A 576,716-nucleotide genomic window follows, 5' to 3' on the forward strand; every position below is an offset into this window, starting at 1 on the left:
GCACCCCAAAGGACCTCAGTTTTCTGAGCAGGTGGAGTCTGCTCTGACCTTTCTTGAAGAGTGCGTTGGTGTTAGCAGTCCAGTCCAGTTTATTGTTTAAGTGAACACCCACATACCTGTAGGAGTCCACAATCTCAATGTCCGATCCATGAATGTTTACTGGTGTAGAATAAGTGTCTGTTCTGGCTAAAGTCCACCACCACTTCCTTGGTTTTCACTGTGTTGATCTGGAGGCACTTCAGCAGGCACCAGTCCCAAAGTCCTGCTTGAGTTCTCTGTACTCCTCCTCATGTACGGTTGCACCCCCGTCTGCCTTGATGACAGCTTTGGCCTGTTCATGAGCTTGGTCAATAGCCATTGCTGAGAAATGTCGACTCAATTTGTGTATCACAAAGTTTACACTCTGGAACTCCTGAGCCAGCTGAGGATGCCTCTGTTTAAGGGTCACTATGTCTCTGTAGTGGCTTGGAAGCCACAATGCATAGTTTACATTGTTGTTGGCAAAGAAGTACGGTATCAGCTTAGCCAGTGAGTGACAGTACAGAAAGAAGTTGGCTTCCGTGAATAATCAGATCAACAGGAGGATCATCAGTTCTATTGAGAGCACCTTATACCAGAAATGAAACAAAAGACTTTGTGGTTTGCGATGCTGACGCCAAGCTTTGAAGCTAGGCACCTCTTCGAGTTGTTCATCTGTCTCTTTCAAGTAGTTCATGTGGGCTGTCTTGAGAAGCTTGTAAAGATTTATGTCTGAATTCTTGCTTGTGTTGTACGTCGCTTTGGACAAAAGCGTCTGCCAAATGAAACTGTAGAATTGTAGAAAGATTGCATGCTGTTATCTGGTGCACCTGCCGTGTCCTGGTGATGTTCGAAACTGTCAGAAATTAATCTGCTGTCCCTGTTATGATTCTGCCTCAGTTCCTGTCTCTCTCCCAGTCACTCGCCCCCTGTCTGCCTGCACTCAGCCGCCTGATTGCTGCATGGACATCAGCTGCAGCTAATCAGCTCACCTCACTCACCTGTTCCCCTCTGCTGTTTAAGCCTTCTGCTTCCCTCAGTCTTTGCCGGATCATGCCTCAATTACTTGCTGCCACAGCCTCTGTTTCCCACCTCTGGACACCTCTGCGTATGTTTTGGACCTTTCTGCTTCTCTCCTCTCATGGATTACCCCCCCCCCCCCCCCCCCCCGACCCGGACCCTGTCATGTGGATTAACCTCAGACTGTTTGCCCCCTCGATTTTGAGTTCCTCCGTCGTGTGAGTACTTTCCCTTAGTTTTGTTATATTGAGCTTCTTGGTGTCACAGCCTTAGTTTATTTGCTTTTTGCCCTGCCTCCCCCATTCTGGTCACAGTTGTATAGTTTTTAGAGTTTACTGAATAAAACCCTTTTCATTATAACCATTTAGCCTGTCTGTTTATGTCTGCGCCTAGGTTCTCAACCACACAATCCTAACAGTCCCAGGAGATGCTATCCCTGCCTCCATGAGGGCTCCTGTCCAACCACTGTCCTGCTGATGTTGAACCCCATGCTGAGTTTCACAGTAGCTAGTGTGCCCTGGTTGTTCGTTGACATCCGCTCTGTTGAGCTACTACTCTACACCTTCTGCTGCAAGTCTCGAAATATCCCCCACTGCATCGTCATGTGCTGTTTGTAAGCCTTGTACAGGAAGATGCTAGACATACGAAACCTCTAACACTATGATATACACTACCATGCATTTTAGCATGAACCTCTAATTTAGCAGAATATTAGGATTCTGGCACTGATATTATGGTACCGGGAAGCCAGTGAGTAGGTGCATGGTCCCAAATTGAGATTCTACATAGTCAAAAATGTATGATTTGACACCAAGATCATTCAAATAGGACAAGTTTCTGCAATTTTATTGCGAAATGCAATATTTCTGTATATTCAATGGTGGCCATCTTGAATTTTTAGGTGGCTCATGGGTTTAATCAAAAGAACAATCCCAGAGGAGTATGTGTGCCAATTTGGTGCTTGTTTAAGGAAAGGAATGATTCTCCTTAAATTTGCATTTATCTGCTCTACTATCAGCATAATAGCCTATGCAAGTCTATTGGTGTCTGAAAAGATATTAAAGAAAAACATTAACACAGAAGTATATTATTGTTACATGTGCATATACCAGATTAAGTGTTGTTAGTACTTAACTAATGAACAATAAATTCAAATTTGGATTAAAAACAGAAATTAAAATGTAAACTTCCAGTGTATGTTTTCTTTTTCCCTACATTTTTTTCAAGTTTAAATAGATCCCCCCCTTTATCACAATGCAAGCTCAGAGGTCTTTTACACACACACACACACACACACACACACACACACACACACACACACACACACACACACACACATATATATTATACTCAGACTTATTTGGCTCAGTATTGAGTGCTACTACATGGTATTTTTATTTCTAAAGACCTAGAACAATAATATAGACGAGGATATTTATTCTACAAAACCTCAACGAGCCCACCCTTGAATTATATAGCTAGCTGCTGTTTCAAATAGATCACACAACTCAAGACATGAAACAATAAAATAAGAATGAATAAAAACAAACCAAATAAGATCATCTTGCTGAATTGTTCCATGCTAAGTTCCATCTGCAGATTCCCTCTCAGACTAAAAACTGCCTCTTCACTGAACACCTTTACACTTATATATGACTACCAATAGCTGTGAATAAATGTTGTCCCCCCCCCCCCCCCCCCCCTTTTTATTAGCTTTATTTGACAGGTAAGTAGAGAGATGGACAGAAAAGTAGGGAGAAAACGTATAGCAAAAAGCCGTGAGCTGGAGTTGAACCCGAGCCACTGCATCGGGTTTATAGATCTCCCGCTGAGTCACCTGAGCTAATGCCCCAGTATATGTGATCTACTGAAAGGAATTGGTGTGTTTTCTCAATGTCATGTCAGTTTAGAGTAGTATGACACAACAAAGTTCTGCTGCTGGTTTGAACATGAATGTCCTGTGAATTTTGCTAAACTGCTGCATTTCAAATCCAATACGTTAAATACTGCTGGGCTGTTTAAGTAAAATTTTGACATTTGTGTTATTTAAATAAGACAGTGTAGCTACAATGTGATCTTAACCTACCAATACTGTATCGATATATTAATGTTATACTGCAACACTTTGGCATTCTGTTATCACACAGCTTGGTGAGCTTCTTGTGAAATAACATGTACACCATGTGCTGGTCTCCTGTCTGCTGCTTTAACAGGTTTTAATAGGTCTTGTTGCCTGACAGCGCATGACTCTTACAATGAGAACGCAACTTATTTCCAGATATTTTTGTCAGGACCAAAATGAATAAAACAGCAGAAATCTAGTTTTTAGAAGCAAAGTTGTTCCATTGTTTATTTCCTGGTTAGTTGGTAAGGGGTCCTGAAAAGCCACGCCTACGAAACATCTGTCTCAGAAACGTTAGAATCACCAGTTGATCGGATCACCAGTTAATCTTGAACAGCGGCAGGTGTCTTTCTTTGTCAGGTCCACGAACCCGACACAACACCGCCGTTTTCCATCGGGGCTCAATCACCCCTCAAGGCAAAGAAAGCCAGTGTTTGGAAAGACGTTCTGTCTGAGACGTGTATTGTAGATGAGAGAGGGGCATTTCAGACAGGTGACTTGTGTATTCAGAACAGATAAGTCCCATGTTTTTCAGCGTATTCTCGTTATTAATATATAGCGGGAGAATACGTGACACTATTGACAGCATAGTTTGTTTTACGTATACAGGGCAGCACATCAGGCACATCCACTGAGGGGTCAACATCAAGAGATGCTGCATGCCAAACTGAGCCAGTGCTGACAAGGACTGCAGGCACACAGCTGTCCTTGAGGACTTTTCAGTCCCACTTGAGACGTGAAGGTATATACAAACAGGACCAAGTGTTTTGATGTCTGTAATCATTTGCCCATTTACATTTATTTTTGTTGTCTACATAGACTTTCTTTATTAAGAATATATTGTTCTTTGCAGGTGTCCAAGCTACTGTGTCCTGCAAGGATTTTGGTGTTGGGACATCCAGTGCAGACCCTTTGTCTTTTTCATCAACACCAATAAAGAGACCTTCAAAAAGATGTCGCCTGGACATTGAAGAGGAGCTGGAGGAAGACCCATTAGAGGGAACCTCTTCATTGACAGCGTCAAAGGGACAAGATTCCACATATGACCCTGCAGATTCTGTCACACTGACAGAGTCAACATTTTTGTCGTACGTTATCCACATCTGCCTGTCTGTTTGTGTGAATGAATGTGTATCTTAATAACACACTTAAGAGAGTTTGGGCTGTTTAATTACTCAATGTATTTTCCTTTATACATATATATATATATATATATATGTATACAGACAAGAGTCATCAACTCACCCACACAAGACAAAGAAATACATCATCTACGAGAGTTCCATTATGGAGTTATTTGCTGCCTGTCCTGTTTGCACACGGAAATGTGAAGTGAAAACAAGGAAGCTGGAGACATTCCTGTCTGTGGATCAGCAGTGCCCTCATTGCCAGTTCTACAGACACTGGAACAGCCAGCCTTTTCTCAGAAGCACGCCAGCAGGGAACATCCACCTATCTGCAGCTGTGTACCTGAGTGGTGCATCTTTCTTGAAAATTGCAAGGGTAACGAATGTGCAACTGCATTTCCTTCAGTTCTAATTATGTGTCTAGATATTATTCTGATCAATTTACATGCATTATGAAAATAAAAAAAATAAAAACAGTTTTTCCTTTGGAAACAGGTCTTCAAGGCAATGGAGCTACAATTGTTTCAGCATGACACATTTCGCCGCCATGCCAGATCCTTCATTGAACCTGCAGTCATTCACCACTGGAAAACATCACAGGATATGATGCTCCAGCGGCTCAGTGAGGAGAACAAATTGGTAGTTGGTGGTGACATGAGGGCTGACTCTCCAGGTATTTCTAATTCTCAGCAGAACTGTTTATATAATTGTTTGAGATTTTGTGCGGCCCCTTGTAGTCTTAAAGTATTGATGTATAATGACTAATATGATGTTTCAAACACATTTTTATCAGGGCACTCTGCAAAGTTTGGGAGTTACACCATGATGGACCTCAACACAAACACAGTTATTGACATCCAGTTGTTTCAGGTGGGTGCTTGGAATTAAATCTTTAACAAGGTTACTCAGTGAAATTACAAAATAGATATCCATTACAATCATTCTAACAATATGTCTTTTTTTTTCTTCTTCCGTGTGTGAGGGGTTACAGAGTAACGAAGTTGGGGGTAGTTACTACATGGAGAAAGAGGGCCTGATGAGGAGTCTGGAATTTCTGCAGGCACATGGAATTGCGATTGATTGCATTGTTGCTGACCGTCATCCGCAAATTCAGAGGTTCCTCAGGGAAAGAAACATCACCCACTACTATGATGTATGGCACATGGCAAAAGGTATGTTTCATTATTTTTATTATTATATAAATCCACATTGTTATCCATCCGCATAGTAGTAGCTACTAAAAGTGCGCTGTTCACAGCAAACTTCTACGGAAGCCCTGAAAGGCAAGGTGGAGGGGAAAAAAACTGGCAATGTTTGAGTTTCTTAGGAAAACTGCCCAGCATACAGTGCCTTGTGAAAGTATTCGGCCCCCTTGAACTTTTCAACCTTTCGCCACATTTCAGGCTTCAAACATAAAGATATAAAATTTTAATTTTTTGTCAAGAATCAACAACAAGTGGGACACAATCGTGAAGTCGAACGAAATTTATTGGATATTTTATACTTTTTAACAAATAAAAACCTGAAAAGTGGGGCGTGCGACGTTATTCGGCCCCCTTGCATTAATACTTTGTAGCGCCACCTTTTGCTGCAATTACATCTGTAAGTCGCTTGGGGTATGTCTATCAGTTTTGCACATTGAGAGACTGAAATTCTTGCCCATTCTTCCTTGCAAAACAGCTCAGTGAGGTTGGATGGAGGGCGTTTGTGAACAGCAGTCTTCAGCTCTGCCCACAGATTCTCGATTGGATTCAGATCTGGACTTTGACTTGGCCATTCCAGGGGACCTGGATACGTTTATTTGTGAACCATTCCATTGTAGATTTGGCTTTATGTTTTGGATCATTGTCCTGTTGGAAGGTAAATCTCCGTCCCAGTCTCAGGTCTTTTGCAGACTCCAACAGGTTTTCTTCCAGAATGGTCCTGTATTTGGCTCCATTCATCTTCCCATCGATTTTAACCATCTTCCCTGTCCCTGCTGTGTCACGGTTTTAGCAGGCTGGATCCAAGCAGAGAGCCACACTACCTAGGCTGGGTGGAAAGAGAATGCGCTTTATTGTTTGGGGAGGTGGGTTATGGCGGAGGGTGAGAGGCGTCAGGATGCAGGAGCGGGGAAAGTGACTGGTGGAGTGGTGTTTGGGGGCTGGAAACAGGCCGGGGGCTCCAGGAGAGGTCCGGGTGGAAAGGAGGGTCCGAGTGAAGGGGGGAAACCGGTGCCAAATGGTCTGGGGAGAGCCGGAGGGGAAGGAGGACGGCGGGGATCCCGGACAGCTGGGTCTAGATGAGGGGCAGGAGAAAACAACGTGAGTGAATGGCAAAAAACTCAACAGATTCTACAGGAGGCTAGAGAGCGAACTGAACTGTGCAGTCTTGTTCAACAATCTGGCAGGGAGTGGAAGGATGAGCCGGTTCTTATTGCAGGTTGTGTAATAAGTAGAATGCCCATCAGCTGTCCGGGAGCCGTAGAGGTGGTTGATTGCCTGAGTGGAGTCAGCTGGGAAGCTGAACTCCACTCAGGCGCCGAGCTGTAGAGGGAAAGACAGGGCAGAGGAGCGGATGGGAGACCGAAGAGACAGAGGGAGAGACGGGGCAGAGGAGCGGACGGGAGACCGAAGGGAGACACAGAGACAGAAACCGAGGGACAGAGAGAGAGAGAGGAGAGCATGAGTGGGAGAGGAGCAGGAGAGGGAGAGGAAGAGAGGAACCAGATGGGAAAGGGGGTATTGGGGATGTCAGGTGGGAAGGACGGGGGTGAGGAGGGAGCCCTGACAGTACCCCCCCCCCAAATGGGTGCCTCCTGGCGCCCTTCGAGGTCAGCCGGGGCGAAAACCCGCGGCGACCAAGGGCAGCCAGGGATACGCCGGGGAACTGGGGAAACTAGGAGGGCCCAAAGGGGAACTAGAAGGGCCCAAAGGGGAACTTGAAGGGTTGGAGGGAAAGGAAGGATGGGGGACAGGAAGGACCAGGGGGACTGGATGACGAGAAGACTGGAGGGGACCCTGGGCTGGAGCTGGACCTGGACTGGACTGAAACGGAGTTAAGGACTGGACGGGGACAGGACTGGACTTAACTGGGACTGAATGGCCGGCTGGACTGGACTGGGACAGGACCAGGACAGAACTGAGGGCAGGACTGGACTGAGGGCAGGACTGGACTGAGGGCAGGACTGAGGGCAGGACTGGACTGGCCGGGGATGGACGGGCCGGAGGATCCGCTCTGGGGGACGGACCGTAGGCTGGACTGGCCGGGGATGGACAGGGCGAAGGGTCCGCTCCAGAGGACGGACCGTAGGCTGGACTGGCCGGGGATGGACAGGGCGAAGGGTCCGCTCCGGAGGACGGACCGTAGGCTGGACTGGCCGGGGATGGACAGGGCGAAGGGTCCGCTCAGGGGACCGGACTGGTCGAGGCTGGGCAAGCCGGGGGGTCTGATCAGGGGGCGGCCTGGAGGCGGTACAGTCCGAGGCCGGACGGGCCAGAGGGTCTGCTTCGGGGGTCGACCAGAAAGCGGGACGGGTCGAGACTGGACAAGGTGGAGGGCCCGTTCCGGGGGACGGCCCGAAGGCCGGACAGGTCGGGGCCGGACTGGCCTGAGGGTCTGCTTCAGAGGGCGGCCTGGAGGCAGGGCTGGTCGAAGCTGGACTCGCCGGAGGGTCAACCCCCGAGGACGGCCTGGGGACCGGACAGGCTGAGGCGGGAAAGGCTGGGGCCGGACGGGCCGGGGCTTGCCAGACTGGGCTGGCCAGGCAGAAGGGGCCGTATTGGAGGGCAGCCCCGGGGCTGGACGGCCAGGAGGAACCGCTACGGCGGGCGGTCCGGGGGCCGGGCAGGGAACTAGCAGGCTGGACCCGAGCAGAGAGCCACACTACCAAGGCTGGGTGGAAAGAGAATGCGCTTTATTGTTTGCCATAACCCACCTCCCCGGTGGGTTATAGCGGAGGGTGAGAGGCGTCAGGATGCAGGAGCGGGGAAAGCGACTGGTGGAGTGGTGTTTGGGGGCTGGAAACAGGCCGGGGGCTCCAGGAGAGGTCCGGGTGGAAAGGAGGGTCCGAGTGAAGGGGGGAAACCGGTGCCAAATGGTCTGGGGAGAGCCGGAGGGGAAGGAGGACGGCGGGGATCCTGGACAGCTGGGTCTAGATGAGGGGCAGGAGAAAACGTGAGTGAATGGCAAAAAACTCAACAGATTCTACAGGAGGCTAGAGAGCGAACTGAACTGTGCAGTCTTGTTCAACAATCTTGCAGGGAGTGGAAGGATGAGCCAGTTCTTATTGCAGGTTGTGTAATAAGTAGAATGTCCATCAGCTGTCCGGGAGCCGTAGAGGTGGTTGATTGCCTGAGTGGAGTCAGCTGGGAAGCTGAACTCCACTCAGGCGCCGAGCTGTAGAGGGAAAGACAGGGCAGAGGAGCGGATGGGAGACCGAAGAGACAGAGGGAGAGACGGGGCAGAGGAGCGGACGGGAGACCGAAGGGAGACACAGAGACAGAAACCGAGGGACAGAGAGAGAGAGGAGAGCATGAGTGGGAGAGGAGCAGGAGAGGGAGAGGAAGAGAGGAACCAGATGGGAAAGGGGTATTGGGGATGTCAGGTGGGAAGGACGGGGGTGAGGAGGGAGCCCTGACATGCTGAAGAAAAAACAGGCCCAAACCATGAGGCTGCCACCACCATGTTTGACAGTGGGGATGGTGTGTTCAGGGTGATGAGCTGTGTTGCTTTTACGCCAAACATATCGTTTTGCATTGTGGCCAAAAAGTTCCATTTTGGTTTCATCTGACCAGAGCACCTTCTTCCACATGTTTGGTGTGTCTCCCAGGTGGCTTGTGGCAAACTTTAAACGAGACTTTTTATGGATATCTTTGAGAAATGGCTTTCTTCTTGCCACTCTTCCATAAAGGCCAGATTTGTGCAGTGTACAACTGATTGTTGTCCTATGGACAGACTCTCCCACCTCAGCTGTAGATCTCTGCAGTTCATCCAGAGTGATCATGGGCCTCTTGGCTGCATCTCTGATCGGTCTTCTCCTTGTTCGAGGTGAAAGTTTAGAGGGACGGTCGGGTCTTGGTAGATTTGCAGTGGTCTGATACTCCTTCCATTTCAATATGATTGCTTGCACAGTGCTCCTTGAGATGTTTAAAGCTTGGGAAATCTTTTTGTATCCAAATCCGGCTTTAAACTTCTCCACAACAGTGTCTCGGACCTGCCTGGTGTGTTCCTTGGTCTTCATGATGCTCTCTGCACATTAAACAGAACCCTGAGACTATCACAGAGCAGGTGCATTTATACGGAGACTTGATTACACACAGGTGGATTCTATTTATCATCATGTCATTTAGGACAACATTGGATCATTCAGAGATCCTCACTGAACTTCTGGAGTGAGTTTGCTGCACTGAAAGTAAAGGGGCCGAATAATATTGCCCACCCCACTTTTCAGTTTTTTATTTGTTAAGAAAGTATAAAATATCCAATAAATTTCATTCCACTTCACGATTGTGTCCCAATTGTTGTTGATTCTTGACAAAAAATTAAAATTTTATATCTTTGTTTGAAGCCTGAAATGTGGCGAAAGGTTGAAAAGTTCAAGGGGGCCGAATACTTTCGCAAGGCACTGTATGTCACTGTACCCCCATTCAGGGCTACAAAACTTACCATCCTGCAAATACAGGGTCTCAAAAGGATACCTGGCTGTGGCATGCGTACAAGATAAACTCGAACATTGCCTGTTTTTTTTGTTGTTGTTTTTTTCACCTTGCCTTTCAGGGCTTCTGTACACTTCTGTTGCACATTGAAGCAGAGCAATATGAAAGACAATTTTTGTCCGAACAGTAACCTGTGAAATCATTTGTCATATGTATGACATCTTTTGAAATTGTTTATCAGATACTGCACTTGCAATATCATTCTATTGAAGGCTATGTATACTGAAAGCGATGTATCTTGAATTCACTGTAGGTGTTTCAAAGAAAATGGACAAGATCAGCAAACAGAAAGACTGTGAAAACATCCAGAAGTGGATGAGGAGCATCAACAACCACATATACTGGACTGCATCTACCTCAACTACAGGACCAGAGAGAATAGCAAAATGGACCTCAATCCTGAACCACGTGCAAGACATCCACACACATGAGGACCCTCTTTACCCCAAGTGCCTGCATGACATCCACCAGACACGTGAGAAGAACAAATATGGTGCCATAATTGTGTCAAAAGTCACTCGCGCGTAACTCTCTCGCACGCGAAAGACGTACCCCGCGTGCGCGCAGCAATGTCTCCACACGCCAAAAACACTCCGCGCGCGCGAGGAGCCTCGTGGAGCTCTGATCTACTGGGCACGGGGAGAAGACTTTTGACCCTTTGTGGGCGGATACCAGTGCTCGCCACAACCTCCCTATGATTGGCTGTCTGCGACAGCAAGAACTCACCCCCCACGTGGGATGCCACTGTATTCACCTTATTCAGCTCCGCCCATTTTCCAACGGGCGGGACTTCCTGTTTTGAGTAGCACTTCCAGTAACTCGGTCATGGCGGTGTTTACAACTGAGAAAGTGATGCGGGAAGAAACGAAAACCTCTTTAAAAAAAACAGAAATGGATCAAGTCTGCCTCATCCGCGACTTATTACAGAGTGGGAGGATGACATGAAAAAGTGGCCACAAGTCATGTATGGCGATATTTTTAACTATTTCGTGTTGTCTCTTGGCGTTGATCGCTCGGCTATGAGGGATTATAAGAGCACTGAAGCCTATCAATATTTGCACAGTAGTAAAGTCGGCGCTGTTCTGTTACATCAAGAACGGGAATATACATTTCTTAAAGCTAATGTCAGCCCGAGTCAGACTAGTACCTCCTCACACATGGCGTGGGTGTTGGTGACAGCTGATGGAGTGGTGGAGACCACGGGATGCTCCTGTATCGCTGGGTTGGGACAGTCCTGCAGTCACGCTGCTGCGATATTATGGAAGGTATGTTGATTTGAATAAAACTTAATTTGATTCATGTATATACGATGTGGCTGTGCAAACGGAGGTTGGTATTGTCATTTCTGAAACAGCTCCTGCAGTTTACTGTGTAATTAGCCCTGTCACAAGCTAATGCTAATTCCCTGGAGCAACAAAAAACTGATTCTGACCAAACCGCAGTCATAACAACGTTTCAAAATAGCATGGAGTGTCTTTTTACCTCACTGATGGCATAGCTAGGTCTTTAGTGGAAACTGAACTTTGTTAGAATCGCTGGAGCTGCGCTGACAGTGACCGATGCGAGCTGTATGTTTACATAGCCATGAGCTGGTCCGCAGCATTCAGATCTAACCTTTCCGTGCTCTAAACAATTCTGAGAGAGAGAAAGCTTCATCTTTCCCCAGTTGTTGTGACACCCACGGACAGCGCAATTGATGCCAAACATGTTAAAATCGCTTAAAAGAACAGTTAAAAGTAGCTACAGTAGCGAGAGGACTCGATGTTGTTGTAGGGCAAAGACGGTCAATCGGAAGTCGCTCTCAAAAATGGCGCCGCCCTGCCTCACTTCCTGAATAAGGTGAATACAAGAAAGGAAATGACACAGTCCACTGGAGCCCCTTTGATGCTGCTGCCGCTGTTCTGCTGTGCCCGTGGACTGCAGCTCCGCCGAACACACACACAACCGAGCCCGGATCTCCAACTGCCGGTGGGTGAGTGTCTCCACGTATTTCTGGCTCTAAACGGGAGGTCTCAGTGCTCCATTGCGGGGCTGTCAACCTTTAGTACAGCGATTAGACGTTAGTTAGCTCCATTGCTAACGGCAGTTACCCAGGTGGACTGACCGGAATCGGCCCAGAAGCCCAGCGTGTCTACTCCAGTGATTCTGACAGGGAGTTTAAGAGTGATTCTATCCACCTTATTTTGCAGCTTCGCCAGGGCAGTGCCATATTACAGCATTTTGTCCAAGTGCAGTTGTCAACAAAAGGAACGAGCGAGGTAAGCTAACCAGATAGCGATTTTATTTCATCAAGATGTCGAGGCTGCCACAATAACTGGGCCAAGAGGAGAGAGTTTTTGAAACAAACCTGTTTTGAACATTATGTGGAGAGATCGGTGTTGTGGGGCACCATATAATCTACATCGTCCACCCAAAGAAAAGGAGCACATACGGCTGTGGCTGAAAGCACTAAACCTTAAGTGCCCACTGAAGCGCCCTTATGTATGTTCGCTTCATTTTGTGGACAGAGAGCCAACAGAGGAGCACCCTTACCCCGAGAAATGGCTCGGCTATGATGCGCCAGTAAAGAAGCAATGGGAGGCTTTGAAGAGGTTGTCAGATAGGGGTGAGTGAGATATTGTTTTGCCTAATGTAAAGTTCCCATGATCCATGCTGTGATTACATTTAATGATCAGTTATGAACAATTAACTGAAACAATTTCTAAAATTACATTTTGAATTTTATTAAGATGGTGGTTTTGAACACTGTGATCAGTCTTAATGTAGCTTACATTATTTCTGGATACTTGAAAGACTTAAAGTTTGCAATGTATGTCAGTCTCAGTATTTTTAATTCTTGCTAGCCTGTACTACTTGTCATTATGGTGGACCTTAGCCAGGGCCAGATTAACACTCCACAGTGCCCCTGGGCAACAACCTGTCAGTGCCCCCCCCCCCCCCCCCCAGCTTTTCAGCTTTTTCCCGTACATCACAATCACTGCAGTCTCTCTCAAATAAACAACCAAAAAGGTCACAAACATCTATGTAGGCATCAATCTTTCTGGAAAGGCAGGAACTGAGTCTGTCAATAATGACATAAAATGTCTCAACCTTAAATCTCTGGCTTCCATCAGGGAAAGCTACTTCGCTGTCATCATCAGATTCATCAGCAAACCTCTTCCTCTTTCTCAAACGTCTGATGTCAAACTGGTAGTCTTTTGTTGCACTGACAGAGCGTGCTGACTCTTCAAGCTCTGCAAACTGGTTTCTTAAGCTGCCAACATATGTGTACAATGACTGTAAAAGGTCAAGAGCCGTAGCTAAATCCATATCATTTTTTTGTAGCTGATCACTTGTTGCCTTAAATCTGCCAAGAATCTTTTCCCATAAAACAGTCATTATAACTGTCTCCAGTTTGTCCAGTTTTGAAACAAGTGCAGCAGCCTCACGTTTGGTTTGGGTGTTTTCATTACAGTCTGTGGCTATTTTGGCTAATGTATCTCTGATTGGCCTGTAATTGTCTTTCAGAGCTTTTGTGGAATCTGCCCTACAACTCCACCTGGTAGAGCATAGCGACTTTAGAGTGTGGCTTATGTTATGTTCACTGTTATGGAAAACTCTGTTCCAGCGATGGGTTGATGCAATGCTAAATGAATACAGAGACTGTAACAGTTCAAAAAAAGAGTCAACCTCCTCACAACAATTATCAATGCTGTTGACACCAACAAGGTTTAAAGAATGTGCAGCACATGGTGTGTAATGAATCTGTGGGTTCTCCTTTTTTAAGAGTGCCTGGAGCCCATTGTATTTGCCGGACATGTTGCTCGCATTATCATAACTTTGGCCATGACAGTTTGACATATCCAATCCCAAATCTCGTACCATTTTAATCACACACTCTGCTAGGCTTACACCTGTGTGGCTATGGATGGGTTCAAACCCCATAAACCTCTCCACTACCCTGCCATCTGCACTCACAAAGCGGAAAACAAACGTAAGTTGATCGACATGTGCTAAATCTGGTGTGGAGTCAATGATTACAGAGAAATATTTAGCCTGTTTGATTTCTTCTGCAATAGTAAGCTTAGTTTTCTCACCCATTAATGAAATTAACTCTTCACATACAGTTGAGGACAAATAGGAGGGCTTACCTCTACCCTTATTGCCACGTTTCTCAATGTGCTCCTTTAAAAAAGGATCAAACTCCGCTATCAGTTCAAGAAGTCCAAGATAGTTCCCATTGCGCGCAGAGCGCAGCAGTTCGTTATCGCCTTTGAATGGTAGTCCTCTGGCGCCCAAAAATTTAATGACCGCCACCACACGCCGAAGAACTTCTGTCCAATACTGATGTTCTGCCTCATACTGTCGAGCAAGAGAGGTGTCCACTCGTCCAATATGTCTACACCTGTGTAATAAAGCGAGCATGTTTTGTCTGTGCTCCGCACTCTTTTCGTGATCACAAATCCTCTCTGGATGTTTCCAATCACAGAATCCGCTGATAAAAGCATGTCTTCTTTGCGATGACAGGAGTTTGCAGGCATAACAGTATACAGAACCAGTTGATGGTGAATAAAGCAGCCATTCCCTTGACACAAACTGGTTGTTTTGGAGACGGCAATGAAACAAGTCGTTAGTGAGAGAGCGGGTTCGACATCCTATCCCAGACTCCCTCACCGATGCGGGATATTTGGCAGCCCTGTTCTGGAAGGCTGCAGGCCCACGGTGAATCACCTCTTCTCGTTGCTGCTCCGTTATGGATCCCCAGAGGGCAGGATCCCCGGAAAGCGTCGGCATGGTGGTGTGGAGGCCGCCGCTGACAGTCCCGGGCGAGAGTGACCGATCGCCCTCCACAACGGTCTCACTTGAACATGATACAGGAACCGGCTTGACGTTGCAAGATGCTGTTGGATGGTTTTCTCCGTCCAGGTTGCTAACGTTAGCAACGTTAGCTGTTGCATCGGCAGGTGGAGAAGATGCTGCTGGATGATTTTCTCCGTCCGGGTTGCTAACGTTAGCAGCGCTAACGTTAGCTGTTGCATCGGCAGGTGGGGAAATGCCATCACTAGATGAGCTGCCCTCATTGTTGTTAGCTTTCTCGGCAGAGCAGGTGCTAACCAAAGGGAAGAAACTACCTATTTTCGGTATATACTTTAAACGTTCTTCCTTTATAAAATCTCTGTTTTTTTTTAGTTTTCGCTTTGCGCTCCCACTTAGCTGACCTCCAGGTTTCTCCATTTTGGCATTTTGTAATCTAAATCTCGCAGACTACATCATGTTGATTGGCATCTACTTTGACCCGCCCCATGGCCGGCTGACCAATGAGGAGGCTTTGTACCTCAGCTCCCGCTTGCACTCATAAACAGCTGCAGCAACGGCTGACAGGCTGAAGGCATAGTGAGACTGGAATATTTATTTTGCTTTTGCCCAGATTGCCGTGGGCCCTCTATGGATCAAGTGCCCCTGGGCAACTGCCCAGTTGCCCTAATGGTTAATCCGGCCTTGACCTTAGCAACACTCACATGACCCGTGGATGTTCTGGTTGAAGTTTAATTCCTAATAAAAAAACATTTTTATTGTGTTTTTTTGTAACTTAGATATGACAGTCAGCGTCAAGGATGTAGAGGAGAAGGATGACCACATTCACATGCCTCCACGTTGTGATGTGGAACCTCAGTGGGAGTATCTCTCTGTCTCTGAACACAGCTATGCTGCAAGATCATCACTCCATCTGAAGCCCCTTTCATCTGACATCTTTACAATATAATTGTAATAAACCTAAAAATTTCTGACCTGTTTGTAAATTGTTTATTAACAAATGTTATCAATGTATTTATGTTACAAATACTTATTTTTAAAACAGTTACTGCTGTAATGACTGAGTGTGGCCTTAAGTGTAGACATCAACACAGAATTTGGTTTATTTTGGTTTATACAAAAAAGTAATGGAATTTTTTTATGAAGTGAAAGATTGAGAAAAAGGAAAAAGTGCATTTTTGTAGGAGGAAAAGAGAGTTTATGCAGGCTGGATTGAAGCAGAGGTGAGTTTGGCAAGCAGACAGGTATGCAGTTGTCCTGTCAATCGCTTTGAGCCAAGGTTCCTCTGAGTCCCCACATTCCAGAGCCGTTCATCCGTGCAGGATATGCCAGTTACCCCACTGGACACAGCATCTTCAACCTGTCATTAGAAATGATTATTTGATTTGTTTATGTTTGTGATATAAAAGAAGACAATTTGAACTTTAACAGCTGTCTTCGATGAAAACTATTGCATTCATTAATATTATATGGGGTGCCGTCTGTAAAGCAGCTCATTTTGTCACATTTAGCTTCAAACCATGTACAAACAAGTGGTGTGATTTTTTTTTTGGTGACCTTTTACAATATGTTAAATATTAGATTAACATTTATAATTATCATTTATGTCTGACTGTGTAACCGTGTTACCCAGTGATAAATCCCCTATATATCAGTAATGGTTTGCTCCAAAGTCACATCACTCACATTGCTGGAGAGCACATCCTTTTTGGTGGGAAATATGAACACAGTGTGCTAAGTATTCACTCCTCCTTTTTAATATTTCATCAAAATGATTGTTTACACATGAATTGGATTACTTGTTTGTCAACTGTGTTATCAACATTTTCATGTGTACTTATTTTGTATGTTTTAATGACAAAAATGTAAAGAAAGCACACAAAAATCTGAGTTTATCATGGTCGTGTGGCGACATCTTCAACATCTGTAGCGAGCACAAAATGGCCTCAAATGGAGGAAATGTCAACTGTGTTACATGTCAACTGTGTTACCATTCAACTGTAACACAGTCCACATGGTGTCATTCCCTGTCAGCTGTGTTACACTTGTTGGGTAACACAGTTGACATTTTTGGCATTTTTTTCCCTTGATGATAGTATCCCACAGAATATCAATTCTCAGCTCAAAATTCTTATTTTAAAAGCAGTTAGACAAAAAACAGCCAAACTCTGGATGAATAGACACAAGAATTTGCAAACAATTGTTTTATAAAATGCGTAGTACTTCATTCATTTCTTCTATGACACAACTTTTGTCTGTAACACAGTTGACAAAATAATGAACCAGGTGTAAATTTAAATTTAATTATTTAAAAAATCATTAGAGTTTAAGCTTGTCAATTAATGGATTTTGCACAATCCAGTGGTATACTATGGAAACAAATAGAATATTAAGCCAAAAAGCACACTGATTTTTTTTCACTTGCTGGATGATCTGAAATGTACCCCTAATTATAGAATCATTCTTAAACTCCCTGTCAGAATCACTGGAGTAGACACGCTGGGCTTCTGGGCCGATTCCGGTCAGTCCACCTGGGTAACTGCCATTAGCAATGAAGCTAACTAACATCTAATCGCTGTACTAAAGGCTGACAGCCCCGCAATGGAGCACTGAGACCTCCCGTTTAGAGCCAGAAATACGTGGAGACACTCACTCACTGGCAGTTGGAGACCAGGGCTCGGTTGTGTGTGTGTTCGGTGGAGCTGCAGTCCATGGGCACAGCAGAACAGCGGCAGCATCAAAGGGGCTCCAGAGGACTGTGTCATTTCCTCTCTTGTATACAGTGGCATCCCACGTGGGGGGTGAGTTCTTGTTGTCGCAGACAGCCAATCATAGGGAGGTTGTGGCGAGCACTGGTATCCGCCCACAAAGGGTCAAAAGTCTCCCCGCGCGCAGAGTTTTTTTAGCGCGTGGAGACATTGCTGTGCGCGCGGGGTACGTGTTTCGCGCGTGTGCGAGAGTGTTACGCGCACGCGGGAGAGAGAGTTATGCGCGTGTGACTTTTGACACAATTATGGCACCATAAACAAATGGCTACGTGCAGGTATTGTACTCATAGAAGGACTAAAAGTTATTGGATTTATTCTCAATATTATTCTAGTTTGATAAGCAGATATTTTGAAAGGCACCTATATTTAACACAGTAGTGTAATAACTTATAAGTTATAAGTTCATCTCCAAATATGTCTTGAAAATTTACTACACTATTTACAAATGAATGCTTTTCTCATTTTCTCTTGTTTTTCTGATTTTTGTCTGATAGCAACTCCTGGTTTCTGTAAGTTAGAGAAGGTGTTCACCAACAAAAGAACACTGAAGGATGTTGCAAAACTGAGCCCTCACCACCAGACTTCATCATTAGAGGCATTTCACAGTGTGATTCTTCGATTTGTCCCGAAGAATGTGGTTTTCCCATTTATTGGAATGCTGTGCAGGTAAATCAAACTTTTGTAATTTAGAAATTTTGGTACATTATACACATCATGTCTTTGTTATAAAAATCTCTAACTTTGTTTGTTTTTGTTGTATTTTCAGACTGTACCTAGCTGAAAATACAGCATTTTCATGTATTACAATGAAAATGCTGACCGGCCTCAAGCAAAAACACAGGAAGGTGTACCTCTCTTCAAGGTCCACTTTCCAAAGGCCATGAAGGGAGAATGCAGGGCCAAACCACACAAGATGGAGCCAACATTTCGTAAGTATTACATTCTTTTAATGTTCTAACACAATTGTTTTTTTAATTGTTGGAGATTTGGGAAAAAACTGTAAAAAAAACAACAACAACAAATAAATAAAAAAATTAGAAGCAAGTACAAGGGCAGACAGGTGTTATATCAGACCAGATAATAACAATAATAATTACACAAAAAACAGCAAAGATAATAAACAAATGGTCTTTTGTACATGTTTTCAATTAAACAGGGTACATTGCTGACATGATGGACCTCATCTTTGACCAAGTGTTTCTGGACCTTCAACATACATGAATGCACTGTTGGCCATCCCTGTTCCAGAGGACCTAACTGCGCAATATGAGCGGCCTGACAAGGAGGAGGTCATTGCCAGCTATGTGTCCAGGTTTAACCGAGGGCCAGTCTGAATCCCACAGTGTTCTTGCACATCAGGAAACTGTGGGCGAATACGAAGAACCACACAAGCGGGAATCACAACACGGATTCTGCGTCCCAAGAACCCCCAGCACCAGCTCACAAAACTTCGATAGGCCAGATACCTGTAACGACTACAAACAATGGACACATTTAGTCATATGCAGTTGTCATAGGTGTGCATCGCACCCTTATCTTTGCCCTTTGTCTGTTTTTTCATGATTGTTTTAAGCAAATAAATATTTTTTTCCACAGAAATTTGTCATCTGAATAACTAAGAAAACACTTATAAAAAAATATACTATAACGACATAGCTAATGCAATATATTAATTAATGCACATTGTCATATGTTACTATAGTAGCAACAATATACATTCTGAAGCAGGATTTGATTACATTTATTATTCTGCCCCTGGCATTTTAGAAATCAGAACTTACTGGTGTATTCCTCTCAGCTGTAAAGGGCCATGGTCAGCCCTGTATATTTGGCAGGCGTTTTGCAGAGAGTAAATATTTAGACACACTGGCTCCAACCCAGGATGGTCAACCATACAGGTGAGTTCTTCATCGACCTCCTGTAGACGTCTGGTAATCTACAGTGAGTAAGAAACAGTAAATGTTAGTCTAATCTGTCAGTGTAGCCAGTAACCTAAGTAAGTCAGGTAAATTTTATGTTTAGCTGTGCCATTACCTGTGGTATCTCGAAGCAACAGATGTTTTCAGCTTCTGTGGGCATAGTACCACAGTTTCCACAGGAGCACCTATCCAAAGAACAGAAAGTGAACATTTCCCAAAGTCTATATTCTCTAGCATGATTCATCATAATTCACTTTGGATACTTATTTATATTGGAAATACAGTGTGGCTCATGAAGGATATGCACAGTGCCACAGCCCACAGCCTTGAAAACATAAAAAGACGTCACGATAAGACAATTTTATGCTACTTTAAACAAGTTAATTCAGTATAATATGATGGTAAGTAAAACAGTAAGTTACCATTAGTGTCAAGCTAGTGTTAGCAACAACGTAGTAGCTGTAACAATAACACACAGAAACAAACTACAAATGCATCTAAGACACAGGATATTGTTGACTAACCATTCCGAAACGTCCTGCTGCAGCCGCAGAGTTAGGACTTCATCAGGAGCCTCTCCTTCTGGGTCAGACTCTGGGTTGAACTGGTATGGCTGAAATACTGCGTCCTGACGAGCCATGGCTTTACAGTCAACATTAGCGCGTAGTACCGCTAGCGTAAGCCGCGTCCTCTCCCAGAGAGGGGAGGGGGAGTGGGCGTGGACAGATGCGTTCATTTGCATACCCGGAAGCAGGCCCAGAAACAGCCTGTTCTGAGGAGCGCTGGTGAGAGTGACTTTTTCAACCGCTGAAACTCCGAACAAAGGATGGTTTTGGGGCGAACAAACTTAAATACTATGTTTTTGGGCTTCTGAGACCTATATGACATGACTGAAAAATAGCATAATATGGGACCTTTAAAGGGACATCCAAAACAGTGCAGAATGAACTCCTTGACTGCATGCTGGCAGTTTTGAGAGAGTCCATTATTGAGGAAGTTCAGTGTGCAGACTTCATATCCATACAGGCTGATGAAACGATGGACATCTCCACCCAGTGTCAGCTTGTTCTTGTGATCCGCTACATCGACAAAATGAATGAAGTGCAGGAGAGATTTTTTGAGTTTATACCTCTGCAATCTGCCACAGCTGAGTCCACTGCCACAGCACTTTTGGAGAGGCTGAGCCTCATTCTCCCTGATGACCAGAAGAGCAAGCTCATCTCCCAGGCCTATGATGGTGCGAGTGTCATGAGAGGAGCCACAGGTGGTGTGCAGAAGAAAGTGAGCGATGTGTATGCGAATGCACACTATGTCCACTGCTATGCTCACCAGCTCAACATTATCATGCAGCAGGTGACATCCCGTATCCCAAAAGTTGGTCAGTTCTTCTCTGACATAGCTGGATTCTCAGGATTTTTTTCAAGATCCCCCAAGAGAACCAGTGTGCTTGACAGAGTGGTGGCACACAGGCTTCCAAGAGCAAGCACAGTAAGGTGGAACTTCCACAGCCATGCTGTCAACACTGTGTTTGAGCACAAAGACTACCTCCTTCAGTGCTTCGAAACCATCAGGGACTCAGGTGACTTTGATCCTACCACTGTCCATGAAGCTGGAGGTTTTGTGAGATTCCTGGAGGATGCTACCTTCTGCTTCTTCCTGGAGCTTTTCCACCGCATCATGCCTCATGTGGACATGCTCTACAGTCAACTCCAGAAGAGGTCCATCGATTCGGTCTTTGTCCAGAGTGACGCAGCATTTCACCGACAATGTGCAGATGATCAGGTAAATACATTTGTATGTAACCATATTAAACCCTTATGCATCCTCTCACAAAAAGTGTCATACGCAGTACTATGGGACAAAAATGTCCAAGTCAAAAACTGTAATAAATTATTATATAATAATATCATTTTCCTCTTACATAGTTATATTTTTAAACCATCAGTCCAGATAATAAAAGTTTTGATTGAACTGATCATTTTCAGAGTATTAACATTTTCTTTATTACCTTTAATTCCCAGTTCATTTGCATTATATCACTATTGTTTGTTGTAAAAAAATAAAATAAACTGAGTTTTACCCAAACACTTAATGCTAAAGGCATAGGCGTCAGTTTAGGGGGGGACGGTGGGGACGTGTCCCCCCCACTTTTTGTCAGGGGTCATTTTGTCTCCAACACATTCAAATTCTTCACATGTAAGCCGTTGTAAACCCAGTTATTTTCAGTAGTATAGAAAATTCCGACGCTCCTGAACGCACCATCCGCACTCGGCCGAGAGTTGCACAGACACGCAGCACACCTTCGTGAGGTTAAAAAAAAAAACAAAAAAAAAAACGCGCGCAGATGCTAAATTTGCACCTGTGTCAAGTGGAAGCTCCGACCAGAGACGTGCAGGGGCAAAATTTCGGCCCGGGAGAATTAGTACTATAGCGGCCCACAGATAGCTCAACAGCTTGAACCTCTGCCTTTGGCTCAGTGGTTGTGAGTTTGAGCCCAGCTTGTGGCATTTTGCCACCGTTCTTTGACATTTTCTCAAAGTGCTGTGGTCTTCACCCCCCCCCCCCCCCCCCCCCCCCCCCACTTTTAAAAACAAACTGACGCCCTTGGCTAAAGGAAATATTTAAAACTAATGCAGTCTTGGATGTATTAGTGATGAGTAACAATGATTGATTTTGACAATGATTTTGTTTCCATCATTATTTATTTGTGGATAATTTGTGTGAAAAGAAAAACTCACACTCAGTCATGTGCGAATCACATAATAAAAAAATCACGTAATAAAAAAAACAAACTTCTGATTAATGTTAACCATAATAAGTCATTATTTATGATACTTAGTGTGCTTAATTTATTTCTGTTTCCTGGCAACTAAAGTTTAAATTTTTTCTCTTCTGGGGCTGGTCAGAGACTCTCTCCCTACTGTCAGTGAAGAACATCACAGCTGTGTGCCTCAGCAGCAGCTGGCCAAGAAGCGCCGCACACTGGGACCAGATGAACTACAGAGGATAGCTACAGAGGTGAGATCAAAGCTGAGGCTCTGGTAACTTAGTATCCTATGATATGTCTGTGACTTTTGTCCTTCCTGTTGTTATTCCTTTCTATATATGTGTGGACGTCGTCTCTTCCTGAAGTTGATGAGTGGTGACCTGAACAATCAAAACTTTTCTCACCACTCATCAGGATACACAGCTTCATAAATAAATCTAATATCAACTGGCAGCGGTTCCTCCTGGCCTTAGCAATCTGAACAACATGGCTCCATGTAGCGCTGATAAACCTGCTAGACAAACTGCCACATGTAGATAGCAGGGCGTTTATGAAACACAGAATTCAACTGCACAACAGCTGCTAGTGCATACACATATGTCAGCAACAATAATTGATTATCTGTGTTGAATTAACACTGGTATTCAAGGCTGAAGTCTGTTGTTTTCCTCTGTAAAGTAACATGTTTGGTAAATTAAAGAGGGACATGAGGGTGTCTACAACCATATTCCCAAACCTCCAATTTCTCCAATAAAGTATATGCTATTCTGTTGTAGATAAACATTTTCCAAATAAGATTCTATAATATGGACATGACCTGAGTGTGTTGTATGGTCTTTTACAGTGTTGTAATCATAGTAAGCTGTTATGTGAACAACTGGGCAAGACACTTTTATGTAGGTTCTGTGTAATATAATGTGTGTCTTTCTTTATAGATTTGTGACACAATCCTGGGCCATGCAAAAGAGAGGTTTGCCTTCACCAAACACCTAATCAGTGCTACACTGCTTGAAGGAGACAGATTTCAGGAGTACGACAGTCAGTTCCCTGAAGCAGCGCTCAACACCACCATAGAGGCCTATCCCATGCTGAACAAGGGCAAGCTGAAAACTGAACTGTCGCTCATCTTCAGCAACACAGAGTTCAGGAGTTGCAATGGTGCTGTGGCTCTGTACCAGCTCTTCATGAGCAACAATCTTCAGGACACCTTCTCAGAGACTGTGTCTCTCCTGAAGATCCTCATCACGACTCCAATGACGACAGCTGAATCTGAGAGCTGCTTCTCAACACTAAAAAGAATCCAGACCTTCCTCAGGAACACGATGTCGCAGGATCGTCTTAATGCACTGGGCATGCTCTCTATGGAAAAGAAACTTGTCAGGGAGACCCCAGATTTTAACCATAGAGTCATTGAGAAATTTGCATGTCTCAAAGACAGAAGAGCAAAACTTGCATACAAAAAATAACACAGATGTAGAGGTGCTGGCTTTAATCTCTAAAATGTGAGGATTTATTTTTTTGTCATTTAATAATGTAAATAGAAATGTTAGTTGACACAAGTGGCACTTTAGGCTGAAAGCCTGTTGATTTTCATATGTTCTGAAATCTGAGGAATTACTGTTTTTCTTTATTTTCATTGTAAATATTTAATGTTAGTTGACAGAAGCACTTTGGGCTCAAAGCCTAAGATAAGATAAGATAGGTTTTATTTGTCACATGCACAGTTATACATAGTATAATGCCTAATGGTTTCAGTATTTTTTTCTTCAGGCAAAGTGACAAATTTTTATTACTTTGATCTTAAATATGCAGATTTGCTGTTTTCTCATTGTCATGTAAGGTTGTTAATGTAAAAGTTAGCTCACAGAAGCCTTATAAGTTAAGTTTTTTAAACAAAATGTCCAATGTTTGTTGGTTTCACAGGTATGGATTTGTTTTTGTTTATTTGAGTATGTAAATATAAATATGTTGTTCCAAAGATTTTGCTGGACAGAAGAAGCACTTGGCACGCTTTGAAGCTGGAAAAATGAATTGTTTCTTTTTTTTACTTTTGAAGTAAAAAATAGATTTGCATATTTATACATTCTTAATTTGTTTAATTATAAGAAAAGGAGATTTTAAGGGTTTGTGTGTACCAATTACACCTTATCTGGAGCAAATCATGTCAAACACCGGGGGAGATCAATTCAAATTCACTAGCTGGTAACATTTACGTGCATTTAATTGTCTATTTGACTCAGCAGTAGTGCTTAGGTGTACCCTCGTAGTGGTGCACAGTAATAGCACATCAAATGGCTGTGAACATAATTTACACCAATTCTTGTATTCCGGTGTTGCCGACTCTGCTATTTGGTTTGGTAAATTAAGTGCGCCCCACCCCAAGAGAAAAATTCACCAGCCGCCACTGGTTACAACTCAAAGTCTCATTTAGGACATCACAAAGGTTAAAAAAAGAAAAAAGAAAACTAGGTGGCATTTTGTTGTGGGGGAGGGGTGCATGGTAGGCCATCTGGGCTCCCAGACTAAAACTACTTGGAGATAACAAGAAAACGCTATGTTATGGGGGGAGCCAGAGAACGCAGGCACAGGCACAGAAAATGGCAAGCAGGTGTTAAACAGAAAAAAGGGTTTATTACAAATCACAACTATGGCAGGAAAACTAAATAGGAGAGAAAACAATAACCTCAATCAATCAATCAATCAATCAATCAAAATTTATTTATAGAGCACCTTACAACAACTTAAAAGAAGAGTCTTGACTTAAAGAGTGATAGGTCATAGATAAGTCGAAGTTCAAGTGGGAGTGCGTTCCAGAGTATCGGAGCAGCAACAGCAACAGCAAAGGAACGATCACCCCACTGCTTGTACCGGGACCTAGGCACATCAAGTATCATCTGCGAGGATGACTGGAGGGCTCTGCTGGGGTGGTGGATAGTTAAAAGCTCTGATAAATAAAAAGGAGCGAGGCCATGGAGGGCCTTAAAAACAAATGTTAAAATTTTAAATTCAATTCGATGATGCACCGGAAGCCAATGAAGGGTCGAGAGGATGGGGGTGATGTGACTATGTCTGGATGAGCGGGTCAACAGATTGGCAGCTGCTGTCGTGTTTAGAAAGAAATGCCTTGACCTTAGTGAGGAGACGTGGCTGGAAAAAGTTAGCCTTAACACCAGAAGCAATTTGCCTGTCAAATCGCAACTCACTGTCAAAAATGACACCAACGTTTTTTATAGTTGGACCAGTAGGGAAACTCAGAGATGAACTGGACAATACCATGAGGTGCAAATCGAGGGGGCAAAGAGGATACATTCAGTTTTAATTTCATTCAAATGAAGAAAGTTCTGGGCCGGCCAACATTTAATATCCAATAAGTAGTTGTGTAAAAAGTCCAGAGCAGATGCAGCATCAGGGAGCACAGGCAGATAGATCTAGAGGTCATCAGCATACAGGTGGAAATACTAGTTATTTGATGGCTCTAAGTGGCAGCAGATATAATGAAAACAGGACTGGTTCAAGGATGGACCCTTGTGGTAATCCGGATGACAGCGAGGCAGGCCGAGATGAGTGACCATCAATCATCACAGCGAAAGTTCTGTCCGACAGCTAGGAGCTGAACCACTGGGGAACAATGCCCTGTAGACCAACATGCCGAGCCAGACAAGAAATTAGTATGGAGTGGTCAACAGTGTCAAAAGCTGCAGTAAGATCCAGCATCACCAGGAGTACTGGCTTTTTAGTGTCCACAGACTGCAAAATGTCATTGTGCACCTTAAAGCTGCTGTCCGGAGTTTCCGTTTGTTTTCAATTTATGTATCATTTTTTAACAAAGCTTAAATGTGTTAGTCTAGTTCGATACTATAATATAAAGTTAGTATAACGCGATATGAAAATTTATTCCTGAGCTCCGCCTTCCTCTCATAGACCCCCATGTTATTCCAAAAAGCGCCGGTCGCTGCCAACCAATCAAGTTCGAGCTTCAGCTTTGTCATGCTGTCAATCAACGGTTACGCGCACAGCAAGCAAGCCCATGCAGAGGTGGGCGAGCTACGCACTACGCAACCGCGCGCACATTTGTTTTGCTTGTGGAGGAGAGAGCATCAGAGCTCAGCAACTTCCAGAAAAGTTATCAATCCCACGGCTTGTCAGGCCAAGAGACTGCAGGACGTTTTTTGGCTCGGGGTGCTCACGTCGCTCCCCGACCACGGCCTCCATAGCCCGCCTGAAGGCTTCGTTTAGATGCCCGACCTCTGGAGGAAGATGTTGGGGCGTCTGGGACATACTCTTCGTCAGAGGAGTCATGCAATTCTGAACTCTAGATAGAAATAAATAAACAATGTAACACATATACACGCGTAAATGCACTAAGTTTGATAAACAACGTCATCGAGAGGGATACACTAGTGTAATCACATATTGAAACTTTACTCGTTCGTCCTAGCAGATTCATGTTATTTTGGTATTAGGACAAGTTAGACTCAATACAGCATTCTAACGTAATTTCTTTATTATTTACTAAATGTACTAAATGTAGAAGAGTGGAAAACAGCAAAACAGGCAAGATGCTGCAGCACTCCGGGCACCCCTCTCAGGTACTGCGCACGTGCACAAATAAAAGGGAGAAATCAGAGGGAGGGTGGGACCAACAGTGTTTTGGGAGACGCTGCGATTCAAACTCCGGACAGCAGCTTTAAGGAGAGCTGATTCTGTGATGTGACGCGTTCTAAAACCAGACTGAAATTTTTCTAAAATACTGTTGGATTCTAAAAAAGGCTGCAACTGAATAAAAAGAATCTTTTCTAAAACCTGAGATAAAAACAGCAATTGAGAGACCGGTCTAAAATTAGATAAAACAGCTGGGTCCAGGTTGGGATTTTTAGGAAGTGGTCTGACCATGGCATGTTTAAAGACAGCTGGGACAGATCCAGTACTAAGGCAGCTATTTATCAAAGCAAGCAAACAGGGCCACTGTATTAAAGACCCGCTTCAGCAGTTTAGCTGGCATAATGGACAGTTAGGGGGTCTCATCTCCTGAACCACTTCAGAAAGTGAGGACAGAGACACAGGTCTTCAAATCTCGAAGACAGTAAGGGGTGCAGGAGGAATATAAGTATCAGCAGCGTTAGCATGACTGTCAATGTCCACAAAATGAAGTAAAAACCTTTCACCTGTAGAGACTGACACATTTTTCAAAGTGCTGACAGGGGGGTTGATTACAGACTGAATTTTGTTGAAAAGTACTCTCGGGTTGTTAGAGCTGGTCGAGATTAAGTTAGACAGATATTCATTTGTGGCCTCTTTCACTGCCTTTTGATAGCTAGCCAGACTCTCCCTCAGTATCTGCTGAGACACATGAAGTCTGTCTTTCCTGTAACTGCGCTCAGCCTGCCTACAGGACTGTCTGAGGGCTCGAGTGGTTTCATTGAGCCAGGGATCCGATCTGACTTTAGCAGATTTAGTCCTAAAAGGTCCAATTGTGTCCAAAATGTCAGAGCAGGTGGAGTGAAAAAGAGAAATTAAATCATCTGAGTGAGGAGTGGAGGCCATACCAGTACATTTACTGATTGTACCAGGTCGAAGGAGTTAAGGAGACCAAGAAATTCAGAAGCAAATTGACTGGATGGACAACAAACATGAATACTGAAGTCTCCACAAATCAGTAGATAGTCATAAGCTGGTATGAACTCAGCTAGGAATTCAGAAAACTCTAGAATGAAATCCTTATTGGATTTTGGTGGTCGGTAGACAACAGCACATAGTACAGGGGAAGTCAGCTCAAACCTAAATAATCGTAGTTCAAAGCTGGTGTAATGCTTTGGAGACATTGGGTGACAGATATGTGTGTGCTTATACACAGTGGCTAGACCACCACCATGACCAGAGAGCCGCGGCGTGCTGAGATAGGAATAGCTGGGGGGAGGCGCTCACAGAAGGCGCTGTTATCACCTGGTTTCAGCCAAGTCTCTGTCAGGAAGCAAAAATCCAGATCGTATGTGGAGATGAAGTCATTCACAACAAAAGTCTTATTTGAAAGTGATCGTACATTGAGCAGTATGCAGGGATGTGGAGTTCTCAGGCAGCAGGACAGCACGCTGCAGTGGGCGGAGGTTCCCTCACTAGAATACCCAGCTCCGGACTCTGACGGGCTGGCAACACGGAAGCGGGTGACCGGCAACGGGGTTAGCAGGGCCTAGCCACCTCTGCAAGACTGCAGAGAGAGCTGGATGTCATAAACCACACGATGAGTTGACAAACTACTCCAGAAATGCCCAGGATAATCCACAGAACAGATAGCCAGGTAAGCCTTGAATTTGACAGAGATTCCTTCCCTCTTTCCACATCTCCTGTGTCTCTTTCTGTGAAGCAGTGCACATTCAGGATGCCACAGGTACGGTGGGACAGACGTCAGGACAGGTAGGGGTGTCTTTGAATGTCCACAGTTGACAATGACAGGTAGATTCTTCAGAGAGTCTCGGATCATCAGCAGTGACAGACAATCGTAAATCAACAGCGGTGTAGTATTTTGTGGAAGGAGCAGTATAACCAGGAGAAACATCAACAAGCTCAGCAGGGGTGGATGGTGAACCATACACAGCGGTGCCATCTTGTCTACAGTCTCACCACAAACCTCAACCAGGGTAGGAAAGCTAAACAGAAGTTAACACGAATATCACTACCAGAGCAGGAAAACTAAACATGAGGTAACACAATAATGACTGTCAGGGCAGGAAAGCTAAACACAAAAACACTGGGTTTGGGGACTGAGTAGAGAACTGAACTGTTTTGGGAATAGTGGCAGTAGGGAGAGGAGAGGAGGTGGGCAGAGGTGGTGGTGCAGCTGGCGTGATGGAGGAGACGAGGCAAGTGCTGTGGCTGGAGCAAGTGAGGCATATGTTTCCAGAAGGTCCAGACTAGAGATGGGGCAGATGAAGGATTACAGAGACAGGTTTGTGGACAGGCGGGGATCTGCGGAAAACTGAGTCCATGAGTGCTATTGCACTCTGGAGGTAATGCAGGGACCAGAGGGAATCCAAAGGGGAGAAGTGAGTCCATGACATGAACAGCAGTCTATGGTTTGGCAGGGAACGAATGCATGAACCGGGCTTGTATTGCATGAGGTGTGATTGTGAACGGGTGAGCTGAGTGAGCTAATTACTGCAGCTGACTCACATCACTGCAGTCGGACTGCAGGCAGGCAGAAGATGCAGGGAGCAGAGAGACACAGGCGAGAGAATGACACAGGGGCGAGAGAAACAGGAAGAGAGAGAAAAGGTAGAAACAGATGAGAGATACATACAGAGACGTGGACAAAGAGGGATTAAGAGAAAAAGGAGAAGGACAAGGGCTGGAGCAGGGATGATAACCCACTGTGGACAATGTAGCATTTTACTTTTATCAAAGCCTTTTAAACCTAGGTCATGCTACAAGATTTTCCATGTTTTTAAGCACACTTATGGAATATTGATGGATGGATGATGGATGGATGGATGGATGGATGGATGATGGATGGATGGATTGATTTTGGCAATGAGAGTATAAATTACAAAATTATGAATTGCACTCCTTTCTCTGACCACCATTTTTGCTTTTTATGAGACTTTTCTTTTGTATGCTTTCTCAGTTTCCCCTCCATTGGTTCCACCATATTCTTAACTGCTGTATCCTGCTCACTCTCTGTTGCTACAGTTGCCCTTTCCTCATGTGCGACACCATGGAAATGCTGCAAAAGGTAACAGATTAAAAAATTTTGTATACTGTAAAAGCCAAAGAGATTCATTTGAATTTGATTAGCTAAATCGGCATTGTGTACCATTTGACTTGAATGCGTGTTCATTTATATGTATCTTTATCACTGACCATGAAAGATGCTTTATAAAAGAGATCTGTGTTTAATCCAGCCACTTAACTGAGTGGTAGTTTATCTGTGCAGTTCCACTATCAATATACAAAAAATTCTCTATTAAATGCAAATAACAATAACATCATTGGAAGACTGGAAGATTTGCATTGTAATAATTTAATGATATTAATGATATTGTTAACCCACTTGTTATCCCCCGCCTCCACGAAGTGGAAAAGGGGGATATAGGTTTGGCCTCCGTCCGTCCGTCCGTCCGTCCGTCCGTGCGTCCGTCCGTCCTTCCATCCGTCCGTCCGTCCGTCCGTCCGAGATGAAGGGGACAGCTTTTCTCGGAAACTATTACAGCTAGGATTACGAAATTTAGTGTGTAGCTTCACACCATGGACACCTTGATCAAGTTCGAAAATGAGACCTGTGCGATATTATTTAACAGAGTTATGGCCCTTGATCACTATTTTGGATATAGACTCATAGACATCACATGTGGGGGGGATATTGATGACCATGTCGTCTTGTTTATCTAGTTATTCTGGTGTGTAATTGTTTGTTACACTGTGATCAGTGCAACCAGAATATAACCACAGATCTCTTTCACAGGCCTGACTCTCTTTCTACATTCACAGTTAAAATTCAAGATTAACTTGGAGGGCTTTTAAATGCTGTTGACTTCTATGTAATGCGGTAGCTTGCTTTTTGACTCTAGACATGAAACAATGTAAAATGACTGTATGCTGTCATTGTTAGTTGTCTATAAATTAGTCTCACCATTCAAAATAATTAAAACATTAATAATATTGCACAGCATTTACTGTGATGTAACTGTATGTAGTGAATGAGTTTCCTTCAGCACCTCCGGTTAAAAACCTTTTTAGCTTCTACTTCATCAGCCTGATTAAGTGATGTCATTTTGTCATTCAAACACAGATCCCTAAAATGATTCTCAGAGCTTTATGTGACAGAGGGAGGCACGATACACGCTTTATATTGCAAACACCCAAGACTCAACAGTACATCAAATGATGTACAATGCATGAGGGTGTGTCGGCCATTGTAAGTAGTAGCATGCTATGTCAGTGTGTAGCCGAATCTTTTGTGTACCTGTCACCTTCCTTTCAGGCCTGTGCCATATTAAAAGTGATGCAGAAATGTAACTAGGTTCAACCTAGTTACATTAATGCCATCCCGACTGTTATGGAAAACTAAGCAGGATGCTCATTAACACATGAAGTCAACATGTCCAAATGCAGTCAGATTAATGGATTGGAATGAATATCTTTAAGGGGCTTTACATTGCTTCCCAGTGTCCTTGACATTCACCGTCTTGCCATAGTGCTTTAAGTGAATTAATATGCCCACTAAACTATTTTATCCAGTTTTAGTAACACTTGTTCTAACTGCCCTGCCAAGACATTTCCAAAAAAATATCAACCTTTTCTATATTCTCAGACTGATGGTCAATCATAGCTAAGGTTAGGTCTAAGAACATAGTCACTGGAAGGTTTTGTCAAGGATAGTTTGTGTGTGTGTACATGTGTGTACATGTGTGCGTGCATGTTTGAGTAAGTAAGGGAGATGAGCTGGCGCAGTCTTGTCACAGTGCCTCAAAGCTGTCTTACCATCACCCCAGAGTCTTGGCTGCAACCATCCATTTTAGAACTCAAGATTCTTCTAGAAGTTGCGCCTGATCTCTGTGTTAAATAATGGATCAACAATTTTTTTGTAATGTAAAAAAGCTGGCTTTTACTAGCGCTAGTGGGACGGTAATGCCACCTGACAATCATTCCCCGCAGTCTTGACTGTGGCTTGCAGGAAAAGAGTCAGACTCCTTGTGATTGACAAGGACAGAAAGTGGAGTAGTCCCACTTCTGTTTTTGAATTGTCAACCACAGCCATGGGATTTGAGAGTGAAGGATGAAACCATGACTTTGACTACAAGAAGTAAAGGACTTAAGCATGACAAGTGTGATTACAATATCCAGGAAAGTCATTCAGGGCACCAAGGTAGCAGTCAGTCTCAACAGGACATTCAATTATTTATGATGCTAGAGAGAGCGGGAACTTTCAAGGCCAAATGGCTTACAGACATTTCAAGGAACGTGTGTTCTCAGATACTTCAGCAAGATTACCTCTTCTATTTACAATCACAGTGAAACAATTACAAATAAATGGTATGCTACACAACTACATATTATTGAAGGTCCAGTAATTTAAAATTGGCCTGTCATGGCACTATATGAAATAGTTTTTGTCACAGACGTAAGTAATCAATAAAAATGTAAAGGGGATTCTGGCTTAACTAGAAACCTGTGAACTTTGATCAATAAAAAGGCAATGCATTTTCATTGTCCAAATGTATTACATTTAAAGTCCATGTTGTTTTAACAAAGTGCAGTGGTTTAATACAGTAGCTGCTGGGGGTGTAAATATATACCCTGTTGCTTCTGTTCTTCCAGGTTTATTATGTCACAGTCAGCTAGTCCGGGAAAACTATTAACAGCAACTTGGATGAGACCTTTAGTATGAAAATGTCAGACCAGTAATGTGTTCTTAACAGGAGCACTAAATGTACACTCATAGATTGTGAAAACATACCAGACAATTTCATGTGTTTTCACACTTTTATTCATGTGCTAACATAATTGCACAAGGGTTTTCTAATCATCAATTATGCCTTTCAACACCATTAGCAAACACAATGTACCATTAGAACACAGGTTGATGGTTGCTGGAAATGGGCCTCTGCACCCCTATGTAGATATTCCATTAAAAGTCAGCTGTTTCCAGCTAGAATAGTCATTTACCACATTAACAATGTCTAGACTGTATTTGTGATTAATTTAATGTTATCTTCATTGAAAAAACATTTTTCTTTCAAAAATAAGGACATTTCCACGTGATCCCAAACTTTTGAACGGTAGTACATATGAGCGTGCATATCTGACACACACAGCAGATTCAAGTGTTAAAGGATCGTTCATCCTTTCAAACTGCCTGTCTCTGTGGATTTTGTCACCTTTTAATAAAACCACCAGAACGTTGTTCAGCCCGTGGAGGGCTTCCTCACTTGAACTTAAGCCATTTTATCCTATTTACGTTTGGCCGCCAAACTGTGGTTTGTTGCAGTGCAGTTCAGCAGTCTGTATTCCCTCTGAAAGTCATAACGTAGCGGAACATCCTCCAAACTGTGCTAGAAGTTACTCAATCCCTTTCCCAGTGAAAATAAAGCATTTTCTTTTCAGTCAGCAAACTTGATACTGATTTAATCTCTGTGTGTGTGTGTGTTGTGTGTGTGTGTGTGTGTGTGTGTGTGTGTACTTGTTTCTGCTATTCCGGTGGGGACTTTGACCTGACTATTTGCTATAAAGGTGGGGACTTGTCTTATGGTGGGGACCTAAAATGAGGTCCCCACGGGTGGCAACACCGTTTTCTTGGCCATATTGTTGTTAATAAAAAATGTAAAAGTGCAAAAACGTTTGTTTAGGGTTAGGCATTGATTTGGTGATGGTTAAGGTTAGGGTTAGGGTAAGGGTTAGGAGTTAGATATGAATGGGAGTCAATGGTAAGTCCCCACCGGTATAGAAAAACAAACATGTGTGTGTGTGTGGGGGGGCAGGTAATTATAGGGGTTTTGGGGACCTAATGTCCCCACAACCATAGGAAAACCAAAAGAAATGTCATTTGTGGGGACCTCATTTGGGTCCCCATGAGAGGAAACAGTGTTTTCTTGGCCATGTTGTTGTTACTGAAAAAAGTAAAAGTGCAAAAACATTTCTTTAGGGTTAGGCATTGTTTTGGTCTGGGTTAAGGTTAGGGTTAGGGTAAGGGTTAGGGGGTAATTGTAGTAATGTTACTTTTAAAGTAAATTGTCACGTCACACGATTGAGGATGAAAACTGAGAAACAGCTTAAATTGATCAGGGATTTTCTTTTTTGTTGTTTGTGTTTTTGTTTGTCTATTTTGAGGAACCATAAAGACCAGGGAGATACACTCAAATTTGAACTGTATCATCAAAAAATTAAATAACTTCTTTCACATCCAGTAGCAATTGCTGTGGAATACTATATTTTCACGGATGCCTTTAATATGTTATGTTATAATACTACCTACTGAGAAAAGTAGTTCCCTAGAGTACATATGTATTACCAATGAACATCCATTTGCAGTTCCTTGTGCATGTTGGTTACACTATCCAGGGGGCGGGTATTCCAGATTACCTTGAATATATTGTACAGCTTCATATGGTAAAACTACCCATAATTTCAATTCAAATAAATTCAAAATATTTTTGAAAAATCTAAATAAACAATATAGACATAACATACAACAGACTTCTGACCTAAAAAAAATCATACTTTCACTTAAAGTAATGTGATGAGCAAAGAAAAATGAGTGATGATAGTTGCACTTACTGTGAATCTTAAACACATTAGTTTAAGGGGCATCAGCATCACACAACACTCAGAGTGAAATGGTTTGCTTTCTTGGATATTGTATTTATGCTTTTTGGTATTTGCATGAGATGCATCGTGTGTCACTGCCACTTAAAATTACTACTAGGCTCATTACATTAGCCCATAACAATAGTCTAATTATAGGACAACAGAGATTTGATATAAGTTTTACCATTGTGAGATTTTGTGGACACATGACTCTTTTGTCCCTCACAAACACTCACTCACACACACGTACACACACACACACAGACACAAACACACACACACACACACACATGCGCTGAAGCCATGCTCAGTGGGCTGCAAATGCAATGTGAATGGATGTGAAAAGTATCACTGATGTAGTCACACTCTTTTACTGCGAGCAGCTTTGTGGACAGACACCCATACCAGATGCATTGTGTGCCCTGGGCTCAGATGCATCACTGCGAGGGGAAAAAGCCAGCACGGGGAAATAAGCACCTGTCATGTGCCAACTGAAGTGTTAAGTGCACAAATTGTGGAGGCGCGGGTGATGTTTCCGCAGGGGTGACAGCTCTGGGTCTGGGTGCCATGTCAGGGCCTGGCATATCATACAGAGCCTCCCGCTCCCCTGCAGCCCACCCCCAGTCCTGCTGCTTGCTGAGGGGCACAATGGCAACTATTATTTACTGGATGTCTGCCTCATTTCCTCATATTCATCCTGGCCGGTCTTCATCGGGCCACAGGGGCTGAGCCCCCACCCCATCCCTCCAATCCCCCCTATGTCATTGCTGAGGGCAGCAGTGGCAAAACAATCTCTGGCGAGCATTTAGATCATTTATTCAGAGCGCTGGGTGTCAGCCGCAAACCAAATTGTCCACAATTGTGCGCTGGGTCTCTTCTTGTGCCTTTCCCATTAGGTTGGGCATGAATGCAAGCCGTGGAAGGTGCATCAGGTTGGATGTCAGAGGGCCTCTTCATAAACTAACACTAATGCCACATGAAGGTTTTTCTGTGAACTGTGCGAGAGTGCAAAATGTATGATAAATTTAGCATGCCGGAGGTGTTTGACTGGTTATGGCTGTGAAGTGCTGTGGTTGGTCGCAGGCTTTGTTATGACTATGGCTATTTAGGATCATGGAAGTTGACAGTGCACTACTGGCAACCATAGAGGCTAGATTTATCTGAGTTTCGTGCACAAATGAACAACAGTCACAATGTGAGAGTAAAAGACAATTTCTTTTTTTTTAATTTCAGAATTCCCCAAAAGTTCAAGGACATGATAAGTACCAGTGACCCAGGCTAATAAATCCTCATCAATGAGATGACAGCTCTTTAGCTGTATCTGTTCTTCTCTTGTCCACCTGCTGTCAAGCTGTAAGCAGCTGAGACATATGAATAAAGGAATAAGTGTGAATGTATTCAGCGACAAATCGCTGAAAAGATAGATACCAGGCAGGTAATCATTTTGATCTAACGGGTTCCTGATGTTGAAATAGCAGTACATGACATTGGCTCATCAGTCCACAAACATCTGTAGGACATAGATTAGAACCATGTGAACCAATGTAGGACTCTTACACTTGTCTTTGCCTTTGCTGCCACCCACAGTGCATACTGAAAGGGACAGAGAAAGATTAAACAGACTGGTCAGGGGGGCCGGTTCTGTCCTGGATTGCTCCCTGGACTGCTCCCTGGGCTCCATAGAGGAGGTGGGTGAAAGGAGGATTTCGGAAAAGCTGACACCCATCATGGACAGTCCCTCTCACTCACTGCATGAGACTGTGAGGCCTTCAAGCAGCTTCTTCAGTAGCAGACTTAGACATCCACCCTGCAAGAAGAAGCGCTATCGCAGGTCATTCATTATATCTGCTGTAAGACTGTACAACATCAGCATCACTGTCAGATATTAACATAAAGTGGACTCATATCATATCATGTCATGTCATCCCAAACCATAAGAGTTGCACAGAAATTCTTGCACTGCTGCATCTTTGTGCTTTTTAAATTTATTTTTCAAGCCACTTTATATTGTGTTGTTTACTGTATTTCATCATTTTTATTTCTCGTCCTTGTACATATTGTCAATATTATTACTATTTTATTCTTATTTTATTATTGTTACTGTTTATTTGCTAAATATGTTTGCTGTAACAATGTGAATTTCCTTTGGCGTGGGGCGCAATAAAGGAGTATCTTATCTTATCCACCTGTTAGGGATCAATGCTACAACAACACAAAAGTAGAAGAACACATAGACATTTATCTTTATTTGACATTTGGTCATATTACATATTACACAGATTACACACTAAGAAAACATTTCATACAGATTATCTTGTATCATCCTTCTTATGTCAAATATAAAGTAGATGGTTATTTCTTTGCTGCCATCTGCTGGAGCGCTTTGTGAAACACAGTCCTCTCATGTCTCAAAAACAACTGGAGCCAGTATTTAGGGCTACAGTTTAGACTGCATGGACCCTATTGGAATGCAAGAGTCTCTTATTATTCTTTTCGTGATGGAACAATTGGACTTTTGAGGGCCTAAATTTGCTCAGAAACTTTTCAAAAATGTAATATTTTATGGGACATGTGTGATAAAATGGCTCCATAGCACCCCCTGCAAAATATCTCTACTACAGGCAGGACGTTTCACCTACATCTACCAGATTTGGCAGCCACATGTAGCAGAATGGTGCCAAAAATAAAAGCCCGTAACATTAAAAAAATAAACAATACGCCGTCAAACAAAGCATGGAGGGAACAATTATTTTAACACTAGCAAAACAAAGCCTTGCAAAAAGTGATGAACAGATCAACAGATCTTTACAAGAGTAATTTACACATATGTAGGTCACATGATTCGGTATCCGTACATAAGGTACACATTCATAACTGTGCTCAGCGCAAGCTCATTTTGTTTGTGAGTACATCTATATTAAATGGCCACATTCGATGATCCCATGATTTCTGATCATCAATAATAATAATAATAATAATGCAAAAAATGCTGCATTTCTACAAAAATATGCTGCATTACGGATGGCTCGATACCACTTTTTCACATCTGATACCGATATCGATACTGCAGCCTTGAGGATCGGCCGATACCGATCCGATACCGATATGATTCTTTTTGTCACTCTAAAAGTTGTTAATAATACATGGATGTAATTTGCTTGATACTGACATCTAAAAACACCATGTTCATTGTACAACATCTGTTCTGGTCCCCTAAAGAAAGAAGGAAAACATGTGACAAGTTATGTGTAACTGCTGTGGCTTTATTAAAACTTAAAGCTCACATCGCTTTTAACAGCGTTTGTAAACACAACAGACCCAGCTGTTTCAAATGTTTGAAATAAAACTGCAACTTGGTGCACATATTTAAATTAAACTAAATAATCCCAGTGTATAAACAGAAAAGTCACATTACATCTCAATGGCATTGCAAGGCTGCAATAAATAATTTTATGAATTAACATAAAATAATAGCATCTCCACTAGAACAATGTAGGTAGTACTCAGTAAGTTACACATGGCTTCTCAAGACACACAATCAAAACAATAAAAATCTAGGCTATACACCTGATTTGCTGCACCAAAACAAAAACAGAAAAACAAGTGTAAACAGTGATAGTGCAATCTAGTGTCTTTCTTCTTTTGCATGCAGCCGCTGATGTTGTACTGCATGTAAAACACTCATGAAACTAAATATGAGAATGAACATTATTCCAATACTCACATTATGTTCACTGAAAACAATAAAACATGCTAGCTGCCTGACGTTGAACTGAAAATACTTAAGCTGCCTTGTCTTGCAACAGAGGGACAGATTTTTCTTCAGAAAGATTAACATTTCAACTTTCTCAGCAGTCAGTCTGCTCCTTTTTTCATCAATAATGTTGGGGGCTGTGCTGAAGAGCCTCTCACTCTCCACACTTGTTGAAGGTGTGCAAAGTAATTTAGCAGCCATGACTGCCAAGGAAGGCAGTCTCCCAGGTGTGGGATAAATAATTTCTATTCTTTTCTATTGTTAACTGGTCCAATAAAATAACAATAATAAATGAGTTATGTACAAAGTGTTTAGTATAATTAAGTATAGCACTTCTGTATAAAGCACTAGACATATATTGATACCACGTCTTGCATTCTTGGGGGAGTCCAATTTTAAATAGGGAGATATAAAGTTTTCTCAATGAACAATTATTTTATTGACACGTGTACAACACTGATGGAATATAAACAATATCTGGCGATTAAACCTTGTCCTAACGTTCTCATATGAGTGAAGCTGAGAGCAGCGTAGGATCTCCCCTGATGCCATTTAGACACGGGTGGGGTGGACGTGCGGATGACAAGAGGAGGAGAGACCTGTTACTTAATCATATTGAACACGAAAACATGTCCACAGTTCGCTACTTAATCACATTTAACCCGAAAAACAGCAGAAAACAACAACAAAAAATCAGTAAACGTACAACAGAAAAGTCGTCAAGCAGCCACAGATTGAAATGTAAGGCGCACGCGTTCACGCGAAGGGGGAGTCTGATGTTTCCGGGGGGTCAAAAAATACTACAACAACCCACATTTTCCACCACACAAGGTGGTAGGTCATCCAGCAAAATGAACTCGACAATTTTCTCTGTTATATTTTGGTTTTGGAGCGAGTTTTGTACTCTTCTGTAGTGCTTCCTGCAACGATGGTTGCCGAGGTTCACTTTTTTTTTTTGCACTCGCCTGTAAAAAGTCTCTGTACTGCTTCCCATGATGTTTCTGCAGATGCTTTATTAAGTTCGTTGTGTTAAAATGTCCGGTTTTGCTGCCACCCCTTCAGACACTCATTTTGCAAACGTTGCACTCAGCTATTTTACTTTTCTCCTCCGTTCGCATATAGTAATTCCACACAGCAGACAGCTGTTAAGAACAGACGGCATGTCGTGAAAAGTGAAGATGAGGATAGATGAGATAGATTGGGCTTATGGATTGTATCGAACGAGTTCAAATAAAAAACTCTGATGCTCGATCCAGTCATTTTGGCCTGGATTGAACTCGATATCGATCCAGCGGATCGGATCGAACCATCCCTAATTTCCGATAATGCCATATGGGGAAATGAACAGCCTTGGTGGAGTGCTGTGCTCTGTTTTTTTTATATTTGTTTTTCTTTCATTCTCTTTATATTAGCTTCCAGTATCTTTCAGCCTCTGTAAATTCACTTCCAGTATGTTTTAGTGTCTTTACATTAGCTCCCAGTATGTTTCATCCTCTTTATATTGACTTCCAGTGTATTTTAGCCTCTTTATATTGGCTCTCAATATTTTTTAGACTCTTTACATTGGCTCCCAGGATTTTTCAGTCTCTTTATATTGGCTTACAGCATGGTTTAAACTCTTTTTATTGGCTCCCATTATGTTTTAGTCTCTTCATTGGCTTCAAAATATTTTATCCTCTTTTAAACACTAATTTGGTCTTTTTCTGTCTTTTTCAAAGACTTGTCCTTGTTGAAGCCTGAAGTAAATGTTTCTCTACCATCAGACCTATTTGATCAGATGCTATTGATGTTTGAAAAGGTTTCTGTTTTATTACCTGACAGGCAGAAGAAGAGCTCACCTGTAGGGGCTCACCTGTATTCAGGTTCTGAGTACAGCAGCTGACATGAAATATTCTCTCATTAATCAGTGATGATGTACTGTTTTAATATTAAAACATGAACATGCAGGGTTGTGTTATTACATCTTTTCCATTTCATTGTTTTTCACAGTAAAAATAACTCTCTCCCTCTTTCTCTCCTGCTCCTTTGGAACTTGTCTTGCAGGGTTGAGCCCTCAGCATGTTATTAAAAGTAATAATAGCAGTTATAGCATTGTTCTGTCTTTGTGCATAGTCTACCTGCATACATGTTGTTAGGTGGAAGGTGGAAATGATACACTTTTATGACCACATCTAACAGAATTTCTTTGCACCCTGCTCTAATTTCCACTTTAGTCCATCAAAGTAGCTTTACAAGAAAGTGAAGCTCAAATTCAGTTCCAAAACTAAAGAGGTAATAGCATCAAGAATAATCCAATAACTACTGGACTAACTACTGGCCTACAAAAAATAATAAACATCTTCAAAATCTGGATATCTCTATAGAAACAAATCTAATGTCAGTAAAATATAAATTGGGCTTATATCTGACATTAATACCCTGACAGACGTTTTTGAAAATCCTGTCATCTGTATTTCCTCCCCTCTTTTCCCTCATCTATTTTCCTCTCTGTCCTCCCCTGTCTCTCTGTGTCACCTCTGTCACTGCTGCTATTCTACATACTCGTTCGAGCCTGTTAACGATCATAAGCTAGGCTATTTTCTTACCGGCGTGCTGATTTTTAAAAAAAACCATTTGCACATTAGCATAATTTCTCATCCTTTGAAAGAACACACAAAGCTGCCGGTGTTGTGCAATTTTCACACTCCCCAGAAAAAAATCTGGGGAGTGTGAAAACGAGCCACTTGAGTCAGATTCACCAGCCAGGATGAATCTGACTCCCCCTACAACTTCTCTCCTGTAATGACTACATACTCGATTCTTCGCACAGCCGCAGCAGATGTGAGGATGTTGTAGCTGAGAAAGTTTGGAGGTTGCCACTTCTTGCATTCCAAAAATAGTAGGGGAGTCAGATTTTGTCAAGTGACCCAGAAAAATTTGACTCCCCCTACAACGTCTCTCCTGTAATGACTACATACTTGATACTTTGCACAGCAGCAGCAGAGGTGAGGATGTTGTAGCTGAGAAAGTTTCAAGGTTGCCACTTCTTGCATTCCCAAAATAGTAGGGGAGTCAGATTTTGTCAAGTGGCCCAGAAAAATCTGACTCCAGATTTTATTTCATATCATACAATCTGCACAGTTAACTCAACATGCATATTTCTGTTACAGTCCTAGTTTTGAAATAGTCTCTCTGTTCTTAATCTGCCATACTGTGATCATTTAGCCCCTTATTTTATTATTCTGTTCTTACAGGCTGCAATTTACTAGTTTTTTTTAAAACTTGTGATTTGGTGTTTTAGCTGTTGTAGCAAATAATTTCCCAGGTGTGGGATTAAATAATTTTAATTGTATTATATTGTTAACTGGCCCAATAAAAATAACAATAACAAATGACTTTATACTTAAGAACTATACTTATATTAAAGTCTTTATACATAAATACCAGACATATTTTGATGCCCTATCTTGCATTTTTAGGGGAGTCCGATTTTAAGTAAGGAGATATAAAGTTTTCTTAGTGAACAATTATTTTATTGACACGTGTAGAACACTGACGGAATATGAACAATATTTGGCAATTACACCCTGTCCTGTCCTGATGTCCTCATAGGAGTGAAGCTGAGAGTAGCGTAGGATCTCCCCCCGATGCCATTTAGGGTGCGCACATACAGATGAGAAGAGGAGGAGAAACATGTCACCTAATCATATTTAACAGGAAAACATGTCTGCAGTTCGGTACTTAATCCCATTTAACCCGAAAACAACAGCAAAAACAGTAAACGTACTACAGAAAACCTGTCAAGTGGCCACAGAGTGAAACGTAAGTCGCGCGGGTTCATGCGAAGGGGGAGTCAGATTTTTCCGGGGAGTGTGAAAATTTCACAACACCGGTAGCCCAGCACGCTGGAAACAGCGTGTGGATTAAACCGCTTGAGGAATGAGGGGGTCATATTCTTTCAACAATTAAAAAATATAAAGTTTTACATTTATAATTTGCAGCGCTTGTGTTGTGCTTTTATTAAACATTAGTATATTATTATTCAATTGTTTTTCTGTGCTTACAATGATTTTTTGGGGGAAAAACTTCATGGAAGTTGGGCACACGTTCCCTGTGTCCCCCCTGGGATCTCGGCTTATGGTGTCACTTGCTAACTACTGACTCACTCTGGACCCAACTACACTGCTCAAAAAAATTAAAGGAACATTTTTTAATCTAAGTATTGCATCAAATCAGTGAAACATGTGGGATACTGATCTGGTCAAGTAAGTAACTGAGGGGCTTTTTAGTCAGTTTCAGCTGCTTTGGTGTTCATAAAATTAACAACAGATGCACTAGCGGGGTAACAATGAGACAACTCGCAAAACAGGAATGAGTTTACAGGTGAAGGCCACTGACATTTTTTTTCCTTCCTAATGTTTTCAGACTATTTTTCACTAGTTTTGCATTTGGCTAGGGTAAGTGTCACTTCTGGTAGCATGAGGCGATACCTGGATCCTACAGAGGTTCCACAGACCGTCCAACTCCTCCAGGATGGAACATCAATGTGTGCCATTGCCAGAAGGTTTGCTGTGTCTCCCAGCACATTCTCAAGCGCATGGAGGAGATTCCAGGAGACAGGCAGTTAGTCTGAGAGAGCTTGACAGGACTGTCAGAGGTCCTCAACCCATCAGCAGGACAGGTATCTGCTCCTTTGTGCAAGGAGGAACAGGATGAGCACTGCAATAGCTCTACAAAATGACCTCCAGCAGACTACTGGTGTGAATGTCTCTGATCAAACAATCAGAAAGAGATGTAATGAGAGTGGTCTGAGGGCACAGCGTCCTCTAGTGCCCGCTGTGCTCTCTGACTGGCACCGTGGAGCTCGGTTGACATTTGCCATAGAACACAGGAATTTGCAAGTCCACCACTGGTGCCCTGTGCTTTTCACAGATGAGAGCAGGTTCACCCTGAGCGCATGTGACAGGCATGAAAGGGTCTGGAGAAGCCGTGGAGAACGTTATGCTGCCTGTAACATTGTTCAGCATGACCAGTTTGGTGGTGGGTCAGTGATGGTGTGGGAAGGCATATCGACGGAGGGACGCACAGACCTCTACAGGCTGGACAATGGCATTCTGACTGCCTTTAGGTATCAGGATGAAATCCTTTGACCCATTGTCAGACCCTACATTGGTGCAGTGGTCCTGGATTCCTTCTGGTGCACGACAATGCCCAGTCTTATGTGGTAAGAGAACTCATGCAGTTCCTGGAGGATGAAGGAACTGATACCATTAGCTGGCCCCCATGCTCACCTGACCTGAATCCAATAGAACACCTTTGGAACATTATGTTTTGTTCCATCCGACACCATCAGGTTGCTCCTCAGACTGTCCAGGAGCTCAGCGATGCCCTGGTCCAGTTCTGGGAGGAAATATCCCAGGAGACCATCTGTCGTCTCATTCAGAGCTTGTCCCGGCATCGTCAGTCATGCATACAAGCACATGGAGGCCATACAAACTACTGAATACCATTTTGAGTTGCTGCCAAGGAATTTCAGCAAGATGGACTAGCCTGCCACATCAGTTTTTCACTTTGATTTTGGGGTGTCTTGAATTTAGCCCTCCTGGGGGGTTGATAATTTTCATTCCCATCAAACAATGTGGCACTTTTCATTCCTAACACATTATCCAGTCCATATCAATGCTAATATCCAGTTTGTTTTTTTTCCCCGTATTGAAATATGATGTATTTTCAAAGTGTTCCTTTAATTTTTTTGATCAGTGTAGTTTGCTAGTAAGAAAACACTAGTGGAGTCAAAATGAGCCCAACTAGTGTAACAAATGGATATCTTGACATTTACTAGTTAACTACTAAACATTTTGAGCCTCATCAGTTAGCTATACCGCAGTATAAAATGGCTTGAAAATCAATTTAACGCTGGTATTATGTTGAAAAAATTACATTGATTATGTTGCGGGTCATTTTGACCCGTACTGTGTAAATCCATTCAAAACGGTCAGCAAACCAGGTTAAACCAATAAAAACTTTATTTTAGATTATATAAACACGTAGAAAAGAGACATACAATAGATTTTTAATTCCAACACTATATTTAAGAACTATTTAGTTCAAGTTTTTCCCTCTTCATCTTTGTTCTTTCTTTTTTTCATTTAACTTGTCCCATTTTCTCAGATTTTCAGTGTTCAGCATTTTCAGTGTTCTCCACATGATGGACTGAATGTAACTGTATGCTTTCTACAGATGTAATTCTTGCATTTCACACAAGAGATAGGCTACTTGTTTTACTGTCCTCTTGGGAGGGACAGACCTGGCATCTTTTCCGTTTCTTTACACCTGTGTCCACTGGAGCCATTGCAGATTGGTTGGATGATGCCGGGGATCGAGGTGGCCTGGCTCGCCTCTGGATCTTGGGAGTGAAGAGTGCTTTGCCCAGTTCTTCCAGGAAAAGCCGTCGGTACATTTTGCCGGCATTCCATGCTGGTTGATTTCAGTCCACAGGACATAGGCATTGTAAGCAGACACGTCCACAACGTTGCAGAAAATCACCAAGGGCCAACGGGCAGTCTTGCACTGGTAACTGTATGTTGCTGTGACTTTGTCCAGATTGTCAACTCCTCCTTTGGTGGAGTTGTAGTCCAGGATCATTTATGGCTTCTTGTCTTCTCTTGTGCTCAGAGATGCATCTGTGTGCATTGTGCTCAATACAAGAAAATTCTTGTTTCTCTTTGGGCAGTATGAAACAACTGTTGCTTTCTCAACAAAAACAAATGTTGAGGAATGCAGAGGTCTGCCCTGCATCTTCAAAATTTCACTGGGAAGTTCTTGCTTATTTCTTCCATTCCCAACATAGTCAGCTTTCTCTTCTGAAGTTCATCTCCAAGGCAGTAGGATGTAAAGAAGTTGTTACGTGATGTTATGACCTTGCAGCCCGTTATTCATCTCCAGCACCACATGCATCCCCTGATTCTTCTCAGATGCTCTTCCAGGTAGCTTTCCAGTGTACACTTGCAATATTCTTTGCATAACTAGATTTTGCATCACAGGCTGCCCATATTTTGATGCCATACTTGGCAGGTTTGTTGGGCAAATACTGCCGGAAAGGACAGCGCCCCCTGAATGGAACAAGGTGATCACCAACAGTAACATGGGGACCAGGATTGTACAACAAAGTTCGAATTTCAACCCATTTATAACATACATCTCTGGTTGCAGATAGTTTGTCTCTTTCAGGTCGACCAGGGGCCTATTTCACGAAGCAGGTTTAGGGAAAACTCTGAGTTTCTTAACCCTGAAATGAGGGAAACTCAGAGTTTTCCATTTCACGAAGCGAGGTAACTCTAACCAGGGAATGCGGGGTAACTCGAGCCTGTTTCACAAAGAGGGGTAACTTCAACTCTCGGTCAGTTACCGCAGTAACAGACTCTATGACTCTAACCTGCTCGCCAGCAGGTTTATCTGAGAAAACCTCGAGTTTCTCTCTGTCTCCGCCCTCTTTCAGCCACACACGCTGTTTGATTTCCTCATTCATTCAGTCAGTAAGCGAGCGAGTTTTGGCGTAGAACAGCTTTTATTAACGATCCAGTGGATAAAGGAGCAGCATTACTGCACAGATAATTAAATATTCGTCGGTAGATTGTTATCAGACCGAGCATAAATGTTCTCGCATTTCCGGACAATTATCAGTTTGAGCGGTACCGTTTCGTAATCGTTTCAAGTCCATAATCTACATAAACAACCTAATCCGTCCTTACATTTACATTACCAGCCGCAGTCATGCTCTCACATCCAGCAGATATTGTGTGCTGCGCTGTGGTTCTTTGCAAATGGAAGTTTTTATATGATGTCGGAGATGCAGAACACTACAGTGAGGCAACTGTATGCAGGACAGTCAGAAAAGTTTTCCTGGCTCTGAAACGACTTTTACTCATCATTGTGCATGGGATTGCAGGTGAATGATCTAGAGATCTGTTAAATTCATTTTAAATCATATTCTGTTAATGACATTGTGCGGCAGCCTCAGACTGGGATTAGTCATTTTCATTTCTTTCAGGATTTCCCAGTGTGATTGGCTGCATAGATGCACACACATCCCCATCACAGCTCCCTCACATCATGAATAGGAAGTCCATTCACAGCATAAATGTGCAGGTAGGCTACAGGTAGACTGACTACTGTTTCTAAATGTTAAAGACTGCATCATAGTTCAACATCTGTCATTCTCTGCACTGTCCAGATCATATGTGATGCTGCATACATCATTTCTAATGTGGAGGCCATGTAGTCTGGGTCTGTTCATGACTCCAGGATTTATGGAGAGTCTAACCTGATCAACAGACTGCAGCATGGTCAGCAGCCTAAAGATTTTCACAATAGAATTCTCTTGTCTCCCTCCTTTAATATACTCTGATGTATCTACTATACATTACAGGAGAGTTTGATGGCCTTCTGCTGGGTGACAGGGGTTACCATGCCAACCCAGGCTGATGACCTCATACCCTGACCCTGAACCTGACCCCCAACAAAACTTCAACCGGACTCACTGCAGGACCAGTGCCTGGGTGGAGATGACCATAGGCCTGCTGAAAGCCCGTTTCCAGAGCCTACATCTCCTCAGGGTGACCCCTGAGAGGGCCTGTGATATTACTGTGGCATGTGTTGTTCTTCATAATATTACTATTAGAGGAGAGCAACACCCTGCCCTACAAACTGAAGACCCAGATAATGACCCCATCCACCTGCAGCTATCCAGGACAGCAGAGCAGTCAGAGACACCATATGCAATAATCACTTTAGATTTTAAGTCACCATCATCACCACCACAGCAAATAAAGACATGATACACATTTCATTTGGTCTTCTTTATTTCCTACAAATAAAAGAGATAGTTCAGTTAATTTTCCAATAGTTAACATAATTCACCTGTGACCATCACCCACCTCTAACTTGTGCTCCAGTCTTTCAATTTCCAGATCTGCCCTCCTAATCTGTTTTTTTGATTTTTCTCAGCAAATGCAGTTTGTAAATCCGTTTTACTGATAACTGGGATTACATAGAGGACATTCAATTATTCAGTTGCACATGAATTCCATGGAATGAACCTCTGGTGTTTCCTGAACATCCATCTCACTGTGTCAGTCTGTCCAGTGGAAGTTGAGGAACCATCCTGCTGCTGTCCAGCCATGCTCTGTTAAAAAGGATGAGAATGTGCAATACTTCAGTGTAGGCTAAATGTCACACTCTCTATTCCACTCAAAATCTGAATGAGAAGAGAACTATCCGTAACATACCTCTGTAATGGCTTTCTGGATCCCCCTCTGTAAAGGCAACAGACACAGTTTCATCCTCTTCATCCTAGATCAGTGACATGTTTCAGTAAACTTAAACTACCATTTGGATCAATCTTTGGAGTGTTGACTACTTACAATTACAAGATATATATATATGTTACAGGGGTAGTGGGGACTGGGTTTATTGTCTGTTTTGATATTTTTCTTTTTTTGTATTCATTGCATGTTTTGGGATTTATGTTGTTGGTGTCTTGATTATATTGCATGTTTTCTTTATTATTATTATCAGAATTTTCTATTGAGTTTTGAGTTTCCCACTACCCGTAAATGCCTCTGATGAGGCAATAGGCTGCACCTGTTTGGGTTCTCCCTTCCTTCCACAGGAGCCAATGGTAGCGGGGCTGGAGGCACCGGCGGCTGATGGAGAGAACTATTTAGGAGTCAATGAAGGACAACAAGAGAGCGTTCCGGGATAAGCACTGCAGAGGGTGGCCCAGCGGAGAGGGACGACGCGGAGGACAGAGGCAGACGGTGACGCCGAGAGAGAAAGCCGGAGAGGAAACCATAGCGCTACGACGTGACATACTCGCAGCGGCAGGGCAATTAAGCTCTGCCTGGCGGGTGAGTATCCTTCGGGGACTCTGTAGTAGCGTTTTGGTGTGTGCACGTTATCGTGGTTGTGGCTTTGAGAGAAAGAGACTTCCGTACTGGCAGTGGATCTGTGTCTTCTAGGTTGTTTTCCCCCCGGACACGAGCCAGGCTTAGGAGGAAGTTGGACGGATCCCGTGACGGCCGAATTGAGTGCCCCGCGTCCCACGGCCCCCGAGACGATTCAGACGGTGGATTTTAATGAGGGATTTTACCTTTAAAGCGGATTTTAACGAAGGACGTTGGATTGTTTCCCCTGCTGGCTGCAGGCCCGAGGAGTGTAACGTAGGAGCTTAACCTGTACTGTATGTGAAGAAATTTATCTTGTAATTAAATGATTGTTTGCCACCGGCATCTGGTTTTCTCGCCCTCTGTATATTACGGTTGCTGACAAGGTGCTCCACCCGATCGTTAAGAACCTAGTGCAAACCTTAACAATATTAATAATCTGGTCATTTTCCCTTCCAAATCCAAAAAAGCAACCCACTCGGCGGGTGACATATATATATATATATATATATATATATATATCCATGACATTTTATACCACCGTTTTACAGGCATCTGCTTTCTTTCTGTTGGCTGAGCAGAAGTCTGTTAGTTTAAATAGGCTTAATTATTTAACAGGACATGATATGGATGCAGACATTTAGGCTATGTGTGGATAAAACAACTGCACAGTCAAACAGTCACTTAATATTTAGGCGACTTTACAATGTAAAACATGATCAACATGAAGTACCTCCATGAAATAATGCCGAGGTCTGACCTGTTTGAACAATGTTTTTATATTTCATCTTAAGCTGCTGCCCCGTCGGAATTTCACCTAAATGAAATAACTTACTAGGCTGCCATTCAGACAGTTATTCCCTGTACTATTATTACGATTACAAAGGACTACATTTAAACTTGCGCATTGATCCGGGCAGCAGTGTTCTCCACGCCGTCTCTCTCTCTTTTGCAGCTGCAGCGGTGTTGCACTTCTTTCTAAAAACGTCTTCAAACTCGCCATATGAGCGCGTTAAAAACTTCCCGTTCAAAAACGCAGCCTTTCGCTTCCCGGTTTCCATGGTGACTCGTCGAATCGGGGTTCCATTGATGCTGTCTTTTCAGAGTTGCGGTGCACGCGCGTAACTCCGGGTCAAACTACTCCGAGTTGATTAACCCAACTCATATCAGCCGTTGTGAAACCGAAAACTCAGAGTTTTCTATCTCAGAGTAGATCAACTCTGAGTTGTGGAAGAAACTCAGAGTTTGTAAAACCTGCTTCGTGAAATAGGCCCCAGCTCTGGTGTCGTGGTTGTTAAATCGGATCACACAAGATATCATGTGAAATGTCTCTAGAGGCATTGTTGCCAAAGAAGCATGTTTATTTTGGATCTGAACAGCTACTTACCCACATTAAAGTGTCCAGGTCAAAATGACCCGCAACATCATCTTTGTATACAAAGTCTGCACAGACATTCCACGACACATCATCGTGTCCAGATTTTACATATAGGTTCATGACCCTAGATGAGGAAAAGTCACAAAATTTCATGAAGAAAAAGGAAGGATAACCAGTACTTTGGTGAACACAAAAACTGAAATTGGTCAAATTGACCCTTAACATAATACGAAGGTTAAAAGTGCAAAGATGCAACAGTGCAAGAATTACTGTGCAAATTTTTATGTTTTGAAGTTATGATATGATATAATCCAGTTTATGTTAACATCAGCCAGTGATGCTGATGTTGTACAGTCTTACAGCAGATGGAATGAATGACCTGCAGTCGCATTTCTTCTTGCAGGGTGCATGTCTTAGTCTGCTGTTGAAGGAGCTGCTTAAAGCCCCCATGGTCACATGCAGTGGGTGAAAGGGATTGTCCATGATGGATGTGAGCTTGACCAGCATCCTCCTCTGACCCACTTCCTCTATGGAGTCTAGGGAGCAATCGAGGACAGAATCGGCCCTCCTCACCAGTCTGTTTATTCTCTTTCTGTCCCTGTCTGTGCTCCCCACTCCCAGCACACCTACTTGAATAAACAACTAAGAAAAGAGAGGAAAACTACAGAAAATACCTAAGAATAAATAAAAGTTGTTAGGACCTGCTGTAACTGGCTGTCACTCTCATGGCGGCATTTTGGAAAAAATGGTGTATGGTATGGTATGGAGGCCAAACCCCGGTTACAGTTCATTTGAAAATCTTACTCTTACACTCTCACATCCAAACTGTAAAACTCCGAAACCAGTTTTGTTGTTATATATCAAAGTTTGGAGGAAGTTTATATAGCTTGAAAAAATAGTGTAGTAATTATTTTAAAAAGCTCTTCGTAATGCCAGAACAATTTCTCTGAGGCTCAAGAGCAGAGAAAAAGAGACAAGAGAAAGAGACAAACGGATGCAGATATAAGGATTTTATTACAGTAGAAAATAAGTACAAAACTACAATTCCCAGCAGAAGTGTAACACCACGAAGGAAAGCAGAAACTATGAGTCCTACCTGTCGTTCATTTCACATTGTTTTAATAATATTTTATACAATTGCGCCACCAGAGGGCAGCAATGTACATACAATTCACATTGTAAAATTACTTTTACAACACTTCCACTTAATTTTACTTGCGATTTGTGGCTACTGTTCACCTTTTATACTTGTAACTTGTATTACATTACAGAACACAATTTTTTTTAACTTAACTATGTGTAACACAGTCTTTCTTAAAACAATAAACACTGTACAGGCTTTTAAAACACATTTTAAATTGGACACAGTCCAATCTCCTCTCTGAGGTGCTCAAACTTCTGTTTAGGCAGTGGCTTGGTTGAAATATCAGGCTTCATTTTGTCGGTTGAGCAATACTTAAGTTGTATTTGTCCATTTTGCACACATTCACAAATGTAGTGGTAGCGAATGTCGATGTGCTTTGTTCTTGCACAACCCGGTCTCACAAGGATTCGTGAAACTGTCACGTAAATTAATCTATGGTTTCCTGCACACCAACACGATTTTGTCATGTTTTTGTGCTGCATACAACGGAATTCAAACCAATGTATTTCAAGCGGAGGATATTTCGTGCCACTCCGAACGTATTTCAAATGGATGTGCTACAACCGGAAAAACTACTGCAACAACGGGTTTGATTTTATTTTCATATCTGAATCTTAATCACACCCAGTGGTGTAGTCTACATCATACTCAGGTATACGTCGTATACCCACTATAAATTTTCCAAATTTCCGTATACCCACTTAAAAATGCGCAAAGATACGTATACCCAGGGGTGTAAACACGCAGGTATACACCTTATACCCACTAGAAAAGGTCCTGAATTTCCATATAATCACTTAAAAATGCGCAAACATATGTATCGGTATGTTTTTTGACATAACGTTCACTTTCCCGTTCATAAATTCGTCTTCTCTGTGTTAGGAAGCGGTGAAGCTGGATGGGGCGGGAGAAGGTGTCTGGCTGAGAACAGGGCTCACTAAAGGCCGACCGTGGTCCGGATCCAGACCCAGAGGCCGTGTATACGGTTGTAAGTTTGACAGGTCGCTTCTATTTTACCGGTGCAGCTTTCCAGTGTTTATCATTGGTCTGTCAGCTCAGAAACGCACAGACCAATTATGTATGAGTTCAGGCATCCCACGTGACGCTACTCAGCCAATGACGTCGCTGAATTGCATCGCCGCTCTGCCTTCAAAAACCAGCTGAGAGATGAGTGACAAAGAGGACAGTAGTGATAGAAGTTCGACACTTTTCAGAGAGCTTTTGGCACGGCTTCCAAAGAAAACCCGGCTCTTTCGGCTCCCAATTTATTTTTGTTTGTAGCCTCATATTTAGCCTAACCAGGCAAATATGAATCATTTGTGTTTTGACAAACACTTTTTCATTCAGTGTTTTTATGAGAAGCCTTATCATTGACTCATTTTGTGCATTTGTTTTGTTACAAAAACAGGCATTCTTACTTTTGTTTAATATTTCAATCTAATTTTTTTGCACAAAAACAAATTAACAAAACTCTGCACATGAACCCACAGAACCAGAACAGAAACAGAACCAAACTCAGTATTCAAACAGTATAAATGTCCTCGTGCAGGCTGACATTCAGAAAAATCAGAAGCCCGAGCTTGGATGGGCTGATACCATTTCTTCTTTCAGTGAATATCTGCCGTGTTTTTGAGAAGATTCTCTCAGATGGAAGAAGTTGTCTCTCCTCCATCACCTTCACCAGGTGGGGCAGACTGAGGCCTTGTCCTGCCTCCAGCTCAGTGGGTCGTCTGCTGGTTGGATGAGGGGTTCCTCTAGATATGATCCTCCATTACCACATCAGCTATAGGATTTCTCCTTGCAGCATCTCCTGTAGCTCTTCTATCAAAGAGGCTCCACACAGCAGAAGTTTGAGGTTCCTCCTCCACTTGGTCCTCTAATGGTGGAGGTGTCAGGCTGCTGCTGCTCTTTTTCTCTGAAGTGTCTCATCAACAGCTCTGTTGTCACTGAAGGTCTAGGATCCAGTGACATGTTTTCTGCGAGGACAGTGTTAAACTCCATACTCCATTAAATATGTTTAGAGTCAGCTCTTCAGATTCACTACGTAAACGTCAAACGTAGGTATTTCACATTTGGCCATGAGACTGGGTTGTCAAAGAAAATGTATTAAAGCAAAGGTCCAGAACATCATAATGTCTAACTTGAATTAGTGTGATATATGTTGATGTAACCTAGTAGTTACATTAGGGTCTGCATGTAATCAGAAACTGACCGTCAAATAAATTCAGTACGGTTCAAAAACATTTGACATTTATTAATAAATAACTTTTTATGTAACTGGATATCTTAAAATAAAGTGTATAACTTTTTTTTTTAAAAAGTGACTGAACAACCTGAACCAACTTATATACAACTGTAACAATACCTAAATCTCATAAATGTAAACATTTGAACACTTTCACATTGTTTTCTTGTCTTCTATCACTCCCCTTATATCTCTGCTGCTTAATGGGAGAACTGAGCTGCTGCTTGTCCTGCCAGTGTTTTGAATCATGGCCTGAATGGTGTCAGAGCTGTTCTCAAACATATTTAGAGGAGCTCATTGGTGAGTCTGGAACAATATTTAGTTTTGATTATGTTCATAGTTGAGAAAGCTGCCTTACAGCTGTATGTTGAGCCAAACATGTTCAGCATGTGACCACAGTCTGTCCTCCACTGATGTATAATGTGCAAAAGATACAACTCTAAGAGTCGATGCTTTGTAGTGAATCTGAAGAGCTTATGTGGTATCTGATCTGTTACATGTATTACTTAATAAGTTAGTAGTATAGAATCTGTTTTGTTTGTTCTAGTATTTGATAGGAGTTGCTTGTTATGTGCAGTGTCTGCTCTGGTGTCTCTGACCACAGATGGAATCTGCATTATATTCTACCCATGCCATGGGAAAGTGTTCTTCTGTTTACAGAGCCCTGTTGGAGGTGTTTTTATGAGGGTTCTTCTGTCTAAAATACTGATTTAGGGATTCTTCAGCTGTTGTAGACAAGGGGGTTTGTTTGGGGATGCTCTCTCCTTTCCCCATATGGTAGGCAATAAAGAACCATTTGTTTTAACCCCTCCTATATGTTGAAAACCTATAAAACCTGATTACTGGTCATTGTCCAGCAAGGAGGATTCAATTGGCCGGCTCCTTCCAGGCAGGTTCTGTCTGTACTGATGCTGCTCTTTCTTTTAATAAAATACTTTTAAAGAAAGCCAGTGTCACGGACATTTTCTCCTTCACCTGCACATCATGGACACCAGAGAGAGAAACAACGACACTGACTCCAAACATATTTAATGGAGTATGGAGTTTAACACTGTCCTCGCAGAAAACATGTTACTGGATCCTAGACCTTCAGTGACAACAGAGCTGTTGATGAGACACTTCAGAGAATAAGAGCAGCAGCAGCCTGACACCTCCACCATTAGAGGACCAAGTGGAGGCAGAACCTCAAACTTCTGCTGTGTGGAGCCTCTTTGATGGAAGAGCTACAGGAGATGCTGCAAGGAGAAATCCTATAGCTGATGTGGTAATGGAGGATCATATCTAGAGGAACCCCTCATCCAACCAGCAGACGACCCACTGAGCTGGAGGCAGGACAAGGCCTCAGTCTGCCCCACCTGGTGAAGGTGATGGAGGAGAGACAACTTCTTCCATCTGAGAGAATCTTCTCAAAAACACGGCAGATATTCACTGAAAGAAGAAATGGTATAACTTCCATCACTACTGTCCTCTTTGTCGCTCATCTCTCAGCTGATTTTTGAAGGCAGAGCGGCGAGGTAAAAGAGAAAACAATTCAAAAAGGGCATGTCTCTCACAGTTTGATGCAAAGTGGGGGATGTTTTCTCACAAAAAGTGCCTCAGTTGCATATAAGGAAAAAAACGGAATGAGGTATATCATATTTGAACTTTAACTGCTGAAATGATGCAAAATTGTTGTCTACATATAAATCCCCTACACACCTCAACCCTTTGACACACCACAAAAAAGTATATTGTCTTGCAATGCTGGAACAAAAACATTATTGTGGCAGACAGGAGTATAAGCCAATATACCAGGAGTTTTAAAGACATTTCTTATTTGGTTGAGAATTTTAAGAGAATTTCTCACAATAAAACTATGACTAACTGATTTGATACCAGAAGAAAGGTTGGTAAAAAAAAAAAAAAAAAAAAAGTAAAGAGGAAAGGGAAGAGTATGGTTTTTCCAAACATGCAAGCTCCAATTTTAGCCAGAGGGGGGCAGAATTGAGTGATTAGTGATCTGGAGAACCCCAGTATGCCATTGCCCTCGCATTTGCTGCCCAATAATAATCCCTAAATACTGTAAGACCAAGGCCACCATCCTTAGTCGGCCTGTATAAATATTTTTTTTGGAAAGTCTATGTTTTTTGTAGCCCCAAACAAAATCCAAAACAACTGTCTCAAGCTTCTTAAAAAAATCAGATGTGATCCAAATTGGCAAGTTTTGAAAAATGTACAAAAATTTTGGTAGCGATACTATTTTAATAGCATTAACTCTGCTGATCATAGATAGCGGTAAAGTCCTCCAGTATTCTATGCTACGTTTTAATTTACCTACCCCCTCTAGGAAATTTAACTTTAACAACTGTTTTGGGCTTTTGGATATTTTAATGCCTAAATAGATTATATAGTCCTGGATTATCTTGAAGGGACTTTTTTTTTCAGTCCTATTTTCCTTAGTGAACATAAATTCACTTTTACCAGTTTATTGTGTAACCACAAATTTTACCAAATATCATTGCGAGGAATGCTTTCTTCAGGATTTGTTAAAGTGATAAGTAAATCATCTGCATAAAGCGTCACAAGACATTCTGATCCACCGGCTGCTATACCCTTTATGTGCAGGTGATTTCTTATCCTAATTGCCAGAGATTCCAACGCTATATTAAATGACAAGGGAGACAGGCAATCCCCCTGTCTCACACCCTGATATAAACTGAATGGCTCAGATAAGACATTATTAAACAGAGGATTCAGGAGAACAGTAAATCATTTTAATCCAATCCACAAAAGTGTTTCCAAAACCAAACCTCTTAAAGTTTCAAATAAGTATGGCCATTCAATGGAGTCAAATGCTTTCTGGGCATCCAATGTTATAACAGCTGCTTTAGTATTTTCACAGGTGTCAGAGTAAAGTATATTCATCAGTCGACAGACATTAAAAAAAGAAAGCCTACCTAGAATAAGGCCTACTTGATCCGGATGAATAATAGTTTAAATTAACTTATTTAATCTGTTAGCAAGAACTTTAGTTTGAATTTTGTGGTCTAAATTAGAAAGAGAGATAGGCCTGTAATTAGCAGGATCTGTGGGATCTTTTCCACTTTTTGATAATAGGCGTATGTTTGCTTTGTACAAAGACTGTTGAAGTCTATTATTAGCTACTGAGTCATTTATCATCCTGAGTAAGTAAGGAGTTAAAATGTTGGTAAAATTCAGCTCGTCTGGTCCGGGACAAGCCCGTCTGGTCCGGGACATTTACCAGTAGGGAATGCCTTGATTGCATCATTTAGCTCAGCAACTGAAAAAAAGTGAAAAATACACCCTCTCTTTTACAATTTTCTGCTACATATTCATCAGTAGTAGATAATAAACTCTCAAAGGGTTGATTGGCTTAGCATACACATCAATGGTAAAATGTTTGCTACATGCTTTATTTGTTGTTTGCTAACCCTACTGTAATCACAGGAACAGGGTTGGTAATCCATGCTAATGTTAGCTTTTTCTCAGGAGTAGAAGCTCGGTATTTACCTTACTACTGACCAAGAGGACAAACTTTCTGATGGAAAAAAAAAAGTCAAGAAAAAAGTCAAAAGAATTTGTCTTATCCTAATAATATGAAGTACAGTGAGACATTCAATCGAGGCTGACCATTTCTGGAATGACCCATATGTTGCATTTTTCACCATTTGAGGCATTTTGTAGGTCCTATTTTGTCCTCCCATTCCTTCACCAAGTGGCTGCCAGCTGTCATTCACTTTGTGGCATGACCGAGAATACATTACACCAACAAACTAGTGCCACTTTTTGAGAGGTGTTTTCAGCAGTCAGGAGAACACTAGGTTGTTATTTCATTCTTGAAATCAAGAACATGGTCCAGACAATGTGTCCGCAGAAAACACAACGGTTAGAGGAAGCAACAGCCACGTCCGTCAGCAGGGCTTTTATTTCGAAGAGCGGATAGCGGCAGGCGCCCTGGTACAGCGGAGGCCATTCTCCATCACAGTTACACCTGACTTTGTGCGTAAGAGGATAAACCTCTGTCAGGCCCCGTTTTCCGCGTTTTATAATTATTTATTTTCGTGTAAACTGCAGTCTTGATTTAAAAACATAGATGGTGGATAAATTAGTCCTGCGCTGAAGGCCCGGAAACAACTGCAAAGGATTATAAAATCACCATAAATCCCTGAGGCTATCCGCCGACATGGCTCGACCACGGCCGCGGGAATACAAGGCAGGAGATCTGGTTTTCGCTAAGATGAAGGGGTACCCGCACTGGCCTGCGAGGGTGAGTCTGGGATGCGGCCGGGCTGGGAGTACAGGGAGGCGGGGTTGATTTACACAATACAGCCGCTGCTTTGCTGTTGGACGAACTGGAGGGATGCTGACCCCACTCCACAGCCACATTTAACTGGTTTTCGTGGTGCCGGTATCAAGTTGAGTAAATATGAGTAAATATAAAAGCCGAACAGTTGTTGGGCTTCGTTTTCTCACTAGGTAGTGAGTCCTGCACCATTGCATTTTTGTCGTATAAATGCTTTAACGAAGTAGTTCAGCGCGTGCTTTCCATTTAGACTAATGTTTGCAATTCGCTGTCACCTATGGGATTTAACGCTAGTAGTATTACACGTCTCGTTCATAAAAATGTTGTATTGCATTGTAGCCCAAGGAATGGCGTTAAATATACGGAGCACTGTCCGCTCAGGATTTACTGTGCTTCACTGGTACCCTTTTCAGACAAGTTACTATGAGCATCTATACCCGTCGGACTGACTCGCTTAAAGTCAGTTTTAGAAGGTCGTATTGTCTCTGAGTGACAGGACAGAATCTCGTTGTAGCTGATAATAATTAGGGCAGACATTAGCAAGTGATTGGCAATGTAAACAAGTGAATGATCAGCATTTTGATGAACAAATATTCAGTGACATTTTCTCTCCTGTGCTCCAGATTGATGAGCTTCCTGAAGGAGCTGTCAAACCACCTGCCAACAAGTACCCCATCTTCTTCTTTGGGACTCATGAAACGTAGGCACCTTTTTTCCCTCACTTGTTTAAGAAGAAAACAGCTGTGATACTAATATCAGATACCTTATGGAGTTGTGATACACTTAGGAAAATAATAGTTTTTCCTGTACAAGTAGGGGTGGGTTATTGAAGTTGTTGATATTAATATGATTGTTGACTTTAAATTGTATGAAGTTTGATGAAATAATTTAAATTCAAGGTCCTCTGACATTTCTAAAGCTTTTAACCACAACTTGCAGTGTTCATTTTACTTATGAAGTTCACTCAGTTGTCAACACATGACCTATGTATGATACTTGGGCCATGTAATCACAGCTACACACGTGGACAAAATTGTTGGTACCCCTCAGTTAAAGAAGGAAAAACCCACAATTCTCACTGAAATCACTTGAAACTCACAAAAGTAACAATAAATAAAAATTTATTGAAAATTAAATGATCAAAATCAGCCATCACTTTTGAATTGTTGATTAACATAATTATTAAAAAAACAAACTAATGAAATAGGGCTGGACAAAAATGATGGTACCCATAACTTAATATTTTGTTGCACAACCTTTTGAGGCAATCACTGCAATTAAACGATTTCTGTATTTGTCAATGAGCATTCTGCAGCTGTCAACAGGTATTTTGGCCCACTCCTCATGAGCAAACAGCTCCAGTTGTCTCAGGTTTGATGGGTGTCTTCTCCAAATGGCATGTTTCAGCTCCTTCCACATATGTTCAATGGGATTCAGATCTGGGCTCATAGAAGGCCACTTTAGAATAGTCCAACGCTTTTCTCTCAGCCATTCTTGGGTGTTTTTGGCTGTGTGTTTTGGATCGTTGTCCTGTTGGAAGACCCATGACCTGCGACTGAGACCAAGCTTTCTGACACTAGGCAGCACATTTCTCTCCAGAATGCCTTGATAGTCTTCAGATTTCATCCTACCTTGCACACTTTCAAGACACCCTGAGCCAGATGCAGCAAAGCAGCCCCAAAACATTACTGAGCCTCCTCCATGTTTCACCGTAGGGACAGTGTTCTTTTCTTCGTATGCTTGGTTTTTGAGTCTATGAACATAGAGTTGATGTGCCTTACCCAAAAGCTCCAGTTTGGTCTCATCTGTCCAAAGGACATTCTCCCAGAAGCTTTGTGGCTTGTCAACATGCATTTTTGCAAATTCCAGTCTGGCTTTTTTATGAGTTTTTTTCAGCAGTGGTGTCCTCCTTGGTCGTCTCCCATGAAGTCCACTTTGGCTCAAACAACGACGAATGGTGCGATCTGACACTGATGTACCTTGGCCTTGGAGTTCACCTTTAATTTCTTTGGAGGTTGCTCTGGGCTCTTTGGATACAATTCGAATGATCCGTCTCTTCAATTTGTCATCAATTTTCCTCTTGCGGCCACGTCCAGGGAGGTTGGCTACTGTCCCGTGGGTCTTGAACTTCTGAATAATATGAGCCACTGTTGTCACAGGAACTTCAAGCTGTTTAGAGATGGTCTTATAGCCTTTACCTTTAAGATGTTTGTCTATAATTTTTTTCGGATGTCCTGGCACAATTCTCTCCTTCGCTTTCTGTTGTCCATGTTCAGTGTGGTACACACCTTTTCACCAAACAGCAGGGTGACTACTTGTCTCCCTTTAAATAGGCAGACTGACTGATTATGAGTTTGGAAACACCTGTGATGTCAATTAAATGACACACCTGAGTTAACCATGTCACTCTGGTCAAATAGTTTTCAATCTTTTATAGAGGTACCATCATTTTTGTCCAGGCCCGTTTCATTAGTTTGTTTTTTTAAATAATTATGTTAATCAACAATTCAAAAGTAATGGCTGTTTTTGATTATTTAATTTTCAATAAATTTTTATTTATTATTACTTTTGTGAGTTTCAAGTGATTTCAGTGAGAATTGTGGGTTTTTCCTTCTTTAACTGAGGGGTACCAACAATTTTGTCCACGTGTGTATATATCATTTTGTGTTTTCATACATGTTCCTAACATAGACTGTATAATCAAGATGGACGTAGTGCCTGACTATAAAAATGAAGCTGACTCGGAAGTGTCAAAAACTTGCAATATCACACCGTCTGACGGTGTGGTTCCAAAAAGCTCCGGCTCCATAGACTCCAATTCTACAACGGAAAAACAAAAATTTGATGGACTGTCTTCCTATGGCTCAGGATTTTTTTAATTAGTTTTCATGGTCAAAATGAGACATCAGATGGCCAATCTTAAAATATCTCAGTATTGCATTTTATATAGAGAGTTAAAGTTTTGCTATGTCAGGGAACGTGGTAATTTGATTGACAGTCTGGTCTGGAATGTTCAACAGGTCGTTTGGATGAAGCAGCCTAGACACTATTAACCTTAAACTCTCGTTTGGATTAATTTGGATATAATAGCTATTAGTTTATTTATCGGTAGAGCAGCAGAACATTTTCCATGGACATGTTTTCTGACTGTTGGCTTTTTTAACTTGTTTTCAACTTTCACTTGGCCTGATGAGACACTGAAAGGACTCTGATAGTTTGGTAAGTAAATGTTTATTTTCTTATTGGTGCTGGTTTTAATGCACTTTATATGCATCTTTTGTTTCAGATATAATGTGTGCCATGCACTCTAGATGTCGATGGAGTTTTTTCTCTGTGTGTTGACAGAAAAGAGAGTTAGCATTTAGTATATACTAGCTTTAATGTGAATTAGCGATGCTAATGGAGCTAGCTGCTCAGTCGTAGCCTGATTAAAGTTAATGTAGCTGCATTAAGCTAACAATGTTTGTGTTATGTTTCATGTAAACAACTGAAGTGTGTTGTGTTACGGTAATGTGGTACATTTAGTTACTAAATCTGTCAGTGGTGACAGTTGGTTCACATTAATGTAATGTTTAGAAAACCTAAATATGATTAAAACAGTAAGGTTAAGGTTCAGTGTTGTCAGTAGTCCTGAATATCTGCTGAGTCTCTGAAGTTAAACGGGAGAAAACAGTAAATCTTCTAATAGTTAACATTGTTTAATGACTGATTCACATGTAGTGCTTATTACTGCAGTGTAGATTGGAAAAATAAACTCTCAGAATGTGACCAAAGTAATGATGAACAATACAGCTATTACATTTAAATTGCAGCACAGATAAGCTGAAGAATAAAATCCTCTGCCCTAAGGCTAAAGTGACTACAGACCTTTCTGCCTTTCAGTGCTTGGAAAACAATATGACATAGGAAATCTTTCCAGGGATATTTTAAAATGAACCAGCTGCTGATGTTGATACTGTGACATCTCTCTTCATCTCAGGTGTCTCATATTCACTGTGAGGAACTTGTGATTGAAGCCAACAGAAGGAAGGCCTCATCTGGTTGTGAAGAAGGACACTGAATGGACGACATCTTCAGTGAACCACTTGTTTAGATTTCAGTTACAGAAAGACAGACCGACTCTTTCAGCAATTTATTATTCTCTGTTCTTAGTATTCACGGACTCCATTTATCACTTTTAACTTCATCTCGGCGGTTGTAGCATAAATACAATATAAAAAGTCCATGTTATTAAAAGCAGATATTTAGCATTAAAACACAAACAAATTCAGGGCAAGAGCTTCATTAATAACTTATCTTACTTATTACACATTTAAAAACTACATTATTTCATATTAACTACATTATATCACTCACACCAACCGCTCCTCTCACATTACTCCCATCCTTCGTCAACTTCACTGGCTCCCCGTTCAGTCCCGCATCATATTCAAAACTCTCCTCACTTTCAAAGCTCTTCATAATCTGGCCCCTCCGTACCTCAATGAACTTCTGACCCCCTACTCACCCTCTCGCTCTCTCCGGTCCTCCAGCTCCAACTTCCTATCCATCCCTCAAACCAAACTCTCCACCGTGGGGGGGTGGTCTTTCAGTGCTGTTGCCCCGAAGCTCTGGAACTCACTCCCCCAATCCCTCCATGATTGTCACTCCTTCTCTACTTTCAAATCTCTGCTCAAAACTCATCTTTTCAATAATCATTTTGCCTCCTCCTCCTTGTAGTTTTGTTTTTGTTTTGTTGTTGTTCTCTTTGTTTATGTAAAGCGACCTTGGGTTTGTGAAAGGCGCTATATAAATTGAACATAGTATTATTATTATTATTATTATTATTATTTAACAATTGTGAACTGTACACATGTGCAAACACGTAATAAATGAATGAAATATGTTGTTGACAGTGAAGTGTAAATACGTAACAATCACAAAACAAGTAGTATTATGAAGAGAGGAGGTGACCGATTTATCGGCCGGCCGATTAAATCGGTTGATTGTAGCTCCTTTCAAAATAATCGTCATCGGCCGCAGTCTTGCCGATTAAATGCCGATACATTAATTTCTCATAAAACAGTAAAGGCTGTCAAGTGTTGAAGTCACACAGAATGATGTCCTTGTGCCATTTGTCCAATACATGGAGCTCTGACTCCATGCAGTCCTCAGCCCTCACCACAGTTTTCTCAGTAATGTATGTAAACTACAGCCAGGCAACATTATAGGAGTGGGCTAAGCGGAGCTTGCCGAAAGGTAAGTTTATAATGACGTGAAATTAACAATGACTCAACATGTCTCCCGTTTCAGTGGTGCTTTCACACCTGTTAGTCCGTTAGAGTGGTTCGTTTGGACCCAAAAGTTGTTACAGTGTTGCTAATTTCAACTGGTTCGGTTCACATTCACACCAGTGTTTTCGCAGTTGAACCAACTACGATGAATGTTATATCTCCCCCCAGTCGTTTGGCGGCGCTGTTCAGAAAAATAAGGTGTTTTAGATGACGTAGGTGAACGCTGATTGGCGCAGCATGTGAAGAGGGAAAAATCCCGGAAGAAAACATTCCATGGATCGAGGTTTATTCGTAAACAATGAACTATGCTCTCCTGTTCGTTCTTGTTGCCATATAGAATAGAATGCCATTTATTGTCACTATACACAAGTACAATGAGATTTAGAGCATCTCCATCAGTGCAAGATACATGTAATAAAAATCACAAAAAAGGATAAGTTAAAACAGTTAAAAAGAATAAAAGTGCATGGTCAGTGTGATATTGCACATTAGAATAGTCCGTATTGCACAGTAGACGGTTTTGAGGTAGTCTGGGGGTGGGGTGTGGGGGGTGGGGTGGGTGGGGGGGTGGGGGGGTGGGGGTTTGGAATGTCAGTGCATGTTTGAATTCAGAGTGGTGATGGCTTTTGGAAAGAAACTGTTTTTGAGTCTGTTTGTTTTGGTTCTGATGCACCTGTAGCGCCTTCCTGAGGGCAACGGGACAAACAGGTCGGAACCAGGGTGGAAGTTGTCCTTGATGATGTTTCCTGCCCTTTTAAGGCAGCGGGAGGTGTAAATGTCCATCAGGGAGGGGAGGGGGCAGCCGATGATTTTCTGTGCTGTCTTAACAATCCTCTGAAGCCCCTTCCTATCTGCCATGGTGCAGCTGCCGTACCACACTGTGATGCAGTAAGTCAGCAGGCTCTCAATGGACGAGCGATAGAAGGTCGTCAGCAGGGTGGGGTCCAAGTTGTGTTTCTTGAGAACCCTCAGGAGGTGTAGCCGCTGCTGTGCCTTCTTAATGATCGCCGTGGTGTTGTCCGTCCAGGAGATGTCAGAGGAGATGAGGACGCCCAGGAACCGGAAGCTGTGGACCCTCTCCACACACTCACCGTTGATGTAGAGGGGGACTAGGTCGGTGCTGAGCTTCCTAAAGTTGACAATGATCTCCTTTGTTTTCTTGGTGTTCAGAGCCAGGTTGTTTTCTGAACACCAAGCTGCCAACTTCAGGACCTCCCCTCTGTAGGCTGTCTCATCTTCTCCTGTGATGAGTCCGACAACTGTTGTATCGTCAGCAAACTTCACGATGAGGTTGCTGTTGTGGGCCGGACGACAGTCATGGGTGTAGAGGCAGTACAGGAGGGGGCTCAGCACACAGCCTTGTGGGGAGCCGGTGCTCAGTGTCCGTGTGGAGGACAGGTGGGGGCCGAGTCTCACAGCCTGGGGCTGGTTGGTGAGGAAGTCCTTTATCCAGGCACATGTGAGAGGGGGGAGGCCGAGAGTGTCCAGTTTGGTGATGAGAATGTCCGGAATGATTGTATTGAAGGCAGAGCTGAAATCCACGAAGAGCATTCGGACATAGCTCTGCCGTTGCTCCAGATGTGACAGCGCGGAGTGTAGAGCTACAGCGATGGCATCCTCAGTGGATCTGTTTGCACGATATGCAACCTGGTAGGTGTCGAAGTCTGGGGGGAGATGGTCCTTGATGTGCTGGAGGACCAGTCTCTCGAAGCACTTCATGATTATCGGAGTGAGGGCCACAGGACGATAATCGTTTGGGCTCATGGTGGGAGACTTCTTAGGTACTGGGATGATTGTGGCGGTTTTCAAACAGGGCGGAATGATTGCCTGTGCCAGGGAGAGGTTGAAGATTCTCGTGAAGATGTGGGTGAGCTGGAGGGCACACGCCTTTAGCACTTTACCAGGAACACCATCAGGGCCAGCAGCCTTCTTGGGGTTCACTGCCAGGAGCACCCGTCTGACTTCATGCTCGCTGACAGTGAGTATAGTGGTGCAGGAACTGGGTGGGGGTGGGGGTAGTACAGGGGCTGCTGAGTGTTGCTGTTGTGATGGTTCAAAGCGAGCAAAAAAGCTGTTTAGCTCCTCAGCCAGTGATGCACTCAGGTCTTCTGTTGTTGTAGTGCCGCCCCTGGAGTTTATGATGTCGTAAATGCCCTGCCACACCGCACGTGTGTTGTTGCTGGACAGGTGAGACTCTATGCACTTCTTATGGTCCGCCTTTGCTTTTTTAATTCCTTTTTTCAGATCCGCTCGAGCAGTCCTATAAAGGACTCTGTCACCTGATCTGAAGGCAGCGTCACGGGCTCTGAGGAGTGTATGGACCTGGCTGGTTAACCAGGGTTTCCGATTTGGGAAGACCCGGATGGTTTTTTCCACACTCACATTCCCAATACAGAACTTGATGTAGTCTAGTACTGTTTCTGTGAAAGTTCCAAGCTCCTGCTGTTCAAATAGGTCCCAGTCTGTCTCAGTGAAGCAGTCCTGCAGTTGGGAAAGTGCGTCATCCGGCCAGGTTGTGACAGTCTTTATGGTGGGCCTGGCACTATGTCTAAGGGAGGTGTAGGCTGGGGAGAGCAAAAGGGAAAGATGGTCTGACTGGCCGAGGTGGGGGAGGGGTATGGCTCTGTATGCGTGCCTAATGTTGGAATAGACGTGATCCAAGGTGTTTTCCCCTCTAGTGGAACATTTGACATGTTGGTAAAACGTCGGGAGTACAGTCTTCAGGTTGGCCTTATTAAAGTCTCCTGCAATTATGTGGACACCATCCGGATGGTCCCGCTGGTGTACGTTGATGGTGTTCAGCAGGATGGAGAGCGCCGTGTTTACGTTGGCGTGTGGTGGGATATACACAGCTGTGACGATCACTACTGTTAGCTCTCTCGGTAGAAAAAAGGGCCGGCATCTTACAAACATGTACTCGAGGTCGGGGGAACAGTGCTTGTCTATCACAGTCCCGTTGTTGCACCAGTTATTATGCACATACATACAGAGCCCCCCTCCTCTGCTCTTACCAAAGTCCTTAGTCCTGTCCCCGCGTAGCAGAGTGCGGCCCGCGAGCTGCATGCTAGCATCGGGTATGTCCGGGTGGAGCCAGGTTTCGGTGATAATCAGAATACAGCAATCCCGAACATAGCGATTCCCGGCAAGCTGTAGTTCCAAGTCGTCCGTTTTATGCACCAGGGATCTAGCATTGGCGAGATACAGGCTCGGCAGAGGTAGCTTGTGTGGTCGTTTTCTTAGCCTTAGCATAACACCGGACCTACGGCCCCGCTTCTGTTTCCTCTCCCTTCTCCGTCTGTGCCGTCTTCGAGACCCAACGACAATCCACGGAGAGCCCGATGGTCTTGCTAGGTCGTCTGGTATGTTGTGTCTGTGGTGAAAGGCACTCGTGATGGGTGTCTGATGCTGGTTTCCAATGTCCAAAAGTTCCTGGCAGGTGTAGTGAATGTTCTCGCAGCCGATCGTGCACAAACAAACAAGAAATAATAACGAAAACAACGAGAAAGAGCACCGAAGAGGAGAGCCGTGAGCAGCTGCGACCGTGCGCGCCGCCATTGCTTACTCAATGATATATTCATATCATTGCTTTATGCAGCAAGCACAAATACTGCTGTTGTTCCAGCATGAAGCTCGCATTCGGTACGAGAACATTACACAGTCGTTTTTGGCTACGGAAGCTCCCGTAGACCAAAAAGTCTGCTGCGCCATTAAGTCGGTCCGAATGGAGACAGGTTTGTGTTCTCACCAGGAGCGAACCGAACTGGAGTTCACATAGAAGCGGACCGAGACCACCTCTCGAAGGTGGTCTCGGTCCGGTTCTTTAGTCCGCACCAAAAACATCTGGTCTGCTTTCACACCAGCCCAAACGAACCGTACTTGCTGGTGTTGCGGACTCCAGTCCGCTTTAAGCGGACCAAAAGGCGTATGTGTGAAAGCACCCTTAACTCTCTTTGCCATGTGTCATGACGAGTGATATGTGCTTCGTTGCGTTGGTCATGCTTTTCATTTACGTTGCATTGCTAAAGTTGTGCTAACCCAGTAGAACAGTGATCATCAACTGGCGGCCCACGGGCCGAATCCGGCCCGCCGAACCGTCCAATCCGGCCCGCTGAACCGTCCAATCCGGCCCGCGACTGGATTCCAAAATTGTGAGGATCAAAGAGAAAATATCATGTGGTCCACACTATTAAAGCAGTCAGTCCAGTCATTATTAAAGGATCTGTTTTCCACATCAACTTTTCGTTTCGTGGCCTTAGAGAGTGCCATTTTACCCGTGTTAAGAGGCCTTTTCCTGTCACTTCTGTGGTGTTTCTTTTTCAAGTGCTCTGTGAATAAAGTTGACTTGAGATGAGGCAAAATATCTCTATCACTCCTCGTGGTTGACTGTGGTACAGGTGATAGGAGCACTGACTCATAAAGGCTAAAAATGCCTTCAGTTTTGTAATGAAATGGAAAAAATATAAAAAATAAACATCAAATAATAATGTTATGCCAAAATTCGATTTTTATTTAATTTTTGTTTGAGGGTCCGGCCCCCAAAGTGACTGTCCGGTAAAATTCTGGCCCTCTGGCAAATATAGTTGGTGACCCCTGCAGTAGAAGGTACCCCCTGTCTGTTTATGTTAGCAATAACATCGCTGTAGTTATGCCAACCTAGCATAGTGTTAACTAACAGCTTAAAGGCCAGCAAGAAACTGCAGAAATAACGCAAGTGTCCAAAATACTTGAGAGCACAGAATGACTGTTCATCACTCCATCAGTTGCTTGTTGAGGCACATTTAAGGAGGAACGATGTGAAGCAGAGGGGAAGGGGTTTATTCAGTGTAAACCTGAAAAGTTAAAATGATTAACATTACTGTCTGTCTTCAGCAACCGTTGTGATGCCATGTCACTCTTAGTTTTACTTTGTCAGGAAATAACGTGACTGAAATCGCTGGACCTCAGGTGGTAGCTGTTATGGGAGGGGTGTAGGAGGTTGGAGACGTAATGAGGTGTCTTTCCTAATAGGGTTTTGTAAATGAGTAAAAGCCAGTGTTGGAGTCGCCTGGTGTAAAGGGATGGCCAACCCACCAGTTTGTGAAGGTTGCAATGGTGGGTGGAGAAGGGAGCACTGGTAGCAAGACAGATGGCTGAGTGACGGAGGACATCAGGAGTGTTAAGGGCACACTTAGGGGCCATTTTATAGATGACATCGCTGTAATCAAACATGGAAAGGATGGTCAGCTTCACAAGAGTGTTTTGGGCACAGTATGTAAAGGAGGCCTTATTATGGAAAAAAAAAAACGAAGTCTGGATTTGATTTAAGCCTGTAGAATGTTGATGTGAGGAATGAAAGAGAGTGAAGAGTCCATATATGATTTGACCATTATATATTTCAAATGCAACTCTGTCTAAGGTGAAGTATTTTGAAATGTGAGGCATCTTTGCTGTAAGTGTTAAGGGGCCAAAAAATAAGTTATTTTATTCATTATACATTATTAAAATTAATTAACTAAGTAATCAGTTTCTGTATTTTTTCTGCCAAATACCAGAATCGACATCGGCCTCAAAACATCCATATTGGTCGGGTCATATTTATTGTTAATCCGTTGCGGTTCAGCGGCCCGCGGTTGGCCGTTTTGATATCTGCATTAGCATTTTTCGAAATAGAACGACACTGCCAACTCGATGATAGAAACATTATACACCGATGGAAAGCCTAGATTCTCATGAATCCGCCGGTATAAACCACTTTCAGATGTGATTACCACAGCGGGTAATATAAACACATTTGTCCGACAAACAACAAATATCCATCCATCCGTTCTCTATACACGGCTTTAATGTACACAGCGCGACTCACATTTGTGGGTTCATTATTACACACAGATGAAAATATTCCACAAAAAACGGCCATAATCCAACCTTGGACATCCAGACGAAACAAGCCAGTAAAATATTTTGTCCAAAACATGTCTTGAAGTCGGTATATAATCCACGAATAGGTCGTTTTCGAGGAAATGCACCTCGCGATGCGTGTCCAATATTCCCTGTATTTCTCGTCATATTTTTATTTACAAATAAAATATTAGCGATTTTTTGTACTGAAAATGGCTGGAATTGACTGTACCTTATAGGGCTACTACTGGAAGGATGAGGAGGACATCTGTGCTGCTCTTCCTCACTGTGATGTAGAGAAGACATTTCAGACAACCACAGCTGGATGTTCATGTTCTCTGTAGCTCTCAGTCCACATCAAACTAGATCTTCCCAGTGGTCCAGACCAAGACTGGAAGGACAAGACACTAACAGTGAGGAAAAGATTTACAAAGTTCTTTCATTCCAGTTGCTGGAACATTAAATATCAGAGTGAACACACAAGGATATGAAAGGAACACAACAGAGTGTTATGTTTTTCGTCCAATTTTTTATCTTACGGAAATATTTGTTTTCCTGGTTGAGGCCAAAGAACATTTTACAGCCTCAGATGAACAAAAAAGTTATTTTTTTTATTCTAATGTATCATTAGCATTATCATGAGTTTGACACAGTTATCTGACCATACACTGTTGTAGAGAGAAAACTGCTGTTCTGTTTTACATTAAATAGTAGCAGAAAGTACCATTCTGTGGTCCAGTGTGATGGTGGGCAGACCTCAGTAATGTTACTGCTTCTGAAAGAATAATTTCAAAGGATGTTTTTCTCAGTGAAATGAACAGAAATTGTTAAAACAGTCTGAACCAAAGAACAGAGATATTAACTCTTCTTCATTCATTTAAGAACTGAACCGTTCTTCATTCATTGAACTGAGAGATGAACATTCATCAGTAACAGAATTCTGAGGAGGAACATTCACGTAGATGAATTGATACCTGCTGATCATTAACGAACAGCGTGTCAAAATAGCAGTTGTCAATCCATTATGACTGATCAGGTGTAACCTGCAGCTACGGTGCGGCTGTGGCTGTAGAGCGGGTCGTCCAATGATCGAAGGGTCAGCGGTTCGATTCCCGCTCTGTTCTAGTCATGTGCTGTTGTGTCCTTGGACAAGACACTTTACCCACCTTGTCTCCAGTGCTGCTACTCACGCTGGTGTGTGAATGCGTATGAATGTTGGTGGTGGTCGGAGAGGCCGTAGGCGCAAATTGGCAGCTTTCATCAGTCTGCCCCAGGGCAGCTGCGGCTACAAATGTAGTTTGCCACCACCAGAGTGAGAATGTGTGAGTGAATGAATAATGGATTTATTGTGAAGTGCTTTGAGTGCCTTGAAAAGCGCTATATAAATCTAATCCATTATTATTACTATTATTAGTATTAGTATTAGTATTACTTAGCTATAATTTACAGTTAACTAATTTATGACCTTGACAAACCTGATTTAGCATCAGTCTCAACATTAAGTCAGGAAACATAACCTGAGATTTACATAACTTTAAAACACGATGCTGGAACATGTTTACCATCAGAGGTTACAGTCTGAGGTTAACATACAGGAACTTCAGCTACAATAGCATAGGTTACTGCTTTTTATGTGATATTGTCCAGATATGGAGAAGAGTACAACAAGTTGCAAAGATGACTTTAGCACTTACCTAGACAATTTAGCCTCACTTTTGGAGGCTAACATTGTTAGCAGCAGCGTCGATAAACAGCAGAAGCCGGTAAATGTGGGTGGGACAGAGAGTCCTTGGCTCTCAGTCAGTGTGACCGATCGCTGCTCTCCGGCTCCGCACTCTGAGAATCTTTTTTTCGTCTCTGGTTCCAAAAATCCAAGATGACAACCAGGAAATAGCAAAATCCTGGTCTCATTTTCTGAGTGCAGAAACCAACAGGTGATGTCACAGTAGCTACGTCCATCATTATTATACAGTCTATGGTTCCTAACAGGTTTTGATATTTTCTTGATTTACTAACTTGTGATAAGCTCCTAAATGCTTACAGTTTATTATACTATCAAGTTAAAATTTCATGATGAAGAGAACCAAATATATGATCCTATATTAACCCTTAGATGCACGACTGATTGGACCCTACATTCTTACATAAGTGGGTCAAAAATGACCCTTATAAGAATCAATGTGTTTTTATGTAAACATGGTTGAAATATGTATATTTTTCACTTTATGACAGATTTTGAACATTTTGATGATTGAAAAAGAATTTTACACAGATCAGCAATAGAAGAAAGTCAACATCTATTTTGTTGACATTATTCCACTCTTTTCCTCCAGCTGCTGCTGCTCTCTGTCCCACCAAGTTTGTGTACTGCATCATCTCTTGTATGAATTATCAGGGAAAAGGAGTTTGAGGTAGTACCACAAATATTACAATTTCATTAAAAATATAAAAGGAAACTTAGAAAAGTTTAATGGAATGATGTCAAAAACATATTTTTTGAGGAAAAGCTGGAATATGAAATGACTAAAAACTTCCATTATAAATATATTGAAAGAAAATGAGCTCACTGGGTCATTTTAGACCCACTTATGCATCTAAGGGTTAAGTGAACAAGTCCATGAATTTGAGCCAGCATACATATCCATACTAATGCATTCTTTTAATTCTCAAAAATTGCTCTTTCTTTAATGATTGACTGTCCTGACTGTTTTAGTAACAGTAGAAGTAGTAAATTTTTCTTCTTTAGTGCATTCTTGGGTCCAAAGGATCTTCTACCCTACAAGGAGTATAAAGATAAATTTGGCAAGTCCAACAAGAGGAAAGGTTTCAATGAGGGCCTGTGGGAGATTGAGAACAACCCAGGAGTCAAGTTCACAGGCTATCAGGTCAGTTGGCAGTCTGTTATGTCTGTGGTACAGAGAGAAGGCAGGCAAAATTCTAAAACACAATTGAAATCGCTGTTCAAACCAGACATCCATTTCTTTCAGTTTTACAAAACAAATGATGGATGTTTTTTGCACACAGGCCATCCAGCAACAGAGCTCATCAGAAACAGAAGAGGGGGGAAACACTGCTGATGGGAGCAGCGAGGGTGAAGAGGGAGACTCTGTTGAAGAGGAAGATGACAAGGAAAAACTGAAGGGAGACAAGACTGGGTCTAAACGGAAAAAGACAGCTGCATCCAAGGTACTTTACTTCAGTGGTGAGCACTGAAAAATGTCATGTGACATACAGTGCTGTGACAAGTTTCTTCTATTTTTGCATAGTTGTCACACTTAAATGCTTCAGATCATCAAACTAATTTTAGTATAAGACAGAGAAAACATAAGAAAACAAAAATGCAGGTTTTAAATGATTGTTTAATTTATTGAAGAAAAAATGTCCAGCCCCATCTTGCCGTATGTGAAAAAGTAATTGCCTTCTTAGCTGCCAATCTACAAAATTATCAATTATCACTTGGCATTTCGGTTTATTCTCTCTAGCCACACCCACGAATGATTACTGCCAGGCTTGTTAATTCTAAACAGCTCTTAAATGGAACCTGTCTAGCACTGTGAATTTGGCTGAAGGGCTTCAAAAAGCAGCGCATGATACCACATTCTAAAGGGATTTAAGAACAAATGCTAAACAAAGTCACTGGCATTTATCAGTCTGGAGAGTTACAAAGCCATTGCTAAGGCTCTGGGACTCCAGAAAACCTCAGTGAGAGACAGAGAGATTGTTCACAAGTGGAGAAACATGGAACAGTGGTGAACTGTCCTAGTAGTGGCTGGCTTGTCAGAATTTCTCAAAGAGCACATCCACATCTCATCCAGGAGGTCATAAAAGAACCCAGACAAACGTCAAAAGATCTGCAGACCTCCCTGGCCTCAGTTAAGGTCCATCTACATGATTCCACAATCAGGAAGACACTGGGAGAACATGGCATCATGGGACAGTTGCAAGGCACAAACCACCCCTGACCAAAAAGAACATAAAACCATGTCTAATATTTGCAAAAAAAAAAAACATCCAGGTGAGCCCAAATACTTTTGGAATAACATCTTGTGGACTGATGAGTCAGAGGTGGAGCTTTTTGGAAGACATGGGTCTGTTACATCTGGTATAAAGCTATTACTTAATTCCACAAGAAGAACACGATACCAGCAGTGAAACATGGTGGTGGTAGTATGATGGGTTGGGACTGCTTTATTTCCAAAGGACTTGGACAACTTTCTTCTCCTGGAGATTATCCATCCATCAGGTCATAATCTAAGGCTCAAACACAAAAGGATTATATAGCATGACAAAGACGCAAAACACACAAGCAAGTTAACCTCTGAATGGCACAAAAAGAACAAAATTAAGGTTCTGGATTGGCCGAGACAAAGTTCGACCTTGAATCCAATTCAGATACCGTGGCAAAGTCTTAAAAGGGCAGTTCATGCAAAACTATCTCATGTGACTGAATTAAAGCTATTTTGTGGGGAAGAGCGGGTCAAAATTCCTCCATGACAATGTAAACGACTGATCACAAGGAATGGCAAACATTTAATTGCAGTTGTTGCTGCCAAGAGTGGCCCAAACAGTTACTAGGTTTAGGGGGCAATTTCTTTTTTGCACAGAAGTGGTATTTCTTTTCAATAAACCATATAAAAATTGCATTTTATGTTGTGTAGGTTATCTCTGTCTAATATTAAATAGAAAAACTAGTTTGATGATCTGGAACTTGCAAGTGTGAGCAATATGCAACGCTATAAGACAACATCAAATATTTTTTCACAGGACTGTAGAGAAACACCCTGAATATTATGGGATCAGATTGGAGAATATATTTTATACATCGACACATATTTTTTTCAATCATTCATTTAATTTAGTCTTCCTGTCATGTTGCTGTCTTGAGCATTTGGCATGAACAGCAGAGGTCATAAACTGTTTATCACTGGTGTCATTGATGGAAAATCTAGTCTCAAATTATTACAGGTTGAAGGCTTAGCGATAGTACATTTGGAGTAGATGAAGGGTGTAATGTGTATTGTACAACACACATGGACACTGGCACCTGTGTATGCCACAGTTTCTGCAGACAGAGAGACTTGACAGAGTGAAAATTTTGACAGTTTTTTTTACAGAAAGCACAAAGTACAAACATAGGATGAACTATGGTACCTTAAAGGAACACAAAGCTAGAATGCAAAACATTAAATCAAAGCGGGCTAAAATTAAGAAATATCAATAATCATGGACAGAGAGCTAATCAGAACCAAGTAATACTAGGCTCGGAAAGCAGGTAATGAGGGACAACATTGTTACAAGTGATCAAAATCAAAGTCAGGTTTCTCAAGCCAATCTGTCAGGCTGGAAAGGCACATGGACATGAATTCACCAGAATACGTAGACAAAATGGTCAAAAGACCGACGCTACGCTATAACTTTCTTAATAAAAATGCTAACACTACATGGAGTGACTCATATATAAAGAGACTATCAATATAACAAGTTTGGATTAAACAGTTCTTGTAATTTTAGCACCAAAGTTGAAAACTTAGCTGACAGCATTGTCAGAGAGGCAGATCAACAGAGTGCAGGCAGAGGTCTATGTGGCGTGACTCTTGGGAAAACCAGGTTTAGGCAGGATCACCAAATGGGAAGAGTGAGGTGAGCTGAACAGAGAAACAAAGTAGTAGTAATGAGCAGAACTGTGACTGCCCTGCGTGAACTAACACAAGGTAGTACAATGGTCCAGCGTTGAGTAACGGACTGAGCCCTACTTTTATGACAGGTGAAGAAATGATGAACAGGTGAGCCACTCCCCATCACAGGTGATTGTCCAATCCTAAGTGGAGAGAAAGCACACACACACATACACTACACTCACACCCACCAGGGAAAGGGAAAAGGAGGGAGAGCTGCCAGCTAAGCAGCGGAGGTGGAGGGGATGACAGTTTACTCATGTATGCTTTATGTCACAGCCTTTCTGATCCCACTCCAAAAATATTTTGTGTGCATTTGTATATGTTATATGTGTTTGTAGTCTTACACATGGTTAATTATTCAAATAAGAACAACAGTCTAATCTTCAGCCATAAGGCTGTCAATATTTTGTAGTTTTATTATTGCTAACAAATCCCAAACCCAGTAACAGAGCCTATTACATCTTGTATCTCTGTACCATAGAGATCCATTATTGATAATTGGAAAAATGCATCGGTAAGCTACTATGTTGCACTGGGTGACATGCTTCTTCTGTTGTTATGAACATTCACTAGTTTATTTGATTCCATACTTCTGGAGCAGCATATATGGATTAATCTACCACTGAAAATGGTCGACAAAATGTACTGTTTCCTCCTATTGTGATGAAGTGACCACCTGAAAATTTCAGGAGTTGAAGTGAATGTTTCATTTGTTGACAATAACATAAAGTAATGGTAGATTCATCTTCCAGCATCTATCTGATTCATATTTCCAGATGGACAGATTCAGAAATATTTACAGAGTGGCACAATATCGTCTCTGTACACCACTGTAACAAAACTGCAATGAAACAGGGAAGATGTGATTGAAGTGTACACTTCTTGTAATGCAGAGGATTTAACAAAAATAGAATTACGGCAATATTTTCACTGATTCAGTAGTAATTAGACGAGTGTCTAATACCCAATTTTAAGTCCAAGTGTGAATTGTTTCCTCATTTCTGGACGAGTCAAGGAGGTCAGGTGTCTGGAGTTGATCCCAAGTGTTGAAATGCATTCGGTAGATGTCCTTGGAAACTTTCCGTATGTGGTCCAAAATCACAGAAGACAACTGAAGTGGATGATCATAAAATTCTTCCTTTGGTGAAGAAAAATCATGAACAACATTTTGCCAAGTCAGGTACACTCTGAAGAGGCGGATCTATCACTGTCTGTCTACAATCTAGAAACTTCTTAATTCATGTAAATGTAGAGTTTATCTCAGGATCACTGGTAGCACTCATGAACAAAAAGGCCAGATTACACTTTGCTAATGAACATGTTCAAGAGCCTGCCCAGCTCTGGAGCAAGATACTCTGGACCGACCACATCAGTTATGGAACATGGTGAAGTTTTGAGGTATGGGTATGTATGGTTGGTGTTTATTGCTGAAGTGACTGCTGCTAGAAGTCACAGAATGTATTGTGAAGTGTGCAAAGCTTTCCCTTTTACACAGATTCAGTCACATTTTGCAAAACTGACACGATGCTTCGCAATACTCATGGATATTGAAGAAAACATACCAGGATGGTTACGGAGGAGCTTCTAAGGCAAAGAAATGGAATGTCTGTAAACAGCCAAGTCAGACACTTCACCACAGCCCAACTAAGATGCTTTTCCCGTACTGAAGACAAAACTGAGTGCAAAAGAACCCATAAACAAGTTGCGCCTGAAGGCCTAGGAGAGCATCCCTAAGATTCAAACTCAACATTTAGTGATGTTTGATGGTTGTAGACTTCAGGCAGTCTGTGACTGCAAATGATTTGCATCCTAGTATTTAAAAATCCTTATATTTAGAATTATGTCCATTTGTTTGATTGCCTTTTGGCCTTCAATGATGTTTTAAGAAGTACGGCATGACTAATTTATTATTTTTTCCACTGAGCTTCACTTATGGGATTTCACCACATTTACTTTCTCCAAAGTATTTTTTTGTAGCAGCTTGTTCCTGGTGATACTGTACTGATTATGTTATTCTTCTCTGTCTGACCTCTTCTTTATTTTGGAAAAAAAATATTTGAAGAGATGGCGAGCACTGGAGAGCTTAGTACTGCCAATGTGTGTTACTGTATTAGTGTATAATCCAAAGTTGCTGTAAATGGAAGCAGGTTGAAAAAGTCACATGCATCCTGCTCCTCACTTAGCAACCACAGTTGCCTAGCAACTGGTCTCCATTACACATGGCACATGTGGTGTATCTGAAAGAATGTGGTGTTGCTGGGGAACAGAATGTTGATGTGTGTGTCCTATCACATCACTGAAACAAAATGTGTGTGTGAGTGTACACACGCATGTCTGTGTATGTGTACAAGAGCTAGACAAGGTAACTGGAATCTTATTTGAGAAAAGATGAAATGTGATGTCAACCTTCCCTCACTCCCCTTTGGTCCACACTCTCTTACACACGCACACACGCACACACACACACACACACACACACACACACACACACACACACACACACACACACACACACACACACAAAATAAAGCTCTCTAAAAATTTGGATCTTTAGAAGCAGTTAGTGAATGACTTGTGCGATTGCTATTATTATTGCTATTAGTTTTACTAGTATTACTGATGTTGCTCATACTAATTCATACTGAATTACTGTGACACTTTGCTTTCAAATTAGTACACATGTGGACAAAATTGTTGGTACCCCTCAGTTAAAGAAGGAAAAACCCACAATTCTCACTGAAATCACTTGAAACTCACAAAAGTAACAATAAATAAAAATTTATTGAACATTAAATAATCAAAATCAGCCATCACTTTTGAATTCTTGATTAACATAATTATTTAAAAAAAAAACTAATGAAATAGGGCTGGACAAAAATGATGGTACCCATAACTTAATATTTTGTTGCACAACCTTTTGAGGCAATCACTGCAATTAAACGATTTCTGTATTTGTCAATGAGCGTTCTGCAGCTGTCAACAGGTATTTTGGCCCACTCCTCATGAGCAAACAGCTCCAGTTGTCTCAGGTTTGATGGGTGTCTTCTCCAAATGGCATGTTTCAGCTCCTTCCACATATGTTCAATGGGATTCAGATCTGGGCTCATAGAAGGCCACTTTAGAATAGTCCAACGCTTTTCTCTCAGCCATTCTTGGGTGTTTTTGGCTGTGCGTTTTGGATCGTTGTCCTGTTGGAAGACCCATGACCTGCGACTGAGACCAAGCTTTCTGACACTAGGCAGCACATTTCTCTCCAGAATGCCTTGATAGTCTTCAGATTTCATCTTACCTTGCACACTTTCAAGACACCCTGTGCCAGATGCAGCAAAGCAGCCCCAAAACATTACTGAGCCTCCTCCATGTTTCACCGTAGGGACAGTGTTCTTTTCTTCGTATGCTTGGTTTTTGAGTCTATGAACATAGAGTTGATGTGCCTTACCAAAAAGCTCCAGTTTGGTCTCATCTGTCCAAAGGACATTCTCCCAGAAGCTTTGTGGCTTGTCAACATGCATTTTGCAAATTCCAGTCTGGCTTTTTTATGAGTTTTTTTCAGCAGTGGTGTCCTCCTTGGTCGTCTCCCATGAAGTCCACTTTGGCTCAAACAACGACGAATGGTGCGATCTGACACTGATGTACCTTGGCCTTGGAGTTCACCTTTAATTTCTTTGGAGGTTGCTCTGGGCTCTTTGGATACAATTCGAACGATCCGTCTCTTCAATTTGTCATCAATTTTCCTCTTGCGGCCACGTCCAGGGAGGTTGGCTACTGTCCCGTGGGTCTTGAACTTCTGAATAATATGAGCCACTGTTGTCACAGGAACTTCAAGCTGTTTAGAGATGGTCTTATAGCCTTTACCTTTAAGATGTTTGTCTATCATTTTTTTTCGGATGTCCTGGGACAATTCTCTCCTTCGCTTTCTGTTGTCCATGTTCAGTGTGGTACACACCTTTTCACCAAACAGCAGGGTGACTACTTGTCTCCCTTTAAATAGGCAGACTGACTGATTATGAGTTTGGAAACACCTGTGATGTCAATTAAATGACACACCTGAGTTAATCATGTCACTCTGGTCAAATAGTTTTCAATCTTTTATAGAGGTACCATCAATTTTGTCCAGGCCTGTTTCATTAGTTGTTTTTTTAAATAATTATGTTAATCAACAATTCAAAAGTAATGGCTGTTTTTGATTATTTAATTTTCAATAAATTTTTATTTATTGTAACTTTTGTGAGTTTCAAGTGATTTCAGTGAGAATTGTGGGTTTTTCCTTCTTTAACTGAGGGGTACCAACAATTTTGTCCACGTGTGTATATAGTTAAAGGTCCAGTCAGTCATTAGAACAGAGATACTTAGTTAGCAAAATGCAACAAAATTTTAAGGAACAGACCAAACAGTAAATTTGTCTGCAGTAATTTAAACTGTTAATCTTACAATGTCTGGTCAACTACTTTCTTTGTGTCCACAGTGTCAACCTGCTGTTACTACTAATTACAGGTATGCTGACTTTTGAGCTTATGTGCTGTGTTTGGGTAAAGGTTTCTTTAAGACTGGAACATGAACTGTGTGGGAAGCCAAACTAGTTACATTAAATAGCATTGGCTTCATAAAGTCAGTTAAAAATACAAACATTAAAGCAAATACATCTTACTTTCTATGTCAAACTTTGTTTTTAAATATTGTGCAATAATACAAGGGCAAAGTAACTCAGTCCTGCAATACAAGAATAATTCAGTTTTTTCATTTTCTATGTGTTCTGCATGGATTATCAGTTGGTGAGGAAGATGACTTTTTGCCTGGTTAGTGTTGACATCTGGCGTGTTAGTGTGTATGCACTCATCAAATTCCTCCTACCCTGAAACCAACGAACCTTGGTCAAAACTGCTTTATCGTTAAGTACTGATGACTCGAGATTAATTTTCTTCCAATGAACTAAAAGAATGATTGTAATGTTAGTCTCAGTATTATAGGGAAAATTTCATTTATTTATTTAAATAACAGTAGAAAAAAGTGTCTCCAAAAGAAGGTGTGTAAAATGGTTGAAGACTACAAGGTTAAAAAGTTATAAGTGAAGCTTTCGAAATAAGCAAGCTTAACTCGGGTATTGTGGACGCTGGATTTTGACATGGTGGAATGTGTAAAATTAAGAAAATTTCTGTGGTTCTGTTGCATTCATTTTGATCTTTTATAAACATATCCACAACATGACTGTCAATGTAAGAAGAGTGCATCGCTAACCTTTAAGTAGTCATTCAATTAACTGCTAATCATATTAGTACTAAAAGTAGGTTCAGATCATGTGTTTGAAATTGTAGTGAAACAACTATTTCAATGACAATGGCATCATGAATTGTCAAATTATGTCACCTTATAACAGTACTTCACAAATAGTTGGAGGGGCGCGAGCGACTGGGAGGAAAAGGTTTATCTACGCGGTTATTATTATTATTATTATTAATAACAATAATAATAATGGATTAGATTTATATAGCGCTTTTCTATTAAGGCATACTCAAAGCGCGTACAATGGATCCATTATTCATTTGCTCACACATTCTCACTCTAGTGGTGGTAAACTACATTTGTAGCCACAGCTGCCCTGGGGCAGACTGATAGAGGTGTGGCTGCCAATCTGCGACTATGGCCCCTCTGACCACCACCAACATTCATACTCCACTGCGAGTAGCAGCACTGGAGGCAAGGTGGGTACAGTGTCTTGCCCACAGACACAACAGGCAGAAGAAATTTGAGAGCCACTGCCTTATACAGATACTAATTAATACCATCAGTTTAAGACTGCTTTACAGTGTGAATGGTTACTGGTTACAAACTCTATTGATTTGTCACCTACAAAGGATGAGCTCTGCTGCTGATATTAGTTGTTCAGCACATTGTGATTTGTGTGTCTGTGGCAGAAATCCTCAAAGCTGTTGAGGATCTCGTCTGGAGACGATAACCTGGAGAAGGATGGAAAAGATGACGACCAGAAGAGTGGCTCAGAAGGAGGAGATGCCGACAACGATATCATTGAAAGTACCACCGACAGTAAGGTGAGATTCATGTTTGATTCTTGCTCTTGTCCCTGCTGATTTGGCACAGGTACACAGAAACAGGGCATGCATTTCAGGATGATGTCCCACAATGATCCCGCACGGAGTGACTTGGTGTCAATAAAGAACACAACTTCTGCAGTTTGTGAGTATTTCGGGTTCCAGGCAAACGAGAAAGGAGAGCCGGTAAATACTGATGAAGCACCTCTAACCTAAGGACGCATCTCCGAATCAACCACCCACTCACTGCTGCGAGTATTCAATTTCCGAACGTGAAGGCACAAGCCAGTAACAGTAATAGTCACGGTAATACGGTATACCCCGGTAAAATGTGAAGGAAGTTTGACAGTATCAAAATTTGGATCCTGCCCAAGCCTAGTGACCCCAAACTTTTGAAAGGTAGTGTATATAGTGCCTTTCTACCTTCGTGGTACTCCATGTGCTTTACAATGTTTTTCATTCACCCATTCACACACCAGTGGCGATAAATCTGCCATGCAAGGTGCTTGCCTGACGTCAGGAACAACGTCAGTTTCAGTGTCTTGACCAAGGACTTTTCAACATGTGGAGGGGCCAGGGATCGAACTGCCAGCTTTGCAGTTAGTGGATTGCTTTATCATCTGAGCCACAGCTACCCATAATACCTTGCTTTAAATCTTAAGTTTTTTAATTTATTTTCAAATTTTCTGGTAAATGATATCATATGATATTCAGTACCTTCTTTAAATTAAACAATGTGGTTTTATGAGGACTCATTTGCTATAAAGCTGAAAGGACTGCTGAAAGGTGGCAGTCGAATAAGAGAGCTGAAATAACGTGTTTGAAACTAGTAATTTGGGCTTTCTTTGACAATCACCAATATGACTAATAGTAATACAAATGATGTTCATAATAACTGTTTGTTTATTGTTGTGCTCCACAGAACCAGCTGCTCATAGAGGAACATTAAATGAAAAGGGCATGAAAAGGAAATCATTCTTTGCAGCTGTGATGTTGGAAAGGTGAATCTACAACACGATATCTCATCAGCACCATCTACTGGCTCTCATCGTCACCTTCAATACTCTGTTAGATGTCCATTTTGTGTTTGTATGACTGATGCACCCTTACTTAAACTCTTATCATGTGAATATCAGGGTCAATTTGGGCATTGTCACACATTTTTTTCAGCACGTAAATGTAATGTGAAATCAAAGCCACTGTCAGGAACTTGAGCTCTCTAAAATAGAAAGCTAAAGATTTTTAATTTATTTCACCTTGTAAGTTCATATTGTTAAATAAATATATAGATATGGGACATTTAAATGGGCATTAGGTATTCAAAGACTTTAATCACGCTCTATTGGCAGACATTAGGAGCTTTGATAATATTAACTGGGTTTATATTCAGCCTTTCTTCTACTAGACTCAGACTAATAGCCCAAGCAGAATGAAAAAAGCTTTGACAACCTGTTATCAAGATGATGGTAAGAAGTTAGTGGCCAGTGTGGGTGGTTAATTCCCTTCATTTTATCTGTCAAAGTAGAGCCAAATCTGTTGCTTGACCAGACTAATAGTACAACTTTTTCAAAAGTTAGCCTGTTTTCCATTGTATATCTGATTATCCTAAAGCACAGAAAAATGACACTCTACCAAAGCTGTCATTTCTTACACTGACTAAACAATCTAGTTTGGTTTTTGCTGACCATCTTTTTCTACAACAATCTATAGCAACTTGCAGTCTTCACCAACAATTGAAGCTGTTAGTTCAGCTGTCACATAGGAATAGATAAGAGTATATCAATCTGAAGTATTTAATAGATAATATCACTCCCCAAAAAGTACAATTTGACAATAGAGAGATATGATAGTTAGCTAAAACGCCTTACCACAGCATCCCTATCTGCCAGGCATGATATCCAAATTTTCACACACACACACATACATTAGGGTGCCACAGGCTGTAATGGCCAAAAAATTTTTAAAATATTTTTCGGGTCCCACCCCCTAGTTTTTTTCCTTTTATGAAACACAGTAACTACGCAAAGTTTCATAGAAATATACGCATATTTTCTGGTAGCTCAATTGGCTGGAATATTTTCATAGAGTAAATATTCAGTGGTCGGTCATTGCCTATGTGTTTAACACTGTATTATATATTAAAATATAATTTTATGTAATTTAGCAGTTTCTTTGTATTACATAACTGATTGTATGCCAATGTAGAGGGCTGCACAGTGGAGTAGTGGTTAGCACTTTCACCTTGCAGCAAGAAGATCTCCAGTTTGCATACCGGGATCTTTCTGCATGGAGTTTGCATGTTCTCCCTGTGCATGCGTGGGTTTTCTCCGTGCACTCTGGCTTCCTCCCACAGTCCAAAAATATGCTGAGGTTAATTGGTTACTCTGAATTGCCCGTAGGTGTGAGTGTGGTTGTTTGTCTGTATATGTAGTCCTGTGACAGACTGGCGACCTGTCCAGGGTGTCCCCTGCCTTCGCCCGAGTCAGCTGGGATAGGCTCCAGCACCCCCCGCGACCCTAGTGAGGATAAAGTGGTGTATAGAGAATGGATGGATGGATGGATGCCAATGTATGGCTGAACTTCTTCAGGCACAGAGAGAAAAAGGAGACGTGGTAGCATGGGTCCAGTTGACATAGCACTAGCTCAGAAAGAAGAAAGTTGTAGAAAACGGCACTTGGTGGAAGAAACACGCAGGACAAAAGAGGGTGAACGAATGCTGGAAGCAGCAGCTTATACAGAGTTCAGCAGTTGCAGTGATGGTGAGACGGAAGGCAGTTGCAATAGTGATGATGACTTCGGCCTGCAAAAGTACCATAGTCAACCGAAGCGACACCAACCTACAGGTCTGCAAGAAAGTCATTCTCAATTGAATCAAAATCATCATATTGTTGTCACTCCAGAATTAGCAGCAGCATTAGACAGAACTAAAGTCAGTGCGGAGGTTTTCAGAATATTACACATAATTTTGTAACTTTGGTATGGTTGAGCTACCAGTAAAAATTATTTTAACACATCCAAACTTTGGCATTTTTTTTCGTTTCACATTATGAACACATTTAGGGAGTGGGACAATAAAAATTAGAAAATTTATTTTTTTGTGGCACCCTAATGTACATGAGGTAACAGTGGTTCTGAAATATGAGAATCCCTCTTTTTCTGTTTAATTCAGTTGGTTTGTTTGCAAAACAGGTTAGCCTAGCGTTACATTTTTGCTAGAATTCATTTACCGAAATCTTGTTGTGGTTGAAAAACAACAGCAAACTGAGCTTCTGGCTTTTATTTTTATACACACATATATATATATCATGGTAGAGACTGCGATTTGGTAGAATTGGAGTTTCTACCAGTAGAGATTGCGATTGGAGTCTCTACCAGTAGAGATTGCAATCGCAATCTCTACCAGTAGAAACTCCAATTCTACCAGTAGAGATTTGTCAGGGCTAAGGTTAGATTTTTAAGGTTAGGGTCAGGGGTCAGGGCAGGGGTTAGATTAAAAGGTCAGGGTCAGTTAAGGTTAGGGTCAGGGGTCAGGGCAGGGGTCAGATTTAAAGGACAGGGTTAGTTAAGGTTAGGGTCAGGAGTCAGGGCAGGGGTCAGATTTAAAGGACAGGGTTAGTTAAGGTTAGGGTCAGGAGTCAGGGCAGGGGTCAGATTTAAAGTTCCATCTCTACTGGTAGAGACTCCAATCGCAATCTCTACTGGTAGAAACTCCAATTCTACCAAATCGCAGTCTCTACCCTGACATATATATGTATGTGTATATATCTATATATATCTATATATATATGTATATACCACTGTTACCTCATGTTCAGCCTAATTAAGTCTTAGTTAACTTATTAGGCCCGAGCCCCTGGTAGCCCAGGGCGAAGGGCCTGTGTTTGCAACACAGACGACTAGTCGAGCGTACAGTGCTCGATCACGGATGAGGGCCAACATGTCCACACACACACACACACACACACACTGACATGCACTAACACACACGCACAAACACGAAAACACACACATTCTCACACACAAAAATGATTCGTCGAGCGCATAGCACTCGACCACGGACATTCACACTCTCAAACACCTCACAGACGCGTCGGGCTTGCCGAGACCTTTCCGAAAATATATAATATGTGGACGAAATACGGGCGAAAAAAAATCGCATATTGTTTTTGCAAAAAAAAAATTATTTTTTTTTATTTCCTCTTTTTTGTCTTCTGCTCTTTAAACTGGAATTTGACCCCCTAAACATGCTCGAAAACTCACTAAATTTTGCACAAACTTCAGTTCCGGCGAAAAAAATTTTTTAATATGTGTTTCAAAATTGGGACTTAAAAACTGGCTCTACAGTGCCACCTGCAAAAATCAAAATACATTGCGTCAATGGGCGGGGGTGCAACATCAACTTTGTCATGCAGCCACCAAATTCGGTACACACATGCGTCTTGTCGGGACAAACAAAAAATATTACTATGACCCCACCCTCAGACAAACAGGAAGGTAGCTATTTGGGATTGAAATTTCAAAAATGCTGAGTCAGCGTTTTCCAGGACGTCGTACAAAATGTTCGTTTTGATCGCGCGCTTCTCCAAACGAGCTGAAATTTGGTGTACACCATCTACACAAGTAGACAATTCAAAGTTATCCAAATCGTAAATTTTCATTTCACGGTTTCCGCATGGCAATGCCATTCGTACATAACGACTCCAATCCAAACCAAATTTTAAACACTTATTGACCCTTCCTACCTGGACACATTGACAGTGAAATTTTGACAATCGATGTTACAGCGCCCCCTACAGAATCAAAATAAAATCTGTATGGGGAGTAAAATTATTAATTTGTCAGAAATGAATGAAATTTGGGTGACTATTCCTTCATGTGGTCCCGATCAACAAAGCAAATTGTAACCATGTTGTAATTTTAACGGTGTTGCCGTGGCGATGGCTGAAGTTCCCCATGTTATTCTAATGGGCCCAAGTGAAAAATCTCCCATTATACTAAATTTACCTGTTACCATGGAAACGTCCCAAATTTGACACATAAATTCTGACACACATGCAGGTTAAAAAACGTCAATGGTATCCATGCAGTATTTTGGACGGTGTTGCTGTGGCGATGACCAACATGTCACATATTGTCATAATGCAGCAATGAATGAGCATGGCGTCTGTTTGCTGCTGTTTGCACATTTGTAAATATTTTGATGAAATTTTGATGTACGCTCGCCAGAAAAAAAAATGGGGCAGGTCATATCGGCGGCCGCCGAGGGCCTTTTGTGGCTTTAATTTTTGTTGTTTTCTTATTTTATTTCAAAAACAAATTACCTTAGTCCATGGGCCCTGACCCAAAATTTCAGGTATTGGTGCCACCCAAGGTGACCAATTGTTTTTGATATTTTTAACTTGCTATGTGTCTGTAGTTTGCATTTTGATATAAAAGCCCTTGCATACTCACAGTTTAATAAATGTTACCACTCATTTAATGGACATGCCCCACAATGCAAATGCACAGGGTCTGAGCCCCAAATCCTATCAACACAACAGGATGGAATTTGATGGGATTTTTCCTCATTACAAAAAATAAGAAACACCACATGCTACCCATCATCTGTATAATAACTTTACAGCACAGAACAATACTATAACAAACATGAGACTGAGAAATATTTCATTTCTATGGTAACAAGATTTTCTGTAAGCAGGACGGAAAAATAGAATAGTGAAAGTTTGACAAACAGATTCAAAGTTAAATTTAAAAAAAGTTAAAAACCAAAGACTAACCATATCTTGTGTTTTTAAGTCAGTGCGATACAGCAGACTATAATTTCCAGTTAAACATACAAAATACCTATTTAAATGGTGTCAAAGCAGTTAAAATTAAGCTGAAAAGTTCAAAATGTAACCTAGCTATAACAGACTGCTACCAGAACTGATCATATACCAAAAACACTATTGCAAAGACTATTTTTTTTCTTTATTTGGTAGGGACAGTGCACATTAATGAACGACCATCTGTTCAGAAATGGGCGTAAATATGCCAGATTATAGCGCAATGCTAATTTACACCTGCAGTCCCTGAGACAAAAAAAGACATAACAGTGATACATGAAACAATAAGTCACAATAAAAGCACATTGCAAAAAGTACCAAAGAAAACATAACAGTGAAACATACGATGAAAAATGAGACAATAGGTCCATTACTAAGTTGATATTTCAACTGCTTTTGCAGTTTTTATTTGAATTACATTTTTAAGCAATTCTGTCCCATTGCACTGTGCTGGCACTTATTCCCAATTCAAAGGTAATTGTCCGAGAACGATACATGGTCATAATGAGACAAAAACACAAAATACAGGGAAAGGTCATTTCTTCCATGTACCAGTATCATATAAAATAAAGGCAGTCATTCAAGTTCATTCAAAGTTAATCCTAGAAAAGGAAAAAATATTACCATATTTAACTGACTTAAATGAGTTTAATTAACCTTAAATGGAACTGCAAAAGATAATTTACATCATTAAGACATCTAAGCAGTTTTTTCAAAGGATCTGAAAACATATATACACCTACTGACCAATAACTCCTTTGATAGGACAAAAACAAGTGAAGGCGAATACACAATTCTCAGATAAGCATTGAAACATGCATTCATTTGGGTCTAATGCTTATTATATATAATTATATATAACATATAATTATTATAATATATATAAGATATTTCTCACAGTTTTATTTGATTATTGACTTAGATGTGATGTTTGCTTACTTAAAGCTGCTGTCCGGAGTTTCCGTTTGTTTTCAATTTATGTATCATTTTTTAACAAAGCTTAAATGTGTTAGTCTAGTTCGATACTATAATATAAAGTTAGTATAACGCGATATGAAAATTTATTCCTGAGCTCCGCCTTCCTCTCATAGACCCCCATGTTATTCCAAAAAGCGCCGGTCGCTGCCGACCAATCAAGTTCGAGCTTCAGCTTTGTCATGCTGTCAATCAACGGTTACGCGCACAGCAAGCAAGCCCATGCAGAGGTGGGCGAGCTATGCACTACGCAACCGCGAGCACATTTGTTTTGCTTGTGGAGGAGCTGAGAGAGCATCAGGGATCAGCAACTTCCAGAAAAGTTACCAATCCCACGGCTTGTCAGGCCAAGAGACTGCAGGACGTTTTTTGGCTCAGGGTGCTCGCGTCGCTCCCCGACCACGGCCTCCATAGCCCGCCTGACGGCTTCGTTTAGATGCCCGACCTCTGGAGGAAGATGTTGGGGCGTCTGAGACATACTCTTCGTCAGAGGAGTCATGCAATTCTGAACTCTAGATAGAAATAAATAAACAATGTAACACATATACACGCGTAAATGCACTAAGTTTGATAAACAACGTCATCGAGAGGGATACACTAGTGTAATCACATATTGAAACTTTACTCGTTCGTCCTAGCAGATTCATGTTATTTTGGTATTAGGACAAGTTAGACTCAATACAGCATTCTAACGTAATTCCTTTATTATTTACTAAATGTACTAAATGTAGAAGAGTGGAAAACAGCAAAACAGACAAGATGCTGCAGCACTCCGGGCAGTCCTGTCAGGTACTGCGCGCATGCACAAATAAAGGGGCGAAATCAGAGGGAGGGAGGGACCAACAGTGTTTTGGGAGACGCTGCGATTCAAACTCCGGACAGCAGCTTTAAGATTTAACCCTCTGAAACTCGAGCATTGATGATATTGTTGTCATTTTTTTTGTCCCTTTTAAACTGTTTTTAGGATGCCTCTAATCAAGAAAACAATGAGACTTTTTCATTTTTTGAATTTTTCAGGATTTTGTGAAGACGTTACAAAATTGCAACAGTCTTAGTGTATGCAAATGTTACAACTTGATTCAAAAGTATTAAAATATGTATACAAAAATGAACTGTATTGATATGAAATAGTTGAATATGGCAGAATAAAATGCAAATTAATTTAACAAGTCAAAACTCTAATTGTAATCCATGCTAGAAGGCACTTCCACACAACAACAAAAAAAACTAAGACAATTATGTTATTACAACTTTATTTTACTTTTTTGAACTTGCAAAAGTGTAATTGTATTACCTCAATCCTCTACAATTTGTTCATATTTACATTTTGGACTTTGCTCAAACACCATAATGATTTTTGGTGTTTGAGGTCTCTTAATTGGTGGATGGCTTTCTCCTTTGTGTGTCTTTATATGTGAAACTGAAGGAAGCAGTTTTTCTCATCTGTGAAGTACAAACGACACAGTTGTTGCATGCAGTTGATGTACTGTACCTGTTAGTATACTGTTAATCCTATACAAAATTAATTGGGTTAAACTTTAACCTTAACCCCATAAGACACAGACACACAGACACACACATATATAGATAGATATAGATATATAGATGGCACAATTAATGTATTTACTCATGACCCAGTGATCGTGCCTTCTGTGTAAATAAGTAGCACCAATTAAAGCTCATTGTTGCATTTTTGCAGTTCACAAGTACAGTTGAAGACAAAATTATTCGGCCTGCTATGAAATTTAGATTGTTTCCCATGGTCCCAAATCCCAAATGCTGTTTAACAGGTCAAGGAATTCTTAGCACAGCTTTTCCAAACATCCTAGTTTTATTTTGGATGCGTACATTATTTTACTTTGCACACAGAAACAAGATTATTTAACAAAAAAACAAAAACTACCCGGGTCTAAATTATTACCCCTCTTGATGCTAATACTCGGTTGCGTTACCTTTTTGCTCAACAAATGCAATAGTTTGTTGTAGTTTGTAACGAGTCTCTCATTACAAACTACAACAAACGTTCACTTTGGTCTTCTGAAGGTAGTTCTCCACCAGGAGTGACATAAGTTTTAGGTCGTCGTCATGTTTGAAGACAAAGCAACGACCCAGACCCAGTTTTGCAGCTGACTGCTTGAGGTTTTCTGTCAAAATCTTCATGAATCCTTCTTTCTTAAAGATTTCTTCAGCCTTGACAAGATTCTCAGCTCCAGAAGCACTGAAGCATCCCCACAGCATAATACTGCCACCACTGTGTTTAACTGTGGAGATGGAGTTCTTTGGGTTACATGGGTTACACCTCTTCCCTCTTTCTCCAAACATAAGCAGCCAAAGAGCACTAGTTTGGTCTCACCTGAAGGACATGCTTCCAGTATTCATAAACTTTCTCCAGGTTGTCCTTATCATACTTCAGTCTGACTTGATGGTGTCTCTTCTGTAGAAGTTAGGGTTCAGTCCACTTCTCTGCAGGGCTCGTGACTGTCTTCTTTGACACGACAACTCCTGACTTGGATAAGTCATTAACTAATGTTTGATGGTTGTTCCAGCATCTTTAGACAAATATCTCACAAGCTTTCTTTCCAGGGTCTTTGAAATCTTTGGCTTCTTCCCCCTGCCAGTGTCAGGATTTGTTTGGGTCGGCTCAGGTGCAGGGAATGAACAGACTGGCTTTGAATGCAGCACAAGTCTTTATTTACAACAAAGGTCGAACTACAAAACCAAACCTAGGACTACAAATGGAAACAGAAAGCGGGAGCATACGGCTCGAAAAACTACAGCGACTAACAGAGGCAAAAATAGTGGAATAACAACAAGAACATCCGTCTAACTCTAAATAAGGTTTGTAGGACAAGAACAACTCAGAATAAACAAGATACTTTGACGACAGAGTAACAAGGAGAAAAGCTGCGACTTGGACTGCTCCTACAGAAGCAAAACTACGACAAGACTCCTACTAATCTACTTAACGACCAGGGATGCTCGGGGTAGGTTCACAGCGGTGCAGGTGAGGATTGGCAGCGTGCTGGTGGCCAGATGGAGGACAGCGTGGGGAAGCGACAGGTGAGTGAGCTGGACGCCAGGTGGACGGCACAGCACAGATGAGTTTCCTTTTTCTTCCAGGGATGGAGACCGGGATCCAGGGATGACGGTGGGTTTGTGGTCCATGTACAGGGGCAGGTGGATCTCGGATTTGAATAGACAGAGGACAGCAGAGGTTAGGGCTGGGCAATAAATCAAATTAATTCAATTCGCCTTTTTAAAACCTGACGATTTGAAAATTTGTCAAATCGTAAAATCGCGGCGAGCTTAAATATATAACAATACAGATTCTTCTTCTGCCTTTCACGACTTGTGCACTGGCGTTTGCTTCCGCCTCTCATCTTCTTCGGCCAAAACACTCACACCCCCGTCATGGTGGACACAACAGCACACGAAGAGTTGGTCGCGAGAAAAGGGCCTCATGTTACATCGATTATATGGAAGTGGTTCAGCTTGAGACAAGACTGACACAGAGCAAGCTACAGTCATGTGCAAGGTTTGCAAAAGTACTGTGAAAATGAAGAGTAGCAACACAACTAACCTCTTTCAGCACCTCCAGCAGAGGCATCCTAAAGAATGGGAAATGTGCTCGCAGCTACGGGAGTGTGGCATGGCTACCACTAACCATAGCAAACAGACCGCTAAGAAACAACAAAAATCGATTAAAATCATTATCGTCCAAGATGACTAAAAAAAATCGAGATTTTATTTTTTGGCCATATCGCCCAGCCCTAGCAGAGGTTAACGGGTTGTGGTAAAACAACAGAATTACTGAGAAACGAGCTGTGAACCCTACAAGCTTGTGTCATGATCCAGCACTGAGAGGTGGATGGCGTCTGGTTTTATGGCAGAGTTGATGAGGCTTGGTTGAATGTGTTCCACCTGACTGATTGAGGCAGATGGGAGACACCTGTCGTTACGCTGTAGGAAATACCTAAAAAGGAAAGGGGAGGGCAGGGCACTATCTAGGCCTGGCAGCAGCCAGCCTGACAGTACCCCCCCCCACCACCATGGGCACTTCCTGGTGCCCTAACGGGATGGTCCGGATGCCGGCGGAAGAAGTTGGCAATCAGAGTCCTGTTGAGTACCCGCAAACGGAAAACCCAACTTCTTTCCTGCGGACCGTAACCCTTCCAGTCGACGAGGAACTGTACTACACAGCCGCGGCGACGGGCTTCCAATAATCACCTCACTGACTAGGCAGGCGCGCCATTGACGACCCTGGGAGACGGAGGGGGATGGAGAGGGCGGGGGGCAGTGTGCTTTCCGAAACAGGCTTTAATTGAGACACATGGAATCAATCATCCATCCATCCATTCTCTATACACCGCTTTATCCTCACTAGGGTTGCGGGGGGTGCTGGAGCCTATCTCAGCTGACTCGGGCGAAGGCAGGGGACACCCTGGACAGGTCGCCAGTCTGTTGCAGGGCTACATATACAGACAAACAATCACACTCACATTCACACCTACGGGCAATTTACAGTCATCAATTAACCTCAGCATATTTTTGGACTGTGGGAGGAAGCCGGAGTGCCCGGAGAAAACCCACGCATGCACAGGGAGAACATACAAACTCCATGCAGAAAGATCCCAGGCCCAGGCCAGGACGTGAACCGGGGATCTTCTTGCTGCAAGGCGAAAGTGCTAACCACTACGCCACTGAGCAGCCCTGGAATCAATCAATCAAACATAATGTATAGCACTTTTCATACAATGAAATTGCACCACAAAGTGCTTTACAACATTAAAAACATTGAATTAAAAACAAGAAAATCTTTCCCTCCCACCTTGGGTATGTACATATATATACACCTGCATACACACACACATGCACACACACGAATGTAGGATGTATCTTCATAGAAGAAGGTAAGCGAAGACGTACTGCACTTCGGTTGATCCTACGCTCCACCTCAAATGGCCCGATTTAGTGGGGAGCCAGCTTCTTGGACTCAATCCGCAGGGGAATGTCCTTTGCCCAGAGCCAGACCTTCTGTCCAGGCTGGTAATCCAGTGCCGGTCGTCGATGACGGTTGGCCTGGACCGCCATCTTCTGGACGGACTGAATGAGAGCCCGACGGGCCTGCCTCCGCATGCGGCAGATGAGGGACTGGACAGAGGGGATGTTGATCTCGCCCTCCTGAGAGGGGACCACTGGTGGCTGGTAAACTAAGGAACATTGGAAAGGGGAAAGTTCAGAGGACGAGTTGGAAAGAGAATTATAGGCGTACTCAATCCAGGGGAGCCTCTCACTCCACGAAGAGTGGTTCTCAGACACCATACAACGGAGGAATACCTCAACAGACTGATTGGTTCTCTCGGTTTGTCGGTTAGAGTGGGGATGGAACCCCAAGGTTAGACTGACCTTAGCTCCCAAGGTGTTACAGAAGGCTTTCCAAACCTCTGAAGTGAACTGTGGCCCACAGTCCGACACGATGTCCTTAAGAATCCTGTGGAGGCTGAAAACGTGTTGGAGCAATGTTTCAGCAGTCTCCTTGGCCAACGGAAGCTTGGGCAGGGGAACAAAGTGAGCAGCCTTTGAAAACTGGTCAACAATGGTAAGTATAACGGTGTTATACTTACCATTGTTGATCAGGGAGGCAGGGAGACCAGTGATAAAGTCCACAGCTTTATGCGACCAAGGACGCCAGGGAACTGGGAGCGACTGGAGGAGACCAGGGCTGGATTGGTTAGGAGACTTACTTCGTGCACAGGTGGTACATGCAGTGACAAACTCCTTAGTGTCCACCACCATGGTTCGCCACCAGAACTTTCGGCGGAGGACTTCTAAGGTTCGGTGGGTCCCGGGATGACAGGCAATCCGCGAGGCGTGTCCCCACTGGAGAACCTGAGGGCGGACAGACTCAGGAACAAACATCCTCCCGTTAGGGCAATTACCTGGGTCAGGGCTCTGTCTCTGGGCCCTGCGCACATGCTCTTCAATCTGCCAGGTCAGGGAAGCGACAAGGCAGGACTTAGGCAGAATGGGGTCTGCGTCCCCTGTCTCTTCCTTCGTCGTGAGCTGCTGGGAGAGGGCGTCAGAAGAAAGAGAAAAATTAAAGCGATCAAAAAGCAGTGCCCACCGTGCCTGGTGGGGATTCAGTCTCTTAGCTGACTTAACATATTCGAGGTTCTTGTGGTCTGTCCATACTATAAATGGTTGTTCTGTCCCCTCTAACCAGTGCCGCCACTCCTCCAAGGCTACTTTGACTGCTAAGAGTTCTCAGTTACCGACATTGTGGTTGCGCTCTGCCACAATGAACCATCAGGAGAAGAAGGCACAGGGGTGGAGTTTCTGGTCCACTGGAGAGCGTTGTGAGAGGACTGCCCCTGCTCCTGTATCAGAGGCGTCAGCCTCCACAATGAACTGGAGAGCGGGGTCAGGCTGCGACAGAATCAGTGCGGTGGTGAACTGGTGCTTTAGTTCCAGAAAAGCTTGCTCATCCTCCGGGGTCCACTGAAAAGATCTGAGAGTAGATGTTAATGTAGTGAGTGGGGCTGCTACCTTACTATAGTTCCTTATGAATCTCCTGTAGAAGTTGGCGAAACCCAAGAAACGTTGAAGCTGTTTTCGGGTTGATGAAACTGGCCATTCCTGTACTGCAGTCAGCTTACCAAGGTCCATATGGATCTTTCCAGGAGAGATAACATATCCCAAGAAAGAGACAGTGGTAGTGTGAAACTCACATTTCTCAGCTTTCACGTAGAGTCGATCCTTTAGAAGCCTCTCCAGGACACAGCGCACATGACCGACATGCTCCTCCTGGTTCTGTGAATAAATCAAAATGTCATCAAGATAAGCACACACCCAGCGATTAATCATGTCTCTGAGAACGTCATTGATGAGATTCTGGAACACAGCTGGGGCGTTGGTGAGCCCAAAGAGCATCACCAGGTACTCAAAATGTCCCAATGGTGTGTTAAATGCTGTTTTCCATTCATCCCCTTTCTTTATCCGAACCAGGTGGTATGCATTCCTGAGGTCCAACTTAGTGAAAATCCTGGCTCCTTGGAGAGGTGTAAAAGCCGAGTCCATGAGGGGTAACGGGTAAGAGTTCTTAACGGCGATCTTGTTTAACCCCCTGAAATCGATGCAGGGCCTTGGTGTACCATCCTTCTTATCAACAAAGAAGAATCCGGCACCGACAGGGGAGGAAGAAGGTCTATTATTCTGACTGCCAAAGAGTCTCAGATATAGCTTTCCATGGCTGCTTGTTCTGGCTTGGACAGGCTATATCAGCCCGATCTCACGAGGATTCGTGAAACTGTTACGTAAATTTTTGTTTCGGTTTCGTGCGCACCAACATGATTTCGTCATGTTTTTCGTGCCGCTCACCACAAAATGCGCACCAATGTATTTTAAACGGCGGACTTTTCGTGCCACCAGAACGTATTTCAAACGAATGTGTGTATTATATTTTTAATGTAAAACCATGGCGAATCCAACGCTATATTTTGCATGACATCGTCCCTAACCATAACCCTAACCATAACCCTAACCATAACCTAACCATAACCTAACCATAACCCGGTGGTACACTTACCAATTTGCATAGGAATTTAAAGAATGTCCGGCGGCCGGCGGCCGCAAACGCAATCACACAAGCAGTATACGCCGATGGACAGCTTAGATCGTCATGAATCCGCTGGTATAAACCACTTTCAGCTGTGATTACCACAGCGGGTTTCGTTGTGAGCAACACGAAAAACATTTCGTGGTGAGCGGCACGAAAAACATGACGAAATCGTGTTGGTGCGCACGAAAAAGAAACAAAAAATTTACGTAACAGTTTCACGAATCCCCGTGAGACCGTGTTGGCTATATAGATGACTGGTTGGTAATGTAGCTCCATCTACAAATTCAGTTGAACAGTCATGAGGGCGGTGAGGAGGGAGAGACATAGCTTTCGATTTACTAAAAACTGCTGCCAAGTCATGGTACTGAGGGTGAACAGTCTCTAAATTAACTGGTTCTGGCAACTTCTGAGTCTCGAAACCAGGTGGAGTAAGCGCAGAAACCAAGCAACTCTGATGGCAGGCACGGCTCCAAGATAAAACCTCCCCCTGTTGCCAATCTAACTGTGGATTATGCTGTACCAGCCATGGATAACCTAGCACCATGAGGGGGTTAGAATGTTCAGTTACACAGAATGCGATCCTTTCGCAATGATTCCCTGCCATTAACAAATCTACTGGAATGGTTCTCCGAGACACCGTAGCTAAGCATATTCCATTCAGGGAGCAAGCAGTAAGTGGTTGATCAAGGGGAACTGATGGAATATCTAGCTGTCTTACCAAGTTAGCATCCAGGAAGCTCCCCTCTGCGCCTGAGTCCACCAGAGCAGCAACCGGTAAGGAGACGGATCTCCAGCACAGCGTAGTTTTCACCTGAAGACGATGCGGAGGAGATGAGGAAACTCGATCCACCATAAACTCCCCTGCTACTGGTGAGTCCCCCCTTTTGTTGGATGCCGAGGGCAGGCGGCAACGAAGTGACCCGACTCTCCACAGAATAGACAGATGGGCCTCCCTGCAATGCTCCTTCTCCTTGTTTAGCACGGCCCAACTGCATCGGTTCTGGCTCCTCAGCGGCGGTCTCCGGAGACTTGAGCCCTCTGATAGTTCCGGGGGAATTCTGCCCCCCTGGAGGGCAGACTCTCCTCTCTCTTCGCCTCTCGCGAATCCGGGTGTCCAGTTTTATTGCGAGAGCGATCCACTGTTCCAAAGCGTCTGGTTTGTCCCTGAGGGTTAACTCATCCTTTAAACCATAGAACGCATTTCTGAGAGCAGAGTCGTTCCAATCCACCTCGGCGGCAAGGGTCCGGAACTCCCGGGCGTACTCAGCAATGCTCCCTGTTGAATGGCTCCTAATCGGGTGGTTGCATCAAGACTGCTCACAGGATGGCCAAAGTTCCTCCGCATCTCTTCCACAAACTCCGTGTAGGAATCACAGAGAGGCCCCTGGCATTTCCACACCGCCGTTCCCCAGTCCTGAGCATCTCCCATTAACTGACCTATTAAATAAGCGATATGAGACCTGTCAGTCGAATACGAAGACAGTTGTAACTCGAAAACCAGAGAAACTTGTGTTAGAAATGCCTGACAAGCTCCAAAATGCCCGTTATGTCGCTCGGGAGTAGGCACATGATGCTTCCTGTCTGAAGAGGCGTTCACGGCCGGCCCGGCCAAAGCTAAACAGTTAGTAAGTCGATTTACCTTCTCGGTAAACAAAGCTACCTGTTTGTACAAGGCGGAGTTGCTACTGGAAAGTGAGCGAAGTGTCTCATCATGTCGAGTAAGGTTGCATCAATGCTCGAAAAAACCTCCTGGAGCGACATACCGGAGGCCCCATCTGACGTTGATTCATTCCCCGCTGAGCTCATGCTTTGGCTGGATCGTAATGTCAGGGATTGTTTGGGTCAGCTCAGGTGAAGGGAATGAACAGACTGGCTTTGAATGCAACACAAGTCTCTATTTACAACAAAGGTCGAACTACAAAACCAAAACTAGGACTACAAATGGAAACGGAAAGCGGGAGCATACGGCTTGAAAAACTACAGCGACTACTAGAGGCAAAAATAGTGAATAACAACAAAAACATCAGTCTAACTCTAAATAAGGTTCGTAGGACAAGAACGACTCAGAATAAACAAGATACTTTGACGACAGAGTAACAAGGAGAAAAGCTGCGACTTGGACTGCTCCTACAGAAGCAAAACTACAACAAGACTACTATTAATCTACTTAACAACCAGGGATGCTCGGGGTAGGTTCACAGCGGTGCAGGTGAGGATTGGCAGCGTGCTGGTGGCCAGATGGAGGACAGTGTGGAGAAGCGACAGGTGAGTGAGCTGGACGCCAGGTGGACGGAACAGCACATGTGAGCTTCCTTTTTCTTCCAGGGACGGAGACCGGGATCCAGGGACGACGGTGGGTTTGTGGTCCTCGTACAGGGGCAGGTGGATCTGGGACTGGAATAGACAGAGGACAGCAGAGGTTAACAGGTTTGCAGTAAAACAACAGAATTACTGAGAAACGAGCTGTGAGCCCTAGGAGCTTGTATCATGATCCAGCACTGAGAGGTGGATGGCGTCTGGTTTTATGGCAGAGTTGATGAGGCTTGGTTAAATGTGTTCCACCTGTCCCTGAGCCGGCTGACTGAAGCAGATGGGAGACACCTGTCATTGCGCAGCAGGAAACCTATAAAGGAAAGGGGAGGGGAGGGCACTATCTAGGCCTGGCAGCAGCCACCCTGACAGCCAGACTTGTTCTGTACTGTGTGGTTCTCTTTGAATTTGTTGATGAGACTTCTCCCTCCACTTCTTGACACTTGGAAATGCTGTGATAACTTTGTAGACCCTTCTCATGCTTTGTAAGCATCAGCAATTCTTTTCCTCTGTTTGTTTTTGGCATGATGCTTTTCTCAAGTGACAGCTCAAATCCTTAAGTTTTTTTTTACTGTGTGTAAAGTGTAGGACAAACTCCAGTTTTAACTTGACTGACTGACTGACTGACTGACTGATTGATTGATTACAAGCTGTGAGCATTACAAAGTTAAAGCATTTAATTGCACAACAGTGGTTTGTGTTTTGGCTCAATAAAAGGTAAATTCTTAAAGGGGAACTTCGGTTTTTTTCAACCTGGGGTCTGTTTCCATATGTAATTTCATACATGTGAGTGATGGAGAAATGAATTTTCGACATAGCTCCAGTATTTAGCCAGGCAGGCAGCTTAGCAGCTCAGCTAGCAGCTCGGCTAGCGAAAAGTATGGGGCAGCTGGCCCCCCCGCGTCAAAGTCCGCCCTAACGTGCTTTTGCCCCACACTGACCGCTATCGCGCGATTTCGGAACGAGATTTGGTTTCTAGCGTCGTGAGATTTGGACACAGACCACAACAAAGAGCGATCGCCAGGTAATGTGGAGGTTTTCGTTCACTTCTCATCTCTAGTATGTTGTGGGACACTCATTGAGACTATCTGAGCCGGTCAGTGTGGGGCAAAAGCACGTTAGGGCGGACTTTGACGCGGGGGGGCCAGCTGCCCCATACTTTTCGCTCGCCGAGCTGCTAGCTGAGCTGCTAAGCTGCCTGCCTGGCTAAATACTGAAGCTATGTCGAAAATTAATTTCTCCATCACTCACATGTATGAAATTACATATGGAAACAGACCCCAGGTTGAAAAAAACCGAAGTTCCCCTTTAAGGGGGCTAATAATTTTGACCCTGGTAGTTTTTGGTTTTTGGTAAATAATTTTGTTTCTGTGTGCAAAGTAAAATAATGTAAGAATCTAAAATAAAACTAGGATTTTTGCAAAAGCTTTGATAGAAATTCCTTGATGTGTTTAACAGCACTTGGGAATTTTTTTTGAAAAATAGCGAAAACTTCATAGGGTGGTTAATAATTTTTTCTTAAGCTGTATTATACTTTTCCAAAAATAATTTGAGTTGTCTATCACTAAACATCTTTAAAGATGAAAGAAATACTAGAGGTCCAATGCTTATTTGGAAAATTATTGAAATTGTTCCTAAAGAGAGAGCTGGGGGCATGAAGACATGTTGTTTGAACTTGGAATGTGGTATGTCTCACAGTATTAATATTTTCCTAAAATACATTCCAAAAAATGTTGCAGTTTTGCAGTTCAGAGTGTGGGGTGCTGGGAAATGTAGTGTTTGTCTACATTCAGGCACAAATAGGTACAGCTAAACAGCCTTAAAAAACTGACGCAATTTTTGCAATTGTGGGCCTCAGAGTTAAATGGATTGTGCAATACAGCAGTTATATTGAATGTGACAGTTTCACAAATGAGTGATAAAGCTGCCAGTGTGGAAAGGCTATCACACCTTAATATACTTATATTAACCCAATGCACATTTTAGTACCACTTAGGTTTGGTCACCTAAGATGGTACCAATATCTGGTCTACCCATGGACTAATTTACAAAGGACAGGAAATGTTATATCCATAAATAACTGTAACACTAACAGAAAAAAACATCTTCATTGCTGGACTTCAGCTGAACAAACTAATACGAACACTTCATTTATACCATAATAACTAGCCAATTTTTTATTTTGTGTAATTATACAAGTTCCAGAATTCACAAACAGGATATAAAATACCTACTTCAAGCAAAAGGTAACTGGTATTCATCCACAACCCTGTCACTCCTCAGTTTACATATGTTTTATGCATTTATGTTATAGAAAAGTAAAAACAATTACTGACTGCCTCCTTAATTATTTTCAAAAGGGGACTTAATAGATGTACTATAAACCTTTTACAGTAGTTCATGAAATCTGTGTCACAATAAAAATACAGTATTGGTGCATTTGTACTTGATACGTGACATGATGTAAAAACATCCTGTCAATATATGTCACATCTAGGCCAGTTGAAATGAGGTTGGGGTAGCTTGTGTTCTTCCTAGTATTTCATAATCACACGCAGTGTACATAACATCAAACAGTATTTATACTGGCTGTGCATACCTAAGTGTATTGTATTACTCACAATCACCTATCACTCTGTACATTTGCATATGAGAAGACCTCCATATGCACTCACCGGCCACTTTATTAGGTGCACCTGCTCAATTGGTTGTTAACACAAATAGTTAATCATCCGGTCACATGGCCACAACTTAATGCATTTTGGCATGTAGACGGGGTCAAGACAACTTGCTGAAGTTCAAACTGAGCATCAGAATGGGGGAGAAAGAGGATTTAAGTGTCTTTGACCATAGCATGGCTGTTGGTGCCAGGTGGTTGTCTGAGTATTTAAAAATCTACTGATCTACTGTGATTTTTGCGCACAACCACCTCTAGGGTTTACAGAGAATGGTCTGAAAAAAAGGCAAATATCCAGTGAGTGGCAGTTGTGTGGACCAAAATGTCTTGTTGATGTGAGAGGTCAGAGGAGAATGGGAAGACTGGTTCAAGATGACAGAAAGGCAACAGCAACTCAAATAGCCACTTGTTACAACTAGGAAAATGGGCTACAGCAGCAGAAGACCATACCTGGTGCCACTCCTGTCAGCTAAGAACAGGAAACTGAGGCTAGAAATTCACAAAGGCTCACCACAATTGGACAACAGAATATTGGAAAACCGTTGCCTGGTCAATGAGTCTCCATTTCAGCTGTGACATTTAGTATCAGAATCAGCTTTAATGGCCAAGTACATACTCAGCATACAAGGAATTTGGTTTCGACTGTTGATGTCATCCTAGGAATATGTGAGAGAATAAAAAAAAATAAGCTGCAGAAAGAGGAACAGGGAAAGAGATTTGATGACTGCAGTGTAGAACTGGATCAATAGCTCCTGTGGCAGGCCGTGTCTCTTCAGCTGTCGCAGGAAATCCATCCTCTGCTGAGCCTTTTTTAGGATGGAGCAGATGCTCTTCTGCCACTTCAGGTCCTTAGAAATTGTAGTCCCCAGGAGCTTGAAGGACTCCAGAGCTGACACAGAACTGTTGCTGATGGTGAGGAGGAGCAATAATGGGGGCTGTCTTCTGAAGTCCATGATCATCTCTGCAGTCTTCAGTGCATTCAGCTCCACCTTGTTCTGGCTGCACCAAATCACCAGCCGCTCAACCTCCTGCCGATATGGAGAGCGTCACCACCCTGGATCAGGCCAATGAATGTTGTATTGTCTGCAAACTTCAGGAGTAATAGTTGAGTGCTTAGAGGTGCAGTCATTGGTGTAGAGGTAGAAGAGTAGTAGAGACAGGACACACTCCTGGTGGGTGCCAGTGCTGACAGTCTGGGTGGTTGAGGTGACATCTCCCAGCCTCACCTGCTGCCTCCTGTCTGTCAGGAAACTGGTGTTTCACTGACACATGGGTGGAGACACAGTAAGGTGGGAGAGTTTGTGGAGAGGATTACAGGGATGACATTGTTGAGTGCTGAGGAAAAATCCATAAATATGATTCTTGCATAACTCCCAGGGTCATCTAGATGTTGCAGGATGTAGTGCAGCCCCAGACTGACTGCATCATCAACTGACCTGTTTGGGTGATAAGCAATCTGCATGGGGTCCAGCAGAGGCCCTACTATGGATTTCAGGTGGCTCAACACCAGTCTCTCAAAGGACTTCATGACCACAGATGCCAGAGCTACTAGTCTGTAGTCATTCAGTCCTGTGATGGAGGGTTTTTTCGGAACTGGGATGATTGTGGAATGTTTGAATGTAGATGAGACTTCACATAGTTCGTGGGAACTGTTGAAGATCCTGGTGAAGATTGGAGCCAGCTGGTCAGCACAGGCTTTAAGACAGGAGGGTGACACATCATCTGGTCCTGATGCTTTCCTGGTCTTCTACCTCTGGAAAAGCTGGTTCTTCTTCATGCACTGTGAGTGTGATTGGGGGGGGGGGGGGGGGGGGAGTTTGGGGTGCAGCCTGAGGTGTGATGGGGGTTGTTGGTGTGGTGGTTGGGTTGGTGAGGGGTGTAAATGTGTCCCTTTCAAGACTACAGTAGAAGGTATTGAGCTTGTTGGCCAGGTCTGTGTTTGCTTCAGCAGAGGGGGAGGGTCTCCTGTAGTTAGTGATGTGTTAAAGGCCTCTTCACACTGAAGCAGGGTCGTTAGCTGAGAACCGGTTCTTCAGCTTCTCTTCAGAGTAGCTCTTCTATGCCACTCTGATCTCTTTGTTCAGTGTGTTACTGGCCTTCTTAAGCAAGTCTCTGCCCCTACTCCTGTAGACGTCCTCCTTGGCGTGGTGGAGCTGTCGCAGTTTGGTGGTGAACCATGGCTTGTTATTGTTCAAAGTCCTGAAAGTTTTGATTGGCATACACTTGTCGTCACAGAAACAAGGCTGTCATAGTGTCTGTCAGATTACCCAGGTTGTTGTTGGCAGCTTCAAAAACACTCCAGTCTGTCCAGTCAAATCAGGCTTGAAGTTCCTGCTTTTCCTCACTGGTCCATTTCCTCACAGTTTTAACCGCAGGCTTTGTAGATTTTAGTTTCTGCCTGTATGTGGGGATCAGATGGACCAGACAGTGATCACAATGACCCAAAGCTACCTGGGAAACAGGGTGGTATGCTCCTTTTATAATGGTGTAACAGTGGTCCAGTGCATTGCTGTCTCTTGTGGGGCAGCTAATATGCTATTTGTATATTCAGATGGTGGGGTCAGTATTTGGCGTAAACAACATGAAAACATGGATCCATTCTGCCTTGTATCAACGGTTCAGGCTACTGCTGGTGGTGTAATGGTGTGGGGGATACTTTCTTGGCTCACTTTAGGTCCCTTAATACCAGCTAAGCATGGTTTAAACGCCACAGCCTGAGTATTGTTGCTAACCAAGTCCATCCCTTCATGACCACAGTGTACAAACTGGTTTCTTGAACAGGACAATGAGTTCACTGTACTCCAATGGCCTCCACAGTCACCAAATCGCAATCTACTTCTGGGATGTGGTGGAGCGGGAAATTGGATTCATGGATGTGCAGCCGACAAATCTGCAGCAATTGTATGATGCTATCATGTCAATATGGATCAAAATCTCTGAGGAATGTTTCCAACACCTTGTTGAAAGTATGCCACAAAGAATTAAGGAAGATGAAGGCAAAAGGGGGTCCAACCTTTTACTAGCAAGGTGTACCTAATCAAGTGGCTAGTGAGTGTATATTCTCTACTACCGTCCATGGTATATGTTGGGTATTGCAGTGTACTGATCACTCTAGTTGTAGTTTGAAATAGGTTTTTTACAACAATAATTATGGGACTGACTTATGGAATATTTGCTGTCAAACATTATCCATCACATTAGATGTTACTCTTTTATGTAACCGCAAAAAGATGAATGGGAGTATGTAGATAAATGTATGAAGTGTTGTGCACAACTGAGTTACACATTGTAACTCCTTATTAACTATATCTGTATATTTTACTTTTTTTTAGAATATAGGACTACTATTCTACTTGGACTGCTCTCTATAACAACTCATCTTTTTTTTGAAAAGTGATACATCTGTTCTTCTGTGTATCTGCGAAATAGATCACTGTATATTTTAAAGCTTTTTATAGTGGCATGCTTTGCTGTTGTACTCGGATCGTTATTTTATGAAAGTGGTCATTGAATCTTAGTTTAAAATCGTATATATGCAGTGGATTTGGAGGAAAATTAATACATAATCCACTTCTTTCTGTTGCCTGGTCTACACTTCTTAACCTAAAAGTAAACTAAACAACATTCCTTTTGTAAGGAAAGAGAGCTGTGACAATGGCTTCATACTGTACAGTGTGATCATACATTTTGAAATTGCCAAATCTATCATTGTCTCCTGAGTTTGCTCCCGATTGCTTAGCCTTTAACTCTGTGCCAGTTGCCTTTATTTCCTTCCACCCTTTTTGTCATAAGATGTAGCCATTTTTTGTTGATAGTTGATTAAGACACCTTTTGTAAGTTCACTTGTTTTTGTTTTGTTTGTTTTTTAAATTTCCTTCAAGTCTTTGTTATGCGTGTATTTGGAAAATGCTTTGCATTTTTAAGGTTTGTAATTTACTGTAAACTGTTTTTGCTGTTTATGGATGAGACTTTTACAAAATATACTCATTGGAATGCACAACGAGACTGTAATGCTCATTACATATACATACCACAAAACTCTAGCATGGGTAAAAAATAGAAAAACTTTTCCACTGTGACATTCTTGTCACTACTTGGACAAAAAACATCAAGATCAGAATATAAGGCTAAATATTGTACAATGTAAGCCTTTAATGTTCTGCACAATGTATAATGTAGCATAATTAATACACTATGGTTACATATCATGTAAAACAGAACTGAGTACACCCTTGAACAATATCACTTAAATGTCAAATGCTTTAAAATTGTAATCCCCAAGTTGACAAGTACAGGAGTCCTTCTTATGAACAATCAAAAACATATGCTTTAAAAAGACAGTATTGAAAATACAGGCAGTTAAGAAGAAACTCAATGCCAAAAAAAATATTAGAATTGTGATCACAGACAAAAGTGTAAAAACTTTAGGTTTTTAATATAGTTAATCTAAACTGTTAGTTTTTAATTTTACATAGGAGGAAATACCAAATACTGTTCAACTTAGAAGCAATGCATTTACTCTAAAATTATACAGTTTAGTATAATTTGATAATGCAATGATATTGCACAGAGATATGCTTACTTCTGTTGTATCTATGTAATTGGCTACTTTTATTTTTCTCATTTCTGTTGTGTATTCTGGATGTGTAATTTCTTCCTGTTTTTTCCAATTGAAAAAGTTAATGTGCATGATCACACTTATATTTGATAAAATAGAAAAACTTAAATCTTTATAATGCTTTTTATCACAGACATATATACGTAGACGCCTCATTGACTGCGGCCGCCCACTCGAGCGGCGTGCCTGCAGGGCGGCCATCTTGGATCGGTGCCACTCGCTCCTACAATGCATTACTTCCATAGAGGAATGATGTGCTTATACAATTAAAGTTGTCATAAATCGCTCAATTCTCAAGCAATTTTGAGGGGGTTTGCTTGTAACAAACGCCATACATGCTAGATCAGGGGTCGGCAACCTTTAACACTCAAAGAGCCATTTCGATCCGTTTCCCACAGAAAAGAAAACACCGGGAGCCGCAAAATCCTTTTGGCATTTAAAATGAAGACAGCACTGCATATATCGCTTTTTTTTTTACTTCTATGCCCTTGTTAATCAGTCGTGATTAATTAATTACAAAGCCTCTAATTAGATAGATTCATTTTTTAAATTGTGTCCTTCCACTAATATTTATCTTACCTGGTTAATGTCATTTTTGCTCTTGGACCTCATATGTTACGTAATGTTAGCTGGAAATCAATATTTTGCGAATGTCTATTTAACTTGTAAAATCTATTTATCTATTTATCTTGAGCTACTAACTTTTCTCCGGTAAGTCGCTGCCCTATTTTCCAAGACGACACTCCTCTGACTCTCTGACCTGCTGCCGTGTTCTTGCGAGTAACGTGTATTACCCTATCACGAGTACTTTTGACTCAAAGACAAGACGTGTCTTTCTTGGAGTGGAGCTTTAATATACAGGCTTGCCATTCTTGAGTACAAAACGATGTGAAACTACAGGCGTTGCTTCTCCATCTCCTCTGCATCAACCTTGCGCTCTCATGTCCCAGCCAGGGGAAAACCCCAGCAGCACATCCGGTAGAGTGACACGTCAAAATAAGAGCGGTAATTTCACAATAAAACTCTATATTAAAATGCATTGAAACGCGCCTGAAAGGCAGAACAATTTATTTTCCAAAGTTACAGGGAGCCACAACAGAGGGCTGATAGAGCCGCATGCGGCTCCGGAGCCGCGGGTTGCCGACCCCTGTGCTAGATAGATAGATAGATAGACAGATAGATATAAACAGAAAAAATAAACAAAAAAGAGAAAACATTCAGATGTGCTCAGGTTTTATTGACTTTACATTAACAGCTTTACATTGCATTGGAGTACAATTATTATTTTTGTATTATTGTACTACTACTGTATTACTGTTATTGTTATTCATATAATTATCATTATATTCCTATAATATTGTATGATTATTGTTTATTATTTTTATATTACAGTTACTAGTATTATTATTATAATTATTACTATTACTTCTATTATTATTAGTATTATTATTATTATCACTACTACTACTACTACTATTACTATTATATTAATTATTATTATCATTACTATTATTACTGCGATTATTACTATCATTTTTATCATTATTATTATTATTACTACTACTATTACTATTATATCACTATCATCATCATTAGCATTGTTAGCCAAAGAACTGAAATATTCAAGGAACAAGAACATAAACAATCCTCCCAGAAAACTATGTACAAGAGTATTTACAAGCATTTCATTGACCTAATACCCCTGGAAGAGAACTGTTTTGCACAGTTTCTTCCTTGTGCTGCCACTCTGGTGTTTCAGTGTGATGATTTTTGCAACGTGGTACATCCTAATTCTGAGGAACACAGACACTACTAGTTTAACTAAGTTTGAATAGTGATTGTCGATGCCAAATTGTGTGTCTCCAATATGTTCCCCAAGCAAAAACACATCATCTGTGCCAATCTCCTCACGGACCACGTGCAGGACCACTGACACCTTAGGAGCTACGCCGGAGTGGCCCTGGCGAATCACTCGCTCTGCTGCTCTCACCACCTTGACTGTGCCTTCTGATGGAATCATCAGCCCACCATTATTTTTGAGCACAAGTAGGTGGTAGTTCTCATCATGTGATGAGGGTACGGCGTCACGCACCAGGCTGGCATGGCACATGTCGCAAGAGAGATTTCTCAGAAGCTGCCGAACAACAAAACCTGCAATGTAGACTAGTGCATTGTCCACAAGACCACCAAAACGCGTGGGAAGGTAGCTGTGGTCAGACACGATGGCTACAAAGTTAACAAATGGGGGAGAGAGTTCTTCGGCAGTTTCGGCAGAGGACATCTCCACAGCAGACAGTGACACGGTGTCATCCTGTGCTGCCACATTGCCGAGCCCACTTGGTGAGACACCACATCGGACCATCAGGCGCCGGAAGATGCCCTGGAACTGGCTGGCAGAGGGATTGTTGTTCCAGCCCCCTTAAGGAAAAACACACACACACACGCGCACACACACACACATGCGCGCGCGTGCGCGCACACACACACACACACACACACACACACACACACACACACACACACACACACACACACACACACACACACACACACACACCAACTACAGCAAAATATTTTCTGTTTTTTTTCTGATTGTAAAATATGAACCCTACCTGATGCTCTGATCGAGTTAAAGAGAAGCTCCAAGTGATCTTGGCTGAACCGGTAGGTACAGACATATCGCTGGACTTGAAAAACATTAAACAATTCAAATAGAAAAACATGCAGACAGCAAAAAAAAAAAAAAAAAATCGGGACAAGGCACACCGTATCACACACAGATGTTAGTAACAGTGGGTGCCATCTTACCTGCTGCATACCATATTGACACCTGTAAGACCTGAAGAAACACAGATCAAAAGTTACTTCCAACAACTAAAAAACACTGCATACAGGGAAAAAAAGAATAATTAAAACCTGAATCAGAACAAGAAAACATGGCATCATATGAACTTGATGCAGAACATTGGAACTGAGTATTGAATGAACTTATGTCATGCAAACAGTATAGTCACTATTTTAGAAGACCTCTTTGATCGGTGAAGGGGTGTGGCATCTTTCACTGACAATCTGAGCAAATACTCCCTGGCTCTCAACAAGAAACCCACTCTCTCCACCCAATTCAAAGCCCCAAGGGGAGCTTTGAATCCTTTGGCATGGGGATTGCGGCTGTTCAAGACGTCAAAGAGTCTGTCAATCATCTAAAAACAAATATCTGCATCATCTTTTAAGCAAGTAAAATCATCTCCATAACAGTGTTTCAACATGTATCATATTAAATTAATTAATCTATTCAAAATTCAAAAACTATTCACTTCAGTAAACGTGTTAAACGTGGCAGTTTTTGGAACTTCCCTCTACTCCTTCTATGGCCCTATGCACATCCATAAGCATATTACCTCAATGAACTCAGCTGTTGCTTCACAGTCTTGAAACTGTGAGTGGCCCAGGTCTCTTAGCATTCGGAGAGCCACTGCCACTGAGCGACTCAATGTCTGCGCAGCCAGGGACACCTTCATCTTCTGGTTGTCGAAATGGACATGCTTGTGCGTGATCTTGTTTGCAGGATGCAGTCCATCCTTCGTCTGAACATTGTTGAGATCAATGACGAACTTCCAGTTGATGGGGCCAGTGGTGCTCAGTATTGGGCTGTATTCCTTCAAAATCAGAATTAGAATCCCTATTACAAGCAGGGACGGCTGGTATAAATGGGCTAACAGGGCTAAGCCCTCCCAGGCCAACACAAAAAAGATGAGAACATTATTTTTTAAATAACTTACAACAGATTGTTTTAAGTTTAGGTGAAAACAAAGGTAGCAACAGCACCAATTGGTCAAAAGAAAAACATAGAATATCTCTAAATGGGCGTATTTTTTACAGCCCCAGCAGACACAGTCCGCTTTCATTCATTTCTTTCTTGTAAGTGATTGACAGGTGTCATGTCCCGCCCCTGCAATTTACTGATCATTTGGGCTAAATTCAGTCAGCCCACAGGCCACTGACTTTTGACCAATAACAGCGAGTTAACACAGTGGTGGCTTTCATTCATTTCGTTCTTGTCAGTGATTGACAGGTGTCATGTCCCGCCCCTGTGATTTACTGATAATTTGGGCTAACTTCAGTCAGCCCACAGGCCTCGACTTTGACCAATAGCAGTGAGTTGACGCAGCGGTGCTGCTATTTGTGCCAGAGTTGGGAAGGAGGGAGAAAAGGTTAAGCTATGGCGGGCGTTTGCATGAATGAGGTGGATTATTTGCTTTCATGTCCATTTTCCTCAATGTCTTTGGAGGAAAAGCTGGAAGTTAAGGGACTGGGATCACATCGGCCGTCGATGTGAGCTTCTTTTCAAATAAGGTAGGCCCATGATGACCCGTTAAAGGACTGTGACACCTTGTTTTTGCTGAGGTCATCTGTTGTACTGAAGGAGTGTTTTGCACTACATGTCGCCAAATGGCTGTAATAAGACAGTTGCAGCAGGCTATCTGTGGGCAGTCGTTGCAGTTGGAACATGTTTTGTAGTGGTGTGTGTGTGTGTGTGTGTGTGTGTGTGTGTGTGTGTGTGTGTGTGTGTGTGTGTGTGTGTGTGTGTGTGTGTGTGTGTGTGAGTGAGTGAGAGAGAGTGTTGATGTAGAGCACTAAAAAAGTATAGTGTACCTGTAATTGATGTAACTGTGTGTATCATAGGTGACGTTGCTTTTGCAGCTGTGTTAACCATTTAATTGGTATTATGCATTTGTTAGCCCACCCAACAAATTTCACCACCAGCCGCCACTGATTACAAGTATCCTCACACAAGTACAGACATGACTTGCATGACTGGAGTAAGCCTAGAACATCAGCTTTTACCTGTAACATGTTGCGTGCAAGCTTCAGCATGTGGCAGGCATCCATCATGACAAACACTCTTTCACCAGTCACTGGATGTGCAAAGGAGGTCTTCAGAGGTTCGCGTGGGTTTCCCTTTAGATTGCAGCCGAGTTAATGCTGTAATGCTGTTAATCTTAATGCTGATGTTAGATACATGTCCGTCCATTGTCATGCACATCACTCTCAGACCACGAGCATGAAGTTCCTTCAGTGCATGAACCACTAAGACCTTCAGTGTTTCTGGTGAAAGAGCACTGGTCAGATAGTAGGCAACTGGAGCTTTCCAGTGCCCTTGTAGGCCAACTACCATGAAAACCAGAGCCTCAGAGGCAACATCTGTCTCACTGCATCAGTCCCCCATGTCCACAAACCCTGACATTGCTTGGGTTTGGGGATTGTATTGTACATGTTCCTTTATGGCCATGGCGTCCAGAATCAAAGTCACCAATCCATATTTGGTCTGGTCTTTCTCACATCTTCTTCCCAGCATGTCCAGCATTGTCTTATAGAGGCCAGGCTTGTCATCAACTGAAGTCAGCCACCTTTGAGGAATAAAATGTAGTAATTTGACCACTATAACCCTTACCAAAAAACAAACAAACAAAATAAACAGAAAATAGCATATCTGAAAGTTCAAAATGTATCTGAACAGTGATGTGTTTTTGATGTGAGCTTGTAAATCGGTAGTTTCCACTGTTTGTCACAAAATATAGTCCATACAATTAAAGTGGTTCATGTATGTGATAGCCATACCTGCAGCCACACAACTACACACAACAGCTTAAATTTCAAAACTCTCTGCACCTATATGTTGAACATGAACATGAAGAATACCGTTGCAATGTATGGGGATGTGGGAGAGGAAGATGCTGAGACTCTCTCAGGTAACTACTGTATATGCCTTTGGGCCATAAAGGTGTAGCGTGAGGGCAAACTCCCTTTGCTCTCTGGTGTACTCATGGCCCTTCTTTGCCAAGAGGTCTACCCGAAGATCTGAAATTCAGTAAGTATAAATTAATTAGTAAGTCCCCTTTAAAAATTAAGGAAGACAGTTTAACATAGACTATAAACATAAATTACTAATACAAAATATTCAAATTAGTATTTACGTTTTACCTGAGTAGCATTCAAGCCTGTCTTTAAGCTCTTCATTTATGATGTTTTTTTCCTGAAGATCCTCGAGAAGAGCATGAACGTTTTTCTTCACCCTTCGCTCCCGGAGCATGCTGTTTCTCTTCTCACGCTCCAGACTTTCCACTCTAGCCAGAGCTTCATTAAGTCTGGCCTTGAGAAGAGTGGGAGAAGCAGGCAAGGCATAATTGTGGTCCTAGTGAAACAAGGGATGAAAACATATAGTGATGCTTAGAACTCATCACTCATTGATGTAGCAGGCCCACATTTTTACTTTCATCCCTCAGTCCCACTGTTCGCACCTTGGATATGAGTGTCTTAGTTACTGGGACATATATACAACTACAGTATATTTTAATGTATATTCATGTATTTCAGTGTGTCTAAAATGAGTGTCAGAGAGCACATTTTAATACGACCAGGGCCTTGATGCTCTCATGTGTTCGAAAAATATTACATGCAAATACTCACAACAGTAGAATGAGGTTCAGCTTTACAGAAATGCTGAGGCAAGTCCACTGGCAGGCTCTCTTCTGCTTTCTGTTGTTGTTTTCCTTGATCGTACTTGCTAAAATGTAAGAAACATAAACAACATTTTAAGGAAGTTTTTAACATCAGAAAGTGTACTGTACTTGATTCCTAAATGTGCAGACAGAAAAGAAAAGTTTAAAAAAGTGTGGCATTAAGTAGCTTTCAATTGCTTATGGACATGTGAATCATAGAAATGTATGAATTATTTATCCAAATCACACACATACCTTTTGTAAATAGGATGGGAAGTTAAAGACAGATGGTTTGACTCCCTCTCTCAGACGGACAATTTGCTCTGTCCTGTCAAAGTCATCTGTCTTGAAGTGCTCACTGCAGAGCACGGACGTCTTAGTTGGCACAAAACCTTCCCGTTTCACTGCCAGTTCCCATTGTCTCCTTAAACTGTCTTCTCACCTTAAACATGTGAAAAAAGTAGGCAGAGATAAAGAATTGTCTACAACAAAAATAATTCCATCATAAATCAGGGCTATTATTAGATCTATCAGATGCTGTATTCTAACCCACCAATTACTGCAGTAAGTCTGTTTTTTCTTTGTAACAGACTGTTACAAAGAATTTTAAACAAAAAATTGTCTCAGATTAGTTATTTCACTGGTAAGCAGCTGTGTAATACACAGGATGATGTAGAGAGCTGGTTAAATCATGGGTAGAAGCCAGACACGGAGCTGATGGGGTTCTACCCTGGTGAAAAAAAAAGTGCTTTATTGTATTTCAAGTATATTCACATTTTAAGTAGTATATGTAAAATGTACTTACACAAATTGTACTTTTTTTAATATATAAAAAGTATACTAATATCACACAATCATGCTTATACTTTTAACACACTATAAAAAAGTTATACTATATTACACTTGATATAAATATATTATATAACAGTACATTTTATGTATAAGTTATGTGTCTTTTCTAAAATGTACTTTTTGAAATTACTGTTTACATATATTTTTTGACATATTTTTTAAACGTATGCTCAAAATTGTTATTGTAATATTCACTGAGAGCATACTTTAAAAGTGCACACTTTAATATCAACACTGTAATATTAAGTTTGAGTGTCACAATGATAAAGTGAAGTTATTTACTTACTGTACTGTACTGTACTTCAGGACAATCTTTTGGAAAATGCAAGAATGTAAGAAGAATGTAAGAAATTTTGTGCTGTATGTAAAACGCACTCATAGCAATCCTTGTCATTGTTCTATGATTTTTAATGTGTTTTGCAAAAAAAAAAAAAAAAAACATGATATGATACATCATAGACACAACACAAAATTAAACACAAACATGCACACTTCAAAAGTGCTAGTGCACAAATATGTAACTGTTGTGCTATAAAGCAAGTGGCGGAGTTGGTAGAGTGCTACATTGTGATTTCACAGATGGCATCACCTACATTACAACAGTTAATACTGAATTATTTACAGACAAAATATAATGTTTGCTCACACTTTGTCTTCAAAAAAGAATATTTCATTAGTATTGTCTAGTGGAGAAAAAGCTGGGCAACAGAACAATTGGAGAATGTTTGTACAGATCAGAAAGTTACTGACAGCACTTGATGCATATAGGACTGATATGTGGAGGTTGGTTTGGCACTGGTGCCTGCAAAGTAGTAGTTCACCCAAAGTTTTAATCCCTTTCAACAGTGTTTGAAAGGGGAATGACATACATTTTTTCCTTGGACTTAACCAATACACATTTACGTTTGAGGGAATGGGGATGCACGGCAAAAACATTATTCATGTGAGACACCTCATTTAGAAATGTGGAAGATATATTTAACTGAATATCACTACAAACCCTTCCTCCATTCTTGGTAAGCTCTTTTACTAAAATACAGAACTTGGTGGATGTGGATGAGGCCCCATCAGATGTAAAGGCCACTAGGGTCATAAATTCACAGAATGTTCCATCATTTAACTGTACAACTGAATTGTTTCTCTTTTTAAGAGTGGTGTTGTTATATGAATGATAAACTATGCTGCGACAAATGAAACGGTCATAAAATAAACCTTAATGGACTGTCACTCCTATAAAACTTAATCAATAGCCATCCTCTGCAACACAGATGTGCTGCCTTTCTTTGGCCAGCCCAAACCTCAGACACGCTGAAACTCTTGATTTTTTTCTTAAACCAGAGGTACTTTGAATTTTGCCGAATAATGTATTTATGCTGTCATCAGCATTTGCCATTGTTTTCAAGAAGCATTAGCAGCTCCATAAAGTTTCTCAAAGTTAAGGACAAACTTTCGCAGAGCTTGTTCTGCCACATCCACATGTCTTACTTTGATGGCATCCTGAAGAAGAGTGTGCACTGCAAAAACCAATAAAAAAGGTGATTCCAGTACTTCTTTTTCAGATTGCCATTCAAAACAGGCAACGCATAAAACAACAAAAATGACCTCCACTCAGATGCTTTCCAGAATTTTCTATCCTTCACGGTCCTTGGTGCCCTTGTCACCTCCACAGGTGAGTTAATGACCAGCAATTCCTGATCTATATCACTAACCTTGCTGCCTAAGTACCAGTCTTCATTATGGTGCTTACTGTCGAGCCACAGAGATGTAATCTGCTTAGTGACACCCAGGCAGACACTATGTTGGTACTCAGGAATGAATCCGGTGATCCTCTTGAAGCTCTCAAGTTCCATCAAAGGGGATGGGCCTTTCACACCCATTACTGTATTCGCAGGTATTGCCAACATAGCATGCCGAAAATTATCTATCTCTGTTCTTAAAGGTGGTTCTGGGGTTTCCCAGACATAGGGACCACCACCAGTGTGAAGGCAGAAGTCACACCCATATTTGCCATTGAACTGTTTTGTGTTTCTCAGGAGGGGGCGGGCAACTGAATCTGAGGAGCACAGGAGTAAATGAACTTTACTTGTATGCTCTACATTTTCAGAGTCCATCCATTTAATTCCAGTCTGTTCCAGTTCCTTGAGCTCTGACACAAAAGGTGTTAAAAATGTGATCATATTGGGCTTGCTTTTTACCAAACCACAAGCATGGTATACATATGTTGGCTTGACGCTCTTTTGGTGACAGCTCTATGATTTGGTACTGAATTGGCCATATCTGAAAATTATTGCTGTTGAAAACTAGAATTCCATCACAATTCCACATAACTGATATGTCATCAGCCCCTATTTGTCCGCTCTGTTAGAGTGTTTCGTATTCAGCCCTACTCTGAATATCTGAAACAATGCCTGGAATAGATTCTCTTTCATTTAAATATATTCCAGATTTTTCCACAATGTCTACAATTTGGGTTGATAAACTCAGTACAAGAAAGTAAGACCCAATCCTTAAGTTTCTGTCAATGTCAAAATCAGCATTACAAGAAGAACATTTTTCTGGAGCTGTCTCACGGGGTCCCATGTAGGTTTCACAGTTGATACAATAAAAATGTGGCACATACTGGCCAAACTGTCCATACGCTTTATGAAAAAGATAAGAGGTTGCTGGCACCAAGCCAGGGAAATGTTCATTAAACATTGTAAGAAGATCCTGTAGAGCTACTCCCGTCAAATTGTGCCTCAGTACATATGACATGAGTAAGAGTAGACTCTGCCCTTTTGTGAGGGGAGCACCGGGGTATACAGGATCGTCATCATGCTGTTTCTGTAAAACAAGACAAAATTGTTCACATTCATACCTGAAGAGCATAGATCTTCCTCCATCTATCCGTCAGGTGCATGAAAAAAAAGGACAAGAAGTCCAGATGAACGAAGAAAGGGAAAGGCTCGCACACTGAAAAAACTTGCAGAAGGTTTATTGCAATGATTCAGCCTTTGACATGGACTTTTGTCCAACAAGCAAGTTTTTTCAGTGCGTGAACCTTTCTCTTTCTTCGTTCACATTCATACCTAAAACACAATAAGACACATAAGCCAAAATTTTGATAGTGTGGTCTGTGTGGTAATGTTAATCTGTAATTAAATGGTAGTACCATCAATGGGTCTGAGTCTGGATTTCCAGCTTTGTTCCTCTCTTCTGCTCTGTCCTCTTGTCCACTTGCATCCTCTTCCTCTCTGTCCTCCTGTCCACTTGCATCCTCTTCCTCTCTGTCCTCCTGTCCACTTGCATCCTCTTCCTCTCTGTCCTCTTGTCCACTTCCACCATTGTCCTCTCTGTCCTGCTGTTTCTCCCTATCCACTTGTTGGTAATCTGCATTACCATGATCTGTAAAACAAATCTGAGACAAATATAGAGCAATTCAGTGCAACTCTAGTGGTCTAAAATGCATGCTTGAACATTGTTTTGTACAATTAAGTTTCCTATTAAGGCTAACATTTTTTTCTCCTGACCTTACCTTTTCAGTAATTTTTCTTCTGTACAGGGATGTTCTTGGAACTGAAGATGTACAGAGAAATCTCTTGTACAACAATTTTCTCTGTTTCTGTGGATGAGGCTAAAAAAAGATAACAGGAAAACTAAATACTCATGCTTTATACAATAGTTGGCACGAGTGTTGATTTATGATTACCCTTGATGACTTACAGTGGACTTGAACATTTTAGGATGAAAATATAGTGCGGGAAGTATTTAAAAACTATGTTAAACATCAGATAGGCCATTGTACTAGCTGGGATATGATCATCAAAGATTTTGACAAGTTTGTTTTATTTTTTACACTTTCATTTCTCCACACAACAAAGTGTCTTGTACTGTTTTTATCTCGTAATGTTACACAGAATTCATATAGGACATTAAAATTTTCGTTGTAGCACAAGTGTGCACCAGTTGTTTTCAGTACCTGGTTCTGTTGCAGTCTTCTAAACTTTGAAGTTCTTGGCGTCTCTGATTGAGTCTCCTGAGAATTCAAATATCTCTTCCAACTGTCGTTTTGCTGGCATGGTGATTTCACACAATAAATGTATTGTAAAACAATGTATACACCATGTATAAAATTAGATTTTTTAAATAGACTGGCACCGAGTCTCCGATGCATTTGATTGGTCTGCAATCAAACGCTCCCACTGAACTATCAGCCAACCAGCGCCGCAGACGTTCATATCCGTTGCATCTGAGCTCGGTCTGAACAGGTTCTTTCACGTAGGGAGACAATGGCATTCAGTTTTGCGAAATATTATTTATTTGACAAAACTATTAGAGTTGAAAGTACGTCACTGATTGTGGTGACTACCAATTCACCCAAGTAGAATCCCAACCGGACCTTGAAGAGGACTCTAACTGGGTTGAAATAAAATGTCCCACAAGAAAATACCCACAGAAGATGGTGGCTGCAAAGGTCCTGTTATTTGGAGGCAAGTATGCAGAACTCTTTCATTTAGATAGCAGAAAACTGTTTAATTTTGTAGTTGTTAGAAAGACATTGTTTGCTAAACTTGTATTTTCTTACTCCTCTGTTTATAACAGATTCCTACAAAGATCTTGTCTTAAAGAAGAATCTGTTCATTCTCGGTAAGGACATTTGGGCCGAGGAGGAAAGCAGGGGTGTCCGCATGAAAAAGACAATTTGTGAGACTGACGTAGTGAAGCCCAAAACGGCCTTGCAGGTGAGTGCAAACAATAGTGCTAGCACGCAAGTTGACATGCTAGCTCCAATACTTCGGAGCTAGCATTTTACCTAAGTATATTTTAGCTAAGGTTGATGCTAGAGGTACGGACCCGTACCCGTAGCATCTGTACTAGAGGTACGGACCCGTTAAAGTCACTGAAGAGCTGGCGCCAGTTAACTAGTATTTGCTGCACATTACTGGCAGTTTATATGAATGACTTTGACGGCGAACATTGTATAATTCAACCAAAAATACACCGTCTCCTCTCACACTTTAGACAATGTAGTTTTTACGCTTTTAGACGCCGTGTCTAAATTGTTTGAAGTCCAGTTCCTATTAATTAGTTTACCGCGTTCAGTGGTGGAAGCGGCTGACGAACTCCATTGCAAATGTTCCCATTTAATTTCGGACGCTAATTTACAAGATAAAATTAAGGATGTCGAATATGAAACAAACACTCGTGAATGGTGAGGAGCAGCTCTTTAATTCGGCATGAATTTAAAAAACCCACAAACTCGATTTACTGTGATATTGTGAGATTTGTTTGTGGTTATGTAACTTAGCCATTCAACAGAGTCCGCTATCATTAAAGTGACTGTGACAGTGTCTGTGTTGACAGATGCAGAAAATACGTCAGGGTTTTGTTTAGGTTGTTAATATGTAATAGTCTGTAGCTACTTTTGAAGGTAAAAAAAAAATACTTGTAGTTTGCTGGCTGTTAGTTCCACCATTTGTTTTGTTTGCTGTTTGTGCTTTATTAGAACAGGGTCACGTGAATAAAAAGTTTTGCTATTTTTAATAGTAGTGCTGATTTCAACCCCCAAATCGCTGTCCGTGAAAAAGTCAGATAGTGATGTTGGACTTTTCCGCAGACAACCATGACCCCAGCACACTGATTGTAAAATATTTCTTGTAACTTTATTGGAACTTGGTATTGAATGAATGGACTTTAATACACTGTGAATACACAAATTACATTTATTTTAATACAGTGTTATAGAATGTGTTTACATCATTAAATACTGATGTTCAAATTCCACGAACCCACATATTTACATGACATTATGCATAATAGAAAAGAGAACAGCAGATGACTGACATGACAGACTCCGCACGCAGATTCACCTCGAATCACGGAAGCGCCTTCATCACTCGGATTACCAGCCAATCACGAAGCGCGTTCATCAGCCGGCTCATTAATATTTATGTACAGCTCATTAATATTTATAGGAAGGTAAAGTGCCGTATCCGTAGGCCACAGGCTACGGGTAGGGGTCCGTATCTGCAGACACTACGTTCTCCAACCGGAGCTTAGCTGAAAATAAAAAAGCATAGACATATAAACGTAGACATAGACATATATAAAGAGTAGACGCCGCATCGACCGCTACTGCCTATTGGAGCTGGCAAGCGGTGGGGCCGCCATCTTGGACCGGTCACCCGCTCCATAGACATATATAAAGAGTAGACGCCGTATTGACCGCTACTTTTTATTTTATTTTATTTTATTTATTTATTTTTAAAAATTAACAATACACAATAACATTGTACAATTTAACAAACATGGCTTTGGAAAGAAAAATATGAAAAGCTCTTAAAATGGGAACAAAGTCAAGAGGTAATAAAATAAAGGAGGTAAACAATAATTAGACAAAAAAAAACAAACAATAGTGCAACAAATTGTGCAAGGGTATAAGTCCAGAACAATAAATACAGTTTGTAGTTCCAAGGGAGTCATTTTGTTGTTGACTTGAGTCCAGTGGGATATCACCTAAGAAAATAGTTTCATGGCTTTAGGACCTTTCATACATTTCAACGATTTCAAATACAATTTAAGTTCATTTTTGAAAAAGGAAAAGCTGGGTGAGCATTTCTGACATTTACTTTTGTGAATACAGAATTTAGCTATACATAAAATCACATTAATACAGAGTTCTTCTTTTTTGTTATTTAACAGAATACCAAATGTTATATCATCTCTTGAAAAACAGGATGGTGATGAAAGAAATATTTCTTTTATCCATTTCTGTAAATCTTCCCAAAATTTTTGTACTGTCCCACAGTGAAAGAAAAGATGGTCTGTTGTTTCTATATCAACATTACAAAATGTACAACTGTTTTCTTGTATATTAAAACGAATTCTAAGTAACTCTTTAGAAGGATAGATGTTGTTCATAATTTTGAAGTGCGTTTCCTTGACCTTAGGAGCAACTGGAAAAGATAAATACATTTTTCTCAATATTGAAATGGTCTTTTTATCAAATTTGGAAAGAATATAATTTTTATTTTGTACCTCAGGAAATAATTAGCCTGCAAAACATTTTCGAATAAGATAGTTACTACATTTTTTATCTATAATAGATATTCCATGAATCATGGGAGAGGTGAGATTAACTTGTGTTTTTTGATGAGCAAGGTCATTTTTGGATAAAAAGATAGATTCTTTGGGAAGAGCATTGCGTAAACGCATAAAATCTAAGAAAGGGGGGGTGAAGTTGTATTTTGCACAGAAATGTTCATAATCTAGTAAATTTCCTTCATCATCCATAAGATGTAATATTGACCAGATATTCTTTTTATACCAGTCATCATAATATAAGGATTTGTTACGATGAAGAACATAGCAGTTGTTCCAAATTACTGTTAAATGTGGAGAGAAGTTGTGAACATATAACATTTTCCAGTACAGTAAGATTTGCTTGTGGAACTCTGATAAGGATATAGGAAGCTTATTAATTTCGAAGTCACAAACAAGCAAAAGATTTAGACCACCCAGTTTTTTAAAAATGTAGTTAGGGATACAGTACCATAGGGAGTTCTGATTTTTGAGCCAAGATTTAAGCCAATTTATCTTTAATGTACCATTAAGGCATTCTAAATCAATCATTTTCAGGCCACCTTCATTTGTATCTTTGACCATATCACTTCTTTTCAGATAATGTGGTTTATTATGCCAGATGAAATTAAAATTAATTCGGTTTATTGATTTAATTAAATTTGAAGAAACAGCATTTGAGTTAAGAGGATAAATGCACCTTGACAAGCTCTCCATCTTTGTTAGATATATACGACCTAATACTGATAAATCTCTTTGGAGCCACATGTTGAGTTTGGTATTACATTCCTTGAGTTTTGTCTCAATGTTGATAGTTTGACATATTTTTTTGTCTTTACTGAGGTGGATACCAAGATATTTGATCTCTGATTTCACAGGTATGGTGTCATGAAGAGAAAGAATTTCACACTTCTTAAGGTTTAAACGTAATCCTGAAGCTTTAGAGAATTTTCCAATTTTTTCAATTACTTTTGGGAACTGTTCCTTTTTTTTTTTTTTTTTAAATAATGTTGTGTCATCAGCTAATTGGCTGATCACAATTTCTGTACCCAGTACATTAAGTTTTTGAATATCATCGCTTTGTTTAATATAAATGGATAAGATCTCAGTAACCAGAAGAAATAAGTAGGGAGAAATTGGGCAACCTTGCGGGATACCAACATCAACCTTAAAGCTTGGAGTAAGAACCCTTTGGAAGAAGAACACAGCTATTTATGTTTTCATACAGGCCAAAAACCAAATTTCTAAATTTAAGACCAAAACCAAAACGTTCAAGTGCAGTAAGAATAAATGGGTGTTCCACCGAATCGAAGGCTTTGTAAAAGTCCAAAAAGAAAATAAAGCCATCGTCTTGGATTAGATTACAATATTCAATTAAGTCCATAACCAACCTTATACTATTATGTATTGATCTTCCTTTCATAAAACCAGATTGTGTTTCAGAAATTACACTTGAAAGTTCTGATTGTAGCCTTGATGCAAAAATATAAGAAGTTTGTAATCAGAGTTCCTGAGCATAATGGGTCTTCTATTATCTATAATTCTAGGATCTTTATTGGGTTTTGGAATAGAAACTATAACACCATGTCTCATTGTAGTTGGGAGAGAGCAAGTTTCAAAAATTTCTAGAAAAACATTGAACAGCAATTCTCTAATTTCCATCCAGAAGTATCTGTAAAAGTTTGCTGTGAGGCCGTCTGAACCAGGAGATTTGTTAAGTGCTAATCGGTTGATTACAGCTTCAAGTTCAGCAATTGTGATGGGTCCATCACAGGTGTCTCTGTATTTCTCATCAATTTTTGGAATATGCTGAGCAACATTCTGTAGAAACGTTTCACAATCAGATTTAGAGAATTTTGAATGATAGAGATTCCTGTAAAATTTGTAGGTTTCAATTGATATTAATTTATCATCAGTAATTTCTTTGTTGTTGATTAATAAAGATTTCACATTGTTTTTTTTCCTGCCTGTTTTTTTCTAATCCACAGAAATAAGCTGAATTCTTCTCACCTTCTTCTATCCACTTTGCACGAGATCTAATAAATGCTCCTTGAGCTTTGTGAGTGTAGATTTCATCTAAATTCGACTGTAATTTTAATATTGTTTGTTTATCATCTTCACTCAACATTTGTTTGCTGCAAAAACTGTTTTGTTGATTTATAATGTTTAAATCTTTTTGATCAAGTTCTTTTTTGTGTTTTTGCTAAAAGAAATGGAAGCTTCACGAATTTTGAATTTGAGGAATTCCCATTTTTTAACTGGAGTGGAAAGTTCTTCAGAAGATTCAGTTTCACTTATAAGTGATTTTATCATTTGACAATATTCATCATTTTTGAGCAAACTTGAATTAAATTTCCAAAATTTGTTTGAAAAGATTTTAGTTTTTGATTCAACATATAGAGAGATGACACTGTGATCAGTTAAAGGAGCTGCTGAAATAGTAGACTTGATGTTGTAACATAGTAAGTTATTTGAAATCAACCAGTTATCAATTCTCGATTTCGAATTGTAGTTTGAACCAAACCAGGAAAATTGAGTTACTCCAGGATTAAGATACCTCCATGCATCGGTGAGACTTAAACCACTACAAAAATTATTAAATATGATATTAGGATGGCTAGAAATATATCTAGATGGGAATCTATCTAAGAAATCATCATTAACTAAGTTAAGATCTCCTCCAATTATTACATTTTCAATAGCGTGTGATACTTTAAGATCTTCAAGGTGGAAAGTTAATTCATCAAGTAAACGCCTGTTGTCACTAATGTTATTATAACCATATATATTCAACACAATGATTTTCACATTGTCAATAATTGCAATAAGAATCAGCCAACGACCATTTTCATCTGCCACATTATATATTATCTGACCAGGGAAGTTTTTGAGGAGAATAGCTACACCTGCTGATTTAGAAGTGCCGTGACTGAAAAAAGTTTTGTCACCCCATTGTTGAGTCCAAAATTTACTTTCTTCTTCTTTTGAGTGTGTTTCCTGCAACAAAAAGATTTGTGCTTTTTCCCTTTGCAGAATAAAAACAGACTTTTACATTTTGTGAAGTCTCTCAGACCCCTTGCATTCACAGATAAAAAAGAAAGCAAGCTTTTAAGTTCAACCATAAAATAAACAACAGCTTTAAAACAAGCAACCAAAAAGGAGCTTAATTGTTCAGAAGTTCACAGATAAGTTACCAACAGTAACAAAAAGTGGCAAAACCCTGAGTGTAAACTTATTTTGTATGAACCTTCAGGACCAGGAAACATCATGGTGTGACTCTCTGACCATTGATGTATGCATATCGACCACGATACACAACCTTGTCTCCTCTTCTCTTGGCAGCATTAACTTTAGGCCACACCGCCGCTCTTGCTTCCAGCACATCTTTGGAAAAGTCTTGGGCAAATGAGAAGCTGCGCTCTTTGCAGATTTTGTTGTTGTACATCACCTTCCACAGCTCGTCTCTGTAGATCCTCATAGTGAATTGCATGATGATCTGCCTTGGGTGGGTGGTGTTGGGTCGTCCAAGACGATGTACAGTATCCAGGATTAATCCCATGTTTTCTTTCCAGTGGGGCACAAGCTGTAGAAGAAGGTCTACAGCAACTTGTCGTGTGTTTTCTCCTTTCTCTTCTTTGATGCCCTTGAGTCTCAAGTTCCATCTTCTTTTGTAATTTTCAGCATCAGACACTTTTTCTTCCAATACTGTTACCTTTTTTTCCAGCACATCATTTTTCTCTTTAAGGACATTCACTTCATTTTGCAGCTGTTTGTTTTTCTCTTTGCATTCTTGTATTTCAGCAGAGTTAAATTCAAGAGATTTGTTGATGTTTGCTATGGTAATGGTGTTTTGTTGGAGGTCTGACTTCATGCCAATGATGAGAGCATGTAGAGCTTGGATCTCACTGGACTGAGATTGGATAGCTTTTAAGATGTCTGCAATGGAGGCAGATCCCGGGTTGGCATCAGAGGCATCGTTGCTAGTTTTTACCTTCTTTGGGGGCTGTGGAGTCTTTCCAGGCGAAGCAAGGGTGTTTCTCAATCGTTTGACATCAGAATCCATCGCATCGAGAGCACAGTAGTCGTGGGAAATGAGCGCGTTAGCTACTTTAGCATTAGCATTAGCTACTTTAGCATTGGCATTCATGAGTCTTTAAAGTCTATAAATACTGCAGGATTCATCTGCTTTGAGGCATAACAAAGTTCGTCGCAGTCTTTTTAGTCGTCAAGGAGTCTGTTTTTGAATTGGCAGCTGGTCCTGTTTGATTTAATTCAGGGTTTCACCGGAGAAAAATTACCACACGACTGTCCCCCTCGCCATCTTGCTGCATCGACCGCGACTGCCGATTGGGGCTGACAAGCGGTTGTAACACTCAAACTTTTCCAAGCAGAGGTCACTTCACCAAGGGGTTCATCTCAGAAATAATAAAAGTTAATTGTCACTATCAGTAGTAATGCAGCTGATAAACACAATCGGAGTCTCTTTTAAAATTACTTAAGTTTCTTTACTTCCATCTTTTACTCCAAAAAAAAAACGCTGTTTCTCCATACAAAAAAATATATATATTACCACAAGATTACAAATAGAAACTAAACCTTTATGCTTTCTAAATTAACTAAAAGTCCTTCCCTAACGAAATACAAAGTTTTCAGTCAAATGGTCCACTTCAGATACTCTTTTAAGAAAGTTTCTATCCCGAAAGGTCCTCACGCCGGTGGCTTTTCCTCCGTCCATTCGATGCAAAAAAAACAAACAAAAAAAAAACACAGTAATCCGACCCAAAAAAGAAAGTTCCGCTAACAAAAAAAGAGAAGCGATCGATCGTTAAAGAAAATACTGGTATACCAGAAAAAAAAGAGTTTCAAAAAGGGTGGATCTCACCAATATCCTGGGTGCAGAGGAGATAATCCTTAAGTGAAGGATCCCTTTGTCTCTTGGGGCAGCGTCCGCGTCAAGATGTTGACGGCCGGGAGTGTACGTCTGGTCGGCTCCGGTAGGATCTGGGCTCTTTACAGGTTCAATAGTCTTTTTCCAACCTTATTAAAATGTCTTAGGCCTCCGATCATTCTTTTTTAAACTTTACACACTCCTTTCCTTTCAGCAGCCTCCTGTCACTCCCGCTCACGCCGTGTCTCCCCCCGTTCCTCTATCCTCCTTATATAACCTTTGTTTACCACATTTTCAATTACTATTTTGGAATTATTTATTATCCCACCTACCTAAACAAATTTTTAGCACAGGGAACCTCATGCACAAAGACCAGAAAACTTTCATTTTGTTTTCATCATGTTATTTATGGTTCTTTATTTCTTTTAATTTTATTTAATTTTTCACTTAGGTGACACTGTCACACGGTGGGGCCGCCATCTTGGACCGGTCACCCGCTCCACTCAGCACTGTTTAACAGCGCATTTAAACCATCTTAACTCTGAATATTAAACTGATTTTCACGCGTTTTTTATTTTTATTTTTTTGCTGCAAACGTCATACATGTAGCTATGATACTGGAAAAATGGTTTGGTGTATTTTAATATCCATAGCGGGAATAATAGATAATAATAATAATAGGTAATAGAATATTCTGATTTTAAGCTCGACTGTAGACAGGTATTTTGCAAACACTGTAAACACACACACTAATATATGTTAGAGAAGCAAATAATGGCAGTAAAGTCAATTATTTTAATAATTTGAAGAGACAATATATAGACGGTCGCCGTCTAAATCTAGCGCTGTATACATATATAAACAAAATATTGACTAATGAACACATATTTCTATATAAAACAATAGATAGAAGTTATATATCAGAGAAAATGAATGTTTATAAATCATAGATGGAGTATCCCCAGATAGCAAACTATGGGTGAATCAATGTTGAATCTATGTTGAGACCTAACGTAGAAATTATACAGAAAGCGCAAGGTTGATAAAATATTGAGTCAACGTTTGCTTACATAGATTACATGTTTGCAAACATAGATTCAACATTAATTAAACATTGACCTGTCAAACATTTTAATTAAACCAAAATACAATGTAGATTCAATGGCATCTTTTAAACACAAACTTCAATGTTGACAAAATGTTGTTGAATCAACGTTGATCCAACCATCAATCTTCAACTGGAACCAAAATTCAACCTTCTTAACCCTAATTCAACATTGATTTAACATCTTTTGCTATTTGGGTAAAGTGTGATTTATGGTTGAAAAGCAAATGTTGACTCAACATTTTATCAACCCTCTTGCAAATGCAGCTGTGCAAATGAAGACACAAGCCGAACCCCTCTGGGTCACCCAGTCAGCCCTAACTATAAGATTTGTCAAAAAGGAACGTTTTAAGCCTGGTCTTAAAAATAGAGAGGGTGTCTGCCTCCCGAACCCAAACTGGGAGCAGGTTCCACAAGAGAGGCGCCTGATAACTGAAGGCTCTGCCTCCCATTCTACTTTTAGAAATTCTAGGAACAACAAGTAAGCCTGCAGTTTGAGAGCGAAGAGTTCTACTAGGATAATATGGTACTAACAGATCTTTAAGATATGATGGAGATTGGTTATTAAGAGCTTTATATGTCAGAAGAAGGATTTTAAATTCTATTCTAGATTTAACAGGAAGCCAGTGAAGAGAAGCAAGTATAGGGGAAATATGATTTCTTTTGCTAACTCCTGTCAGTACTCTCGCAGCAGCATTTTGGATCAACTGTAGATGTTTGAGAGAGCTATTTGGACAACCTGATAATAAGGAATTGCAATAGTCAAGCCTGGAAGTAACAAAAGCATGAACTAGTTTTTCTGCATCACTCTGAGACAGGATGTTCCTGATTTTTACAATATTACGCAGGTGAAAAAAGGAAGTCCTACAAACTTGCTTTATGTGTGAGTTAAAGGACATGTCCTGGTCAAAAATAACTCCAAGATTCCTCACAGTAGTACTGGAGACCAACGTGATGCCATCCAGAGTAACTATTTGCTTTGAAAGCGAGTTTCTAAGATGTTTGGGGCCAAATACAATGACTTCAGTTTTGTCTGAATTTAGCAGTAGGAAGTTAAAAGTCATCCAGGTTTTAATGTCCTTAAGACAATCTTGCAGTCTAGCTAACTGATCAGTTTCATCTGGCTTCATAGATAAATACAATTGTGTGTCATCTGCATAACAATGGAAGTTAATACAATGCTTCCTAATAATATTACCTAAAGGAAGCATGTATAATGTGAAAAGTATCGGTCCTAAGACAGAATCCTGAGGAACTCCATGATTAACTTTAGTATGCTCAGAAGAGTTATTGTTGACATGCACAAACTGGAACCTATCTGATAAGTAGGATTTAAACCAGTCCAGTGCTGTCCCTTTAATGCCAATTGAATGTTCTAGACGCTGTAATAAAATTTTGTGGTCGATTGTGTCAAACGCTGCACTAAGATCTAACAAAATAAGTATAGAGACTAGTCCATGCTATCAGAAGGTCATCAGTAACTTTCACCAGAGCTGTTTTCTGTGCTATGATACACTCTGAAGCCTGACTGAAACACTTCAAACAAATTATTCCTTTGTAAGTGTTCACATAATTGATTTGCAACTATTCTTTCCAGAATTTTAGAGAGAAATGGTAGGTTGGATATTGGTCTATAGTTAGCTAACACATCTGGATCTAAAGTGGGCTTTTTAAGCAAAGGTTTGATGACAGCAACCTTAAAAGTCTGTGGTACATAGCCTGTTACTAGAGAGAGATTAATTAGATCTAACATTGAAGAATTAATTAAAGGTAAAATCTCCTTGAAGAGTCTAGTTGGGATAGGATCTAAAAGACATGTTGATGGTTTGGATGTAGAAACTGTTGAAATTAGTTCAGAGAGACATATAGGAGTGAAGAATTCTAAATATTCATCAGGTCTAACAGCCAATTCAAAAGCATCTGTGACATTTGTAGGAAGGACCAAATTAATTTTATTTCTAATCATAACTATTTTATGTGTAAAGAAGCTCATGAAGTTGTTACAGCTTAGAGCTAAAGGAATACAAGGTTCAACAGAGCTCTGACTCTTTGTCAGCCTGGCTACAGTGCTAAAGAGAAACCTAGGGTTGTTCTTGTTCTCCTCTATTAAAGATGAATAATAAGTTGTCCTGGCATTACGAAGAGCTTTTTTATAGATTACTAGACTATTTTTCCAAGCCACATACACTACCTCTGAATTAGTGGAATACCACTTTCTTTCCAGCTTTCGGGATGCCTGCTTTAAAATCCGCAGCTGGGAATTATACCAAGGAGTGAGTCTTCTCTGAGATATAACTTTCTTTTTTACAGGTGCAACACTATCAAGAGTTGTACGCAGTGAGGCTGAAGCATTATTAACATAATAATCCACTTCTGTGGGGGTAAAATTATAATATTTGCCTTCTGATTTATCAGTAAATGTTGCTGAAGTAAACAGTGATGGTATTATTTCCTTAAATTTAGTTACTGAATTGTCAGACAAACACCTACTGTAATGATATTTGTTCTCAGCTGCTAAACAATCCTTTACTTTAAATTGAAATGTTATCATAAAATGGTCAGAAAGAAGAGGGTTCTGGGGAAATACTGTTAACTCTTCAATTTCTATGCCATAAGTCAGGACAAGGTCAAGAGTGTGATTAAAACTATGAGTTGGTTTATTTACATGTTGAGAAACCCAACTGAGTCTAATAATGAATTAAAAGCTGTTGTAAGGCTGTTGCTATCTATGTCAACATGAATGTTAAAGTCACCCGCAATAATAACTTTGTCTGAACTGAGCACTAAATCAGATAAAAAGTCTGAGAATTGAGATAAAAACTCAGAAAAAGGAGCAGGACAACGATATATAACAACAACTAAAACTGGTTTCTGAGCTTTCAAATTTGGATGAGAGAGACTAAGAGTGAGATTTTCAAATGAGCTGTAATCAGGTTTAGGCCTCTGGTTCAATTTTAAACTAGAATGGTAAATTGCTACTCCTCCTCCTCGGCCTGTGATTCGAGGAATATGACAGTTAATATGACTAGGGGGAGTTGATTCGTTTAGGCTAACAAATTCTTCCTGCTGCAACCAGGTTTCAGTCAAACAGAACAAATCAATCTGGTGATCAGTTATCAACTCATTTACTAACAAAGATTTAGACGAGAGGGATCTAATATTTAGCAGACCACATGTAATTGTCCTGTTTCTTTGCTCTGTTGAAATAGAGGTATTCATTTTTATTAAATTTTTATGGTTACTATTTCTTTTGTATATTTTTGATTTGTTTAATTTAAAGTGTTCACTGTTGTAAACACTGCAACACGTGCTCAAGAAAAAAGTATGACTTATCCTATGAACATGCTGTGGAGAGTCATCCTCAGAACTGCTGTGGCAGTCTTGTGTGTCCATGGCTCTCTTCTGAGACAATGAAGTCTTAAGGTTTTGTAACACCTGGTCCCTTGCTGCCTCTTTAATCTTGGTTTGCTTTGCCTGTACAAAATGTTTTATAACATGGAAACAAAGATAAGAATGTCATCACCATGACAAATTCTCACTAACTAATTAAAACCATAATAAATTTATACTAGAGAAAACAAAAATATTTCATCAGCATCCTGACAAACATCAGAGGTAGAGGTGCAGCATTAGGAATGACAGAGACATAATCATTAGTCATGATATAGTATTTAATTGATCATTTCTGCTTAGTGATGCTTAAGTGCATCCTGCTGACAGGTGTAAAAAAGCTATCTCAAAGAATCTCAAAATATAGCACACAGTTAATGACGGAGTTAGTGGTTTCCAAGTTCTTTGGATTTATTGGATGCTGAAACCATAGTTGAATCTATCTGTAGGCCCACATCTGGCAGCTACAACATAATGCTGCCACATCATGATGTTTCAGTATGATTCCTTCATTAAATATTGTTTTATATAACAATATATGAGCCAGATGGAGCAAATCAGCACTGCACTCACCATTTAGCTAAACTACATTGTCTAAAGTGTGAGAGGAGACGGTGTATTTTTGATTGAATTATACAATGTTCGCCGTCAAAGTCATTCATATAAACTGCCAGTAATGTGCAGCAAATACTAGTTAACTGGCGCCAGCTCTTCAGTGACCTTAACGGGTCCGTACCTCTAGTACAGATGCTACGGGTACGGGTCCGTACCTCTAGCATCAACCTTTACGATCGGCCACCTGATCTCTCATTTTGACCATGAAAACTAACGGGAAAAAAATCCTGAGCTTTAGAAAATCAGTCTATCAAATTTTATTTTTTCCAAAAATGAAATAGGGTCTATGGAGAAAAAGCTTTATGGAGCCAACCCTAGTGGACGGCGAGATATTGCAAGTTTTTGACACTTCCGGGTTGGCTTCAATTCTGGAGCCAGATGCTACGTCCACTATATATACAGTCTATGGTGGAACTACTTGCAGCTGAGATTAAAGTTGCCGCTTATTCAAGCCACACTTACCGGCGTAAGCCCAGCCTGTTTTAGCCAGCTTCGTGGAATACCCCCCTGGACTTCAAACAATTTAGACATGGCGTCTAAAAGCGTAAAAACTACAATGTCTAAAGTGTGAGAGGAGACGGTGTATTTTTGGTTAAATTATACAATGTTCGCCGTCAAAGTCATTCATATAAACTGCCTGTAATGTGCAGCAAATAGTAGTTAACCGGCGCCAGCTCTTCAGTGACGGGTCCGTACCTCTAGTACAGATGCTACGGGTACGGGTCCGTACCTCAAGCATCAACCGTTGGAGAACGTCACCATCTGTCTGCGCAATCAGCGCGCAGTATTGTTCCTCTTTAGAATGCGAGCAGTAGCGCGTGCGCAGTTCGCACCGAGTAACTCGGCGCTGAAAAGGAAGAACCCCAGTTCAGCAGTGACACACGCCCGGGTAACGGTACTATTAACTGAAACAGCGTCCACGTAGTTGGTTTGCTACATGGCTGACAAAGAGGGTAGGTTAAATAACACTGCCTAGCGTGTAAAGTGGTCGCCTGTTTTCCTTGTGTGCCCAGTACGGCCGTTTAATTCTGTCATAGTTTAATGCTAGCAATACATGCTAAGTGAGTAAAGTCTGTCAGGATACTTGCTGGTTTTAGTCAGCAAGTGTACTGTTCTTTGTTGTACGTTTTCAAGAGAACGTCACGTTACGCATCAGCTATTTATGTTCAGTATACACTCAATGCACCAAACAGCATTTTTCAATCTAATAAACTGTTGATACGCTGCTACAACTACCTCCATCAATACAAGACGTAGTTGGTGCTCGCATGCAATAAAACCCGTCAGTACCAGTGGAGGTTCCTTTAAAATACATCCCACTTACTCTTAAACTTCTTTGTCACCGTTTTATCACCGATTGTCGATGATATTACGTTAATACAAACGAGTTTGTGTATGCCTAAGTAACTTTTATTGTATGAAAATGTAGACGGCGGAAAACATAAAGGTGCTACTATTATTTGCAGTGATACCTGTAACTTATTCCATGTTATCCTGCCTAAGTGTATGATGATGCAGTGGAAGAAAGGGTCATCAATGAAGAGTACAAGATTTGGAAGAAAAACACACCTTTTCTATATGACTTGGTGATGACTCATGCCCTGGAGTGGCCCAGCCTTACTGTCCAGTGGCTTCCAGATGTCAGCAGGTATATGTCTCAGTATTACTATTCATAAAGTCCGATCGCTGTCCACTGCATGTGGCTGTATGGTACTCTGTAACAACTAGCCTTCTGTCTTATTTGTTGTTTTTCTGAAGTCTTTCCTCACTTCTCTCGGTCCTCTCTTGACTCAGCCCATTATTTTGCCAGTCTGTTAAGTGTTTGTTTAATCCCTCTTGTTCTCTGTGACAACCAATACCATATTTTAATACAGCAGATTTCATGGTGATGTTATCAGTTCCTTATTACTGTTACTGAGAAATATCCATTTTCATAACAACCCCTTAAACTTATTCCGCAGTGTGACTAATTGCATTAAAGCTACAAAATGTAGAAGTCTGACAAATATCTGCAGTAAGGATGTCCTGATTAGTTATATGCCATGAGTAAAAGTCTACAAACACTAAAGGACAGATGCTGAAAAATGCCACTTTTCATAAACATATGTATAACCTAAATAGACACCAAGACTTTCATTTTTAAGATAAGATAGACTATTCATCTCACAAAGGAGAAATTTAGTGTTACAGGGCTCTTAGAAACAAAAAACAAAGGAGTGTAAAAGTCACGAAAGTACAAGAATGAGATAATAAATATTGCACATAATAACAACTACGCAGTAGTGTTATACAGTCTGATGGCAGTGGGGATGAAGGACCTGCGGTAGCGCTCCTTCTTGCACTGAGGGTGTCTGAGTCTCGTGCTAAAGGAGCTGCTCAGCTCCACTACAGTCCGGTGCAGTGGGTGGGAGCTGTTGTCCATGATGGATGAGAGCTTGGTCAACATCCTCCTCTCACCCACATCCATCACAGAGTCCAGTGGGCAGCCCAGGACAGAGCTGGCCCTCTTGGTCAGCTTGTTTTAGTGCAAATGTATATACTTCTGAGTGGCAGTCCTGTTTTTAATCAATTAGGCCAGCACATCCTGTTCTCTCTGTGTTTTTGTTGGTTATCTAATTGGTAGAAACACCAGTGATTGGTTGAAATTTCCTGTCACAGGTCAGATTTTATAAAATCTGACAATGGAGCCAGAAGGAGATGCAGAAGTCTGTTTTCCTTTAAGGCCACTTGAATACAATACACTGAAAGTGTAGTATGGAATTTTATGGATGCCAAAAAAAGACTTACCTTTACTTTTAACAGTCAAAATAAGAGATTAGACTGGGAATCCACAGTCTCTTACCCTCTAGGTCTTCGTTTTGTTTTGCAAAAAGCTTTATTTTTGCTGTGAAAAAAACAAGCAAAGTTAGGCAGAAAAACAGCGAGAGTGAGAAAGCAACTGAACCTAAGAAAATGTTACTTCCTAAATTAACTTATTTCCTAACTTTACTGGTTTATACATATTGGGCTGTCACCTGACAGTCTGGGACGGCATAACTAAATCAGTTCTCTTGGAAAATTAAAATCAAGCATTACAGTCAATTTGGATGATTTTTAGGTCAAGACCAACACAAATGTAGGACTACAGTGATTGATTATTTTAGTAATCGATTATTGTAGTGATTATTATGGCGATTAATCGAAAATTGCATTCCGTGCTGGGCATACACGTCACAACATCAAAAGCGGAAGTGAGTGCGCTGTGCATCAGAACTAAGTATCCTGGAGGAACATGGGTGGACATCTGCGGTGTCTTGTACATATATAGTATTGTACAGGTTTCTTTAACTAAAACTTTTTGCCGCGGACCAGTGAGGCGGCAATGTCGGCAGAATTTTAATGAGGCGGTGGCCTGTACTGGCGAGGCAGGCCGCCTCGCTGGTTATATGGGAGGGGAAATACTGTAGATAATATTCAATCAGTAACATTAGTTTCACTTTGATTTGGCCACAATTTAAAGTGATTTCCTTCGTTATGAGTCAGTGTCAGACCTACATGCACTTCAGTGCAATATCATGTTTGAATATATGAAGTTTGATAGTGTTATTCTGCAGCTGTCTGTTATAATCAGCTGCATTGATTGGTAAAATAAATACATTAACACACGTTTACAAAAAACATTAACAATTTTCTACCAGCATTCCTGTCGTACATAATTTCCAGTTGTAGTGCTTTTTGCTGACATGAATTTTTCTATTCATTGTTGTCCATTGAAACAACCCGTTGACTGAAGTAGCTGCACACACTCGGTTCATTTACTGCAGAAAATGAGTCAAATGACGCGTTAAATGCTCCTGTTTGTGTGGACAAATTTGAAGCAGAAAGTCTGAGTAACCAAAGAAAGTTGATAACCACCTTCATACGGAGTCATTTCATGTGAAAACACACAACTTCCAGAAAAGTGGTTGCTGCACCATTGACAATTTTCTCAGGGTTTTATGTGCTGAAAGATAGTTACAATAGAACTTTCCATGCAAAATGATAAGTCTCTATCTCTACTAGTTCCAAAGTTATGACCTTCAAATTTCTGGAATTGGAACCTAAACCCACCTAAATCCTCGCCTAGGATTTGCACTATTTAACTGCTTATTTCTCAGCCTCTAGACATTATTGATGGCTGAAATTTGGCAGACAAGCTCACAGTAACCATCTGACATCACAAGTGTAATTGTATAACTTAGGTACAGGTTCTTTTGCTTGTAACATGACATTGTACAATTAAATTTAACATGTTTAATCCCACTGCACTGACACTGTAAAATTCAACATTATTGTTGTATTTTTAAATTAATCAACCATAAACTACTACAGAGCTCCATGAATTCAAGTTAGTACATGTAATTTGTATGTGTATGTTATAATTACACGTATGCATTGCAAATGGGTGTCAACAGGTCATTACACTTTTTGAAGGTAGTCACCTTTAACAACTAACATTTCAAAAAGAACAAAACATACATAATACTACCATTGGAATGAATACTAATACTTGTATCCCAATTTAAAGTACTGAAAAGCAAAAAAGAGTAATGCCCTTTTTGTGTCACAAGGTCTAGTTTAGAGCCATACCTGTAGATATCATGACATGTTGACACCCATTTGCAATATGGAATATCTGGTCATTTCACCTGGAATGACCCAGTACGATAACTTGTGGCATTCATCTTGCTGTCCAAGTTTCACACCAATAGAACAGGGATCAAGTTCTGCCATGCTTTTTGGCAAGTGAGATAGTTAAAGTTAGTAGGTCTACTAATCTATGTTACACTACAGTTATACGACAACATGTCAGGCACCAACACCATCATATGGACAGGACTTTTACTCTATCTTCAGCTCAGTTTTCCGCAAAAGAAAAAAGATATATTAACAAAATTCAATTCATATAATGCAAAACATAGATTCGCAAGCTGTTTATATGGGTCCACTTAATTGTATGGTTAACCATAAAGCTTCTAGCAGCATGATAGAAGATAATTTATTCAGGGTTACAGATCTCTACCACCTGTGCCACACCATTCCACCATCATTCAGTTCATATAAGGAACTGAATGAAAATATAGGTTCGCAAGCAGGTTATAGGGGTTCACTTCCAGTGTATGGTTGACCATGAAGGAGGAAATGAGCCAAACCGGGATTTTGTAGGCTTGTAGTAGCATGATGGAAGATATTTTATACAAATTTATAGATCTCTACCACCTGTGCCACATTGCCTTTTGGCCTCACCAAAATTGGTCACTTTTTGTGGGGTCCATACTTTAGCTGCTCATATCTTTCTATATGATACCCCCAGAAGTCTCCAACTTTGCATGTTATCATGCAATTTTGTTTAGAATAGGACAGAGTGGTCCTTGGGTCAACATTTATAACATTTCTAGTAATTTTGGACCCCTAAAACCTACTCGTTAGTGTGTTTTCTTAATTTTTAGCATTTTTAGAAGGCTTCTGTAGTCTGTAGAGAGTAGCGAGGAGGCTGTGAGGCTACCTGTGATGTCAGATGGTTGCTGTGAGCTTGTCTGCCAAATTCCAGCCATCAATTATGTCTAGAAGCTGAGAAATAAGCAGTTAAATAGTGCAAAATCCTAGGCGAGGATTTAGGTGGTGGGTTTAAGCCCAAATTCTCAAAAATTCAAGATCCCATAAGTTTGGAACTAATAGAGCTAGAGCTCTATTTTTTTGCATGGAAAGTTGTTTTGTGTCTATCTTCCATCACAAGAAAATGTAGCCAATTTCTAGATGGTGCAACAACGCCCATTATTGAAACCACATGAAATGACCCTACCAGTTAACTCTGAGGTTTTAGTTTTTGTCGAGCCAGCTCACACAAAGAAAGTCTGACTATGTCAAACTGCCTTTGTAGTTCTGTAGTATGTAACTTCTGATCTGCTAAACTGACGTCATAAACACTAGAAAAGCTGCGCAGGTTAAATTAGAAGTGTCAAATTTGAAATCCACTTATAATTTATTGATTATAGGTCTGTATCAAATGAAGTCTGGGTTCGAACTCAGACCGCGGTCCCCCAGTTAGTGACCTGGGGTCAAGTATGTAGTGGACAGAGAATTTTGCCTCAAGGAATTGTAGTAAACGAGTTACTCGAATAACTCGTGGAATCGTTTCAGCCCTACTCAAATGTTAACCTGAAATTATTAAATTGTCTTTGCTATTGACTATGGATTAAACTCTTGTCCATGTTGTTTTTAGACCAGAGGGGAAGGACTATACTGTCCACAGGCTGGTTTTGGGTACTCATACATCAGATGAGCAGAACCATCTTGTGATTGCAAGTGTCCAGGTACCAAATGATGATGCCCAGTTTGATGCCTCCCACTACGACAGCGAGAAAGGAGGTAAGTACATCTTGTGGGTGTTGTGTAGTGGAATACATTTCTTAAAATATACTGAAACCTTGAAAGTGAAGGGAAGTTACTTGTCACTTATTTTTGCAGTCTGTGTTCGTCTCACAAACAAGTGTAGATATCTTATATGGCCAGGACTCTATTAATAGGGCTGGACATGAACACTGATCCGCCAGACTCCTAGTTTGATTTCAACACTTCAGTCACAATTGTCTTGGATGGCAATAAGCCCAAGATGCATTAACAGTTCCCCTACATACAGTGGGTGCGGAAAGTATTCAGACCCCTTGAAATTTTTCACTCTCTGTGTCATTGCAGCCATTTGCCAAAATCAAAAAAGTTCATTTTATTTCTCATTAATGTACACTCAGCACCCCATCTTGACAGAAAAAAACAGAAATGTAGAAATTTTTGCAAATTTATTAAAAAAGAAAAACCTGAAATATCGCATGGTCATAAGTATTCAGACCCTTTGCAGCGACATTCTTATTCAACTCACATGCTGTCCATTTCTTCTGATCCTCCTCGAGATGGTTCTGCTTCTTTATTGGAGTCCATCTGTGTTTAATTAAACTGATTGGACTTGATTAGGAAAGGCACACACCTGTCTGTATAAGACCTTACAGCTCACAGTGCATGTCAGAGCAAATGAGAATCATGAAGTGGAAGGAACTGCCCAAGGAGCTCAGAGACAGAATTGTGGCAAGGCACAGATCTGGCCAAGGTTACAAAAGAATTTCTGCAGCACTCAAGGTTCCTCAGAGCACAGTGGCCTCCATAATCCTCAAATGGAAGAAGTTTGGGATGACCACAACTCTTCCTAGACCTGGCCGTCCAGCCAAACTGAGCAATGGTGGGAGAAGAGCCTTGGTGAGAGAGGTAAAGAAGAACCCAAAGATCACTGTGGCTGAGCTCCAGAGATGCAGTCGGGAGATAGGAGAAAGTTCCACAAAGTCAACTATCACTGCAGCCCTCCACCAGTCGGGGCTTTATGGCAGAGTGGCCCGACGGAAGCCTCTCCTCAGTGCAAGACACATGAAAGCCCGCATAGAGTTTGCCAAAAAACACATGGATGGACTCCCAGACTATGAGAAATAAGATTCTCTGGTCTGATGAGACCAAGATTGAACTTTTTAGTGTTAATTCTAAGCGGTATGTGTGGAGAAAACTAGGCACTGCTCATCACCTGCCAGATACAATCCCTACAGTGAAACATGGTGGGAGCATCGTGTTGTGGGGGTGTTTTTCAGCTGCAGGGACAGGATGATTGGTTGCAATTGAAGGAAGGATGAATGCGGCCAAGTACAGAGATATCCTGGAGGAAAATCTCTTCCAGAGTGCTCAGAACCTCGGACTGGGCCCAAGGTTCACCTTTCAACAGGACAATGACCCTAAGCACACAGCTAAAATAACAAAGGAGTGGCGTCAGAACAACTCTGTGACCGTTCTTGACTGGCCCAGCCTGAGCCCTGACCTAAACCCAATTGAGCATCTCTGGAGAGACCTCAAAATGACTGTCCACCAATGTTCACCATCCAACCTGACAGAACTGGATAGGATCTGCAAGGAAGAATGGCAGAGGATCCCCAATCGAGGTGTGAAAAACTTGTTGCGTCATTCCCAAGAAGACTCATGGCTGTACTAGCTGAAAAGGGTGCTTCTACTCAATACTGAGCACAGGGTCTGAATACTTATGACCATGTGATATTTCAGTTTTTCTTTTTTAATAAATTTGCAAACATTTCTACCTTCCTGTTTTTTTCTGTCAAGATGGGGTGCTGAGTGTACATTAATGAGAAATAAAATGAACTTTTTTAATTTTGGCAAATGGCTGCAATGACACAGAGAGTGAAAAATTTCAAGGGGTCTGAATACTTTCCGTACCCGCTGTAACTGTGATTGGGTTAACTTGCATGGAAATGGTGGACAAGCATGCGAGAACATTTCTTTTTAGCAATGGTTATACCCTCTAACAGACAGCTGCGTACACCACAGATGTGTTGTTAATTTTATAATGCTACTTTGTGGTCCGCTTGGTGTCCAGATACCATGTTCAATAGATTTGCTTCTACATCCCAATAGACTTTTGAGAGTGATTGTGCAGGACGATAGGCATGATTGGTCCACATACAATAATGTCCATGACTCTGTGTGACCCCATTTGACAACAATCTATGCATTTTTATGGTATTTCTGAAATTTTAAAAAACAAAAATATCTTTTCTCGTGTCATGATCGATTCCTGGTTGTATTGGAAATATTCTGAATAATTCAACTAATATCCTCTTTGGAGGAAAATAACCAAAAATAACCATGGCCAAACCTTGATCTATGTCCTCCTTGCATGTATAATACGGATCACGTCAAAGTGGCCCATTTTGTTTTTCTGGCACATGCGCAGTTGATACCATTATAGCATAGTGGCAAAACAAAAAATGTAATTTATGTGAACATGAATGTAGAGCATAATGGCTCTCGTATACCCCAGCATGATGACGTTTCCATCATGCAGACCTTCATAAATATGAACAGCAGTAGTAAAGACTAGCTTTGAACAGATGGTTTACATCTATTCACTGTAATAACCAAGCAGCCTCCCTAACTGCATGAACCAAATCTTCGTTAAATCTTGCCATTGTCAGTAAGTTGCAGATGGTGTTACTTGCCGAAGCAAAGGTGATTGTCAAAATGGGAACACACAGATAGCTGAAGAGGATGCAGCCAATAGCAGGCTTGTGTCCACGGTCTACGTCCAGTGAGCCTCTTCTCTCCTCTGCTAGTGAACAAGTCCTGCTCTTAAATTGTCTTTAAACACAACTGCCATCACACCTTCACTCCAAGATCACACATTGGTTACTAGTTTTAGGATATACAGCTCCCTCCATAATTATTGGCACTCCTGGTTAAGATGTGTTCTGTAGCTTATCATAAATTAGTTTTTTTTTTCTAAAAAATATAGGACCACAATGAAAAAAAGAAGAAAGTCCAACCTTTAATTCAAGTGCATTTATTCAGTGGGGAAAAAATCACACATTAAGAAATAATTCTTTTACATCATATCAAGTCTGCCACAATTATTAGCACCCCTGATGTTAATACTTTGTACAACCCCCTTTTGCCAACAAAACAGCACTTAATCTTCCCCTATAATACATTTTTCTACAATTTTCAGTGTGAGAGTATGCTTCTGCAATAAAAATTGAATTTAAGGCTTTAACACATCTTAACCAGGGGTGCCAATAATTATGGAGGGCGCTCTATCTTATAATGGTTTTGACAATGGTTTACTGAGAAAAGGCCAAATGCAAAGATTAAGCTCGGGATTTTAAGAGTCAGTGACATTTTCAATCTTTTTGTTTGTTGCTTTTAATCCAGCCCTTTTAACGAGTCAATCGTCTGAGTCATGTTCGGAGTGTCTGTATGCTTAAACATTTTTCTGCTCTCTTCCAGCAGGTATGTTGTTAAGTGTCTGGCTGCATGCAGGTGTGCTGAAGGCTCACAGCTCCCTTGATGTGTTACCAGAGGTAGTATTACTATGTTAACATGGCCCCAGAACAGTTTTAAGGTACAGTGCAAATCTAAAAATCAATAGTGTAATACACATATCAGAGTAAAGTGGTAATGTCATGGTTTGCCACATACTGCTTTGTCTTTCTCACCTCTCCTCCTGTCCTGCTCTTACATTGTGTTTGAGCAACATTGCCTTCACACCTCACTCAGAGATCATCTGCCAAATTGGTTATTAGTTTTAGTATACAAACATAATGTTGTTGTTTTTAATCAGAAAATATAGAATTTAGCACCATGCAGCAGCATCTTCAGCAGTTTAATAGCAGTGATAGAAAAAGAATGCCTGAATAGTAACTTTGCCAGAGATATAAAATATACAGATGTACTGTCTGTCCCTCAGAGTCTACAAGAATTCAACAGATTTTCAGATACATGCTAATTAGACTTAACTATTATATACAATACCTGTGTAGCTTTTTCATAACATTTCATCTTTAGCATGTTGAGCTCTATTCAAGGTCCCAATGAGACTGCCCTCCATCTTGTGTCCACACATATAGATTGTTAGGGATACAAGTATTCTGCACTGACTGGAGGGATTGTTTGTCATGTCAAAGAAATGTGTCAGGGACAAACATATTTAATAAATGTTTGATAAATTGTTCACAAGATCTCCCTTAGCACTGTGTTTTGTTGCATTTGTGGATAACAACCATTTCTGTTGAGTAAACTAGAGCTCTGTTTTATTCTCCTAACTGTGGCCTCTGTTCCGAACTGCTGTGTTTGGGCAGCTTAGCATAGCCATTGTGCAAACAGGCTCTATCACAGATAGCAGAGATGCAAAAATCCATATTCATAACTGAGGTGGAGTTTCGATTCTGCAATAATAACAATTTTTATTTATCACCCTAGATTATTCTGCAGCCTTTATTGATCAGTCACTCGCAAAGTTTAAACTGTACTGAAGTGTGATTGTACTGTCTTGTCAGAGTTTGGTGGATTTGGTTCTGTTAGTGGGAAAATAGAGATTGAGATCAAGATCAACCACGAGGGAGAAGTGAACCGAGCACGCTACATGCCCCAGAACCCCTGCATCATTGCCACCAAGACTCCCACCTCTGATGTGCTGGTCTTCGACTATACTAAACACCCATCAAAGCCTGGTTAGATCACTGCTGTTTCTGATTCACTTATAGCTACAATTTTCCAGATATGCACATTCCATTCCAACACACATCATAAAATGAATGCAGCTTGTGTTTTTGTGTATTTCAGATCCAAGTGGGGAGTGCAGTCCTGACTTGAGACTGAAAGGCCACCAGAAAGAAGGATATGGCCTTTCCTGGAATCCAAACCTCAGCGGCAACCTACTTAGTGCCTCTGATGACCATGTAAGTGACTAGAACTAAAACCCAGCTGAACCATCATTTACTGGTTACCCAGCATGCATAGGAGAAGATGCCAGAAAGAAATCCTTAGAGGTGTTTTCAGACTGCAGGCAGAGCAAATTTCAAAGCTAATGTGATTACACACACAGTCAGTGACATTAGTGGATGATAGACATGTTTTTGCATATTTTCATGCACTTCCTGAAAGTCCAAATAAATTTGTGTGCATTGCTTTTCCTTATTTTTTCTTGCTCCTGTGATGGTGAATTAAGTTTTGAAATCCTTTAGCAAGTTTTTAATACTAGTGTGTACAAGTCCTGCAGATATGTAGTAAAATAGAATTGTAAAGATTTTTTACAGCTAAATACCGGGCTTTGCAAAAGTTCTGTTACACTCTGTTTCATGATCTTTGGAGACGTTTACATGTCGGAGTGAAAAATTCCATCGAATAAACTGAAAGTTCTACCTTATAGGCAAGTGTCCTTAATACAATTTTTTTTCTCCGGTGAAGTTGTATCAAGATTGTAGTCAAAAGAGTTGAGATATCTTTCAGGTCTTCGCCATTCTTGAAAGATCACTGAAAGATCTTCACCATTCTTCAGGCTCTCCGTGACTCTCTGGACGGTCATCCGGCTGATGTTCAGCTGCTTGGCTATGTCAGACTTGTTGTGGCCAGCATGAAGGAGAGCAGATATCTCAACTCTTTTGACTTTCATCTTGATACAACTTCACCGGAGAAAAAAATTGTATTAAGGACACCTGCCTATAAGGTAGAACTTTCAGTTTATTTAATGGAATTTTTCACTCTGACATGTAAACGTCTTTAAAGATCATGAAACCGTGTAACAGAACTTTTGCAAAGCCCGGTATAAATGCTTGTTTTGGTATCACAGGAGTATTCATTGAGCTGAATAGCCTCTACATTTTTAGTTTATCTGTATAAGTAGCATTAGAATGTTTTACCAGGTTTCAATGTTAGTTTATTTTAATTTCACTATAGGTAGTGCAATATGTCATAATGTTTTATTGGCTGTTGATGTTCTATGTTTAGGAGCATGAGCTTAAATGTGACAAAAAGTTAATTTCTCCTTCTCAAATGTACTCAGTTATAGAATAGTATAAATTGAAAGTATTCAAGTAAATTAAGTGTGACTTTAAGTGTAGTACTTGAATAAATTTACTGTGATGTTTTCCCCCATTGTGAATTAGTATAATAGTCTTTTCTACTTTTCATTTAGCTGCCAATTCCATTACTTTCACTACATTTTTTTTTTCAGTAACTTGAAAAGTTTGCAGAGGCTGATCTGAAGCTTAAATCACATGTCAAACTCAAGGCCCGCGAGAGATGTGTATTTCTTAATCTGATAAATGAATGGGACTTATGTTGTTCTAGCAGGGCTCCAAACTGCGACCAATAAGAGGTCAGAGGTCAAAGGTTCTTTATTGTCATATCATTCCACATTTGCACATGAAACAATACGAAATTGGACCCTGGTCCCGGTTTCAGCCATAAAACAATATAAAAACACTTTCATAAAAGACAATATAAGTATAAAGAGAGACACTAATATATACAAACCTACAACATAAATATATGTGCAGTGAACCATCAGTTAGTGCAATATTTAGTAGATAAATAAATAAAGAGCCTAGTGCAGTGTGTGTATGAATGTGTGTGCCTGTTTGCGTGTGTGTTTGCATGTGTGTGTGCGTGTGTATGCATGTGTGTATTCTTGTGTGTGTCTGTGGGGATGTGTGCATGCATGTGTATTTGCAGGGAGAGTTGGTGATGATACGAAAACAGAGTCTACAGACACCTGTTCAACAGCCTGACAGCTTCGGGGAAGAAGCTGTTCCTTAGTCTTGCAGTTCTAGTCCGGATGCTGTGCAACCTTCTCCCTGAAGGGAGAAGGTTGAAGTGTTTGTGTGCAGGGTGGGTGAAGTCCTTCAGGATGGAGGTGGCCTTCCTCCTGCATCTGTTGTTGTAAATGTCAGTGGTGGTGGGTAGACTGCCTCCTACAGTCCTCTGAGCTGCTTTCACCACCCTCTGCAGAGCCTTCCTTTCTGCAGCCGTGCAGCTGCCATGCCACACAGTGATGCCAGTGCTGAGGATGCTCTCCACCGCCAATCGGTACAAGCTCTTCAGGACTGGGCCTCCCAGACCGGCACGCCGCAGCTTCCTGAGGAAGTAGAGGCGCTGGTGGGCCTTCTTAATCAGCTGGGAGGTGTTGTGGCTCCAGGTGAGGTCCTCAGACAGATGTACTCCCAGGTATCTGTAGGTGGAGACCACCTCTACGTCAGCGCCGTCGATGTGCAGGGAACGGAGGGGACGTCTGGCTCTGCGGAAATGCACCACCATCTTCTTGGTCTTCTTAACGTTGATGCAGAGGTTGTTGTCTCTGCACCAGCCAACCAGCAATTCTACCTCCTCTCTGTAGTGGGACTCATCGTTGTTAGTGGTGCATCCCACCACTGCTGTGTTGTCCGCGAACTTCACTATATGGCAGCTTGGATGTTTTGCAGAGCAGTCATACGTGAGCAGGGTGAACAGGAGGAGGCTCAACACACAGCCCTGGGGTGAGCCAGTGTTGATGTTGATTGGGGAGGAGGTGGTGTTGTGAATCCGGACAGTTTGGCACCTGCCTGTCAGGAAGTCCAGGAACCAGTTCCCCAGTAAAAGACTGAGCCCCAGGGTGGATAGTTTTCCCACCAGCGTCTGTAGAATGATGGTGTTGAAGGCGGAGGAGAAGTCTAGGAAGAGCACACGGACGCATGCGTTCCTGCTCTCCAGATGGGTGAGGGCTGTGTGCACCACTGAATATGGTTGTACATGCCATTTTTTTAAGAATATGTGAGTTAAAATTTAACGTGGTTGGATTGCACGAGTGTATAATGATCGTTGTCTGATTTGTGTGACCATCTGTCACCACAGGTAGCTACTGCGCAAGTTATTGGTGCTGGAAATAGTACTATTTCTGCCACATTGACGCAATCTCTCCTGCCTGACGTGTGAAACGGTCAGTTTCACTGAAACTGTTTTCTAATGACGAAACGGTCTAAATCTGATTATGTTAAATTACCTGGTGAGGAGGAGGCTGGAGGAGAGGGAGAGGTACAACACACCTGCTGATAAAAGTGTTCACTTACAGACAGAGAAATCTCAACTGAGACGGTTAAGAAGAAAACGCAGTCCCCACATTCAGTGTTGGAAGCTCAAATGTTTACAGTGGTCACAGTTTTGACTATATAAATATGATTCTGGTATTGACATTTAAATGTAATCTGTTTGTAGAAAACTCTGCTAATTGAAAACAGTGCATGTTGATAAAAATCACTCACATTCAACTTGGGTAAATTTGTGTAGCACTGCAGTCGCCTGCCAATGTCTACCGTACCCAGCATGTCAGGTGTTTAGGGACTGTCTGTACATTGTAGTATTGACTGATAAGCAGATGTTCATCAAGTGTTTAGCCTGTGCTATGTTTATGACTGATACAGGAAGAGGACTGGTGACAGAAATGTATTTTCAGATTAAAACATTTTACAGATATCAAGTCTTGTCACTGAGAGTCAATGCAATATACCTAGGTCATGCAAAAACAGCTATTCATCAGCATGCATGGTGTATGAATAGCTGTGGAAATTCTGAACCCAGATAAGGGGGTGGGGCATCCAAGTCATTGGCTGGTGTGACCAACAAAGAAAGTTGGTAGAACCAGTGCTATCAGTGGAGAAGTTAGCCTGGAGCCCTGTTATAATGTAATATATATTATGTTATAATAACACATCATGTATTATACAAATTATTTATGTAATTTGTTATATATACAAAATGGTTTGAAATTATTGTCACTTGAGATTTCCTACTTTTGGGAAACTTTTTGCTGTTGGGAGTTTAAGGACAGTAACAGACAATGTATTTAATAATTTATATGACTGAAACGCTGATCTCAGCATACTGGCTGCTATTTTGTCTGTTTAACAGTGAGTTTGATCTTGAATAATTAATCTTTTTATTCTACGCTAAGTCAACAGGACATGTCGCCAAGTAGAATGAGCTGCAACATCTTAATATTTTGTTAGTCAAAATTGTTTACTCAATTTGAAGTGGGAAATAGTTGAAATGTGCAATTTTTGCCAGTTCTTGTAATGCAACTTGAGTCAGCATTGAAATTATTAGACCACCTGAAAACATTTTTAAGCCACTAATATTTAATATATAAACTGTACATGAAATGTGAACAGATATCCAAACTAATTTATCAGTTTCTAAAAGAAGAGAATTGCAAGATGACGGTAGACAGCAATTTTGGCACTAAATAAAGAGGTATATAGAGAGAGTCATCACAAACCAGCTTAGAATAAGAAAAACATCTGTCCATTACAACTTTAAAAATACAATACGCTGTGGCTTCACCATAGACTGTATATATAGATGGACATAGCACCCGTGACATCACCCGTTGGTTTCTGCACTGAGAAAATGAAGCCCAGATTTTGCTACTTCCTGGTTGGCATCTTGGATTTTTAGAGCCAGAGACGAAGAAAAGATTCTCGGAGGGCAGAACCGGAGAGCCGAGGAGACTCTGTCCCACCCACATTTACGGGCTTCTGCTGTTGACACGTGTCCTGCTAACAACGGTAGCGTCCAAAAGTCGAGCTAAACCTACGACTGAGCAGCAAGCTCGGTTAGATCGCTAACATTAAAGCTAGTATTTACTGGATGCTAACTTTCTTCTCTGGTCAGTACACACAGGAATAAACTCCACCAACATCTGGAGTGCATGGAACATATTATATCTGACACTAAAGTTGCATATAAAGTGCAGTAAAACCAACACCTTTAAGAAAATAAACACTTACCAAACTATCAGAGTCCTTTCAGTGTCTGCTGGTAGAATCAGCCAAAGGTAGAAAACTGGTTAAAACAAGCCAACAGGCGGAAAAACTGTCTGTGGAAAATGTTCTGCTGCTTCACCGATATATAAACAGTGATCATATCAGAGTTAATCCAAAGGAGAACAGAGTTTACAATGAATGAGCTTCTGGGCTGCCTCCTCCATAGGACCTGTCAATCATTCCAGACCAGACTGTCAGTCAAGTAGCCCCGCCCCCTGGCTCCGAAAAACTTGTAACGCTCTATATAAAATTCAGTATTGATTTATTTTAAGATCAGCGACCTGATCTCTCGTTTTGACCATAACAGCTAATGAAAACAAAAATCCTGAGCTGTGGAAAAGCAGTCTTATCAAATTTTAGTTTTTCCTGTGATGAATCGGGGTCTATGGAGCCAGAGCTTTTGGAGCCACCCCTGGCAGACGGTGTGATATTGCAAGTTTTTGACACTTCCGGGTAGGCTTCACTTTTGGAGCCAGGCGCTACGTCCATCTTTATATACAGTCTATGGGCTTCACCCAGAGCAAGGGTATCAAGCTCATTTTAGTTCAGGGGCCACATACAGCCCAATTTGAGATCAAGTGGGCCAAACCTACAAAATCAGAACATAATAACCTATAAATACCCAACACGGTCTCACGGGGATTCGTGAAACTGTCACGTCAGTTTTTGTTTTGGTTTCGTGCGCACCAACACGATGTCGTCATGTTTTTCGTGCCGCTCACCACGAGCGAAACCCGCTGTGGTAATCACATCTGAAAGTGGTTTATACCGGCGGATTCATGACGATCTAAGCTGTCCATCGGCGTTTGCGGCCGCCGCCGCGGCCGCCATTGCAGCCGCCGGATCTGAAAGTGGTTTATACCGGCGGATTCATGACGATTTAAGCTGTCCATCGGCGGTTGCGGCCGTGGCCCGCAAACGCCGATGGACAGCTTAGATCGTCATGAATCCGCCTAATTTGCATAGGAATTTAAAGAATGTCCGGCGGCCGCAAACGCCGATGGACAGCTTAGATCGTCATGAACCCGCCGGTATAAACCACTTTCAGATGTGATTACCACAGCAGGTTTCGCTCGTGGTGAGCGGCACGAAAAACATGACGACATCGTGTTGGTGCGCACGAAACCGAAACAAAAACTGACGTGACAGTTTCACGAATCCCCGTGAGACCGGGCTGAAATACCCACAACTCCAAATGTTTCCCTTTGTTTTAGTGCCAAAAAATATATATATTTTTACAAAACATCATAAATAACTTGAATATCTAAAAGAAAAGTAAGTGCAATTTGAACAATATTATGCCTCAGTTTATATTTACGCATGTGCATTACAACTTACAGATTACAGTATCTACAAAAGCACAAAACATGCCATTTCATCTCTGGTATCAGGATTTAAGCAATCTAGTATTTTACTTTGTGATCAAAAAGCTTGTCAAGATCTAGACATTTTAAATTTATATTGATTTTCACATCTGTGTAGTAGTACTGACGACCTGAATTGTCACACAATGCCATACAAACTAAAGTAGGAACTATTAAGGAAGATGGTTAAGTTATCCCCCTGTCTTGGAAAGGTATCAAATTCATGCATAAAAAATACATAAAAGTTGTGGCAGTGCAGTGAACAAATTTAAAATGGCAGTGACTGTTATTCATTGAAAAATTGCAGTTAATGTCTTCTATGTCATTTTTGCACTTTGCAAAGTCATCCCGCGGGCCAAATTTGTCCTCTAGCGCAGTGGTTCTCAACCCTGCTCCTCAGGACCCCATGTCCTGCATGTTTTAGATGCTTCCCTGCTCCAACACACCTGATTCAAATGATCAGCTCGTCATCAGGCTTCTGCAGAGGCTTGATGACGAGCTGATCATTTGAATCAGGTGTGTTGGAGCAGGGAAGCGTCTAAAACATGCAGGACATGGGGTCCTGAGGAGCAGGGTTGAGAACCACTGCTCTAGCGGGCCACTTTTGGCCCATGGGCTGTAGGTTTGACACCCTTGACTGAGAGCCACAAAAGTACAGGCAGAAAACACACAGTGGTCTAATTGTTATTTCCAAAGCTGCATAGATTATAAAAGGATGGATGTTTTCTTTTTTGGTGGAAAAAAATTCTGAAATTTGGAAATGGTTGAATGAGGCTCAACTTTAAACTGTTAGCACAACTTTTTAATGCAAGTGATGCTGATGACAACAGTTTTTGAATTTTTTACATTTTAAACATTTCTATTATAAAGCAGAAAGAGCTCAGACCAGTGTTGCACAAAGATTGATAATGGACTGTGTTCCCTCTTCTAATCCACTCTAGACCATCTGTTTATGGGACATAGGGGCCGGCTCAAAAGAAGGGAAGATTGTGGATGCCAAGACCATCTTCACTGGCCACACAGCAGTGGTGGAAGATGTTTCCTGGCATTTGCTCCATGAATCTCTGTTTGGCTCAGTTGCTGATGATCAGAAACTAATGATGTAAGTGACTGATGTACAGGTAATCTGTTCTTTTGTGAATGGGAGTGATGGAGTGAGTGAAAATGCTCAGTTTCAGTTTTATTTGTAGCCAAATAAATGCTGGCTCTGACCCTCTTTCATGCTCCACCAGATGGGACACTCGGTCTAACAACACGTCTAAAGCCAGCCACTCAGTGGATGCTCACACTGCTGAGGTTAACTGTCTGAGCTTCAACCCCTACAGCGAGTTCATTCTTGCCACTGGTTCTGCTGACAAGGTAGAAAAAAGCCAAAAATATTAATTTTAATCTGATAATAATGATGACAGCAAAGTACTGAAGAAAATGTTTTGTTTGTCAGACTGTTGCATTGTGGGATTTAAGGAACCTTAAACTGAAGCTCCACTCCTTTGAGTCCCACAAAGATGAAATTTTCCAGGTAAGAATTTAAATTGCGTGTAAGAATGTGATGTGCTGTGAAAACACAACATTCTCGACATAGCATTATGATTTTGTCATTGTTTTAGTCCAGAAAAAATAGTCAACTCAACTGTTGTAGGAACATTAAATAAATTAAAACTGCAAGCAGCATTGAACGGGCCCTCGCACGTCTGGACGTGGCGCTCATCGACTTGTGGTGTATGTTACGGTATGACAGAAATGTCAAGTTGCTGAGACATAGCAGACCAGTTCATGGATTATATCCTAAAGTTTCTAGCAACAGTACATGCAAATATAGAGAATTTTTCAGTTTCAATGTGCTTTATAAGGAAGCAAACTGAAAAGAGCAAGTCTTAGAAAAGACAGAAAAGAGCTAAAATTGGTGTTTAAAAAGAAAAAACAATTTGAAGCCAATATAAAGAGGATGAAACATACTGGGAGCCAATATAAATAGGCTAAAACATACTGGGAGCTAAGGAATGAGGATGAAACATACTGGGAGCCATTATAAAGAGACTGAAAATACTGGGAGCCAGTGTAAAGAGACTAAAACGTACTGGGAGACAGTGTAAAGAGGCTGAAGCATACTGGGAGTCAATATAAAGACCCTAAATATACTGGGAACTAATGTAAATAGACTGAAACATACTATAAACCAGTGGGACAAGGCTAAAACATACTGGGAGCCAATACGAAGAAGAAGAAAGAATAAAAAATATGAATATGGACACCTGGCTAACAATAGTGCATCAAGTGTAAAACATGTCCTTTCCTGTTCCCACCCGGTGGCACTATGGCTGTAACTGGATATTGGCACATGGATGTCATCAGGACTCTGGTCAAACGTGAAGTTTGAGGCAGATTGGAGCATGTATAGGAGAGAGCACTTCAACTTTCATGTGGAAGCTCAAAGTTCAGGTGTGCCAATATTGCCAACCCTTTGACTTTTGTAGAGGATTTTGATAACTTCATCATTAAGGCCTTTTGTATATACTGGCCAAATTTGAGTTCTTTTGGAGTTACCCGCTGTCACCAAAAACCTTGCAATTAGTCTAAGATGGCGGACGTCCTGTTGGAATTAGGGTATGGCTCAAAGAGGCTTTTTTTGCACCCTGACATGTTGTTTGTGGCTACCAAATTTCATAAATGTAGGTGAAATATTCTGCGCTGACTAATTGTTACAAATACTGCAGGGGGCCGCTATGGGACATGCTGTCCAGAATCACATACATTTTCTTTCGTTTAGCAGATTGTGATGTGTGTGTGTGCCAATTTTGGTGAGTTTTTGAGCATTCCTAATCTGTCAAAAAGTACTTCCTGTTTCACTGCGAAGATGCATTGCTTTGACAATGGCGTCGTATGAAAACTCAGTCTTCACACTGAAGAACTGTCAAGGTGTTAAGACTTAGCTGACCAATGTCAAGGACTATATCACAAAGTTTCTAGCGATGGTACGTGCAAATGTAATACAGCTTCCTGTTGCTTCATGGTGGTGATATGACTGAATGTTTATTTGCGTTTGAATGTCATCAGAGCAGAACTCTGATCAGTCATGAAAAGTTTGAGGCAGATTGGCACATGTACATTACAGTTAGACAGTGCTCTTTCATGATGAAGCATCAAAGTTCTTGAGTCAAACCCATATGAGGATTTCGCTTTTAAAATTAACAAAAGTCATCCAAAATCTACCAGTTAATTCAAAATGATGGGCTTAATGTTCAGTCTAGAGAAGGGGTCGGCAACCTTTAACACTCAAAGAACCATTTCAACCCGTTTCCCACAGAAAAGAAAACACCGGGAGCCGCAAAATCCTTTTGGCATTTAAAGTGCATATATCACTTTTTTGCCTCTATGCCCTTGTTAATCAGTCGTGATTAATTAATTACAAAGCCTCTAATTAGACATATTCTTTTTTTTTTAATTGTGTCCTACCACTAATATTTATCTTACTTGGTTAATGTCATTTTTGCTCCTGAACCTCATATGTTATGTAATGTTAGCTGGAAATCAGTATTTTGCGAATGTCTATTTAACTTGTAAAATCTATTTATCTTAAGCTAAGAACTTTTCTCCGGTAAGTCGCTGCCCTATTGTCCAAGACGACACTCCTCTGACTCTCTGACCTGCTGCCTGGATGCTGGACGTGTTCTTGCGAGTGACGTGTATTACCCTATCAAAGAGTAGATACTGAGCAAGACAATTATCCGTAGTTTACCTTAGTACTCATGAGTACTTTTGACTCAAAGACAAGATGTGTCTTTCTTGGAGTGGAGCTTTAATATACAGGCTTACCATTCTTGAGTACAAAACGATGTGAAACTACAGGTGTTGCTTCTCCATCAACTTTGCGCTCTCATGTCCCAGGGTAAAACCGCAGCACTTTCGGTGGAGTGACACGTCAAAATAAGAGCGGTAATTTCACAATAAAACTCTCTATATTAAAATGCATTGAAACGCGCCTGAAAGGCAGAACAATTTATTTTCCAAAGTTACAGGGAGCCACAACAGAGATCTGAAAGAGCCGCATGCGGCTCCGGAGCCATGGTTTGCCGACCCCTGATCTAGAGTATGGCTCCAAAAGGCTTATTTGTGCACCTTGACGTGCTACATATGGCTACCAAATTTGGTAGATGTAGGTGAAATGTCCTGTGGGGACTAGTTGTTACAAATACTACAAGGGGCACTATGGCACATGGACTTCTGAGCTGCATAATTTCCTTTGTTTAGCCGAATGTCATATCTGTGGCAATTTTGGTGAGTTTTTGAGCATTTATAATCTGTCATAAAGTATTTCCTGTTTCACGGTGAAGATGCGTTGGCATAGCATAGAAAACTCTTCTCACTGTGGAATTGTCAAGGTGTTAAGACTTAGCTGACCAATTTCAAGGATTATATCACGAAAATTGGAGTAATGGTACGCGCAAATGTAATGCCTCTAACTGTCTGTTACCAATAGGTGATGCTATGACTGTGAATGTATTTTTTCATTTGGATGTCTTTAGACTGGGATTCTTGTCCAGCATATGAACTTTGGGACAGATTCAATCATGTGCAGCTGAGATACACTGCCTGGCTACAAAAACGTCGCCACCTGGATTTAACTAAGCAAATATGTAAGGGTTGATCAATGATGCAAACAACGCACACAACAAACTGCTTAAATTACTACCTTTGGAAGAAAAAGGAAAACACAAGGTCGGGTTCAAAGAAAAGCTTTTGAGTGTGAATGAATTTACTCGAGGTGTTGCAAAAATATCGAACGTGTAAATAAAAAAGTGAACAGGTGAACAGTCTTGGTGATGTAGACATAAGACCTATGGATAGTGTGTCAAATCTGGGATCATGTGCCTCATGTAAAAGTCGCTGTAGTTCCAGCAAATCGAGTACCTCATCTTTTATGACTGAAAGCGAAAGCTGAAGCCAAGAGAGCTGCCCTACTGGCGCGCGTAAGGACACTGAAAGGGAACATGCAGTGGAAATGAAAGCAGTGTTGTTACACAAAAGGCTGGAGGAAATGCAAATTGAAATGGGCATTGAAGCTGGCAGTTTTACAAGCATTTGCACAACAAGATGGAATAGAATCCTACTTTGAAAAAAAAACAAGGAAAAGACTGTTCCTGTTAAGCCTGCATCCTCAATAACACCAGACATTAAGCACGTACCTGCTGTAAAGAGGGATGTTTCAAATACACAACATAAGGATATCAGTATATCTGCTCAAAATGTAACCTTACCTCTCACAAGGAGAGAAATAAATGGAACTGTTGTACATGCAATTAACATTAATTCTACTCTTCAGACTCTGCAAAAACAAAATGAAATATCTGAACTGCTCATACAACAGCAAAGAGCAAGTCAACTTCCCCCATGAGAATTAAGTGTTTGAAGGTGAGCCTTTAAAATTCAATCTTTTCAGACGTACCAAACATTATGTGGAGGATAAGAGTGCGTCAAAGAGAGATTGCATGTATTATCTAGAAAGGTATACTAGAGGGTGTCCAAGAGACCTTGTTCAAAGTTGTTGGCATATGAGTTCAGAGAGAGGCTTTGAGACAGCTAAAGGTCTTTTACAAAAACATTTTGGCAATGAAGCAAAGGTCACAGGAGCCTATATGGAAAAGGTACACAGCTGGCTTGTTGTTAAACCTGAAAATGTTTCATTGCTGATAATGATTCAAACTGATAATTTCAAAGCTTCCGTATGAACTAAGAGAATGATTCAGAGATGTTTCTTGTATGTAATATTTGTGAGAATGAAAACCTCAAACCAATATTCAGTGATACAGTACATTTTGTGGAACATCAAATCAAACTCTTATCTGATCCTGTGTTTGGAGATATTCAAACATCAGATAGAGGGATGCACATCAGAAGAGATGTTTGCTGGCAATCCCAAATTGGGGAAGGGGAACTTTGCAACCAATCTCTGTATTGTTAACAAACAACATCATCACAAAGCAACACAAGCAACCAAACATAGCAACATCAAGTGTATATATTGTTCACAATGCCACTCTCTCGATGATTGTCTCAGGTTTATGGAAATCTAACATCATGAAAAGATCAGCTTTTTATTGTAACAAATGCAAAACCTGTAAAAAATGCAGGAAGAGCTATCCAACAGCATTCATGTGAAAATAGTGGACAAGGCAGGGGGAACGAATGACGCATGTTAGGGAATTTCTGCGATCTCAGGTGAGGAAACCAGGAGGCGAACTCAGAAACACTCAGGAGACACACATGACTGATGTAGAGAAAAATGCTTTACTGAATTCAGGAGAAATGATACAGCAAGGACCACATATGCCGAAAGAGCCAGTATCAAATCTGAGGAGTCTCTCTGTCCTTGGAGGGTTTATACTGTCTGAAAGGGAAAAGAGGCAGGATCTAACCTTGTTATTGTTGCTATATCAGCAAATAGTTGTCTGTCTGAGCAGTTGGTGTGCTTCTGTGTCTTCAATTGGGGTCAAAGGGTGACCTTCTGTATGTTGGTACAATTTTTCCTTAACAACGCACATGACAGTGAACCAGAGCCAACTGTAAACACACTGGTATCAGTGGAGACCTTCGGGAGTCAAAGTGGGGTCGGTATCAATGGGACGCTGTCAATAATACCAGTGCAGCTAAAGGCAGGAAAAGGAAATAAGGCCATTCATACATACACATTTCTGGATAATAGGTCTACATCAACCTTTTGCACAGAGATTTTAATGCGAAAACAACCTGAGAGGAAGAAAATCCTAAATATGTTTGTTAACAATGTGTCCCAAAACATCTGTCTCGACATACATTGTGAGTGGCCTGGAAGTTTCTAACCTTAATGAAGAAAGGTTTTACGGTCTGCCAGATGTTTACACACAGAAGGCCTTGCCAGGGAGTGCAACAAACATCATCAGATAGGAATCTCTCAGAAAATGGTCTTACCTTGACCACATCATTGTCCCAGAAATTCATGCAGAAGTGGACTTGTTAATTGGCAGCAATGCGTCAAAGGTGCTGGAGCCATGGGAAATTATTAATAGTCAAGGAGAAGAACCCTTTGCCATTAAAACCCTATTGGGGTGGGTTGTTCATGGCTCATGTAAAGATTGGAAAAGTAATGATGAAGATGCCAGTCGTTCTGTGTCTGTGAACAATGTCTTTTCAGACATTGGAGATGTTATTGGAAAGACAGTATGAGCATGATTAAATGGAAAAGGTTGCCAATGACAAAGAGGAAATGTCACAGGAAGAGGCAAGATTCACTGATATCATGGAAAATCTGTCAAATTGAAAGATGAACATTACAATTTAAAGCTACCATTTAAAACCAATGAGGTGTGCATGCCTAACAACCGTTGTGTTGCTCTACAACGCCTCAATATGTTACAGAGGAAACTGGAAAGAAATGCGAGGTTCTATCAGGAGTACGCAAAGTTTCTTGATGATGTCATCAACAACAGGTTTGCTGAAAGGGTGAAGACCATCTGTTCTACATACCTCATCATGACATTTACCATCCACGCAAAAGAAAGCTGCGAATTGTTTTCGACTGCAGGGCCAGATTTAAAGGTACATCTCTGAATGATCACCTATTGCAGGGCCCAAACTTGACAACTTCCTTGATAGGGGTGCTTTTAAGCTTCAGAGAAGAGCCCATTGCCATCATGTCTGATGTGAAATCCATGTTTTATCAAGTCAGAGAAAGCAGAGGCAGACAAGGACTTTCTTCGGTTCTTATGGTGACCCAATGGAGATATGACTGCAGAGTACAGAATGACTGTATTCATTTGGAGCTGTGTCATCTCCTAGCTGTGCATGCTATGCTTTGAAGAGGACTGCAGATGACCACCAAAAGAAACTTCTCTTTTTTGTCTTTCTTTTTCCTTTCTCTTCCTTTCTCTCTCTTGTTTTTCTCCTTTCTGTTTTTCTTCTTCTTCTTTCTTCTTTTTTTCTTCTTTCACTCTTCACTCGAGTCATTTTCTAGCAGGCTAACATGACAGAAACTTCTAGGGTGACTCCAGATTTGTCCAAAATGATTTAGTTCTTGTCCAAAAGAAACTTTTTTGATGAGGTGATTGAGACAGTACACAGGAATTTCTATGTAGATGACTGAAGAGCACAGAGTCTGTACAGAAAGCAAAGCAACTTGTTAGTGACCTCAACGACCATTGTCAGAAAGGAGGGTTCCCCGTGGGACTCACATTATGAATTAGTGGTTCAGGGAGCATGAGATATCATATTCATGCATGGATTGGCCTCCACAGAGTCCAGATCTCTGCCCCATTGAGAGTCTTTGGAATGTGCTGGAGAAGACTTTGTACAGCGGCTCGACTCTCCCATCATCAATATAAGATTTGGGAGAAAAATTAATGCATCTCTGAACTGAAATAAATGCTGTGACATTGCAGAAGCTTATTGAAATGATGCCACAGCAAATGAGTTCCATACCCAAAGCTAAAGGGGCTTATGTCATGACATTTGAGGCAAATATGGACAACCAGCTTATTATAATACATCAAAATGTAATACATGTCATTTCATTGGTCACAAGGTGGTGCTAGAGTAGTTGGACAGCACTTCCTCTTTTATTAAATCAAGTATCAATATTCAGAGGGGCCATGCCCTTTGATTCGTGTGGAAGATTTTGGTAACTTTTCATCATTAAGGCCAATTCTATAAATTGGCCAAATTTAATGTCTCTTGGAGTTACCCCCGAGTAGGAGTTCACTCATAAAAATGAGCAAAAATCAGCAAAAATCGCACAGTTAAATGGCAGACTTCCTGTTGGGTTTAGAATATGGGTGCCACTTGCACTGTTTCTTTCATGCGCCTTGACATGCTGCATATGGCTTACCTAATTTGATAGATGCAGGCGAAACGTTCTCCCCTAGTAGATGTTACAAATTTTGCTGGAGGCGCTATGGAGCCATTTTGCCACACATGTGCAAGTCCCATAAAGTATACATTTTTGTACCAGTTATGATGTGTCTGCACATTTTCAGTAGCCTAGCCGCGCTAGACTCAGCTCTTAAGACACAAGGGTCTAGGAACGCTCGACAGGGAGGGAGGCGGGCTAAAAGGTTGTCTTTCAAATCACTCTGCAGCAATTGGGTAGGTATACAACCAATCAGCGCAACGAATAGGCTGACGTAGTTCCTAGAGCGCCGGATTATGGCTAAGTCCCATTAGCTTCCCAACCAGCGGAGCCAACTGGTATATTAAGGATTGGCCATATCCCTTTTTTTTTTTTTGTCTGCAAGTCCGCTCAAAAATGACACCAACCAACCATGGTGTCATTGCTTAAGCTTCATGCAATTTTTTTCTTCTTTGTGACTGTGACCATCACCTGTCCTCATGGCAAATTAACCTATCATGTTTATTTCAAGCTGTTTCCTACATTATGCCATTGAGGGCTGGATTTGCCATATCCCGTCGGCATAAGTCCAAATACGTCTTTCTTCTCAATGAAACACTTCACTGCCGTCCTTTGTTTATCTTTCAAGTTGAATTTTACCTTCAAATCTTTAAGGGCTGTGGCCAAAACCGAGTCGAAAGATAACTGTTTACTGTGCGCCGGTTGTTTCTGTCAGAATCGTCACGCCTCTGTCGTCACTGAGTTACGCCCGCCTTCTGACTCTACACTTCATGGTGATTCATCCGGCCAGTTTTAGGAGCATCCAACCTCGAGCTTTATGAAGGGTAACTAGACCCACCCTGGCAGAGAATTAAATTCGTTGCTGTGGGTTGTCTAGCGTGGCTAGGCTACATTTTCAGAACTTTTTGAGCATGTTTATGCCCTCAAAATACAATTGTTCCGGAGAATAATAATAAGAAATCCTTGCATTCCAATGGGGTCCTATCCACTCTATGTGCTCTGACCCTAATAATACTGTGAATGCAGTGACTTGGCAGTTACAGTTAGTAGTCAAAGTCAGACTGTAACTAAATAGAACTTACAGTAAACACTTTAGATGGCAGTAGGGTACTAAGAAATGGGCTGTGTTGCAACTTGGAACCAAATGGCCAAATCTGTCTCAAGCACAGGATATTAGGGACCTTACAAAAGCTGACGTCTGTTTTTCATATTGTACCACCAGCATATTGGTAAGGTTATATTTTAGATATTAGTGCAAATAGGTCATGGAAATAACAAATGACTTCAGTACTTCTAATACTGCTCCCATATGAAAAGAGACAAAATAACAGATACGTAATTACAGGTATCCTCTAAGCCTAAAATGTGTGATTATTTTTTGTGACAGACATATTTCAGATTCAGAAAGGTTTTATTGCCAATAGGCCATGGGGCATGCTGGAAAAATGTCCAGTTTTAGTTGACCCGTCAGGGAAATATACACAATTTTCATTTAGGTGTTTGTCTGTTTGAACATTAATATGCAATGTTTGCCAAAATTTACTTGCACACTAATTAGTAATGGTCACCTAATTATCACATCCAAAATCAAGTCAATTGTGATTTGGATATTTCCCACTTAGTGGCTCTGCACAGCCTCTTAGCCAATAGGATGGCTCAGATACCTGACTTATCTAATGTGTAAAACAAATATGATGGCAGCCTCCTTTGTGTGTTGTATTCATGTTGTTCCTGAAGAAAATGGACCTATTATACCAATTTCTCAAACAAGTTTTGGCAAAAATGGTGGAGTGCACTGACCAATGGATGGCCAATGGAGATGGCATACAACACAGCATAGTCATGAATTTAGTAGGTACACACGTGGACAAAATTGTTGGTACCCCTCAGTTAAAGAAGGAAAAACCCACAATTCTCACTGAAATCACTTGAAACTCACAAAGTAACAATAAATAAAAATTTATTGAAAATTAAATAATCAAAATCAGCCATCACTTTTGAATTGTTGATTAACATAATTATTTAAAAAACAAACTAATGAAATAGGGCTGGACAAAAATGATGGTACCCATAACTTAATATTTTGTTGCACAACCTTTTGAGGCAATCACTGCAATTAAACGATTTCTGTATTTGTCAATGAGCGTTCTGCAGCTGTCAACAGGTATTTTGGCCCACTCCTCATGAGCAAACAGCTCCAGTTGTCTCAGGTTTGATGGGTGTCTTCTCCAAATGGCATGTTTCAGCTCCTTCCACATATGTTCAATGGGATTCAGATCTGGGCTCATAGAAGGCCACTTTAGAATAGTCCAACGCTTTTCTCTCAGCCATTCTTGGGTGTTTTTGGCTGTGTGTTTTGGATCGTTGTCCTGTTGGAAGACCCATGACCTGCGACTGAGACCAAGCTTTCTGACACTCGGCAGCACATTTCTCTCCAGAATGCCTTGATAGTCTTCAGATTTCATCGTACCTTGCACACTTTCAAGACACCCTGTGCCAGATGCAGCAAAGCAGCCCCAAAACATTACTGAGCCTCCTCCATGTTTCACCGTAGGGACAGTGTTCTTTTCTTCGTATGCTTGGTTTTTGAGTCTATGAACATAGAGTTGATGTGCCTTACCAAAAAGCTCCAGTTTGGTCTCATCTGTCCAAAGGACATTCTCCCAGAAGCTTTGTAGCTTGTCAACATGCATTTTTGCAAATTCCAGTCTGGCTTTTTTATGAGTTTTTTTCAGCAGTGATGTCCTCCTTGGTCGTCTCCCATGAAGTCCACTTTGGCTCAAACAATGACGAATGGTGCGATCTGACACTGATGTACCTTGGCCTTGGAGTTCACCTTTAATTTCTTTGGAGGTTGCTCTGGGCTCTTTGGATACAATTCGAACGATCCGTCTCTTCAATTTGTCATCAATTTTCCTCTTGCGGCCACGTCCAGGGAGGTTGGCTACTGTCCCGTGGGTCTTGAACTTCTGAATAATATGAGCCACTGTTGTCACAGGAACTTCAAGCTGTTTAGAGATGGTCTTATAGCCTTTACCTTTAAGATGTTTGTCTATAATTTTTTTTCGGATGTCCTGGGACAATTCTCTCCTTCGCTTTCTGTTGTCCATGTTCAGTGTGGTACACACCTTTTCACCAAACAGCAGGGTGACTACTTGTCTCCCTTTAAATAGGCAGACTGACTGATTATGAGTTTGGAAACACCTGTGATGTCAATTAAATGACACACCTGAGTTAATCATGTCACTCTGGTCAAATAGTTTTCAATCTTTTATAGAGGTACCATCATTTTTGTCCAGGCCTGTTTCATTAGTTTGTTTTTTTAAATAATTATGTTAATCAACAATTCAAAAGTGATGGCTGTTTTTGATTATTTAATTTTCAATAAATTTTTATTTATTGTTACTTTTGTGAGTTTCAAGTGATTTCAGTGAGAATTGTGGGTTTTTCCTTCTTTAACTGAGGGGTACCAACAATTTTGTCCACGTGTGTAAATGCCAGAAACATGTGGCACAGGGCACTGATTGTGATGGCAATAATATTGAGCAGGTACATACATGCAGCAAAACGAAGGAATGTAGGCCGACTGTCAGTGGTGCCGGTTTGACTTCAACTCGAAGATAGCATTGCTTCATCAACCTGTGAACCAAGGCCAAAATGCATGTGCTCAAAGGATACTGCCAGATCTAGGCAGGGTTACCGCAAAGACCATTCGAGAAAACAAAAAAGGAAAGTTGGTTCAGTGTGAAACCTTTTAATGCTGCAGATCTGCTAAAAACAGCAGCCACAAAAAAGGGTCATCTTCAGTTGTTGGGAGTTTATGGTGTAGATCTGATAGCAAAAGAAGCAGAATTCTACAGTAGTTGCTATTGGACATATACCAAAGACATTAGGGGACAGTTGGAGACAGGTAACTTGGAAGAATGTGAGAGAAACTAACAGATGTAATGAGTTTTGTGATACAGAAATCATTCCCAAACTTATATATGCAAATGAGGTCTTAGGAATGGATACACTGACCAAAATGTTTGTATCACTGAATAAGGACTCTTTCTGACTTTAGCTATACTAATGGTCAGCTGAACAGGTGTCTAGTATGCAGGTTTCCACAACTAGTCTTTGTGAAGCCATGAAAGAGAACTTGTGAGCTAGTGTTGTGTGAAACAGAATCGACTATTTAGTACATATATCATTGTGCATGCCCTGGTGCTTCTGAAAATTCTGAAACTACTGAAATGGACACTGGCAGAAACAATCATTCCAGAAAATTTGCATCAAAAAATTTCACAGTCTATGATCAGGATGCAATCCCCACTTATATTTAACAGCTATTTTCTTGAATGGGGCTCTGTCAGATAGTCCTTCTCCAGTTCAGAACTGGCGTCCATCAGAAAAGAATTTTGATGATAAATCAATGTCGAAGGCTGTTCCCTGGGTTCTGTTAATTTTTTTGGCCTGTTGTACAAGTGAAACAGATGAGGTGGCGAGCACTGAACGTATTAAAACAACTGCAGAGAGCAGGAAAAAAATGGACCCTATTGTGCAGGATAAAATTTATCTGACATCCAAGGGAAGGAAGCAGACCCCAAAGCATCTTGCGTCAAAGTGTCAAACGAAGCCGGAAAAGGATAATCGAGGCCATTTTGAAAAACATTGATGTTTATCGGTGGGAAGAAGATTGAATGTTACGACCTGGCGGTCTAGGTTAACCGGTTCGTAACATAGGACCTCAGCAGAAGTTTGAAGTACTGGCTCCATCAAATAATGGCAGACCACTCAAAAAGTAAAGTTTTTTGGTATAATGTTTGCAATGTGGGTTTCCTAATTCATCATCTCTCCATTTCAGGATTGAATCTGTTGATTAAAGTTGTGTCAAATTGCACTGGTGCTCATGTTTTTGCCTGAAATGGGATAATATTCAGTTTAAGGAGGCCAGAAGCACTTTCTCTGGAAGCTCCCACCCACTGTTCCCGTGCGCGTGAGCAATTGCGCACTGCTGACATGGTCTCTGCGCACAGAAAATCTGCGCTGCACACAAAAAAAATCCAACCTAAATTGAAACTAAAATAAATACATAATTCATTATGTGCTATTTTTCAATGCGAGCCACTGAGTGACCGGTGACTGGCTGCTCCAGCCAATGATGCGATTCACATACATACGCAGCTAATCAACGTCATTGACAGGCGTCCTTATGTGCAGCTACATCTGCTTATGGGCTGCTACAGCGTGCTAGCGTATCTAGTCTTCTATATACACTGCTCAAAAAAATTAAAGGAACACTTTTTAATCTAAGTATTGCATCAAATCAGTGAAACATGTGGGATACTGATCTGGTCAAGTAAGTAAATGAGGGGCTTTTTAGTCAGTTTCAGCTGCTTTGGTGTTCATAAAATTAACAACATATGTACTAGAGGGGTAACAATGAGACAATCCGCAAAACAGGAATGAGTTTACAGGTGAAGGCCACTGACATTTTTTTCCTTCCTAATGTTTTCTGTTTTTCACTAGTTTTGCATTTGGCTAGGGGAAGTGTCACTTCTGGTGGCATGAGGCGATACCTGGACCCTACAGAGGTTCCACAGACAGTCCAACTCCTCCAGGATGGCACATCAATGCGTGCCATTGCCAGAAGGTTTGCTGTGTCTCCCAGCACATTCTCAAGTGCATGGAGGAGATTCCAGGAGACAGGCAGTTAGTCTGGGAGAGCTTGACAGGGCTGTCAAAGGTCCTCAACCCATCAGCAGGACAGGTATCTGCTCCTTTGTGCAAGGAGGAACAGGATGAGCACTGCAATAGCTCTACAAAATGACCTCCAGCAGACCACTGGTATGAATGTCTCTGATCAAACAATCAGAAAGAGATGTAATGAGAGTGGTCTGAGGGCCCTGCGTCTTCTAGTGCCCGCTGTGCTCGGTGACTGGCACCGTGGAGCTCGGCTGGCATTTGCCATAGAACACAGGAATTTGCAAGTCCACCACTGGTGCCCTGTGCTTTTTACAGATGAGAGCAGGTTCACCCTGAGCGCATGTGACAGGCATGAAAGGGTCTGGAGAAGCCGTGGAGAACGTTATGCTGCCTGTAACATTGTTCAGCATGACCAGTTTGGTGGTGGGTCAGTGATGGTGTGGGGAGGCATATCCATGGAGGGACGCACAGACCTCTACAGGCTGGACAATGGCATTCTGACTGCTTTTAGGTATCAGGATGAAATCCTTTGATCCATTGTCAGACCCTACATTGGTGCAATGGTCCTGGATTCCTTCTGGTGCACGACAATGCCCAGTCTTATGTGGTAAGAGAACTCATGCAGTTCCTGGAGGATGAAGGAACTGATACCATTAGCTGGCCCCCATGCTCACCTGACCTGAATCCAATAGAACACCTTTGGAACATAATGTTTTGTTCCATCCGACACCATCAGGTTGCTCCTCAGACTGTCCAGGAGCTCAGCGATGCCCTGGTCCTGTTCTGGGAGGAGATACCCCAGGACACCATCTGTCGTCTCATTCAGAGCTTGTCCCGGCATCGTCAGTCATGCATAAAAGCACATGGAGGCCATACAAACTACTGAATACCATTTTGAGTTGCTGCCACGGAATTTCAACAAGATGGACGAGCCTGCCACATCAGTTTTTCACTTTGATTTTGGGGTGTCTTGAATTTAGCCCTCCTGGGGGGTTGATAATTTTCATTCCCATCAAACAATGTAGCACTTTTCATTCCTAACACATTATCCAGTCCATATCAATGCTAATATCCAGTTTGTTTTCCCCCCGTATTGAAATATGATGTATTTTCAAAGTGTTCCTTTAATTTTTTTGAGCAGTGTATATATTTCTTTGCTTCTCTGTGTGTCTGGCCCTATAGTCATGTCGCGGGTTGCCTGGTTACAGACAGTGCTGCACACTGCTCCCGAGCGTTTAAAGATTTCTACACCGGAAACTCCACCACATCCACAGAAGCAAAAACGTTTGCAAATGTACCAACGTGAGCGGGAAGACTCGAACCCCTGGCAATGGGTACAAGAAAAACTGTGTTTTCTGTTGCTCATGGACTGGCTGAAGTAAGGCAGCATCAGGAGACAAATATGTAAGAGACATGAGAATAGAGAGGACTCAACCAGCAGGTCACAGTTTTTCATCCCCAATCATCTCCAGAAGTCCATATGATAAGGGACATCATGATGAGATCAGCTAAGTTTCCGACAGTATATGGTTGTGAATTTGCTAGAGGATACTTAGTCGTGCTGATATGACCATAGACTCTACAGTATTTTAGTCACTCAATAAATTCCTACGTTTTTTAAAATGCTTTTTCGTTTTTAATAAACTTTTATTTGTAATCAATAAATGGTCTTCCCCTATCTAAAGAAAAACTCACTCAGAACTCTGATGTTAACAGCACTAAATAAATCTATAAATACATGCATACACACATAAATGAGTTAATACATTAGCTATGTTAAGATGAGATTTAGATGAAAAAAATATCTAGAGAATTTCTTTGTACACTATTCTGCATTCAGTTTATGTTTTTTGCAGAATATAGTATTGCACACTGGTTGATCATTACATTTTATTAGTATGGTTTCACTGTTTAAAATGATACCACTTCTTTTCAGACAGAACCTGTGATCATAAAACAATACAATTTTTTTTTATTCCATGCTAATAAAGCACCCTTTGCGCTTCAGTGCGCTTCAGTGTCCCGCTGGCGGTACACTTACTAATTTGCATAGGAATTTCAAGAATGTCCGAAGGCTGCAAACGCGATTATATACGCCGATGGAAAGCTTAGATTCTCATGAATCTGCCGGTATAAACCACTTTCAGATGTGATTACCACAGCGGGTGAGAAAAACACACATCCGACAAAAAACTAATATCCATCCATCCGTTCTCTATACACGGCTTCAACGCACACAGCGCGACTCACATTTCTGGGTTCATTATTACACACAGATGAAAATATTCCACAAAAAACAGCCATAATCCAACCTTTTACATCCAGACGACACAAGCCAGTAAACTATTTTGTCCAAAACATGTCCTGAAGTCGGTATAAAATCCACGAATCGGTCGTTTTCAAGGAAATGCACCTCGTGATGCGCGTCCAATATTCCCTGTACTTCTCGTCATATTTTTTATTTACAAATAGAATATTAGCGATTTTTTGTACTGAAAATGGCTGAAATTGACTGCAGCTTAAAGGGTTAAACCTTTAAGTATGGCTAAATGCTTTTTTCAAAATTAAATATACCAAGTTCAGATATTCACGGATTCAGACTTCCACCATCAATAACTCATTAGATATAGGTTGTCAAAACAAACAATGCCTCTTTCCCATCGTTGTAAGGTAGACAATGTGCTACAAGCCCAGTTTTATCAAAAGTAGCTATCTGTCAAGCTGCAGAAATAGTACTGTGTCTATGGAGTGCACAGGGATGGTCTGCAAATTACAAAACCGCTGCAACAGCAAAGAGAGACACAAATATTCAATAACTTCACTCTTATACATTGTAGTGTCACCAAAATCACTGCAGCCTTCATCTGGCTCCTGTTGACAAAGTGTTTTAACAGAAATGTAATTGCTGTAATTTGATTCTTTTAATAAACTGTGTAACTTGGATGGATGCAATGCTGGCGTGACCACAGTGCACACGTCTGATGTTGCTCACAGTGAACATTGTTCCCGTCCCAAAATTTCCAATAGCTATTGTGTTTTGAGCAACCTGCCATTATCCGATGATATAAAATCAGAAACAATATTATTTTCTGTTTTTGGCCTGTAGAGGGTTAATGTGCAAATATTGCATTTTTGGAAAGAGTACCTCCAAATTAGCCTAGAGCAAATCTGTTTTCTTAGTTCCTTTGATGGTGAAATAAACTCTTTTTCTTTGCGTATTTTCAAGGCATGCCCCATGGTCTACAAGTAGGTTTTCACGTACAAGGAATTTACTTGGTGTTTTCGTGCATAACAATAAACACTAACATATAGATCAGGATGTCAAACTAATTTTCATCCTAGTCACATAAGCTTATAGTTGCCCTTAAAGGGCAGGTTGTAGTTGTAAGACTGTATAAATGTAGCTACTCCTTAACATATTGTTAAATGATCGTCTGCATTCAGTGTGCAAATATTGTGAACTTGTTTACGTAAAAGTAACATATATGTAGGCACATTGCTGTATTATATTATATTATATTATATGATATTATAACAGGGCCCCAGACTAACTTTTCCACTGGTAGCACTGGTGTTACCAACTTTCTTTATTGGTCGCACCAGCTCATGATTTGGTCACAGCACACTTTTATTTGGGTTCAGCATTGCCACAGCTCACATCAGCATACAACATGCATGCTGATGGTCTATTTTTGCAAGAACCTAGTTATATTGCATTGACCCACAGTGACAAGACGGGATATCTGTAAAATGTTTTAATCTGAAAATATATTTTTGTCACCAGTCCTCTTCCTGCATCAGTCATGAACGGGGCACAGGCTAAACACTTGTTGAACATCTGCTTATTGGTAAATACTACATTGTTCAGATGGTCCTTGAACAACTCACATGCTGGGTACAGTAGACACTGACAGGCGACTGCAATGTCGCACCAGTTCTACACAGATTTACCCATATTGAATGTGAGTGATGTTTATCGACATGCACTGTTTTCTATAAGCAGAGTTTTCTACAAACAGATCGCATTTTAAATGTCAATACCAAAATCAATCACATTTATATTGTCAACACTGGGAAAACTGTAAACATTTGAGCTTTCAACACTGAATGTGGGGACTACGTTTTCTTCTTAACTGACTCAGATGAGATCTCTCTCTGTCTGTACATGAACGCTTATCAGTAGGTGTGTTATACCTCTCCCTCTCCTCCAGCCTCTCTCCTCCTCTCTCCTCATTGGGTTATTTAACATAATCAGATGTAAATCGTTTTGTCATTAGAAAACGGTCCCAGTGAAACTGACTGTTTTACATGTCAGGCAGGAGAGACTGAGTCAATGTGGCAGAAATAGTACTATTTCAAGCGCCAGTAACTTGCTCAGTAGCTACCTGTGGTGACAGATGGTCAACACATTCTTTAAAAAGGTTGCATTTGCAACCATATTAGTCGCAATTTGGAGCCCTATTATAATTACATAGGTTCCATTAATTTATTAGATAAGAAATACACATCTCTCGCAGGCCACACACAATGATGTGGCTGTCACGGGTTAGCGGGTCGGACCCGAGCAGAGAGCCACACTACCAAGGCTGGTTGGAATGAGAACGTGCTTTATTGTGAAGGAGTGAATAGTGGCTCGGTGGGGGGAAACCAGGGTGCAGGAGCGGGGAGCGGCTGATGTAGTGGGGGGCTTGCCAGGTGGGTCTGGAGGCTCCGGGAGGTGACGAGCAGCAGGCTTGCTGCTGTGGGTCTCCAGGTGGTTGGGAGGGAAGCAGGTCGGGGGGTCCAGGCAGGAACGGGGGATCCAGGCAGGAACGGGGGGTCCAGGCAGGAACGGGGGGTCCAGTGAGGGGGAAACCAGTGACGGACGAACGGGTTGGGGAGAGCCGGAGGGGAAGGAGGACGGTGGGGATCCCGGACAGCTGGATCTAGGCGAGGGGCAGGAGAAAACAACGTAAGAGAATTGGCAAACTCAACAGATCTTACAGGAGGCTAGAGAGCGAACTGACTGTGGGGTCTTTGTTCAACAATCTGGCAGGGAGTGGAAGGATGAGCCGGTTCTTATTTCTGAGGTGAGTAATTAGAGAGATGTCCCTCAGCTGTCCGGGAGCCGTAGAGGTGGTTGATTGCCTGAGTGGAGTCAGCTGAGAAGCTGAACTGCACTCAGGCGCCGAGCTGTAGAGGGAAAGACAGGGCAGAGGAGCGGATGGGAGACAGCGAGACAGACAGGGGTAGAGGAGCGGATGGGAGACCGAAGAGACAGAGGGACTGAAACCAAGGGACAGAGAGAGAGGGGAGCATGAGTGGGAGAGGAGCAGGAGAAGGAGAAAGGAGCAGATGGGAAAGGGGGTATTTGGGGATGTCAGGTGGGAAGGACGGGGGTGAGGAGGGAGCCCTGACAGTGGCGGGCCGTATTCGGCCCGTGGGCGTTGAATTTGACGTGATATAAATCAATCGTGTTGACAGTCAGTAGACAGTGTTACAAAACAATTAGAAGCAAGTGTTAGAAAAATTAGCAGCAAGACTAATCAAGGGACTATGAGTCACAGAAAGTAATAGAAATACTTCAAATGTGTAGGAATGGGCACATTTATTGCCTGAGAATGTGCAAGGTCTTGTTAAATCACTGATGTTGGAAAAAGCTGGTCCTGTGTCGTGAGATTCTGGGGCCTCATTTATAAAACATTGCGTAGGATATTAATAATATTCTGATTTATAAAACTGTGCGTACACACAGCTGCACGCAATTTCCCCTTTATAACTCACACACCAGCTGGAAGATTGCACAAGTGGATCAACCTCACATCCCACCCACAACACACCCACATTTACCATGAATGGTCAATGCAAAGTAACTCGTGAATGTATCTGCATGTAAATAAACTGCTGATCCACGGCGTTTTATGCAGCGCCGGCCTGCAGTCTTTTCCCTACACTGCTGTCCGTCAGGATGAATGAGTCATGTGTTGACCCAGGCCACCCTGCCACTAAAATTTGTTATGATCATGTCTGATCTACAAATAATTTGAACATTGATTGAATGTACATTTTTTCAGTTCACATAGACAAATTCATCTTCACTCGGAGACCTTACAGCAACATGAGTGCAGTCAGTTAAGCAGATTACATTTGGGAAACCGGGCATTGCTGCAAATTGCCGTTTAATGTTGGGCTGTTCACCCACAGTGTAAGGAAGCCTGATGTATTGACTGGTCATGTTTATAATGCCATCCAAAACAGCTGGCATTATTGTGCTAAGGGGTGGTTGTGATATCCCAGACCTAAAGGACATCATGTAACTGTATATCAGACCCAGATAGGATTTAGACAACAAATGTAACCTCATATATTCTTCATATAAAACACATACCTGTCGGCCACTTCCCGCTGGAAGGAGCCGGTTGCCAGAAACCCCTGAGTCGTCAGCACCTGTGTCTGTACCGGGATGGCGTGGTTTCGGCGGGTGGGTCGGTCTAAGACAGGGCCCAATTCAGCACATAGATCCAAGAGCACTGCTCTAGGGAATCTAAATCGGCTTGTTAGCCAGTCATCATTATGGTCCAGGAAATCCCCGTGATCCCTAAAATCTCTCTCCATTCTTAACCTACCATTTATGTAACTTCCAGCAATGCCAGCGCATCCATTGTCCCACATTACGCACGGCTGTCACCCGCTATTTATCCGCTTGATCAGCGATTGGACTGATTGTCACATGCCTTGTCCCAAATAGTAATCAATCAGTGCCATCCACAACTGTATATCATTTGAAGATTGAAGTTTGATATATGAACATAGTTCTGCAAATACAGTCATAGGCCGAATGGCGCACTATAGGAACATCTACAACAATGAGGGTTTATGATTATCCGGCTCTACAAGTCTAATATGTGATGACAATAAAGGTTTGAGATCACTCCAGCTTCAATTCACCACTTCACCCTCCGGCACTGCCATTCACTCCGTCTCCAAAATGTGCGTAAGCAGGCATCAAGGTTGGCGCACCGGTGCGCATATTCTCACGCCAAGTTTGTTTTTATAAATCACAAATTTTGCGTAGAAAGTGGCATACGTAACTTTCTAGCCCTGTTTTGTGCGTACGCAAGCTATATAAATGAGGCCCCTGGTCCTGACGGACCGCACCCTCCTGCTACTAGGGAAGGGCTCTAACAGTTTGTGTCCACAGTGGGAGGGATCAACAATAATCTTCCCTGCACAGTTTAGGGTCCTGGAAGACACAGGTCCAGGAGGGTCAGGAGATTACAACCGATCACCTTTTCTCCTGAGCAGATAGCCTGTTCTCTGATCCTGTTCTAGGTGGTGGCAGCAGCATACCAGATGATGATGGAATAGGCGAGGATAGACTCAGTAATGGAGTTGTACACCGTCACTGTCTTTTGCAGGTTATACACACGTGGACAAAATTGTTGGTACCCCTCAGTTAAAGAAGGAAAAACCCACAATTCTCACTGAAATCACTTGAAACTCACAAAAGTAACAATAAATAAAAATTTATTGAAAATTAAATAATCAAAATCAGCCATCACTTTTGAATTGTTGATTAACATAATTATTTAAAAAAACAAACTAATGAAATAGGGCTGGACAAAAATGATGGTACCCATAACTTAATATTTTGTTGCACAACCTTTTGAGGCAATCGCTGCAATTAAACGATTTCTGTATTTGTCAATGAGCGTTCTGCAGCTGTCAACAGGTATTTTGGCCCACTCCTCATGAGCAAACAGCTCCAGTTGTCTCAGGTTTGATGGGTGTCTTCTCCAAATGGCATGTTTCAGCTCCTTCCACATATGTTCAATGGGATTCAGATCTGGGCTCATAGAAGGCCACTTTAGAATCGTCCAACGCTTTTCTCTCAGCCATTCTTGGGTGTTTTTGACTGTGTGTTTTGGATCGTTGTCCTGTTGGAAGACCCATGACCTGCGACTGAGACCAAGCTTTCTGACACTAGGCAGCACATTTCTCTCCAGAATGCCTTGATAGTCTTCAGATTTCATCGTACCTTGCACACTTTCAAGACACCCTGTGCCAGATGCAGCAAAGCAGCCCCAAAACATTACTGAGCCTCCTCCATGTTTCACCGTAAGGACAGTGTTCTTTTCTTCGTATGCTTGGTTTTTGAGTCTATGAACATAGAGTTGATGTGCCTTACCAAAAAGCTCCAGTTTGGTCTCATCTGTCCAAAGGACATTCTCCCAGAAGCTTTGTGGCTTGTCAACATGCATTTTTGCAAATTCCAGTCTGGCTTTTTTATGAGTTTTTTTCAGCAGTGGTGTCCTCCTTGGTCGTCTCCCATGAAGTCCACTTTGGCTCAAACAACGACGAATGGTGCGATCTGACACTGATGTACCTTGGCCTTGGAGTTCACCTTTAATTTCTTTGGAGGTTGCTCTGGGCTCTTTGGATACAATTCGAACGATCCGTCTCTTCAATTTGTCATCAATTTTCCTCTTGCGGCCACGTCCAGGGAGGTTGGCTACTGTCCCGTGGGTCTTGAACTTCTGAATAATATGAGCCACTGTTGTCACAGGAACTTCAAGCTGTTTAGAGATGGTCTTATAGCCTTTACCTTTAAGATGTTTGTCTATAATTTTTTTCGGATGTCCTGGGACAATTCTCTCCTTCGCTTTCTGTTGTCCATGTTCAGTGTGGTACACACCTTTTCACCAAACAGCAGGGTGACTACTTGTCTCCCTTTAAATAGGCAGACTGACTGATTATGAGTTTGGAAACACCTGTGATGTCAATTAAATGACACACCTGAGTTAATCATGTCACTCTGGTCAAATAGTTTTCAATCTTTTATAGAGGTACCATCATTTTTGTCCAGGCCTGTTTCATTAGTTTGTTTTTTTAAATAATTATGTTAATCAACAATTCAAAAGTGATGGCTGTTTTGATTATTTAATTTTCAATAAATTTTTATTTATTGTTACTTTTGTGAGTTTCAAGTGATTTCAGTGAGAATTGTGGGTTTTTCCTTCTTTAACTGAGGGGTACCAACAATTTTGTCCACGTGTGTACATCTTCAGCTGCAGCAGGAACTACATCCTCAGCTGAGCCTTCTTGATCCTTCTTGAGGGAGCTGCTCCCTCTTGAAGACCTGGATGATGATGCTGACCAGGAAACAAAAGTGTTCCACAGAGTCGAGCAGAGTTACGAGGGCATGTGGGCTGGGTCTTTTCTGAAGTCTACAATTATCTCCATTGTCTTTAGAGATTTGAGTTTCAAGTTGTTTTGATTGTACTAGGTCATCAAATGGCCAATCTCTTATGTGTAGACAGACTAATTTACACCAGAGATGAGTCCAATGATGGTGGTGTCATCTGCAATTTTAGGATTTTGAGAGACTTGTGACTGGAGGTACAATTCTTGTTGTTGTACAGGGAGTAGAGTAGAGGTGAATGGATGCAGCCTTGTGGTGATCGTGTGCTCAAGGTGTGGGAGTCAAAAACGTGATTCCCCAGGTTCACCTGCTGCCTCCTATCAGACAGGAAGTCAGGAAGCCAGATGTAAATTGAGTCAGGCATGTGCAGCTGGAAGACCTGGTCCTGCAGCAGCGGGAGACAGCTGATCAGTGCAGACATAGCTTGGCTGGTAGTGTTACCAGTGATTCTAAATGTTTTCTCTGGTGGGGCATTTAATAAGCTACTACTATTTAGGGAGTTTGTGGGAAAGATTACTTTTGTTGAAGTCACTAAAGACAATAAGGAGTCAGAGTGTGTCGGCTCCACATACAATATCTAATGGGTGAGCATGCATGTGCCTGCTGCATATTAACCTGCAGTGGAATGTAAACACTGACCCGTATGAGTGAAGCAAACTCACACAGGGAGTAGAAAAGTTTGCAGATGATTAAAAAGAAAAAAAATCCACATTTGGAGTGCAGTATTCCTGAATCACTGTCCCATCATGACAGCTGCTGTTGGTCTAAAAACAGATTTCTCCGCTTTTGCTGTTACTGGAGAGTTCTGAGTGACTATCTGCTCTGAAGAATTGGAAGCCTGCCAAGTGTAGCGTGGTCCAGCATCAATCTATACAGCCTGCAAAGCTTAAGACTCTTGTCTTAAGCTTTGCTCTGCACTATCAATCTGACTCTGACTTTATATTCCATGCGGCGTCTGCTCCCAAACTGCAGGGGCAGTGTATCACAAATACATGTCTACCTAGTCTACTCTAGTACTAAGCTAGAGTAGAAGAAGTTTGCCATTGTTTGCACCATAGATATGTATAGAAGAGTAGACACGCCAGCACGCTGTAGCAGCCAGCTAAGCAACATGCCTATGTGGCGGCTATCTTGGAGGGGGCAAAGTTCCTATTCAAAGCAATGCATTTACATTGAAAATAAATCAGAATTTGCTCATTTCTCAACCGGTTTTCGTGTGGTTTACTTTATTGTCACCGTCAAAATGTACCATTAATAGAGAATATTTGATCTAAAAAAAAAAACACCGAAAAAGGCTTCCTACAAATGTGGCCTGCAATTTTAGCTATCTTATTTTTCAGGTCCAGAGGCCAGGGAATCTTTTAAGTTCAGCCATTATATACAGTTGCGCTCAAAATTATTCAACCTCCAGTGCCAATTTGGGTTTTAAGTACTATCTACAACTTTTAAGTTGTTTGAAATAAATTTAACATACAAGTGGATTAAAAACAGCTGAATGTAACCAATAATACAAGGGTTTTCTCAAAATTCCACACAAAATGTTAATTTTAATAACTAGTGCAGTTTCAAAATTATTCAACCCCTTAAGGAGTATTCCTTGTAAAGACACACAATTGCAAATCAAGTGTGGTTAATAATGCCCCAAGCTTTTATAACGTGCGTGAAAGCTAACATTAGCACTACAGTTGTAAATTCTCTTTTCTGCATGCTTGGATTTGCATCTTATAGTTTAATATTGTATAATTGAACATATCAAAGTCAAGAACACTACCCTAAAAAATTAAGAAAAATGTCAATGTCTGTGCATAAGCAATGAAATGGATCCAAAAAGGTAGCATGTGCACTAAATTGTTCTAAGGATATTTTTGAAGGCGCATTTCGCTAGTTAATAGGTTTACATAAAGTGGCCACACTCCCTGACCAGGGAGAAAGAATAAAACTTAACCACCACTACCACCAGATATCTATGGAGACACGTGGCAAAATAGCTTGAATGACTATAAAAGAGCTACATTAACATATTCTGACATCAGGAACTAATCAGTAACTGATATTTAGTTGGTACAGTAAGATACAACTTCACACCAAAGGGCTTCTTCAGGTACTCAAAGATGGGAACCTCTATTGACCCACAGCAAACACTTAAAAATCAGCTCAAAATTTCTTAAAACCATTTACATAATCCATAGCTGTTTTGTAATCATATTTTCCAAAGTGTTGAAAGAAAATAAGAACTTCTGTAGGCATGTGATTTATCAGTATATATGGCTGGAGATGGAAGATGACAATACACCCTATCTACAGTAAGGCATGTCGGTGGCTGAATGCTGTTCTTGGCCTGATTGGCTTCATCAGGTACTGCAAAACTATAATAAATAGAAAACGAGATGAATTTGATCAAATGTCAAGAAATCTCAGAAGCTAATTTCATGCTGACATTGAATAAGATCATGCTTGGGGATGACATTTGGGTTTCCAGCAACAAGACCATGCTTATCACATTGTCTACTAAGGCTGGGTTTCCCAAGACATCCTAGAATATTCTAGAGTGGTATTGGTAGTTGAAGGATTTAAATCCCACAGGAAATCTTTATTGGGATTTGGTGAAGACAGTTGCAGCAGACATACTCAAGAATTATGCTGAACTGGGACACTTTCCCATGAGGAAAGAACTCAGATTCTTCGTTTGGATTACCAGAAGGTATTGTTTGGTTAAATATCTTATTTGCAAAAGGTTATAACAGTCATAAAATGCTCCAGCAAGTTTTAAAGACACTTGCCATTAGGGGGTTGAATAATTTTGCAACAGTAGAATTTACTAAAAGCAATATTTTGTGGTAAATTTGGAGAAAACTCTTGTAATATTAATTGCATTCAGCTGTTTACAATCCTCTCGTATGATAAATTTATTTCAAACAACTTTAAAATTGAAGAGAGTCCTAATAACCCAAATTGACACTGACATTGAATAATTCTGAGCGCAATTGTATACAAATGTAAATACCTAGATACATAGAAAATGTTTTCAGATCAAAAGATTTAATTTGTAAATGTAATATATTTATTTATTTATTATTAATATGAATTTCTTATTATTTCTTATTTGTTTATATATATCTCTAGGCCAGGGGTCTCAAACTCAACTTACCTGGGGGCCACTGAAGGTAGATTCTGAGTGAGGCTGGGCCGCATCAAGTATTCCACAAAAACGAGTTTCAAGTATTTCAAAGAAAAGTACAACTGATCCAATCTTCTTCTTTGTCAATAACAGTTCTTCAACATGACTGTTTCTTCAGAATGTGAATGGTTCTGCTGAACACGAACATTTTTTTCAGAACATGAATTGTTCTTCAGAACATAGGCTTCTCTTGCCTACTCCTTGCTGCCAGAGATCTGGCAGCGCTTCCTCTCACACAGCTGAGCCACATTTGGCTTGAGGGAGGAAGCAGTTGAGACCCTAAGTATGGCTTGAAGATGATAGTGCTTGTCACCAACCTTTCTCTTCATGGCAGGTTTTGAGAAGGACATGACTGAGGCTGGATATATGTTCCTTGCTTGTATTACTTTCACTTGATGTCGCTCCGCAATCACGTTTCAAGTGACTGACGTTGCTAATTCCCGTTGGCGAACTTGACCGCAAACGCCACCGGAACTTGTCATGAGCCTGAGCTATTTTGTGGTATATGTATTTTTATTTGTTTATTATTTAAATATTTTTCCGAAAAAATAAGCATTTTCTAGCCTAACAAATTGAAAATAATATAAAAAATAATAATTCAAATATATTAAAATAATATTAAATCGAAATAAATACAGCGCTGTGCTCTGATTGGCTCAAGGACCATAGCAGGAGTCTCTTCCCTCTCGTGTTTAGCAGCTCAGCATCTCGCTTTGTCCATTTCACATAGAGGTCTGATCGCTGCGCATCAAAATAAATTTAAAGTTGCGGGGGATTCAGGAACCTAATACCCGCCACAGAGGAGTGACCACTGTATATTATGTGAAAGTCCACGGCAAGTGTGACACGGAAGAAGTAGGCAGAAAGATGTGCCGATTGCTCAACAGGTTGAGCCTCCGCCTTCAATGCGGTGGTCGTGAGTTCGAGCCCAGCTTGTGGCATTTTGCCGCCATTCTTCGACATTTTCTCAAAGCGCTGTCTTATCAACGACGTGGAAGCATATGAGAAAAGCAGGCGGACCGCACCAATGCTAAACTTTGATCTCAAGTAGAGGGCCACAAAATGTCGTCCCACGGGCTGCAGTTGGCCCGCGGGCCGCGAGTTTGAGACCCATGCTGTCGGCTGTTATATACATATAGCAAGGAGCTAGACTTGTGCGATGATCTGGATTAACTTCATGATCGCTTGCTCGGAGCTCGGTGCCGAACATCTGCTTGTACTGACAGGATAGAGTTTCTTGACATTTACAATAAACAACACAATTACATTTACAATAAACAACACAATTATTATTAATATTAATTATTTATTTTTATATCTCTCTTTAGGATAATATATACATATAACATGGAGATAGACTAGAACAGTGTAGAGTTTATTTACTTTTGCTATAAACAACTGAAGTATTAATATTAATTAATTTGATAAGTATAACCTTGTTTAGTAACATTTCTATTATCTGAGAGCAGTCCTAGAGAACTGCCTGTAATCTCAATCATAAAATTGGTTTGGAGGAAGAACATAGATGGTATTCTGGATATATATGAGTTAGGCTTTATAACTACTCTTGGTAGTATTGGTGGTATTAATAGTAATGCAACTACTAGTAGTAGCAGTGGTAGTACACTGACTACTGCTGCTGATACTGGCACTGCTACTACAACTTGTAATATTATTCTAAATGCCAATACTACTTCTACGACTCTAACGGCTATTTATACTACTACTGCTGCTTGAACTTTTGGTATTACTGTCACTGCTACTTGTACTTTTAGTATTACTACTACTGCTTGTACAACTATACTACAGCTATTAATAATCGTCTGGTATTTGGTTGTCCAGCTGTTAACTCGCGTTAGTGTTTTGCTAGTGGCTAACTAGCTAGCTCCCATAGACTAGAAGCTCTCAACAAGATTTAATTATGAAAACAGAGCCAAAAACTATTCTTACCTATGAAAAGTTATTCCAAGTTTCCTTGTCTCGATCGTCTGACATAGTGTGCAATTGTATGCAGTATAATGAACCGGCATTCTTCTTGTTTTAGTTTTCGCACCTTTCAGATCAATGCAAAATACTGAAACTTTGCCCCCACTAGCTTAGTGTCGCCGTAGGCACCCACTCAGAGAGGCGTGTCGTATCTTACTGATTCATATCTATGGTTTGCACCACTTACAATATGGCACTTCACCAGTTACTTTTAATTTCACACTGGGCTTGTCACGATACCAGAAATTTAGTAGTTGATACCAATACCACTTAAATTCTACGATACTCGATACCACTCGATACCACGGTCGCGGAGGTAGCAGGCACGTTGTGCCACAGAAATGACCGTCCGTGTCAAACACCGTGAGCTGTAGAGTAGTCCAGATATATATTTTAGATATATTTATATATTAAACGAGGCTTCGAGGCACACAATTTGCCCCGAGGATATTTTGTAATCGAATTATTCGAATTATCCGAGGAATCTTTTCAGCCCTAAACATCACAAAACTATTATGCGGGACAAACAAGGCTGGACACGCTTGTTATTTTGCCATGCAGCTCATTTACTATAGGCTGGGCTCATCTAATCATTGTAACGTAATTAGATATGAGCAACAATGATAACACGTGAATTCAAATGCACTCACCTTGAATTCTGTGTACAACTATGTACAACTCTGGTACAACGCGGGCCGCTGAACCCGTTACGTTATTTTTTTCGAAGTAGAACGACACTGCCAACTCAATGATAGAAACATTATACACCGATGGAAAGCTTAGATTCTCATGAATCCGCCGGTATAAACCACTTTCAGATGTGATTACCACAGCGGGTAATATAAACACATTTGTCCGACAAACAACGAATATCCATCCATCCGTTCTCTATACACGGCTTTAACGTACACAGCGCGACTCACATTTGCGGGTTCATTATTACACACAGATGAAAATATTCCACAAAAAACGGCCATAATCAAACCTTGGACATCCAGACGAAACAAGCCAGTAAAATATTTTGTCCAAAACCTGTCTTGAAGTCGGTAGGCACCCATCCATGAATAGGTCGTTTTCGAGGAAATGCACCTCGCGATGCGCGTCCAATATTCCCTGTATTTCTCGTCATATTTTTATTTACAAATAAAATATTAGCGATTTTTTGTACTGAAAATGGCTGGAATTGACTGTACCTTATAGGGCTACATGTTTCGCCAAGTTGGACGTGTTGCTCCCCTTCCCTGTGCTACGGTGACGGCATTTTTTGCAGACGGGTTTTTCAGGATCAGTAACCAATCCGTCCTCGTCAGCCTCGAATCCAAAATACTTCCAGATGCGACTTCTGGCGTTTTTTTTTTTTTTTTCAACTGAGGGGCAGCTGCTGTTGTCGAGCCAGGTGCGTGTGCCTCCGCCATGCTGCATGTAGTTGATCTCTTTGCAGCGTAGTCAGTCATGTGATCAGCACTGTGTGAGGGTTGCCAGATAATCGCTCATTTACAGCCAAAAAAACAACGCTAAAGAAGCGGCCAGATCTGGCTCCTCGGTACCTACGGTACTTTGGGTAGTCTAGAAAAGTCAGTACCGTCACATTTTCTGAATCTTAGTACCGACTTGGTACCGAAGTATCGGTTCTCGTGACAAGCCTATTTCACACCATGAATTGTTCGTAACCTGGTTGTCACGGTGATCTCTGTGTGCTGAATCATTTAAGTGCCCATATTTCTAGACTTCAGCTACGAGTAGGTCCTGGTCCTCTGATATGTTTTTCCGTGCGTCTCCATCCGTGTAGTTAGAAAAATGTGGAGGTGCACAACGCGGAAATTTTCCATGTGAGAACAGCCACTTGAGTTGGCATGGCTGCTAAAATCATGTAATTTGTCCGCAAGCAGCCACACGGACCTGTTGAATGCGACAAGCATAAAACAAGCTTTACTCTAGCAACATGCTACACCCAAAGGTGTAGCAACATGCAACGGGTCAGCAGCATTTAAAGCTACAGAGAGCCTAAGAGTATGTTCACAACAAGGCCAGGGGTTACATAGTTACGGTGAAATGAACCGTCTTTGCTTTGTTTTTTAGCTAAAACTTGAAATACACATTCTGGAGACATGCAAAACTGTACATAATTTGAAAAAAGGGCATGATGTAGGACCTTTCAATCTTTCAGGATGTTTCTGAAGTGCTCCCAAGCCCAAGATTATTTTTATTGTGAGTCCATGTCGCCATATAAGCACTACATTGAATCCCATTGACTATCTACTCTATTAATAGGTTCAATGGTCTCCTCACAATGAGACAATCCTGGCTTCCAGTGGCACTGACCGACGTCTCAACGTCTGGGATCTCAGGTAAAAACTGTCCACCATACCCCTCAATACACGTATTTCTAAATATAACAGCTATTAGCTTCTTTTATGTGGCTATCCATGTCCTGCATTGGTAAGGAACAGAGCAAACAAGTATTGACATTTTGATGTGCTCTGGAAAGATGAAAAGGCTTTTATTGTTGTGCTGTAGATTGTATGCATGACCTAATAAGTCTGCACCATTTCTGGAAACAGCTGTCTGCTGGTGGTGAGAATGACACTACATGAGAACTAGGAGTGAATTACAACAGTAAAGTAGATTCAGTCAGCCAAAAGTCACCATAAAGCCCTGTTAAGCAAAGGGGAACGGTAGATTTAGATTTGTTTGTGTAAAAAGTAACTGAAGAGTAACTGTGTCAAATTGCTTCAGGTTTTTGTTGGTCTTGTTTTCTAGTAAAATTGGGGAGGAGCAGTCTGCAGAAGATGCTGAGGATGGCCCACCAGAGCTTCTGGTCAGTGCTGTTACTGTGTGTTGTTATTGAAATTCAGCTCTAGACCTTTCAGTCACCATCAGGCTCTTGGTATGTCAGAAGCCATAAAACAATTCTATACTTAAGCAGCAAAAGCTCTACATGTGATGGAAGAGCCTATGAGTGTCAATAGGTTTTGGCTGGGTGTATTTAATTATACATCACATCAATTGGTTGGTGTTTTTGATTTTAACTACATAAGAATAGAACACAGTGATACAGTTCCTCAAATGTTATTGGTACCTTTAAAAGCACTGAACTTTTAATTTGATAGCTTAGATGGTTATGGCATTCTGCTGTTCTGTTCTTCACATCAGTTCATCCACGGTGGTCACACAGCCAAGATCTCCGATTTCTCCTGGAACCCCAATGAACCCTGGGTCATCTGCTCAGTATCTGAGGACAATATCATGCAAGTCTGGCAGATGGTGAATACAACTGCCGTCCATCACACACTTTTTCTTTTTGGGATATCACAATGTGAATATATATAGGATAGAATAGGATGTATTCAGTGTGATTTTAAATTCAATACAACATACAAGGTCATTGCTGTACAGCTAAGGTGTAAATAAAATGGTGAGGGGAGAGTGGGTAATCAAGAGATCTATTTGAGAAATTACAATGTTTGGTAGAAGTATTGGCAGTATCCTTGTTGAATGAGATGGAAATCTGATTTCAGATAGATTTTTTAAAGTTGTCATCATGCCATTGATTCAGAATACTTGGAGTAGATCAAATAGGGTTGTACAGTGGTTACAGCGGTTAGCACTGTCGCCTTTCAGTTAGAAAATCCCTGGATCTTTCTGTATGGAGTTTGCATATTCTCCCTGTGCATGGATGGATGTTCTCTGGGTACTCTGGCTTCCTCCCACAGTCCAAAAATATGCTTAGGTTAATTGGTAACTCTAAATTGTATGTAGGTGTGAATGTGAGCGTGATCGTTTGTCTCTCTATATAGTCCTATGATAGACTGGTGACCTGTCCAGGGTGTCCCCTGCCTTCAACCTATGTCAGCTGGGATAGACTCCAGTCCAAGTTTATTCTCAATGGAGCACAAAGCAAGAGAATCTATTTTGACTGGCCATATTGATCAGTTTTTACAATAGATAGATAGATAGAAAGACACATTTACATGTTAATATCACATAATTATTAAAAAAATGGAAAATGTTTGTTTTGTTTAGCTTTCATAACTGATGAAGTAGGTATCATAAGCTGGACCACACAAACTAAAATATTGTTAGAAATTCTGGAGTTTCAAAATGGTTCTCCAAATTAAACCAATAAAATATGTCTTTTTAATTATAGACATATTTTTTATTTTTGGACCCCACTCTTTGCAGGCATAGTCCTTAGTTTGGAAGAGACCTGTCATGTAGTTATGTGTCATTTCTTTGTGAATTTTCACTGCAGTAATTCATTATGATGACATCCATTCGTTGTGACAGTGGAATTTTTCAAGTGAGCTATTTCCATTTCCTGACATTTAATTTCTGGTAATCTGATGTACATGATATGTAAACATACTTTAGTAGTATTTTTTTTCTCAAGATCATTATGTGGAAACCGATGGGATCAAACTGGATTATTTTGCTTTGTGTACCAGTGGGAATAGACTTGGCCTTTAAGACCAATGTCACAAGCTGGACTATGCAGAAAGTCAGAGTCTGAGTACATTTAGTACAAAGTAAGTGCTTAAGACTTTACCTTTAAGCACTGATCTCAATGATAAAATTAATTCAATAAGTAGAATTGGCCAAACAACGCTTCACTCCTTTTCGCCAGCCTTCAAAGTGGGGATAGAAATTGAAAAATATACTGATTAAAAAAAATCTACACACTTTTTTAGTTGTATTTGCATAACCCCTTTGAAACATCAGACGTCTGCGCTACTTGGATGAGTTCTAAAAATGCACTTGAAGTACCTGTTTTCCATGTTGGTGATCAAGTATTTTCATAATAGAAGTTTTTTCTATATTTTGTTTTCTATTATTGTGACATGGAACTACACATGGTTTAGAAAATTTCATTGGTTGACTTTTGCATCAGTTGTTTTGTTAATGTGTACTAAAGATAGGACTTTAAATGACTTCATATTGTTTTCAGATTTCAATTGGGTTTCATAATCAGGGACTATTTGGTCTGCTTGTGAAGTATTGCAGATTCTGAATCAATGGCTTGAGAATAACTAATATATTTACGTAATATAACAATGTGGATGGGTGGGTAGGTTTTCAAAAAAAAAGATGCATCTTAGAAAGTCTTTAATACATCAAGCTAAAGTTTTACAGATACCATTTAAATTTGTATAGTTTATGATGGAAAAATACGTTCAGAGCAAATCGGAGATAATCACACAGAAAGCCCCTGATGATTAGAAATGGAATTTAGCTAGAAATATCGACATGTGTCAGTATTGTCACAGAGGTGCCAACTGCTTTTCTTGCCAGGCTTTCACATATAATACTATGACTTGAGGCTACTGTGAGCTCGGAGAACAAGTGAATATGTTACCATTAATCCTTGGCTGTTTTGTTTTCCCTGCCTGTTCATCCAGGCAGAGAACATCTACAATGATGAGGAGCCAGACAATACCCCTGCATCAGACCTGGAGGCTCAGGGATCATAACACAGCTCTATGACTCTCAACCCCTCCTCCATTCCCTTATCTCCAGACCTAGCCTGTCCTTTCCTCTCTGGCTTATCTTAAGTGCAAAGTCAAATGTGGGTCTTGCTAACAGACAGTTGGATTCTGTACCATTGTGCTATGTATCACTGTGCCCCACGTATCCAATATCCTTGACGCACTTACAATAGTTTAAGATGTTTAAAATGCTCCCATGGTCAGGTGGTCCAATCTTCAGTGTTGGTGAAATCGCATTTTATCGTAAAGGGCTTTTGAAGAGTCTAAGAGGAGAAAACCTTTATGTGTATACAATCACTGTAAATTCTAATGACCAGTTAATTTCAGAAGGCTAAGGAAAACATGAAAGACATTATGCAGTCTGTGACTGAGTACACAGAAGACCTCAGGTAGTAGGATTTCCTGAAACCTGAGCAAAAGAAGATTACAAGAGCACTGAAATTATTTTGGGAAACCTGAGTCACTTTAAGGCAAGCCATGCTGGTCATACCTTATTTTTCTGCCTATGAAGCATTGTGGTTGTTTTGTTTGATACATATTATTGTATCTAGCTGGCATGTTTTTGCCATTCTTTGTCACCCATTCACAAAGTACATCAACACTTTAGAATCTGGCTTTTATGAACAGTTTGTGACTAAATTAGCACACTTGACAGTTATCTTTTTCTCTTTCTTTTGTTACATTTTATGAAATTACAGTTCTGTTTCCTGCACCAAATTGCAGTAAAGCTTTTGTAACTTTTAAAAAATAAGTTTGTCATTTGGTCTATTCAAATAAAATAGTCTATTTCTTCAAATAACTTAAACATCTGCGGCAACTGAACTTTTTTCTGTTTAAAGGGAGTTTTTTTTTCTTGCCACTGTTGCCTTGGGGCTCGTTCTGGGGGTTCAGGCATATGGGTTCTATATTGAATTAAATCAGGGCTGAACAGTGGCTTGGTGTTTAGCACTTTAAATGGTGTATAGATAATGGATGGTTGGATGAACTGAACTGGCTAAACAATCTTAGTAGCAACACTAGAAAAAAGCTGAGACCCCAGAGCAAATCACATAACACACAGGCATCCCTGGAAAAAAAAACAAACCCATAGCTCTTGCAGATTCTTCAAAATTTTTATTGAAAAGCAAGACTGGACTTTGTAAGCATTGTACAATCAAATTTTTTTTTGGGGGGGGGGGGGAATCATCTTTTTTGTAGTAAAAAAAAAAATGAGGCCTTCTCTTTATTACAGAGGTAGATTCTTACATTACCTGAGAATCCATCTAGGCCAATGCCAAAGGAAGTAGATGTTGCAAAGTCCTCTCTCAGCTACAACCATCCACCACCTGTTCCTGTACATTTTCACATTTGTGTAGTTTTAAATACACAATTGTACGAAGGGGAACAATTAAGAAAGGCCAGGAAAGATTACAGAGAAAAAAAAACATCACAATGTCTGACCTATCTAATCACATATTTGCTGTTTTCCAACAGGTGTCTGTTCACATACATATTAGTACCCTCAGTTGGGATTCTCACTGACTTTACAATATACTGATGTTTTTTTTTTTTTTTACCACTACACCTAAAGGTATCTCAATGGTGAGAAAATGCTTGAATTAGGTGTTGAGTTTCTAAAAGACACTGATCTTGGATCACTCTTGTAGTTACACCCACAGATTAAAAAAAAAAAAACACAAAACAAAAGTGGGATTTCTAGTAAGGATGCAGCAGTCACAGGGGATTCCAGAGCATCCTTTATGAATGAAGTGCTAAATCCAACATGTTGTGCATGTTGCATATCGTTAGCTGGGTTATGAGATATTGGGGCCAGCGTGGTAAAAAACTTGACAATAAAATGTGCAAAGATGCAAGGGGATCCTATTTTTTACAAACTAAAACAGAAATTATTACAACTAAAACATTCCCATAATATGAAACAAGATCCAGAATTGAATTTGACCCTCTGTTTTGTTTCCATTCATCATATAAAATTTATACATACTGATGAGTTTTCTCATGTAATCCTGTAAAGTTCTTGTTAATATACAGCACTGACAGAACTCAACACCTTTTTATTCACAGTTATTTAAAAAAGCAAATTACATTCAACTATAAATTTGAAAGACAACAAAGCTCATTATTGTGTTATTTTTCAAATCTAATCCACATCATGGGGATCATCGGTCAGTGGACAAAGGTGCTTGAAAACACCTGATCTGGTGGTTCTCTCTACGACCTGTGGGGCCGATCAATGTTTCATGGTTCATCTGCTCCTGCTATTATCTCTTCACATCATTTTTGCTGTGTCAACAAAGGTGGACCACAAAAAAAAAACAGATGTCTTGACCTGCATTATTAATTTTATGTCACAATCTTGCATATTTTTATAATGCTGTATTTGATTCACAACCATATTTAAGGACGCAGTACAGGTGGAAAAGAAGGTTAAATGATCAAACAGAAATTTAAGCACCAATCCTCAAGATTTCAGACCTAACCAATTTGGTCTTACCTGTAGCAACAGATTAAGTTTTGACATTAAACAGCCCAGAGTTCCATTCAAAATGACACAGGCATCAACCGCTGCAGGAGGCAAACACCCTCTAAATCAAGTCATGGCTTAACAACAGAAGAAGACAGCTGATGATCAGTCACCTGACTGAATGCTGATTTAATGAAACACACGCAGTGGTATATCTGCCACATGGCACATAATACACTTAATCTTTTCCTCAGTTATGAGCAGGTCAAAAGATTCTGAAGTTTTAGAGTCACTGTAAGAAAAGTAAAAGCCAAACATGTTCAGAACAAAGCTGCACATCAATTCAAAAGTTTGTCAAGTTTACCCAATCCATGATTTTGTTCTCAAAATGTCACTATGCGGCTGCTCATTGGTGGCAGCGACCCACTGTAGGTTTCAGTTTCACTCTTTCTAGATATGTTCAAAAGGAGCACCTAGACTGATGATAGATGAGCAGACCATTGAACAACTATTTCTACTAACAGGTTGTGACGCCTGTGTAATTCTAAAGCTGACTTTGGTCAGACACACTGGCTGCCATATTACCGCTATCAATGAACTGATCGTAGTGATCACTGACACGCAAACAGCATTTCACAGTCAGGCTCAATTTTACCCCCAAGTTTGGTGTTCAATCCAAAATGCTTTCACACAGTAATTCTCAGATGGTTTGGCGTCATTATGATCTTTCCAGCGATACCTTGCACAAGTGTACAACAGTATATTGACAGCTGTTTTAGTCCTCGGAGTACAAGGCTTGTCCTGATTTTTGCATTTGGCATGTCCAATTTTAAGTTAACCCTTTAAGCTTCAGTCAATTCCAGCCGTTTTCAGTACAAAAAAATCGCTAATATTCTATTTTTAAAGAAAAAAAATTACGAAAAATACGGGGAATATTGGACGCGCATCGGGAGGTGCATTTCCTTGAAAACGACCGATTCGGGGATTTTATACCGACTTCAGGACATGTTTTGGACAAAATAGTTTACTGGCTTGTGTCATCTGATGTAAAAGGTTGGATTATGGCCGTTTTTTGTGGAATCTTTTTTTGTGTGTGTAATAATAAACCCGGAAATGTGAGTCGCGCTGTGTGCTTTGAAGCCGTGTATAGAGAACGGATGGATGAATATTTGTTTTTGTCGGACAAATGTGTTTTTCTCACCCGCTGTGGTAATCGCATCTGAAAGTGGTTTATACCGGCGGATTCATGAGAATCTAAGCTTTCCATCGGTGTATAGTGTTTGTATAATCGCGTTTGCACCAGTCGGACATTCTTGAAATTCCTATGCAAATTAGTAGGTGTACCGCCGGCGGTACACTGAAGCTTAAAGGGTTTTAAACACATTTTTTAAGATAAAGTGACATTCCCAGTAGGTGTATCTTGCAGTTAGCAAGCTGGTTACTTTCTTGGGCCATTGTGATCAACTGACCACAGCAAAGTACTGCATGTTCCCCACTAGTTACCATGTGGTAGGTCAGTCACAACATTCCTAAGTTTCAAATCAGAACCACCTTTGTCAATGACATGTGCATTAAGTTTGCAGTGGAAAAAAAAAAAAAAAAAAAATCAACCATGTAAAATGATCAACAAAGTATTTGACACTCCTTTGCTGTTCCTGAGGCCCAACCCTGACTGCTCAGTTAACATGACATCTTGTTTTCTCTTCCAGTTTTGTAGGTCACATTGTGAGTGCCTCATGTTGCCTCTTTTGTTAAACAGTTAAACTGCTGGGCAATGTAGATCCTTGCTTATATCAACACTAACTGCTTTTAGGTTGCTTCCCTTTTGCCTGGCTGAGCTGGGTCATAATAAATATATAACCACCTACGACAGAATGCAAATGAAGTACCCATTTTTGAATTTAATCAAACTACAATTTCCAAACAAGACGCGACACTGCAGGAAAATACCATGTGAAGAGAGAAATAAAAGGCCAGTTATACTTTGTGCAGCTTCAAACTGACTGCATGGAAGTCTCCTATGAAAATACAGTTATGATAGAAAACAGGGAGTACGAAGTGCTCGCCACAAAACCAATTATTACAACCAATATAAACATGGGCAAAGTTTTATAATGCAATCCTTGATACTATCATTTTATTGTTCTGAATCTATCGCACAAAAGATATGGGTTCATTTTCCGTGTAGAAATCTGGAGAGGCAAGTCGACAATTAAAATAAATGAAACGTCCATCAAAGATGGTTTTTCTGGCTAGTTGTGGAACTAGGCTGCAGCCATGTGGAGCTTTTCTATTCTTCCCTTCTCACCTCCACACAGGCTACGTAGACTCATTCAGGCCTGCTGTATGGTTGGCCTGTCTGCAGGCTGGCTGCTTGTCGTCATAACAGTAGTAGTTTTGTCAGTGAGGTCCATTTCAGATGGTCTGGAAGCTTGGTGGACCCCCTGTGTCTCCAGCCCATCACCCTGTGCTGAATCCTCAGAATCTGCCTCCTCCACCTCCTCTTCCTCCTCCCCAGCTGAAGTGTCCCGTGGCTGAGCCTCAGGAATTGCTGCACTCCCTTTGTCTCCCTGCTCCTGGAAGAGGCTGAGCCGGTTGTTCAGGTCGTTCCTCTCCTTCTGCAGAGCTCTGCACAGCCTCTCCAGCAGCTCCAGTTTCCCCTGCAGTGCCTTGAAGTGGCCATCACGCAGAGTTTTCTACAACACAACACAGCATTTCATGAGTATTCAAATGAATATTTTTGGGGAATCAGCAGTTTGAAGGAAGGACCAGATGAAACTAGAGAATGTCTAATCTGCGCAGTCAAGCAAAGAGACTTACCAAATCTTAAGTGACGATTAAATGTAAATTCGAAACCAAAATGTCAACATCATGATTCACAGATATTCACAAAAGCCACGCTGTTAGTATGCATCAGAATCTAAAATGGTAAATGGTCTTTACTGTGATGTACTTGTATACCTTTCTACCTTAGTGCTACTCAAAGCGCTTTACAATGTGTTTCATTCACACACCAATAGCTACATGCAGGGTGCTGCCTGCCATTGGGAACAACTTTAGGTTCAGTGTCTTGACCAAGGACACTTCGGCATGCGGGAGGGGGGGGACCAAATGACCAACCTTGAAGTGGACAACCCGCTCTACCACCTGAGCCACAGCCTCTGTGTCTTGGAGTAAGTGCTGAGATCCTTTATTTCAGTGGCAAATATTGGCAACACTATAACGTAAAAATACTCCATAGTTACAAGTCAACATCATGGATTTACACACAGCTGCACTATCACGACAATAAGTTGGTCCAAGTGTCAAAAATAAAAGCACAGACAGACAAACGTACGCTGATCACCACATAACGCTGCCGTTCCTTAGCGGAGTAAAAATGGACTAACAGATTTGGACGAAATTTTCAGGAAAGGTCAAAAATGACAGAAGGACCAAGTGATCAATTCCTGCCGCCCGCTACATATTTAAATCACACGATTCGGTATCCGTATATGACGTACACATTTATAACATACACCTGGTTGCAAGAACAAAGCCATTTTGTTTGTGGCTATATCTATATTAAATGGCCACATTCTATGTTGCTGAGATTTTTGATCATCAATAACTCATGAACAAATGCTGTATTTATATTTAAAAAATGCTGCATTTCTGACAATGGCACATGGGAGAATGAACAGCCTTGGCAGAGTACTGTGCTCTGAGTGCTTTTCTAGCTTTGTGTTGTTTTTGTTTTTTTTTTTTGTTCCTGTCAGATTTAAACTCACTGTGGGCTTATTTTTCACTGCAATATAAAGTCCTACACATCCCTTGAAACAACACAACCGTAACCAGAAGGAATTATATTCTGTACAGTACAATAAAGTCATAATGCCATAAAGCCTAAAAAACACACACAAAAAAAAACAAAGCAAGCACACAAAATTTGAATTTCTTTGACAAATGACTCTACAAAAGTATAACAAACCTGGAATCAGCATGTACAACATTACCCCAAGTGCCCACAGGTGCAACCAGTACTGGAAAACAAGCTCTACATACAATAGATATTTTACTAATATTTGAAATCTGTTTCCATCCTCTCTGTTCCATGTAAGCGCAGCCTGAAATTAAGCTAAAAAGGCCTTGAATCTTTGTCTCAATGACACTTGTTGCATTCAGGAATGTATTAATCTGATTACTGAAAGCAGTTTCTTTTGAGACATACAAATTAAAGGGATTTTGATGAAACATTGCAATTTTTTGTTTCAATTTGGTAATTTTTCTTGACCAAACCAAAATTGACACATTGTTAGTTCTAGGACTGCACTGCTGGAAAATTTGACATTTGTTATTCAATGCGTGTGCAGCTTCTTGCTACCACAAATGGTGTAATTTAGTTTTTTGTAGATTTTAAATGGCATGCTGTTTGGGGTGTTTAAAGGGTTAATTTAACAAAGCAATGTAGAGCAGAGGCATAAATTAGCATGAAATGAAGATAGGAAAAAAACTCCAATACCACCTGTTAAGTACGATACATAGTTTGCGTTATATGTTTACAAAGATCTCATAACCATGAAAGGTTTCTTCAGAAAATAGAATGTCTCTTTCAGCACATAGATCCCCTTTAACGGTTATCTTTACAGTGAAATAATTTACATACAGTGTGTTGGTGAGAAGCACTACGAGTGTTGATAGGCTTATTTTGGAACAAGCTATGCACGCACACACAATTCAGAAAAAGAAATAAGAAAGAGAACTAACGTTTGTATGTTTTTATTTTTCCTCATAAAACTCACCTCCTCTGCCATCTGCAGCAGGACCTGGTTATTGCTCTCCCATTTGGTCCTCCACTGTGTTGTTTCCTTTTCCAGCTTCTTGATCTTCTTGGTCATCTAGATACAAATCCAGAGAGTTAACAGTGGGAAGGGAAACCACTGAAAGGTGCTAACAGATGAAAGACTGTTTCTTTCCCTCACCTTCTCCATCTCTTGTCTAAAAGTGGTGAAGACTTCATTGCTTTTAGCCAGAGTGCTCTGAAACTCCTCAAACTTGTCCATATACAGGGAGAGCTTAGAGATGAGATGAGAGCAGAGAGAAACTCAGTTTCAAACCCTTCAGCTGAACTGAAGAGATCAAAAGGTTTTTATATATCAGGTTAGGAACTAGGGTATTAACAGATGTAATGATAAGTATGTGTGTTTACCTGCTGTTTAAGCTGTGTTTCTTGCTCCCTCATCAGCTCACACTTGCGTCTGGACTCTGTGGCATCTTTCAGCAGCTAAAGTATCACAGCAGTCAGAACAGGGTCAGGCAAGTTCGGTACCAACAATTATCCTAAGTATTGTTCAAAGATTTTATTTCTGCTCACTCACAATTTACCACTGCTATTTGATGGTAGAATAAAAAAGGAAAACATAAATGCATATAAAGAAGCACAGATGATGTACTCACAAAGTCTCTCTCTCGCTGCTGCTTCTCCTCCACTTCCTTCATCATCTCAGTGATTCTCTGCAGCTTGGCATCCATCAGCTGCTGCTGCAGCTCCTTGTGCTTGAACACCTTGTCTATGTGCTGCAATTGAGACACACACCTCATTTCCATTAGGCTAAGCATGTTTAATTTGTTTCCATACTTGTCTGCTCTGTGTAAACACAATCAGCAGTTTAGTCAAAAAGTCACAGAAGTTTTATCACGTGACTGCTGGCCACAGTGTCTTCACAGTGGTTCTGAGGAGGGCTTTTTTTTTTTTTTTTTTTTTTTTTATAGAATTAGGTAGAAACAGTTGAATTTTGGTTCATTTTTAATGGAACACAGAATAAAGTGGTTTTAAAGAAATGTCCCAGTTTTGTGCTCCTATTTGGTTATATTTTCCAACAGAATGACAAATCACAGATGAGGAGTTCAATTATGGTCAGAAAGTTGAAAATTTGAGGGTTCTTTTAATTTTACAGTTTCTGGCTAGTAAATGGTGTTATTTACTTGGGTGATTTTCCTGAAAGATAGCATGACTTTTAAACCAGCTGCTGGATTTTGGGGTTCAGAGGGTTAAAATTAGTTTTCTGTAATATTGCATTTGATCCTTGTGTACATGTTAAAGTATTCATTACCTTTGCCCTTTACAAACTGTTCAGCGTTTGAATTTGTGGGTGGTGTATATTGTTTTTCTGTAGCAGCAATAGCACAGTTATGGTATCTATACCAATATTACACTCAACAAAGATATAAACGCAACACTTTTGTTTGTTTTATTTTTTTTTGGGGGGGGGGGCGCTGCACAGTGGAGTAGTGGGTAGCACTTTTGCCTTGCAGCAAGAAGATCCCTGGTTCAAATCCCGGCCTGGGCCTGGGATCTTTCTGCATGGAGTTTGCATGTTCTCCCTGTGCATGCATGGGTTTCTCCGGGTACTCCGGCTTCCTCCCACAGTCCAAAAATATGCTGAGGTGAATTGATTACTCTAAATTGCCCGTAGGTGTGAATGTGAGTGTGATTGTGTGTCTGTATATGTAGACCTGCGACAGACTGGCGACCTGTCCAGGGTGTCCCCTGCCTTCGCCCGAGTCAGCTGGGATAGGCTCCAGCACCCCCCGCGACCCTAGTGAGGATAAAGCGGTGTATAGAGAATGGATGGATGGATAATTAATAAAATAACTCCTTTTTTGGTCCCACACACAACTTCGCACAGCCTCTTCAATGGCTGTGCGAAGTTGCTGGATATTGGTGGGAACTGGTACACGCTGTCGTATATGCTGATCCAGAGCATCCCAAACATGCTCAATGGGTGACATGTCCGGTGAGTATGCTGGCTATGCAAGAACTGGGACGTTTTCAGCTTCCAAGAATTGTGTATGGATCCTTGCAACATGGGGCCGTGCATTATCCAGCTGCAACATGAGGTGATGTTCTTGGATTTATGGCACAACAATGGGCCTCAGGATCTCGTCACGGTATCTCTGTGCATTCAAAATGCCATCAATAAAATGCACCTGTGTTCTTCATCCATAACAGACGCCTGCCCATACCATAACCCCACCGCCACCATGGTCCACTCCATCAACAACACTGACATCAGAAAACCGCTCACCCACACAACACCACACACGCTGTCTGCCATCTGCCCTGTGAGGCTGGTTGGATGTACTGCCAAATTCTCTGAAACGCCTTTGGAGAGGGCTTATGGTAGAGAAATGAACATTTAATACATGAGCAACAGCTCTGGTTGACATTCCTGCTGTCAGCACCAATTGCACGCTCCATCAAATCTTGCCACATCTGTGGCATTGTGCTGTGTGCACCTTTCAGAGTGGCCTTTTATTGTGGGCAGTCTAAGGCACACCTGTGCACTAATCATGGTGTCTAATCAGCATCTTGATATGGCACACCTGTGAGGTGGGATGGATTATCAGCAAAGGAGAAGTGCTCACAATCACAGATTTAGACAGATTTGTGAACAATATTTGAGAGAAATGGTGATATTGTGTGTGTGGAAAAAGTTTTAGATCTTTGAGTTCATCTCATAAAAAATAGGAGCAAAAAACAAAAGTGTTGCGTTTATATCTTTGTTGAGTGTACATGCTTGGTAGCTTACTTCATCGAGTATAAGACTTTGAATTCAACTTTTATTTATTTAGCTAGCACTAACTCGTATATCCTCTCATAGCACTCAACATAGTAACCTTATAAATTTTAAACAGAGAACCCAACAATCCAACATTTCCTTTGGATGCCCTATGAGCAAGCAGTCAGTGACAGTGGAAAGAAACCAAAAACAGCCACATTTGACAATGAGGAATTTCAAATTAGTCAGACAGAACTAGGCTCAGGGAGAACGTCCAACTGCCTTGACCAATTGGGTGAGAATGGGGGTGAGGGAGGTCAGAGATAGCAGATAGAGAACAAACAATTCATAAGAGAACTAGAAAAGCACTCGGAGAGCGCATACCTCCGCCAGGCCATCTGTCTGTCTGTTAACAGCATAACTCAAAAAGTCATGGATGGATTTTCACCAAATTTTTACAGAATGTCCGGAAGAGCAAAAGTAACAATCGATTAGATTTTGGAGGTGATCCGGATCCAGGATTTTTTTGAAGGACTCTGTACAATTGAGAGATGGCCCATCTCTCATAGGTGCGCTGAGAGAGCAGCTCATCCACTCTTTGTTGAACGCGTGAATTAAAATCATCCATGGAGTAGCCGGGGGCTTGGATGAAGGTGTGCTCGCCTTTGCCACTCTCCAAATCCACAACTCAGTGCTTGATATCAGCCGCGTTAATGCTCAGGAGAATGCAGAACACTACGGACGCCACAGAACATAAAGACGAGATTATGTTCAGCGCTGTCGTGCGGCAATATTGCCGCTTGTGAGACGCCACTTCTTTCGCCATTTTCGCCTCCACGCACTTAGATGCTCCTCTTGCCTCTCTGATCTCCATTTAACTACACTCGCCGTTGAGAGCAAACCGCATCTGGCGCAGAGTGACGAATTTAGTGGCACACTATCTCTCCGTGCGTGCGTGTGTTTGTATGTCTGCGACGCAGCGCACAGTGGCTGTATGGTGGTAGTGGTGGACAGACAAGCACTGTGCGTCTCCTGGCGGCCATCTCTCAATTGTACAGAGTCCTTCAAAAAAATCCTGGATCCAGACGGTGATCGGATCACCTCCAAAATCTAATCGATTGTTACTTTTGCTCTTCCGGACATCCTGTACAAATTTGGTGAAAATCCGTCCATGACTTTTTGAGTTATGCTGTTAACAGACAAACAGATAGACAGACAAACAAACTCCGGTGAATACATAACCTCCTGGCGGAGGTAACAATGAACATTTAGAACTTCAGGAAAGACACAAAGTTAATGAATGTAATGGTGGTGTGTAACTGTATGGAAGAAAGAGAGGAGACCAGTGCATCATGGGAGTCCCCTGGCAATCTAAACCTATAGCAGCATAAATAATAAAAAGTTCACTCAGGTGATCCTGAACAGTCCTAACTACTGCATAAGGTTTATCAAAAAAGAACGTTTTCAGCTTAAACTTAGAGTAGAGAGGGTATCTGCCACCTGAACCCAAACTGGGAGCGGATTCTACAGCAGAGGAGCTGATAAGTGAAGGCTTTGCCTATCATTCTACTTCTGGAAACTCTGGGAACCACAAGTAAACCTGCAGTCTGAGAGAAAAGAGCTGTGTTAGGATGATGTTGTACAATAAGGTCTCTGAGATGCGATGGAGCTTGGTCATTAAGAGTTTTATATGTGAGAAGCAAGATTTTAAATTTTATCCTGGATTTAACAGGCAGCCAGTGAAGAGATGTTAACGTTGGAGAAATATGATCTCAGCTAGTGGTTGCTGTCAGACCTCTGGCTGAAGCATTTTGTATCAGCTGGAGGTTTTTAAGAGACTTATTGGGACATCGTATTAATAAGGAACTACAAAAGTTCAGCCTAGAAGATACAAATGCATGGACTCGTTTTTCAGCATCACTCTGAGATATGTTGATATGATTTTAATAATTTTACTCAGGTGAAAGAAGGCCGTCCTACAAACTTGCTTTATGTTTCAGTTGAAGGACATATCCTGGTCAACAATAACTCCAAGGATCCTCACAGTAGAACTGGAGGCTAAGGCGATGCCATCTAGAGTAACTATCTGGTTAGACAGTGTGTTTTTGAAGTGCTTGGGCACATAAAGCATCAGTTTTATCTAAATTTAAATGAAGAAAATTACAGGTCATCCAGGCCTTTATATCCTTCAGACATGCCTGGAGTTTGACAAACTGATTGGCTTCAGAGAAAAAATTAGCTGAGTGTCATCTGCATAACAATGGAAATGTATGCAGTGCTTCCTAATAATATTGCCTAAGGGGAGCATGTACAACGTAAATAATATTCGTAATACAGAACCCTGTGAAACTCCATCACCAACTCTGGTGTGGGTAGAAGAATAATCATTAACATAAACAAACTGGAAACTTTCTGCTAAATATGATTTAAACCAGTTTAGTGCTGTTCCTTTAATCTCAATGATGTATTCCAGTCTATGTAACAAAATGCTGTGATCAGCTGTATCAAATGCAGCACTGAAATCCAGCAGAACAAGTCTGAGGTGTCCACTGTCAAGGATTTGCATTATTTGTTTTTTCTTTTTTAAAAACAGCCTCATTAGCCTGGACATGCAGCCACCACTTGTCTGGACAGGTTACTTTTACCTCAGTGAGTTTATGATGTAGTTTTGGGTAGTCTCACCTCCTCTCGGAGCTCATACTGCTCAATGAGCTTTTTGAGCTTCTCGGCCAGCTCCATGTTCTCCTGCCTCAGCTTGGTGTTGTGGGAGCTGTGCTGTTCCATCTGAACCTCAATATCACCCAAGGTCATCTGGAAGTGCAGCATGGCCTCCTTTCGCTGCTCTTCATACTCCCTGGAACGCTGGGCATTCTCCTCCTGTCGGGTGACAGATGAGGTTATGAGAGGAGGACAGTGAAATCTATTCTCCACACTGGCGACAAATGATATTATATAAAGGACAGAAGTACTGTAGATGACCTTAGTTACTCAAAAAAATCTTGACTATCAGAAGCTGGAGGAAAATGTTACCATATATGAGCAAATTAAAGCTGACATTGACAGGAATTAACAATTTTCAGTCAAAGTGCTGTACACAGAGACAAAAACAAAAATAAAACCAATAAAATAGACATCAGAAAAACAAAGAATTTAAGATTCATATGTAAAAGCACCATACAAGTGGGTCTTCAGCTTTGTTTTAAATACATCAATGGAAGACACCTGCCTGATTTCAGCAGGCAGACTGTTCCACAATGTTGATGCACAGAAAGAAAAAGCCCATTCCCCAACCGTCTTTTTACAGACCTTTGGGACGCTCAGAACCCCAGTCCCCTGGGAATGTAGAACACGAGTGGGGACATACGGGTTCACCTGATTGGACAGGTAAGACGGGGCAATTTCATTTACAATTTTGTAGGTTAGTAGCAGCACCTTAAAGCTCGTGTCCGGAGTTTCCGTTTGTTTTCAATTTATGTATCATTGTTTAACAAAGCTTAAATGTGTTAGTCTAGTTCGATACTATAATATAATGTTAGTATGACGCGATATGAAAATTTATTCATGAGCTCCGCCTTCCTCTCATAGACCCCCATGTTATTCCAAAAAGCGCCGGTCAGCAGCTAGCCAATCAAGTTCGAGCTTCCGCTTTGTCATGCTGTCAATCAACGGTTACGCACACAGCAAGCAAGCCCATGCAGAGGTGGGCGAGCTACGCACTAGGCAACCGTGCGTACATTTGTTTTGCTTGAGGCGGAGAGAGCATCAGGGATCAGCAACTTCCAGAAAAGTTACCAATCCCACGGCTTGTCAGGCCAAGAGACTGCAGGATGTTTTTTGGCTCGGGGTGCTCGCCTCGCTCCCCGACCACGGCCTCCATAGCCCGCCTGACGGCTTCGTTTAGATGCCCGACCTCTGGAGGAAGATGTTGGGGCGTCTGGGACATACTCTTCGTCAGTGGAGTCATGCAATTCTGAACTCTAGATAGAAATAAATAAACAATGTAACACATATACACGTGTAAATGCACTAAGTTTGATAAACAACGTCATCGAGAGGGATACACGAGTGTAATCACATATTGAAACTTTACTCGTTCGTCCTAGCAGATTCATGTTATTTTGGTATTAGGACAAGTTAGACTCAATACAGAATTCTAACGTAATTCCTTTATTATTTACTAAATGTACTAAATGTAGAAGAGTGGAAAACAGCAAAACAGGCAAGATACTGCAGCACTCCGGGCACTCCTGTCAGGTACTGCGCGCATGCACAAATAAAGGGGCGAAATCAGAGGGAGGTTGGGACCAACAGTGTTTTGGGAGACGCTGCGATTCAAACTCCGGACACGAGCTTTAAACTCTGCTCTAACCTGAACAGGTAGCCAGTGCAGAGATGCCAGCACTGGAGTGATACGTTCATATCTACTTGCTTTGGTCAGAACATGAGCTGTTGCGTTCTGGACCATCTGCAGACCACGAAGGCTCTTCTTTGGCAGACCTGATAAAAGGACATTACAGTAATCTAAAGGTGACGAAACAAAAGCATGAATTAGGACCTCAGCATCCTGAAATGACAGAATCAGTCAAATCTTGGATATGTTTCTGAGGTGAAAAAGGCCCCTCTGGTCACCTCTTTAATATAGAACTTGAACGAAAGAGTTTTACCAAAGAGCACACCAAGATTCTTGACTGTCTTTACCATTAAGAACTCGGGCTGGACCCGAATATCCCGAATATCTGAATATTCGTCGATCACATAAACATATACACATATGTTTATAACATATACACATGTTTATAACATATACACATATGTCTATGTGATCACCCCCTCCTCCCCCCAGACGAAAATATTCGGAGCTCGTCTCTTCCCTGTGCCTTCGGCCCACTTCGGCTCATCCCGTCGTGTTCTTCGGCTCATCTCGGCTCCTCCATTCGTGTTTGTAAACACCACCTGAATGGCTGCCGACTCTGACATCACGCTTCACTTCATTGCAACTGAAGACAAACGAAGGCAAAATTTGGACCCGGGAGACCAGACAAACGGATCCGAATATTTGGGCCGCCACAAGCCGCCCGCCCACCCCTTGGTGGTGGTGGGTGAATTAAAGAAGTGTCCATGTTATTGAAACACCATGTCACTTGTATGGATCATCAAGGATTAGTCATGAATTTGTGTTCTGAATACACTTTGCTTTATTCAAGGTTACCTGACTTGAACTAGTACAAAAACCTAAGTAGCAGTGGGCTGTTGTACCTTTAGTGTTTTGTTGTGTCTCTGTAGCTCCCTACAGAGACTCTCCAGCTTGCTGCGAGCCAGGATGGCCTTGCTGTGCTCCCCCTGCAAGTGGATCTTCTCCTTTACTATTTGAGACTGCTTCTTTTGCAGCGCTTTCAGTTGCTTCTGCATGCAGCGGCTCTCCTCCAGCTGAAAACACCACACAGTCACTAAAACAAAGACCACTTTACAGTCCAATGTTAATCTACTTTGCATAAATAAAAAGGCATATCATAGTAATTTGGAAATTAACCCTTTAAGCTTCAGTCAATTCCAGCCGTTTTCAGTACAAAAAAAAAAATCGCTAATATTCTATTTTTAAATAAAAAAAATTACGAAAAATACAGGGAATATTGGACGGGCATCGCGAGGTGCATTTCCTTGAAAATGACCGATTCGGGGACTTTATACCGACTTCAGGACATGTTTTGGACAAAATAGTTTACTGGCTTGTGTCATCTGGATGTAAAAGGTTGGATTATGGCCGTTTTTTATGAAATCTTTTTTTTTTTTGTGTGTAATAATAAACCCGGAAATGTGAGTCGCGCTGTGTGCGTTGAAGCCGTGTATAGAGAACGGATGGATGAATATTTGTTTTTGTCGGACAAATGTGTTTTTCTCACCCGCTGTGGTAATCGCATCTGAAAGTGGTTTATGCCGGCGGATTCATGAGAATCTAAGCTTTCCATCGGCGTATAGTGTTTGTATAATCGTGTTTGCAGCCGTCGAACATTCCTGAAATTCCTATGCAAATTAGTAGGTGTACCGCCGGCGGTACACTGAAGCTTAAGGGGTTAAAAGAATATACTATCAGTATCAAATACAGGTATTTAGACATTCTACTTACCAGGTCTGCATATTTCTTGCACAGAGCTGCTAGTTTCTCCTCGGGAGTGGCTAGAGTGTTGAGGGCTTGCATTAAAAGAACAACTTCCTTCCCTGGAACATAAACCAAACAAAGGACAAAAATTTAATAAACTGGAACGGACATATTGGTTCAGCTGCACCACACTATAATGCTACTGAAGGGGGAAAAAACACGGTGGATTTTTTATTTCTTTAAAGCAATCACAGTGGTCATGGGTACAATTAAGTGTGGGGCTTTGGTGTTCCCCTTAAAACAGTGATGGTAGAATTGTTGTGGTTGAACAATTGCATATAGGGAGACGAACATTGTGATGAAAATGGATAATTCACTACAAAAAAAACTACCAGGGCTACCTTACTGAATGCTCCAACTCCTAGGCAAAACTTTGAGACAGTTTTATTTTCCCTGCAATTAGGCTGATGCTCAGATGTTGCTGTTGTTGTTTCTCGGGGCGAAGAAAATGGTAATGTACAGACAGGGGGGGTAGACCAAAATGACCATCCAAAGTGCAGGCTTATACCCAAAACTTACATCCAGTGAGTCAGACTAGACAGAATATAACCATTGGCGATTTTGATGCCACTCAAAAAAGTATAATAGGAAGTATATTCTCAACAGCATTGCCCAAAGAACTGAAAATCGGATTATTATCTGGTTTTCAGTTTCTGTGTATTCTAATTACAAAAGAGCACTGATAATTTCAGACAACTACATTATTACCTATAAGATAACAGCTTTCAAGCAAAATTTTATATACAATATTTACCAAAAGACCTATTTTAGAAAGGTCAAAGTTAATCCTAAAAACTAATTATATTGTTGTGATCGAAATAAATTACTTTTTCTTTGGATATACTATATACAACCAGTGAAATGTTTTAGAATGCCCCAATTTTTCCAGTTTTGTATTTAAATTCAAATAGTTCAAGTCCAATGAATAGCTTGAAATGGTACAAAGATAAGCGGTGAACTGCCAAAGGTTTTAGAAAAAAGTAAGGCTACCTAAAACTGAAAAATAATGTACATTTCAGAATTATACAAAAAGGCATTTTTAAGGGAACAAGAAATGGGTTAACAACTTAAAGCTGTTCTGCAGCAGTGGAGGTTGATCAAGCCTTGAAAGTTGGAGTGACCAAATCCTACAGGTGTCCCAACTTTTCTTGATTACTTCCAACACCCTCTGCCTGCATAAAAGTAGTGGAACACACCGTGGCACCAAACCCTCGAGAGCATTATTTGAACAGCACTGTACTGCAAAAAGTAGTGTGCTGCTATAAAAATGGTGAGGGAAAGACAATTAACAATAGAAGAGAGACAGACCATCACAACACTTAATATATAGGTCTTTCCTAGAGAGAAATTGCAAAGAAAGTCAAGGTTTCAGTGAGTACAGTTGTCTTTGTTATTAAACTTTAGACCGGTATAGTACAGACTTATACTTCAGCTGTTTATTGTGTTTTATATTTCACAATACCTTAAAGGAAAGAAAGAGGGGGAAAAAACAAGACAAAAATGAACTTGCCATCACACTGAAGAACTAGGAACATGTCTAGAGTGCCTGTAAGATTGAACCGTGGTGCCCTTACCAAAGGTTGTGTCCCCTGTGGTCTTCATGTCACCTCCAGGATCAAGCTCTGCCTCGCCTAGGTCACTGGGACTGTCCTCTCTGCCTGGAGTTTCTCCTCTCTCCTCCTCCTCAGTGCAGCACAACTCCAAACCAAACTCTGTAACCTCCTCCTGATAACATACACACGCATCCACATGAATATGAAGCATTTATATAGTTTCACTTAATAGTTTCATAAATAATAATAATTCCAGGAAGTTCCATGAATCAACAAGAGTATTTCTACTAAAGCTTCGCCCACATTAAGACTTCAACCTCGCTCTGGACGAGTATTTTAGCACTGTTTGAAAGACAATGTCTTTCCATACTAATAGGTCTAAAAACAGCGTCCGTTTTAGGGGTCCTGTACTGCAGGAGCAGTAGGGATGTTTGGTGAGTTACGCAATTTAAAACATTAATGTGCTAGTGTAATAGCTGAAACCAATCTGCAGGTTTAGTTCTCTGCTTAGCCGTCTGAACCCCAAGCAGTTTTTGGCTGTTTCTTTGCTCCTGTCATAGTTTTGATAACTGTGGGCTTATTGTTCTGCACTTCTATGGAAACAGTACAATCATGAATGGGGGGGAAATGTTACTCACCTAATACTTTTACCACTTCAAATGTTTCAACTGGCCTGATGTGTCAAGCACATGAACACTTGCTAAATATCAATATAAAAGTCACAATTATGTATTGGTCATACGGACAGCACGGCGGTAGCACTGTTGCCTCACAGCTCTAAGGTGCTGGGTTGGAATCCGAACCTGGGATCTTTCTGTGTGGAGTTTGCATGTCTTGCATGGGTTTTCCCTTCCTACCACAATCCAAATACATACTGAGGTGTATTGATGATTCTAAATTGTCCATATGTGCAAATCTGAGTGTGCTTGGTTTTTTCTGTGTAGCTCTGTGATGAACTGGCGACATGTCCAAGGTGAACCCTACTATCCTAAGTTTAAGTGTACGCTTTATTCAAATGTTTTCAGGGCTTTACCTCAGAGAGTTAGAACTTGTATACTGCTCTTCTCAAAGCCAACAGGTTTGCTAAAAACAGCAATTTTGCATTGCAGAATTCAGGAGTTGTTGTGTGTCACTCTGGTGTTTTACCACATTTGTTAGGATATCAATTAAGAATTTAAAACACTAAAATCATACAATAACCTAAACCAACATACCAATGGGGGCAGCAGTAAACTGACATTACAGCAGTATGTTGTTTAATTTCTGTAGCTTCTGAGCTGGCACTCCTGTCTGTTTCTCCAAACTGAGGGCTAAGGGTGTGCTGACAGTCATCTACTGTGGCAAATGTGGTGATAAGAAAAAAAAAAGTATGTAAAAGAGACTGTGTACAATTCAAACATAAACGTCAACATTTTTACGCACAATACCAAATCATAGCTTTATGCTTATTTTCATCTGCAGGCCCTTGTAGTCTCATTTGTAGTACTCCATTTTAAAGAAAGTGCACTATAACTATGATGGCAAGACAAACTCAGAAACACTGACATAAAATAACATGTTAACAGTGGTTACCTGAGATGGGCTGTCCAGGTCAGGTGGGGAATCACTGCCTCCCACAATTCTTCTGCTTGCCACATCAATCTCACAGACTCCTGTTTTCTCCATCAGTGTTGATCACAAGCTAGAAATACATAGTAAACCAGGACTCTTAGAAAATGTATATAAAACACTGCATGACCAAATTCTCGTATCTAGTAATAAGCAGTAGAAACAGAATTTGAAATAATGGTACCGTGAGCCTACCATTGGCTACAGACATTAAACCCAATACATAAAATCTCACCTCTGACTCTTCTTCAATAATTAACAATTTTAACATCTTCAAAATCATTTTTACATCGAGAATCATTAAGTCTTCTGCTTTTGTTTTTCTCACTGCAAAGTACTAATACATGATAGCAGGCTGTTGCTGTACTAGCTTCATGATATTTACATCTACTTCCTCATAAAGTCACATGAAATGGTGCTCTGCTATGATTGCTCCCTCTGGCACAATATCCTGTAGTGTGTGTATATCAAAGTTTACACAGAAGAATATTTGTGCAGTTTCTTCTTATAGGTGTGAGGCAGCCTGATTAAACAATTAGTTACATTGTTAAAATCACTGCAGTGTGAGTTAGGGTTTACTCAAAACAGTGCCAACAAGATATGATTTAGAAATAGTCAAATTGATGCTGAGCACACAGGCCCAACATGTAACCTTACATGTGCAAAATATTTTAAAACAATTCAAGGGTCAAAACCACAAAATCCACAGCTGACTTCAATCATATCAGCTTTCCTTATTGTTTCCTTCAGAGTTGACCAAAAAATTCGATTTGTGGAAACAACCACTTGATAACAGCACCTCCGTGTTGATGTACTACAAGCTAACAGCACCAGGGCTACGTTCACAGCAGATTCCCCATTCAGGACAGCCATGTCTAAAGTGTCAAAAGCACTTTTCTGAAATTTGCTTAACTTGTACACTAAGCGTGGCTATTGCCACATGACAAAAACCGGACAGAGAGAAACAAGCCTTTCACGTTAGTACCGTCTCATCAATGCAATTCCACTTACTGAGCATCAGGCTGCAAAAGTCAACCACGTGTGGACAACGGCAGCCTGAATACGCCGACCGACACGGTTAAATATGACAGCACTGCACACAGCGTACCGCGAAGTGGAGTCCGCATCAATATGATTTACATTTTGATAGTAGTAAGTTCTGTATGAATTATGGACCGTGTGGTGAATCCACACTTCAATCAACTCGTGTAAATGTCAGAGATACTTGCACACACAAAGAACATGTAGTTAGCTCATTATGAGAAACTTAAGGACTATCTCGTTTATGATAATCCGAACTCAAACCGAATAAAAGGATACACAATTCCGCGTTTACAAACCGTCTTTAAAATGTAGCATCTGCCGTGTGCTCCTAGGGATCCACAAGGTAGCCATAAATCTTCGAAATGGTAAGCGGAGTCTGGTGTGACGTCCCATCGACTTAAGACAGAACGGCGCGTACGGGTTCCTGGTCATGTTAGCTATTTAGTCAAACGCGCAATTTCAGTATATATCCCTACAAATTAGCTTCCCTTAACATAGTTGTATCACTTTAAACGAATGTTACCCTGGATAGCAAAGAGTTTAGCTAAAAGAAAAACACCAGTAAACCACGATTCTAATGTACGCGAACATTAGTTTGCTATTGTTAGCAGGGCTAATCCTGTGCTAACAGCTAGTAGGTGGCTAGCTCTGCTGGCTAACACTAGTGAACTTTACTTCGGCAAATATCAAATGTGTCATAGTGAAGGCAAAAGCTACACGGTCCAGTTAAAAGAGACGGGTCGCATACTACACTGACGATATGTAAAATCAACATGATAGAATACTTTAAAAGCAAATATGTTGTTGAAACACATTGAACCTTTACCTGTGTGTTTTCACTGTAGATGAAAGCAGGACACAGTTGTCAACACACCAGAACTGTCACACAATAGGGAAAATGTCTGATCGAATCCTTTCAAAATAAAATCTAGTTCAAAGTTCAATTTGAACGCACGCACACACAGACACAGCTGACATTAAATTTTCGTTATAACATTTTTGAACATTGCAACAAATGCACACAATCTCACAAATACGCAGACCCACCCTTTGGAACGCGCTATTAACATTTTAGTTTGATAGTGACAAAAGCGCCATTGTGTTTCTGGTAGTAATCTGTTACAACTTGATGCAGATGAAGTCAAAACCAAAACCAGAAACCTGTAAGCTCGTGTCTTTCCGGGATGTCAAGGAGGAGGGAAAACAATAACTACTTGACACCCAATCCCTACAAGTACAAAAGCTGGATACCAAACCAAATTACCAAGAATTACGTTCTTCTTATATCTATCTATCTATCTATCTATCTATCTATCTATCTATCTATCTATCTATCTATCTATCTATATCTATATCTATCTATATATATATATATATATATATATATATATATATATATATGTATAGGAAGGAGGACAAGAAGACTTTGACAGTAGACAGATGAACTTTCTTGATCAAACACAGAGAAATTCAACTCGGAGAAAGAAAGAAGATATGTCACCATTATTACAGAGCACAAACAAATCCAATAAAAATTGACAGCGGCTGTGCCAAAGCACTTTGTCGTTGAAAAGTGAAAAAATGATAGATGTTACAAATTAACATACCAAATCTGAATATTCACCCCAACAATGTTTTAATGGTGTGATTTTACAAGCGTAAATGTAATATTAGGTAATAAACTCCTCTAGAAATTAAAGTAACTAGAAAAACACTCAGAGAGTACAGCACTCCGCCAAGGCTGCTCAGTTGTATCATTTCCGATGGCTGAAATATTTAACAAATCTGTGGATCCAGACATTAAGCCGGATCAGTGCCAAAATCTTGGTCCTTGTGTCATTTCTGATCTTTCCTGAAAATTTCATCCAAATCCGTTTTTGAGTAATGTAGACAGACAGACAGATAGACGCCGATTGTCACATAACTTCTTGGCAGAGTAAATATGGAGCATTACCAACTTAATTTCCAAAAAGGCTCAGAACCAACAGTGTTATTAATTATGGAGAATAAACTGACTCATTTACAGCTAAAGTTGTGATCTTGCAAAAATATGCATGCAAACATAAAACCAAGGATTTCTTGAATTCCTTGTAAACAAGCTATCTCTTTATTTTAGTTTTTCTGCTTTGTGTTTTTGTTTAAAATTTATCCTATTTTGTTTTATTTTCAGAGCCAGAAGAAATGTAGATGACATTCACATCAGCTATATATGAGGAAACCTCAAATCATTGCAGAGACATAAAAAGGTCCATGCAGGTGGTGAACCTCTGGGACACAAGCATGCCTTACATACATAGCGTATCAAAGTTTGATCTCAAAACTTTATTGAAATAAATGTTAACCAGCATGGTAAACAGACCCTTAAAATCCATAAATTTCATAAAATGCCCTTTATTTGGTAATTTAATAATCAAGATTTACATGAAAATTTTTCACAAATCCATATAAAAATATAAATAATATCAGTCACTCACAGCAGCATATGCCCTCACCTCCAAAAATATTGGAACAGTGAGGCCAGTTCCATTATATTTGCTGTAGACTGAAAACATTTGGGTTTGACATCAAATGATGAATATGAGATAAGAGATCAACATTTCAGCTTTTGTTTACAGGTATACATCTGGATCTGATACACAACTTAGAAGATAGCATTATTTGTAACAGAGCACCAAATTTTTAGGTGAGCAAAAGTATTGGAACAGATAAACATACAATACATTAACATGAATAAGACTTAATATTTAGTTGCATTATTTATATAAAGATTGTGACCCACTGACATCACCAAACTTATTCTTTCTTCTTTTGTGATTCTTTTCCAGGCTTTCACTGCGACCTCTTTCAGTTGTTGTTTGTTTTGAGGGGTTACTCAATTCTGTCAGGGTCCTCTCCTCACCCTATTCCTGCCTAGCATCCCAAATACCCCATCCTATCCATCTCCCTCCTTTTTCTCTCCCTCTCTTGCTCGCCTCTCCCTCTGCTCTCTCCTCAGTGCTGCACCTGAGTGGAGTGTGGCTTCACAGCTGCCTTCACTCAGGTGATTACCCACCTCTCCCAGGATCCAGGCAGCTGTGGCTCGTCAGCTGATTACACACAACCTGCAATAAAAGAACAGCTCATCCTCCCACAGTCTGTCAGATTGTTAAACTAGATGCTACTGTCAGTTGCTCGCTAGCCACACTGGTTCTCTCTGCGGTTTCAGAGATAAGCCATACTTGCATGCTTTTCTGTTCTCTTCTCCACGAGAAGACCCAGCTGCCTGGAACCCCGCCTGATCTGCCTGTCTCCCCGAAATCCCTCCGAACCCCTCCTGGACTCCGTCGGCACCAAGCTTTTCCCCTTGTGCTTTGTGTCATCTAGCCGCACGATGAAGGATCTACCTGTCACTTTGGTTCTATCTTTCTTTAAACTGGCAGACAAAATGTTTCGGTAGACTTCTGAGTTTATTTTGCTGCTGTCATCATGTGTTCCATTTATCAATGAAGATTAATGAGCCTGTCTCATTCTAGCCTGGCCTTCCTATTCTTCTTGCTAATGAGTGGCTTGCATCTTCTGGTGTAGCCTCTATACATTTGTTCATGAAGTCTGCTGTGAACAGTAGATTGTGATACCTTTACACCTGCTCTCTGGAGATTGTTGCTGATGTCACTAACAGTTTTTTTAGGGTATTTCTTTACAGCTCCCACAATTGGTCTACCCATTCCATGTTTGTTACTTATTACACCAGTGTTTTTTTTCTTCTTCAGGACATTCCAAATGGTTGTACTGGCTATGGCCAATTTTTGTGCAATGGTTTGATGGTTTTGATTGATTTTTCATCTTCTCTCAGCTTCACAATTGCTTGCTTTTCACCCATAGACAGCTCTCTAGTTTTCATGTTGGTTACACTTCATACAATAGATGCAGTCTGCACAGGCAAAATCCAAATACATGCAGACTGAAACATGCCACTGCTTCTCAATAGCCCAACACACACTTGAGTTGAAATCTTAACATTTCAGAGAAGCTCTACTTAAAGTGGACCACCACACCTTACTGGATGCAGTATATTTCTTTTTTTTCTTCTTCTTCTTCTTCTTTTTTTTTAAACATGGTGACTATAAACTAAAGCTGAGTTTAAAAACCTGGCAAGACCCTAAGGATCTGTATCCGTCTGGGAATGTTCCATGTGTAATGTTTTAACTGGTTTATGGTTATTTGTTTATGAATATGCAGCATTAATAAACAGTATCAGTGGACACGAGATCTTGTGTTAAAGTGTGTATGCTGCCAAAGTCTAGTTTTATACACATTTGAGATCAATGTGAACGTATCAGAAATAAGCACATTGTACTCCAGCATGGGAAAACTACACATTTGAAAAAGTTAGAGTGGGGAGTTACCATTGAGCATGTTTACCCTTGATTATCTAACCATGGCATTACCTCTGGTGCAAAACTAAAATTAAACTGTGCTTCCATGTGGACAATTTTACAGTAATTGTTTTTCGTTTGGGGGTGCACAGTAGCTTAGTGGTTAGCACTGTCGCATCACAGCTCGAAGAACCGGCCTTCCCAGGTTCTTTTTGCATGGAGTTTGCATGTTCTCCCTGTGCATGCGTGGGTTTTCTCCAGGTTGTCCAGCTTCCACCCATAGTCCAAAACATGCTGAGGTTAATTGGTGATTCTAAATTGTCTGTAGGTATGAATAGGAGTATGATTGTTTGTCTCTATGTGTAACCCTGTGATGGACTGGTGACATGTCCAGGGCCTGCCTTCAGCCCAAGCCAGCTGGGATAGACTCCAGCCCTCCCATGACCCTAATGAGGATTAAGCCGTGTATAGATAATGGATGGATGGATGTTTGTAGTGTAGACCAGGGCCACTGGTTTGCTATCTGGGGGTGTCAGTGTTGCAATATTTTGTTTTGTTTTTTTTGTTGTCAATTACAGTAACAAAATGACTGGGACATCTATAATCTATGTCAATAAAAATATAATAATGTTGAAGCATGTTGAAGAATGTTTTTTTTAACAAGACAGGCTGCAGAAAATCACAAATAATCATTCTGTCAGTGTGAATTATTTGGCAGTTGTTCATAATAATTAATTAATCAATGATTAATAATCAAAGTCATGATAAAACTCAGTTTCTGCAATGTGAGAATTTGCTATTCTAATCCTCTGTAGCTTAGTGGTTTTAAGAGCTTTGAGTTTAGGACTGACTAAACAAAACATCTGACGATACCCCTTTGGGCTAAACTATGATCATAACATTTTATGCACTAAAAATTTAATCTGTTCATTGAGATGAGTTTTGAAAGCAGTAATACGTTTTAAAATCTAATCTTTGTCAAAGTTTTGAGACCTGGTATACAGTTCGAAAGAATACATTCATTCTAATGCATGAATGCAAACATAGTTATTGTTGTTCTATTGCAAGTTGTTTAAAGTGACAGAAATGTATGAAATGTGTCATTAACTGCGGTACAAGGCAACTCTGAGCTGATCTGAGAGCAACCACATTCCCACAGCTCCTCACCCGGCTCTGTAGTAGTTTCAACTGGGAGGTATTTGCTCAGGAAACCAATAAGCGCACGGCTGTGTGTTGGAAACAGGATCCGATTGGATCAAAGCTAAATAGTCCTGTCATATTGTTAGCCGATTGGCCGGATGGGCTACTCTGACGCTTCACGCCCGCCCCTTCTCTCTCTTCATCGAAGACGTCGTTTTCCATCCAGACCGAAGGAAAAAACGGTGTTAAAAGGAGAGTCGGACGTAGGTTTGACAGGTAAAAAGGAGAACCTAAGCTGTTTCACCGGGAGGAAAATAGGTGTTTTAGGAGGAGGTAACGGCAGTCCTCACCGACGCTCCTTTTCCGGTACGTTCTCCTCTGCTTTTGTTGTACCACTGACTGATAGTTTGACTGAGCCCATTGCTTTCTAACACAGAGGTGTCAAATGACACCAAATCATGCTCTTCTTCTTATTTTCCTTCCATGCATACCGTTTGTCGGGATTTTATTTTCAAATATGCACATGTAGTGTGTTGTGAGGGGGTATGTTGTTTGATCCGTGGCATCTCCGGGTTAGTCAATTACATTGTTACCATCAGAAAAAAGCACTTGTTAAAGCCGCTGCTAAGTTTCCATGGCAGCTCTTTTCTTTGCTGTTAACTTCTAACTACCTGCACTGACAGCAGGATCAGTAGCAGACAGCAGCAAAAAGAGGGGGACCAGAAATATGACAAACACAGGAACAGCTGCTTTAAGCAACACAGGAGACAGTCTGAGCACATCCTATCTGGAAGTACAGTGTAGCCTGACCCTGACCTCATTGTTGCAGAAATTACCTCTAATAATAAATATATATTAAATATGTAAACAAATAATATGTCTGTAACAACTGTAATTATAAGCCTTCCCCACAGCTGCATTGAAAAAGCCAGAGGACATTATATAGTTTCTAAACAGTAGTTTAAGTTGTAGCCTGGGAATAAATTTACATTTTGTTATCCACTGAGTAAACTATCTTTAATGTTCAACATTAATATTCAGACATCTAATGATTTTTGGTGGTCTGGGGTCAGTTTTATATAAAGTGTCGTGGAGCCACACTGGAGATTTGCACAGTGAATTTGCACTTTCTTAAAGTTTAGTCACAAGAGATATTTGAAAAGCAAAGAAAATAATGTAAGAACATTCACTGCAATTTTTAACCCATTACCAAATATTTTAAAAATTAAACAAAATGAAATATATTTTTGCATGCAAATGTTTTCTTTTGCTTTTGTTCATAGTGGTCCTTTTTTATAATTACACAGATGGTTTCTGGGTAAGACATATTTTGTTGAATTGTTGTAGTTGTATTTCTGAAAAAAAATATTGATTGTTGGTAATTTATATTACCGTATTGGCCCGACTATAAGACGACTCTGATTATAAAACGACCCCTATTTTTCAAATATTGTTTTGGGAAAATAAAAATATGTTGAAGACAATAAGGTTACTCATAAAACAACTTTTTATTGTACATTTATTGTAGAAAACTCACACAGAGATAACATTCCATGTTACCGGTATTTAAGATCAAGTAATACGGCAGTACTACGGTATTTAATAAGAACTGTACTTCTTTTTGTGCTCGCCATTGTCGAACGTGGCACTCTGTCACACCATATGTCTTGGCCGCTTGGTAGTTGTTTGCTGACTCTGCCGCATCGATTACCATCAATTTAAAGTTGGAATCATAACTTCGCCTCTGTTGTTTGCTTACTTGTCCAGCTTTCGAGCCCCTTTGTTCAAGACAGTCGCGTTGTTCCTCCATTTTACACCAGATCCTGCTCGCATGCGTTCATTGTGATGCTGCTTAAAAGTAATGTGTGTGTTAGGATTAGGGTAAATTATCGGTGGGTGCATTCTACGGCAGGGGTTTATTCTTCGGCAGGGGTGCTTTTTTTCGGCAGAACACCAGCTCTATCTAGCGGGGCGGATGTGTAACGACAATCTAGGCCTCGATTATAATTCGACCCCATTTTTGAGAATACGATTTCTAGAATAAAATATTGTCTTATAGTCGGGCCAATACGGTAACTGCACTAATTAATATTACACACAGTACTTGCGTTCATATATAATAATTTGTATTGTACAAATTGAACAGGAATGTATCTTTCAAACTGAGACCAGACCGGAAAGCTTATCATCACGTAATGACTCCAATATTAAAGCATTTATAAAGTCAGTACATTCTGAGGCTCTTCAGTATTTGGTGCAGGTTTCTTGTGTAGAAAAAGGTGTAAATTAAGTAGACCATAGCTGTTCTTTCACTGCCGCATACATTTAATTTAACATTTATTGCTACCAGTCAACACTATTGCGTTCGTGGCTTTTCAGGGGCCAAAAGTGGATTACAGGTCTTTGTGGTTAAAACATAAGTTAGTTGAAAAGCTAAACATTTGATTTGATTAGGGATGAGAAAGGATTATCATAAAGACTGTTGTTGATGTATTAAAATACTATACCAGGGGTCGGCAACCTGCGGCTCCGGAGCTGCATGCGGCTCTTTCAGCCCTCTGTTGCGGCTCCCTGTAACTTTGGAAAATAAATAATCAGCAGGCTATTTAATTAAAATTTCTTTTATTTTAGATTGTTAATTTTTAAAATGTAATTCTAAATTTGAAGATTATGGTGATCTTGTAACATCAAAATAAAACGTCTTAATTTTTTTGTCTGTCAAAATATGCGTCCCACCCATCAATCTCCGACACTCACCGGCCTGCGGGTATTCATTTGGAGTCCTGCTGATCTTCGGATCCCAGTGTTTGCTCTACATTCATTCAGCAGCGGCGGGCCACCATTCCTACATCCTAGCTGTCGCTCCTTCAAATTTCTTTTTTTTTTATTGTCGCAAATACACTACCGCCGCACGTCTCTGCCTTCACAGCACTGTGTCGGGTACTCGTGAGTACTTAGGTAAACTACGGATAATTGTCTTGCTCAGTATCTACTCTTTGATATGTCAGGGTAATACGACGTTACTCGGGAGAGCACGGCTCGATGTCACGTCCAGCATCCAGGCAGCAGGTCAGAGAGTCAGAGGAGTGTCGTCTTGGAAAATAGGGCAGCGACTTACCGGAGAAAAGTTATTAGCTTAAGATAAATAGATAAATAGATTTTACAAGTTAAATAGACATTCGCAAATTATTGATTTCCCGGTGTTTTCTGTGAGAAACGGGTCAAAATGGCTCTTTGACTGTTAAAGGTTGCCGACCCCTGTACTACACCATTCTCCAAAGTATGAAGACAATATTTTTTTTAAAAACACAGCTTAAGTAGTGTTCAGAAAGCTCATGACAGTGTGCTCAAATAATTAGCAGATACATCGAATGATCAATAAGCAGAAAATTATTCTGGATTTTTTTGGTGAGCTTTTGCCGCTTTGTGTGTGTGTAATTTTTTGAATATCTTTGGATTTTGAACTGTTAGCCAGAAAATGTCTGGAAAAATGCTAAACTGCTACAGGACATCCTGTGCTTTTCTTGTTAAACATCTAAATAAATACAATAATTAGCATCTCGCTTCACAGAAATTCCATCCAAAGAATTCTGTCTGAATAGATTTGTGATGTTTGTGTGCTGCAATCCAGCACCAGGAGGACTTGTTTCTAATTTATATGGTGAAATATTCTGGGTGGTCTCCAGCCTGGTTAGATAGCATAGATTACGATGGTTGCTGTGTTTTTGTTGTCAGCTGAACTGTTGCTACTTTCAATTGCTGGTTGCTTTGCTCCACAGGCTAACAGTGTCTGACCCCATAAAGGATTAAAAAATAAAAATAAGTTCAGTATCCAGAGGATTGAAACAAATGGAAATTTTACTGGCAACAGGTGGCTCAAAAATTGACTTTAAGGCTGTCTAAAATGGAATATTCGATTTTAATGTGTTGCACATCATGGGATATCCCTTCCTTCCTTTCACTGCATGACATCAAAGTGTACTGAGGTTTAACAACAGACAGAACCATTTGACTTGCAGCCATGCTGGTGCGATAGCACTACTTGTCTGGACTCTGCTCTCTCTTCAGTTCTGCCACACTCTCTTCCCTCCTTTCAAGTTAGTTCCGTATGCTTTCTTTGCCATGAGTATTGAGAACAGTATCCATTCTTCTCACTTGTAAATACATGCACACCTACTGACAAGTACCAGGCTGCAAACTGAAGGATGACTTCTGTGTGTGGTTGTCATGGAAAAGTTTCTGAAGAGAAGAGGGAGGACAAGGGCCATGTGCTCCTAGTACAGACACAAGATCTCTCAGTGACTGCGTTTGTATGAGATGGTCAACTGGACAGACTTTTTATGTTAACTTTTTTCCTGCACATGTTGCAAGAAATATTGTAATGGGTGCCAAATTGGTGAGACATGCAGTGCTCAAAAAATTAAAAGGAACACTTTGAAAACACATCATATTTCAACGCGGGGAAAAAACAAGCTGATATTTACATTGATAGGGACTGGATAATGTGTGAGGAATGAAAAGATGCCACATTGTTTGATGGAAAAGAAAATGATCAACCCACAGAGGGCTAAATTCAAGACACCCCAAAACTGAAACTGAAAAACTGATGTGACAGGCTGGTCCATCTTGCTGAAATTCCTTGGCAGCAACTCAAAATGGTACTCAATAGTTTGTATGGCCTACATGCAGCGCTCGATTTAGACGGTCGCTAGGTTGCCGCGAGCGCCGGGAATCATGGCAGGTTGATGACATCATACAAAGTGGTTGCCTCCATGAAGAAAACATGATAGGCAGTTCAGCGTGATCGAGCGCTCGATTTCGACAGTCGCCAGGTCACCATTTGCTACTAAAAACGTCGCCCACGAAGAGAGAGAGAGAGAGAGAGAGAGAGAGAGAGAGAGAGAGAGACTTGATTGTCAGCGAGAGTAGTTCATCAACAGTTACATACACAGAGATACTTTAGTAGAGCTGCTGTGCGTTTCAACATACACATTTGACAGTTCAGTTATGTTGAAATCACAGGCACTGGTTTATAGAGATGTAGAAAATAGTGAGATGGTCATATTAATCTTCTCTTCTCATATTCAAATGGGTGAGTGCATGTGTGGCTACACTAGAAGTACTGTACAGGTGTGACTACAGTGACGGGATCTTGTAGCTCTGTTTGCTGTGGCATTTTGCTGCCATTGTTTGGGTTCTCTTGTCACCTTACAGTGTAGGCTTATTGAAAATGAATGCAAAATTGTTTGTAGTGACAATAATAATAGCCTTTATTCTACGTCAAACATTTCTATCCTTGTAGCAGTGCTCTTCTAGGAGGATAGTGCCCCTGTCCGTAGTGCACAAGAACTTACTGAATGGTTTCATGAGAATGAAAATGATGTGAATCATACTCTATGGCCTTCATAGTCACCAGATCTCAACCCAAATGAACACCGATGTTGGGCAGCATCCCCAACACCAGCAACAAAAACAAGAAAAGCACTCAGAGAGCACAGTACTACACGGCAAGGCTGCTCAATTGTATGGTTTCCGATGGAGGAAATCTTCAAACAGTTCATGGTCCACAGTTGTGGATTTGTAGTAGGATCACAATCATGTGATTGTTAGAAGGCAGCTGACGTAGTGTTCACTTGTTGTCATAGTTACAGTTACGCCTATCTCACTATGGTACAGAAATATTTAACAAATGACTTGGTCCCTGTATCATGTCTGCTGTTCCCTGAAAATTTCATCCAAATCCGTTTGTCCGTTTTTGAGTAATGTTGCTAGCGGACAGACGGACAGACAGACAAACCAATGCTGACCATCACATAACTCTGCTGCTTTCTTTGACGAAGTAATGACCAAATATCTTCTGGAGGAGTGGTGTTTCTTCAGTTCTGGAGACTTGGAGCATCACCTCCAAGGAGCATCGAAGCTCTTCTGATGGCATGCAGTGACCAATATGCTTTATGTAGGTCTATATCTCAGAGAACTGTCTTGAAATATATTTGATACCACAAAATCACCAATACAAAATATGTGTTGTTATTCATCGATTGCAGAATTTTCTAATTTCCATAACTGGCAGAAGAAACAGCATAGGCAGTGTCAGCATCAAAAATCAATATCAATATCAACCTGGTTCTAGTGTTAATATCAAGGTTACTGTTACTTGCTCATGGCTATGACAAGTCTCACTGTCTACTGTAAAAAGACACAAGTGGCACAAAGTTTGATTCAGGCAGTCATTCTTTGATTACCAAATAATCACACTTTTCTGTTAATATTTTGTATGTTGACAAATCACTAACCATTTTAGCATTTACTTTCATAGATTACCTGTATAATGCTGCACTGTAATCTTATCAATTTCTTCTTACATTTGTGACTTTTTTTACTGTTTTCTTAAGATGTGTCATATATTTAAAGTGTGTTATAGAAAATCTAGTAATAAAATCTCATGATTTTATCAGTACTGAAGGATTGGAGTCAGAGTAGCCCCAACTGTGTGACAGAATTTCCTTGCTGAATGAGAGGCTTTTGTACCATGTATAAAAGTATCAGTTTTGCTGTATAACTACTGCTGTGCCCCCATGTGAAATTAGTTTTGTTTTTTTTTGTTTTACAATATGTGGGCTGTGTCTGTCCAGCATACCTTTTGTTTGTCCGTCTTCCTGTGTGGAATATCAACATCCTCTCATTTGTTGCTCCACCCACTGGACAACAGGTCAAATCAGAGCAGCGAAGTCTTTCTGCTGCCTCAGTCTTTATCTGCTGTAGTACATCTTTCTGTCAGCTCAAACTATTTCTTCTAAAACCCCTTTCAGACATGGAACATCGCTAGCTTCATCCATCTGTTGAAGTCACGGCATTCTTTCATTGAAGCCCCTTTCAAATATAGGTCACTTTTCTGCTAATGTTCCTCACGGCTGCATTCAGATGTTAGTTTTGAGTTCTTTTGTTCGGACATAAGGTGAAGAGATAAACCTTCTGTCTGAACAAAAGAACTTTTAACTAATGTATTAACAAGAAGACATGATGAACATTTTTGAGCTATGCATTCAGATGTACCCACCCCAGTGCCAGAGAGGTCTGTGGTATGCTTGTGATATTTGAAATCACCCTAAACTGCTGGAAACTAAACTGCCATTCTGTGTGTGACAATTTGCATGTCTGATGTGAAGACATGTAGTTCTACACAGTGAGACCTGTCATCAGATCCTGAGCCATGCTTTCTCTGCTGTCATTTCTAATTCTAAGAATTTAATTAGTTATCACCACTATTGTTTAGTGCGTAAATGTGTGACACTCTCTTTCTTTTGGAGATGCTCATATGGATTCTGCTGCTGTCTGATGCTGCAGGTATTAAACAAAGGTAATGGTTCCAAACAGCTGGAAGAAACAAACTTCAGCTCCTTTTAACATCTTGTGGGGGAAAACAACTTGCATTGTATCCATTTTTCGTGAGTGTAAATAACCTTTAAACTGTTAGTCTGTGTTCATCACAATAGGTTTTATTATTATGAACATTTAATTTTGCTACCTAATAGATTAAAAACACAGAGAAGTAGAACGCAGAGAAAAAGGTGCGTTGTGATTGTGTCACACAAACCATTACATCGAGTTAAAAGTCTCTGCACTGGGTACTTGTCTCTTTTAGAATCAACTTTAAAATCCTTTTATGAATTTATCTTCAGTTTTCTTGCAGGTCTTGGTCCTTCATATTTATCGAAATTGCTTTTATTTTATGAACCCTCTAGAACCCTCAGGTCTTCTGGTACTGGCTTTTCAATTAAATCTAAGGTTAAGACAGAAACAGAACAGCCTTTCAGAGACCTTAGGGCAGCAGAGTGTTGATATTTTCAAAATAAATTCAAGACCTGCCTTTTTAGTCTGGCTTTTCATTGATTTGATAGATTTGATCTGTTTGTTACTTTTCTTAGAATTCATTTTATTAATTGACTTCTCTATTTATTCACCTATTTACATATTTTTATCTATGCAATGTACAGTTTATTACTTTGTTTTTATCACTTCTTATTCAGTTTATAGATTTTTTAAAAAAATGTAGTTAATTCCTTTTTTTATTTTACTTCTATTTCTGTCTCTATTTTGATAATAGCTATTTAATTAATTTTATTTTAGTTATTTATCTATCTGTTTTATCTTATTCGATTTAAGTTAACTCATCTGGTGTTTCCTCATTGCATGTGTTATATAGGATAGCAATTCCACAGTTGCTCAATCCCTGTGCTTTGGAGTCCTTTATTGATACATTGACTGTGGAGATAGGGTGGAAATGGAATAGGGGTGGGAGTTGTTTGTACTGTTTTGGCATTTTCATTTCTGTTTTCTGTACAACACTTTGTGTTGCATTTTTGTTTGTATGAAAAGTGCTATGTAAACAAAGTCTGATTGCTTGATTGATTGATTGATTGATTAGCTGGCGTGAGATTTTCCAACAAGAATTATTGCTGAAATATGAAAAAAAATCCTTCCCCACTGTAGTACTGCTACATGTCTATCCATTAATGTGATGGTTCAGTTCACACACTTTTGTGCTGTGTTGAAAGTGATACAGAAATGTTACTAGGTCCAACTTAGTAAGACTGCAGGCACAAGTAAGGGTGCACATTTAAACATGCAGCCGATGCATTTATTTGTTTTCAGATGAACATAGCTGAGTGCATGTCTTAAAGTCTGCCGACTAAGGAAATGTCTTTCCCTTGCACATCTACACATCTTGCTCCTCTGGACTGTAGCACTGTGGAATCCTGTCGCATGTTTTCTGTTGCCATTAGAAGCTGTTGGTATGTACCTGACAGCTTACATAGCAGACTGACAGTGTACCTTCATTCTTTCTGGCTGCTTGAACAGATTCCAATCCCCTCACACTGTTTACTTTCCTCACAGCATTTCCTTTAGACCCCAGTTTTGTTTAGTTTTTTTTTTTTTTTATAACTCTCAGGTCATTTGCTTTGGCCTTTATGTAATTTTTTCACTTGGTCCTAGCCAGGACCTCGGATCTTTCTGTGAAGAGTTTACATGTTCTCCCTTTGCCTACGTGGATTCTCAACGAGTTCTCTGGCTTCCTCCCACAGTCCAAAAACATGCTAAGATTAATAGGTGATTCTAAATAATGTGAGAGTGATTGTTTGTCTCTGTATATGTAGCCCTGTGATAGACTGGTGACCTGTCCAGGGTGAACCCTGCCTTCACCCTGATTAATAATGTAAAGTTTGAGGCAGATTAAAGATTGCAGAGAGAATTTACACAACACTTCCTCTTTCATGGTGAAGCATCAAAGTTCAGTCGGAGACTATGGTCACGCCCTTATACTTATGTGTGCTATTTTCACAAATTTGCAACCTTAAATGTATATACTGTCAAATGTATATACTGTACAGTTGTATATACTGTCCAGATTTTAGGTATGTTGGAGTTTCTGCGTGTGAGGAATTAACCATGGAAAATGTCCAAAAACACCAAAAATCTTAACATTTAATTCAAAATGGCGGACTTCCTGTTGGGTTTAGAGTATAGGTCCAAGAGACTTTTTTGTTTGCCCTGATGTGCTACAGATGCATACCAAATTTCGTACATGTAGATTAAACTTACTGTGGGGATTATTTATTAAAATGCTGTAAGGGCGCTATGGCACATGCTGTGAATGTATTTTGGTATATGGATGTGATCAGTGCAGGGTTGTGATCAAACATGCAAACTCAGAAGCAGATTGGAGCATGCAGAGGATAGTTACACAGCGGTTGATGCTTCACGGTGAAGCACCAAAATTCTAGAGGCCACCATGGCCATGCCATCAGACTTTTGTAGAATATTTTGATAACTTTTGATCAGTAATACCTGGTGTATATACTGGCCAAAGCAAACAGTTACACAATATAAAGGCAAAGTGCAAGTAGAAAACAAAGCATTGCAGTCTTGTGTATTTTCATGTAAGAAATGAATAAAAAAAATCAAGTAAATGATAGTTCAACTGGAGCAAATGACAAGAGTGATGTAAAGAAGATGGTACTGTGAGTAACTGGGAGAAGGCAGGACTGTGGAAACTGCAGTGTGTGTCAAATTTTGGAGAAGATAGAGCAAGAAAGCACAGATTAATCCTGGAACTTGCTTGGTGAGAGGTTAAGTTTGGACAAAGAAAGAACACACTCAATTTTGGTGCACGTTCAGATAACTTTCTTTAAAAGTGCAATATAGGGCAGTGGCATTCTCAAAAGTCTGCTCTCTGAGTGCCCTTGTAGTTTGTAGAATAGCTTAGTTCATGAATCTATTTCTTCCACCGACATCCGTTAACATTACTCACTGACACATAATGTTACTTAATGTAAGGAACTTCTCATAAACAGTAGTACAATAGGTTAAACAGATAAATCTACTTCTTAGCAACAGATGTTTTAGGTTGTAAATGAAACTGTTCCTTTCTAATCAGGAGCTGCATTGCTTTTTCCACAAATACTGCATGTCACTGAAGACTTTGCATTAAATTTCGTAATTAGTTAAATAATCTGTTATGATATTATCCTTTAGTTTTTATTTGTCCATGCCAATTTTCAAGCATTTCATCATAGCTCTGATCTTCAAATATAACTTTTAATTTAGTTTTACAATTATGCAATTTCATTTAGCAGACACTTTTATCCACAGTAACGTACATGTAAGAGTAGATACAACACAAGCAAGGATTTAGTCAGGAGAAAACAATCTCATGTTTCCTCTGAAAAGCAGAGCAGCCTGGATAAGTGTCATTTTCTTCATAGTTTTTGCTGATGAAGTCAGCACTGGAAGAAGGTTAGTTTGTCTGTTGCATGATGATATTTTGCTGTATTGCTTTGTATTTGTGCACCAAAATGTGAGAGGTCAGTTGGCAGCCACTGACATAAAGACTGTTGCTGTAAAATGCTAATTGTGGGTGGAGAAAACATCCAAAGGTCATACAGCTAGAGCAGAGCTTTTCTTAAACACCCAGAATTCTCTCAGTGGCACAACAGTGATAACTAATGAGTTACTCTAGCACCCAGTCAACAGCATAATGTCAGTTATTCAGTGTAAATGCATATGAGGTCTGATAAGCTGCACAAAGGGTTAAAACTCCAAATAGAAGCTAGCCTAGCCACGCTAGACAACCCACAGCAACGAATTTAATTCTCTGCCAGGGTGGGTCTAGTTACCCTCCATAAGGCTCGAGGTTGGATGCTCCTAAAACTGGCTGGACAAATCACCATGAAGTGTAGAGTCAGAAGGCGGGCGTAACTAAGTGACGACAGAGGCGCGACGATTCTGACAGAAACAACCAGCACACAATAAACAGTTATCTTTCGACTCGGCTTTGGCCACAGCCCTTAAAGATTTGAAGCTAAAATTCAACTTGAAAGTTAAACAAAGGATGGCACTGAAGTGTTTCATTGAGAAGAAAAACGTATTTGGACTTATGCCGACGGGATATGGCAAATCCTTAATATACCAGTTGGCTCCGCTGGTTGGGAAGCTAATGGGACTTAGCCACAATCCGGCACTCTAGGAACTACGTCAGCCTATTCGTTGCGCTGATTGGTTGTATACCTACCCAATTGCTGCAGAGTGATTCGAAAGACAACCTTTTAGCCCGCCTTCCTCCCTGTCGAGCATTCCTAGACCCTTGTGTCTTAAGAGCTGGGTCTAGCGCGGCTAGGCTAAATAGAAGCAGCATTGAGAGCAGATTTGTGATTGTAGTCAGTGCTTTATCCTTGGCGGAAGTGTGTGTGTGTTTAGCTGAGAGATTAGTAATTATGGCTTTGCAGCGGAGTTTAAGTTATACATATATAGGAATGCTTTTGGTTTGTTTCTGTCATTGAAATTTAACTATAGACTTTTCAAATGTCTCCGGGCACTCCGGCTTCCTCCCACAGTCCAAAAATATGCTGAGGTTAATTGATGACTCTAAATTGCCCGTAGGTGTGAATGTGAATGTGTTTGTCTATATATGTAGCTGTCACGCCACCTCCTGCTCCTGTGCTCTGGCTCATCAATCTAATGAAGCACAGCCCCTGATAAAAGCCCAGCTCTGCCAACAGCACACCACTGGATAATTGTTTCACGCCCTGCCTCATGCCTCATGCTTCTCACCACATGCTCGCCCCTACCTGGACTCCGCTTCACTCAGTTGGATTATCCTGCCGGCTCTGTTTCCCCACCTCCGTCTGCTCTCAGACTGTCTGCTCCTCGGCCATCGCTACATCCCCCATCTCCGGCTCCCTCTGCTCTGCCCCCCTCCGACCTCGTCTCCCGTTCTCCGGACTTTTTGTGAGTTTCCTCCCTGGTTAGTTTAGTTTCATGTTTAGCTTTACCTCGGCCTTTGGGTCCGCCCTTTGTTCAGTTCAGTTTAGTTTCTTCACTCTGTTAGTTCCCCCCTGCTTCCTTGATTAAGAGTTTTCTGTTTTATTTATATATATATATATATATATATATATATATATATATATATATATACCGGGCTTTGCAAAAGTTCTGCTACACTCGGTTTCATGATCTTTAGAGATGTTTACAAGTCGGAGTGAATAATTCCATTAAATAAACTGAAAGTTCTACCTTATAGGCAGGTGTCCTTAATACAATTTTTTTCTCCGGTGAAGTTGTATCAAGATGGAAGTCAAAAGAGTTGAGATATCTGCTCTCTTTCATGCTGAACATCAGCCGGATGACCGTCCACAGAGTCGCGGAGAGGCTAAAGAATGGTGAAGATCTTTCAGGTCTTCACCATTCTTGAAAGATCATCTGAAAGATCTTCACCATTCTTGAGCCTCTCCGCGACTCTGTGGACGGTCATCCGGCTGATGTTCAGCTGCTTGGCTCTGTCAGACTTGTTGTGACCAGCATGAAGGAGAGCAGATATCTCAACTCTTTTGACTTCCATCTTGATACAACTTCACCGGAGAACAAATCTGTGTTAATGACAACTGCCTATAAGGTAGAACTTTCAGTTTGTTTAATGGAATTTTTCACTCCGACATGTAAACATCTCTAAAGATCATGAAACCGTGTAACAGAACTTTTGCAAAGCCCGGTATATATATATATATATATATATATATATATATATATATATATATATATTTTTTTTTTTTTATTAAATCATTAATAATTCAACCGCCTGTCTGTGCCTGCTGCTTGGGTTCGCTCACCGGTTCATGACAGAATGATCCAGCCAAATCAGAATCCAGCAGACTCTATTTTTTTTTCTAAAATTCCCTCAACCACAGAGACACTTGCGGCCGCCTCGGCAGTTATAGAGAGATGGGCTGAGTGTCGTGGTGTGATGGGGACTGAGGCGGCCTCTGCTGCCATTGAGGCTTACCATGCTGCCTCTACAGGCCTGAGGCTCCTCTGGGCTGCCTGAATTGGCTGTGACAGGTCTCAGGATCTCTCTCGAGATCCTAGGGCCCAAGAAACAATCATGGCATACCTCAAGGGGGTCGAGGCTGCTGGTGCAACCATAGAAAGGCTCGCCGCTCCCTTCTCCGGTGGCTCCCTTGGCAGCCAACCGGGCCCTATTTCCCCGTTGACCATAGATTCGCCCGCCAGAAAATCCAGTCGCCATAGACTCGACTGCAGAAGACGCCATGGCTCCCCTACTCCTGCCCTGGAGGAGCCCTGTGTCACCTCCTCTGCAGTGCTGGAGGGGCCTCGTGCTACCTCGCCTGCAGGGTTAGAGGGGCCTTGTGCTGCCTCACTTTCCGAGCGGGTCGACGCCACCACTGTGTCCGAGCGGGTCGACGCTGTCTCACTCCCTCCTGAGGAGAGGCCCCGTGCCACCTCACTCCCAGCCAAGGAGAGGCCCCGTGCCGCCTCACTCCCTGCCGAGGAGAGGCCCCGTGCCGTTCCACTCCTGGCGGAGGAGAGGCCCTGTGCCGCCTCACTCCCAGGTGAGGAGGGGCCCCGTGCCACCTCCCTCTCTCCTGTCCGTATGGGGACCATACCGCTGCCTTCTGTCCGTATGGGGTCATCGTCCTGTCTTCAGTCCTTGCGGGGCCCGTCGCCCCATCCCCAGTCCTTGCGGGGCCCGTCACCCCATCTCCAGTCCTTAAAGGGAGCCGTCGCCCCGTCTCCTGTCCTTGTGGGGCTCATTGGCCCGTCTTTGGTTCCTGTGGGGCCCATTGGCCCGCCTCCTGTCCTTGAGGGGCTCATTGGCCCGCCTCCTGTCCTTGAGGGGCCCATTGGCCCGCCTCCTGTCCTTGTGGGGGCCATCGCCCCTTCTCCTGTTGTTGTGGGGGCCATCCTGTCCTTGTGGGGGCCATCGCCCGTCTCCTGTCCTTGTGGGGGCCATCGCCCGTCTCCTGTCCTTGTGGGGCCATCGCCGCGTCTCCGGCCCTTACGGGCCCCGCGGCCTTAGAGGAGCTCAACGCTCCCCCTGCAGCTTTGAAGGAGCTTAAGGCTCCCCCAGCAGCTTTGAAGGAGCTTAAGGCTCCCCCTGCAGCCTTGAAGGAGCTTAAGGCTCCCCCTGCAGCTTTGAAGGAGCCTAAAGCTTCCCCTGCAGCATTGAGGAAGCTAAAGGCTTCCCCTGCAGCCTTGAGGAAGCTAAGAGTTTCCCCGGCAGCCTTGAGGAAGCTAAAATCTTCTCCTGCAGCTTTAAAGAGGGTTCACGCCTCTCCTGCAGTCTCAAAGAAGCTACAAGCTTCTCCTGCAACCTTAAAGAGGTGAAACGCCTCCTCTGCAGCTTCAAAGAGGCGAAACGCCTCCTCTGCAGCCTTGAGGCGTCCCACCTCTTCTGCAGCCTTGTTGAGGCGTCACGCCTCCTCCGTGTCCTTGTTGAGGCATCCTGCCTCCTCCATGTCCTTGTTGAGGTGTCCTGCATCCTCCGTGTCCTTGTCGAGGTGTAGCGCCTCCCCCCAAACCCAGAAGAGGCCTGGCGCCTCCCCACCAGTCCCGAAAAGGAGTCACGCCACCACAACACCAAGTGGCGCCCCTGCAGGGGTCACTCCAATTGGTCCTCCCCTAGGAGTGGTCTCCTTAGTCTCAAGTCCAATCTTGCCCCTGGGTCCAGCCCAGTCCAGTCCAGTCCAGTCCTAGCCCAGTTCAGCTATTGTTCAGTCCAGCTCGAGCTCAGTCCAGTCCAGTCCAGCTATTTTCCCATGACCAGTATAAATTTTTGGAGTGTAGAATTGGGAAATTTGCTGATGCTATATCGTAGACAGTCTTAATTTGGCACATAATTTGCTTTTCAGAGAAAAGGTACAATTGTGTATATATGCAATATGCACACATTTTATTTTGAAAGATCAGTCACTGCTTGTCAGCCAAACCCAACCTGTCACACCTGGCAGATTTTCCTAATATTGTGCTGGCCTACTCTCTCAAGAGCCACTGTTAGCTGGAGTTTCACCTCAGCCAGAACTTGCAGCCGATTGAGAACTGGTTTGTGGGTTGCTACTCCAAGTATACAAAAGCTGCAGAGCATAACAAGAGGGAATTGCATGTCCAGCAGCAGAGATATCAATCACCACTTATGATGAGAATTTTAAGAAAATAAAGATTCAGGGCAAAATCAAGATGTATAGATTTGTGATTTGAGGCTTTAGGCTTTGTATACAGATGCAATAAGATATGTGTCAATGCATTTTCTTTTTTTTGTCATTTACTTTTTATTGGTTTATGATTTTACATGTAAACAGACTAACAGTCAAACAATCAACCTGAAGACCTATAGATAAGTACAGATGTATCGAGGAGAAAGTAAAAACTTACATAAGTGGACTGGTAATCACCTCCAGTTGAGAAGATATAAGTATTCTGTTAGTACAATCTGAAATTACCTGAAATCAGAGCACACCCTTTTTGCCAATTATTAATAAATGCCTCTTTTTGTGTTCTTAAATTAAACATGATTCTTTCCATTACAAAAATGCTGTACACTATATCAATCCATTCATCTACACTAGGTGCCTCCCTCTTCATCCATTTCTTCGTTATTGATTTCTTACAGTTCACCAGTAATATTCTCAGTAAATATTTATCTTTGTTCCTCCAATCTAGTTCCTGTAATTCCACCAAGTATAACAAACTGAAACAAAAAGTTATTTTTGTTGAAAACACAGTCTCTAGAGTTTGATGTACACGTAACCAAAATGGGGTCACAACAGGGCAACACCAGAATATATGATAGTGATTCGCCTCTTTGCTTCCACAACCTCTCCAACATTCGAACTGATTGGAATATGTTCTCTTTTGATATGGAGTACAGAAATAGCGAATTACATTTTTCCATGCATATTCTCTCCAGAGCGGAGAATTTGTTGTTTTCCATTGTTGTTTAAAAAATTCCGTCCAATTCTCCTGTGAAATTATGGTGTTGCCTTCAGTTTCCCATCTTGATTTTACATTAGATGTATTTTCTTTGTTAAGAGATTGAAGACTTGTGTATAGTTTTGAAATTATCTTCTTGTTTGGTTCATCTTTGTAAGGTTTTACAAATACCTGTAGGATATCATTTTCAGGTTCATAATTTTTTAGAATTTTTTTCCGGATATAGTCTCTTATTTGTATATACCTGAACAGGTCCTGGTTTCGTAAACCGAAATTGTCCTTGAGATCTTGGAAACTTCTAACCGTACCTTTATTTATTAGCGAATAGTATGTTGTAAGCCCGATGGAGGTCCATTCCTCGAATCTATGGTCGTGTTGATTAGGTGTAAATTGTGGGTCATAAGCAAACGATTTCAAGACTTCGAACGTCTTTTTTTAAATTGAACTGTTTTGATACATCACTCAAAAGCTTTAATGAATTAGTGATCCATGGATTATCTTGATCAGTAAGTTGTTTGTGTAGTGATGGGTCTCCAATCAACACACTGACTGGAAAACCTTTTCCCATTGTTTGTTCAATATTTTTCCATACAGCCTTGTAACTAGGTGTACACCAGTAAATTAAAGGCCTAAATTGGGCTGCCTTGTAATAATCTTTTAGAATAGGAAGAGCTAGTCCTCCTTTTTCTTTTGAAAGCTGGAGTATCTTGTAGCGTATCCTGGGTTTCTTCCCAGCCCATATGTACCTAGAACTTAATCTGTCCCATTCTTGAAATTGTTTTTCTGGTGCTTATAAGGGCAATGACTGAAAAAGGTATAAAACCCTTGGCAGGATGTTCATCTTGATGGATTCGACATGTGAGTTGAGGCTCAGATATGGTATCAGGCTCCATCTATGAATATCTTCCTTGATTTCCTTAGTCAGAGGTTTATAATTGATTTCAGCTAATCTTGACAGATCTTTAGGGATATGAATTCCTAGATATTTTATAGAATTTTCATCCCAGTTTAGCTGATATTCCTGACGGAGATCAGCAGGAGGATTGTAATCAAAACTAATGATCTGTGCTTTTTGAACATTTAATTTATAACCTGAGAAAGAGCCGTATTCATTTAAACATGTCATTAATGCTGGCAAGGATCGTGTTGGGTTACTCAGATATATTAGTACATCGTCAGCAAATAACGCCAGTTTCTGGTCATCTACTATTTTTATCCCCTCAATTGTTTCATCTTGTCTTATTTCTTGAGCTAAGGGCTCTATAAAAATGGCAAAGAGAAGAGGGCTCAGTGGACATCCTTGTCTTGTTGATCGTTCTAGTATAAATGATTCTGAGAGTTCTCCATTAATCTTCAGCCGTGCTGTTGGGTTTTTGTATAGTGTTTCTATTGTTTGTATTATTGTCTCATTAAAGCCAAATTTTTCCATAACCTTGAATAGGAAGGTCCATCTTACAGAATCGAAGGCTTTTTCTGCGTCCAAGCTCACTATCATAGCCTGGAGATTGTTTTGGTTAATGTGTCTAATAATCTGTAGTGTACGTCTTATATTGTCTTGGGTTTGTCTACTTTGAATGAACCCTGTTTGATCCAAGTGTATGATCTGTGGTAGAATCTTGTCAAATCTTTCAGCAAGGATAGAAGTGAACATCTTGTCATCTAGGTTTAGTACACTAATTGGCCTGTAATTAGTGCATTCTGATTTATCCTTTCCTGGTTTTGGAATAACCAATATTGTTGCTTTCCTCCAGGAAGTTGGAGTCTCTTTTGTCTGCAAAACCCAATTAAATGTTTTCACTAAAATAGGCATCAATACATCTCTTAGAGTTTTGTACCATTGTGCTGTGTATCCATCAGGACCTGGGGATTTATTTTTTTTCAGTCTTGCTATGGCGTTTTTGACTTTTTCTGTTATCGCTGACGTTAATGTATTATTTTGAGTTTCAGAAAGAGCTGGTAGATTCAATGATTTCAGAAAATCTTGCATTTTTGTGTCGTTATCTACCTGTGGTTGGGCGTATAATTTTTCATAAAAAATTTTAAAGCAATTTTTAATATTATCAATGTCATGGTAAGTTTGTTTAGTCACTGGGTCTTTTATGGAGTAAACAGTATTATCTGCTTGTTGTTTTCGCATTTTAAAGGCAAGGAGTCGAGCATGCTTACTGCCTCCCTTGTAGTATTTTTGTTTAGTGTACATTATTTTTTTCTGGATTTCCTGTGCGTATATCTCGTCTATTTCATTTTTTAAAATTTTCATCTATTTTTATATTCGAGTTTAATGAATTTTTATGTCGCTGTTCTAATATTTCTAGTTCGCTATAAAGTTTATCCAGTTTTTCCTTCCTGCGTTTCTTAAGCAAGGATGTCATAGTGATTAATTTGCCTCTCAATACTACCTTACATGCGTCCCAAAGCACAGTCGGTGGCACCTCTCCGTTATCATTAAATTTTAGATATTCCTTTATTTCGTTTGTTAAATGTTCTGCCGTGTCTTTATTTAAGATACTGGAGTTCAGTTTCCAGAGTGTTTCTTTACGTCTAGTTCCTATGTTTACTGACAAATAAACTGGGCAGTGGTCTGATACATCCATACATCCTGTTTGACATTTTTCCACCCACTGTTTATCCTTCTTGAACATCAGGAAATAGTCGATTCTTGAGTATGTCGAATGTGGGGAGGAGAAGTAAGTATAGTCCTTAGTTAACAAATTATTTTCTCTCCATCAGTTATATCTAACTCTGCCATTAAAGTGCGTGTTTTTTTAGCAGCATTATTGGGTTTGTGCGTTCTTGTACCAGAGGAGTCCATATTTGGGTTTAAAGTTAAATTAAAGTCTCCTCCACAAATTGTTATTCCCTCTGATTCCATCATTATTTTGTCAAATATTTGTTGATAGAGTTCCCACCCTGACCCTGGTGGTGCATATACATTATACAGAGTTATTAAAACACCATCAATCTTGCCCTTTATCAAAATAAAAGTACCTTCCTTGCTTGTTATTTGTGTTAGATGTTCATAAACAATGTTCCCTGAAATCAAAATGGCCACCCCTCTGTTGGGTTTTGATCTATTCGAGGATGAGAACACATGCTTAAAACCTTTCCTTTTAAGTTTGTTATGTTCTATTTCTGTGAGATGTGTCTCTTGTAGAAAAGCTATATCTATTTTTTCGCTCTGTAATTTAGTTAAAATTTTATTCCTCTTAGCCGGTTTAAGAATCCCGTTAACATTAAGAGTAACTATTTTCACCATTTGTCCTATGATGTAAAGTAACTTAAGACCTCCCCGTGTACTGTACTACCTTCAGTTATTATTGCAGATGTATGTAGATCTTCAGAACAGAAACAAAAGGGACAGAACAATGTCCCAACAGAAATACGAACAAGAGCAGTGTCTTCCGTGAGTAGGGAAAACATTATTCCCTTTGAGTCCCTGTTGGTGGGTGGGGGGATATTCCTTCCCGAAGGGATGGGCCCCCCCCTAGGGGTGGAGTAATATCTTCCATTCCTTCTAGACATGTCCAACATTGTTCCAAATGTAATCCAAACAGTCGGATGCAATTCCTGTATTCTTAGTAGTGACCAAGCAGTTTTATAATGTTAGAGAGGGCTATATTTTAGAGGGGGTCTATAAAAAGGAGGCAGAGAATAAATAAAGAAGAAATGCAAATCTTGCATCTTAAAACTAAATGCATTATATATTTTAAAAAAAAAGGGGGGGGGGGGGGGGAGTATTACTTTGCCCTTATGTTAATCAAAACTGAAAATGTATCTTTCCTGCACAATGTCCTTGAGTGTCTTTCGCCCCAGTCATCTCCATCACCTCTACTACTAGTTCTTTTAGATTCAGTCCTGCATGGTCACTTATCTGTCTCATCAGCGCTGTGTTTCTCTCCTGAACTCCTGCAGTCTCTCTCTCGCTCGTGATGCCGTCTGGTTTCCGTCATCTCTGGAAGCTACGCGTTGCCATGGAAACGCTTTCCGGATACATTCCTCCATGTTCATATCCGATGTGACCCTCGGAGTCTCCACTTCTATTCCGTGTGCCCCCAGGGCGAGTGCTGCCTCCCGGGCACTCTCATAGGTCCGAGTCCCACTGCTCCAGTGGATGCGGATTCTTGCGAGAGGGGTCTGGAAACGTATTCCTTTTTCCTTTAAAGCCTTCTTGATTTCTTTATAGGCTCGGCGCTTTATCATTACTTCATTCGAGTAGTTGTGATCAAAGAAGATCTGTTTTTCACCCACACACACCTTCTTTTTCCATGCTGACTTTAGCACCATCTCTTTGATTTCGAAACGTAGAAAGTTCACGATAATAGACCTGGGTGGTGAGTTTGGGTCGGGTTTTGCGACTAGGGCTCTGTGTGCTCTCTGGATCTCTAATTTGATTCCGTCTGGCAGGGAGAGTTTGGTGGTGAGCAGATTGTTGACAAAATCCATCATTGAAGTGCCTTCTGTATTTTCTGGTACCCCGTAGAGCCGTATGTTGTTTCTTCTGGATCTATTCTCCAAGTCGGTCAGTTTTTTTTGCATCTTACTATGTTGATTAAAGCTGCTGTCCAGAGTTTCCGTTTGTTTTCAATTTATGTATCATTTTTTTAACAAAGCTTAAATGTGTTAGTCTAGTTCGATACTATAATATAAAGTTAGTATAACGCGATATGAAAATTTATTCCTGAGCTCCGCCTTCCTCTCATAGACCCCCATGTTATTCCAAAAAGCGCCGGTTGCTGCCGACCAATCAAGTTCGAGCTTCAGCTTTGTCATGCTGTCAATCAACGGTTACGCGCACAGCAAGCAAGCCCATGCAGAGGTGGGCGAGCTACGCACTACGCAACCGCGCGCACATTTGTTTTGCTTGTGGAGGAGAGAGCATCAGGGATCAGCAACTTCCAGAAAAGTTACCAATCCCACGGCTTGTCAGGCCAAGAGACTGCAGGACGTTTTTTGGCTCGGGGTGCTCGCGTCGCTCCCCGACCACGGCCTCCATAGCCCGCCTGACGGCTTCGTTTAGATGCCCGACCTCTGGAGGAAGATGTTGGGGCGTCTGGGACATACTTTTCGTCAGAGGAGTCATGCAATTCTGAACTCTAGAGAGAAATAAATAAACAATGTAACACATATACACGCGTAAATGCACTAAGTTTGATAAACAACGTCATCGAGAGGGATACACGAGTGTAATCACATATTGAAACTTAATCGTTTGTCCTAGCAGATTCATGTTATTTTGGTATTAGGACAAGTTAGACTCAATACAGCATTCTAACGTAATTCCTTTATTATTTACTAAATGTACTAAATGTAGAAGAGGGGAAAACAGCAAAACAGGCGAGATGCTGCAGCACTCCGGGCACTTCTCTCATGTACTGCGCGCATGCACAAATAAAGGGGCGAAATCAGAGGGACGGAGGGTGGGACCACCAGTGTTTTGGGAGACGCTGCGATTCAAACTCCGGACAGCAGCTTTAACTGCATTAAATTACAGGCTAGTTTTTTTGTATGTGGCCAAAATCATCAAATATGCAGGGGATCAAATACTTATTTCCCTCACTGTAATAGAATTATTTAAAACCTCAGATGTCAAATATGGTCTGAAAAATTGACTCAAGTCTAGAAATCTAAGTCTGAGTTTGGAATTTTGGAAAGGAAGATGTGTTCAGTTAACTTAAACCGCTATCAGGGTTCCTGACTTGCTTTTCCACTGATAACACTTGTGCTATCAATATTTATCCACCCTACATGTTTAGGAGTCATTGCCTTAATTTGCATATGATAGTTTTGTAGTTATGTAAAGTGTGACAGTGACTCGAGACATATTTTCAATATATTTTAATCTGAAAACATTAATTTTTTTCACCCATCATTTCACAGAGGTTGTCTGATTACACTCCTATAAAGTGAGTAAAGGCTGTTATTTGCTCTTTAAAAACAGAATAATGAAGAATTGTCTCTTATACCATTTCCTACAAATACCACTGTTTACAAATGTCTACATTCTGTCTTAGTATGTCTTGTCTTAACTTACCTTTAACTCTTTCTAAATTTTTTAACTCCTATTTTTATACAGCTTATATACTGAAACGCACAGTCTATCACATGAAATTAATTCAAAGTGTTTTGGCTTACATCAGAAATAGGTTTTTACAATGATAAAATCAGCACAGAAATGTCCACTGTTTCCTCTACATTCATTTAGGAGTGGTCCTTCAAATGCCCTTTTTTTTTTTTTTTTTACAATTGTCGTAAATATACCTCCACCGCATGTCTCCATCTTCACAGCAGAGTCCTGCACTGTGTTGTGTACCCCCCAAGTACTAATGTAAACTACAGAAAAATTATCTTGCTCAGTATCTAGTCTTTGATATGTCAGGGTAATACAACATTAATTACTCACGAGAGTGCGGCCTTGAAAGTGACATCAGGTCAAGCACCCAGGTACCAGGTCAGCGAGTCATAGGAGTGTTGTCTTGGGAAAATGGGCAGTGACTTACTGGAGAAAAGTTATTAGCTTGAGAGAACTCATAATAGACTTTACAAGGTAAACAGACATTCGCAAAATATTGATGCTTAGCCAACATTATGTAACATATCAGTAGCTTAAGTTAATTGGGCATGGTGCCAACTCAGTATCGCTAATGTGAATAAACTTAATAGCGTTGATCTAATATCTACATGCCATGATGTAACTGCTGACTGCATTTTCAGATGAGCTTGGCCAAATGTGTGTGTGTATGTGTGTGTGTGTGTGTGTGTGTGTGTGTGTGTGTGTGTGTGTGTGTGTGTATATATATTTACATTCAGCCTTTAAAAAGCTATTTTCAACTGGCCATTCAATAAATAGGTTGTACAAGTAAAATCTGTAGTCAAATGTCATTTGTTTACACTACCTCGGCTCCCTGAGAGCCTGCCGCTGCTGCTCAAAAAAATCCTAGAGGAAACACTGATTTCACATTGCAAACATAACAGGAAATGTGACTTGTTGAAATGCTAGTGAAAACAAAACAGAAAGACTGAGGTGGGACCACAAGTTCTCCAGCAGTTGGCTTACATACACACCATCCAAGTTAACTGGACTGTGTTAGATTGTCAGATACTATACAAGCACGAAACACAAACTTTCCTGACAACTGAGACTCAGAAGAAGCATTATAAACGTGTTTGCTAATTTGACACTGTTTTGTGCTCAGTAACTGCGCACAAAAATGAGAAAGGTAAATGAAAATACCACACTGCTTGTCCCCCTACTCATCTGTATTGAGTAAGGAGAAGTTGTGCACTCTCCCTGGAGAACCACAACCCAGAGAGGGATCTGAATCACTATCTGCTATTATCTATCACAACATGTGGTTGGATTCATATTCAATTCATTGTTCTTTTTCATCAGAGATATCTGAGATTAAAAGTTTTGTGAACAAGTGTTCATTTCTTTCTATGTTATAAGCAGTGTTTAAGTTGATTATCATTTTCTTTTCTACCTGGTTGAGCAATTGCTCTCATCTAATCACTTCAAAGAAATGGGGAGAGGTTCAGTGTTTTTGGTGCAACATTGATCCCTGCAGAACCCCCCATCTCTAAATTAGTTCTAAAATGTTCAGAGGTAGTAGCTAGAACTGTACTCAAGTAAGAGTAACATTACTTTAAAATAATATTACTCTAGCAGAAGTAAAAAGTAGTCATCCAAAAAAATCACTTAAGTAAAAGTAAAAAAACATTTGGTGAAATGACTACTCAAGTACTGAGTAACTCGTTTATCATTGTCTGATTTATTTTTATTTTTTTTTAGAAATGATGTGATCAGACAGACAAAAATGTAAAATAATGTGCAAATTCTGGTATTTACAAATAATATAAAAAAATGTAAATATATATATATATATATATATATATATATATATATATATATATATATATATATATCTTTACAAAGTAACAAATTAAGGCACAATAAACACACATTTCCAAACCTCACTTTCTCACAACATAAAGCTTTTGAAACAAACACCTGTAGTAGGGAAAGTTTGTGTGTTTGAACAGTGCAAACTACTTCCAGTGACAAGATTCACTGTACACTGTATTTCACTTCCCTCCAAATGGCACAGGCTCATTAGATAGAAAATGACATTACAATAAGGCAGCTTGTGTACATACAAGAAGTCTCTCTTTACCAGTGTGTATGTATCTGTGCATGTTTGGTTAAAACATGCTTGTTCTTCACTCAGTGAAGTGACAGTTAAGCTTCAGCAGTAGTTGGCTCTCAAGGTTCATGCAGTGAATCTGCGACTGTTTAGCAGTGAACAGTAGTCCTGCATGACTAAAAAGTCTCTCACAGGCTGCAGATGCAGGAAGACCTGTGTTGACTTGGAGTGACAGCTTCTTGATATGAGGAAAGGTATGCAGTAGATCCATACATCCACTGGATGGACATGGAAGGTACCTCTCCAGCTCTCCTACTTCTGTTTTTTTTTTTTTTGACCCCATGGATCCAAAGAAGCCATCTTCATCAGAAAGACTGCTGTTTGTGCTGCTGCTGTTTGTGTTTGTCCACCTCTGTGTCTAGGTGATGTGTGATGAAGACAACTCCTGTGGAAAGATAAATGACTTTCAAAAGAATTAGATATGTGTATTCTTCTCATTCTTCTACTGTATAGGCTGCCAAACTGCTGATGTCTGAGATGAAAAGCTCCCTGATCTTCTAACTCTTGACACCCTGTGACTTTGTCACTGACACAAATGACAGTAACATTATAAAGTTTTATATTTGTGAGTGTCTACTAGCTTACAATCGAATTCATAAACAAGTATATTTACCAGCTTTTAAGATGGTCTCCTCTGTGGTCCAGGATGTTCTGAATCTTAATAATAAATAATAAATTTTATTTATAAAGTGCCTTACAGGAATCTTAAAGATGCTGTACATAAAATACAATAAAATAAAGCAAGAGTTAAAAAGTCAATAAACAGTAATTTAAAAACGACAAAATTAAAATATTAAAATAAAGTAGTATTTTTCAAAAAAAGCATCTCTATAAAGGTGAGTCATTAAAAGGGATTTGAATGTGGAGAGGTTGGTGCAGTTACGGAGGGTGAAGGGGAGTGAGTTCCAGAGTGTGGGGGCAGTGATGGCGAAGGCTCTGTCCCCCCAATGTCGCCGATTGGTCCCGTGCGGGATGGAAAGGAGGCTTGCGTGGGATGAGCGGAGATTCCTGAGGGGGGTGTATGGGATGAGCAAATCGGCAGGGTAGGGGGGGGGGGGGGGGGGGGGGGGGGGGGGGATTTTGGATGGATTTGAAGGTGAGGAGAAGCAGTTTATTTATACTGGATGCAGTGTAAAATTGGAAGCCAATGGAGGTTCTGCAGGACAGGTGTGATATGGTCGTGAGAACGGGTTCGGGTGAGGAGGCGGTCCACTAACGAGGAGTCCCTACCTGTGTCCGCCATGTTAGGATCCGCGAATCTTGATAGGAGTATTTCATGATGTCTCAGAGACGTTTCTAGATCCCTTCCTGCAGGGCATCAACAAGAGGTCTACACATTTTGGAAGATGACTCCAGCCTCTTCAGTTTCCCCTGCAACTGGTAAAGTGTTGGCAGTAAGAAGTCCATGTGCACAATGACTCTCTTTGGGGGATGTTAAGGACCATGGCAACAGGCTTCATCACAGTAGTGTACTCAGCCAAGAATCCCATTTTAGCTTAATTGAACCTGAAAAAGGTTTACAAAAAAAAACAAAAAAAAAACTCATAGCTATTTCTAGTACAGTGTGTTTAATGTGCACAGTCCATGGTAAATACACAAATAATTACAAAGTAAGACAGTAAAACTATTTAATTCAGACCATTCATAATCGTAATACTGCTGCTGTTCTCAATATCCAATAAATAAAATAAATAAAAGTGCAAGTGCAGCATTAACAATTCCAGCTTATTGGTCTGCTGTAACTATAACTCAGATTACTTTTCTAGTACAAAAAGGAAGCTTTTAAAAAGCAATAATATTTAGTTAGGCTCTTATTTAGCAGCATAAATATACTAGAATACCAGTAGGCTCAAAAATATACGACATAATCATTTATCTATAGTGAAGTTAATGTAAGCTTACCTCAATCGTAAATTTAAAACCTCGGTTCTCAACAATTGAGTATGGTCGTAGATCTGTTGCTACGAAAACACCAATGGACCTATTGCCTTTGCCCGTTCTGAACTGCTGAAATGATGTCGGGAGCATCATTTGCACAGTTCGCTGTTTTTTCCTTGCAGTGTGGATAGCTACGATTGGATGGGGCCTTTTCAAGTGAGTGTGACGTGTTGCTAGTGTTTCAGGTTAACTGGCGATAGTTGCCGTCTCCATATGTTTTGTCAATAGATTCATCACAGCCAGACCTGGCTGTGCGTGAAGATGAGATACTAGATAAAGAAAACTTCGCCAAAAATTGTCATCATATAAGTATTATCTACAGACAGTAGAAAGAAATGTGCTGGGCCGCAATAAAAAACACGTACTTTTTCAAGAATGGTGAGAGGATTAGAATCAATGTAGTCCAACATTAAAATTACCACAGTCTTAGTCATCATGCCACCTATCAGTCCGACAAACATCCCTCTTCATCTACATAGATCAATGTCATTCTGTCAGGCTTTTAACACCTGGTGATTGTTCAGGAAGCACGCCCAGGTCAACTGGGGATAGTTACAACTTATCACAGGGTGCCTGGTTAGAAACGAAGTAGAAAATCAATTATTGTCTCACCAAGAAAACCCACAATATAGAAGCATGTCCACTGTTGTATGTTAGTCTGTGCATTCAGTGGAACAGATCCAGAGCAGAACTTCAAGCTTGACTTAGGTTTGTTCACAGAAACACACTAAGACCCTCAGCAGCCTCCCACCAAAGCAGCATGCACCATAACATTAGCTTGATTTGCTAAACACATCACTAACACCCAGCTGGGGAGCAGCAGGGTCACAGCCAGCCACAACAGCACACTTCCAGATGAGCTGAATGAGTTGTACGCTCGCTTCAACACTCTCAACACCAACCACCATAGAGGGACTTTACCAGCAGAGGCTTTTCACTTACGGTGACTTCAACTGAGGTGTGCAGGGTTCTGAGGAGGACTAACCCCTGAAAAGCAGCTGGTCCTGACAACATCCCTGGTCATGCTGTAAAGGTTTGTTCTTCAGAGCTGGCTGAGGTATTTATTGATATATTCAATCTGTTCCTCTCTCAGTCATCAGTCTCTTCATGCTAAGATTGCTATCATAGTGCTCCTTCCGAAGAAAAGCACCATAACCTGCCGGAATACACCTCACTCCAATAGTAATGAAGTGCTTTGAAAGGCTAGTCATGTCACACATCAAAGCAGCCATCCCAGCCACATTATATCCCCTGCAATTTGCCTACCATCAGAGCAGGTCAACAGGCAACAATGTCAATACAATCCTTCACACAGCTATTTCACACCTCAAAAATAAGGACACATATGTTTGAATGCTGTTTATAGATTACAGCTCAGCATTCAACACTGTAATCCCCAGCAGACTGGCTGAAAATCTCCTCACTCTCGGACTAACACCCCACTTCTGCCACTGGGTCTTGGACTTTTCACAGACAGACCCCAGACAGTCAGAGTTGGCACCAGGACCTGTGTACTCAGCCCACTCCTGTACACCCTCTTCACAGATGACTGCGTGTCATCCCAGAGCAACACCTCCATCATCATGTTCGCTGATGACCCAACTGTCATTGGGCTGATCACTTGTGGAGAGGAGGCAGCCTACAGGGATGAGGTGGCTCAGCTGGTGTCCTGGTGCCAGGATAATAATCTTTCCTTAGAAGATGGAGCTGATTATCGACCCGAGGATGAGGAGAGACCAACACACTCCATTACATATCAATGGGATTCAAGTGGAGAGGGTGAGGACCTTCAAACTCCCCGGCACCCACATCTGCGAAGACCTCTCCTGGACTCACAACACACTACAGATTATCAAGAAGGCTCAGCAGAGACTCTTCTTCCTAAGGAAGCTGAGGAAATTTGGATTATCCTCCAAACTCCTCAGCAACTTTCACAGATGCACAGTGGAGAGTGTCCTGACCACTTCCATCACCATTTGGTATGGAACCTGCAGCAGTAAAGACAGGAAGGCTCTACAGTGTGTCATTACTACAGCACAGTTCATCTGTGGAGCAGCCTTCCCCTCCCTACAGGGCATTTACATCACAGTATTGCCAACATTTGCACACAGAATTTATTTGTAACTATTTTTTTTATCTTATTTTATTTTTATTCTATTTTTTTATTATTATTTCTTATTTCATTTTTATCTTATGCCATTTTATTTATTTGAGTTGTGTAAAGGGAGTTCGCAAAATAAGAATTTCATCACTCAGGGTAATCACTGTGTTTCTGATGTGTGTATGACAGTAAAGTTTTTGAATCTTGAATCTAAAATGCATCAGAACAAACTGAGACCACACTGTCAAAACTAGTCACTAGTCAACATTTTCCTGCCATTTCTGCACACTTAGGTTGCAAGGTTTCCATCATAATCTTGAGGGATGTTGTCTGGTTGGTTGACTTCACCTGCAAATGCATGCGCCTGTCAGAAGTTGACTGTTACCTGCTGAGAGCCAGTGAGGAAATCTGTTAAACCTCCTTGCTACACTCGCGTCCTGCCAACCGCTTCACTCTGTTCTCCATTTCTGCACGTCACTCCCCGGACTCTGTTTTCCCCCCTTGGACTCTGTCTCGCTGCTAGACACTGGACTGGACTCAGTAAGCCTCCTTCCCCTTTTGATTTAACTTAGTTTTATGTTGCATTTAACCTCGGCCTTCAGGTCCGCTTTCTGTTTAGATTAGTCAGTTTAGTTTAGTTTAATTTCTTTCTCTGTTGTTTCCCACCTGCTTCCTTATTTAGGAATTTGTTTTGTTTTCCCTATTAAATCCTTATTAATCTTACCTTCCTGCATATGCCTGCTGCTTGGGTTCACACGCCAGTTTCGTGACACATTTCGTGTCAAATTCACTTTACTAATTTATTTAAACATCGCTCCTGACTTAGTATCTCCACGCTGCCTGTACTATCATCGTCTGTTTTGTGGGCCAGATGATACTGTCAGGGTTCATAGCCTTGCAACAGGCTGGCGACCTGTCCAGGGTGTCCCCTGTCTTCGCCCGAGTTAGCTGGGATACGCTCCAGCCCCCCCGCGACCCTAATGAGGATTCAGCGGTGTATAGATGATGGATGGATGTCTTATTATGAAAGTACAACTTCAACCTCTGTTTTTCATCTCTTTCTACACTGTGATTTGCTTTGGTATCTCTCTCTATCTCTGCCCTGGAATTTCATCATTTTGTTTATCTCTCCAGCTTTTTTACTGAGAAGGAAAAATAACTGTCCTCCATGCGTTTGCCTAGTTGTACACAAGATACAAATACATACATTAATGAATATGTAATGATGCTGGGAACAGCAACGGTACATAGGATTGGAACACAATACTGGAGTCCATATGACAATAATATTGTTTTTATAAACCATGTATCAGAAACAAAGTGGGTTATCGCCTCTTGTTGTGAGGTATGTGTCGCATTTTTCCCAGAGAGCATCATATTAATCCTTTTGGAGCCTTAAACTGAAAGTCATGCATTCCATACACTGGATGTTTGTGATTATTGCTGCCCATTGGTCAATAGTAGGAGGTTCCCCACAGAGTCATCGCCTTGTTATAGCCTTTTTACTCGCTGCCATGAAGATTTTTAGGAAGTACTCGTCACCTTTAGGTAAGCTTGTTTCCATATCCCCCAGATAAAAGGACATGCAAGTGAATTCAGTATCATGAGACAGGATTTTGCTGATGGCGCCATGAACAATGTCCCAGAAAGGTTTAAGAATAGAGCATCCCCAGAATATGTGTGTATGGTCTGCTTCACAATAGCCGCATCATCTCCAGCATTTGGGGCACATCCCAGTCTATTTGGAAAATTTTTTTTGAGTTATAAAATATCTAATACAGTTTTTCCATGACAAATGGGGCTGCACAGTGGAGTAGTGGTTAGCACTTTCGCCTTGCAGCAAGAAGTTCCCTGGTTTGCATCCCGACTTTCCCGGGATCTTTCTGCATGGAGTTTACATGTTCTCCCTGTGCATGCGTGGGTTTTCTCCGGGCACTCCGGCTTCCTCCCACAGTCCAAAAATATGCTGAGGTTAATTGATTATTCTAAATTGTCCGTAGGTGTGAATGCAAGAGTGATTGTTTGTCTATATATGTAGCCCTGCGACAGACTGGCGACTTGTCCAGTGTGTCCCCTGCCTTCGCCCAAAGTCATCTGGGATAGGCTCCACCCCCCCACCCCCCGCGACCCTAGTGATGATAAAGCGTTGTATAAAGAATGGGTGGATGGATGGATGAAATCTCTCCATGTATGTAAAGCAGTAGTTGTGATTTGTGTATTAATTATGTTTGTCCATTTTTCAGGGGCGATTACGATCCCCAATTCTTTTTCACATTTTGCCTTTACATAATTTGTTGAGTGACCTCTTAATTCTGTTATGTAGCTGTATAACTCTCCATTAATCTTTCTGGACAGTTTTTGTATTGCAGGCCCTGATGAACATTTGCGTTATACCCGATAGATTTCTTGGTAAGAGTCCTTTATCATTTTTATTAAAATAATGACAGAGTTGAAGGTACCTGTAAAAATCCTGTAGACTGAAACCAAATCTCTCTGACATGGTTTTAAAATCTGAAAGTTCCCTGTTATTGACCACTAGGCATAGTGCTGTGAGACCTTGTCTTTCCCACTGAATGAACCCTCTGCCATCCCCAGCAGCTTTAAAATCTGGGTGATATGTTGGCCACGTTAAGATTCTAATTTCTTTCTGAATGTTAAGTTGTTTTACTGTATTGGACCAGATTTCTATAGAAGACCTAACCCACTGGCTCTGGATATCATATTGTTTGGCAGTCAATGGACATCCCAGCAGGCTCTGCAGAGGCCTATCCAACCGTGACAGCTCCATGGCTTTTCATTTTGAAGCATACTCTTGGTTACACCAGAGCATGAGTGGCCTTATCTGTGCTGCTAATTAAAAGTCTTTGAGGTTCAGTAAGCTCATCCTCCACCGTGTTTTGGCAACTGCAAAGTTTTGCATTTCACTCTGGGGGCTTTCCCATTCCAGATGAACCGAGAAATCACCTTGTCCCATTCTCTAAATTGATTGTCTGGAATATGAATGGGTAAAGACTGAAATAGGTAAAGTAGTCTGGGCAAGATTTTTGTTTTTATCGCCATTATTCTGTTACCAAGATCTATGGGCAGAGACACCCATCTGTCCAAGTCCTCTTTTATGTGTGTATTAATATGCATATAGTTGGATGTTATATACACACGTGGACAAAATTGTTGGTACCCCTCAGTTAAAGAAGGAAAAACCCACAATTCTCACTGAAATCACTTGAAACTCACAAAAGTAACAAGAAATAAAAATTTATTGAAAATTAAATAATCAAAATCAGCCATCACTTTTGAATTGTTGATTAACATAATTATTTAAAAAAACAAACTAATGAAATAGGGCTGGACAAAAATGATGGTACCCATAACTTAATATTTTGTTGCACAACCTTTTGAGGCAATCACTGCAATTAAACGATTTCTGTATTTGTCAATGAGCATTCTGCAGCTGTCAACAGGTATTTTGGCCCACTCCTCATGAGCAAACAGCTCCAGTTGTCTCAGGTTTGATGGGTGTCTTCTCCAAATGGCATGTTTCAGCTCCTTTCACATATGTTCAATGGGATTCAGATCTGGGCTCATAGAAGGCCACTTTAGAATAGTCCAACGCTTTTCTCTCAGCCATTCTTGGGTGTTTTTGGCTGTGTGTTTTGTCCTGTTGGAAGACCCATGACCTGCGACTGAGACCAAGCTTTCTGACACTAGGCAGCACATTTCTCTCCAGAATGCCTTGATAGTCTTCAGATTTCATCGTACCTTGCACACTTTCAAGACACCCTGTGCCAGATGCAGCAAAGCAGCCCCAAAACATTACTGAGCCTCCTCCATGTTTCACCGTAGGGACAGTGTTCTTTTCTTCGTATGCTTGGTTTTTGAGTCTATGAACATAGAGTTGATGTGCCTTACCAAAAAGCTCCAGTTTGGTCTCATCTGTCCAAAGGACATTCTCCCAGAAGCTTTGTGGCTTGTCAACATGCATTTTTGCAAATTCCAGTCTGGCTTTTTTATGAGTTTTTTTCAGCAGTGGTGTCCTCCTTGGTCGTCTCCCATGAAGTCCACTTTGGCTCAAACAACGACGAATGGTGCGATCTGACACTGATGTACCTTGGCCTTGGAGTTCACCTTTAATTTCTTTGGAGGTTGCTCTGGGCTCTTTGGATACAATTCGAACGATCCGTCTCTTCAATTTGTCATCAATTTTCCTCTTGCGGCCACGTCCAGGGAGGTTGGCTACTGTCCCGTGGGTCTTGAACTTCTGAATAATATGAGCCACTGTTGTCACAGGAACTTCAAGCTGTTTAGAGATGGTCTTATAGCCTTTACCTTTAAGATGTTTGTCTATCATTTTTTTTCGGATGTCCTGGGACAATTCTCTCCTTCGCTTTCTGTTGTCCATGTTCAGTGTGGTACACACCTTTTCACCAAACAGCAGGGTGACTACTTGTCTCCCTTTAAATAGGCAGACTGACTGATTATGAGTTTGGAAACACCTGTGATGTCAATTAAATGACACACCTGAGTTAATCATGTCACTCTGGTCCAATAGTTTTCAATCTTTTATAGAGGTACCATCATTTTTGTCCAGGCCTGTTTCATTAGTTTTTTTTTTTAATAATTATGTTAATCAACAATTCAAAAGTAATGGCTGTTTTTGATTATTTAATTTTCAATAATTTTTTTATTTATTGTTACTTTTGTGAGTTTCAAGTGATTTCAGTGAGAATTGTAGGTTTTTCCTTCTTTAACTGAGGGGTACCAACAGTTTTGTCCACGGGTGTATACATATAGGAACTGCCACTCTACTGAGTTGAATGCTTTCTCTGCATCCATACTCAGTACAATTGCTCCAAGTTTTTCCTTTTTTATATAGCCAATGGTATGCAGGGCCCTCCTTATATTGTCCTGAGTCTGCCTGCATTGGATGAAAGCAGATTGGTCTTCATCAATCAGGAAGGGCATCGTCTCCTCCATTCTTTTTGTTAAAATAGCTGCAAAAATTTTATAATCCTGGTTCAGGACACTAATAGGTCTATATGCTCCGCATTCTTTAAGTCCTTACCCTCTTTTGGGATTGCTGAGATTGTGGCCTCCTTCCAAGATGGGGGTAGAACTCTCTCCTTCAAGGTGTAATTTAAACTCTTTTGTAATATTCTTATTAATTGCTCTCTGAGTGATTTGTACCATTCTCCTGGAAATCTGTCAGTCCCTGGAGATTTACAGGACTTCAGAAAGAAGATAGCCCTATCAATTTCTTCCAGAGATATTTCTTTAATTAGTTTGTCATTTTGCATTTTTTCAAAGAACGGCAGGTCCAGCAGGTCCAGGAATTCCTCAGCCTTGCAAGCGTCGAATGTTGTAGGCTGGGTGTACAAAGTCTGGTAAAATTTCTCAAATGCTTTTTGTATTCCTTCTAGTTTGTATGTGACCTTTATAATAATGGGTAGGGATGGGAATTTCGACTAATTTCCTAACCGACTCGTCTAAAAAAATTTTTTGCGACTAGTCAACTAGTCTATAAAGCCACATAATAACAGTGAAGAAACATTTTCATTTATATTCCGCTCCGTAAGTCTGGATGGGATCTGTAGTGACTTTGCACATGCTCAGTTCAACTGCCGTCTGGCCGTGGAGTGATGTTGGTCTCCCCTACTCAGACACTGGGACTGCTGCGGGGTTACTGGACTGACAGCCTGTGCTTTGGGACGGGAGAAGCTCACAGCAGCACCTGCTGCTCGTTGAGGACAGTAACTGCAGAATGATCCGAGTTTTCCTGTCAGAGTCTCCAAAACGGCAGAAAAAGTCGCTAGATTTGTCACTAATCGCTTTTGACCAAAAAAAAAAAAGTCGCTAGGACGCTTTGGAAAGTCGCTAGATTTAGCGAGAAAGTCGCTAAGTTGGCAACACTGATTTCTGCTTACACAGCTGACAGGCGACCTTGTTGTCATCTGCTGTGTCAATATACGGCCAAACAGTGCTGATTTTCTTACGCGGGAGCGTCGCCATCTTCCCACATTACCTTTCCAAACTTTCTTCCCCAAACTGTGTATCCCTGCCCCCTGCTACGTGTGCATGTGAGGGGAGGGGAGGAGGAGCAATTCTCTCCCTGGCTGCTCAGCCTGTTTACAAAGAAGCCGAGGCAGACGCACGAAGAACAAAGTGCATGATGTTTAATGCACTGTTTAACCGGCTAGTAAAATACTAAACGTTTAATAAATGAGTAGGCGGTTAAACGATTAAACGACTAGTCGCGCACATCCCGAGTAATGAGATCTTTAATTTTGAAGACTGTATTTTGTGTTTGCTGTTTCTTCAGCCTCCAGGCTGATATCTTGGAGGATTTAGAACCTGCCTCATAATATGTCTGTTTTGTAAGTCTTAGTTTTTTCTCTACTTCATCACAATATATCTTATCAATTTCTTGTTTAATTGGCCTCATTCGCAGCAGTAATTGTGGATCCCCATTTTTACTGTGTTGTTGTTTGAGATCTAGAAGTTGTTTTTGCAGTTCTAGAAGTTTTTGAGTTTTTGTCTTTTTAATAAAAGCGGTTTCTGATATAAGTTTCCCCCTTAGGACTGCCTTGGCGGCATCCAGCAGTATCACTGGGTTCACATTGCCATCATCATTATCCTCTAAGTATGTTTTTAGTTCGTTCTGTATTTTTTCCTTGATTCCAGGGTTGTTTAACATGCTGATATTTAATCTCCATGTTGTTGTCTTATGTTCACTATCTAAGTGCAATTTTAAGTGGACAGGGGAGTGATCTGATATGTCACATCACATTCTTTTAACCTATGTCTCTCGGATTTCTGCATGAATAAGTAATCAGTCCTTGAGTAGGCATTATGTCGATTTGAGTAAAATGTATACTGTCTGACCTGGTTGTGAAAATCTCTCCAAACATCTATCAAGCGATCCTGGACACTTCTTTTAAACCATCTTTCAATGTTGGTGATTTTCCTTTTTTTGGTTAGTTGTGTTCAGCTTTGGATTTAAGGTCATGATGAAGTCACTTGCGCAAATCAGAACTCCAGCAGTTTAGAATGCAATTAATTTGAGTATTTAAAAAAAACACACCCTGTTGCTACCTGGAGGCGCGTAAACATTTAGCAAAGTCAACTCTTTATCATCTAGTTTGTGATGAACCTGCCCTTTCTATCTTCGGTCTCTGGTAGAAGCTCAAAATGAACAGACTTTGGCATCAGAATAGCTACACCTCTGTTGCATCCTGTTTTGAACGATGAATAGTAAGTGTGTCTAAAACCTGTTTTCTTCATCTTTTCAAGCTCTTGGTTTGTTAAGTGAGTCTCTTGCCAAAATGTTATTTGTGCCTTCTACCTCTTTACCTGAGATATCATTTTACCCCTGGATCATTCCAGGTGAAATGACCAGATATTCCTTGGGGTTGTTGCTGCACCATTTTCAAATTAGTCCTAAATTTGCATGCCATTAGATAGTCACAAAAATACGTTTTATGCAAAATTGTAGGCCTGTAGCTCAAATAGTTTCTGAGTTGTGGGGATCTGAAATTTTCAGAATTTGGGCTATAAAAAGCCTCGTCAGCGTTTTTTTTTTTTTTTTTATCTTTAAGTGGTTATTTCTCAGCCTCTAGACATACCAGAGAGCTGTGAGTTGGTAAACAAGGCCTCTGCATGTAGCTAGTGCCCCACAAACATCCCCAGGTGTTTCCCTACACTCTGCAGGCCATGGGGGCTTGCTAAAAATGCTAAAAATTAAGAGATACCTACTCACGAGTGGGGTTTGGGACCTTAAAAGTACTAGAAATACTGCACAGAAGTGTTCTAACACCCCTGGGTTCCATTCTCCACAAACGTGTGTGATAACTTAGCAAACTGGAGCTTTCTAGGTACCTCAGTTTGGAAAATATGAGCTCCCAAAGTTGGACGAGATTTTTAATTGGCTGTTTTTGGTGGCAAAAATCTCAGTGTGGGACAGGTACCAGAGACTCCAAATTTTTCTACAAGACAGTTCCATCTGTCTATCACTGTACAAAAAAGCAGCAGGGTTATATTTGTAGTTACTGAGATATTCTTATTCAACATGGCATGGGTAATGTCAAAATCGTTTTTTGCTTTTCAGTACTTTAAACTGAGATACAAGTATAAGTAGTCATTCCAATGGTAGTATTATGTATGTTTTGTTCTTTTTGAAATGTTAGTTGTTAAAGGTGACTACCTTCAAAAAGTGTAATGGTATACCTAAGTTATAACTTAGGTATAGGTTATTTTGCTTGTAACACGACATTGTACAATTAAATTTAACATGTTTAATCCCACTGCACTGCTACTGTAAAATTTAACATTATTGTTGTATTTTTAAATTAATCAACCATAAACTACTACAGAGCTCCCCGAATTCACGTTAGTACATGTAATTTTTATGTGTATGTTATAATCACATGTATGCATTGCAAATGGGTGTCAACATGTCATTACACTTTTTGAAGGTAGTCACCTTTAACAACTAACATTTCAAAAAGAACAAAACAAACATAATACCAGGGGCGATTCTAGGATCAGAGGTTTAGGGGTGCTGAGCACCCAGAGGTGCCTGGTCAGACAAGATAAATTTCACTGTTTTTTACATTTTAATGCAATTTCATTCCCACATTTGTCAAAGAAAAGCAACACTTTTTGAAAAAGTCTGTGACTAAACCATCCAATCTGATAAAGGATATTTAAATGCTGAATCTCAGCAAAGGAGGAATGCTCTGGAATCAAAAAAAAGAAACCTATCACAACCCTAATTTCTTGGAAAAGTGACTAATTTAGATACAGCAGCTCCTTAATATACACATAAACAGCATGTATATTTCTGGAGTAAACCAGCCCCCTATACTGAGCACCAAAAACACCAAAAACGGACCTTGGACTTAATTTTTGACTTTTATTTGAAAAGCGATGCACAGCATCTCTTTCCCTGGTCTGCTCTCTCTCATCCACCGGGGTTTCTCCCTGTTCTTCTCCTCCTTTTGTAGTGAAATTAAGTAAATATTAAAGCATGCAGATAATTAGGAAGATGTAATGAAGACGTCCTGTTTAAAATGAAGTCCACTGATATCTGTTAAGTGTGCTTCTGGAAAGCATTTACTGTGGGGAGAACACATAACATCTATGACATATGTGTAAAATTATATTGTGAATGGAATGTTTTTCTTTGTCATCTTAACAGGTGCTGTTGTGCATGCCCCTATTCTGTTTGTTTTCTTACCTGGTTATTCCTGACTTGTACTCTCTCCTCTCCTTCCCCTTTTTAGTCTCTCCCTCTTTGGACTGACAATCATACACAAATAGATTGTATTCAGCTAGATGAAAAATTACATAAATATGAAAAATACCAATAAGAACACAAATAAATAACGTCCTCTCTCTCTCTTTGTGCTGTCAGCCTAAAGGCAAATAACCAAACAATGCATTTTATGTCTAATAAGAGCTATAAACACTGATACATTGATCCAACTTACAACATTACTCATGATAGATAAACCATTTGATCTTACACTCTTACCTGATCCTGGCTCTTTAAAAAAAAAAAAAAAAAGTCTTATGTCCATGATGAGGCTGTCTGTCTGTCTGTACACACACACACACACACACACACACACACACAATAGGAGTTATAATGTTAATGGGCATCCAGTCAGTTAGCTAGTCAGTAGAACCTTAGCTTTAATATTAACACATGTACTGACACAACAGCTAGCTTCTCTCAGTCCAGTTCAAACAGACACTGACCACCTGTAACGTTTGCTAGCTAGAAAAAACGTCTGCTAACTCCTACCTAACAACATAAACAGTAACCTGTGATTAAATGCAGCAAAAACGAGGACTTGTAATGATAATAATGTGTTGGTATTGAGTGGTAGAAGTTAAGAATTGTGCCACGTATCCTGATTTAAACCAGGTACTTACACTACTACAGAACATATGCAGCGCTTCGCTCTGCAGGTAAAGGCTCAGAGCCCAAGTTGGGAAAGTTAGGCGGGATCAAACTATTTTGAGGCAAGATGGGGGGAGAGGAGTGCTGTATTTTTGTTGTTAAAACATTACGTATCAACCAAGTACTGTATGATTTTTACACTTTTCTGGTTTGTTAAATAAAAAGGACATGCAGTACAAAAAAAAATCTCTCAAATTTTAGGGGTGCTGGGATTCAATTTTAGGGGTGCTTGAGCACCCCCAAAAATGGGCTAGAAACGCCTATGCATAATACCACCATTGGAATGACTACTAATACTTGTATCCCAATTTAAAGTACTGAAAAGCAAAAAAGAGTAATGCCCTTTTTGTGTCACAAGGTTTAGTTTAAAGCCATACCTGTAGATATCATGACATGTTGACACCCAGAAACCTCACAACCGTCGATCTTGGGGGAGCAGTCTCGGCAGGTTTAGGTCCGGCTGCTCTGTGTGCGCATTCAGTGCCCAGTTCGTTCAGGCCAGTGTTCTCAGTTCAGTTTTTATAAAGTTCTCCACAAAGCGAACCATAGAGGTCCCCTCAGCTCCTTTCTCAGTATCATAAATCCGAATATTGTTGCGGCGTGAGTGTCCCTCAAGCTCAGTGATCTTTGATTTCAGTTCCAGCTGGGTTTTCTGCAACTGAGTTAAGATAAGATAAGATAAGATAAGATAAGATAAGATAAGATAATCCTTTATTACTCACCGTGTCCGGGGAAATTTCCCATGTTACAGCAGCAGACATCATACAGTAGAGCAACAATAGCAACAGTAAACAACGATATAATGATAATCATAATCACAATCACAGTATGAGTTAAAACCTATTGCACCTCCACACCAAATGCTTTCGCCTTTCCGGTGTGCTTCATCTAGTCTCTGTAGAGTAGCCTCTATTTTTCCGGCAGTTTCCTCCAGCTTCTGGTTGATATCTGTTAACTGTTTGGATATTGTTTTGTTGTCCAGACATAGCTTTGACCATGGTTTCATTTATGGTGTCACGGATGGAGGCTAATGTGACTATTTCTGCTAGCATAGCCTCGTCACTACAGCCCGCATCTTCTGTGCCAGCGTCCTTTTTTTTTTTACTTCTTAATGCCTACTGAGACCCTTTTCTTCTCCCCCCGACATGATCATTTACCGAAAAACACTTTGGTTGTAAATCACCTAGATTTAAGGGGGTTAATGGTAGTTCAATCAAGAGCTGACAAGTTAGGCTGCTATCTTCATCGTCACGCCACTGGAAGTCCAAGTGGGAGAAGCTTTGAAGCTGCAGAGTTGACAAAAGGCAATATAGTTGAGAATTTCAGTTGATGTCAGTTAGTAGTGATAATTTTAAAGTTACCTATTTTTTTTATAAAAACCTATGAGAAAAAAATTTCATTTCAAATATTTTTATTTGGAATTTTATGGCTTTTGTCAATTTATCAAGGTGCTGAAGTGTCCTAGGGCGAGACGCTGAACCGAAGTTGCTACCAATGGCAGATAAGCACCTTGCATGGTAGCTCTACTGCCATTAGTGGGTGATTGGGAAAGACTATAAAGCACTATAAAGCACTCTGAATACTAAGGTAGAAAAGTAGTGTATACGTGAAGACCATTTACGATCATCACTGTAGACCTCCCCTGTAGACCAGGGGAGGTCTACAGGTGTAGAGGGACGTAACAAAAGGCTCAGGCAACAGAACTAGCATGCCTGACTGAGTGGCGGAGAGTCATGGGGCTCCATTATCAAGGGATGTGATAGGATGTTTATAATCCAAGAAAGGAGCACACTTTGAATTTCAAATGCAACTGAACATTGTGTTTTCTTGACAGTGCTTATATGGCAGTTTGCATCTGATGTATCATTACTGTTGTAGTGCCTAGCCCTAGGATGATGATGAAGATAAGGCATGCTTTGATAACCAGTATTATGCTGTTCTATCTGGCCCACTCAAAAATGTTATGAATCAGTTACAATTGATTCAAAACCCTGCTGTCTGTGTGCTGATTAGTACCAGAAGAACCTTTCCATTTGTTGTCTGTCTGTCTTCCTTTTACAATGATTGTAGGTATCTTAAATAATTCATTATCATTTGCTCTGTACAAGCCAGGATGACCCCCATGTCCTCATTTTGAATCTTTTAGTTGTTTCAGAAGCAAAACTGAAGCAGATTTTAGGTTATATGGTTCAAACAGCTTGTGCATTCTACCTAAAGAACTGACAGAGTGACAATTTCTTTAACTTTTATGACCAATATTTCTTATTGATATTTTAGAAGGTGTTTCAGTCACTCCTAACTAGGGATAGACTGATTATCTGCCTGACTGATTATCATGGCTGATATTTGGCTCTTCTGAGTATTTGTATCATAATTTTTATTGGCCGGTTATCAATAAATTGAATGCATCACTTCAGGTCTTGTGCAGTCACCTCACTCTGTCTGTAGTCACTCTGCACTCTCAGCAATATCTTTCAAGCCACAAGTGCAAAAAGTAAACCAAAAATGCAGCCACAAATTACCATGAAACAGAGCCTTGGAAAACAATAATTAATGTTGCTTTATGACATGGGCTTTAGTGAACAATAAAAGTGTTCGAGCAGTTAAATATTAAAAAAACAGAAGAACAGCAGATGTAACTGCAGGAGACAAACTGATCAATTTCAGTTGATCACTTGAGGAACATGTTCTAATTTAATAATTTTATTCCTATTTAACATGTTCAATTATAGTCACCCTTATTCATGAAGAAGCTTAGTTATAAATGCCATTTAATGTGTATTTGCTCCAAATACTAGCTGTCGGCTGTACTTGATTACCAGTAATCTGCATCCGTGTCAGCTCTGAAAAACCCATATTGGTTGATTCCTGCTCTTAACTATTTTTGATATTCAGTCTGTTTTACGGTTTTGTCTATTTTAATGCATTTTTGGTGTAATTATAGGTTCTATTAAAAACACTATTGAAAACCACAGCACTATTGATGGCAACCAGTCATGAAGTCTCATACACTGAACTGTGAAGCAGGCATAAAAAATGCATCTCCCTGTTTTTGTGCTCCCATATCATCCTCTTCCTCCATCACCCTGCATCAGCTCCATTCATTATGTCTTTCTCAGTCATTCTGAATGAATGATGGCAATGTGATATTTATGCACGAGGCTATACTGAGCTGGACACCCAATCACAATGACCACTTTCTTTCTCTTTGTCTAACTATTACATTTCTCTGTTTGTCTTTAGTATAAAGCCAAAAAGTTTCAGTTGCTGACCTCTTCAGTTGTAACACTGTCCTTGAAGTCATGGGCACACTTGTGTTTGTTACATTTTACAGTGAGTGTGTATACTAGCTTTGTAGCATTTGTAAGTATACCCTGTGCGAAACTGGTGGAAAGTTGCATGGTCTGTATGTGAACAGTGCATTTCTGGGATTGTGTGTGTTTCTGGTGGCATGTAGAGCGTATACTGTGTGGAACCACAGGATCTGAGTGTGCACGCAGGAGAATGGGCTAGAGTCATGGTTCAGGAATGTACTGTATAATTTGCTTCAACGGAGCCTCATGTTGCATCAACACCTGGGGCTCCATGGGATATGAAGTTCTTTTGGTTAACAGTTTTGTCCACACGCATGAAAGATGGAGTAGCTGTTTTATCCACAAGGTGTGCAGACATTAGGACAGACATAATGGGTATTGAGGAGCCTATATTCTGCTCCTGTGTTTTTCCTTTCTTCACGTGCAATGTAGTTTAAAAACAATAATATATATTTTTTGAACATTGAAGCATGTAAACATAATTTAAACTCCAAAAATATGAACCTTCAAATGGACATATTATGTGCTCTTTAAAGACAGACAGAGCAGAAGGATTGGTCCTTTCAGCCTTTAAAATTTGGCATTTTTTTGAGTTGTAAATAAATAAATAAGACTGAAAAACAACTTTTTCAATGAGTACTCTGAAAATTTGACTTTGTATCAGGCAAGCTTTGCGGTTTGCTGTGGCAGTGGAAGAGCAGTAAATCATGCAATTTAACAACTGTAATAATAATTGGCAATGCTGTCCAAACTAAGTGTTGAACTCCACATAGTCCCCATCATGTTGTTGCTTCCTACACTTCACCTTATAGTGGAGGATGTAAGCATAAGATCGTGCATTTTCGGGTTGGAAGCATGAGACTTTCCACACTTATAAAGTAACCCCAGGTGAACATTTCTGGATGGGGAGGCAAGCCGTCTGAGCTCCTTGGTGGCCACCGCAGGAACTAACATTTTTCTACCTGGCGAGCGTCACAAAAACTGTTATATATGGTCATTTTTTAAATATTTTTTTCTTCTGCGTGTGTTTTAAGCAGAAAATCTCATTTTGAAACCCCAAGTGAACATTTCTAGAGTTGACAGGCACTAGGCACCACCTGGTGGCAACAGCAAAAACTATAATTTCATTACCTGGCGAGCGTCAGTTAAACGGTTAAAAGTGAGCAAATCTATTTCAAATTTTCATTCTCTGTATATTGGAAGCAGAATATTTCGCACATTTGTAAACACAGATAAGCATCTAAGGAGAGGAAGATAATCCCTGATTGACATTGCAGGAGCTTAACCTTTTTTCCGAATGTCCATGAAACTGTTAGGTATGAAACTGTTATTTTCATATTTCATCTTAATTTGGAAGCATAAAGAAATTAGCATGTTTGAAGAGTAGTGTAAGTGAACATGTTTTTATAGAGAGGCATACTGCCAGATTTCTCTGGTGGCCTTATCATCAGCTGAAATTATGTTACAAACATGCATGAAATCGAAATTCAGATTTTCTGTGAATGTTGCTTTACACAACTATGGTTAGGGAGTAAGCTGGTCAAACTATCAAGTGATCCATCCGTATGGCTTGTGAAATATTTTATGATACAGTGAAAGCCATGGAAATCTACAGGAGACAACGCAAGACAACTGACACGGCCATTAATGATGGCAGCTGTTCCGTGGTCCAGTCTGGGTATAGGCAGAGTTGATGATGGGCAGACGAAACCTAGTGAGACAAGACGGTAGCCTAGCCGCGCTAGACCCAGGTCTGAAGACGCAAGGGTCTAGGAACTCTCGACAGGGAGGGAGGCGGGCTAAAAGGTTGTCTTTCAAATCACTCTGCAGCAATTGGGTAGGTATACAACCAATCAGCGCAACGAATAGGCTGACATAGTTCCTAGAGCGCCGGAAATCAGAGGATGCGGGAGTTCGGTGAAGCCTTATTTATACAGTCAATGGGTGAAGCTCAAGTTGAATTTTAGCTTCAAATCTTTTAGGGCTGTGGCCAAAGCCGAGTCGAAAGATAACTGTTTATTGTACGCAGCCATCTTCTTGTCTATCCTTGTTTCTATGGTTGTTTCCGGTTGTTTCTGTCAGAATCGTCGCGCCTCTGTCGTCACTTAGCCTTCTGACTCTACACTTCATGGTGATTCGTCGGCCAGTTTTAGGAGCATCCAACCTCGAGGCTTACCGAGGGTAACTAGACTGACCCTGGCAGAGAATTAAATTTGTTGCCGTGGGTTGTCTAGCGCGGCTAGGCTAACAAGACGGGATATTGTGGCTACACTCAAGTTTAAGTTGTCTGTGTCTGGAAGCAATGGCCTTCACAGTGGCAGAGGCCTGTGCAGTTGAGCTTTGCATTGTAGCAGATACACGCACCTCTGCATGAAACCCTACAGTTACAATGGATGAGCTCATAGCACATCTCATGAGCCTGTTGGAGGGTGGTCCACTTTGGGATCCACCGGCAAGATCCCTCACCCCATTCCCAACCAATCAAGGAAGGGCTAGGTAGAGGTGCAGCTTTCTCAAGGGACTTACCCCACAGGTGTCCTCCTTGGTATGTGACGATAAGGATGTGCTGTCTGAGTGCAGTTCCTGTTAGGAAAGTTCACTTGTGCGGTCATACATTACCACAACAAATCTTTCAACAAGAGCAACCACGTCCTCTGGTAAATCATTTGGCACATCTGCCAAGAAAGAGAATGCGACTGTTGCCTCTGGGAAGGCGGTCCAGGTATCCCAGGCCCTCTTCTTCCCTCTACCGGAAAAGAAGGATGTGACATCGCACTCTTCCTACTTGGAAGAGTAGGGCGCGAGTAGGGTGCGTGCCTTGGGTGGTGACAGAGCAGAAGCAATCTCATGTACAGCAATGTATCTTTGGCTTTTCCCAGTGCCAAACAAAATCCACAGCTCTGAAATATTGAAACTGTTAAAGAAAGCAACAGCAAGAACGACAACATCCGTGTCCACAGTCCTGATCAAGATACATGTGTGGCCTTTGCTGGCAGCATCCATTACATGGAGCATGATGCGTGTATCAGCCTCTTCCTGAGTACACGGTTCTAGCTTAGATTTGTCTGCTACTCCTGAACTGCAGACAACATTCTCTTTCACTGTGCACAGGACTTGCTTATATTCCACTTCAATTCCAGCAACATGCTCAGCAAGAAATGAGAACAGTTCTGTCTTATTGTCATTGTTTCGGAGAAAGCTCTGCCATTTTGGAGGGATCTGATTGGTGAGAGCAACATGTCTACGCACAGCAGACCCTCGCTTCTCCTTGGTTGATGTCTTCAGGCTGTGTTTGTCATACACATCAAAGACCACATCGACTCTGTCCACACTCTCCAGGAGATTGTGAATGTGAGGCAGAAAGACTTGTGAGACATAGTCCGAGAATGTCTTTGAAGTGTTTGGTTTGAGAGAGTGCACTAGCATGGCACCATCCAGAACAGCTGTGGTGGCCTTTGGCTCTGTGATATCAGAGTCAGCTAGCCCTTCCAGAGGAGGGAGCAAGTCAGTTTTCTTGCCAGGTCTCATTGCCCCTGACTTCACCATCTTTTCAGCAGTTTTGGTGATGTTCGCCAGGTAATAAAATCATATTACCTTCGGTTGCCACCAGGTGGTGCCTAGTCCTTGTCTACCGTTCAGAAATGTTCATCTGGGATTTCTAAATGTGTTAGCTTAGATTTTCTGCTTTCAACACACACAGAAAAAGAAAAGACAAAAAAATTGACCATATCTAACAGTTTTAGTGATGCTCGCCAGGTAGAAAAATGATAGTTCCTGCGGTGGCCACCAGGGGCCTCTGATGGCTTGCCTCCCCATCCAGAAATGCTCACCTGGGGTTACTTTATAAGTGTGGAAAGTTTGATGCTTCCAACCCGAAAGTGCACGAAATGACCCCGAGGCTGGTCTTAGCTCCCCCATTATTAAGTTGGCTAAATATATTTGCTCTGTTAGCCTATTCAGTCACTCCTAGTTTGAGTGGCTCAGTTACCACAAAAGGCTAGTGAAACTGCTGTACAGTCAGAATTGTTTTCTTAGTTGACCAGTAACTTGACACTGCAATGTTATGCTGGAAAACCTTGAGTTAACCTGGTCTCTAAATTTTTCAAACCCCAATCAGATCTTTTCATGAGTTTGCTTGTGTGTGTGTTTGTACATATGTGTGTGTGTGTGTGTGTATGTGTATATATATATATATATATATATATATATGTATATATATATATATATATATATATATATACACACGTGGACAAAATTGTTGGTACCCCTCAGTTAAAGAAGGAAAAACCCACAATTCTCACTGAAATCACTTGAAACTCACAAAAGTAACAAGAAATAAAAATTTATTGAAAATTAAATAATCAAAATCAGCCATCACTTTTGAATTGTTGATTAACATAATTATTAAAAAAAAAAAAACTAATGAAATAGGGCTGGACAAAAATGATGGTACCCATAACTTAATATTTTGTTGCACAACCTTTTGAGGCAATCACTGCAATTAAACGATTTCTGTATTTGTCAATGAGCGTTCTGCAGCTGTCAACAGGTATTTTGGCCCACTCCTCATGAGCAAACAGCTCCAGTTGTCTCAGGTTTGATGGGTGTCTTCTCCAAATGGCATGTTTCAGCTCCTTCCACATATGTTCAATGGGATTCAGATCTGGGCTCATAGAAGGCCACTTTAGAATAGTCCAACACTTTTCTCTCAGCCATTCTTGGGTGTTTTTGGCTATGTGTTTTGGATCGTTGTCCTGTTGGAAGACCCATGACCTGCGACTGAGACCAAGCTTTCTGACACTAGGCAGCACATTTCTCTCCAGAATGCCTTGATAGTCTTCAGATTTCATCGTACCTTGCACACTTTCAAGACACCCTGAGCCAGATGCAGCAAAGCAGCCCCAAAACATTACTGAGCCTCCTCCATGTTTCACCGTAGGGACAGTGTTCTTTTCTTCGTATGCTTGGTTTTTGAGTCTATGAACATAGAGTTGATGTGCCTTACCCAAAAGCTCCAGTTTGGTCTCATCTGTCCAAAGGACATTCTCCCAGAAGCTTTGTGGCTTGTCAACATGCATTTTTGCAAATTCCAGTCTGGCTTTTTTATGAGTTTTTTTCAGCAGTGGTGTCCTCCTTGGTCGTCTCCCATGAAGTCCACTTTGGCTCAAACAACGACGAATGGTGCGATCTGACACTGATGTACCTTGGCCTTGGAGTTCACCTTTAATTTCTTGGGAGGTTGCTCTGGGCTCTTTGGATACAATTCCAACGATCCGTCTCTTCAATTTGTCATCAATTTTCCTCTTGCGGCCACGTCCAGGGAGGTTGGCTACTGTCCCGTGGGTCTTGAACTTCTGAATAATATGAGCCACTGTTGTCACAGGAACTTCAAGCTGTTTAGAGATGGTCTTATAGCCTTTACCTTTAAGATGTTTGTCTATAATTTTTTTTCGGATGTCCTGGGACAATTCTCTCCTTCGCTTTCTGTTGTCCATGTTCAGTGTGGTACACACCTTTTCACCAAACAGCAGGGTGACTACTTGTTTCCCTTTAAATAGGCAGACTGACTGATTATGAGTTTGGAAACACCTGTGATGTCAATTAAATGACACACCTGAGTTAATCATGTCACTCTGGTCAAATAGTTTTCAATCTTTTATAGAGGTACCATCATTTTTGTCCAGGCCTGTTTCATTAGTTTGTTTTTTTAAATAATTATGTTAATCAACAATTCAAAAGTAATGGCTGTTTTTGATTATTTAATTTTCAATAAATTTTTATTTATTGTTACTTTTGTGAGTTTCAAGTGATTTCAGTGAGAATTGTGGGTTTTTCCTTCTTTAACTGAGGGGTACCAACAATTTTGTCCACGTGTGTATATATGTATAATGTATATATACACTGCTCAAAAAAATTAAAGGAACACTTTTTAATCGAAGTATTGCATCAAATCAGTGAAACATATGGGATACTGATCTGGTCAAGTGAGTAACTGAGGGGCTTTTTAGTCAGTTTCAGCTGCTTTGGTGTTCATAAAATTAACAACAAATGCACTAGAGGGGTAACAATGAGACAACCCCCAAAACAGGAATGAGTTTACAGGTGAATGCCACTGACATTTTTTTCCTTCCTAATGTTTTCTGACTGTTTTTCACAAGTTTTGCATTAGGCTAGGGTAAGTGTCACTTCTGGTAGCATGAAGCAATACCTGGACCCTACAGAGGTTCCACAGACAGTCCAACTCCTCCAGGATGGCACATCAGTGTGTGCCATTGCCAGAAGGTTTGCTGTGTCTCCCAGCACAGTCTCAACAGTGCAGCTCCTGGACGATGAAGGAACTGATACCATTAGCTGGCCCCCATGCTCACCTGACCTGAATCCAATAGAACACCTTTGGAACATTATGTTTTGTTCCATTCAACACCATCAGGTTGCTCCTCAGACTGTCCAGGAGCTCAGTGATGCCCTGGTCTAGTTCTGGGAGGAGATACCCCAGGACACCATCTGTCATCTCATTCAGAGCTTGTCCCAGCATCGTCAGTCATGCATACAAGCACATGGAGGCCATACAAACTATTGAATTCCATTTTGAGTTGCTGCCAAGGAATTTCAGCAAGATGGACTAGCCTGCCACATCTGTTTTTCACTTTGATTTAGGGGTGTCTTGAATTTAGGGGGGGGGGGGGGTTGATAATTTTCATTCCCATCAAACAATGTGGCATTTTTTCATTCCTAACACATTATCCAGTCCATATCAATGCTAATATCCAGTTTGTTTCTCCCCCGTATTGAAATATGATGTATTTTTAAAGTGTTCCTTTAATTTTTTTTGAGCAGTGTATATATATATATATATATATATATATGTATATATACACACACACAGTATATATATATATATATGTGTGTGTGTGTGTGTGTGTGGAAAAGACCTCTGAGCTTGCATTGTGATAAAGGGGATCTTTTTAAACTTTGTTTAATATATATATATATATATATATATTAAACAATATATCCCACTGGGAAAAAAACAAACTGGATATAAGCATTGATATGGACTGGTTAATGTGTTAGGAATGAAAAGTGCCACATTGTTTGATGGGAATGAAAATTATCAACCCCCCAGGAGGGCTAAATTCAAGACACCCCAAAATTAAAGTGAAAAACTGATGTGGCAGGCTGGTCCATCTTTCTGAAATTCCTTAGCAGCAACTCAAAATGGTATTCAGTAGTTTGTATGGCCTCCATGTGCTTGTATGCATGACTGACGATGCCGGGACAAGCTCTGAATGAGACGACAGATGGTGTCCTGGGGTATCTCCTCCCAGAACTGGACCAGGGCATCGCTGAGCTCCTGGACAGTCTGAGGAGCAACCTGATGGTGTCGGATGGAACAAAACATAATGTTCCAAAGGTGTTCTATTGGATTCAGGTCAGGTGAGCATGGGGGCCAGCTAATGGTATCAGTTCGTTCAGCCTCCAGGAACTGCATGAGTTCTCTTACCGCATAAGACTGGGCATTGTCATGCACCAGAAGGAATACAGGACCATTGCACCAATGTCGGGTCTGACAGTGGGTCAAAGGATTTCATCCTGATACCTAATGGCAGTCAGAATGCCATTGTCCAGCCTGTAGAGGTCTGTGTGTCCCTCCATGGATATGCCTCCCCACACCATCACTGACCCACCACCAAACCGGTCATGCTGAACAATGTTACAGGCAGCATAACGTTCTCCACGGCTTCTCCAGACCCTTTCATGCCTGTCACATGCATTCAGGGTGAACCTGCTCTCATCTGTGAAAAGCACAGGGCACCAGTGGTGGACTTGCAAATTCCTGTGTTCTATGGCAAATGCCAGCCGAGCTCCACGGTGCCAGTCACCGAGCACAGTGGGCACTAGAGGTCACTGGGCCCTCAGACCACTGTCATTACATCTCTTTCTGATTGTTTGATCAGAGACATTCACACCAGTGGTCTGCTGGAGGTCATTTTGTAGAGCTATTGCAGTGCTCATCCTGTTCCTCCTTGCACAAAGGAGCAGATACCTGTCCTGCTGATGGGTTGAGGACCTTTGACAGCCCTGTCAAGCTCTCCCAGACTAACTGCCTGTCTCCTGGAATCTCCTCCATGCACTTGAGAATGTGCTGGGAGACACAGCAAACCTTCTGGCAATGGCACGCACTTATCATTAACACATATATTGAAATATTTGGAAAATAAAAAATTATCTTATTGCACAAAAAAATCTTTGTGTTCATTTTGATTGCATTTTGCAAGTGTAACAGAACTTTTGCAAAGCCCGATATATATATATATATATATATATATATATGTATATTCAGATTTTCATTCCATATATTCAGACTTTCATTATGTATATTCAGATTTTCATTCTATACATTCAGATTTTCGCTCCATATATTTAGATTTTCATTCCATATAGTCATAGTTTCATTCCATATATTCAGACTTTTGTTCTTACGGAGCGCCGGAAGGGACATGGCGAAAAGAAACCAGGAATCTTATTCGACGTTTGCTCTTCATATTAGCTCTGCTGGGATTAGCTACCTGTCTTCATCGTAGTCACAGATAACGGCGACTAGGTTTAAGAAGACGGGTAATTGTCTGAGATGTTTTGATTCTCAACACTGAACATGTTAGCGTTAGCTTAGCTATTTAGCTTTGACTACTTTTCCGTATATTCAGAATTCTAGATTATATATGTTTAAGGTTTAGTGGAGTGACCTGACCTGCTGCAGCATTAAACTTGCCTGATATGCTCTTTGTTCACTGACTGGATCCTGTTTAAAAATTTATGACTCTTCTACAGGCTAGCCATTACCCTGTCTGAATATGTGTTTTGCCTGTCCTGTAGCTCAGCAGCCACCACGACTTTATAAACATGATCGATCATTACTGATGATTAATAGTGAGTTTATTCAGGGTCATGTTAATTGCATTGTTCTTACAATGCTATTAGGAATGTGTCTGAACATTTGTACATTTAATCCACTGCAGAACAAACCAAAACATATGACCAGACTCATAATGACTGGATATTGTTAACAGCCATAAGACCCTAGGATAGCCTAAATCAACTCATCGCAGTTCTTCTTGCCAAAAACATTTGCATAGTGCTTTGTGTTTCAAACAGCTTTATCTTTTGTCTTCATAATTCAGAATATGGCATTGTTGTGGTGGTGGGCCTGTGAGTTTCTGGGTAGAAACGCACTGTATGTATCACATGACCAGTTTGTTAAGGGTGGTGCTAAATAAGTACAGTGGTATTGTTAGCCCCTGTAAACTTATTTTTGATTTTTTTCTTTTTTTTTTTTACATTTATTCTCCTACCTTGGTTACTTCGTGAATCAAAAAATATCACATTGTTTTGGGGCTATATCAACACTTATCAGCACATAGTTGATAACCAGTGTGGTTGGTTATTGAAGCGGAATTTCAGTTTATTGCATCTCTAGCAATTAGCAACCTTGTCTGTCTTCAGAACTTCTCTGCTGAAAACAATCACAATGTGTACCCTTGTTAACTACCGTCCTTTATTTAGTGCATACCAAACACATTAACTTTTCCCAAAATCTCTTCTCAAAGCTTTAGCATCTTTCTTCTAATCAAACTCCACTTGAGAAAAAGCACTGCAAAGGAACAACAAATATGATTGCTGGAGACAGTGAGTATTCACTGCTTTTTTGTAACCACTACCATAAGGTTTGTAGCCAGAGGTTACATTCACAGTTGGTCGTTTTAATTGGAAAACAGCATTTTAAAACAAAAAACTCTTCATCCAGATAAGCATTTCGGCACAATTACAGAAATAATCTGTGCGCATATTTACTCGCCTGGAAATGCACATGACCATTTATGCACAATAGCCATGCATGTATCAGTGTAAACAATAAGCAGAGAAGCAGGGAATTGGTTGTTTGGTTGTAAAAATGAATGGTTCTGGTCAATGACTGGGCAAACCGTAGCTTGCCATTTTTAAAAACACTGTCTGATGCAATTTCAGGCAGCATCATGGACAAATAAAGTCATGTCATTTTGATACGTGAGTGATATGATTTTGACTGCAGTAAGATCTAGGTCCTCACTGAAACATGGGCGTTAAGAAACCTGTAATTTGTAAAGCCACAAGGCTCCAGAAAGGTCTAGCCATAGGATGGTTGACATTCCTTGTGTAAATAGCACATTTGTATTCTAATAATCTTTCGTGCTGTCATTTTGTTCTGCTGGGGCATTCTGGCCTATAGGGAAATCAAAATTTTTTTAATTTTTAAATTTAAAACTCTTGAAATCCAGTTTTTTAAAGCAGTGGTTGCAATGGTTACTTTCATAAAAGCCCTTGAGTTTTAAACCCAACCGTGTTTGTTGGGTGTCTGTTTGGAAATGCCTGTGTGCTAGTTAATCTTGTCGAGAAGGCCATCTCCTTAAACTGGTTAATGGGATTTCAGGGAAAATCTAAGTATACCATCACTCTTTATAGCATACTATATTGTTAAAAGATTGAGTCTTATTCTGACATTAAAAGACAAAAACTGACAGAGGATGTAGAGTTTATTTTTTGCTAAATAAATCTGCTCCTGTAAAAGTCTCCTTTGACTGTAACTTTCTGGAAAGCAACTTGTATCATCTTCAAGTTCAGTTTCTCCAAATTAAGCAACATGTGATTTAAACCATGGTTGCCATGGTGTGTGCTTTTCCTGCTTTAAGAGGAAATTTTCTTAAGGAGCCCCTTTCATTTATTTCTTAAGTGTAATTTCTGCTTCACTATCCATGTCATTGCTGTCTTGACTTTGACTCGGGGTTGAAAGACAAATGCATTTGTTTTTTACTTTTCCTTTTTTAAAATTAATTGTTCTTTCTTCAGCCTCCTTTGAAACAGATTTGGGATTCTTGTATAATAGCCTGCTGGTATTGTGTGTGTGTGTGTGTGTGTGTGTGTGTGTGTGTGTGTGTGTGTGTGTGTGTGTGTGTGTGTGTGTGTGTGTGTGTGTGTGTGTGTGTGTGTGTGGTCAGGTGCTGACTATACTTATGGAGACCAAATGTCCCCACAACTGTAGGAAAACCGAAAACAATGTCACTTGTGGGGACCTCATTTCGGTCCCCACAAGTTTAAACAGTGTTTTCTTGGCCATGTTGTTGTTACTGAAAAAAGTAAAAGTGCAAAAAAGTTTCTTTAGGGTTAGGCAATGTTTTGGTCTGGGTTAAGGTTAGGGTTAGGGTAAGGGTTAGGGGTTAGGTATGAATGGGAGTCAATGGTAAGTCCCCACAATGATAGAAAAACATAGTGTGTGTGTGTGTGTGTGTGTGTGTGTGTGCGCGCGCGCGTGTGTGTGACTGAGACATAAACTGGGGGCTGGGATTTGGAACAGGAATAGCTGGATCGGTTACAATGTGGGATTTTGGCTTTAAATGAATTTTGTTTGAAATGCACCGTTCTGGGATAGTGATAGTAATTTACAACACAGACCATCTTTCCTCCCTCCTCACTGTTTGCTTATTTTGTGGTTCAAATAGAAATATTTGATTTAACTTTTGCCAGCTGTGATTCTGACTATTGATCTGCTTTTGTATATGCCCCATTTGAACAACACGAGGCTTTTAACGATTCCATGTGATTGCTTTTTGATAGTAAAATTTAACCTTTTTCTTTTTTTTCTGTGTTGTACACTGTGTTTGGAAACCGTCAAATGAATAGTGCATCAGTAGTGATGTGTGAGACCAAAGCTAGACTTTTAAAGAATCACCAAGATGCTATGCAAAATGTTTAACAGTTAAAAAGTACATTTGCTGCTGCTGTATTGGGGTGCTTCTTAATCACTTCAAACATATTGTTGATATTTTGAAACCCACAGAATTTCTGAGTCAATAATAATGCAAATTACGACTACATGATGTTGAAAAAATGGACATTATACTATTTTTTTTCCAGCAATGCCCCATACAGTGCAAGAACACCTTAGCACACTTAGCATGAGTAATAGTTATTTAGTCCACTTGTTCAGGGTGGCAGCCTTCGTGATGCTCTCTTTCATTTAGGCCCCAAATGACAAACGCCACTCTCATCTCCACTGTCATGTTCTTATTGCGTGATTACCAACAAAAATGCCATTTTGCTTACAGCGACTTTTCAGTTTTTGGTCATCTTGGACAGTCAGACTCATGTAGGGCTCTGTTATTTAGTTGGACCCCAGATTTTTTGTAGTATAATATTCCACTTGTGACAGCTCTGTTTCAACTTGAGCCTTTCATCTTTTCCAAACAGCTTTGGAATGGCAACTACAGAAAAAAAAGGTGTGTAATGGTTTTACCTATCATTCAGAGCCAGAGGGTCTATCCCTGCATCACAAATTTGTTGAGGTTTATCAGAGCTCAGCTTACTGGGACATATGTGGTTAATGAGGCAATGACTAATATTTGACAACTAGTTTCAAAATTTTCTAAAATTAGTTTGTAGCCTATGCAACAATTTTGGTAAATGTAATATTTGTGGATGAAATACTCTGAGGCACTTCAGTAGAGAGCAACTGGATTTCTCATTTAAGTTCTTGAAGATATTTCGCCTCTCATCCAAGAGACTTCTTCAGTTCCAACTGACTGACGGGGAGTTTCAGATGTTTATAGTCCCTCCAGGTCACATGGCTAATGAGCCATTGACGGCCCAGTGCTTCTCCGTCTTCAGATGTGAATTGTTGAGAAACCGGGTGATCTATCAACAATGACAGTAACCGTGGCTGTGGAGCTGCCACTTTAAACAACAAAGGTTATGAATCTGCCAAGTCAGGAGTCAGGAGCCTCAAGATGGTAAGGATGGGGAAACTTTCTTGGGAAAAAGATTTTATCACTGCACCTTAGGTGCTTGATCAGTGTCATAGCCCCTTGCCCCTGTTTAGAGATGGTGCTTCCAATTTAATGTAGATGGTTCATTCACTCTTCTTTCTAACCATCTGGCCTCTCTGTCCAAAATGTGTACATTGCTGTACTCAGTGGAGTGTCCCTTAACTCTCAGATGCATGTGGACTGCTGAGTCTTGTTCTGAACAGCTGCTCTCCTGTGTTGAGCCATATGTGAAGCAGTTGCTGAGTCTCTTCTATGAACAAGTCTGTGCACTCCCAGCTGCATTGGACTGCGTATACAGCGTTACTCTGCTTGTACGTTGGTGTTTTATTCTTGGAGCGAACCAATTTTTGTCTTTGAGTTTTAAAAGCAAAGGTGCTTACAGCAAATACCGATTTAACTTAGTTTGTTGTTTGCTGTTGCTTTTTGTGTGAAATTCATTGAAAAATAAAAACTAAAACTGCTTAAAACTTTTTTCACCGTACTGTATTTAGTTTAAAAAAACACCTCTAAAAATACTATTTTTTTTTGCCAAAAGAACATTGAAAATTGTGTAGGTAGTAGGGCTGAGCGATAAATCGAATTAATTCGCCTTTTTAAAACCTGACGATTCGAAAATTAGCCAAATCGTAAAATCGAGGCGAGCTTAAATACATAACAATACAGATTCTTCTTCTGCCTTTCAAGACTTGTGCACTGGCATTTGCTTCCGCCTCTCATCTCCTTCCGCCAAAACACTCACACTGCCGTCATGGTGGACAGAACAGCAGACGAAGAGTTGGTCGCGAGAAAAGGGCCTCATGTTACATCGATTATATGGAAGTGGTTCGGCTTTGACAAGACTGACACAGAGCAAACTACAGTCATGTACAAGGTTTGCAAAAGTACTGTGAAAACGAAGAGTAGCAGCACAACTAACCTCTTTCAGCACCTCCGGCAGAGGCATCCTAAAGAATGGGAAGAGTGCCCGCAGATACGGGAGTGCGGCATGGCTAGCACTAGCCATAGCAAACAGACTGCTAAGAAACAACAAAAATCGATTAAAATCGTAATCATCCAAGATGACTAAAAATATCGAGATTTTATTTTTTGGCCATATCGCCCAGCCCTAGTAGGTAGATAACATATTGATGGAAGAGAGTGCCATGTTGATTGGATCTTCTCCCTGCAGACTAAAGACAGCCGTAGTATATTTTTTCTAGAAAATAAGACGTATTGTACTTTGAGTAATTGACAACATTTCTTTTCTGCCACAGCATAACTTATAAAGACAACACTGACTTTCCATGACTAACTTGTTAGCCAGCTGAATATTTACATTGAGCTGGGGTGTTTCTGTGCCCGGCTGACAAATTGATAACTTATTAGCTCTGTTTTTCTCTTCACCAACCTCTGAGAAAAAAATTCTGTCTTTCTAACTGCTACATGTTCAAGATGTTTATGATTGTGTACAGTGACTGCTGCTGAAGACAAGGTGGATAGAAGTGCTGGGACTCATCCAAAACAGTAAAGTAATGGGCTCTAAAACCACAGCAACAAGACATAAAATTGTTATGTAGAGCTCAGATGAGCTGCAGAATTAGTGATAATTTTCTGTGGGTATGGCTATATGAAGGACACCTTTCAGATTACACATCTAATCCACTGGAACAGGTGATTGTAGCACATTTAAACTACCAGTAAACTACTAATATTACAAAATATAATTTATTGAGTCAAATAGAAAGTCAGTATGTGACTGCATGTCACATTTTTTGCCGGTAGTTATGCTGCATATCCCTCATCTAATATAATTTGTTGTTTTTTGTTGTTGTCTTGTGTTTAGTATGCTATTGTATTGGTCATATTTTAAGTGGAAATGCATCTCTCAACTGCCATGCAGTTCGTACGGATTCTTTTTTCATCCTGTCTATAATTGCCCTTTCTCTGTGGCTTGAGTGTAGTCACTGACTCTTTATTTGTTCAGGACCTGTCTCCACTTAACATCCCTGACAGAAAAGACATCCATCCATTATCTATACACCACTTAATCCTCAGTGGGGTAGCTGGGAGCTGGAGTCTATCCCGACTGACTAGGTTGAAGGCAAGAGACACCCTGGACAGGTCACCAGTCTATCACAGGGCTACACATAAAGACAAACAATCACAGTCACATTCAGTTAACCTCAGCGTGTTTTTGGACTGTGGGAGGAAGCCGGAGTACCCGGAGAAAACCCACATATGCACAGTTACAACATGCAAACTCCATGCAGAGTAAAGATGTGACAAACAACAAACAGAAACACTAAGCAGGTAAGTGGAGGCAGAGATACCTGCAGAGAACTACGGGGAGAGAGAGAACAAAGCACAAATTAAATGAATAACAAGATGCAAAATTAATGAAATGCATTTCAGGCATATATGCATTGAGGGAGAAACAGGAGAGTCATTGCTTTACCACCGGTATCTTCTCAGTCATTAATCTGAGCTTCTTTCAGACTGGCACTTTGCATGCTTATGGAAATAAAGAGTTTCATGTGGACTGAATAGACAGTAGTGTCCAAACAGAGGATTCTTGCAAGTCATGTACAAATTTAGCCTCAAATCAAAGCACTCAAAATGATTGGGGAATGGTGAGAACATGACTTAGAGGTGAAAGTGAACTGCTGCTGACAGAGGCAGAGATGAGTGCAAATCCAAATTTTTCAGGCTTTCAGAGGATATCAGATCTTCTTCTCTTTTGAGCATGGTTGGCTTGAATAATGAGAGTCCAAAGTCAAATCAATCCAATGTTCCTCATGTTCAGATTATTTCATTCCTGTCTGTTTCTGTTTGTGTTCTCATAACCATTTGGGTTGTATTTGTTTTAAAAAGTGCTACTTTCCATTATGCATTAGTAGCAGATCCAGTCACAGTCTTGTGTACCAGCCTTCCTGACAATAATTTCTTTGTTTTTGTGTTTTAAAGTTACCCCCCATCAATCCTAAATAGTTTTCTTCTCTGACAGGGCTGATTTTCAAGATGCATGCCAATTGCAGATGCACAAGCATGTGTTATTTCCTTAATACTTTGTCTTGTTGCTTTCTTTCTTTCTCCAGGCTGATCAGTGACTGAAGAGGACGATGCTCTCTTGAGTTGCTCACAACCCTCCACCCCTTCATTCTCTGTCCTTGTCAACACAGTTGTCTCTTATCATGAATCACACTCCCAGCCCCCACCTGTCCGAAGGCAGCAAGTCAGCTGGAGGTGGCCTCCTATGCAGCCTGGGTCTGGGATCTGATAGGGGGATACGCTCCCCAGACAGCCTCACCCACACCCCCAGCCCCACCGGAGAAACACCTAGCTCCAGCCCCCCGCTGCTGCTGTCGCCTGGGCTGGGGAGCCTCGGTTTGTGCTCTCTGGGGGCCATGAGCGAGGGAGCTGGAGCTGATTGGGAGAGCAGAGAGGAACTGAGGCTCAGAGAGCTGGAGGAGGCTCGAGCCAGGGCGACTCAGATGGAGAAGACGATGAGGTGGTGGTCAGACTGCACAGCCAACTGGAGAGAGAAGTGGAGCAAGGTGGGCAGCTGTTCACTGAATTCAGGAGGGAAAACAGGCTGGAAAGCAGAGAATTAGTATAATACTGCTGCAAGATCTGATTCAATTTTTCTTTCTCAAAAGGTCAACAAAATGTGCACACATTTCTTAATACATCTTGCAGTAGCAGGGTTTATACTGATGTTTTAAAGGATTTTATTTAGTTCACTGGACTACACACTTGTAAACCTATTGAAAAAATCTTTTATTGGGTCTTTTTTTTAAACATGGAACTCTAATTTCAAGACTTCAACATTTTCATCTTCACTGGGCTTATGGCTGATAAGTTATTATGTATCAGTCAATATTGTTTGTTACACAGGTCCGTGCTGAGCGTAACCGTGCTCGTGATGAGGTCCGTCAGCTGAGGCAGCGGCTGGACACACTCACCAAGGAGCTAACCAGTGTTCGGCGGGAGCGTCAGGAACTTGCCTCAGAGAATGAGATGCTTCGGCAGGAGACGCTGCATCTCCATGGCGACCACGCGGCTCCTCCTCCATCTGCCACTTCTTTCTCCCCCGCACGCCCTCGTGGTGCTTACTCTTCCTCTACTCCCTCTATCTCTCCCTCCTCTGCTGCTTCCTCCTCCTCCTCTCAGGTCCACACAGATGGCAAGCTGGACAGGGTGGGGGAGGGATTACCAGCATCTTCAGAACCAGAACCAGAAGCAGAACCAGTGAGAGATGTGGACTTGGACAGACAAAAAATTGGTCAACAAAAGGTGAGGCTGAAGCATGCATTTAAATGAGACTGAATTTTTTCATTTCATCGGCTGATGTGTTTGAGATTTAATGTTGCTTACACAGACCAGATGACAAAACATTCATAGATAACAAAGACAATGCTTTCAAATTGATGTTGAAGTTTGCATAGGTGATGGAAAATGTTTTAGTTTTACATACTATTACTTTTGCTAAAAGTTGCTCTCTCCTACCTGAACTCCCTTATTCAGGTCTACATTCTCTCACTACACTCCGCCATCGAAAGGCACCTCATAAACCACAACAGTGCCGGTCGATAGCTATACTCTTCTTTTCTGTGGTTCCTTGGTGGTGGAACTAGTTTTCAAACTCTGTTCAATCGGCAGAATCCCTCTCAGTCTTTAAGAAAAGACTAAATACTCAGCTCTTCACTGAACACCTTTACACTTGACAGACTGGAAAAAGAAAAAAAAATCCAATTACGTCCCACACTGATGTAGGAACAAAGGTCCTAATATCACACTCAACCTTGTTTTAGGGCACTTCTCCGGGTTGTTTTCTCCTGACTAGATCTTTGCTTGTGTTGCATCTACTCTCAGACGGACGTTGCTTTGGATAAAAATTTCTGCTAATTGAAATTGTAGAATTGCCAATAATTCTTCCTACTTCTGAGATCCCTTGACTTTTCTCTCTAGTGCCAAAATTAAGTTGACATTTGATGTTTTATGTGAAACATCTTACCAGCTATTGAATATTTTTCTATGAAATGTGGTACACACTGGAGATCAAAATTAGAGAACAATCTATGAACACTTGATTTTTGCAGAAACAATGCAATCTTCATTGCTCAACAGTTGAACGAGAATTCAAAATTAGTGAACAACAATGACTGTAGCATGGAGAAAGATCACTACAAAATTTTTTGAAGGTTACAACAGTCAGCAATTAGTAGGAAGTGTACAGGCCATGGCTTTGAATGACTTCAGCACATTTGCGGCCACAGGACATCATTAGTCTTTCACACAGCTCTGCTGTGATTTTGGTCCACTCTTCTTCCATTCTCTTCCGCAGTTCAGTGACTGTAGTTGATTTCTTGGCCATAACTTTGTCGCCAGTGATTTTCCAGATGTTCTATATAGGGTTTAGATCAGGACTTTGGGCTGGCGATTTCATTATTTCAATGTTTTCAGTTTCAAGGAACTGGTTTACCCATTTTGCTGTGTGACAGGGGTCACTGTCCTACATAAAAATTGCTGTCTGATTGGGTGATGAACACAGGGAAGGAACCATATGTTTTCAAAGAAGGCTCTGATAAACGTTTGCATTCACTCTTCCATGTAGCTGTACAAGAGGCCTAACTAATGCTGCAGAAAACATTCCCTACATCATGACATTTCTTCCTCCACCTTTCACTTACTTTTTTCCACACAGTTTGGGTTCAGTCTTTCTCCAGTTTGACGACGAACATAATGTTTCCCATTGGATCCAAATGAATTAAACTGGCTTTCATCACTAAAGTGAACTTTGGACCAGTTCTCCTCTGTTCACACAACATGCAAAGGTTAATCCAGCCTTTTGATTCTTTCTGTTAATGAGAGGTTTGGTCACTGAAGAGTGGACTTTCAGTCCACAAGCTTCTAAACATCAAGACACTGTATGATGAGACAGATCCTTACCCTTATCAGCACTGAACTGGCGAGCAATTCCAGCTGCAGCTAATAATAATAATAACTTTATTTATAAAGCGCTTTCCGTCAAAGTGCTGTACACAGAAATAAAAACAGATAAAAATAAAAACAATAAAAACAGAACAATAAAAAAGACATCAGTAAAACAAACAATTTAGGATTCATATGTAAGAGAAAACAAGTGGGTCTTCTGCTTAGTTTTAAATACATTAATGGACGATGCCTGCCTGATTTCAGCAGGCAGACTGTTCCACAATGTAGGTGCCCGGAAAGAAAAAGCCCTTTCCCCACCATCTTTGTACAGACCTTCGGGATATTCAGAAGTCCAGTCCTCTGAGAACGGAGAGCCCGAGCGGGGACACACAGATTCATCAGGCTGGATAAATAAGACGGGGCAATTCCATTAACAATTTTATAGGTTAGCAGCAGCACCTTAAAGTCTGCTCTAACATGAACTGGTAGCCAATGCAGAGAGACCAGCAGTGGAGTAATATGCTCGTATTTACTTGTTCTGGTCAGTATGCGAGCTGCTGGGTTCTGAACCATCTGCAGACCATGAAGGCTCTTCACTGGCAGGCCTGCTAAAAGGACATTGCAATAGTCCAACCGTGAGGAAACAAAGGCATGAATTAGGACCTCAGCATCCTGAAATGACAGACTTGGTCTGATTTTAGAGATATTTCTTAGGTGGAAAAAGGCCAATCTGGTCACCTCTTTAATATTGAATTTAAATGAGAGGGTTTTATCAAAGAGTACACCAAGATTCTTAACTGTGTCTTTACAATGAATAGCACAGTCATCCAAAGACAGAGTAAAGTCATCAAGCAGAGGATTAACACTTTCAGGTCCAATCACCATCATTTCAGTCTTGGCAGAATTCAGGAACAGGAAATTCGTTGATAGCCAGCTCCTCACAGCTGAGAGACAGGCCTGGAGTTTATCAGTGTCAAAAACACTTTGAGGGACCAAGGGCATGTATAGTTGTAGGTCATCTGCATAGCAATGAAAATAAATCCCAAAGGAGCTCAAAATTTGACCCAAAAGTGTCAGATAAAGGGAAAACAACAGGGGTCCTAGTACAGACCCCTGCATCGTTTGTGGGTGCGTTTTCATTCAAAGTTTAGGAGTTTGTCGAGTTTGAAAACCAAGGAGACGAGACTCGTCGTCGGAGCATAACAGAGTGCAAGACGGCGCATTTTAGAGCAAGAAAACTCACCATACAGAGAGGTCTGCTCAACGCTGACAAAGTACTTTGTCAAATAATGGCTTACTCAGATTCTGAAGAGGAATATTCACCCTCTGATGAAGATGTTCAGTCGTCCAGTGAGACAGAAAGTGCCGCTGTGTCTGTGCGTAACGGCAGCGGGTCGGTGCGCCATGACAGTCCACAAGCAGCACATACTGGAGCCGATGCTTTGCTTCACTGGGTCCGGGGTGGCAGGAGGGGATGTGGTGGGTGTAGCAGGGGTGGTCAGAAAGATGCTAATGATGAGGGGGATCGCGGGGGTGAAAAAGATACGCGGAAATAGCAGCAGACACGGGAGAAAATGCACTGATATTAACGGTGGAGGCTGCAGTGGCGTTCACGGCCCCGTCGTAAATGACGATGATGATGGCTGGGTTTGCTTGACAGATGAGGAAGAGTTTCAGAAGTGGATCAGACATTTTGATAAGCCTGTTGGGTATCGTGGAGACAGGGATCTGACAAATTCTGAGCCAAGAAAAGCCATCTTGATCAATAAACCTCAATAAAGTTATGTAATCCATATGTCCGCCGCCTGGTGACAAATATTTTATTGAAAAAACTCTGGCATCTAAAGGGTTAAGATCCTGTAAGGCACTGGGGCTGATGTATCAAGATGGCCTTGTTGTTTTTGTCTCTGTACCCAAAACAGATAAACTGGGAATTCCAACATCAAATAAAATCAGAGGATGATCTAAAACTGGCAACACACAGGTTTCATTCACTGAAACGGACAGTCCAAAACCAAGCACCAGATCCAGAATGTGTCCACACTGATGTGTTGGACCAGACACAAATTGTGTCAGATTAAAATACTCAGTAATGTTTAAAAAGTCCTTGACCAATGGCTTGTCATCACAACAAATGTGAATATTAAAATCACCAACAATTAAAATCCTGTCATACTGTAGACCGAAAGATGTTAAAAAGTCTGCAAATTCAGAGATAAAATTCTCGTGATACTTGGGTGGATGATAAATCACAGCAATTAAAACAACAGAGGGTCTGTTTATGGTAATAAGCTGCAATTCAAAGCTTGATAAAGTACGAAAGTTCAAAGTGTGTTTACACTTGAAATGGTCCTTAAAAACGGAGGCCACCCCTCCTCCTCTCCTCCCTGGAAGAGCTGAAGAACCCACATTCATGGGGACAGAGTTCCAGCAGGGGTGTCACTTCACCTTCACGCAACCACGTCTCTGTCAAGAACATCACATCCAGTTTATGGGTGTCAAGAAAGTCATGGAGGATGAAAGTTTTATTTGACAGTGATCGGGCGTTAAGAAGAGCCATTCGGACTTTTTCCACATTATCAGCTAGCTGAGATGTAACGTCTGGACGAAGGAGGTTGTCCGGGATAACTCCACCTCCCCTGCCCCGCCTCCTCAGTGTTCTGCGGAGCAGCATCAGCTGACTGAGCGACTCAAGATTGCAAGATTTGTTGTGTGGGGTCCACTCTCTGCGGATGATGACAGGGATGTAATGTGTAGCATAGAGATGAGAGGACCTATCTGTGATAACAGGCTGAATAGCAAGATGGGAGGGTGATGGAGGTGCCAAAGGAGGCCAGCAGGGGGAGCTAGTGCTGTCAACAGTGGCCTGAGATGGATCTGGAGATGGAAGCTCAGAGGAGGGAGTGCGGTGTGTAAACAGTCAGTCACCTGGAGATGATTGAACGGCGTGTTGAATGTTAGCGGTTAGCATTCGTGAGCCCAGAAAGTTTGGGTGAATGCCATCTGTTTTGAAGAGAGACTGGCGGTTCCAGAACAGATTAAAATTGTCAATGTATTCCACACTATGTGCTCTACATGCGAATGTAGCGATGTTGCCTTATTAAACGTTAATTTAATAAGTATGCACTCGTTGATTGTAGTTTATTAATCGGGGCACCACCTGGCGTTTAATCTGCCAGGAAATTATTAATTAACCTTAATAAAAATATTATTAATTGATTGAAAATTTTGATTAGTTAGTGAGTCTAATATCTGAATGTCGAGAATCCTCGAAAAACATTGACCCCAGTCAACACATATAAATGCAAAAGAGACTGTAATTTTGGTCTAAATGAAAGATATTTATTAACCAATATAATGATAAACACAGGGATTAATACAGTGAAAAATATGGAATGAATAAATGTTGTGTGTGTGTGTGTGTGTGTGTGTGTGTGTGTGTGTGTGTGTGTGTGTGAGTGTAGGTGATTTATATTTGCATTTCTAATCTGAGATTATGGCACTGAGTAATCAGACCGCGGAAGAAATATCGAGGAGTTTAATAATTTGGAATATGAACGACGGGTAAGTGATTAAACGGAGTGATTAATATTGAATCAAGCTATTATTTTTGACATCAACCATTAGCTTAGATCACACGTCAGCTGGTCTTACTTTTCGTTGGAGAAGAGGGATCGCTCAAAGCTCAGAGGCTGGGACGTGGTTGCTGTGGCACGGATCTAGTTGGTCCCGAGAGGAGGACCGGCCGCTGCGCTGTTTGGCTGCTATGGCAACGCTTCTTCGTCCTGCCTGCTTCAAACTTCGAGTGTCCAAGGGTCGGGCTTGACCCGGTTCGTCTGGTGCTCAGATGACGGTGGCGAGGGCTGGAACAGCCTGCGTTCTTCTGGGTTGGCTTTGTCAAAAATATTATCTTGAAGGCTGAAGGTTCGCGTTCTTTTTCTGCCGGTCAGTGTAGCTGAGGACCGCACAGACTGGAACTCTTCAGCAGGAAGGATAAAAACGACGGAACAAAATCGAATTGGTTCTTATCAAAAATAAATCGCATATAAAATAAAATTGTAGATCTGGTTGTTGGAGATGAGCAAAAATATCTATTCTGAACAAAAAGAAAAATTGAATAAGAAGTTGTGGTTAACAGAGGGCCAGCCTCTGTAACCGTGATGTGTAAAGTTTGGAGGGGAGGAAAAAGAAGGGCGCGCCTAAAGAAAAAAGGGAAGGTTCGCTTAACGTAGTTCTTGTAGCAAGTTAAAAGAGGTAAGAGCGTAAGAGTCGTAAGAGAGAGAACAAAGAAGCATGAAGCTTCTTATAGTTTTTGGCTAAAGGAGGCGGAGAACTAGAAGTTTAAGCGCGAGTTTGAGACCCTGGGGACCCTCCTCCCTGTGGGCTCCGGATAGGAGATGAGAGCTGATCAGATAGGGAATTTAAAATATTAAAACGCGCAAAAAGCGATCTGTTTACTCTGTCATAATCCAGGAAACTACTTTTAACACAATCAAAGTGTATAACACAATAAAACATGCTAGCTACCAAAAATATGTGAGTTATTTGTTTAATTATAGGTTTGTGTACTCTGTCTAGTGATTATGTGGGTCACAGTGTACATATGACAACATGGTGTACATAAGGTGGTAAATAAACAATTTCCAACTCTTTTCGACCTGTATAAAATACAATTTTATGATTCATTTCAGTGAATTCCTTGATAATGTCATGGCATTCCGACGTCAATAGGGGGCAATGTTGAGCTGTGGAAGAAATGGGTCAGGAAGACAATAAACTTTCAGAATTAATATCTTAGGACAGGAATATGCTAGAGACGTCAGAGTTGGACCAACATGTATAACAAATTATTACTTCAACTTTGATAACTTCAAAATCACAAGATACATTTCAGAAACATGATTTTTAGGAAGAGAGTCCTTGTGAGCAGCAAACAGACTGAGCGTCTTTCTGCAGCCCTCTCGGGGGTCATTAGGTATTTATGACTCTCGGTATCTGATCGAGAGGGAGGGAGACTGCATGGCGTCTGTGAAGATGAGTTCAGTTAATCAAAGGATAGGAACCAAAAGGGAAGAAACAGTCCTTTAAATGCAAATTTAGGAAGGTGTGAAATGTTTGTGCCCCCTTCAGTTCCCTGCAAGGGGTCTCAGTGTCTTCTGTGAAGGTAGGAATACAGGAAAACATACAAATACAACAATACATGTGAGAGTCTGCAAAAGGGGCTTTCTGGCCAGGTCACAGGTCCCCATAAATGAATTTTACGAGGCTTTTGGTGGAAGGTGCAGATGTCTCTGAAGCCATAAAAATCCACTTTGGGCTCTTAGTCTGTTTGTTTAAGCTTTCTGAGAGGAGAGAGTTTTGTTTTTTCTGTGAGATGATGTTCCTGTGGAATGTTTGGGCCTCTTGAATCTGGATGTCGCCTACATGGACATTAACCAGGTGTTGAGACTAAGGATTCGGGAGAAACAACCAGAACCGCGACCTAATGTGGGAATGGGGCCAGAGATAAAAACAGACTTAACGCAGTTCCTTAAGAAGTTTAAAAGCTCCTTAAAATCTTTCTTAGTCAGCTCAGACTGCTGACGATCTGTGTCATTAGAACCCACATGAACTATCACTCGGTAGATGGAAGGTGGAAGTGAGTGGAGTAGCCCAGGGGGTCTACCCAGGATGACCGGGACCGTGGCTCCAGGAAAGCAGTGTGTGACAGCATTGAAGAAACGGATATGTCGGGTGATGGAGCCTCCAACTAGTAATGTTGTCGGAGAAAAGAGGGGACGAGGAGGCGGTGGTTGTGGATCAGGAGAAGGCCGGTCGAGCTGTTGTTGTGGTGGGACTGTGTTTGAGATGGGAGAGGAGCATGGAAGGTTTCCCAAGCGTCTCATCACGGCCTCCCTCAGAAGTCTACGGCGAGAAAAGGCGTTCGGACGAGAAGAGGGCCTTACCTTCCCGGTGTAGTGTGAAGCCACCCTCACGCTATTGTCCATCGCTGATGAAATACCCGCCGCTGCCGTTGGCAGATGGAGACACAGTTGAGGAGCAGCCAGAGCCACAGCGGCAGGTGTATCAGCCCGATGGACAGGAGAGACAGCCTGACGAGCCGGAGGGTCAGCTGGGTGGACCGGAGGGACGGCCTGGTGAGCCGGAGCGTTAGCCTGGTGAACCAGAGCGTCAGCCTGGTGGACCGGAGGGTTGGCCTGGTGAACTGAAGGGTCAGCCGGGTGAACCGGAGCGTCAGGCTGGTGGACCGGAGCGTCAGCCTGGTGGACCGGAGGGTCAGCTGGGTGGACTGGATCGTCACCAGACAGAGGCGCATAGTAGTTGGAAAGGCTCAATCCCAGAGGTGAGACAGCCCCGTCTGAGCGCCGATTGCGACCGCGGACCACCACCTCCGACCAAGACGGCTGATGGCTGGGGGATGAGCAAGAGGAAGGTCTTGGACAACTGGCTGGGTCCCAAACAACCGTGGCCTGGCTTGAAGCATGAAAGGAGGCTATATGTTTGGACTGCTTCGCGGCTACCTCCATGAAGCTAGCTAACAGGGAGTCTTTCTTCTGTAGCTCGTCGGAGAGCCATCGTATGTCCCCCTTAAGGTCATCCATCCATCCATCCATTCTCTATACACAGTGATCTTTTTATTTGCCTTTTGAAGCGAAGTATTATCCGCAGAGTCGTAAGCAGGCATAGTTTGTGTTGGCTGGGCACCGGGCTGGAAGTGGTACTGCCGGGCTACCCGGTGGTGGTGGAGCTGTTTGTCGGGCTGTCGGGCTGCCGGGCTAGCCGGTGGTGGAGCTTCTGGGCTGGCCGGTGGTGGTGCCGGTCGCCAGGCTGCCGGGCTAGCCGATGGTGGGGGCGATGGTTGGACTGCCGGGCTAACCGGTGGTGGAGCCGTTTGTCATGCTGCCGGGCAGGCCAATGGTGGTGACGGTCGTCGGGCTGTCAGGCTAGCCGGTGGTGGAGCCGATGGTCGGGCTGCCGGCTAGCCAGTGGTGGAGGCAAAAAACACCAGAATTACTGATCTCTCATTCGCTATCAGGAGATATAGGATTAAATCCAGTCCCTGGACTGTCTGTTACAGTGAGACAACAAGAAACAAAAATGGATCTGAAGATCTCCTCTGCTGCAGTGACAGACTCTGCTGTGAACTACTGTCCATTACGTCACACCTAAGGTAGTTAGCTAGTTAATGTGCTACAAACAAAACGGTGTGTTAGCAACACTCCACTTGTCATGGTCAGGAGACTTAAAAACTTAGTGTCAGGACTAGGGATGTGCGCGACTAGTTGTTTAATCGTTTAACCGCTTACTCATCTATTAAACATTTAGTATTTTACTAGTCAGTTAAACGCTGCATTAAGCATCATGCACCTTGACCCCGACCGGGCGCCGCCATGCAGCTCTATGCTCGTTCGTGCGCCGCACGCTCGTGAGTCATTCCATCTCATTTCAACAAATCTGAGGAAATTTTGTTGCATGACCTCCTCTGATCATCTCCAAACTTTTTTTTTAACTATCCCAACATAAGAATAGATTACTTGCAAAGTTTTAACATCATATGATTGCTATTTGCTAAGTTATAAAATATTTAAATCCCTATTTTTCCACTCGGAAATTGATATGTTAGGTAGAAAGGCTTGATTTAGGAAGATAATACTGGGAACTGACTGATGATATAGACTTACAAGTGATCTGAAGGGTTCAAACACCTTAACAATAGAGCAGGAAAAAAAAATTTGGAATGAATATACCCATTTCTCTGTGGTACAGGGCAATTTAAAAATTTGGCGAAAATGGCATTTTTCAAGAATTTAGGCATTTTTTTCACAAATTTTAATAAGTAACAAGGTTCATATGTTATAAAAATCTCAAAGTACCTTAAAAGTTCTCTCTAACCTAAAAATATCCAAGAGCTAGCTAGTCTCCTTAGACCTCAAAACGATGCCTATTTATGAAACAGACTGAAAAACACCATACATATATTGGCACAGAAACCAATGTGGGACATGGAGTAGAAACATGAAACTTTGTCTGTATAACAATAAACATCCGAATAATTGATATCTGAAGTATCAACATTGTTTCTTGAATCCTTCATGGCCAATTTAACCAAGAAATGCACTATGTTTTATAGGCGTTTTTTTAGGAATTCTAACTAATATATTGCAGTTAAAATGAGTTATATTGCCTTAGGTCCCATGTAAAACATGTAATTTGTCCCCAACTTATCACACCACTATTTCTGTCCTTTGAACTGCTTGAATTTCTCTGAAATCAGGCCATCATCTGCACCAGATATGTGGTACTGTCCACCACGGCGTGTTGAAGGAGCAGTGATTGGACAGAGGATGTGGGCTGTAGGCACCCACACTACGTCATCCTTTCTAGGCCATGTGAACTTCTTGCTGGGACCTTTTGGGTGCATGAATTTCACTTGCAAATCTTCAAATTCAGCTGATAAGTCAAATACGATACCGAGGCTGTCCTGAGAATGCAGTCTGGGAGTGATGCCATTTCTTCTTATTCAGTTACTGTATGAAAGAAAAAACAATGTCTATATAATAATTAACTTCAGATATGCCCTTTGTAACTTATACTACGATGCTGATGCTTCAGATTCATCTTTCATCTTTAGTTGGTCATGTAAATGGTTCCTAAAAACAAAAACGAGGATCAAAATGTATAGTAAATTGATTCAGCAGTTGCTCATCTTTGGCACAAGAAACAAATATGAAAGTAAGTTCACACATACTTCACACATACTAGTTCCTCCAAAAAAAATTTGAACCGCGTACCATGTATCCCACATGCACTTTTTAATGCCTAAAGTTAGGCTATTTTGGGTCTACACCTGAGTTCAACAGCCTATAAATCAATAAATAAGCTTTATTTTAATGTTTTAAAACTTTTACCTTATGCAACTTTCATTAGTAAAGAAGAAAATTCATTCTTTCAATGTCTTTTCACAAGAATAAGTCCTAAAATAGAGGCATGAAAAACCCAAAATAAAGTCGCCCATGAAATAATAAGGATATTTTGGGAAATTCCACAGTCCAGTATTTTTTTATTTTCATTCATTTCTATACTTTTCTCACCAGAAGGGTAAAAGTTTTGGAAGGGGAAAAAATTCTGACCATGTAAAAGGAGTATAAATTGCTTTTTTTAGTAGTTTAAAACCCTAAAATCATAGGCGAGGATTAAGTTTGGACTGACTATGGGTATTAGATTAGATCATTACTGCTTATACTGTATGTTTATAACCATAATACTTTGCATTTGTTCATAAAATTACCCAAATAAAGCCCAAAAAAAATTTTGGGAGGATCTGAGAAAGTGGTGCAACAAGCATTTGTTGAATTGACATGGAATGACTCTCGTCCCGTCTGGGCTACCTGGTTGATCCTGCCAGTAGCATATGCTTGTCTCTTTTTTCAACCCCCGCTATCCCCCTCATCATTAGCAGTGTTTTGACCACTCCAGCTACACCCACCACGTCCCTTCCTGCCACCCCGAAGCAAAGCATCGGGTCCAGTATGTGCTGCTCGTGGACTGTCATGCCGCACCTACCCGCTGCCGTTACGCACAGACGCAGCGGCACTTTCTGTCTCAGTGGACAACTGAACATCTTTATCAGAGGGTGAATATTCCTCTTCAGAATCTGAGTAAGCCATTACTTGACAAAGTACTTTGTCAGCGTTGAGCAGACCTCTCGGTACGGTGAGTTTTCTCACTCTAAAATGTGCCATCTTGCGCTCTGATACGCTGCGACGGCGAGTCTCGTCTCCTCGGTTTTCAAACTGTAAATTTCAAACTCTGTAAACTCCAAAACTTTGAATGAAAACACGCCCACAACTGATGCTCAGATTGAAGTTCCAGATGTCTGCCATCTCCTGGTGTACAGTACATGAGGCACACGAGGCAGTATATTTGAAGCTATGGCTTGTTATGTTCAGCAATGTTGCTTGTCACAATATTGCAACTTTGGCGCTTAAAGGGTTAAATTGTAAGTTTTCCGAACCAACTAGTCGCCAATAAAATTAGCGACTAGTCGGTTCGGAAATTAGTCGAAATTCCCATCCCTAGTCAGGACGTCCGAAAGCTAAATTCTTGAAAAATAGAGCTTAGAATTAGTCAAAAATATCAATTTTAGGAGAGATTCTGTACAAGCCTTAAGCAAGGTAGCACAACGCCGACGCAAGGTAGCACAACGCCGACGCATCTAGCAGCTGGGAACCAGTTGCCCACTGAGATTCTCTACATTATCCCATCCTCTCTGCATTTGTCTTTTGTGGATGACCAGCCTTCTTGGGGGACTTGACTGAGTTTGTTACGTTGTAAAAATCCAATATTCTAGAAATCACAGATTTGGAACGACGAACTTCTCTTGCTATGCCTGATAGGGTCATCCCTTTGGCCCTCATCTGGACAACCTGCTGCCAAAGGGTTTCAGTCACTTTAGAACAGCTCACCATCTTGCAGAGTCAGTGGAAAGTTAAGCTGCCAGTAAAATAGGGTTTGTCAAATAATTATGGAAATTAGCACCGGCTGCCAGATTAACACCAAAAACTTGGAGGTATCTGAAAGTGTTCTCTAATTTTGATCAGTTTTCTTTTTTCATATCTCATTTAAGTTTTTGTGCTTCAGAATATATGTAACTCATGAAACATTCTTCAAATATTGGTCTTTAACTCCTGTTTGGATATTTTCAAATATGACTACACAGTGGCCTTGACGTTTAGGAAATTGCAGGTTGTTCTCTAATTTTGATCTCTAATTTTGGAATGTATTTAAGGCTCTTTAAGTAAGTGCTAGCCTCCTGACATGCTAAGCCGAGATGGTCCACATGCTAAACATCAAGGTTGTCTTCATTGAAAATATCGTTATTAACAAAAAACAAAAAAATTCCATCTGCCTTTTCAGTTATCCTGCTATTTATAAGTGGGGCTTCATAATGGCTTGGTGGTTATCACTTTCTGCTTGCAGCTAGAAGATCCCTGGTTTGTATCCCAGGATATTTCTGCATGGAGTTTGCATGTTTTCCCTGTGCATGCATGGGTTTTTTTCTGGACACTCCGGCTTCCTCCCACTGTCCAAAAACATACTGAGGGTAACTGGTGATTCTAAATTGTCCGTAGGTGAGAATACGAGTGTGATTGTTTGTCTGTATATATAGTCCTGTGATAGACTGACGACCTGTCCAGGGTTTGCCTGGAGACCAGACAGCCTTTATATTGTGTATTACAAATACACATAAAGTCAGTCTGGAACTGCTCCATTGAACCAAATCTAGCCCAGAGGCGGGACTACCGATCACAGCTTGTGTGACGCAATCACTAAGCGACCTAACAATTGCCTTTCCGCCATGATGTTTTGTAGTTTTAACAGCTTCCTTCGCCGTACAGGGGTCCTGAGGAAAATCTAAGCTCTCCTTTTCAACAGTGGAGGGCAGCATTACGCATTCTATCGTACAGCCTGCCGGAATTAAAAATACATCCTTGTTAAAAAGAAAAGCTTTAAGAGCTGCTTGTTGTTGAGGTTTTAAGGACAAATTCGGCCCGTGCAAAACAGAGAAAAGCGCACGAGAGAAACCTCGCTCTGTTGCGGTCGCCAACTCGGCCCTGAAGATGACGCATCGTTAACTCCCGCCTCTGGTGCTCTGATTGGTTCGGTCTGATCTGCTCGGAGCTTGAAAACCTGTCAAAATGTGTCAGTGGAGGAGGGCTAGACCATATTCCCGTATATCCCTTATAACGGGAATACAGTCTAGCTAAGCTAGGCCAGTCCAGGGTGTCTCCTGTCTTCACCCTGAGTGAACTATGATAGACTCCAGCCCCCCACGGCCCTACTGAGGATTAAGTGGTGTATAGATAATGGATGGATGGATGTTATTTGTGTGTGCAATATGCTAATGTTAATTTTAATTTTAGAATGTATTCATGGGGATTAATCCATCATCATAATTAATCTGATTAAAAATTTTAGCACAATTAACCCATCTGATTATAGAGATTAAAAATTTATTATATTTAGTCATGATTATTTGAAATTAATCCACAGCAACCCTGTGTTTAGTCTGATTAAAGATTTTAATTGTGTGACAGCACAAATTCATTTGCATAGTATTGTGATTCACATTTGTTAACAGTTGAGCATTTACTTATGCAGGATTTGAGATTGCGGGGTGCACACTGAGAACAGCCTTGTGATAGATCCAGTCATGTTAATATGAAATGGAATGGTTAGCTCCCTGATGTCAGTGTGCTGCCTGATGTCCTCTGCTGGTACATGTGACCTGAGCCTCAGTGTATATAGGCCACACTGACTACTGTGTCTCCATCAGGATTATAAAATACAGCTCTGTTAGTTCACTCCTAGAAGTGTGTCTGTGTTAAGCTTGTTTTATGCTTTCCACGTCTATGAGGTCCATGCAGCTCCGTGCGGACAAATTGCGTCATTTTATCCGCTAAGCCCCCTCGAGCGGCCCTTCTCAAAAAAATTTCTGCAGCGTGCACCTCCACATTTTTCTGTCTCCGTTGACGGAGCTGTGCGGAAAAACATGGCAGAGGACCAGGACCTACTCGTAGCTGAAGTTTAGAAATGCAGGCACTTAAACGATTCATCACACAGAGATCACCATGATAACCGGGTTATGAACAATTTGTGGTGTGAAATTAAAACTCACTGTTAAAATTATTTTATTTTATTATAAAATGCCATGTTGTAAGTGATGTAAACCATGGCAAACTTCTTCTGCTCTAATTTGGTAGTAGAGTAGACGGTGTGTTTGCGATACACTGCTCCCTGCAGTTTGGGAGTACATGCCGCATGGAGTATAAAATCACACGTTCTCTCACACAGATTTCCGTGCAGCTATTTTCCACGCAACTCATTTGTGCAGAAAGCATAAACCCAGCCTTTAGGAGGTGTCCTCTTCCGATAAACACCATCAGTCTGGGTACCCACTACCTATGTATGGGCACACTCACCATGCTTGTTTATCCCTAGGAGCTCAGTGAGCTTGCAGATATTGCAGTACTTCTCTGTCAACCTATTCTGTGCAGACTATCCTAAATCTATAGCTAACACCTGACCATGCCTCATTGTGACTGCTTATCCATACTGACACTTGGACATGGACATGCACTCGTCAGTAATTCAAATTTGTGTGGAATGTAGGCATTAACATTTCACACTCAGTCCCTCTGAAATGCTGTGTGAAGGCCATTTTATACTGAAAACATAGGGCCTTGTCCCAGACAATTGTGGTGAAATGGAGTTGAGCCAGAAGGTGAAAGTCTTGATTCAAGAGATTTAGCAATTGATATATGTCTACACACTCACCTGTGGCCACAGACTCTGGGAAGTAACTGAAAGAATGACATGGCCGATAGAAGCAGCCAAAATGAATTTCCTCCATTAGGTGGGCTTAGCCTTAAAAATGAGGTGACAACTTTGGACAACCGGAGCAAGCTTGGGGTAGAGTTGCTGCTGTTTCATATTGAAAGGAGCCAGTTGAGATGGTTGAGGGATCTGATCAGGATACCTCCTAGAAGTCTTCCACTGGGAATTTTCTGGGCACAGGAAATTCTGGACACGATCAACTGAATGGAGAGCCTAGGGTCAACCTAGTACCTACTGGTGGCATTGTGGTGGTAAAGTTTACATACACTTGTAAAGACCATGCATATAATGTCAGTCTTGAGTTTCCAATGCCTTCTACAGCTTTCAATTTTCTCTGATGGAATCACACAGGCATATCTTTCACAAAAAACAATAATGCAATTTAATCATTCCATTTTTTTTTAATAGATCTTCTGTGACAAAATGATCAATTAGTTTTGGTCATGTAGAAAGCTGTATCAATCTAATTTTCATAGTGGCATGGCCTCTTAAATTATCATAGGTGATTAGAATTGGCTACAGCTGATGACTTCTCTGAGCCAGTTTGAATAGGGCCCATTTGATACTCTTTAACCACAAACATTACTGGGGGAGAGTCTGAGGAGCTCATCGCAGATCTGAAAAAAGGAAATTTACTTAAAGAAGTCAGGAAAGTCACTTGGAACCAAAGCCGCTTCAGATCTCAAAATCTTCTGTGCAGAAACAAAACACAAGCTATAACCTGCTGATGACAGACAATTGGTCAGGAGGGTGAAGAGTCAATCAAGAATCACTTAAAGAAGGTCTGTAACAGTTAAGAAGCTGCTGGAACACAAATTTTTCTACACTGCAATGAGCCTGCCAAGGAAGAACAAAGCCCTTCCTCTAGAAGTGACACCTTAAAGCTTGACTGAAGTTTGCTTTTGATCAAATGGAAAAAGAAAATGCATTATGGAGGAAAGTTCTGTGGTCAAATGAAACAGAAACTTCCCTTTTTTACTAAAAATAAATAGAAATATGTCTTCTGGAGAGAAGGTGATTATTAACCCCAAGAACACCAAACCTAAAATCAAGTTCGATGGTGGCAGTATGATGCTCAGGGGATGTTTTGGTGCAAGTGGAACTGGTAATTTACACAAAGTAAATTGTTACTCCTTTAATGAAGATGGAGGATTCCCTCCACATTCTTTGGGAAATGCTGAAATCATCACCCAGAAAGTTGGGTCCTGGAAAGATGGATGTTGGATTCCAACAAGACAATGGCCCCAAACACATCAAAAGTAATAAAGAAATGGGTAAAGTGTGTTGGGATTAAGATTTTAGACCAAAGTCGTGACTTGGCTGAAGAAACAAGTTTGTCTGAAAGCACAACATTTAGTTAAACTGCTCCATACATATTTTTTGACCCAGCAAATCTTATCATATTCTTCAAAGACTTGTAATAAATTTATAAAAGAAACAAAATGCATGATTGTTTTTTGTGAGGAAAATGCTTTTGTTTCAATGATTTCATCATAGACAATAAAAGTTATATGAGGCATTGGAAACTCAAGATGACTATGTGGTATACATGGTCTATACAAACAGAGGAAGTGGTGGAGAAGCAGATAAACTGGATGTGATGTCAGGACTTTCTATGAAAGACTAATAAGAGTTACAATATCAAGTTTCACTGACTTACCAGAGTTATGTATTAGTAAACCTAAGAGGTAGAGCCAGCGTTGCCTAAGATGTTAGATGCTATGTAGTACAAAGAAAAGTATTATACAGTCCCTCCAGGATTTTGCGAGCGTTTTTCGTGATTGTTGTGGCCGAAAATGCCTGAATTCGCGGCAGCTTTTCTAATTATAATTGCAATAAAAGTTACGATGTTTTAAGCTTATTTATTGTGATGAAATTGCGGGAGACAGTGACAATTGCTGAAAAGCTGCTTTTTTCCAGCTTGTAGAACATGTTTCAACACTGTAATTGACAATATTTATTCCAAAATTAATTATTTAACATTCCAACCCATTTCCACAAAAGCTGGCACACCATGGTGGGACATTAGCAGCAGCCAGATACTGGTTTAATATGACGTGGTTGGTAGATTTGCGGCACAAAATTTGGACATATCTGTCAGTGGCTTAAAAAGTTAATTTCACTTCCTGGCACACAATTGTTCACACACACGCTCACTGCTTGTCACGTCAATTAACAAGAACAGCACTGAGAGAGCGCAGTCCTCCACCAAGACTGTTCATTACCTGACCTTGCGCTGAACACAGGTGTGTGTTCTGCGTGTGTACATACCGAATCGCGTGACCTAACTATGTAGCGGGCGACCGGAATTGATGGGACTCAGAAACACCCCCACAATTTAATCAGTTGTTCCTTGTGTCATTTCCGATACGTCCACAGAGGTAGATTTGTAGTGGGATCGCAATGATGTGATCATCAGCAGGCCGCTGAGACAGCGTTCACCTGTTGCCATGGTTACCGTGCCACAATCAGATGCAGTGCCGCTATGAACCCTTAACAAATCTGTGGATCCAAACTTAAGCCGTATCACTGCCGAAGTCTAATCACTTAGTCCTTGTGTCATTTCTGATCAACCCTGAAAATTTCATTCAAATCCCTGAGTCCGTTTTTGAGTGATGTGGGTAACAGAGGAAGGATTCGCACACGCTGATAGTCACATAACTTCGCCGTGTTCTCTGGCTGGCGGAATAATTAATCTAATTTACCTCATCTGGATGCAACAGTTTCCATCATGGTGATTTGTCTGGTCTGTTGTCTGCTCATTTCAGCCGTTCTAATATGTTTCATGTTTTTTTTTAAGTGTGCATCAATCGATGATTTTTCTTTTTTGTATTCCACCACAATATTGCACGGTTGTAAAACAGTTTAACTCCGCTTTGGTGAAGAACATCAGTGAATTAATTGTTTATCATGGTCTTCAGCAGTAATGTTTGTTGTTAAATGAGAAACAGTATCACACGTCTGCATCTTCAAACCAGAAACAAGGAAGGGAATTCGGTGACGTACGTGCATTAGGTTTGCGCTGGGAGCTGCTATGATGGGTGGAACTCATGGGAGGTGGGCCAAAATTGCGGGAAAGTTGCAGTGATTGGACAAAATTGCAAGGCCGCGCAAAATTTGCGGAGATTGGTTGGTTTGAATTCGTGCGATCGCAACCGCGAATTCCTGGAGGGACTGATTATCACAAAAAACAACAAAAAACATGTTTGTACTGTTGTTATTGCGACTACTGTACCTGCCTCATACACACATACAGCCATGGCAATAAGTTTGGACACAAGTACCATAACGCTTGTGAATCTTAGAAAATACCACAAAATTGTCACTTACAATACAGTACACAACTCCTGAGAACTATATTAAGTTTCATATTTTAAAAAAAACATCAAAAGAGTTTGGTGTCATTTTGTTATTCTTACCAAATTCGGTTGTGAAAGTACTGCATTTTTTTTGTTATTTTCTTCTAATACTATGTTTTGGGAATAAAGTTGTTCCAATTGTTGGAATTTATTGATAATATTATATCCCTTGTTGATTTGTTGACTAATTAAACTGGTGCTGTCAAAAAATATTAGTTATGTTCTGTAATAGACATCAAAACAGACATAGTAAGTCATGCTGTGTCCAAACTTATGGCCATGGCTGTAATTGTTATGTAGCTATAATTATGATCAAAATATACTGACACATTGTCTGCTGTCAGTATGCTTTTGCTCTTTACCACAGACAAACATTGTATGATTAGTTGGATTGGTGAATGGCAGCTGGCTTTATTCAGTATGAGAAATTTCAGCTGGGCCTCTTAGTTTACAAACTGATTCAGCTTCAGGGCTGAACTATGAAAGTGCTGCTCATTTTATTCATGCCCTGAGCGTGCTATTATAAATAGTTTCTAGTTTTTAGGCCAATGGGGATAATAATAGCAGTTGCAGAGTTCCTTGAAACTGAATGCCTTAAATGTGTCCAAAAGGTGCTGTATAGTCAGACTGTAAAGTACAACAACATTATTGTTAAAGGCAGAAGTATATATGTTGTGATCAAGATTCATTATTTGTTTTTTATTCATCGCAGTCTTAAAGAAATATGCACTGCTTTGACATCCTGTGTTCATAACTTACTCTGGATCTTACTGGAGTTCCAACATGGTGTTTTTTGCAGTGGTGGGTTCCTCTGTTTCTTGGCAGTTGTATAGGCCCATGTATACACACATGCATATGTGAACATGTGCTGTATCCTCAAAATGAAAATTTCTGTGTCAAAATAGCTGTGACTTTAGATCCCTCTCCTTTCCTATCAGACACACAGGCCTTCATCTTGATTAAGCAGCTCTTGATAACACACATACGAATACATTTGGCCTGTAGAGTTCCAAATCAACCATGATTATGTGTCTGTTAGTGGTGGCAACAGAGGTGTTCTCGGAAGGGTGGCTAGCTGCTGCTCGCACACAGCACAGCCTCATTTCCTGTCTCCCTCCATTGTTCTGCTTCTCACACACTGAGTACTTCCACATGTGGCACAGTATGCTTTATCCTACAGACATCTGTTACACATCAGGTCCCTCTGTTGGGGATTATCTGTAATGACAGTGGCAGCATCACATCTCTGTTTTCCACTTGGCACATCTCGACTTAATGTATATATATTACAAATGACAAAGCATTTAGTTTTGGAATAGCATGTTTTACACCCAGCGTAGGGGTCACTGGAATGAAATATGAAGTGCCGTCTTTCACTGGTCCAAGCAGCCACAAACGCACGTTTTCTCAGAAAATTGAAGTGTTTATTTACAGTCAGGGTGATGAGCTAACAAAGGATGTGGTTCAAACAAAAACAAAGCATTGGTAATGTTTTAGCTTAAATTCAGAGTGAACAAAACCAAAATAATACACAAAAGCCCCAGTAATCTGTTGAGCAAGACTGGCCTGATGAAACAAAAAATTGGTAACAGAAAAATACAGTCTTACCTCCCTATCCTAACTTAAACATGAGAGAAAAATGGTTGACCCAAAAATGGGTGCTCACTCCTACTATACATTATCAAAACTCAAAGTCTACTAAGGGTCATTTCGTGTGGTTTCATTAATGAGTGTTGCTGCACCATCTAGAAATTGGCTACATTTTCTTGTGATGGAAGATAGACGCAAAACAACTTTCCATGCAAAAAATTAGAGCTCTAGCTCTATTAGTTCCAAACTTATGGGATCTTGAATTTTTTAGAATTTGGGCTTAAACCCACCCCCTAAATCCTCGTCTAGGATTTTTTTAACTGCTTTTTTCTCAGCTTCTAGACATAATTGATGGCTGAAATTTGGCAGACAAGCTCACAGCAACCATGTGACATCACAGGTAGCCTCACAGCCTCATAGCTACTCTCTACAGACCACAGGAGCCTTCTGAAAATGCTAAAAATTAAGAAAAACACACTCGCGAGTAGGTTTTAGGGGTCTAAAATTACTAGAAATGTTATAAATGTTGACCCAAGGACCGCTCTGTCCTATTCTAAACAAAATTGTATGATAACTTGCAACGTTATCATCATGCCTTGGCCTGCTCAATCACCAGATCTAAATCCAACTGAAAACCTGTGGAAAATCATCAAATGCTAAATGGAGAACCACAAGCCCAAAAACAAAGCAGATTAGTTAGAATTCATGCAACAGGAATGAGCTGCTGTGACAGCAGAACAATGTCAGAAGCTGGTAGAGAGCATGCCAAAATGCATGGCTGCAGTCATCAGAAACAATGGTTATGGATCAATACTAACTCTTGTGTGGATCATGGGACTAAAACAGACAGAAAAGAAAACATGGAACCCTAAAAGCTGTTTTTTGGCAGTACAATGCCATAGTTATTAATGGAAGAACTGAAGTCATTTTGGTTATTATCAAGAAAACCATGGAAAATCTCTGATATCAGCTCTGAAATTAAACTCTCATTAGTTACTTTTGTTGTCATTATATTTGTCCAAACAAATGTACCTTTAGTGGTACCAGGAATTAAAATGAACAAGAAACTGAGGAAAACAAGGGTGGTCTCAACATTTATTTCCATGAGTGTATGTTCATATTTTAGAAGTAGCCAATGCCATACCTACAATTTTCTCGTGATGAAGACTAATAGCTTAGTGTAAATACATCCCAAAGGTGATTGTCTATTTAGATGTCTGCACAACAGTGGGAACATGAGCCATGACATCTACAAAAAGACATGCAAAGCAGCCTCTGCATGCAGCATTTGCAAGGTGCCTTACAGCCAAAGAGAAACATGATTTGTGATACCAAGGCCCTCCATTATTCTTAGCCATATTTATATTATGTCCCTTCACAAATTTTTCTTATCTGATAAGCTACTTGAAGGAGGTGCTGATGGAGTGCATCACTACTTGGTGGAATGTGGTGAAGATCTTTTCCTTTGTGAAAGAAAAGGGAGAGTTGTGCAGCATCCACAGTTGTGATGTTGTCCTCAGATACACCACAGTGCATCGGGACAAATCTCTGGAGCATGGATGTCTGACCTGGACTACGGTAGCTGATTGTTTGTCTGAGGACTTTCATTCCATGCCAAGCCATAGTGGGGCTGGTAGGCAACTCTGTGAACAGTGGCAACATGTATGATTTTGATGGGTGAAGTAGCCTTTGTGATGCAACAGCATTTCTGCAGCTTTTGTGCCACATGGCAGGATTTTAACTCATCACCTGCACTACATAGTGACTCGCACCACTTCAGGAGGGTCCTGGATCTTATCTACAGCTTTTTTTTAAAAACATGATTGCAATCACTGTCATCTTCCCCCTGGACAGAGCTCTGTCCCATTTGGAGAAGCCTGCAAGTACTGCGAGAATCATGTTCTTTGATTTCTCCAGTGTTTTTAATACGATTCAGCCGGTTCTTCTGAGGGACGAGCTGGAGGTCACAGGGGTGGATCACCACCTCTTGGGTAGGATAATGGATTACCTCACAGACAGACCACAGGTTGTGAGGACACAGGACTGTGAGTCTGACATGGTAGTCTGCAGCACAGGGGCCCCACAGGGAATGGTCTTGGCTCTGTTTCTTTTCACCCGGTACACTGCAGACTTCATGGATCACTCAGCCAGCTGTCATCTGCAGAAGTTCTCTGATGGCTCTGCAGTCGTCGGTCTCATCTCAGATGATGATGATTAGGAGTACAGAGAACTGAACCAGGACTTTTTGGACTGATGCCAGTGGAACTGCCTCCAGATCAACTCAGGAAAGACCAGAGAACTCGTGGTGGACTTCCACAGGCGCAGTCACACACATCCACCATTGGTGAACATCCAGGGCATGGACATGGAGAGAGTGGACTCATACAAGTACCTGGATGTGCACCTGAACAATAAACTGGACTGGTCAGACCACACCACAGCACTTTAGAAGAAGGGTCAAAGCAAACTCTGTCTAATGAGGAGACTGCAGTCTTTTGGGGTGTAGAGGACACTCCTGAAGACTTTCTATGACTCTGTGGTGGCATCAGCCATCTTTTATGGAATAGTCTGCTGAGGCAGCAGCATCACAGCTGCTGACAATAGGAGACTTGATCGGCTGATCAAGACGGCCTGCCCTGTCCAGAGGAGCCCCCTGGATCCAGTGTCGGTGGTGGGAGAAAGGGGGATGTTAGCCAAGCTAACATCCCTGCTGGACAGCTTCTCCCACCCCATGCAGGAAACTCTGAGGGCACCAGACAGCTCCTTTAGTGACAGACTGATTATGCCAGGTGTGTGAAGGAGCGTTACCGCAGGTCTTTCCTTCATGCTGGTATCAGACTTTCCAACAGACCACACACTCACTTGTGAAAAGCAGTCTACAGATACGGACCCGTACCCGTAGCCTGTGGACTACGGATACGGCACTTTCCATTTGCCAATCAGATACGCGAGATCTGGTCACGTGACTCCCGGTAGACGCTAGCGTTACGGACCCGTAGCATCGGTACTACAGGTACGGACCCTAAACCTAACCCTAACCTTAACCTTTGCTTACCTTTCAACAGTTTGCAGTGGTTAGCAGCTTCTTGACTCGCGAGACTCGCGTATGGGTCCGTATCTGTCTGGCAAATGGAAAGTACCGTATCCGTAGCCCACAGGCTACGGGTACGGGTCCGTATCTGTAGACACTACCTTTGAAAAAATTTGTTTATTTCCAATACAAAAGGTGATCTCACTTGTGTCTTAGGATAAATTTATTTGTATGACCCTAAGGTACTTCCATACCAAAGGGAACCTTTGCATCATGACTTGAAGTCAAAAGCCTATTTTTTGGGATTAACCTCCAGACTATAGACAGGCATTGCTTTTGTAGAGACTCAAAGGCACCATGATGAATAGCTTGGAGACATATGCAAAGTTAGGGAACCTGTGGGAGACAGAGCATTAATATTTTACATCTGTCAGATGCTGTGAAAGATGAAGGGTAGAGAAACATTCAAAGTTTTACTGTTTTACTTCCAAAGCAGCCAGATTTAGTGTGTTGGGACGAGGACAAACTCTACGTTTCTAGTTTAGTTTTGGTCATGAGAAACTACTCTGAGTTCTACTGTGAGAGCACATTGGCAAAAATTCAGATAATTGGTTGGATAGAAGAGTATGATTTGCATCTTTGGTAGGGAGGAGCAGAGGGTGGAGTGGAAAATAGTAACGGAAGAGCAAAAAATTCCCCAAAAAATCCTATAATTCTAACCCCTTCAAAATACTGTAGGTCCATATGAATGCAAACAAGACCACACTTCAGTTTTTGTTGGGACTGACAATGAAAGGAAGCGTTAAACCCTGCTGATGTTTGTCAAGAGTAATGGAATGGAGGGTAAATGTTTCTCAAGCTGGGATATGCAGTTGGAAACTGCTAATAAATACAAGTGGCAGTGAAAAGCTCACACTCAAAGCCTCATTGTATATTGACATTGACTGTGCATATCTCTGTGACAAAAACTGAAAATATTTGACAGGAAATTGGAATAAACTGCTTAAATAAAGTCGCACCAATTTTCAAAACATTGGATATTATTGGATATATGGATATAATTACTTTTGTTAACATCTAATTGATGACCTATTCATGACATTGGCATTGTACATCAAGGTCTCTCTTATTTTTCCCATTTGAATTGTTTCTCCTTCTCTTTCATTTACTCATTATTCATTATTAATGTAACAATCAGCGCTTTAAGTACCAATATCTGCCTATATTTTAAAGCAGAAACCGATTAAAAGAAGATTCTTGTCCTGGATTTTGTTTGCATCATTATCAGCATGATATCTGGGTTTCAGTAATATCCCAGTGTGCACTATGTCATTTTTATCAGCAAAACAGTCTCATTTTCCCTTCCTTGTCTTTTTCTTCTGCTGTATCAGGACCTGGAGTTGTTGGAATCTGTCCTGCATTCCAGGACCCCAGGCACAGACACACAGGAGACCTGGGACAGTCACACCGGTAGTGGTGGTGTTAACCCAGCTGGCTCTCGCTCATCCACTGCTCTGAGCCGGCAGGAACGAAGCAGGCAACTGTGGGAAGACATAACCACGGTGGATGAAGACTCCAGCAAACTCAATGCCCTGCAGCTTCGCCTGGATGAGTCCCAGAAAGTTCTGCTCAAAGAAAGAGAGTAAGAGACACAGAAAACTCCAAACTGTAGCACAATCTGAAAGAACATGGTGGAATGCAGTTTCTGTTAGATGATGCTGTCTGATTTTTTGCTCTGCCACATTTTAGGGGGAAACGATGAGTACTTGCTTCTTTCTCTGCATTAATCTTACTTATACAGGAGGTCTTCGATTTATGACGTCATCGATCTACGGTGCTTTGTTGTTGCATCGGAACTGGTTATGGGACGGTCTTCGGTTAAACATACGGCATTTTGTCATTACGTTGGAAGTAGATACGTGGAACTAGTTGATGAGCAGACTGGACAAATATGTCATCACGCGGTGCTAACATTGACTAACCTTTTCCTTTCATTATGGCTCCTAAGCATAAATCAGACCCTTCTGATGGCATCTCCATGGAAGTGAATTAACATATAATAAAACACTTGGAGCGAAACACCAATAAACATCGGTCAAGTTGTAAAAACAGTGCAACATATTGTGATGACGCTCTGTGATTAATGAGTGAGACTTAACCCCGTTCTCTGGTCATTTATTGAAGCTTGACACTGGCTACTGTGGGCTAAAGCCAATGCCAAAATAACTACAAAAACCTGATAACTTAGCTCCAGAAATAGCCGTTGTTCCCAGCTCTCTCTCACTCGACACACACACTGGCACGACACAGAGCAACACACACACACTACTACTGACTGTCAGCCAATCAGAGGTGAGCTAACTAAACATGGTATGTTCACTGACATTAGCTAGATCTTGAACTGAACAATAACCATTGGAATCTCAACATCAAAAACAATATCAGGCCATTACAATATTCCGTTATCTTCTTGTAAAATGATTCATACATGCTTGAAAATCATTGATATTCATGTATTTTACCAAGAACAGATCATAACGCGATGCACATAACGGCTATGTTTACATTTTTGCCAGAGTTCCGACTTATGGCGGAAATTGACTTACATCACACCGTAGAAACGGCACTCAGACGTAAGTTGAGGTCCTTCTGTAGTTACTAGTTATTCTGCAGATGTCTTATTTACATATGAACATGTTTGTCATATAAATTGCAATACACTCTGATAATTTAAACCACCTAAGAGTATGTTAATAGTTGAATTCAGCTTCTCCACTATTATTGGTAATTGCTGCTTTCTGTCCTGTGCAACAGTAGTAACAATTCAATATCTAACAGCATAATAATTCAATTAATTCAATTCAATTTTTATTTATATAGGACCAATTACAGGTCAAATTGTCTCAAGACGCTTTACAGAACATGAATAATAAAAGAGGTCAGTCTGCATAATGAGTAGTTTTACTTTGAAGGACATTTTACTGCCACTCCATCAAACTTACACATCATTTTTTGTGCTTTTTTAAACCTCCTATATGGTAGCATCTTTTCCCCCACTGTGCAGCTACTCACAGCAGCAAAAGCCAGAAAAGGCATCCTCACCATTTTATACACTTAGTGTGAAAATTTGAGATATTTTAGTCAAAATGTGTTTGTCATTGACAGTAATCTGCAGTGTAATATTGTCCAATCATGAAGGAAGACTGTGATGACCAGTGAGTTTTTTCTTTTGATGTTCACAAAAGTTCTTACTCTCTGAACTACATAGTCTGTGCGATTTTTGCCCTAAACTTATTTTCTCTCACTGTTGGCTCATCTTTAACTGCATTTTAAAATCCTTTACCTCTATGGAAACAACACTACTATTGCCAGATGTAGAGAGAACTCAAAAATGTTTTTAATAAGGCTTTAAAAAGTAAAGATTTTAAACTTGAAATTAACATGTGAAAGTGCCCACGAGTGATACCAGTACTGAAAAACTGTAACTCAGTACATACTATTTTTAATTTGTTTCCATGCTCATCTCCTATGTGAAAACACTGTCTGCAGTTCACCCCACTTGAGTCAAAAAGTCACGGAATTTTTGTCACATGATGGTTTGTTGCAGTGAGTTACTAATAGTGTCACGGTTTGCCAAGTAGCACAGAATTTTTTTCATAGATTAGTATTTCAATGACCAGAAAGTTGAAAATCCAATGCTTCTGTTATCACGCTTTCTGGCTCTGATGACTGATGTAATATCGCCAATTTTAACCCCTTAAGCTTCAGTGTATCGCTGGCGGTACACCTACTAATTTGCATAGGAATTTCAAGAATGTCCGACGGCTGCAAACACGATTATACAAACACTATACACCGATGGAAAGCTTAAATTCTCATGAATCCGCCGGTATAAACCACTTTCAGATGCGATTACCACAGCGGGTGAGAAAAACACATTTGTCCGACAAAAACGAATATTCATCCATCCGTTCTCTATACACGGCTTCAACGCACACAGCGCGACTCACATTTCCGGGTTTATTATTACACACAAAAAAAAAGATTCCACAGAAAACGGCCATAATCCAACCTTTTACATCCAGATGACACAAGCCAGTAAACTATTTTATCCAAAACATGTCCTGAAGTCGGTATAAAATCCCCGAATCGGTCATTTTCAAGGAAATGCACCTCGCGATGCCCGTCCAATATTCCCTGTATTTTTCGTAATTTTTTATTTAAAAATAGAATATTAGCGATTTTTTTGTACTGAAAACGGCTGGAATCGACTGAAGCTTAAAGGGTTAATACAATATACAGTGCTCAGCATAAATGAGTACAGACAAACAAATTTGTCAGAAAACCTTAAATTTCCTTTCAGAATCAACATTTTCTATAGGATATTTTATGACAAAATACTCCCACAAATGGGAGTCATTGATTGCAAACAAGATTTGTTAATTTGTAAGTATAATAAAGTAATTTTTCTAACAAAGTCATTCAATGAAAGTCTCAAGAGCAAAACTAAATTTTAAACTACAAAATTCCAATTAACAGGGATTCAACCACAGGTGAGTCTAATTATTCATTAAACAGGTGTCCTGCAGACAGTTGACTATGAAAGGGCATTACTAAACAATGAACACCCCTTCCAATTACGTGCTCTCAGCAATGGCACCACATGGAAAAGCAATGTCACAAGACCTGAGAAAGAAAATAATTTCTTTACACAAGAAAGGTGAATGTGACAAGAAGATCAGCTCAGCTTTATTTATCAGTCAGAATACTGTAGCAAAAATGATACAAAAATTTAACAAAGATAGAACTGCCACCATCTCATAGAGACATCCAGGCCATGGAAGTTAACACCTAACAGGAGCGTCTTCTGATGAGAAGAGTTGAAGAAAATTGCCATGCAAGTTCTCTGCAGTTAGCTAAAGAAGGAGAAAGCCAAACTGGGGTGACTTTGTCCCGTGACACAATACTGCTTACTATGCAGAGGAATAGCTTGAATGAGTGTCATCCCTGGAGGAAGCCTCTTCTAAAGCCCTTAGCCCGTTTGGGATTTGCCAGGACCCATGCTGAAAATTATGAAGTCTACTGGGACTCTATACTCTGGAGTGATGAGACCATGATAGATGTTTTTAGAACTAATGGCTTCATAACAGTTTGGTGCCGCAAAAGTGGGGAGTGCAAAGAAAACTGCATGGTGCCTACAGTGAAACATGGTGGTGGTAGTGTCCTAATGTAGGGCTGCATGAGTGCTGCTGGTGTCGGGCAGCTGCATTTCATTGATGGTATCATCTATTCACAGATGTACTGCTCTATTTTGAAGGAGAAGATGCTACCATCACTCTGTGCCCTTGCTTGTCACGCACTTTTCTTACATGACAATGATCCAAAACATGTCTAAAGCCACTGTTGCATTTCTGAGGAACACGGTGAAAGTGATTCAGTGACCAAATATGTCTCCTGATCTGAACCCAATTCAGATAACCTATGGGGAATTCTGAAGAGACAATTTGAGCAACACCCTCTATCCAGTATCCAGGCTCTGAAAGAGATTGTTCTTGAAGAACGGGAAGAGATAGATGTTGCAATATGCCACCAACTTGTTCATTCCATGCCTAGAAGACTTGGTGCTGTCTTTAAAAATCATGGAGGTCATGATAGATGCAGTACTTTTTATGCATGACTGCATTCCATAAGACCCTGGGAAAAATGAATGTTTGCAAGGCAGCAGGCCCTGTCAACATTCCAGGAAGAGTACTCAGGGAGTGTGCTGACCTGCTGACACAGGTGCTTACGCACATCTTAAACACCTCGCTCGAGCAGGCTGTTGTTCCATCATGTTTTAAATCCGCCACCATCACACCAGTGTCCAAAAAATCCACCATCACCTGCCTCCACGACTACTGCCCTGTGACACTTACACCTATAATGATGAAGTGCTTTGAGAGGCTGGTAAAGGACGACATACATCAGTTTTGCTCACCGGCTGAACCGCTCCACCGAGGATGCTATCTCGTCTGCTCTCCATCTGGAGGATCAAAACATCCACATGTGAATGCTGTTGCCTGACTTCAGTTTAGCATTTAACACAATCTTCCCAACTGGCTGCTAGACTTCCACACTAACAGACCGCAGTCAATGAGTGAGAAACACTGTCTCCAGCTCCATCTCTGTCTCACAGGAATGTGTTCCAAGCCTGCTACTGTTCATGCTGCTTGCACATGACTGCTGCTCTACATCCGCCTCAAATCACATCATCAAGTCTGTCGATGACACAGCAATAGTGGATTTCATTCGCGACAACAATGATCTGTGTGGTGTGAACAATCAGACTGATTGTTATCTGAATGTCAAGAAGACCAAGGACTTGATCATTGACTTCAAGAGGAAGCAGCCCAGCCATTCACCTCTCATCACAGACAATGAAGCTGTGGAGGTGGTCAGCAGCACCAAATTTCTGGGGGTTTACGGACAGTCTAGACTGGTCATTGCACACATCATCTCTGGTTAAACGGGTTCAGCAAATATGCACTTCCTGCAGTGGATGCAGAGAGCACAGCTGTCCCCTCCCATACTGACCACCACCTATGTGCTGATCAGCTGCATCTCCATCTGGTTTGGCAGCTCCAGGGCCTCAGATATAAAGTAGCTACAGAATGTGACAGAGAAGATCATTGGGACCTCGCTCCAACCATCCAGGATGTTGCACACAAGTGCTGTCTCAGCAGAGCCCGCAACCTCATCAAAGACTCCATACACCCACACCATGGACTATTCTCCCTGCTCCCCTCTGGGAGGAGGTTCTGCAGCACCAGAGCGAGAACAGCCAGGTTCTGCAACAGTTTCTTACCCCAAGCCATCAGACTCTTTAATTCACCATAATCCTTCTGGGCAGGGGCACCCACAGTTCACTGTGTATTGTAATAGCTGCTACATTCAGTGTTTCTCTGTGCAATACTGCTGCTATGTTTCACTGCAAAAAAACTGCTGCTACTTCTTACTGTGCAATAAATGCATGCAGGTGTGTATGTATGCAGGTGTGTATGTGTATATATTGCACATTAGAAATAAAATTTTGATGCACCAGCTAATATATACTCTGTTTGACGATAAAGTGGCCTTTCTATTCTATCCTATTCTTTTATTGTGGGGTGTATTCATTTTTGCAACAACTACTTTGAGTAAAACTGAAGATTTTGTAATCGGAGTTGTATTAAGATAAGATAAGATAAGATAGACTTTATTAATCTCACAAAGGAGAAATTTAACATTACAGGGCTCTTAGAAACAAAAAACAGAGGAGTGCAAAGCGTCACGAAAGTGCAAGAACAAGATAATAAATATTGCACATAATAACAACTACACAGTAGTGTTATATAGTCTGATGGCAGTGGGGATGAAGGACCTGCGGTAGCGCTCCTTCTTGCACTGAGGGTGTCTGAGTCTCGTGCTAAAGGAGCTGCTCAGCTCCACTACAGTCCGGTGCAGTGGGTGGGAGCTGTTGTCCATGATGGATGAGAGCTTGGTCAACATCCTCCTCTCACCCACATCCATCACAGAGTCCAGTGGGCAGCCCAGGACAGAGCTGGCCCTCTTGGTCAGCTTGTTCAGTCCCTTCATGTCCCGCTCTGTGCTGCCCGGGGCCCAGCAGACGACAGCATAGAGGAGAGCAGAGGCTACCACAGTGTCATAAAAAGTCCTTAGTAGAGGTCTGCACACTCCGAAAGACCTCAGCCTCCTCAGAAGGTGGAGGCGACTCTGGCCCTTCTTGTACAGAGCATCAGTGTTGTGGGACCAGTCCAGTTTATTGTTGAGGTGAACACCCAGGTACTTGAAACTGTCCACTGTTTCAATGTCCTGCCCCTGGATGTTCACTGGTGGATGTGGGAGTGTCCTTCTCCTGAAGTCGACCACCATCTCCTTCGTCTTACTGGTGTTGAGGCACAGGTGGTTGCGCTCACACCAGTCCACAAAGTCCATGATGACCGACCGATACTCCAGCTCGTTCCCCTCAGACACACGGCCCACAATGGCGGAGTCATCGGAGAACTTCTGGAGATGGCAGCTGTCCGTGTTGTAGGTGAAGTCCGAGGTGTAGATGGTGAAGAGGAAGGGCGAGAGGACGGTGCCCCGTGCTGCAGACTACCACCTCTGACTCACAGCCGCGCAGCCGCACGTATTGTGGACGGTCAGTGAGGTAGTCAGTGGTCCAGGCAGCGAGATGTCCATCAACTCCCACGTCCACCAGCTTCCCCCGCAGCAGCGCCGGCCTGATAGTGTTGAAGGTGCTGGAGAAGTCAAAGAACATGACTCTCACAGCGCTGCCGGCGCTCTCCAGGTGAGTGAGCGCTCGCTGCAGCAGGTAGATGACAGCGTCTTCTACCCCCATGTTGGGCCTGTAGGCAAACTGCAGCGGGTCCAGGTCGGAGCTCACCACTGAGCGGAGGTAGTGGAGGAGGAGCCTCTCCATGGTCTTCATGAGGTGGGAGGTGAGGGCGACAGGTCTAGTGGGCCAGTTCCTTGGCGTGAGCTGTTTTAGGGACTGGGACCACGCCGGAGGTTTTCCACAGGACGGGGACCCGCTCCAGGCTGAGGCTCAGGTTGTAGAGGTGGCAGAGGACCTCACAGAGCTGGTCCGCGCAGGTCCTCAGCAGCCTGGGACTGATGCCATCTGGTCCTGCAGATTTCCTCTGCTTCAGTCGCCTCAGCTCTCTCCTCACCTGGCCCGGTGTGAAGGAGAGGGGGGAATGAGGGGGGGAGTGAGGTGGGCTGCAGGGGGTGGGAATAGTCCGTGAGGGTGAATTGGGGGCCGGTGAAGGTGTCGCAGGAAGGGGAGGGTCTGCTGGGCTGGGGATGTGTGAAGAGGGGGGAGCAGGAAGGGGGGCAGAGGGGGTGGGGGGAGAGTCAAATCTGTTAAAGTAACAGTTCAGCTCATCCGCCCTTCGCTGGTCTCCATCAGCTGTCCCTCTGGCACTCTGTCCATGTCCAGAAATGTTCTTAAGTCCTCTCCACACGTCCAGCGCGTTGTTCTGAACCAGCATCTCCTCCAGCCTCTTCCCATAGTCCTTCTTGGCCCTTCTGATCTGCCACTGGAGCTCACGCTGCACTCTCTTCTGCTCCTCTCTGTTCCCTGATATGAAAGCCCATTTCTTCTGGTTCAGGAGGGCTTTGAGCTCAGGGGTGACCCAGGGGTGGTTGTTGGAGAAGCACCGTACCGTCCGAGTTGGCACAGTGCTGTCCACGCAGAAGCTGATATAGTCTGTGATGCAGTGCGTGAGGCCATCGATGTCGTCTCCATGAGGACTGTAGAGCACGCTCCAGTCTGTGGTCTGGAAACAGTCTCTGAGTCTCTCACTGGGTCTCTCACTATTAACCTTTTTAACCTTACCTTCATGTTATGAGTTAAACATATGTCCTTAGTTTTGTCAAAATTTAGGAAATTGTCCTTGTGTTTGTAGAGATATTGATTAAAATCTTACTTTTCAAAGGGGGGGGGGGGGGGGGGGTCTTCATTTATAGAATAGAATACAATAGAATAGAATCACTTTATTCATCCCCGAAGGAAAATTCAGTTGTCAGGGTTCTTATCTGTTTAATTTTGAATTGAATAGCCTGACTGCTGATGGTAAGAAAGATTTCCTAAATCTTTCGGTCCTGCAGCGCAGGGATAGGAGCCGTCCACTGATGTTTCGTTGTTCATTGAGGCAGATGTGAAGTGGATGATCCATGTTTGTAAGAATGGCCTCCATCTTGCTCAGTGCCCATCTCTAGACCTCATTGTCCAATGTGTTCAATCTGATTCCAACCACAGAGCCAGCTTTTTTAATCAGTTTGTTCAGATGCCTTGCATCCTTGTTCTTTATACTGCCTCCCCAGCAGACTGCAACATAAAACAGGACACTTGCTACCACAGACTGATAAAACATCTTCAGCATCTTACTGCAGATGTCTAAAGATTGAAGTCTTCTGAGGCAATAAAGTCAGCTCTGGCCCTTTTTGTAGATGAAGTCTACATTTGTAGACCAGTCCAACTTATTATCAAGGTGGACACCTAAATATTTATATGTCACCATCTTGATGTCCACGCCACAAGTGTTCACTGGCTGAAGAGGGGGTTTGGATCTGCGGAAATCTATGATCATTTCCTTTGTCTTTGAGGCGCTGAGTAGCAGGCAGTTTTTGTGACTCCAGTCACTGAAGGCACTTATCAGATCTCTGTATTCAACTTCATGTCCATTTCTGATACATGCCACGATAGCAGTGTCATCAGAGTATTTCTGAATGTGGCAGGACTCAGTGCTGTATTTGAAGTCAGATGTATACAGAGTGAACAGGAATGGAGCCAGGACTGTTCCTTGTGGAGCCCCAGTACTACTCATTAATGTCCCAGAAACACAGTTCCTCAGCCTGACAAACTGCGGCCTTCCTGTCAGGTAATCTGTGATCCATGAAACACAGGAAGGATCCACTCCCATCTCTGTGAGCTTGTCTCTGAGGATGGTGGGTTGGATGGAGTTGAATGCATTTGAAAAATCAAAGAACATGATTCTCACATAAACTCCAGGTTCCTCCAGATGTGACAGGGGACGGTGAAGCATGAAGAGGATGGCATCATCCACTCCAATGTGTTCTTTGTAAGCAAACTGCAGAGAATCTAGTTTGTCTTTGACCTCAATTCTCTGTAGACGTAAAACCAGCTGCTCCAGAGTTTTCATGATGTGTGAGGTCAGAGCAATAGGTCTGTAGTCATTTAGTTCAGCCGGACATTTGATTTTTGGTACCGGTACAATACAGGATGTTTTCCATAGAGCAGGCACCCGCCCCAGCTGTAGACTCAGGTTGAAGATCCTGTGGAGAGGTTGACACAGTTGTGCAGCACAGTCTTTAAGCAGTCTTGGACATACACCATCTGGGCCAGCTGCCTTCCCAGAGCAAAGTCTCTGAAGCTCCAACATCACCCCTGTCTCTGTGACAGAGACGGATATAGGTGCTGGAACAGAAGTGGCTGCAGCTGTGGAGACATGTGTAGGAGACAGAGGAGAAGAAGGAGGAGCTATAGTGGGGATTTCCATATGTTGAGGAGAAGAAGGAGGAGTAGCAGTGGAAGTAGGTGTGTCCACAGTGTCAAATCTGTTGAAGAACAAGTTGAGTTTGTCAGCTCTTTCTACATCACCCACTATTGGCTCCCTCCTCTTTTTATTGTTGTGTCCAGAGATGGTATTGATTCCCCTCCACACATCACGGATGTTACTGTGTTGAAAATTCCTCTCTGTCTTCTTTTTGTATTCAATCTTTGCCACTTTCAGTCTCCTCTTCAACTCATGTTGCACTTCTTTGAGCCTTTCTTTGTCACCATCTCTAAAAGCTTGTTTTTTCTGGTTGAGGATTGCCTTTATGTCGCTTGTGATCCATGGTTTGTTATTGGGGAAACAGCAGGTATGACTGTGTCTCTACAGAAGCTGATGTATTCAGTAAAACAATCAGCCTGTCTGTCAGTGTTCATACTGTCCTCATCTGTTTCCAGAAGCACATTCCAGTTTGTTGATTCAAAGCAGTCCCTTAGAGCTTCACTAGCTTGAGGAGTCCATTTTCTGATTTTGACTTTAGTTGCAGGCTGTCTCTGCACACAAGGTTTGTAACAGGTCTGCAGATAAACCAGGTTATGATCTGACCTGCCCAGTGGTGGTAAGGCAGTAGCTCTTTAAGCTTCTTTGACATTGGCATACAGCAGGTCTATGGTTTTATTCTCTCTGGTAGGGCAGGTAACAAACTGTGTAAATCCAGTCAGATGAGAGGAGAGGCTGACATGATTGAAATCTCCTGATATTATTACAAGTGCCTCAGGATGTTGAGTCTGTATCCTAGCTACAGTATCATGCAAACCATCACATGGAACCAAGTCAGTTGCTTTGGGTGGAATGTATACAAGTATTGTTATGATGTGACTGAACTCCCTTGGAACATAATATGGCCGAAGTCTAACTGCCAACAGTTCAATATCCGGACAACACAATTTCTCGTTAACCGTTATGTGTGAGGAGTTACACCATCTCTGGTTAACAAATAAAGCCAGACTGCCTCCTTTCTTCTTGCCACTAGCTTTAGCATCTCTGTCTGACTTTATGAGGGTGAAGCCAGATAGATCCACAGTTGAGTCTGAGATGTTCTGATTCAGCCAGCTTTCAGTAAAACACAGGAGACGGCATTCACGGTATGTTTTGTCCGTCTTCACCAATGTCTCCAGCTCGTCACTTTTGTTTGGCAAAGAGTTGACGTTTCCCATGATGACTGATGGAAGAAAGGGCTTGTATCTCCATTTCCTAGCCTTCACCTTTGCACCAGCACGGCAACCACGAAAACACCTCAAGATGTCCACTGGAATTGGATGTTGCAGTCCAGATTTGTTCTGTCTTAATGAAAAAAGCTCCTCTCATGAATAAATTCTTCTCCCAGCAAAAACCTCCATCAGCAGTCGATAAGACACGACAAAATATTTAAAAAATATAGCAAAAATACAGCAAAAACTGAAAACAGTTAAGAGACACCAAACTTTGCAGCCACTTTCACAGGCGCAGGTTCCGGAATGGAACAGCATAATTTCATAAAAAATGAACCTGTACCTTTCCACCCTGTTGGCAGGTGTTAGGGTTAAAAGGGTTATTGTGGAAATGTAAAGTGTAAAAAAAGAAAAATAAATTTTGCAGATATTTGCTCATTCACATAATAGCTCACCCTGGCACCAGAATTGTAAATTTGAGTGTTGAAAATCACTAATGTGTTATTATTATGTCTTCTCTAGAGACAAGCTTCTTCTAAGTAAGAGCATTGAGAGGCTGGAGGCCGAACTCAGTCAATGGAAACTTAAATATGAAGAGCTCAGCAAGAGCAAACAGGAGGCCCTCAAACAGGTGAGACACACTTTTAGTCTGGATGACACAGCATGTGAGAAAGAGCATATCTGTATGGGTCTCTGCATGACAGTCTAGGCTCTACTTTGTGTCTTGACAGAAGGGTCACCTGCAATAAATTTAAATAAGTAGTGTCTGATAACATGAATGTGCTTTAATGTTTCCAGTAATAGGCAAGTGGAAGTTGTCCATTGTCCACTGTTGCTGGGGACTGTATGTGCCTTAGAAAAACAGGCTAATGTAAGAGAAAGCTTTTTGGCAAACTTTGAATCTTCTCTCTCATGCATTATATGGTCCATCCACCACTGATCTTGTCTGAAATAAGTCAGTCAGTATTGAATGTATTAACATGCCATTTGCTAGAGGTATTTATTCTCAGATGCTGTATTGTAGTGACACCATGATGTACATAGATATTTGTAATTTTGAGTAAAATTTCTCAAAAACTGTTGCCATAACAATTGGTTCAGACATTCATGTTTCCCTTCAGAATGTAATGTTCTCATGTTTGTGTTCTGATTTTTTTTAAACCAAGCACCATTATCAGAGGAAACTGTTAAATTTGCTAATACTTCAGATTTTTATAATTTCACCTACATTTAGTGTCCAGCATCAAATGGCTAATGTGAGCATATTATCGCGTTAAAGCATGACAGTGAATGTTGGCAATATACCTCCTTAACATTGTATATTAGCATGTTGACAATGATGAGCTGAATGCATTTAGCCCAAATAGCGTCTGTGCGTCTGTACGGATTTAGACCTTCTGGCATAACTATAGAGTCTTATGTTGTTGCTATGAAGAATTTGTAGTTTACTGGAACAACGCATTCCATAGATAGAGTAGATCGGTGTTGACGTATATCATGCATGCACATCCACTTAGGCCTTTGCAAATGCAGACAGTGTAAGGCCTGTGAGGATCCGTCCCTGCTTTTCATGTCATGTACATTTTGTCATCCACTTCAGTCTGCAAGGGTTTGACCCTTCTGCATATAGACCAAGATGTATGATCAGGTGGACTGGCTGCACTGCAAGCATGCTGACGGCAAAGGCATCAGGAACTAGCCTAGCTTAGCTAGACTATATTCCCGTTATAAGGGATATACGGGAATACGGTCTAGTCCTCCTCCACTGACACATTTTGACAGGTTTTCAAGCTCCGAGCAGATCAGACCGAACCAATCAGAGCACCAGAGGCGGGAGTTAACGATGCGTCATCTTCAGGGCCGAGTTGGCGACCGCAACAGAGCGAGGTTTCTCTCGTGCGCTTTCCTCTGTTTTGCACGGGCTGAATTTGTCCTTAAAACCTCAACAAGAAGCAGCTCTTAAAGCTTTTCTTTTTAAAAAGGATGTATTTTTAATTCCGGCAGGCTGTACGATAGAATGCGTAATGCTGCCCTCCACTGTTGAAAGGGAGAGCTTAGATTTTCCTCAGGACCCCTGTACGGCGAAGGAAGCTGTTAAAACTACAAAACATCATGGCGGAAAGGCAATTGTTAGGTCGCTTAGTGATTGCGTCACATGTGTTACGCTGATTGGCTCTCTCCAATTCAAGCTGTGATCGGTAGTCCCGCCTCTGGGCTAGATTTGGTTCAATGGAGCAGTTCCAGACTGACTTTATGTGTATTTGTAATACAGAATATAAAGGCTGTCTGGTCCCCAGGCAAATCGGGAACACAAATAGCGTTTAAATGAAATGCTTGTTATGAAGAGAGACTGTACAATAAGTTTCTGTCATCCACATCTTTAAAATTCATAAACAGAGTTGTAATTAAAGTAGTGGCTGCTGGTTTGGTAGGTGCTTTGATCTGTGCATACTTTCCATTGGAACCCAAACACAAGAGTGTCACAGAATACCAGAGACCTAACGCAGACAGGAAATACAACAGACCAGGATTTCAGTTTGAAGAGTTTATTCTACCAAAGATAAACCTAAGAAAACACTATGTAGGGAATTGGGAAACTGGATGAAGGAATTGAGAAGGGATATAATATTTTTCCTCCACTTTGCCTTCGGCGCCAGGAGAGATGCCTCGTTTCTATTGGCCGTGTGTTCATACATGATAGCATGCGGGGGTCAAAGTTCAAATTTGTTGAACTTTGACAGTGCGAGCATGCAACAACATGACAATGACAATGATATATATGCCAGCATATATATCATTCACATACAATAAATACAAATAACTTTATTAATACCCAAAGGAAATTCAATTGTCTGGGTTCTCATCTGTTTACTTTTAAGTTGAATAGTCTACTGTAATTGCTGATGGTAAGAAAGATTTTCTGAATCTTTCTGTCCTGCAGTGCAGGGATAGGAGCCGTCCACTGATGTTTCGTTGTTCATTGAGGCAGATGTGAAGTGGATGATCCATGTTTGTAAGAATGGCCTCCATCTTGCTCAGTGCCCATCTCTAGACCTCATTGTCCAATGTGTTCAATCTGATTCCAACCACAGAGCCAGCTTTTTTAATCAGTTTGATCAGACGCCTTGCATCCTTGTTTTTTATACTGCCTCCCCAGCAGACTGCAACATAAAACAGGACACTTGCTACCACAGACTGATAAAACATCTGCAGCATCTTACTGCAGATGTCTAATGATTGAAGTTTTCTGAAGCAAAACAGTCGGCTCTTGCTCTTTCTGTGGATCAAGTCTACATTTGCAGACCAGTCCAACTTATTATCAAGGTGGACACCTAAATATTTATACGATGTCACCACCTCGATGTCCACACCACAAGTGTTCACTGACTGAAAAGGGGATTTGGATCAGTCACTGAAGGCATTTATCAGATCCCTGTATTCGGCTTCATGTCCATTTCTGATACATGCCACAATAGCAGTGTCATCAGAGTATTTCTGAATGTGGCAGGACTCAGTGCTGTATTTGAAGTGAGATGTATACAGTGTGAACAGGAATGGATCCAGGACTGTTCCTTGTGGAGCCCCAGTACTGCTCATTAATGTCCCAGAAACACAGTTCCCCAGCCTGACAAAATGTGGCCTTCCTGTCAGGTAATCTATGATCCAAGAAACACAGGAAGGATCCACTCCCATGTCTGTGAGCTTGTCTTTGAGTATGATGGGTTGGATGAAGTTAAATGCATTTGAAAAATCAAAGAACATGATTCTAACAAAAACTGCAAGTTCCTCCAGATGAGACAGGGCACGGTGAAGCATGAAGAGGACACAATGTGTTCTTTGTAAGCAAACTGCAGGAAATCGAGTTTGTCTAGGAGACAGAGAAGGAGAAGGAGGAGCTATAGTGGGGATTTCCATATGCTGAGGAAAAGAAGGAGAAGCAACTGTGGAAGTAGGTGTGTCCACAGTGTCAAATATGTTAAAGAACAGGGAGAGTTTGTCAGCTGTTTCCACATCACCCACTATTGGCTCCCTCCTCTTTTTATTGTTGCGTCCAGAGATGATACTGATCCCTCTCCACACATCACGGATGTTGCTGTGTTGAAAATTCCTTTTGTATTCCAGCTTTGCCATCTTCAGTCTCCTTTTCAACTCATGTTGCACTTCTTTGAGCCGTTCTTTATCACCATCTCTAAAAGCTTGTTTTTTCTGATTGAGGATTGCCTTTATGTTGCGTGTGATCCAGGGTTTGTTATTGGGGAAACAGCGAACAGTCTTTGCAGGTATGACTGTGTCTCTACAGAAGTTGATGTCCTCAGTAAAACAATCAGCCTGTCTGTCAATGTTCATACTGTCCTCATCTGTTTCCAGAAGCACATTCCAGTTTGTTGATTCAAAGCAGTCCCTTAGAGCTTCACTAGCTTGAGGAGTCCATTTTCTGATTTTGACTTTAGTTGCAGGCTATCTCTGCACATAAGGTTTGTAACAGGTCTACAGATAAACCAAGATATGGTCTGACCTGCCCAGTGGTGGTAAGGGCCCTGTCACACTCTAGCGTATAGAGCCAGCGTCTGAGGAACGTATAGAATATTTCAAAAAATTGTGTTTACGCACAACTTTTCAGCGTATGCGGTCGATTTTCGGTTAATGACCATTAGAGTAACGTGAGCCTAGCGTACCATCAGCGTATGAGTAGCGTATGCATAGCGTATGTCAGTGTATGTGAGCGTATGTGATGTGATGTGTATTTGAGTTGGACGTATACCGACGTATGAGTAACGTATATCAGCATACCTCCGACGTATGAGAAACGTATGCGGAACGTCAGCCACACGTATGATGAGCGTACACAGCTGGTGATGTTGGGACCAACCCTGTCCAGCAGTTTATCAGACATTTCTGGAGGCATGCGTAGGAAGTTCCTGAAGGCTCTGTGATCTTCATTTCTCAATTCAACCATAAGCTGGTCATACGTACGCATGGGATAAGTTGGCTGTACGCTCAGAACACGTTTGGCATAAGTTGAGTACGTTAGACTGTCATTAGAACTACCATCATAACGTTAGCCATTCGTTAGACACACATCAGACACACGTTCATTATACGCTCCTCTAATGCTAGGTTTCCTGACTCACTGAATTTCAATGTATGAGAAGCGTAGTCGACGTATGTGTAACGTACCTTCAGCGTACCTCTAGCGTGTTCAGCGTATGAGGAACATATGAGGAGCGTAAAATTCATACGTCGGCATACACTGAAAATTTTTGTGCATGTTCAAAAAATTTTTTGGCCGTCAGCATACATCAGTGTACACCGACGTATCCCGGCATACTAGAAACGTATTTCCAGCGTACCCCTAGCGTGTTTCAGCGTGTTTCAGTGTATGTCAGCATATTCCCAAAAAGTCCATACGTTCCTCAGACGCTGGCTCTATACGCTAGAGTGTGACAGGGCCTTAAGGCAGCAGCTCTGTGAGCTTGATGGCATACACCCAACCTCAACAGCAGCTGAGTTAGCAGAAACTAAAGTCACAGTGAAATGCTTATGTACATTCAGACTAGTTTTCAGAGGGTGGGACATGCCCTTTGAATAGATAAAAGTTAGATAGATATAAATCAACACACACAATTTGGTTGGGATGGGATTTGTATAAGTTCAACAAACCAAACCAAGTTAGAAAGTTATATAGAGCACATTCTTCTAGACAAGCACAAAATTAAATGCATTTTTAAAACCAATAGTGTAGCTTCCTGCTTAACAAATTTATTATACCACCAACTCATTGTAAGGTGTTTGCCACCGCTATGGAGGTATTTCAGGTGCAAAATGTTTGAGCACCTGTAACATCGAATTTGTAGTTGTGTACATTGAATTTGTATGTGTACATTGAATTTGTATGTGTATCAGCAAATCTGATTTCCCACACTCTATGAGTTGTGTACTTGTACAATAATTTCTTGTATGTGTCGATTTTTTTTTCTTCCCACAGGTGCACAAATCATATTTACAGGTGTAAAAATCATATTTACAGGTGTACAAATCCTTCTCTACAAGTCACATATTTCAACACTGACACGCTCACATTTTGCACCTATTGTTGCAGGACACAAAGTGCAAAACATACTTGTGCACCTGTATTGTACGAAGTGAAGTTGAGGTGAGAATTTGAATATGTGCAAATCTGAATGTGAACTTGTGCAATAAGTATGTGAAATAATTTACCACGAAAATACACAAATTGCTACTTACAACCACTCGAATCCTCCCCACGAGTCACACATTCTCTGTTTTCTACAGGTGCAAATCCGAAATCTACAGGTACAAATCCGAAATGTACAGGTGCAAATCAGAAATCGTACTTCCGGTCCCGCTGAGATATTTGGTGCAAAACTACAAAACGAGCCGATCTGTGTATAAATTCTGTGCTCTGAGATTGACAGACTTTTCGGTCAGTCAGGGAGACGCTTTGCCCGTCCAGCCAATCAGAGGTTTTTATTCCATCCGAGGTCGCTTTACCGACTTCCGGGTGTGGAATTTCACGATGGAGGGAGTGTAGGCCAGGGGGTCGGCAAGTTGATGTTTGTAAACAATCGAACAGCGGGCCAACAGCGGGGGGCTGGCGATACCGCGAGCAGCGGAGCTTCTACAGCTGATCGCCGCTGCTTGGGACACACGTCTCTGATCACAGATGTATTAAAAATGACTCCTGAGACACACACATGTTTTGCACACACTGTTGCTCAGTGAAATCTGGCTGGTACAACTGTGTCCGACCAGTAGCGCAAACGCGGAAATGCCCGGCAGCAGCCGACAACGCGAGTTTCGTGTTGTGGTGACGGACTGGCTTGGCTCCATGCCAAGTCAAATTTTCAAAATCATCTGACGGGCCAGTTTTGGCCCGCGGGCCGCCAGTCGCCAACCACTGGTGTAGGCTTTGATTTCAATATACTAAGAGGAATGGATAAGTTATTTGAGTCATTGGGAAATGCGCATTATAGAGATTAGAGCAGACCAGCCGTCCAAAACAAGAACTCCCTACACTCTCTCCATCGTGAAATTCCACACCCGGAAGTCGATAAAGCGACCTCAGACGGAATAAAAACCTCTGACTGGCTGGGCGGGCAAAGCGTCTCCCTGACTGGCCGAAAAGTCTGTCAATCTCAGAGCATAGAATTTATACACAGATCGGCTCGTTTTGTAGTTTTGCACCAAATATCTCAGCGGGACCGGAAGTACGATTTCTGATTTGCACCTGTAGATTTCGGATTTGCACCTGTACATTTCTGATTTGCACCTGTACATTTCGGATTTGCACCTGTAGATTTCGGATTTGCACCTGTAGAAAACAGAGAATGTGTGACTCGTGGGGAGGATTCGAGTGGTTGTAAGTAGCAATTTGTGTATTTTCGTGGTAAATTATTTCACATACTTATTGCACAAGTTCACATTCAGATTTGCACATATTCAAATTCTCACCTCAACTTCACTTCGTACAATACAGGTGCACAAGTATGTTTTGCACTTTGTGTCCTGCAACAATAGGTGCAAAATGTGAGCGTGTCAGTGTTGAAATATGTGACTTGTAGAGAAGGATTTGTACACCTGTAAATATGATTTGTACACCTGTAAATATGATTTGTACACCTGTAAATATGATTTGTGCACCTGTAATTACGATTTGTGAATGTGTATTTTTGTGTTGTATTTGTGGGAAGAAAAAAAATCGACACATACAAAAAATTATTGTACAAGTACACAACTCATAGAGTGTGGGAAATCAGATTTGCTGATACACATACAAATTCAATGTACACATACAAATTCAATGTACACAACTACAAATTCGATGTTACAGGTGCTCAAACATTTTGCACCTGAAATACCTCCATACACCGCTGCCTTAAATTAAAATTATTGCTGATTATCAAAATATTTTTTTCTTTTGTTTCTGTAATGGTTAATCTTCCAATATCTGCAAACTCTCTAATCAAAATGACATTTCATGCTAAAATAACTATTGTTATCCGTGAATTTTCTTATTAATTTTTTTTGATTGAGATGCCAAATGACAGTTATTTGCTTGTGTAAGTAAACAGAAAAATTATTTTTACTGGTTGTTTGATATTCTTGATTGATATCTGAGTTTTCAGAGAACTCCGGTGTGCTGGCTCAAATGTGGGTGTACAAATGTGAATTCAGTTTGAAATTCCTCACTGCTGTTCAAAATGGTGAAGTGTAGGGAACTCACTAAGACAGTCTGAATGACAGCATTTCATGATGCTGGATGGTCTTTGAGACATAAAGTGCTCTCACAGAGTGGTCATGTATGCCTAGGATTCCATTGCAGAGACTGGTAATTACAAAATGCACCAAGGAAGAGACCGAAAACAAAAGCTAACTGAAGCAAATGTCAGTCACCTCCAGATTTGAAGTACTAGAGACAAAAGGGAGGCCACTGCTGATCTTCAGGAAATTCAGTTTTCAATTAAATTATATTTATATAGTTCCAATTATAATTCCAATGATCTCAAGACGTTTTACAGAACCCATATATCCAGTGGCGGCTGGTGGTGAAATTTGTTGGATGGGCTAACAAATGCATAATACCGATTAAATGGTTAACACAGCTGCAAAAGCAACATCACCTATGATACACACAGTTACATCAATTACAGGTACACTATACTTTTTCAGTGCTCTACATCAACACTCTCTCTCACTCACTCACTCACTCTCACACACACACACACACACACACACACACACACACACACACACACACACACACACACACACACACACACCACTACAAAACATCTTCCAACTGCAACGACTGCCCACAGATAGCCAGACAGCCTCTTATTACAACTGTTTGGCGACATGTAGTGCAAAACACGCCTTCAGTACAACAGATGTCCTCAGCAAAAACAAGGTGTCACAGTCCTTTAACAGATCATCATGGGCCTACCTTATTTGAAAAGAAGCTCACATCGACGGCCGATGTGATCCCAGTCTCTTAACTTCCAGCTTTTCCTCCAAAGACATTGAGGAAAATGGACATGAAAGCAAATAATCCACCTCGTTCATGCTAATGCCATAGCTTAACCTTTTCTTTCTGCGTCAAAGGCCTGTGGGCTGCCTGAAGTTAGCCCAAATGATCAGTAAATCACGGGGGCGGGACATGACACTTGTCAATCACTTACAAGAACGAAATGAATGAAAGCAGACTGCATCTGCTGGGGCTGTAAAAAATAAGCCAATTTAGAGATATTCTGTTTTTCTTTTGACTGATTGGTGCTGTTGCTACCTTTGTTTTCACCTAAACTTAAAACAATCTGTTGTAAGTTATTTGAAAAATAATTTTCTCATTTTTTTGTGTTGGCCTGGGAGGGCTTAGCCCTGTTAGCCCATTTATACCAGCCGTCCCTGCATATATCTGAATCCCCAGAGCCAGCCCTATGGTGACAGTGGCAAGAAAAAACTTCCTTTTAATGGGAGGAAACCTTGAGTAGAACCCAGCTCATGTGGGTCACCTATCTTCTGTTAGCCAGCAGGTCGAGAGGGACAGAAGAGGTAGAAGGGGTGAGTGTGTGGGAGAGGGATGAGAGAAGAGGGGGGTGAAGAACAAGGACACATAACACGCATTGGGATACATGCATGATCAGAGTAACAAATGACACATTCAAGCACAAGCCAACATTGGAACTGATTCATAAGTTTACTGTTATGGTGTAAGGCTCTAGCATTAAATAGATATATAGTTCATAGTAAGATGCAAACAGTGTGTAGATGAGCATGTCAAATATAATGAGGGCGATGCAGAGTAGATTGGTGAAAATGGGCAGCTGGAAGCAGTGGGTTGGAGGAAAGTCAGCAGCAGCATCCCATGGTGGACATGATGGGGACGAAGTCAGTTGATGGGACAGCAATTACAGATCAGAAGCATCTGGCTCTGGGACCAGGGACACTCGGAGAAAGGACAGAGGGGGAAACAGAGTGGAGCTGTCCCCCCCCAAGATGATTGTATAAGTTAGTGTTCAGACATGTCTAGTCTGTGAGATAACAGAATACAACAGTGTATACTAGCATGCAAAAATATATTATAGTGAATGCAGGGTAGTATAATGCATCTGTGTCTGGTGATACTTTATTATACATATCTTTTACATACCATACATGGACATCATAAATGTGTCCCTTCTTTCTCTTTCTCTGTTTTCTTTTGTTGTAGTCTTTGATATCTGCCTTTCATTTGCACAGAGAGAAGATCATCACATATTTTCTTAATATCCCAATGCACTGTTAGGTTTTTTTGAGCATTATACCAATAAAGCAGTAATTTCAAAGAGTAGAGCTCAGGCATAAGCCCTCTAAGCTGCACTGAAACATGACTAACGTTTTGACAGTGTTGCACCACTTGGGGGCAGTCCAAGCCTGCAGAGAGGAGAATGGTTGGGAACAGGAGTCTGCAGTAAACGTGTGTAGAAAGACACACTGGGTAACAAAATCAGTCTGATAAAGCCCGGCCAAGGGAAACAAAGGAGGAGTGTGTGGGTCAGAAGATATGAGAAATTTGTAGATGGTGATGACGGGTGTAATAAAGATAAACAGGATAGAGAGGAAGCAGATGAAAGCAGGATACAGTGAAGTGCTGAAGATTGATAGTAGGCAGATGAGACACAGACAGACATGCAATGATCAGATAAGAATGAGTAGACATTAAGAGGTAAGGGAAAAGAGATTGGGTCACTGTTTTCTACATACTTCTTGTTTCAGATATCTCCAGATCACAGGAGGGTTTGGTACAAAAATTTATATATTTTTTTCCTCCAAAGTGATAGATAACACCAAATGTCAAGCTCTTTTAAATGTAGCTGTTGTTGAGATGTTAAATGATCAAATTTTGTGGTTTTAAAAATTTCCCTATAAAAGTATAACTTATTTCTTTGTAAATGTTGAATGTGTCCTGTATCCTCCCTGTCCCCCGTCCTCCCTGCTCCTCTTCTCACACCATTTAGCTGAACCTGCTGAAGGAGATGCACCAGGATGAACTTGGCCGCATATCTGAAGATTTGGAGGATGAACTGGGAGCTCGAACTAGTATGGACAAGAAATTAGCTGAACTTCGAGCTGAGGTGAGGAGACAGGAGAGCAGAGAAAAAGGTGTAGGAAGCACTTTTAGTTAAGAGCATCACTGAGGAAGAAGGAACAGCAGTGTGGAGTGGTGGAAGAAGGGTGTACAGGTATAGACAAAATGTCAGTTTCTTATGAATGAAACCACAGCTCTCTTTCTATACAGCCATTGTTTGTTTGAGAATTATTCAAGACAATGTGTTGCTGACTCCGTCAGAGTAACAGTCTGGCGCTGGTAAATGTGTTTATCTTTATATGAGGGATCTATATTATCATTTTCAGCATCCTCCTAGCTTTTCATTAAAGGACAGGATTACTGGTTTTGAAATTTCCCTTAAAACACAATTCAGTTGCAAGTATGACGATTGAAAATGTTTTTACCTGCTTTATTCATTCACCCTGATAATATTGACTACAGTTACATCCATGAAATATGTTAGAGATGACAGTCCACAGTCTACATTGTATGGAGAATACTTTCCAAAGTTCCAATCTGAATCTAACATGACGTTCAGCAGGCTGCTGAACGTTTCTTTTCAGTTTCTTTGCATATCCTCAAATTTCCTCTCTGTCTATTCAATGTTTTTCCCAGTTTGTAGTGGCCTCATAGTAACAGAAAGAAATTTTAATCAATTTCTGGTGAAAATCCTAATTACTTTCTGTAAAAAAAAAAAAAAAAAGTGACTCCACTGATATTAACACTTTATGTTTCACAATAATACATTTAATGCAAGAGCCTTGACTGTAAAACATAAATAGTAACAACTTTTGCAGGATGAGCCAACAAACTCATAACTCATTATTCTGTAATATTAAAAAAGTAGTTGTTTTTTTAGCGCTATCAGCAACTGTATCCACAACCATGCCAAAGGCTTTGTGCTCCCTGTAGGTTCACAGAACATGAGAGAAAATGTGTTTATTTCTCCTACTTTACATTACAAGCTTCAGCTTTGCACAGACTAAAACTTTGTATTTATTCACATCACCTCTAGATACGTCCATCTTTTTCTTTGTTTTGCTCAGAAGCCCAAAACCTGCTTCAACTTAAGTTTTTTTCTATTTTGATAAAAACTCCTATAGTATTCAGTTCAATTCAGTTTCATTTATATAGCAGGATTACAACATAAGTCACCTTAGGGCACTTTGTGTAAAACATGATGACTCCCCTTTAAGCAGTTTGTCAGTCCTCACTGATACCTAATCTGCTCTATTTTCCATGTTTGTCAAGATGTACTCATCTATAGGTCACTCTGACAGATAAGCCAGTTCAGGATCGAGAGGAATTTTTGTTACATATCATTCTCCATCTCGAACAATTTCCTGTTATCTCCCTACAGTTGACTATAATTAACTCACTGAATGTCTTACTGACATGAAGTGCAGAAAATATTTTTAAAAATCTTTAAGATAAACTGTACAGAGGAACCAAACACCAACATCTGGAGCTGAAAAATGAAGAAATGTAATTAATACTTTAGGTTTTGCTACTTTGAGTGACAGGACCTAAGACAGCTCATGGTGTCAGCTCCGCTCACACTTCACCTCATCTTTAGATTAGCTTGGAGTTAGGTTGTTCTTATTATCACATAGCCAGATCTCCACAGCACTGTGTCAGTTCTGGAGAATAGTCCGACTGCGCTTCATCATCATTCTGACGCTTTGGCTTGTTTGTATTTCTTTACACTAATCACAGCCCAAGCTTAGGATGTAGCAACATTGTCCCTACAAAATAGTAATGGGGAAACTGTGTTAGTGCAACATTAGCATGAAGTGCTTGCAGGGAGGCAAGCACTATCATTAAAATGGTTAATTCATAGGAAATAAATCTTGCATGATCCAGATCTTCAGCACAGCCTGAGCTTTTCAGCACAAGGCTTGTTGCACAGAGGTTGTTGTTACTTATCAATGAAGGGCATTTTGAAAATAATAACATGCAGATAAGAGAATGGGAACAGAAATCCATGTGAAATATGTCAAGGAGTCAAGGACTGCCAAAATGATAATGGCCGAACCTGTCGATCATGAAATGGAGGATCATCCATCTTTACATACAGTGAATGAGAGAGCTAGTATTGCTTCTATTTCATCTGGATGTTTCACAGTGAAGGTCCACCACTTCCCATATACATAGAGGGCGTGGCTTTACAGATTGTCTTTTGTTTAATGTAGCAAATCTGTGGCTCAATAATGTGTCTCCTGTTGTGACAACACCAGGCAATGATGGTAGACCTCCACATATGTTACAGGCCTCAATGTTTTAATCAAAAACTAGAGTTAATCCCTGAATATTGGCTAAAATCATGTCATCTGTTGGTAGTGCTTCTGCTTGTCAAAAAGCAAGTAGTCGGTGGAACTCCTAAAAAAGGCCAAACCAAATCAGACCTGTACCTTTGGTTGTGGTCGGAATTCCATCATAACATTAATGCTAGAATTCCCTGAAGCAATGTTTGGCCTTCAAAGATCATTCAGTGTGACATCACTTCTCAGTGTAGTTAAAACATTTTCACCTGGAGTTGACCTGTATGTACAGTTTTATACTACAGTTAATGCAGGTGTGGAACTGTACTGTAGTTGCACTTTTACTGAGTAGCTCCACTGGAGCAGGTCTTTGAGCCAACACAACCCATTCTCTAACCTTTTTGTTACATCCAGTGATGACAAAAGTATCTGAAATACATTGGTTGCTCTGTGCCTTTCTATCAGATGGAGAGGCTGCAGGTGGAGAATGCTGCTGAGTGGGGGCGTAGAGAGCGTTTGGAGACAGAGAAACTAGCCCTGGAGAGGGACAACAAGAAACTGAGGACTCAGGTTGAAGACCTGGAGGAGCAATTGGCTAAGAAACGCCGGCAGGCAGCCTCTGCGCTCGACACCGACCTTAAGGCCATTCAGAGCGAACTGTTTGAGAGAAACAAGGTGGGCACAACATTCCTTTTTTAGAAATCCTTGTGTCTGCTCCATGCCCATCAGAATTGATCTCCACTGCTAACAGCTGTCCTCTTGTTTCATTGATCCTTTGATTCAAGTTTTTAAACTGTGAAGTTATTCAGATAAATTCTACTTATTTGTGTGACCTCTCCTCTTTAAGTCTATGATAGTATTAAAAGCAGAACTAAAGTCCAGAAAAGAAGCGTCACAGGAATCCCTGCTCTTCCAAGTATGTGACAGCAGAGTGCACAACAGCTGACACTGCGTCAGACACAAATTGATTCTTTCCTATAAGCGTACTGATGGGGGTCAATACAACGCCACAGAGATTTTGGGCACCGTAATGGTGGTGAATGTCTTGAGACAAATGGGCACCACAGCTTGGGTGAGTGAGATATTGAAGATGTCTAACACCCCTGTGAGGTCCTAAGCACAGTTTCTCAGAATTTGTCCTTGGATGTTTTCCGGAACTGCTGTTTTGCAGGGGTTGATACTCCACAGTGTCCTCTTACATCTGCAGCAGAGACAGTGAAGAGCAGCTCACCTGGTAGGAGTGTGAGCCTGGTGCTGTGGGAAGAGTTTGATGACTCAAAGAAGGTATACAAGTTATTCAAGGCACCAGAAAGAGATGGGTCTTGAGGGCATGTAGCAATCCTCCTTTTGTAGTCAATGATGCTCTTTGTGCCCTTCCACATGCTCCGGGGGTTGTTGGTGGAAAAACCATGTAGCCTTTGCCCTTTTGATGCCAGCTTCCAGTTCCCTCCTTGCTGCACTGAGTGCCACTCCATCTCCAAACCTGAAGGCTGAGTCTTGGGCCTTCAGAAGAGTAGACACCTCTCAATTTAGCTTGAGACAGACAGTTATTTCCTGGTGACTATGACATCATCAATGCATTTGCTGATGTGTCCACACAGAGATGGCACATATTCCTCCAAATCCTCTGTGCCATCACCAGTTGCCGCTTCACTGAATACCTGCCAGTTGATGCACTCAAAACAGTCCTGGAGCATAGAAACAGTTGGGTTCCACTGAGCTACACAGTGATGGTCTTCTGTGTGGGCTTCATGTCTTTGTTCACAGGAACTAGCAGGATTATGATATAGATGGAAATGCCGTCAGAGAAGCTCAGGTGGAGGCAGTGAACCACCTTATGCACCTCCCATCTGTTGGTTTACACGTGTTTCACCAGGTTGCTATGGAGATTTGCTGGTAAAAGTGTGGTCAATGTCCATCAGTTTAAGTGACCCTACCCTTAACCTAAACTCATGAGGCAGTCAGAATGGCAAGCATTTTATCGATATGTATTCCGTAGGTCAGTGGTCAAGTCTGGAAAGACATGGATGCAAACTGCAACTCGATTGCTCGGTAGAGGCATGCATCTGCAAAATAGTAATTCCAGGAACAACTTTGGTTTTGTTTCCATAAATTCGTCCATTAATTAATTAATAATAGCATTGTTCTCACCAAAGTAACTCTGATTGTAACAAACCAGGGGTGAGGCTTAATTGCAGGTGTCATGTCAAATTGCGATAATTTCCATCCATTATCTATACAACGCTTAATCCTCATTAGGATCACATGGGGGCTGGAGTCTACCCCAGCTGCCTTAGGGTGAAGGCAGGGGACACCCTGGACAAGTTGGCAGTCTATCACGGGTCTACATATACAGACAAACAATCACACTCACATTCACGCCTATGGACAATTTAGAGTTACCAATTAACCTCAGCATCTTTTTGGACTGTGGGTGGAAGCTGAGGTACCCAGAAAAAACTCATGCATGCACAGGGAGAACATGCAAACTCCATGCAGAAAGATTCTGGGAAGGCCGGGAGGCAAACCAGGGATCTTCTAGGTGCAAGGTGAAAGTGCTAACCACCAAGCCACTGTGCAGCCCTGCTATAACTTCAAAACTGAAATTTCTTATATTGTGTGTAATATGGAGAATAATAGAGTTTGTCCAGATTCTCAATAGAAATGTCCAAATGTTGCAACTTGCACAGTGAACACACAGTTAGGAATTTCTTGTTATTGGACCGTATACATAGCTTGTCCATCTTATCCCTGTGGTCAGTTTTACATACCATATAAGAATTAGGGCCCGACCGATATTGATTTTTTGAGGCTGACGCCAATCAGCCCGATCTCACCGGGATTCGTGAAACTGTCACGTAAGTTTTAGTTTCGGTTTCGTGTGCACCAACACGACTTCGTCATGTTTTTCGTGCCGCTCACCACGAAATGTGCACCAATGTATTTTAAACGGGGGACTTTTCGTGCCACTCAGAACGTATTTCAAAAGAATGTGTATATTATATTTTTAATGTAAAACCGTGGCGAATCCAACGCTATATTTTGCATGACATCGTCCCTAAACATAACCCTAACCATAACCCTAACCATAACCTAACCATAACCTAACCATAAGGCGGTGGTACACTTACCAATTTGCATAGGAATTTCAAGAATGTCCGGCGGCCGGCGGCCGCAAACGCGATCACACAAGCAGTATATGCCGATGGACAGCTTAGATCGTCATGAATCCGCCGGTATAAACCACTTTTGGATGTGATTACCACAGCGAAAAACATTTCGTGGTGAGCGGCACGAAAAACATGACGAAATCGTGTTGGTGCGCACGAAACCGAAACTAAAACTTACGTGACAGTTTCACGAATCCCCGTGAGGTATATATATATATATATATATATATATATATATATATATATATACATACACACACACACACACACACACACACATATATATATATACATATACACAGTGGGTACGGAAAGTATTCAGACCCCTTGAAATTTTTCACTCTCTGTGTCATTGCTGCCATTTGCCAAAATCAAAAAAGTTCATTTTATTTCTCATTAATGTACACTCAGCACCCCATCTTGACAGAAAAGAACAGAAATGTAGAATTTTTTGCAAATTTATTGAAACTGAAATATCACATGGTCAGAAGTATTCAGACCCTTTGCAGCGACATTCATATTTAACTCACATGCTGTCCATTTCTTCTGATCCTCCTCAAGATGGTTCTGCTTCTTTATTGGAGTCCAGCTGTGTTTAATTAAACTGATTGGACTTGATTAGGAAAGGCACGCACCTGTCTATATAAGACCTTACAGCTCACAGTGCATGTCAGAGCAAATGAGAATCATGAGGTGGAAGGAACTGCCCAAGGAGCTCAGAGACAGAATTGTGGCAAGGCACAGATCTGGCCAAGGTTACAAAAGAATTTCTGCAGCACTCAAGGTTCCTAAGAGCACAGTGGCCTCCATAATCCTCAAATGGAAGAAGTTTGGGACGACCACAACTCTTCCTAGACATGGCCGCCCAGCCAAACTGAGCAATCGTGGGAGAAGAGCCTTGGTGAGAGAGGTAAAGAAAAACCCAAAGATCACTGTGGCTGAGCTCCAGAGATGCAGTCGGGAGATACGAGAAAGTTCCACAAAGTCAACTATCACTGCAGCCCTCCACCAGTCGGGGCTTTATGGCAGAGTGGCCCGATGGAAGCCTCTCCTCAAAATCAAAGTGAAAAACTGATGTGGCAGGCTAGTCCATCTTGCTGAAATTCCTTGACAGCAACTCAAAATGGTATTCAGTAGTTTGTATGGCCTCCATGTGCTTGTATGCATGACTGACGATGCCAGGACAAGCTCTGAATGAGACGACAGATGGTGTCCTGGAGTATCTCCTCCCAGAACTGGACCAGGGCATCGCTGAGCTCCTGGACAGTCTGAGGAGCAACCTGATGGTGTCGGATGGAACAAAACATAATGTTCCAAAGGTGTTCTATTGGATTCAGGTCAGGTGAGCATGGGGGCCAGTTCATAGATATATACAAACACTAGATGGCTCATGAGCGCTGTCAGCCTATGGGGAGCGACGTCGCCACATGGCGGCCATCTTGGGACAGGGCTGCTCGATCACTCATAACATTAAAGTCAATGGAGCATGGATTTTAAAATCACTGTAGATTGCTCAATTTTCAACCGATTTTAGAACAGCTTGGTTTGTTATAAACGTCAGAGATGTACTTCTTTTACTGCTTACATAAGAATAATTAAAACCATTGAATTCATATAATAATGAACACAGATATCATCTTTTTTCAGCATAAATGGATGTAAATGTAATTTTATTATTTAGCATTGCACTTCTTTATTACTATCAGCTTTCTAATGCACAGATAAAAACAAAGCTCAACCAAAATCAATGCACAACAAACAGAGATGTTGTCTTTTCTTTTCATGAACCTGGTGCCTACATTACCCACAATGCATTCCGGCTGCAGGCTAACTAATCCAGGCATAGATGTATACAAACAATAAGTCTAAGGTCTCAATCAAAGTCTCTTAACAAGCAAATAAATACAACCACAACCACAAAGAATGTAATTTCACCTAAAGATTAGGTTCTCAAAAAACGTTGGTCTCAGGAAAACCTAATAATTGAAAATCAGATTGTGAGTAACACCATCTTCAATGTGAGTAGCCAGGCAGAAAAGACACACAACTATGCCGCATTTTTCAAAACGAAAAGCTGCGATTTCGGAATTGAGCCTGAATCATAGCCACGTTAATAAGGCTTGTAATAAACTAAACCGTTTGTAAATCAATCAAGAATTGAGCGAGTTATGAGTGTTAAAGTGAGGAAATCATCCACCTTACCATTGACTACAGTACAGTGCACCAGCGCAGTCCCCTGTCCTAAGATGGCCGCCAAGTGACGCCACCGCCAACTCCATCTTGAGACATCTAGTGTTTGTATATATCTATGGGCCAGCTCATGGTATCAGTTCCTTCATCCTCCAGGAACTGCATGAGTTCTCTTACCACATAAGACTGGGCATTGCTGTGCACCAGAAGGAATCCAGGACCACTGCACCAATGTAGGGTCTGACAATGGGTCAAAGGATTTCATCCTGATACCTAAAGGCAGTCAGAATGCCATTTTCCAGCCTGTAGAGGTCTGTGCGTCCCTCCATGGATATGCCTCTCAGGCTTTAGCCACGTAGAAGAAACGGATGTTTGATGAAAGAGCCGCCAAAATTAAGAAAAATAAATAAATGCTGGTTCTTAATTGGTTCCCTGTCAAAAATCCCGAATGAAAGAATAAGTTCGGCTTAAAAGTGAGCAAAAATGTCTACTTAAGTTACAAAAATATTAAAAGATAAATGGGTAGCAAACTTTGAAACAAAAACTTTGGAAGATAGATAGAGACGTGCCTTTTAGATAAGAATATAGTGGGAGACTCTAGCATAGGCTCCCCAGAGAGACAGAGTGAAGAAAGAAGAGAGAACGGACAGGGCGCTGTCCAGCCTTTTAACCCTTTACGCTTCAGTGCGTCATAGGTGTACCGCCGGCGGTACACCTACTAATTTGCATAGGAATTTCAAGAATGTCCGACGGCTGCAAACTCGATTATACAAACACTATACGCCGATGGAAAGCTTAGATTCTCATGAATCCGCCGGTATAAACCACTTTCAGATGTGATTACCACAGCGGGTGAGAAAAACACATTTGTCTGACAAAAACGAATATTCATCCATCCGTTCTCTATACACGGCTTCAACGCACACAGCGCGGCTCACATTTCCGGGTTTATTATTACACACAGAAAAAAAGATTCCACAAAAAACGGCCATAATCCAACCTTTTACATCCAGATAGCACAAGCCAGTAAACTATTTTATCCAAAACATGTCCTGAAGTCGGTATAAAATCCCCGAATCGGTCGTTTTCAAGGAAATGCACCTCGCGATGTGCGTCCAATATTCCCTGTATTTTTCGTAATTTTTTTTATTTAAAAATAGAATATTAGCGATTTTTTTGTACTGAAAACGGCTGGAATTGACTGAAGCTTAAAGGGTTAAAGGTCGGAGGTCTAGGAGGCGTGCCTATAGGCGGAGGAAGCGAAATCTGCCTAGCAACAGAACCCTTTGTTCCAAGAGTCCAGAGAAGCAGAGAGGGGAGGTGATCAGGAGTGGATTAAAATATGATATTAAACACGCAAAACACGATCTGTCTATTCCTTCACCATAATCCATTTAAGTAGATGTGACCACATGTTCCTAAATGTGCAGGTTAACACATGTGTAAAATTATGTGAATTATTTAATTCATAATTATATGTTTATGTTTTGGAAATTAAAAATATATGTCACAGTGAAAATATGATAACAAGTCATACATATGACAACAGATAACACAAGAATTCATCCTTTCGACCTGAATAGAAAATAAATTCAGAGAATAATAATGGAATACTGTGAGACTGTGGAAGAAATTGAATTAAACAGGCATTTTGATATCTGAACTTCTGTAAGGGGTAGAATTGTCAAATTCGGATATGTTACAGAGGAAGTCCTTTCAATAGCTTGGGTAAACCTGTAAACACAGAATACATCTCAGAAATAATAATTTTGAAAATGTTCTTTGTTTCAGTCAAAGAGAGAGAGGGTGCCTCTCTGTGCTAGTCTCCCATGTGCTCCAGCAGGTCGTAAAGTTTATGACCTGTTATCTGATCTTTGGTGGAAGGCAGATGTGTCTCCTGAGAGGGTGAAAAGGAGGTTTTAGCCTGAAAGTTGGTTAAACAAAACATTCATAGCATAAAGTGAGAATCACTGTCTTTCAAAAAGGTTCTTCCAGGTGTATAAATGTTCACAGGAGTTCCATCCTCAAGTGAAAGGTCTCTTTCTTTTTCCTGTGAATGAAAGCACACAAAGAAATACATGCCTATCCCCATGTCTCCAGGAACTGGGGGGAGAGTAGCCTAGCCGCGCTAGACAACCCATGGCAACGAATTTAATTCTCTGTCAGGGTGGGTCTAGTTACCCTCCATAAGGCTCGAGGCTGGATTCTCCTAAAACTGGCCGGACCAATCACCATGAAGTGTAGAGTCAGAAGGCGGGCGTAACGAAGTGACGGCAGAGGCGCCACGATTCTGACAGAAACAACCAGCACACAATAAACAGTTATCTTTTGACTCGGCTTTGGCCACAGCCCTTAAAGATTTGAAGCTAAAATTCAACTTGAAAGATAAACAAAGGACGGCACTGAAGTGTTTCATTGAGAAGAAAGACGTATTGGGACTTATGCCGACGGGATATGGCAAATCCTTAATACACCAGTTGGCTCCGTGTCTCCGCTGGTTGGGAAGCTAACGGGACTTAGCCACAATCCGCCGGTGCTCTCGGAACTACGTCAGCCTATTCGTTGCGTTGATTGGTTGTATACCTACCCAATTGCTGCAGAGGGATTTGATAGACAACCTTTTAGCCCGCCTCCCTCCCTGTCGAGCTTCCCTAGACCCATGTGCCGTCAGAAACATGGGTGTAGCATGGCTAGGCTAGGGGGAGAGAGTCCTTATCTGGGTTTGCCATCTCTCAGGAATTCCAAAGGCTTAGGCTGGGTACCTTACAGTGACGATCATTTGGGTGCTGTTCTTCGCATATCAAGCACAGATATTCAACCTGACTTCAGTGCACTTGTTCAAGCCCAAAACAGGCTAGATTTCTCTCACTGAACGAATTAAAGAAAAGAACTGAGGCATGCAAACAAACAAAGCTGGATGCATTTAATGCTTTTCATGGAAAGTTAATGTGCTGGTTTTGCACATTTTTGAAAATGTTTTTGTGAATACGTAAGTAATTGTGTTCTGTGTTCCACATTATTGTAGAATTATTGTACATTGTACATCATTGTATTTTATAATTTGCTGTTTTTATTGAGTTATATTGAACATTGCTGTAAATGTAGTGGGTAGCTGTTGTCTTTCTTTATGCTTCATTATGCTACAGTCATCTTAATGTAAATTTAGAAAAAACTGACAACACTATAATGGTACAAGATGTTTGCAATGTTACTGTACATCCAGCAGCTGTTAGTCCAGATAAGTTGTAGCAGTTACCTCATAGTGTTCATGATGAATGACAACAGACATGACAAGGCAAGTTTCAAATCTCTGCCAGCTGACGGTCATATTGTCGTGGAATAAATTTTGAGTGATGGCTTACTTACTTCGTTTGTAAAAAAAAAAGTTACTGCTGAAAAGTAATTAAGCACTTGGAAAATCAGTTTCACATTTTAAGTATGTCTTTATGACAGTAAATATCTACATTCAATTGGCAGCAATCATAGTGTGACAGGTTCGCTGTCCGTGGGTCCACTCAATACACACACACGCCCTGGTTGTCGAGGGAATATTGTTTATTACTCCACTACTTAATGTTCGCCACAGTCCGGTACGCAGCCTCCGCTGCCTCTCAGTTCCCGCTGCCTCTGCTGTCTCTCAGTCTACGCAGTCTCCGCTGTCTCTCAGTTCATGCAGCTTCCACTGTCTCTCCGCTGCTCCTCTCATCTCCCCTCTTTTCTGTCCGCCCGACTTTTTATCCTCCGCTCCGGCTGCTACTGCGGAGATAATCAGGTCAGCCGATTACCACCACCTGTGTCAATTACCTTGACGCTGCCTCCACGCACCCCTCCACACCTCTCTCTCCTGCAGCTGAGCTCTCCCACGCCCGTCGCCACACATAGTTTAAATGAAAAAACAAAATCTATCATTAAATAGTTGTGTTCTGTGTTCCACATTTTCATTGTATCATTCTGCTGTTTCATTTACTGTTTTTATTGAGATATATATTGAGCAGAGCTTTTAAGTGTATTGGTCCGGCCCTTAACAACCGTCATAGTTTCTCATGTGACCACATATGAAAATTAATTGCCCACCCGTGGTTTAATAAGAAGAAGAATAGTAATAATAATAATAATAATAATAATAATAATAATAACTTTATTTATATAGCACTTTCAAATCAAAGTGCTTCACAGAGCAAGCAACAAATAAAATACAATAAAATGATAACGGATAAAAACCATGGCTAAGAAATTTTAAAAAACATTGCTTGAGAATATAAAAACAATGGCTAAGAAAATAAAAACAATGGCTAAGAAAAACAATGGCTGAATATCAAGAACCTCACAGTTAGGATTCATACACAGCAGAGAACAAGTGGATCTTCAGCTTAGCTTTGAATACTTCTACTGAGCAAGCTTGCTGAATGTCAGAGAGAAGAGCATTTCATAAGGATGGTGCACGGAAATAAAAAGCCTGTGCACCGACTGTCTTCTTTCTAACTTTTGGGACAGTCAGTAAACCCGTCCCCTGGGAGCGCAAGGACCTTGCTAGTTCATAGGGCACAAGCAGCTCCTTTAAATATGATGGCCCAATGCATTTACCGCTTTATAAGTTAAAATTAATATCTTAAAATCAGCTCTAAAGTGAACTGGGAGCCAATGGAGTGCAACTAACACCGGTAAAATATGCTCATATTGCTTTGTTCCCGTCAGAATGTGGGCTGCCTCATTCTGCTCCATCGGAAGGCTATGAGAGCTCCTCTTAGGCAAGCCAGACAGGAGAGCATTACAGTAATCCAGTATTGAAAACACAATGAATGGATAAGAACTTCTGCGTCCTTAAAAGACAACAAAGAACGAATCTTAGCAATCCTCCTAAGGTGGAAGAAAGCTACTTTTGTCACCTCTCGTATATGGGAGACAAATGTAAGAGATTGATCAAAGGTCATATCAAGATTTCTAACAGTGTCCTTGCTTTGAATGATGCCTTCATCTAGGGTCCAGACAGCCTTATTGTTCAGGTGATTCAGTCTTTCTGAACCAATCACCATCTCAGTCTTGTCTGAATTTAAACATAATAAGTTTGCCAGAGAATACATTGTTGTGTAGGACACACTGAGATCTATTGGACAATTGGACCAAAATGCAGACTGTAGTGGCTCAAAGTAATTATTGTGAGACAAGAATTTCACAAGTTGCTTTGAGACAACTTTCTCAAAGACCTTAGACAGAAACGCCAGGTTTGAGACCGGTCTATAGTTGACCAAGGAAGTTGGGTCAAGACCTGGTTTTTTAATAAGGGTTTAACCACTGCAGATTTGAAACAAGCAGGGAAGACTCCAATAGCAAGTGAGGAGTTCAGGATGGATAGAAAATAGGGTCCCAGAGTTGACTATAGCTCCTTAATGACCCAGGCTGGTAATGGATCTAACGGTCATGTGGCAGATCTAGAGGAAAAAACAATCTTAGTCAGATCTACTAGTGAGGTAGACTCAAACATAGAGAACACCTGTCCATGATAACCCCGAATTTCCACATAACGTGATCGCGCCGCGTAACGGAACAAAGCGCCGAAAGTCAAAGCACACTGCAAGTGCAGCGCAGCGCAGCGCAGCGCAGCGCAGCGCAGCGCAGCGCAGCGCAGCGCAGCGCAGCGCAGCGCAGCGCAGCGCAGCGCGCCGTCCAGATAGGGAGGGCTGCTCCTCAGAGAGGCTCTCGTGTGAATAGCGATATCACACGATAAAAACACATGATATAAACAGAAAATAAATAAACCACACCTCATTTCGCTTCTACAAGGTTGCTCTGCTTGACCCAGCCACATTGCTCTGTGATTTATAGTACTTCTAGCATGGTTGAGTGCATGATTTATGTTTTGATCTCAAATGAGTGCTTTTCTTTATCCAATAGATAATTTTGTCAGAAATTAATCAAGAATAACATACAACCACTAAAGCGTATTTTTCTGTTCAGGAATGGAAGCAAATAACTGTCATTTTATGGAAGCGAATGTGACTCAAAACCAAATTCAAAAGCATTAGCAGAAATGCTTTTGCATTTCAAAGTCATGGCTGCACTTTTTGACTCAAAAATGAAATTAAAAAGCAATATTCCAAAATGCAATTTCATTTTTTTCTTCAACACTGCTCATTCTGTGACTAAATGAAAAAGCAAAAGCAAACTCAGAAATGCTTTTTCATTTTCAAAACATTCACCAGCAAAAAGGTAACAAAATTCAATTTGAAATGTCAAATTCGAAAATGCAAAAGCATTAGCAGGAATGCTTTTGCATTTCAAAGTCATGGCTGCACTATTTGACTCAAAAATGAAATTAAAAATCAATATTCCAAAATGCAATTTCATTTTCTTCTTCAACACTGCTCATTTTGTGACTAAATGAAAAAGCAAATGCAAATCACATTTGACATTTAATTTTCGAAATGTTCACCAGCAAAAAGGTAACAAAATTCAATTTGAAATGTCAAATTCGAAAATGCAAAAGCATTAGCAGAAATGCTTTTTAATTTCAAAGACATGGCTGCACTATTTGACTCGAAAATGAAATGAAAAAGCAATATTCCAAAATGCAATTTCATTTTCTTCTTCAAGACTGCTCATTTTGTGACTAAATGAAAAAGCAAAAGCAAATCACATTTGACATTTAATTTTCAAAACGTTTGGTGTTTTTGTCGGACTGAGGCCACAGACTGTCACCAGTTAATGTGATGGAGATCGTCACACTGCCGCAGTGAAGCGATATTTCCACTCCGTCAGGTGGAAGTGTTGTTGGAATTTATTGATAATATTATATCCCTTGTTGATTTGTTGACTAATTAAACTGGTGCTGTCAAAAAATATTAGTTATGTTCTGTAATAGACATCAAAACAGACATAGTAAGTCATGCTGTGTCCAAACTTATGGCCATGGCTGTATAAAAGAATTAGCTGCAAGCTAGTTAGCAACAGCTACATCATGTGTGACCTCTGTGCATGATTGTTTTCAGCTTTTTCCTCTCTGCACATTCTTGAAACAGATGCATACTTTAAAGTCCCAAGTAAAAATCTCTTACCAACTTTCATTTTCCCATTGGCTTAATATGTAACAGTTCTGCCAAAAATTCACTTTTCATCAGTGTGACTACAAATAGCACTGGATTTGTGCTTAGCTTTGCTCAGTCATTGTGTTTTCAAGTGTAGCATAAATCATTAACAATATCTCTTTAAGATGCCCATGTGCCTATGAAGCTGTAATAATGCACTATGAAGAGTTTGGTAGGAGACATCTTTGATTTAATGTCGATACAAACACAATTATAGGTGAGAATTTATAGCCTTTTATCATGAACACATACTGCTCTTCACAGGACTTGCACAGATTGTGTCATTAAGTCTTATTTTGAAAGTTTTGTAACTACTAACGAGGTAGACCATTTCATGCTTCCCACCTGCAGGCTGACCATGTTACATGGTTCTCTATGTCATTCACCTATGTCTCCAGTGAGTCTGTCATCTGGGAAAAGAAGTGCCTTGTTCCACTCTTTTTGAAATCTGCTGTATGCTGGTGTTCCACTCCAACTAGGACCTTTAGCAAGAGCAGAAGGGAATCATGTGCTGTCACACCAAGGTCACTATGGTTGCAGAGAAAAACAAGGCGATCAGAAAGTCTACCTGTGACGAGGTCTGCCGGCAGCCTCCAGGGCTGTATAATACAGCCATGGCCATAAGTTTGGACACAGCATGACTTACTATGTCTGTTATGATGTCTATTACAGAACATAACTAATATTTTTTGACAGCACCAGTTTAATTAGTCAACAAATCAACAAGGGATATAATATTATCAATAAATTCCAACAATTGGAACAACTTTGTTCCCAAAACATAATATTAGAAGAAAATAACAAAAAAAATGCAGTACTTTCACAACCGAATTTGGTAAGAATAACAAAATGACACCAAACTCTTTTGATGTTTTTTTAAAATATGAAACTTAATATAGTTCTCAGGAGTTGTGTACTGTATTGTAAGTGACAATTTTGTGGTATTTTCTAAGATTCACAAGCGTCATGGTACTTGTGTCCAAACGTATGGCCATGGCTGTAGAGCCAACATGCGTTCCGAAAATGTCCATTTGAGTCTGCTCCAAAAGTGACTCAGTCTCCATGGAAATTCCATAGCCAACTTATCAGCAATGACACTTGAGTAAAACATGGATACTGTCACAGGCACAGTTCATCTTAATTAGTATAGCTCAATTTGACAAAAAATGTACTTGTTTAGAATCTGTAAACAGTACGCCTTGTGGTGAAAATATTAGTCTCTGAGTGCCTCTGTGAAGATTCTCACTCAGGAAGATACGAAGCATGTGTGGAGGAGAATGGAGGCCTCAACATTGAAGTCTACAGGAAACCGACACAGACAGACCAATATCTGCTGTTTGATCCCCACCAGAACATAAACTGGAGGTCATCAGATCTCTAAAACACCAGGCTGAGAATGTTCCGTCCAACACAGAGGGAAAGGAGAGGAAGCATTCCCACATTAGGAAACCACTGATGAACTGTGGCTACCACAACTGGCCCTTTGTCAACACACTACACTACAAAAAGATCTAAGAAACACAACACAACAAACAGTGAAGAAAACAGGAGGAACAATGTTGTTTACCATACGTAGCCGGAGTATCTGAAAAACTCAGGAGGATTTTCTCCAAACATAACATTCCTGTTCATGTCAGACCCAGCAACAGTCTAAGACAAAGAACAGGGGGGTATTCCACGAAGCTGGCTTAGGTCTAAGCCTGGCTTATTTCGGTCAGCTTTGCTAACTTTGGTGAGAGTTTTGTTCCACCAACAAGGCTTAGGGCTAGCCTGGCTTGGTAACCATGGTAACTCAGCCAGCGCGACAAGCCTGGTCCGGGGCAGGCTAACAGTCAAGCTTACTTTAGCTCCATGTCAGAGAAGGTTCTGACGAGCTTCAGAAAGACGCCTGTGAACCGCATGTTACACATTAAATTCATCTTGATCTGTAATCAATGATGTTCTTGTTCGGTGACATACATTGAGACCTTTTTCAAATAACGCCGGAATAACCGTGAATCAAACTATATCATATTATACTACACATTTTGTCATAGTGCGCAACTGTGGATCAGTGGTTAGAGCGTAGTTAAGTAGATTAAATGTGGTTTTACTTTTCATTGCGCCGTGGGTTCGAATCCACCAGCGGTAAATACTTGGAAATATCTGATTTTCTTTCTTCTTTCACCCTCAAAGTGCAGTCAACACGTAACAGAAATAGGCACAGATTGTCTTAAAATAAGCAGGACACAACAGCCACAGTTTTCCATAAAGAATACCTTCCTTTTACCAGCGGTCCAATCAGATCATGATGATAATCCAAAGGTGATGCCAAATGATGAGATAACTATTTTGTGTACAGGCTCATTTGTGTCTTCTCCCTTATTTAAATGTAGTGCACAGTAGCACTATCATCTCTAATAAAAATGACATCTCCTCTATAGGCCTACATGTTTTTTTCTGCTTTTTTATTCAAAGTTTTAGTGTTTGATGAAACATCTCCACATGAAGTTGCCCCTTTTTTCCAAAGTATTCCTACTTTGGTTTTAGGTGTTACCTATGTTGCTGCTTTATTCATCTATGGTGGATATATATTTGTCAAATCAAGAACATGAATTAGGCCTACCAGAGTAAAAAGTGAAAACCACCATCACATTACACAAAACCAGGCTATGTTGTAGCCTCTTTCTCTCATATATATATATATATATATATATATATATATATATATATATATATATATATATATATATATGTTTATACACACATAAAAAAATGTCTTCAATGGGTTTTGAAAAGCTTTATTTCATCAAGATTGATCTCCTCTGGGCCACAGTAGTGTGACAAACTTCAGGGTGAGGAAAAAAAAGTCATCAACCACTGCAGTTGTGGGTTATCCCTAATCGGTGTCAAAAACTTGCCCTCTGAAAATTAAATTTTCAGACATGTGTGCATGTGTACGCACAGACTAAGTGCTTCATTAAAAAGAAAATAAACACACCGACAACGGTCGGCAATGCTTTGCCAGGCAGCGTCTCGAGCTTTATTTATCACAACCGTGTTGCCTTTTCTTGTGATAATCTCCCTGTAGTCCTTGTACAACTCCGTGAGAAGTTTCTGCTCCACTGAAGAGAAAGTCTCTGCTCTGTTTTTAGACATAATGTCATCATTTCGACGATCGACACGTCGGGGCCTTTTATCTCCCCCTGACGCGCACTCAGCCGCAGCTTGGATCAGCCTGGCTTGAATAAGCGTCTCTGAAAAACAGCTGAGCCTCGTTCGTGGAACTACTTGCAGCTGAGATTAAAGTTGCCGCTTATTCAAGCCACGCTTACCGGCGTAAGCCCAGCCTGTTTTAGCCAGCTTCGTGGAATACCCCGCAGTTCACCCAAAGGATAACACACCAAAACACAAGCGGAGCAATGTTGTACAAGCAGTCCAATGCAGCGAAGAGTGCACAGACTTGTACACGGGAGAGACTAAACAACATACAAAGCAAATAGATCAACAGAGCTCATCAGGACAAGACTTGGCAGTTCACCTGCATCCGAAGGAGAAAGAGCATTACTATGAGGATAGCTGTCCACATTTTGGACCATTGGTGGTGCAACAGCTAAGTTCTGGACTACTGATCCGAAGGTCAGTGGTCCAAACCCCAATGCGGCCTCTGTCAGGCCCTTGAGCAAGGCCCTTAACCCTTCCTGCTCCAGGGGCGCAGGGACCCTGCGCTCAGAAATGTGAAATACAGAATTTTCCCTCTGGGAATTAATAAAGGCAGGAAAATTAGAGAGAAGAGTGAAAGAAGCCATTTATGTCAAATTGGAACAGCCATCTCTAAACAGAGGAGGGTTTTTGACACCACTCATTACACACCTATTATGCAGTGATAAGGTCTCTCCCCAGAAAGTGTCACGATCGTTAAGATCTTGAGTTGGTCCTGACTTTGCAGATTCACTGTCGCGGATGAGCACGGCACGACTGAGACCGGTTACAGGGATAATGAGTTTTATTAACAAAAGAACAGGTAGAACCAAATTGGATGTGGGGATTAACTATAACTAAAGCTAGAAATAGAAAGAGCCAAGGATAACTAAAGAGGGAGACACTGAACTAAACTCACTACCAGGTGAAGGAGGGGGGGCAGCAGCTCCCGGAGACCGGCGATCCAGGGGTGGCACCTCCGGATGGAGGGAGTTGACGGTGGAGAGTGGCAGTGGCGGCTCGGAGTTGGGCCAGGAGAGAGCCGGTCTGCTCTTAGGAGGAGAGCGTGGCAGAGATGGGGACAGAACACAGCAGGATTCCACAGAGGTTTGACGGGGGTTTTCCAGAGACGCAGCAGAATGGGTGTAGCAGGACACACAGGCAGCGCGACCAGCAGTACTGCAGGAAAAAAGAGACTGTTTTTAGAATCAGGGACATGCAACAGCAAGAAACTGTGCAGCGGCCCATCACTAACTGCATGAGCAGAAGCTACAATCTGGCAGGGAGTGGAGTGTGAAGCCGGCTTTTATTGCAGCGGTGATGTGACCAGAGCACAGTGCCGCAGCTGGAGTTACTGCTGATGAGGGAATTGGTTACAGCCACTGCAGGGAGTGACACAGGAGAGTGAGGTAGAACAGAGGAAACCAGAAAAAAGCGGGAAAGGGAGAATAAAGGGAGGCCAGGTGGGGGCTGATGCAGGGACGGGGAGAGGGAATTGACATTCACATCATTTGTTGTGTAAACTGGCAGCCCCATCAACATGATTGCTGTTGTTGGTGGTGGACCTCTTGGTTTCACAACAATTCACACCTGGAGATGTGTGAGTCCTGTGCCATTAATGGGCCATTAGCCATGTGACCTTGAGGGACTATAAGTTCTGTAGCTCCAAATTAATCAATTAGAACTAAAGAAGCCTCTTAGATGAGAGGTGAAACATCTTCAAGAAATGTCGAGAAGTCCAGTTGATTTTTACTGAAGCTCCTACAATTCTCTAAGCCTGTCCTCTCTCTCTGTCTTTAATCCTCAGGAGCTGGCTGACCTTCGCCATGTTCACGCTAAGCTAAAGAAGCAGCTCCAAGAGAAGACAGCAGAGCTCGCCCATACCAACCGGAGGGTGGAGAGCCACGAGGCCGAAGTAAAAAAGCTACGGCTGAGGGTAGAGGAGCTTAAGAAAGAGTTGGGACAGGCTGAGGACGAGGTAGGAACATAGCTCTATTTGCGTAAGTATAGTTTTAAATACAAAAGTCAGAGACCATTATTGCTCATGTCAGCTCATTCAGGATGTTCACCTTCTGAGTATTGCACCATGCAATTCATTCATCCATCCATCCATCCATTCTCTATACACCGCTTTATCCTCACTAGGGTTGCGGAGGGTGCTGGAGGGCAATTTAGAGTAATCAATTAACCTCAGCATGTTTTTGGACTGTGGGAGGAAGCCAGAGTGCCCGGAGAAAACCCACGCATGCACAGGGAGAACATGCAAACTCCATGCAGAAAGATCCCAGGCCCAGCCCGGGATTTGAACCGGGGATCTTCTTGCTGCAAGGCTAACCACTACGTCACTGTGCAGCCCTACAATTCGTTCAGTCATACAAAATCATGCAATTCACCACTCATGCCAAGCAACTCTTTGACAAGTTAAAAACAAAACAGCTGTTGTAAGTGAAGCTGATCATGAAAGTCATGGATGATATGGATTGTGACCATATTTTTAAATTTGAGTGTTATATTTGCAGTTGTGGGCAATTTGACTATGCACTCATCTTTTACTTTAGCATAAGATATGGGAAACATAACTTATGTGATGCAAAACAACAAAGTGAAAAATATCCCAAAGACTGCAAATAAAGATGGACTGGTCTAAAAGTAGAAGTGCCTTAAACTTACATTCTTTGTGTAAGCCAGCAGGGGATGGCTCGTCTGGTTACAAAAAGAAGTGTATTGTAAAGAAGTCTATCAAAAAATTACCTTCCTTCTAACTTGATTTGTCACATCAGTAAATATGTTTCTAATAAGATAGGCCTCAATCAATAGTTTCAAGCCATTTTAAGTAGAGAATGGTTGTAAATTAGGGTGCCATTTAGAGTAAAATAGATTACAAAGCATGGTACGTTTTAGGGCAGGGCTGCCTAGTGATTGACAGGTTGCCACACCTTGCGTTCACCAGTCAGATCCACCACTTTCTTATGTCTTCATTCAAATGATAAACATAAGTAGTTCACAAATGATGGCTAACTTCACAGTTGCTCGACCATCTTTTATACACAGGCTATGGAATAACTACATTTTTATATGATGATCAACTTGGAAGCTAAACTAACAGTTATAAGTGGCTCCACATGTTTTTTCTGTGTGTTTTTGTGTGTCTAGTTGGATGAGTCTCACAACCAGACCAGAAAGCTGCAGAGGTCTCTGGATGAGCAGGTGGAACACACAGAGAACCTGCAGGTGCAACTGGAACACTTACAGTCAAGGTAGGACATGCGCATGTCCTTGTCTTACCATTTTTGTGAGGTTTTAATGCCAGTGACATGATACTTTACCCCCTTTCCTCAATCTTCACAGTTTGATCTTCACAGCTGAATGGCCAACCACAAACGACTTGAACCTAACTGTGACATCAGTTAAATGATTAACTTTGTGGGATCCATAATTTTTTGTCCCTAAAAATACAGAAACACACACACAGTCAATTAGTGTGTTCTCACAAGACAGTGCTGATCTCAGCAGCATTATGTGTTGCTACTTTAAAGTTGTTATGGTCATGGTCATGCTCCTGCCCTTTTCCTCCCCTTTTCCTTCCTTTACCCAGTTGCCCTTCTCTGTGTGTTTTGGCTTGGTTGCCTCTGTCTCCCCCTGTCTGTCATCATTCCGTCCTGGTTGCTCGCCCCCTAGCTCTGCCTGCTGATTACTGTATTGGCATCAGCTGCAGCTAATCAGCTCACCTCACTCACCTGTTCCCCTCAACTATATAAGCTCCCTTCTTTCCCTCAGTCTCTGCCAGATCATTGCCTTCATCACATGTTGCCACAGCCTCTGTTCCCTGCAAGAGTTTCTGCCTATGGACTGCTTCAGCTTTTAGACTTTTGTGTTTTTTTTCCCCTTTGTGACTTACCCTCCTTGGACTCTGCCCTTTGGATTACCTCAGCCTGTGTGCTCCCCCGATCATTGTTTCCTCCGGTTTGTGAGTACTTCCCCTTAGTTTTGTTATATTAAGCATTTTTTTGTTCCATAGCATTAGTTTAATTTGGTTTCTGTCCTGCTTCCCCAGTTCTGGTCATAGTTATTGTATTTTTGGAGTTTTTCACAATAAAAACCCATTTTCATTATAACCATTTAGCCTGTCTGTTTGTCTGCGCTTGGGTTCTCCACCCCACAATCGTAACAGAAGTAGAATAACAATTGGTTTTACATTTGAAGGAGGACAGAAAGAAGGTCTTCATAAGGGAATGACTGTGGGACTTTTAATTTAGATTTTTCAAACAAACTGCCTGCCTTTGCTACTGAGTGCAAATTGGTGGGCAAAATGACAATTTGAACCTGGTGGAGGCTGCAGCATTTGAGGATCAGTGGGTGCCCTTGTGAGCTGGACTTTGTGGTTTTGAAAATGCCCTTGACCTGTGTGAGGGCTGATGAAGTTGTCAGGGTGCACATGGAGGCTGTTGCAATTCTTGGTAATACCCAGTCCAAGCCAGCCACTCTCATGCTCAACCTCTGCACATTGCACCAGCTTCACCCTGCTTGCTCTCTGTGCACCAATGTTTTTTCCTTGATTTCTTTACTGTATGTAATGTATATCATGCTAAAATCATTCCTTTATCTTTGTTTACTTTTTACTTGCATGCAATTTATTTGTGTATATTGTGTTAACATTACAATTATTACCAGTGTACCTTGATAAATAGTACTTGGATTCAAATGAAGCCTTTTTCATGATTCAAAAAAAAAAAATTATTATACGAGGGGAAATTCCGATTTTCACATTACGCCCCCACCCCCAATCTGGAGGGGGCAGAGCGCAGGATCAGCTGCGGTACAGTGCTCCTGGAGCAGGAAGGGTTAAGGGCCTTGCTCAAGGGCCCAACAGTGGCCACATTGGGGTTTTAACCACTGACCTTCTGATTAGTAGTCCAGAGACTTAACTGTTGCATCACCACTGCCCCAAAATTATGGCCTTTATTTAAAGTAGGTCATTAGAAGCAATCAAATTCCTGATGTTGACACAATGAAACCTTTTATCACAATACACTTTTGTCTTGTTATAAATGATCTCTTGAACAGTGCTATGTTACAAAGAGGCTTATGCAAAAGAGGTTTTTTTTTTTTTGGGGGACGGTCAGCAGAGTGGTGTCACATTTGGCAATAGCACTCTAATTACCAGACAGTCCTGAGCAACTATGAAGATACTTGCTGAAAACACACAATGTTCAGGTGAGTGTGTGTGATGTGAAGCTGCCAGCCTACTCATAGATGCCAGAGTCGCTGTGAGCCTCAGCACTCCCTTCTCCTATTATTTAGAGATTAGCTTCCTCTGCTCTGTGCGTGTATAGCTGTCACTCAGTCAAGCGCTCACATATCAGCTTGACACATTCGTCAGCTCTTTGCTCTCTGCTTCTCCCACCGCATTTTCTTCACGTCGTTGCTTCAGCACACAGCAACCAATCACCAACCTCCCAGTCGCATGTTACCATAGTAACAGAGCTCTTTCGTGGCTCCGCTCTGTGAAGGAGTGACAGGAGTGTTGGCATGGTAACAGCTTCAGAGGCTGACACAAATCTTTGTGTGTTCTTTAGAGGGTGTAGCTTACACTCATACAAGGATATTTTAGCCAGTGCGACACTGTTTTTCAACCTGATTTTATAACCCTCTTTCACAAATGGTAATATTTAATCAAAGACATGTCTTCCTATGGTCAGGAAGGGTCTTTACATTTTTTAGGTGAAACTTAAATGGTCAGGCCCACATAAGCAAAATAATCAACACAAATTGTTTGCAGGTGAGAAGTCAGTCAGGGATCAAAACCACGTTATGTGTTATGCCCTCTGATGAATTTCCTTACAGTTGTGTATCAGCCATTTTCCAAGAGTTTGTGTGTGATCTTTGACAGTTCTTTTAAATTTGATCAATAGATCAGTTCTGTTGTCAAACTGGCTTCTTTCAGTTAAGGCTTATGGCCAAAGTGAAGCCTTATCTGTCTCACAATAATTTTGAGAGTCAAACATGCCTTCATCACCTTGGTTAGACTATTGCAACTTGTTTATAGGTCTTGAGCAGATGTCTCTTCATCAGATCCAACTAGTATATAATGGGACTGTCTGGCTTCTAACAGGGACAAAGAAACGGAAGCACATAACTCCAGTTTTAGCCTCGCTCCACTGGCTTCCTGTCCACTTTAGGATTGTTTTTAAGATTTTATTATTAGTTTTTAAGATGTTAACTGGATTGACACCTTCTCTTTTATCTGAGCATTTATACATCCATGCTCCAGTCTTAGCGTTGAGGTTGGGCAATCAGATGGTGACTCGGCAACAAAGGTCTTTTCTGTGGCCACACCCAGTCTGTGGAGTCGCTTACCTGCGCAAATTGGAACTTCTCAGTCTCTTGATATCTTCAAGTTCCTACTGAAGACATATGTACTCAGTGGCTTTTAATTGAAGTTGAGCATTGACACCTTGTCATATGCCATTATTTGTCTTGCTTTGTACACTTTTTTCACATATGATTTGTTACTACTGTGACCTTGTAAAGCACTGTGGTCAGCTTTAGTTATTTTTGACTTGATTATGTTGCTTTATGTGTCAGACCACAATTTTGATTTTTCTCACTGGCTGTACTGTACACTTGGAGTATAAGCTTACCATTTCAGCTGTAGGATTAACCATTCATAATCAACTTTAAGACAGAGCAAGAGTGAGTTTCATCAATTCACAATCACAGGCTGGAGACAGGATTCACTGTGATCAATGGAGCAGAGGCACCAAAGCATCCCACCAGATATTCAAACTTTAATGGCAGACACATTACAGGATGGTGTGAAGTTTGTGTTATCAGGAAGAGGCCATGAGAAAGCAGACCTTCAGCGGATTCCACAACAAACACCTCCAGACTCCAAGATGCATACTGGGCCTAGTTTAGCCAAGTGACTGGCTCAAAACCCCAGTCGCTATCAGGCCTACAAAGGCCCAAATGGATGGAAGAAGCACTGACCGACTTCTAGGTCATAATGTTATGCCTGATCAGTGTATATCACCCAACACATTGGGAGAAATATCAATGAAACTGATTTCTCCCATTTGTATATTGATAATAACAGCAATGATTGCATTAATGGTGATATGATGCAGACCTCACCGGACCATCTCGTATCACTAAATGGCACTGTGGGTCCATGTCAGAAAGGTGTTTATTTCCACAAAATATGAACTTTGTCTCTATATCGCCTACAGATTTGTTTTTTGGAGAGGTGACATGATGGTCTGTATCTACAAACACACAAAACTGAGACTATCAGTTATTTAGTTCATATGCAAAGAAACTTCAAAACAGTGAAAGTATTACTCCAGATAGCGGTTGGTATGCAGCAACAGTTTTATGACTGTTTCCTTATCAGCTGCCCTACTTGCCGGGATCAGATTTGGGGGCTGAAGTGTTCACAATTGGGTAGGAGTTGCCATATCTTTGAAGTTGCAGTCTCCGAAGTGTTAAGGTCCCATATTCCGTCTCATTACTGCACAGAAGGTATGAGACTCGTGTCTCCACTGTAAGATAATGAATGTGGCACCATTGACTCCTGAATTACAAATTATGATGTTGATTACAACAGTCTCCTGCTGTAATTCTTCTTGCCTCGTTCTACCTGAGAACGGGTGGGTTTCTTCATTCTGTGTAGTGTCCAGGGTGGTCGTTTTATTGTGGTTGAAGGTTCAGAGTCTAAACAAGTGAAATATTTGTTCCCTGGATTGACCTCTCCCTTGGCATTCCAAGGAGAGTCAAGCTGTGGCTGCTAAACTGACAATAGTAAGATAAGAAGTCTTGGATCTGGTAGTAAGGCAGGCCTGTTTGGTTCTTTTGCTTAATCAGCCATTTTAATGATAGTAGTTACCTCCATTCCTCTGTATCCTATTTTTTCAGGATACCATCTCTGCATTCTGGGCTTATTGCTGCCCAAGACATTTGTGATTAGTTTAAAGAAATACAACAAATCATAGACTCTATGAGCATGCAGTATATCTTGTCACTGGAAGTAGTTTGCACTGTTCAAACATATGTGTTGCCTTACTACAGGTATTTGTTTCAAAAGCTCTTTGTTGTGAAAAACTTAGATTTGAAAATTTGTTTCTTGTGCCTTAATTTGTCATTTTGTAAAGATGTTTATTTTTGCTTCTTTTTTTTTTAAATTTTATCATTTGGAAATACTAGAATTTGCACATTTTACATTTTTGTCTGTCTGATCCATCATTTCTAAAAAAACAAATCGGACATTGCATTCAAACAGTTGCTCAGTACTTTCAATACTTGAGTAGTCTTTTCACTAAATACTTTTTTGCTCTTACTTGAGTAATTTTTTGGATGACTACTTGAATGATATTATTTTGAAGTAACGTTACTCTTAAGTACAATTTTTGGCTACTCTACCCACCTCTGCTGATAGCTTACCACCGTGGAGCTTCTTCACTATCTCAGCAACCTCTGCCATGGATATGGGTGGGGCTTCCCCTGACTCTTTAGTAGATCTAAATTTTCACTTTCAAAGCTTTTCATATGGCGCCATCTTTAGTTCAAAGTTTGATTTTGACTAATATTTTGGCTGATATCCAGATATTTTAAAAACTAGTGAGAGCAAATTGTTGGAGCACATAATTTGTCAGAACAGTCTTGTCATATTGTTCAGCATCATAATGTTAGTTTATCGCCATGCTCTCTCCGTCTTTCTCTCAGACTGCGGCGACAGCAGCAGAGTCCTGGTCTATTTGGGAAGATACGATCAGCTCGATTCAGTCCTGAAAATCCAGATGGTCCGAGCAGCGACATGGACGAAGAGGAGGAAGAACTGCAGCTCCAGATCCCATGACATATGCACAGACACACATCTGCCCTTTAGCAAAAACTTCATATTCCCAATTTTCAGTTTTTCAGCAGGAATTAATACTGTCAAGCAATCAGTATCACATTTTTATCTCAGAGTCTGTACATATTCGTTTGGATACAAATTAAAATAGCTTCAGCTGCTTGCTGGGTATGTCATCAATCAATCATTAATTAAAAGAAAGCAGTTTTAATCAAATAAAAGATCTATGCTGTTTATTCCAGAAGAAAGATGAAAGAAACAGAAGAATTTGGAAAAAGTCAGTGAAGCAAAGTTTTTATCAAGTATTTATCCAATGAAGTTCATAGTGTCTAAAGTTACTATAATGTTTTAACCTTATTTTCTGTGATCAGACACAGCGGCGAGGGGACAGTGGGGGACACCGCCCCAGTGAACATCAGCTGGTTTTTAAACACGTCACATACCACCTAGTGACACCTCTGACGAAGACGGAAGGCTCCGTCGAAACATGTCCGGTATAAATTTTGACAAAATTACGTGTCTGATCACAGAAAATAGGGTTAAAACATTTTATCAAGTAGCAGTGTGATAAGCACACATCTTTTCTTCATAGAGACAAAACACACAATATACACAAAGTATCATACGTGCTTGGACATAGTTGCATATAGACACAGTCACAAGATCAAACCCAACCAGACTAAGACAGACAACAACAGGATGTCCACTCAGTGCAGTACTGGCTGAAAGAATCTTTTCCTTTTTTTCCCCCAATTGATTTGTTGACAAACTTCCAACAAACCACTCTCAAAGAGGCCGACATGTTTAATCCTTTCAACGACTCAGTCATTCTTACCTCATCTGAACTGTGCTGCTGTATTCTGCATCAGCAATATTAGCTACAAGGAAAAGGCATTTTATGTTATTTTTTAGATTTGATGTGTTTGTTAATATATACCAAGGGAACACTAGTCGTTTTATGATTTCACATGTTGCTTAATTTTTTTTGCCACCATTTAAAAAAAAAAAAAAAAAATTTCAGTATTTTTTCTCAGCTAACAAAGACTCAAAATCTTCTTTGTGATGTGATGTGCTTGTATTTAATGTTTTCTGACCATTGTTGGGAGCGCACTGCACAAACTTTACACTCAGAAAATAGTATGTCTCTGTCCTCTGATGAGCTGCAGCCCACTGTGTGTATGGCACTAAACTTGTGATTGACAACTCTCGTCCAACAAGAGAGTTGACTTCTGATACATGTCTATACATGAGGACATTTTTATTTTGTGTATTTTCTACAGATTATAAAAGAATCTCAAAGGTATCAAAACTAGCACAACTGGCTGTCATTGTCATTTGGGGATATCTGCACAAAGTTGAGCTTCTTTCAACTCTTCCCTGTAGTGTCACTGTGCTCCTCTAGAGTCTCTGTAGATTAGTGGGTGAAACCAGGCTACGATTTCATGTTCCATTCCCAAGAGTAGCAGCCCGTCAGCGCACGTGAACAGTGCTTTCATAGGTGCAAATTAGGATTACATTCACATGGTTGAGCAGGAGTTTGCTGCCTTTCCAGACTTTGTATTCATCATTCTGCAATCAGTCAATGTTCAAACTGGGAGAAAGTCCACTACATCTCTCCATAGATGGTTGTGATTGTCCTGCAATTGCATTGTGGCTTTTTAACATGAAGAGTGTGTTCCTAAGGCAGCTAATATTTGCATGAAATGATATTAAATAGGCAAATTTACACTAATAGGCTGTCTTCAGAGCTGAACCTGACCTAAGGATGTGGTGTTTTATGTTCATAGACACATTGTAAACTCGGTTTGGAAGAACGTACTCTGATTTAAAAAAAAAAAAAAAAAAAGTCATCTGACCACGATAATTTACCAACACATGGCCCACCAAAAGTATTCAACTTCTTTTTGCCAATATATGATGATTTACATTTCAATCAGTCAATCAAAGTTTATTTGTATAGCACTTTACAACAGCCCAAAGGGTGACCAAAGTGCTTCACAGTAAAAAACAAGAGAATAACTTAAAAACACTGTAGTAACTTAGAACAATCACACTCGCACCTATGGGCAAATGTAGAATGTTCAGTTAACCTCAGCATATTTTTGGAGTGTGGGAGGAAACCCATGCATGCACAAGGAGAACATGCAGAAAGACCCTGGGAAGGCCAAGACGCGTCCCAGGGATCTTCTACATACGTGGACAAAATTGTTGGTACCCCTCAGTTAAAGAAGGAAAAACCCACAATTCTCACTGAAATCACTTGAAACTCACAAAAGTAACAATGAATAAAAATTTATTGAAAATTAAATAATCAAAATCAGCCATCACTTTTGAATTGTTGATTAACATAATTATTTAAAAAAAACAAACTAATGAAATAGGGCTGGACAAAAATGATGGTACCCATAACTTAATATTTTGTTGCGCAACCTTTTGAGGCAATCACTAAAACGATTTCTGTGTTTGTCAATGAGCGTTCCGCAGCTGTCAACAGGTATTTTGGCCCACTCCTCATGAGCAAACAGCTCCAGTTGTCTCAGGTTTGATGGGTGTCTTCTCCAAATGGCATGTTTCAGCTCCTTCCACATATGTTCAATGGGATTCAGATCTGGACTCATAGAAGGCCACTTTAGAATAGTCCAACGCTTTTCTCTCAGCCATTCTTGGGTGTTTTTGGCTGTGTGTTTTGGATCGTTGTCCTGTTGGAAGACCCATGACCTGCGACTGAGACCAAGCTTTCTGACACTAGGCAGCACATTTCTCTCCAGAATGACTTGATAGTCTTCAGATTTCATCGTACCTTGCACACTTTCAAGACACCCTGTGCCAGATGCAGCAAAGCAGCCCCAAAACATTACTGAGCCTCCTCCATGTTTCACCGTAGGGACAGTGTTCTTTTCTTCGTATGCTTGGTTTTTGAGTCTATGAACATAGAGTTGATGTGCCTTACCAAAAAGCTCCAGTTTGATCTCATCTGTCCAAAGGACATTCTCCCAGAAGCTTTGTGGCTTGTCAACATGCATTTTTGCAAATTCCAGTCTCGCTTTTTTATGAGTTTTTTTCAGCAGTGGTGTCCTCCTTGGTCGTCTCCCATGAAGTCCACTTTGGCTCAAACAACGACGAATGGTGCCATCTGACACTGATGTACCTTGGCCTTGGAGTTCACCTTTAATTTCTTTGGAGGTTGCTCTGGGCTCTTTGGATACAATTCGAACGATCCGTCTCTTCAATTTGTCATCAATTTTCCTCTTGCGGCCATGTCCAGGGAGGTTGGCTACTGTCCCGTGGGTCTTGAACTTCTGAATAATATGAGCCACTGTTGTCACAGGAGCATCAAGCTGTTTAGAGATGGCCTTATAGCCTTTACCTTTAAGATGTTTGTCTATAATTTTTTTTCGGATGTCCTGGGACAATTCTCTCCTTCGCTTTCTGTTGTCCATGTTCAGTGTGGTACACACTTTTTCACCAAACAGCAGGGTGACTACTTGTCTCCCTTTAAATAGGCAGACTGACTGATTATGAGTTTGGAAACACCTGTGATGTCAATTAAATGACACACCTGAGTTAATCATGTCACTCTGGTCAAATAGTTTTCAATCTTTTATAGAGGTACCATCATTTTTGTCCAGGCCTGTTTCATTAGTTTGTTTTTTTAAATAATTATGTTAATCAACAATTCAAAAGTAATGGCTGTTTTTGATTATTTAATTTTTAATAAATTTTTATTTATTGTTACTTTTGTGAGTTTCAAGTGATTTCAGTGAGAATTGTGGGTTTTTCCTTCTTTAACTGAGGGGTACCAACAATTTTGTACACGTGTGTAGCTGCAAGACGAGAAGTGCTAAGCACCACGCGACTGTGTAGCCCATAAAATATACAATAAAACAATAAAATAAACATCAATAAAACAGCACTAAAATGTATCATCTAAAAGTAATAAATTGTCACTATGCCGCTCGGTATGAAAAGCCATTTTAAACGGGAAGGTTTTGAGTTGTGATTTAAAAAGGCCCTGGCCAGTGAAGTTGCGCATGTCGGGGAGCAGCCCAGAGCCTAGGTACAGCTACAGAGAACGCCTGGTCAACCCATTGTTTGTATTTAGACTTGGGTACTTCAAGCAGTCGCTAACTGGAAGACCTCAGATCTCTTTTTTGGTTCTATAAAGGTAAAAGCTCTGATAAATAAAGGTGAGCAGGACTGTTAAGAGCCTTAAAAACAAACAATAAAAGTTTATAAAGAATTTTTGACTGGACTGGAAGCCACTGGAGAGTGTAAAGGACTGGGGTGATGTTCTCATGTCTGGGGGTGTTTGTTAAAAGATGTGCTGCAGCATTTTGCACAAGTTGGAGGTGGTGGATAGATGACTGGGAGATGCCAATGTAAAGTGCATTGCAGTAGTCCAGTCTTGAACTGATAAAAGCATGAATGTCTTTTTCATGGTCAGTGTATATTATCACATTTAGTGCAATCAGAAACCTGTTGTGTTGCACTTTTTTGAATATGACAACAGCATGTTGTCTACATAGTCATAACAGAACTGTCAGTATCAGGGTCATCGACTACTCTGACAGTGTGCATTCTTAAACTGAGGGAAATCTGTTTATATTACTGAAGAAATGTATTAAGTACACTACACTATGTAATGACATAGTGTACTGTATTCCCAGCATGACTGGAGCTGCTCTCTGACAATAACCAAGTGACAGTGAATTTTAGACAATGTGTACATCAGTATGAGCTCAGAAAGAGAATGTTCAACCTCTTTGTTAAATAAACACGTTGAGTTTTACGTCAGTGACATTATTGTCTCTGTAAAGGTTAATATGTCCAACACAATCACATTAGCATTAGGAAAGAATTTATTTGTGGGAAAGTCAATCCTTTTCATGCTAATTAGCGCAAAAAGAACAGAAAATCAAAGACTCAAAACAGGGGGAAACACCAAAACATATTTCTATCAGTTTTACCTCTCCTCAGTCAGCGAGTAAAGTGCTTCACTCAGTAAAAATGTTTTTTTCACATCAGGAAACAGGAATCATTGGAACAAATAAATGGAGTTATCCTATTTTATTTATAAGGAGCTTGAAAACTGCCAGTAAGTTGTTGTTTCTTTCCTTTAAGCAACTGTTTACTGATTAAAATCATGTACAGTTAAGCTATTAGTAGCATATTCCCATTGACTAGTGTTTTAGTGCTTAGCTGGCTGGGTACAGTTGTTCACCATCTACACCAGTGAGCAGCTGGCATGTCCTCCAGCCTCTTATCTAATGCAAAGATGAATTTAGCAGTGTACCTCTGTCTGGTGTGACCGGATTTGAATGCAGACTGAACTCTTACCATGTAGCAGGGGCAAAAAGAGGTAATACTCTTCACAGGGGACAGAAACAACTTAACTGAGTAAATTCTGAAACAACAAACATTTAACTTACATGACTGATTGCCTGTTTCATTTCCTGTTTTTATTTGTAGACAATATCAAGCATGGCCAATACCAGCTAACATGATAGAACAATTACTATTTTCTTGATTGAAAACAAGTCCTGAAGTCTTCTCTCTATTTTGTCTCTTAGATGGCCAATTTTGTGTCTTCTTTTTCAAATTTTTAGCTGGTGGCAAAACCATTTTCCCCCTTCTACTCTGTTAATTATGTCCAACATAGCCAACACTGCCAACTTTTGACAGAAGTACACAGACTAGTTCATTTGTCCCAGGGCAATAAATGGAAACAAGAATAATTCACGTTTTATTTTTTAAAATGTTTTGCAAAATTTCAAAAATATGTTTTGAATTTTCCAGACAGTTATATGAAAACTCACCTAGTGAAATCCAGACCATTAAAATTCCTGTGGACTTTTTACTGTGATGTTCCTTTTAAACAATCCATGTATACAGTACATAAGAAGTTTGGATGCATTGGGTGTTGGATAGACTGTGAAAGCAATAAACTATTCATTTTTCTTCCACCAGTCATTCAGCCTCATCTCTGATGATGGAAGGGGACCAAGATATTTGTACTGATCAGGATTCTGTATTGCTACTATTAGTACTATTTATGTTGTTATGTTTTAGTTTTTTATTAATCTGTACCACAGTTGTTTTGTATTGGCTCTTCTATTGGCTCTATAAATGTCACCTGTACATACAAAGAAACATGTGTCACTGTCCTTTTTTCCTCTCCATACTGTTTAAATATGGAGTGACCCACCTTCCAAAATTTCTTCAAGAGTGCATCCACATACAGGAGGTCAGAACAGAATCCAGACAAACAACAAAATAACTGCAGACCTCCCTTAGCTCAGTTAAGGTCAGTGTACAGGATTTCACAACAAAGAAGATACTGGGCGAAATGGCTTCCATGGGAGAGTTGCAAGGTGCAAACAACTCCAGATCAAAAATAACATAACAGCATGTCTGGTATTCCTCTCTGATATTTAAGTCCACCTCTGAATGGCTCAAAAACAACCAAAGGTTTTTCAAGTGGCCGATGTAAAAGACTAATCGCAAGCAATCACAAAAGCTTAAACTGCAGTTGTTACTGACAAGAGCCTGAGCAGTTATTAAGTTTAGGGGGTCAATTACTTTTCCACAGGGAGATGTAGATTTTTAAATTGCAATTTAAATAGAGATGGTAGAAGGTGGAGCTTCCCTGGAAAAGAGGATTTGCCACCTGACTCCAGGACAGTCTCTTTTCTATGGGGATTGGCAGCCGTGAACAGGTGAACCAATCCCTACAGCTGTCTCCAATCTCTGCAATTAAGCAAGCTGCATGCAGGACTGGGGTGACAGAGAGGAAGAGAGAGAGGGAAAGAGAGAAAGAAAGAGGGAGACAGGCAGGGGTTTAAGTTGTGTTCCTGACACCACAGAAGTTTTTCTGTCTCTTAAAACTCCTATGGTCTGAGAAGATATTTTAACTAATTTTACTTGTTTTTGTTGCTAAGCATTTCTGGGACCATTGCAAACAATGAAAGAATACATTCATTCAAAGACATGTTTGAAAGGAATACATAGGCAATCTAGTATTGGACTTTCACATCAGCTAGGCCAAATTTTAAAAAGATTGCTCAATAATAGCGCAGTGTAAGTCCAAATACTCCGACCATTATTCACATTGAAATTTTAGCAGAGCTGTTCCTAAAAACCTCTGCTGTCACTGTCATAACTTTGGGAGTAATTGCAGCTACAAAGTAAATAAGGAGCAAATTTAGGAGCAGACTGACTGCTGAGAAGGCTGAAATGTTAATTTTTCTGAAGAAAAATCTGCTCCTCATGTTGCAAGACAAGGCAGCTTAAGCATTTTCAGTTCAAGGTCAGGCAGCTAACATGTTTTATTTTCTGTAAGTGTTTTATTTAATGTGAGTATTGAAATAATGTTCATTCTACACTAGATAGCACTATCTCTGTTTACCCTTGTTTTTCTGTTTTTATGTGACTTTTCTGTTTATACACTTGGATTATTTAATTTAAATATTTGCACAAAGTTACACTTTTATTTTATTTCAAACATTTGAATGTTGCAGTTGGGTCTGTTTTGTTTACAGTGCTGTTAAAAGCGATGTGAGCTCTAAGTTTTAATAAAGCCACAGCAGTTACACATAACTTCAGTTGTTGTCACATATTTTCCTTCTTTCTTTTAGGGGACCAGAACAGTTGTTGAACAGTGAACACGGTGTTTTTAGATGTCAGTATCAAGCAAATTACATCCATGTATTATTAACAACTTTTAAAGCGACAAAAAGAATCAGATTGGTATCGGCTCGGTATCGGCCGATCCTCAAGGCTGCAGTATCGATATCGGTATCGGATGTGAAAAAGTGGTATTGAGCCATCACTAAAGTGTTAGAGGTTTAGTATGTGTAGCATTGTAGGAACATCGCTTGGTCTTTGGAATTCCAGAAGAGACACAAACTCAGATAAGAACAAACTCTCTTAGGATGGGGGTTTAGAACCCACATCAAAGTGTCATTTTGGATATTTTACGGCCCCGGAGCTCTCTCCTTCTTCCACAGAAAAACACCGTAATTGAATTATGATGAGACATTTGACTCTGGCAAGGCAACCCCCATCCTGCAGACATGAGGACACATGTATTTCTGTGTTTCTAACCTTTACAGCAAAAAAGGGACTTTCAGACCTCCTGCAGAGAGATGGAGTTCCCTGTCAAACTTTAACACCTTGGGAAAACCATTTGAAAGGCCACTGGAGGGGCGCTCAGAGGGGCGTGTCATATCTACTCTTCATATCTATGCTGTAGCCTCCTCCTCTGAAAATTCCTCATTCATGGTCGCAGTTTCTGTGAGCCTGAGGCTTGAATAAAGGCCTCCTTCTTATGGTGTTTTTCCGTCGGCATTTTGTCGTTTAGTTGTATATTGCGAAAAGATGGGGCTATCAGTGTGATATCCTGGTGTTATGCAGTTGTCAGGGACAGACACAGTCGGTCTGAAGTTGTTTTATAAAAATGTTATTTTTTAAAAAAGGTTCGCCACGGTCGGGAGCACTGTGTTAACATGTCCTCACGTATTGCTGGCACCCCTATAATTGCATTTTAAGTTTGCAGTAATCTGTGAATGTAGCAGACAGATGAAAAATGCAGATAAATAGAAATGAAACAAACGTTCTCGTGGTTTAAGTTATTACACTGCCAAAGAAGCAGAGCCTAGGCAGAGTAATAAACCACAAAAATGTCTGTCTTTTAATAACTTAATTACAAACTTTCAGATCATGAAAAAAAATTTTTGTTCATAAATAAAAATGTATTTTCCCCCCCAAAAAAGAACCATCAAAATGACACCATTTATCAGAAACCAGAAACTATGAAAACAGAATGAATCTGTGGATATTAAACTTTCTGAAGGTCCTTGAACTAGTTATGCTTTTGTAATGTGCCATACAGTGGGAAAAAAACAACTAAATCTAGGCTTTAAATCATCCAATTCACTTTTTTATATATGTCCCATTTTAAAATTGCATTAATTTTATAAATTTAAAATTGTAAACATGTATATGTCTATTCAGTGATTCAACTCAACATGTCAATCAAAATTTATTTGAATTGAAAATATTTACTTACTACAAAAATGCGATTATTGCGATTAATTACAAAACCTGTAATTAATTTGATTAATTTTTTTGCATCCCACCACACCGTGTGTGTGTGTGTGTGTGTGTGTGTGTGTGTGTGTGTGTGTGTGTGTGTGTGTATTAGTGCTGGGCAACAATTAAAAATTTTAATCAAGATTAACTGCATAATTTTGCACAAAATACAATAATGAATTCAAAAGTACAGTATCGCAGTTTTTTTTATTTCAACTGCTAAGGTGCTTTACAACAGCAGTATTCCCTACAAACGGTAGCAGTTAAAATATCTTTATTATTAATCTCAACTGTAAATAAACAAAAAACTAAAGCTATTGGCCACTGCCAGGGCATTAACTTTTTATCTCGTTTGTTAAAGAAAAACAACTTACAACAAGACGAGCCCTCAGTAGAGGGCAGAACCACGCCCATGCATGATACTCTGTATCAATTTTGATCATCCTACGTATATCCCTTCCTTTCTTGATCTGCTGACCTGTAACTCCACAAGTGAGCAGGGGACCTTAGACTGATCTTCAGTGCCAAATTTGATTATCCTGACTTCAGCACTTGCAGAGATATCTGACCGGACATACCCACCCACATACATACATACATACATACATACTTACCCAGCCAGCCAGTTAGATACCAAAGCGAAAGCAGTAACCCCGCTGACGTACACGTCAGGCGTGGTTAATTAGAGTGAAGTGGTTGAACACAAAAAAAGTACACAGCTTGGATTTACTGTTCAGGGGACTTTTCAGTCTGTGAAGTCCATGTTTGTAATGGATTTCATTGTCAGTTAAAAAAGAAAAAAAAACACTTTCAGTGACACAGGTTGAGTAGGTACACAATGACATAATTAAGTGCATTTATCCATTCCTTTGACTTTACATTTTCTTATTCTTCTGCACCAAGCCAGTTGCTCAGACACAGAAGGAAACATTTACATTTTCAGATGATAAAGAAACTCTCTTCTTCTGTACAATATGACCAACAAGGGAAAACAACCTTTCACAGGGTAGAGATGTTGCAGGTGTGGCCAAGTACTTCTGTGCGATGGAGGCCAGCCTGATGTGTGAGACTGCATGTTTGGACCACCACTCTATGGACAGTCCTCTGAAGTGATGGAGGGCTCTGCTCGGTATCGACACACAGTGTTCTCAACTGAGCTCAGACTCTGATGAAGCAGCTAGTAGAGCTAACTGTTTCTTTGGAGGCTCAGATGTTGTTGCTTCCACAAGTTTCTCTACAACAACCGTCTGTTCCTTGCATAAGTTGATGACTGAGGCCCACACCTCACCCCTCTCAGCTCTGGGTATACACCTGAGGTTCTTTAATCTTGGATCCAATGCAGCAGCAATCTTCAGATAAGCACTGTTGGCATTTTTCTTGCATGTCTCCAGGTCTGTTCTGAATGTAGACTTGAATTTGATTACATAGGCAGGGTCATCATCTGCATTCTCCATCACCCGAGAGAGATGAAACAGAGCATGAAACATACTGTTCTCCTCCCAGAAGTTCAGTAACATGCCTGCAACAGAAAAATAATCAAAATACTTACATTTGACAGTAATGCAATCTAACTTAAATCATATAATTAAATTGTAATTTATTTTTTAATTACATATGAAATCCGGGCTATCAGTGAATATATTCCGACTTTCATTATATATATATTTGTACTTTCATTCAATATATATCAAATCTTTTTTCCCTACCAAGCCCCGGAAGGGACATGTCAGTATGGCGAAGCAACAATGGAGGACACCCACCCGGACGAGAGTTTTATTGACTTTTATTTTGAAATCGGCCTTTCAAGCAGTGTGATGCACTACGAGTCTGCCATGCAGACCAGCGATCCTGATAATGGTAAGTTTTATTTCTCCAACATCCTGCTGTTAGCCTACTATGAATACGCTAGCTGCAACAGTTCCACATCAGCATTATGAAGGACCAGATCAGTGATTAGAGGTTGGCGTTGAACTACTGTTTGCCAGCCAGTTAGCCGCTGGTAAGCTAACAAGCTATTAAACAACTCCCTATAAAACCGGAGGAAAGCAGCAGCAATATTTCATTAGAAGACCTGTATTCAAAACCTGCCACACTGTTACACAATGACCCATTAATCATATTACTTAACTATATGGTAATCATTGAAATTTCCCTTGAAGAACCAGTGAACCCTTTGCGAACACATTTTAATTTATGTGTTGATTATGTTTTGTATCAGTAATACAAGTCTAAAAAACTGATTCAATGATCAAGTTAACACAATGAAGTAAAGAGTACTGGTAATCTGCAGTTATTTTCATAATTTCAAGGTAAAATTCTGATTGTTGTGTGATTTTCCAGCTTTGCAGATGTGGAAATTCAATGCACTGATTTCTTATACACGGATGCTTTTGGTGGTTTTTAGTTGTTGGCAAATAAAACAAGGCATTTAGCACTGTTGGAAATGATTGCAGGTATTTTTGGTAACACTTTCTAACATTGTATGGACAAAGCAATAATTAATCAGTTAATGGAGAAAATGATTTGTATTACAGATGCTATCAACAGCATGTCTTGTTCATTTTATTTTGTTGTCGGCCTTGGATGATGAGGGCCAGTTACCAGGAGCACTAGTCTGCAGCTCGCTGGTCCCATCCTGCAGCTCCTCCATGCCATCGTCCTCTCAACAGACCAAATCAAGTAAGATCTGATTAGACTATGCAGACATGATCAGTATGTTATCTTTTTGCCCATCCTAAAATCACAAAATATAACATGCCTGTGTAGGTTCTCATTCATCCAGGTCATGGTTATCCAAAGTAGTTTAAGTCAATCCACTGGACTTTAAGAAAGTTCCTTGAAGACGTTTCACCTCTCATCCAAGAGGCTTCTTCAGTTCTGGTGGTGGTTTGTGTTGCCTCAGCTTTTAAACCTCTGTGAGATGTGTCCAGGGCTATTATTCCAATGACCGATACCAAAACTCATTTGACTACTCAACGATGATGGTCGTTGTGAGTATCGGTGGGGGGTCGTTGAAATGCACAGATGTCACTGAGCCCTCGTGTGCTAATGGTGGTCATTAGCATGAGTCTGCTGAGTAGTTCTTTTGGGGAGTTTTGAAAGGACCTGATTGTAAATTGGCGAAAGATGATGTCGCAGACCACCCCCCCGTTCAGAGATGGCTTCTCTACTTTGAAAGAAGCCATCCATGATGAGAGGTGAAATGCCTTCAAGGAACTTTCTTAAAGTCCAGTGGATTCACTTAAACTACTTTGGACACAAAATATAACATTTACTTTAAGTTAACTGTGTTTATGAAAATAGAAAATAATTACTGACAACTAGTATTTTTTGGGTGCTTTTATGCAGGAAAAGGGAAGCAGGAAGCTGCTGTGGATCTGCTGCAGTATCTGGAGAGGTCAGAGGAACAGTTCTTGGAACAGATCAGAAGACACTAAGACGTGACCTCTGCCATGCTCCAGAACATCCAGAGGATGGATGAAACCTTGGTTGGATTGATGGGTGCATGGTGTCAGTGTCAGAGCGACTGTCTCAGAAATAAACTGCATTGTCGACTACTGCCTTTTCGAGAAAATAAATCTTTTTCTGTAAATTCCTTTAATTTTTAGTTATTTAACTTCACCTGTTTTGTATTTTTACACATGCACTTCGAGTGAATAAACAGAAATTTGTGATGAGAGATACAAATTTTGTCTATAATCTACAGAGACTTTATTCAGTGTTCAGTGCACACTTTTGTTACACACATTTTGATAGATAATTGGTTGTGCTTTTCAAGTAGATTTTAGTCAAACATATCAGTACCATATGTTGTTTTTGTTTTTTTACTGTTACACCAAACTAGGTAGATAAACTGTACTACTGCGGCAGGTATATTATTGAAGTGTGCTTACATTATGTGTCGACATACACTGCGCACAAATAGTTATTCAACTTTTGGGTGAAATTTATGGAAAATGTAAAAAGTTCATGCTGTAGTGGTATATCATAAAAGTAGGGCATTCAAGTAGAAACATGCAATAGTGATTTCAAAAGCTAACAACAGTGGAGAGTTTGTCACAATAAAACTGTCTCATGACATTTTGGACAGAACAGCAGCCTTCAGCTGAAATCCAGTACAATTGTGTCCCACCAGTGGCGTGATCGTGGATGTGTCCAGGCAGAAGCTGACCTCTGCGTCGTAATTAGCCTTAAGACCAGCTATAAAGATAAAAATAGATATTATCATTATCATCAACATATAGCGTGTGTTTAACCGCTATGTAGTGGATGCAAACGTAGTCAAAGCTAAGTAGTTAAGCTAATGCTAACATGTTCAGTGTTCAGAATCAAAACACCTCTAAATATTACCTGTCTTCTCATACGTAGTCGCCGTTGCCTGTGACAACAATGCAGACAGATAGCTAATCACAGCAGAGCTCATCTGAAGAGCAAACGTCCAATAAGGTTCCTGTTTTTGTTTGCCATGTCCCTTCCGGGACTCCGTCGGAAAAAGCCTAAATATATGGAATGAAAGTCTGAACATAATATATATTCCGACTTTCATTCAATGCATTCGTACTTTCATTCAATATATTCCGACTTTTATTCAATATATTCGTACTTTCAGTCAATATATTCCGACTTTCATTCTATATATATCAACTTTCATTATATATATCGACTTTCATTCAATATATATCAACTTTCATTATATATATATCAACTTTCATTATATATATCGACTTTCATTCAATATATATCAACTTTCATTATATATATATATACCAACTTTCATTCAATATATGTCGACTTTCATTCAATATATATCGACTTTCATTCAATATATATCAACTTTCATTATATATATCGACTTTCATTCAATATATATCAACTTTCATTATATATATATATATCGACTTTCATTCACGATATATCGACTTTCATTCAATATATATCAACTTTCATTATATATATATATATCAACTTTCTTTATATATATATATATATATATATATATATATATATATATATATGGACTTTCATTCAATATATATCAACTTTCATTATATATATATATATCGACTTTCATTCACGATATATCAACTTTCATTCAATATATATCAACTTTCATTCAATATATATCAACTTTCATTATATATATCTATCAACTTTCATTCAATATATACCAACTTTCATTCAATATATATCAACTTTCATTATATATATATATATCGACTTTCATTCACGATATATCAACTTTCATTATATATATCGACTTTCATTCAATATATATCAACTTTCATTATATATATATATCAACTTTCATTATATATATATATATATATATATATATATATATATATATATATATATATGGACTTTCAATCAATATATATCAACTTTCATATATATATATCGACTTTCATTCAATATATATCAACTTTCATTCAATATATATCAACTTTCATTACATATATATCAACTTTCATTCAATATATATCGACTTTCATTCAATATATATCAACATTCATTCAATATATATCAACTTTCATTCAATATATATCAACTTTCATTACATATATATATCAACTTTCATTCAATATATATCGACTTTCATTCAATATATATCGACATTCATTCAATATATATCAACTTTCATTCAATTTATATCGTCTTTCATTCAATATATAATTTCCTAAACGGCATGCCATATTTATATATGTATATATATATACCCAGATAGCAAACTATGGGTGAATCAATGTTGAATCTATGTTGAGACCTAACGTAGAAATTATACAGAAAGCGCAAGGTTGATAAAATATTGAGTCAACGTTTGCTTACATAGATTACATGTTTGCAAACATAGATTCAACATTAATTAAACATTAACCTGTCAAACATTTTAATTAAACCAAAATACAATGTAGATTCAATGGCATCTTTTAAACACAAACTTCAATGTTGACAAAATGTTGTTGAATCAACATTGATCCAACCATCAATCTTCAACTGGAACCAAAATTCAACCTTCTTAACCCTAATTCAACATTGATTTAACATCTTTTGCTATTTGGGTAAAGAGTGATTTATGGTTGAAAAGCAAATGTTGACTCAACATTTTATCAACCTTGCGCTTTCTGTATAATTTCTACATTAGGTCTCAACATAGATTCAACGTTGATTCACCCATAGTTTGCTATCTGGGTATCTAACCCCTAACCCTTACCCTAACCCTAACCTTAACCCAGACCAAAACAATGCCTAACCCTAAAGAAACGTTTTTGCACTTTTACGTTTTTCAGTAACAACAACATGGCCAAGAAAACAGTTTCCATTTGTCCACAAATGACATTTCTTTTGGTTTTCCTATGGTTGTGGGGACATTTGGTCCCCACAACTATAGCCAGCACCTGGGCACACACACACACACACACACACACACACACACACACACACACACACACACACACACACACACACACACACACACACACACACACACATCAATGACGAGTGTGTGGAGAGAGTCCACACATTCATAAACAAGGCTGAGGGTCCTTAGGAAGAACAACCTGGACAGGAAGCTGCTGCTGGCCTTTTACTGCTCATTATTAGAGAGCCTGCTGACGTACTGTGTTTCCACATGGTACGGGAACTGCACTGAGGCAGACAGAGTGAGGCTTCAGAGGACAGTCAAAGCAGCACAGAGGGTTACTGGCTGTCCTCCCCCCTCCCTCATGGACATCTACTCCACCCGGTGCCTCAGCAGAGCTCAGAACATCATCAAGGACAGTTCACATCCTGGTTCTCAGCTTTTTGATCTGTTGCTCTCTGGAAGGCGCTACAGAAGCATAAAAGCAAGGACAAACAGATTTCAAAACAGCCTTTTTCTAAGCGCCATCACCACCCTGAACTCTCACGTCTCACACCCAGCTAACAATATAATCCAACTGTGCAATATTTACTGTTGTTTATATTTACCCTGTTAATTATATATGTAAATAAACTGTTTTTGCATTATCTTTAAGATTTCCTGGCACTGAAAAGGACAAGCTCTGCAGTCTCATTATAAATTGTATAATGACAAAGAATATTCTATGTTGTAGTCAGGACTCGCCTTATAAACAAATTAATACAGATTTAAAAATGTTCCAGTTGTCAAAATAAATAATTTCAAATGCAGATATCTAAAGTTCAAGAGGTGTGTGGTTGCAGAAATAAATCATAAATATCCATCCATTATCTATACACCATTTAATCATCATTAGGGTTGCGGGGGCTGGAGCCTTTCCCAGCTGCCTTAGGGTGAAGGCAAGGGACACCCTGGACAGGTCACCAGTCTTTCATAGGGCTACACTTAGAGACAAACACACTCACATTCACCCCTACAGATAATTTAGAACTATCAATTGACCTCAGCATGTTTTTGGACTGTAGGAAGAAGCTGGAGTACCTGGAGAAAACCCATGCATTCACAGGGAGAACATGCACACTTGATGCAGAAAGATCCCTAGCCACCAAACCACTGTGCAGCCCCTAAAGAGTGAATATCAAAAATAAAATTAAGAAGTTCTCTTCGCATGTAGAACTGTTGTGTATCATTGTAGGAGAGGAACAAAGACCAAAGGAAGCTGCAGACAAGGTTAAAGAAATTATAGTGTTGCACTGTTTATTCTGGAGCAATGCTGACTTTGAGGATTAATTACAACACTAACTTGTTCACCCTTCTCTTACAGTCTTAGTCTGAGTTTTTCCTCATTGTCTTCTGCTCTCTGCATTTCATCTTGCTGACTTTAAGGCGCATTAGAACAGGAACACATCTCTCTCTCTCTCTCCTGCACTAGTCATCTCACCTCATGCAACATTAGCCCGGTTCAGTCATTCACTCCCGCTAAACCATAGACTGCAGATCCTCTCTTGGACTCAACTCCCCCTTCTTTAAACTCCCACCGGTCCCTGCAATAGCCCCTCATGGATCCACCTCTCATTTATTTGTTTACCTCTTCTGTTCTCTGTCCTAGCCAGACTGACTCATTCTCCCAGAGAGCAATAACAGCTGTGTATGTGTGTGTGTGGATCATAAATTAGTCTCAGTGCTCTTTAGTACTCCATCTCTGTGCAGCTCTAAAGCATTGCTATTACTCCACTCTCCAGCAGAAATCTCTGCTTCATGTCCTTCCTTCCCTCCTGTTGTCTAATATAGCGGGAAGTATTGGAAGCATTATGGAAAAAGCTTTGCAACTATTTCTAAAGTACAAGATAATCACAAGATAATGTCAAAGATGTTGAAAATGAATTACAGGAATTCAGGAATAGATATGAATCCACAACACATTTAAATGCTGCTGAGAAAATACAATTTAGTACTTACTCCACAGTTACCCAAGGAAATATGTGGTTTATAAACTAGATCATTTTCTCTGATTGTGTATAATTTGAATGAACTTAAAGGCCTATTTACATGTCTCTCCTGTTTCAGTTAATATTTGGTGTTTGTGCTGCACATGCAGTGCTTAACAAATTTATTTCACCACCACCCAGTGTAAGGTGCTTGTATGCACCGCTGCTCTAAATTAACGATATTGATGATTACCAAAATATCTTTTTTAATGTTTTTGTAATGGTTAATGTGCAACAGTATGTGTAAGCTCTTTAATCAAAATCCATCCATCCATCCATTCTCTATACACCGCTTTATCCTCACAAGGGTCGCAGGGAGTGCTGGAGCCTATCCCAGCTGACTCGGGCGAAGGCAGGGGACACCCTGGACAGGTCGCCAGTCTGTCGCAGGGCTACATATACAGACAAACAATCACACTCACATTCACACCTACGGGCAATTTAGAATAATCAGTTAACCTCAGCATATTTTTGGACTGTGGGAGGAAGCCGGAGTGCCCGGAGAAAACCCACGCATGCACAGGGAGAACATGCAAACTCCATGCAGAAAGATCCCAGGTCCACCCCAGGATTTGAATTTTGGGATTTTGCTGCAAGGCGAAAGTGCTAACCACTACGCCATGGTGCAGCCCCCTTTAATCAAAATGATATCTTTAATAGTATAATATAGTTCTTTTTATCCATGAATGTTCAATATTTACAATTCTACAAAAAGGCCGAAAAAAGTAAGAAGAGGGGGAAAAAAAAGAAGGGAGAGCTGTCAGCTATACAGAGGTGGAGGGCATGAAACTCACCTGTTTGAACTCTCATAAACTAATACATATGCAGAGCACTTTGTTAAAACATTTAATCATTTTGTTCTTCATACTGTCATGGTCCTTTTGATTGGTTGTCTGACATCAAGAAGTGTGAGCCTGTGAGGGACGTACATCAAAAAAAAGGAAATGAGAGAAGGGGATGCACCAGAGGAGGGTGGACCCTTGCTCTATTACTCACTCACTGTTGACAGAAGCGACACTAGAAAAATGAGTTGGACTTGCAAGCATTCACCTAAAACCTGCATCCTTTATTTTGGCATAGCTAACCATTGGCAGTTACCTCTGTCAAGTTCCTTTTTCATGCCTACTTTTTGTTAAGATGTTAGTATAGCATTTAGATTAAAACTAATACATTGAGAGGAATTATGCTGTCCAGTGTATGAGTTGCTTTCAAATTCATCTGAATGATCTCCTAGTCAAATTCTCTTGATTTTGTCATTTTGTCAAAGTGAAAGTCTTGGAGGTATCCCACTGACTATAAAAAGCATTAATGTTCCCCTAGAAATCTTTAATTTCCAATTTTTTGTCTTGGGTCAAAGCCAGAGTCCAGTGGACACTCTTCTCTCTTCTCATGACTGCTCTTGATGTTGCTATGCAAAGCAGCATCAGATACAACTGCAATTTAACATCTTAATTGGCTCTTTTTGCATTTAATCTTCAAAAGTTCTCCTTGTGCTGTTTGGTATTATTGTATGCAGCACACTTAATGTGGACAAGAGTATTGTCTGTTGAGATAAGAAAAAAATAACAGCAAGGCTTGGTGGAGGTAAAGCCAACATGACCATTTCCATGCAGCCAGATGTTCCTGTAATTACAACTTCTATTACTAGCAAGGTTAAGCCCAATGGGACTGTACAAAATTTCTCCTGAGATAGCAGGAGAACTGACACTTGACTGAAAGAAGGATAGTCTATGAAGGAAGAAAAACAAAGGAAAGCTTCAAACACAGGCAAAACAAAATGAGACATCAGCTCTATGTTCACAGGGAAAAAAATGACAGACAAATCTTTTTGTCGCATCATTAAACTGTGGTAGACACAAAATCTGAAATCAGAAGGTTAGAGGATCTGACACAAAACATACTGCCTGGTGTCGGAAAGCTCTGTCTCAGTCACAGATCATGGCTCCACCAATAGGATAAGCCCAAAACCGACATCCAAAAGCAAAATAATAAAAAAACAATGGACTGTTCTGAAGTACCCTGCTATGAGCCTTGATCTCAGTCCACGTGGGATCGCTATTACTGACACAGATACAGTAACAAAGTACCTTCTGCAGAATAGCAGTGCTTTTGCTATTTTGTGCATGCTACATTTGTAGGCCTGTGTGTATATACTGTATTACTGGCAAACAGAACATCTTAATATCAGGCAATGCCAAGATCACAAACACCTCAACTGAAACACAGCTATGGACGTTACTGAGGCACACTGAACTTTGAATATCTGATGTTAAATTACAGATTATTTGTTTTACTAAGGGAATCTACTGCCACCATACACACTGTCATCTATATGCCCCTCCAACTGACATACACACGTGGACAAAATTGTTGGTACCCCTCAGTTAAAGAAGGAAAAACCCACAATTCTCACTGAAATCACTTGAAACTCACAAAAGTAACAATAAATAAAAATTTATTGAAAATTAAATAATCAAGAACAGCCATTACTTTTGAATTGTTGATTAACATAATTATTTAAAAAAACAAACTAATGAAATAGGGCTGGACAAAAATGATGGTACCTCTATAAAAGATTGAAAACTATTTGACCAGAGTGACATGATTAACTCAGGTGTGTCATTTAATTGACATCACAGGTGTTTCCAAACTCATAATCAGTCAGTCTGCCTATTTAAAGGGAGACAAGTAGTCACCCTGCTGTTTGGTGAAAAGGTGTGTACCACACTGAACATGGACAACAGAAAGCGAAGGAGAGAATTGTCCCAGGACATCCGAAAAAAAATTATAGACAAACATCTTAAAGGTAAAGGCTATAAGACCATCTCTAAACAGCTTGAAGTTCCTGTGACAACAGTGGCTCATATTATTCAGAAGTTCAAGACCCACGGGACAGTAGCCAACCTCCCTGGACGTGGCCGCAAGGGGAAAATTGATGACAAATTGAAGAGACGGATGGTTCGAATTGTATCCAAAGAGCCCAGAGCAACCTCCAAAGAAATTAAAGGTGAACTCCAAGGCCAAGGTACATCAGTGTCAGATCGCACCATTCGTCGTTGTTTGAGCCAAAGTGGACTTCATGGGAGACGACCAAGGAGGACACCACTGCTGAAAAAAACTCATAAAAAAGCCAGACTGGAATTTGCAAAAATGCATGTTGACAAGCCACAAAGCTTCTGGGAGAATGTCCTTTGGACAGATGAGACCAAACTGGAGCTTTTTGGTAAGGCACATCAACTCTATGTTCATAGACTCAAAAACCAAGCATACGAAGAAAAGAACACTGTCCCTACGGTGAAACATGGAGGAGGCTCAGTAATGTTTTGGGGCTGCTTTGCTGCATCTGGCACAGGGTGTCTTGAAAGTGTGCAAGGTACGATGAAATCTGAAGACTATCAAGGCATTCTGGAGAGAAATGTGCTGCCTAGTGTCAGAAAGCTTGGTCTCAGTCGCAGGTCATGGGTCTTCCAACAGGACAACGATCCAAAACACACAGCCAAAAACACCCAAGAATGGCTGAGAGAAAAGCGTTGGACTATTCTAAAGTGGCCTTCTATGAGCCCAGATCTGAATCCCATTGAACATATGTGGAAGGAGCTGAAACATGCCATTTGGAGAAGACACCCATCAAACCTGAGACAACTGGAGCTGTTTGCTCATGAGGAGTGGGCCAAAATACCTGTTGACAGCTGCAGAACGCTCATTGACAAATACAGAAATCGTTTAATTGCAGTGATTGCCTCAAAAGGTTGTGCAACAAAATATTAAGTTATGGGTACCATCATTTTTGTCCAGCCCTATTTCATTAGTTTGTTTTTTTTTAATAATTATGTTAATCAACAATTCAAAAGTGATGGCTGATTTTGATTATTTAATTTTCAATAAATTTTTATTTATTGTTACTTTTGTGAGTTTCAAGTGATTTCAGTGAGAATTGTGGGTTTTTCCTTCTTTAACTGAGGGGTACCAACAATTTTGTCCACGTGTGTAAGTAAGTAATCTCTGGGGAAACTGAATGATGCTATCAACAGTTGACTGCACAGGCACAGGAGGTTGTGATCGTGACCGTACATTTCAATGAAATATAACAGGATAGTTGTACAAATAGTTGTACCAATTAAATGCATGGTACAACTAAAGGTATATTACTTGAAGAATACAATGAATATGACAAAAAAAACTGCAGATGATTACATAATACTGTATGTCCTATTTGACATGCTTAAGCTTCATTGTACTCCCAGGGTACAAAGAGGACATTTCATGTCATCAGCAGCACTGCACATGCAAAGGCCTAGAGTGGTTTCCTGCTTACATTCAAGCCGTAGCACAACTCAGAAGTTGTCAGCTCTCACATAATGCCTAAAACTAAAGAATTATGTGAAGTCACAAAGGCAGACAACTTGACATTGCTGGAAATTGGCTGTGAGAGACAGGTAGTGAAAAAACCGAAGATCTTTAAGACAGTCGTTCATTACACCAAGAAACAACAAGCCCAACATGGTACTACCAAACTGCTAGCTGGTTGCTACAGCAGTGTTTCCCCTACATAAACTTTACTTGGGCGGCCCGCCCAAGTAGATTGACACCCGCACAAGAAGATGAATTTTTTTAAAAAACGCGCGGTCATAATTACTGGCACCGCGTAGGGAAAACAGTCCACCTGTTTGTCACAGCTCAGTGAAGCTGACCCCCCACCCACAGAAAAAATCCAAGCAAACAGGCTGAGTGGTTAGTGCCTCGTTTGTGCTGATTTGTGCCGTTAAAATTTTCGTTTGTGCTGCTATCATTTTTGAGATATTAAAGATTATTTTTTAGGTCATTCAGAGGTCATCATCTCCCCAGCTTGCTCCAAAATGAACCAGACTTGTCTACTTTTTTAGTGCTTCGTTCGTGCTGATTTGTGCCGTTAAAATTTTCGTTTGTGCTGCTATAGTTTTTGAGATATTACAAGTTTTATTTTTGGGCGATGACGTCATCATCCCCCCAGTTTGCTCCAAAATGAACCAGACTTGTCTACTTTTTTAGTGCTTCGTTTGTGCTGATTTGTGCCGTTAAAATTTTCGTTTGTGCTGCTATCATTTTTGAGATATTAAAGATTATTTTTTAGGTCATTCAGAGGTCATCATCTCCCCAGCTTGCTCCAAAATGAACCAGACTTGTCTACTTTTTTAGTGCTTCGTTCGTGCTGATTTGTGCCGTTAAAATTTTCGTTTGTGCTGCTATAGTTTTTGAGATATTACAAGTTTTATTTTTGGGCGATGATGTCATCATCCCCCCAGTTTGCTCCAAAATGAACCAGACTTGTCTACTTTTTTAGTGCTTCGTTCGTGCTGATTTGTGCCGTTAAAACTTTCGTTTGTGCTGTTATAGTTTTTGAGATATTACAAGTTTTATTTACAGACGATCACATGACCCGAATTGATGACGTCTGTGGTCTGTCACGTTTATAATGTCTTAATGTATATAATGTGTATAGAACTACTGTAATAACATCTGAGGATGTTCCACCTGTGTTATTGCTGGAAAATGTCTCTTTGAACTGACTTTGTGCCTTTGTGTGTACATTTGTTCAATAAAATTTGGTTAAATAAACGTAGAATGTATGTTTATGTTACTAATTTACATTTTTAATGAACTGTGCTTTATATTTACTTTGCCAATCACATTTCTGTCATAAGACAATAAATGAAATCGCTTCAAGGTTTATTTAGGAGCATGAAACATTTAAAAAACAAAAAACATTCAGCACTCCCCACTAAGAACGACACAAAATAGCAGTCTTTCACAGCCATTCAACAAGACACACACATTGGATGACCTTTTCACAATTTTACTATTTCAGTGGCATTTTTACAACCTTCAGACAAATCTGATTTCTAGACACGGTAAGTGCACTTGTAAAATACCGTCATTTTAGTTAAAATTCCAAGTTAACACATGGTATAGGCAACATGATTTAGCTAACATGGTATCGCTAACATTTTAACGGCACAAATCAGCACAAACGAAGCACTAAAAAAGTAGACAAGTCTGGTTCATTTTGGAGCAAGCTGGGAGGATGATGACCTCTGAATGACCTAAAAAATAATCTTTAATATCTCAAAAATGATAGCAGCACAAACGAAAATTTTAACGGCACAAATCAGCACAAACGAAGCACTGAAAAAGTAGACAAGTCTGGTTCATTTTGGAGCAAACTGGAGGGGTGATGATGTCATCGCTCAAAAATAAAACTTGTAATATCTCAAAAACGATAGCAGCACAAACGAAAATTTTAACAGCACAAATCAGCACAAACGAAGCACTAAAAAAGTAGACAAGTCTGGTTCATTTTGGAGCAACCTAGGGGGATGATGACCTCTGAATGACCTAAAAAATAATCTTTAATATCTCAAAAATGATAGCAGCACAAACGAAAATTTTAACGGCACAAATCAGCACAAACGAGGCACTAACCACTCAGCCTGTTTGCTTGGATTTTTTCTGTGGTTGGGGGGTCAGCTTCACTGAGCTGTTTGAGCTTCACTGCAGGCGCGCACACACCAACATACGCGCGCGCTCGTGTATTCCGCCAGCCCGACCCACCTTGTTAAGCGCTCATTAGCTGGACCACCTGCAGCGTTGCACAGCCCTTCTTGCTTCGAATGTCTCAGAGGTAAGTAAGTAACTTTAATACATTTTCATCCCCTAAATTGAAATCATTAAATGTCTGAAAAGACGCACTGTTGTGTTTAACAGCAACGATATCATAAAGGTAGCCGTCAGTCACTGACAGCGGGAGCCTTGAGCGTTAACGAGCAGGGAAGAAGGTGTTAGCCGTAGCGGCTAGCATCCGTCGCTAGCATTAGCTTCCCAGTTCACAACAACAGTGCTCCTATTTGTTATCTCTCCTGTTCGCGGCTCCAGTGGGTTATGGTAATGCTAGACTGGTTATTGGACAAGGCATCTGTAAAGTAAGTCCACTTGGACACGTGGCCTTGCAAGAAAATTCTGTATTTCTTCATTTAAAAATACATGCGACAGAACAAATAAACAAACTCACTTTCCTAGTGAAAGTTTCCCGTCATTGGCTAATAAGGCAATCACTGTTGCACTTCATTTTGCTATTAAATATTCATAAATAAATATTGTTCAAAATATTTATTTTTAACTGTCTGTAATTGCTAAACAGATGACTTTTTAATAATAAAATCAGTGAAAAAAATATGGAATTTTATTGTATGTTTATTTATTTATTTTCTTAAACTCAAATTCTAATTATTTTTTTCAGGGATTCTCTGTAAATCTGGATTCCATAATGACATTTTCTATTTTATGTCAACTTCTTCTGGTTAGGACAAAAGCCAAGGAGCAATCCTGGAACTGCTGGCCAGTGAGTACGATGAATGGGGTGACGTCTACCCCTGCCTGTCCCAACTTGCTGCTGCAGCCCTCATCATCCCAGTGGCAAGTGTAAATTGTGAGAGAGATTTCTCAGCAATGAACAGAGTAAGTGATTTAAACCATAATGCATAAGAGCACAATGTGAATAATTTCAGTTAATTTTCTTGTGCTCTTTTGCATTACAGTTATGCAAGTTTTTGTTCTCTTTTAGATCAAAACTGAACTGAGGAACAGGCTGCAAGGGGAGCATCTTGCTGCATGCATGCACATCAGCATAAATGGACCTGACCCCCAATTATTTCCATACAGAAAGGCATTGGAGATCTTTTTTTCAAAACAGAGAAAAATACACTGCTCTGACAAAAACTGTCAGCTTTGCAAGTAGCCTGAAATAGCTTTCCCCCCCCCCCTTTTTTTTTTTTTTTTTCTTTTGGGTTCTGTTTGTGTTAAAGCAAGTCTGCAGCAGGCTTAAGTTGTATCTATGTGCAATAAATAACACATGGTTCATAAACCAGTTTGACTAGATTATTTTGAATGCACTTATCAAACACCGCGACATCCCCCTCCACCGCCCGGCCCACCACCACAAGTAAATTCTCAACCTAGGGGAAACACTGCTACAGGAAACGTCTTTCTACCCACCAGATGACCGTCACTCATCCGTTCGTGTGTCCGGAATTTTCCTCAGACTTCCAGGTACTTTTTAGAAATGAGTGGGCGATGTGGAGAAATGGGACTTGTTGGACAAGGATGGTTGGAAACTGTAGATTCATTCACAGGAGAGTCCGAATGAATGTTTAACCTTGTGTTTATTAACACTAACATGGAGCTCACAGGGAGAACATGTTGACATATCCATTACTAGTGAATACACACCGAGATCACGTTCTACCATCTCGTGAGATTTTACTCTGAGTACGGCAACACTCAGTAACCAAAACAGTATCAACTATGCAACTGTCTACAGAAACCAACTTGTTAAAGCTGGTCTGAAATCACACAGGGCAGGAAGAAGCCCTTCATCAATGAAAGGCAGAGGAAAGCCCAGTTTCTCTTTGCTGGGATGACAAGAATTGGACTGTTGATGACTGGGCTAAGGTTCTCTTCAGGGATGAATCAAATTTTCAGTTGATGCCCACTCCAGCCAACTTACTGGTTAGGAGGGAGCCAGGTGAAACCTACAGACTGTCTTGCCCATACAGTAAAATATGGGGGTGGATCAGTGACAATCTGGGGTTGTTTCAGTATGGGTAGAACAGGACAAATGCAATTGTGCAAAAGGTCAATCAATCAATCAATCAAATTTTATTTATAAAGCGCCTTCCAACAGCCAAAAGGAGCACAAGGCGCTTAACAGAGTAAAATAAATAAGTAAGGTGAATGAACCAGGTCATGTTTGAGGCTACTCTTGAAAACAGTCTTCTTCCGTTAACTGGGAAACTCTTTCCTGCCTCCAATGACTGGATTTTCGAACAAGACAATGCCGCTTGAAACACAGCAAGATCCGTTAAAGCCTGGATGGAGAAGCAGAACATTGGAACCATGTCTTGGTCTGCTCAATCACCAGATCTAAATCCAACTGAAAACCTGTGGAAATCATCAAATGCTAAATGGAGAACCACAAGCCCAAAAACAAAGCATATTGGTTAGAATTTGTGCAACAGGAATGGGCTGCTGTGACAGCAGAACAATGTCAGAAGCTGGTGGAGAGCATGCCAAGTCGCATAACTGCAGTCATCAAAAACAAGGGTTTTGCAGTCAAGTACTCCTGTGTGTATCGTGTGACCAAAACAGACAGTAAAGAAAAATGGAATTCTAAAAGCAGTTTTTGCAGTGCAATGCCATAGCTATTGATGGAAGAACTGAAATGATTTTGGTTATCAAGAAAACTATGGGAAATAGCAAGACATCAGCTCTGAAATTAACCTCTTATCAGTTGCCAAGACTGTTGCATGGTACTTGTCAAGTGTATTGCCCCATACGTGCCCACTCTAAAGAGAAAAATGATTAGTGATACCAAGGCCCTCCATTATTGTTAGCCATATTTATATTATTCTCCTATACAAATTTGCATTACCCGATAAGCTTCAAGAAGGGTGCTGATGAAGTGCATCAGTGCTTGATGGCATGTGAACAAAGTCTTTTCCTTTGTGAAAGAAGAGGGAGAGTTGTGCATCATCCACAGCTGTGATGTTGTCCTCAGATACACCATAAAGAATCAGGACAAATTTCTGGAGCATGGCTGTCTGACCTGGGCTAAGGTAGCTAATTGTTTGTCTGAGGACTTTCATTGCATGCCAAGCCATAGTGAGGCTGGTAGGCGACTCTGTGAACAGTGGTAACATCTATGGTTTAGATGGGTGAAGTAGCCTCTGTGATGCAATAGCATTTCTGCATCTTCCGTGCCACGTCACAGGATTTTGACTCATCAGCTGCACTGGATCCTGCCTTGCACCACTAATATCTACTATAAACTCAGGCAGAGCCCCTAATACCTTCAACTCCTATATGTTATCCATAGCTTTCTTTTTTTAACATGATTGCAATCTTTCAGGATTGTTTCTCAGTTTAAGTGATGAAGAGGAATCTAAGTTTTTTTTTTGGTTTTTTAATTTAACCCTTTAAGTGCCAAAGTCGCAATATTGCGACAAGCAACATTGCTGAACATAACAAGCCATAAATTCAAATATAGTGCCTCATGTAATTACTACTTTATACCAGGAGATGGCGGACATCTGGAACTTCAATCTGAGCACCATTTGTGGGCCTGTTTTCATTCAAAGTTCAGGAGTTTATACAGTTTGAAAACCGAGGAGACGAGACTCTTAGTCGGAGCGTAAAAGAGCGCAAGACGGCGCATTTTAGAGCGAGAAAACTCACCATATCGAAAGGTCTGGTCAACGCTGACAAAGTACTTTGTCAAATAATGGCTTACTCAGATTCTGAAGAGGAATATTTACCCTCTGATGAAGATGTTCAGTCATCCAGTGAGACAGAAAATGACGCTGCGTCTATGCATAACAGCAGCGGGTCGGTGCGCCATGACAGTCAAGCAGCACGTACTGGAGCCGATGGTTTGCTTCACGGGGTCCGGGGTGGCAGGAGGGGACGTGGTGGGGGTAGCAGGGGTGGTCAAAACACCGCTAATGGTGAGGGGGATAGTGGGGATGCAAAAAAACGCGGAAATAGCAGCAGACACGGGAGAAAATGCACTGATAATAACGGTGGAGGCCGCAGTGGCGTTCACGGCCCCGTCATAAATGACGTCGATGATGATGGCTGGGTTTGCTTGACAGATGAGGAAGAGTATCACAAGTGGATCAGACATTTTGATGAGCCTGTTGGGTATCGTGGAGACAGGAATCTGACAAATTCTGAGCCAAATAATGCCATCTTGATCGATAAACATCAATAAAGTTATGTAATCCATATGTCCGCCGCCTGGTGATGTCATAATATGCAAATTAGATGATTGAATTTACTCCCATCCCAAACTTTGGGTCATACTAATAATTTTTCTCATTTACAGTTTGCCTTTATCTCTAACCATTTTCAAGTTACATCCTAAAGGGATAACCTTTATTTAAGCAGGAGAAATCGTTCAGATTAAGCACTTCTTTTGCAAGGGAGTCCTGGCCAAGATAGGCAGCAGCAAATACAAAACACAGATATAAAACTACACATCTTTCAATCTGGGGCACAGACTGACACAGGAAGCATAAACTCCAGTCATGGCATTCCATTATAGTTAATCTCAAATGAGACATCAAGTTACTTTAACATGAGAACGATAGATGAACATTAACAGGCATTCACAAAAGTGTATCAAATAATGATGCTAACTAACTAGCTAGCAAAATATAGGCTACGTACTAGCTTCAATAACAATGAAGCTAACGAGTTTGTGTTTATGTTCATTTTTTATTAAAATGGGACAGTTTGTATTAATGTACATTTCCATGTAAATACAAGAGATTGTAGCTGTATGGCTAATTTCCATCTCATCACAGTTACTAGTGACCTAGTTATAATGAAGCTAACTAATTACTCACGAGCTAGTTATAATGAAGTTAACTAGTTACTAGTAAGCTAGTTGTAATGAAACTAACTAGTTAGTAGCTAGCTAGGTATAATGTAGATAACTATTTACTAGCTAGCTAGTTATTAGTTATCTAACATTAAAAACATGTTTCTATTCAATGAGAAAGTCACATGAACCTCGAAGTGTTAACCTGTCACCTTTGACCTTCAGCAGCTGTCACAGCCCCTGGTGCATTAGGACAAATGTGATGTACAGAAGTAGCTACACTGCTTAAATACTAAAGTTTTTTGAAGGAAAAGATAAGTAAAGTCACTCTAATTTTTTATGTAAAATGTGCATATTTACCCCCAATTGTCATGGTAAGGGGGAAAACTGTTGGTATTTTAAACTTGAAACCTATTTTATTGAATTTCTTGACCCCAAAAATGTACACTTTGACACCAAATTTGTCATTATACCTGTAACAGAAGCAAAGATTTGGGCTCTAGAGTATTTTCGGTGCATTGGCAGCCATTTTTGAAAGAACTTGTTTATTTTCGATACAAAGTGTGATCTCACTTGTGTCTTAGAATAAATTTATTTATATGACTCTAAGGTATTTCCATACCAAAAGTGACCTTTGCATTATGACTTGAAGTCAAAGGCTTAATTTTTGGGCCTATCCTCCCTATTGTAGTGTTCCCTCAAAAAATAACAGGTGTGCACGGAGATGTGTAATTAAAATGGATAATCCAACAGAAAAAAAACTTGCAGAGCAGCCTTGTTGCACGTTCTAAATATTTGGCAACATTTTCAGTGCGGTAGGTTGCAGCCCGGAGCCTGTTGTTGTTTCCTGTGGCAAAGAAAACTGTAACACACATAGTGGAGGAGAGGGAGAATGACTGCTGAGATGACTGACCAATGGCAGAGGCTAGCAGGTTAACTCCAGGGGCTAGCTCTGAGCAACTGTCTTCACAGAAAACATGAGCCAAGGCTTGTTTACAGTCCAACCATCGCAATCAAAAACTGTACTGCAGATCCTGCTCAATGCTGACGAGCGACAGTCCTCCGTTGCTTGTCAGCTGTTTGTTTAGCAGCTAGTTCGCTAGCCAGCTACTAGCTCAGCAACTTTCTCAGTGTGTAATCCAATTCACCGTCGAAAGCCAGGCAGGGGTCATACATTTGCTAGCCTTTGTAATGTTCAGTGGCCTAGCTGCTGAACGATTTTCTTGTTGAAAAAGATTAAGATTTTAGAGCACACTCATTCCTTATTTTTGTTCTGGTTTCCTGTAATAAAACTGATTAATTATAACAAATCCTAAGGACTGAAATCCCGTCAACCTCACAAGTAACTTTATCACAATGCCAAGCACTGCTGCAACTTCATCTCTGGTCAGATGCCAGTTATTATCAGCATTTATCAACTATAAAAAGGCCTGTCCGGAATGAGAAGTTGATGTATGAGTTTTCAAAGGCACAACTATTGCAATTCTACAGAGACTGAATTATCTGTATATGTACTGCAGGAGCATCAGCCAGCAAAGTGTTCAGTTGCAGAAGTAAGCAGTATGAAAAATCAAGTCCTTTTTCAGGTGGCTTTCACATTGTTTTGTCTACATCTTGCTGGTCCATCTTTAGGCCAACGTTTCAGTTAAAACTTTGCCTAACTGGCTTTTTGTAAATAATGAAACCTTGACAAAGTTGACAAAGACCTTAGATGTTAAGTGAACAGCAGGTGTGCACGCTTTTAATAGCACCAATCCACAATTTTCACTCTCACCCGATTGCCTGCCTAACTGATTGGCTGCCAATGTGACTGATGGTGTTGGTGCTCACATCCAACACATCCAAGGTAGCACACTGATGTGACATCCAGAAGTTCCCCGGTCAGCATTTCTCAGTGAACAGAGTGAGCAGCAGAGCTTTGAGTTCATCTGTCATTTTGAGTGTAACTGATACAGCTCCCCTAAGTCTCACAGTTGACCCCATTCAAACTGTCTATTAGTGAGACTATACTGTTGCCACAAACCATTGATGTGTGTGCTTCCCTGACTTTCTCATGCAGGGTAATGAAATTCCACAATATCCTACCTGCCTATTAAATAGTATTGAAGAGAAAAGGCTAGGTTTTGCTTGAAGGTCTCAAAGCTGTGAAACAGAGATTTAGCCTGGTCAGTGGATTCCTGACATTTATTATCACAGCTTTCACTGCTCTTACTAATCTGTTACACTTACTTAGTTTTTTTTTTTTTTTTTTTTTTAGTTTTCCTGTCGGATATAGAGGATTCAATCTATCTTATATGGACAGTTGTCAGCTGAACAGCTTTTAAAACCACCTCCACTCAAATGCTTCCTGTGTTGAAAATGATAGAGGATCCATTCAATCATTTCTGTGACTATTTGAAAAGCCAACATCACCAGGTATGTGCTCATCATCCTTTATTTTAACATGAACATGTCATCTGTCTCATTTGAGCCTGAAATTGTGACTTGTTTTTCATGACATCATATGTGCTTCATGTTCCAACAATCAACTTACCAGTAAAGTCAATTTAATAATAATGCTACCTGCCTAAAGATGAATAAGGACCCAGAGTTTGGTTCTTCACCTAAACCAACCCACACCAGATAAAGGTGAGCTCAGTGGACTTTACTTGCACAGCTCAGTGAAAGAGCACAATAGACATGACATTCATGGCATTCATCTTCCTTTTTGGACTCTCCAGGTGTCTGTTCCGTTAAATAATTACAGTGGGGTCAACAGTGCAAATTTGCACATTAAAGTTCTCCAAGGTGAACTCTTAGGTAGAAGCACAGTGCCAGTTTGCTTCACTTGCAAATCATTTGATCACAATGTTTCCTCTAATTGAGTTATTTGTGCTCCAAAACTTTATTCCTGAAAATGCACAAATATGATCTGACCATAAAATGAATTGGGTGTGCTGACACAGGAGGAATACAAGAGACCTTATTTATTGAACAAATGAACAAAATAATAATGCGCTTCACAATGGACCCATTATTCATTCACTCACTCACACATTCTCACTCTGGTGGCGGTAAGCTACATTTGTAGCCACAACTGCCCTGGGGCAGACTGACGGAAGCATGGCTACCAATCCACACCTACAGCCCTCCAACCACCACACACCAGCATGAGAGCAGCACTGAAGGCAAGGTGGGTGAAGTGTCTTGCCCAAGGATACAACAGCACATGACCAGGTAAAAGTGGGGATTGAACCGCCGACCCTTTGATCATTGGACAACCCGCTCTACCACCTGATCCACAGCCCCTTAAAAGGTATCATCAGCCTCTTAAGCTAAACAGTAAAGGTGTTACAGACCCCCTCAAATGAAAATCAAGCCTGCATGGTCCTAATAGCATCTCCATATAGTGTTCTTTTAACATGCTGAAATACATATGAGTAAAATAATCAGTCAACACCACGGCTGATCATTTCCACCTTAAAACTGCAGTGTACCAATGACCAAAAACACAGACTCAGAGATCCGGGATTTTGTCTGTAATATAGCCAAGGAACTAAACAGACCGACTTCCAGGATGGGGCTTTTGTCTCTCTTCTTCAGAATCAAGAATCAGTTTCTGGTTCAAACATGTATTGCTACAATTCTACAATTTCATTTAGCAGACGCTTTTGTCCAAAGCGACGTACAACACAAGCAAGAATTCAGACATAAGGAAAAACCTTTAGTAAGTGCAAAAAGTGCTTCAAGTGCGATTGGTCAAAGGTGTTGCCATCAAGTCGCAGAAGAAGTGCCAAGCCCCCCCCCCCTTTAAATTTGTTTTTTCGACTTTGTCAGTGCTAAATAAGTAGTTGGTTTTGGACCACCTGAATTATTCTACCCCTAAGGTGGAGTCGGATTAAGTGCCTAGGTGTTCTCTAAACAGATTTAGCTGAAGGTGCCGTTCCTTCATCCATATGGAGATATCAGCCAGACATGCTGATATCCGTGCTGAAACTGTTGTGTCGTCAGGTGGAAAAGAGAGGAAAAGCTGAGTGTCGTCAGCATAACAGTCGTAGGAGAAGCCATGGTAGCGGATCTTTGCACCAAGTGAGGTGTTGTACAGAGAGAAGAGTAAGGGACCAAGCACTGACCCCTGAGGGACCCCTGTTGATAGGCCATGTGACCTTGACTCAAATATTAAAACTTGCTATTGAATAGCCTTGAGTAGTTTTACAATGTTTGAGCAGGCTAATGAGTGAACTGGTGTGCTATAGCTGCAGCAAGTGAGGAGTGCTAAGTGAAGAGAGAAGTGGTAACTTCATATATCCATACAAGCCTCAAAGCCGTTTTAAGGCAGCAAGGGAATATTTTAATGGAGAAAAGGACAAAATGTGTAACTTTGATATAAAGAAATGAGTTTCTAGAGCAGAGGTGTCAAACATAAGGCCCACGGGCCAAAACCAGCCAGCCAGAGGATCCATTTTGGCCCGAGGGATGACTTTGCAAAACTGTAAAAATTAGAGATAACCTTAACTGCAATTTTTCAATAAAAAACTACTATTTAAGATTTGTCCACTGCACTGCCACAACTTTTGTGTTTTTTAACATATAAATTTTATACATTTATAAGACAGGGCAATAATTTAACATTCTTCCTGTACAGGTGGTCAGTACTGTTACACAGATGTGGAAATGAATGTAAATTTTAAACAATTTCTAGGTCTTGACAAGTAGTTTTGATTACTTGTTCTGGAGATGATATCAATGACCAGAGAGGGTTTTTCCATTTGGCATACTCACACCAGATCAGATGTTTAATAATGTCAGGATGGAATATTGACGTGAAAAAAAGGACTAAATGTGCAAAGTAGTTAGTTTTTATTGAGAGAATTGCAATGGTTGTAGTGTGAAGCAGAATATGAAAATTACTGAGACAAACAGATTGAACTATTACACCGTACCCTGTTAAATTACTTTGCTGAGCTTAGTCCTGTTCTAATATGCAAATTAGCAATGAGCCAAACAACTCTAAAACGGGGTAAGCTGTTTTAGATGACGGCGTTTTCCTGAACCAGCTGCCTGCTTGGAGCATTACGGTAGGAGGCGGGTCCCGCTGGAGCGTGGCTGCCTGGATGGCCGTGTTTTGCCTTTGTGCCTATGTGTTGCCCCGTCCTGCACAGCACGGTACAGCACAGCACGGTACAGCTCATGGTGCATCGACAGGAGGACGGCCGCAGACAGCCGGGGAGACAGAGGAGAAGAGGAACAGCAGCAGCACTCGCCGCTACACGTCGAAACACACTGCCTGTTTGTCTCCCTGTTTGTCAGCGTCTCCCTTCTGTCCGGTTGGATTTACTGACGCGCCTCCTTCAGCTGCAGACTGGAGCCCGTGGAACTACTGTAGCAAGAAGGTCAGGAGCGGAGGGTTGAATTAGCGGAGACAGAGGGATCCAGCTTCAGCACCGGGACCCCGCCCGGCCGCAGCTTCCTGCTGAGCTGGAGCTCACCGTCGGCCAGACTGGAGACTAAAAAGGGTCTATGGTGAGTCTGTGGCGACCCTGTGGTTGTTTACTTGAAGCCATGGAATTCCACTGTACTGCTTTAAAGGTGCGAGTTTATTTCACTCTTTCGATTTGAATTGACAAAATTACCAGAGCACACAGAGCCTGTGGGAGGACATTCTTGGAAGTTTTATTTTGTGTTATGCCATTCCAGTAAACTTTTATACCCATCAAGTTTCTACAAGTCGCTGCCATATCAATTATGGTCTATTTTTTCCCCACAAGAAATGATTCGGCTATATCATGTAATGTGTAGAAACTCGGACGATAATTCTCTTGATAGCCACTGTGATTGGTTGAATTATTGTTATTGTTGTTATTATTATTATTATTGTTGTTGCAATTGAGTCATTTAAAAAAAAAGTCAATTTAAAGAAAGTTGATTAATCAATTACACATGCCAAAAATGAAATTCCCCAGCTCCTGTCTTTTCTGGTTATTGAAGATTTATAAATTCTGAATTGTTGTTAAATAGAAATACACTTGAATTTTTAACTGTTGGACATATTGTGATTGACATGTTTTATTATTATATCCTGACTTTAAACAGTCCAGACAATTATTTTCATTAATGAAGAAAATATTTTCACAATATTCAGTGCTGAAAATGACCTTGTTGGAGTTCTACAAACAAAAACTTAACAAACATAAACAACAAATACATACACACACACACACACACACACACACACACACACACACACACACACATATATATATATATATATGAATGAATGAAAATGATGGACTATTTTCTGCCAATCCTTGTACTCTGGCTTGGCTAAGGAATGCAGTTAGTATTTTTCTAGTTGACCAAAAACAAGGCCAGTCTACACTAGTGCATTAGGATTCAAACATACCTGCTAGTGTTACACTGATATGGGTCAGGCTCAGGTCGTGAACTCCATCACCTTAAGGGTTGAGTCAGCTCTTTTAATCCAATACATTTTTTCAGGTATGTGAAAGTGACAGTGTAGATAATTCAATTCAAGCATTGTTAAAGATATCTTGAAGGAGAAAATAATACTAATCAGAATTACACTGTGGATATCTGGAAATGGTATTAATGCTAGTCAATATTTAGTTTATAGTTTGCAAATATCTGCAGCTGACGAGCTGATATCTATAGCAACAAACCCTGTCCACATTAATTGTAAAAGTGACATCGTTTATCCTAGGGAGATTGGTGATGAGGATATCTGACATGATCTTTTGACTAGTTATCTTACAAATATCTGCAAATCATACCCAGTAAAACAGAGAGTGACTATATCATGACATTGCAGCCTTACGAAAGTCCAGACAGTCCTGCACACACCTTCATTCAGGTGTGTGCAGGACTGAGTAGCACCTGAACCCACTTTATAATAAAAAAAAACCTAAACAAATGTGGAAATCCCAGTTTCTACGTTATAGGACCTTTAATGAACTGCTCTCTGTTGTCTTGGTAATAAGTATAGGTATTACCATTATGAAGACCTGTCACGAGAGCTGTTTTGTAAGTGTGTGTGTGTGTGTGTGTGTCTGGCATGAGGCCCTTAGTGAACTGTAACTTGAACCTCTGTTGTCTGCACTGGCTTCCCCTGATGACAATAAAAATACTCACGCACTCATGATTCCATTACTTCAGAGCAAATTACACTGACATATATTAATTTCCTGGAGACTTATACCAACCCTAACCTTAATGTAATCTCACCCTATCCTTAAACCAGGATTTTACGCTAAGGGGATTTTTTTTTTAATCTACCGTTAACTCCAAAGGGAGGTGGGTTTTCACAATGGGACTATATAAGCTTATTTTTATCCCTGTAACACACACATACCCATTTTTGCTTCTGTGTAGACCACCTCTGGTTGTAGTGGGTGTGTAGCTTATTCTGCAAATGGTGCACATACACAGACATACTATGAAGGTGAAGCTGTCTCCTTTGTTTGCTACAAATGTACAGAGGAGTCACCGGTGTACCCTGACTGATCATTTTATGTGTGTGTGTGTGTGTGCATGTGTGTGTGTGCGTGCGCGCAAGCCTGCATTTGCTAATGCTAATTCAAACTTCAGTTTGTTTCTGTATGATCACGGTGGTTCATGCTGTGTGTTTGTGTGCTGCTCAGTCTCTGGGTAAATGAGAAGAGATGGCATACAGTGGGAGATGCAGGAAGGGAGTGGAGGAGGAGGAGATAGGGTATGCAGGGTAAAAAATATGTGATAGTAAGGAGAAGGAGGAAGTTGAAGGGAGAGTGAGGAAAGAAGGTGTGGAGACGAGGGAGGAGAAGGATGGAGACTTCTCTTCTGTGTTTTTCCTGCTCTAATTTGCTTTGACAGCAGCTCCATTGGCTGAGGCTCTGAAAAAGCCTTTATGCTGTATCAAGTAAGAAACAGACACTAAGTATTCCTACTGTCTCCCTGGCCTAATTGGTGATGCTGCAATAAGAAATATAGTGTATTTCTGTAATATCACTACAGACTTTCTGTTGTAGTTTCCCTCTTGTCTATTAAACAATACCCATGCTGTGTATTGTACACAAAACTGATACATAGCCTAAACAGTTTTCCATGAGAATAATTAGGACAGCTGGGGCTCATTAAGTTTAGTTTATTGTATTTTTTTTTTTAAACGTGGGAATTTGTTTTGTTATTGTTAAAATCTGAGCATCTGCTTTTGAAATCTATCTGCAAATTTAGTTGTATTTTCTCTCTACTTGATAACGTAAGCTCGGGTCACCACAAGTATACTGTGCCGCAGTATACCCACTACTAGAGTGCCTGTATAACCAGAGTGGCGACATGACGGGTCCAAAAAAATTTGGTCACGTGATGTATAGGCGCCATTTTGTTTCCAATTCATGAAAGCTGGGTTTTCCTTTTAACGTTGTTTACACCGCAGAGTGTAATTCTAGCTCTTTTTTTGCTCCCTAAATACCAGAAAAATGACGGACTGTTGTGCCTTTGGGTGAACAAATCGGTCAGAGAAGGGATCCCACATGTTTCGGTTTCCCAGTGATCCTGAAAGAAGGAAACTGTGGGAAAATAAAGTCTGGAGAGTGGGATGGAAACCGACTTCATCATGGTTTTTGTGCCATGTTAGTCCCATGTATGTAATTTCATGTTATGATGTATGGGTGAATGACAGATAGAAAAGTTTGATGTGATTTTAGGCAGATGTGGTTATTCTGACTTCGACCATTTTCATGCATGGAGATGCATGAAATACGGGTTACCCCATTAAACTTCAGCGGCCGTATGTGCAAACGTATTTTGCTAAATTTACCAAAGCTGCAAACTCGATGACAGAAACATTATACACCCACGGAAAGCTTAGATTCTCATGAATCCGTCGGTATAAACCACTTTCAGATGTGATTACCACAGTGGGTAATATAAACACATTTGTCCAACAAACAGCAAATAATGTAAACAGCACAACTCACCTTTGAAGGCTCAAAACTAGTCACAGATGAAAATATTCCACAAAAAACGGCCATAATCCAACCTTGGACATCCAGACAAAACAAGCCAGTAAAATATTTTGTCCAAAACATGTCTTGAAATCAGTAAGCAATCCACAAATGGCTATTTTTCGTGAATGTGCACCTCGCGCTGCGCGTCCCATATTGAGTGAATGGTAACAAAATGGCGTCAAATCCCCAGTTGTCGCCACTCTGGTTATACAGGCACTCTACCCACTACCAGCAGGAAGCAAAATGAAGCGTAGGGTGGCAAAATTTGGAGGTATTAGTCTGAGCTCATATATTTGTTTAAAGAATATTATAGTTCATTAAAGACAAAAAATCTAAACCAGCAAACATGACAAAGCATATTATTGAAATAGCCATGTATTGTTTTACAAGTTTTTCTATCCCTGTTTCTACTCTTTATCCCCAAGTTGGGTTATTGACTCCTGATTCTTGCTCTGTATTTCAGACATCCTCTCATCTCACCTCATCTCATCTCAATTAATTTCACAAAATGCTGAACTGTTCCTCAGATCAAGTAAAATAAATAAATGGAACACTGCATACATTGTAAACAGTGAGACAGTGACAGCCATCAAATTGCTTACACAACAAATGAGGAAACTGGAACTGCAAGGATATGACTGATGATAGGGTCCGACTGATTTATTGGCCGGCCGATTAAATCGGCCGATTATAGCCCTTTTCAAAATAATCATCATCTGCCAGAGTTTTGCCAAATAAATGCCGATATATTCTTAATTTTTCATTAAACAGCAAATGCAGTTAAGCGTTGGAGTCATGCAGAATGATGTCCTTGCACCGTTTGTCCAGTACATGAAGCTCTGAGTCCATTCAATCCTCAGTCCTCACTGCTGTCTTCTCAGTAATACACATTAGTAAGCTACTGCCAGGCAACATTACAGAAGTGGGCTGAGCAGAGCTTGCCGACAGGTAAGTTTACAACAATGTTGTGAAAGTAAAAATGACTCAACATGTCTCCTGTTTCAGTTTAACTCTCTTTGCCATGTGTCATGATGAGTGACGCATGCTTCGTTGCGTTGGTCATGCTTTTTTTATGTTACATTGCTAAAGTTGTGCTAACCTAGGTTAAGTTACTCCCTGTCTGTTCATGTTAGCTAGTGGTGCAACGGATCACTAAACTCACGGATTGGATCGGTCCTCGGATCAAGAGTCACGGATCGGATCATTTTTCGGATCAGCTTGTCTATGACATATACACATATGTCGAAAATATTCGGAGCTGTCTCTTCCCTTCGCCTTCGGCCGACTTCGGCTCATCCCGTCGTGTTCGGCTCATCTCTGCTCCTCCATTCGTGTTTGTAAACACCACCCGAATGGCTAGGTTGCTGCTGACTCTGACGTCACGCTTCACTTCGTTGCATAAACACAAGATGCTGAAGACCTCCACTGTTTGGGAATTCTTCAGTTTAACTGAAGACAAAACGAAGGCAAAATTTGGACCCGAGACCAGACGAACGGATCCGAATATTCGGGCCGTCTCCGCCACAAGCCCCGCTCCCGCTCCCCCCCCCCCGTTGGACGTTATGGGACGGAACAAATATTCGGATATTTGTCTTTAATAGGGCCCGAATATTCGGAGGCCAGAAACCACTATTCGGGCCGGCCCTACTCGCCATGTCTGCTGAATGAATGGACTTGCTCTTATATAGCGCTTTACTACTCATCGGAGTACTCAAAGCGCTTATACAACAATTCTCACTCTGGGGCGGACGGAAGTATGGCTGCCAATCCGCGCCTACGGCCCCTCTGACCACCACCAACATTCACACTCATTCATACACCAGTGAAGAGCACTGGAGGCGAGGTGGGTTAAGTGTCTTGCCCAAGGACACAACAGCACATGACTAGGCGAGAGCGGGAATCGAATCGCCGACCCTTCGATCATTGGACGACCCGCTCTACCACCTGAGCCACAGCCGTCTGCTCGCTTCCTTTCTCCGCTCGCCACAAGTTGCGTGCGGACAGAGCACAACTTTTTTTTTTTTTTCAGAAATCCGTGGGTCATGTGTGTGCCGATGACGTCGATCCGAACGGATCACGGATCAATGATGATCCGTTGCACCACTACTGTTAGCAGTAACATCGTTGTAGTTATGCCAACCTAGCATAGCGTTAGCTAACAACATAAAAGGCAGTAAGTAACTGCAGAAATAAAGTAGGTATCCAAAACATTTGAGAGTACAGAACGACCATTCATTACTCCATCAGCTGCGTGTTGAGTAGCATTTAGGGAGAAGCGACGTGAACACAGATGGGAGGTGGCCATGCCGATCTTAGTTTTACTTTGTCAGAAAATACTATAATGTGACACAAGGTGTAACAGCAACTCACTGTGTGTGTTGTAATGGAATAACATTGGTGTCAAACTACTGGTGACCATTATATATTTAGAATGCAACTCTGTCAAAGATGACATGTTTGACATCTGAGAAAGGCATCTCTGGTTTTTAATTTTGGTTCATATGAGTCATAACAACATGGCAAAAAAATGTAATGGAGTAGAGAAAAGGTGATTTGTTGTTCTAGGGCATCAGAGGACTGCATAAATAATGTTTTGCCAGTAGCTTTGCCTGTACTATAACCTACCTCTAATTTGCAGCAACAGGAAGTACAAGACGAGATGTACTTCATAACTCATTTATAGATTGACATTTTTAAGGTTATGTAATTTCCCAGAGGTTTAAGGCTTTGTTGCATGGTTTTGTACTTGAAAATTAAGCAAATACTGCAGGATGTAAAACAGTAAAATGTTCTGCCTATAATTCATGTCTTTGTTGTTGTAAGTGTTAAGGGACCAAAAAAGAAGTTATGTTATTCATTATATATTTTTTAAAGTAATCGGCTAATTAATCGGTTACCAGTATTTTTTTCTGCCAAATATCGGAATCGGCATTGGCCTCAAAAAATCCATATTGGTCGGGCCCTAATTCTATATTGTCTTATTGGAAGAAAATCTGTTGAAAAGACAAAATTATCTTATCAGATCTTATCATATCCCTTCAGTAAACTTCACACAGTAAGACAGCTTATTTATTTAATGTGTTTCAAGGTGAATTGCCTTCGTATCCTTATTTATTTTTTAATTATGTGTGTCATTAATTTTTATTTGTGTGTTTTTCCTTGTTGTTTCTTTAAATTCATTACCTGTATATGTTGGTAAATGGCTTAAGTTGTTAAATAAGGGTTTTCAATTCAAATGAAAGCTTTTTTGGTTGTTTACTAAAATGCCATTGATAATTATCAATACCAACTGAAATCAAACATTTTGTTGTGATAAATTTTAGCTCAGCTATATCACCCTGTCCTATACACTCTTTCACACTTGTCCTTTGCATGAAAACATAAAAAAATCCTCTAAAACACAATCTGACTGTAAGTTGAAGCAAACTTAGCCAATATATGCTCTGTCTAGCGACACCAAAACAACCCATGTTTTCCACACTTTTCAGTAACCTGCCTGTGATGATACATTACAGGTGTGTTTGTCTTGTTCGACACACTATTATTTCATCAGATTACAACATACAGCCTGTTTTTGTGTACCGACATAGTGACAACTAGGCTTTAAACAGAGCTCTTGTTTACGATATTTGCCAGACTTGTTTTATCATGCGCACGTGATTGGTGGAAACTTTAGTCTAAAGTTGAATGTTTGTGATAATTCACTCATGTTCTTTATATGAGCTTTTATTTAAATGTTTCACATTGTTGAGTGAGGAGAAGATTCATGATTATCAGACTGTATTGCATATATACAGTTTCTGCTGCAGATGTATGATAGGAAGTTGATAGTAAATGATGAGGAGAGATGGATGAGGAGAAGGCAGCAGACAAGGGAATAGCTGAATACTGTGACTGATAACTACAGCACAAAGGACATATGTCATCATATGCCACCTGTCACAGCAGTATGAGTACACCGTCCACCCTCCTAAGGTGCAATTTGTCTTCCCTATCCACATGCCATGTTGGGGAATTGTCTCAGGGAAACCAAATGCGTGCTGACAACTGATTTGTGTTCTCTCAAGTGAAATAAAACTTCATTTGGACAGCACATTAGTTTTGGAAAAGGAACTCTTAACATCTAATCTTCAACTTAAAGCCTAAAGTCACATGACTACTGTAAGTAACCACATATTGTTGACAACAGTGACAACTGCAGGGTAAATGTTTGCTCAAATGGGGTTAATATTACTTTATGCAAATTATTTAGTCTAACTGATATTTGACCAGTGAAATATTTAGATTAGACAAACATAATAATGCAGCACATAGAACGTCTCTTGCTGAAGACAAGGAAAACTTCAGAAATGGTCTGGGGAATGGTTTAACTTCAAAGGTTATGTATAAAATTTCAGTAGCTGGAATCAATACAAATTAGGGACCAAAATGTGAACAACAAAACAATTGAGGCAACTGGACTTATTTTTTTGTACATTTATTAAACTAACAACAATCACCAAAAACACAATAACAACTGTCACCTATGACTAACGAAGTCAGTCAACTAATAACACAACAATAACACACACAACGCAAGAAAACAACGTAAAAAAAACAATGAGGAGAATACGAGTGACAGAGAAGGGAAGGAAGAGAACACAATACCACAATGCAATATTGTAATAAATCTTAAGTGATGGCATTCTGGGAAGAAGGAATTAGACCACATCTGAAAGCAGCCATAATGTTTGTTGGAATGCTAATCTGAAAACTCGTAAAAATGAACTTTTGGAAATTAGAGAAACTTGAGAAGGTTGCACCAAGTCTTCAGTGACTGAAAGTTACTTGCATGCTGTGATAATGCTGTGGCAGTGGATGGTCCAGTCGGCCTGTGGATGTGGATCGGAAACAGTGGTGGACAGAGTGGAGCCTCTGAGTTGGTCTCAGCAAACTTATGGGATTTGAACAAAAGCTGGTGGTGCTCAAGGATAACTTACAATGGATGTTAAGTAGAACTTGATGTTATGTAAAACTCAAAATGGAGTTTTCAGGTGTGGTCTTTTTAAGGGATTCTTTTGCATCTCACTCAGAAAAGAGGGGTTCTGCACCAACCTCTGTTGGAGAGGGCTAATGTAGCAGAGCTAAAATTTTGATCATTTTGCGATGTATGTTATTTGAAAATGCCATAATTAGGTGATACATCATTTATCTGGGTGCACTCCTGACAGCCAGCTGATCAGAACTATGCTAAATATGCCCATATAAACATCAGATATGTTAAAATTCTAATGTTAATACACTACCAGTCAAAAGTTTGGACACACCTTATGGTTTTTATTTATTTTCATGACTATTAACATCGTAGATTCTCACTGAAGGCATCAAATTTATGAATGAACACATATGAAATAATGTAGTAAACAAAAAAATGTGAATTAAGTCAAAACATTTTTTATATTTTAGATTCTTTAAAATAACCCCCTTTTGCTTTTATTACCACTGATTTCATACACCTTGCTTCATAGTTTTGATGTCTTCAGTATGTATCTACAATGTAAAAGTTATAAAAATGAAGAAAAAACATTAAATAAGCAAGTGTGTCAAAACTTTTGACTGGTAGTGTACGTAGCTTTTAAAAGCGCCTGCTAAGTGAAATTAAGAATTTCTCATGAAAAAATGCACACACCACTATTAGATTAAAATAGTACTGCGGTGTGATACTCTAGATATTTATTCAGAGGACAGGATGTGACACACAGCTAGCTGTGGACGACCAACAGTACACAAGTAGATTTTTCTGCAAAATCCCAAATTATATTTGGTGACATTTAAAGGACATTACTGTGGGATTTAGACTTTGTTGTAACATTCTTCAGATCTGTATGAGTCGCATTAATAGCTGTACTTTGACAGATATGACACTATATTATGTAACAGATAGGTTACCAGCAGGGGTGAAAGTAAGCCGGTACGGTCTGGTACTGCGTACCGGCAAAAGATCTGGTGGCGGTACATAGTACCGGGAAAAGATCCGGTAGTGGTACGCCGCCCGGCTGACTGCTATCAACCGTTAACTCAGCAGTACATGAGTGCGTATGCGTGTCTACTTTCCATAACACAGTGATAGCTATGACCAGGAGCAGCCAATAGCAAATAGGTGCGCTTCATTTATTGCACTTTGACATTTTCCACAACTAGTCAATAGACGTCAACAAGCGCCGCTTGCGCCGGGACGGGGCGAGCAATAAATTCCAGCTGAAATTCCACACATTCTTGTGATTGACAGAAAAACTTTCAACGGGATTTACAAAGGGTATCATCGACAGATACATATTTTAAATAAAAACGGAGAGAAGCACTACAAAAAAGTCAAAATTTTTTTTTGTCAAAGTAATAATGCAGAGGAAAATAACCTCTTTGATTAAAAGAAAAGACTGAAGAAGGGTTACCACAGAAAATCAGAAACTAGCTACTACTGCTATAACTACTTTAGGCCTCTGTGGAAAATCTTTTAGGGGATGTGTTTTGATGTTTAGTTCTATTTTGAGTGTTTGCTCAGGACCTCATGTCTGTTCTTAGAGCCTTGTATTCTGGATGTTTATCAGTGTTTCAATTAAAGCAAAAAGTTTACTGTATTTTCTAGTGTTATTAATTCCTATCTATTCCATTGGCCTTCTTCTTCTTTTCCTTTCGGCTTTTCCCTTCAGGGGTCGCCACAGTGAATCAATTGCTTCCATCTAACCCTGTCTGCTGCATCCTCTTCTCTCACACCAACTACCTTCATGTCCTCTTTAACCACATCCATAAACCTCCTCTTTGGTCTTCCTCTAGGCCTCCTGCCTGACAGTGGGAAACTCAGCATCCTTCTAATAATATATTCACTCTCTCTGCTCTGGACATGTCTGAACCATCTCAGTCTGGCCTCTCTGACTTTATCTCCAAAGCCTCTAACATGTGCTGTCCCTCTGATTTACTCATTCCTGATCCTATCCATCCTGGTCACTCCCAAAGAGAACCTCAGCATCTATTCCATTGGCCAACAGTAAAATATGAATATGTTTTTATTTGTTTGCGTTTTAACTTTGCTGTTTTAAAATGCATGAAGTTAGAGTGAGACGAGGGTTTTGGTAATAGTATCAGCAAGAATTTAAAACTACTTTCACCCCTGCTTACCAGAGAGAAGTAAAACAAGCTGAAGACATTAGAGCAGATTTGTGATGTCACAGAGCTTCATGTGTGTACCATTTCTTACTTAAGACTGCAAACAAAGTCTTTTAAAATTCTGCAGTTCTGATTCCAGAAAAATGTCTGTGAAAACATACCTGAAACTGTGCAAACTGCACTCGATCCATCCATCCATCCATTATCAATACACCGCTTAATAGGGAGAAAGTAGGGGACACCCTGGACAGGTCGCCAGTCTGTCACAGGACTATATATACAGACTAACGATCACACTCGCATTCATACCTGCGGGCAATTTAGAATAATCAGTTCACCTCCACAGACTGTGGGAGGAAGCCAGAGTACCCGGAGAAAACTCACGCATGTATAGGGAGAGCATGCAAACTCCATGCAGAAAGATCCCGGGAAGGCTGGGACATGAACCGGGGATCTTCTAGCTGCAACGCGAAAGAGCTAACCACCATGCCATGAGGAAACTGCACTTACTGTAAAAAATTAACTTCCAGTTCAACCGTGAATTCATCACTGTCTACACATCAATTTCTGTGTGGACATTGTGACATCTTGGAAGCAATTCTGTATTTTCCCAAAACAAAAACCATGTTCTATCCCAGTCCAAAGTGCCTGTGAGGTTAGACTTTGCCTGTGGAACATCAACCTCAGGAAAGCAGCGGAACCAGATGGAGTGCAGGGATGGGGGCTTAGGGACTGTACAGCTCAACTGAAAGACATCTTCACCACCATCTACAACCTGTAACTGGCTACATCTTGGGTCCCTGCTTGCTTCAAAACAGCTAAAATAGTTCCTGTCCCCAAGCAGCCCAAGGTCATGTGCCTAAATGACTACAGGCCTGTGCCACTCACTCCCATTCCTCCCAGTTGTTTTGAGAGACTGATCATGAAACAAATTAAACATGCCAAATCACTTACTCTAGACCAGTATCAGCTTGCTTACAGGAGAAACAGGTCAACAGAAGCTGCCGTTACTATTGTATTATAATATGCAAACTGCTGTCCCAGCAATAGCGAACAAAAACCAGAAGCAGTGCAGCATTTTTGACATCAGTAGCCTTGTCTAGCTGCAAAGAGAAAAACAGGCTGTTTTTTGTTCTCTCCAGAAGCTGATGCTATATGTCTGACGCCATGTCAGGAATATGACACTAACAGTGTCATTTGAGAGTGGGACAGTCATCAGCTTCTTAGCAACGGCCTCACTGATCACCTCAGGGCACATGTTCACAGCAACAGGCAGAACCAATTCCTTCGCTATGGTGAATGCTGTCTTACTCTGCGCCACACGTCTGGCTACAAAGTAACTGGCTTTTAAAGCACATTTAGAGTCACCAGTCTGTGACACGATTGATCTTTTCTGCATCTGTAGCCCATTTTCTTTTTTCTTGAAAAAATCCACCGGCTTTTCAACTAGCTTTGGATGTTTGGTTTTGAGATACCGCCTTAATGTTGAGGCTTCAGTGCTTTGTTGGCTAGCATTATCCCACACTCAACACACCGGACTCTTGGCTCTGCCTCGCTACCTCTGTTCACAAAGCTGAACTTAATAAAGTCAGGGTCGTACGGAGCACAAATTTCACCTTTGAGGAGGGGTTGGCATCACTTTCAACCTAATTTTTTAGTTTTAAAAACTTCTCCATAACTTCAGCCAAAGGTTTGGCTTCTGCTGCTGCAGAACATGTGTGCATGTTCAACAACTGAATGACACTTCGCTGCCACTAAGTGGTGGGAAGCTGCATTGCAGTCCTGCGGCCCTTGTGGCCCACAGGTGCAGAACTGAAAATTTTTCTTTACCCAGCAGTTGGGCCATGACTCCATGGTTGAGAATCGCTGAGCTAGAGCATAGGAACACATATGCCAAGATGCTTTTTGTTGATGTTAGTTCAGTCTTCAACACAATCTGGCTGAATAAATTCCATAACAAACTACACAGCCTTGGTGTAAATCTCTCCATATGTATCTAAATTCTGGATTTTTTTCACAAATCGCTCAATGTGTGTTTAGGTAGGCAGGCATAAATCATCCTCCTTAACCATTAACACCGGGCCCTCCCAGGGATGTGTGTTTAGTCCACTGATACAGATTTTTCACACATGACGGCTCCCCCTGTTTTACATCCAATCACATAGTTTGTGGACGATACAACAGTGCTCGGCCTCATTACTGACAATCAGACTGCATACAAGGAGGAAGCTGAACAACTGGCAGCATGGTTCAACTAGAAAAGCACTCGGAGAGCGCATACCTCCGCCATGCCGTTTGTCTGTCTGTGTGTGTGTGTGTGTGTGTGTGTGTGTGTGTGTGTGTGTGTGTGTGTGTGTGTGTGTGTGTGTGTGTGTGTGTGTGTGATGTCGGCCATTTCTCAAAAGTCCTTCGACCTTCAAAAAAATCCTGGATCCAGACGGTGATCCGGATCACCTCCAAAATCTAATCGATTCTTACTTGTGCTCTTCCGGACATCCTGTAAAAATTTGGTGAAAATCCGTCCATGACTTTTTGAGTTATGCTGTTAACAGACAGACACAGACACACACAGACAGACAGACAGACAAACAAACTCCAGTGATTACATAACCTCCCGGCGGAGGTAATAACAATAAGCTGGTTCTCAACACAAAAAAGACCAAAGAAATAACAGTGAACTTCTGCAAATCTGGACAGCCCAGCCATCCCCCACTCTTCTTTGGTAACAAGGAGGTGGAAAGGGTCTCACACTCCAAATTCCTGGTTCCAGTGCTTGTTTGAAGGCAATGCCTGACTTAACACCAGTTCTTTGTGTTTCCACAAAGAACTGGTGTTAAGTCAGGCACTAGTTCTTTGTGTTTCCACCACCCTAAGCACCAGCTCCAGGCTCCAAAAACTGGTGCTTTTCAGACACCAACCATTTGCTGGCCCAGAGTTAAGAACCAAGTATGTCACGGGCTGGGGGCATTGTTACAGTGACCAATGATCAATGGTGGAAGCACAGAACCGCCATTTTTGAACAGCCAAGCGAGTAGTAGTAGTAGTAGTAGCAGTAGCAGTAGCAGTAGTAGTGTTTAGTGTTAGTGTTTTCAAACCAATAACCTGGCCACTGCCATGCTCCAGAATATCCAGAGGATGAATGAAAATTCAGACGCCTTGGTTGGACTGATGGGATGCATGTTGTCGGTGCTGGAGTGACTGTCCAAGAAAAAAACCTGCATTGTCTGCTATTTTTGGGCCAAAGGGGGGATTTTATGGTTCCTTCCCACCACTGCCGACTTCTTGCTAATAGGGAATACAAAGGCAACTTTGGATTCTTGGATTCTCTGTTCTCTGTTTAACATTTGTATGGTCTATACTTTACTCTGTGACATGCTGTGAGATGACGTATGTTATGAATGACCCTATACAAATAAAATGAATGTCAATTGAATTTAATGTGGTTTGCACGGTGGCTCATTTGTTAGCACTAGGGCTGAAGCTAGTGATTATTTTAGTAATTGAGTATTCTATCGATTATTCTGGCAATTAATCGAGTAATCAGATTCTGCGCTTGGCATGCACATTGCAGCATCAAAAGCAGAAGTGAGTGCAATGTCTAACAGAAATAACCGTCCTGATGGAATAGGGGTGGACATCTGTGGTGTATTGTACATATATAGTATAGTACAGGGGTATTCAACTAAAAAAGCCATGGGAACCCAACATCTATTTGATGATGCAGAAATCACATAAATATGTTTGTATGTTTGTCTGTTTGCACTGCTGGCACTGCAGCTGATAGAACACAAATAGGAAAAATGATTATTTATTAGTATTTATTGCAGAGAATATTCAGTCAGTCACATTAGTTTCACTTTGATTTAGCCACAAATTAAAATTATTTTCTTCATTAAGAGACAGTGTCAGACGTAAATGTACTTCAATACAATATCATGAATATATGAAGTTTGATAATTTTATGTTCAATCAAAAATAATCAGCTGCATTGATCAGTAAAATAAAAACATCATGCGTGTTTAACTGTTTTCTACTAGTATAATTTCCCATAGGGGCGCTTTTTTACCCTCATAAAATTTTTCCATTCGTTGTTTTTCATTAAAACAACCTGTTGACTGAAGCAGCTGAATATGATCGGTGTATTTATTGCAGAAAATAAATGAAATGAAATGTTAAACACTCCTGTTTGAGTGGACGAGTTAGAAGTAGAAAGTCTGAGTTAAAAAAAAGTTGATAACCACCTTCATACATGCAGGGCTTAAAGTTTTCCGGCGCCGCGCCGGATTTCCGGCGCATGGAAGTGTACCATTTTTAAAAAATGATCTCCGTCCTGAAGGCTCCAAGCATGTGCGTCATTGTGCATTCAGTTGCTCCGCTTTAATCAATCAAACTCCAAATCCTACATTAAAAAATATACACCTTCTGGCCAGGCATGCGACTTTCTGATAGAACTTTTATCCAATTACAGTTTTCTAACTGCGAGTGCGCATCGACTGCTGGGCGCACGATATGCTGCGCCCTCTTGGTTCGGCATCGTCAGTGCTGCTGAGCCGCTGATAAGAAATAACAGTATCCCACAAACAAAATCCAAATTTGCAATATTTGTTGGTGTTTTTTGTAACTATATTTAAAGGGAATTACTGGAAACACATTGATATATATTGCATATTATTTATTCTATTTCTGTTTGGACTGTATACCCATTCCACATGTGTCCCAGCCCTGTGGCTGCCTGGTCTCTCCAGAGCGCACGGAGCTCCAATCTGTGAGTGGTGCGGTGAAGAATCGAGCAGCTGATCACTGATCAATAGCGTTGGAGCTTGTGTTTAGCCCAAAGACGCAGATACTAAAGTTTGCTCAGACTTTGTGTGACAGAGGAGAGAGGATGTGTCTCTGCTGATTAACAAAGAGAGCAGCCGCTGCCGCGATCCCTGAGCCGCGGTGTGTTGACTCGCCCCATTGGCGTAAGTGCGTGCCGTGGAGAACTGCAGGTAGTGGCGATGCGTGTGCACGCCCCACAGTCCCCATGGTTTCGCCACAAAATAAAAACAAACGGGCTTAGGTATTGAATTTAAAAAAGTAACAAAAACAGAAGGTGTTGATTTTGTTTGATTTCTTAATCTTTAAACATTTTCTATATTTTACCACGGCAAAAGGAAAAAAGGAAACAGCTATTTAGTTTGCTGGATTTTATTTTGAAAGGAAAAAAATCAAAGATCAAGCCATACGGATTTGTCCCATTATTCTACTCAGAACATCTGCTTAGTTAAATATGCACAAACTGAATGTAGCTTAGGTGATATGAACCTTTTTTATTTGAGGACATATAGGATGTTTGTAATAATGAGTTAAATAGCTCTCAGCAGATTTTGTGACCTTATGCATCCGAATGATGTCTAGCCACAAACAAAAGATCTCCAATCTTAAGCAAATATTATTAGTAAGAACAGAACGAACGTATGGGTTGTGTGAAATGAATAATGGATAGATAGTTAAATAAGAATGTTCTTAGCCTGCTTTTCACTGTTTTTTCTTCCCAAAATATAGATAAAAAATAGAAACATTTAAATTGAGTTAGTTTTGTAGCAGTTTTGTTGTGGTTGGTGTTGTTTTGAGTTCTTGTTAAATCTACTGAAGAGATAAAAAATATTAAAAGTTATTGATAATACATGTACTTGATTTTCATGATTTTTTCCCCTTAACACTAAAACAAATCTTTGCAATTACAGTGATGTGGTATTGAAACATCAACACAAAAAAAATCTGACTTGGGGCACTTTCTAAAATGCCTTGAGTTTTGGCCAAGTAAGGTTTTACATTTGAGCAACAATAAAATAGTGGGATCATAATGGGCATTATTTCCACCAGATGACCTCATATTTGCTCTGAATTAATAGAATCTCATATATATTGTGTTTTAGTGAGTTTTAAAACACATTTAAATACATTTATTGACACTATAAATTGGATCTTAGAAGTTCAGGCTCAGGATTTTTTCTCACTTTAAGCCCTGTACATGTTAACTCTGACTGAGGTTTCAGTTTTTGTCGAGCTGACTTACACAAAGAAAGTATGACTGTCAAACTGGCTTTGATCTTCAGCCTCTGATCTCCTAAACCAGAGGCGTAAACGGAACAGCTGCGCCGGTTAAAATAGAACTGTCCCAACAAATTTAACATCCACTAACAATTATGTCAAATAATTAATTTATTGATTATAGGTCTGAGTCCCTACAGGATGAAGTTTGGATCTAGACACAGACCGCGGTCCTCGAGTTAGTGACCTAGGGTGTCGTATGTAGTGGATTAAAGGAAGCCTCAATTCAGAGAATTTTGCCTCGACGAATTTTAGAAATCGAATTGCACACATCATTAACTGTCCTCTTCTATATACGGAGCTGCATTGATACTGTCACCATCAACAGCCAGACCTGTGTCTTCCCAAACAGGAAGTGATGGATGACAAAACAGGTCTAGCTCCTCTTAAGAGAATGTGATGTAGTCTACAGGTCCATGGACAGAGAACAGTACAGTCTGGTCAGACACAACCCCAAGAGGGGTATAAAGACAGCTAAGGAGGCCTATAGAGAGAATATTGAGGGTCACTTCACCACCAGGGAATGGCACAGGTATAGTGGGGAATCCATTACATAAACTTCAAGAGCAGCAGAGACCCATCTACAAGTAACAATGCATCTTTGGCTGAAGAACTGAATCACTTCTTTGCCCGATATGAGAAGAGATCCATCTATGCTGATGCACTCAGGCTGACCGCAGCAGATCGCACGTTCACCCTACAGACACACAAGGCTGAGCATGTCCTGAGATCTATGAACATCAATAAGATAGTAGGTCCTGACGGGATCTCAGACAGACATCTCAAGAACTGTTCTCACTGGCCCGCAGAAGTTCTAACTAACATCTTCAACGTCTCTGGTTCATGCAATATGACTGTAGTCTCAGCCTGTCTTACAATTGCTACCATCATCCCGGTGCCCAAGCACTCCAACATCTGCTCCCTCAATTATTATAGACCTGGCCTTAACTCCAATTGTCTCAAAATGTTGTGAGAGATTTCTACTGGGCCACATGAAAGCAACCCTCTCTTCCACCTTGGACCATCACAAGTATACCTACAGAGCCAACAGATCCACAGAAGACATAAACATTGTGCTCCACTCTGCCATGTCCCACCTGGAGCAGAAGGAGGCATATGTGAGGCTGCTGTTTGAGGACAACAGCTCCACCTTTAATATCATTGTCCAGAAGCTACAGGACCTGGGTCTCCACGAACATCTGTGTCTGTGGATTAAGAACTTTTTGACCAATTGCCCACAAACAGTGAGGTACTCACACCTTCCCAGCCTTGACAGTGAGCACAGGAGTACCGCATGATTGTGTGCTCAGCCTCTACACCTGGGACTGCACACCGTCTCATTCCACAAACATGATCATAAAGTTCACAGAAACACAACTGGGTCTCAAACGGCGATGAGACCACCCACAGGGATAAAGTTTTCAGATTGACAGGTTGGTGTGCACAAAACAACCTGTCATAGAACATCAGGAGGACAAAGGAGCTCATCTTGGATTTCACGCAGAAACGGAATCTGCTCAGGATAGGGAATCAGGTGGTGAAACAGGTGACCAGTTTTAAGTACCTAGGGACCCACATCCTCACTGACCTCAAATGGATTGTAACTACTACAGCTGTAGTTAAAAAAAAGGCCCAGCATAGACTGCACTTCCTCAGGGAACTGAGGAAGACTATACTTCTGACCTATTTTCGTGCCATAAGACTGTGTGCAATTATCAAATGCACTTTAAATATTATGCACTTTAATGATCACTTTTACAGATATGTATTATTTATTTTAACCTGTGTCTGTGTGTGTGTGTGTGTGTGTGTGTGTGTGTGTGTGTGTGTGTTTGTGTCTGTGTCTGTGTGTGTGTGTGAGTGTGAGAGATGACTGTTGTGAGAGCTGTTTTTCAATTTCGTTCTATTGACCTAAATGCAGTTCTTATGGGGTAAAGTACCATGAGTTATCCATTATCCGTATGAATCCACACCCACAGTTTAGCATGCATGTGAACCTAATTTTTCTTCCACTGACACTGAAAAGCACTTGGGGAGCACAGCCTTCCAGCAAGGCCAATGCATTATCTTGCAATTTTAAAGAAGGTGGTCTGGATCCACACCAAAATGTAATCGACCATGTTCCACCTCTGCATCAAATTTCATGAAATTTAGCCTGATAGTTTTGGTTTAATCCTACTTGCAGACAAACATACAGAATGATAGACAAATAGCACTGAAAACATTCCTCAGTGAGGAATAATTCTCAGAATCTCGATGCAGAGTTGCAATGACAAGATATAAAGCACTAGTGTGTTCACAAAAACAGCCATTCTGAAATAAGCTGACAGTGACAATCATCTCTCCTTTTTCTGCTGATTTAAAAGATAAGACAATGTATAACTAACACAACATGATATGATTGAACCCATGTAATCTGTGACTTGATGCACCCCACTCACCTCGACTTGAAAGTAGGTTTTGCTGCTGAAGCTCAGTGTTGCCATCTTGTGCAGTGCTGCCATTGGTGCTACATTTTAGTCCAACTGTAATTTGAGACTATTTCAATGTGGATAATAGTCATTATTATTCCACGAGTCTGAAATTGGTTATAGCACAAACTTTGGGTGAGTGATGCTGCCACTTTTTAGCCACAACAAAATAGTTGTGAATGTATGTCCTACTTTTATGATTACAGAAACATCAAACTTAGAATTCAAGATTTTGAGGACAGGACCTAGGTGATATGCATTATTTGTTGTAAAAGTTAAACTTTTTATATTGTTACACAAGGGAAGAAAGTCTGATTGTTTACTTCTGCTTTGAGTAATGTCTTTGAAAAGTCCCCTCATGAATCTAATTTTTAGATATTTTTCTCAGTTCTAAAATGCCACGACAACACCTCTCATTCAACCTGAAGTTAAATGAAGTTGCAAGTGAGATCATATCCGAGCACAGGTAGCCAGAGCGTGACTTATTGGGGACCACCAGTTGGGCAGGTACAAAGAGGAGGAAATAAATGTTTTGAAATTAATTTTAGACATTTTTTCTTCTTGTAAAAAATTCTTGTAAAATTCAAATTGTACATTATATTTTTAAGAAAAAACCTCACAGTGCTGTCACTGCACCAGATACCTATTACAGGCAGAAGGCTCCTGTCAGTTTCTGTAGAGAGACACTAATGTAGGCCGATGCTTGCTGACGTACACTATATTGAGTGTTCGCTCACCCATCCAAATAATGAGAATCAGGTGTTCCAATCACTTCCATGGCCACAGGTGTATAAAATCAAGAACCTAGGCATGCAGACTGCTTTTACAAACATTTGTGAAAGAATGGGTCGCTCTCAGGAGCTCAGTGAATTCCAGCGTGGAACTGTGATAGGATGCCACCTGTGCAATAAATCCAGTCGTGATATTTCCTTGCTCTTAAATATTACACAGTCAACGGCCAGCTGTATTGTAAGAAAGTGGAAATGTGTGGGAACAACAGCAACTCAACCACAAAGTGGTAGGCCATGTAAACTGACGAAGCAGAGTCAACGGGTACTGAGGCGCATAGTGCCAAGAGGTTGCCAACTTTCTGCAGTGTCAATCGCTACAGACCTTCAAACTTCATGTGGCCTTCAGATTAGCTCAAGAACAGTGTGCAGAGAGCTTCATGGAATGGGTTTCCATGGCCGAGCAGCTGCATCCAGGCCATACATAACCAAGTGCAATGCAAAGTGTGGGATGCAGTGGTGTAACCCCACTGGACTCTAGAGCAGTGGAGACGCCTTCTCTGGAGTGACGAATCGCACTTCTCCATCTGGCAATCTGATGGACCAGTCTGGGTTTGGCGGTTGCCAGGAGAACGATACTTGTCGGACTGCATTGTGCCAAATGAATAGAATAGACTAGACTAGAATAGAATAGAATAGAATAGAATAGAATAGAATAGAATGTAGCTGCAAGGGGACACAAGCCAGTGTCTTATTGTGCTGGTCCCAAGCCTGGATACACACAGAGGGTTGTGTCAGGAAGGGCATCCGATGTAAAACTTTGGCCAAATCAAACATGCGAATCAAATGTATGACTTCCATACCGAATCAGTCGAGGCCCGGGTTAACCACGACCGCCATCGGTGCTGTCAACCTACAGGGTGCCATTGGAAAATGGATGACTGTTGGTCGAAGAAGGAGGGGAGGAAGGTGTGTTTGTAGGAAGAGAGAGAAGAAGATCACCAAGAATCTAGGACTGAGAGTAGGGACTTTGAATGTTGGAACTATGACAGGAAAAGGTAGAGAGCTGGTTGACATGATGCAGAGGAGGAAGGTGGACATACTGTGTGTCCAGGAGACCAGGTGGAAAGGTAGTAAAGCTAGATGTTTAGGAGCAGGGTTCAAGTTGTTCTATCATGGTGTAGATAGGAAGAGAAATGGAGTCGGAGTTATCTCGAAAGAGGAGTTTGTTAGGAATGTCCTGGAGGTAAAAAGAGTGTCAGATCGAGTGATGAGCCTGAAGCTAGAAATCAAAGGTGTGATGTTCAATGTTGTTAGTGGGTATGCTCCACAGGTAGGATGTGAGCTGGAGGAGAAGGAGAAATTCTGGTTGGACTTTGATGAAGTGATGCAGAGCATCCCTAGAAATGAGAGAGTTGTCATTGGTGCAGACTTCAATGGACATGTTGGTGCAGGAAAACAGAGATGATGAGGAGGTCATGGGCAGGTTTGGTATCCAGGAGAGGAATGCAGAAGGACAGATGGTGGTTGGCTTTGCAAAAAGGATGGAATTGGCTGTAGTGAATACTTTCTTCCAGAAGAGGCAGGAACATAGGGTGACCTATAAGAGTGGAGGTAGGAGCACACAGGTAGACTACATCTTGTGTAGACGGTATAATCTGAAGGAGATCAGTGACTGCAAAGTAGTGGTAGGTGAGAGTGTAGCCAGACAGCATAGGATGGTGGTGTGTAGGATGACCCTGGTGGTGAAGAAGATGAAGAGGGTGAAGACAGAGCAGAGGACCAAATGGTGGAAGCTGAAAAAGTAAGTGTTGTATGACTTTCAGGAAAGAGTTCAATTCAATTCAATTCAATTTTATTTATATAGCGTCAATTACAGGCAAATTGTCTCAAGACGCTTTACAGAACCCATATGCCCGACCCCCAGAGCAAGCCCAAAGGCGATAGTGGCAAGGAAAACACCCTTTTAACAGGGGAAAAAACCTCGAGCAGAACCCGGCTCTATATAGGGGGGACCCATCTGCCTGCTGGCCGGGCGGGTTGAGAGGGACAGAGGAGGGCAAGGGGGAGGGATGGGAGGAGAGGGAGGGGTGGGAAAGCAAGAAAAGTACAACACACATTTGGATACATGTATGACAAGATATGTGACACAAACAAAGTATAAGCTAACATTGAAAACTGACTCATAGTTTACTCTTATGATGTATGGCTCTGACATTAAATATACCAGATATATAGCTAGCAGTAAAATTCAAACAGTATGTAGATTAGCATAACAAGTATCGTGAGGGCGGTGCAGAGTTGATTGGTGGAAAAGGGGAGCTGGAAGCGGAGGGCTGGAGGAAGGTCAGCAGCAGCATCCCACAGTGGACATGGTGGAGACCAGACCAGTTGGTAGAACATCAACCGCAGATCTGAAGCATCCAGCTCTGGGTCCAGGGACACTCGGAGAAATAACACAGGGGCAAACAGAGTGAATGTAATGCAATAACGGTATACATATTAAATGTAAAGGTAGATAGAGAAGGGCTCAGTGCATCAAGAGAAGTCCCCCAGCAGCCTATAGGCCTACACACGTGGACAAAATTGTTGGTACCCCTCAGTTAAAGAAGGAAAAACCCACAATTCTCACTGAAATCACTTGAAACTCACAAAAGTAACAATAAATAAAAATTTATTGAAAATTAAATAATCAAAAACAGCCATTACTTTTGAATTGTTGATTAACATAATTATTTTAAAAAACAAACTAATGAAACAGGCCTGGACAAAAATGATGGTACCTCTATAAAAGATTGAAAACTATTTGACCAGAGTGACATGATTAACTCAGGTGTGTCATTTAATTGACATCACAGGTGTTTCCAAACTCATAATCAGTCAGTCTGCCTATTTAAAGGGAGACAAGTAGTCACCCTGCTGTTTGGTGAAAAGGTGTGTACCACACTGAACATGGACAACAGAAAGCGAAGGAGAGAATTGTCCCAGGACATCCGAAAAAAAATTATAGACAAACATCTTAAAGGTAAAGGCTATAAGACCATCTCTAAACAGCTTGAAGTTCCTGTGACAACAGTGGCTCATATTATTCAGAAGTTCAAGACCCACGGGACAGTAGCCAACCTCCCTGGACGTGGCCGCAAGAGGAAAATTGATGACAAATTGAAGAGACGGATCGTTCGAATTGTATCCAAAGAGCCCAGAGCAACCTCCAAAGAAATTAAAGGTGAACTCCAAGGCCAAGGTACATCAGTGTCAGATCGCACCATTCGTCGTTGTTTGAGCCAAAGTGGACTTCATGGGAGACGACCAAGGAGGACACCACTGCTGAAAAAAACTCATAAAAAAGCCAGACTGGAATTTGCAAAAATGCATGTTGACAAGCCACAAAGCTTCTGGGAGAATGTCCTTTGGACAGATGAGACCAAACTGGAGCTTTTTGGTAAGGCACATCAACTCTATGTTCATAGACTCAAAAACCAAGCATACGAAGAAAAGAACACTGTCCCTACGGTGAAACATGGAGGAGGCTCAGTAATGTTTTGGGGCTGCTTTGCTGCATCTGGCACAGGGTGTCTTGAAAGTGTGCAAGGTAGGATGAAATCTGAAGACTATCAAGGCATTCTGGAGAGAAATGTGCTGCCTAGTGTCAGAAAGCTTGGTCTCAGTCGCAGGTCATGGGTCTTCCAACAGGACAACGATCCAAAACACACAGCCAAAAACACCCAAGAATGGCTGAGAGAAAAGCGTTGGACTATTCTAAAGTGGCCTTCTATGAGCCCAGATCTGAATCCCATTGAACATATGTGGAAGGAGCTGAAACATGCCATTTGGAGAAGACACCCATCAAACCTGAGACAACTGGAGCTGTTTGCTCATGAGGAGTGGGCCAAAATACCTGTTGACAGCTGCAGAACGCTCATTGACAAATACAGAAATCGTTTAATTGCAGTGATTGCCTCAAAAGGTTGTGCAACAAAATATTAAGTTATGGGTACCATCATTTTTGTCCAGCCCTATTTCATTAGTTTGTTTTTTTAAATAATTATGTTAATCAACAATTCAAAAGTGATGGCTGATTTTGATTATTTAATTTTCAAAAATTTTTTATTTATTGTTACTTTTGTGAGTTTCAAGTGATTTCAGTGAGAATTGTGGGTTTTTCCTTCTTTAACTGAGGGGTACCAACAATTTTGTCCACGTGTGTATATAGTCCATGAGCCAGTATGGTTGGTCGGTACCATCTGGGGTGAATAAATCTCATGGTCATTTTTAGAAAGGCATAGAGCCCTGGAGTTAGAAAATATGTGATAGCATTGTATCAGTGGTAGCTTTATGTGTGTTATCACCCTGTTTATACGGCCCACCATTACATAAGTGTTTATGCAAAATGGCCAGTACAAGGCAAGACATCCTACCTTACAACATCTTTTATCAGTCAAACATTAATATTAAACATTTTCTCACCTTTTACAAGGATCATTTGCTTCTCAACAATAAGTATTAAACATGCTTAGTTTGAAAGGTATGCCACTGGTGACATTTTTAATCAGATTTATTTTCCGTGTGTTATAAGTCATAATGTTTTTAGAAAAAGTATATCATTCACTATAAAAAGTATGTTCTGGAAAACATAGAATTACATAACTGTTTAGTGTATTCAGTAATACATCCAACCACCTGAATTTCCTTTTCATATGTTCTATACCAGTATCAATAATAGCAGACAATACTACCTCACCGCTGAATACAAATGTATGTAATTTTGAGAGATTCACATAGTTTTGTCCATGCCATTACATTTTTCTTGTTGTTATTGAAGAATACTTTCCAGGAACAATGTTAGGTAAATTATAGCATGTTAATCAAATTAACTTTGTGCCATGTAAATTTCTTTAAAAATTCAGAATTTCAGGGATTCGGATATGCAATAATGCACACATGAATGTGTTATGCACCCATAATACACAATATTACCCAATGAGAAATCAAAATAGTTAATCAGGTGCAATCTGACAAATGAGTAAATGGTAAACATGAAATACAATTGTTTCTTGCTGAGCATAACAAATAATATTGCAAATGTGGCAACTACCTAGATAAATGTTGCCTTGTGGATGACGTCATGGCCGTAGCCAGGTATGAGGTCAGTGAGGTCCGGACCTCACCTATTTTTTCCGAGTTTTTTTTTTTTCGCCAAATATGCCCAACTGAATAAAACATAAACTCATAAAAACTTGAAACCTCTCTGTGAAACGTGCTTGTAAATTGTAAATTGTGGTAAACATTCATGGGCTTTGTGTTCTGTTTGTGCCAGGCGTAAACTAACCGTGACGTCACCCGTTGGTTTCACTGCAAGAAAATGAAGCCCGGATTTTGCTACTTCCTGGTCGCCGTTTTGGATTTTTTGGAGCCAGTGACTTAAAAAGCGTCATCAAACAGACTGGACCGGAGAGCAACTAGGGGCAGGATTGGCTGAGGACTCTCTTATCCCGCCCACGTTTTACCGCAGAGGCTTCTGTTGCTGTCCATCAAGTATAGCCACGCCTCCTGGTTCTGCCAACTTTAACGATTTATTTAAAATTCAGTATTGATTTATTTTAAGATCGGCCACCTGATCTCTCATTTTGACCATGAAAACTAACGGGAAAAAAATCCTGAGCTGTAGAAAATCAGTCTATCAAATTTTATTTTCTCCAAAAATGAATTGGGGTCTATGGAGAAAAAGCTTCTTGGAGCCAACCCTAGCGGACGGCGTGATATTGCAAGTTTTTGACACTTCCGGGTTGGCTTCAATTCTGGAGCCAGATGCTACGTCCACTATATATACAGTCTATGGTTTGTGCCTGTGTGCGTGTTGCGGTGAAAAGCTGTTTGATCAGCTGATGCACGTACCCGCAAATGCGCCCTGTGACGCGCATGGCGGGCCAAACCCCATTCAAAAATTAGTGTTTTTATTATTAGCACTTTATAGACCACATCCCCGCCCATCTACACCAAGGTGACCACAATATATTTTTTTTAGATAATTCGGCACTAGTTCGGCCTGTCAGATCATCTGATCAAAGAGTTTAATTACTTTTATCCACAGCGCGTCCGGCGCTTTTTTTTTTTTTTGATGAGCGCCTGGCTCATCAGACAACATACATTGTATGTTGAAGATATTTCTAACCTTGCCAGTGACGACTTGTGCCTGTGAGAGGTCATTCTCAGCCATGCGAAGACATGGCTTAGATCTACCATGTCCAACGACAGACTGACAGGCCTGGCGATGATGCATGTGCATCAGAAAGTGGAGGTGAACCGGGAGAATATCCTTCGACGGCGGGATGCCTCTGGTCACAGGAGGATTCAGCTAGCCTTTGATGTAAAAAGTTGATTTGTTTTTTTGAAAAAATATACATTTTTGTTTTGAAAATGCTGATTTCACATCATTAAAAGATATTTAAACAACAAACATCTTGTGTGACTTGTAGCCTAAAAAAATATATAAAAATAAATATTTAAAAAAAACATTGAAAAATTTTCGGCGCACGCTTTGCGCGCGCATCATGGACCTCACCTATTCCAAAATCCTGGCTACGGCCCTGGATGACGTGTGTCCTTTACAGTTTCTCAGACATCTCAGATCATATGCACAAATAGTACGTGATAGAAAATGTTCAAGATCAACTTAAAAATCATAATCATTATCAAGTTCTTCAATATCCTCATCAGCAATTTCCCCATCATCTGATTCAAAGATGGATGCCTGGTTCTCACAATCTTGCAGTCTGCACATATCGGTGCATTTCAGTCCATTTGACAAGCATAGACATTTTGGTAATGAACACTTCCTGGTGCAATTGCAGGCTAATAAATCAAGGACTGCTTCAGGTGCTGGCTGACCATCCATCCAGTGTACCACCAACTGCTCAACTCCTTCTTCCTTCTCCATTTTCCAACCTCGGCCAACAGGACTTGGCATTTCAGGGTCCTGTTCAAGACATCATCTTAGGTGGTTTGTATTTTCCACATGTCACTGCATATATGAGGTCCTGGCTGAATGACTGGATCAGAGTGCTAATTTTGTTAGCTTGAACCTTTGTGTCAGGATCTCCTGTGAGAAGACCAACAAGTAATCGCTCTAGTTCTTTTGGTATGGCAATGTGAGCACCACTTTTTATGTCAGATGGATGAAATGGCCAGGGAGTTGATGTCATGGTTTCTTTAATGGCTGATCGAATATGTGATGATGTTTGATCTATAATCTTGTTGATGTTGGTTGATTTAGCCTTCTAAAGTCTGAGCTCTCTTTGAAGCAGTTGATTTTCCAACACTACATCCTTGATAGACACACTGTTACGAACCATTAACAACTTCCCTTTGTCATCAGCAAATATCTCCACTGATTCTCTAAGCTCAGATTCTAGTTTTCTGCGAATGTACTTCCTTGTAGAATCATACAGGTGTTTAACTCCACTAGTCTGCATGATGGATTCAAGCTTTGTGGTCAAAGATGTGATTGGTACAATCTTTTTGTTGGAGATAATATTAGTTCTGATATACTTCAAAAGTTCATCATAAGCTTCTTTTTCAATCCTTTGATACAATTTATCACTATGTGTTTCATCTTCTGTCTCACTCTTATCTATGCAGACATGCCCTGCTTTCTTTGGTTTTGTATAATTCTTGTAGCATGAAACATGGTAGTGTGCTTCTGCAGCAACTATGTCTCTACTTGTTACTGCCAGAATCTTTTCGTCTCCTTTTTTGATGGCACACTCTCGTAATGTTTGGTCTGCTCTTAGTTGAACGGCTTTTGTAAGCTTTTCACGTGACTTAGAGTGCTTTTCGAAATTTGACCTCGTCACAGAAAATGCAGACAGGATCGTATACCCTTCCTTCTGAGGATGATCTTCTATTGGGCCTTTTAGATGTGCTGCCACTATTTTCACCCTCATCTGTAATGCTTTCAGTTGCTTTCCTTTTAAGAGTCTCCAAGTCTCTCTTCATGGTAAAGAGACTTCGACATTTCCGGTGATAGAAGATTTGGGGGACTTCTTCTTCCTCAAGCTGACTGGCAATGTCCAATATAGGTGCGTGGTTTCTCACTTTGGCTGCCTCAAGTAAAGTCAGCCATGAGGCAGGGCCTTGAGGACTGACTAAATGTTCATCATCTTCTTTATATTCTGTCATGTGTACGCACATGGACAAAATTGTTGGTACCCCTCAGTTAAAGAAGGAAAAACCCACAATTCTCACTGAAATCACTTGAAACTCACAAAAGTAACAATAAATAAAAATTTATTGAAAATTAAATAATCAAAAACAGCCATTACTTTTGAATTGTTGATTAACATAATTATTTAAAAAAACAAACTAATGAAACAGGCCTGGACAAAAATGATGGTACCTCTATAAAAGATTGAAAACTATTTGACTAGAGTGACATGATTAACTCAGGTGTGTCATTTAATTGACATCACAGGTGTTTCCAAACTCATAATCAGTCAGTCTGCCTATTTAAAGGGAGACAAGTAGTCACCCTGCTGTTTGGTGAAAAGGTGTGTACCACACTGAACATGGACAACAGAAAGCGAAGGAGAGAATTGTGCCAGGACATCCGAAAAAAAATGATAGACAAACATCTTAAAGGTAAAGGCTATAAGACCATCTCTAAACAGCTTGAAGTTCCTGTGACAACAGTGGCTCATATTATTCAGAAGTTCAAGACCCACGGGACAGTAGCCAACCTCCCTGGACGTGGCCGCAAGAGGAAAATTGATGACAAATTGAAGAGACGGATCGTTGGAATTGTATGCAAAGAGCCCAGAGCAACCTCCAAAGAAATTAAAGGTGAACTCCAAGGCCAAGGTACATCAGTGTCAGATCGCACCATTCGTCGTTGTTTGAGCCAAAGTGGACTTCATGGGAGACGACCAAGGAGAACACCACTGCTGAAAAAAACTCATAAAAAAGCGAGACTGGAACTTGCAAAAATGCATGTTGACAAGCCACAAAGCTTCTGGGAGAATGTCCTTTGGACAGATGAGACCAAACTGGAGCTTTTTGGTAAGGCACATCAACTCTATGTTCATAGACTCAAAAACCAAGCATACGGAGAAAAGAACACTGTCCCTACGGTGAAACATGGAGGAGGCTCAGTAATGTTTTGGGGCTGCTTTGCTGCATCTGGCACAGGGTGTCTTGAAAGTGTGCAAGGTACGATGAAATCTGAAGACTATCAAGGCATTCTGGAGAGAAATGTGCTGCCTAGTGTCAGAAAGCTTGGTCTCAGTCGCAGGTCATGGGTCTTCCAACAGGACAACGATCCAAAACACACAGCCAAAAACACCCAAGAATGGCTGAGAGAAAAGCGTTGGACTATTCTAAAGTGGCCTTCTATGAGCCCAGATCTGAATCCCATTGAACATATGTGGAAGGAGCTGAAACATGCCATTTGGAGAAGACACCCATCAAACCTGAGACAACTGGAGCTGTTTGCTCATGAGGAGTGGGCCAAAATATCTGTTGACAGCTGCAGAACGCTCATTGACAAATACAGAAATCGTTTAATTGCAGTGATTGCCTCAAAAGGTTGTGCAACAAAATATTAAGTTATGGGTACCATCATTTTTGTCCAGCCCTATTTCATTAGTTTTTTTTTTTTAAATAATTATGTTAATCAACAATTCAAAAGTGATGGCTGTTTTTGATTATTTAATTTTCAATAAATTTTTATTTATTGTTACTTTTGTGAGTTTCAAGTGATTTCAGTGAGAATTGTGGGTTTTTCCTTCTTTAACTGAGGGGTACCAACAATTTTGTCCACGTGTGTATGATACACTGACTTTTAGCAGCTGTCTTGTACTGAGGCTTCTCCATTCTGAAGCAACTAGGCTGCTTCTACTGCAGAACAAACACCACCACCTACACATAGAAAGCAAAGTTAGATTTATATATCTGTTGGGCGAATACCAATACCAAAAAAAGAGTATATTTATATATTTATACCTTGTGATCTAAACAGAATATTTGTACAGTTTATTAAAACAAGAACTCATGAACCTTCAAATCTTTTAAGGTTTTTTGTGAAGGTATTTGTAGCTTGAATGACAACAAAAACATTACAGTAACCAATTTCCCTTGATGTGTCACATTTTGTACTTTCGGGGATAGGCTATTAATAAAATCAATAACATGTGTATGTAACGTGTAACATACAATACATTTTGAAAATTTGAATTTTTAAATAAATTTCCTCTGGGCACCTATGATTTAGAGTATGCGTAATAGAAGTTTCCTTTTTCTCGTTTTGAGGAAAAATGAACCCCTTATTCTAAAGTTTACCTGTACAGGACTATCAGTGCCTATAATTGCAAATAATAGCTTTTAAGCTAGTTTGGACACCTATTTATAATGGAAACATCATGAACTACATTCCTTTAAAGTTTCAAGAAGATATTGCATAAAATATGGAAGAAGCAGTAGTTTTAAATAGCATGTGTCCTTCTGTCTTACGACAGGGGGAGAAAAACATATTTTTGGATAGGGTTACTAAATGGCCAATAAAACACACATAGCTACCACCAATGGAATGCTATCACACATTTTGTGACTCTAGAGATGTTAAACCTTTCAAAAATTACAATGAGCATTATTTATTTATTTTATTTATTTATTTATTTGTTCCTTCCATGAAAGCGGACACCATAATTTGTGGATAAATGCACTCTACATTTTCAGATCAACACCTCCATGATTGGAAAGGAGCAGCAAGAAGAAAACAATTCTTGTATTTGCCTGCCCCCTACTTGAACAAATTAAATTTAAAAATAAAAAAGATGGTCTGACATCACATGCAGATCCTTTTCAATAACCTACACCATCAACACTTTGATTATAACAACAAAACAAAAACAAAAAATAAAAAATAACCCATACAAGTACAATTCAAAACAAGCTCAAAACAATTCATCATCATCATCATCATTAACATCCAATTTAAGTTTCAAGTACATATTGACATTTTTTTCTGTGTTTGTACATTTTTTTAAATCTATAAATATCTGTACAACCTTTTAAATCTTGTAGTTGGGAATTCCATATTTTTACACCAACAACCAAAATACACATATGTTTCATAGTAGTCCGAGCAACTTGGTACTTAAAATCAAATCTTCTATGATTTTCATCTTCTGAGGTAAACACTAACAGCTTTTGCAGGTTTTCTGGTAAAACTCTGTTTTTGGCTTTGAACATAATTACTAACGTCTGGAGTTCTATTATCTCTGTAAGTTTCAATAATCCTGATTTAATAAATAAACCATTGGTATGTTCTCCAAATTTAACTTTGTGAATGATTCGGATTGCTCTGCATAAGAACAAAGGCATTATATTGCTCATATATGTATTACCCCACACTTCTGTACAATAACTCAAATAAGGCAATATAAGTGAGCAGTATAACATTCTCATTGTTTTGCAATCTAAAACATACTTGACTTTGTTCAATATAAAAATATTCTTTGACAACTTCTTTTTAACATATGATACATGTGATTTCCATGTCAAATTTTCATCCAATGTGATTCCCAAAAACTTAAACTCTGATACCTTCTCAATATTCACTCCATTAATGGATAATGAGACTTCGTCTTTACTTCTTTTAGCAAAAACCATAAACTTCATTTTTATCAGATTTAACGATAACTTATTTACATCAAACCAAATTTTAAGTTTCACCATTTCAATTTCAATATTTTTAGATAATGCTTTTAAATTATCTCCTGAACAGAAGAAATTTGTGTCATCTGCAAACAAAACAAACCGTAACAGTTCAGAAACATCACAAATATCATTGATATATAAAATAAAGAGTTTCAGCCCCAAAACCAAACCTTGTGGGACCCCACATTCAATCTTCAAACATTCAGATGTATTACCAGCAAAATACACATATTGTTGTCTGTTATGTAAATAGCTAGTTTACCAATTCAGAACAACTCCCCTCACACCATATGTATTCAATTGAGCAAATAAAATTGAGTGATCTATTGTGTCAAATGCCTTCTTTAGGTCAATGAATACTCCTATTGTATATTTCCTTCTGTCAATTGCTGTTGTGATTTCTTCTATTATTTCCATTATTGCCAGGGCAGTAGACCGATTTGTCCGAAAACCATATTGACTCTCACTTAATATATTATTTTTTTTCAATAAAGTTATCTAGTTTTTGAACAAACAACTTTTCTAGCACTTTTGAAAATTTAGGAAGTAAAGATACCAGCCTGTAATTGTTAAAGCTGTATTTATCTCCTGTTTTGAAAAGTGGAATGACCTTTGCTGTTTTCTTCTTCTCTGGAAAAACACCTGTTTTAAATGAAAGATTATAAACATAACATAGTGGTTTAATAATACAGTCAATAGTCATTTTTACTATTTTCATGTCTATTCTATCACTATCAGTTGACATTTTTTGTATTAGCTACCACCGAAATAATTTGATTTTCACTAATCTCACCAAGAAACATTGATTGCATCACCTTATTTTCCATTTTCCAGCCACTTTCTGTTTGACCCTGATTTTTTATAATGTCATTTGCCAAATTAGGCCCAACATTTACAAAAAAAAAGAATTAAATTCATTTGCCACTTCATTCATGTTTTTAATCACCTTATTTTCCTTAATGAAATGATTGTGTAGGTCGAATGTTCTAGATTTATTACTCATTACACTATTTAGAATGTTCCATGTACCCTTAATATTATTTTTATTTTCTTGTAGAATTACATTATAATGTTCCTTTTTTGCCTTTCTCAATATATTGGTTATATTATTTTTGTACACCTTATTTTTTTTTCAGCAGTCTCTGTTCTAGATTTCATGAAGTCTCTATAAAGTTTGTTTTTCTTTTTACATGCATTTTGTAAGCTCTTTGATATCCAGGGTTTTTTGTTATAAGTTTTACGCTTACGTAGAACTAATGGACAGTGTTTGTCATAAAGAGCTAAATAACAATGTAAAATGAATTATATGCAGTATTTACTTCATCTGTGTAAACCCCATTTCACTCCTGTTTTAAGAGATCATTTCTAAAAGAATTTTTTCGGTCATCAGTCCTCACCCTTTTATATCTGCGGCAATTCTCTGTGTTCTTTCGTTGTGGTTCATAATTAAATGTTGCAAATACAGGTAAAATATCACTTATATAGTTTATCACAAGGCCACTATTAATGCTGTTTTCCAGAACATTTGTAAAAACATTATTCACCTCAGGTGGTACTGATGGCCAAAAATTGCCTGTGTGGCTCAAGGACTAAGAGCAGCATGACTAGGGGCAGAACGAAGGAACGTCCAAGAGGGAGTCAGCTGTGGAAATGAAGACACAGGCCGAACCCCTCTGGGTCACCCAGTCAGCCCTAACTATAGGATTTGTCAAAAAGGAACGTTTTAAGCCTGGTCTTAAAAATAGAGAGGGTATCTGCCTCCCGAACCCAAACTGGGAGCAGGTTCCACAGGAGAGGCACCTGATAACTGAAGGATCTGCCTCCCACTCTACTTTTAGAAATTCTAGGAACAACAAGTAAGCCTGCAGTTTGAGAGTGAAGAGTTCTGTCAGTACTCTCGCAGCAGCGTTTTGGATTAACTGTCGATGTTTGAGAGAGCTATTTGGACAACCCGATAATAAGGAATTGCAATAGTCAAGCCTGGAAGTAACAAAAGCATGAACTATTTTTTCTGCTTTGCTCTGAGACAGGATGTTCCTGATTTTTACAATATTATGCAGGTAAAAAAAGTAAGTCCTACAGATTTGCTTTATGTGTGAGTTAAAGGACATGTCCTGGTCAAAAATAACTCCAAGATTCCTCACAGCAATACTGGAGGCCAATGTAATGCCATCCAGAATAACTATTTGCTTTGAAAGCGAGTTTCTAAGATATTTGTGCTGTCTGTGTCTCACGCCGCCGCCGCCACCACTACCGCACCTCCGCCCCCTTCATCGGACGTTACGGGGTGGAACGAATATTCGGATATTCGTCCTTAATAGGGCCCGAATATTTGGAGGCCAGAAACCACTATTCGGGCCAGCCCTAGTATCCAGAGAAAGAGGTTAGCTAAGAAGAAGTGGGACACTGAGAGGACTGAAGAGAGTAGACAGGAGTACAGGGAGATGCAGCGTAAGGTGAAAGTAGAGGTGGCAAAGGCCAAACAAGGGGCTTACGATGACTTATATGCTAGGTTGGACAGTAAGGAGGGAGAGACTGATCTGTACAGGCAGAGAGACAGAGATGGGAAGGATGTGCAGCAGGTTAGGGTGATAAAGGATATGGAAGTGTGTTGACAGGTGCCAATAGTGTGATGGGAAGGTGGAAAGAGCACTTTGAAGAGTTGATGAATGAGGAAAATGAGAGTGAACGAAGAGTAGAAGAGGGGTCATTCCGTGTGGTTTCACCAGATGGTGGTTGCCGCACCATCTTCAAATTAGTCCAAAATTTGCATGCCATTAGATAGTCACAAAAGTACTTTCTATGCAAAATTGTAGGCCTGTAGCTCAAATAGTTTCTGAGTTGTGGGGGTCTGAAATTTTCAGAATTTGGGCTATAAAAAGCCTCACCAGCGTTTTTTGCATCTTTAAGTGGTTATTTCTCAGCCTCTAGACATGCCAGAGAGCTGTGAGTTGGTAAACAAGGCCTCTGCATGTAGCTAGTATCCCACAAACATCCCCAGGTGTTTCCCTACACTCTGCAGGCCGTGGGGGCTTGCTAAAAATGCTAAAAATTAAGAGACACCTACTCACGAGTGGAGTTTGGGACCTTAAAAGTACTAGAAATACTGCACCGAAGTGTTCTAACACCCCTGGGTTCCATTCTACACAAACTTGTGTGATAACTTAGCAAACTGGAGCTTTCTAGGTACCTCAGTTTGGAAAATATGAGCTCCCAAAGTTGGACGAGATTTTAAATTGGCTATTTTGGGGGGCAAAAATCTCAATGTGGGACAGGTACCAGAGACCCCAAATTTTTCTACAAGACAGTTCTATCTGTCGTCTATCACTGTACAAAAAAGCAGCAAGGTTATATTTGTAGTTACTGAGATATTCTTACTCAAAATGGCATGGGTAATGTCAAAATCGTTTTTTGCTTTTCAGTACTTTAAATTGGGATAAAAGTATTAGTCGTCATTCCAATGGTAGTATTATATATGTTTTGTTCTTTTTGAAATGTTAGTTGTTAAAGGTGACTACCTTCAAAAAGTGTAATGGTATACCTAAGTTATAACTTAGGTATAGGTTCTTTTGCTTGTAACATGACATTGTACAATTAAATTTAACATGTTTAATCCCACTGCACTGATACTGTAAAATTCAACATTATTGTTGCATTTTTAAATTAATCAACCATAAACTACTACAGAGCTCCCTGAATTCAAGTTAGTACATGTAATTAGTATGTGTATGTTATAATTACATGTATGCAGAGGTGATTGTTGTGGAGCAGGAAGTAGCAAAGATTAGTGAGGATGAAGTGAGGAGGGCATTGAAGAGGATGAAGAGTGGAAAGGCACTTGGTCCTGATGATATACCTGTGAAGGTATGGAAGTGTCTCGGAGAGGTAGCAGTAGAGATTCCGACCTGGGTTGTTCAACAGGATCTTAGATAGTGAGAAGATGCCCAAGGAATGGAGGAGAAGTGTGCTGGTGCCCATCTTTAAGAACAAGGGAGGATGTGCAGAGTTGTAGCAACTACAGAGGAATAAAGCTGATGAGCCACACGATGAAGCTATGGGAAATAGTAGTTGAAGCTAGACTAAGGGCAGAGGTGAACATCTGTGAGCAGCAGTACGGGTTCATGCCAAGAAAGAGTACAACAGATGCAATATTTGCTTTGAGGATGTTGATAGAGAAGTACAGAGAAGGTCAGAAGGAGCTGCATTGTGTCTTTGTAGATCTGGAGAAAGCTTATGACAGGGTGCCCAGAGAGGAACTGTGGTATTGTTTGATATAGTCTGGAGTGGCAGAGAAGTATGTTAGAGTGGTGCAGGATATGTATGAGGACTGTAAGACAGTGGTGAGGTGTGCTGTAGGTGTGACAGAGGAGTTCAAGGTGGAGGTGGGACTACATCAGGGATCAGCTCTGAGCCCCTTCTTGTTTGCTATGGTGATGGACAGGATGACAGACGAGGTTAGACAGGAGTCTCCATGGACTATGATGTTTGCAGATGACATTGTGATCTGTTGTGAGAGCAGGGAACAGGTGGAGGAGAAGCTAGAGGCGTGGAGGTTTGCCCTGGAAAGGAGAGGAATGAAGGTTAGCCGCAGTAAGACGGAGTATCTGTGTGTGAATGAGAGGAACCCAAGTGGAAGAGTGAGGTTACAGGGAGAAGAGATCAAGAAGATGGAGGATTTTAAGTACTTAGGGTCAACATTCCAGAGCAATGGAGAGTGTGGAAAAGAGGTGAAGAAGCGTGTACAGGCAGGCTGGAATGGCTGGAGAAAAGTGTCAGGTGTGATAGAAGAGTTTCAGCTAAAATGAAAGGAAAGGTTTACAAAACTGTGGTGAGACCAGCCATGTTGTTTGGTCTGGAGACAGTGTCCCTGAGAAAAAGACAAGAGGCAGAGCTGGAGGTAGCAGAACTGAAGATGCTGAGGTTCTCTTTGGGAGTGACCAGGATGGATAGTATCAGGAATGAGTACATCAGAGGGACAGCACATGTTAGAGGCTTTGGAGATAAAGTCAGAGAGGCCAGACTGAGATGTTTCGGACATGTCCAGAGGAAAGAGAGTGAATATATTGGTAGAAGGATGCTGAGTTTCCCACTGCCAGGCAGGAGGCCTAGAGGAAAACCAAAGAGGAGGTTTATGGATGTGGTTAAAGAGGACATGAAGGTAGTTGGTGTGAGAGAAGAGGATGCAGAAGACAGGGCTAGATGGAGGCAATTGATTCGCTGTGGCGACCCCTGAAGGGAGAAGCCGAAAGGAGAAGAAGAATAGAATAGAATAGAATAGAATAGAATAGAATAGAATAGAATGACTTTATCGATCCCTGACGGGAAATTCAATTTTTTGGTCTTATCTTTTTGCTTTTGAGTTAAACAGTCTGATTGCTGATGGCAAGAAAGATTTCCTGAATCTTTCAGTCCTGCAGCGCAGGGATAGGAGCCGTCCACCGATGTTTTGTTGTTCACTGAGGCAAATGTGAAGTGGATGATCCATGTTTGTCAGAATTGCCTCCATCTTTCCAATTGTCCATCTCTAGACCTCATCCTCCAATGTGTTCAATCCGATTCCAACTCCAGAGCCAGCTTTTTTAATCAGTTTGTTCAGACACCTTGCATCCTTGTTCTTTATACTGCCTCCCCAGCAGACTGCAGCACAAAACAGGACACTTGCTGCCACAGACTGATAAAACATCTGCAGCATCTTACTGAAGTTTGGTGGAGGGGGGATTATGGTGTGATGTTTTGCGTTTTACTCTTTGGGCTACTTACTTGCCTTAACCTAATGCTGCAAATAAAACAAGATTATTATTCAGTTGTTGTAAATTTTGCTTTAATACATTAATACATACTCATACTATCTTTCTCATTTCATCAACAGCCAAAAGTGACAGGCTTCATGATGAGAAAGACATCATGTACACCACAGTAAGCAGCTGTCTTGACTGATCATCACTGATATGAGGCGTCTGTCGATGATTGAGGACTAAAGGCTTCACTACAATGATCTTGTTTGCTCTGTCAGTCCTGATCTTCTCTTTCTGAATAAAGAGGCGGAAATTAAAAATGTGTTCTTTTACTTATCCGATTGATTGTTTAATCTAAAAAATAATCGACCGATTAATCGATTATTAAAATAATCGTTAGTTGCAGCTCTAGACATATGTGCCTTTCCATTAACCCTTTCAGCGCCAAAGTCGCAATATTGGGACAAGCAACATTGCTGAACATAACAAGCCATAGCTTCAAATATAATGCCTCATGTAGTTACTACTCTACACCAGGAGATGGCAGACATCTGGAACTTCAATATGAGCATCATTTGTGGGCCTGTTTTCATTCAAAGCTTTGGAGTTTATAGAATTTGAAAACTGAGGAGACAAGAGTCGTAGTCGGAGCGTAAAAGAGCGCTAGACGGTGCATTTTAGCGAGAGAAAACTCACCATGCCAAGAGGTCTGTTCACTGTTGACAAAGTACTTTGTCAAGTAATGGCTGACTCAGATTCTGAAGAAGAATATTCACCTTCTGATGAAGATGTTCAGTCGTCCAGCGAGACAGAAAGTGATGCTGTGTCTATGCATAACGACAGCGAGTCTGTGCGACATGACAATCCACAAGCAGCACATACTGGAGCAGATGCTTTGCTTCTCCAAGGCCGGGGTGGGCAGGAGGGGACGTGGTGGGTGTAGCAGGGGTGGTCAAAACATCGCTAATGGTGAGGGGATACCGAAGGTGCAAAAAAATGCGGAAATAGCCGCAGACATGGGAGAGAACGCACTGATGATAATCGTGGAGGCTGCAGTGGCGTTCACGACCCCGTCGTAAATGACGATGATGGCTGGGTTTGCTTGAGAGATGAGGAAGAGTATCACAAGTGGATCAGACATTCTTATGAACATGTTAGGTATCGTGGAGACAGGGATCTGACAAATTCTGAGCCAAGCAATGCCATTTTGATCAATAAACATCAATAAAGTTATGTAATCCATATGTTCACCGCCTGATGACATCATAATATGCAAATTAGATGAGTGAATTTACTCCCATCACAAACTTTGGGTCATACTGATGATTTTTCTAATTTACAGTTTGCCTGTATCTCTAATCCTTTTCAAGTTACAAGCTTTTGAAAAAGTGATATAAAAACTGAATATTTTATTGAAAAAACTCTGGTGCCTAAAGGGTTAAACTCTGTAAGTTTTTGTTAAGCAATTTAATGTGCCAGCCTCATGTCTCTTGTCACCTTTTTTAAAATGTCACAACAGGAACATCAACAGAAAAGTCCAAGAGGTTTTAAAAATAAGCTTCGATCTCTGTATTTTCAATGTTTGTTCATGCAGATAGATTGAAAAAAGAAATGGACATTCAGCCAAGCACTTTACATAAAACATAAAAGCAAATAGGAAATAAAACATTCTGCTATTTAATGCTTGTGCACAGTCACAGGTTATAATCGAGGCAGCAGATTTCCTTACCAAAAAGGTGGAAACCAGTGTGAAAATGTACCATCACTATAAAAACATTCATAGAAAACATCCATAAAACCATCCAATAAAACCCGTTAAACACTAGAATTATTTAATGTGTCCTGAGTTTAGTGCAGAAATGGCATTTGCAAAGAAACCATTTCTGAGTCTGTTTGTTTTTGTTTTTTGAGCTCTATAACGTCTGCCTGACGGCAGAAGTTCAACAGGGTGATATCCAGGGTGGGAGGGGTCTCTGATTATATTTTGTGCCTTCTTGAGGCAACGAGAGCTGTACATATCATCAAGGCAAGGCAGAGGAGAACCAGTGTTTTTAAAAAATAATTATTTAAATGTGTATTTGGGGAGTTTGAAACCCTCTGCGAGCTATTTTTCTCGTGAGCATTAGCCTAATGAACATGCTGCTCAATTTTTAGTGTTCTGTGCACAAGACAATTGAGTCTACTGACCACAGTTTTATATATATATATATATATATATATATATATATATATATATATATATATATATATATATATATTTACCAGGTACATACTCTTTTTTTCTTGTCTTGCTTTAATATTGTATAATTGTGTAAAATGGACTGTTCCTGATAAGTGTGTATGAGTGTGCTGTGCATGGAACGACCGAGCCCGCTGACTAGAGGTTTTCTTATATTTACCAGTTACAAGAATAAACAACACAAAGAAGAAGTCTCAGCCTTACGACTTCTTTAAAAAAAATTACACAATGCAGAGTCAAGGGGTTTTGAATCAGCCAGTAACAGTTTGACTGTGCATGAATATACTTGGTTGTCTGTTTCTATGTGGCCCTATGATGGACTGGTGAGCTGTGAAGGGTGTGCCCTGCCTGTTTTGTCCCTCCAGTGAACTCCTCCTATTGGACGCTGTGTGCTATTCATGTGTTCACTGACTGGATGGCCTTGAATGTTAACAAGAGGATTTTGAATTGAATATAGAACTGAACTGGTAGCCAGTGGAGCTGTTGGAAGACAGGAGTGATGTGGTGGATGGATGGGGTTCGGGTGATGATACGAGCAGCTGAATTCTGGATCAGTTGAAGTTTTTGGAGGGATTTGTCAGGGAGGCCGAAGAGGACAGAGTTGCAGTAGTCCAGACAGGAAGTGACAAGGCTGTAGATAAGGAAGGCAGTGGTGTGTTGTGAGGGAGAGGCGAAGACGAGTGATCCAAAGTTGTTTAAATCAATCCACTGGACTGCAAGGCAAGGCAAGGCAAGGCAAGGCAAATTTATTTATATAGCACATTTCAACAACGAGGCGATTCAAAGTGCTTTACAAAGACATTAAGAACAGAGGATGATGATTATTAAAAGAAAAACAAAAGAAAACATTTATGAAATCATTAAAAAAAAGTCAGAACAGTAAAAAGATCAAAAACAGAAGTCAGAAAAACAAGGGTAATTATTAAAAGAAAAACAGAACAGTAAAAAGATAAAAACAAGAGTCAGAAAACAAGGGCTGTTTAAAATAACTGTCATAAAATAAGAGTTAAAATAACTGTTAAAAGTAACTGTCATAAAATAAGGTTTAAAATAATTTAAAATACTTCAATCAAAAGCAGCTGAGAACAGGTATGTCTTAAGAATAGATTGAAATGTGCTGAGAGTTTCAGCTGATCTACAGTTTTCTGGGAGTTTGTTCCATATATATGGGGCATAGAAGCTGAATGCAGCTTCTCCGTGTTTGGTTTTTACTCTAGGAACTACTAGAAGATCTGATCCAGATGACTTGAGTGGTCTGGGTGGTTCATACTGAGTCAGGAGGTCTCTGATGTATTTTGGTCCTAGACCATTTAAAGCTTTGTAGACCAGCAGCAGGACTTTAAAATCTACCCTCTGAGTGACAGGAAGCCAGTGTAAGGACTTTAAAACTGGAGTGATATGATCTCTTTTCTTGGTTTTAGTGAGGACTCGGGCAGCAGAATTTTGAATCTGCTGCAGTTGCTTGAGTGTTTTTTTAGGTAGACCTGTAAAGATACTGTTACAGTAATCAAGCCGAGTGAAAATAAATGCATGGACTAGCTTTTCCAGGTCCTGCTGAGACATCAGCCCTTTAATTCTTGAGATATTTTTTAAGTGATAGTAAGCTAACTTTGTAACTGCTTTAATGTGTTTTCCAAAGCTGAGTTCTGAGTCCATCACCACACCCAGATTTCTGGCCTGGTCTGCAGTTTTTAACTGTAAAGACTGAAGCTCTAGGCTCACCTTTAATCGCTCTTCCTTGGCTCCAAAAACCATTACCTCAGTTTTGTCTTTATTTAACTGAAGAAAGTTTTGACACAGCCACTCATTTATCTGTTCAATACACTTTCCCAGCACCTGTATAGGGCCATGGTCTCCTGGGGACATTGTAATGTAGATCTGCGTGTCATCTGCATAGCTATGGTAACTTACATTATTGTTTTCAATAATCTGAGCCAGTGGGAGCATATAGATGTTAAACAGAAGAGGCCCCAGGATGGAACCTTGGGGAACTCCACATGTAATTACTGTCTGCTCAGACGTGAAGTTACCTATAGACACAAAGTAATTCCTATTCTTTAGGTAAGATTTGAACCAGTTGAGTACTGTGCTGGATAGTCCCACCCAGTTCTCCAGTCGGTTAAGTAGTATATTGTGGTCGACTGTGTCAAACGCAGCACTCAGATCCAGCAGGACTAGGAAAGAAAGTTTAAGAAAGTTTAAGAAAGTTCTTAAGAAAGTACTTAAGAAAGTTCCTTGAAGACATTTCACCTCTCATCCAAGAGGCTTCTTCAGTTCTGGTGATGGTTGGTGTTGCCTCAGCGTTTAAACCTCTGTGAGGATGTGTTCAGGGCTATTATTCCAACAACCAATACCAAGACTCATCTGACTACTCAACGATGGTCGTTGTGAGTATCGGTAGGGGTCATTGAAATGCACAGATGTCACTGAGCCCTCATGTGCTAATGGTGGTCATTAGCATGAGGCTGCTGAGTCGTTCTTTTGGGGAGTTTTAAAAGGACCTGATTGTAAATCGGCGAAAGAAGATGTCGCAGACCACCCCCTCATTCAGAGATGGCTTCTCTACTTTGACATGGATGGCTTCTTTCACTCCTCTCTCAAACCATATGTCCTCCTTGTCCAAAATCTGAACATTGGTGTTCTGAAACGAATGTCCTTCTTCCTTAAGGTGAAGGAAGACTGCCGAATTCTGTCCTCAGGAATTGGCTCTCCTGTGTTGAGCCATGCGCTTGTTAAGTGGCTGTTTGGTTTCCCCTATGTAGAGATCTGAGCATTCCTCGCTGCATTTAACACTAGCAAACCCAAGAGTGGGCCAGTTTGTACATATCACTATTGAATCCAGAGAAGGGTCATTTGACCCTAATCAGCATATCTTTTGTGAGCATTGAGGTCCTTTAACAGGCAATCAAGCAGACAACCTTTTTACAAATTCCTGTGGGGTCACTGCCTGGGTGTGGAATGGTGCTGTTTACAGATCAACAAGCTGCAAGTTGCGTAACCCTACTCTATATCCAGGATACATTGTAACTAAATATTCAGAGAAATTGAGACAGTTGTTCTTTTGTAATGTTTTCATGTCAGACACGTCTTCTCAATAAATCCTCAGCAAAAAAGAAAAAGAAAAACATGTTTTGATATCTTCCTAACATTTTGTTAAATCATGCAACGAGTCAATCAAAACTGAAAACCCTACTGAGCAGTCACTCATCATTATTCATTCAGACAGATGGTTTGAGAGGAGTAAAAGAGAATATTTTGTCAAAGCACAGACAGCATCTCTGAACTGACGGGTAGGGTTACGACACCACCTCTCAGACACATACAATGCAGTATTGGACTTTGTAGTGTATGTAAGACTATATGATTGAGTGGATGTGAGACTTTGATAGTGTGTGTGCAAGAGAGAATGAATAATGAGTGACTGCTTTGTAGGGTTTTGCATTTAACTGCATACACCAGGTTGCTCTTCTGGCTGTGTGGTGTGGGGTCTTTTGGGTGGGCCCCACAACAACAATCACTTTCTGTATTAGGTATAGTGAAGTTTAATCATACTGCAAAAACTTTACTTCTCCATTGTCACTGTAGGTGAATGACAGAGCCGCTGTCTGTTGCAGACCCGAGAGACGACATTCTTATTTTCTAAAGTATTGTCAGCAGAACCATTAACATCTAAGCTTATTGATGCTTAGGGATTTAAAAGTTTCGCTCTGGGGCTCATTTGGGACCCAAGTAACAAATGCCTTTCTTGTTAGGGTCCGAGCACCGAGGGTGCGAAGGACAGGCGGTGCAAGGGCACCGACTGTCCAAGGCACCAGCGGTGCCAAGGACCCTATTGAAACCCTAGGGTTTATTAGGGTCCGAGCACCGAGGGTGCGAAGGACAGGCGGTGCAAGTGCACCGACTGTCCAAGGCACCAGCGGTGCCTAGGACCCTATTGAAACCCTAGGGTTTATTATTATTATTATTATTAGGGTCCGAGCACCGAGGGTGCGAAGGACAGGCGGTGCAAGGGCACCGACTGTCCAAGGCACCAGCGGTGCCAAGGACCCTATTGAAACCCTAGGGTTTATTATTAGGGTCCGAGCACCGAGGGTGCGAAGGACAGGCGGTGCAAGGGCACCGACTGTCCAAGGCACCCGCGGTGCCAAGGACCCTATTGAAACCCTAGGGTTTATTTTTTTTTATTTTTATTTTTTTCTCCCGGAAAGTAAATTGGCTTTTTGGCGGCCTTATCATACTCCAAAACGCATGAAATTTGGCATGCACATCAGGACTGGCGAAAAATTTGATATTTCATGGGAGTTGCGCATGCGCGTGGCAAAATGGCTCTATAGCGCCACCTGCAAACTTGAAAAAGTAGTCATTAGGCCAACTTCCACAATGTTTCATGTACAGCTACAATATTTGGTGGGCATATGCAGAACATCAGGACACACCAAAAAGTCAATTACAGCCATGCCCTAAACCCAACAGGAAGTCGGCCATCTTGAATTTGCTGTAAATTTTTCAAACTTAATAGCTCCTCGGGAAATGAATTGCCTTTTTGAGGGCCTTATCATATCCCAAAACGCGTGAAATTTGGCGTGCACATCAGGACTGGCCAAAAATTTGATATTTTATGGGAGTTGCGCATGTGTGTGGCAAACTGGCTCTATAGCGCCACCTGCAAAATTGAAAAGTGGTCATTAGGCCAACTTCCACAATGTTTCATTTACAGCTACAATATTTGGTGGGCATATGCACCACATCAGGACACACCAAAAAGTCAATCACAGCCACGCCCTAAACCCAACAGGAAGTCGGCCATCTTGAATTTGCTGTAATTTGTCAAAATTAATTTCTCCCGGCAAATGAATTGCCTTTATGGAGGCCTTATCATATCCCAAAACGCGTGAAATTTGGCGTGCACATCAGGACTGGCGAAAAATTTGATATTTTATGGGAGTTGCGCATGTGTGTGGCAAAATGGCTCTATAGCGCCACCTGCAAAATTGAAAAGTGGTCATTAGGCCAACTTCCACAATGTTTCATTTACAGCTACAATATTTGGTGGGCATATGCACCACATCAGGACACACCAAAAAGTCAATCACAGCCACGCCCTAAACCCAACAGGAAGTCGGCCATCTTGAATTTGCTGTAATTTGTCAAAATTAATTTCTCCCGGCAAATGAATTGCCTTTTTGGAGGCCTTATCATATTCCAAAACGCGTGAAATTTGGCGTGCACATCAGGACTGGCGAAAAATTTGATATTTTATGGGAGTTGCGCATGTGTGTGGCAAAATGGCTCTATAGCGCCACCTGCAAAATTGAAAAGTGGTCATTAGGCCAACTTCCACAATGTTTCATTTACAGCTACAATATTTGGTGGGCATATGCACCACATCAGGACACACCAAAAAGTCAACACAGCCACACCCTAAACCCAACAGGAAGTCGGTCATCTTGAATTTGCTGTACATTTGTCAAAATTAATAGCTCCTAGGGGGTAAGTCTGAGAGAACTGAAATTTGGCCAGTACATGCACCACACCTTTCTGATGAAAAGTTATCAAAAACTCAACCAGAAGCCAAAAGGTGTGGCCATGGTGGAGCCTCAAAAAACTGATCCTTCGCCATGAAACAGGAAGTGATGTCTAATTCTTCTCAACATGCTCCAATCTGCCTGAAACTTTACATGTATGATGACAGTCCTGTCCTGATGTCATCCACATAGGGATATTCATTGACAGTCATAGCGCCACCTTGTGGTTTCAGGAAGTAGACATCTTTTACACTTTCATGCCCTATTGTTACCCGGTTGATCATATTCACTTCAAATGCTGTGACAACAGGCTGAACACATTGATGATGCATCCCAGTGAAAATGGTGACTTGTCATCAAAGGGCGTGTCTGTGGCGGACAAAGGAATTTCGATGTTTCGCCATGAAAATGTAACGATTCATATCTCAGCTGAACAAGATCCTATCTGCCCCAAACTTCACATGATGGACACCAGGTCCAGTCTGAACACATCCACACTCATAAATTCTGAAAAAGTCATAGCGCCACCTGTTGGTAATAGTAAGTTTAAGGCCTTATATTTTCAGGTACAATGGCCCCAAACTTGGTGATATCATGCTGGAAATTGGTCAGTCGAGTCTTCACCTCTTGACAATCACACACTGTGAAGGGTGTGACATTTCATGCAACGCTGTTGCCGTAGCAACCAAATATCGCCATGAAAAACAAAGCCCTTTCTGACAGGTTAGGAATACTCCAATGCTCACTAAAATTACCACACACATCACCATTGACCCAAGGAACAACACTGTATGCATCTCAGCACTGCACATGCTATAGCGCCCCCTACAGTATTTTTAACAAACAGCCCCCCCAGCACGTTTCACCTACATCCATGAAATTTGGGAGGCTTATAGAGCACATCAGGACGCACAAAAAAGCCTCTTGGAGCCATGCCCTAAATCCAACAGGAAGTTGGCCATCTTGGATTGATTGTGAGATTTTTGATGATTTTTCTCATTTTTGAGAGTGAATACCTCCAAGGGGATAATTCCAGGAGACCTGAAATTTTGTCAGTCCACACAGCAGGACTTGGTGATGAAAAGTTATCAAAAGTTCAACCAGAAGCCAAATGGTGTGGCCATGGCGACCATCACAGTTTTGATGCTTCGCCATGAAACAGCTGCTTTATAACTATCCTCTGAATGCACCAATCTGCCTCAAACTTTACATGTGTAATCACACTGCAATCCTGATCAATTCCATAGGCCAACATACCCTTTCAGTCATAGCGCCACCTGTTGGATGGACAGGAAATGCTTTATAAGTAGCCTGTACGTTTTCCAATCAGCCTTAAACTTTACATGACTGATCAGAGTCCAACCCTGATCACATCCACTGCTTGAAATACATTCTCAGTCGCAGTGCCACCTGGTGGATAGACAGGAAATGCTCGATAACTGCTCTGAACATGCTGCAGTCTGGCTGAAATTTTACATGTATGATTGGACTCTGGTCCAGATGCGATTCAGAGGCCGACATACACTCTCAGTCACAGCGCCACCTGGTGGACGTGCGTGGATTCACCGACCAGCGTGGATGCGAGGACCCGTCCATCGCTGCTTGCAGCTTTAATTTTTTTTTTCTCCCGGAAAGTAAATTGGCTTTTTGGCGGCCTTATCATACTCCAAAACGCGTGAAATTTGGCGTGCACATCAGGACTGGAGAAAAATTTGACATTTTATGGGAGTTGCGCATGTGCGTGGCAAAATGGCTCTATAGTGCCACCTGCAAACTTGAAAAAGTAGTCATTAGGCCAACTGCCACAATGTTTCATGTACAGCTACAATATTTGGTGGGCATATGCAGAACATCAGGACACACCAAAAAGTCAATTACAGCCACGCCCTAAACCCAACAGGAAGTCGGCCATCTTGAATTTGCTGTAAAGTTTTCAAACTTAATCGCTCCTCGGGAAATGAATTGCCTTTTTGGCGGCCTTATCATATCCCAAAACGCATGAAATTTGGCGTGCACATCAGGACTGGCCAAAAATTTGATATTTTATGGGAGTTGCGCATGTGTGTGGCAAAATGGCTCTATAGCGCCACCTGCAAAATTGAAAAGTGGTCATTAGGCCAACTTCCACAGTGTTTCATTTACAGCTACAATATTTGGTGGGCATATGCACCACATCAGGACACACCAAAAAGTCAATCACAGCCACGCCCTAAACCCAACAGGAAGTCGGCCATCTTCAATTTGCTGTAAATTTGTCAAAATTAATTTCTCCCGGCAAATGAATTGCCTTTTTGGGGGCCTTATCATATTCCAAAACGCGTGAAATTTGGTGTGCACATCAGGACTTGGGAAAAATTTGATATTTTATGGGAGTTGCACATGTGTGTGGCAAAATGGCTCTATAGCACCACCTACAAAATTGAAAAAGTGGTCATTAGGCCAACTTCCACAATGTTTCAATTACAGCTACAATATTTGGTGGGCATATGCACCACATCAGGACACACCAAAAAGTCAACACAGCCACGCCCTAAACCCAACAGGAAGTCGGTCATCTTGAATTTGCTGTACATTTGTCAAAATTAATAGCTCCGAGGGGGTAAGTCTGAGAGAACTGAAATTTGGCCAGTACATGCACCAGACCTTTCTGATGAAAAGTTATCAAAAACTCAACCAGAAGCCAAAAGGTGTGGCCATGGCGGAGCCTCAAAAAACTGATCCTTCGCCATGAAACAGGAAGTGATGTCTAATTCTTCTCAACATGCTCCAATCTGCCTGAAACTTTACATGTATGATGACAGTCCTGTCCTGATGTCATCCACATAGGGATATTCATTGACAGTCATAGCGCCACCTTGTGGTTTCAGGAAGTAGACACCTTTTACACTTTCATGCCCTATTGTTACCCGGTTGATCATATTCACTTCAAATGCAGTGACAACAGCCTGAACACATTGATGATGCATCCCAGTGAAAATGGTGACTTGTCATCAAAGGGCGTGTCTGTGGCGGCCAAACCAATTTCGATGTTTCGCCATGAAAATGTAACGATTCATATCTCAGCTGAACAACATCCTATCTGCCTCAGACTTCACATGCTGGATACCAGGTCCAGTCTGAACACATCCACACTCATAAATTTTGAAAAAGTCATAGCACCACCTGTTGGTAATAGTAAGTTTAAGGTCTTATATTTTCAGGTACAATGGCCCCAAACGTGGTGATATCATTCTGGAAATTGGTCAGTCGAGTCTTCACCTCTTCACAATCCCACACTGAGAAGGGTGTGACATTTCATGCGACGTTGTTGCCATAGCAACCACATATCGCCATGCAAAACAAAGTGCTTTTTTGGCGGCCTTATCATATCCCAAAACGCGTGAAATTCGCCGTGGTCATCAGGACTGGCGAATAATTTGATACTTTACGGGAGCTGCGCATGTGCGTGGCAAAATGGCTCTATAGCGCCCCCTACAAATTTCAAAAAGGGCTCATTAGGCCAACTGCCACAATGTTTCATTTACAGCTACAATATTTGGTGTGCATATTTACCACATCAGGACACACCAAAATGTCAATCACAGCCACGCCCTAAACCCAACAGGAAGTCGGCCATCTTGGATTTGCTGTAAATATTTTCTCCCAGCAAATGAATTGCCTTTTTGGCGGTCTTATCATATCCCAAAACGAGTGAAATTTGGCGTGCACTTCAGGACATGCGAAAAATTTGATATTTTATGGGAGTTGCGCATGTGTGTGGCACAATGGCTCTATAACGCCACCTTCAAAATTGAAAAAGTGGTCATTAGGCCAACTTCCACAATATTTCATTTACAGCTACAATATTTGGTGGGCATATGCAGACCATCAGGACACACCAAAAAGTCAATCACAGCCACGCCCTAAATCCAACAGGAAGTCGGCCATCTTGAATTTGCTGTACATTTGTCATAATTAATAGCTCCTAGTGGATAAGTCTGAGAGAACTGAAATTTGGCCAGTACATGCACCACACCTTTCTGATGTAAAGTTATCAAAAACTCAACCAGAAGCCAAAAGGTGTGGCCATGGCAGAGCCTCAAACAACTTATCCTTCGCCATGAAACAGGAAGTGGTGTCTAATTCTTCTCAATATGCTCCAATCTGCTTGAAACTTTACATGTATGATGACAGTCCTGTCCTGATTTCATCCACATAGGGATATTCATTGACAGTCATAGCGCCACCTTGTGGTTTCAGGAAATAGACATTGTTTACACTTTCATGCCCTATTGTTACCCGGTTGATCATATTCACCTCAAATGCGGTGACAACAGGCTTAACACATTGATGATGCATCCCAGTGAAAATGGTGACTTGTCATCAAAGGGCGTGTCTGTGGCGGCCAAACCAATTTCGATGTTTCGCCATGAAAATGTAACGATTCATATCTCAGCTGAACAAGATCCTATCTGCCCCAAACTTCACATGATGGACACCAGGTCCAGTCTGAACACATCCACACTCATAAATTCTGAAAAAGTCATAGCGCCACCTGTTGGATGGACAGGAAATGCTTTATAAGTAGCCTGTACATGTTCCAGTTAGCCTTAAACGTTACATGACTGATCAGAGTCCAACCCTCATCACATCTACTGTTTGAAATACACTCAGTCGCAGTGCCACCTGGTGGATAGACAGGAAATGCTTTATAACTGCGCTGAACATGCTCCAGTCTGGCTGAAATTTTACATGTATGATCAGACTCTGGTCCAGATGCGATTCAGAGGCTGACATGCACTCTCAGTCACAGCGCCACCTGGTGGACGTGCGTGGGTTTGCCGACCAGCGTGGATGCGAGGACCCGTCCATCGCTGCTTGCAGCTTTAATTATTATTATTATTATTTTTTTTTTCTCCCGGAAAGTAAATTGGCTTTTTGGCGGCCTTATCATACTCCAAAACGCATGAAATTTGGCATGCACATCAGGACTGGCGAAAAATTTGATATTTCATGGGAGTTGCGCATGCGCGTGGCAAAATGGCTCTATAGCGCCACCTGCAAACTTGAAAAAGTAGTCATTAGGCCAACTGCCACAATGTTTCATGTACAGCTACAATATTCGGCGGGCATATGCAGAACATCAGGACACACCAAAAAGTCAATTACAGCCACGCCCTAAACCCAACAGGAAGTCGGCCATCTTGAATTTGCTGTAAAGTTTTCAAACTTAATAGCTCCTCGGGAAATGAATTGCCTTTTTGGGGGCCTTATCATATCCCAAAACGCGTGAAATTTGGCGTGCACATCAGGACTGGCCAAAAATTTGATATTTTATGGGAGTTGCGCATGTGTGTGGCAAAATGGCTCTATAGCGCCACCTGCAAAATTGAAAAGTGGTCATTAGGCTAACTTCCACAATGTTTCATTTACAGCTACAATATTTGGTGGGCATATGCACCACATCAGGACACATCAAAAAGTCAATCACAGCCACGCCCTAAACCCAACAGGAAGTCGACCATCTTCAATTTGCTGTAAATTTGTCAAAATTAATTTCTCCCGGCAAATGAATTGCCTTTTTGGGGGCCTTATCATATTCCAAAACGCGTGAAATTTGGCGTGCACATCAGGACTGGCGAAAAATTTGATATTTTATGGGAGTTGCGCATGTGCGTGGCAAAATGGCTCTATAGCGCCACCTGCAAAATTGAAAAGTGGTCATTAGGCCAACTTCCACAATGTTTCATTTACAGCTACAATATTTGGTGGGCATATGCACCACATCAGGACACACCAAAAAGTCAATCACAGCCACGCCCTAAACCCAACAGGAAGTCAGCCATCTTCAATTTGCTGTAAATTGTCAAAATTAATTTCTCCCAGCAAATGAATTGTCTTTTTGGGGGCCTTATCATATTCCAAAACGCGTGAAATTTGGCGTGACCATCAGGACTGGCCAAAAATTTGATATTTTATGGGAGTTGCGCATGTGTGTGGCAAAATGACTCTATAGCGCCACCTGCAAAATTGAAAAGTGGTCATTAGGCCAACTTCCACAATGTTTCATTTACAGCTACAATATTTGGTGGGCATATGCACCACATCAGGACACACCAAAAAGTCAATCACAGCCACGCCCTAAACCCAACAGGAAGTCGGCCATCTTGAATTTGCTGTAATTTGTCAAAATTAATTTCTCCCGGCAAATGAATTGCCTTTTTGGAGGCCTTATCATATCCCAAAACGCGTGAAATTTGGCGTGCACATCAGGACTGGCGAAAAATTTGATATTTTATGGGAGTTGCGCATGTGTGTGGCAAATTGGCTCTATAGCGCCACCTGCAAAATTGAAAAGTGGTCATTAGGCCAACTTCCACAATGTTTCATTTACAGCTACAATATTTGGTGGGCATATGCACCACATCAGGACACACCAAAAAGTCAACACAGCCACGCCCTAAACCCAACAGGAAGTCGGTCATCTTGAATTTGCTGTACATTTGTCAAAATTAATAGCTCCTAGGGGGTAAGTCTGAGAGAACTGAAATTTGGCCAGTACATGCACCAGACCTTTCTGATGAAAAGTTATCAAAAAATCAACCAGAAGCCAAAAGGTGTGGCCATGGCGGAGCCTCAAAAAACTGATCCTTCGCCATGAAACAGGAAGTGGTGTCTAATTTTTCTGACCATGCTCCAATCTGCCTGAAACTTTACATGTATGATGACAGTCCTGTCCTGATGTCATCCACATAGGGATATTCATTGACAGTCATAGCGCCACCTTGTGGTTTCAGGAAGTAGACATCTTTTACACTTTCATGCCCTATTGTTACCCAGTTGATCATATTCACTTCAAATGCTGTGACAACAGGCTGAACACATTGATGATGCATCCCAGTGAAAATGGTGACTTGTCATCAAAGGGCGTGTCTGTGGCGGCCAAACCAATTTCGATGTTTCGCCATGAAAATGTAACGATTCATATCTCAGCTGAACAAGATCCTATCTGCCCCAAACTTCACATGATGGACACCAGGTCCAGTCTGAACACATCCACACTCATAAATTCTGAAAAAGTCATAGCGCCACCTGTTGGTAATAGTAAGTTTAAGGCCTTATATTTTCAGGTACAATGGCCCCAAACTTGGTGATATCATGCTGGAAATTGGTCAGTCGAGTCTTCACCTCTTGACAATCACACACTGTGAAGGGTGTGACATTTCATGCAACGCTGTTGCTGTAGCAACCAAATATCGCCATGAAAAACAAAGCCCTTTCTGACAGGTTAGGAATACTCCAATGCTCACAAAAATTACCACACATCACCATTGACCCAAGGAACAACACTGTATGCATCTCAGCACTGCACATGTTATAGCGCCCCCTACAGTATTTTTAACAAACAGCCCCCCCAGCACGTTTCACCTACATCCATGAAATTTGGGAGGCTTATAGAGCACATCAGGACGCACAAAAAAGCCTCTTGGAGCCATGTCCTAAACCCAACAGGAAGTCGGTCATCTTGGATTGATTGTGAGAGTTTTGATGATTTTTCTCTTTTTTGAGAGTTAATACCTCCTTGGGGATAATTCCAGGTGTCGGTCAGTATAGCCTTCTTTAACCCTTGCCTCAGGTTAAATCAAGACCAGCTCTCCGTTTAAAGGGTTAGATTCTATCTGCCTATTAGTATTCCACCTAACAGGTTTCAGCAGAATAATTAAGCTGGTGTCGAGGAATACTCGCCTAGGTCCTAACTGTCTTCTTCCAAACGTCTTACCCCTCTTACTCCAATAAATACTCTCTTACTAAGCAGCCCACCTAAGTAGTAGAACTGATTTATTGACCACGTTTGTTAACGACAGCTTTCCTCTTAAAACTGTGGCACTTGTTGATATTCCTAGGTTCGTTTTAGAGGTTTGGATAACTAACCTCAGGGGTAATGTTGAAATAACTAGTTGGATTAAAGTAACCTTTAAGAACCATTAGATTTAATGCGCACAATCAGCTTAACTTTTTACCACTATGCAGAATAGGTGAATCATAATCATTTCATTAGACTTCTCTTTAAATGCAATATAGCGTTTTATTAAGCAATTATTAGCAGGGGCACAGCATTAATTCATGATTAAACAATTTAATTATTTCTGATTATTTCTAACTTAACTAAATTAAACTAAGCTGAGCGTACCTAAGAATCTTCTCTAATTAGTAAATTTAGGAGAGAGAGCGGACAGCGCGGCCAAGCTGTCACGCCCCGTCTTGACCTGCATCTGGGAGAGCCACTCGATCGACCAGTAGACTCGGTACGAAGTCTTCTTTGTGGATGGAGGGTGTTCTTCATAGGCAGGGGGAGTGGAAAGGTCCCGATAGCCAATCGTTGGTCTGGCAGTTATCTTTAGTAGCAGCTGGAACACAAGTGCGGGCATCTCAGCTGTCTTCTCAGTCGGATGGTGGTGGTGGAAAGCCCCCGTCTCATCAGGCTGTGGTGGGTCACTGGGTCCTCCAGCCCCTGGAGTGGAGCAGCCCTCTGCTGCTTCCTCCTGTGCCTCTCTGGATGTCGTAGGTGCTTGCCTCTCTTCATCTCTGTAGGGTAATTGTAGACCTCTCAGGACTCTCCGTCTGGCAGAGTGTGGTCCTCGCTTGTTGAACAAAGTCAGAAAAAGACTTTGCCTCCAACGATGTTCTCAGCGAACTCTGGAGCCTAAGTCCCGCGTTGTCTTCACGTCTCTTGGGCAAAAGGGTCCGGTGTCGACTCTTCAGAACTTTGGCAATGCTCTCCGGCAGCTCCGGCGAGCAGCATCTCTTGCAGCTCCGGCGAGCAGCATCTCTCCCCTCCGGGGGAGAACTCCGAATTCAGTGTCTCTGACTCTCTCTTTTATAGTGTCATCCTCTAATACACACATCTCTGGCTAGGTACGCCCCTGACACCGTCTAACTCATGCATTCAACTTGTTATCACATACATCAGTAATACAGAAGTCATGGTTTTACAGCAAGTACACAGCATCCACCTTCCGTTGTTAACACACACACGCATTGCTTGAGACATGTTGCCAAGACCATATTTGGCCACAGAACTTCCTCAATGTCCTCCTTTCTGCAGTGTCATGGTGACTTCTGCTTTTTGCCCTGCACACAGCTCAGAACAGCACAGATTACTTCAAGTCAAAACTCACTTAGTGACACTAAATCACTTCTTTAAATCATTTTTCTTAGCATGATCAAATAACTCATTTTAAATCATTCTCTTCTATAGCAATCATCATTTCCAGAATATATATCAGCCTATTAAAATCATTCTTGCATCAAGCAGAAGCATAATCATGTGGTTAACTTATATAGTTTCTCATTTTAACTTTTCATTGGTTTGCTTAAAGCTTTTATTTAGGTGGTGGATGCTCCTGGGATCTCAAATAACTAGGCCCCACTTGACACAGGAGACCTGAAATTTTGTCAGTCCACACAGCAGGACTTGGTGACGAAAAGTTATCAAAAGTTTAACCAGAAGCCAAATGGCGTGGCCATGGCGACCATTAGAGTTTTGATGCTTCGCCAAGAAACATCAACTGCTGTATAACTCTCCTCTGCATGCTCCAATCTGCCTCAAACTTTCCATGTGTCATCACAATCCAATCCTGATCACATCTACAGGCCAACAGACACTCTCAGTTGCAGCGCCACCTGTTTGGATGGACAGTAAATGCTGTATAACTGGACTCTACATGGTCAAATCAGCCTGAAACTTTACATGAGTGATCAGAGTCCAACCCTCATCACATCCACTGTTTGAAATACACTCTGAGTTGCAGCGCCACCTGGTGGTGGATGGGCAGGAAATGCTATATAACTAGTCTGAACATGCTCCAATCTGGCTGAAATTTTACGTGTGATTAAACTCTGGTCCAGATGTGATTCAGAGGCCGACACATACTCTCAGTCACAGCGCCACCTGGTGAACGTGCATGGATTCGCCCACCAGCATGGATGCGAGGACCCGTCCATCGCTGCTTGCAGCTTTAATTACATTTGTTTTGCCTGAAAAAGACATGTAACATTCTTTTGCCGTCCTCTAACTTATCCCCTGTTTTTTGTTTTTTCTAAAGCTCCCCAATTTTTCCTTCTGGGTTGTTGCTCGTGCGGTAGACCGGGGGAACTTGTGAAACAGCTTGGAATATTTGTACACAACCAGTCAACAGTTTGGACACATCTTCTCATTAAGGGGTTTTTATTTATTTTCATGACTCTTTACATTGTAGATTCTCAATGAAGACATCCTTTATGAATGAACACATGGAACTATGTAGTAAACAAAAAAGTGTGAAATTAGTCAAAACATGTTTTATATTTTAGATTCTTCAAAATAGCCATCCTTTGCTTTGATTACAGTTTTGCGCACTCTTGGCATTCTCTTGATGAGCTTCATGAGGTAGTCATGAAAATTAAGAAAAAACATTAAATGAGAAGGTGTGTCCAAACTTTTGACTGGTAGTGTAAATGAGGCTGTGTTCATGCTGTGAAATTAATTGGCAATTACAAGGGGTCATTACTTGGACATTATTTTCAGTATTGCCTTTTTTCAGTGTAAGTTTTTGATCGGTTGCAAAAAGAAAGTACTCTACTTCTCAACTCGAAAACAAATGGTCCGTGATTTGACATTTAAGTGATATTGCACAGAGATGTACTTATTTATGGTATGTATTGTATGCTCTGACCTGGATTGCATTTGTTTGTCTGTTTGACTGAAAGCATCACTATCTCAGTGCACAGGTCAATGCTCTTCATGTCTGTGCTTCATTATTTATGGGAAGCATACTGATCTGCACAAATGATTTTAGTAATACAATATTTAGGGTTTTCACACCTACAGTGAGGTCCATAAATTTTTGAACATTGACACAATTTTCAGCATTCCGGCTCTGTACACCACCACAATGGATTTTATATTTAAAAATCACGATATGATTTAAGTGCAGACTTTCAGCTTTAATTTGAGGGTATTGACATCCAAGTCCAGTGAATGGTGTAGGAATTCCAACACATTGTATTTGAGTCCTCCGCCTTTCTCCGAGACCAAAAGTATTTGGACAAACTACCATAATCATGTTTCAAATTGTCACATTTTTAATATTTGGTTGCAAATTCTTTGCAGTCAATGACAGCCGACAATTCTTCATTTTCATTTAGCAGATGCTTCTATTCAAAGTGACATACACCTGAGAGTAGATACAACACAAGCAAGACATTCAAGTGTGATAATAGGCTCTGTGCATGGCTCAACTTCCATTTTACTTCCGCTTTCGTGAGTGTGTGCATCAGTACTTCTGGTCTCGAAGATGGCAACGTTCTATGCACGGTCTCTCCAAGACCTCCCAATTTCGGATGTTAACAGAATAATTAAAGCTCGATCCTCAACCCCCAGGAACAAACGGGAGAAGGGGTACAAGATGTACCTGTCAAGCTACATCGATAACTATGAAGGTAAGCTAGAAACTGGCAGTGCAACACGTATCGCTGGCCAGCCCACACTAGCTATGTAGCTAGCCGCTAGTGCACAGATGACACCGAAAATAACTGCGGTTACACAGTGTTGGGGAGATGTGCTGATGTACTGGGGAGCATAGCTCTCTTCACGGGCAAAAGTGCAAATACATTCACCATCGCCCTCTATAGTCATTCATGCAACAGTGTGTTTTGTCTGACCTATGCATGATCTTGAATCCCACAGTGTCAAACAAAGACTTTGCTGGTAGGGTGACGGTCAGGGCAACATGCTATAGGTCGCTGAGGAAGAATGAGAAGCCCCACAACCTAAGAGTAGGAAGGAAAAATGTGTTTATGGAGTGTTTATGTGGCTGGAGTTGGATATAATTTAAGTATAGTTAGTTGCCTTAAAGCTGAAGAAAGCTTTCATGGACACTCCAGAAATTAGTTGTTACAGCTCCCGTTCTTTGGAGCTTAAGTTTGAGTATACCTATTTATGGTGGGTACATTAGTGTAACTAAAGAGCTGATTTTGTATCCTCAATTTAGGCTTTAAGAACTTGTTCAAATGTGTACTGCTCCTGTTCATTGGAGCTTAAGTGTAAACATAGGCCTATCCATTAGCCTGCTCTCAACTCTCTCACTTACAAAGTTCATTTGTAGTTGTAAATTGATAACTTAACTGTGATACTAAATTATGTTTTTTTACTTATAGATTACTTTTGAGGACACCACCCCTGTTGCAATTGCTGCAGCTGAGTGCTCCTGTGTGGCTGGAACCGTGCTGTGCAACCACAATGTTGCACGAAGTACTCCACATTGAGACTGAAAGCAGTGCCGCCTGTTCTCAGCTGCACAGAAACAGAACAGCGATGGCATAAACCATGAACACAAGTAAATACAGTGCCTTGTGAAAGTATTCGGCCCCCTTGAACTTTTCAACCTTTCGCCATATTTCAGGCTTCAAACATAAAGATATAAAATTGTAATTTTTTGTCAAGAATCAACAACAAGTGGGACACAATCGTGAAGTGGAATGAAATTTATTGGATATTTTAAACTTTTTTAACAAATAAAAACCTGAAAAGTGGGGCATGCAATATTATTCGGCCCCCTTGCATTAATACTTTGTAGTGCCACCTTTTGCTGCAATTGCAGCTGCAAGTCGCTTGGGGTATGTCTCTATCAGTTTTGCACATCGAGAGACTGAAATTCTTGCCCATTCTTCCTTGCAAAACAGCTCGAGCTCAGTGAGGTTGGATGGAGAGCGTTTGTGAACAGCAGTCTTCAGCTCTGCCCACAGATTCTCAATTGGATTCAGGTCTGGACTTTGACTTGGCCATTCTAACACCTGGATACGTTTATTTGTGAACCATTCCATTGTAGATTTGGCTTTATGTTTTGGATCATTGTCCTGTTGGAAGATAAATCTCCGTCCCAGTCTCAGGTCTTTTGCAGACTCCAACAGGTTTTCATCCAGAATGGTCCTGTATTTGGCTCCATTCATCTTCCCATCAATTTTAACCATCTTCCCTGTCCCTGCTGAAGAAAAGCAGGCCCAAACCATGAGGTTGCCACCACCGTGTTTGACAGTGGGGATGGTGTGTTCAGGGTGATGAGCTGTGTTGCTTTTACGTCAAGCATATCGTTTTGCATTGTGGCCAAAAAGTTCGATTTTGGTTTCATCTGACCAGAGCACCTTCTTCCACATGTTTGGTGTGTCTCCCAGGTGGCCATAGTGCGAATTACGGGGGGGTTTGGGGGGGTTTGACCCCCCCTATTACAGCTTCGACTCCCCTAAAAGGGGCACAAATAAGAAATTGGGGGGGTTGAAACATTTATCTGTCTTTTTAGTGTCAAAAATATTACAGTGTATTTGTATTTTCCATATTCATGCCAGGAAGAGGCTTGTGCTAAAACACACACACCCAGACAGACACCCCTAGAGTGGACTATACCATTTTCACTGTCACTCGTTAGTTCCCGGCTGCCAGGCTGAAATCCAAGTAGCCGCGCCCGCGAAAAAAAAAAGAGCTAGACGGAGAAAAAGTTGGCTTTGCGCTGTTTTGGGACATCAACGACTTGGGGAGCACTGTGATGTAAGTTATCTAGCTAGTTTATTTTTATTTAGTATCCCACTTTCGGAGTTACGAATTATATTTGGATTCATATTGTGTCCGGTGTCTCAGACGAATGTTATCATGTATCTATGTGTAAATGTCAATATGTTAATGCTAGCTTAAACTGGTGTGAATGTTACGTTAGCTTACACCGGTGCTCATGAGCAGTTAGAAAATGGGGGGCTGACGTTCATACAACAATGAAGACCAGTCCTCACTACTTTTAGCTTTTAGCTCCAGTTCTCCCTCAATGGTCAAGAGGAAAGGAGAAGATATCAGGCACTATTTTGGTGCCAAAAAAAGAGTAAGTTGAAAATTAGGACATAGTTAAGAAAATGCAGCCTGTATTTTCAGTGGTTGTTATAGAGGCTATAAATACAGAGCATTATAGCGTGGTGAATTTTACATGCATGTGCTGTTGTATTAAGGAGGCAGAGGGAGATATTGTGAGCAAGAAAGGAGGAGGAGGAGGAGGACAGTGAGCAGACACGACGAGGAGGAGGAGGACAGTACACAATGCAGACATTTTTTTGAAACAAGTAAGATTTCTGTAAATATTTAAAATGACCTGTTAAAATTTAATGATTTTGTTTTCTTGTATATATGTTTATTTTATGTCTTTTCTCTATATTAAACAACAACAATAATAAAGATTGTTAAACCTTGGACCTTTATGATGCTGTAAGAATTGTGCAAGACTTCTGTTACCTTAAGCAGGCGCCTGCGCTGTACTGGGTTCCCTTTTCACCCTGGCCTCTAAAAAATGTAGACCCCCCCCCCCATTGTCATTGTATAATTCGCACTCTGCAGGTGGCTTGTGGCAAACTTCAAACGAGACTTTTTATGGATATCTTTGAGAAATGGCTTTCTTCTTGCCACTCTTCCATAAAGGCCAGATTTGTGCAGTGTACGACTGATTGTTGTCCTATGGACAGACTCTCCCACCTCAGCTGTAGATCTCTGCAGTTCATCCAGAGTGATCATGGGCCTCTTGGCTGCATCTCTGATCAGTCTTCTCCTTGTTCGAGGTGAAAGTTTATAGGGACGGCCGGGTCTTGGTAGATTTGCAGTGGTCTGATACTCCTTCCATTTCAATATGATTGCTTGCACAGTGCTCCTTGAGATGTTTAAAGCTTGGGAAATCTTTTTGTATCCAAATCCGGCTTTAAACTTCTCCACAACAGTATCTCGGATCTTCATGATGCTCTCTGCACTTTAAACAGAACCCTGAGACTATCACAGAGCAGGTGCATTTATACAGAGACGTGATTACACACAGGTGGATTCTGTTTATCATCATCAGTCATTTAGGACAACATTGGATCATTCAGAGATCCTCACTGAACTTCTGGAGTGAGTTTGCTGCACTGAAAGTAAAGGGGCCGAATAACATTGCACACCCCACTTTTCAGTTTTTTATTTGTTAAAAAAGTCTAAAATATCCAATAAATTTCATTCCACTTCACGATTGTGTCCCACTTGTTGTTGATTCTTGACAACAAATTACAATGTTATATCTTTATGTTTGAAGCCTGAAATCTGGCGAAAGGTTGAAAAGTTCAAGGGGGCCGAATACTTTCACAAGGCACTGTACATGAGGAACAGCAGCAACTCATCAATGGGTCTTAGTTTCTCTTGAGATGCAAAAACACAAGACTGTATTTAGTATTGATGAGCAATAAATGTACAATATAATTTTGATTTACTTCTATTCAATAAAATTATATAACACACAAAGGTAATAATTATAATTGTATATTTAAATCTAAATTTAACTTGTGATTTAATGAGTACTAATAACATTCGTCTTAATTCACATGTCATGTTATCAGTTTGTTGTTTGGTGATGGACTGTGCGGGCTGCGGCCGTCTTGGTGCTGGTTATGCGTACCATCTTGTGGGTCACAGCAGGTTCAATCAATCGCCAAAACGCCATTAAATGTCTGTAAGACGCGAATCTTGTATAAAAGTGCATGTCCTCATCAGATCCATACAAGCGCTCTATTCCGAAGCACTGGCGCAGTTCAAGCGCTTCCAGCTGCTGCTCCAGCTCTCCAATCCTGCGGCGTAAGGCTTCGTTTTTGTCCGCTAAATCACTGGCCCTCGCTCCTGTTTCTGGGACAAGACAATAATCATGATCCGTTTCTGCCTCGGATGCAGTCTCCATCTCCGCATCCGAGTCTGACTCCGGGACAGGAATCTCGACCCGCGTACGCTGGTCCCAAACGCTCGGTCTGGGCGCGGGGAGTTCATATCCATTCCACTCAAAGTACAGTGGTATCACTCCCTTCTTCAGCTTTCGCAGCCCCCCAGCAGTCACATAAAAATCATCCGGCTTAAAATGCCGACAACAAACCCGGGTGCTTTTAGTCGGGGTGAAGTTATCCCTCCGAATCTTTTACAGCCATTGCGCCCGCACCACGGAGTCAACGGGGAATGAATGAAAGCTAACTTCACTATTATAGTGGGACGAAACGGTGCACAACGGCACACAACAATGCAGTGCCGATGCCCCCACCCTCTGATAGGCAAGACGCCTCTCTTGAACTCTAAATACACTCATTGAACAATAAAACAACCAAGTCTGTCAAACGTCGGTAAGTCGGTATGTCCCGCTCTAGCTGTCAAATCAGCGGAAGTTGTCACAGGAAGTACTCATGCATACACTCAGGGTCCGGAAGTTATCAGACGCCATATTGTGCACAGAGCCATAGGACCTTGGTGCCCACAGGGAGTGCTAAGGTAATAGGATTTTTATTTATTTATTTTTTGCAGCCTGTCAAGTGCAAAGGGGTTCAGTGAGGAATTGGTTTTTGGTCTTTTTTGAAAAACTGAGAGGGACTCTGCAAATCAAAAAGCATTTGGCAACTCATTCCACCACCAGGGAACCACAGAGGAGAAGAATCTAGTTTTCGACCATCCCTATTGTGGTGGTTGTATCAGGTGCTTTTTGTTGGTGAGCGAGTACGGGGGAGTGTAGACCTAAATGAGAGACTTTAGGTAGGAGGGAGCTGTTTTCATTTTAGTTTTGAATGTAAGTGTTTGGGTTTTTAAATTTTATGTGAGCAGCAACTGGAAGCCAGTGAAGCGATCTGAACAGCGGGGTTGACGTGTTGTTTTTGACTGGTTGAAAACCAGACGTGCCACTGCATTCTGGATCATCTGCAGAGGTTTGACGGGGAGGTCTGCCTGTAAGGAATTACAGTAGTCGATGCGTGATATTATGAGAGCCTGTACCAGGAGTTGTGCTGCAAGTTTAGTTAGGAAGGGTTTGATCTTCCTAATATTGTACAGGGCGAATCGACACAAAAGAGCATGAACCTTGAAGGTTAGTTGGTCATCGATCATGACACCCAAGTTTCTGGCAGATTTTGTGCGTTTGAGTTGGGTTGATTCAAGCTGGATGTTGATTTCTTGTCTTGGAGAGGCTGAGTTGAAGGTGGCGTTTTTACATCCCTGCTGAGATGTCTGCAAGGCATGATGAGATCCGGACAGAGACATTGTGGTTGTCCGGTGGGAACGACAGAAAGAGCTGGAAGTCTTGAACCCACAGACATCACCAGATGCTGGGTTTGGTCCCTGGTGTCTTCAGTTCCTGCTTGTTCTTGGGTCATTTTCCCTTCAGTTTTGTCTTCAGCAAGTGACATGCATGATCAGTGGGATTCAGGTAGGGTGATTGACTTAGTCATTGCAGAACAGTCCACTTCTTTGCCTTAAAAAAATCTTTGATTTCTTTCACAGTATGCTTTGGGTCATTGTCTATCTGCACCATGAAGCGTCATCCAATGAGTTGTGAAGCGTTTGGCTGAATATGAGCAGACAATATTGTCCAAAACACTTCAGAATTCATCCTGCTGCTTTTGTCAGCAGTCAAATCATCAATAAACATTAGCGAACCAGTTTCTTGGCAACCATACATGCCCACGCCATTACTCTACCACCTCCATGCTTCACCGATTAGGTGGTATGCTTTGGATGTTGAGCAGTTGCTTCCCTTCTTCATACTCTTTTCTTCCCATCATTCTGGTACAACTTGATCTTCTGTTCATCGAATGTTGTTCCAGAACTACACGGGCTCTTTTAGATGAGCTCTCTGACAGGCTTGTTTTGATCTTTCAACCTGAGGATGGCTTTCTTCACTGATATGACAGCTTATTGGATTTCCTATTGAGAGTTGACCTCACTGGATTCCAAACACAAATACTACACTTGAAATTAACACTAGACCACTTGTCTGCTCCTTGTAAGTCAAATAATGTGGGAATAATACACATGGCCATGGAACAGTTGAGCAGCCAATTGTCCAATTACTTTTGGTTCCTTAGAAAGGTGAAGGGAAATTGTTTCGTAATTCCACCACCATTCACCTGATTTCATTTAAAATCCATTGTGGTGGTGTACCGAGCCAAAATGCTGAAATTTGTGTAAATGTCCGAATATTCATGGACCTGACTCTATACACTTGAAATGGTATCCCAAGGGAAACTTGTTTCAAAGATGACAAAGATTGTTGTAATTACACACTAATATGTACATGTGTATGTCCTGGCTATTGATGCTTTTGCACAACTGTGTGCTTCATTTAGTTTGATTCTAAGTGTTTATTTAATGGTCTGTTGTCCATGAGCCACTTACCTAAACCAACATTGCCATAATGGTGAGCCTCTCCCATCTCCTTTTTTTGCCAACCTACGTATGTGTGTTTGTGCGTGTGTGTGCGTGCGCACGCCTACGTGCACATGTGCGTGCTTGCGTGCATGCGAGCATCCGTGCGTGCGTGCGTGCGTGCGTGCGTGCGTGCATGCGTGTGTGTGTGTGTGCATTAATGATCCCCTTGTTCAAGTTTAATGTCTCTGTTCCACTGTTGTCAAGGAGATTTACCACCAAGCCCTGTGGGAAATGACCCACTGCTCCTTGTTATATGGCAAATACACATTTACAGGCACAAACAGACAAACCCTTGTGAGCACACGCACACACACACACACACACACACACACACACACACACGCACACGCACACGCACACGCACACACACGCACACGCACGCAACCGAACATATAAATAGTTGTAGAAATATATTACACTGCAATGCCAAGAGTGTGCAAAGCTGTCATCAAAGCAAAGCGGAGGTAGTATAAAGAATCTAAAATATATATAAAACATATTCTGAATTGCTTAGTACTTTTGTTTTCTTTCATAGTTTTTATGTCTTCAGTATTAATCTACAATGTAAAAAATAATTAAGATAAATAAAAACCATTGAATGAGAAGGTGTATCCAAACCTTTGACTGGTACTATATATTTCAATGTACAGTTTCATTACCGCAAGTGACTCAGCAAAGAAAGCAAGTGTCCTCTTTCTATGTAGAGGAAATGTGTCTCTGTATTTATTTCTGCAGTACTTCACATGTAGCTTACTCCAGCACTAGGTCAAGCACATTGTCATCTGCTCGCCCTCATGTCTGTTGGTACTTGAACTACTGCATCCAGAGGCTGAAGCAGTATATTTTTTTTTCAACCTGACTACCTTGTGTCAGTTGTAAAGTAAATTTGATGCCACTGGTTAGTTTGATGATTGTTTGCTTTGGTTTGTTTTGAGACCACATCCAAAATTAAAGGAGATGATATAGTTATTACTTTTGTTTTTTTAAAGAGGGAAGTCACTCAAGACAAAAAATCTGTTCAAAAGTTTCCCCAGATCCATGTTTTTGTCTCTATAGAAAAATGTTTAAAATCTGTTACAGTCTTCAGTTCATGGGGGAGCTTATTCTATTTCGTTATTGCTTTGTAGGAAACAGCCGATTGTCCAAAGGCAGTTTTACATAAAGTGATGCGACATTGCCACTTCAAAGAACCCTTTGTTATAGGATAATCCTTTATTGCTCCCCATGCCAGGGGAAATTTCCATTGTTACAGCCGCAAAATCTTTCACAGCAGCACTAAACATATGTAAAATAATAATAACAATAACAATAATAATAACAGTAATAATAATAATAGTAATAATAACAACAACAATAATAACAATAATATGTACAATATATACAAGAATGAAGAATGACAATGAATAAATACAATATTACAACACTATACGCGGCAGCAACATAAAGTGGCTTGTGGAATAAATGTAACTGTAAAAATGCGGATTTTACCATGGTTTGGGATGATAATACAATGCAAATCCAGTTTATGTCAACATCAGCCAGTGATGCTGATGTTGTAAAGTCTTACAACAGATGGAATGAATGACCTGCAATAGTGCTCCTTCTTGCAGGATTGTTATTGAGGATATATTGTTGAGGTGAACACCCAGGTATTTGTATGTGTCCACCATGTCAATGTCTAAATCCTGGATGTTCACCGATGCAGTCTGAGGTGTCTTCCTCCTGTGGAAGTCAATGACCATCTCCTTCTTCTTACTGGCGTTGAGCTGAAGATGGTTTAGCTCACACCAATCAGCAAAGTCAGAATTGACAGTCCTATGCTCCCGCTCGTCCTCCTCAGAGACACACCTGACTATTGTGATGCTGGATCATTGGAGAACTTCTGGAGGTGACAGCTCCCAGAGTTGTAGTGGAAGTCCGATGTGTACAAAATGAAAAGAAAGGGGGAGAGCACTATCCCCTGTGCAGTGGTGTAGTGGTCCCTGGAGAAGTGGGTATACTCTTAATTTTCACCTTTTTTTTAAAAATTAGTCCAGAAAAACGCCCTGTTTTAGAAACAGTGACATAGAAGACTACTCTATTCAATTTATTCAGTCATTTCTACTTGCCCACTATTATAAAATTATCATGACTTGATTAGGAGCAGTTTGTAGTTATTACTGGTCACACAAGCAAACTGGATTCATGTAACATGTATTTATCATGAGGCAAACATGGTGTTTCAGTTACTTTTGAACATTTATTTAAATAAAATACTTCAAATATGAAGTTGACAGTGCATCCTTGTTCATATTTCATCATGAATAAAACCTCAATATTGTTTTAGGTCGAATCTTAAACTACCTGTCCCCATTCTTGTGTTTTTACTTACTTTAAAATCAACTACCAGCCCAGAGGTTTTCCCACATTATCCCAATCTAGCTAGCTTCAGAGTTACGTTAGAATAACGTTAGCCTTTCAAAACGTTAGTCAGACTCGGCCCAACACTCAGTTTAACCCGTTGCGCTTCAGTTGCGCTTCAGTGTTCCGCCCGCGGTACACTTTGAGATCTGCATAAGCAATTTGCTAAATGTCTGAAACTGCAAACGCGATTATACAAACACTATACGCCGATGGAAAGCTTAGATTCTCATGAATCTGCCGGTATAAACCAGTTTCAGATGTGATTACCACAGCGGGTGAGAAAAACACATTTGTCCAACAAACAACGAATATCCATCCATCCGTTCTCTATACATGGCTTCAACGTACACAGCGCGACTCGCATTTCTGGGTTCATTATTACACACAGATGAAAATATTCCACAAAAAACGGCCATAATCCAACCTTGGACATCCAGACGACACAAGCCAGTAAACTATTTTGTCCAAAACATGTCTTGAAGACGGTATATGATCCACGAATAGGTCGTTTTCGAGGAAATGCACCTTGCAATGCGCGTCCAATATTATCTGTATTTCTCGTCATATTTTTATTTACAAATAGAATATTAGTGATTTTTTTGTACTGAAAATGGCTGGAATTGACAGCATCTTTAACCACTGGCGACAAAATATCCTCTCCTTGAAATGTGCAGTCATGTTTCCAGTAGTTTAAAACAATGATTCATTTGGAAACCATATTAAAACTTACCTGAGAATTATATCGTCCATGAAAGTAGGTTCGCTCGATACGTACCACTCACTTGAAAGGTGTTTATTCTGACTTTCTCGCATTTCCGCGCATCTTTCAAGCAGACCTGTCAATCAACTGGAGTGCCACAGAGGTGTTAGCAAAATTTTCCTCTGTATGACCCACCCTACTCTGCCTCTGATTGGCTCATCCCTAAAGTTAACCAATCGAATCAGTGAAGGTAGCATGTACCAGCCAATTACAGGCAGAGGAGGGTTGTTCATGGCTTCATCATCCTTAAGGAAAAGAGGGCTACCTGGCACACAGATATTACTGAATGATGCGCACCAGGGAGCATTAGAAGTGGGTATACGCAATGCTAACTGAAAAATAAGTGGGTATACGCCGTATACCGCCGTATACCCTGGACTACACCACTGCCCCTGTGAGGCCCCCATGCTGCAGACTACTGCATTAGTCATTATGTGATCATGTGATATGATCATGTGATCCTGTACTAATCAATGACAACAAAAAATGTAGTATACTCATAAGGTCATACAAAACATATTTCCTAGAAATTTTCATTGTTTTCCCTCATGTGCATTTTCATTTTTGATTTTTAGATAACTTTGGCTGTGATAATGAATTTACCATAAAATTTTATAAAGGACAGAATTTTTAAATTTTAATCCCATAATACACGAATATTATACTGTGTATGCAAATTTATTGCACTCAGAACCTTAAGGACAAAAATTTCCCCATTGAAACGCAATAAAACTGCTATTTTTGAGAGCTGTTATTGACCTCAGTGCTGTATTTGTACATTGGTAGGTTGTGTGTTTCTTTTTTTTTTCTCTCTTTTCAGGCTACACCCTTGAGAAGCAACAGGAGTGGCCAAGTGCAACTGCGGTCACTCTGCTCTACTCTTGACAATAACAATAAACAAAGATAGCAGAATTGTGGATAACTGTGGGAAATGCAATGCAGGGGGTGACATGTGACACTAGTACCAAAAGGTGTGCTGTTTTCTTCATCATTTGTAAATAAATAGCTTTTTGTAATTTAATCAGTTTCCTCTTACTTTAACCCAGTTTTTCTATACATCTGTTATTACTCCCCTCATCCACTAGTTCACAGAGATGTAACAATTCCCCTGCCATTAAATCATAAGATCATGCATTATGTGATTTGAGGGTTTCATTCTGGAGCTTTGGTTTCAAAATTGTCATTTTCACTATTTTCTACCCAATTGTTTAATATTTCCATAATTGGCTTTTTGACAAAATAAAGGCTTTATTTGTATTTTTGTTTCCAGCTATTTTGTTGAGCACGGCAGGTCAATATTTACAACTAAAATGGTTTGGGGGTGTTGGTAGGGCTGTCACAGTGTGGTGTGTATGTCAATCAATCAATGAAACTTTATATGTAAATTTTCATACAATAAAAATGCAACACAAAGTGATTTACAACATTTAAGAACATTAAAGTAAAAACAAGAAAACCCATCCCTTCCTCCCTCAATATGTACAAATATACACGCAACTACACACAATGTAGCTGCAAGGGGACACAAGCCAGTGTCTTATTGTGCCCGGATAAATACAGAGGGTTGTGTCAGGAAGGGCATCCGACGTAAAATTTTGGCCAAATCAAACATGCGACTCAAATGTATGACTTCCATACCGGATGATGCAGTGATGCAGAGGATCCCTAGAAGTGAGAGAGTTGTCACAGGTGCAGACTTCAGTGGACATGTTGGTGCAGGAAACAGAGATGATGAAGAGGTCATGGGCAGGTTTGGTCATAGACATATATAAAGAGTAGACACCGCATTGACCGCTACTGCCTATTGGGGCTGACGAGTGGTGGGGCCGCCATCTTGGTCCGGTCACCCGCTCCACTCAGCGCTGTTTGACAGCGCATTTAATCCATGTTAACTCTGAATATTAAACTGATTTTCACGCGTTTTTTATTTAATTTTTTTGCTGCAAACGTCATACATGTAGCTATGATACAGGACAAATGGTTCGGTGTATTTTAATATCCATAGCGGGAATAATAGATAATAAGAATAATAGAATATTCTGATATTAAGCTCGACTGTAGACAGGTATTTTGCAAACACTGTAAACACACACACACACACACACACACACACACTAATATATGTATATATGAACACATATTTCTATATAAAACAATAGAAGTTAAATATCAGAGAAAATGAATATATATAAATCATAGATGGAATATCAACAACATTCACATATATATAGGCTATATTAGATAAAAGTTATATATCAGAGAAAATCATACTACATAAATAAATCATGTATGGAGTATCAATATAATCAATATATCAGAAAACTGACTAATGTGTTCATTAGTCAGTATTTTGTTTATGTATATATTGCGTAATCATATATTGTCTCTTCAAATTATTAAAATAATTGACTTTACTGCCATTATCTGCTTCTCTAACATATATTAGTGTGTGTGTGTGTGTTTACAGTGTTTGCAAAATACCTGTCTACAATCGAGCTTAATATCAGAATATTCTATTACCTATTATTATTATTATCTATTATTCCCGCTATGAATATTAAAATACGCCGAACCGTTTGTCCTGTATCATAGCTACAGGTATGACGTTTGCAGCAAAAAAATAAAAATAAAAAGCGCGTGAAAATCAGTTTAATATTCAGAGTTAAGATGGATTAAATTCGCTGTCAAACAGCGCTGAGTGGAGCGGGTGACCGGACCAAGATGGCGGCCGTATTTCTCGCTGGGCAGCACCCCGAGTGGCGTCTACTCTTTATTATGTCTATGGGTTTGGTATCCAGGAGAGGAACGCAGAAGGACAGATGGTGGTTGACTTTGCAAAAAGGATGGAAATGGCTGTAGTGAATACTTTCTTCCAGAAGAGGCAGGAACATAGGGTGACCTATAAGAATGGAGGTAGGAGCACACAGGTAGACTACATCTTGTGTAGACGGTGAAATCTGAAGGAGATCAGTGACTGCAAAGTAGTGGTACACACGTGGACAAAATTGTTGGTACCCCTCAGTTAAAGAAGGAAAAACCCACAATTCTCACTGAAATCACTTGAAACTCACAAAAGTAACAATAAATAAAAATTTATTGAAAATTAAATAATCAAAAACAGCCATTACTTTTGAATTGTTGATTAACATAATTATTTAAAAAAACAAACTAATGAAACAGGCCTGGACAAAAATGATGGTACCTCTATAAAAGATTGAAAACTATTTGACCAGAGTGACATGATTAACTCAGGTGTGTCATTTAATTGACATCACAGGTGTTTCCAAACTCATAATCAGTCAGTCTGCCTATTTAAAGGGAGACAAGTAGTCACCCTGCTGTTTGGTGAAAAAGTGTGTACCACACTGAACATGGACAACAGAAAGCGAAGGAGAGAATTGTCCCAGGACATCCGAAAAAAAATGATAGACAAACATCTTAAAGGTAAAGGCTATAAGACCATCTCCAAACAGCTTGAAGTTCCTGTGACAACAGTGGCTCATATTATTCAGAAGTTCAAGACCCACGGGACAGTAGCCAACCTCCCTGGACGTGGCCGCAAGAGGAAAATTGATGACAAATTGAAGAGACGGATCGTTCGAATTGTATCGAAAGAGCCCAGAGCAACCTCCAAAGAAATTAAAGATGAACTCCAAGGCCAAGGTACATCAGTGTCAGATTGCACCATTCGTCGTTGTTTGAGCCAAAGTGGACTTCATGGGAGACGACCAAGGAGGACACCACTGCTGAAAAAAAACCCATAAAAAAGCCAGACTGGAATTTGCAAAAATGCATGTTGACAAGCCACAAAGCTTCTGGGAGAATGTCCTTTGGACAGATGAGACCAAACTGGAGCTTTTTGGTAAGGCACATCAACTCTATGTTCATAGACTCAAAAACCAAGCATACGAAGAAAAGAACACTGTCCCTACGGTGAAACATGGAGGAGGCTCAGTAATGTTTTGGGGCTGCTTTGCTGCATCTGGCACAGGGTGTCTTGAAAGTGTGCAAGGTACGATGAAATCTGAAGACTATCAAGGCATTCTGGAGAGAAATGTGCTGCCTAGTGTCAGAAAGCTTGGTCTCAGTCGCAGGTCATGGGTCTTCCAACAGGACAACGATCCAAAACACACAGCCAAAAACACCCAAGAATGGCTGAGAGAAAAGCGTTGGACTATTCTAAAGTGGCCTTCTATGAGCCCAGATCTGAATCCCATTGAACATATGTGGAAGGAGCTGAAACATGCCATTTGGAGAAGACACCCATCAAACCTGAGACAACTGGAGCTGTTTGCTCATGAGGAGTGGGCCAAAATACCTGTTGACAGCTGCAGAACGCTCATTGACAAATACAGAAATCGTTTAATTGCAGTGATTGCCTCAAAAGGTTGTGCAACAAAATATTAAGTTATGGGTACCATCATTTTTGTCCAGCCCTATTTCATTAGTTTGTTTTTTTAAATAATTATGTTAATCAACAAATCAAAAGTGATGGCTGATTTTGATTATTTAATTTTCAATAAATGTTTATTTATTGTTACTTTTGTGAGTTTCAAGTGATTTCAGTGAGAATTGTGGGTTTTTCCTTCTTTAACTGAGGGGTACCAACAATTTTGTCCACGTGTGTAGGTGAGAGTGTAGCCAACCAGCATAGGATGGTGGTGTTTCGGATGACCCTGGTGGTGAAGAAGATGAAGAGGGCAAAGGCAGAGCAGAGGACCAAATGGTGGAAGCTGAAAAAGGAAGAGTGTTGTATGACTTTCAGGAAAGAGTTGAGACAGGCTTTGGATGGTCAGGGGGTGCTTCAAGATGACTGGACAACTACAGCACATGTGGTCAGGGAGACAGGTCGGAGAGTACTTGGTGTGTCATCTGGAAGGAAAAGAGATAAGAAGACTTGGTGGTGGAATGAGGAGGTGCAGGAGTGGATCCAGAGAAAGAGGTTAGCTAAGAAGTGGGACACTGAGAGGACTGAAGAGAGTAGACAGGAGTACAGGGAGATGTAGCGTAAGGTGAAAGTAGAGGTGGCAAAGGCCAAACAAGGGGCTTATGATGACTTGTATGCTAGGTTGGACAGTAAGGAGGGAGAGACTGATCTGTACAGGTTGGCAAGGCAGAGAGACAGAGATGGGAAGGACGTGCAGCAGGTTAGGGTGATAAAGGATAAGGATGGAAGTGTGTTGACAGGTGCCAATAGTGTGATGGGAAGATGGAAAGAGTACTTTGAAGAGTTGATGAATGAGGAAAATGAGAGAGAACGAAGAGTAGAAGAGGTGACTGTTGTGGACCAGGAAGTAGCAAAGATTAGCAAAGATGAAGTGAGGACGGCATTGAAGAGGATGAAGAGTGGAAAGGCACTTGGTCCTGATGACATACCTGTGGAGGTATGGAAGTGTCTAGGAGAGGTAGCAGTAGAGTTTCTGACTGGGTTGTTCAACAGGATCTTAGATAGTGAGAAGATGCCTGAGGAATGGAGGAGAAGTGTGCTGGTGCCCATCTTTAATAACAAGGGAGATGTGCAGAGTTGTGGCAACTACAGAGGAATAATAACCTGGCAATAGCCAGATTAATAATTGTGTAGTACTTGATAGTACTCCACAATATCAATCTGGGACCGCTCTATGTAAATCCATTCGGAGGAAAGAGATACGGATTGGACAAAGCAACAGTATGTCCTGCCTCTGACAGGTTTGTTTTTAGCCAATCGCGGGATCTTCACAACGAGCGGAGCCAATTGGTAGATTAAACTCTTACCAAAACCCGTAGGTAAAAAAGCACAAACATCTTAACCATCCAGAAATGCGCAAAGCGCCTCTCGTTGTTCTTCCTCCTTAGGAGATTCAGCTAAAACTGACTTAATAGCAGCATCTACACGATCGTTGTCTTCCGTTGCCATGTTTGTTTTGATCTACTGGCGCTTGGTGTCGTCGTCACACCCGGATATCCCGCCCATTATCCCGCCCCACACACGAATACTGCTGCGTGATTGGCCCGAACCAACTTGGTGCTGTACGAAAAGTGAAGGCGGGAGTGGAGCAAGATGGTTTCTTGAGAGATTTGTGAACTCACAAATATCGCGAGAAATCAACTTGCTGGCAAGGTTAGAGGAATAAAGCTGATGAGCCACGCGATGAAGCTATGGGAAAGAGTAGTTGAAGCTAGACTAAGGGCAGAGGTGAACATCTATGAGCAGCAGTATGGTTTCATGCCAAGAAAGAATACAACAGATGCAATATTTGCTTTGAGGATGTTGATAGAGAAGTACAGAGAAGGTCAGAAGGAGCTGCATTGTGTCTTTGTAGATCTGGAGAAAGCTTATGACAGGGTGCCCAGAGAGGAACTGTGGTATTGTTTGATATAGTCTGGAGTGGCAGAGAAGTATGTTAGAGTGGTGCAGGACATGTATGAGGACTGTAAGACAGTGGTGAGGTGTGCTGTAGGTGTGACAGAGGAGTTCAAGGTGGAGGTGGGACTACATCAGGGATCAGCTCTGAGCCCCTTCTTGTTTGCTATGGTGATGGACAGGATGACAGACGAGGTTAGACAGGAGTCTCCATGGACTATGATGTTTGCAGATGACATTGTGATTGAGAGCAGGGAACAGGTGGAGGAGAAGCTAGAGACATGGAGGTTTTGCCCTGGAAAGGATAGGAATGAAGGTTAGCCGCAGTAAGACGGAGTATCTGTGTGTGAATGAGAGGGACCCAAGTGGAAGAGTGAGGTTACAGGGTGAAGAGATCAAGAAGGTGGAGGATTTTAGGTACTTAGGGTCAACAGTACAGAGCAATGGAGAGTGTGGAAAAGAGGTGAAGAAGTGTGTACAGGCAGCTGGAACGGCTGGAGAAAAGTGTCAGGCGTGATGTGTGATAGAAGAATTTCAGCTAAAATGAAAGGAAAGGTTTACAAAACTGTGGTGAGACCAGCCATGTTGTTTGGTCTGGAGACAATGCCCCTGAGGAAAAGACAGGAGGCAGAGCTGGAGGTAGCTGAACTGAAGATGCTGAGGTTCTCTTTGGGAGTGTCCAAGATGGATAGGATCAGGAATGAGTATCTCAGAGGGACAGCACATGTTAGAGGTTTAGTAGATAAAGTCAGAGAGGCCAGACTGAGATGGTTCAGACATGTCCAGTGGAGAGAGAGTGAATATATTGGTAGAAGGATGCTGAGTTTCCCACTGCCAGGCAGGAGGCCTAGAGGAAAACCAAAGAGGAGGTTTATGGATGTGGTTAAAGAGGACATGAAGGTAGTTGTTGTGAGAGAAGAGGATGCAGAAGACAGGGTTAGATGGAGGCAATTGATTCGCTGTGGCGACCCCTGAAGGGAAAAGCCAAAAGGAAAAGAAGAAGATACACGCAACTACACATATACGCAATCACACACACATGAACACACACGCACACACACTTTCACCACAGAGTGTAGGGAGACATGGCATGTCACTGAGGATCGTGGAGAACGCCACCGTTGGGGCCGTCCACAATGGGAGGAGTCACAGGCCATGACGACCGGGGGCGCTGGCACCTGGACCTCCCAGACCCCGACAGACAGGGAAACCCCCACACCGAGGTGGAGAGCCCCCAAACCAGCTGGATCAAAGGGACTCGTGCACAGCACTCCCAGCAGAAGACCAGATACAGCCCTCGGTGTGGAGGACCCCCCTGAGGAAACATCCACCCATCCATCCATTCTCTATACACTGCTTTATCCTCACTAGGGTCATGGGGGAGCTGGAGCCTATCTCAGCTGACTCGGGCAAAGGCAGGGGACACCCTGGACAGGTCGCCAGTCTGTCGCAGGGCTACATATACAGACGAACAATCACACACACATTCACACCTACGGGCAATTTAGAGTAACCAATCAACCTCAGCATATTTCTGGACTGTGGGAGGAAGCCGGAGTGCCCGGAGAAAACCCACTCATCACAGGGAGAACATGCAAACTCCATGCAGAAAGATCCCAGGCCCAGGCCGGGATTTGAACAGGAGATCTTCTTGCTGCAAGGTGAAAGTGCTTACCACTACTCCACTGTGCAGCCCCCTGAGGAAACACTGAATTTGAAAAACTAAAACTTTATAGATAAAAGGCCTGTAAGATAAGATAAATAAAGGTAACAGTTAAAAGAGTAAAAATACATAAGATAATAAATAAATAATGATAAGAATGTAAGAAAAATTTAAACAGTCAGTTAAAAAGGTTAAAAAGGTCTCTTTAAGCTTCTTTTAAAAACATTGACAGTCTCTGCAGTCCTGAGGTTCTCTGGCAGGTTGTTCCACAGGCAGGGGCCATAGTGGCTAGGCAGGAGAGAGCAACGGCATCACAAAGTGCGACGTCTTTGCTCACAACAATGTATATGTAAGGCCTGATAACTTGTGCCTCCGAGCAGCAGAGCCTGGTGGGAAAGCAACATCAACATTAACATGCGTTATCGTGAAATGCCGTCTCAAATTGTATTCTTCACACACGGCGACACACTCGTTGCAGAATAAGCACACCAGATTCTTTTCCACTCCAATAAACACGTATTTTTCTGTCCATTCATTGTTGAACTACCGGTTCTCTGAGTCAACTTTTCTTTTTTTTAAGGTCGAGAGAGACATTTTGTCTTGTTAGTGCGGTTTCAAAGAAACAAGTCAAAAAGTCAGTGCAGCACCAGAGCATGAATGGGCAACTTTGATTGTATTTTTCTGTCCATCCAATGTTGAACTGCTGGTTATCTGGTGGTTCTCTTAATCAACTTTTCTTTTTTATGTATTTCCTGTTAAAACCAAGCAGCCCAGTGTGCTCAGATGCAGTCTGTTGCGTCAGTAAAATATAGGGCGGTTCCAGAAGAAGTTAGAATTATCAATAAAATTCAGGTTGTGAGCTCTGCAGGTGTGCCGGAGCCAGTTCTTAAGCTGAAGAGTCTGGAGAAGCACTCGGCACTGCAAGACAAAGTGGGTATGGGCCCGCTAATGAACACCAACTTCCCACAGCTTTCCAGAAGGATGATGAGTACCTTAGAATCCTTTTTAGTCAGCTCAGACTATTGCCACGCCATGTTGTTTATGCCAGCATGAACTATCACACGGCATATGAAGGACGGGATGGACTGTAACAGCTCAAGAGATTTGTCCAGGATAAAGGCACCGGTGGCACCAGGAAAGCACCGTGTCTTGCCGTTGAAGGAACGGATATCCCTGACAACAATGAGTGTTGTGGGACTGAACAGAGGATGAGGTGACAGGTGAGGCAAGCCAGCAACATCGCCATCTGGATCAGGGGACTGCTCCTCTGGCACCTCCAGGTGATGGGCAGGGAGAGGAGCCAGACTTGGAGCTGAACATGTGCCCATCCGCCGCAGAGCTGCCATGATGAGAAAGTCCACAGCTCAGAAAGCTCTGGAGGTGAACGTGCAGCTTGCTTGACTGTGGATAAAGGTTCTTCAGTTCTGAAAGAGAAATCTTGTTTTTTGTTGTTCAAATAAATATTATATTTAGATTTTTTGAAGAGTAATATGAGGATCGGAGTAATAAACAATAGTGGACATTTTACATGGACTGTAAGTTCTCTTGTGGCATTTTTAACCTTATATTGCTCAAAAGATAACGCGTTAGAAAAATCAATTCTGTTTCTAATCAATGGCATATATCTTCCTGTGACAATGCAAAAGAGCCCTCTTTGCATTTAGTATATCGAAAAAACATTTCTTTTTTTTCATAAAATCCAATTGTGTCATTGTGTATAGCATTTAAAGGGTTAAAATTCTATAAATATTTGCTGGTTATGATCAGGACTGATGTTTCTTAATCTTACTCAGTGAAAGTGGAAAATAGTAATAATATCTCATATTTTTGTTGCTATATTTTTGACATGGGCTTTTTTTATCCTTTCAGTGTGAGGTTTTTTTTTTTAAATATCTGACAACGTATGAAAAAATGCATCAGCATCAAGTTAGTGCTTATCATTCAAAATCAAGCATTTTCTATAACTGGCAATGAGTTTTTCAGATCTCTGTGGAGATATGATGACTCACTCTTCTTCGCAGAATTGTTTTAATTCAGCAACACTGGAGGGCTTTCGAGCATGAACAGCCTTTTTGAGGTCATACCACAGCATTTCAATTGGATTCAAGTCTGGACTTTGACTAAGCCACTCCAAAATCTTCATTCTGTTTTTTTGTTTTTCATTTAAGCCATTCAGCCATTCACCATTCAGATGTTTGTTTGCAAAAGTAAGACAAACCTTTGTGTTCTTTTTGGTCAGCAGTGGTATTTGCCTTGGAACTCTGCCATAGGTGACATTTTTGTCGCGTCTCTTCATTATTGTTGAGTCATGAACACTGACCTTAACTGAGGCAAGGGAGGCCTGCCGTTCTTTAGATATTGTTCCTTTGTGACCTCCTGGATGAATTGTCGTTGTGCTCTTGGGGCAATTTTGGTTGGCCAGCCGCTCCTGGGAATGTTCACCACTGTTCCATGTTTTCTCCAACTGTGGATAATGGCTCTCACCATGGTTCGCTGGAGTCCTAATGCTTTAGAAATGGCTTTGTAACCCTTTCCAGACTGATAGATGTCAGTTACTTTATTTCTCATCTTGAATTTCTTTGGATCCCGGCATTTTGTTCCAAATTTTTGAGATCTTTTGGCCAACAGATTGTATTTAACTGATTTCTTTATTGAACAGGTCTGGAGGTAATCAAGCTTAGGTGTGGTCAATGAAATTGAACTCACTTTCCAAAAAATGTGATTCGCCACAGTTAATTCATGATTTAACAAGCAATTACTTTTTCACATCAGGCCAGGTAGATTTGGACAGCTTTTTCCCTTTAAACGTTAAATCATCATTTTAAAAACCGCATTTTTTATGATTACTTTGGTTATCTTTGTGTAATATTTAAAATTGTTTGATGGTCTTAAACATTTAAGTGATGGAAATATTAAAAAAAATAAGTATTTGAGAAGGGAGCAAATACTTTTTCACGGCACTGTTTGTTAACTCATAGCATTTAACATAGTAAGGTGAAGACCTTTTTTTTTCCTTTCGCAAAATCTAACAATCCAAAATGTCCTTTGGTTTCACTTTGAGCGAGCAGTTGGGAACAATGGAAAAATAACATTAATGAGGAGAGAAAAAAAACTCAAACAGAGCCAGGTTCAGGTGAGGTGGCCATCTCTCTTGACCAGTTGAGGTGAGTGTTGGGATGAGGAGGGTGGGGGATAGCAGGAAGGGTTGGGATGGGGGTAACAGATAAAGAACAGACAAACAATATGAACAACACAATGAACATTTTGGAGATCACTCTTGATACTGAGATTAATAACTGCTATGAAGATTATTCTCAGGAACAAATCTGACTCCAAATGAATTCTTGAGTTTCTGCAAATCTTCAGAATGTGTAGCCATTGCACTGGGAACATAAAAAATGCATATGGTGGTTGGGGACAGTGCCTGTAGAGTGGCAAACTGAAAGAGTGAACCAGCTTTTTAACCTACAAGAGGTCCTGAGGGAGTCATGTGAGTTTGACCATTCAGTCTACATGTATTTGGTGGACTTGGAAAATGAGGATGTCCTCTTCTTCTATCCTCAGAGCTGCATCTCTGCTGTTTGCGTAAAATGTGGTTACGTTGGTTTCATCAAGCTTTGACCTTCAGCACTGAGCATATAACTGCAGGGATGAGAGTCAACGCCTCCAAGTCAGAGACCAAGGTTCTCTGCCAGAAATAGGTGGATTTCTTCCTCTGGTTTGGGGGCGAGTTGCTGTCCCAAATGAAGGAATTTGAAGATTTTGGGACCTTTTTCACAATTGAGGGAAATATTAAGACAGATTGGTGCCAGGTAGTAATGCGGGTATTGTACCGGACCATTGCATTGAAGAGGGAGCTGAGCTGGAAGGCAAAGCTCTACGTTTAGCAGACAATCTTCATCAACCTTCATCTATAGACACAAGCTCTGTGTCAGGGACGAGCGGGTGGACCCAAGCAGAGAGCCACACTACCAAGGCTGGCTGGAATGATAGTGTTTATTGTTGGAGGTGAAATGGTGGCTCGATGGGGGGAAAATCCAGGGTACAGGAGCGGCTGGTGTAGTGGGGGGTCTTGGCTAGAAACGGGGGATCCAGGCTGGGGCAGAAGGGGTCCAGGCAGGAATGGGGGTCCAGGCAGGAGCGGGGGTCCAGGCAGGAGTGGGGAGGTCCAGGCAGGGAAAAACCGACGATGACTGGGCTGGGGAGAGCCGGAGGGGAAGGAGGACGGCAGGGATCCCGGACAGCTGACCTTGGTGAGGAGGCAGGAGAAAACAGCGTAAGAAAACAAAGACAGGAACTCAACAGAAAATGCAGAAGGCTAGAGAGTGAACTGAACTGCATGGTCTTAGTTCAACAATCTGGCAGGGAGTGGAAGGATGAGCCGGTTCTTATTGCAGGGGTGATAATCAGCGTGATGTCTCTCAGCTGTCCGGGAGCCGTGGAGGTGGTTGATTGCCTGAGTGGAGTCAGCTGAGAAGCCAGACTCTACTCAGGCACCGAGCTGTAGGGGGAGAGACAGGGCAGAGGAGCGGATGGGAGACAGGCAAGACAGACAGGGCAGAGGAGCGGATAGGAGACAGGCAAGACAGACAGGGCAGGGGAACAGGAGAGGGAGGAAGAACCAGATGGGAAAAGGGTATTGGGGAGGTCCGGTGGGAAGGACGGGGGTGAGAAGGGAGCCGTGACACTCTGGGTAGCGACTTAAAGGAATGAGATAATTGATTCTTCCAAGGTGCTTTCTTCAGGAGATTTTTGGCCACATACAACTAAGATAAGACTGCAAGGTAGTAGACCAAGAACTCACTGGAGGGATTACATATTTTATCTGGTCATTCAGACCCCTTTTGGATTCCACAAGAGGATTTGTGCAGCTTTATAAAGACAAATGAAGACAAATAAAGACACTGGATCCATGTTTACGTATAGGTATTACTACTGTAAGCTTAAGTGGCATTGCAACATAATGTCTGCTGAAAGGAAAAGATGAAGAAACGAGGGTGTACAAATGTAACTAGACAGACTCAAGCAAAGAAGGGAAATAGAACCAAATAGACAGTAAACTGTACATTACGGCACAATCACATGCATCCATCCTGCATACTGTTGATAATATTGAGTGTCTCTCTCTCCCCCTCTTTCTTTTTGTCCATTTCTCAGAGATGCCACATATGGAGATGAGTGACGAATCAACTGATGAAGAGTGAAAGAAAGGAGGACAGAACAAAGGAGCAGAGAAACAAATCCAACAGAGGAGAGCAGAGGGAATTAGGAAGAGCAGTAAAAGTAGTGAGGGAGCTCAGTGAACGAGGAAATCGAGTTAAGGTTAGATTAAACAAAGGAAGCTTTGGAACGGTAGAAGGGCAATGCAAGGGACTGGTTGAAGGAGGGAAGGGAGATCTGGATGATCGCCACATCTGCAGCCAGCAGGTTATTCCCCAACCAAAGATGGCCTCCAATTTCAATGACATCGTCAAGCAGGGCTACGTACGCATGCGCAGCCGCAAGTTGGGGGTGAGTGTGTGTATGTGTCAGGAGGCAGGGGTTAAAGTTATGCAATATAGTTTTAAAAATATGGACAATTGTTGAATTCACTAATTTTTAGTACATAGTGCATGACATGGAGATATTTTATATCAGTGTCAAAAATATAACCACTGTATAGTACCCTCAAAAATTCTGAAATTACCCAAGAAAAAATCCATTGCATTGCTTTTAAGTAACAATCTAATAATGCAATGTGTCACATTTCATAGACTTATAGTTGCATGACTCAAGAACTGACAGTGATTACTGTAATCTGAATTATGATGATTCATAAGCATCTGAAATGTGAATGTGCCTGTCACCATACAACCAACTATTGAGCGTTCCTTAAATAATGTGTAGAGAATAAAAGGAAGAAGGAGATTTCAGACAGCAAGAATAGCTTCAATGCATGTGTCATTCCTGAACAGACCTGGACATACTGAGCTTTACAGTGTGATTGCTTACAGGTTGATTTAGCTCCAATTTTTAGTTTCCACCAAACGGCTGATGTGTTTAGCTATTTTGACATTCTGTGGACCATATAGCCATTATTAGTCTGTGAGTAAATGTGTCTCTGGCAAAAAAGAGCACTACAGAGATGGTAGTAGATGTTGTCCGTGATGCATTATTCAGTGTTCTTCTGCCATTCACCCTCAGGTTTTGCCTCAGCAGACCACAGCGCAGGAAATGGCACTGGCCACCACAGGCTTATAAAACATCCACATCATAGTGGCACAGACATTACAAGACTAGTTTCCACAAGAAAAACTACTGACTCTGGCCCTAGATACCAACATAGTGAGTTATTATGGGTTATACATTGCAATACAATTCAGTAACTGGGTTCCATTAAGTCCATATTTGTCATTGTACAGCTACAGTTTAAACTGCTTTAAATTTTCAAAATGCTCAGTACTGTAATCTGGTCAAATGTAAAAAAAAAAAAAAAAAAAAAGCTCATTCTGAGAAAATATGACAATGGTGAGTTAAAAAAACTCATTAGTTGTAGTTTTATTATGGTATGGACACCACTTAGCCCAGTTTTATTTATATCACAGTACCTGTACAGAAAGCAAACACTATTCTGTTTTCAAAATGGTCACTATAGCAATGATCAACTGTACTAGACTATCATTAAGGAGGTTCACAGTTCACAGTATGCATCACACTTTGAGGCAGCAGTATTCGAAAGACTACATTCATTCTCATTAAATTTAAAACTCTGCTGGGTATATTAAGGTCAGTTAATTTTTACATAATAGTAATGTCAGCCAAAACGCCATGCTGATCAATAGCAGTGAGCACAGCAGTCCAGCATTTCTTCATTTCAGTGTGTTTTAACTGCAGTATGACTTTCATCTATCCATGCATCATCTATATACCACTTAATCATCTGTATAGATTGGGCTATTATGACTGTCAGGAGTTCCTGAATAGAAGTTTTAGTATATTGATATACTGCCACTACTTTAATCAGCTTGAAGTGCTATTATATCCATCCATCCGTTTGTCCGTTCGTCCGTCATGATATCCATGCTATTAGTTTTGGTTTTCACTGGTCCAGGTAGTGAGATTTTTGAGATTTCTTCATCACTACACCAATACAGTGAAATGAAGGGATATTCATTATTGATGCTCACAGCCATGAAAGGGGGCTTTCCAAAACAGTTTCCAAAAGAAACTGCTGACATCATACTCTGTGGATGACTAGAGTTTCAGAATCAGAAAAGATAGAGTTACTGATAAATCAAAACAATGTCACTTTCTCAGTTTAGTATTCTCACTCACAGGAGTAATAATCAAAACACTATTATATCCAACTTGCAAAAAACATGTTTACAAGTTTCTAATAAATTTGTGCAAAATAAAAATCAAGTCAAGCTGTTAGTGTCTTCAGACACATAATACCCAAGGATGGCCTATGTAGGATCCACCAGCCATTATTACACAGTGGAACAGGACAAGAACAGATTTAACACCTTCACAGCAACAATGGTGACAAGGCTTGCTTTGATCAGTGGAGCTGAGACACCAAGACACTGCAAACAAAGACACTTTCCACATCTGGCCCAAAGATGCAAGGTATCAAATCAGCAGGACAGCAGGAGACCAGGCGTTACAGGATTTCCCCACGCAGACCCCCACTCACTATCTGGCCAACTAAGGGACCAAATGGCCACCAATACACATTCTGACTGATTCCTGAGCCATCAAAGCGGGAGCTCAGAACAACTTCAAAGACATTCCACTTACTGACAAGGAACTCTGAACTCCAATCAGAACCAACAAAGACAATCATCTCACAATTATGGACTACACTAATTTTATATATACCCATTTCATAGACCAAATGAACTTTCCAATAACTTTACCTGTCACGAAACAGAGTGTGTGAACCCATCCAGCAGGCGCAGACAGCAGGATGAATTAATGATGTTTTAATTAAATTAAAGAAAGGAGATCAAACAGAAATTCATCTTAAATAAAGCAGAAGAGGAGAAAGCAGGAGGGGGAACTAAACCAAATTTAACCAACTAAAGGAGGACCAGAGGGCCAAGGTAAAAACTATAAAATAAAACAGAACTAACTAAACAAAGGACGAACCCGAAGGCCGAGGTACAGTGTCTATCATAAGTATTCACCCCCTTTGATGTTTTTCCCTTTTATTGCTTTCATAAATCAATCATGGGCAATAAAATTTGGCTCTCTTAACACAAAAGTTTATTGGAAAAAAAACTCTTTAATGTCAAAGTGAAAACAGATTTCTATAAAGTAATGTTAATGAAAGAAAATTATACAAATAAAAATAATCGTTTGCATAATTATTCACCCCCTTTTTTCATTTAATGGTCTAATTCAATAGAGGTCCATCAAATTGTTGCCAATAGTCTCACAATTAGTGAAATGAAGATCACCTGAGTGGTGTGGGTGTGTTTCAAGTGATTGAGTTGTAAAACACCTGTGTCTGAAGGGTCCAGAGAGTGGTTGATCAGTATTCCTGGCTACCATTACACCATGAAGACAGAAGAACACTCTAAGCAACTCAGGGAAAGGGTTATTGAGAAGTACAATTCAGGGGATGGTTACAAAAAAAATTCCAAGGCACTGAACATCCCCCGAAGTTCAGTGAAATCAATTATCAAGAAATGGAAGGAATATGGCACTTGTGTGAATCTGCCTAGATCAGGCCACCCTCGTAAACTGAGTGACCGTGCAAGTAGGAGATTAGTGAGAGAAGCCACCAAGACCCCTACAACTACTCTGAAGGAGTTACAAGCTTCAGCTGCTGAGATGGGAGAGACTGTGCATGTAGCAACTGCTGCCCGGGTTCTTCACCGGTCAAAGCTTTATGGGAGAGTGGCAATGAGAAAGTCACTGTTGAAGAAAAGTCATATTAGATGTGGACTAGAGTTTGCCAAAAAGCACGTGGAAGACTCCATGGTCAAGTGGAAGAAGATTCTTTGGTCTGATGAGACCAAAATTGAGCTTTTTGGCCATCAGACAAGACGTCATGTTTGGCAGAAACCAAACACTGCACATCACCAAAAAGACACCATCCCCACTGTGAAGCATGGTGGTGGCAGCATCATGCTGTGGGGATGTTTCTCAGCAACTGGACCTGGAAGGCTTGTAAAGATAGAGGGCAGAATGAATGCTGCAAAATACACTGAAATCCTGGGGGACAATCTTTTTCAGTCTGCAAGAGAACTACGTCTTGGGAGAAGATTTATTTTCCAGCAAGACAATGATCCAAAACATACTGCAAAAGCTACACAGGAATGGTTATAAAAGAACCAGGTAAATGTTCTGGAGTGGCCGAGTCAAAGCCCAGACCTCAATCCTATAGAGAATTTGTGGCTGTACTTGAAAAGGGCTGTTCATGCCCAATACCCGCGCAACCTGACAGAGCTTGAGCAGTTTTGCAAAGAAGAATGGAGCAAAATGGCATTGGGCAGATGTGCAAGACTGATTGAGACCTATCCACACAGACTCACTGCGGTGATTGCAGCCAAAGGTGCATCTACTAAATACTGACTTGACGGAAGTGAATAATTATGCAAACAATTATTTTCATTTATATAATTTTCCTTCATTAAAGCTGCTGTCCGGAGTTTCCGTTTGTTTTCAATTTATGTATCATTTTTTAACAAAGCTTAAATGTGTTAGTCTAGTTCGATACTATAATATAAAGTTAGTATAACGCGATATGAAAATTTATTCCTGAGCTCCGCTTTCCTCTCATAGACCCCCATGTTATTCCAAAAAGCGCCGGTTGCTGCCGACCACTCAAGTTCGAGCTTCAGCTTTGTCATGCTGTCAATCAACGGTTACGCGCACAGCAAGCAAGCCCATGCAGAGGTGGGCGAGCTACGCACTACGCAACCGCGAGCACATTTGTTTTGCTTGTGGAGGAGAGAGCATCAGAGCTCAGCAACTTCCAGAAAAGTTACCAATCCCACGGCTTGTCAGGCCAAGAGACTGCAGGACGTTTTTTGGCTCGGGGTGCTCGCGTCGCTCCCCGACCACGGCCTCCATAGCCCGCCTGAAGGCTTCGTTTAGATGCCCGACCTCTGGAGGAAGATGTTGGGGCGTCTGGGACATACTCTTCGTCAGAGGAGTCATGCAATTCTGAACTCTAGATAGAAATAAATAAACAATGTAACACATATACACGCGTAAATGCACTAAGTTTGATAAACAACGTCATCGAGAGGGATACACGAGTGTAATCACATATTGAAACTTTACTCGTTCGTCCTAGCAGATTCATGTTATTTTGGTATTAGGACAAGTTAGACTCAATACAGCATTCTAACTTAATTCCTTTATTATTTACTAAATGTACTAAATGTGGAAGAGGGGAAAACAGCAAAACAGGCAAGATGCTGCAGCACTCCAGGCACTCCTCTCATGTACTGCGCGCGTGCACAAATAAAGGGGCGAAATCAGAGGGAGGGAGGGTGGGACCACCAGTGTTTTGGGAGACGCTGCGATTCAAACTCCGGACAGCAGCTTTAATATTACTTTATAGAAATCTGTTGTCACTTTGACATTAAAGATTTTTTTTCCAATATTTTTTTTTGTTAAAAAAAACTAAATTTTATTGACCATGATTGATTTATGAAAGCAATAAAAGGGTAAAACATCAAAGGGGGTGAATACTTATGATAGGCACTGTAAAACTAAACATAAAACTTACTGAAGTGAGGGGAAGGTGGCTTACAGATTGTCCGGGTTATGGAGGACGGGAAAGGGCAGGGCAGACAGAGCTGGCGGGGAATGCGACGATGACTGGGAACTGGCAACAGGGTCTGAGGAACAGGGCATGACGAGGGTAATCCGGGGGAAAAACAGAGTCCAGGGGGTAATGAACAGCAGACGGTGAAACGGCGAGTAGTTGGGGAAGTGGAGCAGGGAGGTTCCTTCAATGATGCAGCATCGGAGTGGTGGAAAGTGCCAGGCTTTATGCGGCGCTGATTGTTAATTTCACCCGGCTTAATTTCACAGCCGTCTGTCATTATGTTGATCAGTCTGGTCACAGGAGCGAGAGGCGTGACACAACCTATATCTTGCCTTGCCTTTAATCCTGAGTTTATTTGTATTAGTATCAATGTCATAATTTTAACGTCCGCTAACCACATATGGTCATGTTTAGTATCATTTCAATCAGCTATCTATCAGTAATGTTCCTAGGTAAACCATCCATCCATCCATCCATTCTCTATACACTGCTTTATCCTCACTAGGGTCGCAGGGGGTGCTGGAGCCTATCCCAGCTGACTCGGGCGAAGGCAGGGGACACCCTGGACAGGCCGCCAGTCTGTCGCAGGGCTACATATACAGACAATCACACTCACATTCACACCTACGGACGATTTAGAGTAATCAATTAACCTAGCATATTTTTGGACTGTGGGAGGAAGCCGGAGTGCCTGGAGAAAACCCACGCATGCACAGGGAGAACATGGAAACTCCATGCAGAAAGATCCCAGGCCCACCCCGGGATTTGAACCAGGGATCTTCTTGCTGCAAGGCCAAAGTGCTTACCAGTACACCACTGTGCAGCCCTTGGTAAACCATGTTCACCAAATTTCAATATTTTGGAAAGTTATAGGAATTACCTGAAAATGTAACTCTGTGAGGGACATCTGGACATCAGCCCTCCCTGACGGAGGATGTACCAGACCCCTGCTGAGTTAATGATATGCAAAGGCCCACTTTAAATGACCACATCTGAAAACACCATTTGGAGTCTGAAAGTACCATCAGGAGTCCTTTTTCACCACGTCGAGTCTGTTTTACCATGTAGAGTCTCTTTTCCTACTTGGAGCCCCCTTTCACCATCACAGGCAAAAGTCCTCCTGCACCATCAGAATCCTCTGCTCGAAGAAAGAACTCTCTTTGTCATCAGAGGCTTCCAACCTAAGAGTTCTCCAGACTCCAAGGCTCCACTCTGTCCACCGTTGTTCCGACCCACATCAACCAAGGGGATTTGGAGGTCCGGCCAGGTGGGTCCGGAGGTCCGGTCAGGGAGATCCGGAGGTCCGGCCAGAGAGGGCCGGTCAGGGATCACAAGGCAGGAGGGGAGCCAAGGTGGGGAACCAGAGAGGGACACGGTGCAGGAGGGGTCCAAGGTGGGAAGCCAGAGGGGAAACACGAAGCAGGAGGGAGCCAAGGCGGGGAACCAGAGAGGAACGAGGTTTGGCGGGCAAGGCAGGAGGGAGTCCGGACAGCTGGGTCTTTGTGAGTCGAGTTTGACAATCTGGCAGGGTGTGGAAGGATCAACCGGTGTTTATTGCAGAGGTGTAATCAGTAGTACGAGCCATAGCTGTCCAGACTCCTGGGAGGCAGCTGATTACCTGAGTGAAGGCAGCCGTGTGACTGTACTCCACTCAGTGCATCGCTGGAGAGAGGGAGAGAGAGAGGGAGAAGGAGAGAGAGCACGAGGGGGAGCGAAAAGTGGGGAGACAGATGGGAAAAGGGTATTTGGATGCCAGATGGGGAGAACTGGGGTGAGGAGGGAGCTCTGACAGAATGAAAGAACGGAGGCATTTTCGAGAAATTTGATCTTGCTTCAGAGTCCAAAAACATTAGCATAGCATTAGCATGGATATCTCCATCTTTTGTCGTCTGTTTACTAACACGGGCGAAGTGAACCGTGACGCCAGGCTTGATAGGTCTGCGTGATACGGGGGGATACAGCATTCACATACAGTCTATGTCATAGACTCTATGAGCATGCAGTATATCTTGTCACTGGAAGTAGTTTGCACTGTTCAAACATATAAGCGTTACCTTACTACAGGTATTTGTTTCAAAAGCTCTATGTTGTGAAAAACTGAGATTTGGAAATTTGTGTTTCTTGTGCCTTAACTTGTCATTTTGTAAAGATGTTTATTTTTTCTATTTTTTATTTTATTATTTGGAAATACCAGAATTTGCACATTATTTTACATTTCTGATCTAATCATTTCTAAAAAAAAAATAAATCCGACATTATAATCAAAAAGTTACTCAGTACTTTCAGTACTTGAGTAGTCTTTTCACCAAATACGTTTTTACAAAAACCAGTGTTTTGGCGCGAGCTATCGCATGATTTCGGAACGAGATTTGCTTTGTAGCGTCCTGAGCTTTAGATACAGACCACAACAAAGAGCGATCGCATGTATGAAATGACTATGAAAACAGACCCCAGGTTGAAAAAAACATTCCCTTTAAGAACAAAAAGTTCCCCTTTAAGTACAATTTTTTGGCTAATCTACCCACCTCTGCATAGAATAGACAGTTCAGTTGATAAAGTTAATTTTTTTCATAAGTGTTGATCAAGCTCATACGATGAAAACCATTTCACTAGCAAAGACCATGCCATCAATTTGAAGCTTGATTGTTTATTGGATGCAAGAGATCGTTAGTAGGTGATGACTGAGTTGAGCTTATTGAGGTTGGGGAAATAGTATAGTTGGGGATCAGCAGCTGGTCCTGGGCTGGCAGACCCCCTAGGAAAAGGAGAAGACAGGAAAAGGAGGCAGAAATATAGGGAGGGTGGGTGGAGCATGAGTAGCGAGAACAAACATGGGAAGGGCAGAAGGGTAGCCTAGCCACGCTAGACCCTTGTTTCTGAAGGCACAAGGGTCTAGGCACGCTCGACAGGGAGGGAGGCGGGCTAAAAGGTTGTCTATCAAATCACTCTGCAGCAGTTGGGAAGGTATACAACCAATCAGCGCAACGAATAGGCTCCAAGAGCGCCGGAAATCAGAGGATGCGGTAGATCGGTGAAGCCTTATTTATACAGTCAATGGGTGAAGCTCAAGTATATTACAGACATGTTAACAGAAAGATTATTCAGAGTCGGTGCTAATGGAGCTCAACGACTGTTGTCGTTTTTGTTGTCGACCCTGGCAGAGAATTAAATTCGTTGCCGTGTGTTGTCTAGCGCGGCTAGGCTAGCTGTTTCTGGTTGTTTCTGTCAGAATCGTCGCGCCTCTGTCGTCACTTAGTTACACCCGCCTTCTGACTCTACACTTCATGGTGATTCGTCTGGCCAGTTTTAGGAGAATCCAGTCTCGAGCCTTATGGAGGGTAACTAGACCCACCCTGGCAGAGAATTAAATTCGTTGCCGTGGGTTGTCTAGCACGGCTAGGCTAGCAGAAGGGTGAATATAAACGTACAACAGGAAGGGGAGTGATTGAGGTGTGGTCCTCATCTTGAGCTAAGGATTGTGTCTCCTTTGTGTCTCCACTAGCAAGGACCACGTCATCAATTTGAAACTTGATTGTTTATTGGATGCAAAGAATCACTATGTTGTTCGTCTCGAGGGATTGTGCAGATGAGGACCGGATACACTTGAGGCCTATGGCCTTGAATAGGTGGTCTGGAACCCCTTGGATGGAAGCTGCATTAATATGAAAGGACTGGCCAGAGAACATGTTAGGATTCTGGATGCTGTCAGGACTTGCTCAAAGTGGAATAGCAATCAGGATGAGGTAGCAACTTGACTGGTCTCGGTGGTGAACTGAGGTTCAGAAGGTGAAGCATCCTGAGATTTTTCTGGTTTGTATATGGCGTACTAGAGATTTGTAAGGGCTTAGGTGTGAATCTAGTTTGAAGTACAAGATGTGCATGGATTACCCACTTGATTGGTTTGGCTTTGAGTGAATAGGCCAAGTGGATTTTGGAGACAGAGGAAGGTCAAGACTAGATGCGCAGTTAAAATGATGGTGGATCGAATTTGACTCTTCATTCGATGCTGCAATGGACTCTGTGCATTGCAGGAACAAAGGAAAGCCAACAGAAACAGTAATTCTAGAGTGGTGGCTAGAGATTAGGAAGGAGAATGTTGGAACATATTGGTGGCTTAGGATAGGAGGACAGATGTATGTGGAAGATGACCATATAAAATAAATCCTGGTGCCGAGGTGTTGCTGGAATTTTGAGTCCCAGATGGAGGTGAGCAGTACGAGATAGAGCTGGATAATGTAGCTACATTGAATGGTGGAAAGGAGAAACAGAATCTATTACTATTAGTGAAGTGAGTCAGTGATTTTGCTGCAGTAGCCATGATGTGTTTGACATGGAGGAAGAACAGGTTGGAGACTGACTAGCACAGGAGTTGCTGCACGAGAGGCATGACTACGGGAGAGTCGCCTCAATTTTAGTTTATAAAGACAATGAGGATCAATCAAAAATGATTATTATCCTAAAATTATTTAGGATGAGGTTATCAGAGTAGCTGAGGATGGATTTTAACTTGACCATACGTGGCTCTATGAGAGGGTAGCGATAATGATGGGTAGATTTTGAATAATTCTGAAGATAGCTGGAGAAGTTTTTTTTTGAAGAACCTGCGAGAACTCGGGAGGCTATGTCGTGGAGACCATTGTTGACCAAGAAACTCTCAAAACCGGCAGAAAGAGTATGACTGAAGAACTGATTGTTCCTTGGGATCTCGTTTATAAGAAAGAATGGAGTGTGAGATGGGCCAGCAGCTGGTGCAACTTCAGAGTAATGCGGGCATTGCACTGGACCATCGTGAAGAGGAGGGAGCTGAGCCGGAAGGTGAAGCTTTCGATTTACCATTCAGTATACATTCTAACCCTACCCTATGGCCATGAACTTTGGATGGTGGTGCAAGTACCACAAGCCAAAATTAGTTTCCTCCATAGGTTGGATGGTTGTGACCTTTGAGATGAGAGACCTTTGGTGAGGAGCTCTCCATCTAGAGGGAGCTTGCAGTAGAGTTTCTGCTCCATTGTGTTGAAAAGAGCCAGTTGAGGTGGTTCGGATGCCTGATTCAAATGCCTCTTGAGCAACTTGTTGACATGACCAATGGAGGTATGTGACACTAAACAGTAGGTTGACAAGGTGTGTGATGGGGAAAAAAAATGCTTTCCCTGTGCCAGGAATGCAAGAAGCAGATCGTTGACGAAGTATAAAGAAGCTAGTGAAACTGGCATCTCAGTGCCAGAGTGAGACAAAACTGTTTAAGTGGGGGATAGAGATGAGTGAAACTGGCATCTAACATCTTGGTGCTAAAATGAGGGCAAGACATTGTCAATGTCAGGGTCTTTGAAACTTCTTTACTTCTTTGACCAACAGTGGGCCCACAGCATCTAGATCTTCTGGGTGGAGACTGTCTGAAGGCACTTGATGTGGAGATTAACCAGTCTGGAGCTGAATGAGTTCTGAGTGTGTGTTTCAGTGCTGGGATGTTGATAGGAGTTGTGGCAGACGTGACTTAGAATTAGTGACTTGGTCAGGCTTTGTGAGGTTGTGAGGGCAAGGAGCTTGCTGGACAGACAGAAAGAAGGAGGAGCTGGCAGACTGGTGCCAGATGAGAAAGGTAAAGATTGTCGGAAAGTTTCAAGTCTTGACCAGGTCTCTCTCGGAAAAGAGATTTTTAATCTCAAGCTACTTCCTGGTAAAAAAAACAAAAAGAAAAAACGGTTAAATAAAATAAATAAAATAAAGGTAGACAGGTTGCAGTAGGGTAGGTTGCTGGTGGATAGGATGAATCATATCTGGCAACCCAGTCGGAACTACGGAGAGCATGACGCACAGCCGCAGCGTTTGGTGGAGAGGGTTCAATTCAATTTCAATTCAATTATATTTACAGGGCTTAAAGTGAGAAAAAATCCTGAGCCTGAACTTCTAAGATCCAATTTATAGTGTCAATAAACGTATTTAAATGTGTTTTAAAACGCACTAAAACACAATATCTATGAGATTCTATTAATTCAGAGCAAATATGAGGTCATCTGGTGGAAATAATGCCCATTATGATCCCACTATTTTATTGTTGCTCAAATGTAAAACCTTACTCGGCCAAAACTTAAGGCATTTTAGAAAGTGCCCCAAGTCAGATTTTTTTTGTGTTGATGTTTCAATACCACATCACTATAATTGCAAAGATTTATTTTAGTGTAAGGGGAAAAATCATGAAAACCAAGTACATGTATTATTAATAACTTTTAATAATTTTTATCTCTTCAGTAGATTTAACAAGAACTCAAAACAACACCAACCACAACAAGACTGCTACAAAACTATGCTGCTTTCCTTCATACGGCACAATTTTTACTTACAACATTATCTCAAGTGTCAGTCTCAAGAGAATATTAAGTGCTTGGAGAATACTGTTTGAAAAAGTCATTTCTTTTTTCGTTTTTGCTTTGTTTGTGAATTTTCTGAACATTTTCTTTTTAACATGTTCAAAATGTTGTTTGTTGAAATAAACTGCAAAACACAGACAACAGAATTAACTTGTTTAATATTCTCTGGAACACTACAAGAGAATAAACTGTCATATGTCACTTGCTATACCAACTTTGTATTTAATCAGGTAATAAAAGTACTAGTATTAACTCTTTAATGCAATTTTAGTTATTGCCTCACAATATAAATAAGTTGATCATGACGCTGACTCTCTCAAATTCTGTAACTAGCAAAGAAATTCGGGCCTTCCTGATCTGGTTTATCAGGGTCCTGGCGGCAATGGACTGCTCATGCTGAAGAACTTCTACTCTGGCCTTTTCCTCTGGAGTCAGCCCATTTCTCACAAAGATCTGATTAAGAAGCCCTCTGTAGCACATAACCACACATACGCATGTTAGTAACTGCTCATTTGATAAACCTCAATAATCCGTGTGATTAGTTTAAATCATTTGATTTTCAACTTGAACTGACACACATTTCGTTTGTTTTTGATAAGGGAAAAAATGTATTCACTGTATAATTTGTTCAGTTGGCTTTCAATTTAAATGTTTCTATTTTTTTTATCTATATTTTGGGAAGAAAAAACGGTGAAAGCAGCCTAAGAACATTCTTATTTAACTACCTATCCATTATTCATTTCACACAATCCATACGTTCATTCTGTTCTTACTAACAATATTTGCTTGAGATTGGAGAGTTTTTGTTTGTGGCTAGACATCATTCGGATGCATAAGGTCAGAAAATCTGCTGAGAGCTATTTAACTCATTATTACAAACATCCTATATGTCCTCAAATAAAAAAGGTTAATATCACCTAAGCTACATTCAGTTTGTGCATATTTAACTAAACAGATGTTCTGAGGAAAATAATGGGACAAATCCGTATGGCTTGATGTTTGATTTTTTTTCCTTTCAAAATAAAAGCCAGCAAACTAAATAGCTGTTTCCTTTTTTCCTTTTGCCGTTGTAAAACACATAGAAAATGTTTAAAGATTAAGAAATCAAACAAAATCAACAACTTCTGTTTTTGTTACTTTTTAAAATTCAATACATAAGCCCGTTTGTTTTTATTTTGTGGCGAAACCATGGGGATTGTGGGACATGCACGCGCATCGCCACTGACGCACTTACGCCAATGGGGCGAGTCAACGCACCGCGGCTCAGGGATCGCGGCAGCGGCAGCGGCTGCTCTTAATCAGCAGAGACACATCCTCTCTCCTCTGTCACACAAAGTCTGAGCAAACTTTAGTATCTGCGTCTTTGGGCTAAACACAAGCTCCAACGCTATTGACCAGTGATCAGCTGCTCGATTCTTCACCGCACCACTCACAGATTGGAGCTCCGTGCGCTCTGGAGAGACCAGGCAGCCACAGGGCTGGGACACATGTGGAATGGGTATACAGTCCAAGCAGAAATAAAATAAATAATATGCAATATATATCAATGTGTTTCCAGTAATTCCCTTTAAATATAATTACAAAAAACACCAATAAATTTTGCAAATTTGGATTTTGTTTGTGGGATACTGTTATTTCTTATCAGTGGCTCAGCAGCACTGACGATGCCGAACCAAGAGGGCGCAGCATATCGTGCGCCCAGCAGTCGATGCGCACTCGCAGTTAGAGAACTGTAATTGTATAAAAGTTCTATCAGAAAGCCGCATGCCTGGACAGAAGGTGTATATTTTTTAATGTAGGATTTGGAGTTTGATTGATTAAAGCGGAGCAACTGAATGCACAATGACGCACATGCTTGGAGCCTTCTGGACGGAGATGGATGAAATTTTTTCAATGGCACATTTCCATGCGCCGGAAATCCGGCACGGCGCCGGAAAACTTTAAGCCCTGAATTATTTATATAGCGCCGGTCACAATCCAAATTGTCTCAAGACACTTAACAGAACCCGTAAGCCTGAACCTCCAGAGAAAGCCCTAAGGCGATAGTGGCAAGAGAAAACTCCCTTTTAATGGGAAGAAACCTTGAGCAGAACCAGGGTCATATGGGGGGACACATCTGTGGCTGGCTGGCTGGGTTGAGAGGGACAGAAGAAGTAGAGGGGGTGGGGTGGGGGAGGGCGAGTTAGAGTGCCTATATAATGAGAGTGGCGACAACTGGGGATTTGAAGCCATTATGTTTCCATTCACTCAATATGGGACGCGCAGCGCGAGGTGCACATTCACGAAAACTATGGATTGTTTACTGATTTCAAGACATGTTTTGGACAAAATAATTTACTCGCTTGTTTTGTCTGGATGTCCAAGGTTGGATTATGGCTGTTTTGTGGAATATTTTCATCTGTGACTAGTTTTGAGCCTTCAAAGGTGAGTTCTGCTGTTTACGTTATTTGCTGTTTGTTGGACAAATGTGTTTATATTACTCGCTGTGGTAATCACATCTGAAAGTGGTTTATACCGGCGGATTCATGAGAATCTAAGCTTTCCGTGGGTGTATAATGTTTCTATCATCGAGCTTGCAGCTTCGGTCAATTTAGTAAAATACGTTTTCCCGTCCGCCTGTACGGTGCTGCAGCTGTTAGCATATGACTAACAGCATCCTCATGCTAACGGCGGCTAACAGCCCAGAAACAGGTGAAGAACACGGAGCCTGTTCGGGTCATATGAGGCTGATAAGTGACTGCAGGTTGGACGGAAAATAGAAAATAGGAAACAGAAAACTGTCAGCTGTTTGTTGAATTCGAAATCATGTGAATGAACAGGGAGGCTGTTGTCGAAGCTCAGATGGGCCGCTGAAGTTTAACGGGTTACCCCGTTAAACTTCAGCGGCCCGTATTTCATGCATCTCCATGCATGAAAATGGACAAAGTCAAAATAACCACAACTGCCTAAAATCACATCAAACTTTTCTATCTGTCATTCACCCATACATCATAACATGAAAGTACATACATGGGACTAACCTGGTACAAAAATCATGATGAAGTCGGTTTCCATCCCACTCTTCGGACTTTATTTTCCCACAGTTTCATTCTTTCACTACTCCTGGGAAATCTAAACATGTGTAATCCCTTCTCGGATCGATTTGTGTACCCAAAGGCACAACAGCCCGTCATTTTCCAGGTATTTATGAAGCCAAAAAAGTCAGAGAATTACTCTCTGCGTTGTAAACAACGTTAACAGGCATAACCGGCGTTCATAAATAGGAAACAAAATGGCTCCTATAGATCACGTGACCAAAATTTTTTGGACCCGTCATGTCGCCACTCTCATTATATAGGCACTCTAGGGCGAGTTATGGGAGAAGAAGGGGGTGAGGTTGTTGCGGTTCATTATGTGCTGAAAACTCAGAGTTTGTCAGAAGTTGAAGTAGTATGACTTTGCTGTTAGCGAGATGGCAAGTCAAGAATGTGGAAGTGACAAGTGTCTCTTGATGCGTTGAAACAATGAGTCAGCTTCTCTGGAGCCTTGCTTGCTTGGTACAGTCATCAATGGTGCCTTGTCTTTTTTTTTAGCTGAGCAGTGCTACGAGCAGCAGGAGGATGTCACGATCTGGCATGCAGCATCAGCCAGATGGAGGATTGTTGTGGTTTATAACATGATCTAAGCACCTAGAGTTTGTCAGAAGTTGGAATAATTGAACTTTGGTGACAGGTAAGGTCTTTCTCTTAGTGCTTTCTGAAGACCCTTAACAGTTAGGTCAGAGATTTCATGTGGAGGGACATTGTTAGAAGTTCTGCCAGGAGTGTTCTGCCAATCATTTCTAGATGTGGCGGCTTCCTCTGGGCCCTTGCTTACTTTGGGCATCAACACTGGATTGAGTGAAAGTTGAGGAGGGAGTAATTACGTTTTGGTCTTCCATGAGAAGAGCCTTCCTGGTTGTAGCTGGGAGCAGATGACGAGTGAATGCGCTGGAAAACAGAGAGAGGATTTCTGATTGCAGCCATCTCTTCGGGACATGCACTGTGGTTAATGGCATATCTGGAGCGGTGCTGATCCCCTCATCTTCAGGGCCTTGTGGATTTGTCTGATTAGCATGGCGTGGAGGAGATCTGGAGCTGGGCTGAATGCCCTCTCATCGAGAGTTGAAGGATGAGCGGTTCGTGGTAAGTCAGAGTTTCCTAAAACTTTCAGACTGGCAGCATGGCTGAGCAATGCTGTGTGTTCCTCTGTGCACAAGAAGCAAGAACAAACAAGTGGAAAGGGCAGAGTGGAATATATCGACATACTCCAGGAAGAGGAGTGATTGAGATATGCTTCTGCTCCTGAACTTCAGCTCAAGATTTTCTCTCCATTTAAATTACATAAGATAAGTACATATAAGTCTCTTATGTCAAAAGTGTCTTTGTTCTGCTCAGGACACCTACCTAGTTGAGACGTCGCACTGTGTCCATCCAGTCTGTTATTTATGTTTTTCTGGCTATAGGTTCTGGGTCAGTCTTCATTGTTCAGTAGTTTGTTTCCAGATCTTTTTAATGTAAATTTCCTCCCCAGTCTTGAAAAGTTGCACACGGACTTCAACTAACCACAGCCAAACCAAAATCATACACACTTTGACAAACAACAACATAAAAAAAAGATGATTCTTTACTTACATATATAGTCAGATATATTTTGTACTGTCTGTACAATTTTCTTAGACAACAATACATTTTTTTTTTTTTTGCTACAATATCAATTTAAACATTTTCTAGTTTGTCAGAAATACTTGGTTGGATGTGGTTGAATGGGGGGTGGTTGTGCAGTTAAAATCCATCTGTATGGAAACAACAGCTGTTGAGAAATGGTTTCACCAAAACAGTCTGTGAAAAACTAGTATTTATGAGGGCTAGTAAGCAGAAATATGCATGTAGTCCTCTTAACAGGCCATGTGGAGTGCTCTAGTCCTGTGCATGATTCAAAATGCCCCTGTACGCACAGGGGATCTACAAGTAAGGCAAGTGCTCAATAAGGCATGTATTTAATTCTGTATAATTTTTACTTAGATAGATAGATAGATAGATAGATAGACTTTATTTTCTGCAGTGACAGACATTTTCATTTGACAAGGCTCCAACAATAAAATGCAACATATTTATAAATAAAATAACATATTTATACTCTCATTGGATTTTTATTTTTTATTTTGTTTGAACATCAACCGCTTTTGTCTTTTTGTCTGTCTTATTTACCCTTCTTTCTTTCACTGCCTTTGCCATTTAGTTGTTCTGTGTGTTCTCTGTTTCTCTCTGTGGTTTTCTGCCCATAGTGCTGATTCTTCACATCTCCTCCTCTCTTCCCACCCATTAAAATTTGCTCCTTTAGTCCCTCGCAGTTTTTCTATAATTTTTCACAGACATCTTGATACGTTGTGTGAAACAGAGTTTGGCATTGGTGGGATGCAGAGGTGCTCCTTACTGGCTTTATAGAGACAAAATGGTGGACAGTAGTGATCAGAGAAGATGGCAACTCCTGATGTTTCTTTATTGATTAATGCCACATTTCCAGTCTTCCAGGTCATGGTCACATGATTAAGCATGAAGTCACATGTAACAAATTTAAACGAGGAATATTCCTATTTCAGCTACTCCTTCCAGCTTCTCGTGGGTCCTCCCAAAGTATTTCCAGGACTCCAGTGTGTGCAACAGCAGCTATCCAACTCCAAGCTGGTTTACAATGTCTAAGTCCCTTTCAGTTCAGCAGTTAATGAATCTTTAATCCAACCAAGACCACAGCAAACTGCTGAAGCTAGTAGCTACATCTGAACAACATGGAGTATTAACAGTTAAATGAGTTCTACACTGATTGTATGGTTTCTCTTGTTAAACATATTAAATATGCAATATGATACAACTTTCTAGTAGTGGCTCATCTTGATATAATGCATTGCGACCAAACGAGGAACAATGAAGATTTTTCAGTTTTTCCTGTTCTGCCAGCAAGCTCTAACTGCTGGTAGAATAACTTGTAATATGTGAGGATGGACACACTGTTCACTAACACATTATCACCTGATACCGCTATCAGGTATGGATGGATTCACTTTTTATTTAACTCTATTTGAGGTCAAAGAACCACAACTAATAACTATGAAACTGGCTGTTAAATGCTTGCCATGGCCTTCATTAGTTAGCTTGCCATGCTAACTTCTGAAGGTCATTTGGTGCTAAGCAGACAGCGGTACTGAAGGCTAATCAGAGCTTTTTCTTTGAAACCAGGTACATGCTACTGCTGCTGCTAGGGTTGATTAAAACAGAGAGACTGATAAAACCATTTTGTGGGCCATAAAACAAACACAGTGAGATATATACATAGGTATTTTATCCATCCTTGATGCTATTTTTTTTTTTTTTGAATTGGCGACATATTAAAGTTCAGGAGGGCATTAATAAAATCTTACAGATTTGTCTTAGTGATTCTTTTATAGGTCGACTTTGACTCAGTGAGAGAACCCACTGTTGTAGAAAACAACAGAAATGGAATGAGGAGGGCATGAAGACGAAGAGCGGTAAAAGGGGGTTATATGAGTTAGCCTCTGCATCCTTAGGGCAGAGAGGACTTGCACAGCTGAGGTCCTCCTCAAGGCTCGGTAGATACACTACCAAAGTCATGCTTAATTAGTCTCAAGAGCAGCAACAAAGCCAATGGAAAAAGCCCCAGAGATGCAGCTACGATTTGAAAAAAAAACTCTCTATGAGTCCTGATACAGTCGTCAGTTCTTTGTTTCCTACTTTAGTGTTACCTCTGACTATAATGAACTTTTGTGTTTATGAGGTTAATATTGATCCCCCTCTAGGCATGGAACAAACCCCCACACCCTCTCACTGATAAAGCATGAAGTCAATGCACTGAGATGGTTAATGAACACTACGCCTAAATGCATTTGTAAGATGTATTCACCCTATCCGTCCAAATGCTTCAGTGTGCATTTTGGGTATGAGGAAAGAAATTATTGTGCAGTTTTCTCCTTTATTTTTTAAATATCAGTAAACTACATTTTTCTTCCTTCAAACACATCCACACACTGACTACATTTATATGCCATCAATATTCAGGTTAAGGTCAATATTCCGGTTTCTGAAACATTTGGAATAACCCGTTTACATGTCTAAACAGACATGTCATGTTGTGTGACGCTGTGCTGACGCTGTGTGGCGCTGTGTGGCGCTGTGGTGCCGCGTGTGGGTTACGCCATGTCTGTTTACCTCTCCTTGTGTATTTCTGGTGGGTCGCGCGCCAGATGCAGCATACAAGTAGTTGCCATACTCAGAAGACCAAGATTCCTTTCGGATGAGGAATGCGCAGAACGCAAACTAATGTTTCTTTCTATGGGGATGTTCCGATGCGCATTTATATGACGAGAAATTAGGGTTAGAAAAGGAGTAACCCAGGGGTCTTATTTGGGTTTTTAAAAACCCGAATATGAGCATATTCGGGTTTTTGCGGGTGTTTACATGGCCGTACGCAACCGGGTTATTGCTAATATTCCGGTTAAGAAAGGGTTTTTGACTGCATATAAACGTAGCCACTGATGCATTGGATGCATTCCAGACTTTGAGATTAGTAGACTAAACACTCCTCAGACAAGTGTGCATTTGAATATGGAGAGAGCTGTACTAAAAGCATGACACCAGCACACAAGTAGCTGATGTAATCATTTCGAGTAATGGCATATCATATACTTAAAAGTTCAACTGCCATCATGACTTTTAAGGGAAAGTGACCAGGGTATTTATTTAGGAATGAAGCTGGCATGTTCAGATGCTGTCAAATTAACAGAAAGGAGTGAACATCTTGGAGTGCATGTCCAAAAAGGGCTATAATGAAGAAGCATTTAGTGTCACAAACATCTGGTCCATCTTAGTTATGCTTTACAATTTCTTGAAGGTTTACGAATCATATGGTCATCGTGAACAAAATGTTAGTATGTGTGCAACAAAAACGGTTAATAATTTCATCACAATGTCAATGTCTCTTGACAGTGATACAATCATTAAGAAGTTTATAGCACAGAAAATGATTAACATAATTTATAGCAATACAGTTCAGTATAATTTTATTTATTTAATTCAATTTTCTTTGACAGTATAAAAAACTATTGTCCCAAGTTTACTTGACATTTCATTTGCCATGAATTAATGATGATTGCTATTAGAAATCATTGTTTGCTTTGCATTAATTTATCCTAGTGAGTATCTTTTATTACTGTTAAGTTGCTGAAATGTATAGAGCTGCTGAGTTGAGTGAATTTACTGCAATGCGCAGCCACTTTTCACCTACTGTCACGACCACGAGTATGTGGAGAGTTACACATCTTATTTTTCCAGGTGCTGGGTTTCAGTGTTGATATTCTATTTAAGTTCCAAGTGAAATTGCAATTATTTAGTTCAGCATAAAACCACATGTCAAAGAAGTCAGAAATCCAAGTGCAGACAGAAAAAAACAGACTCGACTTAAGTAAAAAGTTTATTTTTAAATATAGCAAATAATTAATCACAAAGCGAATGTGCAGTGCACAAGGAACAATGAGTGGGGAAGGGATAAAGACTAGTGAAGGGCTGAATGGGATCTGGCTGAGACTGGGAAATATGGGAACAATGAACACAAAAGCAATACAGAGAACTATAGCAACCTCTGGAATAAACAAGAGGAATAATTAAACAGTAGTATCTAGAAGGTGACCCAGAAATACCAACACTGTAGGAACCAAAACGTCCTACAATTTAATAATACAATTCAGATTTAATCCTAGGAATTTTCATATATTTATCAGGAGGGCTTACTGACCAAGACCAAGTACTACAAGACAAGAAGCAGTATCGAGTATTGAGGAAACTACAGACAGCCCTTTCTACATGTCTGGATAATTTATAATTAAAACTTAACTAATGAAGTTCCTGCTGTTGCTCTTTGTGTAAATGTGTGCAGCTCTCCTTTTTGGTCAAATTTTTTGATCCTTGTAGAGCAGTCTGATGCTGCAGGTTTGTAATGAAATAAAAAATAATAATTGTAAACAGCTGGAAACTAAAAAGGGATTCTTTGTGTCACAGCTCACTTGCCTGATGTGAAGACATGTAGTTCTACACAACAAAATAAATTACCATAGCTGTGCAGATGACACAAATTTAGATCACCATATCACCAGAGGTTTATAGTCCCATACGAACACTGATGCATCGAACAAGTGAATGACTGGATGTGCAAGTAAATTCTTCAGTTAAACAAAGAAAAAACAGAAATACTTGTTTTTGGAGCCAAGAAAGAAAGGTTAAAGGTTACTGTTCAGCTTCAAATCAAGCCAGAAACCTTGATGTAGTCGACTCAGACCTCAATTTCAGAAGCCACATTAAGCCAATTACAAAATCAACCTACCATCACCTTGAGAATATATCAAGGATTAAAGGACTAATGTCTCAGCAGGATTTAGGAAAACTGGTGCATGTATTTATCTGTAGCAGACTTGACTACTGTAACAGTGTCTTTACAGGACTCCCTAAAAAATCCATCAGATGACTGCAGCTCATACAGAATGCTTCTGCTCGAGTACTAACGGACCAAAAAAGTATATCACACTACTCCAGTTCTTACATCTCTACACTGGCTTCATGTCTGCCAGGGAATAGATTTTAAAATCCTGCTGATGGTTTATAAAGCACTTAATGGTTTAGGCCCAAAATGCATAGCTGATCTGCTGGTACTTTATGAACCATCTCAACCTCTGAGGTCATCAAGTACTAGTCTGCTTTCAGTCCCTAGAGTTAGAACTAAACATAGTAAAGCAGCGTTTACTCATTATGCTCAACATATCTGGAACAAGCTCCTCGAAAGCTGTTGGTCCGCTCCAACTCTCACTTCTTTTAAATCAAAGCTCAAGACTTTAATTGTGTTCTTTTATGCTTGTCTGAATGGTTCAAATGCTTTTAATGTAAAGCACATTGAGTAATGAAATGTGCTATACAAATAAATATGCCTTGCCATACCTTGCCTTGCCTTGCTGTACACAGTGTGACTTGCTGTTAGATCCTGGTCCAGACTGATTCACTCTCCATGCTCTTGGCAAAATGTATAGTTAAAAGAATTTAATTAAGTTTAAAGGGATAGTTCGGGATTTTTGACATGAATCTGTATGGTATCCTCGTCAGGAGTGTTGTGCATTCACACAGACTTACCCCCGACAGCGTCCAGTGAGCAGAGATCCTGTCCGGTTTTGGTCCAGATGAAGGTAGTCCGGCAAGTTTGCTGGGGTAACGAAAATAAAGCGTTTTTCTTCTAAAACCAATATGTGTTCGAAAGAGTGATATATTTGCATCACAAAACCATTGTCCACGAAAAAGTCAGACCTCGTAAACGCTTGGCACTATTTTCTCTCCCTTCATATCACTCCGCGCTGCCTCCAGCTGGCAGCCGCGCACCACTTTTCTTTTGTTTGGCAGTGTTTTCGTGCTCAGACCAGCGACGCTAATCAGCTAACTTCAGAAAATGGTGCAGACTTGTGACTATCCAGGCTGTACCAACAAAAATGTGGCTGCATCTCCGCACACATTTAAACGTTTTCCCGTGTCGGACGTTGCTCTGAGGCAACTTTGGCTTATTGCTCTAGGCTTCAATGTAAACACTAAACTGGCTAAGGTTAAAAAGCTTCGTGTTTGCAGTGCGCACTTCAGCAATGATGACTATGTTTCTCTAAGCCCAGGACAGAGGAAGAAACGTGTGTTGAAGAGTGCTGCTGTCCCTGCACCGCAGGTAAGAACATAGACCGCAGTGTAATAACAAAGTTGTGCCGCAATGTTTTCAAGCGAGCGGTTTTGTCAAGAATCAGCAAGTAATGTGTGCAGCAAATCAATCAATGTCATATTACCAGTGAAGCTTTTACAAATCATAATTTAACTCATCATCATAACTATGTAGAGTGTTGTTTTTATCGTCAGTGGAATAAATGTGTTATTATTGTCGTCAGTGGACTATTCCAATCACAGTATAGGCTTGCATAATGTCAGCTGTTTACGAATTTATAAATGACGAGGGGGGTCAGTGTCATTTGGAAATCAGTCAAAACATGACATGAACAACACAAAGCTTATGCTCTATGGATAAATATTCTGACTTGTCAGAAACACTGTAAAGTGGATGCATGTATTGTCTGCTCTTAAAAAAAATCTAAGAATAATTGTACAGAAACATATTTGTCACTGTTACTATTTGTATAAAGTAAAATGTTTGATATAATAATACTGTTAGTGTGTTTGTAAAACATGATTGAGATTCTTGTAATCTACAATGCAAAAAAATATGTTATGTTTTCAAAGGCATGCACTCCTCTTGCAATGGCTGCAACAGCACAGTCTGATTCAGTCCCTGAAGAAGTGGACCAAGCGTTTTCTGGACTCCCTCAGTCAACCCCTCTGAAGTCTAGATTTGAGCATGAACACTTGAAGATGGTTCTTACCAGCCCAACAGAAGCAGTTCCAAGAACCAAACCATCAACATCTGGTACATACTTAGCCCTGCCTCCCACCTGGACACAGTTACAGGTAGGCACACATTCTCATCTCATTTTGCACACAGTTTGTCAGAATAAAAAGCAAACAATTTCACAAGGTCAAAATATGAAGATGACTCATTGCACACTGTAAATGAAATCCACATAAATGCAGTCAGCCACTTTAGTTTGACTTAGACTTCACTTTATTCTTTTTCTTCATTCATAGTCAGCAGTGGCATCTGAGAAGCTGGATACAAGCATGAATTCCATAGAGGCACCTTGTGAAAGAGAGGACAGCACATTTATTCCACTGAGTAGTGAATGTAGATCCACAAGATCATCTTCCTCAGACGTGAGCATTGTGGGAGCAGAAAGGAGAGGTGACTGGTCTGAGAGGAAGTGGATTGTCAACGAGTTGGCCCTTATGGAACTGTTTGCAACTTGTTACACATGTGGTGTATCCATTACTGACAAGAAAATCACCAGCAGTGGATCCAAGATCAAAATAGAATGGACATGTCTCAATCACCATACAGGAGTGTGGCAGTCCTGTCCTGATGTCCGTGGAATCCCTGAGAATAACTTAGTGTCCTCAGCAGCCATTCTTTTCACCGGAACAACACAAAATGAAATTGCAGAGTGGGCCGATCTTCTGAATTTACAGCTGCCGAAGAAGACGGCCTACTATTCACTACAATCAACCTATATGATACCTGTTGTTCACAAAGCCTACACTGATATGCAAGAAAAAAAATTATCAGAGCTCAAGGAAAAAGCATCTTATGGTGGACACACAGATATCGGTGGTGATGCGAAGTAGATATTTCTGTTATGGATCATAAAGTACATATGCTCGGTTGTGCTCTTACATTATAATTCAATCAAATCATGATTGCCAGCACTCCACATGTAAAGTCCTTGTTTGTCATCTACAGGTCTGACTCCCCCGGTTACAGTGCCAAGTATACCTGTTACAGCTTTATGGATGATGCAACAAAGAAGATAATAATGTCAGATCTAATTCAAGTAAAATATGAACAACCACATTGTCAAGTTAGTTATCGGATGTCTTTTAGCACCATGTTCTGTTTTTAAAAGGCCTCCTTGCATGTCTTTTATGCTACAATGAACAATGCAGGTATCGGAGGCTACCAGTTCCCCTGCAATGGAGTCTGTAGGTTTCCGCAGGGGCCTGAATCGTCTGCTGGACTCTGGAGTTAGTGTTGATGTTATTACTACATCAATACGGAAGATCATGAGGGAGTCCTAGTATGTTCCCAAACTGTCTATGAATCTTTTCTTTGTGGGAGCTGCTGCCAAGAAAAGCAATACGATGCAGTTTAAAAAGTCTTGCTGCTACATAAGAGGAAAGGATGGAACTCTCCATTGAAAGGGAACACAGAGAGCTGACGGTCTGTATCAGCTGGACGGTGCTGACTATGATGAAACATTTTCACCAGTGGTACGATTCAGCTCAATTCGTACACTGTTATCCTTCGCTGTGCAGAACAACCTACAAGTACATGAAATGGATTTTGTGACTGCTTTCCTAAACGGACACTTGGAAGAGGAAATCTAGATGGAGCAAGCAGAGGGTTACATTCAGCCAGGACAAGAACATCTGGTGTGCAAACTGAACAAAGCGATATATGTACTGAAGCAGTCTCCACGCTGCTGGAGCAAAGCCTTTACACTGTTCATGAAAAGTATTGGTTTTACACAGAGTGCTTCAGACCAGTGTGTATTTGTCAGATCAGGTCAGGAGTTGGAAATATTGGCTGTGTATGTTGATGATTTGATTTTGACTTCAGAGTGAACAGAGAGCATGAACAAGCTGAAAAACACTCCGAAGAAGCACTAGAAGATGAAGGACATGGGTGAGCTGTCCTACACACGTGGACAAAATTGTTGGTACCCCTCAGTTAAAGAAGGAAAAACCCACAATTCTCACTGAAATCACTTGAAACTCACAAAAGTAACAATAAATAAAAATTTATTGAAAATTGAATAATCAAAAACAGCCATTACTTTTGAATTGTTGATTAACATAATTATTTAAAAAAACAAACTAATGAAACAGGCCTGGACAAAAATGATGGTACCTCTATAAAAGATTGAAAACTATTTGACCAGAGTGACATGATTAACTCAGGTGTGTCATTTAATTGACATCACAGGTGTTTCCAAACTCATAATCAGTCAGTCTGCCTATTTAAAGGGAGACAAGTAGTCACCCTGCTGTTTGGTGAAAAGGTGTGTACCACACTGAACATGGACAACAGAAAGCGAAGGAGAGAATTGTCCCAGGACATCCGAAAAAAAATTATAGACAAACATCTTAAAGGTAAAGGCTATAAGACCATCTCTAAACAGCTTGAAGTTCCTGTGACAGCAGTGGCTCATATTATTCAGAAGTTCAAGACCCACGGGACAGTAGCCAACCTCCCTGGACGTGGCCGCAAGAGGAAAATTGATGACAAATTGAAGAGACGGATCGTTCGAATTGTATCCAAAGAGCCCAGAGCAACCTCCAAAGAAATTAAAGGTGAACTCCAAGGCCAAGGTACATCAGTGTCAGATCGCACCATTCGTTGTTGTTTGAGCCAAAGTGGACTTCATGGGAGACGACCAAGGAGGACACCACTGCTGAAAAAAACCCATAAAAAAGCCAGACTGGAATTTGCAAAAATGCATGTTGACAAGCCACAAAGCTTCTGGGAGAATGTCCTTTGGACAGATGAGACCAAACTGGAGCTTTTTGGTAAGGCACATCAACTCTATGTTCATAGACTCAAAAACCAAGCATACGAAGAAAAGAACACTGTCCCTACGGTGAAACATGGAGGAGGCTCAGTAATGTTTTGGGGCTGCTTTGCTGCATCTGGCACAGGGTGTCTTGAAAGTGTGCAAGGTACGATGAAATCTGAAGACTATCAAGGCATTCTGGAGAGAAATGTGCTGCCTCGTGTCAGAAAGCTTGGTCTCAGTCGCAGGTCATGGGTCTTCCAACAGGACAACGATCCAAAACACACAGCCAAAAACACCCAAGAATGGCTGAGAGAAAAGCGTTGGACTATTCTAAAGTGGCCTTCTATGAGCCCAGATCTGAATCCCATTGAACATATGTGGAAGGAGCTGAAACATGCCATTTGGAGAAGACACCCATCAAACCTGAGACAACTGGAGCTGTTTGCTCATGAGGAGTGGGCCAAAATACCTGTTGACAGCTGCAGAACGCTCATTGACAAATACAGAAATCGTTTAATTGCAGTGATTGCCTCAAAAGGTTGTGCAACAAAATATTAAGTTATGGGTACCATCATTTTTGTCCAGCCCTATTTCATTAGTTTGTTTTTTTTAAATAATTATGTTAATCAACAATTCAAAAGTGATGGCTGATTTTGATTATTTAATTTTCAATAAATTTTTATTTATTGTTACTTTTGTGAGTTTCAAGTGATTTCAGTGAGAATTGTGGGTTTTTCCTTCTTTAACTGAGGGGTACCAACAATTTTGTCCACGTGTGTACATTCTGGGCATCTCAGTGATTCAAGACAAGGCAAGAAACCATGTTATACTTCATCAGAGACAGTATATTGAGATCATCTTGCAAAAGTATGGAATGGACGGTGCCAATCCTGTTTCAACCCCAGCTGACACAAATGTGAATTTGAAAAAGAATGATGATGTCAGTACGTCTGTAAATCCAAGTATCTATCAGTCAATGGTTGGAAGTTTACTGTATGCTGCTGTAGGAAACATCTTGGTCTTTGGAATTCCAGAGGAGATCTTAGGATGGGGGTCTTGAACCCACAGACTGTCATTTTGGACATTGGACAGGTCCAGAACTCTCTCCTCTCACCCAGTTTCTGGAGGAAAATTGGGACACATGTATTTCTTTGTGTGCTTTCATTTACAGTAAAGGACTCTCAGACCTCCTGCTGAGGGATAGAGTTCCCTGCAGAACATTAACACCTTGGAAAAACCATTTGAAAGACAATGACTCTGACTTTATGCTGTGAATGTTTTCTTTTAATCAACACTTATTCAGACCTAACCTTCCTTCCCCCAGGAATGCCATGTTGTCTCCCGCCCTTGCAGGATCTGATAAAGGACAGGGTCGTAAAATGGATAACTGGTTGCAGACTGGTACCAACTTCTAACTGAAACAAAACATACTCAAAATTCATATTTCTGAGATGTATTTTGTGTTTTCAGGTTTACCAAAGTTACAGTAAGGACTTCATCTATAACATATTCAAAATTTGTGTTTTTATATAGAGTAGAACCAAACTTATTAATTTTTGGGGTTTAATCCAATTTCTTCCAGTCCCACAGTGCCCCCTGCTGACGTTGGAGGATACGATGATTTCGGAATGAATGTCATTATTAACCTCTGAATTTATTTTCAATTGAGAATGTAAAAGGTGAAACTTGTGCTATTCATTACCATATGTATGACATGTAATCATATCTTCACTGAGACATATTTTTAGTGTCTAGAGCACATTCACATATAGTTTTATTGAATTAAATGACTCACATATTTGTTAGCCTGTATAATAAGACATGTGTTCACTTTTAGTTGACGGGATTATGGTGAGGAATAAACAGATCGTGTAAGCGCGTTTAATATCATGTATTTTAGTTCATTCTTAACCAACATCAATTCCCCTCTCCCCTGAAGACTAAGGAGAGTCATCAGGTTACTAGAAAAATCGCGCGAAAGTTCCTTCCCCCGCCCAGAGGTCTCCTGGCCAGATAAAGGCCGGACATCGCCTCTGCTCCTCTTCTTTTCCCCTCCTGAGTTGCTCCGAAAACACTGGATGAGCATCTCAATTTTCTTCTCTAAGACGCGTTCTTTTCTTTATCTTCTGAAGTTCCTTTGTTTCAGAGTTTGGGCTCTGGTAACTAGTTATCCTTTCATTTTCGTAATTTAAGTTAGACATTTTTGCTCACTTTCACGCAAGCCAAATTTATTCTTTGTTTTGATCCGTAATTTTTGACAAGAACTAATTAGAACCAGTTTTCGTTTTTTCTAAATTTTGCGGCGGCTCTCCAGTCAACATCCTTCACCCGGCTAACACCGGCTAAACTAGAGCGAGAGCCACCATTTTAATCAAGTGACTTTTTCATCAACCCTGGACGCCGGCTCTGCTCATCGCTCAACGCCTCGGAGATCTGCTGGCCCAGATCCACTTGTGCCGAACCAAGCTCCCACGGCAGGATGTCAATGCGTTGCCATAAAGACGATACGACGTTCCGGAACCAACGAAGTCCAGGCGCGTTGTAAAGACCGGCCCGCACATCCCGGCCAGGCGGAGACTCTGTTTGACAGTTCTACGAATAAGTAAGACCAGCTGAGCTTTCTCTGTTCCTGATTTGGGTTGATGTCACTAACCACTTGATTATTTAAATCCAACCACTTCGTTTTCTTTTTGCGTATCGATCGTAGTCCAAATTATCGTCTCATTGAGTCAGGTCGTCCGCTATCTGGCTTCTGTCACCATAATCCTCATATTTTAATGTCCAGATTTGGATCTAATCAACACAAACACAATCTCACATACACAAGCACACACACCCACACACGTATTCATGCACGTACACACACGTCACATTTCTCACTGTACATAGCTCACCTGTATTGTTTTGGCAGAATAGTTAATAAATGTTTTCACTTAGACCAATCCACCGTCTTGTGCGTTTTCTGTGTGTGAGAACTGAGGTCAATTTCAACCGAGAATTCTAGACTTTCAGATATCAGACTGATCAACTCTATTTCAACAGGAATCTCCTTGAGATTCTGTCTAAATTAATAATCTCCCCGGATAACCGGGGTGGTGCCCCTTTTTATTTAACGAGTGCAATAATCGCTTCAGTAGTTTACCCTACACTGCCATGGCGACAAGACCAGACATAGTACAAGCAGTGAGTCTTGTTTCAAAGTTCAGTGCAAACCCAAGCAATGCACATCTCATGGCTGTGAAAAGCATCCTTAGATACTTGAAAGGAACACTTAACTTGCGACTGAAATACCAACATTCAGACACAGGAGCTTTGGTTGGATTCTCAGATGTTGATTGTGCAGGCGATCAAGATGATCGGCGCTCTACTACCGGAAACATCTTTCTTCTTGCTGGAGGAGCTATCAGTTGGCTTAGCATGAAGCAGGCAACAGTCGCACTCTCAACTGCAGAAGCTGAGTATGTCACTTTAAGCCACGCTGCACAAAAAGGAACTTGGCTGAGACGACTACTAACTGAACTTGGAATGGAGACTACACCAGTAGTGATCCTTGAAGACAATCAAGGACCAATTGCAATCGCAAAGAACCCAGTTGACCATGCAAGAACAAAGCACATTGACATTCGCTACCACTACATTCGTGAATGTGTGGAAAATGGACAAATACAACTTAAGTATTGCTCAACCGACGAAATGAAGGCTGGTATTTTAACCAAGCCGCTGCCTAAATAGAAGTTTGAGCACCTCAGAGAGGAGATTGGACTGTGCCCAATGTAAAATGTGTTTAAAAAGTACGGTGGCCGACAGGTGCAAACGCGCTGCAAACGGCAAAAGCGCTGCAAACACAGAAATGATCCAAAACCAAAAACTCACAAACACATAAAACACATGCAAGAAAAAAGTGCTGCAAGAGAAACATTCTGTAATCACAGAAACAACGCAGAAGCAGACTTTCAAAATTACAAAACAAATGCAAACAAAAAAGGTGCAAATATATAAAAACACACACAAAACCCCAAAACAACCGCAAGAGAAAAACGCTGCAAATTCAATCCACAACGGAAGTACACCAGGTCACTCCACAACGGAAGTGCACCAGACACGAAGGAGAAGAAGAAGAAAGTGAAACTGTCTGTTTTTTAGTGTGAAAAGGAACGTTTTCATTTAGTTGTAGCATCATGTTTTACTTGGCTGGCATCTTTTATACAATATTATTTTATACAATATTATCGAAGAGCAGCATAGTTACGTAGATAATGTAGCGGGTTATAATGGAACCATATATAAACATCGTCTCCTCATATTGAACACTTTAAGTTTGGTGGTCAGGAGGTGACGAGTAGAGTGCAGGTAAATTATACAGGCCAGGGTGAGCCAATGTGAAGAAAAGCAACAGTGACATTGCCTGGAAGCAGTGAAGAGGCATTAGGACAAAGTGATAAGGTGATTAAGAGATGAGCATTTGACAAGCTCAAGTTTAAATGAAAAGCAAAGAAAGGTGCCAGAGAGAGAGGTAGCTGTAAAATAAAGTCCCTGTATGTAGCAGAAACATGCACATAATTACCTATTCCTCTGAGGTGGCCTTTCCTTATTTAGTGATTATCACTGTAATTTTAAAATGAGTTGACTGAATGCAGTCACCATAACACAGCATTTTATTGTCTATTTTTCCAGTCTGCCATGTTTTGCCCTTTTTGCGGCCAAGATCTGGGGACAGTTCAAGTCTTCTGCCATTCATGTGGCAAAAATGTACAATTCTTGGCACAAGCTGAAGACAACAGTAAGTAGTCTTTAAGGCCTCTTGGTACAACACAGGCCCGGACTGGCAATCGGGAGAGGCGGGACTTTTCCCGGTGGCCTGCCTCCTTATTGGCCTGCCTGGACAGGCCAGCCACGGACTGGCAGGCCAATGAAAAAAAGTTGATCGGCTTTTTGGCAGACAGGCCAGAGACAGCAGCGCGAGAAGCCTTACAGAGTACACGCCCACCCTCCTGTCACTCACACAAAGCAAGTGCTCTGAGCTCTAAATCAGAAGGATAGGGATTGGTCAAAGTGACATTTTTTAGAAGAAACGTGCCATGATTGGTTAGTTGCTTCATGGCCCGCCCCTTCATAACGAGAACGGTGAAGCACGCACTGCAGAGCGGTGATATGAGGCGAGAGAGTGGAAGGAGCGAAGATTATGGAGCACCCTTAAGTTTACAAACGGTCGGTTCTTCTCACAAATGCATCATGAGACTTCAAAGGCCAAAATATAATAAAAAATGTCTGGCCCAAATAAGCTCCACAGGTGTCAGGTGGGTTGCAGGAAGCCTGAAAACGTTTGAGACCCCCTCTTCAGGTAGGATAGGCAGTTGACTTACAATTTTCAGTTATAAAATGAACATTGGTGTTTGCATATACTATTAGCTATGACCAGCTGACATCTAAATGATTTGCTGACAAAATATATATTTTTTTAATTCCACATGTTATATAAATAATAGGAAAAGGAAAACATTGGAAAAATTGGTGAGGGTAGTGAAGAGATTACAGAAGAGAAAAGTACTGGACTGTATGGAGCTGTCGTTATGGTTGTGTTTAATAGACTTACTGTCTGTTTAGTAGTGTTGTAATTGCTATAACATAACTGTAAAAGGCATATTTGTGGAAGGAAAAAAAAACAAAATTTTGGTGCATTATCCCACGTGACACAACCCTTGCGGTGGCGGAAGTGGCCTGACTGATTGGAAATCTCCCGGCCTGAATTTCTTTCCCAGTCCGGCCCTGGTACAACATACCACTCTTCAGACCACCATTTGTGAGTTAATAATGTATTGTAACATACATTTAACAGGAATATTTGGCAGACCATATCTATACAATCTACTGTACTGTGTGTTCCTGTGTGTTCCAGATAATTATGCAAATTATCTCTCGAAGAAGGAGTAAAAATGAACTCGGAAAATTACACCAAGTTCTTGGAACAAAATTTTATACCATGGTACAAATCAAAGCCTGCCAGTTACAAGAAGAGCATCATCTTCATGCAGGACAATGCGCCAAGTCATGCCTCCAAGTACACAAAAGAGTGGCTGGCCAAGAAGAATTTCAAGGACAAACGCCTGATGATATGGCCCCCTGCTTCACCAGATCTAAACCCAATAGAGAATCTTTGGGCAATTCTCAAACAGGAGTTGTACACCAATGGCTACCAGTTTTTCTTCTAAGGACAGTCTTTGGAGAGCAATATTGACCACAAGCCAGAACTAGACTCTAAAACCATCAAAAAGCTCACATGCTCAGTTGATTCTAGACTGGTTAAAGTATTGCAGAAGAAAGGCGGTTATGTCAACATGTGATAAACACATTTTCAATTAAATATTGTTTAAAATTGTTATTTTTTATTATACCATTGTTGAATATTGTTTTAAAAATAAAGATTATCATGTTATATACTTGTTGGTATAAAATAAATGTGTTGTTTACTTTTAAAACTGAACTTTGTTTATTTTTTTATTTGACTTGCATAATTATCTGGAACAGTCATATTCTAGACAATTGGATTATTACACCTTTAAATAATAAAATATTCCAAAACTACCAAATAATGCTCACAATAGGCCTTTGCAATAGTAAAAAAGCAGATTTAGTAAAATTAAGCAAAAAGCCTCTTCACAATAACGAAAAATCACATTTGCATAATTATCTGGAACGCACAGTATATGCAAACTTTATATGAGTGAGCTGTAACAACCCTTGTACTACCTGTCTCACAGGTTTGTTTCTATGAGCTTTGTTTTGAACAAAGAAAAACACACGTTATTTTCATCATTAATCTTTCCTACAGGGCATTATAACATTTTAACATTTTATATACTGAGATGTACTGAATACACCATACATTTAAGTTTACCTGCAACAGTGCTTGGTCGTACATCAGGAGGGGCACTTGTGGGGTTCTCCTCAGGAGGCTTTTTAACCTGATCTGTTACAAATTTAATGTTTCTGCCACACAGACAACAAAACTCCGCAGAATCTATCACGGCAGTTCCACAAAATGGACAAGTACATCTGTGAGAGGAAAGAGCAGATTAGGAAGGTTATCTACTGTAGGTTATCAACTGTACGTCAGAGAGAGTGGAGATTGTGGGAATTTAAATATAACCCGTTTTAATATTCAACTTTCAGTCTACTGTAAGTGTGTTTGACGTGTTTTCTTTGTTCTGGTCTCATTTGAACCTCTCTCCACCGCCGTCTTCTAACGTGTTATGGACACCTGGCCGGGGGCATTATTGCTTGCATACAAGCTCTTATAAATCAAAGTTTCTAGCACGTGCGTAATTATGCTGCTCTTCGATAACATTGTAAAATATGCCAGCCAAGTGAGCCAAATAAAACATAAAGGAAAACGTACCTTTTCACACTGAAAGAAATTGCACGCCTTCTTTTTCTTCTTCTTCTCCTTCTTGTTCTTCTTCTTCTTCGTGTCTGGTGCACTTCCGTTGTGGATTGAATTTGCAACGTTTTTCTCTTGCGGTTGTTCTGGGGGTTTGTGTGTGTTTTTATACACTGCTCAAAAAAATTAAAGGAACACTTTGAAAATACATCATATTTCAATACGGGGAAAAAACAAACTGGATATTAGCATTGATATGGACTGGATAATGTGTTAGGAATAAAAAGTGCTACATTGTTTGATGGGAATGAAAATTATCAACCCCCCAGGATGGCTAAATTTAAGACACCCCAAAATCAAAGTGAAAAACTGATGTGGCAGGCTAGTCCATCTTGCTGAAATTCCTTGGCAGCAACTCAAAATGGTATTCAGTAGTTTGTATGGCCTCCATGTGCTTGTATGCATGACTGACGATGCCGGGACAAGCTCTGAATGAGACGACAGATGGTGTCCTGGGGTATCTCCTCCCAGAACTGGACCAGGGCATCGCTGAGCTCCTGGACAGTCTGAGGAGCAACCTGATGGTGTCGGATGGAACAAAACATAATGTTCCAAAGATGTTCTATTGGATTCAGGTCAGGTGAGCATGGGGGCCAGCTAATGGTATCAGTTCCTTCATCCTCCAGGAACTGCATGAGTTCTCTTACCACAGACTGGGCAATGCCCAGTCTTTTCAAGACTGGGCATTGTCGTGCACCAGAAGGAATCCAGGACCACTGCACCACTGTAGGGTCTGACAGCGGGTCAAAGGATTTCATCCTGATACCTAAAGGCAGTCAGAATGCCATTGTCCAGCCTGTAGAGGTCTGTGTGTCCCTCCATGGATATGCCTTCCCAGACCATCACTGACCCACCACCAAACCGGTCATGCTGAACAATGTCACAGGCAGCATAACGTTTTCCACGGCTTCTCCAGACCCTTTCATGCCTGTCACATGCGCTCAGGGTGAACCTGCTCTCATCTGTGAAAAGCGCAGGGCACCAGTGGTGGACTTGCAAATTCCTGTGTTCTATGGCAAATGCCAGCCGAGTTCCACGGTGCCAGTCAGCGAGCACAGCGGGCACTAGAGGACGCCGGGCCCTCAGACCACTCTCATTACATCTCTTTCTGATTGTTTGATCAGAGACATTCACACCAGTAGTCTGCTGGAGGTCATTTTGTAGAGCTATTGCAGTGCTCATCCTGCTCCTCCTTGTACAAAGGAGCAGATACCTGTCCTGCTGATCAGTTGAGGACCTTCAACAGCCCTGTCAAGCTCTCCCAGACTAACTGCCTGTCTCCTGGAATCTCCTCCATGTGCTTGAGAATGTGCTGGGAGACACAGCAAACCTTCTGGCAATGGCACGCATTGATGTGCCATCCTGGAGGAGTTGGACTGTCTGTGGAACCTCTGTAGGGTCCAGGTGTCGCCTCATGCTACCAGAAGTGACACTTACCCTAGCCAAATGCAAAACTAGTGAAAAACAGTCAGAAAACATTAGGAAGGGAAAAAAATGTCAGTGGCCTTCACCTGTAAACTCATTCCTGTTTTGGGGGTTGTCTCATTGTTACCCCTCTAGTGCATCTGTTGTTAATTTTATGAACACAAAAGCAGCTGAAACTGACTAAAAAGCCCCTCAGTTACTTACTTGACCAGCTCAGTATCCCACGTTTCACTGATTTGATGCAATACTTAAGTTAAAAAGTGTTCCTTTAATTTTTTTGAGCAGTGTATATTTGCAGCATTTTTTGTTTGCATCTGTTTTGTGACTTTGTAAGTCTTTGCTTCTGCATCGTTTCTGTGATTGCAGCATGTTTCTCTTGCAGCATTTTTTTCTTGCATGTGTTTTATGTGTTTGTGAGTTTTTGGTTTTGGATCATTTCTGTGTTTGCAGCGCTTTTGCCGTTTGCAGCGCGTTTGCATGTGTCGGCCACTGTAAAAAAGCCTGTACAGTGTTTATTGTTTTAAGAAAGGCTGTGTTGCACATGGTTGAGTTGAAAACAAAAAAATATGTGTTCTGTAATGTAATACAAGTTACAAGTATAAACAGTGAACAGTAGCCACAAACCACAAGTAAAATTAAGTGGGAGTGTTGTAAAAGTAATTTTACAATGTGAATTGTATGTACATTGCTGCCCTCTGGTGGCGCAGTTCTGTGAAAAAACACTAATAAAATGTGAAACGAACAATATAAACTGCATTTTTTAGTTCTGTATACCTTATTTCTTGTAGGAAATACATTTTGTATTATTTATGCCTGCGTCTTGTTTTGTGTCTCTACTCCTCTACTTGAGCCTCAGCTGAGCAGATTCATAACAACTATTGCAATTCCTTATTATCAGGACATCTTAAAACCTCTTAAAAACCTACAATTGATCCAAAACGCTGCAGTGAGAGTACTAATGGGAGTTAGCAAGAGAGATCATGTGTCTCCTATACTGGCTTCTCTTCATTGGCTTCCTGTGAAATCTAGAACAGAGTTTAAAACCCTTTTCCTGACATACTAAGCTCTGAATGATCAATCTCTATCGTATCTTAAAGACCTTATAGTACCACACTATCCTAGCAGAACTCTGCGCTCTCAGACTGCAGGCATACTTGCAGTTCATGGAATTTCTAAAAAACAGAATGGGAGGCAGAGCCATCAGCTATCTCTCTTGTGGAACCAACTCCCAGTTTGGGTTCAGGAGGCGGACACTCTCTATTTTTAAGAACAGGCTTAAAACATTCCTTTTTGACAAAGCTTATAGTTAGGGCTGACGCAGGTAATCCTGAGGGTGTCAACTGGAGTCTGCATGCATGGGGCACAACTGACTTCTTCTTCGACGTCCCTTAATTATGCCCCTAGGTAAACTGTTATAGGTCAAGGCTGCTGGGGGACCTCTGTCAATACACTGAGCCCCTCTCTCATTACCTATATATACCATAATTGCATTGCATTCACTTTGTCTCCCTGTGTCCTTTCTCCGTGTGTGCCTGGTCCCAGATCTGGATGCTTCTGATCTGTGGCTGCTGTCCCTACTGGCTTAGTCTCCATCATGTCCACTGTGGGATGCTGCCTCCAGATGCCTTTCTGCAGTCCACAGCTTCCAGCTACCCATTTCCACCATTCTACTCTCCATCACCCTTACTATGCTTGATATGCTTATCTACACATTGTGTGCATCTGACTACCAGCTATGTGCAGTATATTTAATGCCAGAGCCTTACACCATAATAGTAAATTTATGAATCAGTTTCATGGCTGGCTTGTACTTTGTATGTATCATCTATGTTACTCTTGTCATATATGTATCCCAATGTGTGTTATGTTTCTTTGTTCCCCACGACCCTCTTCTTCCATCCTTCTCCCTCCCTCTTCCCCACCCCCTCTACCTCTTCTGTTCAACCTTTTGGCCAGCAACAGATGGGCTCCTCCCATATGAGCCGGATTCTGATCAAGGTTTTTTCGCATTAAAAGGGAATTTTTTTTCTTTCCCCTGTCACCTTAGAGCTTACTCTGGGGGTTCAGGAATATGGATTCTGTCAAGCGTCTTGAGACAATCTGAATTGCAATTGGTCCTACATGAGTAAAACTGAGTTAAGATTGAACTGAATTACCTCATGAAACCCATTTAGAAAATTCCAAGGGCTTGCAAAGCTGTCATCAAAGCAAAGGTTGGCTACTTTGAGGAATCTAAAACATCAATCATATTCAAAGTTATTTTACAATTGTTTGTTACATAATTCCATATATCTTGCTTCATAGTTTTGATGTCTTCAGTGAGAATATATACCATCTGGAAAGTAGTCACAATAAAGGAAAAACATTAAATGAGAAGGTGTGTCCAAACCTTTGACTGGTAGCGTACATTTAGACCCTACGACTCTCCACAGTAAGTTAAATATAAGTATACCACACAAGTCAAGCAGATATGAGTTTTTGAAGGCTTACAGTTATGCTTGTCAGATGTTCATTACTACTTGATGAAATTACTTTTATAATTATTCAGTCCGAGTATCACCAAAGGGACTCTTGAGTAAATGTGCCCCGCTCTGCAACCTTTGGTTTATGTTGTAATGGTGATGAGTTGTGCTTTCATAACAAGTACAGCCTGTTCCATGGATTGTCATATTGCACCCCCAAACTGTCAATCTGGAGTGAAACTTGGACATGAATCGTAACTGATGATAATGGCCCAAGTAACATGTCTAAAGGAAAACAGGTGAATATCAAATTATTGTTACTGTGTGTGTGTATTGCAGATCTATCGTCGTTGCTGGCTTGTGTTCAAGAAGTCATCAAGCAAAGGACCTCGTCGTCTGGAGAAATACCCTGATGAGAAGGCTGCCTACATTAGACCATGTCCTAAAGTAAGTGTGTGTGTGTGTGTGTGTGTGTGTGTGTGTGTGTGTGTGTGTGTGTGTGTGTGTGTGTGTGTGTGTGTGTGTGTGTGTGTGTGTGTGTGTGTACGCTTGCGTGCATGTGTATGTCGGAAAGGTAGTCTATTTTGCAAAAGAAATCCAAAGATAGAGTTCACAACACAGTCAACAGTCCATGCTCTCTTCTTCTAAACTCCTCATTCGTCATCATTGCCATCTCTCCTTGACCACTGAAAAAAATCTTTCTAAAGAATATCTCTTGGTGGCAAATGTGGTCCTCCTCTTTCCCTATTCAGGTCATTGCTTCAGCTTGAATATGCATCTCCAGTGAAGTATCACTGCTTCCTCATACACTTTAATCAGACAATAACAGGTCTTTAACCTTCAACTTGTTGCCTAGGTGACAGAGATTAGCAACGTCAAGAACATCACACGGTTGCCGCGGGATACCAAGCGTCAGGCAGTGGCCATTGTGTTTACAGATGACACCTCACGCACCTTTACCTGTGAATCAGGTAATGTGTGACAACACACACACTTAAATGACACCAAACAGTATCTCCAGCTATAGCACAAGTTACTAGATACAGCTGCTGAGCACGGGTTGTAACAGATACCCCTGACAAAGCATGATGGAAACAAACACAACAACATCAGAAGATGTGATATCTCTCTCTCTCTCTCTCTCAGAACTGGAGGCCGAGGACTGGTTCAAGATGCTGTCAATTGAATGTCTGGGCATGCGGCTCAATGACATCAGTATGGGAGAGCCTGACCTACTAGCTGCTGGAGTGCAGTGTGAACACACAGGTTCTTAACACATGCACACAAACTAACAGTAACTGTTCCCATCGCAGCGGGGTGTTAAGTGTTCTCCTGCAGCTCTGTGCTCCATTTAACAGATTTAACTGCTTTGGTGGGTGGGAAGCCAGTGAAGGATCATATAATTATTGCGGCTCCTAAAGTTCTTTGGAGTGACAAAAACTGTTTTGGGTACTGGCTCTTACCAAGAGTAAAAAGGAGAGAAAACTGCAAAAATGTTGTGCATTTTGATGCAGTTTTTGAAACAACAAATGAATTTGCTTAAAACCTTCTTGGGGATCTGGGGTAACTTTCAAAAACATTTTATATATATATATCTTTCCTTGGTATATTACCTATTACCAGTTTTTCTAAAAAGATAAAATATGTTTATAGGGGTTTATGTGTCCACTCAGCTCAATGGGCTGTAGTGGCCAGGTAAGTCAGAACATTCAAAAATTAGATATGATTAAACTGTTCTCTTTTCTTTTCTTTTTACAATTTAACACTGTATCCTGTGACTCTAGTTTGAGCTTGTCGAGTGGAGATGAGATTTGAGATCCTAGAAGCAAGCCATTAAAGAAAGACACTGGTACGGAATAAGCAGAATAAGACACTCTATGTTACAAAGCATTATAGCCCAGTGAATGTATGTTTAACTTTGAGTTGATTGTTGTAATATTAAAAATTGATTCAAAATAATTCTCTGACTAAGTAATTTCTAACTGTGTAGTTAGGAAAGGAATGTGATAAAGAGGACATGACTAAGAGGCCTTACTCAGTCTACCCTGGCAGTTAGCACTGCTTCACTTCTTTAAAAGGAGTTGTTGTTGTGCAGTTAAACAGTGGAACAAATGAGTTTTGGAAATTATTAGTCTCACTGAGCTAAAGAAGTATGTATGCTGAAATTCAAAGAAAGTTTACAAATTGGGAGGGGAACGTGTGTAATGCATGTATGTCTATGGGGAAGTCAGAATAGTATATAAATAAATGAAAGAGACACTTTAGATGGAGTTCTTTGCTGGACATCGCTGGAGTTGGATCTTATCTGATAGCATCCAGGAAAGTGGATTATACTTTGCGAAAAGAGAAGCCTTGACCGATCAGCAGTTCTGCTCAAAAGGAGTAACGGAATATTTTCTTTGCCCTGTTTAATGGAAACAGAGGAATACCATCCCTGCACTACTGGAAAGTGGTGATGGAGCGTTCTACTTGTTTTACTCGACTGGATTAAGAGAATACTAAGGATATCCTAATTTACCCTGGTGGATTAATAAATATGGAATATACCTCTTTTACCCAAATGGATAAAGGATTTCTGCAGACTTGATTGGAGTCAGGACTTTTCTACTGTCTCTGAGTGAATGGGGAACTTTTATTGGGGAGTTGGGCCCTGGACTTGGATTTCCAACCCAATAGGAGGTTCTCCTTGAGTCAGGTCAGGATTGAGATAGCCAGCTAAGGCCAAGCTGTCTACTCTCTCCCTCTCAGTTACATTATTAGGTAATTTCTTTAGAAAAGCTCAGTTTTGCATTATTAACCAAATAATGAACTGTAATCATATTTGAGAGTATTTGCAGTCAAGAACTGTTGCCATGCCCATGGTAATATGTCACAATAAACATTTGTTTAGCATTTTCAAGATTTTAGTTTGGACTTTAAATTAGCCACTGTCTGTTGCTGAGATCTAATGGTAGTAAAAAAAAGTTGGGTGATTGTGTACATGCAATTTTGATGGTTCTTAATGGTTGTTCCAGTCAAGGAGTTGAATAGAATTCTGTAATTATGCCTGTTTCTTTTTTTTCCTAACCTCAGAATCATTGCCTAAAAACTTACCAAGAGTCCATTTAGAGGAAAGCTGCCATTAACAGACGTGAGTAGTAGGGTAACTTGACTATACAGGCTACTTAGTTAACTATTAGAGTAAGAGGGATAGGCGTTTGGATAAAGGCAGTTTGAAGCTAGGCAAGTTTCCTTGTCTGCAGCTTAAGCTGTTCCACAGAACCCATTAGGACTAAACTCTTTGGGCAGGTAGAACTTAACCATAGAAAGCAAGCAAGAGAGAGCAGGACCAGTGGTCCAATTCCAGGACATACATGGGTAATTTAAACGTGGCACCTGAACAAGGACCTGACAGGTATTGTTGAGTCCAAAACAAGAACCCCAGAAGTCCAAGGGGGCTTCTGTGCCCTGTGGAAGAACTTGAAGAATGAAAGTCGGAGTAGAGAGTTAGTCTCCTGGGGTTCAGAGTGAAGAGGTGATCAACTGAGAGAGCGCTCAAGCTCACTGGACCTGCAGAAAGGTGCTGGGAGTATCGCAGGATTAAGGCACAGCTGTCAAAAGGGACCTGATCGATTCCAGACGACACTACAGAGTAGATGAGCCACATCTGCCCTCACTCCTACTCAAGGCACTTTGAGGGAGCGGACAACTCGAGACAACAAAGAGAAAGAGTGAAAGCACAGGAGGGGAAGAAGTTCAGCATCCAGGTGGGATCAGTAGCCTACTACTTGGTAGGAGAGCCTTGGGATATCGGGCTAGATGGATTACTGGTCCTTACGGTTCTGAACTTGAGAACCCACAACGCAGCTTTTCAAAAGGTCCTGTAGTATACAGCAGTGGATGAATACAAGAAAGAGATTGTCAAACAAGGCACAAGTCACTGTCAAGACCCTGAGAAGTGAAAGCCATAGTGGTGACTATTGGTGGACATACCCCCTTCTTCATCATAATACATGTTTTGGTGAAAGAATATAGGGATAACATGGACATTAATGCCTGCTGTGTCAAGGTGGGTCAGGGATTTGAACCCAGAGTGCAAACTCTCAGCCAGGCACAGGTTCCAACAAAAGGTGTTTGTTATTACAAAAGGTCAACAAAAGCAGGCAGGCTCCCAAGACAAAACAGAGCCCAGACAATACTCACAAACCTAGGAACTAACTGAGGGAAAGGGGCCGGCTGGCTCGGGAAACCGGCAGTCCAGAGGATGCACACCGGCGCAGCTGGTCGTGCTGCAGAGATCGGCGGCAGCTGGATGTGCCACGGTGAACAGCGGCAGCTCGAGGCAGACCAGTCGACCCATTGGAGGGCTACAAGTGAGTGACAAGAAAGCCAGGTTAAGCACGGTCACTGAAACAATCAGAGCATGAGGCTAGCTGGGCTTACTCACAACAAGGTGTAGCTGATGCTATGATCTGGCAGTGAAGTAAAGGGCGAGCCCAGCTTTATCCACTGCTGATGACGATCAAATCCAGCTACGTTCCCCTTCGCAGCTGGAGCCAATGAGCTCCGACCAAGGGTGCAGCCAGAGGCGCAGCACAGAGGAGGGTGGGACTGAGAGGGAGAGCAGGAGTTGGGAGAGAGAGAGCAAGGGGGAGATGCCAGGAGGAGAGAGAGAAGAGGAGATGAGGAAGCAAGAAGTGAGGAGAGAAGAGGAGAGAGAGAGAAAAAGGCAAACAGGGAGCCAAGGCAAGAGTGTGACATACTGAGAGACATTAGCACAAGTTGTGGAGGATAGGCTGGAACAAGCAAACGAACTGGAGTATAGAAGGGTGGTGATCAGCATTGATGGACTGAGATCCAGTGCTCTGCCCTGGGACACAACAGAGCAAGTGGCTATGAGGGCGGTGAACCTGCAGATGAAGGCATACCCGTATTGTAATGAAATAAAGCAGCTGGTGGTACTAGTGTCAAAAAACAGGATGAAGAGTAAAGGAGACGGCTGATGGATCTTCTCCAAATGGCAGAACAAGTGAGAGGTAATTAGGGCAAACCAACAGACCACTGAAAGAAGAACCAGAAGAGTCACAAACTTGAAAAGGGGGTAGAGTGAGAATTTACTTTACACTGAGTTGAACGCCACGAGATCTTGATGAGGCTTGGGGAGACCATAGCTATGTTAAAGCCATGGCCATAACACCCCTCCATCAGGGTAGAGAGCCCAAACTACTGAGGGGCCCACAACCACAGTGTGATTACTTAGAGATGCCAACCACCAAGCCAGGACCGGCAGACGAGGGTGCAGCAGTTTCTCCAAGAGCCAAAGACACTTGGTATCACCCATCGCATTCAATATGAGGACCCCCCAGCTTAATAGTACAAGGGAAGATCCTGCTGAATCTGAAGAAGCCTCATCTACAAGCAAAGAAGATGTCAGCATAGTATGATGTAACACTGAAGTCCATAAGTTGCAAGTCCCCAGGTGACTTGAAGAAGCTGAGATTGGCCCAAAGGAAAGGTCCTAAGAAAAATGTGCTACTGATATCAGTGAAAATAGTGTCTGACACCCATCGCACCCATCGCTGCAAAAGATGGGAGTCAGCCAGGCCACAATGTAAGAGTGGGCTGGCATACAAATGATGCCAACCCATGCCTCCCTTGCATCCTGCAAAGAACTAAGCAAACTTCAGAACATCTTTCACGGCAATAACACATGATGCCATACCTTTACAGGATGAAGAAAGCAGCATACAAGTATTCACAGGAGGTGGATGAAACCAGAAAGGAAGACTTCTCGGAGGATGAAGAAGACAATGAAGCTATCCCCTAGCCAGGACTTTATGGAGTACTTAAAAGATTAAGGCACTTGTGCTACACCTACTTCCAGAAAAGCATCTGAATAAGTATCTGAGGAAACCTGGCCATTGGTAAAAAGTATAACCACCAACGAAGAGGTGAAAAGTCTGTGGCTGGGCCATGCCACGGAGCATCCTGTTGGACAAGGGGAGCACAAAAGCACTGTAATTGGCTGGTGCTCAACAACATCGAAGAGGCTTGGCTCAGCAGTGTACATACCAGACTGGAAAAGAGACAGACCCTCACCCAGATATAGTATAAAGTGAAAACTATGATCTCACTAAACCATTATGCGAAAGCTATGAGGATAATAACTAAGGGCCAAAGAGATGAAGTTGACGTATCATTACTAACAGATACAAGTCTGCCCCAAATAGACACAACAGTGCAAAAATGGAATTTGAAGAGGAACTATTACAAAGAGGGCTGCACAGTGGAGTAGTGGTTAGCACTTTCGCCTTGCAGCAAGAAGATCCCTGGTTCAAATCCCGGCCTGGGCCTGAGATCTTTCTGCATGGAGTTTGCATGTTCTCCCTGTACATGCGTGGGTTTTCTCCAGGTACTCCAGCTTCCTCCCACAGTCCAAAAATATGCTGAGGTTAATTGATGACTCTAAATTGCCTGTAGGTGTGAATGTAAGTGTGATTGTTTGTCTGTATATGTAGCCCTGCGACAGACTGGCGATCTGTCCAGGGTGTCCCCTGCCTTCACCCAATTCAGCTAAAATAGGCTCCAGCACCCCCCGCAACCCTAGTGAGGATAAAGCGGTGTATAGAGAATGGATGGATGGATGGATGGATGGACTATTAAAAAGAATGAAGAAAGGAAACTTGGCATCCTCCTAAGAACAAGGCAGCCTACAAGACTCAACCATAGAGAATGAGTATTTCTGGAGCATTTGCCCAATCAATGCTGACCCTATACCAAGGGAGACTGCAGAATAAACCACCCAGCCCATCTAAACCAAGTGTCAAGACCAGCATCAAGAGGAAACGAAATTGCCTTCCATCAGAAGAATACAAAAAGCTTACACCAGAACAAAAGAAGGCCCTCCATGACTCTGAGAACTAATGGCCCAAGAGGCGTGGGTCACCCTCGAAAAAACTGCCCTTTGACATTTGGAAAGGTATTGTGTGGTTATTGGGACCATACAATCTAATGACTACAAGAGACTTAAAGGGACTGTGTAGGAACAGAAGAGAGAGTTCCAGTCAGCCAAAGGCTAGAAAAACTGTGTGCACATCTAATCTGTTTTGCACCTCACCAAGAGGAGCTGCAACCAGAGAAATGGTACAAACTGGTGGATATTTCAGAAGTCACTGTACAAAAGATGCAGGAAAGTTACCGCTTGCTGGCTGGAAAAAGAAAAGCTACGTGAGATTATCTCAAGAGCGAATGTGGCCAGATTGTGGTGACTGTGGAGATTTGGGTGAAAAGTATACCAATACCATAGTTGGAAGGGTCCATCCAGCAGTTAAACCCAGTAGCAGTTGAAGAAATGGATATGATAGTCAGGGAATTTAGTACCTAGGGAATTATTCGGGAGAAACCTAATCCAATTATTAACAGGCCAATTCAGGTGGTGAAAAGCCTAAGTCAGTGAAAAGATGTTGAAGACCTGTAATCAACTTCAAGGCCCTTAACCACTGAGCAGTGGAAAATGAGGCTAATTTGATCAATCGCCAAGGCACTCTAAGGACATTGCAAGTCAAAAAGTACAACTCATTTTTTGACCTGGCAAATGGATTCTTTTCCCTGAGGTTGACTAAGGCATCCCAAGACAAGACAGCCTTCATCCACAAAGTTAAAGCCTATGTGTGAAACGACTGCCCCAGGGATTTAAAAACTCTCCAAATATTTTAGGGTTAGGGTTTCAATCTGCAATAATTGATATCCTACAAGAGTGTATTCATTGCTGATGAAACAGAGGAATCATGTCTGGAGAGACTGCAGCAAGTAGTTGAGCACCTGAAGACGGCAGGATTAAAACTGAACCTGAAAAGTGCCAGTTTTGAGGGAATTACCTTGGCGTCCAGACCTAGGACTGTCAGAAGGACACTGAGAGAAACTGGACCAGATAAGGCCCCCAGTATCTCTAAATGGGCTTCAGAAAATCCTGGGACTGAGCAACCATGTGAGGGATCATGTTCCCAATTACCAGAAATATGCCAGACCTCTTTATGCTATGTTGAAAAAAGAAGAGCCTGAGCAAGATATAGAGGTCGGCAAGGAATGGATATGGACAGTCACAGACCAGAGCAATCTGGAAAGACTGAAGACGCCTATCTAGGGAGCCCTGAGACTTGAACCTAGAAGTCTACGTTCCAGACTGGTGGCAGAGACTCGTTACAAGGCTGACAATACTGGAAAAGGTCAACAACAAGACAGCAGGGATGGGGGCCCTTTGGAGCTACACCCTGTCCTCTGTGGAAAAGAAATATCCACCAGAAGAAAAAGAACTCAAATCAAAATCAAATATCAAACCAAATATATGTTAGGTGGGTGGTGTTTCTGAACCCAAAAGCAGGCACTTAGAGACAGGCGGATGATTAACAAGGATTTAATAAATGAAAACCACTCCACACGGGAGGCACAAAGCCAAACAGAATAAGGCTCAAACTAAACAGGCTGGGATGAGGGCTAAACTAAACAAACTGAGGTAACTCACAACATAAAAGTCCAGGGGGTCGGGAGCCGAGGCAGGGACAGAGTTCTGGAACTGGGCCGGCGAGACCGGAGCAGATGGAGAAGTCCAGAGCGGAGGGGAGACCAGAGCAGACCAGACAGGTGTATTCTGAGCAGTAACAACCAGACGGAGCGAACCAGACAGGTGTGTCCCAAACAATGACCCGGCGCTGAGTGCTGGGGAGAGCCAGGCTTTTAAGCATTGCTGATTATTGATTAGGAGCGACTGTGCTCCTCCGCAGCCGGCCAGGAGCGCAGCAAAGGAGAGGGAGGGGCCATGACAATATACCAAACTATTTTACAAAGAATAATGTAGATATTTATGGTAAAGAAGGAATTGCAAATGAATTTTGTTACGATTTGGGGGGTGGGTGGGGGGTGGGGGACCCAGGCACAGACACAAACAGACAGGCTCAGTGGTTATAATGAATAAAAGGGTCTTTATTACGAAAACTCCAAAACTCAAATATCGTGACTAGAACTGGGGGGAGGCAGGACAGAAACCAAACTAACTACAACTGTGGCACAAAAAGCTCTATATAACAACAACTGAGGGGAAGTACTCGCAAACTAGAGAAAACTACAAACCAAAAGAGCAAAACAGGCTGAGGTTAATCCAGAGTCCACGGGGGGAAATCCATGAAGGGGGAAAGGCAGCAAAGTCCAAAGCCGACACAGTTCAGAGGCCAGTTTTGTCAAACAATGGTCCAGCAAAGACTGAGGAAAGCAGAGGGCTTAAATAGCTGAGGGAACAGGTGAGTGGAATTGGACTGATTGCCTGCAGCTGATACCAAGCAGCAATTAGTCGGCTGAGTGCAGGGAGACCGGGGCGAGCGAACTGGGAGAGAGAGACGGGAGGAAAAAAGACAGGAGCAGGAACAGGACCATAACAAATTTAATAATTACTTTGTGAATATTGGTCCGAATTTTTTTCCATAACAAAGCTTTTGAAACAAATACCTGGAGTATGTAACATTTGTATGTTTGAACAGTGCAAACTATTAACAGTGACGAGATAAGCTGTATTTCTATGGAGAGAATTTTGTTTCTTTATTATTCAATCAATCAAGAAAGGTTTTGCAACCAAAAAAGAGAGTTGAGACCAAAAACATAAAGTTGCAATCAAAAAATAAAAGATCAATCAAATAGAATAGATCTGAGACCAAAAAAATTTAAGTGGTAACCCCCCCCCAAAAAAAAAAATCTTTTGAGATCAAAACAGAACAGATTGCAAATGAAAATATAATAAGTTCAGAACATATTGACTTAACTTCAATCAAAACTAATATTTTTTGCTTGCAAGTTCAAAAGTTTTGCTTGCAAGCTCAAAAGTTTTGGTTGTGAATTCTAAAGTTTTGCTTGCAAGCTCAAAAGATTTGGTTGTGAATTCTAAATTTTTGCTTGCGAATCTGACTGAACCAAATGGATGGGGCCAACGCTGGTGGAAGAGACAAGAGTTCCTGTTGGTCAGTTTGACGTTGCTCCACCGCCAGTCATCGCCACTCCCCTCTGTGCTGTTGCTGGCTGCTTCCACGCTAGGTAAGTTGGTAGCTGGTTGCGCACAAATTAATTATGCTAAATATTTTAGGCTACAACCGGCCGTACATTCGTAACAACAATAATTATAAGGCCCGGATAGTGCATGCACGCTGATTAGCATTGTTGTCTCGGCTTGTCCCGGCTTGAGCAGGGTAGACGGTGACATGTCTATGGCCGGTGAGGGTAGGGAGCATATGAGGCGGATACAACGCAAGGCTGTGATTGCAACATGCAATCGCGGGGTCACCGTTCCTACAAAACAGTAGCCCTGCTACCATTGACTATGAAACTTTATCGACTAATTGCGGGGCCAGTTTCCAGCGTGTAGCAGCCTGATGCTGTGAGAGGGTGGAAGTGAGATTGAACTGTGTGAACTGAGATTCCGAGGGTGGGGTGCGGGGGGGCACATAAACCGGCCACGCGAGTATGGATCTTTTCCTATTGACATTTTTCTGTCAGTTTGGGCCTCTCAGTTGCACTAACACGGATATTTCGCCCTCTCTAACAGATATTGTTGTAAAGGGATAAATATATGAAGGTTTTCCTAAATATGCCCTGCAAACTGGAGTTGATGCGAAAACGATGAGGTAACCGCTCTTTTTGCGCATGCTCATTGACGCTTCTGGCAGTCGGCAGCAGTGTAAACAATACTGATATACACACGTGGACAAAATTGTTGGTACCCCTCAGTTAAAGAAGGAAAAACCCACAATTCTCACTGAAATCACTTGAAACTCACAAAAGTAACAATCAATAAAAATTCATTGAAAATTAAATAATCAAAAACAGCCATTACTTTTGAATTGTTGATTAACATAATTATTTAAAAAAACAAACTAATGAAACAGGCCTGGACAAAAATGATGGTACCTCTATAAAAGATTGAAAACTATTTGACCAGAGTGACATGATTAACTCAGGTGTGTCATTTAATTGACATCACAGGTGTTTCCAAACTCATAATCAGTCAGTCTGCCTATTTAAAGGGAGACAAGTAGTCACCCTGCTGTTTGGTGAAAAGGTGTGTACCACACTGAACATGGACAACAGAAAGCGAAGGAGAGAATTGTCCCAGGACATCCGAAAAAAAATTATAGACAAACATCTTAAAGGTAAAGACTATAAGACCATCTCTAAACAGCTTGAAGTTCCTGTGACAACAGTGGCTCATATTATTCAGAAGTTCAAGACCCACGAGACAGTAGCCAACCTCCCTGGACGTGGCCGCAAGAGGAAAATTGATGACGAATTGAAGAGACGGATCGTTCGAATTGTATCCAAAGAGCCCAGAGCAACCTCCAAAGAAATTAAAGGTGAACTCCAAGGCCAAGGTACATCAGTGTCAGATGGCACCATTCGTCGTTGTTTGAGCCAAAGTGGACTTCATGGGAGACGACCAAGGAGGACACCACTGCTGAAAAAAACTCATAAAAAGCGAGACTGGAATTTGCAAAAATGCATGTTGACAAGCCACAAAGCTTCTGGGAGAATGTCCTTTGGACAGATGAGACCAAACTGGAGCTTTTTGGTAAGGCACATCAACTCTATGTTCATAGACTCAAAAACCAAGCATACGAAGAAAAGAACACTGTCCCTACGGTGAAACATGGAGGAGGCTCAGTAATGTTTTGGGGCTGCTTTGCTGCATCTGGCACAGGGTGTCTTGAAAGTGTGCAAGGTACGATGAAATCTGAAGACTATCAAGTCATTCTGGAGAGAAATGTGCTGCCTAGTGTCAGAAAGCTTGGTCTCAGTCGCAGGTCATGGGTCTTCCAACAGGACAACGATCCAAAACACACAGCCAAAAACACCCAAGAATGGCTGAGAGAAAAGCGTTGGACTATTCTAAAGTGGCCTTCTATGAGCCCAGATCTGAATCCCATTGAACATATGTGGAAGGAGCTGAAACATGCCATTTGGAGAAGACACCCATCAAACCTGAGACAACTGGAGCTGTTTGCTCATGAGGAGTGGGCCAAAATACCTGTTGACAGCTGCAGAACGCTCATTGACAAATACAGAAATCGTTTAATTGCAGTGATTGCCTCAAAAGGTTGTTATGTTAAATATTAAGTTATGGGTACCATCATTTTTGTCCAGCCCTATTTCATTAGTTTGTTTTTTTAAATAATTATGTCAATCAACAATTCAAAAGTGATGGCTGATTTTGATTATTTAATTTTCAATAAATTTTTATTTATTGTTACTTTTGTGAGTTTCAAGTGATTTCAGTGAGAATTGTGGGTTTTTCCTTCTTTAACTGAGGGGTACCAACAATTTTGTCCACGTGTGTATTTCATGTAATGATATAAAAATACCGCTATTATGACTCAATATCCTTTACTTTCCTTTTTAGGACATAGTCGATAACCGAGCACAAGAATGAGTAACCAAGCTGCGAGATCACAAGTCCAGGTACGTGGCTAACTATGCGTTATGCACTTACATGTATTTTCATGGTGGTGGGAATAGTTTGTAGAGCTTGAGCAGGACCGGAATCATCTGACACTATATGCTTTTGATCCACAGGTTCACATTACATTGGCAAATGTTGGCAAAATACATTGGATTAACTCTAGAGCTTTTGATTTTTATGTTTCTTGACATAATGTAGATTTTACTACTCTTCTTCATCTGCTTTGAATTGCTGTTTCTCCTCACATTGTATGGATCTGAGCTTTGGTAACGCACAATTTTCCCCACTGTGGGAAAAGTTTTATCTTATCCTATAATAATAAGAAGTGCTTGTATGTGTAGTTGATGCCAACATCCCTTTTAAGTTATAAATAACTGTTACTTTAATTTAATATTTCTCTTTCTGGTTGCAAGAATCAACACGACAGCAGCTTCTGTCCAGAGTCAGGGACAGACTGACTTCTGTAATCAGCAGAGAGCCTATTGATTTAGAGTATCTGCATTTGGTGTGCACACAGGAGTTGCAATTCCTTCAACTGGGGCAGCCTATCTTGATGTCCCTGAGTCTGTGGTGGACCATGTGCAGCAGCTGTCTCATGTTGTCAGCAATTATCTATCACACAGCACGGTTCATCCACTGTTTGATGATGTGGCGTCTGTTGAATGGAGTGGAAGTGTGGGGCGACCCTGCCTCAACATAGACAGACAAATGCTACAGAATCTTCTTGGTACAGAGTTACCACTGACATCTCTGACGAACCTCCATGGCATTTCAAGATCCACTCTATACAGAGGAATGCAAGAACACAACCTCTCTGTCAGAACGGGGTATTCAGACATTCCAGATGAAATTGTAGATCTAAAAGTTAGGTCAATAAAAGCAAGGTTGCCCCATGCTGGCTACAGGCTAGTGAAAGGAGCCCTTAGATCTATGGGTTACCGGATTCAATGGAGAAGAGTGAAAAGTTCCTTGCAGCGTGTGGATGGTGCAGGAGTAGTAGCTCGGATGATCCAGTCGAACTGCATCGCAAGGCGAACATGCTCCGTTCCTGCTCCTCTGTCACTTGTCCACATTGACACAAACCACAAGTTGATCTGGTGTGTTTTTGTGTACTGAGCTTGTAAAAATTTAATGTCACCCACTTGCAATCAGTGTGGACTAACAATCAACTTTTTGATAGGTACAACATTGTGATTTATGGAGCAATTGATGGCTTCTCAAGGAAGGTAAGGTTTGCTTGCATATCCTTGTTGACCACTTATTGTTATGAACAACTACACAAACCACTTCTAACACTTTGTTACAGATCTTCTATCTGGATGCGGCAGGACACAACAAAGCAGAAACAGCTTTCCAATTCTTCATAGATGGAGTTGGGAAATTTGGATGGCCATCAAGGCAAGTGCAGTATGACAGAAGAAATGTAACAACATGTTGCTAACACTGTGCTAGTAGTAATTTTTTTCTTCTTTTTTTTCTTTTTCTTTTTTTCTTTTTTTTGTCTGCAAGTCCGCTCAAAAATTACACCAACGAACCATGGTGTCATTACTTAAGCTTCATGCAATTTTTTTCTTATTTGTGACTGTGGCCATCACCTGCCCTCATGGCAAATTAACCTATCATGTTTATTTCAAGCTGTTTCCTATATTATGCCATTGAGGGCTGTGCACACCCAAGTGAAACATAAAACAAAGTGAGGCATAGACCGTGTTCTGAGAGAAAAGGATTCTATTTATTTGTGTTCTTTAATTCACCCCTTGAAACCAATTACAAATCTGAGACCCTTCACAAACACCAGATACGACAGAATCCCAACAGGATCAATCATGAAGATGTCAGGAGACCACAGGAAGGATAGAAGAAGCAGAGTGAGATCCACAGACACTAACCCAGCAACCTCCACTGACTCAGTGACCGGAGGAACAGACTCTATTGAGTTCTGGTAAGTGCCGGTGTGGTGGGTCTGGCATGCATGAAAACCTCCACCAAAAGGAGGGAACTGTCTCCTCCAGCCCAAGTAGGTCCACACAGCCCCCCGCAGGAGCCACCGAGCGGAGGGCCAGCCCAGGAACCCAGAACGACCCCACCAACACAGCCAGAGCCCCAAGGCCCGCGCAGCAGAACAGGCCATAGCAGAACCGAAGGAAATCTTTCACCAAATCAGCTTTGGAAAATTGGGCTGATGCAGGCACCAGTGCCAGAACCAGACCTGGTGGAGATACACAGTAACATGTCAAATATAATGTGCAATTAAAACAAAATGTAAAAAAAATTAGTGTCATAAACACGACATGAAAACTTCTGATCTGTGTGTGTACATGATTATTATCTTTGCTAGTAATACATTTCTGATCCATGGATGTATTTGTCATTCCAGATCCAGCAAGCAAAGGAGGAATCTGAAGAAGAAAACAGTGAGGAAGGAATTGTTGTTCCAGACATACAATGCCCACTGTCACAAGAAAGACTTGTTACACTGCAGCAACAAGTAAACCCAACAACAGAGTCCTGCTCTTTTGGTCGGGACATCGACTTGTGTGCCCTTGAAATAGCACTTGGACAGTGACAGCGTCTTGTGTAAACAATAAAAGTGTATTTTTCAACTGGAAGAAGCAGTCAAGTACATGATTTGTTTTAGGTTGTTTTATTTTAACCTCAACCAGTGTTCCATCCATCCATTTTCTTCCGTTTATCCGGGGCCGGGTCATGGAGGCAGCAGGCGAAGCAGGTCATTCCAGACGTTCCTCCCCCCAGCAACGCTTTCCAGCTCTTCCTGGGGGATCCCGAGGCGTTCCCAGGACAGGCGAGATATATAATCCCTCCTGCGAGTTCTGGGTCTACCCCGAGGTCTCCTCCCAGACGGACGTGCTTGAAAAACCTCCAAAGGAAGTCTCCTTGGAGGCATCCGTATCAGATGGCCAAACCACCTCAACTGGCTCCTTTCGAAGCCAAGGAGCAGCGGCTCTACTCCGAGCTCCCTCCGGATGTCTGAGTTCCTCACCCTATCTCTAAGGCTGAGCCCAGCCACCCAACGGAGGAAGCTCATTTCGGCAGCTTGTATCCGCGATCTTGTTCTTTCGGTCACTACCCAAAGCTCATGACCATAGGTGAGGGTTGGGACGTAGATGGACTGTTAAATCGAGAGCTTCGCTTTACGGCTCAGCTCCCTCTTCACCACGACGGTTCAGTACAACGCCTGCATTACTGCTGATGCCAATCCGCCTGTCCATCTCTCGCTCAATTTTCCCATCAACCAGTGTTGCACAGTGTAAACCCAGTTGTCTGCAAATATTTTCCACATGAACAATGACATATGTGAGTGGAGGGAGGCTGGACATGCAGCCAGCAACAGCACAGAGGGGAGCGGCGATGACTGGTGGTGGAGCAAGGTCAAACCCACCAATAGGAACTCTTGTCTCTTCCACCAGCGTTGGCCTCGCCCATTTGGTTCAGTCAGATTCGCAAGCAAAACTTTAGAATTCGCAACCAAAACTTTTGAGCTTGCAAGCAAAACTTTAGAATTCACAACCAAAACTTTTGAGCTTGCAAGCAAAACTTTTGAACTTGCAAGCAAAACTTTTGACCTTGCAAGCAAAAACTATTAGTTTTGATGGAAGTTTAGTCAATATGTTTTCAAATTAATATATTTTCATTTGCAACCTGTTCTGTTTTGATCTCAAACATTTTTTGGGGGGGTTGCCACTTAAATTTTTTTGGTCTCAGATCTATTTGATTGATCTTTTATTTTTTGATTGCAACTTTATGTTTTTTGGTTCTCAACTCTCTTTTTTGGCAAAACCTTTTTTGATTGATTGAATAGTAAAGAAACAAAATCTCTCCATATATTTCTCCAAACGGCAGAGGCTCAGTAAACAGAAAACAACATTATAACAAGGTAAATGATGAACTGTGTGGGTGTGTGTCTGTGCATGTTTGGTTAAAACATGCTTGTTCTTCACTCGGCGAAGTGATGGTTAAGCTTCAGCAGTAGTTGGTTCTCAAGGTTCTTCCAGTGAAGCTGTGACCGTTTAGCAGTGAACAGTAGTCCTGCATGACTAAAAAGTCTCTCACAGGCTGCAGACGCAGGAAGACCTGTGATGACTTTGAGTGAAAGTTTCTTGATGCGAGTAAAGGTATGCAATAGATCCATACCTCCAATAGATGGACATGAAAGGTACCTCTCCAGCTCTCCTACTTCTGGTTTGTCTGACCCCATGGATCCAAAGAAGTCCTCTTCTTCAGAGAAGCTGCTGTTTGTGCTGACATCATCCACCTCTGTGTCTAGGTGATGTGTGATGAAGACAAGGCCTGTGGAAAGATAAATGAATTAGGTCTGTGCATTATTCTCAGTCTTCTACTGCATAGGCTGCTGCTGATTTTTGACATGAAAAGCTCCCTGGGCTTCTAACTCTTGATACCCTGTGGGTTTGTGACTAACTGCAATCCTAACTGACAGTACCATTATAAAGATTTATATTTGTCAGTGTCTACTGGTTCACAATTGAATTCATAAACAAGTATATTTACGAGCTTTTATGATGGTCTCTTCTGTGGTCCAGGATGTTCTGAATCTTGGTAGGAGTATTGCTGCTGCAGTCAGCTCAGGCTCTTTCATGATGTCTCCGAAACGTTTCTAGATCCCTTCCTGCAGGGCATCAACAAGAGGTCTACACATTTTGACAGATAATTCCAACTTCTTCAGCTTCTCCTGCAACTGGTAAAGTGTTGGCAGCAAGAAGCCCATGTGAACAGATGATTCCCCTTGGAGGATGTTAAGGGCCATGGCAACAGGCTTCATCACAGCAGTGTACTCAGCCAAAAATCCTATTTCAGCAGGACTGAACCTAAAAAAAAGATGTACCAATTAAAACAAAGCAACTCATAGCTATTTCTAGTACAGTGTATTGCATGTGCATTGCACATAGCAAATAAACAATTACAAAATAAGACAGTAAAACTATTTAACAAGAAAAGCGCTCCAGGAGCGCGTTATTCTGCCAAGGCTGTTCATTCCCCTATATGGCATTGTCATAAATGCAGCATTTTCTGTAGAAATGCAGCGTTTTTATTATTCCCATCCATGCTTTTATTTTAAGGGCATATTTTGGCAACATTCCAACGGCACAGGGAAAATATATATGTGTGTGTGTGTGTGTGTGTGTGTGTGTGTGTGTGTGTGTGTGTGTGTGTGTGTGTGTGTGTGTGTGTGTGTGTGTGTGTGTGTGTGTGTGTGTTCGGCGGAGCTGCAGTCCATGGGCACAGCAGAACAGCGGCAGCAGCATCAAAGGGGCTCCAGTGGACTGTGTCATTTCCTCTCTTGTATACAGTGGCATCCCACGTGGGGGGTGAGTTCTTGCTGTTGCAGACAACCAATCATAGGGAGGTTGTGGTGAGCACTGGTATCCGCCCACAAAGGGTCAAAAGTCTTCTCCCTGCGCGCGTAGATCAGAGCTCCACGAGGCTCCTCGCACGCGCAGAGGGTTTTTTTGCACGTGGAGCAAGGGCGTAGGTTTGGTCTCAACATTGGTAGGGACGATATAACAGCATAACCTGCATGTACACTTTTTGCTGGCGACGGGACATTAATAAGACCAAACAGATTGGGTGAATGGGGGTCAGGGCTACATTTCTCACGAATATGAACCTAATTAATTGATAAGCTAAATGATCAATGCAAAATAAATCTGTATTGACTTATACTAACTTTCATGTGTATTGGTTCAGGTGATAGTAATTAAATACATTTTAATTAATAAATAAATGCACTAATAGGTATTTGACTTCAAAAGTGTAAAGTCACAACATGCTCTAGCCTTCTTTCCTTCTAAACCAGGCCGTTTACAAGAAGAAAAGCAGCAGCATGTGTTTTTGTTTTTTTTGACTGTCAACACTTTCCTGTGAAACACAGACTGGGACCTCTCTCTCTAAGCAGCTTCTTGCTCACGTTTTTCTGGTTCTATATTTTCCAGCAGAGTTCACTACATTTCTCACAGTTTAATTAACGTTAACAGTAGAAAACACATACAGGAGGACAATTCTCTCTAAGCAGCTTCCTACTCGAGTTTTGCAGGTTTGCAAGTTCACACAGTTTAATGTTATGCTAACTCTGATGCAGGTCGGACTTTCAGTAGCAACATTAGTGGTGTGTTCCCCACGTCCACAACACTGACATCTTTTTACATTACTTACAGTGTCGTCTGCTGCTGCTGCTGGCCGAAAAAACTTCTAATATCCCTCCTCTTCGAAGGGGGTGGAGAAGGCGGCATGTTTATTTCTTGTGTATTTCTGTCGGGGCTCTGTGAGTGTGAGTGTGTGTGTGTGTGTGTGTGTGTGTGTGTGTGTGTGTGTGTGTGTGGGGGGGATTCAAGTCATCAGCCAATCAAACGCACGTTTGATTGGACCGGCACATTCAGCAAGTGAAAAGGGGTAAATGTAAGTCTGAACCTGGTCTGAACATAATGAAAATAATTCACTTAATAATGGTAGGGTCAGTTCTATCCTTACAACATATGGGAAGACAATCAAAATTACCTATATAACTGAACTCATTATATAATGCAAATAAGGTTGCTTAAAAGTTGGTGGGGACAATTTGACCCTCTTGAAAAGTTAGTAGTGTTATGTCCCTACCGTCCCTATGCTAACCTACGCCCTTGGCGTGGAGACCTTGCTACATGCGCGTGGGGTACGTGTTACGCGACTGTTATGTGCGCGCGAGAGAGTTACGCGCGCGTGACTTTTGACACAATTATGGCACCATACACAGTGGCCTGGGTCAACACATGATTCATTCATCCTGACACACAGCAGTGTAGGGAAAAGACTGCAGGGGTGTGTGGGTGTGTTGTGGATGGGATGTGAGGTGGATCCACCTGCGCAATCTTCCAGCTGGAGTGTGATTTATAAAGGGGAAATTGCGTGCCGCTGTGCGTACACACAGTTTTATAAATCAGAATATTTTTTGGCATACGCCTATTTCAGATTTTCAGCGTAGTCAAACTTTTAGTGTGGATCCTACGCAATGTTTTATAAATGAGGCCCCAGATGCCCTCATGACATCCAAAACAAAAGATTGCTACCTGACAGCACCATATTGAGACATGTAATAAATAAACTGTCAAATAAAAGAATACCTCTGCAGACCTCAAATCAAATCAAATCAACTTTATTTATATGGCACTTTTCATACAGTATAGCAACACAAAGTGCCTCACAGAGGATAAAAACAAAAATAACACAATATAAAACACTATAAAAAACCCGAAACCTCCCACCCCCCACAAATATACACACAGATACACAATCACATATACATTCACACGCATACGTAGACATACGAACAGACATACAGACCCACACACACAAACATACCAAGATACACACACCCACATACACTATCTGTCGATAAGGAGATATAAAGGAGACATGGCTGGGCTCCAAAATCCGAGGTGAGGAAGAAACCACCTTTGGGGGCCACACACACCGAGAGGAGTCATGGACCATGACTGCAGGGGCGCCGACACAAGGACCACCCCAGCCCAGGCAGACAGGAGGCTCCACACGAAGGTGTAAAGCTCTCCAGCCACCCGGGCCAGGGCCATCCACGGGCCAGCACCCCCATCAGTGGACCAGAATCAACTCCAGGTGTGGTAGGCCCCCAGGAGGAAACACTGGAGAATCGAGGGACTAAAACAGTAAAACAAAAATAAAAATACATAAATATATAAATAAATGAAAAATAATAAATAAATAAATAAATAAATGGTATGGAAGCTAAAACTGAGGATAAAAGAATAAAATATATAAAAATAGAAATTTATATATAAAATGTATAAAAATGTAAGAATAGATGTCAACTTAAGAAATTATAAAGAGTTAAAATGAGTCAGTTAAAAGCCTGATTAAAAAGAGGGGTCTTGAGCCTCTTTTTAAAAACATCAACATTCTCTGCGGCCCTGAGGTTCTCTGGGAGGGTGTTTCACAATCGGGGGCCATAATAACTGAATGCTGCCTCCCCGTGTCTTCTAGTTCTAACTTGTGGTATCGTTAAAAAGCCAGCACCAGAGGACCTCAGGGTCCGCGAGGGTTGATAAAATAAAAGTAGTGCAGACAAATGAGAAGGCCCAAGACCGTTAAGACCCTTATAAACTAATAAAAGAACCTTAAAATCGATCCTGAAGCGCACAGGGAGCCAATGCAGCGATTTTAAGATAGGTGTAATATGCTCCCGCCCTCTGGTCCTCAACAGCACACGTGCGGCTGAATTTTGTAATAATTGTAAGTTATACATGGTCTTTTTAGGAAGACCAGAGAGCAGGGCATTACAGTAATCTAAACGACAGGAAATAAAAGCATGCGTCAGCACCTCCGTACTGGCCTGAGAGAGGAACGGGCGGACTCTAGCTATACTATCAGGGGTGGACTGGCCATCTGGTATACCGGGCACTGTCCCAGTGGGCCGGTGTCTAGTGAGGGCTGGTCAAGAGGTTCCTCCAGACCTGTAATCAGTAAATTGTAACAGGATTTTAAATTCTACAAGTCGCTTCTATTGTCCTGGCGCAGCTTTTCCAGTGTTTACGGCGTTGGTTATCAGCTCAGGAACACACAGACCAAAGACATATGAGTTCAACCATCCCACATGATGCTACTCAGCCAATGAAGTCTTTGCATTGCAGCCACTAAAGTTTAGTGGCTAAACATCACAGCTCTGCATTCAGAAAACAGTTGAGAGGGGCAGACGAGAGGAGGATAGACAAAATAGGAAAACAAATAATGCAACACCTAAAAGAAAGTAGCTCTGCACATGCTGACTATGTTCGGCTAAACATGCAGCTGCGAGTTAGCTTTTTCAACTATGAATAGCTAAATATGATTCCAGACTCACCAATGAGATCCAAATGTGTTTGAGAACAACCCTGACACTGTTCAGACCACGATTCAGAATACTGGCAGCTGAAGCTCAGTTCTCCCATTAAGCAGCAGGGATATACAGTGCCTTGTGAAAGTATTCGGCCCCCTTGAACTTTTCAACCTTTCGCCACATTTCAGGCTTCAAACATAAAGATATAAAATTTTAATTTTTTGTCAAGAATCAACAACAAGTGGGACACAATCGTGAAGTGGAATGAAATTTATTGGATATTTTAAACTTAAAAAAAAAAAAAAACCTGAAAAGTGGGGCGTGCAATATTATTCGGCCCCCTTGCATTAATACTTTGTAGCGCCACCTTTTGCTGCAATTACAGCTGCAAGTCGCTTGGGGTATGTCTCTATCAGTTTTGCACATCGAGAGACTGAAATTCTTGCCCATTCTTCCTTGCAAAACAGCTCGAGCTCAGTGAGGTTGGATGGAGAGCGTTTGTGAACAGCAGTCTTCAGCTCTGCCCACAGATTCTCGATTGGATTCAGGTCTGGACTTTGACTTGGCCATTCTAACACCTGGATACGTTTAGTTGTGAACCATTCCATTGTAGATTTGGCTTTATGTTTTGGATCATTGTCCTGTTGGAAGATAAATCTCCATCCCAGTCTCAGATCTTTTGCAGACTCCAACAGGTTTTCTTCCAGAATGCTCCTGTATTTGGCTCCATTCATCTTCCCATCAATTTTAACCATCTTCCCTGTCCATGCTGAAGAAAAGCAGGCCCAAACCATGAGGCTGCCACCACCATGTTTGACAGTGGGGATGGTGTGTTCAGGGTGATGAGCTGTGTTGCTTTTACGCCAAACATATCGTTTTGCATTGTGGCCAAAAAGTTCGATTTTGGTTTCATCTGACCAGAGCACCTTCTTCCACATGTTTGGTGTGTCTCCCAGGTGGCTTGTGGCAAACTTTAAACAAGACTTTTTATGGATATCTTTGAGAAATGGCTTTCTTCTTGCCACTCTTCCATAAAGGCCAGATTTGTGCAGTGTACGACTGATTCTTGTCCTATGGACAGACTCTCCCACCTCAGCTGTAGATCTCTGCAGTTCATCCAGAGTGATCATGGGCCTCTTGGCTGCATCTCTGATCAGTCTTCTCCTTGTTCAAGGTGAAAGTTTAGAGGGACGGCCGGGTCTTGGTAGATTTGCAGTGGTCTGATACTCCTTCCATTTCAATATGATTGCTTGCACAGTGCTCCTTGAGATGTTTAAAGCTTGGGAAATCTTTTTGTATCCAAATCCGGCTTTAAACTTCTCCACAACGGTATCTCGGACCTGCCTGGTGTGTTCCTTGGTCTTCGTGATGCTCTCTGCACTTTAAACAGAACCCTGAGACTATCACAGAGCAGGTGCATTTATACGGAGACTTGATTACACACAGGTGGATTCTATTTATCATCATCAGTCATTTAGGACAACATTGGATCATTCAGAGATCCTCACTGAACTTCTGGAGTGAGTTTGCTGCACTGAAAGTAAAGGAGCCGAATAATATTGCACACCCCACTTTTCAGTTTTTTATTTGTTAAAAAAGTATAAAATATCCAATAAATTTCATTCCACTTCACAATTGTGTCCCAATTGTTGTTGATTCTTGACAAAAAAATTAAAATTTTATATCTTTATGTTTGAATCCTGAAATGTGGCGAAAGGTTGAAAAGTTCAAGGGGGCCCAATACTTTCGCAAGGCACTGTAAGGGGAGTGATAGAAGACGTGAAAAAAATGTAAAACTGTTCACTTGCTGATATTTTTTTTAATTTAGGTATTATTAAAGATGCATATAAGTTGCTTCAGGTTGTTCAGTCATTATTTTTTGAAGTTCTGCACTTTATTTTAAGATGTACAGTTATATCAAAAGTTATTTTAAATTAATGTTGTCAAAATGTTTTTTGAACTGTACTGAATTCATTTGATTTGACGGTCAGTTATTGATTACATGCAGACGCTAATAAAACTACTAGGTTACATCAACATATATCACACTAATTCAATTAGACATCATGATGTTCTGGAACTTTGCTTTTATAAATTTTCTCTGACTGGACCACTGAATTTTAGTTGAATACCCCTGCTCTACTGGATTGTAATTTTTTGAAACTTTTGAAACAATTTTGTATCAGTCTCTGAAGATGTTTTTGAATATTTGTTCTGAAAATCCAACCTTTCTGTCCATTTTTGTCCTTGCATTCAAAAATTAGTGCTTGATTCAGTCCACTGATAATGCTGTGGGCCGGTATGGGCCAAAAATGCCAGGGCTGATTGGTTGCCCCAGTCCACCCCTGCCTCTCATCTTTTCTGTGACCACAAAGAAGGCTTCACTTTGCCCATCCCTGCTCTGACCAAACCATCAACAGGCCTTTAAATCCTTTGAATCATTGCTGCATCACCACAATGTGCATGCAATTAACCTCCTTTACTGATAACCAAGTGCAACTTTCCAAATTCTCCTTTTTTTGCAAAATATATCTCCTAAAATTCCAATTTAGTCTAAAACCCCAAATTAACGCTTGCTTTCAGATGATGATCTATCCACCTATTATTCTCAAAACAAAATATTGTACTATACTATAGTATTTTCTTTCTTCCAGCATTCTCTCCCACCATCACAGTTTGTTTTGTGTTGTTGTTTCTTAGTATGTGTTGTATTTGTGTTGTAGATAGTAATTGTCATCCATCTTCACATTTACGTCCCTAAATTATATAAATTCCAAAAACATAGATTTAATAATTAACTTTTTCCTTAAAATCATTCTAAAAGGTTTTTGTAAAGCTGTTATAGTACTCTTAGGTAAACATGCTTCTGATCAAATGCAAAGTTAGATTGCATAGTAATTCTGAATAAGCATTTATTAGTCCATATGAGCATATATTCTTCATACACCCATGTAGTGCATCATAGCAGTCAAAATTAACGCTTAAGACAAAAAAAAATTGTACCTTCTCTCTCCACAGAGTGTCATGATGTTTTTTAATTTTTAGAAATTTCCAGAACAAGAAAATCTGTATTGCAACTAGCATTTCAGACACCATTGTTTCTGGAAGGTGGTACCTGGTAAATTCTTCTTGATTATATCATGCAAGGTTTGAAAGTCAACAAGCTATGACTAGTCAGGAACTAATGTCTAGTCGACCATGGCAAGGATTCCTGACTATAATCTGACAGAGTGACTTATCTTATAAAACAAAAATTTTGTGTATACTGAACCTGACATTAAAACAGCTCTGATATGACATGCCTATGTAACTTAAAATGTGGGCAGAAGATAGAAGCATGTTTTTTTTTTAAAGAAAGACTCAGGTAATAAAGCTGAGCAATGAAATGGCATTTACACAGAACTGAGCTAAACTGTTGGCCAAAACTCTGAAACTCTGTTAACTCTCTCACTCAGATAACATTTCTGGCTAAAAGTACTTTGAAAATAAGTTGCTGACATTGTTTCTGTCATTCTTTGTCTCCTCAGAGCGTTTTAGTGTGTTCCTCCTCCCTTGTCCCAACCTAGACATCTATGGGGAGTGCATGATGCAGATCACCCATGAGAACATTTACCTGTGGGACATCCACAACCCTCGCACCAAGCTGGTCACCTGGCCTCTCTGCTCACTGCGACGCTACGGACGCGATGCCACCCGCTTCACTTTTGAAGCTGGACGGTGAGAGCAGCATGAGTTGGCTGGAGAATGATGTGTGTGTGTGTGTGTGTGTGTGTGTGTGTGTGTGTGTGTGTGTGTGTGTGTGTGTGTGTGTGTGTGTGTGTGTGTGTGTGTGTGTGTGTGTGTGTGTGTGCGTGTGTGTGTACTTGCCAAAACATATGTTGTAATGAAGTCCCATCATCCTTGTCTCTCCATAGACTGTTCAGCATATACTCATATGATACTTTGCACCTGCAGTTCAGATCAGTATATAGCTATAAATGAGTTGCTGCCTTTTTTGTCCTATTTCTTTCTTTTTTCTTTCTTTCTTTCTTTCTTTATTTCTTGTTCATACTTTTTTTGCAAAGGAAATACGTGTTGTAACAATGAAACGATCCGAGCACTGCACGGATGTCAGAGATCAAATTCTTCTGACCCATTACTGAACCTGATGCTTTTCTTTATGAGTCTATGTTCACACTGGCTTATCTTACATACTAGCCACAGGGAATTAACACAAAGTCATATGACATGACAAGTTCCACAGTTAGTAAACAGTTGTAATGATGTTTTCCTGCATTCATTTGTCCGTGTGGGGAAAAGAAACAGGCAGACTTACAGTACATAGCGCAGAACTTCACTGAGTCTGATATGTTTCTCTATTGGCTCCGAAATCAATAATAGTTGAGATAAAACACCTGCTCATAAGAATTAATAGGCCAGAGAGCTGCTGGGGCTTGTACAAGAGTACTTCAAAAGTTCTGTGGTCTCCCCCAGGAACAAGAGCACTAATGTTGAAAAATAAATCTCCTTAGCCATTTTCTGGTGAAGCCAAAAAACGTTTTGAAATATTCTCATATTTCAGCAGGATTTAGTCAAAAATAAACTGTGTATATTGTATTTTTCTGTATATTAGCTGCAGACTTCATGCTGTGGTCATGTTGTATGTAGGATGTGTGACAGTGGTGAAGGACTGTACACCTTTCAGACCAGAGAGGGAGAGCAGATCTACCAGAGAGTTCATTCCTCTACACTGGCCATCGCTGAGCACCATAAGAAGGTCCTGCTGGAGATGGAAAAAAACAGCAGGGTAAGAGCCTGACAGACACACACACACACAGACACACACACACACACACACACACACACACACACACACACACACACACACACACACACACACACACACACACACACTGCGTATTTACTATTTCTTTGGTTGGTTAATAACTATACTAATTTTGTTTTGTTCTGTAGTTACTTTTAAATTGTTACTTTGATGACTACAATCAGTACCTGTACTGCTGAAGTACAATATTAAATGAGTGCTTAATTATTCTAATCTAAATCTTCAAGAGGAGATGCATATGTGTCAATATACAGTTTTCAAACCAGAATTATTTTTTATATTAATGTGATGTAATCTCTTTACAAACTGAAACCTGTAATTTACTCAGTAAATTCATATTTACTGTGGATAAAAGGACTATGTCTGTTTTGAAAGTAGTAATGTGGAGAACTTGTTGTGGACCAATTCTTAAGCTACCTTCAGATCTGCTCAGCTTTTCAGTATCTTTAGGTGCAATAATATTTTTTGGTTTGTTTTTTGTTTCACAGTGTGCAGTCTAACTCTGTTTTTATAAACAGGCAGCTGACATCAAGACTGTAGATATTGTATGTTCCCAAAACCATAGCCAGAAGAAATGTGGCAACTAACTGGTCAACACAGTGGAGCATTTAGCAGTTACAGGATATTGTAATTAGTTGTGCCAGCTCAGTACCACTGATTCTAGATGCCTGGCACTCTTTTGCACTGTCATCAGTTATGCAGTGATAGAAATTTACTGAAATCTTTGTAGATGTGCTAAATGTGGTTGTTTCTTGAAACTGCTTTGTATGCTGTTTTTCTAAATCTCTGATGCTGTCTACATATGACTCCAAGTTGCAGTCTAAAAGTTCAGAGGCTGGCTCTTACCCCTGCACTCCTACTGCCATCCTGCCCCGATCAGCCTACTGGCACCACATCACTGGAAGCCAGATTGGCATGGATCCTGGCAGTGGTAGGCCACACACCAGACAATTTTTTCATTTGAGTGTATTGTGTTTGTATATAATCATTATTCCTTAAAGCTGGCTTTTACAAAACATCTAAGGATATTCATTGATTTACAGTGCCAGTCAAAGGTTTGGACGCACCTACTCATTTAATGGTTTTTCTTTATTTTCATGATTATTTACATTGTAGATTCTCACTAAAGACATCAAAACAATGAATGAACAGAAATGGAATTATGTAGTAAACCAAAAAAAGTTTGAAATAAATCAAAACATCCTTTATATTTTTGATTCTTCAAAATAGCCACTCTTTGCTTGGATTACTACTTTGCACACTCTTGGCATTCTCTCCATGAGCTTCATGAGGTAGCCAGCTGAAATGGTTTTCCAGTAGTCCTGAAGGAGCTCCCAGAGATGCTAAGCACTTGCTGGTCCTTTTGCTTTCACTCTGTGGTCCATCTCATCCTAAATCATCTGGATTGGATGATGGTCCAACTAAATACAAACTGGATGGGATGGGATGGCATGTCGCTGCAGGATGCTGTTGTAGCCATGCTGGTTCAGTGTGCCTTCAGTTTTGAATAAATCCCCATCAATGTCACCAGCAAAACGTGTCCACACCATCAGTCATCCTCCTCCATGCTTCACGGTGGGAACCATGCATGCAGAGACCATCCGTTCACATTTTCTGTGTCGCACAAAGACACAGCAAGTGGAACCAAAGTTCTAAAAATTGTATTTATCAGACCAAGGCATAGATTTCCACTTGTCTAATGTCCATTCCTTGTGTTTCTTGGCCAAAACAAATCTCTTCTGCTTGTTGCTTTTCCTTAGTAGCAGTTTCTTAGCAGCTTTTTGACCATAAAAGCCTGATTCACGCAGTCTCCTCTGAACACTTGTAGATGTAGAGATGTGTCTGCTACTAGAACTCTGTGTGGCATTTACCTGGGCTCTAATCTGAGGTGCTGCTAACTTGCGATTTCTGAGGCTGGTGACTTGGAGGAACTTAACTTCAGCAGCAGAGGTGACTCTTGGTCTTTCTTTCTTAGAGCGGTCCTCATGTGAGCCAGTTTCATTGTAGCATTTGATGGTTTTTGCAACTGCAATTGGGGATTGTGAGGGAGCTGACAAGCATCCCCCTCACTAAGGTGAAAATGCACATGCACATTGACATTTGGACAACAGACTGGTACAAGTTTATTTGTTATTTTGTTTTGTGTTGGGGAAAACCTATGTTAACCACTCTCTCTCTTGAGATTTATTTCAGGAGCATTTCATGGAGTGCACACATGAAAATCCAGCCACAGGATGCCAGCCGTGGTCACTTATCTGATTAGGCTGAATTGAGAGATCAGAGAAGAGAGGGGAGGGCTTACATGGGGATTTTTGCTCAGTTTGATCTTTGTTTAATGTTTCTTTGTTTTATTATATGTTTTCTTTAATTTGTATCAGACTCTAGTTAATTGCATTGTGTTTTTTAAGTATAAAAGATGTTAAATTATAGAGATGTGTGTTTTTTAAATGGAAGTGTGGGCAGGTCACTGTGGTGGAGACTATAAAGGCCAGATGAGCGGTCAGGGCAGTGTGTGAGAAGTAGGGGGTGAGGCTGAAGCTCTTGCTCTGCTGCTGGATGTGCCATCATCCACTGCACCTGGGTGACTCCTTTGTCTTGCTGTTTGTTTGGTGAGCTGTATTTTTTGTATGTAAAAACTAAGTATAAAACTGGAACTCTGGAACAAAATTCCTTGCTGGTCAGCTGCTCTTATTTTTTCATCATGCTTTGCCCTTTGATGCTGTTTGGTTCATCCAGATTGTCAAGAAAAAACAACCTACAGGGATAAATTCAAAGTTTCTGCAATTTTCCAACTGACCTACCTTCAGTTCTTAAAGTAATGATAGACTGTCATTTCTCTTCACTTAGCTGATTGGTTCTTGCCATAATATGGATTCTAACAGTTCTCAAATAGGGCTGTCAACTGTGTACCAATCTGACCTCTGCACAACACAATTGATGGTCCCAACCCCATTAAGAAGGCAAGAAATTAATCTTGACAAGACACACCTGTGATGTGAAAACCATTTCAGGTGACTACTTCATGAAGCTCATCAAGACGATACCAAAGGTTTGCAAAGCTGTCATCAAAGCATAGGGTGGCTAATTTAAAGTATCAAAAATTGAAAACATATTTAGACTTATTTCAAAATGTTTGTTTGCTAAATAATTCCATATATCTTGACTCAAAGTTTTAATCTCTTCAGTATGTATCTAAAATGTAGAAAGTAGTAAAAATAAAGAAAACATTGAATGAGAAGGTGTGTCGAAACTTTTGACTGGTAGTGTGTGTTGAGCTTTTTCTGCTTACACTTCAATATAATCTTTTTTGGATGTGTAAATTTAGATTGAAGGTAAGATAAAACCTTTAATACAACTGAGAATGTACTGTCTGAGATTAATAACTGATTCTTACAGTAATGTGATTCGCAGCTTCCCTTAGAATGTAAAAGGCCCTTTAGTTTCAGCTGGCTAAAAATAGCCACGCTAAGCAAGCTTTCTTACTGAAAAGGAGTTGACCAAGTCCATAACAGTCTCTGTGTGTTGAGAAGAAATCTCCCAGACTGACCACGTCAGACTGGAAGATGCAAGAGTTCAAACACTTCCTAACACACTGAACACAATGCATCTGGTGTATGTTACAGTAACAGCTGTGTTTGTCTGTAGGTGACACTGCCGAAGATGAGCTACTATCGACACGCCTGACTCTGGACCGCCACGCCACACTGCCCCTGTCAAATACACATGCACAGTCCCAGCAGCACATACACACACACTCGCTGGCACACTACCCTACATACCCTGGACAGTAAAACACACAGCAGAAGACGTGGTCATTGAAAAGGTGGCACAAACATACACGCATGCAGGCACACACTGAAGAAACACTTTCTCGTCCTATCAGATGAACAGCCCAACATTACACCTCACAGTATATGACGTGATTGCAGCTAACACTGGCCAATACGCCATCTTGAATGTAGAAAGCACCTGAAGTGAGAGAACATAATTCTGCAGAGGACTGAGGAAAGTGGATTTTCTTCCATGATTACAGTTCCCAAAGTAGACTGTGTGATATTTGTCTCTGAACGATCCCAATGAGAAACTCTGTTTGGAAACTTGGCATGTATTACCTGCTTTGTAAAGTGAGCCCCAAAAAGCTCTTAGTATGCTTTAATCCACCATGTTTGTCTCAAAAACATGGTGAAAGGTCTTAAATATTGTGGGGATATTTCAGTCTAAAAATATAGTTCAAATTCTGAATGAAATTAAGTATGAGATGGGACTTGATGTGGATGTAAAGTGAAACAACACAGCATTTTATTTGGGAGCAATTGCTGGTCATATCTGCCCAGTTTTTTCATGCCACAAGTCAGTTGTAGTTTGTATATTCATACACATATGGTGGTCAATAATGTGTATAGATGTGCATCTTTAACTTCATTCAGCCCATTGCCAAAATTAGCACTGGGATCTATATTTACAGTGTGCATAAGAAATGAGTATACAACAGAAGAAAGTACTCCCCTGTGCAACACTTCACTGAAATATCATTTAAATATAATATCTTTCAAAAACTGCATCACTTCTAATTTGAACAGCAGAGTATTCAATCCTGTGCAAAATTAAGAAATATCAGTTTAGATTTGCTATGCTAAAAATACTGACCCCATAGCAGAAGCTCAATGTAACTGAGTACATCTTTGATTATTGAGATCCTAAACCTTAATTTTTCAGTACTTATGCATTCTTCAGGGCCCATTTTTTCAGAATCTCTTTCCTGAAGGGGGTTTGTTGCTTCACCTTTCTCTTTTAAATAATGCAAAGGTGTTCTACTACATTCAACTCAGAGGGCATTGTTAGTAACAATCATTTTCACTTTGTTCTTTCTTAGAAACTCTTACGTCAGTTTGGCAGCATGCCTTGAATTGTTGTCATGCTGAAATATACCTCTTCAATTAGGCTTCTTAAATGTAGGAATGATCTAGTCAAGCAGTATTAGAATATTTTGTGCTCATGCAGTCTTGTGCTTCAGTCTGGATTATATACTCAGTTAGTCCTGAACAGGTTCAAGCCAGACATGCTGAATCTAATTCAATCCACCTGAGCTAACAAATTTATCTTAAAAGAATGTGCTCCCAATATCAATGGGCTTCTTCTCATTTTCTTTAGCAAAGTTTCATCCAAAAGTTTCCATCGGTAACCACTCTGACAAGTCTGAAACACTTCCTTGTCTGTTTTTTATAGTTTGATTGTGAAAATGGCACACTGTCTGTTGCATCATTTTAAAAGGACATAACCACTGTAGGTGGTTTACAATTTACACCTCCTGTTTACGGCTAGAGCTGTGTCTCCACTCATTTTTAAATGGTCACCAATCTACTTGTATTCTTTTATACCTTTGAAGTCACCCAGTCTGATTTTTTTTTAATTCTTCTAATTAATTTTTGTATGGACCCATCATACAGACATAGAGACAGACACAGCCTGTACGTCCAAAATTGAGAAAGTTTTGGTGTTTACAGTTCACTTTATAACCATATTCATGCAGCTAGACTGTGTGGAAAGCACAGGTATACTCAGTTTTTTTTTTCAGTGATCACGAGTTTTCTAACTTGTGTCAGTGATCACAGATGTATTGACTTTTGAATCAAGTGATATTGCAGAGTGGTGTAACTATGTCTATTGTATACTGTAGTATTGTTGAAAGTGACATGCTCGCTTAAATAAGACATGAAAACTGTCAGCCCACTGTAGTCTATATGTGTAACACTTTATATTACAGGTTCATACATTTAAGTACCATCCATCTATTATCTATACAGTACTTATTGCAAATTAGGGTGACAGCAGGGTACACCTTGGACAGGTTGTTAGTCTATTGCAGGGCCATACATAGAGACAAACAATCAGGCACACTAACACTACACACTGACATTTACACCACTGGACAATTTAGAGGCAAACCCAAGATCGTCTAGCAGTGAGGCGACAGTGCTAGCTAACGCTTCACCGTGCTGCCTTAATAAGTACCTAATAACCTATTTATTTTAGTAGGGTATCAAGAAAAAAAGTAATAATAGCGTCATTGGGGATTTGTTTAAAAGAAATGCAATAGCATGAATGTCTGAGGAATTGAATTCTACAAAACATCACAGAACAAATAACTTAAAATGAAGAGCTTTCATCCCTCCTTTTAATGGGGTAATTTGGGAGACATGAAGATTTTTACGATTTCTTTAATGACAAAATAGGCTGTCTGAAACATATTTAAGCCTTTAAAGACAGGTGTATGTGATCATGTAGTACCTGCCAAGATTTGGTGTTTTTGTTTAAGTGAGGAATTTATGAAATGTCACATTTTGGTCAAATTACCACGTTTTTTTAAATGGTGTGCATACATTGGGACTAGCAACATTGAATATGATGCTCAAGCTTGAGTTTCTCACCCCAAGAATGACAGATTCCAAATGAATACCATGGGATTACTGTCAACAAGGCTACTGTGCTACTGTGCTTGTTGAAATACTGCGTGGCCCAAGGCTGCATGGTGTCTTAATAGCATCACATGGAATGTACTACCATTGGAAATACATTGACAGGTGGACAGTCCACATGGAAGATCCTTAGTGTACCAATGCCAGTTGACACACTTGTATGAAGAACACTTGTCACTTTTACTGTCCCTGTTTATCTTTTGACTTTGACTGATGAAACTTCACAGCAAAAGGATCTGTTTATGGAGGCTCTGAACTGCTCTGAAATGGAGAATGAAACTGTCATCACATCAGTTTTGATGGAGTGGCTCCTGTGCTAAACTGGACATCCAACAGAAGAGTTTCAGACATTCTTTGGAATGTATCCTTTTACACCTCCAGGTATCCACATGCTTTTTTGAGCTGTACTTGCACAACCTTATTATTTTCATATTATTTAAGAGCCAAAAGGAGAACAGAGGCTGACAGTGTTGAGTTCAATAGATATGGATTTTCAACAAGCTCATATGACACAAATGGACTGATGCTACCAGTATCTGATATTCAGAGCTTTATATTTGCCATTTGATATTCCCGTTTCATTATTCAGTTTTCTTTCATAATAGAATGACAAAACCCTAAATAATGAAATGGGAGTTTCATTATGGAACACAGGAGAAGAACTGAAAGACACATTTAAAAAATAGCCTACATAGCTTCTCAGAGGGTCAGAAATGAAAACAGACACTGGGTGAGGATCTTTTTCTGCCTTAAGGTCACACCAGAGAGTCACTTGTTCATTTGATCAAAGGACACATAGACCCTACAAGTGACCTGTGAGGTGACAGCAGGGACCAAGGAAGAGAAATCCTGATTTTGCAGCAGAGCTGCACCAGAGCATGAGCAGGAAGGTAATGTCACAGTTCAGAAAAGCTTACCTCATATACACCGATCAGACATAACATTATGACCACTGACAGGTGATGTGAAAAAGACTGATTATTTCTTCATTATGTCACCTGTTCATGTCCAAAACTGCAGTTTTAATGGGGTATTCCTGGTCTGCAGTGGTCAGTATCTATCAAAAGTGGTCCAAGGACCGGCAACAGGCTTATAGGTGGCCAAGACTCATTGATGCACGTGGGGAGTGAAGGCTGGTCCATGTGGTCAGATCCAAGAGATAAGCTACTGTTGCTGGAATTGCTGAAGAAGTTAATGCTGGTTCTGATAAAAAGTGTCAGAATACACAGTGCATCACAGTTTGTTGTGTATGAGGCTGCATAGCTGCAGACCAGTCAGGGTGACCAGCTGACCCCTATACACCACCAAAAGCATCAGCAATGGGCATGTGAGCATCAGAACTGGACCACAGAGCAATTTCAATTCAATTCAATTCAATTCAGTTTATATAGTGCCAATTGCAATTCAGATGGTCTCAAGACGCTTTACAGAACCCATTTGCCTGAACCCTCAAAGCAAGCCCTAAGGCAACAGTGGCAAGAAACAACTCCCTTTTAACGAGAAGAAACCTTGAGAAAAACCCGGCTCATATAGGGGACCCATCTGCCGCTGGCCAGTAGGTTGACAGGAACAGATAGTTAGAGGGGGTGGAAGCAGTGGGCTGGAGGAAGGTCAGGAGCAGCATCCCACAGTGGACATGATGGAGGCTACGTCAGTTAATGGGACAGGAACCGCAAATCTGAAGCATTCAGCTCTGGGACCAGAGACACTCGGAGAAAGGATAGAGGGAGAAACAGAGTGAATCCAATGCAATAACGGTATATATAGTAAATACAACGGTAATTAGAGAAGGGCTCAGTGCATCAAGAAAGGTCCCCCAGCAGCCTAGGCCTATAGCAGCATAACTAGGGGCATAACTAAGGGACGTCGAAAGTCAGTTGTGCAAATGAAGATTCCAACTAACCCCCTAAGGGTCACCGCCCTAACTACAAGATTTGTCAAAAAAGGAAGGTTTTAAGCCTGGTCTTAAAAATAGAAAGGGTGTGAGCCTCCCGAACCTAAACTGGGAGCTGGTTCCACAGGAGAGGTGTCTGATTGCTGAATTCTCTGCCTCCTATTCTACTTTTAGAAATTCTAGGAATAACAAGTAAGCATGCATTCTGAGAGCAAAGAGTTCTGCTAGGATGATATGGTACATTAAGGTCTTTAAGATACGACTGAGATTGATCGTTAAGAGCTTTGTATGTCAGGAGAAGGATTTTAAATTCTATTCTAGATTTCACAGGAAGCCAATGAAGAGAACCCAGTATAGGAGAAATATGATCTCTCTTGCTAACTCCCGTCAGTACTCATGCTGCAGCATTTTAGATCAACTGTAGGTTTTTCACAGAGCTATTGGGACATCCTGATAGTAAGGAATTGAAGGAATGGAAGGTAGAAGATAGCAATGGAAGAAGGTGGCCTTGTCTGATGAATCACGTTTTCTTTTACATCACGTGGATGGCTGGTTGCATGTGCATCACTTACCTGGGGAACACATGGCACCAGGATGCACTATGGGAAAAAGGCAAGCTGGCGGAGGCAATGAGATTTTTTGGGCAATCTTCTGCTGGGAAACCTTGGGTCCATGTGGATGTTAATTTGACATGTACCACCTACCTAAGCATTAATTGCAGATCATGTACACCCTCTCATGGAAACAGTATTTCCCAATGGCTGTGGCCTCTTTCAGCAGGATAGTGCACTGTGCCACAAAGCAAAAATGTTTCAGGAATGGTTTGATGAGCACAATAACAAGTTTGAGGTGTTGACTTGACCTCCAAATTTCCTACATCTCTGTCCAATCCAACATCTGTGGGATGTGCTGGACCAACAAGTCCAATCTATGGAGACCCCTCCTCGCATCTTACAGGACTTAAAGGATCTGCTGTTAACCTCTCGGTGCCAGATACCACAGCACACCTTCAGGAGTCTAGTGGAGTCCATGCCTCAATGGGTCAGGGCTGTTTTGGTGGCAAAAGGGGGACCAACACAATATTAGACAGGTGGTCCTAATGTTATGCCTGATTGGTGTATTATGCCTGTTTCAGACCTTTTAGTTGCTTCCACTGAGTCAAAGTATGGATAATGGATAAAAATGCCATTCTTTGTCTGACAAAGAAAAGTGTCTGTTCATTTTGTTGGGATTGTACAGGTGAGGTAGTACTGAGAGGAAGACATCAGGAAGTGATGAACAGGTTATGTTCTCTTCCACTGTGGGATCACCTGTGAGATCAACCTTTGATTGTTGCCTTTTTATTCTATCATAAGGGATTAAGACTGTTAGTGGAAGTTTGGAGAACATCCCAACCACTTTTACACCGTCAAAAATTGCCTTGTATCTGGATTGTGTGATTTATACTCATTTATGCTGGAATCCTTCTATAGCTTACATTTCATGGTTAATGGTTTTTATATCATTTAGGCATGACAGGGCTAAACATTTTGTTGGTTGTTTACATAATTAAGTTATGAATTGTGTGTAGATGTGTGTGTGTAGTAGCTGTCTGTTTAGAGACATGCTGCATTGTTTGCACCTTACAATGTTGAAAAAGCAGATGTAGTCTGTCCACTCTTTGTCAGAGTGGATCCTCACACATAAATTTCCACCAAAGTAAACAACAAGAACACAGCTCCCATCCTATCTTTCCCCTCTCACAGTATTATTCTTTAAGGCCATAGATTAATTACAGTCACACCATCTCTGTTCACGCCTGTGCCCTGCTGCTGTTTGGTCAGAGGAAAACCAGTAGCAAAGAAATTGTCACAGAAGTAACCAGACAGAGATGTTTCATGAAGAAGGCTCAGAAAAGACTTAAGACTGGACTTTATCATCTTTGTGGGGAAATTCTGGGGTTAGGGGGAAAAAGCTGGGCTTCGCATTTGTGTGAAATAGTACATTGCACACACTTCAACTCAAAGCCGAAGACAATAGACTAGTTTAGTTATTAACAGTTAATTCATGATTTTGACACATATAGTTGAAATTATGATTGTGATAATAAATAATACACAGAAACATCACAAAAACGAACTTTTGACCGTGACTGGGAAGTTGGATTAATTCTTTTGTTAGCTCATTACGATTTGGCCCTCTGCTACTGTAATTGAGCCATATTTTCATATCCTGTGTGAGTTATTTAAATTTTTCTGTCATTGTACCAAAAAGTCATGTACAGAATGCAACATCACAATAATCAAATGGAGAAATTATGTTGCTTGGTTTGTACAAATGATGTACAGTACCTTGCAAAAGAATTCTCCCCCCTTGGCATATTTCGTGGTTTTTTGCCTCACAACCTGGAATTAAAATAGATTGTTTTAGGGTTTCCATCATTTAATTTACTGAACATGCCTACAACTTTGAAGATGTGACTTTTACTCCGCCAAGGAACACAGTGGAGTTATGTGGCAATTGCCATACGTTTGTCCTTCTGTGATTCTGTGAATCTGTCTGTCTCTGCACAACATTACTCAAAAACGGAATAACGGATGTGGATAACATTTTCAGGGAAGGTCAGAAATGACACAAGAACCAAGTGATTCGATTTTGGTAGTGATGCAACTTATAGTGTGGATCCACAGATTTGTTAAAGATTTCCGTATGAGAACAAGTAAACGCTATGTCGACTGCCTGCTGACGGTCACATAATTGTGATCCTACTACAGATCGGCAGCTGCGGACTTACTGGGACTTATCTGTCAGAAATCATACAACGACTGAGCAGCCGTGGAGGAGTACTGTGCTCTCTGAGCGTTGTACTCATGTGACTAACTAGTAACTGGTTGACAAGCCAATACTGAAACCACATACAGTACAGTTATCACTACAGACCCTCTCCTCCTTCCTGTACTTGAGTTTTGAGTATAATTTCTATATGTCTGTCAGAAATGATACAAGGATCGATTGAATAAATTGTGGGCGTGTTTACGAGTCCCATCAATTCCTGCTGTCCGCTGTATATTTAGGTCTAAATAATAAAATAATAATAAATAATACGACTGAGCAGCTTTGGCGGAGTATAGTTTTCTCTGAGTGATTTTCTTGTTTTTATTGTGAAGCAAACAAAAAAAAGTCAAAATAACCGGAATGGTCAATGTGCACAACTATTCATCCCCAAATGTCAGTACATTGTAGAGCCACCTATTATGGTCATCACACCTGCAAGTCATTTTTTATAAGACTCTATGAGCTTGCCACATTTTTCCACTGGGATTTTTGCCCATCCCTCAAGGGAAAACTGCTCCAGCTCCTTTAAATTTGATGGTGTGTGCTTGTGAATAGCAATCTTTAAGTGTGACCACAGATTCTCAATTAGATTGAGGTCTAGGCTTTGACTAGGCCATTCCAACATATTTATATGTTTCCCCTTAAACTACTCAAGTGTTGCTTTCGCAGTATGCTTGGGGTCATTGTCCTGCTGGAAGGTGAGCCAAAAACTTACAGACTGGTACAGGTTTTGCTGAAGAATATCCCATATTTAGCATCTGTAAAAACAGCCCTACAGCATGATGCTGCCACCACCATGTTTCACTGTGGCTATGGCGTTCTTGGAGTGATGAGATGTGTTGGGTGTCCACCAGACACAGCGTTTTCCTTGATGGCCGAAAAGTTCAATTTTAGTCTCACCTGACTGGAAGCACCTTCCTCCATATATTTTAGGAGTCTCCCACATTCCTTTTTGCAAACTCAAAACATGCCTTCTTACTTTTAGCTGAAAGTAATGGCTTTCTTCTGGCCACTCTTCCATGAAGCCCAGCTCTATAGAGTGTACAGCTTATTGTGGTCCTATGGACAAATACTCCTGCTTCGTCTGTGGAACTCTGCAGCTCCCCTAGGGTTACCTTTGGTCTCTGTGCTGCCTCTCTAATTAATGCTCTCCTTGCTTGGTCCGTGAATTTTGGTGGGCGGCCCTCTCTTGGCAGGTTTTTTGTGGTGCCATGTTTTTTCCATTTGATTATGACGGACTTGATGGTGCTCCTGGGGATCATCAAGGATTTGGATATTTCTTTTATAACCCAACCCTGACTTGTACTTCTCAACAACTTTGTCCCCGACTTGTTTGGAGGTTTCCTTGGTCTTCATGGCAGTATTTGGTTAGTGGTGCCTCTTGCTTAAGTGCCTTGGGGCCTTTCAGAAAAGGTCTGTATATATTGACAGATCATGTGATACTTAGACTCCTGGGTGTGACGGGTCTCTGGTGATTCCCCTGGCTTTCCTCTGAAGTCTGCTGGTGTAAACGTCTCCGAGGGGAGGTAGTGGGGTCCGAGTCACCCGCTCTACTGCTCTCGCCACCTGTTGTAGTTCCTTCCTGTCCTCTACAGTGCAGCAGATGAACCACACTGTACAGCAGTAGGTCAGGAGGCTCTCAATAGTGGAGCAGTAGAAGATTGAGAGCAGCTTTTGGGTAAAATGAGCCTGACGCAGCTTCCTGAGGAAGTATAGTCTCTGTTGGGCCCTCCCCACCTGGTGTGAGATGTGGGTGGACCATGCGAAATCCGCAGAGGTGTGGACCCCAAGCAACTTGAAGCTCTCCACCCTCTCTACCTCCTCTCCATCGATGTAGAGTGCTCAATTCGCTTTGATCTTCTAAAGTCCAAGACTATCTCCTTGGTCTTTGTTGAGGTTCAGGTTGTTGTGATGACACCATCATCACAGATGCTGGACCTCCTCCCTGTAGACTGATTCATCGTTGTCTCTAATCAGTCCTATGATGGTGGTGTCATCAGCAAACTTGACGATGGTGTTGCTGGAGTGAACAGGAGAGTAGTCGTGTGTGAACAGAGAGTACAATAGGGGGATGAGGACATATCCCTGAGGAGTACTGGTGTTCAGGATGAGAGTGGAGGAGATGTGGTCTCTAATCCTGATGTTCTGGGGTCTGTTGCTAAGGAAGTCCAAAATCCAGGAGCACAGTGATCTGCTGAGCCCCAGGTTGCTCAACTTCATAACCAGTTTGTGAGGGAGAACTGTGTTGAAGGCAGAGCTGAAATCCACAAACAACATATACAGCCATGGCCATAAGTTTGGACACAGCATGACTTACTATGTCTGTTTTGATGTCTGTTACAGAACATAACTAATATTTTTTGACAGCACCAGTTTAATTAGTCAACAAATCAACAAGGGATATAATATTATCAATAAATTCCAACAATTGGAACAACTTTGTTCCCAAAACATAATATTAGAAGAAAATAACAAAAAAATGCAGTACTTTCACAACCGAATTTGGTAAGAATAACAAAATGACACCAAACTCTTTTGATTTTTTTTAAAATATGAAACTTAATATAGTTCTCAGGAGTTGTGTACTGTATTGTAAGTGACAATTTTGTTTTATTTTCTAAGATTCACAAGCGTCATGGTACTTGTGTCCAAACTTATGGCCATGGCTGTATATATATATATATATATATACACAATAGATATATAAATAAATAAATAAATAAATACATAGAAATTAGAGCCGGGGGGGGGGGGTACTTTTGTAAGGCACTGTAAAAGCATTAATATTGTGGTAGTACTGTTTAACCTTCAGGTTGCCTATCACTTCAGTATTTATAATGTTAATATTTCTGGGTATCTGCTCTTTTTTAAAAATATTAACACTGCGTACAGTTTTGAAAATAGTGTTTTCAGTGAAGCTGCAGTCCCACATCAAGAATGTAGTTTCATTTGAATTCTCATTAAGCCAAAATGCAAAGCAAAATTGGAGTCTGTGACTAAAAGCACAGTGGTGCTTCTGATAACTGCTAGTGTGCTCTCAAACAAACTGTTACAGTGTTAATGTGGTGATTTTCACAGTTTGAGCTGCTGAAGTTAATTTTGTCCTGTTCGTCAAACATGTTGGCATGCTAATTTAGCTATATCTCATGATCATATTAGCACTAAACAAAAAGTCAAACTGAGGTTTGTAGGAATTGTCCATAATTTTGCAGCTATTTGAGCATAATCCAAAATGCTGTAGAAACTGAAATATTGATCTGATGGTGGTATAAAAACGCAAATATGAATGTTCATTCCATGTCAGTGCAATCCTTACAGTAGTAGTAAAGATACTGAACCATAAATGTCAATAGAGTTAGTGGTACTTATCAACTGTGGCAAATTTTGTGCCAATCTAATTTTTATTTTTATATTTTTATTTGTTATCTTTCTTCCTGCTGGGGCCTCTTGCCAGGTCATCATTGTAAATGAAAAATTGTTCTCAACTGATCTTACCTGGTAAAATAAAGAATTTAAAAAAATATATATATATCACTATATATCACTATACACTATTATAACTGTTTCACAAAATTTAATGACAATCCATTCAATAGCTGTTGAGACATTTCAGACTGAATTAAAGGGGTAGACTACACACTTTCTAGAAAGTAAGCCTCTTCCCTACTCTCTACCAGAGTAAATCTGACTTTACAGGTGATGCTGCTTCATGAAACACCTCTCGGGTCATTTAAGCGACATGTGAGGGCTAAGTGTAAGTGGTTACTGATGGAAAAGGCTGTGCAGCAGAATGGAAAATGACAGCAAAGACCATTTCAATTCAGCATGGTCTGAAAACACCAGGCAGTTAAAGTGTGTGATTGTGATTGTAGAGTTATCACAATGACAGCTTCATCTCTAACCATAGGGCTTCCCCCTGGCTCTGTAATTGATGACAAATGTTGTTCACCCATTTACACTATCTCATTAAGTGCATGTTTTGAAGAAAAATAAAGTCCACTACTTACTTAATGGTGCAGCTCTCTATTTTGACGTCAGTCCTTTGAATGTGACCTTTATCTTGTCTGTCTTTGTCTGTTATTTAAAACCATGTCATATGTAAAATATTGACGATTGAGATTTTAACAATGAAATTGATGGTGTCTCAGTGAATAAGGCCTACAGTATAAGATTGAAGCCTCAGCACTGACAACCTGCCACTATTGGCCTTGTGCAAGGCCCTAAAGCATCTCTACTCTATGACTGTGCAAAACGTGTGGTCAGACCTCAATCTCCTAAACAGTTGGATATGCAAAAAGGGGAATCTTTGCGGAATGAATATATTACATCGAAAAAACTCGAAGAAAAAGAGTCATTAACAAGGAAAAAGCTGCAGATTTACAGTATTTAAACATGTGAATGTAGCCAACAAAATGAATAAAAAGGAAAAAGAAAGCTATACACAGTTCAGCCACAACATTAAACCATGCAGGCCAGCCTTAATGTTTAGTGGGTATTTACCACTGCATACTGGAATTTGTCTTATATTCATGCATTACACTTGTGTCAGACCACTAATATTTCAATAGAGGTGGGTAGAATAGCCACAAATTGTACTCAAGTAAGAGTAATGTTTCTTCAAAATAATATCACTCGAGTAGAAGTAAAAATTAATCATCCAAAAAATTACTCAAATAAGAGTTAGAAAGTATTTGATGAAAAGACTACTCAAGTACTGAGTAACTGTTTGATTGCAATATCTGATTTATTTTTTTAGAATTAATGTGATCAGACAGACGAAAATGTAAAATAATGTGCGAATTCTGGTATTTCTAAATAACAAAATAGCAAAAATAAATAACATCATTGCAAAATGACAAGTTAAGGCACAAGAAACACAAATTTCCAATCTGTGTTTCACAACATAAAGCTTTTAAAAAGTACCTGTAGTAAGGTAACATTTTTATGTTTGAACAGTGAAAACGACTTCCAGTGACAAGATATGTTGTATTTCACTTCCCTCCAAAAGCCACAGGCTTAGTAGATAGAAATAACATTACAACTAGGGCTGGACTCGAATATTCGGTCTTGGGATTTCCCCCTTGTATCATGCAGGGCCACCAAGTATGACATCACAGCCATTTTAGTAAACAGAAGACAGAGATCCATGCTAATTCTATGCTAATGTTGTCGGACTCCAAAGCAAGATCAAACATCTCAAAAATGCCCCCGTGTTTTTGATGCCATGTCTGCTACGTGTGTAGAGTTTGTGCCACTATGCCACCACAGTTCGTATGTGGTCATGTAACTGCAGGGCGATGTCTGGTGAAATGGAGTCACGTGATTATTGTTGCTTCGTCTGATTGGTGAAACACAGTCATGTGGTAGATCCACTGGGGGCGTCTTTCTGGCTAAATAAAGCATATCTAATGTAGGTAAATAAAAAAGTAACGAGTCGAGTGTAGCTCAGTGTAATGGAGTAAGAGTAGCGTTTCTTCTTCACAAATCTACTCAAGTAAATGTACAAAGCATGGCAGCATAAAAGTACTCTCAGAAGTACATTTTTTTCAAAAAGTTACTCAAGTAAATGTAACGGAGAAAATGTAATTCGTTACTACCCACTGTGGTATCTGTTGTTCCAGGTGGCTTTCTAAGTTAGGGGATGTTAATGTTTAAAAATTCCTAAGTTAAACACCAGATTTCTTAAAATAAGTTTATTGTTTTATTGTTTTATTGCTATTGCTTGTCCAGACAACGAAGCACCGGTAACCATATGTCCCATCACCTGCTGGTTTTTGTGAAGAACCCACCTATATAAGCTAGGAGAAACAGTTGCTCTGCAGAGTGATTCCATTTGGCCTTGAATCCTCTCACAGGCGTGCCATGGTGTCTGTGATGCTGTCTTCGTTTTAATAAACGTTTTTGTATATAAACAAGACAGTGTCGGCGGAGAATTTCTTCACCATCTTCACATCATCGCTACGTAAGAAGATACACACCACCTCTGTATTTCAAACTGCCTCTTGATAAATATTGTTCATCTTATGATAGTGGCATACTTTGGCCCACACTGTCTGCTGCTAATCAGCTGTTGCAAGTGACTGTTTACAAAGACACCTCATTTGCTTAATAATGAATGGCTACTGTACCAGTTTTTGACTACATACAATGCACAGTTATTGTGAGCATATGGTGAACACTGACATTTTTAAAGATATTTTATGAATACAAACTTACCTATCAAAAATTCATAAATTGTAATACCACCCACGTTGTGCATGAAATTGAATATATTTGTGGCTGTTAATACACTGCTCAAAAATTAAAGGAACACTTTTTAATCTAACCATTGCATCAAATCAGTCAAACATGTGGGATACTGATCTGGTCAAGTAAGTAAAAGAGAGGGTTTTTAGTCAGCTTCAGCTGCTTTGGTGTTCATGAAATTAACAACAGGTGCACGAGAAGGGTAACAATGAGACACCCCTCAAAACAGGATTGGTTTTACACATGAAGGCCACTGACATTTTATTCCCTTCTTGTGTTTTCTGACTGTTTTTCAATAGTTTTGCATTTGGCTAGGGTCACTGTCACTACTGGTAGCATGAGGCGATACCTGGACCCTACAGAGGTTGAATGATGGAGATGGCCCTCCTCCTGCATCTGTTGTTATAAATGTCAGTGGTGGTGGGTAGACTGCCTCCTCCAGTCCTCTGAGCCGCTTTCACCACCTCTGCAGAGCCTTCCTTGCTGCAGCCATGCAGAAGGTCAACCAATAGCTACTTTCCTTACTGAGGAGTTGGCAAAGTTGTTTTTAACCGTTGATGCTCATGGGTAATGTCAATTCTAACTTTTTTTTTTAGCAAATTTTTTTTTATTTTTATTTAACAAAAACACTACAAACTCAAATACATAAGTACATCAAAAATTGAAAACAATCACACCTCCTATTAAATTGAAATTGCATAGAGGAAAAAAAGAAAATAATAATACCAAATTATAATAAATGAGGGATAAGTAATTCAATGAATAAAAAAGAATAAATAAAGAAATAATGAATAAGGAAGGGAGATTATGTTAACCAATACAAGGGGTTCCGGATAAATTAACAGTTGTAATCAAATTATACAATTTGACTGCAGGGGGAGTATTTATTAGTTTTAGAAACTGTTGAAATAAGAAGATTTCATTTTTAAGAGCAGTCCATGAAGGAGGGGACTTAGCATAGAGACACTTGTGAATATAGTATTTTGTGAGAATGATCAGATTATTCACTAAAAATTCTTTTTTTAATTATTACTCTAAAGAATTACACCAACTTGAATATTTTGAAAGGTCCAGAAGTCTATGTTGATGGAGCTGGACAATATTACATCATGGAGAGATTTCCATATTTCTTCAATGATCTCACATCCAAAAAACAGATGCTCTGTCGTTTCTACATTTGTTTTGCAAATATAAGTTATCTACAGCTAATTTAAATCTTTTGTTAATGAATTCATTTGAGGGATAAATATTGTTGATGGTCTTAAAGTGTATTTCTTTACATTTGGGAGGAACGGGGAATTTTAGGTATTTAGTACGAATGGCTGATATTTTAGATTTATCGTAATCTTTAAGATTAAGTGTGCTTTTGGCTGTGCTTGGGTAGAAAGTTTTAACTAAGTACTGCCTTAAAAATTTATTGTTACATTTTTCATTAACAAGGTCCAGATCCTCTATTTAAATTTTGTGTAGATTGGGAGTTGGTATGTTTAACATGTTCTTTAAGAATGAAGGAGGACTTTTGGGATGTTTTGTGTGACTTTCTTGTAGCTGTCAATGGAGCAATTAGTGTTATATTTTGCATTAAAATCTTCCAATACAAGTATTTCTCCATTCCCATCCATTAGATGTGTAATAGACCAAATTTGTTTCAGCATCCAGTCTTCCATGAACATAGACCTCCTCCCACTCAATATTGCGCTATTGTTCCACAGTGGGACATTATGGGGGCTGAAGTTATGTTTATACATCATTTTCCATTGTAGTAAAACCGGCTGGTGAAATTTAGAAAGTTTCATGGGTAGTTTGGATATTTCAAAATCACATACTAATAAAAATTCAATACCTCCAACTTTGCTGAAAATAAGATTGGGTAAGGAGAACCATATCTCATCACCATTTTTCAAAAAGGATCGGAGCCAGTTAATCTTTAACATTCCATTCATAATTTCAAAGTCAGTTGCTTTCATGCCCCCATCCTCATAGTCCTTCACCAAGTCTCCATTTTTGATATAGTGATGTTTATTTTTCCATATGAAATTAAAATTTATTCTGTTAATTTCTTTTATAACCCTTGGTGGGATTTGTAGAGAGTATGCTGGATAGATTAGTCTGGATAATAATTCAATTTTGGTTAACATTGTTCTTCCAAACAATGTTAAGTCCCTTTGCAGCCAGTTGTTTAAGGTTCTTTTACATTTTTCAATCGTATTTTGAAAATTCACTTTTTCCCTAGTGTCAGAGCATTTGGTTACCCAAATTCCTAAATATTTTATGTTATTTTTAAGTCATATCATACAGTGAAAGATCAGAGCAGTTATGTATACTCATGAGTTCACACTTGTCCAGATTCAGATGCAGACCTGAGGCTTGGGAGAACAGTTTAATTGTTTCTAAAGCCACTGGAATTTGTTCTTTGTTTTTAAGGAAGACTGTCATGTCATCAGCAAGCTGACTTATAATTAATTTGTGGTTATTTATATCTAATCCTTTAATGTTTGAATTTACAACAGTTATAGCTAGTAATTCTGTGGCGACAATAAATAAAAGAGGTGAGATGCTGCATCCCTGCCTGATGCCTCTTTCTACTCTGAATCTGGGACATGTGCCTTCTGAGAGGGAAACACAGCTGTTAATATCAGTATACAACATAGCAATCATATCAAGAAATGTGTCACCAAACCCAAATTGTTTAAATGTATTCATAATAAATGGATGTTCGATTGAATCAAATGCTTTGTGAAAGTCCAGAAACAACATAAAACCATCATCTTTAATTAAATGATTGTAATCAATGAGATCCAGAACCAGGCAGATATTCTTATGAATTAACCTTCCTTTAAGAAATCCTGACTGTGTTGAACTAATTATTTTAGAGATCCCTGTTTTTAATCTAGTTGCCAGGACTTTTGTAAAGATCTTGTGGTCCGTGTTTAAAAGTGTTATAGGTCTTAGGTTACTCAGAATTTTCTTATCTTTTCCAGGTTTTGGTATCAGTTTTATTACACCTTGTTTCATTGTTTCCATTAGTTCTTTTTGATTAATGCATTCCATTAAAGCTTGGAACAACAGGAGTTTTATATCTTCCCAAAAATGTTTGTAGAAATTTGTTGTTAATCCATCTGGCCCTGGTGAGTGGTCAGATGCCATATTTTTAATTGCACAGTCAAATTCTGCAATTAATAACTCCTCGTCACAAGCTTCTTTAAAATTGTCATCAATTATCAGAATCAAGTTACTGATTTTATCAAATGATGATTTATAGAAGTTACTGTAAAATTCAAAGACTTCTTGCTTAATGCGTTTGGGATCTGTACACTCCTCTCCGTTAATTAGTAGACTACATATTGAATTATATTCTTGTCTGCGTTTTTCTAAATTGCAGAAGTAAGCCGTGTTTTTTTCCCCTTCTTCTATCCACCTGGCTCTGGACCTCACATATGCACCCTTGGCCTTATTCAAATACATTACATCAAGTTTGGATTGTAAGTTATTAATTCTTTCTTTTTCTGCCTCAGTCCAATTCACTCTGCTGTAAAGATCCATGAGTTCTTTAACTACATTTGTTTCTTCTGCTCTCCTTTCCATTTCTATCTTTTTACCAAATGCAATTGAGTATTTTATGACACTGAATTTTAGATATTCCCATTTTAATATCGATGTATTTATTGTGACGTCCTTTTTAATATCTAAAATTATTGTTTTAATATAGTTGCAGTATTCCACATTCTTTAATAACTGAGAGTTAAGTTTCCAATAATCTTTAAAGTTATTATTGGTATCCCTAAGTTTCAAGCTAATGGTACAGTGATCACTTAAGGGAGAATTAGAAATCGTGTTTCCGCAACATGTTCTGAGATTGAACTTGAAATCAACCAATAATTAATATGTGATCTGACCTGACCATTAGGTTTGTGCCATGTAAATTGTCTAGCATCTTCATTTAGGGTTCTCCAGATATCTATTAATTTGTTGTTGTTAATAAAATTTACCATTAATGGGTTCCTGCATTCCCCTGAAAGTCTTGAGGGCCATCTATCCATCCACTCATCAGGTGTTAAGTTGAAATCGCCATCAATTATCATATAATCAGTGGAGAATTTTGCCTGTAGTTCTTTTATAATTAATGAAATTAGATGTAACATGCTTCTATTTTTTGATCACTGTTATACCCATAAATGTTGACCAGGATAATAACAATGTTGTCCATATTCAAAACACAAGCCACCCAATGTCCGTTTTCATCTGCCTTATTACACAGTATTTTACCAGGACATCTGTTGAAACAAATGGCAACTCCAGCCGATCGATTTGTCCCATGACTGAACAGAATTTTGTCCCCCCATTGCTGTGACCAAAACTTAACATCCGAGTCATCAGAGTGAGTTTCCTGAAGAAAGATGCAATGTGCTTGTTGTCCCTTGCAGTACAAAAAGACAGCTTTGCGCTTGACAGAGTTTTTAAGTCCCCTTGTGTTAAAAGAAAGAAATGTCAGTTTTTAGCTGGAGCGTAACAAGATTAATGAAAAAGTTCCAGTAGGTGGATTGTGAGTAATCTGTGTTTAGTAACAACATCATCCGCAGCACCTTATCCTCTGAAGGGTGTTTAATCCTTGGCCTTTGAAGTTTCCCTTTAGGACAGCGACCCCTGTTGACTTGTTTGTACCAAATGAGAACCAGATGTATTTCCCCCATTGAGTTTTCCAGAATAAGCTGTCTGGCTTTTCGGCATGTGTTCCTTGGATGAAAAGTCTGCCCTGACAAAACAAAAACACCCCTTTCCTTTTTAAATCATTTCTATTCTCCCTCAAGTTTATGGACAAAACAGAAATAGACATGACTGGACTATGGACTTAAAAACACAAACGGAACGGACAAACAAATTCTCGATCCTCTCTTAGGTCGAGATAAAAAAATAAGGCTGCACCCCCTCGGTATTAAGCCGTAGGGCTAAATCAAAATGTTCCTCTGTATAGTTAATAATAGGCCTATCTATTCGGTATTTTAATAAAGAACCAAGAAAAGCTTAAGTGTATACAGCATTTCATTTTCCATGTGTTTCATAGTTTCTCTACACTTAATGTGATCTTACGTTATGTAGTCACTCTTCGTTGTAGGCGAATGGCCCCCTGAAGCCGGCTCTTTTGCCCTCCTTGCGGGCCTGCTCCACCTGGGGCCACAGCTTATTTCGGATTACACTATATATATGTATATATAGTGTAATCATATATTGTCTCTTCAAATTATTAAAATAATTGACTTTACTGCCATTATCTGCTTCTCTAACATATATTAGTGTGTGTGTGTTTACAGGGTTTGCAAAATACCTGTCTACAGTTGAGCTTAATATCAGAATATTCTATTACCTATTATTATTATTATTATTATTATTCCCGCTATGAATATTAAAATACACCAAAACATTTGTCCTGTATCATAGCTACATGTATGAGGTTTGCAGCAAAAAATAAAAATACAAAACGCGTGAAAATCAGTTTAATATTCAGAGCAGAGCCCTAGAGATAGTAAGAGTTGCGACACTCCCATAGGGGGCCGTTGTACGCTTTCTTTCGGTCTACTTCCGGGTTGTGGAGGCTTGTTTCGTTCCAAGCACCGCTTCGACAGTGATAGCCACCGTTCATTTGCACTTCAGGTTGTTGAGTATATGTGGAGGTAAGTTGATGAAATGCCTACCTCTTTTGAATTGTCAACTGCCTATATTTTATCAGAGGCTCTTTATGATGCACATGCTGAGCTTTATTTGTATTTGCGCAGCGTAATTACATATATATTTTTTATCTTGGTAGACGAACGAATTTCTGCTACTTTTTTTTAGCTCGACTCTGCTGTTAGCTGTGAAGTTATCTCCAGGGATATATTGACGGATTAATTGTTGATGAGTCGCTACCTCTTTTTAATTTTAACGTCTTTATATTATATCAGAAGCCCTTTGTGGTGCATACATTTATCTGTATTTGTGAATATTGGCAGATGACCGACTTTCAGGCATTGCCTTGTGCTTGTTAGCTCTTCTTTGAAAGCTACCAAGCTACATCGCTACCTCTTTTTAATTGTCAAGACTACGTCCTTTATATGAGACCCTTTATAATGCATAAACTTATACTTGTAAGTATTTAACAAATATATTTATTAATATCGATCGTATCTATCTATCCGCCAGTATCCCGAGAGCCCTCACTGAAGACACGAAGACCCTCATTGTTTCTCCCATTGTCAATAAAACATACTATTTCATTCATCAAAGCATAATGAGTTGTTATTCTTAAATATATATATATATATATATATATATATATATATATATATATATATTGTGTATGTCTTGAAATGGTTATAGTGAGTCAACTCCTGCCTCATCAGAAGTGACTGGACACTATCTGCTGAATGGACTGTTGTTACTCTGCTTTTTAATAAGTCCCAGACTACGGGTAAGTGAATCAGAGAAATATAGACATTGTCTGGAAATACAATGGGGATGGCTAGTAACCACGTCATCGTGTCCAAAAACGTCACTTCCGTGTCCTACCAAACCAACGATATAATGGTGCTGTGTTGTGTCCTGTGTTGCAACAATAGAAATGATGTAAATAAAACGATATCTTTCAACCACTTTCCTCTGGACGAAAAGGAGAAGAGAAGATGGCTGACACTGATAAGGTAAGTCGGATTTCTAATCTTAGAAAATACATTTAGCGCCGGGAGCTAACGTGCGCTAGCTAGTATTAGCCGCTTGAATCATGTTATCTTTTTGTGTTATGAGGAGTGTTTGGGCCACATTACAAAAGAAACTAAAAGTGGTCGAGATTAAAGTCTCTGATAATAAGTTTATACTTTTAATTTATAAGAATAAAGTCTGCCGAGAGAGACTTTTGTCCCAGTTTTGGGGACTTGGACTTGCTTGACCAATCTGCCCAAAATACTCGACTTGACTAGGATATGGGTCTATGTGACTTGGATTTAATTGAGTCCAATACTTGGACTGACTTGCTAAAAATGTTTGACTAAGATTGTTTTAACTGTTATGGATTCATGATTAGTGTAAAGAGATGCGTAGTTATTTACATATGCAAATTAGCCATGTGCTCCCGGCAGAAGTTAGCGCCAGAGTGTGCTGCTGGGAATCTTTAGAGTATACTTTTCAAATCTAACATAACAACTCTAACAAAGCCAAGTAAACGACATTTAACCTCACACAGATGATAAAGCTAGCTTTATTTCTGACATCCTGTGTTTGTTAGCTTACACTACTTAGCTACTCACCTCAACACTGTACGTTTTCCTTTTCATTGACGCCTGCACTTTCCCTTTAAAACCACCTGCCAGCACACTAACTCTTACAACTCTGTTTGAGTTGTAAGAGTTAAGACCTCGCTTTACCGACTTCGGAAAATCCGCAAAATAAGATGTCACAGTGAAAAAGGTGACCGGTTCTTTCGCTACTGCCATTGTGTTTTCATTCGGTACGCCGCGGCTTGGACACGGAAGTGGTCCATGACGTCACACTAGCCATCCCCATAATCCAGCTGGGCAAAAATTAACATCTTCAATCGTCTTACATTTCTGTGTAAAAGTCGATTTTCCATGCTAACACGAATGTGAAACATTCCCTCCAAAACCCCAAAAGTGTGTTTAATATGTCACCTTACGGCTCAAAATGTAAAACTGACATTTACATACATACTCCAATGAATTAATAATCAAACAAGTACTTGGAGGTGTGATTTTATTCCTTTTTTACCGTGAAATCGCCGCTCTCAGTCCCATAGAAGGAAATGACAGCGCTGCCTGTTTGGAACTATTCAGGCTTACATGAACCACGTGACCGCCCCGCTGCGAGAGCATGAGTGTCGCAACTCTTACTATCTCTAGGGCTCTGATTCAGAGTTAAGATGGATTAAATGCGCTGTCAAACAGCGCTGAGTGGAGCGGCTGACCGGACCAAGATGGCGACCGTATTTCTCGCTGCGCAGCACCCCGAGCGGCGTCTACTCTGTATTATGTCTATGGAGCCAGATGCTACGTCCATCTTTATAAACAGTCTATAATGTAACCCTGTGACAGACTGGCGACCTGTCCAGGGTGTCCCCTGCCTTCGCCCGAGTCAGCTGGGATAGGCTCCAGCACCCACCGCGACCCTAGTGAGGATAAAGCGGTGTATAGAGAATGGATGGATGTATATAAATCTTTATATACAGTGTATGGGATTAAGCGGTGTATAGATAATGGACAGATGATTGCAGAAGGCAGCTCCGTTTTTGATTGTAATGTATCTATTATCCTCCTGAGGGCAGCACCACGAACTAAGGCTCCAAACCGGCACGAATGCAGACGCAGCAGGAAAAGAAGAAGCAAAGGAAACACGTGATTAAACTCCTCTCCACCTGCCTCTGGTGATCGTCACACAGATCGACATCAGTAGCTTCAAACTGTCCGAACTGAGCCGCCCTACTCAACTAACCTGCTGTCTGCTGCAAGGACAGAAGAAATGGGCCGAAAAGTGACTGTGGCTGCCTGCTCGTTGAATCAATGGGCGCTGGACTTCGAGGGAAACTCGGAGAGAATACTGAGAAGTAAGTGGAACCGTTTACCACAGAAGCCTTCCAAGTCAACAGTGTGTCTGCAGCCCTGGAAGCTGTACTTCTAGAACCCTTTATTTCCAGACAGCGCCTCTTACTGTAAGAAATGATCGCCAAAGCACACGACTTACGGTTTTAAAGGCTGATTACGCCAGAAATACTGCTTATCATTTAGTGGATTATTTAACAAGTATTCCACATAGAGTGCTATCCCAGATAGCAAAATATGGGTGAATCAATGTTGATTCTATGTTGAGACCTAAAGTAGAAATTATACAGAAAGCGCAAGGTTGATAAAATGTTGAGTCAACGTTTGCTTCTCAACCATAAATCACACTTTACCTAGATAGCAAAAGATGTTAAATCAATGTTGAATTAGGGTTAAGAAGGTTGAATTTTGGTTACGGCTGAAGATTGATGGTTGGATCAACGTTGATTCAACAACATTTTGTCAACATTGAAATTTGTGTTTAAAAGATGCCATTGAATCTACATTGTATTTTGGTTTAATTAAAATGTTTGACAGGTCAATGTTTAATTAATGTTGAATCTATGTTTGCAAACATGTAATCTATGTAAGCAAACGTTGACTCAACATTTTATCAACCTTGCGCTTTCTGTATAATTTCTACTTTAGATCTCAATATAGATTCAACATTGATTCACCCATATTTTGCTGTCTGGGATTTAATATCTAAGTACTTAAAATTTCAAAGATTATTCCTCAAAATACTACTTGTAACAACAAAGGATTATTCCACCTAAAAATACTTCCTAACAAGTCATGAATTTAAAGTTTTTTCCAATACCAGTCCCTCCAGGAATTCGCAATGTTGCGATCGCGCAAAATCACGCGAAATCAACCAATCTCCGTGAATTTTGCGCGGCCTTGCAATTTTGTTCAATCCCCGCAACTTTCCTGCAATTTTGGCCCGCCTCCTGTGAGTTCCACCAATCAGAGCAGTCCCCAGCTCAAACCTAATGCACGTACATCACCGAATTCACTTCCTTGTTTATGGTTTGAAGATGCAGACACGTGCGATACTAATGTCTCTCATTTACCAACAAAAATTACTGCTGAAGACCATGATAAACAATTAATTCACTGATGTTCTTCACCAAAGCGGAGCGAAACTGTTTTACACCCGTGCAATACTGTGGTGGAATACAAAAAAGAAAAAAAATCATCGATTGATACACTTAAAAAAAACCCGAAGCATATTAGAACGGCTGAAATGATCAGACAACGGACCACATAAATCACCATGATGGAAACTGTTGCATCCAGATCCATTAGAGTACTGAAAGAATGAAGGTAAATTAGATTATTTATTTCACCTAAGAACACGGCGGAGTTATGTGACGATCAGTGCCTGTGAATCCTTCCTCTGTTACCATATCACTCAAAAACAGACTCGGGGGGATTTAAATGAAGTTTTCAGGGTCAGTCAGAAATGACACAAGGACCAAGTGATTAGACTTCGGCAGTGATACGGCTTAAGTTTGGATCCATGGATTTGTTAAGGATTTCCCATTGAGGTAGCGGCACAGCGTCTCATAGCGGCACGGTAACCATGGCAACAAGTGAACGCTACCTCAGCGGCCTGCTGACGATCACATGATTGTTATCCTACTACAAATCTACCACTGTGGACGTATTGGAAATGATACAAGGAACAACTGATTAAATTGTGGGGGTGTCTCTGAGTCCCATCAATTCCCGTTGCTGGCTACATATTTAGGTCACGCGATTCGGTATGTACGCATGCTGAAGGAGGACTGCGCTCTCTCAGTACTGTTAGTTGACGTGACAAGCCGTGAGCGTGTGTGTGAACACGTGTGTGCCAGGATGTGAAATTAACTTTTTAAGCCACTGACAGATATGTCCGAATATGATTCATTCAATACTAAATTAGCATTTTGTGCCGCAAATCTACCAGCCACGTCATGTTAAACCAGTATCTGGCTGCTGCTAATGTCCCACCATGGTGTGCCAGCTTTTGTGGAAATGGGTTGGAATGCAAAATAATTAATTTCGGAATAAATATTGTCAATTACAGTGTTGAAACATGTTCTACAAGCTAGAAAAAATGCAGCTTTTTAGCAGTTGTCATTGTCTCCCGCAATTTCATCACAATAAATAAGCTTAAAACATCGCAACTTTTATCGCAATTTTTTAGAAAAGCTGCCGCGAATTCAGGCATTTTCGGCCGCAACAATCACGAAAAATGCCTGCGAAATCCTGGAAAGACTGCAATACAAACTGTTTATGTCAAGTACTCTTTTAACCCTTAGATGCACAAGTGGGTCTAAAATTCCCATTGAGGTCATTTTTCTTTCAATATCTTTGTAATGAGAAGTTTTCATCTTTTCATTTTCCAAATATTCCTCAAAAATATATTTCTGATCTTATTCCATTTATATTTAAGTTATAGTTTTAATGAAATTGACATATTTGTATGACTACCCCAAGCTCTTTATCACTGATATCATACAAGAAGTGATGCAGTGCACATACTTGGAGGGACGGAGAGTAGCAACAGCTGGAGGAAAGGGGTGGAAAAATGTCTACAAAATAGATGTTGACATTCTTCTATTGCTGTTCTGTATAATATTCTTCTTTTTCAATTGTTAAAATGTTAAAAATCCACCATAATGTGATAAAACATGAAATCATTCTTGTGTGGACAAAAATATAATACAAGCATTAATACAAATGATTATTCTGAAGCAAAATGACAAAAAATGGCATAAAAACAAATTGATTCTTATATCGGTCAATTGTGACTGATATGGAAGAATTTAGGGTTACTGTAGCCGCAATGGGACACAAGCCAGTGTCTTATTGTGCCGGTCCCAAGCCCGGATAAATACAGAGGGTTGTGGCAGGAAGGGCATCCGACGTAAAACTTTGGCCAAATCAAACATGTGAATCAAATGTATGACTTCCATACCAGATCGGTCGAGGCCCGGGTTAACAAAGACCGCCATCGGTGCTGTCGACCTACAGGGTGCCGGTGGAAAATGGATGACTGTTGGTCGAAGAAGGAGGGGAGGAAGGTGTGTTCGTAGGAAGAGAGAGAAGAGGAACAACAAGAGTCTAGGACTGAGAGTAGGGACTTTGAATGTTGGAACTATGACAGGAAAAGGTAGAGAGCTGGTTGACATGATGCAGAGGAGGAAGGTGGACATACTGTGTGTCCAGGAGACCAGGTGGGAAAGTAGTAAAGCTAGAAGTTTAGGAGCAGGGTTCAAGTTGTTCTATCATGGTGTAGATAGGAAGAGAAATGGAGTAGGCGTTATCTTGAAGGAGGAGTTTGTTAGGAATGGCCTGGAGGTCAAAAGAGTGTCAGATCGAGTGATGAGCCTGAATCTAGAAATCAAAGGTGTGATGTTCAATGTTGTTAGTGGGTATGCTCCACAGGTAGGATGTGAGCGGGAGGAGAAGGAGAAATTCTGGTTGGACCTTGATGAAGTGATGCAGAGTATCCCTAGAAGTGAGAGAGTTGTCATTGGTGCAGACTTCAATGGACATGTTGGTGCAGGAAACAGAGATGATGAGGAGGTCATGTGCAGGTTTGGTATCCAGGAGAGGAACGCAGAAGGACAGATGGTGGTTGACTTTGTAAAAAGGATGGAAATGGCTGTAGTGAATAGTTTCTTCCAGAAGAGGCAGGAACATAGGGTGACCTATAAGAGTGGAGATAGGAGCACACAGGTAGACTACATCTTGTGTAGACGGTGTAATCTGAAGGAGATCAGTGACTGCAAAGTAGTGGTAGGTGAGAGTATAGCCAGACAGCATAGGATGGTGGTGTGTAGGATGACCTTGGTGGTGAAGAAGATGAAGAGGGCAAAGGTAGAGCAGAGGACCAAATGGTGTAAGCTGAAAAAGGAAGAGTGTTGTATGACTTTCAGGAAAGAGTTGAGACAGGCTTTGGATGGTCAGGAGGTGCTTCCAGATGACTGGACAACTACAGCAAATGTGATCAGGGAGACAGGTCGGAGAGTACTTGGTGTGTCATCTGGAAAGAAAGGAGATAAGGTGGAATGAGGAGGTGCAGGAGCGGATCCAGAGAAAGAGGTTAGCTAAGAAGAAGTGGGACACTGAGAGGACTGAAGAGAGTAGACAGGAGTACAGGGAGATGCAACGTAAGGTGAAAGTAGAGGTGACAAAGGCCAAACAAGGGGCTTACGATGACTTGTATGCTAGGTTGGGCAGTAAGGAGGGAGAGACTGATCTGTACAGGTACAGAGAGACAGAGATGGGAAGGAAGTGCAGCAGGTTAGGGTGATAAAGGATAAGGATGGAAGTGTGTTGACAGGTGCCAATAGTGTGATGGGAAGATGGAAAGAGTACTTTGAAGTGTTGATGAATGAGGAAAATGAGAGAGAACGAAGAGTAGAAGAGGTGACTGTTGTGGACCAGGAAGTAGCAAAGATTAGCAAAGATGAAGTGAGGAGGGCATTGAAGAGGATGAAGAGTGGAAAGGCACTTGGTCCTGATGACATACCTGTGGAGGTATGGAAGTGTCTAGGAGAGGTAGCAGTAGAGATTCTGACTGGGTTGTTCAACAGGATCTTAGATAGTGAGAAGATGCCCGAGGAATGGAGGAGAAGTGTGCTGGTGCCCATCATTAAGAACAAGGGAGATGTGCAGAGTTGTGGTAACTACAGAGGAATAAAACTGATGAGCCACACGATGAAGCTATGGGAAAGAGTAGTTGAAGCTAGACTAAGGGCAGAGGTGAACATCTGTGAGCAGCAGTATGGTTTCATGCCAAGAAAGAGTACAACAGATGCAATATTTGCTTTGAGGATGTTGATAGAGAAGTACAGAGAAGATCAGAAGGAGCTGCATTGTGTCTGTGTAGATCTAGAGAAAGCTTGTGACAGGGTGCCCAGAGAGGAACTGTGGTTTTGTATGAGGCAGTCTGGAGTGACAGAGAAGTATGTTAGAGTAGTGCAGGACATGTATGAGGACTGTAAGACAGTGGTGAGGTGTGCTGTAGGTGTGACAGAGGAGTTCAAGGTGGTGGGACTACATCAGGGATCAGCTCTGAGCCCCTTCTTGTTTGCTATGGTGATGGACAGGATGACAGACGAGGTTAGACAGGAGTCTCCATGGACTATGATGTTTGCAGATGACATTGTGATCTGCAGTGAGAGCAGGGAACAGGTGGAGGAGAAGCTAGAGGCGTGGAGGTTTGCCCTGGAAAGGAGAGGAATGAAGATTAGCCACAGTAAGACGGAGTATCTGTGTGTGAATGAGAGGGATCCAAGTGGAAGAGTGAGGTTACAGGGATAAGAGATCAAGAAGATGGGGGATTTTAAGTACTTAGGGTCAACAGTACAGAGCAATGGAGAGAGTGGAAAAGAGGTGAAGAAGCGTGTACAGGCAGGCTGGAACGGCTAGAGAAAAGTGTCAGGTGTGATAGAAGAGTTTCAGCTAAAATGAAAGGAAAGGTTTACAAAACTGTGGTGAGACCAGCCATGTTGTTTGGTCTGGAGACAGTGTCCCTGAGGAAAAGACAGGAGGCAGAGCTGGAGGTAGCAGAACTGAAGATGCTGAGGTTCTCTTTGGGAGTGACCAGGATGGATAGGATCAGGAATGAGTACATCAGAGGGACAGCACATGTTAGAGGTTTAGTAGATAAAGTCAGAGAGGCCAGACTGAGATGGTTCGGACATGTCCAGAGGAGAGATAGTGAATGTATTCATAGAAGGATGCTGAGTTTCCCACTGCCAGGCAGGAGGCCTAGAGGAAGACCAAAGAGGAGGTTTATGGATGTGGTTAAAGAGGACATGAAGGTAGTTGATGTGAGAGAAGAGGATGCAGAAGACAGGGTTAGATGGAGGAAATTGATTCACTGTGGCGACCCCTGAAGGGAAAAGCCGAAAGGAAAAGAAGAAGAAGAAGATTTAAGAATTTAGGGTTCTGTCACTGGAGCATCTAAGGGTTATTAAATGTTTAGTCTAGACAAATAATTGTAACTAACATTTTATGATTTTAAAACTCTATTCTACCTATAATTCTACTTTCTTTGTGTCATTTAACTTGATTACTAAGTGCTTTTATCATCTTCTGAAGTATAATTATTAATGTTCTCGTTATTATTCATTATTATTCATCCTTTGCAAAATTGGGAGATGGTTTTACTAAATACAAAAGAAAACAAGCTAAGAGCTGGTTTTGCAGCAAGCTGAAAATGACTGAAACGTGATGGTTAGCTCTGTCTGTTGAGTTAAAACAGTTTGTTTCTCACACAGCATGATTCACATTCAGTAGTCCCACTATGAATATCTTTCATCTTGGCCAGAATTTATTTATTTTTTGTGACTTATCCATCTGAGTAGGTTAAGGAAAAACAACAGGCCCTACTTGAAAAAAGAGCATCTTTGTCTGGAGACACACCATGCCCATTATTAATGAGAGACTAGAACTGCTGAGAAATGCAGCTGTGACCTTCAGACATTATTGATGCAGCATGTAACAATATGGTTAATATCAGGTGTAGAAATTTTGTGTGACATTTGTAAGGCTGTATGTCATCATAAATGCAATTTCATAGTGACAGTAGGTCACTAAGTCTTGATATGTTGAACTGCTATACAGATGTCAGGATGAAAAGTCTTATCTGGTAATATTACTGATTAGTAATGCTATCAGAAGTAAACAAAATTCATATCCATTGAACTGGAGTAAAACACAGCTGGTTTCAGATCAGGACTTGAGAATTCCGCTACTATTCTTAAGTTTGTGGTCACTTAGAAATGTCCTTATTTTTTTCAATGAAAATAACATTAAATGAATCAGAAATCCAGTCCAGAGATGGCTAATGTGTCAAATGACTACTCTAGCTGGAAACGGCTGATATTTAATTGAATATCTACATAGGGGTACAGAGGTCTATTTCCAGCAACCATCACTTCTGTGTCCTGTGTTCACTAATCGTGTTGAAAGGGTAATTGATGATGAGAAAACCCTTGTGCAGTTATGTTAGCACATGAATAAAAAAGTGAGTTTCCATGCAAGACATGAAATTGTCTGGGTGACCCCAAACTTTTGAACGGTAGTGTAAGTCTGAAGTTCTTTATGTTGACCTGATTGCATGCAAGTAATTTTTGCAGAATGTAGTTTGTTGGATGCCATTCAGTGGCTCCATTGTCGGGACAGGACGTCTGGATCAGCCTGAGGCTTCTACTGTGGTTTGAGGTTAGCAAGTAACTTCATGCTTAACTCAGGGTTTTCAGGGTCACCATGGTGGTTTGCTGAACATCATATACTGTATGCTGTAGATACATTACCATGGTAAGACATGCTGCACATAGAACCTGCTTTGAAATGTGTTAGGTTCTTGAAAAATTGCATTACATAATAGATTCCATGGCGATCTGTGCTGTTAGTGAGAGGGTCTCTGAGGAGGGCAGGATTTTTTTGAAACTGCAAACAATTTCAAAGCCAGTTCATTGTTGAATAGGCCTTTGTATAGCAGCATGAAAATGGGTAAAATAAGAGTGAATTCATGCACCCCCAACTCAAATAGACACTGCAGTTAAACTTTGTTTCCAAACTTTTGGGTCACCCTGTACCTTCACATGTAAATAAACAGAGTGTTGCTTTCATATCCATGTTGTGCTACATTCAAGCTAATGAACAAATCTGTACCAGTATAAGACCAAAAATAATCTTCACCTGAATTAAGAGTGTCTCCAAGAAGTTGAATGTAAATAAAACTACCCAAAACACATTCTTGGCCGAACATCTGCTTGTCCACAAATGCCACAGTTTACTGATGTTACGTAAACACCTCACATACAGGCTACAGTAGATGTTAGCTAAGCAGCCTCCAGTCTCCACTCAGTTATTACTGCACAGCTGCTAAGATAGCTGTGTATCCACAAATTACTTTGAAAAGAATGAAATAAGGCAATCCAATCATGTAATCAAGTAAATCATGATCAGTTATTTGTGGGAAGCCAAAATCATGATTGTGTCTACTAGATAGTGTTACTAATTAGTCACCCTAAGAGAGAAAACAAACTACCTGTAAGGATGGCACCGTGAAGGTCTGCCTTCAGAAGCTTCTGCTGCACAAACTGAGGACTGCTGTAAAAAAACAACAACAACAACAACAACAAAAACCATAAAGCTAAATATACAGGAAAGTAGAAGGGCCATCTGAAATAGCAACAGAAATGAGTTAAGTGTGTGGAGCTCCAAACTGATCTACCTTGTTGGTTTCAATCCACTGCACAGCTCAATAATGTACTGTCTCCAGAGTTCTTGCAGAGGCAGGAAAAGCTCATATCTGCAATGTTAATGATAGAGAAAGTGATGCTACAGAGAGAGGAGGATCTAAAAACAAAATATATGGAAAGTGATATACAGTTTTGACAAAAAATTTGCTGATGCAGTCATGTGCAAATTTACAAACACTTTTCTTCCCCTATACAATTAGGGTCCCAGTCTTCAGACTCCTGACCAACCTCTGGTGTTCAGGCTTAAGCTGGAAGATCTTCATCGCCTTCTTCTGCCGTGCATTTAGTCCTTTGGCTTTCTTGCTGTTCCTCTTGGTCTTCTCTTCTTGGGCCTGATGTAGCCCAGAATCACAGCCTTATGTGTCAGCATGCTCTTCAGATCGTGGCGTGCCGGCTGCTGAATGCTGTTCTTCAGAAACGCCTTAGTAAATGCTGCTGCTTTAGACTGTGCCTGAGACTGGAAATGTGACCATAAATATACAGAAGAGATGTCAGGTGTCTTTTTCCTATAACAGACATAAAATAATGTCTGGTATGCACAGTATGGTCAAGCTTTTTATATATAAAACTGCTGGTTTTGGTAGAGCCTGTCTGATGGGATGTTGAAATAATCACAATTAAGAGAGATTATACTCTATAAGTTAGCAATGCAAATCTGCACTGAAGCAAGATATTTTACAGTTCAAGAAACTTGACATTTAGGTATTGGACTAAATGGGTCACTGGGCTAAAAATTTTTGTTTGCAGCTTTCCCAACATACAGTCATGAAAAAAATGAGAAAAATCACCCTTGTTTTCTTCAATTTCTTGTTCATTTTAATGCCTGGTACAACTTTAGGTACATTTGTTTGGACAAACATAATTACAAAAATAGTTCAAAACAGTTTAAGAGCTGATATGTAGCCATTTTCCATGGTTTTGTTGATAATTACCAAAATCACTTAAGTTTGTACATAAATGGCTATGGCATTGTGTTGCCGAAAACGGTGCTTTTAGGCATTCCATGTTTTCTTTTCTGTCTGTTTTAGTCACGATACACACAGTTTTAGTACTTGACTGCATAAACTGATGACTGCAGTCATGTGTCTTGGCATGCTCTCCATCAGCTTCTGACATTGTTCTGCTGTCCCACCAGCCCATTCCTGTTACACAAATTCAAACAAATTTGCCCTGTGTTTGGGCTTGTGCACAGTGGGCTGGGACCTGGAAATCTAGAAAATTTGACCGCCTCCAAATTGCTTTTATTTTTGTTTTTCTTATAGTAGAATAAAAATCCAGTTCAACAACAACAACAAAAAAAAATCAAGTCAAACGGTCTATTCTTTAAAAAGTTAGGCCAGTTTGAATCTCAGGAAATGACACATTCCACAGACGTCCAATTAGCATAAGTATCTATTTCTTTTTGAGAAATTAATAATTTTTACCTGAGATTTTAACAATATTCAGGTTTACCTGCTCCAAATTTTCTTAATTGCTTAAATTTAGAACATTTCTGCAAAGTTTGAAAAAATATAGTAAATTTTCACTTTTTTTTTCTGAGACTATTTTCATGTACCACCCAGAATATTTTCACTTGCCATAAGCCAGATATGGGAAAGTATATATTTTCTAAAAGAATAGGATGTCAGGTGTTGAAAAATACAAGTGTCAGAAAATCTGGCTTATGGCAACTCTCACAGATCAAATTTTACTGAAGAAGGTCTAAGTTCCCCTGTGTGGACCTTGGGCGATTGATGTTAACACGTATGTATCGAAATTGTATGTAGTACTTCTAATATACACATACTTTGCAGTATAAAAAGACTTCTAGATGTCTCTAAGTGTAACAACTGCCTTCAAATTTTGAAAATGGTCATTTAAGGCATCAATTTAGGACAGATTTCATCAAAAATTCTTGAAATTTGGTAGATTTTTCCAGTTTTTTGTCACAATTTTTCCTTTTAAGGATTCACATTTTTGTATTTCTCATTAAAACAAAACTACATAGAGCAGTGAAATAGCTTGCAGAACTAGTTTTGGTTTAGAGAACCAAAATGCACTTATCTTTACTTGTACTGCATGGATCATAGTAAAAGATGGTATTCTGTTCATAGTAAGTATTAGCTGTAGGAAATTTCCCAACAGAGATAAACACCCGATGAACGTGACATTATGTAGTTTAAGTAATATCTTTGTGAATAATTCATTAGGTTACATGGTTAAGTTCAGAGAAAAGCCTTTATGTCCTGTGTTATGATAGGCCTATGGAGGATAACTAACTTCATGTTTCACTGTTATGTTTTTTGTAAAGTAGTCATTTACTCTGCATAGAATTAGTTAATAAAACATTTGAAGGCAATATCATGTCTCGCCTTTCAAATTTACGTTTAATCACCAAATTCCATCGGCGGAACCCTACACTTATGTCTAGAAAAATCTCCCTGCAGCCTTAACTTTTTAATATAATTTAAAGATATCTTTTTAGATGTATTCCCAAGTATATTGCGGTTGAAATGAGCCCTCAATCACTACCAGGGGATGATTTTTAGCCAAGATATTACATTTTTTCCAAAAAATAAGCCGAGCAGCCCACTGTGCTATGGACTGTCCTGTCTGTATGTCTGCAGATTATGAGGCTATATAAAGAATACAGGAAATTAATGATCAACTTAAAATCAGTGGAAACACAGTTGGCAAGTAAATCAGGAGGTGTACAACAAGCCATAGTAACACTGATCAGAGCTGCAGAGGTCTTCCTCCTAAAATGATGTCACAGACAGTGTGCTACTTACACAATGTCGCTCTGACAAACAGACAGGCAGAAATGCTTCAGACTTAGCACTTGGGTTTTTCAGTGGAAATCAAAGTTTCTGTAACATCCAGTGTAAAGGACAGTTCATAACATCAACCTCTATGGACAACTTTTTAAGAAAAGCACTCTGGCGTGCTCATGGCCACAAAACCTTACAGTGAAACTTTAATAGAGGCCACAAACAGAAGTCTGATAAACACTGGGAGCACATTCTTTAACCATCGACACCGAGATAAATTTGTGAGCTCAGATGGGATGAACCTAACCAGAGTTACCACAGTAACTGCACTGCTCAAAAAAATTAAAGGAACACTTTTTAATCTAAGTATTGCATCAAATCAGTGAAACATGTGGGATACTGATCTGGCCAAGTAAGTAACTGAGGGGCTTTTTAGTCAGTTTCAGCTGCTTTGGTGTTCATAAAATTAACAACAGATGCACTAGAGGGGTAACAATGAAACAACCCCCATAACAGGAATGAGTTTACAGGTGAATGCCACTGACATTTTTTTCCTTCCTAATATTGTCTGACTGTTTTTCACTAGTTTTGCATTTGGCTAGGGTCAGTGTCACTTCTGGTAGCATGAGACGATACCTGGACCCTACAGAGGTTCCACAGACAGTCCAACTCCTCCAGGATGGCACATCAATGCGTGCCGTTGCCAGAAGGTTTGCTGTGTCTCCCAGCACATTCTCAAGTGCATGGAGGAGATTCCAGGAGACAGGCAGTTAGTCTGGGAGAGCTTGACAGGGCTGTCGAAGGTCCTCAACCCATCAGCAGGACAGGTACCTGCTCCTATGTGCAAGGAGGAACAGGATGAGCACTGCAATAGCTCTACAAAATGACCTCCAGCAGACCACTGGTGTGAATGTCTCTGATCAAACATATCCAGGCATATCCATGGAGGGACCCACACACCTCTACAGGCTGGACAATGGCATTCTGACTGCCATTAGGTATCAGGATGAAGTCCTTTGACCCATTGTCAGACCCTACATTGGTGCAGTGGTCCTGGATTCCTTCTGGTGCACGACAATGCCCAGTCTTATGTGGTAAGAGAACTCATGCAGTTCCTGGAGGATGAAGGAACTGATACCATTAGCTGACCCCCATGCTCACCTGACCTGAATCCAATAGAACACCTTTGGAACATTATGTTTTGTTCCATCCGACACCATCAGGTTGCTCCTCAGACTGTCCAGGAGCTCAGCGATGCCCTGGTCCAGTTCTGGGAGGAGATACCCCAGGACACCATCTGTCGTCTCATTCAGAGCTTGTCCCGGCATCGTCAGTCATGCATACAAGCACATGGAGGTCATACAAACTACTGAATACCATTTTGAGTTGCTGCCAAGGAATTTCAGCAAGATGGACTAGCTTGCCACATCAGTTTTTCTCTTTGATTTAGGGGTGTCTTGAATTTAGCCCTCCTGGGGGGTTGATAATTTTCATTCCCATCAAACAATGTGGCACTTTTCATTCCTAACACATTATCAAGTCCATATCAATGCTAATATCCAGTTTGTTTTTTTCCCCCATATTGAAATATGATGTATTTTCAAAGTGTTCCTTTAATTTTTTTGAGTGATTATATGGGGCTGCATTAGTGAGATGACATTCATAGATGGTACCATGAATGCCGATATACCCAAATGCTGGCTAACAAGATTATTTCCAGTCAGCATAAACTTGACAAAAGGGGAATATTCTAGCATGAAAATTGTCCAGAGCACACTGGAAAAAACGTGAAAATATTTTAAGAAATCATTTATATGAACAGTACAGTTCTCTAACACTTCCCATAAAAAAATTCTTTCCATTTTACTTTTTATTTCCTCCAGAAACATCCATAACACAGGAGAGCAGAGATGCGTAAATGTATTGAACATAAAATAAAAATGATAATGTGGAATTATATGCACAATTTATAGGTACATATAAATATATGTCAGAATACATGACAAGTTAGGAGATAACTAAATAAATTAAAGACAGACTGCCAAATGAGAAGAAGAAAAAATGAAACAAAAACAATTGGGATGTCTGGAAGGAAACTATTTTCTCCCTACTCAAATTCTCATCCCCATCCTGCTAGTCGAACATACTCAGTAAGTTTACATGAGACCGTTAATTCCTCTTTAATTTGGAATTAAAATTAATTCTGCCTTAAAATCTCCTTGTAAACACTTAATTCCTAATTAAAATGTTAATTCCGAATAAACTTAGTTCCAAATAAACTACTTGATTTATTCCGATGTCAATTCCGAATAAACTAATTCCTGTGTACATTCTATTCATGTATACAGCTAATTCCGCTTTAGTTAATTTCCATTCTGCGGATGCTTGACACCTCACCTAGTGATGTAGCGACATACACGTTCTGCAACCTTACTGGCGCAACAGAAGTAATACGCCATTGTCGAGTTGCTGTTTCAAAACGACAACAAAAAGCAAAGCGAAAAGCATGCTTATTAGTTGTTCCTTCATGTTGTTGGGGAAAAGAAATGGAGTTTGTTTTCTTACGGTAAACAGGGATATGTCATGTCCACTCCCTGTCCAATCAGAATCCTTTCCAACGCCCAAGCGTGCGGTCCATGTAAACCTTAATTCGGAATTAATATTTGATGGTGTAAAATATGTAATCGCGAAGCACAAAACCTTAATTCCGAATTAATAATTCTGAATTAAAAAAACTTCATGTAACCACACCCACTGAAAAATAAGAATTCTGAAAGATGTTTACTATGCCTAGATATGAGAAAACTAACAGAGTCTGTTGAAATGATGCATGTAAGAAACAAGGTTACTCCATTATGTTCCTGTTGCTATGCTTTGCACGTTAGACACATAAGAATACAATATTGAGTCAAAAACACTAATCCTGTCTGTTGTGTCTCTGCACGTTCCTCTACAGGTATTGAAATTGCTAAGGTTCATGGAGCGAAATACAGACTGGGTCCAGAGCTGGAGATATGGTAAAGAGGAAAAAGTATTTGTCAGTTTGGATTTGCAAGATGTTTGCACTCACATAAATTCCCATGTTAAATTTATTTTATAATATTGCTTATTAATTCAGTTGGCTTATTTCACTGAATAAATTGTATTTTTTAAGAATTACACATTTCCTGATTCTTTTGTAATATTGTCAGCATGATATTCATACCAATAAAACATATTCAGTTCAGCTGAAATTGAATTAAATTCAAACTGACTCTCTTGGTCAATCTGTATAATTACTAAACTTTTAACTCGGAGGCTTCACAAAGTTTCAGCTTTACTTTACTACTCTGAGCTCACACATCTCTTTTCCAAATCTCTACATTTTCACAGCGGGTATGGATGTGGAGACCACTTCTTTGAGTCGGACACATTGCTCCACAGCTTTCAGGTCCTCAGGAATCTATTGGAATCTCCCATCACCCAGGACATCATCTGTGATGTTGGAATGTGAGCGTCCCAATCAAACAATCAGATCAGTCAAAAAGCAGTATTGTGTCTTTATAGCTGGACAGGGTGGCAAGATACTTTTTCAACACACAGTACCAGCAGGAGATAATTGAGCATTTAAATGTTTTTTTTTTTATTTCATGTCAACTAGTATTAGTGCCCCATAGATAACTAGAAAAGCACTTAGAGAGCCAGCACTCCACCAAGGCTGTTCATTCCCCCACATGGCATTATCAGAAATGCAGTATTTTTTTGTATTTATTTTTTTAGAAATGTAGTATTTGTATATTAGTTATTGATCATCAGAAATCACGGCAACATAGAATGTGAGCATTTAATGTAGATGTACCCACAAACAAGCCACAGTACCTGGAGAAAACCCATGCATGCACAGGGAGAACATGCAAACTCCATGCAGAAAGATCCCGGGAAAGCCGGGACGCGAACCGGGGATTTTCTCGCTAACCACTACTCCACTATGCAGCCCGGATACCGAATCGCATGACCTAAATATATAGTGGGCGACGGGCCTATTGTCACATAACTGCCGTGTTCCTTGGCAGAGTAACTAAAAGTAGCAGTCATTAAACTGCAGACCCCTGTGACTCAAATCATTTTGTTTATTAACAATTTTATTCCCTAAGAAAAAAATAAAATCAGTCACTATCTAAAGCATAGCCTTTTGATCAACAGCAGCTGTACATTTACAGAGCATGGGGCTTTCATTTTGTTTGCAGCTCCCCTTTATAATTCTGAATGATAACTTACAAAACAAATGTGTATTTAAATTTTCCCCTTATATATCTGTGAATACCATTTTGTGTCGTATTTGACAGTGTTTTGGATTATGTTCCCCTCAGGCCCATCATGCATCACAATGCACGCTATAACTGTCGGGTCCTGTTCCTCAACAGGTATGTCACAGTAGTCCAGTTTTTCCAATGACATGTAGTTCTATTTGTTTACATTTACTCTACCATTCAAAAGTTTTGGGCCACACAGACAATTTCATGTCTTACATGAAAACTCACACTTTTATTCATGTACTAACATAATTGCACAAGGGTTTTCTAATCATCAATTAGCCTTTCAACACGATTAACGAACACAATGTACCATTAGAACACAGGAGTGATGGTTGCTGGAAATGGGCCCCTGTACCCCTATGTAGATATTTCAATTAAAAATCAGCCATTTCCAGCTAGAATAGTCGTTTACCATATTAACAATGTCTAGACTGTATTTCTTATTCATTTAATATTGTTTTTAAAAAACTGCTTTTCTTGCAAAAACAAGGACATTTCTAAGTGACCCTGAACTTTTGAACAGTAGTGTATATAACTTTACAGAACACCACTCAGCATTTTCTTCCATCCGGTAGAAAGATACTGCTGATCAGGCCTAAGATGATGATGGCCAATTACGGGAATTACAGAGAGATGCGCTGGTTCTCCCCTTGGAACCAATTGAGGTTGGTTATCCCAGGGACACTGTGTTGCACTGACATTTTAAGCCCTTTTTGTGACTGTCTTCTTGTTCACAAGGACTGTACTTGATATATTGCTTCGGTACATGAGCATTTAATGTTAGATTTCTATAATTTGCAATGAATTTTATTTTTTTATTTCATTTTAATTTTATGTTTTATTATTTGATTTTAAATAGGGTGTTGTCCACATAAAATCATTCTAATAGTTATTACACAGTAAGTTCAATACAGTGTCTATATCAAACTAACCTTTTCACCGGTGGACCGTAAATTATTCTCTAGCACCATATTACTCATTTTCCAAGTTGATGTTATTTCTAGGAGTCAGAAAGCTCAAATCTATGCAGCAGAGGTTAAAAATTTACTTTTAATGTAGTTGACCTCACTATAGCTGAATCACTGAGATCACTGCATCCTACATTTCCCATAATGCAACATGATAGTGTCAGTTTTGCAACCATGTCATTCATCTTAGGTGATCCAGTTGACAGTTTGAAGTACTTCAATTCATACCCGGTATCACAGGTATGAATTCAATTAGATTTCGATTAGATTTCATTCCCTCTTCTATATACCAATAAATATGTACATCATTTCCATTGGTTACAACCAAACTTCTTGTTGTTTTTCCACTGGTAGGAGGCAGTGCTACACCATCTATATTTAGTATACTGGGAAGAAGAAGAAAATGAAGAAGAAGAAAAATAAATCACTTTTTCAGTGTTCTGAAAGTGTTCAGCAGTGTGTTCAGCCACACTCTAAGCTATTTTTGATGGGGTTGGGACAGTGCTCAAACCACACTTAGGACACAATTAAATTATTTGTCACTGCTGCTGACACCACAATGCCTTATTTTCCATGCAAACACAAGTGAAATGCACAAAACATAATGTGATATTAGAGTTGTTGAAAGTATTTTTTTGCCTTTGTTGAAACTAAGTGTCCCTGTCAATGCAGTGGAACAAAGTTAGGTCAAGTTAGATTTTCAAAAATGTGTCAAATGTCATTTTATTTCACATTGCTTGCAACCTCCAGGCAGGTGGAGGAGTATTTTCTGCCCAGAATGATTCAGGAAATAACAGGCCAGGTAAGAATCACAAATATTTTCAAGGTTTTTGGTCTTCATGTAAATCTTCATGTACTGTTCTCTGATTGAGACTGAAAACGACATTCATTTTTTATTTTATTGCTTAGTATGTGATGTGTTAAGAGCTACACTATTTTGTAATATGACCTTAATATCTTAACTAATCTCTCAACTACTCATTTCATAAACTAGAAGGAACCCACAGAATTTATTCTTCACAGGAAACCGAGTTAATCAGTGTTTTATTCTGCCCTGTTTTTTGTGTTCATCAGGACACTGTCCCATTTGGTTTCTGTGTGCTGTCCACAAAAGACACTTGCATCGGCAGTGAGATATGTGCAGAGCTCTGGAACCCCAGCAGGTGCACCAGTGGGGGATTGTGTAAGGATCTTACAGGGGCTGCCAGAAACAGTCCTACCTCCTGATTGCTCAATGTTTTTCTCTGTTTTCCTCAGCCCCCATATTCAGATGGGTCTGGATGGGGTTGAAATCTTTACTAATTCATCGGCTAGCCACCACGAGCTCCGTAAAGCTGATCAAAGAATAAACCTGATAAAGTCAGCCACCACTAAGGTATGCATTCACCAGGAGCCTGCAAACATTTTCTTCTTTCATTCTTGTTGAAACATGAATTTTTTTTAAAAATTTTGCTGGACTCTTATTTATTGGGAGAATAAGAATAAATAATATTTCTGAAACTGTTCTGCTCAACAACCACCTTTTCAAACCACTTAATGCTTCATTCCTGACACATCTGCTCATACACTGACAATGGAAAGGAGAGATCACAAATGGGCAGTGTTGTACCACTAATGCCGGAAAAGTAGCACCATTGAAATATGTTTTCAGAGCATTGCCTGTAAGGAGTATGCAAAAGCTTGACCAACACAGTTTTGCATTTAGTGTTTATCGTTTGTGATTCTTCAGAGTGGAGGCATCTATCTGTATGCTAACCAAAGAGGCTGTGATGGAGACCGTGTCTACTATGATGGTTGTTCAATGGTGGCTATCAATGGAGACATAGTGGCACAGGGAGCACAGTTCTCCCTTAATGACGTGGTACGTATGGATGTGAAAAGAACCACACACTAATCAAAGCACTGCTGAAAATACATCTCTGCATATTTCAAAATCTGGATTGACAGATGTGAAGTGGCATTATTTCTCTGATTTCTCTAAATATACAAGAATCTGTGCAATATCAGTATTTTTGTACTTACTGAAGAATCTGTGCAATACCATTGTTTTTTAATGTAGCTATTTTACATTTACACTATCGTTCAAAAGTTTGGGGTTTCCCATGTGCTAGCATAATTGCACAAGGGTTTTCTCATCATCAATTAGCCTTTCAACATGATTAGCTAACACAATGTACCATTAGAACACAGGAGTGATAGTTACTGGAAATGGGCCTCTATACCCCATGTAGATATTTCATTAGAAATCAGCCGTTTCCAGCTAGAATAGTCATTTACCACATTAACAATGTCTAGACTGCATTTCTGATTCATTTAATCTTCACTGAAAAAGCTGTTTTTCTTTCAAAATAAGGACATTTCTAAGTGACCCTAAACATTTGGATGGTAGTGTACATATGTACAGTATTGGCATTTTCCACACCCAGAGGAATCTGAATATCCACATATGGAAAAGTCAGTACATATGCCTATTTTTTTTTTTTTTTTTTTTTTAATTTCTACTGACATTCCCCAATCCTATGTGCAGATGCACTGGGTAGGTGTTGCAGGGAAGGAATGCAGTGAGTTAGCATTCTTGTCTCTTGCGGGTAAATGCTATGACAATAATGTCTGTTAGACTCATCTGTGTTTCTTGTATTGTAGGAGGTGATAACAGCCACACTGGATCTTGAGGATGTGCGTAGCTACAGGGGAGAACTATACCAGTCACATATGGTGAGAGAGCACTCTTTGTAATGCACAAAGCTAATTTTTGAACTGCTTTTACTTTGTGTTTTTGTCAAGTCTCACAGACATGCTCAGGAGACTACACTCTTGCACTTGTTTATTGGCTATTAGTTGTTGGCTTCATTTCATCAGGAAGAGTGTCAGGGGCAAGATAGTCGTGGTATCATTTGCATTCATGTCTAAATTGGTTTTAAAATCTGGCCAGATATTTATCAAAGATACAGTGATTGATTAACATAAAATATGTTAATATTTGTTGTATCGCTTTTGTTCCATGTTGAGTACAGTTTTTAAACATTCACAGTGTGGGTCTGAAACCCTTGGCTAATGATGTCAGCAGAAAGTAACTGGAGTCAGGACTTAGCCAGCCTGGAGTCCAGTCAGTGACATCAGACTAGAGTTGTTTGTCACAACTAATCTGACACTCAAACATTTTGAGATTGCTAGTACAGTGAGTAAAACAAGAAAAGCCCTCTGAGAGTGCAGTACTCTGCCAAGGCTGTTCAGTTGTTGTATGATTTTCACCGGATTAAATCTTTTACACAATTCAGTGTTTCCTCTAGGATTTTTTGCAGCTTTGTTGGAGTTCTCCGCGGAGAACGAGAGGGTCGCCTCTCTGCGACTTCGTGTTGCAGAGGGGAAAACTCTGACTGTTGTCTGTGCTTATGCGCCGAACAGCAGTTTAGAGTATTTAGGGTTCTCGGAGTCTCTGGGTGGTGTCCTGGAACGGGTACCGCCTGGGGATTCCATAGTTCTCCTGGGAGACTTCAACACTCACTTGGGCAACGATGGAGAAACCTGGAGGGGGGTGATTGGGAGGAACGGCCTGCCCAATCTGAACCCGAGTGGACAAATTTTGTTTCCTGCAATTGTTATCTAATATTAGAAATGTTTCAGCTTATTTATTGCCACCAGTCTCTTATTTGTTATTATTATTCCTCTTTTATCCATGTTTTATTATTTGATCATTTTAAGTGTTTCTACTTATTAACCACGCCTGACGTACATCAGCGGGGTTACTGCATTCGCTTCGGCTGGCTGGCTGGCTGGCTGACTGGCTGGCGTGTGTATGTGTGTGGGTGGGTCCGGTCAGATATCTCTGCAAGTGCTGAAGTCAGGATAATCAAACTTGGCACTGAAGATCAGTCTAAGGTCCCCTGTTCAGTTGTGGAGTTAAGAGGTCAGCAGATCAAGTAGGAAGGGATATACGTACGATGATCAAAATTGATACAGAGTATCATGCATGGGTGTGGTTCTGCCATCTACTGAGGGCTCGTCTAGTTTCACTGGTTATTGTAATGAGCACCGCACTTTAAACCTGTGCAGTAACTACTGACCATGCTTGTCGCCGACCTCTGCTAATGTAATGTAACTGTTTTTATGTTTGTCCAGTGTTTTTTGTATGTACACCATGCCTGTAGCCAGTAGCACTGCTGTCTAAGACAAATTTCCTGAAAGGGACAATAAAGTTTATCTATCTATCACTGCCGTTCGAACATTTGAGGTCACTTAGAAATGTCCTTATTTTTGAAAGAATAGCATTTTTTTTTTTTCAATGAAGGTAACATTAAATGAATCAGAAATGCAGTCCAAGCATTGTCAATGTGATATTTGACAATTCTAACTGGAAGTGGCTGATTTTCTTTAAATTGACTATCTACATAAGGGTACAGTGGCCCATTTTCAGCAGCCATCATTGCTGTATTCTAATGGTACATTGTGTTAGCTAATCATGTTGAAAGGCTCATGGATGATGAGAAAATGCTTGTACAATTATGTTAGTACACGAACAAAAGTGTGAGCTTTCAGGAAAAACATGAAATTACCTGGGTGACCCCAAACTTTTGAACGATGGTGTAAGTCACTTGCTGTGTAAACAAATGTCAAATGGAGTCACATTGATTACATAAATGTTTTCAGTTGTCATTTAACACATTTCCTGGTCACTACATGATATTTTTACATGACTAAGTCACCCTGTTTCTCTTTTCCACTGCCATACTTCTGTGTTACAGCCGAGTGAACCCAGACATTGCCACAGGATCAAAGTTGATTTCTCTTTATCCAACGGAGATGATGTCTACCTCCCCACCCAGCAACCAATAAAGTGGCACTTTCATACACCAGAGGAAGAGATCAGGTACAAAATATATTAATTTGGAATGAGCTTTTTACTCTTAACAGAACACTGAGAATCAAAGAAAGTCTGTGCAGAACTTGTACAGTACTTCTGTTGTTCAGTCTAGGACCAGCCTGCTGGCTGTGGGACTACTTGAGGAGAAGTGGACAGGTGAGGAGGAGCACACATGAGGGAAAAAAAAATGCTTTCTTGAAATTGATTGTGCGTCTCGTTTAGATTATTGAACATTAAAATCACTGCTATTAAGATGGCTTTAATTTGTGTTCCAGGCTGGTTTCCTGCTGCCTCTGAGTGGGGGCGTTGATAGCTCCTCCACCGCCTGTATTGTCCATTCAATGTGTGTGCTGCTCTGTCAGGCTGTAGAGGACAACAGTGAGTATGATTCACTTTGCTTTCACTGAAAACACACAAATTTGATTATTTACATTTGGGGTCACCCAGACAATTTCATGTTTTCCATGAAAACTCGTGCTAACATAATTGCACAAGGGTTTTCTAATCATCAGTTAGCCATTCAACACAATAAGCTAACACAATGTACCATTAGAACACAGAAGTGACGGTTGCTAGAAATGGGCCTCTGTTGCTCTGTGTTGATATTCCATTAAAAAAATCTGCCATTTCCAGCCAGAATAGTCCTTTACCATATTAACAATGTCCAAACTGTACTTTTGATTGATTTAATGTTCTCTTCATTGAAAAAAAAACTACTTTTCTTTCGAAAATAAGGACATTTCCAAGTCGCCCCAATCTTTTGAACGGTAGTGTACATGTTGTTGTGAAGGAGAAATCTGGTAACATTTACAGAATTTCCCCTTGGAGATGAAAGTATTTCTATTTCATATATTCTATGTTATATCATAACATTCTGCTTTCCTTATTGTTGAGTTACCCAATGAAACCACAAACCAACAGTGAATATATCTGCTAACAAATCCAGTGTCTGTATCAAAGCCTGATATATCTTCTCCTTCTGGGCTATTGTTGTCCCAAAGTTATTACAAACACATCAGTGAGCCGCACTGTTGCCTTGGGTGACATGTTCTTTTGTTACCATGAACCCCCACTATAGTTTATTTTCACTCAGTCTCATATACATGGCCTTGCTGTTTCGAATGTTTGCTAGATTACCAAATGTGGATCAATCCACCACTTCTTATAGACTCCAGCAAACGCACTATGTCCTCCTGTTTGAGTAATGTTGGTAAAAATAACAGGGACCTGAAGTCCTGTGTGCTTACACAGAAAACCACACAAACTTCATTGTCCACCTGTAAAATGGCATTTCTAAAATGCAAGTGTTTGGTGAGAATTTCTGCTCCTTGAATTGACCAGAGTAGTAGTAGTAATAATAATAATTTGCCTTTATTTGTCACAAATACTGTACATTACAGCACTATGAAATGTTGCTTTTCACTTATCCCAGTTGGGGTCAGAGCGCAGGGTCAGTTGCAGTACAGTGCCCCTGAAGCAGGAAGGGCCTTGCTCAAGGCCCCAACAGTGGCTGCATCGGAGTTTGAAACCCTGACCCTTCTGATTGGTAGTCCAGAGACTTAACCATTGCGCCACCACAGAAAGTTTTCTCGACAAGGCTGGGGGTAAAACGAGGAGATAAAATTTAAGAGGAGAGACATAGCCTCATAGTGTTTGTTTGGTTATTTTGTCAGTTTCTCTGATAATGTTATTTCTGAAATCTATAAAATAATCTTTCAAATCTCAGTCAAAGGCTCATACACAGTTTAATGCATGTGACCTCTGATGTTTTAGGATATTACTGAGACTTTAAATGCACTAAAACATGTATTTCTGAAGTGTCCTTAAAGGTTTACAACTTCAGTAGTAGCTGTTGGGCCTGAAGCCACAGACAGAGCAGAACAATCCCAAAAAAAATAATAACTGAGTCACTACATGGTTACTTTTTGTATTTTTGGAGATTTGTTGACAATACAAAAAGTACATATTAGAAAAATGTTTCCAGGAAACCGAAGGAACGGTGCCTCAGGTGAAAGTAATGTAATGCCTGTAACTTCTTGCCTGAGAATACGACCTTGCCTCTGTGCCATCCTCCTCAATCTTCTGTCTCTCTTTACTTCAACAAAACCGAGGTCTCAAGGTCTATTCTTTTTTTCTCCTCTCCTTTCTTTTGTTTTTCTTTATCTTGATCTCTCAGACAGCTCGGTCCTGGAGGATATTCGCAGGGTGGTTGGGGATGACTCCTACCTTCCAAAGCAACCAAAAGAGCTGTGTGGTCGCATCTTCACCACCTGCTACATGGCCAGTGAAAACTCCTCAGAGGACACATGCAGCAGGGCCAGAGACCTTGCCCGTCAGATTGGCAGGTAAAATAATAATAACAAGAAAAGCACTCTGAGCACAGTACACTGCCAAGGCTGCTCAGTCGTTGTATCATTTCCAATGAATGAAATCTATGAACAATTTGTGGCCCGCAGCGGTCAATTTGTAGTAGGATCGCAATCATGTGATTATCAGCAAGCTGCTGACATGGTGTTCACTTGTTGTTATAGTTACAGCGACGCTGTGATGTTATCTTGCACTGAAGCGTAAATCCTTAACAAATCCATGGATCCAGACTATAAGCCACATCACTGCCAAAATCTGTAAGAATAAGCCTGAGGAATATTAATAGTGCTTCAATGCTTATTCACTGGTATGAAGACACAGAGTTTAGGTCCAGTGAAAAGAGAAAACAGAGGGCAGACATTAAGATTTACCCTCTCGAACAAATGGTCACAGCTCAAAAACATCCATTCATTAATTGTCAGTCATATTGAAAAAAGTTCTTTCTCCTTGCACAATTTTGTTTAGAACATGCTGATGTATTTTCATGCATGTTACTTGTAATATAGGGATTTGGTAGCATGTTACAGAGATCCTCCATTTCTGATTTTCACCTGAAAATTTTGGATTACTAATACAATGGGCGTGATTTCGAGTTTTGGTCAGTGCACTCTGTGCGCTGAGATAATCAGTGAAAACATGTAAGTCATGCAGTAATTAGAGTCACATTGGGTGAAGGAAGAGAAAGTTATCTTCATTTTATGTATAAATTGTTCACAAAGAGTAGAAATTGTGATAAGGAAACAAGCCTAATGACATTTCGTGTCCCCGACTTCCCGAGATTATTCAGCATGGAGTTTGGATATTCTTCTCTGTGTGTGTGTGAGTTTTCTCAAGGGTACGCTGGCTTTCTCCCACAGTCCAAAAACAGGTTGAAGTTAATTGGTAATTCTAAATTGTCCGTAGGTGTGAATGTGAGTGTGATTATTTGTCTGTATACACCCCCAGTCAAAAGGTTTGAGACGGGTTCTAATTTCTTTGAATGAGAAAATGTCTCAAAACTTTTGACAGGGGGTGTATGTAGCCCTGTGATACACTGGTGACCTGTCCAGGGTGTCCCTGGCCTTCACCCTAAGTCAGCAGGGACAGACTCCAGCCCCCTCACGACCCTGATAAGGATTAAGCGCTGTATAGATAATGGATGGATGGACATTTAAAGCTCTGTGACCTGGTTGGGCTTTGAATAAAGTTTCTACTGTGAAGTATGTGAATTACAGGACTCCATACATCAGTGGGTTTTAGCATTTGTCCAGTCAGCATCCCATTAATTTCACTCTGGATTTTTACAACTTTCAAAGCTATGGGTTGAGTTTTATGGTGAAAATCATGTCCGAATAAAAAGCATGTTGGAAAAATAAGCCTGAGGATGAGTAATAAGTGTGCTTCAGTGTGTATTCACTGGCACACAATTCTGCAATTCTGCAATTTCATTTAGCTGATGATTTTATCCAACGCGACGTACGTCTGAAAGTGGATACAACACAAGCGAGGATCTAGTCAGGAGAAAACCACTTAGATAGGTGATATAAAACAAGTATAAAAGTCTTAATAGGACTGTAGTGTCTACAGGCAGTAGACGTAATAGGATTTTTAAATTTTGGGGGTTTTTTTGTTTGCAGTCTGTCAAGTGCAAAGGTGTTCAGTGAAGAGCTGGGTTTTTAGTATTTTCTTAAAGACTGAAAGAGACTCTGCAGATCAAATAGAGTTTGGCAGCTCGTTCCACCATCAGGGAACCACAGAGGAGAAGAGTCCAGCAGGCCCTGTTGTGGTGGTTGTATCAACGCCTTTAGTTGACCGAGTGTAGTGAGCGGGAACGAGTGTAGACCTGAATGAGAGAATTCAGGTAGGAGGTGGCTCTTTTCATTGAATGCAAGTGTTAGAGTTTTGAATTGTATGCGGGTAGCAACTGGAAGCCAGTGAAGCGATCTGAACAGCAGGGTGACATGCTGTTTTTGGCTAGTTGAAAACCAGACGTGCTGCTGCATTCTGGATCATCTGCAGAGGTTTGACTGTGCATGCGAGAGCCTGTACCAGGAGTTGAGCTGCATGTTCAGACAGGAATGGTCTGATCTTCCTGATGCACAGGGTGAAATGATGCAACCAAGCAACAGAGGCCACATGAGCCTTGAAGGTTAGTTGGTCATCGATCATGACACCCAAGTTTCTGGCAGACTTTGTAGGTTTGAGTTGGGTTTATTCAAGCTGGATGTTAATTTCTTGTTCAATAGAGGGACTGGCTGGGATTATAAGGAGCTCGGATATGGAGAGGTTAAGTTGAAGATGGAGTTGTTTCATCCATGCCAAGATATCTGCAAGGCATGATGAGATCCGGGCATACACAGTGTGGTCGTCCCGGGGGAATGACAGAAAGAGCTGGGTATCATCAGCATAGCAACAGTATGAGAAACCATGGGAGTGGATTATTGCACAGGTGAGGTTGTATATATTGAGAAGAGGCGGGGACCGAGCACTGGCCCTTGAAGAACTCCTGTGGATAGACTGTGCAGTTCAGACACTTTTCCCCTCCAAGACACTCTGAAGTATCTCCCTGAGAGGTAGGACATGAACCAGCGGAGGACTGATCCTGAGATACCAAGCACAGTGAGTGTGGAGAGGAGGATTTGATGGTTAACTGTGTCAGAAACATCTGACAGATCTAATAGCAATAGAGCTGAAGACTGTCCAGCAGTTTTAGCAGAACACAGTGATTCTGTTACCAATAGGAGTGCAATCTCAGTGGAGTGACCCTGTTGAAAACCAGAATGATTTGGGTCATACTGGTTGGTTTTCGAGAGGAAAGCAGAGACTTGGTTGAAGACAATTCACTCAATTATTTTAGACAGGAAGGGTAGGAGTGAAAGTGGTCTGTAGTTTTCAACCTTGGCTGGATCGAGTGTAGGTTTTTTGAGTATTGGAGTGACTTGAGTTTATTTCAATACAGCAGGGAACACACCCGTAGCAAGTGAGAAGTTGATGATGTGTTTTACTGCAGGGTTAAGTGCTGGGGAAATGGTTTGTAAGAGGTTGGATGGTATTAGGTCCACACCGAGATGAATTGTCCTAGAAAATTGGCCTTTAAAAAAAAAAGAAAGAAAAAGAAACATTTGTAGCTTACTTTGTGAAAAATGTGAAGATGCTTTGAGCAAATGTTAGTGATACCCACCTCAGGCCCACCAGATTGCAGATGTTTTTTGCTTGACACATTTGTTAACGCAAGATTATAAAAAGGAAACTGTTTTGTTGAAGTTGATGTTTTTGAAGAAGAATATTCCTAAACTTGTATCGTATTTTGTCCTTTAGCTTGGCGTAGTGAATGACTTTAGGTAGCTGAATTTGTTAGGCATCTTGTTTTATGCATTATAAAAAAATGTGTTGATTGAATGATTTCAAGTTCAAAAGTATGTCATACATTTTGTAGTAACCACTCAAGTCATGGGAAAATGGCAGTTTGTCGTGGAGTTTTCAGGGCACACACTTGTTATTAAATAATAGTGTAGTGCCCTTTGAAAATGTACTTGTTCAAAATGGACTGATAGCTTGGCCTGTACGAATACTACTTGCAGCTTTCTCAACGCCATTGGCCGAGTCTGACTGACTGTGTTAGGTTATCAAAGTGTTTCCATTGAAATTCAAATTAGCTGATGTCTTGGAAAGTATAACCAGCACTGTAGGGAGAGTGCTGACTTCACACACAACACTGCACTTTCTCAAATCCCCAGCAATACGCCCACCAGCTGTAAAGCTGATTAGAGAAACCGTAATTGAGAAGCACAAAGAAGACACACAAAGACACAGATAATAGCTCACATCAGAAATCCTGTATCAGCTGGGCTCTAATGTCCTGAAAAAATGGATCTATGGTGCTGTTTAATCTCAAGAGATGACTTAGTAAAAAAAAGAAAAAAAGTTATAGGTTTGCATGAGAAATGTGAGTGAGCCTCCTTAGAGTTACTTTTAAAAAAATGTTCTTCCTTGTTTATGTCTCTCTTGGTTTGCAGCACACACATGAATATTAATATAGACATGGCAGTGAAAGGCATTCTGGGTATCTTCTCAGTGGTTACTGGACGGTGGCCTCAGTTTCGTGTCAACGGTGGAAGCCTCAGAGAAAACCTGGCTCTGCAGAATGTCCAGGTCAGAAACTGTTTCTGTCATTTTCTGTCATCATCACTGTTTCTTTGCCCACCCTGTCTTCACTCTGTCCCTCCCTGCATTCGCCTTTGCCCTCTTTTGTCAGTTCACAAACATGCTGGTACAGTTTAACCATAGCCGTGACTGATGCTGCAATAACACAACTGTGCCCATGCAATACTTTTTATTAGGGTCTCAGACACTTTTGTATTCACATCCTGTGTGTACGTGTGTTTCTGTGTGTGTTCACAGGCTCGGGTCAGGATGGTCCTGGCCTACCTGTTTGCCCAGCTAAGCCTCTGGGCCCGGGGTAAGCCTGGTGGATTGTTAGTACTGGGCTCTAGCAACGTAGATGAAAGGTACTACTGGCCTTGTTTGCTCACTACCGATATGTCTGACATTTCGTTTTTCTTTCTAAAATAAATTCCATGATTGCAGTTGGTCCAAAGGTTAAAGAAAAAGCCAAATGTCCTTTTAGCATTTCCATGTGATTAGTTAGTAGCTGTGGTGGAAAAAGACAACCTGCAACTCAGTTGTTACAGTCAGAAATTGGACATCAAATTCTTACAGAGTGACAGATGCTACGAACCACTTGCCAATCAATCAGTCAATCAAAATTTATTTATCGAGCACTTCAGAACACTCAAGGTGACCAAAGTGCTTTCCAGTTAAAAACAAACCGTAAAATTAGAAATAAAAGCAGATTTTAAAGGCATTAGAGGAGATTTAATTTCCTACGACTTTGAACGTAGCATGCGCATGCGCACATACAACCTCTCCCTCACCCCCCTCTAACCTCCCTCCTCTTAACATTTACGAAGAAACGCCCCCCTCCAGAAACTTGCGTAGCACTCGTGAAATTGTCTTTTACGGCTGGGTTCCCCTGGATCTTTATCTGCCATTATGTAAAAAAAGATGAGCAAAACAAGTCGCCAGCTAACTACGAAGCTATACCAAAGCAATACATACACAAAACACGTAAGTCCAAGGCGTACGTAATCTACGTAACTAGGCCTGAGCCGGAAGATTTCTGATTGACAGGAAAGGGAGCAAACCAAATGCCTCGGTCCGAGCGCATTGATTGGCTGATGTTTTTCAGGTCCTGCCGTGTCCACAGTTATTTTTTTAATTTTTTTATTCTTTTAGAGACCATACATACAAGTCCACTAAAGGTCAGTATATTAATTTTATGTGAATCAGACAAATTAAACAAACAAAAAAAAAACATCCTCCATAATGCCTTTAAAAAAGTAACAATAGAACATGTGTCAGGAAAATTAAAACAGATAAAATCAAATAAGATAAAATAAGATAAAATGTCACCACATTACTGTGTATTAAAAGCCAGTCCGAAAAGATATGTTTTGAGCTGGGCTTTGAACAAGCCAAAGTCTGTGATGGTGCGCATGTCAGGAGGCAGTTTGTTCCAGAGTCTGGGAACAGTGACTGAAAGGCTCGTTCCCCCCAGTGATTGTACCTGGCCCAAGGGACTTCCAGAAACAGCTGATTCATGGACCTTAATGCCCTGGTAGGGTTTCGGACATACAGAAGCTCAGTCAAATAAATAAAAAGAAACTGGAAGCCAGTGGAGGAAAAAGAGCACTAGGGTGATGTGCTAATGCCTTGAAGTGTTCGTTAGGAAACGGGCTGCTGCGTTTTGCACCAACTGGAGGCGGCTCAGGCCAGACTGGGAAACACCAACAAAAAGAATGTTGCAGTAATCTATTCGTGAGCTGATAAAAGCACGAATAGTCCTTTCAAGGTCGGTGGATTTTGAAAAAGGCTTTACTTTGGATAAAAGACGTAACTGATTAAGAACTTGCTCTGACCACGTTGTCAATCTGTTTGACAAATGTAAAACTGCTGTCAAAAATGACACTTGTGTTTGTTGCCAGCGTCATCACAGTGCTTTGATTTACCGTACATTCATCACATAGTGACATAGTGTTTCGATGTGAGATTGCACACTCATGAGCCAGTACATTTTGACCACCTGCTTAATATGGTGTTGGTTCTTCTCTCTAACCTGACAACACTCTGCTATACCTCTGAAGGTGTCCTGTTGCATCAGAGACCAGCATGTTAGCAGCAGATTCTTGAAGTCCTGTAATTTGTGAAGCCTAGCCTTCATTGATTGGACTTGTTCCCAATTATTCCCCAATATAATGAGGCTAGTTCATTGTTTGTCCCTCTTAAGGCCACTGACTGTCAATCCTCAGCAACAGATTTTGATTAATTATTTTTTTAAGCCTTTTTTTTCCTTCAGAAATTCGTGTGATTTAGCTTTGGATAATTATCACACTGACTGTCATTCCTCTTCTGTCAAGCTTCTGCAGATGGGGAGTCATCTTGTTCGCCAGTACTTTGGCATATCCACTGGCATTCATGGTGGCATTTATAAATGTGATCTCCCCAACACATTTTGCACTCATTTAGTCCCATATCATGACACTCCCACCTCCGTGCTTCACAGTGAGGACTAAGCATTCGCTATGGTAGTCCTGGCCAGATTCACATCAGATATGCTGGGCCTCATCTGACCAAAGATTGTGCTCCCAATATTCATTAGACTTCTTTCCCTTTAGCAAAGTTTCATGAAGCCGATTTTTTTCTTGTATACTATCTATAGAGATTGAGGCTATCCAGTGCTTTTGACTGTCTGATATGTCACAGAAACCCCATTTTGTTTTTTGATAATCCCTGTGGCAAGTCTGAAGCACGTATGTTTATCAAAGCTAGATCATGCAAGTAGTCCATGACATCATTTTGGGAGGCTACTACAGCTCAGATTAGTGGTGGTATAACTTGTTCTATACTTTCTGATTACTGCTGCAGCTGTTGTTTTTTTTAGTCTTTCTAAAGTATATGTTTTGGATTGTTTGTCAAAGGACATATTGTACACCTCAAGAATTAATGCCATCATTGATTGGTGATACAAATAAAAATGAACTGACATTCATAGGATTTTGTACACGGATGTACTCACATGTGTTTTACACTGTACTGTGTAATGAATGCAGGCATGGGCATGCACAGTTGTTATGAGATAATCAGAATCATTCAATTTGTGGCGATAGCCAAAGTAAAAGGAATTGTATGGAATGTATTGAAAAAGTGTGCATTCACCTGACCTCCACACCCCATCCGTCCATTTGCATTCCAGCCAGTAAAATGGTTGGTTTTTTTGCGCGCTGGGAGAGCCGGCCCTTGGACTTCCTCATATTAGCCAGCCTCCAAGTCAGTATGGTGGAGAGTCACTGACAGATGGTGAATGGTGTTGGTCTCCCCACGCAATCCCGAACAAGTTGTCTGCGATTACCCGCTACTGACCGTCGGCACAAGCCGGACCTTCCCTGAAGGACTCCAGTTGTAGCACGGTCAGCTCCGCCGCACACGTAAGACGGCACGGACCTGTGAGTTTGGTTTACTTTCCTTTTTTCTCGTTTTTGATTCATCCTCCGTTCTCAAACCGAACGGCTGCGCTTTCCTTTGGAGTACTTGTTTTCTTTTTTGTTGGAACTGAAAGAAACAGTCGTAACCTGCTTCCTTGTTTGGATTTTTCTGTTGGATTAGTTGGAAAACCCAGAGTGGGATATTTATGTTGAACGGGTCGGACTGTAGTCAAAAGGGGTTAAAGAAAACCCGGACTGGACTATTTAAAAAAAAATTATTTGGGTTGATTTTTTGAACTATTGTATTATCTGCCTTAGCTGTTGTGTGAGGGTGAAATATTTAGTTTAATACCAAGGTTTTATGTTTCTACATTAGACCTCTGTAGGGTACAACAGGGTATTTGATTTGAACCGCTACAACTTCATCAGTGAAGTCAAAAAGAACCATGATAAAATTTATTTCTGTCACACCTTTTAAGACTTGAATTACAAGGTACTTTACTAAAACAAGTAACAATATAACTTTAAAAGGAAACACCAAAAAAGACTTACATCAACAAAAGCTCAACCTAAAAGCACTGTGATGCAACATTATCTACCAAGGTGCTGCTTTGACAAGGTGGACACATACCAGCATGCATTTATCATTGATCACTTTGTAATCTCAGTATGAGCAGACTTTTACTTCAACATGTGAAGGAACCACCAGGAAGGATTCACAGATCCTTTGAACACATAGATACTATAAAACTGAATGAAGCTGTATTGACAACCGCTGTAGACACATTCCATAATGACGCATTGGCTGACTCTGCAAGTTGATTTGGATAGAGTATTAAAATGAACTGAAATCAGTCGACTCCTTGATGGAAGGAAACGCACACTTAAAAGTGACATCATGAAAAGGTCCTTGCGGAACTTGTAGGGAGTCTCGTCACCAAAAAGCAGTGTTGTGTTTAGTGAAATGATAGCAGTCACAAGACATTGTTAGTTTTGCTTCAACAGAGAAATACTCTGTTTCTTAAGACAAGCAGTGTTGTTGTGGAGAATAATTACTGCTTACCTTCTCTTCCATTACCCACTGTTTGTGCTTAGCCTGACAGGGTATTTCACCAAATATGACTGCTCAAGTGCTGACATCAACCCAATTGGAGGCATCAGCAAGACGGATCTGAAGAGCTTCTTGCTTTACTGTATTGAGAAGTTCCAGCTCACCGCTCTGAGACAGTAAGGACAACTGACAGATTCATGGGGGGACAGTTAACTGTTGGTGTGGGTAATGTACCTGCTGGTGTTCAGAACACAAATCGCAGCTCTGATACAGAAATCTGTTCCAGTATGTTTACCGTCTATACTGAAAGCCTTCAGAGGTACATGTATGAGTAGCCACAATAACGGAACAACTCGTGTGGCTTGCAGTTTGTCAGTGGTTGTGTTTTATCTGCAGCATCCTCGCAGCTCCACCCACTGCTGAACTGGAACCGCTGACAGATGGACAGGTGTCACAGACAGATGAAGTAAGACATGAAAATATATCTGTAACTCTTGAAAAGAACTATAGTTAAAAGGACCAGGCAGTCAACTAAAAGGTAGCCTGCTAAGCTACTGTTGGTGCTAACATGCAGATTTTTTTCCATGTACGAGTAACTTACTGCAGATCAGTCCTATCTGGACAAAGTTAAACATTTCACTGATTTTGTTTTAGTTGCTGACTCAGTTTGTTGGGGATAATAAAGTTTGAACTGCAACAATGACACTTGAATGGGAAGCTGACTATTTGCTCTGCTCTTCTGTGATTGGCACTTAAAGCCATTGGTTGATTATAGGAGCTACTTCTTTAGGAAAATAACAAGGCCTTCTTCATCTCCCAGTGGCTTATGAGATTATTACTAAATAGGATATTTACAATCAATATAATTTTTATACAGATGGTACAAACTATACAAACTACTGAGGTGCCTCTGAATGCCTGCATTGTGATTTCATTCTACAACAATTCTACAATTTCATTTAGCAGACGCTTTTGTCCAAAGCATCGTGCAACACAAGCAAGAATTCAGACATAAGGAAAAACCTTTAGTAAGTGCAAAAAGTGCAAAAAGTGCGATTGGTCAAAGGTGTTGCCATCAAGTCGCAGAAGAAGTGTGCCCCCCCCCCCCCCCCTCCTTTTTTTAATTTGTTTTTTTGACTTTGTCAGTGCTAAATAAGTGCTGGGTTTCGGACCACCTGACTTATTCTACCCATGAGGTGGAGTCGGAATAAGTGCCTAGGTATTCTCTGAACAATTGAATCTTCAATTGTCTCTTAAAAGTAGAAAGGGACTCAGCAAAACGCACAGAGTTTGATAGTTTGTTCCACCATTTGGGAACAACAGAGGAGAAGAGTCTGGCTTGAGATTTCGAGCTGTGCTGGGCTGGAAGCACCAGGCGTCTTTCACATGCAAAGTGAAGTGGGCGTGAAGGGGAGTAGACCTGGATCAGGGAATCCAGGTAGGCTTGGGCCATTCTTGTAAATGTTTTGTAAGGCAGGAGGAGAGTTTTGAATTTGATTCTGGCCGCAACTGGAAGCCAGTGAAGGGAGATGAACAGGGGAGTGACATGAGCTCTTTTGGGCTGGTTGAAGACCAGACGTGCTGCTGCATTCTGGATCATCTGTAGAGGTTTGACTGTACATGCAGGGAGACCTGCCAGAAGAGAGTTGCAGTAGTCAATGCGTGACATCACAAGAGCCTGAACCAGAAGTTGTGTGGCCTATTGGGTCAGTAAGGGTCTGATCTTCCTGATGTTGTAGAGGACATAACAACAAGATCGAGAAACTGAGGCCACGTGAACCTTCAAGGTCAGCTGATGAAACATGAAATGAGTTTGACTTTGTAAAAATCGACTAGTTTGGAGGATTGTGGTTTTTGTCACTTTTCCAATGCCTACACATGTACAGTTGTAAGAAATGGATTTCAATATGTCTGCTCTAATGTAAGCTGTAAATTTTAGCTGAAATTCTTGCCACCTGCAGGAGTATTTTCGCCCTATGTCATTATCTACCTGCATTATGTCCGGAAAAAAAAAATGTTCCAGACTGATTCTTACACAGTGATGATGGTTTTGGATGTTTTTGTGTAAGAGTTTTGCTCGCAGGTTAGCAGATGGTGGTAAATTTCACTGCAACAGCTCCTGTCAGACTTTTAAAAAGTCAAATATTGTTTTAAAAAAGGAAACAAGGATGCACTAATTGAGTCCTTATATGCTTGTCGCAGTGTTTTGTTTAATAAGCATTCAAACAGCATTATATAAGGATAAAATAACAGTCTGACATTACATTTCTTTCTCTTCTAATGCTATGTATTTATTTATTCATTTATTTGATCAGGGACCATGCAATTATCATAGAACACA

The 576,716-nt window shown here is 41.0% G+C and overlaps 7 protein-coding genes and 7 long non-coding RNA genes across 26 annotated transcripts in view; 10 read left to right on the forward strand and 4 right to left on the reverse strand.

Annotated features, from left to right (window-relative positions):
- Positions 1-46,920: 46,920 nt before the first annotated feature.
- Positions 46,921-48,379, reverse strand: LOC127532075 (uncharacterized). Its single transcript, XR_007939332.1, has 3 exons — positions 47,904-48,379; positions 47,549-47,612; positions 46,921-47,445 (listed from the first exon to the last, which is right to left on the reverse strand). It is a non-coding gene; the product is annotated as an uncharacterized LOC127532075 (long non-coding RNA).
- Positions 48,380-56,772: 8,393 nt separating this feature from the next.
- On the forward strand, positions 56,773-103,555 carry LOC110967070 (hepatoma-derived growth factor-related protein 3). 3 transcript variants are annotated; one of them, XR_007939234.1, is made up of 7 exons: positions 56,797-57,239; positions 57,899-57,975; positions 71,172-71,310; positions 71,450-71,611; positions 80,016-80,150; positions 81,073-89,653; positions 96,478-103,555. XR_007939234.1 is itself a non-coding variant. In XM_022216580.2 (6 exons), exons 1-6 carry the CDS (start codon positions 57,156-57,158, stop codon positions 80,032-80,034), a joined length of 510 nt encoding a protein of 169 aa, XP_022072272.1. In that variant the 5' UTR covers positions 56,773-57,155; the 3' UTR covers positions 80,035-80,144. The 3 variants fall into 3 exon arrangements, 2 of the variants coding, with proteins under 2 accessions (XP_022072272.1, XP_022072271.1); XM_022216580.2 differs by lacking the exons at positions 81,073-89,653; positions 96,478-103,555 and adding an exon at positions 78,569-78,597 and having other exon boundaries at positions 56,773-57,239; positions 80,016-80,144; XM_022216579.2 differs by having other exon boundaries at positions 81,073-103,555.
- A 1,415-nt stretch (positions 103,556-104,970) lies between these two features.
- Positions 104,971-111,111, reverse strand: LOC127532955 (THAP domain-containing protein 6-like; the record flags this gene model as incomplete). Its single annotated transcript, XM_051944867.1, has 4 exons — positions 104,971-110,032; positions 110,156-110,366; positions 110,642-110,809; positions 110,920-111,111. Coding segments are annotated over 4 exons (684 nt in total), but the record flags the coding sequence as incomplete, so codon positions are not given.
- A 373-nt stretch (positions 111,112-111,484) lies between these two features.
- Positions 111,485-115,296, reverse strand: LOC127532119 (uncharacterized). The gene is made up of 3 exons (XR_007939379.1): positions 115,040-115,296; positions 114,677-114,922; positions 111,485-114,348 (listed from the first exon to the last, which is right to left on the reverse strand). It is a non-coding gene; the product is annotated as an uncharacterized LOC127532119 (long non-coding RNA).
- A 14,096-nt stretch (positions 115,297-129,392) lies between these two features.
- LOC110968098 (histone-binding protein RBBP7) lies at positions 129,393-180,659 on the forward strand. 3 transcript variants are annotated; one of them, XM_051942478.1, is made up of 12 exons: positions 129,393-129,535; positions 130,086-130,230; positions 134,824-134,969; positions 139,475-139,651; positions 139,764-139,879; positions 147,081-147,241; positions 147,372-147,498; positions 147,581-147,658; positions 177,322-177,398; positions 177,811-177,868; positions 178,204-178,314; positions 180,447-180,659. In XM_051942478.1, exons 1-12 carry the CDS (start codon positions 129,520-129,522, stop codon positions 180,516-180,518), a joined length of 1,284 nt encoding a protein of 427 aa, XP_051798438.1. In that variant the 5' UTR covers positions 129,393-129,519; the 3' UTR covers positions 180,519-180,659. The 3 variants fall into 3 exon arrangements, with proteins under 3 accessions (XP_051798438.1, XP_051798447.1, XP_051798458.1); XM_051942487.1 differs by having other exon boundaries at positions 139,478-139,651; XM_051942498.1 differs by lacking the exons at positions 147,081-147,241; positions 147,372-147,498; positions 147,581-147,658.
- A 972-nt stretch (positions 180,660-181,631) lies between these two features.
- Positions 181,632-201,844, reverse strand: txlng (taxilin gamma). 3 transcript variants are annotated; one of them, XM_051942334.1, is made up of 11 exons: positions 201,727-201,844; positions 199,821-199,929; positions 198,270-198,420; positions 196,663-196,754; positions 195,795-195,965; positions 193,221-193,415; positions 188,434-188,553; positions 188,186-188,260; positions 187,959-188,051; positions 187,779-187,874; positions 181,632-185,693 (listed from the first exon to the last, which is right to left on the reverse strand). In XM_051942334.1, exons 2-11 carry the CDS (start codon positions 199,911-199,913, stop codon positions 185,331-185,333), a joined length of 1,449 nt encoding a protein of 482 aa, XP_051798294.1. In that variant the 5' UTR covers positions 199,914-199,929; positions 201,727-201,844; the 3' UTR covers positions 181,632-185,330. The 3 variants fall into 3 exon arrangements, with proteins under 3 accessions (XP_051798294.1, XP_051798299.1, XP_051798307.1); XM_051942339.1 differs by lacking the exon at positions 201,727-201,844 and adding an exon at positions 201,197-201,462; XM_051942347.1 differs by having other exon boundaries at positions 185,589-186,214.
- Positions 201,845-202,297: 453 nt separating this feature from the next.
- Positions 202,298-205,890, forward strand: LOC127532116 (uncharacterized). Its single transcript, XR_007939375.1, has 2 exons — positions 202,298-203,583; positions 203,726-205,890. It is a non-coding gene; the product is annotated as an uncharacterized LOC127532116 (long non-coding RNA).
- Positions 205,891-206,575: 685 nt separating this feature from the next.
- Positions 206,576-344,604, forward strand: ccdc102a (coiled-coil domain containing 102A). 3 transcript variants are annotated; one of them, XM_051942097.1, is made up of 11 exons: positions 206,576-206,761; positions 264,126-264,584; positions 264,925-265,323; positions 289,734-289,984; positions 301,136-301,244; positions 311,629-311,745; positions 314,447-314,656; positions 331,411-331,581; positions 332,757-332,860; positions 333,535-333,570; positions 338,325-344,604. In XM_051942097.1, exons 2-11 carry the CDS (start codon positions 264,222-264,224, stop codon positions 338,455-338,457), a joined length of 1,893 nt encoding a protein of 630 aa, XP_051798057.1. In that variant the 5' UTR covers positions 206,576-206,761; positions 264,126-264,221; the 3' UTR covers positions 338,458-344,604. The 3 variants fall into 3 exon arrangements, with proteins under 3 accessions (XP_051798057.1, XP_051798063.1, XP_051798071.1); XM_051942103.1 differs by lacking the exon at positions 333,535-333,570; XM_051942111.1 differs by lacking the exons at positions 333,535-333,570; positions 338,325-344,604 and adding an exon at positions 332,952-333,528.
- Positions 344,605-362,475: 17,871 nt separating this feature from the next.
- LOC127532085 (uncharacterized) lies at positions 362,476-363,829 on the forward strand. The gene is made up of 3 exons (XR_007939343.1): positions 362,476-362,587; positions 363,268-363,420; positions 363,527-363,829. It is a non-coding gene; the product is annotated as an uncharacterized LOC127532085 (long non-coding RNA).
- Positions 363,830-372,301: 8,472 nt separating this feature from the next.
- Positions 372,302-531,473, forward strand: dok4 (docking protein 4). Of its 3 annotated transcripts, none has more exons than XM_051942524.1 (9): positions 372,306-372,910; positions 452,552-452,905; positions 490,461-490,568; positions 490,978-491,092; positions 491,268-491,387; positions 514,981-515,170; positions 516,101-516,239; positions 517,092-517,209; positions 519,924-531,473. In XM_051942524.1, the coding sequence occupies exons 2-9, from the start codon at positions 452,588-452,590 to the stop codon at positions 520,067-520,069; spliced, it is 1,254 nt and encodes a 417-aa protein (XP_051798484.1). In that variant the 5' UTR covers positions 372,306-372,910; positions 452,552-452,587; the 3' UTR covers positions 520,070-531,473. The 3 variants fall into 3 exon arrangements, with proteins under 3 accessions (XP_051798495.1, XP_051798484.1, XP_051798474.1); XM_051942514.1 differs by having other exon boundaries at positions 372,307-372,844; XM_051942535.1 differs by lacking the exon at positions 452,552-452,905 and having other exon boundaries at positions 372,302-372,844.
- Positions 420,861-425,774, forward strand: LOC127532050 (uncharacterized). The gene is made up of 2 exons (XR_007939275.1): positions 420,861-421,084; positions 424,994-425,774. It is a non-coding gene; the product is annotated as an uncharacterized LOC127532050 (long non-coding RNA).
- On the forward strand, positions 499,003-503,996 carry LOC127532058 (uncharacterized). The gene is made up of 4 exons (XR_007939308.1): positions 499,003-500,764; positions 502,534-502,592; positions 503,774-503,819; positions 503,900-503,996. It is a non-coding gene; the product is annotated as an uncharacterized LOC127532058 (long non-coding RNA).
- Positions 503,998-505,205, forward strand: LOC127532120 (uncharacterized). Its single transcript, XR_007939381.1, has 2 exons — positions 503,998-504,535; positions 504,971-505,205. It is a non-coding gene; the product is annotated as an uncharacterized LOC127532120 (long non-coding RNA).
- Positions 531,474-540,209: 8,736 nt separating the features above from the next.
- nadsyn1 (NAD synthetase 1) overlaps positions 540,210-576,716 on the forward strand; it is a 43,155-nt gene continuing 6,648 nt past the window's right edge. The window contains exons 1-19 of one of the 3 annotated variants that reach the window (XM_051942038.1): positions 540,219-540,382; positions 542,017-542,295; positions 556,270-556,330; positions 556,686-556,802; positions 557,663-557,716; positions 558,184-558,273; positions 559,327-559,378; positions 559,651-559,739; positions 559,834-559,951; positions 560,306-560,437; positions 561,220-561,291; positions 563,319-563,443; positions 563,545-563,593; positions 563,713-563,815; positions 565,614-565,782; positions 569,800-569,935; positions 570,185-570,291; positions 574,420-574,551; positions 574,772-574,841. In XM_051942038.1, coding sequence (XP_051797998.1) covers positions 542,211-542,295; positions 556,270-556,330; positions 556,686-556,802; positions 557,663-557,716; positions 558,184-558,273; positions 559,327-559,378; positions 559,651-559,739; positions 559,834-559,951; positions 560,306-560,437; positions 561,220-561,291; positions 563,319-563,443; positions 563,545-563,593; positions 563,713-563,815; positions 565,614-565,782; positions 569,800-569,935; positions 570,185-570,291; positions 574,420-574,551; positions 574,772-574,841 — 1,761 coding nt within the window. In that variant the 5' untranslated portion in view covers positions 540,219-540,382; positions 542,017-542,210. Of the gene's footprint in view, positions 540,383-542,016; positions 542,296-556,269; positions 556,331-556,685; positions 556,803-557,662; positions 557,717-558,183; positions 558,274-559,326; positions 559,379-559,650; positions 559,740-559,833; positions 559,952-560,305; positions 560,438-561,219; positions 561,292-563,318; positions 563,444-563,544; positions 563,594-563,712; positions 563,816-565,613; positions 565,783-569,799; positions 569,936-570,184; positions 570,292-574,419; positions 574,552-574,771; positions 574,842-576,716 lie in introns of all 3 variants that reach the window. The other 2 variants (XR_007939017.1, XM_051942039.1) reach the window with 2 other exon arrangements.

The sequence above is a fragment of the Acanthochromis polyacanthus genome, chromosome 2 (assembly GCF_021347895.1).
Source record: "Acanthochromis polyacanthus isolate Apoly-LR-REF ecotype Palm Island chromosome 2, KAUST_Apoly_ChrSc, whole genome shotgun sequence".
NCBI lineage: Eukaryota > Metazoa > Chordata > Actinopteri > Pomacentridae > Acanthochromis > Acanthochromis polyacanthus.

What these genes read in the sequence shown, in the direction of transcription:
- LOC110967070 (XM_022216579.2), top strand. Translation starts at nt 57,156, where the DNA reads ATGGCTCGACCACGGCCGCGGGAATACAAGGCAGGAGATCTGGTTTTC. An exon ending in TCAAGTTCACAGGCTATCAG is followed by an intron (nt 71,311 to 71,449) that starts GTCAGTTGGCAG and finishes TTTTGCACACAG; the next exon opens with GCCATCCAGCAACAGAGCTC. An exon ending in AAAGTACCACCGACAGTAAG is followed by an intron (nt 80,151 to 81,072) that starts GTGAGATTCATG and finishes TGTGCTCCACAG; the next exon opens with AACCAGCTGCTCATAGAGGA.
- LOC110968098 (XM_051942478.1), top strand. An exon ending in CTACGACAGCGAGAAAGGAG is followed by an intron (nt 134,970 to 139,474) that starts GTAAGTACATCT and finishes GTACTGTCTTGT; the next exon opens with CAGAGTTTGGTGGATTTGGT. An exon ending in CTCAACGTCTGGGATCTCAG is followed by an intron (nt 177,399 to 177,810) that starts GTAAAAACTGTC and finishes CTTGTTTTCTAG; the next exon opens with TAAAATTGGGGAGGAGCAGT.
- txlng (XM_051942334.1), bottom strand. Translation starts at nt 199,913, where the DNA reads ATGGAGAAAACAGGAGTCTGTGAGATTGATGTGGCAAGCAGAAGAATT. An exon ending in GACACAACAAAACACTAAAG is followed by an intron (nt 193,416 to 195,794) that starts GTACAACAGCCC and finishes GTCACCCGACAG; the next exon opens with GAGGAGAATGCCCAGCGTTC. An exon ending in AGCAGCGAGAGAGAGACTTT is followed by an intron (nt 188,261 to 188,433) that starts GTGAGTACATCA and finishes GTGATACTTTAG; the next exon opens with CTGCTGAAAGATGCCACAGA.
- ccdc102a (XM_051942097.1), top strand. Translation starts at nt 264,222, where the DNA reads ATGAATCACACTCCCAGCCCCCACCTGTCCGAAGGCAGCAAGTCAGCT. An exon ending in AACAGGAGGCCCTCAAACAG is followed by an intron (nt 301,245 to 311,628) that starts GTGAGACACACT and finishes CACACCATTTAG; the next exon opens with CTGAACCTGCTGAAGGAGAT. An exon ending in TGGGACAGGCTGAGGACGAG is followed by an intron (nt 331,582 to 332,756) that starts GTAGGAACATAG and finishes TTGTGTGTCTAG; the next exon opens with TTGGATGAGTCTCACAACCA.
- dok4 (XM_051942524.1), top strand. Translation starts at nt 452,588, where the DNA reads ATGAAGAGTGAAAGAAAGGAGGACAGAACAAAGGAGCAGAGAAACAAA. An exon ending in CACCTTTACCTGTGAATCAG is followed by an intron (nt 491,093 to 491,267) that starts GTAATGTGTGAC and finishes TCTCTCTCTCAG; the next exon opens with AACTGGAGGCCGAGGACTGG. An exon ending in TTCACTTTTGAAGCTGGACG is followed by an intron (nt 515,171 to 516,100) that starts GTGAGAGCAGCA and finishes TGTTGTATGTAG; the next exon opens with GATGTGTGACAGTGGTGAAG.